At 43.1% G+C, this 576,716-nt stretch overlaps 6 protein-coding genes and 4 long non-coding RNA genes across 18 annotated transcripts; 5 read left to right on the top strand and 5 right to left on the bottom strand.

Moving 5' to 3' along the window:
- Window positions 1–38,552: 38,552 nt before the first annotated feature.
- Window positions 38,553–45,511, top strand: SEM1 (SEM1 26S proteasome subunit). The gene is made up of 3 exons (XM_080975173.1): window positions 38,553–38,752; window positions 43,275–43,368; window positions 45,318–45,511. Exons 1-3 carry the CDS (start codon window positions 38,674–38,676, stop codon window positions 45,358–45,360), a joined length of 216 nt encoding a protein of 71 aa, XP_080831299.1. The 5' UTR covers window positions 38,553–38,673; the 3' UTR covers window positions 45,361–45,511.
- Window positions 45,512–131,308: 85,797 nt separating this feature from the next.
- On the top strand, window positions 131,309–240,941 carry SLC25A13 (solute carrier family 25 member 13). Of its 2 annotated transcripts, XM_080974770.1 has the most exons (19): window positions 131,309–131,408; window positions 135,087–135,101; window positions 153,273–153,326; window positions 159,587–159,729; window positions 172,014–172,129; window positions 183,896–184,035; window positions 190,808–190,954; window positions 194,387–194,525; window positions 195,369–195,462; window positions 195,621–195,705; window positions 199,453–199,537; window positions 200,281–200,439; window positions 204,760–204,812; window positions 205,650–205,730; window positions 220,002–220,142; window positions 229,148–229,286; window positions 237,743–237,901; window positions 237,995–238,085; window positions 239,660–240,941. In XM_080974770.1, exons 1-19 carry the CDS (start codon window positions 131,397–131,399, stop codon window positions 239,838–239,840), a joined length of 2,034 nt encoding a protein of 677 aa, XP_080830896.1. In that variant the 5' UTR covers window positions 131,309–131,396; the 3' UTR covers window positions 239,841–240,941. The 2 variants fall into 2 exon arrangements, with proteins under 2 accessions (XP_080830896.1, XP_080830897.1); XM_080974771.1 differs by lacking the exon at window positions 135,087–135,101 and having other exon boundaries at window positions 131,335–131,408.
- A 2,555-nt stretch (window positions 240,942–243,496) lies between these two features.
- Window positions 243,497–496,793, bottom strand: DYNC1I1 (dynein cytoplasmic 1 intermediate chain 1). Of its 7 annotated transcripts, XM_080974757.1 has the most exons (18): window positions 493,673–493,704; window positions 487,297–487,423; window positions 436,266–436,382; window positions 434,133–434,247; window positions 430,661–430,751; window positions 422,882–422,941; window positions 420,561–420,676; window positions 358,726–358,815; window positions 350,132–350,294; window positions 348,496–348,595; window positions 344,209–344,334; window positions 311,149–311,295; window positions 303,577–303,690; window positions 302,614–302,747; window positions 302,164–302,308; window positions 278,665–278,805; window positions 267,086–267,211; window positions 243,497–244,311 (listed from the first exon to the last, which is right to left on the bottom strand). In XM_080974757.1, the coding sequence occupies exons 2-18, from the start codon at window positions 487,297–487,299 to the stop codon at window positions 244,201–244,203; spliced, it is 1,899 nt and encodes a 632-aa protein (XP_080830883.1). In that variant the 5' UTR covers window positions 487,300–487,423; window positions 493,673–493,704; the 3' UTR covers window positions 243,497–244,200. The 7 variants fall into 7 exon arrangements, with proteins under 7 accessions (XP_080830883.1, XP_080830886.1, XP_080830884.1 ...); XM_080974760.1 differs by lacking the exons at window positions 487,297–487,423; window positions 493,673–493,704 and adding an exon at window positions 496,771–496,793; XM_080974758.1 differs by lacking the exons at window positions 487,297–487,423; window positions 493,673–493,704 and adding an exon at window positions 454,032–454,272.
- Window positions 463,151–467,006, bottom strand: LOC308459542. The gene is made up of 2 exons (XR_013978104.1): window positions 465,523–467,006; window positions 463,151–463,618 (listed from the first exon to the last, which is right to left on the bottom strand). It is a non-coding gene; the product is annotated as an uncharacterized lncRNA (long non-coding RNA).
- Window positions 470,069–472,591, bottom strand: LOC308459583. The gene is made up of 2 exons (XR_013978183.1): window positions 471,455–472,591; window positions 470,069–470,364 (listed from the first exon to the last, which is right to left on the bottom strand). It is a non-coding gene; the product is annotated as an uncharacterized lncRNA (long non-coding RNA).
- LOC308459615 lies at window positions 478,642–481,258 on the bottom strand. The gene is made up of 3 exons (XR_013978225.1): window positions 479,294–481,258; window positions 479,164–479,257; window positions 478,642–479,079 (listed from the first exon to the last, which is right to left on the bottom strand). It is a non-coding gene; the product is annotated as an uncharacterized lncRNA (long non-coding RNA).
- Window positions 496,794–496,836: 43 nt separating the features above from the next.
- On the top strand, window positions 496,837–508,533 carry PDK4 (pyruvate dehydrogenase kinase 4). The gene is made up of 11 exons (XM_080974968.1): window positions 496,837–497,144; window positions 499,985–500,126; window positions 501,036–501,107; window positions 501,443–501,627; window positions 502,330–502,419; window positions 503,192–503,269; window positions 503,807–503,883; window positions 504,120–504,218; window positions 504,695–504,802; window positions 505,473–505,586; window positions 506,227–508,533. Exons 1-11 carry the CDS (start codon window positions 497,015–497,017, stop codon window positions 506,368–506,370), a joined length of 1,239 nt encoding a protein of 412 aa, XP_080831094.1. The 5' UTR covers window positions 496,837–497,014; the 3' UTR covers window positions 506,371–508,533.
- Window positions 508,534–529,846: 21,313 nt separating this feature from the next.
- Window positions 529,847–551,578, bottom strand: ASB4 (ankyrin repeat and SOCS box containing 4). 2 transcript variants are annotated; one of them, XM_080974965.1, is made up of 7 exons: window positions 551,420–551,578; window positions 545,836–546,089; window positions 542,257–542,439; window positions 538,179–538,478; window positions 533,063–533,553; window positions 531,310–531,423; window positions 529,847–530,472 (listed from the first exon to the last, which is right to left on the bottom strand). In XM_080974965.1, the coding sequence occupies exons 3-7, from the start codon at window positions 542,432–542,434 to the stop codon at window positions 530,284–530,286; spliced, it is 1,272 nt and encodes a 423-aa protein (XP_080831091.1). In that variant the 5' UTR covers window positions 542,435–542,439; window positions 545,836–546,089; window positions 551,420–551,578; the 3' UTR covers window positions 529,847–530,283. The 2 variants fall into 2 exon arrangements, with proteins under 2 accessions (XP_080831091.1, XP_080831090.1); XM_080974964.1 differs by having other exon boundaries at window positions 531,310–531,426; window positions 551,420–551,559.
- Window positions 539,450–542,411, top strand: LOC308459556. The gene is made up of 3 exons (XR_013978138.1): window positions 539,450–539,699; window positions 541,593–541,629; window positions 542,268–542,411. It is a non-coding gene; the product is annotated as an uncharacterized lncRNA (long non-coding RNA).
- Window positions 551,579–551,735: 157 nt separating the features above from the next.
- On the top strand, window positions 551,736–575,605 carry LOC308459476 (serum paraoxonase/arylesterase 2-like). The gene is made up of 9 exons (XM_080975036.1): window positions 551,736–551,876; window positions 564,681–564,751; window positions 567,500–567,555; window positions 568,609–568,774; window positions 568,987–569,113; window positions 569,812–570,012; window positions 572,684–572,765; window positions 573,275–573,403; window positions 573,816–575,605. The coding sequence occupies exons 1-9, from the start codon at window positions 551,803–551,805 to the stop codon at window positions 573,972–573,974; spliced, it is 1,065 nt and encodes a 354-aa protein (XP_080831162.1). The 5' UTR covers window positions 551,736–551,802; the 3' UTR covers window positions 573,975–575,605.
- Window positions 575,606–576,716: the final 1,111 nt, after the last annotated feature.

Below are 576,716 nucleotides of genomic sequence, written 5' to 3'. Positions count from 1 at the left end.
CCCCTTAACCGCCTCTTCTCCAGGCTAAACATGCCCAGTTCCCTTAGTCGTTCCTCATAAGGCATCGTTTCCAGGCCTTTGACCATTTTGGTTGCCCTCCTCCGGACACGTTCCAGTTTGTCAGTGTCCTTCTTGAACTGTGGTGCCCAGAACTGGACACAGTACTCCAGGTGAGGTCTGACCAGAGCAGAATACAGTGGCACTATTACTTCCCTTGATCTAGATGCTATACTCCTATTGATGAGGCCCAGAATTGCATTGGCTTTTTTAGCTGCCGCGCCACACTGTTGGCTCATGTCAAGTTTGTGGTCAACCAAGTCTCCTAGATCCTTTTCACATGTACTGCTCTCAAGCCAGGTGTCACCCATCTTGTATTTGTGCCTCTCATTTTTTTTGCCCAAGTGCAATACTTTACATTTCTCCCTGTTAAAATTCATCTTGTTTGTTTTGGCCCAGTTCTCTAATCTGTCAAGGTCATTTTGAAGTGTGATCCTGTCCTCTGGGGTGTTAGCCACCCCTCCCAGTTTGGTGTCATCTGCAAATTTGATCAGGATGCCCTTGAGTCCATCATCCAAGTCGTTGATAAAGATGTTGAATAAGACCGGGCCCAAGACAGAACCCTGTGGCACCCCACTAGTCACTCTTCTCCAGGATGAAGAGGAACCATTGATGAGCACCCTTTGGGTTCGGTCAGTCAGCCAGTTACAAATCCACTGAGTGGTAGCATAGTCAAGACCACATTTTACCAGCTTCTTTACAAGAATATCATGGGGCACCTTGTCAAATGCCTTGCTGAAATCAAGGTAGGCTACATCCACTGTGTTCCCTTCATCTACCAGGCTTGTAATTCTGTCAAAAAACGAGATCAGGTTAGTCTGACATGACTGATTTTTCAGAAATCCATGCTGACTATTGGTGATCACAGCATTCCTTTCTAGGTGCTCACAGACTGTTTGCTTAATGATCTGCTCCAGAATCTTCCCTGGTATTGATGTCAGACTGACTGGGCGGTAATTATTTGGGTCCTCTCTTTTCCCCTTTTTGAAAATAGGGACAACATTTGCCCTCCTCCAGTCTGCCGGGACTTCGCCTGTTCTCCAGGAATTCTCAAAGATGACTGCCAGTGGTTCTGAGATCACATCTGCCAGTTCTTTTAATACTCTTGGATGCAGTTCATCTGGCCCTGGAGACTTGAATACATCTAAACTAGCCAAGTATTCTTGTACTATCTCCTTAGTTATTCTGGGCTGTGTTTCCTCTGCTGAATCATTTGCTCCAAATTCTTCAGGTCGGGCATTGTTTTCTTTATCGGAGAAGACTGAGGCAAAGAAGGCATTGAGGAGTTCAGCCCTTTCTGTGTCCCCTGTTTGCATTTCACCATCTTCTCCTCTGAGTGACCCCACTGTTTCTTTGTTCTTCCTTTTGCTACGAACATACCCATAAAAGCCTTTTTTGTTGCTTTTAACCTCTCTAGCAAGCCTGAGTTCATTCTGTGCTTTAGGTTTTCTGACTTTGTGTCTACACGTGCTGGCTATTTGTTTGAATTCCTCTTTGGTGGTTTCCCCCCTTTTCCATTTTTTGTACACATCCTTTTTTAATCCTAACTCAGTTAAAAGTTCTTTAGATAGCCACCCTGGCTTCTTTACGCACCTTCCATGTTTCCGTCTCATTGGTATTGTCTGAAGTTGTGCTTTTACTATGTCCCTCTTAACAAACTCCCAGCCATCATGAACTCCCTTTCCTTTTAGTATTACTGTCCATGGGATCTCACCCAGCACTTCCCTAAGTTTTATGAAGTCGGCTTTCTTAAAGTCAAGAAATTGAGTCCCGGTATGCTTGGCTGCTCCTTTCCGCTGTATAGTAAACTTCAGAAGAGCATGATCACTCGCGCCTAATGATCCTTCCACTTCTACCCCACTAACCAGGTCATCAACATTGGTTAGGACCAGATCTAAAATGGCTGTTCCTCTTGTTGCTTCTCCCACTTTCTGGACAATGAAGTTGTCTGGAAGGCCAGTGAGGAATCTGTTTGACCTTATGCTCTTGGCTGAGTTTGACATCCAACAAATATCCGGGTAATTGAAGTCCCCCATTACTACTATCTCCCTTCCTTTTGCATGCTTGGCCATCTGTTCCAGGAAGGCATCATCTATGTCCTCCGTTTGGCTTGGGGATCTATAGTAAACTCCCACAATGAGGTTACTGTTATTCTTCTCTCCCTTGATTTTGACCCAAATGCTCTCACTTTGGCTTTGAGGTTCTAAATCTTGGATCTCTTCACAGGTATACACATCCCTGACATATAATGCCACTCCTCCTCTTTTCTTGTCTGGTCTGTTTTTCTGAAATAGATTGTATCCCTCCATTATTACATTCCAATCGTGGGACTTATCCCACCAGGTTTCAGTGATGCCTATTAGGTCATATTTAGTTTGCTGTACCAAGAGCTCAAGCTCATCTTGTTTATTTCCCATGCTTTGCGCATTAGTGTACAGACATTGAAGTCCATTAATCATTCCCCCGTGTCTCTTATTTAAGGATTTTTTCCTCCCACCACTAGGTCTGCGTGCTGTTTGCTCCATTTGGTCTATGACATTCGGATGATCATCTTCATCAGTTGATAGACTCCTACATTCAGGAGCACTGTCTCCCTCCCCCACATTAGTCAGTTTAAAGCCCTCCTGATGAGGTTTCTGAGATTTTTGGCAAAAACATTCCTCCCAACCTTTGTGAGGTGCAGCCCATCGCTTGCCAGAAGTCCATCTTCAAGAAACTGCAGTCCGTGATCTAAGAATCCAAACCGTTCCTGTTTACACCATTTGCGAAGCCAGCTGTTCACTTCCACTATTTTTCCCTCTGTCCCTGGGCCACGTCGTTCAACTGGGAGGACAGATGAGATGACAATTTGTGCATTTAATTGCTTCAATTTCCTGCCCAGAGCCTCGTAGTCTCTTTTGATCTTCTGGAGGCTATTGCTTGCAGTGTCATTGGTTCCCACATGAACCAAGAGGAGGGGGTATTTGTCAGTGGGTTATATGATTTTATATACCAAAAGGCGGTTGGGTTAATAACATCTGGAGCATTGCTCTATCGGAATACCTCACGTATCATCGGTGAATAATCAAAGGCATCTCCCAAAAAGATATCTTTGACACAATTTGGTTATTATTATTATTATTATTATTATTATTATTATTATTGAACAGTATATTTGAATGCCATCACCATTGCAGAGGGGAATGACTGAAAATGTCCAGTAAACCAGATCAGTAGTTAGTTTCCTGTTGAGGGTATTTGGCGAGCCAAAACGACAGTGATGAGGGACTGAGGGTTGGAGTGATCATTCCGTGGCATTTATTGTAAATGCTTTGAACTCTCCCTCCATAAAACTCAGTCAATAAACCATATTTCTCTAGTCTCGGCTGCACTTCGATTTCCCAATGGAAACACAACCCTGGTTCAAGTGCCAAGACCCCTCACATATTTTGCCACCACTTGGCAGAAATTGGGAGTCCCGGTAACAATAGAATTTCAGTAACTGGTGATGTTGGAAGCTATAGCCTAATCCTATGCATCCCTATTGTACCTGAGACACAATACAACACACCCTAAACAGCACACCCTAAACAGCCATGCTAATCTGCCATGTAAAAATGACCCCACTCTACTGCCAGGAGTATCTAATGTCTTCTTAAGAAGGACCCCTATTAATAGTATAAAGGCTTTGTTAACAATACGTAAACATGAATGAATAAAGAATCAGTCATCTTCCAGTATGTGGCTTGATTCATTAGTTTTGCTCCATTCCAGGATCCATATATATATATATAGATAACAAAATGTTAATATACGGGGGTGTTTGGAGAAGAAGAAAAAACTCTATTCCTGTTGTCACATACTAAAGACCACACAGCTAGAATAAACAAAAACACAACACACATTATCTGTAAACTTTCAACTGGGAGTCCCTCATTACAATTATTTAATTCCCATTCACAAGAAATATGAGAATGGATAATGTATTTAATCCTCAGCACAGCAGAAAGACGTTGATACTAATTTAAGATCTTCTCGTAAGGGTTAATTGGTTAATTCTTGCCTTTGTGTTACAATTTCACTTAATCACATAAAGGAGCAACATAATTAATTGCAAAAACTAAAGGGGAATTTCAAGAGAGAATGAATCCTTTCATTCAGCTTACAAAAATACAATTAGTAATTATTACCGATTTCCTGGAGATAGTCCAGAGCAGAATTAAAAATATCTTCAATCAATGGGAAATTCATTTGTCCCTGGGGGGAAAAATTGCTTGCTGCGCAGTGCTTTTATTTCTTCCCGCAGCACAGTAATACTCTCATATTACTCTAGGTCTTGTTTGCTGCTAATGTTTCCTCTGGATTACCAAAGGCTTAGATCTGACACCAGCAAAACTCAGATTAAATCACCCAATCAGTCTTCATATTTGCGCCACTGAATATGAAAGATATTAGCAAACTTGCATTTTATCCCAAGACTGTCAACGTTAAAGTTTTCTTGCCCAATTAACTGTCTTCATGATTCATGCACAGACAGGGATATTCCTACATTTGTAGTATAACGACAAACTAACGGTCTAATAAGTCTTTTCCATTTCAAATCTTTACAGCTGATTATATGATTCATGCTAATTGTTCATGGGAAATCACTTAGTGTCAGTAATTAACGTGACATACACACACACATTTCCGTTTAAGCGCTACATGTGTATTCTATCTGGGGTAAAAAGAAATGATTTCTTTTTGTTTCCAGAGGCATGTTTGCATTTCATGAATAAATTGACTATCTTCCCGTAATCTAATCCACATGACTATATGCAACTGTACGTGTCAGCTAAAACTTTTAGCCCCAAATATAAAATAATCCACAGTTACCCCACTTTCTCAAGTCTTTGATTTTCTTCCTCATGTATTACCAAACACGCATTATATTAATATTAATAATGATTAGACCCTTTTCTCACAGAGTGACCCAAAGTTACTTATATTAAAAAAATTGAAGATAACAACAAAACCCCCTTAAAAACACAATTATACAATCAAAAGAAAAGACTAATAAATCCTGCCACACAAAAAGAAGGCTTCATGACACCATTCAAATTAAGGACCAAAAACCTGGGTAAAGAGAAAAGTCTTTGCATTGTGCCTGAAGATAGATAAACATGTCTCCAGGTGTGCCTACCTGAGAAATATTTTGAAAAGGCAAGTTCTTGTGTTGCCACTCACCATGGAAGGGAGCAGGAGAAGGGCCTCAGGGGATGATCAAAGACTAGGGATCCATTCACTGGGGTCCTGAGTCCCATAAGGCTTTATAGATCAAAACCATTGAGCTCAGAAGCTACTGGCTAGCCAGGGCAGTTGTGTCAGAATTGGTACGATATGTTCAGACCATCCCATCCTGGTCAACAGTCTGGCTACTGAATTTTGCATCAACTGCAGTCTCCGAACACTCTTCAAAGGCAGCCCAACATATAATACATCACAGTGGTCCAATCTACAGGTTACCAGAGTACAGACAAAAGAAGTAAGGTTGTCCCTGTCCACAAAGGGGTGTAGCTGGGCCAATAGTCAAAGCTGAAGGAAGGTGCCAAGGTTATCAAGGTCACATGAGTTTCAAGTGATAGTCATAGATTCAGAAGTATCCCCAAGCTATGTGCCTGCTCCTTATGAGGGAGCGTAACTCCATCAAAAGCAGACCACATCCCATCCATCTGGTCTAGGGAACCACCCACTCACAGTGCTTTAGTCTTGTCTAAATTAAATTTGTGGTATTAAACCCATGGATTTACTTTTGAGCACTGGTGATGCTTAGGTCTATATAGCACAGTGGGTTGCAGCAGCACAGTTTTACTCAGAGTAGTCCCATTGGATTAACAGACCGGCCGGAGCCATTTCTATTCCTTTCAGTGAGTCTACTCTGAGTATGGCCTGCCCAGTATATTGTGTTAGATTGTGAGGAAATCGGGCCCTTGAGGCTGCAAAAACACAGAAATTCCTCTCTACATATTCTAATATAAAAATAAAATGAGGGAAATGAAGGTTAAATACCACACTTCAAATGGTTCTGTAACCTGGGAGTCAACCCTTTAAAAAGTGGCTAAAATGATTCAGTGGGAGGCAAGTCTACATCTACTGCTCTTTAACCTGACATTCAATTCTAATTGTTCAATCTTGTGTAATTTTTTCCCTTTCCCTTTTTTATTTTTGCTAAGAAAAGAAAAAGCATTATCTATGTGCAGGATCAATTTGTTGCCTAAGACAAAGAAGGAGCAAAGTGCGAGAGAGCGAGAGAGAGAGAGAGAGAGAGAGAGAGAGAGAGAGAGAGAATACTTTTACTTTAAGATCACTTCAATTGCAAGACTAATGAAACCCTGATCTGAAGCTCTTTCCCAGATTCAGTTACATCCTTCTGCTTCAGATATGCAGTGGATTGAATTATTTCATAACTATCAAAAGCTATGCACTTGGGTTCTGGTGTGGGGAACCTCTGTGGGCAAAAAAGTTTCTTTATCTGGCCCTTGCAACTCTCCCTAAGGCACATGACCATTTCCCCAGGACACACCCATTGCTGCCTCTGCACTGAACCCTCCCTGGGCTCTTTTGCCCAGTTAGTATGTCTCATGGAACCTGATAATGTGTTTGTGTGTGTCTGTAGAAACCTGTGGCTTTTTTATAGCTGGGATGCAGATGACTATACAAAAATAAGAGCTACATCTCTTGCTCCACCCAATTTTTTTCCTGGCCACACCCACCAGTGGGCTGCACAGTCTACAGAAGGTTGGCCAAGAGGGGGGGGGGAAGGTGTCCCCAAAACTACTATATACTTTGGGTTGTGTTCAATGATAGTCCTACTCAGAGAAGTCCCATTCACATTAATGGACATGGCTAACATAGGTCCATAAACTTCAATGAGTCCACTCTGGGCAGATGTTTGTTGGCTACAATGCTATGAGCCAGGGCGTACTTGCCGTACCTAAGTTCAAATGGCGAAATACACATCTAGAACTATCGGAGCTTGGAAAGTTTGCTTCAAAAAGAAACAAGTTCTAGTCCAGATTCAACATGTCAAAAATGAACAATTTCCAGTTCAGGGTTGTCCAGGGTTGTCCAGTTCAGTTCGCAGTTCAGTTCAAGTTTCCCATCCCTTCTTTAAATCAACAGAATCATTTTCACACAATTGTGGAAAAATTAGGTTTTGTAATGTGCCTGTTATAGATCTCATGTGTATTGCTTGGATTCCAAGACAAGTTAACTTAAAGAAGTCTACAGGAAGCAAGTTCTGTGTCCTCTCCTTCTTTTTGCGGCAACCCACTAGGAATCTCTCAGGAGATTTGGGGTGCTCACCTGAACAATGGAGTTTGGGGAATACTCCCTGCCCCCAGCCTTTTGAAGAGCATGTAGATGTAAATTTCTTAGCTTATTTTAGGAGCCTGTGGGTTCCTAAAATCCCACAAAGTCATTGCATGAGTGGAACAACTTCTGCTTGCACAACAGAACATCCCTTCCCTCTCCTCCTGCCTGCCTGCCCCCTGTATCTGCCAAATATGCTCTGGGCTTTTCCTCAGCCCTCTGGAGTAGATTTCGAGAGACCCTGAGAAAGATGGAACTCTCATTCTGCTTGTGCATTGACTGCTGGATTTAAACATACACATTTTTAAATTTATTTTATGGTTTTGAGCAATTGATCAGAGAGCTTGGGTTGCTGAGTGATATAGAAATGCTGTAGACAGACAAGGAAGGATTTGAAAGGCCCAAGAACTAGAAGCTGCTGAGAGGAATATGGTACAAAATGTCAGTAGTTCCTTGATATACTATGAGCCTCTTTGTCTCTGTATTTTGAGAGCAGGATAATTGCAATGGCTTTTGCCTAAACAGACACAAGTCAAAGGTGTCCTTGCTCAATCGGATGTCCTAAGAGAGTGGCTTCTACCATCTCAACCTTGACCTCTCCTTCTGACCTCCCCACTTCCTCTACAGAGTTAACATATGTCAACTGAGGTTATAAATAGAGAGACAGGATCAACAAAAGGGTTTGGCTGCACCAGGACAATGTTGGGCAAGTCTCTACAAAAGAGCTACACTTAAAAAATATAATATAATGGTTCCCCCATATGTGATTAAAAATAAAAACAATACTAAAACATAAAATTACATTTTAAAATAAAAAAATGAAATAAAACATAGATTTATTGCAACACATGATAGAATTTCCTCGCATTATTTCAATCTATGTTAGTAGGACACCCCTTGGTTTAGGTGGGGCTGAAAGAGAACAGAAAAATGGGGCAAGAGTGTGGAGCTTGAGGAAGTCTAACAAAGTCCTGATTTTTCCTACAATGGCTACTTACCGTAGATGCTCTTTTAAATAACTAAACCAAATGTCTAATTCTCTGTTCCGTAATATATCTATGTGACGCATTCCCCATCAGAAAACAGGAATTCCACCACAGTTTAGGGTACCACAGTGAAGGGTGAGCTTGTTGTTGCTCATCCAGGACCAGTCAAATATCAGCAACTAGATCTGAGTTACAGTCATATCCCACCTGTCAAACTTTGCCTGTCAAACTGGGTGAGGGAGACAACAATCTGGCCCACTGGGCTAAAAATGTTCCCCACGCCTGTGCTAGTGCAGCAGAGCCATGTAACCCTCTTTAAATACCCAGACTTAAAGTTCTGGTATGAGCTTGGATCCCTTCCCCAAAATACTGACAAGTCAAGCACCCACAGAGGAGGAGGAAGTCATTTCAGCCCACCTCAACTGCAATTTCAGTCCGTCATTGTTCAAGCCCATAAGTCCTTTTCTTCAGCTGGGTCGCCTTCAGGTGACACCTGCCTGGCCTCCAGCCCTATTTAGAAGCAGTCATGTTATATAATAGGGTTAGGGAAACCACTGGCCCACTGGCTCTGGATATGGCTTGCTCTGCCATCTGCCCGGGGCTTCTTCCTCTCCCCCAACTTAGCCATGTTCATTAGTTTCTGTGGATCTACTTGAATAAAACTAACTTGAATACCACACAATGAGTTGGTGAACATAACACTAAATTATTGTTAAGCACAACCCTTCAGCCCCACTCCCCACATCTCCTCCTCTGCCATGACCATGAGGAGGAAATCAGAAGCATGGTTTGTTGCTACATCCAAACCAGGGTAAACTGAGGTTAGCTTTAACTATGCTTTCTGAAGAAGCTACTGTGTCAAACAGACATTTCCTGGATTGGGGTTCTGACCATCTTGTAATTATTTCCCCCCACAAATATTCTGACCTTTTTTTGATCCTGGTTAATTCAATACTCTCTTGAATGATTGTCAACTAATGCTTTTATGTGCATGCTTTTACATCGCATTTCCATATCCTTTCCTTGCAAGATAAAAATATTTTAATATGTTTAATTCTGTTTCCTTTCCAAGAGTAGAATCAGAGAGAAAAGCCTTTTTTTATAATTTTCTTGGATGGAACTCTATCCAATGTTATTTGCTTAAAGCTAATACACAGTTGACAAGAGATTCAGATATGTTGAAAGACATCAATAAATCTACTGATTAGGAGTGGGAGAAACTTGCTTTAAAAAATCTGGAGCAAAGGAAGACTATTCTAATTATCTGAGACATGTGAAGTCAATTGTCCTTAATACTTTAAGAATGACAGATTACAAATGAATAGATATTAGGGCTTTCTGCTCTATTGCTCGCTGAAGAATTGATGAAGGACAAGCACTTGGATATGTCACCTTGTGTCTTAGGGGGGAAAGGAGAAGAATGAAAGGATGATGATGGGAAAAGATACAGATTATCTGAGGGTTACATTCTTTGCAAAGTGATTCTCCAAAGGAAAACAATGAGGTCTACATTTGAAAAAACAAGACAAAAACCACTTGACCCTATGTGTAAGAAGTTAAACCCTGTTAATATCTGGCATTCTTTAGAACTCTGTTTGATCCTCAGCAGCATTCTGTTACACGTTTTTAAAACAATTAGCAGTTTTCTGTTTCTACATTTGCAAAGCAGCACTCCTTCCAGTAGCCACCTCAGCCGATGAGTCCACCAGGACTATAGCCAAAACAAAACCACTGAGTATCAAAAGGCAGGTACCAGCATGTTCAGGGCAACCCCGAGATTGCAGGAGTGCAAAAAATATATTCAAAACAGTCCAATGTGGACCAAGTATTCTCAGAGGGCACAGGAAGTAGAATATCTATTGGTAGGTGGTGGTGGTGGTGGTGGTGGTGGTGTGTGTGTGTGTGTGTATGTGTGAATGGAGAAGTGAAAGGAAGGGGAAATGGAATTGACTATATATTGGGAAAGTGTGTGGCTGGCTGGAGCCCTGATCAGGGAACTCCATATGGCCACTTTTTGTTGTAGGTCCAATGCCCTGCCAACTTCAGTCTGCCCTTAGCCAGTCCCTACCTGCCTGCCTTCTTACTTACAACCAGTTCTGTGCTTCAAGTGTGCTTTAAAAGTACAGTGGTGCCTCGCAAGACAAAATTAATTCGTTCCGCGAGTTTTTTCGTCTTGCGGTTTTTTCGTCTTGCGAAGCACGGTGTCAGAAAAGCTTTGGAAAAGCTTCAAAAATCACCAAAGTCTTCAAAAACCTCAAAAAAGGCTACCACACCGCGTGCTATGAGTTGCTCCTCGAAGTCAAGTCGCAACTGTATTAACGGTTTTAAGAAAAAGGAAACAAACTTGCAAGACATTTCCGTCTTGCGAAGCAAGCCCATAGGGAAAATCGTCTTGTGAAGCAACTCAAAAAACCAAAAACCCTTTTGTTTTGCGAGTTTTCCGTCTTGCGAGGCATTCGTCTTGCGAGGTACCACTGTTTGGTAGTAGGCAGCCACAGAGAAAGGACCAAATGCAGCTCTTTGCACAGTGGCAGGAGTGAAGAGGCAAGCTACATTATCACCATTCTTTTAGAGAGGTTTGTCTCTTTGACAGGGAGCAGGAACTATTTGTGGGAAGTCAGTGTCTGGAGCCCAAGCTTTGCTCATGGAGAATTCTCTTGTCTGCTTGCATGTCTCTTCTTTGGATCCATGCCAGGACCTAAGCAATTAAGCCATCAAATGAATTTTAGAGAGTGTGTTGAATACCAAAGAAAACATTATGTAGCATAACAACAACCCAACGCTAGGATTGTTGCATGTTATTTGGTCAAAACGGTGGTTTTTATCTCTGATGAAGACACAATTTCCCTTCCCTCTTCCCTACCCTCCTCCCCCTTTTAGTCAAAGACAGGGGTGCCAACTTGAATAAAATATTGGGGGGGGGGCAATTAAGCCCCACCCCACATAATCAATCACATGTCACAGTGCACACACACCATTTGAATAGCAATACCCCTTAACTTTGGGGGGCCAGCCCCCTCAAATATTTTATTGGAGGAGGCAAAGCCCCCTCAGCCTCTAGGAGGTGGCTCCTATGGTCAAAGACAAGCAGCAAGCAATAAATAACATGGTGGCATACTTATGGTCTCCTTCCTATATCTATATCCATTTCTGGAAAGCAAAAACCCAAACGGGCATGGGAAGCTGGCGGCAATGATGTGGGAAGAGGCAGCCCACAAATAATTGATTTGATAATGTTCAGATGCATAGAGAACTCCCAACTCTTAAGATAGATGTCTTGTATACTAGAAGGTGGCTTGTATCTGGGAGGAATCCTTCAGGGAATGAAAATATACTTTACTCTGCATTAACAACAACAGAGAGCAAAAGTATTTTGTGTGTTTCAGACTTTGCATTTATTTTCAGGGATTTAAAAAAAGGGGGGGACACCCTTCCAAGAACCATTCTCCGGCTATACAGTTCTGCAGGCAGTCCTAAGCTGTGTTTTCTTCTTGGTTAGGTCAAAGACCAGGTGGCTGGAATAAAAGATTTGTGTTTATCTCCCAGAAAATCAGAGCTGATTCTTTCTCATTAAAGCTGCAGCAGCCTCACCTGTGTGGCTTTGTAGACGCCTTGGGGGAAAGCTCAGCAGGGGTTAACTTCTTGAGGGGGAAGAAAGAAGAGGTGAGGTTTTATTTTTAATTGGCGTAAGGGGAAATCCCTTTTCTTTTCTATAGGTGTCTCATGGAGGGGGGGAAGCCCCCACAGATTTTTTTTTTTTTTAAATACCTCTTTAGAATGAGTTACATTAAACTCAGTTCTCTAAGCCTTTCCAGGTCAACTGGCAGATGAGGGAATATAGCTGGAGTTATCAGTACAGCAGTTCCCCCTGAATAGGCCATAATGAGTGTTGAAAATATATTACTATTTGTGTGCATAGGACTTTTTTGTTTATTTCTCTATCTGCCCCCAGAGAAGTGAAATATACCAATGGTGAACTGTAATGTACTTCACATGACCCAAATTATTTTGAAGATTTTAAAGCCAGCATTTGAATGATCTGTTCCCTGTGCGGTTCATGGGAATGGCTTATCCAGTACTTTAGAGGTAAGCCACACACACAAAAAGTCAATCATTTTATTTATTTTTGCATCTGTGAATTGGTTCCGAACTGCGTCTCGTTTGGGATAAATAGTTTGACATTTCCAATTTGAATATTTACTCAGAATCAGGAAAACAGACCCAAACCAAGGCGTAAAACTCTATAGATGCAGACTAGTATTCAAACTGGAAATGTCAAGCTATTTATTCCCCAAAACCCACATCTATAGAGTTTTATGCCTTGATTTTACTTGGTTTTCCTGATTGCATACAAATGTAGAACCTATTAGTTGGATCTAGATGTATGCATAGATAAGTGCTACTCAATGGTCCCCTGGCTTGAGCATCAGAAATGGCTTACAAGACTCTAGACCAGTGTCTGGATGCAATGGTGGGCTGGACAAGGGCCAATAAACCGAGTCTGAAACCTAGCAAGGCACAGGCTCTGTGAGCAAGGTCTGGGAAGCTGGTAAATTACTGGCCCTACAGTCCCATAAGTAGGGACGCGGGTGGCACTGTGGGTTAAACAACAGAGCCTAGGACTTGCCGATCAGAAGGTCAGCGGTTCGAATCTCCACAACGGGGTGAGCTCCCGTTGCTGGGTCCCAGCTCCTGCCAACCTAGCAGTTCGAAAGCACATCAAAGTGCAAGTAGATAAATAGGTACCGCTCTGGCAGGAAGGTAAACGGCGTTTCCGTGCGCTGCTCTGGTTCGCCAGAAGCGGCTTAGTCATGTTGGCCACATGACCCAGAAGCTGTACGCCAGCTCCCTCAGCCAATAAAGTGAGATGAGCGCCGCAACCCCAGAGTTGGCCACGACTGGACCTAATGGTCAGGGGTCCCTTTACCTTTACAGTCCCTTAATTAAACTCTGTGGAGGCCCCTAGGCAGTCGAGATCTCGGGGTGGGGTGGGGGCTTGCAAATTATATCTGATATTGATTTGATCTTGAAAGAAAAAAACATATTATTTTGATCTATTGTCAGGGGGGCCCTAAAAGGTGTGGGGCCCATAGGCCAGTGCCTGCTCTGTCTATGGCACTGCAGCCCTATAGGGGACTGCACTCTCCCTGAAGGAGCAAGTGTGTAGTTTGGAGATGCTCTTGGAACTAACTGTAGCTGGAGGAGCCTTCAGTGGCTAGGAGTGCCTTTTACTAACTTTCTCTGGTAAGACAGCTATGGCCTTTCCTGGATCAGGAGAGCTTGACCACAATTCTCCATGCATTGGTAACTTCACAACTAGATTACTGCAATACACTCTATGTGGAGCTACCTTTGAAGTTGGCCTGGAGGCTGCAGCAGATGCAGAATGTGTGGGCCAAGCTGATTGTGGGGGCAAATCACCACCAGCATACGACAGCCTGTTTTCAGGATTTGCACTCGCTGTCAATCTGCTACCAGGCCAAATTTAAGGTGTTGGTAAAAGGTAAAGGTAAAGGGACCCCTGACCATTAGGTCCAGTCGTGACCGACTCTGGGGTTGCGGCGCTCATCTCGCTTTATTGGCTGAGGGAGCCGGCATACAGCTTCTGGGTCATGTGGCCAGCATGACTAAGCCGCTTCTGGCGAACCAGAGCAGCGCACAGAAACACTGCTTACCTTCCCGCCGGAGTGGTACCTATTTATCTACTTGTACTCTGACGTGCTTTCGAACTGCTAGGTGGGCAGGAGCAGGGACCGAGCAATGGGAGCTCACCCCATCACGGGGATTTGAACAGCCAACCTTCTGATCGGCAAGTCCTAGGCTCTGTGGTTTAACCCACAGCGCCACCCGCATCTCAAAGTTGTTGGTAGTAACATATAAATCCCTATACAGCTCAGGGCCAGGTACCTCAAGAGACCACCATATCCTGTGACCCAGCGGGTTCATGCAGCGTGCAAAAGAGCTTCTCCTGCAAGTTCCAAATATCTCAGAAGTCCACTCTGCAGTAAATCAGAGCAGGGCTTTTAGTATGGCTGCCCTTGTTGAGTGGAACAGTATTTCTGCCGAGATACAACAGGTGCCAACTATCTGCACTTTCCAGAAACAACTGAGGGCATTTTTGTTCTGACAGTCTTTCCCAAGTGGATAAATTGGGTTTTGCCAGCAGCATCTATTTTGTATGGTTTTCATCTTGTTTTAAATGTAGCTGATTTTTCTTTTTTTACTTTTTAAGTGGGTTTAAAAAAATGTTTTTATTGTACACCGCCTTGAGATGACTGTCTAAAAAGTGATTAATAAATTAACGACAGTAAAATAATAAGAATACGAATAAGAATGCTTGCTCAGAAAGCAGTCCCACTATGTTCAGTGGGGTTTGCTCCCTAGTAAATTTGTTTAGGATTGCAGTCTAAGTTAGCTGCACTTAGTTTCCTTTGAAATCGATGGAATTTAAGCTACTACCAGCTTTTCACATTGATTTCAGTAGGACCCAAATGCAACTAACTTAGAGCTGTATCCTGTGTTCTTTGCTGAAGTAGCAGGCAGATGAGTTTCAGTGTTGCTCAATGGAGGAATCGAATGCAACAGTTGCACTGCTGGAAATTTGTTGCATAACAAATTGCCCAATCTATCATGCAACAAATTCACTGGTAGTTTGTTTGTGCATTCCCTGCAGGTGCAAATCAGTGCACTAGTGGAGCAAGTATACCTCTAAGTGACTTATCACCAGTTTAGATACAACTCACTGTCCGAATTCAACTCTATATTTATAAATACAAGCAAATGCCAGCACCCTTAACAAATTAAAGCTCCAGGATTCTTTGTGGAAAGCCAAAACTGTTTAAAGTGTATCATACTGCTTTAAATGTGCAGTGCAGATGGGGCCCTAGCCTCAACCAAATCATCGCAGTTGAACATTTGACATAACAAAATTAGAAGCAGTTACTGGACTAGTCAAACTTAATGCTGCGGTCAGTATGTGCTGATTGGCTGAGCTTCCGTGATGTCATGAAACTCATCTCCCATCCTCCATAGGGCAGAGTTTCAGTTGAAAAAGAAGCAATTGCTTTTAAAATACAAAATAGTGTCACCAACCACTGTCTGATGATTTAAATATATCATGTAAAATGTAGGAGAGGGAAGGTAGGGGAAGGAAAAATATCAAGTGAAAATAAGCATTGACAGAAGAGACAGGTCATTTTGAAGAAGATCCCAAACCATGTGGACTCCTGTTCATGTTTTGAATAGGTGAGGCATGGCTCATCTTGCTTGTCCACACTAACCGACAGCAGCGACCTTCCAGGGTTTCTGACAGGAGACATCCCCAGGCCTGCCAGAGATTGAATCTGGGACCTACTGCAAGCAAAACAGATGGTTTAACCACTGAACTACAGCACCATCCCTGTTCACACACAGCACTGAAGTATATTGCCTGTACACAGCAATTTATAACATTCCAAGAGTCATGTGTAAGCAATCACATGACAGTTCTGAGGACTGCATCATTAAAATCCATTATTCGTTTTTAAATTTTGTTTTGCCTTTTTTAAAGAAACCTGACCATCGTTTACAAGATACTAGGAATATTTAACAATTAAAGGCCTATGGTTTTAATTCCTATTCATGTGCTATAATTTAACAACTCCCTACCGCTTATTTAATTGTACGCTTGCAGTTTATAAATAAATCCTTTCCAAATGCAATGAACCTGTAGCTTTTCCAGAGGTGGATAGTTGAAATAGTGTAAATAAACACCGATTTAAATGGGAAAGAAGTCTCAAGATGTGGTATTTATTGAGTTAGAAAATGAGAGTGTAATTATAATTACAGAAGAAACAGAGCAATGTTGCTGTGCCCAGATAAACATAAGCAGCTCTCATATATTGCTGGATTCTTAAAAGAGGACTTGATTGAGTGGGAACTGTAGCAAACAGGTTTTTGGCCTTATTACAAAAAACACATGTTTACTGAATTTGAATATATGGTAACTGCAGATCGTGTCCTGCCCCAAACAAAAGCTTTGTTCTAACAGGGTAAGGGCATCTAGGCCAGAATCCAAAATAATACTTTTGGCGTTTGTAGAAGCTATAAATTTTATTAGTAGGAAAATCCATGCACTATTCTAGCAAAAGGATGCAGTGTGGATGGAGTTGTTCGGAATTCCTAAGCAGTCTGGGAGTGTGTGTGGAGCAGGGGAGCCTATGTCAAATTTCCTTAGCAGGAGCTTCATGCCTTTACAGCCAAGGGAAAAAACAAAACACCCGGCTCATCTTAGGTGTGACAGCAGCACAAAATGCCGCAAACCTCCATCTGGTACAGATGGCAAGAAGTTGCTAAAAGCTTCCAAAAGAGAAAGGGAGATATTCTTGCTCTCCCTTACTTTTGTAGTGCTGCCAGAGAGGCCTTGCATCTGTTTTGCCATGCCTCATCAATATGTAATCATTATTCATCAACTGTAAGCAGGTTCAGTCTAATCTGGACAGTGGGCCTCCCATCCATGGTTGCACTAGCCCATACAGTGAAGAAAACATTAGATAGATGATGGATAATAGATAGATAGATGAGAGAATATATATCAAGCAGGGTTGTACAGCATATTCAGCACCGGACAAAGGAAAGAAGGGTGGGAAGCAATTTGAAGATGATTAATATTATATTTATTTATATCCCATTTCCCCCCTTAGGCCAGGACTCAAGGTGGCTTGCCAATAAAACAGAAAAAGCAAAAAAAAATAGAGAAGATGGTCATTAAAAAGTAATTAAGCACTAACGGAATGAAAGCAATTATTAAACAACATAAAAAGAGCTATTGAAAAATACAGATAACAACAACGATCACAGCACTAACCCTTTCCAGTCAGTTCCTAAAGGCTTTTGGAATAAAGAGAGCTTCACCTTGGTCAAATGATTGAACTATACGGTTCAAGAGATTTCAAAGTGCCAAGCACATGTTCTGATCAGGGTATAAAACTTACAGTTCCTTGTACGTATTCTATGCTGCATCCCACAACAATATCTGGTGCTAGAATCAGGAACCCGGATAAATCTGTTAACTTTTGAAAACAAGCTTAAAATGAACTCTGAACTCCTATGGAACAACTCCTCTCGGCCTCCTCTTCCAGACTGACTTCTGGAACTTTCCCAGGGGAAGAGGCTACTGAATACTGCTCCACTAATGGAATTTCTTCCCCATCCCTACTTGATACTACTGGATTCTTTTTTGGGGGTTGACCTGAGACCTTCTGCTTACAAAGGATGTGCTCTACTACAGAGCTCCCATCCCTCCCTCAAAATGGAATTGCAGTGGGGTAATCTATTTAAAAAATAGACATGTATTAAAAATAATCACGTGCCTAGCCTGGAAGGTTATGGTTACTCCCCCTTTTTTATCACCATCACAGAGAAATTGAGAGTCCTATTTTAAAAGCGCACTTTGCAAAGCCCCATAAAGACTCATTGACTTTCACAAAAGGGATATGATTTTAAAACCCAAATGATGCATTGTGTATTGTTACGTTCCCTTATATATGAGAACATAAATCTGGTGAAGGAAACACACTGGGGAAACGGCCATTAAAAAATTAAGAATTCCCATTTATATATTTATTTACACGCTTGTCTGTTTTGGACTTGGCAAAATGACAAGGGTAGATAAAAGAGAATATTTGCATTCCTGGTTTTTCGTTTCTGGGAATATAGGCATTAAACTGTTTAATATGAATACTGTCTCTATAGAACATAGAAATGTCTCCAGCCAGGTCTGGTCTGGTAACAAGAGCTAAACTTGGCTGTATTTCATTTCATTCCCGCTGATAGCATTTATCAGCAAAATCTGGATAAAAACCTCCCGAAATATGCAACTTAAGCCTGATCATAACTGGGGTGCTGAGGAGGAAAGTGAGAGGATTATCTGGAGCCTGGAAGCACAAATATAAGATTGTATTGTCACTCTGGGCTATAGGCCTCTTGGCAAAGTATAGTGTAAGGCTCAGCTGACAGGCCTTTTTGACAACTGACAGACGAAAATATGAAACTTAAATTCTTCTTGACAGATAACTTTGTTGAATGAAAAGACCACTAGAGAGCCACTATAGGAGGGGGAGTGCACACACACACACATATGTAAAGGGTTCCCTTTTCCCTCCTTTTCCTTTAAACATAAAATATCAACACTAAAACCTTTGTCAGCAGATAAGTATCTCCTGAAGGTTATTTGATTTGTCTGACTCCCACAAACAATTTAATTTTTTAGCAAATAAACTCTCTCATATATATATATATATATATATATATATATATATATTCCTGCAACAAAGAAACGAAAAGTCTTAAAAACAGGAGTAACAAACTAAATACAATAAAAAGTAATGAAACCGATTTCTCTTTGGGGATCTAAATAAAGAATGTGTTGTGAGGGGTAGGGAGAGTTGTTCACAGTCAGCCCAAGGCCACATACACACCATACATTTCAATCCCTAAAATACCACTGTAAACAGTCATGGCTTCCCCTAAAGCATTCTGGGAGCTTTTGGATGTTAAACATGCTGAGAGTTGTTTTGAGCCACCTATTCCCAGAGCTACAATTCCCAGATTTCCCTGAGAAGCGCAATTGATTGTTGAACCACTCTGAACATTGCAACTCTTTGAGGGGAATTGTGGTTCCCTAATAACTATTGCCACCCTCACAAACTACAGCTCCCACAATCATTTGGGGGGAACCATGAATGTTTAAAGGGGCATCATAGTGCTTTAAATGTGTGTGGTTATGAATGCAGCCCAACATGGTTTGCTGCTTGAGCCGAAGGACAAAATGGCACCCTGCACCTCATTCCACCTACAGAAACCGACCGTAATGGATGCTGAATCTTACTTCAGCACTGGTGATGGTACAGTATTCTTCACCACACCTAAGGACAGCAAGCTACATAAAGGGATGCAGGCCGCTTGTCTCGCAGAGCTTTTTCCTTCAACTCCACATCACCATCCCCAGCATCAGCTGCCTAAGGCAACCACCTCATGCTGCCTAATGGCAGGGCCAGTGCTGGGGTTGTTAATTCTTTAATCCTACTTGACATGCCACTTCCCTTTTGTAGAACACTTATTAATATGCTTGTAATTCATCCATTGGGACGCGGGTGGCGCTGTGGTCTAAATCACAGAGCCTAGGGCTTGCCGATCGGAAGGTCGGTGGTTCGAATCCCCGCGATGGGGTGAGCTCCCGTTGCTTGGTCCCTGCTCCTGACAACCTAGCAGTTCGAAAGCATGTCAAAGTGCAAGTAGATAAATAGGTACCACTCCAGCGGGAAGGTAAACGGTGTTTCCGTGCGCTGCTCTGGTTCGCCAGAAGCGGCTTAGTCATGCTGGCCACATGACCCGGAAGCTGTCTGCGGACAAACGCCAGCTCCATCAGCCTATAGAACAAGATAAGCGCGCAACCCCAGAGTCGTCTGCGACTGAACCTAACGGTCAGGGGTACCTTTACCTTTACCTACGGTAATTCATCCATTAAAAGGGGCAAATATTTAATGCATATCTTTTAAGCTTTGTGTATAGATTATTACATTAGTATAACTTTTAAAAAAGTCACTTGTAATAAGATGAAGAAGGTTTAAAATTGGATTATTAAGAATATAAGGCCTTAAGGATGTGCATGAACGAGCATTAAACAATGGAACTAAGAGGGGGAGTGGAGGGAAGTCAAGCAAAATCATGGTGTTGTGGTTGTTGTTGTTTTTTTAAAAAAGGGGTTTTTTTTTTGTTCTTTTCTTTTATGCATTGGTGTTGTTATTTTTAATTTTTAATTTTTTGTGGTTATTTTTGGGAAATTAATAAAATGTTACCCAATAAATATATGCTCATGATTCATCCTAATCCTCAGAAGTTCTTCTTTTCCAAGCTAAAAGAATGAAATAAAAAGGGCTTCCATAAATAACTGTTCTACTATTTCTTGAGGGTTTCTACCTCCGGACCTCTCTAAAACCACATGGGATATCACTAGACACCTTACATCATTGAGTAACACGGAGTCAGAAAAGCTTGCTGAGGTATGCTTATGGAAACAGAGCTCCAGGTAAATTAGGACATAATTACCAAGTGCATTATTAATGTAATTATTGTGTGTGTACTTTATAAATGTAATCATTGTCTAATTATTAGCATAATTATTGAAGGCCAAAACTGGCAAGACACAGGAGACCTGTGGTCAGCCATTTTCACTTTAACATAAAATAAACTTAAGGGAAGTGCAAATAGCAACTTTGAAGTCAACTAGCCATGAGTGGGGTGGATGGAGGTGTTGCTTAGCAACCAAGCAGTGGTATGTGTTCCTATTGGCTGTGTAGTTCACAGGGAGTTTTCTTCTGTGTGTTTGGTTAACCGGTAAAAGTTTCCCTGATATGTAGAAAGCCTAATTTAGGAAAGACGAGACTTCTCTGTTCCTTTCTCTTTTAATTATACCCTGTATTTTGTTCAGTTTGCTCAGTAAACTGTTATCAATACTTTTCTCTCTGGACTCCATCTGTGTCATTTAAGTGCCTTTGCTAACATGAATTGGGCATAGAGAAGAATTATGTAGATCACCTACATGAACCTAAATAAATAAATAAAAATGCTGGTTTATTTATTGCAAAAATTCATATACCGCCCTTGAAATAAAAACACTGACATATACCGCCACTGAAATAAAAACTGTCATTTCTACCCAGCGGATCTGCCTCACCTCACCAAACTTTCCCCGCTAGGAAACTGAGATGGATTCATGAAATACATTGAGCCCTTGTCTTAATTAATGGAGACTGGCAGGTCAAGTTGACAATTGTCTGTTGATGGAGCCAGAAGGCAAGGATCAAGCCTTAGGCACTAGAAAAGAACAAGAAAAGAAGAGGGAGGGGTGGGGGTGGCGAGAAAGGTATGCTTAGTTTGCCCCTGTCACTTTCTCCAGTTGCCATGGCGATGCCTAATCTCAATCAGAAATCAAAAAGGAAAAAAAAGGGAGAAAGAAAGAAAAGATAAGAGTGATGACTGTTGGGTTATTCTAAAGCCTCCAGGCCGGGGCCAGCTTGTGATCATCACCCAGGTAGACAGCGCTTGAATGCCAGACTGTAAGACTAGGCTGCGATCCCAGGAGCATGGGAAGGCTGGAATGAAGCTCCCTTGAAAAGGCAAAAAAAAGGGAAAGATTTGTGGGGCAGAGCGAGGGAGGAGAAAGATGAGGGGAGCCAGCGCTGTGTCTGAGAAAGAAGAATCCAGGCGCCAACAGGGTAACAGCTGCCTCAGGTATGTAGCCAGTTTCAGCTCGTTCCCAGCTCTGCCAAGCCCTAAACATGCACTCTCTTCTCTCTCTCGCTCTCTCTCTCTCTCTCTCTCTCTCTCTCTCTCTCTCTCACACACACACACACACACTTACCTAAAGAGGCAGCCGTTTTACTAGATACCATCTATCTTGCAGACCAAAAATGGGAGTCTTGACTTCTGGGCACTTCTCCCAACAATTGTTTGTGGTTAAATCATTTTCAGGTCTCTGTAAAAAAAAAAGAAAAAAAGTGCAATATGTATAATCATGTCTTGAAATACAGGCAGACAAGTGCTTTGTTAACACACCGGTGCCAGCCTGAGGATTTGCCACATCAAAATGTCCAGGATTATAAGGGACATGATGCTTTTTTATCTTACCACTGCTGGGTTTTCATGGAAAAGCAACCTTCGATGGATGCCCAAGGCAGGTCTTTGATCTAGCAGCAGCTGAAGCAAAGCAAAACAAAGATTCTCTCTTTCAGCATTGCTTTGGTGCTTCTGCTTTTGCTGTTCAGGAACAGCAGGACTGAAAGAAGGCAGAGCCACAGTTCAGATGTCCCAGGCATTTTTCAAGTATGCCCCTTGCCTGAAGTGTAGGAAATATTAAGCTAGATGGGCCAACTGCAACTTCCAGAGCTGACCTGAGACATTTTGCTGCCTGAGGCAAAGGATAAGATGGTGCCCCTAATTCCATGGTGATTGGACTGAGGGTGGACCCAAATTTCAATACTGGCAACAGGGTAGCAGCATCCCCCAGCTCGCTATTTGGGGGGGGGGGGTGCGCAGGGTATTCCTGCTTCTGCCCTCCAACAGAAGGGAACAGCCAAGGAGGTGATGGTGGTGCTGTCCCTCAGCTTCTGCCACCCGAGGCTACTGCCTCCCTCTGCTCGATGGTCATGCCAACCCTGGTAGCTGCCTATGTTCCTAAGACATAGAGGCTCTTTTATCCTCTCCTGGGGCTCATGTCCAAAATCAGGAGGCAGACTGAGGCAATTGCCTTGGGTGGCAAAATTCTGTGAGGTGACCCACCCCTGCCATTGGAGAAGTGAGGAAAACACTGGGGTGGCTTCTGGTGAGATTTCACATGATCTTGTGGAGCTCCCATGAGATCTCACCACTGCTGCTGCCACTTCTTCTATGGCAGGGTGCCCCCCTGCCCACCCCCACTGCCACCATGCAACCCCAACAAACAAGGCACCATCCCATTTCACCTCAGGCAGCGGGACAGGATGGGCCCACCTCTGTCCAAAAAGCAACCATTTTCATTGATATTCCCCAGGAGCCAGTATATCTCGAGAAATCCACAGATGGAGAGACAGTGGCCAAGGACTTCCCAAAAGCATCAGGAGAAGAAGGTGATGAGCAAGGAAATGTAGCCACAATCATGGCAAAGGCACTGTGGCAAAAGAATTAATAGACAGATCAAAAGGAAAAGTGATAAGTTGGAGACTCCAACAAGTCGGACTTCCGGGTCAGCGCCATTGGTGAATGGCGGAGTTCCTCCGACCGGAGGAACGGGCTCCGTGAAAACTGGGTCTTCCCGCCGCGGCGAAGGTGGGGACCCGCTAGAAATCCCAGGCGGAGGAAGCCTGGGAACGTGGGGTTCGGCAGGGCACCAGAAGCGCCCCCCTACTCGCGGGGAATCCCATCTAGGGGCTCCGGAGCGAAGTGGGGTGAGAAGCGCGGTGCTACGAACTGACTGCTACTTTCACGGAGTGAAGCCGCACAGCCATTGCCAGAGAGCGCTGACTTTTTCCTGTGGACAATTGGACTTAAAACAAGTACCCGTGAGTAGAAATGGAAAATTGGATCAAGAAATTGCTTTAATTTGGTATCGAAGCGGGAAGGTGTAAACAGGAAGTCCGCCTTCCGTTTCTTTGTATATAGACTAAAGCAAAAATTTTGCAAGCTAAAGCCGGGAAGCTGTCAAAAAAGGACTAAATTTCCTTCATTTAGAACCACTGAAACCCCCCTTGGAAGCAGGAGAAAAGGGGGGGAACTCTGTTTAACCCTAGCAGGAGAAGGAGTGAAGAAGGATAAGTTTCCATCGTCTCTAACCTGGGAACGGGGTGTCAGAGACAGAAACTGTTGCTGAGGTTCATTGACGTAACACTTTGACAGATAGCTAATGAAGAGAAACAAGTTGATTTTAATGTTGCCTTTTGCATCTTAAAGAAACAAAATATTTGAAAAACGTCTGAAATATCTGAAAAATGAAAGTAACTTTCCTTTGTCTTTAAAAAAAAATGGCTACAAGTAGATTGTCTCCTCTAGAGGGAGCTTGCTAAATTGTTGTTGCAGCATACTTGAGACCCAACATCTGTGAGATTAAGACTGTGGGAACAGACTTTTCCGACCTTGAACAAAGATGAGCTGGGAGAAAGACTGGTTGCTTGCTCTATGTAAGACAAATGCTTTGCTGGAACAGATGCATGAAAAGATGGACTTGATGAATGAGAAAATGGATTTGACTGTTGTGGTTAATAACATTGATACAGAAATCATCCAAGAACCAACCTATCAATCTGTACCGACTGGGCAAGTGCAGTTGACAATGGAGGAGGATGTGGCTGCACCCCAAATAGTACAAATGGAGAGACCCAAGGCTCTACAGGAGCATAAGCCACTGTTATTGAAGATTGAAGCTGGAGTGGGCCAAGGGGAGTCTGGAGATGAGGAGGCTTCTAGCTTTGGAGAGATTCTGAAATTTGATTTTAAATCCATTTTGGATTACATCGAGGACTGTGGGGAGTGGGACTGTGGGGAATGGGAGAGCTGGATGAAGGGTGATGGAGACAATTTTGGGTTGGAATCCCCCAGAGACCTACTCCTCAATGAGAAAGGAAAGAAACTAAGACAGAGACCAACAAGAGACAAGGAAAAGGGCAAGCACAAACAAAATGAAGAAGAATTGTAGAAGGGACATGGAAGAGATTTAAGGGCCTCGGACATAAGGCTTCCAGGCTGATGGACTAGACAGAATGGACAATAAGGACAATAAGGACTGACATGACCCGAGACCAGGAAGAAGAGATGCTGGATGATGATTGGAAGAGAATTTATAATGGAAACTTTTTTATTTTAGAATCAGCTAATGAATATTAGGGAAAATGTGGGAATGAAACTATACGACTCTAGCAGAAATGATATTAGGAGTTATGTATATTTGAAATTTAAGATTTAAGTTTTAAGGCACTTAGGGGTAAGATAAGGTTAAATAAATTAAGGTAATCTGAATAATAGAATATGGGGAAAGATGGTAAGGATTTGTTGAGTTAATTATTAGGTTAAATTGTCAAGACAAATTTTATAACAAAAATTGAGAAAGATGGAAAGAATTTGCTGAAATAATTACTAAACTAGAATACAAAAACGGAGGTGTGAGGAGGTCAGTGAAACAAGCAAATGGAAATTATGGATATGCAATTTGGGATTTGTGTTTTTTTCCCCCTCTTTCTTCTTCTTTTTTACTTTTTTTATTGCTGTATTGTTATATTGGTTTTCACATTATGTGCTTTTCTCTCCTTTTTTTTATTGTCTTCTTTTTCTTTTTTCTTTTTTTGTATTGTAGTGTTGTTTGCTATTTTTTATTTTTCTTGTAATTTTGAAATTATCAATAAATATTATTTTTTTAAAAAAGAGACTCCAACAAGTGTCTACTGATGTGCATGTTTTGTCTCTTGACAGATGAATGATCTATTGCCCTCTCTCTTTATATAGATCTAAAATGGGCAAGGTGTTGGTGGTTGACCCATATGATTCAGGGTTGGGTCATCTTGACTCAGTGCTTCTGTTAAGATATACAGGTAGCATTTAGTGGTGAGGAGTGCATTTTTCCAGCTTTGGTTGACACATCCATGACAGTCTTTCCTGATAAAATCAGCTGTTGCTACAGTTATTCATGCCCCTGTTACTTTCTGATTAGACTACTCTCATGCACCCTTTAAGGGGCTCCCCTTGAAATGTATTCTGAAACAGCAATTGGAGCAAAACGCTACTGCCAACGAGTTGACTGGAACTAGATGTTGAGAACATGCGGTGCCCATTTTGTTTTTATCTACACTGGTTACTAGTTTGTTTCCAGGCACAATTCAAGGTGCTGGTTTGGGCTTTTAAAGCCCTAAATGACTTGAGAACTAGGTAGCTTAAAAAGACCACTTTCTTCCATACACCCCCCCCCCCCCAGCATCTGAGGCCTTGATGCACATTCCATGGCAGTTAGCCCATCAAAAAACGTGAATGCATTCAAAGAGGTCTGTGCCCAGTCAGAAATCTGTACACTGTTGTGTGAACTCCATCCTTCATTCTGAGACTCCATGCCATTAGTTATAGGAACACAGTTTTGGAAACATAGGAATCTGTCTTGTACCAAGGCTATTTAGCTCAGCATTCTCTACAGGGACTGGCAGCTGTTCTCCAGAGTTTCTCTCCCTTTCCTACCTTGGAGATACCAAGGACCTTCTGCATGCAAGGCAGGTGCTCTCCTGCTGAGCCATAGTCCTTTTAAAACCACTGGTCCACAGATTTGACGCAACCATAATTTATGAATTGGCAAAGGAGTACCACATGTGTATGCCAGACGGTCACCAAGACTGCTTTCTGCGCATCCTCCCCAAATGGGCTTGGCTCATAAAAGGAGTAATTGAGAAGATTCTCTGCGGTTCTAAAAGCCCGTAACAGCTCCTGCCATAATGGAGGAGGTGGTCTCTAACCAATGTATCCAAAATGCACAGAATGAAAGTCTGCAATATATTCTTCATCGCCCGATCTACGACTGAGTTACATTGCGCTGTGGTAGTTTAATTCCAGCAACTACTGTCCCCATTTACACGCACCAGTGGAAGCAAATTAGCTTAAATCCAAGAACTCCAACTTAAGTGGGTTGTGAATTGGGCTGCCCAGGTTATAATTTACTTTTTCATCCAGCTCAAATACTACCAAAGTGAAACACCATCCTTCGGTGGTTGCAGAACATCCTGCTGTGTAATGTTTTCCGCCACAGTTGCTGTCTGGTAAGGAAACTACAAATATTTGGAATTAATGCCTGCCTTTTGATGCCAATTCTCTGATTGCTACCAAATATGTTCACAGTGTAAACCAGTCACTTTCCTTTAAATTCCAAGTCTAAACATCACTGGGCACCAACAGCAGAGCTTGCTGGCTGCCCAGTTTGCATTCTTTTCCCTCCTTAAAAATACATTTGGTTCCGCTACATGGAGTTGGACCAGTAATAAAAGTTATTGTTCCACATTTAAGTATTTCTTTTCACTGCTTTGGTGAAACCACTTGGGTAATGCTTTGTTTGTTTGTTTGTTTGTTTGTTTGGTAAGTAGGAGAAAATGTGTGTGAAGCCTTAATATAGATTTTATACATTTTTTCCACTGTGCTTTAAGCTGCATTATTGTGATTCTTACAAGGGGATAATTTTGAATAAATAAATAAATAAATAAATAAATAATAAAGTGTTTGGTCAATCTCACCATCATTCTCTAGGCAATAAAGGCTGCTCCCCTAAACCTGTAACCGATTGAATAAAGACTTTGGGGTACGTGTTGGGGGGGGTGAATGTGGTCACTTGCACATTTGGCAATTATCAATAAAAATAAGACCAAAAGGTAATGGGCTAATTTTCACCAGGTATACTATTGGTACCCTCTTACCATCGTGAAGCAGAAGCCTAGCAGAACTGAAATGTCACAACAGACATTTACTCAAATACCTGGGGGAAATGTAACAAAAAAGGTGTTAGTGGAAAAATCATCTTTCAGCAAAATTACCTAATATATTTGCTAATGGTATCTTATTTAAAAGCCATAAAAATACTGGGATAAAAGCACATTCAACGAGGTGTTGTATTTATAAGTGTTTGTCACCTTGGCAACAAAAGCTATATTCGAAATCTAACACTAGCTATGATGGGCCAAGACCTTTTAAAATTGGTAAATACTTCTTTATGGCAACTGCTTTTAGCTGAAGAACGCAAGAGCTGTAAAAGGCAAGTTCTTCATTGCATAACAAGTCTTTACTAGCGCTCAGCTCTGATTCGCTCTGTCTCCCTACTGTACCTGCAACCTTTTCTTCATAACAAAGAAAATAGTGCATTTTCAAATACTGCGAAACACTGGTTTCTTTCCCCTTCTTCCAGAAACAAGAATAATAATATCTGCCTATGGTTTTATTTTTTATTTATTTATTTTGCATTGGAATCCTGATATAAAACACATTTATTGGGGGGGGGGGATATGTATCAAGGGATTTCAGGAGAAACCGTTCCTCAATAATTGTGTGTAAAATCATATGATCAGTTTTATTCTCAAGCATAGATTTACCATTAACCCATAGATCTGTTTATTCTGTTTAGATTTTGTGCCTGCCTACCAAAAGCAGGTTGTGTGATCTTAAAAACCAAAGGAAAAGCACAGGGGCAAGCCTATGAAAAGCCAGGACAAAACCCCTCACAGAATATCTCCAGGACTAGATTAAGCTGAAATAAATTAACAGAATAATAATAATAATAATAATAATAATAATAATAATTGATTATTTGTACCCCACCCATCTGGCTGGGTTTCCCCAGCCACTCTGGGTGGCTTCCAGCAAAGACCAAAAATACACTAAAAGTCACACATTAATTAATTAATTAATTAATTAATATAATGTAATTAATAAAATAAGGAAATAAGAACTTTTGACTGCTGAAAAATATTGTGGAATGATTGGTTAAGTAGAGTTAGCAGCAGCAAATCAAAAATTTATTATTATAATTCTTATTAGTGCTGTTTTTCTAGAAAAAGAGGTACCAGAATTCACTGCGAACTTCTCTGTTTCTCTCTTAAAATGGCAATGGCGCCCACCTGAGAGGTGCTGGAGCTGAGCCCCAGTGAGCTCCAGCTGAAAAAAAGCCATGATGATGATGACAATGATGATTGGAACCCTATACCCCAGTTCTGTGTTTCTATCTTGTAACGAAATTGGATTCATTTCCACACCCTGATCCAGCAATCAGGGAGGAAATAGTCAACCTGTTGCGTATCTTGTAGCCCTTTTAGGTCCAAAAATTACAATGAGGCTAGTGGAAGTTAGGATTCGTTTATTTAAACAATCAGATCTATGATTAAACCATGGAGAAGGAATGAGCATGTAAAGAGTGAGGCAGCTGCTGGAGGAGATTATGATTGCAGAAAACACCATTGGTGTACATGTACTTTAGAGCAGGGGGTCAGCAAACTTTTTCAGCAGGGGGCTGGTCCACTGTCCCTCAGACCTTGTGGGGGGCCGAACTATATTTCTTGGGGGGAGAATGAATGAATTCCTATGCCCCACAAATAACCCAGAGATGCATTCAGAGATGCATTTTAAATAAAAGCACACATTCTACTCATGTAAAAACACCAGGCAGGTCCCACAAATAACCCAGAGATGCATTTTAAATAAAAGGACACTCTGTGTGGTGTTGTGGTTAAGAGCAGTAGATTCGTAATCTGGGGAACCGGGTTCGTGTCTCCGCTCCTCCACATGCAGCTGCTAGGTGACCTTGGGCCAGTCACACTTCTCTGAAGTCTCTCAGCCTCACTCACCTCACAGAGTGTTTGTTGTGGGGGAGGAAGGGAAAAGGAGATTGTTAGCCGCTTTGAGACTCCTTCAGATAGTGATAAAGCAGGATATCAAATCCAAACTCTTCTTCTTCTTCTTCTTCTTCTTCTTCTTCTTCTTCTTCTTCTTCTTCTTCTTCTTCTTCATGTAAAAACACCAGGCAGGCCCCACAAATAACCCTGAGATGCATTTTAAATAAAAGCACACATTCTACTCATGTAAAAACACACTGATTCCCGGACCGTCCACGGGCCAGATTTAGAAGGCGATTGGGCCAGATCTGGCCCCCGGGCCTTAGTTTGCCTACCCATGCTTTAGTGTTTCAAGAGAGAGAAAGGAAAAGGGCAGAGTGAAAAAGGGGTGGGACAATCCAGCAAACATTGTTAGTATGGAACCTTCATTTATTTCAATAAGGGGGCTTTGTGGGATGGAATGATGAATTCTGACGCGGCTGGTAGTTGGCTCCCTTGAGAAATTCCCCATGGATTTTATTTTGTTTTCTGCCTCCCTTGCAGACCAGTTTCCCATAATTTAGTATGCAACATAACTTGATCAAGACATACAGTCCTGCCAAGCTTATTATTGGCATAATTTATGCTATGTTTTTAACAGACAGAAGAGATTTACGCTCATTATCTTCCTTACAGATCCAAGAGGAACGACTGGCTGGAGCGTTTTCAGACACACACATCCTACACCTTGGTGGGTTTGGGCTGCTCTTCAGCCAGATGCTTGTAGTTCTCATAGTGCCTGCAAAGGGAAATAGCGACATTATATGGTGTGGTTCAGACAGCATTGTTCAAGGGTGGATAACAGGATGGAGAAAATGATTTCCAATTAACCCAGCTGGAGTGGATCACATGGTAGCCAATGGGTCTTTTATTCAAGAGCATAATTTTTACTTGATTGATAAACCTAACACGACACTTGAGAATACATTCTGGTTACATCTTAACCATTAAACTCTTCATTTACCCCAAAATGAATAGATTAATATTAAATAAACTCTACTGAAAAATGTGTCCAATTCAACCATGTACTAGTACAAATTTGTAAGAGTCTTGAAAGAAAATTACATGATGAGTCGTCTGAAGAATTTGAGAATATAATATATACTGGTTTTATTCCATACATGCTTCCACTATGTTTCTTTTCTCATCTATATAGTTATCAGGAATCTTGCTGCTAGGGTGGATTTATCTAAATGACCCATAGATTTGCTTGCAACTAGAATTCTTCAGTTCTAAGCAGATGTGGCAACCAAATGTCTTAGATAAACTCCATCTACCACCCCAAGTGGGACGCGGGTGGCGCTGTGGGTTAAACCACAGAGCCTAGGACTTGCTGATCAGAAGGTTGGCGGTTCGAATCCCCGCGACGGGGTGAGCTCCCATTGCTCGGTCCCTGCTCCTGCCAACCTAGCAGTTCAAAAGCATGTCAAAGTGCAAGTAGATAAATAGGTACCACTCCAGCGGCAAGGTAAACGGCGTTTCCGTGCGCTGCTCTGGTTCGCCAGAAGTGGCTTAGTCATGCTGGCCACATGACCCAGAAGCTGTACACCGGCTCCCTCAGCCAATAAAGCGAGATGAGCGCCACAACCCCAGAGTCAGTCACGACTGGATCTAATGGTCAGGGGTACCTTACCACCCCAAGTGGTGTGCTAACAAGTACAAGACTTTTTTAATAATAATAATAATAATAATAATAATAATAATAATAATAAATCATTTCCCTCCCTGTTTGCTGTCTGAGCCATTGGGGTCAATGGTACAGAAAGGTCTTTGGGAGAACAGTGCTCAATTTGGGGGGGGGGTGTCCCCCACAGAGCAAGGCTGGTTTGTTTAATGAAAGCTTTTAGAAAACCAGAGGGAGGAGCTTGGCTGAAGTTGGTGGTAGCAGGCCCATGCACGGCAGCCAGGTACACTTGCCCCAGGCCTCAGAGGGCTAAGTTGGCCAGGGACCCCTAGCAGGGGCTGTCGGACTTATACGCTGTCATGCCAAGAACAATACTCCCACCCCGGGCCTCAGACAAGCTTTGCACAGGCCTGGGTGGGAATCAGGGCTTTTGCATTTCATTAAAGGTCCCCCTACCATTTATCCCATGGTTCAAAGTTGTGATTGTGAACCCCATGAAATCAGAACATCTGCAGTTGGGACATCGGCAGCTGCTTACGTGGCTCTATGGATGCCTGCACTCAGTATGTGGATTATAAAATGCAGGGTTGGTGGGACTATTGAGAAACAACTGTGCATCAATTATTGGCCAACAAGTTTATGACCCAACAAAGATTTGAAATTAAGTTTTGAGTTCAATACTCTATCCTAGGTGCAGCGGCGGTGCAAGCCGATCGGGCACCTGGGGCAGCGTGCGTGCCCTGTGCCCATAGGGGCGGGGCCAGGACACTCTGTGGGGCCTCTGAGGAGTCTGCCTGCCTCCTCCCACTCAGTCGTCCTACAGCTGAGGTGGAGGCGGCGGGTGGACCATATGGGGCAGCGCAGAGCCTGCGGGCGCCCAAGCCACTGTGTCACTCCCAGGAGAGACACGTGGCTCGGGCGCGCTGTAGGCCCCACGGTGAGTGCCACCCGGCATTTCGTCACCCACCTCAGTGGTGACACCCAGGGAGACCCGCCTCCAGCATCCCCTTTCCTCTGCCCCTGCCCAGGTGTGGGGGAACTGTGGTCTCCAGATGTAGCAGAATTATAACTCCCATCATCCCTGGCCATTGGCCATGCTTGCTGGGGCTGATGGGGTTTCTGGTTCAGCAACATCTGGCGAGACAAAGGTTCCCCGCTCCTGCTCTTTCCAATGGACCACGTTGTCAAACTCTAATACCTTTGCAGTTTATTTCTTGGTATTAATACACTAGTGGGCAGAAGTAGTGGGGAAGAGTAATATGGGGCTCATTGCTGGCTGTTCTGTCTCATAAAATTAACTTATGTCCACAGTTATTCAAATCTTCCAGAAATTACAAAGCTCAATCAGGTTTCATGCCCTTATTTCCTTTTCCACCATTGCCTAGCCTCTGATCATATAGGGAACACACAGGAGCAAGTCTGAAATGTTATCAGTGTGGGTCTTGCATATCCCCCCCACTTCAAAACCAGGACACAGAGCAAGCCAGCTGTGCAAGTCATTGACTCATGAATCAACCTCTTGGTGTTCAAGGAAAAGAACTGGCAACCTGGCAGCTCTCTTATAAGGCAAGGGAAGTAACTGCCTAGCGAGAACACATCAGAGCCTCCACAGGCACAAACTTGTTCTGCCATGTACACACTGCACTCTGTGTTACTCTGACTCACCAGCAGAATACAGAATTAACCTGAATAAATGTGACTTTACAGTCTTCTTTAGGTGTTATGTGACTTTAAAAATAATAACAATGAATAAATAAAGTAATAAACAACTGATGACATTCAACTGAATACCATTGAACTGATAAATGCATTTTGTGTGTGTTAAAAAGAAAACAAGTGATTATATGTATATATCAAGTCATTCTAGGCACTCCAAAGGGTTTGTGTTGACTGACATAATACCTTTAAGTTCACACAATTCTATGTGAATTCCATGTGTCCTTGATGCCTTTGATCAGGGATGGGCAGAAAGTAAATTGGGATTCACTGGTAGATGTCTGGGTGATTTGAAGTAAATTAGCAAGAATTTCTGACACACTTTTTAAAAAAAAAACACAATGGCAACAACAAAATGAGTTTCCCCGCCATAAAGCATATTGCCAAATGAAAAAACAAACAAACCCACTGCTGGTTCTGGGGAGGTATCCAAATGTGTATTTTTAATGGAAGAACTATGATCTCAGTTCAGATACTCAAATTCCTGAGCCAAGGGCTATTTAATTCTAAGTGTATGTATTTATACTTGGGGTTTTTAGTAAAGTTTTAAAAAAGAAAGAAACCAGAGTAGATCTCACAAGTCTGAAGTCTACCCACCCCTGCCTTAGATCATATTCTTCAAGGCTGCTAGCAAAATATATCCTGGAATTGGGGTTTTAAGGGCTTTTTATATTAATAAATTTTGAGTGTTAGTACCCTAAGCCAAGGTCTTTATGCTGCATGCTTGTGCACAGATTTAACTCTTCTGTTTTGCCAGTCAAAACCTTCTCACCTTTGGTTCTCAATGTACACAGCTGACGCTGTACAGTTAGAAGATCCCAGGTCCTATTCAGTTTAATCAGTGGAGCAGAATTTGAAGAAGAAACAAAAGCTATAATGTATGTCCCATGCTGGAAAATGCAAGGCATGTTTCTTTATGAAGTAGTATGGAGAGTGTCAATTATTTCTGAAGCAAGCATTCACTTTAAGCGCCTTCAATCATATAGAAAGTTGTTGCAAAATATGATTCCTTTCTTCAGCGCTCCAATTCAACAAACTCCTGCAGAATCCAACTTCATTTTAAAGTGATAAATCTCACTCACTGCAGGCACCACAAGTAGGTAGCTGACCAGACCCAATCAGTTACCCTCTGGTTTTGTAACTGTAGAATACATTTATGAAAAGTGAGAGGGATACGGCTATAGATACATTTGACATCTGATGACCCCTTCTGTTGCTAACCTCTTGTGTGGATTTAGCTCATGCTCCCTGGCAAGCACTGTGATTGCAGAAGCCAAAAATAAAATTAGGCATCATGGCTTAACTTCACATTGTAGCAGATTGTGGCATTAGGATACAGAACCAGGGCAACAAAGGGAAGTAACGTGCAACCAAATAAAACCGGGAAACAATGTAAAAGTTGAGAAATAGCAATTACCCGCTATATTACAATATAATGCCAAATGAATGTCATTTACTATCACAAAACATTTAAAAGTAGCAGTGGCTTGTGACGTGAGTCTTTTCAATTGATTTGTTGGGATGGGGTGGGGCAAGTCAGCAAGGTTTGGGGTGTTCAAAGTCCCCCTCCTCCCCCTTTTTATAGAGGAGAGTTGAATCAGTTTTACTTGAAAAATAGGAATTAATGACTAGAAAAGCAATTTCTGCTGATACGTGACAATAAACTTGGTCAAGTATTAAGGAATCCATAACACTGTTAATTTTAATAGGACGCTGGGAAGATTGGTACTTAATCTATTAGACCAGGGGTTCCCAATTGGTGGCCCATGGCCCCCAAGAGGTACACATAACCCACCCAGGGGGTCTGTGACACCATTCTCATAACAAAACTACAATAGAGATATCAAAAATTTCAAAAGTAGAGGGTCCATGGCTTGGCTTTTGAAAAAAAGGGGTTTGAAATACTTAGCTAATTGGGAACCACTGTACTAGATGATTTAGGATCTGTAATAGCAGCAAATGCAGACTAGAAAGGGCTAATTGTTTTTATTGGACCTGTTCTGTGACAAAGAATTATTGGCAGATTTCATGAAATCATCAAATGAGTTTGGAATATGGAATATGGTATATGCTCACATCTTTCACAGGTTTCCAGTTCCAAGGATTCCACATATATGTGAAAACTGCCCATACTCAACCCTTCCAGCCCCCCATTGGCTACCAGGTCAGAGAGCTTAAAAACTGTTTTTGCACCCAAGCAGACCCAGTGCAAAAAGGTTTTAAGGTCTCTGCATGAAATCTTGCAAGAGCATCCCACAGCCAGCACATTGAGTGGGCCTTGCCTGCTAATCAAGGTGCAGAGTTTAAAAGTTCTTTCTGTGCGATGTATGGTAATCCCACTCTGACCCGGCACAAAAAGAGCTTTTAAACTCTTCCCCTTGGTTGGGATTTGGCTTGTGAAAATTCAACCAGCCTGCCTTCAACTGTGTATGGTTGAAATCACACAATTAAAATGCGTGTAAGATGTGGGCATACTGTATGTTTAAACCCTAGAGTATTTTTATTAACATTTTTGGAAGATGCTGGTTCTTAGATAAAGATAATTATTTTATATGTTTGCAACGGAAAGGATACTTTACACAAAGTACTGGAAAAAGAAAGAGTCCCATTGACTGGAATAATAATAATAATAATAATAATAATAATAATAATGATATTTTATTTGTATCCCGCCCTCCCCAGCCAAAGCCGGGCTCAGAGTGGCTAACATCATATAAATTAGACAATATGCATAATACAATATACACTATGCAAATAAAATAACATTCAACATTCATTTAAATAATATAGACTATTAAATATGGCAAATCAAAATGGAGGATTTTGCAACACTGAACAAGATATCTTTGATTTTATGGGTAAAGCAAGAAGAAAAACGTTTTAAAGGTTTTGAACAAGAATGAGCTTTTTTAAAAAAAATGAATGAAAAATAATGGGAGATAATTTATAATGTTAACCATTTTCGGGGTCTCTAAGAATTGTAATTAAGAAAATTAGCAAATATAAATAAAATCATTCTGTCCAATGACAGTTCTCATCTTGTGAGTTCTTTTCTTTCTTTCTTTTGGGTATGTGTTTTAATCTTCATGATTTCATTTTAGTTTATCTAGTCTACTATATTCCTTAATATTACAAGGATGTTCCTTGCTGTTTCCCCCACCTCTTTATATTGTAAACTCTTTTGTAAACTAATTTTGAAAGCAATAATAATAATAATATGAAGGAAAAGGCACTTTGTAAAACATGTGCCCTACAGGCTGCCTGTTGCAAATCAGAAAGAGCTTTGCCAGCAAACCATGAAATCCAGCAGGAAATAATTGAACCTTCCAGCAGCCTTTGGACCTCTCCTGGCAAAGGAGGATGGGAGCACTAGATTTTACATAGATTATAGAAAATTAAAGTCATCATAAAAGATTACATTTACAGATTACTGTAAATGCTGTGGGAGAGTCAGTATGGTTTTCCACAAAGGGCCTTAAAAGTGGGTATTTGAGGGTGGAAATGAACCCAAGATACAAGGGAAAGCTGTGTGCCCTTTGAGGCTGTAATCCAACCTAAACACACTTTCTGAGTACTAAGTCCCATAATATTTCTGAGCAAAAATGCTTAGGATTGCTCTGCTCCAAAAGTTCTGAGGACCAGACCATCTTTAAGAAGGGGATAGTGTTGTGAGCGTGCTATCTAATTACTGTCAATAGGCCATCTGAAGCCATCCTTTATTCCCCTATATTTTGGCAATACATGTTCATTGTGTCATGCCAACAGAGAGAGGGAAAACTCAAGTTGTGTGGGATGCAGAAAAATCTTCAAGAAAAATGTTTTGCTTTGCTGTGTTATGTGGCTTGTATACATAATCAGGTACTTTTATAGCAGTTACATTTTAGTACAATGTTCTTCAACTGATGTAGATCCACATCGTTGTTGCAACTAAATCTTCAGAAATACATCAGTCGTAGTAAAACTGTTTCATTGTTGTTGTTCAGGATTCTTTCTAAAGTGATAAGAAGAAGGGGGAAAACAGAAAGGGGGTGACTACATGCAAACGAGGAGTTCCTTTATCTTGAATAGCTGTAAGCATATATTTTCAGAGACGCACAGAATTGTAGAATTGGAAGGCAGTCCGAATATCATCTAGTCCAGCTCCCTGCAATGCTGGAATCTCAACTAAAGCATCCACGACAGATGGTCATCCAACTTCTGCTTAGAAACCTCCAATGAAAGAGTCAATCGCCTTCTGAGGGAGTCCATTCCACTGTCAAACAGCTCTTCCTGTCAGAAAAGTTATTCCTGGTGTTTAGTCGGAATCTTCCTCCCCCCCCCCACCCCGAGAGTGAACTGTGTAATGGAGACAAACTGGCAAGGTTTTCACATATTACATTACAATACAGATGTACCAAAGCCAACACCATTTCCTCCCCATCCCCCCATACATTTACATTTCTATTTCCTCAATCCATCATGTTATTCTTTTCTCCTTCCTCCCACTTCCTTCTGCCCCAACTCGATTTCCTCCACATTATACAATTTACAATAATCTTTGCATTCTACAATCTTCTCAAATCATCTATATATTCTTATTATCTTTCCTTACTAATTTTTTCCATCCAGTACTTCACATTTTAATCTAGGCATATTAGCACATCTTTTTTTGAGCAATATTCCTTTCTTGTAACTTGGAGCCCTTGGTTTGAGTCCTGCCCTCTGGAGCAAGGGAAAACCAGCTTGATTCACCGTCCCTTAAAGTGATTTGGAAACGGCTATTATTATATCTCCTCTTTTCCAGGCTAAACATACCCAACTCCTTCACAATTGCACACAACCCAACCAACAATTAAATTTGTTGTTGTTGTTGTTTAGTCGTTTAGTCATGTCCGACTCTTCGTGACCCCATGGACCAGAGCACGCCAGGCACTTCTGTCTTCCACTGCCTCCCGCAGCTTGGTCAAACTCATGCTGGTAGCTTCGAGAACACTGTCCAACCATCTCGTCCTCTGTCGTCCCCTTCTCCTTGTGCCCTCCATCTTTCCCAACATCAGGGTCTTTTCCAGGGAGTCTTTTCTTCTCATGAGGTGGCCAAAGTATTGGAGCCTCAGCTTCAGGATCTGTCCTTCCACTCAGGGCTGATTTCCTTCAGAATGGATAGGTTTGATCTTCTTGCAGTCCATGGGACTCTCAAGAGTCTCCTCCAGCACCATAATTCAAAAGCATCAATTCTTCGGCGATCAGCCTTCTTTATGGTCCAACTCTCACTTCCATACATCACTACTGGGAAAACCATAGCTTTAACTATACGGACCTTTGTTGGCAAGGTGATGTCTCTGCTTTTTAAGATGCAACAATTAAATAGTAAGGTCTAAAAATCAAGATACAAAGAAATTAATATCAGGTAACAGCAACAAACCCTGCTTCCAACCCCCCCCCCCAACAACACCGCAGCCCAAGAGTCTGTTCAGCAGCATCAACTTTTGCAGCTGGAGTCATTCAAGGCCTTTCTGGGCTATGTGGGGAAAGGCCTGCAAGCTCTTCCAGGACTCACAGCCAAGATGGGTTAGTCAGCATCTTCCTACCTCACAGGGTTGTTGTGAGGATGGAAGTGGGGAGCAATGGGCACCACCCCATCTTGTTTGGCAGAAAGGCGGGATACGAATGACACAAACAAATATCACTATTGATGTAGGATGTAGTATATTGTATTGCGTGCTTTTGTTGCTTACGCCCCATTGCCTCTGCCCCCCTCCCTCCGAAAAGAAAAGCGCCGAAACTCCCTCCCTGCACATCCCCGCCGAGGTAACTAAACACAAAGAACGAGCTGGACGCGAAATAAACTGCCGTGACGCGGGACCAAGAGCGTGCAGCGCGTGGTTGTGGGGGTGGGGATGACGCCAATACGCTCTCGCGAGCGACGTCGGCGGCTAGAGCGGCCAGGCCGCGCGGGAGAGGGCGCATGCGCCTTCCGCCCGCCCGCTCGCTTGCCGGCCGGCCTCCCGGTTCCGTCGCCGTCCCGTCATTCCCAGCGGGGAGCAATAGAGTGGGAGTCTCTGGCGGGCTCTAGAGCGGCGCAAGGCCGATGATGTCGGAGAAGAAACAGCCCGTCGACTTGGGGCTCTTGGAGGAGGACGACGAGTTCGAGGAGTTCCCGGCCGAAGGTAGCCTTGAACCCAGAAGGGGAGCGGCTCGTGGGGGGGGGGGGGCTGAGGGACGAGGACGGTGACTGTGCGCTGTTGCCTGGGGGGGGGCGGGGAGGCTTTAGGAGAGGCTGAACACTAGGCCTCAAACACGCCTCTGTGTGGGCGCGCGCTGTTCCCGCGAGAGGGGCCCCCCTCTTCACAGTTGGGGCTTGGTTGCTCCCGCGTAGGAGCCTCTGCGGCCTCGGGGCCTTATCTCCCAGCATCCCTTTCGCGCCTGAGGCTGCCCACGCGCCACACATTTAAAGTACGTGACTCCTCAGACCTGCAGTTCCCAGCATCGAACTATAGTTCCCAGGATGCTTTGCCCCGCGGGGTGGGAGTGTAAGAATGCCATGTGCGGTGGATGTGCGGTGTGCTTACGCAGCGCGAGTTCCTGGCTGGCTGTCTCACCCACATCGTCCCCCCATTCCGAAGTGAGAATCGTCTCGTGTGGAAGAAACGTCAGGTGTAGGGTTGAGGCGTGACAGGTGGCTGGCCAGGTTTTGGACCGCTTTAAAACGCGTGTACCGTTCGGAGGATTTCTCTCCGCTTGTGCACTTTGGGCTAAACAGGGATGTGATCCGACTGTTTTCCTGGGTACAGTTGGTAGGACCAAGTTCTCACACCTGGTGAACAAAGATGCTATCCTTGATCAATAGACGTGATGGCATGTACAGAAAGCCAGTCAATGTGTGTTAAACATTTAGCAGCAGCTGTTTAATAATTGTCACTCTTGCGTATTCAGAACACCATGTTTACTATCCCCTTTAATAGCCGGGAAGAAAGCCCTGTTCATTTATAGAACTTGCTTCCAGTAAATTGTGGCAGACTCAGGAACCAAGGGCCTCAGTCTTTGCTGAATGACCAGAAATGCAGATTCTGGTTTCAGACAGTACTTGCTCAACTTTATTATGTTTCTATTACATTCGAATATGATTGGTTGATTCGTTGCTGTTGCTGATCTGCTGTGGTGGTGGTGGTGCTTTTTCAACAGTAAAACAGGATTGCACAAACAGTGGATACTGTTGACCTTAAATAAGGCTTCTGTATTATTGTATAGCTCAGCAAAACTATGTAGAGGATTTTTTAAAAGCCTGTTTCATACAATTTATTAGCAGTATTATGTTTTTAAACATCTCTGCTTTGTAGCTGAACTTTGTTATATATTTTAAAGCTTGATGCTATGCACATTGTGCTAAAAGCAGTGCCACTATCATTTTGCTTTAATTGCATTTGCTGTGCTGCAGTTGCTCAGCACTGAGAAGTGCAAAGTTTTTTTGTATAAAAATCTTGAGCTGCTGATTTGTCATATTATTTCAGCAGTCTAACTGAAAGAGCCTTTAGAATTTTAGTAGTATAGGTATGAATGATAATAGCATGGGTATCAGTAAACTTCTGTGTTAAATTTCAGAAGTGCACCTTCCAGCTACAGAGTTTCACAATGCAAAGTTATATTGACATATGAGAAAGAAACATTCCACAAAGAATGTTTTTATTAAAGCACCCTACATTTCAAGGCTGATTTTATTCTTACCTTTCAAATTCAACCATCTGAAATCGATTTGTTCTATTTTTGTTAAGCATTCCATTGTGGTACAGTATTCCTTATAAGAATTCATCACATGCTAAATATTTTTTGGAAATTGTACAGAAGTGTGAAAAATAAGTTACTTAGGTATGTTAGAGCAATAAACAACGTATATGTTGGCTTTTAAGTGTAGAAGAATTTAACAACTGTGTTATACAAGTAGTTTTAAGATCTTTGAAACGTGGGCATGTTGTAGTTAATTAATGATACAGTACATTCAAATCCCCATAGTGCTTTATATTTTTTTCATTTTATCTGGTGAAAGGAAAATAATACCACTGGATGATAATTTTACATTTGCAAGTGTGCAAATAACATCCTTTAGCTGCATGAATAATGTATAGTTACAGGCTTTCTGTCCCAGTTTTTGTGAAGATGACTGCTGCTTATAGTGCAGCAAGTTTAATCAGTAGGGAACACAAAGCGAGGTGATCATTTTATCAGCTAATGTTCCAAATGCTGCAAGTTGCACAGAACTTTGATGTGGAAACTAGTTGTCTGTTTGGAACGTTTGAGGGTGGGGAAAAGCCTCCTACCCACCACCCCCATCAGTACCTATTGTGTTACCCGGAGCTGCTGTACAGCTGGATGCACTTGGGGTTTTGCATTTCACACCGTATTAATTTTAGTGAGCATGTCTTTCAGCCCAACCCATTTGCTTTCAAGAAATTATGGTAGCTACAAAGATACCAGTGATCCATATAATTTCAGTTACTGAAATAAGAATGTGTTGCAAGTTATGTTTTGCGTTGCTCTGTTTAGTATTTCAACAGAGATTGATCTGTTAGAACAGAGGCTGTTGTGATCTAAAACGAATTAATGCACTCTGCTGACATTATTGTGTTCATTAATATTATAGCAATGTCAGTTGCAAGAAGCTTTTCTCAAAAGCCCAGTTAAAACATGGCAGGTCTACTCCTTGGTTAAAAACATGCTAGGCAGTAAGTTTCATTTATTTATGAAAAATAAATAAGCAACTTACACAAAACAAAAACTTGCAATGTGCAAAATTTAAAACATAGAATAAAACATCAGAGATATATCTAAGTATCCTGGATTTTTCCATTCCTAAATCGTAGTATGTATGTTTAGAATTTGACAGTGGTTAACATAAGTGCCAACAAACCCCTCAGCCATGATTAAGTGGAGTGAGTGGTATTTACTCCAGGGAGAGGAAAGACTGTAAGATGAGAGTCTGCTCATCTCAAGGCTGGTTAGCAGGGAGCATTACTTATTTGTTTCAGAATCATCAAAAGATTAACTTGATTCATATTTTTAATGCATAAAAGCTCAACGTGCTATATAGTAAACGAGAATGCCAAAGCCCTGAAATGCTCGTATCTTGTGTCTTTTGAAAAACACCACCTAAATGTGAAACTTATACAGTAGTATTTTGGTTACAAAGCCAGTGAACTGTCATAGCATAGTTACTGTATTTTTGCATCAGGTTGCCACAGTATTGTTTAAGCACAGGACTGGTTTACTTATTCTCGTGGGTTAGAGTTCTAGAGATCAGAAATGTATTTGAAAAGCCAGTTTTTACTTTGGAAAATAGTAGAAAGGCATTGCTGGAACGGGTCGTTTTTATGTCCTGAAGGATGGCATTAGAAATGTACAGCAATACATGATCTTTGATCGCTGACTCTATCATTGTGTGTCTCAAATCTTACACATTTGTGCCAATGGTTTGAAAGCCTGTCAGGAGAAAAGCACATGGTTTAATAGCCTGAGCTCCCACTTGTTTTGCAGTGATGAAATCTGATGTGCAACTTATTCACATGTCATTTTTCAAATTCCCTGGTATTAGGGTCCCAACTGGTATTGAAGTAGTATCCATGGAGTTTAAATATATGAATAGGGACTGACCTCTCAATACTCCTTACTAGGAGGACGGAACTCTGGGCCCTTTCCCTAATTGGGTTCAACCTCTCTCTTTTTAAAAAAGCTTTCTGGGCCAGTACCTGATCTTTGGTCAGACAGCATCTAGTTTGCTGCTCTCTAATCTCTTTGCCTCATTTCCTCACCCTAGCGTGTTGTCTAGGTTGCTTGATACTGACTCACCTTACTCGCTTCCACCACCTTGAACAGAGCTGTTCAGCCTTACAAATTTGGAATATCTGTGACTAGAAATTACCAGCCAGACCTTTTAAGGGGATCAGTCTGTGAAGTGCTTCTATCATTTGACTCCAATCATGCATTTACAAACCACGAGTCTTGGCTTTGGTCCAGATCTAACCGTTAAAACAATCTCAGTTCATACCAATGGAGCTCTGTCACCTTATAAAGTGTGTATAAGATACTGGGAAAGTGGTAGATACAAGATACATGTTTTAGCCACTGTTCACTTTCAGTTTTTACCTTTGTCATTAATATTGCTGCATGAACTGCAGTAAATATTGCATACAGTGGTACCTCGGGTTACATACGCTTCAGGTTACAGACTCCGCTAACCCAGAAATAGTGCTTCAGGTTAAGAACTTTGCTTCAGGATGAGAACAGAATTTGTGCTCCAGCGGCGCAGCAACAGCAGGAGGCCCCATTAGCTAAAGTGGTGCTTCAGGTTAAGAACAGTTTCAGGTTAAGTACGGACCTCCGGAACGAATTAAGTACTTAACCCGAGGTACCACTGTACTTACAGAAGAGTGGCATGAAATTACATTGTGCTCTGAATTGTATCGTTAAAGTTGCATTTATTTATTTCATTTCATAAAATTGATACACTGTTTGTTAAAAAAAACCCTCAAAGCAGTCTCCCAAACAATAATGCAGTAAGATTATTGTTAAAACAGTTAAAAACAACTATTTATAACACAATTAAAGGGAATGAAGCTTTCTGATATTCAAGTTGCTGAAATGTTTTGCTCACAGTTTAACTGTATATAAACTAAACTTGTCCTGTGTCCTTTTTTTCAGACTGGGCTGGTTTAGATGAAGATGAAGATGCACATGTGTGGGAAGACAATTGGGATGATGACAATGTGGAAGATGATTTCTCCAATCAGCTAAGGTCATCTAAAAGTTTTCAGTATATACAAATAGTGAAAAAATTGCAGGCTAGAATCCCTCAAACAAGAATCAGATCTGACATGCTGGACAAAATCTCATTTTGTAGTGGCTCCCATACGTAACATGGAACTTTGTACACATCAGCAGTTGCTTTAAGTTTCAAGCTGTATCACTTTACTGATATTTAGCCATATTGTGCACATAATAAAATAGCTGCAGTGTCAACTAGTATTAATCACTATTGAGGCACTAGCAGCTCTAAATGGGTTAAGTTCAATTTCTCCAGCTGAATTTTGAGATGAAAATTGTGTTGCTGTCACTTATTGTCAGTCTGAAAAAGCAGTTTTAAGTTAATTGCAGGACTGACTATTATTTCTTATACAGCAGATATTGATAAAATAGCCAAAACTGAAGAACCATGCCAGATACATCAGAAAGAAGAGGAGGAGAAAGCATTTAATGATTGGATCATATTTCAGTTGCTTCATCTGTTTTCCTTTATCTACTGTATCTGCAAAATAACGCTTCCTGTTCTGAGATTATTTTTTCTCTGTATATAGCGTATTTTTGTTACCTTGGCTGCATGCTTAGCAATGCCTTGCCTCCCTTTGGCCTTGAGGGGTTTGTGGCTTCCTCAGGCAAAGAAGATGGAGATACATGCACACTGAAACAACATACCGTATTTTTCGCCCTATAGGACGCACTTTTCCCCCTCCAAAAATGAAGGGGAAATGTGTGTGCATCCTATGGGGCGAATGCAGGCTTTCGCTGAAGCCTGGAAAGCGAGAGGGGTTGGTGCGCACCGACCCCTCTCGCTCTCCAGGCTTCAGGAGAGCCCCACCGCCAGCCCGCTGTCCCCCGGAACGCCGCCAGCCCGCTGTCTCCTGACCTGGTTTGAAGGCTGGCGGCGGGGAGAAGCGTGCTTCTCCCCACTGCCAGCCCCACAAGCTCGGGGGACAGCAGGGAGGCGCAGCACGCCATCCTGCTGTCTCCTGACCTGGTTTGGAGGCTGACGGTGGGGAGAAGCGTGCTTCTCCCCGCCGCCAGCCCCGCAAGCTCGGGGGACAGCGGGGAGGCGCAGTGCGCCCAGGCTTAGCTTCGCGCAGGTCTCCGCAAGCCGTGGGAGCCCGGCCTGGGCTCCCACGGCTTGCGGAGAGCTGCATGTTCTGGGGGCTGGGGTCGGGGGAAGCTCGGGGGGGAAAATAATTTTTCCCCCTTTACTCCCTCCCCCCCCCAAAAAAAATTAGGTGCGTCCTATGGGCCAGTGCGTCCTATAGGGTGAAAAATACGGTAATTTAAAGGCTTGTGCTTCTTGTGTCTGCTTTAGCATCTCAGTAGGGAATAGGGGTGGGTGGCGAATGGATGCAACCACAGGTAGAGGGGAGAGGAAAGTTTTGGAGGAAGTAGCGTAGGAGAGCTGAAGCAAGATACATATTTCATTGAACTGTTTACAACAACCTTTTACTATTGATTGGTGCAGGTGGATATATGATAAACAGCTGGATCCAGACTAAGTTAGTTGCACATTGGTCCTACTTAAATGAGTGTGAAAAGTTAGTTATAACTGACAGTGCAGTCATGAAGCTTCCTTCTAGGTAAGTGGGTATAGGATTGTAGCTTGAATGAAGTCATTTCAGTGGGAACATAGTGCAGCTTACTTTAATCTGGATCCAACCCAATTTAAAAAGGATTTTATATTATGTAATCAGACTTTTCATCAGAATACTAATTGTTTTGGAAGCAAAAGGAGGAGTAATTAGAATATGTTTTGAGAGATTTTATACATGTTGGGTTGAGCCCAGACACTTCCTGGCACTTGGGTCTCATTGATACTCAATAGAAACTTAGTCTGCTTCCAATCAAGTATTTTTTTTTTAATGTAAGCAAGAATTGAGTGTCTAACATTTCGTAGGATTTAAATAATTTGTGTGCTTTGTTTTTACTTTACAGAGCTGAATTAGAAAAACACGGCTACAAGATGGAAACCTCATAGCTTTCAGTGATGCTGCGGTCTGGGATGGGACTGCTGTATATTGAACAGAGAAATGTTACAGAATGCTAGCTGGAAGCAGAAATACTAGAATGTCCTTTATTACCCCCAAAATTTGTTTTTGTTTTGTATGAATAAAAAATTGAAACTTAAAGGGTTTTGTATTGTCAGTATTGTTCAACTTTATTTCTGAATTATTGGTATGTTCAAAAATAATATTGTCAGCTATACTAAGTCTGGGTTCATTATAATGTTGACTTCCTTAACATGATACTTGAAGTCCACTGAAGCAAAGTGAATTGAAGGTTTGTGACATTTTATCACTATATATCAGAACTAGAGAAAAACTACTGTGGTTAGTGTTTACCACTTTGGGAGGAAGAGCAGGACAGAAGTGTAATAAACAAGTCTTATGCCGAAATACTTCATCAACTTTTCTTTGCTTAAACATGTGAAGCATACAAGTTAAATGCCTCTGAAGAAGGAAGTCGCATGTGAGAGGCAACCTGGGTGGTTGTAAGTGGAAGCTGCTTAGTCCAGTCTGCATGCTTAGTCATAGCCGTAGATGTGCTCCTGCTGGGAAGCTTACCTTCCCTGCTGAGAGATTTGCCTGTTCCAGAATTGTCAGCTTGATGATAGTTGAAGCCACACTGTCCAAACTTTACAGCAATGAAACAAAAGTATTCCTTAGTTAACCTTGAAGTGAAGTACAATAAAACACACAGCTGATGTTGAATGAACATACCACCCAATGCTATTTTTTTATGAGTACAAAGAGGGACAAACATTTATTCTATCTTGTCTTACAGGGCCACATCAGTTTAAGAGTAGAGCAGGGAAAGTGGTGGGAGTAACCTAATATTAGTACTAGAAACACTTTCTTTAACCTTGTTTAGCTAAATAACCTTGAGTATATCATGATGCAATTGGGTAAATATGATAATGGTACATTGCCAGCTTCTGGGGAAACACTTGGGCGGGTTTGTTGAGTCAGCCAACTCATGGTGAGCTCTGGCTAGGGTTATTTGCAGGACACCATGACTTCTGCCCTAAGCCAGTTGTTCTGGGGGAAAAAATGCCCATAGGCCACATTGGTTGTTTTGCAAAACTAGATAGTTCACCTTTAAGCAGCGCTATGCCTTTATCCAATTTTGCATGGTTTGGAGAAAGAAAGCAAATGACTACTTGAATAGCTTAGTCATACATTTATTACTCAAGCTACATGAGTCATTTAATAAGTATAGAGCAAAATTCACTATCGCAAAAACTGACTCAAGAACATATAAATGCTTTAAGCTTTTTTCGTTCTCTTCCTCACACGGTATTTTGGCATTGTACTGGGAATTGCGAAGAAAGCAAAATGTTGGCTATAAATAACAGAAAGTAAAAGTTGGAATGAAAATCTGAGCTGACCCTTTTCAGTTTCATTACATAAAGTAAAGTCAACTAGAAGATATAGAACCTTGACTGACTAAAGCACCTCTTAGTCATCTGAAATGAATGTGTGGAAGTCACATAGAAGTTGGCACAAGCTTGCTTTCTCCTGCTCCAGAGGGTAGGACCCAAACTAATGGCTTCAAGTTAAAAGAAAAGAGATTCTGACTAAACATCAGGAAGAGCTTTCTGACAGTAAGAACTGTAGCAACATATATGACTAAATGCTGGAACGCTCCCTTCTTCTGACTGTCTTCAACTCCTCTAAAAGTCACCTTAATCCTAAATATGTTTGCTCTGAATGAATTTCCATTGATTTCAGTAGAACTGGTTTCCAGGTAAGCAGGCTGTATTTGTAGTGCACACACGTGTCATTGACATCTGATTGTTTCCCCTGCAACAAAACATATTCCGAATTTGCTGGCTCAAAATATATCAGTGTGCAGCAATAGTGATGAAAGGAAGTGTTGGAGATTAAAATAATACTGTATGAAGAATGAACAATTTATGACTTCTCTATATTTCCAGGCTCCATCAAGGATACATACCAGCCAGGCAAAAACTCTCAAGGAGGATAGAAAGCAGAGCCATTGAGGTGCATGCCCTGGGGAGCAGAGGTGTGGCTGGGGAGTGGTCCAAAGAGCCCCCAGGACCAAATGAAGAGGTTTTGGGGGTGTGAGGGAAGGAAAATGTGAATACAGTTCAATGGACTGTATAAATCCAATTGCCCGCATTTGCAGTGCTCTTAGATACATCGATGATGCAGCCGTACAGTGGTACCTCTGGTTAAGAACTTAATTCGTTCCGGAGGTCCGTACTTAACCTGAAACTGTTCTTAAACTGAGGTACCACTTTAGCTAATGGGGCCTCCTGCTGCCACCGCGCAATTTCTGTTCTCATCTTGAAGTAAAGTTCTTAACCCGAGGTACTACTTCCAGGTTAGCGGAGTCTGTAACCTGAAGCGATTGTAACCCGAAGCATTTGTAACCCGAGGTACCACTGTACTTCAAATACTGTGTGATTATGGTTAGGCGATCTCAGAAAGATATTGCAGAGCTGGAAAGGAAGTTGTTGGCTGGAGAAAGGGGAACCTATGTGATCCAAGGGCTGGAACAACGATGGGGGAAAGGGTACAACATGTTTTTAGTTGTTTTTCAAGGGTGATAAACTGGGGGCAAGATAATACAGTTAGAGCCTGCTTTTTACTTAAAGCATTGCATCATAGTGTCGTCGGCTGGTGAAGAAAACTGTGAGGATTCCTTGCAACCTGCAAGAAGAAACCTGGATGTGCGTACAAGAACCTGAGAAGAGCCCTGCTGGCTCAGGATAAAGGGCCATCTAGGCCAGCATCTTCTTCTTACACTGGCCAACCAGATGCCCTATGGATGCCCAGCAGGACCTGAACATAGCAGCTCCCTTCTCACCTGGGATTCCCAGCAGCGGGCATTCAGGCATAAGTGGATGCAGAGAACAGGTATCATCATGTCTAGTAGTCATTGCTGGCAGGGATGGATCTGCTATGAAACTAACCCAGCTTAAAGCTTCAGGGCCTCTAATCCCAGAGGGGCCCTGGAAGCAACTTTAGTCCAAAATGCTTTTAGAAAAATGGGTCTAGTAGACTCAATTTGAGGTGCACAACTCAAAACTGATCAATTTTTTTGTTGCATATATTTCAACAATCCTGAAGTTTTGAGTGTCAGTAGCACAGATGTTGTAAACGTTGTTGTAAACAGCCCCGTTGAAGAAGGTAGCAGTGGTTACCCAGACCTCGTTGCTGGTCACGAAGGCCCCAAAAATGTAGGTCTGCCCTGACTGCTAGTCCTATTTGCCTTGCATTTGTCTTTAAAGCCCTCCAAGTTGTTGGCCATCACTACCTCTTCCATAGCTTAACTACGTGCTGTGTGAATGCATTTTACCATTTCCCCCCTTTTGCCTGTCCTGAATCTCAGTTGTTAAGTGTCACTGGTTGTGTTGATGTATTGATTCCTTGCAGCCGAATCTTAAAATACTGATCACTGGTGCGCCAGATAAGTGCCCTGGGTCATAAGGCTTATCATTTTGCCTGATGCTACTTTAGCAGATGTCTTGTAGTTTTCACCAAAGATACCCCCCCCCCCTTTCTCACACGCACTGTCATGGATGATGAATTGGCTTGAGATTGGCTGTCTGTTATCTGTCATATAAGCTGTACAGAAGCTTCAATCTCAGCGCAAACACCATCTCTCACTGGACTTAGACCCAGATGTTTTGGGGGTTTTATTACACCTCCCTTGGTTTACCTGACTCTCTGAACTGCAGTTCCTTGCTATCTGTCAATATACCCAACAAAAGGGATTGAGTAAGTATGATTGTCAATTGTTGTAGTATTTCCACCCCCACCCCTGCACAACCTTTTTAGTGTCTGTTGCTTTTCTTTAAACACACACATACACACACACCTCTACACATACACACAGCAGGTGTAAAATACCTGTCTCTTAGTATTGATTCTAGAATTACCACTCTGTGTTTCCTGAAGGTTCTGACAATTTAAAGACTGTAAAACAACCTATGCCTTCAGTCACACCTGTATCATCTAACTAAAATCAACTGGGCCACAGGGAAGTGGGTAATTAAGGGTGGGATGCCAGGCTCTGTGCTTGATAGCATTGCCAATATTTACATCTCCCACACATCGTCAAAACAACCTCGTCCTCTTGCTTCAAGGAGTACAGAGGAATAGAAACATGGGGTCATCATTATACATCCTCCAAGCAGGTGACCTCCAGATTTGGACTACATTCCCATCATCCCTGACTGTTGGTCATGCTAGCCGGGGCTGCTGGGAGTTGGAGTCCAACAATATCTGGAGGGCACCAGGTTGAGGAAGGCTGCTCTGGCAGTTAATAGAAGGGGTAGGGGTAGTAGGTTTCTTCCTCCCCCCCCCATCAGTCTCTTGGAGAATTGGCCAGTTTTGTAGTGGTTTATAATCTGGGGACCAGTCAAGGAACACAGGGACCAGCCTTATCCAGCGGCTCTTCGGGATTTCAAACTGGGGACATACCCAGCCCTCTCTGGAGATACCAGGCATTGAACCTGGGACTTTCTGCATTCAAAACAGATGCCCTGTCACTGAGTGGCAACTCTTCCCCATGCTTTCTCAATCTCTCTCTCTCAGGGTGCTTTCCAAAAAGCGTGCCTTTCTAGATAGGCCGCCAAATGAAGACAGAACTCATTTGAACTAAGTGGAAAGTAATGTGGTTAAGTTAGTTGACATCTGAACGTTAGTCCTACAGCAGCTGCCTGGCTTTTCCCAGAGTGGCTGGCTAGTGACCAGCTTGTGAGTTTCAGCAGTGCTTAAGGTTTCCCTGTTTTAATCCTGATGTTTAAAAATGAGTTTTAAAGTTACTCTAAAAAGAGGCTGGGGTTTGGAAGGCAAGATTTGTACTCATTCCTTCAGAGGCAGTGCTGTAACTTGGGGGGAGCCAAAGGCTTTAAATTTGGGGTCTCCAACATGGTCCCTGTGGGTGCCATGGCATCCACCAACACCTCTCCTGGCACCTGCCCAGACCCCCTGTCCCCCTACCTCCTGCCTTACTCTTCTGTGGGATTGGGGTTTTTTTTTTGGTCATCCCACCCCCCTTTTCCTGTCTGTCATGAGAGTTCTGAGAGAGAGCTAACTTAGGTATCAAAAAGGCAGCTCTAACAGGTCCCACCCCACTGAAAGAGGCAGCAAATAACAGTAGACCTGTCCTCTAAAACAAGAGAGTTTCCACAATACTACCTGGCATCTGCATGATTTCAGGGAAACCGTGACATATCTGTTGCCCGGGGAATAACTATTTTAGTACAATGCAAATGGTGAGCAGCATTTCAATTTGTCCAAAGTGATAAAAAGCCTAAGTGGTGAAAATAAGCCAGAGCTGCTAGAAGACCTGCTTCTCTATCTAATTTCCACCCTGCCGTTACAAACTAGCAAAGCTTTAAATAATGAGCTGGACATTGAAGGTAATCGCTCATACACTCCAGAGGTGTGTAGTTCTCTATTACAGCAAGGGCCATTGAATCATACACATAATGGAGGAGCTGACACCGCTGATTTGGTTGGAGGTGCAGCTATTTGAATAGACCCTAATCAAGTATCATAACTGATTGCATGTTCATTGTGGGAGGACCATAGCTCAGTAGTAACTGCAGAGCATCTGCTATGCATGCAGAAGACCCCAGGATCCATCTCCCAGCATCTCTTGGTAGAGCCGGGAGAAATCCCTGCCTGAAGTCCTGGATTGCCCCTGCCAGTCAGTGCAGACAGTTCTGGCCTAGATGGACCAGTGGTCTGATTCTGTTTACAGCAGCTTCCTATGTTCCTATTCCTTCTCTTGATCATTGGAACATAGCTGTCAACTTTTCCCTTTTTTTAAGGGAAATTCCCTTATTCCGAATAGGAATAAGAAAAGGGAAAAGTTGACAGCTATGTGTTGGAAGCGCCAAGAACTGGCTTTAAAAGCAAACAAACACTGCTTTATATGAGTGGATTGCATTGCTGGGTCTGTTGTAGCATTGCTGGCAGTGCCACTACCTGACCAGATGGACAAATTTAAGAACACAAAAAGAGCCTGCTGGATCAGGCCAATGGCCCATCTAGTCCAGCAACCTGTTCTCACAGTGGCTGGCCTGTGGGACGCCCACAAGTAGGATTCGAGCACAAGAGCACTCTCCCCTCCTGTGGTTTTGTTTCCAGCGACTGATTTTGAGAAGCATTGCTGCCTCCAGTTGTGGAGGCAGAGCGTAGTCCTCATGGCTAGTAGCAACTGTTAGGAACCTTAAGAAGGGAGACTAAGAGGGGCCTTGAAGTTTGCCATCTACAGTTAGAACCTCGGTCACCTGGCCTCCCCCACTTCAATGAGATGTACTGTAAAGTTAAAGGGACCCCTGACCATTAAGCCCAGTCACGAACGACTCTGGGGTTGTGGCGCTCATCTCGCTTTATTGGCCAGCTGAGCCCATAAGAAGCAACTGTGGGGAGGGGAGACTATCTGGATCTCCACAGTGCCTTTTCTTCAACTGAGCGTAAGCAATACAACCAACCTTCACATCTGAATTAGGATGTGAATTTATACCCCAGTAAGATGTATGGGGTATAAATAGTAAAATTATCCTTATGAAATAGGAGTCAGATAACTCCATACCCTCCAACATTTCTCCAATGAAAATAGGGATGTCCTAAGGAAAAGTGGGGCATTCCAGGATCAAATCAGAAACTGAGACAGCTTCTCTAAATATGGGCCATCCCTGGAAAATAGGGGCACTTGGAGGTTTTGTAAGTTCCAACCCTTTCAAATAAAATGGCACACTGATTAGAACATTAGGAATTGCACAGAATTTGTGCATTTAAACAACATGTGTTTGGCAGGGGTGCCAGTGTGGTGTCCTCCAGATGTTGTTGGAATCCTATTCGCATCAGCCTCAGCCAACATGGCCAATTGTCAGGGATGATGGGAGTTGACCTGGAGGGGACCATGTTGACTATCCCTACCTATGGCATAATTTGTATTGCTTCAAATATTTCTGAAGTTGTGTAGCGGACCCCTTTTTCTGCACGTAACCACACTTTATTTTTTAAAGTGTTCAACCATGCACAAAAAGAAACAATAAAAACACATTTTTTATTGGAAACTTACTCTGAATAGAAAATATGAATATTTCAATAAAATGTTAATACCCAGAAGTTCTCCCAAAATATACAACAGTTTAAAAGGAATAGTTGGAACAGCTACAACCAATTAACGTGCTATCATGTCAATGCTATAATGGAATTGGGAGAGATGCTAACATGCAGTGGGGTAGCATGGAACATGCTCTTCCTTCTCCAAAATAGCTGTGGGGAAGGCTCCCTTTTACTTCTTAAAGCAGCCTAAATGACTGTCCCATTGGCAGACCTTTTTATTTCTTGCTCAGGTGAAATGTTTGAAAAATTGCATGAACAGAGCAATTTTGGCACTTTGGGTAGGAGCACAAAGTGTTAGCAAATTGTTCTGAAAGGCTCTGAAGTGTAACACTGGAATAATATTCTCTATGATAGTGGATGCATCCGCTTTTTAACCTATTTACATATTCACATAAAAAGCCATTGCGGTTATTGTCTAAAGGGGCCTATTTGTAGTGGGGAGGGGGGGACGACACGCACAGTTTGTGAAATCATTTGTCAGGGAGCATACTTTAGCCACAGTAGTCAGAAAGAGCATATCGCCAACCAGAGAAGGATTTGATGGGAAGCTAGGCAAATGCAGTGAGTGGGGGTGGGGGCAAATTGAGAAAGTACAGTAATATACTTAGACGTTTTGGGTGGTTGAACTTTTCCAGTCATAGAGAAAAGGCATTTGCTCAAAGCCTGTGGTGTATCTCTGAATGGTCTAGGGCACATTTGCTTGAAAATAGACCCTTTTGATTTCAGCAGAATGTATTTCCAAGTGATTGTGTCACGAATTGATGAAAAGAGGTGTGTGACCCCACCCCCAAGATTAATATGTACGAGGATTTCCTGGTTCTCTGTAAAAGAAATGGCTCCCCATACATTAGAATTATCCACTGTGCCTAAGAAAATGTTCCCCTGCTTATAGGAAGCAATTAGGGTGACCACTTAAACATCGCAGACACACGCACACAGGAAATGCATCACAAAAAAGTGGGTACCTGTTTGCACAAAATTTGCATGGGCTAACATGTATAGATGTTTAGAAATAAAGAAAAGTACAGTACGGGCGGCGCTGTGGTCTAAACCACAGAGCCTAGGGCTTGCCTATCGGAAGGTCAGTGGTTTGAATCCCCGTGACAGGGTGAGCTCCCGTTGCTCGGTCCCTGCTCCTGCCAACCTAGCAATTCGAAAGCACGTCAAAGTGCAAGTAGATAAATAGGCGGGAAGGTAAACGGCGTTTCCATGCGCTGCTCTGGTTTCGCCAGAAGCGGCTTAGTCATGCTGGCCACATTGACCCGGAAGCTGTATGCCGGCTCCCTCTGACATTCAGATAGATAATGGTTTCTCTCTGTTACTCATTTTTCCATTCTTTGCCTCATTTCTGTAGCAGTTTGCAGTTATTTTTATTATACAAAAACCACAAAAATTCTTAACTTCTCCTGATAAACACATTTCTTATGTAGTTTTGACTAATATATGGAATATACGTATATGGAATTTTGCAAACACCTTTTCCAAAATATAATGCACTTTTGTACATTATTCACTCATAGTCACTCATATTCACATTTCCTCCTAATATATGATATATATATATTTGTACACATTGTATTAGTTGGAGGACTGCATCTTAAAGTTAAGAGAATTGCAGTTTCTTGTTAAAATGCAAACATCTTTCTCCCCCATCCCGACACTTGAACAGATTTGGGCCTAAGCCTGGGGACCATTTACCAAATTAATTCTTGTATATATCCTGTGCTTGCAATGACTGCAGTGCCGTTAATAGTCTTGGAAAATCCCCTGAGGACAATGGTGTCCGTATAGCTCTGCGTTCTCTCAAGGCATTTGCTCTGGCAACAGAAGCTGGCTAGCTTCCTGTTTTTATTGCACATTAAACCTCCCACCATTCACAGCCTCCAGAAGGAAGAGAAATTGTATGGATGGCTCCTGGAAGCAGAGTAGCAGCAGCACATTTAGGTGACACGAAAGCCATCAGTCTTTTGCTTTATACGGTGTTTATAACGGAGCCATTCTGCTCCAATTCTGCTCATGCCATCATTCTTTATGGGAGTGATAGGTGTCCCCTAGCGCTCTCTCTCTCTCTCTCTCTCTCTCTCTCTGCAATATGTCCCTGAAACTGATATTAGGACTTCCTGGTATTGGCCACTGTTGCCACGGAAAAGTCTTATGGATGACATTCAAGGGTATTTGTGGGAACAGCTGCATTGTAGAATTGGTGAATTGTGTGCAAACTCCGAATCATCTTGGATCTTGATTTTAAAGGGTTCTTCCCGATAGTCCGATAGTTAACCGAATAGATGGTATTGCAAACCACTTGTTATTGCAACTGGTATATAACTTTTGTTAATTAAATAAAAACAGAGACCAATGTCGACAATAATATCAGTCTCACAGATGTGCATCCCTGTGAATGGTCTTCTGAGACACGCAAAGAATGGCTAACAACTTCAATCGGTTTCTGGCTGGAGGAACTGGGAAAATAAATTTTGGTAGAGGGCCTGGGAGAAAGGTTGTACAGAAAGGAGTTACAGTCCAGAGGTCCAAGCAAACTAAGCCATGCTGAGAAATGCTGGGGGGGAAATGAATATACCCAGCTCTGACTTCTGGACTAAGGACCTGGTGTGTGTGTGTGTGTGTGTGTGTGTGTGTGTTTAACAAATTACAATATTGCATAACTACTGAGCTGCACTCATAACCTGGCTTAATAAGCCTTTCAATCCATTAGAAACAGCAAGCATATATGATTTGTTTTCAAAAAGAAAGCATATCAATGTGAGTTTTCTTTCCCCACTTCCGTGCTTTCTTACCAGTCCTGTGGGCACAGTCCACATTTGCTCACTACCGCACTGAGAGCACGTATACACACACACACACACACACACACACCCTTTGGGTACCCAAAGCACTCTTGAAACTCTCCAGCCTGCCTGTCTCGTTAGCAGGGAAAGCACCCAATATGTATTTTGTGTGGATAACCTAAGGTTAGAGAATTGTCCAGTAAGCATCCCCTTGGGTTGCCCCCTGCCTTGTAAAACACTGTGAGCAGGAGCGGGGGTGGGGGGGGAAAGGCACAAAGAGGTGGGTGGAGAGCTGTTCACTTGGACACTGTTCCTCTAGGAATCACTTCCCTTGGAGTCACGATTAAGCTCATCTGTTCCTTGTCCTGCCTGTATACCAGGCAATTTTCTTATTTGTGACGGTGGGAGGGAAGCGACAGTAGCATTGGAAATAGCTTCAGATGCAACTGTAGACAGACAAACACCTAAACATTTATTCGGCATTTACCTCAGATGCTAGCTATCTAGTTGTCTACCCTACCCACTTGGAATATAACCCTTTGAAACCCCAAAAGCTAGCACCTAAATTCAGCAATGTCACCAGATCATTTTAGATTCTGGATCTTACAAGGGAGGGACTCTTTAGATCAGGGCAGGAAACCTTTTTCAGCCTCAGGGCTGCCTCATTTCCTCTTGGGTAGCCTTGCGGGTACTGAATACCAGTGGTAGGCAAAAGTGGGTATCCTGGACCCATGGTACCTCTTGCATTTGCCACCTAGTGATGATTGCTTCATACATGGCATCTGCTGTGTGGCATCTGCTGATTTAGGACATTGTCACATTTTCCTAGAAGAGGTCAGAGAGTAATGGCCACCATTTTGTGATCAGGTGCTGCGAGTCTCTGAGGAGGCAACAGCTAGGCCTTGCCCTCTGGAGCTCTGAGGCAGCTTTGTCCTTTGACTTTGCTTGGACTCAACATTTGAAGCAAGATATTCCCTTCCTTTCTTCTTCCTCCTTCAACCCAGTCCTCCCCCTACCATGGCTGAAAACAGAAGCTTGATACTGTGACAAGATGGCCTCCATCTCTTCCTTTATGACACTCTAACTAGTTTAGCTCTCTGTGGAGCCACACAAATGGGCACAGAAGAGTGGGGCTGGCCAAGCACACAGTAGTCTCCATACTCCATTCAGGAAAGCAAGATGTATTGTCACAGTTCAAGGACACACGCAAAATCACCAGGAGGGAGGTGCAGAGCAGGACCAGTGAGTCAGACAGCCTGATAGGTGTGAGCTGGTCAGATAGATAAGCCTCAATACCTTCCAGAATATATAGGAAGCAAAAGTTGTATCAACACACCTGGAGCCAAATTCAATATTTTAAAATGTTGTTGTTTTTTAATGTCGGTCAGTTAACCAATCAAGCAACCAATAAGTGAATATATATATATATATATATATATATATATACATATATATATATACACACACACACACATATATATATATATATCAGGACTTGCATGTTTCCTCATTCCTGCTTTAACCTATACAGATATGAGTAATTTCTTTTAAAAAAGGGAAATATTCCTGTGAGAAATGCCCAGAGCGGTTTGGCACTCAATTTTTCTTCTTGGGAACTCTGGGAATTGTCATTCTGTGAGGGGAAAAGGGGTGTCCTAACAAGTCTCAACAGCTCCCATTATTCTTTGAGGGAAGCCATGACTGTTGGAAGTGATACGATACTATTTTAAATGTATAGAGCAGGTGGGACCTAACAGGTTAAACTAGACCGAGAAAATGAGAAATAAAAACTTTGAAACTACTTGAGAAAGCAAGGGGGCTGTAAAATGGCAACTGAAGAGGGAAATGGTGAGGCAAATTACAAACCGTTTACAATAAATTACATCCTGATTATGATCAATTCTCTATGCTACAATTACATTTGGCCTATTTGTACCTAGCAAGTACATTTAAGTATGGTAACATATTGATAGCACAATATGCCAGAGCACCCCAAATTAATGGTATTACCTTAAACAACCTTCTTTAAATAAGCCACTTGAAAAAAAATTACACCAGTTTATGGTGAAAACATGAACTTTGTGTCAAGTGACAGAAATAATTGCATTTTGGAAGAAGATACCCATTTAAGAAACAGAACATTAAAGTCACCAAAGGAGCAAATAGTACATAACATTTGTTGGGTGTTTTTATATATATAAAAAACAAACTTATTTGATCAGTTCTGCTGAAACTCTTGTAAGTTTTCCATAAACTCACAGATCCTAGGAATTGATGTCATATGCTGAAGAAACTACTGAGGGAAAACATTTCCCCTTGTTGATGTAATCCTCACCTCAGATGGAGCAGGTATTATCCAGAGAAGGGCATCAGCCAATGACCTGAGCATGTGATACGGACAAATTGGTATGGAAGCAGTTGCTTTTTCATGGTTCCTCTTACAGTTTTGTTACTCTTGTTCTGGAAATATTGTTTTCCACTTAGGGATGACTGAATGTATCCATTTTGGTTTCTCTCATTTCTCATTTTTACAGTCTTAAAGTCAGTTCTCCACATTTCCAAATCAGCCTGTATTTATTTTATTTTTTAGAGTCTTTGTGAAAATTTGTCAGCATTGAAATGCAAATTTATCTTAATTTGCACAGGTTTATATGCAGTTTTACTTAATATACACATTTCTGCAAAGCATTTCCCCCTAACATAATGTATTTTTGTATGCTACTTTCATTATTACATGCATTTTTACGCACCCTTTAACCTAGTATACACATTTCCCCCACACATTACATGGCTAGAGAACAGCATTGCAAAATTCAGAGAAGGACGACTGTTGTAGGATGGCTGTGTTTTGGATCATGTATTGTTCCAGAAAGTGCAAATTAGGTGGGTTCTCCTTTAAATGTGAACTGAATTTAATTTATTCTCCTTTTTTAACCCGTATGCAAATTGAACAGATAGATTGCTCAACTGCAGTTCATCTGATTAATCAATGGGGTAAAAAATAAGAAGAAGCAGCCCTAACAACTATAACAAACTTTCTGAGAAGTCTATGCTTTAAAAGAAGGGAGCAAACATTAGAAGTGTGCTAAATGAAAACCCTGGAGCAAAATGTTATTCCATTGCATGTCGGCTGCTCCACTGAAAAACCATCTTTGTCAGCTTTCATCAGAATGAAAATAAATGACCATTTTCTTCCCCATGTCTAAACAAAAGACCTGGGGGAGTGGGGAAAACCTGTGCTCCTCATAAGTAACTCCAACAAAAGAAAGCCTGCAGATTGACAAATGACTTTCAGATCCCTACATCAAGTATAATTTGGCACTAAGTACTAACATTTGAAAACCTGGATTCCTTGCAGTAGTTGGTCTGTACAACAACAGACCCTTGGCAGGTTTGAAAAACTGCAGCGACCTTTAATTTAGAGAAATTATTACCAGTAAGAGAAAGCAGGTTGGTCATGTGCACGCCTCAAACTAAAGAGAGGGAAAAGAAAGAAAGAAAATAGAACCCAAAGTACATATTCTCCAGACCTGGCTCTGCTCTGAAGTTGATTTGTACCTCTCTAGCAGCTGTTCAAATAAGTAACTGCCCAGAGGAAACATGTATAATGCCTCAATAGTTTAATTTCTCGCTGCGCCTCTCCAAAGTCCAAATGCAGACTCTTAGTAGAATGAACAAATAATGGATCGTTTACATGATGATTGGGGAACAATCCTTAGACTCTGAAGATCAGCAGAGTGAGGACATGGCAAAATTATTTGCAAATGGTTCTACGGTTTGTGATTTGTAAGGATTTGCAGTCCTTATATTTCACTAGATGCTGTAGAGAGGCATCAGATCACTGGCAGAATGTGTCTGCAGAATGTGCAATGAAAATGCATTACCTCTTCATGGCTGCATATGTAGCCCCATGAGTTCCATGATGGAAGAAGGATCAGATATAAATGAACTAACTAATGGGGAGGAAGCAAGAGTAAGACAAAAAAGAGAAAATGTGCAGAGTTCAGATTTGCTCAGGGAATCTTGGGCTTCCATCCTATGTACTAACTTTATTGGGATTAAGCCAGGGTGGTGTAGTGGTTAGAGTGTTGGACTAAGACCCAGGAGACTAGGGTTCAAATCCCTACAGAGCCACAAAGCTCACTGGGAGACCTTAGGCCAATTACTCACTCTCAGCCTGTCCTACCTTACAGGGTGGTTGTAAAGATAAACTGGAGATGGGCAGAACTATGTATGCCACCTTGAGCTCCATGGAAGAAAGGCAGAATATAAATTAAATTAAATTAAATTAAATTAAATTAAATTAAATTAATTAAATTATGATATCCACCATGGTGTTTTGGGCTCTAACAGTCTTCGATGTCTTTCCCAGACTTTATATAACAACCTTCTAATTACAATACGTGGTTTAAAAATTCTTTGTGTACAGCTACTTTGTGGTATACTAAATAGGCATGCCAGCCGAATCTATTATTCCATCCCTCCAGATCCAAAACATTGGTGTTTTCTAGCATGATCCATTCTGTGATCCAACACAAACATGCAGCTTCGTAATAAGTTCTCAAATCAGGGAGCCCAAACCCACCTCTTTCTTTCTTATCTGTTAACAGTTTGTATTTGATACATGGCTTTTTGCCTTGCCATATAAATTTCATCAAGTCTGATTTCCATTTGTTGAAACATTCTAGTTTGCCTATTATGGGAATCATTTGAAACAGAAATAGTAGTTTTGGTAGGATATTCATTTTTATTACTGATATTCTGCCCCATAGTGTTAATTTCAATTTTGTCCGAATTTCCAGATCTCTTTTTACTTCAGTCCAGATTTTTTTTATAATTATCCTCAAATAGGTTTATATTTTTCATTGTGATCTCTATTCCCAAATATTTAACTTTTTTTTTACTATTTCTAAGCCAAATTTTCTTACTATTTCTGTTTTTCCTGATTTCCCATATTCTTACCCATCATCTTTGTTTTCTCTTTATTAAGCTTAAATCCAGATACTTTACCAAAATTTGACATTTTCCCCAATATAATCTCAATACTTTCTGTTGGGTTCTCAACCATTAAAATGAGATCGTCTGCAAAGGCTCAAAGTTTATATAATTTACTACCTAAGGAGATTCCTTTTATATTTTGATCCATTCTTATGTCTTGGTTAAGTATCTCCAGCACTATTATAAATAGTAAATGAAATACAGGGTATTTGTCCAAGGCCAAACATTTGCAAGTCTCTTGCATTCCCAGTTAGATGTATCAGATTGCAGGGCACGCCTGAACCCAAGGCCCTCCAGCTCCCATCTGCCCCAGCCAGCATGGCCAACACAGTCAGAGAGGATGGGAGTTGCAGCCAGCTGGAGAGCTACAGGTTCCTCATCCCTGGAACAGACCGTTCTGGGCCAGATGGACAAACAGTCCTCTGCAGACGGGAGAGTGTTGTGTTGTGGTGGCCCTCAACATGACACACACTCCCCAGTCAGTGGAGTCACTGCTGCCTACCAGCAAGGAGAGGGGTGGTCCTGGGAAGGTCAGCAGGGTGCAAACAGAGCGGCAGAACTACTGGCTGCATTCGCACCATGCTGACATGCCTGTTGCCTGTCAACTCCCCCTCGTCTTCCCAGTAAGCAGCACTGACTCAACGTTTGGAGGGTCAGGCGAGTGCTGCCACCTCACCATGCCATCCGCTAGTGCAAATAGTCTGTATGGCAGATTTCTGTGTTCCTATATCCTTCAATCTAGTCTCACACGGAGGGAATTAAACCTTTGATTTATTGAAAGAGGCCATCTTAGTTCTTATTCTACTATCCCTGACAACGTTCATTTCTATCTTACGCCGTCTAATTCATACATTTGATACTGTCACTTCCACATAATATATATATATATCTTGTGGAACTGCCAAAACCTTCCAAAATTGGAAAATGGACCCTTTGCGCAGAACGTTATTGACATCATTTGAAGGAGGACTGAGACCAAGGTGTGTTTTGAAAGGAGGCAGGTCCCCATAACGTGAACGACTTTGCTTTCTTTTGGGTATGTTTCTCTATGCCTTTTGCTCCTGCGTTAGACTGAATCGGCTTCTACTATTGCCTGCCTGCCTTAATTTTCTCCTGGTGGCCATGCCTTGCCTGGGCCTTGCTGCAATCAGATGGATACATTGGTGACATGGTGATGGCAGCTTGAAAAATGCATTCTCTATGCCTAGGAAAAACCTGTATAAATATTCTCAATAAATAAATAACAGTTGTCATTTCCCAAATATGACAGTCTCCGGTTGCCTGTGCTTAAATTGAACGACATGTCATTTACCCTAATAGATGGGAATGCATGTACGGCCTGTCTGAGTGAGTTGCCTAATTCTTATTCACCTCAGCTGTGATCTCAGTCAGGGGGCTCCCGCTCTAGCAGGGTTTGGATGGATCAAATCGCAAGCAGAAAAATCTCGGTCAATTATAGAACCCTTAGGCTAAAAGGAAGGTGTCTTTCTTCTTTTTTCGTCTTTCTTTCCTTCTTTCTTAAACCTCACAAAACATTGAATGCTCCTCCTATTCCTAAGCTTACTGAAGAAGCAAATCAATCTCCCATCTGTGGAATTTCTGGGAATATCTCTTCCCCCTGTAATTTAGCATGTCTCAGTCCCCCCATCCTGATAATACAAGTGGTTGAGAATGGCTCCTAATCCTACCGGCATCCCCCCTTGTCAGCACCTCTTTATTTCACTGCTTTAAAGGCTCAACATGTTTTGATTTACAATAAGCACTAAGATAACTGCAGGTGCCCTCTAAAAGCAAGGTTAACTCACCTGAGATGAATTTCTTTTCTTCCCCACAAAGCAATACAAAAGCAGGAAATACAATTAATACAGGTGCTTCCCTGAAATGTAGGAAATGTCACTTACCCTTGATATGACACAAATCCTCATTAAATAAGCAGGCCCCAGTGCTTCGCTTTATATTTTCCTCTGTAGAGGAAAGGATTTAAGTTTTAAAAAACATACAAGAAGGGACGGAGAGCTCAATGATTAGAAAAGTCATTTGTATTATTTTTTCTCCCTTTCACAGGTCCCCAGTGAGATTATTTTGGTTTTATTCCAGTACTGGAGTCCATATGCAATTATTTCAAGAATGGACTTGAGGAGACTGTGGATCACAGATTCTACATAATAAACAAGATGTTAAATATATAGTAATTAACTGAATTCTGTCCGGATAAACTCCACCCCCCCAACTGAGTTTATTATATGCAAACTATAATGTCATGCATAAGTATACTAAGCTAAGAGCCCTATGTCTGCCTAGATGTTTGGTTCTTTACTGTCTGAGCATGGGCATAGCCAGGGGGAGGCACAGGGGGAAGCTGCCCCCCAATCAAGTAAATCACTAAAAATACTTAACTAACTGAAGTTCTCCCCCCCAACATGAAGCCTGCCCCCTCCCTAAATCCTGGCTATGCCATGTGTCTGAGAAAGGAGGGCCTTCTCAGTGGTGGTGCCCCAACTTTGTGATGCTCTCCCCAGAACATTCATATATCATTTTGGCACCAAATAAATGTCATTCCCACCCCCACCCGCTTTGCTTTTTAACTTTTAAGAGGTTCCGGTTCCCGTCAAGATGGAGGAGACAAGGTGAATCTGGCTACTCCTTAATTGAAGGCAAGATTTACACTCCTAATCTATTTCTTGGCCCCAGTTTATCTGCCTCCCCGTTCTACCTTTTAATGCTTTTTAAATTTTAACTGGTGACAACCAGGCTTAGGATTCGGACTCCTCCACCCAATTATGGAACCAGTGGAGGAACACTTCAGTCTTCCGGGACATTCCACTTTTTATGTAAAAGTTGAGCCTCCCGCAAAGGAATTTTAAAGGGAGACTCCAGCCTGAAACTATTGAATTGGAACTTATCGAGATGTTTCATTCTATACCTTTCAGGGTGGATGAGACAGATGGTTCCCTGTCCATTTACAGGTGCTAATTAGTTTAGCAGTCCTAAGATAGATGTGTTGTCATCAATTACTGATGTTGTGAATGGTCATTGTCCTTTTCTTCTTTTTTACCTTCCAACCTTAGTCATAATAGAGCCAATGAACTCATAGAGGTCTACTCTAAGACTAATGTTCGATATCATCTATACAATTTAATTGTTGCAGTCTCTACTTTTTGAATTTCACTACATTTGACTCCCCTGTTAACTTCCTCCCTTCTACATCCGTGTGTTTGCGTGTGTCTGCCTGACAATTGAGGAAAGCACTACATCATGTATCTGAGAAAGGGGGCTCTAACCTATGAAATGCCGTAATAAATGTGCTCTGGAAATCTCCACCAAGCAGACATTTCTTGTAATCAGAAATGCAACCCAAGAAGCATTTACTATCTCATGTTTTGTTCTAAATTATCTTACCCAGAAAGAGACATCAGGGATCCTGGGCTGTGAAACCTGCATCTCAAGTTTGTATTTGATGATGATGACATTTATATCCTACCTTTCCTCCAAGGAACTCAAGGCAGTGCACATGGTTCTTGACGTCTCTTGTCTTAACCTCACAACAACCCTATGAGGTAGGGTAGGCTGAAAATAGTGGTTGGCCCAAGGTCACCAGGTGAGCTTTATGGTGAGAATTTGAACCTTGCTTTCCCAGGTCCCAGTCCACCGCTTTACACCACACTGCCTGCCATTCCAGCAGCCTGATCCCCAGGTATCACACACTGAGCCTTCTTTTGCCCTTTTCTAGGGTGCAAGTGGGCAGCAAACTAGTTTCCCCTCCTCTTCCCGTGCTCGTGAGTGACAAGGAACCAAAGAGCTGAACGTGTGTGTATGTGGTCCCTCAAAGTCCCCTGAAGGCACCCAGGCTTCATCTAACAATCCTAAGCATATTTCACTGGGCTACATATTCCACTGAAACTGGGATTGTGGTATAAGAGGAGGAAGCACCAGGGCCATCATCTCATCCTGCTAAGAATAACCTGCTTCTGCAAGATGTACCGGGGCACAGCCTAACGTAATGAGAAACAGATCTTGGGATTCATAATTAAACTTTGGATTAGGCTTTAATTGCTTCCATCAGAACGGCAAGCAAGGAGGAATGCCAGAGCTCTCTTCTTTCAGGTGACAACATAATTTTCGTTGATGTGCAGCATATCTTGGTGTGCATGTTAATCCTCTCTATCCTTCTTTTCTCATAACCAGCATAAAAAAAAAACAAAAATAAATAGAATTTTCAGTTTAAGAAGAGAACCCTTGCTAGCTGGAACCATGTAATTAGCATATATGAATGAAGAATGAGCTCCTGCTGGTTTGGCCTGTTGTTCATCTGTATCAATGGAGTAAAAATAAAACCCCACAAAAAAACCCAACAATGTTATATAATACTTAAAAAGAATCTTTTCCATGTTAAAATATTCACATTATTTATATGCATTCCATGAGCTTTGAAAATTGATAGGTATACAAATGATACAGAACCAGACCTTTCTCTGCATATGAATCCACTTAAGTGAATTTAAACATTCATTCTCATTCTCTCTCTTTTTCCCTCTCTCCACAAACACACACGTGCGCACACACGCACACAACAAACCTGCGTGTGTTCGTGTTAATAATAATTTTATTATTAGTTTCAAATACAGACCAATAATAGCATCATTATAACAATACCATTTATGAAACAATTATTGACACCAAACATTCAAATACCGAATTATATAATTTAGATAAAGTGGCCCCCCCATGTGCTAGATTTGATGGTTTGATTATTTTCTTTATTTCTGTGTTCCAAAATCTTATTAATTTCAATTACATTATGGTCATAATAATAATCCCTCATACAACAACTGCAATATTAATAACTTCTACAGTGGTACCTCAGGTTAAGAACTTAATTTGTTCTGGAGGTCCGTTCTTAACCTGAAACTGTTCTTAACCTGAGGTACCATTTTAGCTAATGGGGCCTCCCGCTGCCACCTCGAGATTTCTGTTCTCATCCTGAAGCAAAGTTCTTAACCCGAGGTACTATTTCTGGGTCAGAGTCTGTAACCTGAACTGTCTGTAACCCGAGGTACCACTGTATTTGTGTTGACACATTAACTGATTTATAAAACTACAAGTAAGGAACACAAACTATATCTTTGTTCTTCCTGTGTGTGACATTTATTCTGTCTGTGGTGTTTCTTCCTGTCCTTGTAAGTTGTTATGTCTTTCTTTCCCCGGTTGTTGCTGTTATCTGTCAGGCCTTGGGTGGAGTTGATATCCCATTGTTGTTCCAGAAATTTCTCCTTCACTCTATCCCGTGCTTCGTTGTTTTGCAACTTTAACAACAGCTGCAAAAGTCACTCTGTCCCAGTAAATATTACCTGTTGTCACGATTTTTCCTCTCAGCCTGGGAAGAAGAGCAGTCTGTCAAACTGCAGATGACTCAATAAAGAACCTTATCAGTTCCTTGGCAGTCCACAGACTACTTTCATCCTTCCTTTCAACTGAAGATATATGAGCAATTATACTTCCAATTAAATTCAATTCCAAGTCCTCTTAGCATTATTCAGTTCACTATGTATATAATAAAGGATGGGGAAGAGTCAGCTCTAAGTTTCCATTGTAAACCTTTTGCAAAATAGAGCTTCCCTCCCTTTCCCCCTTTTACATACACAGTTCCTTTTGATGCTATATTCCATATTTATAATCCAATTTCTTCCATCCTCACTTATACAAATATAATTTGAACTAACATTCAGAGGAGTGTTGCCGAATCATAAATGTAGAGAAGAAAACTTTAAATAAACAAACTGCAGGCTTCCCTCCTCCCCACCGTCTTTTGCACCAAATGAAGTCTTATCTCAAATTCAAACCTTAAAGTCCTTGCAGTTGCTTTGTTCCACAGTTTGTAATCTCATCGCTTCTAGTGCACACCTGGACTTTAGTCCAATTAAGTTCTAATTAACAGAAGAACCTCTGCTTCTTAATGGCATCGTTGGAGGGCTTTTGGCAGGCGAAGTGCTTATACGCACAGTGCCTCCCCGCCCCCTGCATTCCATGCTGGAGTGAGAGCCAGGTACCAAGACAAATTGCGAGTGAAGCCCCCCCCCGGGGGGGGGAATTTGCAAGGATAATAACCCTCAATCATCCTTGTTTTTCCTTTGCCAATGATCTCCCACTGTCATAGGGGCTGTCTCCATTAAGGCAGAACGGAACCAGAAGCACTGTGTGTGTTTGTATTACCGGGAATGTAAGGTGTAAGTTGAGCAGTTAATGTGCATAACAACTGGTCAATGTGCACATTTCCCTGCCCTCATGGCGAATGTGCAAATACTCCTACCATGAAGGGGGAATCGTGCACATTTCCCGGTCAATATACATGATTCCCAACAGGTTTTGGGAAATGTGCACATCTCAACTGAATTTTGTACATTTCCTAGGCAATATACACATTCTCAGGTCAGTATGCAAAGTTTCCAAGAAACATGCCTTGTTATTTATTGTTCAGAAATGTGCAATCTGATCCCTCATAATGTTTCTGAGCCACTGCCTTTTCTTATCTATAATAATGATAATAATAATAATTCCCAGTGCCACAGCTAGGGGGGGCTAGCTGGGGTTTTTTGCCCCGGGTAAAGCCTCCAGAGGGACACCATTGGGCCTTCTGGTGCGTGTGTGTATACATAAATGTGTGTGTGCGTGCGCGCGCACACACGCCAAACTGGGTCTTTGACCCAGATGAACTAAAGCCTGGTTTTACCCCGATTATACATGCGAGGTTGGATTGCTGTTGCTTACCAGGATGGAAAGAGACAAGACAGTGGGGAGGTTGGTGCGGTGAAAGTACTGTAGCGTTAGGAGTACCAGATTGGGTAAGCTGGGGTGTTTGCACTGCACCAACCTCCCCAGGACTTTACATCTCACCTTCACAGTAAGCAAGATCAACCCACCTGCCAGGATGTTGATGTATGTAGGTCTGGTGAACTACTTCTAGGAAAGAGGCAGCCAGTGGTTTCTCTTTCACTCTATGTGTGTGTGTGCGCAATCAAAAACTTTCCAATAGTTGGGTAGCCCTCAGAGGCAGAGGACGGGGGCTACCATCACACAGCAAGTACAATGCGCAGCCAAGTCATTAAGACCACCTCGGATCATCTGTGGAATGTCATGCGAAGCAAAGACACCATTTTTCACAAGCTGCACTTATGCAAAGAATTGCAGCCCACAGATTATTGACATTTCATAATGTCATCTTTAAGGCCACTCTGATTTATCTAATATGTACTTTTCAACCTCAAGTAAAGATGCGCCTCTTTTGCAGCATGATGAAAACCTTGGCTTTTAAGTTCAGCTCAGCACAGACAGTCCCATTAAAAAGCCAAAGCCATTAACATACCAAGCAAAATTGCAAGTGTCAAAATGTCATTCTAAAAAACCAAATCCATTTTGGAGTTACTGGAGTAAAGTAAATGGGGGACAAACAACTAAGTGATAATCAGAGTAGACCTGTGGAAATCAGTGGACATGAAGGTTTCTCTGTGCATTGATTTCAAGGAGTCTAGTCTTAATATGTCTAAAATCGGGCGTCAGCTATAGTATCACATATTATACCACCATTTTCCCCAGTTGGTTTTGCTGTCTGTGTTCCCAGAACATTTGCAGCAATTGTCTTGCAAAATCTTAACAGCCATGAAACCCACCACTGCAACCATAGTTCTCTGTTTACAATGGATGCCTGGTGGTCAAAAGTCCAGAATTTGGGTCTCCTTGAGAAACTGACTCAATTTAACTGACTCAGTTTAACAGGCTATGCAGAGAACTGATTAAATCAGACAAGTCTGTGGAGACTTGGTGGCCACTGTTAACACAGACTACTAGAGAAGACTGTGTTACTCATCCTCTGGACAGTGATCATTCTTGTAATACAGAGATGTTAGCCTATGAACACTTCAAGATTTCATGTGGCATTATGCAGAGCAGTAAACTTTGTGTCCTCTGGCCATGTACACCGTACCCTCCATACCCTCCAACATTTCTCCAATGAAAATAGGGACATCACCTTCCATAATGATAATTTTACTATTTATGCCCCACACATCTTACTGGGTTGCCCCAGCCACTGTGGGCAGCTTCCAACATATATAAAAAACATAAAAGCTTTCCTATACAGTATTGCCTCCACACAGCTCGGGGGTCGGATAACTCCATACCCTCCAATATTTCTCCAATGAAAATAGGGACATCCTAAGGAAAATGAGAACATTCTGGGATCAAAACAAGAACTGGGACAGTTTTTCTAAATCAGGGACATCCCTAGAAAATATGAACACTCGGAGGGTCTGTGTACACTGGCGTATTTTGTCCTTTGGTGTGTGACAATGTTATTTTTTGTTTGTATGCTTAATGAGAAAAGTTAAATAAAAATTATTTTTCAAGAAATAATAACGCTTGCTTTGCTGTGTAGCCTACTGAACAGCCTTGGGCAAGCAACCATTTATTGGCCTAACACAATGCAGAAGACTGAAATGCTTCACCAAGTTACTTGAAGTAAAGGTGAGACAAAGTAAAGGTGAGACGCAAGAGTAACACATCTATTTCTCAGTGGTTTCTCTGCCACTGTTGCCTTTTGGGAAGCAGAAAATGCAGAAGGGGAGGATCTTTCTTTGGAGCTGCAACTATTTTCTGTGTCGCTATAGCAACCCACAGTAGTTGCTTCCTTACTGTAACATGTGCTAACAATGCTGCCGGGGTCCTTCCACTGAGCAGGAAGAATAAACCACGGGAGTAGTGATTATATTTGTGGAAATTTCTCGTTGTGTTCAGGCACAGTGAATCAACTGTTCACTTGTCCCTTTGGGCACAGCCCAACTTCCAGACTTCCTTCTTCCCCTTGGCCTAAGCGAAACCTTGTCACTGGTCTGCGTTAACAGCCCTGCCAGGGAGTTGTAGCATAAGCATGGTAAGGTGCTGATAGTTGATTGCTAGAGTCAAGGTACAGCATCCAATATGAAAAATGGTGTGTGCCAAAGTTTTTATTTTAAAAAAACCGGGTGGCATCCTTACTTTCTGACCTTCTTTATTCTCTATGGTATTTCTCCAATTGCTACCATAATGAAACATTCACAAACCTGTGCACAGAATTCCACACCCTCCAACACTCCCAAATGAAAATAGGGGCATTTCACAGTCCCCACCAACTGACCCTCTTTGACCCACCATTTTTTGTCTTTCCCTTGCGCTGCAGTGCATTTCAGTGCATCAGAAGAAGGGGAAAAACCCCTTAATCCTGGGGGTTGGACTAGATTACCCCATGATCACTTCCAACTCTACAGTTCTATGATTCCATTACACACACAGCACCCATGTTTTTGCTGTTGTTTGTTCATTTTATTATGGCGCAGTTGACTGGTGAGCAAAGCCAAGCATGAAAAGTGGACCGGTGAAATTTCACCTTCAGTCTCGGTTGTACCCAAGAGGCTGTAGAGTAGAATAGTTGCCCCGTATGGGTCCTGCATAACCATTTCAAAGAAATGTGTAAGCTCCATGAAGAATTGTAGTGTCACTCTTCAACATACACCCTGAAAGACATGCTTTATAAAACATACTCCACTATAAAATCGGCTTGGATTTTATTAATGGAAAATGGGACCACTTAAAACGACGCTGCTAAATTCTGCATTAGTAACTTTTAATTCATTGTGGTCAGGTGATAAACTTCTGCTATTTGGATACATTAAATACATCTTAGAGCTGGGAATAATTTTACGCTACACTATAAAGTAAATTATTGTTTTATGTTCCTACTAGGAAATGCTCCAGCTGTTTACCCTAAAATAAAACCGTTTTGTGGATATTAAAGAACTAGCTCTGGGAAACCCACCAAAACTGAGTCAATCTGGCACTTGCAAATGATTAAGCCACTTGCCAGAACAGTAACATTTCTTACAACCCAAGCCTATTTCTGTTTACTCAAAAGTAAGTGCTAATGATTTCAGTGGAACTTACTCCCTGAGAAGTACGTGTAGGATTGCTACCTTTGCCTTTCAGGAAAACGGTTTAAAAAGTAGAGTGTTGTTCAGCAAAGCTACATTAAGAAACATTCACTCTGTTCAGAAGTTATAATGAACCTTCATAGAGGAACAGAGGATCCAATCAAATCCCCCCCTACTCCCCCAAACATGTCGTAAGTCAGGCAAAGGCAAACTCTGGCCCTCCAGATGTTTGGGACTACAATTTCCACCATCCCTGTCCACTGGTCCTGTTAGCTAGGGATGATGGGAATTGTAGTCAAAAACATCTGGAGGGCTGGAGTTTGCCTATGCCTGCTGTAAGTCAACACAAATATTTTGTCTGAAGAAGCCTAGAGAGAACTACCTAGAAGACTGAGAGATCCGGAAGATGTTGTTTTTTATTGCACATTAAAGAAAAATTGGCCTAATGGTTTATGATGCTATTGGGACAGTCCTACGAAATCTCACTTTCAATATTATTTGTGCCTGGGGTGGACACATACTACTTCACTGCTAATCGGTGCATATCCTGTAACTTCCTGCTGAAGTATCAAAACTTTGCATGTCACAAATGCTCAGGGAGGAGATGTGCTGTCCAGCTTTTGTTCCTCTATTGTTCCTCCCAGACAGCAACTAGTTTGGGGAGGCATTGCAGAGCAACTAATAAAGCAGAATAAATCCACCACTAATCCAGTATTATTCTATGAAGAACATGCTGTATAATGCACCCAGAGTAAAATGCCAGTCTAGAGAGGGCCATGGTTATCCTACTGTTCTGGATTCCAACCACTCCATACCAACCCTGCCCAGTTTTCCAGTTTTCTACCTACACTCTGAGGCCATTGAGCACCTTCAGTATTCATTGGAGCTGCAGAGGCCTGAAAGGAGGCAAGAATAGGAACCAACTCCTAGGGGCTGAGGTCCCTTTGTCCCCCCATAAAATATTTGAGGGGACCAGGTCCCCCCCCCAAGGTTGATGTGCATTGCCATTCAAATGGTGTGCATGTGGCATGCCTTGTGATCGATTATATGGGGCGGGCCCTACCTGACCACCCCCCAATATTTTATTCATGTTGGCACCCCTGGAGGCAAGCAATGTTTTCCTCAGCAATAACTTGGGATCCATCAATGGATGACCAGGCTACCAAGACTACCATATGTGGAGCGATGGGAGGACAACCAAAGTGAGTACACTTGCCCTGGGGGGTTCTGCCAGGGACTGGCTGCTTTTTTGTTTGAGTTCACAACTTTATTCCAACCAGCAGGACAGACCCGGAGGTTACGATTGCTCTGGAAGAAGAGAGTAGGCCCTCCCAAACCCTTTTTATCGGCTGCTGCCTCCGCTCATTCTGCTGAGATGCAGTGAGAACAACGAACCATCCACAGTCGAAGGAAATTCTTGGGGGCAGGGAAGGACTTCCAGACCGTTGGATGCGGAGCTGAAAGAAATCTCCGCAACTAATTTTTGACACACGATAACTAATTGCCAGGGCTGAATTTATCGTTTTCACCTTTGACTCCCAAGCGTTATTTACGATAAGCCGTAAGGTATCTCGAGGTGATACCAGAGCAGAAACAAATCTTGCTATCATGACAAGGCTATTTACTGTAGCATGAAACAGCTTCTCCCCCGCCCCCCAGCCACATTTATAATTGGGTTGCAAGAAACAGCATTAAGAGAGGGAATGAGTCAGGGAGAGAATCATATTTGTGAGAGACTCCTGGTCCAATGCAGATCGTCCAGATACGGCTTTAACGACTCCAGTCATCAAATCAACAGAACCACAACAGGCTGTGCTATGAGCCGAGGTGGAGTGGGCCGGGGTGGGGGGAAAGGAGGGAGGGGGAACTCCATTGTAAAAGTGAATACAGCTGCTTCGATAATAGAACTAATTGCATATTGCATCGCAGAGCTAAATTACTAGTGAAAACAGTTGTAAAACCGACAGACAGTGGAACATAACTCACCGAGGAATGGCTGCCAATTCTAGACATGCACATTGGCCGGGATTCAATAGCCCACACCTGCATTTTCTGAATGGTAAATATATAATAAGGCATAATTACTAGGAAAAATACGCAGCACTTCAAATGTGACAACACACTTCTTGTTTATTGGGATAGTGAATAGTATGTAATAAGTTTGACCCGCACTACTTCGGAGCCACCTGGGGTCAAGGCGGATGGAGCTGTAAACTAAAAAAAAAGGTTTAATCCACAAGAGGGTTTCTCTCCCCCCCCCCCCCAGTCCCTTGGCAGTATAACATAGTGGTGCTTGGAGACTGGCACATTAACAAGATGAAAAGTTATTGCTACTAAATCTTAAGGAAGTGAAAAGGAAGACAGTATGCACAATAATTGCTATTTTAAAAAAAATTAAAGCAAATCACATATTTATAGCTCAGCCTAAGTTATAGTTAGTTGGGATGTTTTTAGGTAACCTTATTCAAGCTAATAATAAAATAAACAGATGTAGACAAAGGACTTCATCTCTTTTTTTATAGCCTAATATCCATTTCCCCCTTGCCATAAGGACTATAAATTCTATTTGCAATTAGGGTTAGATATTATCCATATGTTTCTTAAAAGAGATACAGAATATTTGAGGCTCTGATTCCAGCCATGTCTTTGGGATCTAAGGACTTAACTAAAGCGCCTGTCATCTGCATGAAAGAAGAGTTCATACTGGTGAAATCTGAAAAAGCACCTTCTTTATGAGAATGGTTACATAAAATGGTATGCAGTGAACTGAACTAAGGGCTCAATCCCAAAACGCAGTCCACCATATGGAGGGATGAAGATGACACAGTGGTCTACCGTGGCCCTCTGTTCGCCACACACCAAAAGTGTGGGCAGAAATACTGTCATCAGGCTCTCTACCAATGGCAGCCCACACAAAGTTCCAAAATGGGGGGCACGAGAGGAAGGGGCTGAAGTGGCCCCTGGGATCCTCAGCCATCACTTTCCCCAAAAAACAAGTCCACTTGGGGGAAGGCAGATAAACAGCTGCAGTGTCCACAGATAGCTAATGCGTGTGGAGTTCAATTCTGCTTGGTTTGTGTTATGTACTAAGCTTGGATCCTAGAACAATAGGCGGGTAGGATCCTAGAATGCAACAACCTGATTGGCCTACAGGAGCAGACCAATCAGACCCCAAGAGGAAGTTAAACAGCCTATTAGGCCGGTAGGATCCTAGAATGCAACAACTGATTTGCCTGCAGTAGCAGCCCAATCAGGCTCCAGGAGGGAAACAGAATCAACCAATCAGACGGGACTCATTGTGTAAATAATGTATATAAAGCCTGAGGTTTGGGGGGGAAATTCATTCATTGTTTTTCGAGCTGCAACAAAGAACATGAAATTACTACGCGACTCTGAGTATATTTCAGTTTGGGTGCACACAAGGGTTCTCCACAGGGAACTCCAGTGCTTTTCCCCCCTTAAAAATGTTTAGAGGGACTCTCCTTTTCCTACTCATATTGAAATACTGCCCCTCAATGAGGCCAAACTTAAATTCATAAAATGTTTAGGGGTATGCGTCCCCCCCCCCCAGAAAAAAAGCACTGGGGAACTGACTTGCACACCCAAGCCCTGCAGAAGGCAGGAACACCCACCTGTCCATCACTGAGTGTTTTCATGGCATTAGATAATTGACAAGTGTGTTAAAGTTGGCCCACAGGGTAGGGTGGAAATCATGTGAACTTTCTGTGCATGCTTAAAACCTCCCCCCTAAAAAACGCACAAAACAGGAAGGAGTGGGCCTGTGATTGCAAACCAGAAAAAATAAAATGGAATAGACTTAAAGGGATCAAAGCATCCCAAAGTGTGTCCTATTCACTCTCTCTTCAACACAGGCACATATTACACAAGAGAGCAGCCAGAACCTTCTTTGCTCATTTAAGGTTCTGTTCTCTCCTCTGCCCAGCTGCTTACACACATGCCCCCAATTGGGTTTCAGAGCAGCTCCATATCTTACGCAGCAATCAGGTTTACATTAGGGTAGAGCAGGGTGGAAAACCTTTCTGGCCTGCTGGGCCAGATCTTTATTTTACAAATTGTTCTGTGGATTTCCCTCCAAATAGATGCTTTTCAATGCATTTTTTAAAATATACATGTCTACTCAAAAGCAAGTCCTTCTTACTCAGTGGGGCTTACTTCTGAGAAGGTATATAGGACAGAGCTATCTCCAGAAGGTACTGTATTGCATTTTCACTTTTCTGGCATCACAAAAAAATAAAAATAAAATCATGATGTGAAGCTATTGTAGCATCCCTTTTATCTTGTTATTCGGAGAATGTGAGCCCACAGCTCTGGGCGGCTTTTCCATTCTTAAGTCTTCCCTTCCAAGGATCCTGGTTACACTGGACAGAGGCAGTTCTAGGGTAGCACAACCAGCGAGGCTGGTTCCAGGGGCGCCACAACAATGCTGTAGAACAGAGTGCAAGAGGCGGAGGAGAGCCAAATTTTTGTGTCCCCCAGGGCACTGCGGAAATTTGAGAGCCCGAAGTCTGTCACTGGTTTCACCATTCCCAATGGACACCAACCACCATTGCATGCAGAATGCATTGCATTTCCACTGTGTCTAAGAGATGCACAAAGAGTTCTCTTTGTCACAGTGGGCCAACCCCATTTGATGGTTCCCAAGCTTGTTTGCCGATCAGAACACAGCTTCTAATTGGATTGTGCACTTTTCCAGATTCCGCAGTGTACTTCTGGTGCACAAAAATATATATACTATTTTACAGTTAAACTGTGCATAAAAAGTTGTACGATTGAGCTGTCAACTCTCTCTGCCCTGTTTTTATTTTTGGCTAACTCAGGTGCTAAGCCATTGGTGTGATTAACTGAAAACTCCAGAGTGCAAAGCTGAAATGTTTGCTTTACTCTTTCCATTTTAATCGACACATGTTAAACATTAATATTTTCCCTGTACGTGTTAACCATTCAAATGGCCCTGCTGTTACATATGCATGCGTTAATGCCACTCTTCTTCGGGGGCAGGGAGGAACGTTAAGGGTTTAAGTGTAAAACATTAAGAAAGTAAGCAGCCCTGCCAAGGCTTGGAAGATATTCAGAAAGTCATGTTATCAGCTTCTAGTTGGCAGAGCAAAAGGAATACTTCACATCCCTTGCCAGCCAGAGCTCACAAACAACCTTTTATTGCTGGCCCTCATCAGTCCCTCTTTGCTGAATAATTTTGTTCATCTAGCAATATTTTAGTAAGCTGTTGAGTTTAACCACTGTTACTGAAGGGACTAAAAGCTGCTCTTTCTCAGGAGCCAAATATGTTTAAGTAAAGTAACAGTGATTATTCTAGGCAAAGATTTCCTCCGTTTAATCCCCTCATAACCCCAAAATGCTAGTGACATTACCACTCATTTAAGAAAACTAATGAATTTCCAAAGGAAATTAGAGAATGAGCACTAAAGTATTTGGATTATGAGAGTAATTCTGCAGGCCGTTTGCACATGAGGGGAAAGTGCAGAGAGAGGCGCCAACTCTGGCACTGTTCTCCTGTGTTCCTTCAGAGGTTGAGCGGAACAGCTCCTCTGGCTCCTCTGGTGCAGTGATTGTCACCTAAATATCACATCCAGAAAGGGGAATAAAATCCTGGCAACATTTTACGGAGGAAACCAAACAAAACCAGTGTATAATTTGAGGAAAAAATAAACATTTTGTTTTTCCTACCTCAGGCAGGGAGACAGTCAACCAAACATACAGAGGGAAAACTCCCTCGGAACTACGCAACCAATCAGCACATGTGCTACCTCAGCAAAACTCGTACCATCGTCCCTGTTTGCTATGCAACATCCCCTCCCAGCCAGTGGACTTACTGACAAGAGAGTTAACCCCTAACTTACAAACTGAATGATCCCTGCTGTTGCACTTTCAACAGGTAGTAATAAGCACAGTGTTGGCAAACTGAGTGACCTCAAGATGTTTTAGACTACAGTGCTGGCTAGCTGAGGCTAATGGGACTTGTAGTCCAAAACTTCTAGAGGGCACCATATAGGGTTGGGAGCATTGGGCTAGGATTGGAGGGAGATTCTGAACTCATTTATCCTTGAAGCTCCCAGGATCGCCCTGAAGCAGCCACACTGTCATCCTAACCTACCACACAGGGTTGTTGTGAGGATAACATGTTGCAGGAGAGCCATCCAGCCAACCTTGAGCTCCTTGGAAGAAAGACGGGATTGAGGAGGCTGCTAACACACCAACAAAAAAAGGGAACACAGATTTTCATGCACTCTGTGGGAATTTAGAAATAATTCACAGAATCACAGAATTGGAAATGACCACAAGTGTCATCTAGGACAACCCACTGCAATGCAGTAATACTTTTGCCTAACACGGGGCTCGAACCCATGACCTCATGCTCTACCAATGGAAACAGAAATACGTCTCACCGCAGTAGGGAAGACTGTAACCAGGGGACCTGTGTGCCTGCTCCGTCTGCTGTCTGGGGTCTGTTGATGGGCAGCTTGAGGACCCCTGTTGTTCTCCCTTCTGATGGTTCTTAATCTTTAAACTGGACTTGGCCTGGAGAGCTTTTCAAATGGAGGATGGTCCTCTGCCCTGACAGTCCTTGAAATAGAAGACTGTTGCAATACGGCAGATGTCCACCTTAAGTGTGATATAATTTAGTGAGAAATAAATCACACACTGCATAATCTGCCCAGCCAAAAGCATCATAAGGTACAGGAGATGATACAGATACAGATACAGATACAGATACAGATACAGATACAGATACAGATACAGATACAGATACAGATACAGATACAGATACAGATGTCTCAAGGTTCATGCAAATGTCTTGAATTCCTTTGCTCTATCTAGTTTTCAAAGCACAGCAACAGCAAACTAGGCCCTCAAATGAACTGAATCCGCTCTCTTCATTCAGAAGTAGAAACAACTTCCCGGCCTCAAGACAAGCTTCCAGCTACCAAACGCCATGAATTCGAGAAGAAACTGTATCTTTCATACATGTTGCCATCTCCTTTGGACTGCAAAGCGTTCTCAAATAAAATCAATAAACCAAGAACAGATGTTTCTACTGTGGCAAAGTTAGAGGGTGTCACTGAGGCTGCTGAAATTACCGACGCCTTGAAATTTCTTAAAAATAAAATAACACCTAGGAATGCTGAATACACTGCCAGTGTCTGGAAATTCTTAGTCCATGGCAGAAAGCATGGTCCTGCTTGGAAAAACTGATGCAGTAGAAATGACTAGCTCAGTCAGAATTACAAGGCTCGACACCTCCATTCAGTGGATAAGGCAGGAGTTGCGAAAATGTGGCTTTTAGTGTCACACCCTGCAATTCTTGGCATCTCTACTCAGAAGTAAGCCCCATTGGGCTCAATAGGACTTAGGCCCCATCTGCGCTTTAAAGCACTGTATTATATCTCTTCAAACAATCATGGCTTCCTCCAAAGAATTCTGGGAGCTGTAGTTTGTTAAGGGTCCTGGGAGTAGTTAGGAGACCCTCTTTTCCCCACCCAGAGCTACAGTTCCCAGGGGAATCAACCCCTCTTCTCAGAGAACTCTGGAAATGTTACCTCCGTGGGGGAAACAGGGGCTCATATTAACTTTCAGAACCCTTAATAAACGACAGAATAAATTACAGCTCCCAGGATTCTTTGGGAAAAGCCGCGACTGTAGTAATGGCAACTGCTTTACGTGTATACTGCAGAAGGGGCCTCACTCCCACAAAGGTGTATATAGGATTGCAGCTTCATTCTAAACTCTGTGGTACTGTATTTGCATTGTGGTGTGTGTTTTAACATTTGCAAACTACAAGAAGTAAAGTCTTCCACAGGAAAGGGGAGATATCTTTTAAATTAGGTCAAAGAAGCATAAGGCCCATTTCTGAGGTCAAATGACAAAAATGAAAATGGCTAATTACCACCTTGTCCACCTCAAGACCCCTGTATCAGAAAAAAAATTCATAAGCTCCCATTAAATGTGTGCTAATTGTAAGTGCATGCACGCGCACGCACACGCACGTGCGCACACACACACACTTAATGGGCTTTAACTCCTGTTCCTTCTGGCAACTGCTCTGCGAATTCATGCTGATGTTTGGATCACATGTGATGAGATAAGTCTGCTTTCAGTAGGCATTTAAATGGGGTTATAAATTGCTGTGAAATACTGTCCATTTTCTTTTAGGTATTCCCCCACCCTCTTTTTGATACTGATGACTCTATGGGGGAAATCTCTGCAGATGTTCATCCTCTGCAACACATCTGTCTTAACATTCAGAAGCCTGAGTCACACAGTGCTTTTTGGACCAATAAAACAAAAGTGGTCAAAAACCCAGTTCACACTCCAGGGAGCACAATCATGCTGTCAATCTGAATATTCATTCAGCATGGAGAAAGTATATGCATTCTGGCATGGAAGTCCCTGTTCCATTTTCCATAGTGGCTTGGCTTTTGCGAGAAAAATCTAGGGAGGAGCCAACTAGGCAGTTTGTTTCTACCTAGGCCTTCCCACAGCAGTGAGCAGTCGGAACAAGCTTTGGGGTGAAGGGTGTATGTAAGTGGGGGTGACAACATGCCCCTTCCTGCAACTTGATTCTTCCTGAAGCCTAATTATTTTCTCCTCAACTGGGCTCCAACTCCAGAAGAAATCACACAAGGATGGCCCTACCACAATGCATGGCATTTAAAAAGTGGGCAGGGGAAAATTCTCCTTCCCCCATAACACTAGAAATTATGGACATCCAATGAATGTTGAAAGATCCAGGACACATAAAGGAAAGGATGTCTTCATGCACCACATAGTTCAACTATGGCGCTTACTCCCACAGGAGGCCGTGATGGCCACCGACCTAGAAGGCTTTATAAGATTAGACAGATTCATGGGGGAGAAGGCTATCAATGAGTATTAGCCACAATGGCTATGTTTTTTCTTCACAGCCAGGGACAGTATGCTTCTGAGGACCAGTAGCCATGGAAACCAGAGGTGGGAAGTTCTTGGGCCCTGCTTTTGGGCTTCCCATTGGCATCTGGTTGGCTACTGTGAGAACAGGATGCTGGACTAGATGGGCCATTGGCCTGATCCAGCAGACTCTTCTCATGTTCACCTCAAATGGTACACATTAATGAGGTGAGGAGAGCAGCAGTGAGGTATTGGAGAATAGAGCTGAATGTGCCACAGGGCCTGTCCTCTGCTCCCTCAATTGGCCTGCTTCCCTCAGGCACAGTGAAGAACAAGGCTGCTTCACCAGCATGGAAGGAAAACTTGACTGCTGCTCTGGTCAGCTCCTGTATGTGGAATGGAGAGGGCATCTTCTCTTTCACCTCAGGCAGCAAAATGCCTTGGGTCAGTCCTTATTATCTCAGCTGAGAGAAAAGAGATTAGTGACAGAAGGGCGAGGAACCTGTAGTTCCCCAGTTATTGTTGGAATCCAACTCCAGTCAGCCCCAACCAGAATGGTCAATGGTCAGGAATTATGGGAGTGGCAGTTCAACAACATCTGGAGGGCGACATGTTCCTCACCCCTGATTTACTGAGGGAAAAGCAGGTGGAGGTCACTTCACTTCATCCATATGCCCATTCTACTCCCAAAATACAGTCTCTCCATGCCCCACTTTCGATGTGATTGAAAGAGTGTCATTTGGCCCCAAATTTAGTTTTGACTAGAACACTGGCGCATGTTCTGGGAATAAATAATAGTGAAATTAGCTTGAGTAGAGATCTACGTATGTATTCAAGGTTTGGCAGTTCCAGTGTCTTCCTTTACGACCTTTGGAAACTCACTAATGTCTTTAAGGTCCTGCACACCTAAGAAAATACCATCAGTAACTCTCTTTTCAGAACCACTTGTGATTTGTTTTCAGAGGCAATTGTGACTACTCAGCAGTTACAGGACCTAAAACCTCGGGGACCTGGGACTGCAACTCTATTTCCCACTCCTTTCAATCCCAATGTCTGTGTTGGTTTAGGACTCTTGTTCCTTTTTCCCCTTCCAAAAAACCAGAAGTACATTTTGCTTGGGTTTTCTACAGTAAGAGTATTTTGTTTAAAAACAATGGCAATTGATGGCCTCTTAGCAGGCTAAAAATCAAATGTTACTGGGGAGGCTCAGAACAGGGTCCTGGAGCAAGGGAACATGACACATCCTTTCAAACAGAGGTGGCCACCTGGCAGCTTGTCTTCTGGATAGGACTTGAGTGGCAGATTTTGGGTGCTTCGCATCACTACCAAATTTTAATCAGACAGTGCGGTTCAAAAAATGTAAAGAAAGAATGTTAGCGTGCTTTGAAAAGGTCTGAGAATCTTCTACTTTCCTTTGAAGACCTGGCATAGTGTGACTTCTTCTTCTTCTTCTTCTTCTTCTTCTTCTTCTTCTTCTTCTTCTTAATTCCTGTTCTTCACCAGCAGGTCACAGGGTGGGTAACAACAACAACTTATTATTTATACCCCACCCATCTGGCTGGGTTTTCCCAGCCACTCTGGACAGCTTCCAGCAAAATATTAAAATACAATAATTAAACAACAATTAAAAATTCTGAATTAAAAACAGTTAAAACATATCAGTCAGGTTTTTGAGCAGAGACGGGATAGCCATTTGTCATGGTTGCTTGCACTGCAGAGGGCTGGACTAGATGACCCTCAGGGTCTTTTCCAACTCTACAATTCTATGATTCCACGATAAGGGTGAGTCCTGAAAACACAACTCAGGTGTCAGGGTAAATGACAAGAATTTGTCAACAGCATACGAATCAATCTGGCTAACCTGATTCAAAAACACCCACACACCCACCCCACTCACACATGAAAACAAAGACCACCACAGCCAATCACAAACAAACAACCACACCCTAGGCCAACCCCAACCTCTGTCGCCACCAAAGGAACACAAGCGAATAGTAAAGAGAACCCGCACAAGCGATGCTGACACAAAACCCCACACATACACTAAGTAAAATAGAAACATTGCCACCCCACCCCCACCCCCACCCACTATGGCCCCCCTCCACCTCTTCCCCCCTTTTCTTCCTAATGTAACACTAATGTCTCAACAAGTAAAACTGATGTGTAGAAAATATAACTTGAAAAAAGAGACATTGCACATACTTTTGTAAACCAAGAAATCTTTAATAAAAATGTTATATAAAAAAGGAGTGTCTCCAGCATTTGCTGTAAAACTGCAAAGAGAAAAAGCCAGATACACCTCAGTGGGGATGGAATTCCACAACTCAGAGGCTGTGACAGAGAATCCCAAAACTTCTGAGGGAGATGGAACTACCAATCTACTAATCAGCTGACGGCCCTTCCTGTCAGCGTCTTCCTCCATAGTCTAAATGTTGCCCTTGCAGAACTCAGCAGAGAAGGGGATGGGGACAAAACTATAATTAATTGGCTTTTTCTCTCACTGGTTCTGGATCCACTTTCTGTTTGGGCCCCCTGTTTTCTGCCCTACCAGTTCCAGTGGGCACCATCCACCACTGGCTACAGACCTCGCCCTCCCCACCATGAATGATGACTCAAAGACATTCCAGAAACTTGGGCAAAGCCCAGGAGTGAGAGCAAATAAAATTTAATAATGTCTGATCATTGGGTTGTATCTTTAATAAATGTTTCTCTAAAGCTAAATGTAATTAATGTGTAACATAATGCAGTTTGCCTCATTCAGCTCTTCAGCAGGCTTATAAACAAATTCTGTCAGTTGTTAAGAAGGCCTGACTTGCTAAGCAGATGCTCTCCTCTCTCTCTCTCTCTGCTCCTACTAAAATGTACAAAACACCCCACACACATTAAACTGGAGCAGGTGCAAGGATTTTAATAGAATGAAAAATTTGCCAATTTACCTTCTCTAAATGTTGACAACGGTGAATGTGTTTTCAATAAAACACTCCACAGTGAAAAGTGCTCGCTGCTTCCCCACCCTCTATCCACCCACCCCTCAAAAAACCCAGCTGAGGAGCTAAGAAAGAATGAACATCACAACACAGTTTTGCAGTCAGTGTTAATCGCTTCCTTGACATGCTAGCACAAAGGATGCCCAAGTGACATATTCATATGCTTGGCTTTACGTTACATAGACAACAAGAATCATGTTTAAACACCGGTGTCTCCCCACTTCTTCTTCCTTTTGTCATTTTTTGCCGTCTCCTCCTCCTCCACTTCTTCTTCTTCTTCTTCTTCTTCTTCTTGCATCATTTTGGGAGAAAACTTTGCCTGTCAAGCCATTGTTCTTTGTAAGTGTTAGCTGTGGTGTTCATGGTCAGAAGAATCCTGCTGAAAACCAAGACTCAGGCCCTAAGCACTTATAAAAATGGAGGTCAGTCTGGAATGCTTCAGTATAAATCCATTCATTCATTTGTAAATTTATTTCTGTGCCACTTTCCGACAGAAAGAATCTTGCTCAAAGTGGCTTACAACAATGAGAACAGGAATATGTCTTGGAATCAGCCATCGCAAAACAATTTCATAAGAACACAATAAAACAACAAGATAACAGCAAATATAACAACAACAACCCTACACAACATTTCAGTGCTATGAATGTGACAGCGTTACATGGGCAGCATTACACTTTCTGGCAATTGCAAAAATAACAAGGGAACTCAACAGTTTCACCTTGGTTCTAGAAAGACCCCTCCCACGATGATGCTCACAGGTCCTCTCTTGCAGCCACTTCTGGCAAGGCTTCCGCAAAGGCAAGGAGTGGATTGCTGGAAATAAATAAGGTAACTATGGAGAGAACCATGCCTTCTCATTCGCAACCAGCTATAAGTAGTGAGGAGTTTGGTGGGTTGGGGTAGAGTGGAAGGGAGAAAACACGAAGAAGTATCTTGTCTAACAGATCCATCCACCGTCAACTCATGTAAACACTGTGTGCTGTGGAGGCTCCAGACATTATAATTAGTGGTCACTTAATTTCGCCAACTTGTACTGCTTAGCTACATTATAAATCATCCACCATCTCCCTGATGGCTCAGAATACTGGCTTAACTTCTGAGCATGCACAAGCCAGCAAGGAGTCTTCAGACATGTAGTTCTTCAAGCCACATCTTGGGTCTGAGGCATGATCATGCTTGTTCTGTGCTCCTCCTTTTCCAAATTTTGGGGAGTCCAATGGAACTTTCCTAGATTCAGCTTTATTTAAAGAAAAGAGAGCTGGAGATTTCAGTTGTGTAAAAATCTGCTGTTCACAAAGGTGTACAGTTGGCTAACAGATTTGCGGTGTCATGTGACCAAGTATAAAGGAGGGCTGGTTGAGAATATAGTTGAATCCCCTCCAACAGTCTAAATAAACAGTCACTTCTCTTCACCTGAAAATCACCTCCAAAAATTGCTCCTGTTCAGCTTTCATCGGTTGTGTGTATATTTCAGCCTTTGCAGTGCTGCAGTTTGGGGTTTTCTAAAAGCACTTTTGTAGACATCACTTTGCAAGTGTCTGTACCTGCATGGTATGAATGGAAAACTGAACTCCAGTCTGGGACCAGCTCCATGAGGAGCGTGGCATAACACAAAATTAGAGGGACAGCCACTCCCGACAACCTTATGCCTACCACAGGAAGTCAGCTGTGTCTGGCTGGTCCTGTTTGTGGAGCTCACACAATATTGATTTTACACAAAGATATGCTTTTGATGTGTATAGCAACAGGGATCATTCCTAAGTACCAGGAAAAAAATATACATGGTGACCACATCACACTCATTCTCATTTCACAGAAGTTGGTTGGAAGGTACCTACACATTTTGTCCCATAACTTTCTTTTTGGCTAGGAGGACTTTAGACTTAGTTTTTGAAAAATTGGAAGTTCAGGTTATGGGGCACCTGCCCATGGGTACCAGAGACAGCCTTTGTGGGCACCAGAGTGCCACATTATAGTAAGTGTTTGTATCTTGCCTTGTTGGCAGGCAGCAACCATTACCATCTGCAGGCAAACATCTCAGATCATGCCATAATCTTCTGTATTCAGCAGACTTCCAGAACTTAACTTCCAGGTTTATGTTTGAGAGGTATTGAGCAAATCTCCTTTTAGAAGAGGAGTAGAGAAGTAACGGTCAAATGCCAGGATGATTTCCTGTATCAGAAATGAGGAACCCGTGGCATGGCCAAAAGACAGGGACATTGCAGGTTGGACTCCTAAAATACCTGGATGGCCACGGATTCCTCAGCACTGTTCCACATGAAGCCCTTTAGAAAAGTATGTCTTCTTGGAAGAGACAATCAGTTGACACAGTTCCCTGCGGGCCATGGAATTTCATACAAGGCAATGCCAGTTCCAAGGCTGCTATGCCATGTAAGAGTTTTATACCTATGCTTGGATCCCGGCTAATTATGGAAAGAGACAGCAACAGCTCCATAAAATGTCAGCCTTTCAAACACAGAGGTGACATTTTCAGTCGTCTCAGACCATAGCTGCATTTCATTTACATTGGACAAGTGAGTTACTGCATATCATTTAAATACTAATAGACACTCATCCACCTGTGTATTGACATTTAATAGCTCCATTACTGTGACACCGTGGTCTCCCTGCCTTCAGGAGTGATTCGGTGGCTTCTGACCCAGCATATTTGCAAGAATAAATGTGCTTTGAGAAGTTTAATCTTCAATCCTATACATTAGAAGAAGTCCAATTGAGTTCAGTGGGGCTTGCTTCTGAATAGACATACAAAGGATTGCAATGTCAAAGAGGCAGTTCTGTGCAACTCTGTACATATCTACTCAGAAATGAGCCCCATGGGCTTCAGTGGGACTTACTCCCATGTATGAGCACAGGGGATTGCAGCCTCAATATTTTTGTAGACATTGTATATCAAGCTCATGGGGAAATGGGGAAAGCTAACCAGGAACCTGCTTGCATCTGGCTGGTTGCTGTGGGAACAGAATGCTGGACTAGATGGGTCACCGGCCTAATCCTGTAGGCTCTTCTTATATTCTTGACATGCTCTCAGGACTTATGTTCTCAGCATCCCAAAATGAAGCCCATATCAGTCTTGTAAGAAGCATGCCTGTGCTGTCAAAGGCATACATAATAGCTGTTATGAAACTACAGGTATTCCACACACAACACTGCACACACATGATCAGACTTTTAATGCTGAAGTGAAAATTGTCATTGATTTAAAGCATTTTAAAATGTTGATGCAACATTATGACTACCAGAGTTATTTTCTGTTTATAGTTAATAGGCTGATAGCTATATGCAATTATACAAACACAGTAAAATGTTTAACTCAAAGTCAAAAGGCAGAAGAATGGCATTTACCAGAGCAAATATTTGCATTTGAATAATGTGACTTTGGTTCTAAGAGAACTGACCAATTGGAAGCTCAAAATGCATTCTCCCTCATTCCCAGGAGAGGCAGTTACAGGGACCTGAGTATTTCATGCAGTCTCTACCCAAAATACCAGTCACTTACGTTCCATGACAGGATCAAATGCTGCCTTACGGTCGACTGAAGTAGTTTACCTACAAAACTGATTGACACTAGCTCAGAATCTAACTTACTATCACTCTCTTTAACAGTGAATTCAAGTGGTGAGTGCTCACAGTCCTGTAGATCAATGTTGAGGAACCTGTGGCTCTCCAGAGGTTGTTAAACTAAAACTCCCATCAGCCCCAGCGAGCATGGCAAATGGCCAGGGCTGAAGAGAACTGTAGTCTAGGGTTGTAGTCAACTTGGTGTCCTGAATTTTACATCTAGAAATATGGCAACCCTACTGTAGTCCAGCAACATCTGGAGGGTCAAAGGTGCTCCACACCTCTGAGAAACAAAGAAATCTTAAGGGGAAATATAACAAATCCTAAGGGGGGAAACCATCCAAAACCAGCCCAAGGAGGACTGAGCATGCTCAGTAGGTCTGGAATGTTAATGGTCAATTGAAAGGAAAAATGGAGTTGGTGAGGAAGGTGTGTGGCATGCCCTGCTTGGGACCCTGTCAAGGATACTCCTGTTGAAAAGAGGGTGTACTGTAACATTTTGTTACAGGCCCACTTGTTTACCCTTGAATTCAGCTCCCTAAAGTGATGTCTCAACATCACTAACAAAGTGGGCGGGGAGAGATAAGAGATGGGAAGCAGACCGCTTTTTAACTGAATTAGTCAACTTCCACTTAGTGCATCCTCTGATATTTTCAAACAATTCATTCAGTATTTCTTATTAGAAAAGGAGAAACATGTTTTCCTTTTCAGCTTGCGAGAGCCTCTGTTATTTTTCTGCTTACTTCATTCATTTCTTGTAATGGTGAAACCCCTGAGGCAAAGAACAGAGTGATTCATTTGTACATGGGCTACAAAGATTTAACAGACTGATTTTTTCCTCTCTTTTTTTTTTTGGTATGCTTAATTGGGACTGTTCTCAAAGCTGAGTCATAAATCTAAGGGCAGCTTGAGCATGCTACAATATTCCTATATAGAAGGCACTTCTGTGTTAAACCATGAGTAGATTGTATCACATGATATTTACACACTTACTGGCACAGGTCAAACGCAACAACCTGCAGTCAGTAAACTGTAGCTTCCTGGACCAAGTTCAATAAACATTGTGCTCCCATATTACCTCCTCCTTCCTAACTTTTCCTTCTTTCACAGAGTATAATAGAAAAGTACCAGGGTTTGTTAAACCATGGTTTCCTGTTCCATCAGCTGTGGCCTGCTCTGAATTGAGATAACTAAAAAAAACCCAACAACTTAATATGGAGGTTCATTAGTTTACCAATGCCGGGATGCTTGTGTAACCAACAGCACTGCTTTGTTAGCTATAATGGTTTTACGTACATTTCTAGCATTAATGTACAGGTTACAATCCAACATGTCTGCATTTTTCTTCCCTCTGACCTGATTGCATACAACCATCCCCTCTGCAACCATGTGCAACTCATACATGCACCAATTTAGGATTTTCAGAGTGGATTAACAAGCAATTCCTCTGCACAGGGAGCTCTGAGAATTGTAGCTCCAGAAGGAGAATAGGGAACGCCTAACAACTCTCTGTCAGGAAAAAGCACCAAGGCAAAAGCCAGCTCCAGATGGCTGGAATGCAAAACAGTGCAGATGTACTGTTGGAGAAAAGGTGGAGCCTATTCTCTGTACTGAGCACCGGATGTTAGCTCAGTGTGTCATATGACCTGTGCTGGAAGTACAGGGGAGGAGTGTGAGACTCTTCTGATGGAGACTGAAGGGTGCAGTCACATTTCTATGTACTGTTGAGTGACAGGAATAAAACATGTAGAAAGGACTCCTGTCTGTCTCATTTCTCCTCCCTGGGAGAATGCAGGGAGGGAGAGAGAAGCAGAGAGAAGCAGAGGGTGTGTTCTTCTCACGACTAATGAGAAGAATCGCCGGGTTTATGACCTAGCCTGCCGGGAGACGCAGCGGAGAGGTCAGCAAGTATCTCACTCAGCTGCCTCGGGGGAGGCCAGGTACCTCTGCCTGTGAGCTGAGATACTGACATATGGCAGCCTTCGGATGGTTGCGATTCATCGGACATCTGCATGAGAGGCTGGTGGATTGTCCTCCTCTGCTCCAAGGAGGAAGGCAAGCGTCTGAAAGAAGCCAGAGGCTCAACAGACAGCTGGTGGAAAGAAGAGGTGTTTTCCAGAGCAACAAAGTTCAAGGTATGCTGCTGCATTTCGGGCTAAAAGTGTGAACGCAGATTGATTGATTCTCTGGTTCACGACGGAGCTGCGTTTTGGAAAAACAAAAGCTCCGGGAGAAGAGGCCTGCATTCCACAGATTCTTGTGGTTAAGATAAGATGTCCTATTGGAATGCATTGTTGCTAAGTAACGGTCCTGGAAAGTTACTAGCAGAGAGGCTGGATTATGAAGCTTGAGAAAAGCGAAACAAAACCAGAGAGTGTTTTGGCTACAAAGTTTACGTGCCCTTGGAAGGGACCTTCCATAGCAGCCAGAGTTTAGCTGCCAGGTGCAAAGAGCGTAAACAACTTGCAGTTTGCCTGCGTGAGAAAGAAAAAAACAGCTGTTGGATTTTACAGCTTGTTTGAAAGTGAGAGAGGCTTGGATTCAAAATGGATGCCAAGAAGGGGGAGACTTGCCTAACTCATCTCCCCTGACCAGAGACAGTTATTCATCAGGGTCTGGATGGATAACTACCCCAGAAGGGGTGAGCCAAGATGATGCAGGCCAAGTTCCTAAGAGCTCAACGAAAGCTGAGGAGAGCTTTGACCCCAGAGGGGAGAGTGCAGGAACTGTGGTTGTTGGAACTGTTGGTGTTCCTGAACAAGGTGCAATGGGTGTTGCTGACAGGGGGAGGGAAGAACAGAGTTCAAATCTCCCCACTGATGATGCTACTGGGAAGCATGGAGTAGCATTGAGTGCTGTCCGATGCTACAATTGTGGACAGACTGGGCATCTACAGCGAAACTGTAAGAAGCCGCGCCAGTCAAGAGGAGCAAAGAGCAGCTCTACGAAGCCTGAGGCGTCAGGCAAAAGCCGTACCAAGTGCCAGGTGAAACCTGCAAAGGCTATGATGGCGAAAGGAACCACGCCAGATGTTGGGAACGCCTTCATAATTGACACGGGCACAACGGTTCATATGTGCCCGCACAGACAACTGTTTACGACGTTGAAGAAGCAAAGCTTCGCTGTGAAACAGGCCCACGGTCAAGAGTTGGAAGCGACCGGAATTGGAACTGTGTATCTTGAGAGTCTGAACTTGACTATAAGTGATGTTTACCTGGTTCCAGAACTGAGATTTAATCTGCTGAGCGTGTCGCAGATTGCAAAGAAAGGACTGAAACTGTCCTATGATGCTAAAAGCTGCAAGATCTACAAAGATGGAGAACTGTTTCTTACTGCCAAAGAGAAAGATGGACTGTATTTGTTGACTTTTGATCAAAGTGATTACATGAAATGTAATTCTTCTGTTTCTAACGAAATCTCTCTTGCAGGAGTGACCAGTGTGAGCACCAGGAAGCTGACCAAGAAGGTCGACAGAGCATTTCAGCGGGTGTATGCTGATGTGATTGGTCCTCTAGAACCATCTAGAGGCAGTGCAAAATTTTACCTTTTGTGTGTGGATTGTTTCACTAATTATTCTTGGGTTTATATGATGGAGAAACCGCAAGAAACTTTAGAAAAGTTTCAGGAGTTTTGTGACAAGGTTAAAAGTATGCATGATGCTAACATTGATTGTCTTTTCACAGATGACAAACAAGTTTTTCTGTTACAGAAGTTTCAGAAGTTCCTGGATGGAAAAGGGATAGACCACAAAGTTGCAGTTTCGCAAGAAGCGTGGAACAGGGGGGTCTGTGTTAGAGTGAACAAAGAATTGCAAAAGGGGATGAATGCGCAATTGCTGAGTTCACATTTGTCACATGAATATTGGGCCGAATCGCTAGCGTCCTATCTTCATGTGTGGTTGAGAAAGGTCTCAACAGAGTTGGGATGTTCTCCTTTTGAGAAGCTGTTCAATAGAAAACCTTCTGTTGCCTATTTTAAGGTTTTCGGGTCTCATGTGAGAACAGAAGCTCCAGGTGGAGTAAAGAATGCCAGAGGCATTTTTGTGGGTTATGAAAAGGGTCTCTACAGAGTAATTTTGTCTGAATCTGGTCAGGTGATTCTCACAAAGTTCCTAGAGAGTGCTCCAAAGCAAGAGCGGGTTGTAGAACACACATTTCCCACAGGAAACGATTCAGATGATGATGATGATTTTTCTGATGTCACAGATTACAGTGGTACTGATGATGATGACAGTGCTAGCTCAAAGAGCTCAGTTGACACAGTCATTGAGAGGAAATCTCACACAATGGATAGACCTTCACAGGTGAAGGATGAACCACTGTTTACTATTGGAACTGGTTCTCCAAAGAGTCCTGAGACTGAACCAGTGAGCAGAGAGGATCAGCACCTCATACGCAGGTCTGAGAGAGTTACAAAGGGTGTACCACCAAAGAGGTACTCAAAAGAGTTTGCTAACTTAGCTGTTGCATGTGTTGCTATTGTTAACAACTCAAAGCAGGTTGAAGCAGTGTCTAAGTCAGAGACAAAGACACAACAGAGAGTAGCTAGCCAAGGTAATGCAGAAGCACTCATTTCTTGGAAGCCAGACAACCAGAGAGGTACACTGGTGAAACCAGTGGTGGGGAGTTCCAAGGGTGGAACTGAAACAACAGGGGACTGTTATATGTATAACAACTGTTTGTTCTCTTCTCTGGATCATGTTTTGCCAATTGATGCTTTTGGGGGAGGATGTCAGGAAAAAGCACCAAGGCAAAAGCCAGCTCCAGATGGCTGGAATGCAAAACAGTGCAGATGTACTGTTGGAGAAAAGGTGGAGCCTATTCTCTGTACTGAGCACCGGATGTTAGCTCAGTGTGTCATATGACCTGTGCTGGAAGTACAGGGGAGGAGTGTGAGACTCTTCTGATGGAGACTGAAGGGTGCAGTCACATTTCTATGTACTGTTGAGTGACAGGAATAAAACATGTAGAAAGGACTCCTGTCTGTCTCATTTCTCCTCCCTGGGAGAATGCAGGGAGGGAGAGAGAAGCAGAGAGAAGCAGAGGGTGTGTTCTTCTCACGACTAATGAGAAGAATCGCCGGGTTTATGACCTAGCCTGCCGGGAGACGCAGCGGAGAGGTCAGCAAGTATCTCACTCAGCTGCCTCGGGGGAGGCCAGGTACCTCTGCCTGTGAGCTGAGATACTGACACTCTCAACCCCCTTAGCAAACTGCAGTTCCCAGAATTCTGTGGGGGGAGCCATGACAGTTTAAAGTAGTATCATAGCACTTTAAATGTGTGGTGTGAATGTGGCCTCAAGTGTGAGGCAGCTTTCTATGTTCCATTCTGGAGGTGACCTTGAAAAGTGAAGAACAATTGGGGAGGAAGGCTGTGAGGAAGGTGGGTATTGGGCAGGGAAGGGTCCAGATCTCATCTGTGCGGCCCATTGCTATTAAAACCAGACCAGACCACATTCTCCTCTTTATTTGTGCTGTGACAGTTCCACCTTCAAACCCACAGAACTGTCAATGGTACAGCTGCTTTGCCTCTGGCTTTCTCTAGAAGGATATTTCTTCTGATAATAGCATTTATGCTACTGCTAATGTTTCAGATGTAAACTCCCTCCCTCACCCCCCCCCAAAAAAACCCGTCTTTTCAATCTTGCTTCCCCTCTGTTCTTTCTAAACTTCCCAGTGGATGTTGATTAACATTGGATGTTTTCAAATGGGCTTATTCAGTAAAATGCCAGCAGTTTACGTGGGCACAGCCATTTTCACGAATAGCAGATAATGTTCTAACGATTTAAAGCCACACTGAGACCGAGTTATTCAGAGCACACCCAGATCCCATAACACCTGTTTTGATTTCGCCAGCGACAATCTGACAGATGAGGGTTTGCAGGACCTTAAAAAAAAAAAGCACTTTGTTCCCTCCTCCCCTCTCTTTCCCAGTGACAGGCCAAAATGAGAACTATTGACTGGTGCTCTTGATGGGATTAAATAAAATGAGATGTGAAGCCAAAGCACCCCTGGTTTGGGCCATATTTTTGAAAGTGTGTGTGCGTGTGTGTGTGTGAGAGAGAGAGAGAGAGAGACAGAGAGACAGAGAGAGAGAGAGAGAGAGAGAGCGCTTTGAATGACATCATGCGTTGCAAAGCCCCAACAGCCTCTGTTTGTCATCTCTGCTTAGGGCTAATTAATTTGCATACCTAATAACTCACTTCCAGCTATTGAAAAAAAAAATGTGCATGAGAAAATCAAGGCAACAGAAACCAAGACAAAAAACAAAACCCAAACGCCACACGTTAAGCTGCTTATGATATAATTTAATTAGGACTCCACTGCACTTTCTCTCCCAGATTCCAAATTACAAGGATTGAATTGCTTAGGTGCATTTTTCACATTGAGGTTCCAAAAAGTTTATTTTTACCTGGCAAATGATTTTAAAGCTGAGGAAAAGCAGGTCGGTTGTTGGGGGGAGAGGGCTGAGAGGAAGTAGGCACCCGGCCTGTTATCTGTGCGACTCCAGTGTACAAAAGAGCTGGTGTGAATTTCAAGACCTGGACCTGCGTTAAATCAACCAAACTGTAGAAATGAGAAATGACATGGTTTACCCCAGTGGCCTTAGCTAAGGAGCGTATCTTTGAAACTGCTGTATCAGATTCTCATAACCTATTGGCTCCACTCAAGTCACATGTTTCATTGAGTTAGGAAGGAAGGAAGAAACTTATTAGTTTGCTCTTTCCTCTCATGACATATGGCCTTTTTTTTTTTTTTTTTGGCGGGGGGGGGGGGGGGAATCCCAAGAACAACAAACGGCCTCAGTGAGATATTCCTCAAGGCACTGTTGCCTAAAGGGACTTCCTTCCTTGCATCCCAGAGAATGAAGTGTTTCTTTAAACCAGACTTTGCCAACGTGGTGCCCTCCAGATTAGGGGTGCCAGGTCAGGAGCATCCCAGAGCCTGAGATTTCAGTGACCAAACCTGAGACCTAAGAGCTGCCCCCAGTGATGTCATGGGGAGCTCCGTGGTGATGTCATTAAACATGGCACATAAAGCATTACCCACAGTCGCTGAGACCATGTCGTTCAAATAAAAACCGCAAAGTGTAACAAATGAGCAATATTTCATTGATTGGAAATTAAGATAGGAACCAGAACTAAAGGGGGTGTTCTTATGACCCCCCAGTGAGTCTATGCAATAGTTTTCAGCCAGCTCCTGCTGGGCTGCTGGGCTGTTGTTGTTTTTACTATAATAAAAGTAAAATTAAGGTGCTGTTGCCTGCCTGGGGATTCAAGATCTCCACCTGCCGCCTGGAGGGAGGCAGGCAAACCTGGAGGCTCCAGGTCAGCCCTCAAAGTCTGATCCTTTGGACTACAACTTCCATCAACTCATCCGGGGCTGGTATGGGAGTTGTAGTCCAACGTATCTGGAGGGCACCAGATTGGCAAAATATACCTATTCATTGATTTTAGACCCTCTCTGAGTTGATGGACAGGCTGCCACCATTCAACTCCTCCATCACTAGAATGTAAGTTTTCTCCCCCCTCCACTGTAATGTGCCCCCACTCCGCCTCGCATACACCCCCTCCTCTTCCCCACTCCCCCCCTCACCCCACTTGCTTTCAGAAACTGAGTTTTCTGAGTTGGAGACGATCATGAGAAATAATGTTTTTGGTGTTTTTTTTTTTAAAAAGGCAGTGATTGTCACTGAAACCGATATGTCTGTCCGATAACAAAAACTGTCATTGCCTCACATGGAACATGCACTCCAGGGAGCTGGAAGAACAAAGGCATCCTCAGTGAAGAGTTCTGGGCCATGCGCCTTCCTCTGATCCCTGTGGCACCAGTCCGAACCCACAAGCTACCCCCCCCAGCCGCCGCCGCCTCCACCCCTCGTACGCCACATGAGCGGATAAATAGGGGAAGTATGTGAAAAGTTTTTATGGCTTAACTACTTAAGTCATCTGGGGACTGGGCTGAGGTCTTTCTTCTTCTTTTACATCCGTTTTCTAAAAGTAGAATTACTGCAAGGGATGAACACCCACCCCACCTTTTTTAAAAAAAACACACAATAAGCTGAGACTTCCCTGGTGCAGATGTATCTTTTTCCCCATTTGCGAATTGCTTCCCACAAGACAACCTGAAGCAATTCACAACATGATAAAAGCATATACAGTGGTACCTCAGGTTAAGTACTTAATTCGTTCCGGAGGTCCATTCTTAACCTGAAACTGTTCTTAACCTGAAGCACCACTTTAGCTAATGGGGCCTCCTGCTGCTGCCGCGCCACCGGAGCACAATTTCTATTCTCACCCTGAAGCAAAGTTCTTAACCCGAGGTACTATTTATGGGTTAGTGGAGTCTGTAACCTGAAGCGTCTGTAACCCAAGGTATCATTGTAATAGAAAATGTAGTCCTTGGGCTGAGGAAACGTTTCCCATCCTTGCTTGTTGAAAACACATCAGTCCCACCTCTTCTTCCTCCAGTTGTGTGGATCAGTGGTTGGACACGTGTAGCCTAGGATAGGATTAATAGTAATACTATACTAATACTCTTAAAGATCCCAGCAAAGTGTGTCTGATCTCACCAGCACCACCTCATCCTTGGTCCTGCCTGGTACAGAACAGAAAATAAATTTGTAAGCGAGAACAAAACCACCTTGCCGAAGTATATAATGGGCGCACAAACTCTTACATACTTTCTTCTCTGGCCATCACTCATTTGCAGAAGAAAAGGCATCTTGAAATATATGTATTCCTCGGTCTGCCTTCTATTAAAATAACGAATTTTACAAGTGAATAATCATCTTTTAGAGATGAATCTCTTTGTAATCACATCCTTCAAAGCCAGGTAATTGTTTACATATTTGTATGGAATAATAAAAAGGAGATGGGGGGCATATGCTTGCATCATTTGAAGTTTAAAAATGAAATCCCCTAATATAATTTCCAGAGGAATGGCCGTGTTAGCCTATTGCAGCAAACAAAGAATCTTGCGGCACTTTAAAGACTAACAAATTTCTCATAGCATAAGCTTTCATGGGCAGCAGATGAATACATCTGATTAATCCACTGAAGTGGGCTGCAGTCCCTGAAAACTCATGCCCTCATAAATCTGTTAATAATAATAATAATAATAATAATAATAATAATAATAATAATAATAATTTATTATTTATTATTTATTATTTATTCCCTGCCCATCTGGCTGGGCGCTAGAAGATTCTTCATTATAATTTAAAGTAGCTATCGACAAACATTAAATTTGTGTTCTTTTTCAGCATTTTCTATTGTTCACTGCCAATTAATTTATTTCACATTATGAATATTTTCTAATGCCCCTCGTCAATTAATTTAGTTCACCTGTGGCTCAAATAGCTCAGCCATTTGACCCTTATATGCACAAAAGGTGGAGAATACAATAGATCAGTTGAGATCTGGATAGATGTGGGGTGTGTATGTTCTTTATTAAGGGTAATAATATTCAACCTAGGACTTAGGGGAATGTTTGATTCCAGTCAGTTCAATCTTAGGGACATCTTTCTGATGGCCGTGCCCATGTGACATTTCCAAAAGGAAATTGGGGAAAACTCAAACAGGAGTGATCTCAGATTAAGAAACAACACAGACATCTCCAAGACTCCTGGCCTGCAGAACGAGATGACAGCAAGCAGACCTCCCCCAGGCACTTTTGCAAGATGGCTCCTCTCTCTGTGCCAGCCATCTGGGTTCATTTAAAGGCTCTGCCTCTGTGTATGTGTGTTAGGTAGTAGGTGGGGGTGGGTGGGGAGGGAGGGAAGGAATCCAGCCTCTCATATTTCAGGACTGAGTGTGGGCTGGACTGTGGACTAAAACCTTCTGCCTGGACCTTCTCAAAGGAGGCAACCTCATCTCTTGTCCCTCCAGAGGAGCAATTTGACCAGCAACAGCTGCAGGGAGTGTGCTTAGTGTACCCTTGATTCAATGTGAAAGATGTTAAAAGGGGAAATTTCAGAAGCTCTATTGTTCAGAGGATCGGAACAGGAGATCAGGGGAGGGAATGGGGGTGGGTGGGACTGGAAAACATCCGTGAAATTAGCTCCAAATCGTTGCTGATCATGGGCATTTTCCAAGCGAGCTGTCCATCTTCTATCGGGAGCGAGACAGGTTTTCCCAAGGCTAGTGTGATGCAAATCACCCAGTAGCACATCTAAAAGAATAACATGTGCAAAATCTACTTCCAGTTTTGGAGGAGGGTGGGATGGGAATGGAGGTACGACATCTGTTTTGGTTTAGGTAACATTGATTTTGGTGGGAATGCAATTTTAGGTGTGTGTGTGTGTGTGTGTGTGTGTGTGTGTGTGTATTTTAATGCGATCAAATGAATGTGGCACTATGCAACAGGGAAGCAGATTTCTGAACCAGAAGTCTTTGCTTCTTCCCCGCAACTTTGCCTGCAACCACCTTCTTGCTTTTCAAATCTAGGTGCATTGTTGTGACTGTGTTTGTTTCCCCCTTGGTAGAAAACAGAATACGGTTGGTTCTCCTCCTCTCTTCCATGTGTTTTTGTTCTCTGCACCCTCTGAGAGTTGTGAGGAATCCTCTTCAGCAGAAGTGAGGACCTCATTTTTCTTGGGAGTTTCTCCAAGCCATGCCTCCATCCCAGAACACACCCTCATTCTCAGGCTGCATCCACTCACAGAACCTGTTCCTCTGTCTCATCAGTAAATTTTTGCGTGGCTGAACTATGATGGGGCGACTTGTTTTCTGGGATGGTGTCTGTGTGTATTTGTGTGTGAGAGACTATGTATAAACCTCTGACTTTTGCGTGGCTGGAATGGCACCAACTGTACAGACCTCACATCTATTAACACATCTGCCCATTTGTTTTGCCTCTGGCGCCACCTACCATTGGCACACACACACACCCCCCGCAAGTCCTGCTTTCTCCCCAGGCCATGCCCCTGTTCCTTGGACACCCCACCCCAACCCCGCTCACTGGCCCTTTTCTAGAACACAAGATGAGCCTGATGGATGAGGCCAATGGCCCACCTGGTCCAGCATCCTGTTCTCACAGTGGCCAACCAGAAGCCTGTGGGAAGCCTGCAAGCAAGACCTGAGCACAGCAGCACTCTGCCCACCTCTGAGTCCCAGAAACTGGAATTCAGGGACATGATGCCTCTGACAGTGGAGGTAGCACATAACTTTCATGGCTAGTAGTCAATGATAGCCTTGTCCTCCACCAATCTGTCTAGTCGTCTTTTAAATCCATCCAAGCTAATGACCAACAGTGCCTCCTGCAGGTGTGAGTTCCATAGTTTAACGATGTGCTAATAATACATTCATCACTACACCCACTTTTGCCTCTGGCCCTGCCCGCTACAGACATGTGGCCCCTGGAAGGTTGCCTGGAAGTGAATGCGGCCCTCAGGCTGTAAGAGGCTCCCCGCTTCTGCTCTGCAAGGAGCAGGATCTTCTTGGTGGCTGCTCCAACGAACAGGAACTCTCTCCCAAGAGAGGTAAATTTTGTCTCCTCCCTAGTACAGTGGTACCTCGGGTTACATACGCTTCAGGTTACATACGGTTCAGGTTACAGACTCTGCTAACCCAGAAATATTACCTCAGGTTAAGAACTTTGCTTCAGGATGAGAACAGAAATCGTGCTCTGTCGGCGCGGCGGCAGCAGGAGGCCCCATTAGCTAAAGTGGTGCTTCAGGTTAAGAACAGTTTCAGGTTAAGAACGGATCTCCGGAACGAATTAAGTACTTAACCCGAGGTACCACTGTATATATATTTGGAGACAGTAGAGTACCTTTTCTCTCCCCACACCTCAATTTTTCCTTCTTCCAACTTTTCTCTCTGCATTCGGTTCTAATTGCTTGTTGTGCGAGCGTTGCAGCAGCGATACTGTTTTATGGATTTGTCTGGTCTGTTTTATTGGCTGATGTTTTCTTTGCTTTATTTTGTAAACTGCAATGAAATTCAAGAGGACGGCGACGAACCTTTAGCAGTCAGCAGCCTTTTTGAGTTAAGATTGATTTAAGGATAGCACGACCACCCCAAACTATGGGGACTCGCCTTTCAGTCTCTATCTTGGATTGCCTTGGGGGAAGCCAGCAAGCTCCTGTCACAGAAAGAGGGATGCTCCTTCCTTTGTAACCGAGCACAACAGGGCTCCATCTTCCAAGTTAACAGAAATGCCATAAAGGCCTCTCAGAGGAATCTAACCCCATCAGATTGTTTCCTGCTCATAATCAGCAGTATTATTTATTCATTGGCTCCCAGCAGAGGAGGATCAAAGACAGATGAAGCAAGTAAATAAATGCTCTATTGGGGGAAAAATGCATTAGCACCATGTTTATGTATGTTTATTGCATGCATGAGTGAAAAGTAAAACCTTGTGGAACATAGCGCAGGGAACGGCAGCCTGTTGTCTTAGCTGAATGCGCAAGGATAGAGATTTAGCCAGCTGTGCAGTGGTACAGAGGAAGAGAAGCAGAAACATGATTGTGTTGTGGGGGACCTGCCCTCCCATGTAATTACACGTCACATTTTATGGAGAGAAAGGAGTTAATAGCGCTATATTGCTTGTGATACCACCACAGACAAAATGCCTTGATTGCGAGAGACCAGTAGGCATCAGTGTTCCACAGCTTTGTGTTATTTCCTCGCACAATGGACATTCAAATCATTTTTCCAAGCCCAGGAATGAATAGAAGGAGCATACATGCAGGCATGTAGGTGGTGGTCTTGCTTCTCCCAGCTATATCCCTCAGGGTCCAACATCAGTTCCTGGCATCTTTGGGCAGCTGCCATAACCAGGGGACCCAGCAACATGTCAAGGTCCACCAACCTGGCCCACTGTTTAACATTTTCCACAAGGTTCCTGATGGAGCATCATTCCAGGATATTCTGGGAAACTCAAGTGGTGACTCAGAGGTGCTCCTGAGGGAAGCCCAAGGCTCAGGGATGGATGCAGCAGGAGGCCCATGAGAGGACACTTTGCTAAGGGCCCCTTCAAATGCTACAGCAGGAAGTTGCTTAATCCATTGCATGTGGCCCTTTGGATCCCAGCCCAATGCTGCCTCTCATTCAGCCCCAGCCGACCTGGTTCCCTCCAGATGTTGCTCCACTCCAACTCCCATCAGCCCCAGTCAGCATGACCAGTGCTCATGCATGACGGGTGCTGGGGTGAAGCAACATCTGGAAAGCACAGTGACCACCCCTGTGCTATATGCACTGTGTCTACAGCACAACGCACATGTGCTTCAGGCATTACTTTGTGGTGGGTGGTTGGGTTTTCTGTGACTTGCTATCTTTGACTAATTTAAGTTCTTGGCTTTCAGGAGGTGCCACTCTGCCTGTGACGTAAATGACTGAAACCCACTTGAGCGGGACATTCCAGATGGGCAGAAGCCACCCCAGCTTCTGATGTCAATCCCAGATGTCCCACTTCCTCCTCCACTGCTACAGTGAGGCCTCTGCCGCTACCACCACTGTGGTGAGGCCTCCTCTGCTGCAAGGCCTCTGCTGAGGCCTGCCAAGGCTGCACTTCCAGAGGCATGGCACTGGATTCCGGAAGTGCATCAGTGGCTGCAATGGGCCTCGTGGTGGTGGTGGAAGCCTCGACCTTGCCACTGCAGCAGAGGTAGTGGTGGATGCCTTGTTGTGTCCACAGAGCAGAAGGAGAGCCAGCAAAGGTAAGTTACTGGGTGACATCTTGAACTCAAACGGCCACAGGAGGTCTTTGCCATGTGCTTCTTCTGAACCTGTAGATCAGTCCATGACAGCCTTTTCATCTAGTTCTCCTTTCCTTCATTCTGAAGAGCAGAACGCCTGTGCTGAACACCCACAGCACCCTCCCATGGCCTGTTACTAGCGTGTTCCAGTCCCACGGCGCCTTGATTCAGAAGAACGGTGCCGCCAGTGTCAAGGAATGATGAATGGTTGTGTACCAACCCAGCAAAGAGGAAAGTCATGAGGTGTCACCTCCTTCTCGGGCGAATCCCTCCTCAGAAAGGGCAACCTTTCCAAAGAAAGGATATTACTCTTGGGACAGTTTTTGCTTTGGCTGGAGGCAAGGATACAGTCACTAACTGATCTAGTCCAACAGGAATATATATATATATATATATATATATATATATATATATATATATGAATGATGAGCAAATTCTGCAGCTACACCCTCTTCAGGAAAGCCTTGTTTGTTTTCACTTACAAATGGGTGGCCCTTCTATGACAATGTTATATTCCTTATATTATTTGCCCTGAGGGCTAATACAACCTTCAGGGAAATAGCCGCCTGGAGGAAACTGCTTGAAAATTCGTCCTCTGCTAATTTCCCAGGTACTGGCTGCCTGCTTGTTTGTGTCCACTGCCAGGTACAGGCTTCAAGTTTCAGCACATTTTGCTTACAAATCAACAGCACTCCCCTCCCCCCTGCCGCTCCGTTCTCCCTAGAATATTCTGCTTTAGCTGAATGTTATACAGCTGAGCCTTGAAAAACTGATATGAATGATACAATTAACATTACAATGCTATATATGTCAACTCAGAAATAAGTTCTACTAAGTTAAATGGTACTACTCACATGTATAAGCTTGCAGCCTAAATAAATGAGTATTTTATTTACACAACTTATATATAGCAGGGGGAGTGGTAATGAATATTTGAGAGTTTATTTTTACTCCAAAGCAGAGTGATGGGAATCACACAAAAAAACTAGTGAAGAAGTACTGTGAGGATCTTCGTGTGTAACAGAGCTGGATTTTATAATAACCTTGAAAAACATCCAAATGGATAAATCATCTGTTGCAATAACTCACCTGGGAATAATATGTCGTCATGAGAGTGAAGGGAGGAAGTAAATGAAGATGTCCATAAATCATCACTAAAGGTTTGTTAACATGGCAAGGACTCAAGACTGACAGCAGCCTGATCTCCACCCAGAAGCCACCAAGAAAGAGACGTTTTATTTAAGTGGCTAAAGCAAGATCACCATGGATCAATACAAGAGCTGGACAGAGCAGCATTTGGGCTGTAATCCTACACCCACTTACCTGGGAGTAAGACCCATTGAAGTCAGTGGGACTTGACATGCACAGCCAGAGTGCGTGAGAGAAAACATAAAATAGCACTTGCAGAAAGAAGCAAGCTTTGTGCCTACTGTCGAGGTGACATCTGAATAATTGATTGATTTGAGCAGCCACATTGACCCTGGTGGTAGATGACACGTCTCAAAGTATGTGTGACCAGCCCACATTCTTGCATGCACACCACACACAGGCAGGCAGCCCCTTTTCTCAACTCAACACAGGATTGATCAGATGACCAGGGAGGGAGCAATCTGCACCTGAGCCCTGGGCTCTGCCCATCCCATTCCAATTCTGCATATATATTTCTCCTACTGCCACCAAAATATTGGGGGAGTCTCAGGGGAGCAGAATAAATTGGTGGGTGGGCTGGTTCAGCCCCTCCCCCAACTGGGGGTTTGCTGCCCATCATTTATTCAGAAGGTGTCTAGCCCACATTCCAATGATTACCCAAAAGGCTTACAAGTAACAGGCAATAGCCGTGATTCTTGTGTTGCAGTACATTGGGCTAGATGACCCTTGGCATCCCTTCCAACTCTAAAGTTCTATGATTCTGTGAATTATACAACCACCACTCAGAAGTCCTTAGTCCTCTGCCTGGTGGATGGAGCCAGAACATGCTTCCCGCTTCTCTTCAGTCCTAGATCAACTGACAGTTGGAACATCATGTTGTTTCTTGCAAGGAGGAGAGAAGCAAATTCCCTGGAGCTTCTCCTTCATTGGCCCTTGAAATGGATCAGGCCAACGACCCATCTAGTCCAGCATCTTGCCCTCACGGGGCCCACCAAGATGTCACCCAATGGATGGGGTGAGGCTGGTCTTCTCCTTGCCATGATGTTCTTCCTGGGAGCGGTTGCGGGGATGCAACTCTCGTAGCCAGATCTATTGATACATGCATTACATTCTTCCCAGTCTTAAATTCTGATGTTCTTTTGTTTATTGGGATGGGTTTTCAGCCTCTACAGTCCACCTATATTGAGGGTTGGAACTCCCTCATCTAGTGGTCCTCATCTGTCACTTTACCTGTAACTTTAACCTTCCCTTCCACCTTGGTTTATTTTTCTTCCCCTGATCTAGGGTGTTCAGGTAAAAAACAGGGTGGGGGGCGCTGTCAGGATCTGGAACCTTTGACACTTGTGTAGAAGAGAGAAATTCAGCAGGGGTAGCTTGTCTTGGTGTTCTGGCCATTAATTGTTTTGTTAGATATTTATTTATTTATTTCTTCTACTGTGTTTTATCATGGGCTGCTTTAAGATTATAGTGAACTTTATATCCACCTTGAATATCAATCCCTGGGCAAGTAAATTATTTAAAGCAAGGTTTATTTACCACCTTGTTATATATAACAAGTTTCTCCCTTCCCCTTGTTATAATGCATCCATTTCCTCTTCACCTTGTTCTCTTTCTGTGTGTGCGCCATATCTGCTCCTAAAGGAATCTCTTGTCAAGAACCCTTGTCTTTAATGATAAGGGATGATAAGAATATGCCCTCATTTAAGCGTAAATTGAAAATGAGGTTATGTGACTATTGCTTCCTCCTTAAGCAGGCTTGGCTCTTGATATATGGTAACCGGAATTCGCTTAGAGGTTTTTCACATTAAAGAAGCTGGCATGTATGTATACGATTATGTTTTTAAAAACTAAAAGCATCCAGTTCTGCTTTACAGCGCAGTTCCGTTATGATGGACAGTGCTAATCCTTTAACTCATGTTGTTACTCATCCGGTGGTAGAATGAAATGATTGTCAGTATTGGTACAGCTGCATGTTTGCAGAGGTTCTTAAGAAGCTTGTTTCAAGAGCGTGTTAAATAGGAAACAAATGACTCCAGGCCATTTACGTTTCAGCTTGAAATATGAGGCAAAATTCCACTCGGTACTCAGTTTGGGGAAGGGGTGGAGAGAGTGAAACTGCACTTCAATACAGTATTGCATTGCTGCAATGCACTCTATAGGGGCCTTCCTTTGTCTGGAAACTGCAGTTAATGCAGAACGCTGCAGCACAATTGCTAATGGAAGTAAGACCCCATCAGTGTGCTACACCCCATTGTCACCTTTGACTGAACTTAGCCATCCAGGGGTCCTTTACCATTTTTACTTTACTGCTACACCTCTGCTCAAAGACCAGTACTTTCTGCCAGATTTTTACTGGGCCAAATTCAAGGGACCAGTTTACCTCAAGGATTGTGCCATACGTCCCTGCTTGACTTCTGTGATCTTTAGGGCTGGCACATAATGTTTGTTCCACACTCGCAAGAAATTGATCTTTTAGGGTGGCAGTACTGATGCTTTGGAACTCCCCGCCTGTTGATATTAAGTAGGCACTTTCGCTATACTGTTTTTGCTGCCAGCTAAAATCATTTTTGCTTAGGCAAGTCTACGGTACTTTAATTATACATATTTGCTTTTAAATTTTGTGTTTAAATTTTGTTGGTTTTATCTCTATATATGTTTTGTGAAATATTTTTATTGGTTTTAACCAGGGCTTCCCCCGCCCCCCAGCAGGAATTAACCAGAACTCAGTTCCGGCACCTCTCAGTTGAGCACCATTGCCATTCTCAGAGAGCAAGGGAGACGTTCATGGTGAGTTCTGGCACCTGTTTTTTGAGAAAAAGAGCATATGCAAATAGGAATACTGCTTTTACTTTCAGGAAGGGATTGTTACTTTGCAGCCTATGGAATGTGTCTTCCTGCAATGCAGCAGGAAATAAGTCAACCATAGCTCCCCCTTTCTTCAAACCCATATTTATGCTTTTGTATCAGCTCTACAGTGGAGTTCTATGCATATCTATAAAGAAATGTCCCACTGAGTTCAAGGGGACACCCTCCTACATTAGGCATAGGATTGCATTTATTTATATTTCTTTATTAAAGTACTTATATATCACCCTCTCACAAAACAGCAGGCTTTCTCAACCTCAGCCCTCCAGATGTTTTTGGCCTACAACTCCCATGATTCCTAGCTAGCAGGACCAGTGGTCAGGGATGATGGGAACTGTAGTCTCAAAACATCTGGAGGGTCGAGTTTGAGGAAGCCTGGTGTACAGCAACATCAAGGCCCTTTAAAATCAATACAGGACAATCATTAAAATGACTGGCATTAAAATTTGTATTGCAGCCTTCAGGGCTGGCATGAGCACCAGGAATCCTTAATCCAGCTGCTGGAGCCCATTGATGCCTGTCGCAGAGGAGCCCTTATGGTGTGCAACGACAAGATGTCATTTAAATTTCCCACAATGCACTGCAGGTCACACCACAGCATCACTCATGGTGGGGAATTAAAATGGCACCCATTTGGCTCTAACTGTAGGTTGATTATTGCTGTCATGTAAGCCGGCTAGGTGAGGGGGCCATGATTGGTGGGCATTATACCATGGCCCTTCTCCAGCATAGAGGCAGCCCTGGCACCCTAATGCATTTAAAGCTCTTGCTGACAGTCATGATTAAACTCTGGGCCTCCGCATTATGCTTTTCTGTGAGCTCATTAACTCCTCCTGCCCGCCATGCTCAAGAGATCAAAAGCAGCCTCAAACTTAATTGGCTAACCTGTTGCCGCTTTGTCTTATTTCTCCTTTTTAAACCCCCACCCGCCTGATGATTCTGTGCCTTGAGTAGGCCGGCATGCCCCTTGTCCTTTCAGTGGCCTCAGATGGCTCATGGTTCCAGTTAACTTTGCCAGAATACAGGGTGATGTCAGGAGGATTGGAGGCCTGTGGGTCTCAAATGTGCTAGCATCCACACAGAGTATGGTCTCCAAAAGACCAGTCAGAGAAGGTTCTACCTGTTCAGATTTTTATCATCATTCTTACAGGCAAGATAAAAAGTGGGTTAAAGCAGACTGATCTGACAGACTCTTCTTATGTTCTTAAGTATACCTCCAGATATTGTAGGACTCTAGTCCAAACCGGAATGCCCAGTGGCCACGGATGAAGGGAGCTGAAGTCCAGCAACATCTAGAGGGCCACATGATTCCTACGCACATCCCAGGTTCACCTTGATTCCTACCCTGATCTTTCACCCTGCCTTCAGGGTGTGTTATCCTGATCTTTACATCCTCTTCCAGCCTCTACCCATCTCTGTGTTCCATCTCGCTGCCTCACTGTGTGCTTTGACATGTCCTTCCAGTTCCTGACCTCCTAACCTGGACCATGACACAGCACCTGCCTACACCCTCTGAGAGGATCCTTGATGGTCTATGCTCACTGGAAACCTGGTCCTAGTCAGACCACACACACCTTTGTTCCTCACACTTGAGAAGGAGTAGCACCTCGATGATCTGCTTATGACTGGGAATGAATCCTCACTATAAAGAAACTTCATGTAGCAATTAGTTATGAACGGGTGCTTTGCAATCGTAGGAGGCTGTCTAATTTCCTTTGGATGATGGTTTGTGGAGAGTGAATCCACACAAGCCCGTTCACTTCTCTATACCAGATGTCCTCAAATGGACCACTCACCTATGAGCTCCATTCAGGAGGCCCCATGGAAAGGTTGCAAAACAGAAATATTTGGACCTGATTTATTTTTTCTAATGATTGAAATCAAAGCAGATTTGACCAGGGTTGGATTACCAAGCAAGACACTGAGGCTTTGAACTGGGACCCATGATTTTCATAATGCTGTGCTGCTTTTAAAAAATGATGCTGGCACTGAATTGTTGTTGTTTTTTTTAAAAAAAGTAATCTTTGGGTTATGCCTGTGCTTTTTTGTAGAAGAAATGAAAGTTTAAATGGTCTGCTGAGACCCCTAGCAATTTTAATGCTCTGTGCAAGAGTGGGAAGCTTGAGAACTTCTACTCTGTTCAATAGCAGCAATCACACAGTTCAAAGATGGAACTAGCAAAAAATATGATTTCCACAGACTTGATGGAGTGTTAGGTCTAGTGAGCAGAGCAGCTGATTCCCAGTGGTCTTCTTCCATGAAAATCAGCTGCCAAGACTGAAAGTCCCCACCTCCTCAGGGGAGGAGCAATTGGAGACTGAGCCTGCATGCAGCTAACTTCTTCTCTGTACTTTTCATGCCTCTTCTGGTTCTGGAAGACTGTGAGGAGGGGAACTTGCCACAGCAAGAGGGGGAGACACCTGCGCCTCTTCACCAGCCTGACTCATCTCTGCCTCTTGTTCTCCCACCTCTCCTGCTTCAGCTTCAGTCTCTGATTATGGACTTCTCTCCACCACTGACTCTCCTAGCTGCCTAAGCTCTGCTACCTCTTCAGCGTCTGACACCTCCTCTTCCCAGTCTTCTCCTTCTTCCCTCTGATCACTCACTGTTGTCCCACCACCACCACCACTACTGGGCCTCTGAGCCTTCTTCCCTTGAGGGTTCCCCAACTGATTCCTCCCACAATTCCTCTGCATCCAACCAGTCCATGACAACTTATCAGTCTGCATTTTTCCCCCTTTTATAAAGTCCTCACGGAAATTCGTCAGCATTTTAGTGCAAATTTCGCCTAACATTTGTGTGCAGTTTGGCCGGACATTGAGCAATGCCCCATTTTTTTTCATTTTGTATGTTCTTTTCATCAATATATGCATTTCATGCACAATTTCCTCTAATGCGCACACTTTTGTACACAGTATTTGCTTGGGAAACTGCATTGCAAAATTCAGAGAAGAGCAAAGGCTAAAGGACAGCTGTGATTTGGTTCAGACATATTGTTTCAGAAAGTATGAATTGGGCTGTTTCATATTTTAAAAAACAAACAAACCCCAACTAAATGAAAAATTCACCTCCACCCCTTTGGATAGAATAAATTGCTCCTGGAGTATAGAGTTTGTTGGGATGCACTTAAGGGAGCTGCACCACTACAGAAAATCCACACACATCACGCAGCAGATGGGACATGGAGAACAGAGGAAGACAAACTTGGTTCTGATCTGTCACAAAGGAGGCCAAGCATCTTGGTAAAGGACTTTAATAAGATCTACATATGCATATAAAGCAACCAAGCTACCATATAAACAGACTTGGTTCTCTTTTTCCAGTACTCTGCAGCTTTCCTAGCTTTGAAATGCCATTCATAATTATTTTAAGGACAGGAAGTGAGTAAGCCCTGTTTGTGAATGAACCACACCCGGCACCTTTATTAAAAAGGAAAGAAGCTTTATAACTGAGAAGTTATAAAGTTCCAAAACAGACCTTGAGAAGCTGAAAGCGAACTTCATAAAATGTCCAATATCTTCTTTAGCAGAGGTGACACAATGAGACGCTTTTATAAAAAAGAAGCAAGATCATGAGAAATTCAATAAACGAGCTTGGAGTTCTTTTTAAAATATGTTGCTTTAATAGGTTCCTAGTAAAAGGCACACTCCTCCATTGTCTCCTGAGACAGATGGATGCCAGCAACAACTATGTTCCTAGTAAATGCGAATATGCCTTTAATTTGGGTAAAAATGAGTAATTACTGTGGAACAGATACAGGTTTTCTGAAGTGAGAGCTAGAGTGCTCAGAGAAGCGGGCTCCTGCACCTTTAATAGGTACGTAGAGGAGGCAATTTCAGCAGGTAAACCATAACTGCCAGCTGTGCAGAAGCCGCCCTCTTTAAGATCTGGCCATCTTAGTGAGAGCACAATTCTTTTTGGTCATGGGGCAGATGGAAGAAGATTGAGGCTTGGGGGTAAATCCCATTGAAATCAGTGGTGGCTACTGTTAAAACTCCAAAGCCTCTGAACACTTTCTGAAGTCCTTCCGCATGCTACTAGGACCAGTCTCTTCACCTCTGAACTTCTTCAGTGATGCACAACTTCGCAGAGTAGTGCAGCTTTTCCTAGGCAACGATCGAGACTGCGCAGTCAGGACAACAATCAGAAACAAAGCTGACGACTAGTAACTTGATTTTGTAGTTTATTTTATACGGCCGTAAACCCACAAGCGATATACAAGTTACTATATACAGACACGAACTTCATCACTCTCCAAGCACTGTGGATTACTCCTAACTAGCCGAACAATGTCATAGGTCATGCTGCCTATATGAGAGACCTCAGCCAATCACCGAGCTGTTACTAGGTCCTCTTATCTCCCGGCAAATTTCTCCTGTGCTCTGTCTCCCTAGCCTGTAGTCAAAACACTAATGCTCACTTGCCAAGTTGCACGTAGACTATGAACTCCAACAGTTACTTCTGAGTAGACATGCACAAAATTGTAAAGCATTGCAGACATGCCTTGGATTCATTCTGACCTTGGCTTGGCATTTTTCATTTATCCTTTTTGTGCAATTCTTTCTGCCTTTCCTATCCCTCCTTCTGGAATTGTGGCCTCGTGTAAATGCACCTATGCATCGTCCCATAAAATTGAGGCTGTATAGAAACATGTTTCAGAGGTAAACATTTTGAAATGAGATGGCAAAGTCTCTTGTTTTTTAAGGGCCCGTTTTTGCACCTGGCAGCAAACGCAGATCCGGGAACTCATGCTTCACTTCCTAGCAATCATTGTGGGGAGATGATTTGTAAGAGAGAAGCAGCAGGTGGAGGGTGGAATCAAACCTTCCCCCCCCCACACTTTTCCTTTGCAACCCCGCCCCCCGCATATTTCTCCATTTGATATAGCCAGTGGGTATCTGAGATCCTCTGATTGGAGAAATGGAAAGGGGTCTACTTGGTTCCAAAATGACATCAAGTTAGGTGCCGGGTGAGCCTGTTTGAAGACAATATTCCATAGTCAGGAAGCCACCACCAAGCAGGCCCTTTCCCTTGCAGCCATCCACCACACCTCAGAAACATAGCCCTAGTTAAGCTTGTAGGGTTTTTTGTGGATTTTGACTGACAGATTTCTCAAAAAGCAGCCACTGTGTATCATCAAGCTATTGATTTTGCTCAACACTGAAAACTGAATATTTTGCTATTTGTGAACAATCAACGCATCACATGTGTCAGCCAAAGGTGAAAGGGCTCTATGGCTCCTTTTTGTCTAGCTTTGGTTGCTAAGTAACTTTTGCTATTCTCAGTTACTGCAGGTTACCTCCTCAAAAGTTTTTGAACAGGAGATAGATCAATCCATCAATCTTTATTATTATGATCACAGATCAGCCACTAAGTTGTAGTCAATCAAATACAATTTGCAATTTTCACATTTATAGGCCAGCAGAAGACTTACTAGAAAATAGCAACACAGCAAAGGTGTAATATGTCTGTGTGTGTGTGTGTGTGTGTGTGTGTGTTGTTGCACATTCACAATATACCTAGTTCAGTAATCTTCTAGGACACAGATGGGGAGTCTGTGGCCCTTTAAATGTTACTGGACTCCAATTCCCATCAGCCCTGGCCAGTGTAGGCAATCATCAGGATGACGGCCACCTGGTGGGCCACAGGTCTCCCTTTCGTGGGAGGTCCATAGCTTCGTGACATTGACATTTCTCCCCTTCACAAATTCTTCTTTGACCTATTAGGATTTTTGCTCCCGCATTTGTGTGGGGTTTTTTTAAAAAAATGCATTGAATTCCTGCAGCCTGTTCAGTTAATAATGGCAACTAGTTGGGGTTGGTTTCATTTCTGCGATTCACTAATGAATTTATATTAGGTTAGATCTTGAAAGGTCTTGAAAATGAGCAATCATGGCAAACAGGCTAATAGAGAAGGGTTTGCTTAATTAGGGGGAAAAAAGAGCAATTAGCTTGTCAGTGTTTAAGCTCCAGAAGTCTCTGGTGGGAAGCTACATAAGGGGAGCCTATCAAAGTAGTTATTGACCTTTTAAACTCTCCAACTCTTCTGTCATTGATGTTTAATGGGGAGTCACTTAGTCTGTCAAGCTAATAACTAAGGTAATGAAGTAGTCTAGGACCATGGTTAACTACTCTGTTATCTTTACACTAATTTTAGAAAGTTAAAAATAGATGATCTAAAAATAAAATAAAAAATGTGGGTGGGTTTATTTTTCCTCCTGGAAAACAATTGCGCTTCTGTTCCTGACCTCCCAAATCTGTTTGGGTTTCTTTCTAGTTTAAGCTAACCAACAGTATGGTAGGTAAGCAACATTGTTAACCAATTTTGCATGATTGTTAGAGCTCAGAAATCAAGTGATGGAATCTGTAGCTCTGCAAAGCTAAACAGATTTTTACATTATGATAGATGATAGATATAGATGATATAGATGATATAGATAGATATAGATCGATAGATAGATGATAGATAGATAGATAGATAGATAGATAGATAGATAGATAGATAGATATAGATAGACAGTCTTTAAGAGCAAACATGTTTAAGTTCCCCTAGGTTCAATGGGACTTCTACTGCAGTCCTAGCCACACTTATGTGAGAGTAAATCCCATTAAGCACAGCAGAATTTACTGCTAAGTAAACTAGCATAGGATTGTGCTGTTAGTCTCTACCAAGTGAGTTCTGGATCGCTGCCTTAATACTGGCTTCTTTAAAGTAAATCCTTTACATGGGTATAGGGTTACAACTGTTGGCTGCAACTTTATAAATACGATATATATTCGTGGGAGTTTGATTGCAATCAGTGGGGCTTACTCCTAGGTAGATATATATTGGTTTGTCCCATTAGAAATTTAACCTTAGTCAAGATAAACCCTATAGTACTTCTTAAATTCAAACGATGTCATGGATTGTGATTATGGAACACGAATATATTTCCTATATGGATCTAAATATCTGTTTTTAATACATGATAGCTAAAATGAATGACTTTTAAAAAAATTATCTATGCTTTTTTCAGTATACATTTCCCCATCCTATCAAATCTAATACAGACTTCCCAACCTATCTTTCATTGATATCCTATTACAGATTCTTTGCTACATCTCCATTGGTTATCTAGTCCTTTCTCTTTCTATTCATAACTCTTTATTTTGTCTGCTGCTGATCACAGATTTATCCCTGCTTGTAGATTTATATTAATACTACTTCATTTTAAATACCCTTCAAATTCTTCCCACTCTCTTGTTATTTCCTTTCCATCTATATTTCTTATTTTGGCCGCCATACTTGCTAGTTCAACATATTCTATTAGTTTATCACAACCATTGATCCTTTGTTGGGATAGCCTTCTCTTTCCACATTTTTGGGTACAGTATTCTTGCAGCTGCTGTTGCATAAAAAAATAAGTTTTTAACTTTTTTTGTATTTCCTAACCTACTATTGCTAACAGAAATGCTTCTGGTTTTGGGGGGAAAGTGCACGTAAGCATCTTTTAAAAATTTGTCATATATCATTTCCCACATTTCTTTTTGCAAATTTGCACTGCCACCACATGTGAATTAAAGAGCCCTCTTCATCTGAACATTTCCAAGATAAATTTGATCCTTTCTTAAATACATTTTAGTGAGTTTACTGGGCATCAGATACCATCTGTACATCATTTTTGGAATGTTTCCCCTGATTGTGTAACGTGCCAAAAAAAATTATTGTGTTATTCCACTTTCCCCCCCCATGCTGAGATTTTTATATTGAATCTGAAATCTGACACCCAGTGAATCATCACTGCCTTTACAAACTCATCCTTTATTTCCCATTCTAATAGGGTACTATATATTTTAGAAATTTTTTTTTTGTTCTTTCCCAAAATTATTTTTTCAAATTGCATCTTAAGCCCATCAAGAAGTCTCCAACTAGATGCTAATTTTTTATTTATTTTTTAATTCCCCTGCAAAGCCTTTGATGTAAAAGTCACTAAGGGAACAGGATTATTCCATGCAGGTTATGTTAATTTTAAAAAATAACCTATTTACAATATTTCATAGAAGACCAATGATGTGTCTTGAATAACAACCACAGTCTCTCCACTGGTTTTAGTGTCCTTTGATGAACATAGCAAAAGGCTGTTGACAAGGCCCCCCTAAGAAAACTAAAGGCCATTCTCCCTGCTACTTCCCGTTCTTTCTAAAAGCTAAACTTGGCCATCCATGTGGGGGGCCTCTGCTTGTGGTTTTCACATCTGAGGCCAGGCAAAACACACACACATCACAGTCACATTCTGTGAGACTTAAGGGGTGTGCAGAAGCATCCATCGCTTGATATTGGCTGCACTTAAAAACACGAAAACAGGTCCGATGCCAGGTTAGCCATAAACTTCCTCAGCAGGGTTGTTTTGTAGAATTTTTGGCTTGTGGGAAATGGCCAGGAAAGCTACAGCCAGGCCAACAGGATAGTGATACTCTTAGGAAGTCAGAGCAAGGAATGTACACCCAACACATTCACATTTGGTCTTCTCAATCGGCTTAGTCAGTTAAGCTCCACCAAGGCTGCCCTTACAGTGTTTTCTCCACAAACTTTCCTCAGCCAAAGATCCTCAGTTTATTTCCTTTTCAGCCATCTATTGCATTGCTTTTTCCTGGGGCTGTATCCAACCAAAGGCAGGTCCACACTATGCATTCAAAGCACATTCAGCACACAATTAAAACACATTACTGTCCCCCAATAATTCTGGGAACTGTAGTTTGTTATAAGATGCTGCAAATCGTAGCTTTGTGAGGGGAAAACTACTGTTCCTAGGATTCTCTGGGGGAAAGTTGTGAGAGTTGAATATGCTTTAAATGTATAGTGTGGATCTACCTTAAATGATTCTCAGGGTAAACCCATTGGAACTTAATGTTTCATGTCCATTACTTTCCGTGAGTCTGAGTATGACCAAGTTAAGATACAGGTGGTTCTTCCTGTTTATAAAGTTGATCTGTAAGGGGGGAAGCTCCAAGCTTTCAAGTTCTCCACAGCTCTTCATGAGGCAAGATGTTATATAAAGGTGGCAGTGGTGGTGGAAGAAGTACAAAAATCAGACTGGTGATGTATCCATGAGGTCTGCTAGCAGGCTCCGTTCCAAGATGGAGGTTGCAGACTGATTAAATCTCTCACAGGTGTCAGGGATCCTGGCTCCTCCCCATCCCAGAGAAAATGAAGTCTGTTTGTTAAGGGTTGCTGGGAATTGTAATTCTGTGAACTACAGTTCCCAGAAAACAGGCCCAGAACTCTTTGAGGGAAAGAATGTGCTCCAAATATGCTTTAAAGGCAAGTGTGTATGCAGCTAAGGCAAAATACTCCACTGTTTCTTTATAAATGCTGGCAAGTTATCCACCCTCAAAATCCCTATTCCAGAATATCAAATATTCAATTTTAATGGCAATATTTGACTTTTAAAATTGATTTTTCTTTGTTCAAAGGTGTTGTCTGATGACTTGAAAGAGTTGTGTATATATTATACTGCTTTAACGAAACACACTATTTTGACATTTAAGCACCTAAATTCCCAGTTGTTGTTGTTTTTAAATGGGTCATATCGCAGCAGCTTTCTAGGCCTCTACTTTCAGAGTCTAAAGACTGCATAGATAAGTAAGCATTTCTCCCCATAAGAATAAGAAAACTGCACTCCAAGAATGAACCACTTAAACAAATGGAAAGATGGTTCCAAGAGATGGTTTGGGAACGCTTTTAAAGTAAGTGCACTCTAGGATGGAGAAACATAGCATTATATCTCCCTAGCATGCTGCTTAAGGGAGTTGAGTGAGCACCGGGATACCACCCAAACTAGAAGAATCAAAAATCATGCAACATCCATCCATCTGTTAATTTACATTTCTGTCTTTTGCCAGCAACAACTCTTTACCAGAGGCCTGAAGCCAAAGAGTTGAATACTAAATGGCTGGCAATGGACTTCTCCAGACTGGGTCTGTGTGTGTGAAATATACTTGGAGTCGAATGTGAATTTCATGCTCTGTATTCAGCTCATAGTTGCAATGAATGAAACTTTCACCAAAATGTCTAGCTATATATACATTATTTACACAATGGACCCCGTGTGATTGGCTAATTCCGGGCTGCTCCTGTAGGCAAATCAGGTCATGGATTCACCTCCTCCAGAAGCCTGATTGGCTGCTCCTGCAGGTTAATCAGGTTGCTGATTCACTTCATCTAGGAGCCTGATTGGCTGCTCCTGCAGGCCAATCAGGTCACTGATTCACTTCCACCTGGAGCTGGATTGGGTGGCTCCTGCAGACCAATCAGACTGCTGCATTCTGGATCCTATTGTTCTAGGATTCAGCTCAGTACATAACAGTGTGGTTGTTTTCTGTGACATGTCATTGATGCAATAAACAGTGCACATCAGTGATGGATTTATGCCGCATTATCCACACAACAGTCCACTTTATTAGTTATTCTGTGATGCTTCCCAAAGGTTACTGCATTATTGCTGTCCGGAGGGCACTGAAGCACAAAAATAATGTTGGACGGAAAAAGCAACACTGCACCATTTGTGGTATGACAACTTGCAACATACCACAGGAAGTTACAGGTATATAAATGTAATAAATAAACAGATAATCAATCGATCCGGACACACCCATACATTCTTACCTGCACAATACTCTCACCTGTATGGTCTTTTTACTTCTTATACTCATAGTCACATATGTTCTCATTTAGTTTCACCTGCGCCTCAGCATCACTCCAGATTCTTCCTTTCACTTGCATGTGCTCACATGCATTCTTTCTCCCATGAACACCTACATGTTTTCTCTTCCATACCGACATGTTCTGTGCCCAGTCTTGTCAGCCTGAACCTGCAATCTGACGTGGGCCATTTAAGGCACAAGTTTATAACCTCTGAAGCAGAGGACCGTGAATCCTGCTTAATGGGCACTTGCAGATTGTCACCATTTTTGAGGGGTTTTCAATCACACGCGGGTAAATTCAGGTTTGGGTTGTTTTATTGGGTTGTTTTCCCTATATGCTGCTTCGATGGCTTTTTGCAGTCTATACATTTTAATCATAATAATAAAAATATACTGCCTTGTTGCTGAAGTCAAAAGAAAACAATGGCTTCTGTCTTGACACATACTAATTGTGTCCTTTTTAAACAACAACCATTTCATCGCTGTATTTATTCAGCAAGACCCAGCTGAATCTAGGGGCTATGAAGGAGCTTTGCTCGGAGTCTCTGAAACAGACAAGACCTGGAATCTTGCTTAATGTGAAAACCTTAGTGGTGGGAGCTGTCTTCACAATGCCAGAGGATATAATGTAATCTGAACGGCAAACTAACTGATTTATTTCCATAAAGTCTGCAAAATCAAGTTAAACTGTGATGTAACTATAGCAATTTAGCTGGTCATTACCTTCTAAGCCTTACCAGATTCTTATCGCAATCTTAGCATAATAGCTATTAGCGCGATGATCAATAACAGGTCAAGGCAACTAACAAGGTACGCCTCATAATCTACCTTTTCCATTGCTACATGAGCTCCAGGATCTGCGTATTAACTTTACCTTCATCACGGACTCCTGCTGTCTGCAACTTTTAACTTTCCAGAGATCAAAGAAGTTCCCTTTGCTGTGCTGCCACTGTGAGTGACAGCCTAGACATGTGTAATTCAGTAGATCGTTCCCTAGAACAAAAATAATAATACCTCTTCCTTAGTTAGATCGGTATAATCAAAGGGATGGTCTAAAGTGCCTTCATATTGTCCCACAAGGAAAGGTCACTCTTGAGCTTACTGTAACTATTGGGGTCTTTTTAATATATATCGTTTGAAATAATGATGTCTTATTCAGCCAATTCCCTGATAGAGCCTTCATTCAGGTTTTGAAAATAATTTTTAACAATTTGGCTGCAATCCAGAGATCCACATTAGCACACCTAGGGGTCTGGCCATGCTCAGAGGGATTTTTTAAAAAAAAACTTGGAACATTTTGGAGGATCTAGTCTGGCTAGAAACAAGTATTTTGCATGCAGGAGGCCCAATCCTGGCATCTCCATTCTAACAGATAAAATAACAGGTGTTGGGACAGATCTCTGATCGAAACCTAGGGAGCTCAGCTGCCAGTCAGTGCAAGCAGTAATGGACTAGACTGACCAATGTCTGATTCGGTATAAGGCAGGTTTGATGGTTAAACCCATTGGCACAGCTAACACATGCATTGAGTCCCAAGTTTGGGCCAAGTCCTGGGTACTCAGTGTTCAACTACGGGAGTGGTTTCAGTGGGCGCTAGCTAGAAAGGCTTCACTGCAGAGTCCAATCTCTTGCTTTGCTGGCCTATTTCCTTGTGGCCCTGAACCCAGCTACAAAACTGCTTACCGCACAACAGTCCCGTTTTAAGTGGGACATCCCAGATTGACAGAAGCTGGCCCGGCTTCTCATCTCAATCCTTGGTGGTCTGTTTTGGCTCCTGTGCTCTTGTCATGTCAGAGCGTGGGACCAAAAGACGGGCATTCCCCCCCCCCCAATCTACTGCATGAGTCAGTTGGCTCACACCAGAGTGAGGTGGGGTAGAGTTGGAAGAAGCAATACCTACCTTGGCCCCAGGCTTCACCACTCTTCTTCCTCTTTCTGTCACAGCACTTCCGGAAGCAGGACGCGGTGCAGGTGGTGGAGGAGGAGGCAGAGGTTGAGAAAAATTGTGTGAGATGGGGAGGAAGGGGGTGAGTGGGTAGGCAAGCAGGTGAGAGGGCAAATGAGTGGCGGGATAGGGGGGTGCCCTGATTTGCCCTCCTGGGTTTTGGGGGTGGGTGGGTACATAAACTGTAACTGTTAAAGGACTCTTACTGTGAGTCCAGAAAAACTCTGGGTGCCTAGAAATATCAGAGTGGGGAGTCACTTAGGGGCTTTTGTTGCGGTCAATATTTAATTTTGGAGGTGGGATTTTTTGCTTGGGGTGATGTTTTGTATTTTATTGTTCGGCATTACGAATCACAAGGGAATTTCTCAATTACCGTAGATGTTTTCATTGCCTTCTTGTTTAAGTGGTATATTTTTATATTTTGAAGCACAGGCCCTATCTGTATGGTATCATACACAGTACAGTGGTACCTCAGTTTCTGAGCATCTCGGAAGTCAAATGTTTTGGTTTTCGAATGCCGAAAACCCGGAAGTAAATGCTTCTGTTTTTGAACGTGCCTCAGAAGTTGAATGGCTTCCGCTGAGGTACCACTGTATTTTCCTCAATTTTCTCTGTAAATTTGCAGACTGCCCTTTGCACCTCGGTTTCCGAACGTTTTGGAAGTCAAACGGTCTTCTGCAATGGATTACATTTGAAAACCGAGGTGCCCACTGTATTAAGCAGTCGTCTCCTCCCCCAATAATCCTGGGAACTGTAGTTTCTTAAGGGGGCTGAGAGTTGTTGGGGGGGGGCCTCCTATTTTTTCATATTGTAGGCTACCTTGAGCATGGTTTATTTTGGAAAGGCAGCATGCAAGCACGTTATGATGATGAATGCTTCCTGAACAGGCTGGGACTTTTCTCATACAATAAATCTCTCATCTTGTTGGCTCTCATCTTGTTCTAATGTCTTCAGCTCCAACTCCCAACTCGACCCCCTCAGTTAAGGACGGAAACCTGTTTTTAGCTCAAGGGTGGCATTCCCTTCTGGGCCACCTCCTGGGCTTCACATACCAGTGGTGGGCAAGGCCAGGGGCAAAAGTGGGCACAGGATAGTTTCTGCCCTCCCAGAGCCTCCATCAAGAAAGTGAGAAGCTTGATAAGAGTTCAAGGACTCTTCACAGGCAGGCAAAAACACCCAGAGACTGCAAAGCAGTGCCAGTGAGGGATGTGGCCTGGAAAATGTCCCAGTGGCCAAATGGAGAGGGCTGGAGAGGTGAATTTGGCCCCCCAGGCTGAGGTTCCCCATCCCTGCCCTCAGTTGTGACCTCTTGGTATGATTCCTGACTGCCACATGATGATCTGGCTTCGTATGCTTCAGATCTGTCAGCAGCAAACTCCATATTATATCAAAAATTACTTAAAAAAAAAAAAAGATTTCCCATGTGGTTTCGTTTTAAGAAACACAAAGCTTCCTTGGGGGATGGAACTGGTCTTGAGGTCCGTCAGATCCAGGCCCTAGAAAAAAAATCCCCACTGTATTCTGGGGGGAAATATGTACTGAAGTCAGCACTAAGTTACACAGAATAAATTTGCAAGCCAACAGCAATGGCTAGATCTGGATTAGGTCATTGAATTTGGAAAACAGGAGTAATGAGGGCATCAGGGAACATTGCAGACTCTCTCTTGGCAGCAGAGCCCGGAAAATTGAGCTTCTGTGAGGTTAGGCACATTGGTAATCAAATTCCTTCAGAGTATTTGTATATGGCACTGAGCTATGGACTGAGCTAGATGGTAGGAATGAATCTGCATTATTAATACTGCTAAACTGCAGGAGATTTGAGCACATTATTGAAGAATGTTTTGAAATGAGAGAAAAAATGCCTTTTCTGTCAGTTATTTCAAAGGAATTTCCATATTTCTGTTCCTTTAACCTCTTTCCAACTTACTTGAAATTTATAAAAAGTTGCTTTCACTTGACAGAGGAAGGTATCGACGGTGTATTTTCCTGAGCAATCGTACCCTGATGATTTTACTGTTACCACAGCTTGTAACAGTATTGGTAGAAATGGTATTGCACATAACACCATCAGCTGGTGCTAGAGATGCTTTGTAAAATATGACAAAATGCGGTTGAATTCCAGGTATTTTTAAACCTTAGCGAAATGCCCATCATTGTGGCAGATGGAATGTGTATGGACAGAGACCTTGTGTATTGCAAGGATCCCAGAAGGGTGTCTCTCCTCAGAAACACTTTTTATCTACTTCTTATCCAATTCTTATCACCTCCCTATTAGCAATATAGAAATAATACACGTGATCTACCTTTAAAGGTTGTTGTAAGAGCAGATTTATGAGGTAACATAGGCACGCTTGAATTCTCTGCACCTATAATTATTTTCCAGTGAGGATCTTTAAATCAAAATGTAAAAAGCTAACATCAGCAGTTAGGTAAAGGTGCTGATATTCTCAGGTTAGCTTCAACATTTCTGGTCTTTTCTTCTTCTTCTTTAACGGGCAAACTCCCATGTGGCCTCTCTCCTCCATTAATCTTCAAGATTTGCAAGAGATAACCCTTGTAGTGCCTCATGGAAGGGAGGACAGACTCTAGCGTTTCCTCTCTTCAACCTCTTGAGGAAGTTTCTTAAATCATACTGTATCCAGGGTCTGTCATGTACTGTCATGTAGGATAACAAAGTGCCACTATACAACCGGAGGCGAGACAAAGAGATGTTTTTCTTAATGCTTGGACGCCATCTATTCCCTGGTTTCTGCAGGTCAAAACATGTGCAGAAACTGGAAAACAAACTTTAAAATACATACCGTGTGAAACATGTGGCTAGCTCAAAGTAGAGCCATGTTCGGGAATTTGAGTTTAATTAATAACACGCGGGCATTGATATTTCCTCTAACGATCTGATTTCTGACTCATTTACAGTGTTGTGTTCCTGTGTTTAAATCCACCCCTAGTTACTTTCTGAACAGTACCACTCTGCCACACCTCCATCCCATCTTCCATATTAGAACAAGAGATCATTTAATGTCACAGTGCTAGGCTTGTTTAATTGGCCTTGAATGAAGGGTATCATCTTGTTTTTTTGAAACAGTCAAAATGCAATTTATTAACTGCTAGGAGAAAACAAAAACAAAAAAAGCTCTACTATAAGCCTTCATTTGTACTTCTTTAGGAGGAAAGAAAAACCTCTGAAAACTTTGAAGTGTTTCGTAAACTTTTTTTTTAAAAAGTTTCAAAAACTATACCAGGTGAAGCATTGAATGAATAACCTTTGGAATGGCAAGGTATAATGGCCGGTGATTTCATGTGGGAATCAAGGGGTGGGAGTGGGAAGCAAAGCCCTAGAATTGGAAAAGATTTAATTATAGAAACCAACTTACTGCTTTTGCCTGTTTTGTGATTATATCAGCCGGCTAAGAGGCTGAGCAGACTCCATACGCCTACAAGAAATTAAACCCCTTTCAAAGGGTACAGTCACAATGCAAGGATTTTAAGACCTTTCCTGTTCATTAAAATATATTTGAAGACTGATAAATCTCCCCGAGTTGTCAAACAGCCATCTTTTATGCCTTACTTTAGAAGCTGGATTGGAGAGATCTGAGAAGAGTAAACAACCATATACAGCAACCCCAGAACTTTTGTGCGCCCTCTCCCCACCCCCCTTTAATAAAATAAGGCTGTATATAGCATATATAATAGATTCAAAGGGAAATAATAGGAGGGCAAAGAAAGAATGGCAATGCAAAATTCGGAAACAAATAGATTCAGTAGAGTAAAAATTCAGGACTTGTAAATCTTCTTCCCGTCCTTGGTAAGGCGGCCGTTGACACATCAAGAAGACACAAATTTACATAAGCTAATTTATTCCAAACAGTGGTACCTCGGGTTACAAACACTTTGGGTTACAGACTCTGCTAACCCGGAAGTAGTACCTCAGGTAAAGAACTTTACCTCAGGATGAGAACAGAAATCGTGCACGGGCAGCAGCGGGAGGCCCCATTAGCTAAAGTGGTACCTCAAGTTAAGAACGGTTTCAGGTTAAGAACAGACCTCTGGAACGAATTAAGTTTGTAACCAGAGGTACCACTGTATATGCGCTTTTAGAACCATTGCAATAATTTAAATAGAAATATATCTCGCCATGGTGGGGGAAGACTGTGACCAGGTGCCTGCATAATCCTGGGCCACGTTTACACCACACCTTTAAAGCACAATGACATACCCTCCAATATTTATCTGATGAAAATAAGGATGTTCCATTCCATAATGATAATTTTACTATTTATACGCCACACATTTTATTGGGTTGCCCCAGCCACTCTAAGCAGCTTCCAACATATATAAAAGCATAACAAAACATTAAACTTAAAAAAAAAAAAAAACACTTTCCCTATACAGGATTGCCTTCAGATGTCTCAGGAGGTCAGATAACTCCATACCCTCCAACATTATTCCAATGAAAATAGGGATCAAATCAGAAACTGGGACAGCTTCTGTAAATCAGAGATGTCCCTGGAAAATAGGGGCACTTGGAGGGTCTTCTACGATACCACTTTAAACAGGCATGGCTTCCCCAAATAATTATGGGAGCTGTAGTTTGTGAAGGCTCCTGGGAATTGTTAAGAGACCCCCCCCCCCCCGTTTCCCTCATGGAGCTACAATTGATCCCTCTTCGTGGGGAATTGATGCTCAGACGCCTCCTAACAACTGTTGGCACTGTTAGCAAACCACAGCTCCCAGAATTCTTTGGGGGAAGCCATGATGGTTTGAAATGGTCTCATAGTGCTTTAAAAGCTATGGTGTGAATGCGGTCCAGGTGCTAACTGCTGACAGGCAACTTCCAAGGCCTCAGCTTTCGTTTCTTATGGTTCTTTATCTTTAAGCTGGTCTTGGACAGGGCAGCCCTTCTGATAGAGGACTCATTTAATCAGAAGACTGTCCTCTGGAAAACAGGACAAGTAGACACCTCATGTGAAGAAGAAAATTAAGCGCTTGCTTAACTCTCTCCTTTCGGCTGCAGTGGCTGGTTCACTTTCCAGGCCTGTCATATCAGCAACAAGCCTAATCTTCTTTAACTGGTTCCATTTCACTGTCAAGTCTATAGAAACCAATGTACAAATAAGAAGCGTTTTATCGCCATTCTGCGGCACAACAGCAGACTAATCCTGGCTGTATCAAATGTTGGTGTGGTTTTCTTCTTGATTCTGCAAGTGTAGATACTTTTAGAAATAATGTTGTAGTGACAGGGATTAAAATATTATTTTCAGTGTTGTGAAATGACTTTCATCTGTTTTTAGATGGAAAGCTACAAAACATGGCTGGTTTGGTTTGTTTGTTTTTAAGTGCTGATATGAAATTTTGTCCTGGATGCTTTAGCTGAGATTCCTGCATTGCAGAGGGTTGGACTAGATGACCGCTGGGTCCCTTCCAACTAAGATTCTATGATATTTTTATGAACTGGGAAACCTCAGTGTTTGCTTTGACATGTGAATGCATCATTCTGTTTGTGGACCAAAATTTGTCACCCAGTAGCCATTTTACTCAAGCACTTTAAAGTCCATTATTTTACACCAGTAAAGTTCAGTATTTCCCCCTGAAACTACGTTTCTTGCTATGGCAAGTGCAATGTAATGCAATGTGCCTAGGCACACCTAATTTTTTAAAAGCTGTTTTTAACAGGACAAGCATCAAATTGAACAACAAGCTAGCCAATGCACAATGCATTTAACGTGTCTGGTTGTGTTGTTGTTTTTTGTTACAAAAAAGGTGGGGAGCAATCAGGATTGGGACCATGGCATTCACAGAGAAAAGAGTTAGCACCGAGGTTCCCCAGGAAAAGTTACATTACTTTATTTCATTTATTTAAAATATTTGTAGGCTGATTTTTAGGGTCAATCCTACCGAGGCAACTTCCAGCATACAAATTCACACTATAAAATCCATACAAGTCTAAAACCATAAAGCATCATAAAACATAACTATTGGGCAGGAGAATGAGAACCAATTATACTAAACTACACATAAGGAAATTCTATTCAGTTCACATTTAAATGCAAATCTACCTAAGTTATGCTTTCCAAAACTACAAATGAACCAAAGTGCAGCCATGCTTCCAAATTCTCACCTCTCCGAATTTTGCAAAAATGCATGTGCTGTGGTAAAGTGTGCATAAAAATGTATATATTGGTAAGAACAGCATAGAAAATGCATGTGTTGAGCGGCACTGCAAAATTTGGAGAAGTGCAAATTTTGAAGGATGGTTGTTTCAGTTTGCCAATTATTTCAGAAAATGAGGCAGGTTCATATTCAAATTTGAACTGAATCAAATTTCTCCTTCATCCTTAGCAGCAATGCCAGCTTCCTTCCCAGAACAGAAAGCATAGCTAGGAAGGTAACTTGCTTCAAGACCACCCCTCCCACGATTCTTCCCAAAATGAACCAACAGTCTTCACTAGTTATTGCTTCTGAATCACCTCCACATTTTATACACGTGTAGGACTTTGTTGATGATGTTGGACCCTTACTTTGCAGGGTAAGTAAGAAACAAGGGACTTTGATTTAAAAAGTGCCTTTCTATAGATTGAAAAATATTGAATAAGGAGAAGCAGTAATATAGTACTTCATGCCAGCAAACTGTGGTAAATTTATGAAAATAAAAAGCATTCTGAAAATCCTCAAAGGTTTGAGGGGCGGAAATCTCATAGGACTACATCATTATACTTTGAATTTAAAGTACATTTTCATGTATCACTTTTCTAGCATTTGAAAAGCCTCCCAAGACTTTAAAATGTACATTGGACCTTAACCTAAAAGGAACTGCCAAAAGAAGGATGTAAGGGAATTTTATTTGATTTATATGGGGTGATAATAATATGTCAAGGCAAGTTAGTCCAGGTTCTAACTCTGGCGCTGTTCAAGTGTATTTTGGCAACTACGCGTCGCCGAAAACTTTGTGCCAGCTGGAATGGCTTGCTCATAATATTGCACACATTTGACTGGGGTTTCTTAGGAATGGAGAGTGTGCTGCAACAGTTAGAATGTCGAACTAGGATGGAGGAGCACCAGATTTTAATCCCCACTCAGCTCTGAAGCTCATGGGATAACTCTGGACCAGTCACTATGACATACGGTTGTTGTAGAGGTGGGGGTGGTGGAGATATATAAAAGACAAGATATACATGTAATATGTATAAATCACAGTATTTGCTCAAAGGCACCTGGGACAACTGGCAAACTGTAAAAATCACAAATCTAAGGATTGTAATTACTGTGAGTTCAATGCATTTCACTGTTGCCCATTGAGTGGAGACGGAGACCCAGGTAACTCTTTTCTATTTCCTCGCATTTACACATCATCCTTATGTCTGGTACCTACACACTTCCACGGAAGGAAGGCTCTTTGGTGGAATAGAGGTAAGCAATTTTCGCCAACTCTTCCTCCCCTTGCAGCCCCCCAGGCCACATCTCATTGTGAAGGTCTCTAACCCTCTGAAGCAGATCTGAGGTTCATGTGTATCAGCAAAAATCACCTTTTCCCTATTATACTGAGGGAGGCCTCCATAGGATGTAAGCCCCTTCCATCAGCAGAGGAACACAATTGGGCAGAACTTTTCCCCTTTACAAAGCCTGCAAATTTGCCACTTACTAAACTGCATTGGCTTTGTAAACATACTTTTAATAATCTAGTCTGTCTTGACCTTTTGAATCTGACGTGTCAATTTTCTCACACTTAATTCCTAAATTATTCAATAAAGGTAAAGGTACCCCTGACCATTAGGTCCAGTTGCAGAAGACTCTGGGGTTGTGGCACTCATCTCACTTTACTGGCTGAGGGAGCCAGCATTTGTCCGCAGACAACTTCCGGGTCATGTGGCCAGCATGACAAAGCTGCTTCTGGCAAACCAGAGCAGCGCACGGAAACGCCGTTTACCTTCCCGCCGGAGCGGTACCTATTTATCTACTTGCACTTTGACGTGCTTTCAACCTGCTAGGTTGGCAGGAGCAGGGACCGAGCGACGGGAGCTCACCCCGTCATGGGGATTCGAATCGGTGAGCCCTAGGCTCTGTGGCGCTCAAGGATTATTGTTGTTGTGTTTAGTAAATACGGGCCTTGATGAATACTGGGCTATATGATCAAATCATTAATGCCTCATTACTGTTAAAAAGTGTCTCACAAAAAAGGACTTTCTTTATAAAGATTCCTTTATTTATTTGTTTAAATATTTACAAACCACTTTCATATAAAATATCACAAGGTAGTGGAAAACTGGAAAAAAACTACAGTAAAAGCAATTAAAACATGTACTACACACCAGGAAAGCTGGTGAACTCTTTTTTTCCCTAAAGGAAGATCTGATGTATTGCTCCTCATAAAACAGGCATGTTATAAGATCACTCCCCAACTGGGAGTTGTGCGCAACTGCTCTTTTCTACTCAGATTGGCGTACCTTAGGACTCATCGGAATTAGGCATTTGAAGAAGTATCATAACACTTTGAACAGTCATGGCCTCCTGCAAAGAATACTGGGCAGTGTACTTTGTTAAGGGTGCTGAGAGTTGTTGAGAGACCCCTGTCCCCTCACAGAGCTGCAATTCCCATCAATGCCTCTTCCTAAGAAACTCTGGAAATTGTAACTGTGAGGGGAAAAGGAGTCTCCTAACAACCTTAAAAAATGTGTTGCCCCTTTTCACTTTGGTTGCGTGTTAATAATTTGTAGCACAGCGGGCAATATCAGCACTTGCAAATGTTCCCTTTGTCTTGGGTCTGTCTTCAGACACATGTGATCTCTGGAAATTTGAGAGAGGTTCCTGCATTTACATCATGTTCCCTGCAGCTCCACGCACCTTTTCAATAAGTTTCTTTTCTCTGTGGAGACAACAAGGAAAAGATTTGAGCCTCTGGAGTTGTTGTCTTCCCCTGTTGTAAATTGGAAGGAAATAGATCTGGAAATCATTGGAAGACAATAAACACAATTGTGCTGTATCACATTTTTACAGTTGCTTTTCATAGCTGATTTGCTCTCAAGACATCATGCTTGCTTCTGATGCATGAAACCACAGAACCACAATCAGCTGATTTCATAATTTACTTCTTCCTGTCTCTCTGGATAGTCAAACTAAAAGAGGGGAGGAAAACCCCCAAAGCCCACCATTCCTAATTCAAACCACCTGTCATAGATACATGGATACAGACGCTGTGGGTGTAACCGACTTCCATTAAAATCAATTGGAGATCGGCTGTTGACTTCTATGAGAGGCTGATTGCACCCTTTATCTTGGAAAAGTAGTCATGTTTTCTTAAATATGCAAACTTTGTGGCTTTCCCAACATCAACCTCAATTTTCATTAAGGCAATATATGGTCATTAGTGCACAACAAAATGACAAAACTAATCTTTTATTTACTTTGAGTATTACTCTGTAGGCAGAATAAATGATTTTATTTGTTCATTGTAATTCACTCTGTGATTTTCTATAACAAAAATATTTGTCTAGATATCAAGATACTTAATGGCTATGGAAAACAAATGGACAGATTGTAAGTCCAGATGAACTCAGTGGGACTTGCAATCACTCTGTTAAGGCAGGGCTTGTCATCTGAGATTTTTAAATTACATGTATCAAATAAAAACTTTCTGATTAATTGGGGGACTGTTTTATTTGACCAATTTTTTAAAAAAGATTAGTCAATTAATTGATTGGATATTGATTGTATAATTGTAGCCCCCCTTTTTTTGTAATGTTTTAATCTAGTACTAATACTTCTTTCTTCTTCTTTGGAGATCACTTGTGGCCGAGTAAGATTGTCTTCCATGAACATGGTCTTAACAGTGAGTCTGTAAGTGACTGTGGAGGCTATTTCTGGATCCACACATCCTTCCACAGTGGGGACATTGGTTTCCAGGCGGGAGTTGATCACGGTGAGGGTTTGACGAACATGCCTTCCTCTTAGCATGTTTCTCCCTTTTGTCCTGAGTTTGAGCGTCTTCAAAGCCCATGACACCTTTGGTAAAGGCTGTTCTCCATTTGGAGAGCTTGCAGGCCAGTGTTTCCCAATTGCTGGTGTTTAGACTACTTGTTTTAGATTTGCCTTGAAAGAGTCTTTAAACCTCTTTTGTTGACCACAAGCATTACACTTTCCATTTTAGGTTGGTAGTACAGTAGCTTTGTAAACAAGCATTTTGGTTTCCCTGAGAATGTCCCGGTCCTCAAACACTCTGCGCTTCAATTGGGAGAAAGCTGCACTCACAGAGTTCAGGCGATGCTGGATTTTGGCATCAATATCTTTCCTTGTGGAAAGATAACTGCCTAGGTAGGAGAAGTGATTGACACCTTCCAATGTTACACCATTGAGCTGGATTTGTGGTGCTGCAGAAGGGTTGTTTTGTGCTTGTTGATGCAGCACTTTGGTTTTTTGGATGTTGAGCGACAGGCCAGCTCTTCATAAGCTTCTGTGAAGATATTTAGGATGGTTTGGAGGTCATCCTCTCAGTGTGCACACACTACATTGTCATCAACATACTGAAGTTCTATGATGGAAGTTATGGTAACCTTACTCTTTGCTTTCATCCTATACAGGGATTGGTTTTGCTCTCTGCATCGTTCTTGAAGCTGTCGAGTGGTGAAAGTCATGTTAACTGTCACCTATGAAGGTCGAAAACCATTTGGGATATTGTTAGGAGACAGTTTGCAAAGATCCTTGCAAGAATTTTGCCGGCCACAGCTAATAAAGAGATGCCTTGATAGTTTCTATAATCTGTTCTATCACCTTTTTTAAAAAGAGATTAATAATTTTGGCATCCCTAACGTCTGTTGGGATCTCCTCTCTCCCTCAGATTTTTTTGATGAGCTTGTGAAGTTATGTAAGTTCAATTCCTCCCGCTTTGAAGACTTCAGCAGGTATCCCATCAGGTCCGTTGGCTTTGTTGTTTTACAGTTGGTTAATAGCTGTACACAACTCTCCCAGATTTGGAGATACTGCAAGCTCATCTCTAATTTGTTTTTGCGGAATTTGTGAGTGGACCTCAGCAGCTATGGGGGAGTTGCAGTTAAGGTAGTGGAGTGGCCAGCCATATCTCTTAGGGCAGGCATAAGCAAACTTGGCCCTCCAGATGTTTTGGGAATGCAACTCCCATCATCCCTGACCACCGGTCCTTTAGCTAGGGATGATGGGAATTGTAGTCCCCAAACATCTGGAGGGCCAGGTTTGCCTATGCCTGTCTTAGGGGATAGATTCCAAAGTTGTGGTGCTATGTCAAAGAAACTAAAGTATAGGCTTTTATTTTTTGCAACCAAGGCTGCAACCATATGCAGAATAAGTCCCATGTGGGAGTAAGTCCTACTGAATTCAAACAGATTTAGTTCTGAGGTCATGTACTGAGTTCATTTAAAGGACTGAACTGTAAATATTTAGTTATGCTTAAAGCAAACAACTGGAAGTCTCACTGATTTCACTGAGTCCATTCAAAGCATGACTAAACCTAGATTCAACCATACACCTCTATCCTGTTTATGTCTGAATGGAAATTATGGACATCAGATATGCAGTCTTTCTGGCACTCAGTGTTTCATTGGCTATTAGTTTAAAACTATTTTGATAGTATTTTCATTTCTCTTTTGTCATTGGCATCTTGCATTTATGCAAATCTTTTACCAGCTCAGAATAACAATGATTTAACTCAGGGGATAGAAATTGCTTAATGGTTGAATGCGATTAATCATGTACAAATGATTGAATAATATTTCCTCTCTCTTGATTGCTAAAATCCTACAGGGGGAAAAACCTCAATTCATTGTCTCTGGAGAGTTATTGATGGTCACTGACTAATTGTGGACAAAAAAATAATATTAGTCCATTACAGTCTGATAAATATTCCAAGCATATATGACACATTTGAGTTGATATGTATTCTGAGCATGTACTCCAATAATTCTCTCATCAGAGCTGCCTTGTTACCCTAACGCTCTGCAGATACTGATAATTAATCAACTGCATCGAATCTTTACAGAGTAAACAAATCTGCCACATGTGAGGGATGATTATGTTTCGTGTAGCTGGGAAGATTTCTCCGCTTAATATATTCATGCCAAAGGCATCCTCAGTTGCAAAGTATTTTTGTCACTCATGGGGAAAAATTACTTTCTTCTTATTTAGAATAGATGTTCTCCGCATGTTATAGGAAAACTCTCAACTGGTGTAAATTGGAATGGTGTCCTTGAAATCTGCAGACCTGTGCTGATTTAGGCCGGCTGAGGATCTAGCAAGCTGAATATTTATGGGACAGTTTGCAAAATGTAAGATTGTTAAACATATCTATTTTTGGTATTTTCTGTCTCTCTCTCTCTGCCCCCCCTTTCCTTTCCCCCTTTTTTTGCATTGTACTTGGGGATGATTGAAAAGGCTTTTTTCCCTTGACTAGAGGAAACTCATCTGAGAAAGATTATTTTCAAAGTAGTTTGACAGCCTTCGTACAAACTTGTTCCACAAGAACAGTTCCTCCTTATGTGCCAAACTCTGTATGCATGTGTGTAAATCCAAGGACAATGTGGTGCTGACAGACTTCCTGGAAGAATTGTGGTGGAATCCAGGGGGGCGTTTGCATTATTCCATGTGGAGTGCAGACCCACATTGACAGACACTCTGGCATCATGTAATCCTATGAAGTGCCGGCCCTACCATTAGGCAGGAAGCTGATTCGGGCAGCAGATCCTGGGGTAACTGCAATCCCCATCCCCATCCCCCTGAGTTGTCTAAGCCAGCCTGCTTTGCCCCTCTTAAGCTAGCCAGCTTCCCTTAAGGACCCTGAGGAAGAAGGATGCTGTCCTGTTACCAGTGCTGAAGTAAGATTCAACTCTACCTGGAATCTTGTCTTTGCCTCAGGCAGCAAAATGTATTGGCCTGGCCTTTAGCCTATGTTTCATCTAATGCTACAAGTTATGTGGGTTTAAACCTATTAAATTCAGTGGGTTTAATTCTGCCCTGGATATGGTTGCACAATGGCTGTTACAGGGAATCCTGCTTGTGCCAATAAAAGCTGCTCATTCTGTTAGAGGCCAAAGCACCACACATCAAGCTGTATTTCTCTGTATTCCCGAATACTCTGGGGCAAGTGGATGGAAAAAATGAAATAACCACAGTTTTAGGTTCAGACAGTTCAGTCTTTTGGCTCAACCCTTATGCATGTTTACTCAGAAGTTAGTCTCATCAAGGTCAGTGGTAAGTGTGCATGGGATTGCAGCCACTGGTACAGTTTTGAACATCAGTGTTTAATCTTGGGACATCTGAAGTTATAAGAAATATGTAATTTCTCTGAGCATGTGCAGTGTCTTTTATATCCATAGCACTGAATGGATCCATCTGCCCTGATGGATAACCTTAACCAAGAACAGAACAAGGGGAGTGCAACCTCGCTGTAGCTTTTGGTATCATAGACTATGGCATCTTTCAGGACCAGTTCTGTGGGATGGGTTTGGAGGAACTTCTTCTTCTTTGGCGATCACTCGTGGCCAAGTAAGATTGTCTTCCATAAAAACGGTTTTAACAGTGAGTCCGTAAGTGACTGTGGTAGCCAATTTTGGATCCACACATCCTTCCACAATGGGGACAGAGGTTTCTGGGTGGGAGTTGATCATGGTGAGGGTTTGCCAAGTGTGCCTTCCTTTTAGCACGTTTCTCCCTTTCGTCCTGAGTTTGAGCATCTTCAAAGCCCATGACACCTTTCGTAAAAGGCTGTTCTCCATTTGGAGCACTCATAGGCCAGCGTTTCCCAGTTGCTGGTGTTTATACTACATTTTTTAAAGATTTACCTTGAGAGAGTCTTTAAACCTCTTTTGCTGACCACCAGCATTACGTTTTCCATTTCTAAGTTCGGAATAGAGTAGTTTTGGAAGACGATAATCAGGCATCTGCACAACATGACCAGTCCAACGAAAATGGAGGAACCATTTTACAGTGGTTCCAGTCTCATCTATGTAGCCAAGTCCAGAGGGCAGCATTGGGAGAACACTTTTGGCTCCCTAGCAGTTACACTACGGGGTGCTGCAGGGCACTATTTTATTCCCAATGATAGTGCTGCAGCCAGGGCTTAGGTGATGTGGGGCAAGGTGCCATCAGTATACTGATGACACTGCAGCATCTGAATCAGGAGTAGCTGTGTGGGCCCAGCAGTAGTGGGCTGAAGGAAAACAAGTCAAACTTAGATGTTAACAAGATGGAGGCACTGTGAGCAAATGGTTCCCATGTCTGAGGAAGTGGCCATTTTCCTGACCTAGTCAGAGTTGCATCCCCCTGAAGGAGCAGGTACCCAATCTGCAGGTGCTTATGGATCCAGTTTTGTGGAGGCCTTGGTAGCCTCAGTGGCTATGAGCACCTTTGATTGGCTTCAGCTGGCATGTGGTTGCTTCTGGCCTGAGAGAACTTGATCACAGCAGTCCAGGTAGTACGGACTTCATGAATGGATTACCGCAATACATCCCATGTAGGATTCCCCTCCTGCTTGGTCCAGAAACTGAAGTTAGTGCAGAATGCTGCAGCACAACTGCTGACTGGAGGGATATTTGAACTGGCTGCCAATTCGTTACGGGGCCAAATTCAAGATATTGCTATTAGCATATAAACCCATTAACAGCTCTGGACTATTTCACTTGAAGGACTGACTGAAGTCACTGCCCACCCAACCACTTTGATTTGCAGAACCGGTCCCTTCCGTCTCAACCATTCCAAAATGTAGAGATCCAGAGATTCACGATCTCACGGCTCTTGAGGATTCCTCAACCTCATATGGCTCCGGCAGGCATGCAGAACACCTTCCGGGGCTTAACCCATGGCAGCCACTGGAATTTGCGCCTGCTTTTAGGCTGCAATCCTATATACCACCCCCTTACCAGGGCACACATCCCATTTAAAGTTGATGGGCTTTACTTATGATAAGGCGCAGGCAGGAATACGCCGCCCCCACCCGTATACATATGCAGCAGGCAGCACTTCCTCTCCACGGGATGCAGCTGCAGGAGGTTAAAGTACGAATTACCAAAAAATAAACCATAAAGTCTCTCTACGCCGCGACCTCCGGGATGGCTTTGCCCGCCGGAGCGGCTACATTTCACCTTATTGGCCGGAGAAGGGACCACGGGGAGCCGGGAGTCGACACGCGCCGCCCGGGCGGCCAGGCCGGAGGACACAGGCGGATCACGCGCGCCGCAGCGGGTTCCCGGGGGCCGCCGGCAGCCAATGGGCGCGCGGCGGCGGCGCTTCCTCTCTCCTGGTTGGCGCGTCTGCGAGGACGCCGCTCGCCGCTGCCGCCGCCTCCGCTCGCCTCGCCAGGGGGAAAGGGCCGGCTGCGCAAGGTAAAGCATGGCTGCCAAGGTAAGTCACGGAGCTCCGGCGGCGCGCGCAGAAGAGCGCGGGCTGCGGCTGCTGCTGCTGCTGCTGCTGCTGCTTCTGCCCCGGTAGCAGCCGCGCCACTTGCTCCCCGGGCCTCCAGGCGGCTGCCGCTGGGAGGGGAGAAGCGGGGAGGCTGCCAGAGTTGACCTAGGGCCTGTCCTTGGCGCAGCTTGGCCCGCTTTGGGGGGTGAGGGGAGATCCCTCCCCCCTCGGGGGAAGGGCCAAGCCGAGGCCAGCAGGTCGTGCTGCTTCCGGAAACCCCAAAAAGGAGGCGAGGCCTCAGGGAAGAGTCTTTTGGCTGGCATGCAGATGCCCCACAAGCGCCTCCTCCCACAGACGGAGAGGTTCCGGGGCTGAGGGCTGCTTCCTAAAACCATAGCCCCCAGGCCCGTTTTGCTCGCCCAGCGTCCCGTTTCCCAGAAGGGGCCGGACAGATGCTTCTAGGAACCCCAGCAGCAGGTTGCCCGCTGGCAGCCGCCTCTCCACTCTTGCTGCCTTCCCTGACATTCGTAGGTACACTGCCCTTGTGCATGGAGGTTCTCTTTCGTTGTCAAGCTCCAGAGCCATGGATGGAAGCTGGCCCTGTAGGAGCTGGAAGCATGCTTCCCTCTGGCAGCGTTCATAGAGGTGTTGAAACTTCCTGTGCTGCAAGGAGAATGCTCTGGGTGTGTTCAAAGCCAGCTTTGTACGGTTGGTTCATTGGCACTTAACACTAGAAAGTGGGTCCTGGGGCTAAGGCCTAGCACAGTAAGTCTTGACTGGCAGCACTAGTTAGATAAACACTTGGTACCTGCCTTCAGTGCGGTGTTTGCTCCATAGTTAGGATAAGCCTTGAGATTTCTGTAAAATGCCTCTGTGTTACAATGAAGTGACTTTGAAGGCCCATTTCCACCTGCAGTCCTTTTCAGTTTGCAAAGCACACTTACTTCAGAAACAGGGCTTATTATTTTCCAATATATAAATCCATTATGCACATTTATGGGAGCTGTGCAATATTTTAAAAAATACTGTCCCAGCTATAGTGCCTGTACAGTTTGGAGCATTGAGACCAACACAAAGGTCACATTTATGTAAGGACTTTGGTTTGAACAGTGATAGTCACCTGACTTTCATTGACAGTTTTCCAAGTTCAGATAGTTAAGAGGCTGAAGGCTGCCTGTCAGCCAGAAGGAGAAATGTCTTAAAGTTACCTTGAAAAATCAAACACAAACGTTCTGGCAAGATGGTGGCAGTTTGTGCAAAGCTACAATAGAATGCTAGGAACGCCTTATATCTTCTGCAGCCGTACAAACCTTACAAACAGAATGGTGTTTGACTACAGTGAACATGCTGTGCATTGTAGTCAGCCAAACAAGCAGAATGAATGAGTGAATTAAATCAAAGGCCTTGCATCACTTCGTAGCCCATTCACACATATAAACTATACATGCAAACCGTCATTCACACAATATACCATAGACAGAAGTTCTCTACAGTTCAGTACATGTTCAGCTGGTGTCTATCAAGCATATTCTAAGCAAAAATAGATAAATCTTGTAAATGTAGTTAGAACCCTAGTTAACAAACTATTTTAAGTTTTCCAGAAGCAGTTATGTGAGGGCATAAAAAGAATATTTAAACATTTTTTTAAAAAAGTAAAAGGTTGCTAGCACTGTTTTTGGCAATTGCTGACAAACATCTGCCTATTAAACCACATTAAAGCCATCCCTGTTCAGAACCCTGATCCTTAATGATGTCATAGCTGCCTGTGGTGCTATGATAAAGTGATCACACCCTAAGAGAAGCCACTGTGTTGTATTGATTATAACCTTCTTATGGGTGTAGAGCAGCCTTCCCCACTGTGTTATTCTCCAGACGTTTTGGACTACAACTCCCATCAGCCCCAGCCATCTCCCAGGTTGGAGAAGGCTGGTGAACAGGTTTCAAAGCCAAAACCCTAATCATGGCTATGTGGAGGTAAGTCCTGTTGAAAGCCGTAGACTTGCTTCAAGTTTAGCAAGTTTAAGGGTGTTAAGGGTGTGGATCGGCTTGCAGAGCAAAACTTTGGGGTAAGACTTGAAACAGAAGTATTTAGTTTGAGAGATGGGCAATTTGTTCAGTACAGAGGAGCTTCCTTCAGTCTTGTCATGGAAAACCACACAGTCTAAAGGCTGAAAGGAATATCGAGGATTAGTCCTGTACAACCATCTACTCTGACACATTTGCTCTAGAGTTGACCATCTCGTATTTATCCATTTAAAAAAAGAAAAAAGCAAGTAAAAATCCATAGTTGCCTTGGGTAGATTGACAAGACAGGTTATCCTTCATAGGAGTGCTTCATGTTACAACATGCCTGGAGGAATATGCGGTAGAAACCTCTCAGTAGATGTTTATATTAAAGCGTGTTTATTTTGCATTGCTTATAGTGATTTGATTGCAGGAAAACAGTATACAAGTGCAAGAGGAAGCCTTGGTTGACTGTAGCTCCTCACCATAGTTGTACACAGTGAACTGTACATATGCGGTGGGACTATCAAAATTATGCGGACTTAAAATCATGAACATTATCAGCTTTGAATGCTTTCCTTTCCTTAAGATGCTATCTAAACCTTATGCACTTCTGGCATTAAGTCAAACACAGTTGCCATTCCGAGTTCCAGTGCTAGGCTTGTAGCTTTGTGCTTAGAGATGTAGGGTAGAGTGAAGCCCCTCTTTGAATCTGTAGAGCTTCCTGGACACTTGCAGTTTTCAATTCAGTACTGCAAGTGCAGGCTGCATATCATCCTAGTCTTTTCTTAGCTCCATGTTTTCGCCTTCCACCACAAATTCTAGAAACTTTGGAATGAAAGCTAAGCTTTTCTATGTTCTTGGAAGAGCGTTCTGACTGCTCTCTTAAATACAAAGCATGTGTGTTTTTAAATGGGCCCTGGACAATTGACATGCTTACAGGTGACATGGTATATAGTGTTTTCTAAACATAGCATTCCATAAAGATCTGAATTATTTCTTAGTATGTATAGGTGCGGGGGGGGGGGGGGAGGAAAGGAAGGCAGTGTTTTCCTTGCAAAAGGGTCAGAGGTTTAATGAACTGAAGTGTTAAATTATGGTGGAAGGTGCAGAAGGATGCTGAAATAAGTTGAGTCAGATTGTAGTACAGCATAGCAGGTGTTTGATCCTGCATGCAAACTGCTAGAGGGGCTGCCTAATTTATTACATTTATTTAATATGTGGTCCCAGGATGGATTACATGGACCTCAGTACTGTACAATAAAATATGCAATACATAAGCATTACTAGAGTATAAATTAAACAGCAGTCAGAAATGGCAAAAACACTACAATGAAAGGCATATTCTGATCTCATCTTCCACCACCAGAAGTCTGTGCAAAAAGGGTGCATCTTGACCACACATCATGGGCGGAGCCAGGATTTTTGTTGGTGGGGGGCAGAACCTCAGTTAGCTATGTATTTTTATTGCTGGGGGGGGCAGCTGCCCCTCCCTGCCCGACCTCCGGCTACATCCATGCAGACATCCATGCAGGTATCTTGGAGGGGAGGGCATTCCCCAACCTGGGTGCCACCACACTGAAGCTCAAATGTGTGCCTAAGGTTCAGGCTGAGTTGTGTGAAAATACTTCTCTGATCTAGCCCAATAATTTTCCGTTTGATTTTTCTCTTCAGCCAAACAATGGATTGGTGAGTCGTGGGTATTTTTCTGAGTCATTGATATATATTTTTTCTGCATTTGCCTGATACGTGTCCTGTGCCAGCATCCTGCATGACAGCTTTTTAAAATTAATTTTATTCATTTTTGTATACCCTCAAACTCATGCACCCTTTTGCATCCTGTTGCATTGTTCTTTAAATGATGTGTTTAAGGTTTTCAAGTTGTTTTCTCCCCCCTCCCTTGCAAAAGAACACAACCCACTTTGACGCATAGGATATTTGAGAGTGAATAGGACTTTAAAAAAAAAATTGGAGTATGCTAATATAAGTATTCTTTTTTATGGCCTAGTACAGAAAGATTGGATCAGGCTGCAGGTCCCAACCCACCAGTTGAAAACCACTGCACAGACTTGTAAAGTTAACTAGCCTGCAAAAAAACAAAGTACTTGCCTGTTAAGGGGCAACTAGCCTGTGTTTCAGGCAGTTTGCAGAGGATGGACTCCTCTTTCTCCAACCTGCACAGAAGAATCACCATGGTATCCCAGTAATACCAAAAAAGCCTGGCTGGAGCCAAGATTGGCTACATTTTAGTCCCATATTTAAACCTGGCTTTTTACTCAGGCGTTTGGACCATGTTGAACATTTGACATGCTTGTGCCGTTGTTTGGTATTACATATTTTAAGATTCCATGCCAAATATGATTAATTGATTGTTATGTTTTATGGTTTTAGGTGTTCCCAAGAATGGTTTTATTGTTGTTTTCTCCCCCCCAATCAACTGATAAATATATATAGTGGATTAGAAGTGTTTTAATTAAATCCTAGCCTCTTAGCTTGCCAGTAAAATAATAATGCCAAATGCACTGATGGTAGAGACTTGTGTCTCCCCTTTCCACCAGTGTTTCTGTCCTTGTTGCGGAGGCAGAGACTTTATCAGTTCATCTGTAGCTAGCAAGGAAACTAAATGAGTTGGCAGCCTCCTCCATCAGCTCTCTCACTTGCATAGAATTCCTGGTCACCTGTGGCAATCAGGCAAGTTTTTGAATGCAAGGATGGTTTTGCGCAAAGTCCAGCGAAACGAATAGGAGTTACATTTTGCTCTGACCAGCTTCCTCGGAGGAAAGGAGAGAGTAAAAGCCGGGGGCAGCTGTGGTGTGTCATTTATAGCACAGGCATTGTGCAGGAGAATTTCCTTGTTAATTGCGTCCTTAATCCTCTAGATTAAGCGAGACATTCCAAAACTGTGCTGTATTTATACTGGATACTAAAAACATATATCCCTCTTTTATCCAAATACAAACTCAAGGCATCTTGACAACAATTTAAGAACAAAACAAAACAAATACAGGAAAAAAGTAGCAGATAACAAAAAACACAAACTGTATTTTGGAAATGCCTCCTGAAACAAAGGCTGCATATACACCATACATCTAAGGCGCATTTAAACCTCACTCCCGGAGAATCATCGGAACTGTAGCTTGTTATGGGTGCTGGGAATTGTAGCTCTGCGATGGGTAAACTACAGTTTCCAGGATCCTTTTGGGGGTGGGGTAGAGAAAAGGGAATGTGCTTTAAATGTGTACACAGCCAAACCCATCTTAAGAGAGTAGTTTTAAAAAGTGAGCTGTGAAAAGGCCGGGCACATTTCTAGGAAGATTCCACCACCATACAGACCTTTTTAGTTGTTCCCATTAGTTGAATGTTTATGAGAAGGAGGCAAGGGGAAGCAAAAAGAGCAGAGTTCTCAAGCAGAGATCTTAAACTGGTTCATATAGTAGAGTCATGGAATTCTTAAGAGTTGGAAATGACTTTTGAGGTTTAACCCCTTGTCCAGGCTGACCCCTTGCTCAGTGCAGAGGCAACTGCAGCATCCCTGGCAGATGGCCATCCAGCATCTGCTTAAATACCTCCTGTGAAGGAGAGCCCACCACTTCCTGATTATAAGTTTATGACACCTGTCCCATCAAGTACTCAGAATGCTTTGTGCGGGAACTACACCATAGGCATGTACGTCACAATAAACCTTTGTTTTTACACCATTGACCTGCACAGATTATGATGGTACATTTTGAAAATTTACAACCTGCTGGACAACAGAGGCTGTTAAGGGGTAGAGAAGGAGGAGGAGGAGGAAGAAGAGAGGAAACTTGCCAGCCCTTTTTGCACATTGAGCTGGCTCTGAAACAGAGATCTGAGAGTGCAGCTGCATGTTCTCCACTGTGCTTGTGGAATGTTCTCAGACTGAAAACGCGAACTTTCTGCTAACACCCAAGTTCCTGTCCTCCATGTAATAGTCTTGTTTTGTGAGTTAATGCTACTGTTCATATAACGATCCTGATTTGGGCCACGGTACAAAATTCACAATAACAGATCCAACGATGTGGTGACTAAGAATAGATTTATGCACCTGACTTTTTCCTATCACACTGTGATTCCAAGAACACATTGTGAAAAGAATGACACGCCAAAATGCTTGTTTTTATAGCTGATAAGACCTGCTGTGCTACCTCTGAAAAGCCTTGACTTGTGTGTGAATATATAGCATTGGCTATTAAGTAAGTAATTCTTTTTCTTCCAGCTTCGGGTAGGAATTCTTAGTACTTTTTATTAATTTGTTTATCATGCACAGAACAGGAAAATGATGGGGCTGCTTCACAGATTATGTGACAGGGAGCTATGGCCCATGTCATTTCCTAGTAGTGTTAATACTGTATCGTGAACACTTGACTCATGCATGTATATATTCTTCTGTGTATATATCAAATATGATGCACAAGTCATAATCTCACTTACCAGTTAAGGAAAATGTGTGATGCATGATTGTGTGAAGATTTCAGCCTTGAGTCCTATGAGGGGGGAAAGGCAGGATATAAATTAATAATAATGTTAAAGAAAGATTCTCTGTAACACAGATAAATGTATTTCAATAGGTGTTCAGCAACCAGCCATTTGCATGGAACTGACACTTCTCATTGATAGCATCCACCCTCTGGAATGCCATCCCTTAGTTAATTTTTGGGTGGCAATAGTAGCAACCTTTGAACATCTCTTCACTTCCTGTGACCCAAACTTTCCTGGACACTGAGAAAATTTTATTTTTGTGTTTGTTACACTTCCCAGTTTCATTTGTGAGATATAGCCGTATTTGGTTTGTACCTAGTTTTTAAAATATTTTATCAGAGGTTGTTTTAATTTATATGAAAACAGAGAGCTTTTTAAACCATATATAACTTTTAAAAAAACAAGTAGATAAAAGCTGATGCAGCCTTGCTTTGGTGTAAGCCACTCTTCTGTTCCAAATGGATTAATTCTCAGTCTTGGAGGTTGGCTGGAGCAAGAGCACACATAAAGGTCCACTGCAACCTCAGATCTAAAACAAAAGAGCACCAAGCAGTAATAAAGAGAGTCCCCAAACAAGGTCCAGGTGAAGCTGAGGTTCAGCATAGGAGTGTAGCCCTGAATCAGACATAATCCAAAGGCAGAATCCTAAGGTTGAGGTGTAGAGGTCAACAGCTAGGAAGATCAGGATAAATGCAAATCAGGTTGCCAGAGTAAGAAGCATAAACGTATATTAGTTCTAGTAACTATCAGACCTCAATGTAACAACAACAACTGATTTATATGCTGCCCATCTGAATGGCTTGCCCTTTCCACTCTAGGCGGTTTCCAACATCAAACACAGTACAACAGGGGTCAGCAAACTTTTTCAGCAGGGGGCCGGTCCACTCTCCCTCAGACCTTTTGGGGGGCCGGACTATATTTTGAAAAAAAAAAAAATGAACGAATTCCTATGCCCCACAAATAACCCAGAGATGCATTTTAAATAAAAGCACACATTCTACTCATGTAAAAACACACTTATTCCCAGACCGTCCGTGGGCCAGATTTAGAAGGTGATTGGGCCGGATCCGGCCCCTGGGCCTTGGTTTGCCTACTCAAGCAGTACAACATCAAACATTAAAAACTTCCCTATACATGTGGTTTATAAGACTGGCTTTCCCGCACTCTGCCCCAAATCATCTGCTTCACAAGCTACCTGTCCAGGAACCCTTTACTGTTGAGGAGTTATTTCCAAGGAGCACTTTACTCTTGAGTAGCACGGTGACTTTGGGCTTTCAGGTGTATTCCCCTTTGTTGACCAGCTGCTGCTGCTGCTTTCAAGGTCTGAGGATGATTTAACCTCCTCCTCTGCCTCAGACAGAGAGACCTCTCCAACAGTTCTTGAGTGTCCCCTCATGGAGGCCAGTCTGGCAAGGTCTCTCTCCAGCTCCCTGAATATCATGGGCTTCAGGATCAGCGCTGTAGATCTTTGACCTGCAGATTCCAATGCGTTTTCTGAATGCATCCTCCCAGGCAACCACCGTTGTCTTATGCTGCTAATATCACATCTGGGATAGTTTGGAACAGGGATGGGGAACCTTTGGACCTCCATATGTTTTTTTACTCAGGCCTGGTCAGGGATGATGGGCCATGTAGTCCAGCAACATCTGGGGGGCTCCCTGTCCCTGTTCAGAGCACATGATAAGCCTTTGTGCTCCCTGCTGGGAACCCAGGCTCTAAAATGGGAGCGGCATTCTCTTGTACTGCCGCAAGGGAATGCTTACTATGTCCTGAGCATTGGGGCATCGAAGAGTGCTAGGCCTGCCCCTGCCTCACAATAGAATTTCACTTGGATAATTACATTATCTTGCATTACAGCAAGAGACCTAATTGGCTTGGGCCATGATCTGCAGGTCTCTGAGTAGCATAATGCCTAATCCTGTCCAGGTGCTGGAGTTCGTTGCAGATTAAGCGTCAGAGATTAATCACTTAACATTGCAGGCCTCAAGAGACACTGAAATGTTTTTGTTGTTTTTTAAAAGGAACACTATAATAACCTTTTATTTTGGCAGAAGTAATTCAGTATAAATAGTAGGGGGGGGGGGAATCCTTGCTGAAAAACAATTGAATGGGGTGTGTGGATTTTGTGACAAATTTTAGGGCATTTTTAAAAGTTCGGTGTGGTAAAATGAGTATATTATGTGACTATAAAAAAACACCAAAACCCTGTTATCTTGTGGAGGTTGGTTGATTTGGGAGAATGAGACCTTGACCCACCAACCTCACTCTGCCCTCAGCCAGCCCCCACCTGTCTATTTTGTTATTTATAACTTATAACCCACTTGGGGCTTGTACACACTTCCTCTTGTGCCTAGAGAGCGGTTTTCGATTTCCCCCGCTTCTCTTCAGTGCTAAATCACAGCAAACGTCAATCCGTGCTTTGGTTCAGCAGTAAAGATTGGATATTCCCAGGGGAAAGCGGTGGGATAAGTGGAAGTCTGGATGAGCCCTTAATCTCAGTGTTGTTGCCCCTTGTAGAACTCGGCAGGGAGCAAGATGGCGACAAAATCGTCTGCCGTTGACTCTGGCTTCACTTACCAATCCCAATGCAAGAAGCGTGATCGGAGAACAAGGATGCATTTAAGACAGCCAGAAACATTCAAGGAGGATGCACAGCTGGGTTTTTGAGAAGGGTGGCTCAGGTGGGTGTGTGGCCTGGAGGGAGAGTCCTGAGGACCACCTAGAGAGGCCTGAAGGGGCCTGAGGCTCCCCATTTCTGAAGTAGCTGGTGATGTGGAGACCCTGGAGAGCTGCCTCCTGTCAGATTAGCCCGTATTGGGCTAAACAAATAGTCAGGGCCAGCTGGTGTAAGGCATCTTATTGTATTCCTATATTCCATTAGAAACACCGCAACGACTTCAAGATAATGTGTTTAGTAATGTAGTGTTGGGACGGTGTTTTCAAGGCAAAGAAATGCAATTTAAATTTCTTCTGTATACTTTGCAAAGTATCCAATCCATCTCAGCCATTTCCTGCAATATCAAGCTGCCCTGGTAGAAGCAGTTTATTTTGGAATAAAAGAAATTGAAACTGTAGCTTTGTTAAGACACTAAGAAGAATGCTGCCGGTACAATTTTCATAACATTTTAAAATAATCCCATGCTTTTTACATGCTTTTAGAAGCACACAGCTGAGTCATATACTTTACCAAAAACGTTACTCTGGCCTGCATAAATGGTGGTGAAGTAGGATAATATTGCTCATAAGAAGTAGGCAGCTGGCATTTTCCTTTTTAAAAAAGAAAACAAGAAAATAACACTTGGAAGTGGAGGTGGACATGTAAAAAGGATGAATTTTTGAGAAGATATACAAAAGAGAAAAATAGATTATTTCGACTGCCTGAGTAGTGTCCGTTTAAGTTACGACTGACAAGTAGATTATAAATCTTGGAAGAGGTTTAGCTGTTGCACTTGCTCACAGGGATGAGAAACATTTGTCCAGATTTGATAACCAGGTTCATTTATACTGGAACTTTAAACATGTGCTTTATTTGGAAAGGATAATACTTTTTGCCCATGACTGAGTCCGACCTGAAAGGTTTTCACATCACAAGACAGGAAACTCAGATCACAACTCCCATTTCCATTTAAATCTGTTTTTGCTGATATTTTTGGTGGTGTGTCCTTAACATGTCATTGGTTGGCTTATTTACATGCTAATGTGTGGACTGGTTTTGGTAACAGACAGAGTTTAGCCAACTTTTATAAACAAATTTTACAGTTTGATTTACCTTTGTTTGTTTCCCAGTTGGCTACATACTCCTATAACATCTAAGCAGCTCAGAGCCCATTTTTCCTCCACCACCAAACTGAGAGGAGGAGGAAGATTTGATTAACTTCCATTGTGAATATCACTTGGTGTTTCCTTAATCCTTTCGTAATTTTATTTGCATGTCACCTTTCCACACATGAAGTGACACAAACATTCTCAAAGTGGTTTTCAAGAAAGAGAACGGCAGTACACCTGAAAATCAACAACAAGATAACAATAACAATAATAATATACTAAAACAACGACATAATCTCTCTCTCTCTCTCTCTCTCTCTCTCTCTCTCTCTCTCTCACACACACACACACACACACACACACATTTATAGTATTGAAATGTTATTTTTTGTAACATTAGATTAGCAGCATCATTAATGAGAAATCTGCAATTGTAAAATGCATTTTGTGTCTCGAACCTCAGTCAAACGTGGCAGAATGTCTGAAAGCCATTTGAAATGATTACCACAAGTAGGAATTATTTGCCTAGTCCCAGCACGCTGCACAACCTAAATTCAGTTTTGGTTTTCACAACTGAGACGTACTGAATTTTGAATAATTTTCACCTTTCCATTAATGTAGTCATTTGTCACTGACATTAAGTCAGGCTGCTTGTCAGTTCACTATTTTATAGTACAATCTGCCATGGCATGTCAGCTTAGATAGAAGGCATCTTTTAGTGATTGTGAATTAGTCCCTTGTTGATATGAAGTAAATTTTCTTGTTTCAGAGATAAACATAATGATAATTGGATTTCCATTTGACCATTATTGGTAGTTTGATGCCCAGTGTAAGAATTTTCTGCATATTTGTTTTTCCATGAGAGTGCAACATAACTTCTGCTAAATATTAGGATTGCAGTTACTATGCTTAGGAATACTGCTTTGTATAATCTGCTGATGTTTCTCTCTTGTGCTTGGACCTAGCTAGTGCTATTTTGGCGATGAAAGCATCCTCACTCAGAGAAGCAAGTTCACTGTATAGGATATAGGATAGTCCATAGGATTATACTAACATTTCTATGTTTACCTTTATACTAGTATATAAAGTCCTCAGTCCTTGGATTTCTCAGTAATTTTAGGCTATTTGCTCTTATTAAAATGCTCCTGCTTTTTCAGTCAAAATAAAACACAATTCACTTCTTTTCCCCTGAACCCTTCCTACTATTGCAGTGGAAATGGTCTGTCTGAGAGTTGACCTGGATCTTTTTACTTCATTTTAAATCTTATTGAGTGCCAGGCTTGACCGGCTTGACGTCATACGTTGTTTCCATGGCAACCAGTTGATCTCATTAAAAAAAGGGGTATAAAGCTGGATCTGGAAAGAAAAGTAAATATATCACTTTAACCAACCAATCAACCAAAATCCTTATGTGCCTGAAAATTCAGTTAATAAAGTATTTATTAACAAAAGGAAACCAAATCTACAGACACAATTGTTTCTGAACCAAGTTTGTGTTTCGAAGCTTTCAGTGCACGAGTGGATTTTAATTGCTATCAACAGACATGTCAATTTTTTGGTATGTGTGTTTGTGTGGCAGTTATAATTAAGTCTTCCTAACAGCTGTTTCTGCTGTTCTTTCAGCCATCCAGCACCGGGCTTGCTGCCACCTAGTCTATCTCTTCTAAATCCATAAATAATTCTTACTTTCTATAAGCTGAAGACACTCAAGGCACACTATCATCCCACTGGAAAAAAATACATGCATGCTTTTTATTCTTGTGCCTCAGAACTAGGTAACCTGTGGCCCTCCCAGTGTAGTTCATCTCTCCTCAACCCCATGGCCAACATCTGGAGCCGCATAGCATCCTCATTCCTGCTGTGTTGTGTTTGTGAAGGAAAGCTTTATACCAGTCGCTGAACATTTGACGCTACCTTGCAAGCAAGCATACAGAAGTTTCCAGCCTACAAAATGTATTATGAGTCTGTTGGATGGAGAGCTCCATCCTTTCTCCAGCAGCTCATTGCATTTCTCTGCTGGATTCAGAGTCCTGTTGTCTAGCACCCTTTTTGGTTTCTGTACCAAGCACCGAGATGGGATAGAAAATTGAGTTGGTCCTGTGCTGGCCTGATCACTTGTCTCCTATGGATACCTGGCAAGTCCTGAAATGCATGGCCTGTAGACACACTGTTTGCATGCTGGACACTGTTCATTTATTTATGAACACCTTCATCCAAAACATAGATTGTAGACAAGTGTACATCCTATGCCCTTTTTAAATGTGGTGGGGTGTTTTTTTGGGGGGGGGCAGGGAGGTAGTTATTGGGTTGTTGTTTTAATTTTGATTATGTATTTTGTGGTTTTATATTTTGATTTTATTCTGTGAACTGCCTTGAGACCTCCGGGTATAGGGCGGTGTGTAAATTCAAATAAAAATCATCAGTGTTCCCCCCCCTAAAAATGTTTAGGGGTACTCTCATTTTCCTACTCATATTGAAATACTGCCCCTCAATGAGGCCAAACTTAGATTCACAAAATGTTTAGGGGTATGCGTACCCCTGCATACCCCTTCCCCCCCAAAAAGCACTGATCATCATCAGTACAAAGTCTGGGCAAATAAAAATGCCTTAAACTAGTGCTAAAAAGAATACAGTATTATCACCAGTCTTAGTTTGGGGGGGAGGTTATTACATGGCTGGCGCATAATGCATCTGGTTCAGAGGTAGAAGAAAGAGAAGAGCCTTCTTTGTAGATCTTGATGCACTCACTAGTCACAAAAGTCAATTTAAATGCCACTTACTTTTAAAATAGATAGCTACCAACTAGTTTTTACCATTCCTGGCCTTGAGAACTCCCAGTTCACAACAGAGTACTGTTGCTACCTTTGGGTGCAATTCATATCCTACTGAGGCCAATGGCAAAACTTTTTCATGAAGTCAGCTTTCATGTTCTTCAGTATGACTGCAAATGGAGAACTCAGATGTTGTTGGACTGCAACTCCCATTGGCTTTGCTGGCTGGATCTGACAGCAGTGTACCTATATTCTCATGGCATATACAGTGGTACCTTGGTTCTCAAACTTAATCCGTTCCAGGAGTCCGTTCGACTCCCGAAACCATTTGAAAATCAAGGCGCGGCTTCCGATTGGCTGCAGGAGCTTTCTGGACTCAATTGGAAGCTGTGTAGGACATTCGGCTTCCGAAAAACGTTCACAAACTGGAACACTTACTTCCTGGTTTGCGGTGTTTGGGAGCCAAGCTGTATGGGAACCAAGGTACCACTGTACATAATTTGCTGTAGCATGTTTACAAAGAGAGAGTGGCTTTCTAAATAAGTCCTGATTTTATTTTCCAGTAGCATAATACATTCGAACCAGAGTGGTACCATACTGGTGTTCATTTTGCTTTTTTAATTCTAAAGAAAGATTCTTGACTTTGAGACTTTCCCCTCTTTACTATTTATAATACAGAAAAATGTGGTTACTTGAAGGTGATGTTGTCTGTTTCCATTACGCATATGCATTTTAGTCCCCCGCCCCTCTTTTTAAGATCCGAGAAATGGATTCATGCATGCACATGGATTTGTACCCACTCACACACTCAGCTACTGAGGTGTAGCATTTTGAATAGACAGGAACAGACAGATCTGATTATAAATGCAATGTTTAAAAGTTAACTTCTGTGCTCAGTCAAAAAAGAAAACATTGCACTGAAACAAAATGCATTTACCTGTCAGTTATTTTTACATAGTTCCTGTCACACAATTATTAGGTGGGGCACTTTATCTATAGGATTTTATTTTCTCCAGCCCAGTTCCTCCTCCTACTTATTCATGACAAGGGTTCTACAAATAGGATAGGTCTTGCTAGCAAATTAGTGCAGCAAACTTTTGTAGTAAATAACCTCCACTCCTGCATATTTTACCCAACTTGCCTTGCTAAGGTGATCTGCATAAGCCAACTGTGATGACTTTGAAATCGAACCTTGACAAGTTGGAACAGATTGGGTGGGTTGTACCCATTGGTGGATTGTCATTAGCAGAAAGCTCTTATGCTCATGTGAAGTGGGATACCTAATTTTCACTGGTCTGCCTCATCCCTATCATATGTTGGTGAGGATTGGGAGATCTTCCAGAACAAGTTATGGTGAAGAAGGTTGGAGTAGGCAGATGGGATTGTTGAAAATTGGATTATGAGTGAAAGCACTATTCCACCAAGGCAGCCTTTCTCAACCTGGTGTCCTCCCGATATTTTGGACTCCAGTTCCCCTCCTCTCCAGCCAGATGCTGAATGGCCTGTCTGGAATGCAGTTGTCACCCAGAACATCTGGAGGGCACTAGGTTGGGAGAAACTGTGCATGCATTGTGCTTGCTTTTCAGTGATTGTCTTATTGAATGGTCTCTGATTTTAAATTTTGTATGTGTTTTTACTATATGTGGACATCATTGCTTTCCATGATATACTGGTATATAAATATTTTTATACATAAATAAAATTAGTGGCTGTCATGTTGCTAGCCATGAATGTTAACAGCCTTTTATTCCATTCCATACTTTTGGCCATCCCTTTACAGTAGCACCATCAATAATGTTGGGGAATTCCTTACCCACAGAGGTGCGTCTGGTTTCTTCACTTTTGGTGAATGCTGAAGACGCACCTGTTTTCCCAGGCTATTGGCACCTGAGACGCATGTTTTCAGGGCCCACCCTATTCCTGTAATTGTAATCTGTTTTAACTGTTATAAATTTAAAGTTGTTGTAACCCTCCCTGGAACCTGCCAGAGAAGGGAGGGTAACAAACCTTTGGCTTTCTACCTACATAGAACATACAAACCGGCCTCCTGCGAGCCTAGTAAATACTTGCTTTTCTAGCCTAGCACTGTCTATTCTGACTGATTGGCAGTGGATCTCCAAGGTCTCATTCCATAAAAGTTTTTGATGAGCTCAAAACACACTTTTTTTTGCAAGCCGTAGCAATAGCCAAGCATGCTACCGGTACCAATTACTGGGAGAAATTCAAAGTCTTTGTCTATTGCATGCTTTTATTAATGCATGTTTTTATAAATGAAAAGAGTTGCATTTTTATTTTGTTGTTTGTGTTTGCGTAGATAGGACATCTATACACACAGATTAGTCTCCAAAAACAAACAGTAAAACAGCATGCTTACTGAGAACCAGATCTATACAAATTTCAAGACTCCCTAGCAAAATGGGACCAACTCAAAATCTACCCTCCTTTCTGTTATATTTGCTTGTTAACTGTCTTGAGGGCCTTCTTTAGGGTTGAAAGGCAATCTAAAATATTTTTGCAAATAAGTACCGTGTGCTGTAGGACTATCAACGTGACACTCACTTTTAAATTAAAACACCCTCATGCTGTGGATGTGAAATGAAGATAGTGGTGTTAAATTATGAAATGAAGGCATATGTCAAGTGTGAGGAACCTTTGGGTCCCCCAGATGTTGCTGAACTACAACTCCCATCAGCCCCAGCAGACGTGGTCAGTGGCCACAGAAGATGGGAGTTGCCATTCAGCAAATTCTGGAGGGTTAAAGACTCCCAATATATGATGATGGCATGCTGTCTGCTCTGCTTTTAAAGTTGCAGGAGAATAAAAAAAGCCTGCTGCAATTTTGCAGGCTTGGGGAGCTCTCAGAAGAGCTTCCCAAGTGCCTTTAATAAAATAGTGGCAGTCCTAGCTAAAACTTGCTAAGCAGAGCTGGTCAGTTCTCAAGAGGACGACTGGTTGTATTTCACTTAGGTTGTATGCAGGTCAGCCCAGTTCGCTCAGCTGCTGTTTTGTAAAGGAAATATGAAATCATCCTAAGTTTTGTTAAATGGGTACTACGTATGCCAGTCAGGCTCACCAATAAAGGCCACCGAACAAGAACAAGCCTAAAATCATGCATGTCAGCGCTACGGACAGACTTGGAACACAATCCTTGTTCCAAGGTGTCCCTTGATATCTTGGAGGATAAAACCGCCACCAGCAACAATAGGCACAAACTGCTGCTTCCCTTTCAGTACAAGAAACTTAGGAGCACCGGCGTGTGTTTCTAGGTGCCTAGTGAGTGAGAAGCAGATTGTCTGTCTCTTATTGCTTTGTTGGTATGCTTTGCAGTGAGAGCAGCAGAGTGGGCGGTGGACTCTACCTAATGTGTTTCATCAGTTCAGCATTTGAAGGTTAAACTTCCATTTTCTTCAAGTACAAGAAATAACAGGCGTAGAAAGATGATGGATGCCCATGTTGTTATGCTGCAGTCATAGTGGAAGGTGTGTGGGAGGAGGAAGACATGGGGCTCGAAAAGATCGATGGATTGGAAGGCTTCCAGTTTTGATGAAAAGCTGCCAGGCAGGTGTTGCAGCTCTTTCCTTGGGCTTTGCAAAATATGCCAATTCCTTGGCATTTTAATGTGGTTCTTGTTTTTGATTTAATTAGATGATAAGATTGTTCCTAAGCTCCATCATGATAGTAAATATTCTGCGGTATATAAATGCCTTCAAACAAACAAACAAACAAAACAAAACAAATGCACCCTCTTTATCCTAGCAGCTACATTTGCTTGGGAAGCTTAGAGTTAAAAAAATCCTAATAAAGTATTGTGAATATTCCCTTTATTACTATGTAATGCCAGTCTTTAGCAGATGCATACCCTGCTGGCCAGCCTCCTTTTGCAGATGGCATGGTGGGAGGTGTGTATTATACCTGTGCTCTTGCATCTGCAGTAGCTTCCAGTTAGATAGGAAAAATGCAACTTTCCCCCTATAAAGCCCCAAATGTCCTACCATGATCCCTCAGCTAGCAAATCTGTGACTTATACAACTACCAAGTATCCCCATGTCTTTCCCCTTTCTCTACTGCCCCTCCTTTGCCAAATTTTACATTGTATTAATTGTGAATTCAGAGTTGTCTTTTATGGTTTTGTTCTATTGCAATTTGTTTTGAATATTAAAAAAGGGGTTTTTTAATTTAAAAAATTACATTGTAAGTTCCTTGGGGCAGGTACTCGTCATCTTGTAATTTGGGGCGTTGATGATGATTCAAAACCTTGGAAGGTGTTCTTAGTGGCTACCTAAAATGTGTATTATCACCCTTTCCCAGTGTTGCTATAAGGATAGGGTCCAGGTTTTCACTCTGACCTGTATTCTGAATAAACACCAAAAGTCCTCTTTTAAAATAAATAACTAAACAAACAAACAAACTTTTACCTGTGGTGCAGAGAATCAAAAACCCTTGCTAGGATTTGTTTCTTTTTGTTCCTTAATGAATACCCTGCCTGCTGATCCACTTTCCCCTTTCAGCCATTTCACTAGTCCCTACCATCTGATGTCCGCTTAGTAGTGTTTCAGGTTCATTGTAGCTGAACCTGAGCACTTCACTATATTTGAAGGACTGGACTTTGATTTACTAGTACAGTGAGGGAAATGCCTAGTTAGCCATTAATAAGGCCAGATTATTGATTCCCATCTGCCCAACTCCCCCTTTCTGGACTTGTTGTTGTTTTCTAGCACTGCTACCTATTCTCTGCCCTGTTTGTCTGATCAGACAGTTGGGAATATTGCACCCTTGTTGCAATCTGCTTGTAAACCTGCTGATTGCATTTTGCGACACGCCGTAGTGGCCGTATCGGTTCATCATTCTATACCACAATCAAGGTTCTTAACTTGGATTCTGACAGTGCTGGAAAAGCACAAGTGCCATTCATTCAGAAGAGGATGCTGACAACCGGGTGTACTGGGTCACGGACTGTGGGGGGGAGGGGGGAGAGGATAAATAAAATCTGGGGTGTAAGAGGATGGCTTTTGCACAGCTGTTTGTCTTTTGTACCCCTCTGGAAACTCAATAATGAAATAATCCTTTTTTAGGTCAAGTTAGTTTGTCTAACACAGCTGAGTTTGTTTGTTCTGGCAGCCTGGATTTAGGAACATTTGCAGTACCTGAAACAAAAGTGTGCTGTTGTTAAACACAAAAGCCAGCCACTTCATTTTCTCAGGTACTCCATTCCTCTCCCCTCAGTTTTCATCCAACAGCCAGCCAGTATTTCATGTCTACTGAGCTATCCCCTCGCATTTAGGATTATTTTTTTGTACTTCTGCAAAACATGGGGTTCCACAAAGCCTGCCAATACCTCTTGCTTTGTGTATGGATGGTGCTACTTTGGTTTCAGAAGGAGAATATGTTCACTGCTAATATGCTAAAAAGAACATAGTGTTCGATATCCCAAACTACCATGTGAAAAGCAATTTAAAGCCCATTTCTGAGATATACTTTGAAAGCTAGCTCTCTGCTCTTAGGCTCTCGTGCAGTCGATGGTGAAGTAAAGACAAGCCTTTTGTTTCTTTTCTATAACTGTTGGGAATCTGCATTAGGAGCTGTCCCAGGTCCTGCCCTGCCTGACGCAGCCTAGCCATCTGGATACCTGTAGACTGCTGTCTTGAGTTGGACTTGGGCTGCAGTTTAGCCACCTGCTAGGGCTAGGCTTTGTTCCTCACGTTGAGGGCTTGCAGTTTTGCTCAAGCAGGGTAGCTGTATTGCTCATACTACATGAACTATGGTTTGGCTACAGCTTCTGTTTCCATTTCCAAGGAATAACCATTTTGCTCACGCTCAAAGCACACACAACTGTGTAGCATGCACCATTTTTGACCCAGAAGAGGGTGGAACAGGGTGACCTGGGCTTAGGCATGCTCCGTCGATGTGCGCAGTGACCCAGAACACAACCCCCGTGCAAATTGGGGGTTGCCTGTAGTTGCAGGTGCTGTGGTTGAAATATGAATCAAGTATTGTATGTTAGCATGGCGCAATGATGCGATCTTGACTAGTAGCGTAACTAGCCAGGGGCGGGCGTGGGGGGGTGGTCCACATCGGGCAGGGGGTCTGTAGTGCGGCACGACTGCACGTGCTGTGCGCCGCCCCTGGGCTGGCCGAGAAGGAGGGAGGACGAGTGGGCTGAGGTCCACTGGACTCATGTTGCACTATGGCCCGGTGCTGCCAGGCTGAGTAGTCCTGGGTCAAGCTTGCCACGGGGTGGAAGTGATGCAGGGGAGAGGCAGCAGAACATCCCTTTCCTGCTGCCCCCTCCCCAGCTGGGCTCCTGCGTGTGAGGGAGCTCCGGAGACTCCTTTCATGTCCTGCTCCCCTACATGCTTTTAGAAATTTAGTATTTTCGGGGAGTGAGGGCGAGGAGAGAGTTTGGCCCCGAAGCGTTTTGCAGAATTCTGGACTGCTCCTAAAATGTTGTTGTCCTTTTGTAGGTGAAGGAGTGATGGATAGGGTGGCATGCTACTTTTGTACTGGGGAAAGATTTCTTGTGGAGGTTGTGGAATTCATTGAATTTGGGTCCAGTCTGCCACAGAGAGCACAAAGCCTTGTGAATGGGCTCTCAAGTAAATAACTGTCTTAGCGCAAGATTATGACACTTAGGACAGCATGTACACTTGGATAACACACATTTTCTGGCTATCTACCCCACAATTGCTCATGTCGTTTCGGTGAGTTTTGGAAGGAAAAAGCAACCAAACATCATTAACCCCCAAATAGCTAGCATCTAAAAGCATGCGCTTTCTTCCTAATGCATTAATGTATCTTGCTGTGTGGTGTTTAGTTCTAATGAGAGGCATGGGCTAAAGTGAGAGGACACACCTTGATTTAGGGTGGGAGTTTGTTTCCATAAAAGATGTTTTGGATGGGTGGGGTATAAATAATAAAATTATTATTATTATTAGGTACTGGGAGATTGCATTGTGTTGATCTGCATTATGTATACAAACGTTCACACATCTGCACTCTTGGCCATGCTGTGCCCATTTGTTTCCAGGGTCCATATTCGCAGGAGGGCAGCTCAGATGTTTTGTCTCTTTCTTATAACCACTATGATAAACACCAAAGAATATATCTCCTTATTGATGTGTGTTTATGGGAGTAGGACAACGTTTCTTTCCCCAGATCATTCAAAGTCAATAGCCATCTTAATATAGAGGATGTGGCTTGAATATAAAAAGGATTCTTCTAGTATCACGTATCATATGCTCTTACACTTTTTTTAAAGCCTACATTAGATTTTTTTAAAAAAACCTCCATTATTGTTAGGATTAATTTTAAGTTTAATTTGTTTCTATTTCCCACACTGAACTGTGCCCAAAGCAACTCACAACAAGCACCCGCTTATTAGTGAAATGCAAAACATTTGCACACACAAAGATGTGCTAGGAAATACATAAATAAATTCAAATAAGACCCCCCAAAAATCAATAAACATAGAAAAAATTAAAGAATGCAAAGAAATAATACAGACGTAATTACATTTAATTTTGCTCAGCATCTGTGTGTCAGCAGACAAAAATAAATAAGCAGATGAATAAAGCCAGTTCATATTACCAATTCTAGTCTTTCCACACTGCAAGGAGCTAGAGCAGCCTGGCTTAGATACAGTTCAGAGAGAGCAGAGCTTTCTTACCAAGGTGAGATACCTCTAGCTAACTCCCTTATCTCTCCTCTAGAGGAGGCTGGGGAAGTTCTGCGGAGGGCAATCACGGAAGAAGGGTTTTAGGTTAGAGAGGTAGAACATTTGCTGTGCATGCAGAAGGTGCCGTTTCCAATCCCTGGCTCTTCCAGGTATGGCTGGGAAAAGATCTCATGACTAAAACCCAGTTCGTGAGAGTTGGGTGCAAGGTCCCCCCATCAGAGGTGGCCACATGCTCTGGCCAGCCAAGCTGTCCTCCTGCACTTAAAGAGTTATGAGTCAGGAAAGGGAGATACCTTGTGACTGTAGTGACTCCAGTAACACTGTGCTTTGCTTCCCAAACTCTGGAAGTGAAACTTGGTACTAGAGGGGGTTGCGGCTGGGCAAGTGCGCTTTGCTGCAGGTGTAGTTGCTACTCATTGTAGCCCCACAGCAAACTGCATGGCTGGAATATTATTTGGTTGTTGGGTCATCAAGTACAGCTACCCTGCACCATTGAGAAAGATAGCCCCTTCCCTTATTTTGTAATCATGATCCATAAGTCTGTCTGAGAGTATCTTCAACTCTCAACCTTGTATCATTTCTGCCCCAGCTTTGAACAGCAGGTGAGTGCAGAGTCATTCTTGACGGCTGCCTTTCAGACTGATCAAAACAATAGAGTTTTTCTAGAAGTGATGGAAAACTTCTTGTTAGGACTGGTTTTAATTGCTAAGTATTTACTATTAAATACTTTATATTTTAATGGCATGTCTCTCTCTCTCTCTCTCTCTCTCTCTCTCTCTCTCTCTCTCTCTTAAAAATGTGTCATTGCATGTCCCTAGTACTCAGGATTGGGCACTCATGTTATAAAAATAAAATCAGTTCCTGTGGTTGATGGCTCTATGTGGGCAAAGTCAGAGTGCACTTGTTTAAGATTTGGCAGGTTCAGAGGAACAACACCAGCAAAAATATCAAATAATTAAGTGTAAATGTTAAAACAAGTATTTATTTATTTATTTATTTCTCGCATAAACCACTGTCTAATTTATTTGAGGAGAACATTTATTTTTCATCGCTCATTCTTTTGTTTGAATTATCCTCTTTCTTTTTTTAAAATGACATTTTGACATCCTTTGTATAGACTATGCATATTAATATAATTGTATTTACTTGTAGGTGGCTCTAACCAAGAGAGCTGATCCAACTGAGTTGAAAACAATATTTTTGAAGGTATGTTAAAAGTAAATATTTTATCCGTTAAAGCCTGAATTTTTCATTTCTTTAGCTCTTATTGCATTATTCATCTCTTGATAGTCTTCTAACCATTAATCATTCACTGTATTATTACCATGTTAGATTTAAATACCACTATCAAAAATTGAACAATGCTCTCCAAGAAGTCAAATATGTTCTTGAATGATTATTGTATAGACTCGGGGAAATATAGCTGTCCCCCCAAATAGAATAGAAATTTCAGTGTTTCCTACATGGAGCGCTCTGTGTGTGTGTGTGTGTGTGTGTGTGTGTGTGTTTGTGTGTGTGTGTGTGTGTGTGTGTGTGTGTGTCTCTCTTAGAAGATCTGTGAATTAGAACTGCAGTCTAGAACTGTTTTCATTAGCATTTCCCCATCTCTCCCAAATCATTAGACTGCTAACAAATGGTGGGAGCAAATGCAAATAGAGTCACCCTGCCCCTACAAGAGAGTAAGAGGGAATAACTTGAAGATTGTTTCTGCAAACATTTTATTGGAGGTAATCATTGATCAGGTCACATAATTGTTTTCTGCCCTGCGTTGTGTGCTGTGTTTTCCATTGCTACTTGCAGCGTTGATTTAGCATCCATCTTTCAATTGTTAACCAAAGTTTAGGGCTGTGGCTTGGAAAACTGGTTTCTAAATCTGAGTTTGGAAATGCTCTCAGCCATGGTTAGAGAGGCCAAATCATTGTTCAGGGAGACATTCAAGAGCAAGATGGAAAGAATGCAAACCTGCAGCTTGCTCCTGATTTCTAGATTGTGATGGAAGCCTGATGTCTGCATTGGTTTTGCATATCTGCTTTTGGCTCCTAGAATATGCCAGGTAAGCAAAACCACCAGGTTTATAATGAGGACTTCCAAAAATGGGCTTAGGCTGTTGCTTCTGCATTGTGGAAGAAGGGGGTGCAACAGAAACCAAGTAGAGGTGGGGGGGAGTTAAATGTACAGTTCCAGCAAACTAATTATTTGGGAATATATGGCATGGTTTCATTCAAATGCCTTTCTGGGTCTCTTGTTTTGTTTGTACCTGGAAACAATAGCTGCTTGAAAGTCTCCCTCCGCCTGGTGAGATACAAATATAATAATAATAATAATAATAATAATACCACCTCATCCTATAACAGTGAGAATTGGGGCCTCTGAAAAGCCAGTGGACTTGCTGCATAAAGTAAAAGCTGTTCTAAAAGCTGGATTAAGGAAAAATAATAACAATTTGAAATGAGAGATCTGTCTCTCAGCTACTTCAATATCAGAAAAGCCAACAATAGCAAGACGAGCCAGTAGCTATGAACTGGTATAAATGAGAAGGCACAAAGGTCGCTCCAAACCTGTATATTTTATGCTACTTTAACAGGCTTATCATATAAAATGGGATGGCACACTTTTTGGGATGGCACACTTTTTGAGAAATTCGCATGTGCTGCTCTGAGAATCTTGGTAGGAGGATGATAAATAAGTACACATTTAATTCTAACCTGACGTGTATTTATGAATATAAATTATTTTTTCCTTTGTGGATTTTCTACGTTGCGTTTGCAAAAATGGCATACATTCCTAATAGTGCCTTTATTTCTAGACCATCCTCACACCAAGCTTATTCAGGATGCTTCAGAGTCATAACACAGACTAGCTGAAATTGGCAATTAAATTTCTATTAAAAACAAACAAACAACCCACACATACCAAGGAAACCAAAACATAACACCATTAGAATGGGATTTTTATCACATCATTTTCCATTTCAGTTAAATGCATTGCAATCAGTGTGACATTCCTTGGTTAGTTACATATTTTCTCTGGAGATACTTAAAAAATATATATTCCTCTGTTGTATTTGTAAGGACTTAAATGGGCTTGAACTAGTTAATGCTCAAGTATTTAAAATATATGATTATCCAGTGTGAATTTTGAAGGAACTTACCAAAAAGCCATTAGGCATTATTGTGTAATATCAAATTCTCCATAGGTATAATTACCAAAGTGGAGGGAAAATACATGACTGCATAGTACCACCTTTTCGAAAGTCTTTATTCCCAAACTAATAGAATTGATGTGTGTGTGTCCCCCTCGCTTTTGTCATGATAATTTCCTCAGAGTAACTCTACTTCTTGTAACTCTCCTACCATAACCTAAGAGATTAGGCTTCAGTCAAAATGAGCAAGCTGACATTTTCAAGGTCATTTTCTATATGTAGTGTGGGGGGTACGTGATTGGATTTCAAATACACAAGAATAAATCGCAGTGGGTAGGAACAGGGGGACATCGAAACCTTGTACTGCTTTCTATTATTGAATGTCTTAGCAGGGGGGCTAGCCTGGAAAAAAAAATGAAATGTAGAAGCAGAAAACGGCTGACTTATTTGATTTGTTTCTCGATAACTGTTGTGTTAAAAAGTTTTCAAGCCTGAGACTTGGAAAGATTTTCTGGCAGGTGATTGCAATGAGATCGATTTGGTCTGTGTGCTGGTTATAAAAGTGTGTAGCTGGATGTGTGTGTGTGTGTGTGATATCACCTATTAATCAGGTTGCTGATTTTATGTTGCTGCTGTGTTTTAAATTGCTTTTAATTGTGTGTGCATGCATGCATAAGCGCATGCCTTGATTTTGATTTGATTCTTTAATGTGTTTTAATGTGATAGTTTTGTTGGCCGGGCCGTCGGAAGGATTGTAAATATGAGAAACAAACACACTAAGCTTGCTCCTAAACATAGAACATGTTGCAGGTGAAACACAAACAATTAATTTGAAATGATAGAAATACAACATTATTAAATGTTTGGGCTATATAGTTTTCTGTTTCGGTCTTTGCTTCAATAAAACACTTGCCTGAAGGAAATTACTTTACCTATATATGGTTTAAATCTAGACAACTCAAAAAACCACGTACAGTTTAACTCTCAGAGGGAAGCCAAGAGTTATGTACTTACAGAAAATGTAAGGGTACTTGTCAGGCGCAACAACGGCTTTATTCAATGGGATCTGGCAGCAGGCTTTGCTCTGCAAGAGCTATTGCAACGTAAAACAAAACCCAAGTCTTTGAAGTTGGTTGCAAAATTGTAGTAGACACCTAACTTACTTGTTACTTCATGTGGATAATGTTCTGTGGAGAATCGCAGCAAATGTTTTTATCAGGCCACCTCAGAAAAGAAACATACCACAGTAATTAGCAATTTGGCTTTCCTGCTCAGAACATGTTGCTTGCTGCGATACAGATCTTTCTTTTTAAGGTGACACGTGGCAACTTATGTGCTCTTGTAATTTATTTACAGCTGCCTTTTAATGTCCCTTCGCTCACCGCCCAAGGAGTTTTGTAGTATTTACGGTGCATTTGCAAAGTAGCTATTTTGCATTCCTCCCCCCCCCATCGGATTTTTACTGACCTCAATATATGCAGAGTTGTGGCTTTTAAACGAATGCAGTGGTGATAAGGAATGGGAAGTCGACTTTAATAACACTTAAAAAGTATGGCTGGGATCCAGAGAACTACTTTAGGGGCACCCAAGGGCTTGGCCATGGCCAATGGATTTGTTTTGTTTTTATAAATAAAATTAAGCCTCTTCCCTTTGAATTAAATATCCTTTGAATATCACGGTTTTCTCCGTCTCCAAGATGTTTGCCCTAAGACATTGGGGGGGGGGGGAATTGTTAGAGTAGCACAAGTCCATGGTTGCCTTCAGCATGCAGAGATAGTGACATGGATCTTCAGGTGTCCCAGCCAGTCTGCTTTTCAGATACGGCTGTGCACATTGCCAGAAAGAAAGAAAGAAAGAAAGAAAGAAAGAAAGGAAAATGCATTGCAAAAAAGGGGGAGGGGAACCGCAAATTTGCATAACGTTTACGTGCGCTAATTTTAATGTGCAGATGCAAATTTATAAATATTTATAATAATCCAAATCGAAATACAGTATATCTCACCGTAGTGGGAAATGCTGGGCCCAGGTGTACTTGCTCAGTCTGCTGTCCAGGTGCGAAGCACTGAGAGGCGATGTCATGGCGCTCCCTGCTCTCCTCTCTTCTGGGTTCTTGGACTGGATACCCCTTCCAATGAAAGACTATCCTCTATAAAGTGGGACACATTGCCACCCTTCTCATAAGTGCAGCATATCCAAAGACAGGCCACCAAGTGGCCTGTGGTAGTCGCGAGGTGAAAAATTTTAATAACAAGAATACCCTTTGTAATAAGCAGGAGGTTGTCAGCATACGTTAAAAGACTCATGGACAAATGTGCAGCTGAGCAGTTGGGGAGTGTTGGGTACCATGACATAAGAAACTGTGGAAACTTTTCCTTCTGGCCTGCCATCCAGTTGAATTATTAATAATAATAATGATGATGATGATGATGATGATGATAAATAATTTATTATTTCTACCCTGCCCATCTGGCTGGGTTTCCCCAGCCACTCTGGGGTGGCTTCCAACAAAATATTAAAATACAATAGTCTGTCAAACATTAAAAGCTTCCCTAAACAGGGCTGCCTTCAGATGTCTTTTAAAAGTCTGGTAGTTGTTTACTTCCTTGACATCTGATGAGAGGGTGTTCCACAGGGCAGGTGCCGCTACCGAGAAGTCCCTCTGCCTGGTTTCCTGTAACTTGGTTTCTCGCAGCGAGGGAACTGCCAGAAGGCCCTGGACCTCAGTGTCCGGGCAGAACGATGGGGGTGGAGATGTTGAGTTGTGGCTGGAAATGAAGTGGCCTCGAGAGGCAAATGGTGCTGTATCACCTCATCCTAAAATCACTCACCTGTTGGCGAAGCATGCTTTAGGAATTTGAACCAGTGGGTCCCTTTCCTTTATATTTTTAGGACGCACCCAATTTTTTTGTGATTGCACGTTGTTCTGAATGGTTTTCAATGCATTTTAATTTGTTGCAGCCCACCCTGGGGGCTAAAGGTGAGAGATAGGCAGCAAATTAAAATAATAATAAAAACAGCAACAACAACAACAACCCACAATGTTAAGCTGAAAGCCCAAATAATGCCTACCAGCTCCTGTAATAAATGCTGCTCTTAAAAACTTCAGAGGTACACACAATCTCTTCCCCCGATCCCTGTACTCCCCCCTTTTTTCTATCAGTTTATGGACTTAGCTCTATACTTGGGGGGGGGGGGGAGAATAGAAATGTCAATTGTATTGTGTGCTTCTCTCCCCCATCCCCTCTTCCTGTGTAATACTATATGATTTCATGGGGTTTAGGCCAGTATAGCGTATTGAGGGCATTTTTATTACTGTTCTTCATATTGCTTTCTTTCCTTTCTGGAGTAATTTTAGTTTTCAAATAAAATTTGTTTTACTTCTGCTTTCACTTCTGTTTCTTTTCTTCTTTTACTCCCAAGAGGTAGATATTTGGGAGTAAAATCTGAAAAAAAAAAAAAATGTTGTCAGAGTCATGCAACTGTAATGTTTTGCACATGGCTGATAAGTATGAATGCATATGAATGGGCACAATCATGTGTTTGTTAAGTTCATATAAGAGAGAGTAGTGATCATATTTCATATTTTGAAAGCTGTTCCACTGGCATTTGCTGGCAGCAGTAAGCAAGAGATTGCTCAGCGATCAAAGACTCAAAATACAGGCTCAATTCATATGATGTTCTGAACCATGGTTTAGAGCAAAGGGTAGGCAGTGTGATGCCCTCCAGATGTTGCTGGACTTCAACTCCCATCAACCCTAGCCAGCATGGCCAGTGTCGTCCAACCACATCTGGAAGGTGCCACGTTGTCTGTCCTTGGTTCAGTGGGATGGAAACAAGCTATTGATAAGCATACCTTCTTCCCTTTTAATGCTAACCATGGTTTGCTGCAACAACCAAACTAGCAAAATATTGTTACCATTTGGAGTGCCCTCCAAAATATGATTAGCGTTCAATATTGTACCGAGTTGTGGTGTTCTACAACAAACTTTTTGTGTCTTATGGGTTGTAAATCCACTCTTGAGTTCAGCAATAGCAGAAAAGGGAGTATATAAATCAACTTCGAACCATAGCTTCTGATTCCTGTTTTGGAGGGCATACACTAACCATGATTTGGGTGTCTTGGCAAGCTATAGTTAGCACTCAGAGAGGATAAGGAAAGGCGGCGGGGGGGGAGGGGACACTCATCATGAGAAGTAAAGAAGGGAGCGTTTGCAAACCCACAGCAGTTTTATGATGCACCACATGGGGCAGCACTGTGTCGGCTGTGCGAGTGATGCAATGCTACCTTGTAATTTAAGAACCACATTCTTCTTCTTTTTTACAGTATGCAAGTGTTGAGAAAAATGGTGAATTTTACATGTCCCCCAGTGACTTTGTCACGCGGTTCCTGAAGATAATAGGAGATGGGGTGCCTAATCCCAGAACCGTTCAGCTGCTTGGAGGTGTGGTGGATCAGACGAAAGATGGGTATGTACTGTGACATTCATTTGAATTACTTATATAGTAATAGCATTGGCGATTCGCAGAATAAGCTGCTCTTCAGTTTTAAAGTATATGAAAAAAAATACTGTACTGCCATGAAATTTTGCTTTCAGCAGCAATTGGTTCTTCAGTGTCTCTGTGAATCACAGGGAGAGAACAGGATATGCTGTCTTAAAATGTGTTCCACTAGACACTGGGCCAGATACATAAAGGGTTAAAAAATGCATGCACTTTATAACAAACTCAATGACAACATTTTTAAACTTGATGTGCCACATTCAGAAGTTACAATTATTAAGCAATGCACGCAAAATGAATTTTATAGAGCAAGTTTCAGAACAGTAGAGGTGAATATTTAAATGTACGACACAAGGGGAAATGGGCTTTGTTCTTACCCATAAGCCTTAGGTAGTAGCATGAAGGACACTGAAAGAGGCCTACTTTTGATTTATTGTAACAGTTTCCAGCAAAAAAACAAGACTCTGTGACACCTTAAGAACCAAAAAAATATTTTATGGCATAACCTTTCATGGGCTAGAGTACGTCTGACTCTAATCCACAAAAAATAGGCTATCATAAATTGTTATGCTTTAAGATGCTGCAAAACTCTTTGTTATTCTCAGTTTACAAAGCCTTCTCAGAATACTGAAACCCCTCAAAACTTAAGGAGTAATGTATCAACCTGTGCTGTTGTGAACAAAGTGAGATGCAAGTAATTTACTTACTATAAATTAGAATTGTGTATGACCCCTTTTTCTTCTTCTACGAGTGCCAGCATGAGCATACATGCTTTCACAGGAGGGCTTTGGAAGCTTATATTTATGCTAGCCTTTCTCAACCTGGCACCCTGCAGATGTTTTGGACCACATCTCACGCCATCCTTGTACATTAGTGATGCTAGCTGAGGGGAGCTGGAGTCAAAAACCTCTGGAGGGCATCCAGTTGGGGAAGGCTGATTTATGCTGAGTAATTCAGATTTGATGAGATGGCAAGAATAAATATTGACATCCTGGGCATCAGTGAACTAAAATGGAGGGAATGGGCGAATTCAGTTCGGATGACTATCATATCTACTACTGTGGGCAAGAAACCCGTAAAAGAAATGGAGTGGCCCTCATAGTCAACAAAAGAGTGGTGAAAGCTGTACTGGGATACAATCTCAAAAATGATAGAATGATTTTGATACGAATCCAAGGCAGACCTTTTAACATCACAGTAATCCAAGTTTATGCACCAACTACTGGTGCTGAAGAAACTGAAATTGACCAGTTCTGTGAAGACTTACAAGACCTTATAGAAGTGACACCAAAGAAGGATGTTCTTCTCATTATAGGGGATTGGAATGCTAAAGTAGGGAATCAAGAGATAAAAGGAACAACTGGCAAGTTTGGCCTTGGAGATCAAAACGAAGCAGGGCAAAGACTAATAGAGTTCTGTCAAGAGAACAAGCTGGTCATCACAAACACGCTTTTCCAACAACACAAGAGACGACTCTACACATGGACATCACCAGATGGGCAGCATCGAAATCAGATTGATTATATTCTCTGCAGCCAAAGATTGAGAAGCTCTATATAGTCAGCAAAAACAAGACCTGGAGCTGACTGTGGCTCAGATCATCAGCTTCTTATAGCAAAATTCAAGCTTAAACTGAAGAAAGTAGGAAAAACCACTGGGCCGGTAAGATACAATCTAAACCAAATCCCTTATGAATACACAGTGGAAGTGAGAAACAGGTTTAAGGATTTAGATTTGCTGGACAAAGTGCCTGAAGACCTATGGGTGGAGGCTCGCAACATTATACAGGAGGCAGCAACGAAAACCATCCCAATGAAAAAGAAATGCAAGAAAGCAAAGTGGCTGTCCAACGAGGCCTTACAAATAGCGGGGGAGAGAAGGCAAGCAAAATGCGAGGGAGATAGTGAAAGATACAGGAAATTGAATGCAGATTTCCAAAAAATAGCAAGGAGAGACAAGAAGGCCTTCTTAAACAAGCAATGCAAAGAAATAGAGGAAAACAACAGAATGGGAAGAACCAGAGATCTGTTCAAGAAAATTGAAGATATGAAAGGAACATTTCATACAACGATTACCATAATAAAGGACAAAAGTGGTAAGGACCTAACAGAAGCAGAAGACATCAAGAAGAGGTGGCAAGAGTACACAGAGGAATTATACCAGAAGGATATGGATGGCTCGTACACCCCAGGTCGTGTGGTTGCTGACCTTGAGCCAGACATCCTGGAGAGTGAAGTCAAATGGGCCTTAGAAAGCACTGCAAATAACAAGGCCAGTGGAAGTGATGGTATTCCAGCTGAACTATTTAAAATTTTAAAAGATGATGCCGTTAAGGTGCTACACTCAATATGCCAGCAAGTTTGGAAAACTCAGCAGTGGCCAGAGGATTGGAGAAGATCAGTCTACATCCCAATCCCAAAGAAGGGCAGTGCCAAAGAATGCTCCAACTACCGCACAATTGCACTCATTTCACACGCTAGCAAGGTTATGCTTAGAAATCTACAAGGAAGGCTCAAGCAGTATGTGGACCGAGAACTCCCAGAAGTGCAAGCTGGATTTCGAAGGGGCAGAGGAACCAGAGACCAAATTGCAAACATGCGCTGGATTATGGAGAAAGCTAGAGAGTTCCAGAAAGACATCTACTTCTTCTTCATTGACTATGCAAAAGCCTTTGACTGTGTTGACTACAGCAAACTATGGCAAGTTCTTAAAGAAATGGGAGTGCCTGATCACCTCATCTGTCTCCTGAGAAATCTCTATGTGGGACAAGAAGCTACAGTTAGAACTGGATATGGAACAACTGATTGGTTCAAAATTGGGAAAGGAGTACGACAAGGCTGTATATTGTCTCCCTGCTTATTTAACTTATATGCAGAATTCATCATGCGAAAGGCTGGACTGGATGAATCCCTAGCCGGAATTAAGATCGCCGGAAGAAATATCAACAACCTCAGATATGCAGATGACACAACCTTGATGGCAGAAAGTGAGGAGGAATTAAAGAACCTTTTAATGAGGGTGAAAGAGGAGAGCGCAAAATATGGTCTGAAGCTCAACATCAAAAAAACAAAGATCATGGCAACTGGTCCCATCACCTCCTGGCAAATAGAAGGGGAAGAAATGGAGGCAGTGAGAGATTTTACTTTCTTGGGCTCCATGATCGCTGCAGATGGTGACAGCATCCACGCAATTAAAAGACGCCTGCTTCTTGGGAGAAAAGCAATGACAAACTTAGACAGCATCTTAAAAAGTAGAGACATCACCTTGCCAACAAAGGTCCGTATAGTAAAAGCTATGGTTTTCCCAGTAGTGATGTATGGAAGTGAGAGCTGGACCATAAAGAAGGCTGATCGCCGAAGAATTGATGCTTTTGAATTATGGTGCTGGAGGAGACTCTTGAGAGTCCCATGGACTGCAAGAAGATCAAACCTATCCATTCTTAAGGAAATCAGCCCTGAGTGCTCACTGGAAGGATTGATCGTGAAGCTGAGGCTCCAATACTTTGGCCACCTCATGAGAAGAGAAGACTCCCTGGAAAAGACCCTGATGTTGGGAAAGATGGAGGGCACAAGGAGAAGGGGATGACAGAGGACGAGATGGTTGGATAGTGTTCTCAAGGCTACCAGCATGAGTTTGAGCAGACTGCGGGAGGCAGTGGAAGACAGAAGTGCCTGGCGTGCTCTGGTCCAGGGGGTCACGAAGAGTCGGACACGACTAAACGACAACAAATTCAGATTTGAGATCCAAGTCCTATATATAGAAATGAGTTCCCTATTGAAAATCTCTACTCTGCCCCCACCAGCCCCTGCTTCAGTCTACCTGTGGTTATTCTTTCGGAGCAACTAAGTTTTAGGTCCTCATATTACTTCATCTGTTTTACCTGAATGCCGCTTTTCTGCAAAACTGCTCCAAGCGGTTCACAACATATCAGGTGAACAATAACAATTAAAAAACCTCAAAACCATTATAAATCACAATATCAGTAAGTAACAACATTGCATACGAAAAGCTACGCCAATTAAATAACTGAAATGAAACGGAAGAGAAAATAATACCAATTCAGAATAGAGTAGTAGCATGCAAAACATCGCCAGATGATGCACTTGTGACCAGTGGTTTGGTTCTGAGCCGCCATCTTCATCATTCAGGGACGCCACCGCATTTTCTCACCTGGGATAGTGCAAGCACTCCCACCTTGGCTCCCCCCCCCCCCGAGGGGACTTATGCCCACCATTATCATGGGGTCTTACCCCACATGGTGGCCAATAGCTTTCCTTTCACGCTCTCCTACCAGACAATATGGCTTCAGCCAGGATGGGGGCCCTAAATAAGGTCTTGTGAAGTGACCCTCGACGTGGCAACCCCAAAAGGATTTTTTGTTTCTTCCCTTTGGTTGTTATGAGGTATAAAAAGTCGCAACAGTGATTCTTTTGAATGGCCAAAGGTACATGTTAACCTGAGTTTATCCAAGAATAGTATTTTTGTCTCATACAGTGTTTCATGCTCTTGCTACAGTAAGCTGAAATGGCGCCTCTGCCCCACCCCATTCCCCTCCAGGAGATTCTTGCGTGGCGTTTTCTCGTGATTATGATCTAGACATTACTGAGATTTTTCGTACACACACACACACACACACACACACACACACACTATGTAAAATCCCCTTCATTACCTTTTTCTGCATGGCTGCTATGTTAATAATATTTCAGAAAAACGACCCAACTACCCACAACCTTTTCTCTTGCTATTGTGTGGCCATCTTGTTAGTCCTTGTGTCCAAGTATCTCAGTGCCATTAAGGTAATGACTGAAACTCCAGATCAACCTTTGTGAGAACCTGAATGCACATCTGTATGACTTTCTCTGTACAGTGCATGCGTGAATCCCCTGCTCTGTTTCCCCCTGTGCTGATCCATTGTTCAGCCTCGCAAAGACAGGAGTGTTTTTTGCCTGCCTGTTTTCTTGCTAGGCGGATGCACTGCGAAACCTTTAGTGAGAGGAGGCTTCCAGAGGGTTAGGTGGGAGGTCTGAGACCTGTTGTTTAGCCTCAGGAGGCCATTCAGGGTGCCTGTTACCCTCCCACAGATGAGCATGTAAAGAAATGTTTTACTGCAAATTGCACTCTTTAAAAATCCAACTGGCTTCCTCTAACAATCCATACTTTTTTCTTCTTTTTTTGCTGCTACAATTAAATTCTGCCCAATAAAATATCCCTGTTCTGCCAATCATAGCTTGGTTTCCAGTAAGCAACTCAAAATACTATATGGCTTTTATTTTTAGAAAGTGTAAACAATTCAAAATAATGCTTTGAAATGCCAGCTTTTCCCATTATTATTGATTTATCTCTAATCTACCATTTTTCAGAACAAGTTGTTTATCTAAGATTGAAACATTAAATAATAGGCATAGCTTACCCTGTGCCCCATTATGCTATTATGGTTAAATTGCTGATTTTAGTAAAGCATTGTAGCTTTTGTATTTATTATACAATGATGAGGATAATGATTAGTATTGCTAAACATGCAAAAGAATGGATGTTGCACACACACAAACACACACACATAAGAATTTCAGACGTGTGTGCCTTGGGTACTTTTTCGTATAGCAGAAGTTAATAATTAGGCAATTTAAAGGTACCATTGCAAAATTGCCCTGATTTTACTGGAAAAGATTTCGTTGAGGGTAGATCTCTTGATATTGAAGTCAGCGAACATTGGGCAGTTGTGGATGGCTGAATTCTCTGCAAATGGGCACAAATGACTTTATCCCATTCCCACTGACATTTCACCCCATAACACAAAATTGCTTCCATGGGACGTGGCATAAAATGGCTGCCATGTCTTAACGGAGCAGAAAGAGGCAGAGACCCAAAATGGTATATAGGCATGGTCCCTACATCAGCCCCCCCCTCCCCAAAATGAATGGGAATAAAGGCACCTACTTCAGCCACAGAGAAACTCTTTACACTCTCCTCTGAACATGCAGTCCTGGCATCCACTGAAATGTGGCCCCTACATAAGGGGAAGTGCTCACCATAGGAGAGGCTGGTCCAGTGTGAACCAGAATTGAGAAAGCAAAGCAAACAAGTCTCTCATGCACTGTGAATTTTTGAGGGCATAGTAACTGAAACATTTCACTGGCACCATAGAAGCAACTGGTGTGCACAAGTGCTGCGTTGACAACTCCTCTGTATAGTTTTCCAGGAATTAAAGCAAGGCTTAAGGAGTTTATAAAGCCACTCTTGGCTGTTCTTCATCAACGGACAGTGTGTAGGAGGAATATCTGCGCTACACATCTAAACCCATTTGAAACTGGTTTCACCGCCTTGACTTCTCCCAAAGGCACCTGGCAGCTGTAGTCCTTGGGAGCTGCAGGAGCTAACCAGGTTTTAAAACTGGTGCAAATATGAATGGTAGACACCATCCTTTTTCCCATGTAAGTTATCACATGTAACTCCTCCTAATAAACACCTCATAGTTCTTAAGTTAGAACCCAAGTGACCAAAGTTCATAGGTCAAAAAGCCTAGCTTCATTCATCAGTCTGGGTCTCCACAAACCCCACAAGAGCTGTTCTCTTGGCTAGCCTAAGCCTCACTAAATGTTTGCAACTGAAACAACTCCATATTGCTTCCCTGTGCATCTTGGCCTCCATTTCCCTCCCCTTGTCCCCTGTGCCAAAATTTATATTGTTAGCTTCCTGCATAAGGGACCTGATGGCACTGTATAAATCACATGACTATTAATAACTGATAACATGCTACCCATTGCCCAGGAGATAATGGGTTTGCCATCAGCATTTGGGCATTGCGGTCAATATGGGTAAAGAAGTGTTGGTGACCTACAGATGACCTCTCTGGATTTGGTGAGTCCTAGGAACTATTTCCCAGGCTTCTTTGTGTTCCAAAGTACTAAAGCAGAAGTGGGAAGCTCCTCTGAAGATGTATTTTTCAAAATCAACAGGCTTGTATGGATTTCATTTACATAATACTAATATGCTTGACTTCAAAATAAAATCAAATGGGGGATTTGACTAAATTTGGCTAGAGTTGTTCCTTTCCTTTGTCCTTTCTTATTTTGGCCCGCCTTTCATTCTTTGATTGATTGATTGATTGATTAAATAAATAAATAAATATATGATCAAAATATACTGTTCTTGCCAAGACTGAAACAAAATACACATTCGGCAGCTTTGATCTTTGTGTTTTCAAAAAAAAAATCTCATTTTCCTTATCAAGTGGTTCATTTCTCTGCTATTTCTAATATATTTTAAGTTTCTGAAATGTAAGTTGCAGGCTACCGTATTTTTTGCCCTATAGGACGCACTTTTTCCCCTCCAAAAATGAAGGGGAAATGTGTGTGCATCCTATGAGGCGAATGCAGGCTTTCGCTGAAGCCTGGAGAGCGAGAAGCGTTGGTGCGCACCGACCCCTCTCACTCTCCAGGCTTCAGGAAGCTATCCACAAGCCTTGGGAGCCCGGCGGGAGTTCCCGCCGGGCTCCCAAGGCTTGCGGACAACAGCCTGCATCCCGAAGCCTGGGGCGTGCTGAGTAGCGCGCCCCGGGCTTCGGGCAGATATCCGCAAGCCTGGGGAGCCCGGCGGGAGTTCCCACCGGGCTCCCTAGGCTTTCGGATAGCAGCCTGTTCTTGGGGCCGGGGTCGGGGGAAGCTCTGGCTTCCCCTGGCCCCAGCCCCGTGCCTGGGGGGGGATTTTTTTTCTTTATTCCCCACCCCCCAAAAAAACTAGGTGCGCCCTATGGGCTGGTGCGCCCTATAGGGCGAAAAATATGGTAATTTATAACTGAATACTTGGGGCACAGTCTTCTAGGAGCTTCTCCTGCACAATCCTCAGTATGCTGCTGTCACATAATGGACTTCTTGCAAGCTGAGGTTCAGCTTGCTTTATGGTAATCTAAATTTCTGAAACCAACAAATCACTTTCTATTTTCATTTGTTTTTAAAAAATACACATTCTTTGTATTCTCCATGAATGTTAGTTTATTCTCTGATCAGTACAAAAGATTCTTGAAGAGAGAAATTGTAGGGATATTCTGGATGAGCAAATAATGACCATGCAGGGCTGTGCTCTGCTCCCAATTTAGGAATTTCAGAATTTTTAGATCAAAGCTGCCTGACGCAGCAGCTGAGAAACCAAGTGAATTTCATGGGAACACCTGACACGTAAACGGTCGAAAGCATGGAGCTTTCAGCTGTTCTTTCAAACAGGGCTTTCCAAACTACTTTGCCAAGCCCTGATTCTAGTGGTACACCTTCTCACATCCCCCACCGGCCAGATGGAAAGCTGCCGCCCATCTAGCAAGAATCTGTTAATATCGTCTGCCGTCTTGCTTTGTGGTGGTGAACTGTGTTCTCTGAAGCTAAATCTTTGTTATGCAGGAGGTCTCCTTTGTGATAAGCCCATCCTTGTTCTCTGCACTTCCTTCCAACTTTCTCTGCCTCCTCTACAGGTTCAGTTGTCCTGTAATATGAAAATAGGAATCCTAGACCCTTCAGAACCCACCTTCAAAACCGATTTGTATCACAGGCCCTTCTGTTTGCTGCCACTTCTACCTTTTCTGAATGGGAAAAGCTAACAGAGCAACCTGTCGCTTGGTGATTGAGATGAGACAATGGGAGCAGCCTTATCCAAAGTCAGTCTCAAAGTCAGTATTGTCTGCACTGATGTGCAGAAGCTGTCCAGGATATCACTGAGGGCATTACTTAATGATGCAGCAGAATAAACCTGGGACCTTCTGCATGCAAAGCAGATGGGGAGATGCTGTCTCATTTTCACCTCACATTAGAGATGGGGGAGAAATTCGTTTCAGTTTGCATTTTTAAAGGTGAACTTACTTGTGCTTTCTGAATCAAGTTTCGAACCAAAACACATCCATCTTTTGACATTCACACTTCTCCGGTTAAAACTGCGTATATTAAAAATGTGATTATAAGGCAAAATTGCAAGCAAAATGTACGTTAGGAAGATTCACACTAGAACGCTGATGAATTTTCATGGGAACTCCCCTCCCCCCCCGCAAAAAAACCTCCCACAAACGGTTGTGGAAATGTGGATAGCTGAAGTTAAGGTTGGGAAAATGAGAAACTGTGTGAAACAGAAATTGATATTTATTCCCTACCTCAGACACCTGAATGTAGGGGACTTAAGCTCCCCCCCCCCAAAAAAAAAACACCCCTGTGCCATGCTGGTGGAAGTTAGCAGCCATAGGGAGCAAGAGGGAGCGGCAAAAATGACTGCTCAAACCAGTCTTGAGTTTGCTGGTAAGCTTGTGGAGAAATTGGCCTCAATGCACAACTGAAGAATGCAGGACAAACTCTCTTTTTCTGCCTCCTTTATTTTTTCTTTCTGTTAAACATGTCTTTGCCACCTCATTCTCTTTTGAAGAAGTGATGGCACTTCCCTTTTTTCTCCCATTAAAATGGGGAAGATAGTACCAAAGTAGAGAACCTCTGACTTAGAAGGCATCTTTCTGCTTGATTTATAATTCATCCATCTCCTCCTAGTTTCACATCGTTAAAACGCAGGGTCATTAGGCTTTACTCAGCCGGGCTTTTAAGTTAGACAAGGCCTTGCTTATGTAGGCAAAATTATTCTTAAGTAGCATATTGAGGTTCATGTTAATATGTGCTGTTTAATGAAACCTAATGATATTCAATGAAGGGTTGCACTATGCCAGAGAGAAAACTTGTTACCTAGGCAACTGCCCTTGTGCTGTATAGAGCTTGGAACATATGGCTATGTAACATGCATTATTTCAGCATCTTTAACCATTAGGAACCACATGTGTAATTGACTGTGAAAAATTACTGCTCAGTTACTGTATTGTATGGGCATAATAGAAGTAAATGAGTGCGTCATTGTTGTCGGAGTCGATCTGTTGGGAATCACTTGCAGGCCAGTCTATTTAAGGAGCAAAAATACAATAAGAAGAAAATAGCTGGTTTAATTAACATGTAAAAATTGGGTTAATTTGAATTCAGCTGGCACAGCAGATATTCATGTTTCCTCTGCAGTAGTCTGATGGGAGCCTCACATTTGTAGACTTTCTCCCATTTTCCATTAAAAAAAACCCCCAACCCGTTGCTTTCGTTAAAATTGAAATAAACTCTCTTAATTAAATATCTGGCTCTTAGAGGTGTTTGGGTTACTCGACTGAGAAGAGCTTGATGTAGCCAAAAGAATCTTTCCCAATCTGGTGCCCTCCAGATATTTTGGATTACAACATTCTAGCTGTGACTTAATGGAAGCTGAAGTCCAAAACATCTGGAAAGTACCAGGTTGCCAAAGGCTGCTTTAAAGACAACAAATTTCATTTTGGCATGAGAGTTGTAGGCTAAAGTTCACTTCATCGGACCACTTAATGTATCTGGAGCTGGTTCTGCCTTATGAATAATGATTTTAGTCTTCTTAATTGAACATCCCGACTGAAATATCACAAATCTGCATTGCAAAGACCCTGGGGCCTGCATCTTTATTAATCAAATTCTACCCAAACCTGCATAAATATGATTTTTTTCCCCATGACAACAGATGTCAGCTGTTGAAGCTCTCACGTACATTCCAACAACTCAAGGAAATTTCATAGGAAATAGATGCTAGCATCTTGTTTTTATTGCTTAAATTATCACGTGAATTATTATCATAACGCCGCATTGTATCACCTACCTTATTTATGTAATTTATATACTGACCTTCATCAAGAGAATACAGGGCGGTTTACAGCATAAAATTATTTCAGGTAAAATGATGTGCTCCACGTGTGTGGAAAAGTGATGACGCTATGATCCATCTGGTCAGTGGCAGAACCTTTAACCACGTTGCCTCAAATCAGAGGAGCTACTGCCATGTCCTTTTTTTTGCAAATGATTAATCTGATGGGCAACTTTCGGAACACTTTTTTGGTTGCTAAAATGTGGTTCTACCCCATTTGGTTTTTTTTAAAAAAAAATTAGTAAAAGGTGAAGGGACCCCTGACCATTAGGTCCAGTCGTGACCGATTCTGGGGTTGCGGCGCTCATCTCGCTTTATTGGCCAAGGGAGCCGGCGTACATCTTCCGGGTCATGTGGCCAGCATGACTAAGCCATTTCTGGCGAACCAGAGCAGCACACGGAAACGCCGTTTACCTTCCCGCCGGAGCGATACCTATTTATCTACTTGCACTTTGACTTGCTTTTGAACTGCTAGGTTGGCAGGAGCAGGGACCGAGCAACGGGAGCACACCCTGTCGCGGGGATTCGAACTGCTGACCTTCTGATCGGCAAGCCCTAGGTTCTGTGGTTTAACCCACGGCGCCACCCATGTCCCCCCCCAAAAAAAATATTACTCCATGACAATTGGATTGGGATAATTTGCATTTGAATTACTAACTTGGCAACTTTCAAACTTGCAATTTCGATTGTGCCACCATTCAAGATGCTAGTAAAATAATAGGAAGCTGCATTTATGGTGAGTCAGACTATTGGTCCATCTAGCTCATCACTTTTTATACTGGTTGCCATTGGCTCCTCAGGGTTTGAGGCAGGGGTGCCTCTTAGCCCTAAACGGCTTAGGACCTGGGCATCTGAAGAAGAGTCTCTCACCTAGGATTTGAGGTTGTCTACAGAAACTCTTCTGATGGTGCCATTGTTGCATGAGCCTGGACAACCTGTTGCTTTTCATGACTAGCAATAATACCCCAGTTATGGAACACTCTCCTCCGAGCTTTGACTGGCAGGAACCTTGGTTATTTTTCAGTGCAAGCTGAAGGCTCTCTTATTCCATGTTTTCTGAGTCGGCCATGACGTGTCCAAGTTTCATAGCTATTCTGAATAAATTCTCATTTATTAGATTGAGAATGGCTATACAGTCGTACTTTGGTTGCTGGATGCCTTGGAACTCGTACGTTTTGGCTCCCAAACAATCGAAAACTGGAAGTAAGTCTTCCGGTTTTGAATGATTTTCGGAAGCCGAATGTCCAGCGCGGCTTCTGATTGGCTGCAGAAGCCGCACTTTGGTTTCCAAACATTTTGGAAGTCAAACGGACTTCCAGATCGGATTCCGTTTGACTTCCAAGGTACAACTGTATTTTAAAGATTATTCTGTTTTGTTTTTACTGTATTATACTTTAAATTGTTGTGATATTTGGGGAGGGGTCACATATAATGAGGGCTAGAAATCTAATAAGTAAATTATTTACCTGTGAAATGTTCTTCTGGTGATTGCACCTGAAAAAATGGCTTTCTTTTTCCTTTCGTAGGTTGATATCCTTTCAAGAATTTGTAGCATTTGAATCTGTCCTCTGTGCTCCAGATGCACTGTTCATGGTGGCATTTCAGCTTTTTGACAAAACTGGGAAAGGAGAAGTTACTTTTGGTAAGACCTGCTTTTTCCTTCCTTTCCTCACCCTTCTTCCTCTCCCTCCCATGTGAGAAATATTGCTAAATTAATATTTCTTTATTAGCCTACAGCTATCTGGTTTCTTAAGTGTTATATTGTTAATGGACTTTTGAATGTTGCTATTGCAGATCGGTGTTACTGGAGAATGCTTGACCATGATATACCTAGGCATTGCCCCAAACCTCTGCATTTTAGACATGTTGAAATCTTGCTGGTTGCTTTGTTTTATTCTGCTGGTTTTTGTGTTTTGACATTTTTAGTGGGTGAACTGGCCTGGAACCAGTTTTGATGAAGGGCAATATATAAACTTTAAATAAAACAAATTAATAAGTTGGGAAATGCAATATACTGTCACTATTTAAAAAATGAAAAGGAAAAACTTTAATGAAACACTTCCAGAAATTCTTCATAGGCTTGTAATTTGTGCATGTTCTTCCAGACACAAGACACGTGACTAGGCAGGTGGCAATTCAATCCTACAGATGTCAAGCACTTGTCTAAATTGTTTTCTAAGAATAATACCTCAGTGCCCACAGTTTAAGTGACACGTCTTGAATTCATGGAGCTGATGTTGTAAAACACTTTTAATTTTAAAAAATGTATATTTTGTGTGTGTAAAGAAATGTCTCAAAGAGAAACCCAGCTTTTGTTTTTGTTTCATAACCTTTTTTGGTTTAACTTAGGGCCTACATCTTTCTGCTCTTTCCTGCAAATATACGTGTGCATTTCCTCCTCACATGCAAAGCTTAGTTCTTTTGCTGCAGAATAAATGTCTTGCACAGAAAAATTCTGAAGTGTCTGCTTTCCATTCAGTGGGAATATTGCGCAGGAAATATTCTTAACAGATGATGCTAATTTGGTGATCTAATCAGGGCTTGATCCCAGGGAGTCAGGGAATAAAGTATAACCAGTGATAAAGACCACAGAGTCAAGATTGTCACTGAAGTGAATCTCATTTGGTTTATCGGTGTATAATGCTTAATTCAAAGCATATTATTATCTTCATGTGGAAGTTAATATCCTGAACTTTGAGGCAAAACATGGCAACATAAAGCAACTTGTAGATGATAACAAGGCAGAATTTAGGGAATAATACGGATTAAGAATGGCATAAGAATTGCAATAGAATTGAATTGACAAAAGTAATGCATCAGTCATTTAACAGGAGATCTTATCTCTATCTTCCTCCAGTCCACCTAGTTGTCAAACAGTTTTCCCAGTAGCATATTCTACCATACCTTGCCTTTGGAAGAAAATCCATAGTTAGCTAGATTGGGGCGGGGCGGGGAAGCATGCACATTTTTGAGAGCTGTGTCCTAGAAAACAGAAGAAGGGGGCAGCTGGGGTCCAGAGGCATGTGTGGGACTGACACACACACAAACAACACTGAGAGCCAGTGTTGCATAGTGGTCAGAGTGGTGGACTAGGACCGGGGAGACCAGGATGCAAATCCCCTACTCAGCCATGAAGGTCCCTGGGTGACCTTGGTCCAGCCACCGGCTCTCAGCCTAACCTCTCTCACAGGACAGTTGTGAGGGATTAATTGAGGAGGGAAGGATTCATGTAGTCCACCTTGAGCTCCTTGGAGAGAAAGGTGGGATAGAAATACAAAAAATAATTTAATATGTAGGCAGATGAGGTTGTTTTATTAGGATGACTGAGGCACCATGCTGGAGGAATTGCAAAAGTAAATACTTTTAACCCCCACCCTCCAAAAAAAATCTCAAGTGGCACTCACTTCTCTCCCCTCTACCGCCACTCATATCAGTTTATGTCAGTCTCCCTTTCTGTGACCAATCATTCGGTTTGCATAGTAGCCAATCATGAAACACCACTATGTTCAGGTTTCTGCCACCCACCTGTAGGTCAAAAAGCATATACAGTGGTATCTTGGTTGTCGAATGGCTTGGCTCCCGAACAAATCGGCTCCTGAACGCCGCAAACCCGGAAATACATGTTCCAGTTTACGAACATTTTTCGGAAGCCGAACTTCCGACACGGCTTCCAATTGAGCGCAGGAAGCTCCTGCAGCCAATCGGAAGCCGCGCCTTGGTTTTCGAACGGTTCCGGGAGTCAAATGGACTCTTGGAATGGATTAAGTTTGACAGTCAGGGTACCATTGTAGTGTTTAAAACTAATGTTTCCTTAATGGATACCTATTGGAATTAATTACCATGACTAAGTTGGTCCATTAATTTCAATGAGTCTACTCTGTGTAAAAGTTAGTTGGATACAACAGTGATATATAGATATAGATATAGATATAGATATAGATATAGATATAGATATAGATATAGATATAGATATAGATATAGATATAGATGCTATTTCCCCTGGGAGTTCAGACACTACAATTGTTCTGCTCTGCAGTTTGCTAAAGTTAATGGTTCTTCAGATCTAGCAGGGCCCAGATTAACAGATGGTTCCCAGTAACGTAGGTTTTTTTATGCAGTATAAGAACAATTTATTTCAAATTCTCATGTGAGAATTATGCTTTGTATCCCCTGTAGCATTTTTATAAGTGTAATTTCTTAGAAATAATAATAGCTCAGTGACTGAGACATGCTTCGTATACAAAAGATTCCAAGCTTTTCCGTGTGAGGTAGGGAAAAAAACCTTCCCGTAACCCTCTCAAGCCCCTGCCAATCAGTACAGCCAATACTGAACTAGTTGGACCAATGGTCTGGCTTGGTGTTTGGCAACCTCCCATGTTCCTTTTAGGCTTTGTTTTGTAAGTCTATTGGATTTGTGCCATACCACTGAAATCCAGCTTCTGGCTATAACCTGGCTACACTTTTAGGTTGCTATGCTGGTCACTGTAAATATTTTCATAATCTGTTAAATATTTGCAGTATACCGCTTAGCATTAGATTGTGTTAATCCCAAATAGGGCCAGCCTACCTCTTTTTCTCTTTTCTCAGCAATCTCTTTTAAATCTGCATTATCTTTAGAAGTTCCTTTTTAATTTTAGTCCTAGTTTTAGGACTTTGATTTACCCAAACCACTGTTCATGAACACAGAGAATCAAGGACTTTCCATCCTAGCCTTCCCAGCCCCCCTTCAGCAAAATTACCCGCTACGTATATTGTTTAAAATAAGGAAGGCTTAGTTGTTTGTTCCTAGAGACAGCATGAAACAGGAGATGGTAGTGTGCTTTTGGCTTGCAACGGATAGAGATTGCCTTAGCCTTTTGTATCACATTGTACATGGAGCTGCTGCTCTTTGCCAGGAGTTAAAGATCTCAGCAGGAAGGTGGAAGGAAGTTTAGTTGGCTTTTAAATTTGAGACAGAGAATAAACCATTGCTTCTTACTCCTGAGTGTTGACAGGCACATAAAAGCTGATAATGTAAGTCCAGGGGTTTAAGAGGCTTAACAGTTTTGCCTTTTTTTGTATTACTGTATTTTAATGCCTCATTAAAGAGGTAAGAGTTCTTTGATATCCTTTATTAGATGGTTTAATAAAGAAAAGTTTAGATGCTTGGGTCTAAATGTCAACATTTTAAAAATTAACAGTCCTTTTAAATAACCTTTATCTTTAATTCCAAGGGCTGCACTTGCGCAGGGGCAAAGCAAATTTAACAACTTCTGGCCTTGCGTACATCAGAAGTAATTGCTTGGAACTCGCATTGTCTTTTTTGCAGACGCTGCAGCGCTGGTGCAAGGCAGACAAAGTCTCCATTTTACAAACAGAGTAAATAAAAGCCTGTCGGGTTACCTTAATTTTTAAGGCAGTTAAGTCGCCGGCTGTAGAACGACCCTTGTTGGCCTATTTGGATATCCGTGATTGTAGGCAGAAGAGATCTGGGAACCAGCTGGAAATGCTTGCAAATGGAAAATGATAGCTAAATGAGAAATAGGATTTTTACCCCACCATCCAAAAAGGGCATACAGAGATCATTAATAAGACAATCCCTGCCCTCAGGCTTACAATCAGAAAAGCATAACACAAAAGGAAAAAGTATTGTAAGAGAGGCGGGGGGAAGCAAACTCAGGCACTAGTCCCCGTTTATGATGTTCTTATAATAACCAGCTGGAATAGAAAATAATTCAGTACTGCAGAAACAATAAAGATTATTTTGGCAGCTTAATCAAATGTATTACAGGATAAACTTTTGTGGATAGATACATGGAGTGTCACGCTGAGTTTCGTGTTGCCCTTCTCCTCATTGGAAAACGAGGCCACTTACAGAATGTCGCTATTTTGCAGGTAGGATTCATTTGCGTAATGGCAAACTGAAGTTGCACAATTAAATTGGATTTGGTGCCCTTGTGCGACAACTCCCGTTCCTGCCACAGAATGATCCAACTTTTTGCAGGAAGGGAAATGGCAGGGAAATGCACTGAAGCATTTGGGATAACAGTTGCTTCACTTGGCATTGTAGAACCTTCCGGAAAACAAATTAGGATGAATGCCGTAGAAGCAGGTTATCTTTAAGTGACCTGAGATCCATGTCACACATGACAAAATTTCCTTCACGGAGGTTTTAACTTGTAGGAAATACAGTAACTTCTGCTTGTAGCTGATGTCCTGTGTTTCATGGGCGCATGCAGCAACGTTGAGTTGTGTGCATTTTGCCACTCGTTGTGCGATATTGCATGCAGTTTCTAGCAGGAGAGGACTTTATGTGCAGGGAACTCCATCTTGTGTGAAGCAACCCACACTTGTTACCTCATTCGCTCTTAACCCCATTTAGGTGGAGTGCTGCTGCTTTGGGAGAGAGGGAGAGGTGGAAGGGGGAAATACTTTAGCTCTAATCTCCCCCCTGAATGGCAGAAATAATGTAAGATCTGGTTAGGTCATTTGTTAGTTTTAGTGTCATTTTTTAAACTGCAGTGATTAGTTTTGAGAATAGAAATGCAATTTCTATTTATTCAACTGTTGTTGAGTAAATATAGACATCTGCTCCTGGCCAGTAGAGAATGGATATGGAATGCATGATGGCCAGGTCCACTCTCAGCCTTCACCAAGTATAAAATTGGCAGCTCGAAAGAACTATCCTTCCTCTAAACTGGTTGTAAGCCAATCCTAAGGAAGCATGTTGGACATCTCAGGTGATCAACGCTAAATTGCAGTTCACACCAGTGAGTTGGCAGTTGCAGACATCCACTACGGACATCCACTAAAGAAAAATACATTTTTTTTAATGCCCCAGGAGCCAAAAAGGAGTAGCAGATGAACTGATCAGCCAAAATCATATGGGCTGGCATTCTGGAGTGAAGAAGTATTGCACAAATAGGCCCCAGTCGTGGGCACTCTTCCTCATACCTGTATTGTGCTACCCAGTTTATTTTTTGCATAGGTTAATAATGTGTTGTCTGTTGAAATTGCCAATTGGCCAACTTCGAATCTTGTTTAAGGGCTGGGGGTTACCTGGAGCTATCCAAATGGGAGCGCTTCTTCTGTACACCTAGTAACACAGAATTTCTTCCAGTCTTGGAGAAAGGGAATCATAGGAGAGAATAAAAACCTTTCCTTTTTCTTAGCACCAGTAGGCTGCTCTTATATCTGAGGCAAAGGTGATCATCTGAGTTTCCTATTGATTGCTGCTACAGTCTCCCCTGGCCCAATTAGAAAATGCGCACAAACACAACTCCACAGTGTCAAGGAGGAGTTCACCGTGCCCAGGTCAATTTCCCCCTCCTCCTTGGGCAGGCCCCTCTCAGTAACAATAAGTGGGCTTAGGCATTCGGGTATTTGGGTTTCTCGTACGGCTTTGTTGCAACCATTCAGAATCATCAGAGTGCAGGCTATCAGGAGCAGAATTACCACTCGTGAGCATCCAGAGTTTAACAACGGAATACAAATTCACACCAGCAAGAAATTGTCTTCTCTGTTGTTGTGGGCTATCTTGTCAAAGATCAGGAGAACAGCGCAGAAGCTCTTCCAGTTCAATGGGTCAAAAATCCACTCTTTTATGAAAGGCTAAATGTGGATTTGCACGAATGACTATAATGGCTCCAATTTTGAAAGATAGAGGTAACGGAGAGCACTTCCAGGTAGCAGGACTGATTTCAGAATGCAGCTTGTTCAAATGGCTAAAATATTGTGCTTTCTGCTTTCTTCGTTTCTACTTAAAAAGAGAGAGAGAGAGAAGGAAAAAATAGGTATGGAGAAGGTGGGAGAGAACCAATTTGAGAGTAAATTCAAACAGTATAAGGTCACTGTCTGGTTAACTGAGAGCTGAAATATAACCATCCTTCATAAGACGACGGTGTGGAAGAAAAGGCCCATTTACTAAGCTGCAATTTTGGAAGGAATTTGACCTGCCTCTACTGGGGGGATAAACCCCACCACTGCTGTTGTGTGGCAACATTGCTACAGTCTTGAATCTCAGGCTGGTTCAGTTGCAAATAGACACGTGTTGTGTCCGAAAGATAAATGCCATTAGAACCATGTTTGTTTAACTCTGTATTCTTTAATGTGTAATGCTTATTAAACTCGAGAGTTGTCTTGCTGAAATCAGTAAAATCTTTATTGCCCAATAGGTAGAGAATCTGATTTCATGTTTGCAAAGGACAAATAAATGGGGGTAACATTACTATGAAATGCTCAATTCCGGAAGCGGAATTGAGACAGGAACTGTTTCTTTACTTCTATCAGCTCGTGTGCCATTAAGTGGGGCGGGGAACAAGACAGTAAGGGAAAGACAACATTTTGACTTTTTGCATGTTAAATGCATGTCAAATAGATGCATTAAATTAATGTCAACATGTAGCATGGGATGAAATGAATTTAAAACCAGCTCTGTACAAATGAGCATTATGTCTGCTGACTATGGCTCCCATTTTGACAATTTGCAACCCAATTTTCAGTGCTTGAATTATGTGTAACTACTAGTTTCAGGCAGCCAGAAAAGGGTGTGATTTTGCTTAAAATCGGGAGGAGTCAAGGGGTGTGTGTGTTGCATTTCAATATGAGACCTTCTGTCTGTTTGCCCATAGTTCTGGACACTGCCCCAGAGGGAGTCCAAAATCCTATTTTTTGTGTGGACCTTTGTGGTGATGCTAAGGATGCAATCCTATACTCATGTACCTGGGAGTAAGTCCCACTGATCTCAGTAGGGCCTACTTCTGGGTAGACATATATAGAATTAGCTGCAAGTTTCCCTAAAGCCCACAGAAATATGGATGGAGATGTGAGAATTCTTGTATGACTGCATGCAAATTGGTCCTCTGTTCTGTGGATGCAGAAGTGTTATTGCTGTCACAGTCCTGCTTGCAGGCTTTCTAAAACTATCTGGTTGGCCACTGCAGAACAGGATGCTAGTCTAGAAAGGCCAGAATTTCTCTTGCTTATCTAGCAGGGCTCTTAGGATGTTCATATGCTACCACAATTGGGGCTTTCGTAGAAAGGTGCCTACAGAAGATCATGATAGGGGTTTATAAAATGCATACATGTTGCAGAGAAAGTGGATACAGAGACAACACACTCTCTCTCTCTCTCTCTCTCTCACACACACACACACACACACACACAAATATTTGCAACCACTCAGTGAATCAGGGCTAATGAAAGAAAATACTTTTTCACACAACTTACGATTTTCGGAATTCACTGTGTCAAGATGTGAGAATTGCTTCTAGACTTAGAAGGATTAAGAAGGCAATCAGACAAATTCATGGACAATAAGTCTGTCAATGGATATGAGTCATGCTGACTGCATGGACCTTTCAGGTTCAGAATCTGTGTTGTTCCCTCTGTTTCCAGGGCTTATGTATGTGTGCCATTGCCTATGTAGCCAAAACAGCATCACTGCCACCAGCAAAAAAGAAGGTATCATTAGGATCTCCAGGTGAGAGGGGACCCCCCCCCCCCAAAAAAGATCTGCAGAATTGCAAAAATAAAATCTGTCACTGGTCCCATCAACGTTGTGGTCAATCTCTCCTAGATGTCCTTTGCCACTGGCAAGATTCAGATTATCTCCCTGGTTTTCCAGGGAGTTTGGGGCGAAGGCAGCAGTTGGGACAGTGTTATGATTGTGACAGAATATTATCTAAAACGCTTACCAATGGGCTTTCTGTGTTTTTTCTGTGTATTTTAACGAACTGAATAGAGTGTGTGTATGAACTTTACAGAGCTTAGCTTTTGTTGTTGTTGTTGCTGGTTTGTTAATGATATTAGCATTGTTTTATAAATCATAAATGCCATATTGATTTGTTAATCATATAATATGACTTTTGCTGTAATTGTGATGTTTAGCTTAATTTTTAGTTGCAGTTCTTCTGTATTCATTTTCTTACAGCCTTGAATATGGGATTCAAAGCCTCAGCTCTAATTCTACTGCGTTGCTTCCCTTGCCTTCAGACCCTTAACAATGATTAATATAAAAGGGCCTTGTCAAAAGCTTTGAAAAGGCAACCTTGGTACTTACGCCATTATGCAATTTAGCTTCTTATGAAATCTCCAATTTGCCTTGTGCTCTTTGCTTAGCAGAAGATAGCTGTGCCTTTCTTAGCCAGTCGTTTGCTGGCAAGGTGGAAGCTTATTATTCTCTGTCAAGTCCCAGGTTCTTCCTTTTTTTAAACTTACAAAATAAAGATTCAAAAATAAAGATTCCAGCACGGTTGCTTGGCTGCATAGAAAATGGCATTTTCCTGGTAGTTTCATTACCTAATCAAGACTCACGTCGTGATATTATATGAAAATAATCCTGAACTTGAATTCAATAATAAAAAAGGGAATTGGTTGGGTTATCTCCCCATCCCCTGCAGAAGACAATTAAATATTGACTTCTTGGAAAAAATCCATACAGGTAGAGGAACAAGTGCCACTGGGAAGCCAGGAAAAACTCAATGGTAGGAGTGAGACACCTTGATGCCAGCTGTCTGTCGTAGAAGGAGCATCTCCAGAGAAGTTTCCTACCTCTTCCAAGTGTTTGTTGTCCTAGAACTGCAGAACTCAAGGAAAGCCCAGGAAAATCCTATATGCACACAGCACATTCACTGGTGTCTCCAATTATTGGGGGGGGGGGGAGTGCTGGAACAAGTTTAATGTATAGATCATAGAGCTATCGCAGAGCCTCGAGTCCATGCAAGCCTTTTACAGTTATATAGTTGTCAACACAAAATTCTTTTTTCAAGTTATCAGTTTTCATTTGCAGGTGGTGGTAAACTTGGATCCTTATGATGGTTTTTCTCTCCAGTGTCTGTACAAGTTGTAGTCATTTCTGATCTAATAGGTTTGACTTTAAAAAAATAAATAATAAATGGAGGGGTGGGAATTGGTGAGTAAAAGTATGTGATTCAGTTTCATTCGTTATCTGCTACACAGGAATGAGCAGTTTTTAAAAAATGGCTTCCTGCTTTAGATGACCATCTTTTTCATTTCTTTTTTCAAAAGCTAGTTTCTGGCAATTGGACCAGTGTAGTAGGAAGCAGAAGAATGGTACAGGGAGAACTGTAGGTATAAGAACGGCTCAGTTCACACACGGCACCTAATGAATGGGGCTCAGCATCATGAGTCAAGTGTGCTGGGGCACATTTGGAAAATCTTGATCAATTTGGTCTTTCCCAAGAGCTGCTGTTATGCTACTGGGAGCTAAAGCATGGTCTGGCTTAATGTGTGAATCCAGGCTCATGGTTTGTGTCCCCCCAAGCAAACCACAAGCAATAAACCAAGAATAAGCTGTAATAATAATAATAATAATAATAATAATAATAATAAATTATTTCTACCCTGCCCATCTGGCTGGGTTTCCCCAGCCATTCTGGGTGGCTTTCAACAGAACATTAAAAACAGAATAAAACTTGAAACATTAAAAGCTTCCCTAGACAGGGCTGCCTTCAGATGTCTTCTAAAAGTCAGATAGTTGTTTATTTCCTTGACATCTGATGGGAGGGCAGTCCACAGGGCGGGCACCACTACCGAGAAGGCCCTCTGCCTGGTTCCCTGTAACCTCACTTCTCGCAGTGAGGGAACCGCCTAAAGGCCCTCGGCGCTGGACCTCAGTGTCCGGGCTGAACGATGCGGGTGGAGACACTCCTTCAGGTATACTGGGCCAAGGCCGTTTAGGGTTACGGATCATTGCTTGTTTAAAGTGAGACAAACCGTGAGTCTGGGTTTGCATATTGTGCTGAGCCAAACCATAACTTAGCTCCTGGTAATGTGCAAGGAGTGGAGGAGAAGCAAAGTGGATAGTTTTCTAAATGTGCATGAGAACCAGACCTAGCAGTTAAATTTGAAGCCAAAACGCTGTAAAAATGGTTCATGGGCATGAGTGATCTCTATATTTGAGTCAGGCAGTATGTCCATTGAGTAAGGACCCTGATCAGTGGATTATTCTAGATGAATGAGTGATGAATCCAGTGAAGAAAGAAGGAAAAATTTAAGAACCAGTCTAGTGAGCTTGTATTGGAGTTTGCGAACCATGAACGGTGGTTGGAAAGAAGTGTATAAAAGATGAGCAGCAAAGGGGATACCCTGTTTCATAGCCATCACAAGATGTCAATAAGAGCAATAAATAGGTGATTTTCTGGTGAAGTAGCTGCACCATATAATTCAATGTGCACCCTGTCAGGAAACCGGCTAATCCTAATTTTAAAAAGATACACTGAAGTCAGTTTATGGCATCGCTTTTTGGGAAACACACGTACTGCAGTTTTCAGGGATGCGTGCTGAACAAGGAGAGAAAACAGTGATTTGTGTGTAATCAATTGGTAGTGTGAAATGCCAATTTTCAGACATTTGGAGGGCAAGGAATTTGGAATAGTAAGCGATATGAAGCAGGGGAGGGGCAGGTTTTCTGCACTAGGAATCCTACTGAAAATGCACAATTATCTGAACAGCCAGTTCTGACTTGCAGGATGAATGTATTTATAATAGTGTTCATTATTACCATTTTGATAAATCGGGCAAAGTGCTGGGTGACAGCTGGACTACATGGTGCAGTTCTCCATGACATTTCCAAACTGGTCTTCCTCAAGTGCAAGATGAGAAAATGAGGCCTGCAGTTTCTATCTCTTTACTGTGGGGATGAGGATCCTGTGGCCCTTCAGACACCCTCAGACTCTCTTTATTGGTCCTAGCCAGAATGGCCAGTAGTTGGAAATGATGGGAGTTGCAGCTGTGGGTTTCCCTGCTTTGATGAATGACATAATTTTTCATGTAGAGCATGAGTAGGAGATGGGTCTGTCAAGTGTTAGAGGACCCATTGGTCGCTTATCTGCATCCATGTCCACACTGTGGTGTTATGCTATGCAGGGGCTGGCAAAGTTTTTGTGGCTTGGGCCAGTTCACGATCCCGCAGACGCCATGGTAGGCCGGAGTGTGTGCACACACGCACGCGCAAATGCCATTTCCAGCGCTCCTTCCGGCGCAGAGGAGGCGTGCGCAGCTTCCCATTGGCTGCAGGAGCTTCCTGCAGCCAATGGGAAGCCGGCTAGTGTCACGGAAGGCGGTCCCCACTCTGCTCTGTGCTGGTTTAGCGTGGCACACGGGAGCTGACCAAGTGGGCGGCGTGGGTCCCTGAGCGGGCGGTGGGGGGCCATGGGCCTTAGGTTGCTGACCCCTGTGCTACAGCATCACTCGGAAAGAAGAAAGCAAAACAAGGCAAGCGCAGGTATAACCTAGCAGAATATCTGAGTCTCTGAGCTAGTTAATCCAGAGTTATTGTTTATTTAAATGAAAATCTGTTAATGTTGCACAAGCTCTCATCAGTTTTTTACCAATTTTTGCATCTGCTTTCATAATCATCTCTCTCTCTGTTTCTCCCTCTCTCCCCCCCTCCCCTTTCCTTCCCCAGAGGATGTTAAGCAGGTTTTTGGCCAGACCACAATTCACCAGCATATTCCCTTTAACTGGGATTCAGAGTTTGTGCAGCTGCATTTTGGAAAAGATCGGAAAAGGCGCCTCAATTATGCAGAGTTCACCCAGTTCTTACTGGTGAGTTTTGGCAATAAATATTTCTAATAATAAAAGAAGAATTGCAAGGTTTAATCCCTTCTCCTTACTTTCCATGTTTCATTGCACAGTATCTATCTGCCTTTTTTTTTTAGACTGCTCGGCATGTTTGTGTGTGCCCACGAACTGTGATTGGCTAGTGGTGAAATTGCTGCCTAAGCAGTAATTTTTCTCTTGGCATCTGAAAGCAGCGTAGATGTTTTTTTGAAAAGGATCCAATTCAATTTAATCTTGTAGGTGTGGTTCTGAGGAGCTGGCACTCAAGATGATTAAAGGCCCTTGGATATCCCCACCCCTATTTCAGCTACGAGTTCAGCTACGTTGGATATTTGTGACCGAAAGGCAGAGTATCGAATTAGATGCAACTCAGACAAACGTTGCCAAACCTAAAGTCTGGAAGTGGCAGCTTTAACCTGTGTGGGACCGAATGAATTCCTTCTCCCAATGGAGAACTGGAATGTATCAGTGGCTTACAATGAACTTACGGGAGGCCAACCAGCTCCCAGTATCAATGTGACATTTTAAATTGGACATTTGTTTCCAAGGGGCAGAGACGCGGGGAAGGAAGGAATTTTGGGATTTACAACGGTTCTGCTCATCAAACCCTATCTTAAGATTTTTTATTATTTTTTTCCATACATGGCAGATAACTTTTGTATTTACTTTGGAACAAATGTTTTGCATTTATTTATATCCTAAACTTAGGATGGGAATTTACTTTAAATACATGGTAGCAATGGCAGACGCAGCGCTGAAAACTTCTTAAGGCAGGATGAGTGCTTCTGTTTGTGTTTTCATTGGGTAGGCTCTAAAGAGCCATTACACAAGATAGTTTTGACAAAGGATCGTGTTTCAGGACTATGGAGCCTGTAATTTTGTTTACATAAGGATGTTAGTTCACAGTAGGAAGTGTTATCATTTTGATGAGGAATAATTAAGATAATGCTACGAGGACAAATGCTTCAAATTGACTTGGTGGAGTAGATGGAGCCTCATTAACTCTTTGTCTGAAGAGGATGTTGGAATTTCTGATACAGTATAATCACATTCTGTTCGTTTTAATGACTCCCCTTTTGCTGACTTCACTATCCTTCATATCTAACCATTCTCACCACTGAGGGACAATTTCAGGGCAGTGCAAATTCTAGCCCATTTCAAGGAGTTGGTGTTCCAGATTCCCAGCATCATACTAGCGGCACAGGTCCGTCCCACCCAGCTGTCTGGCAACCAGTTCAAGACAGCAGCTTCTCACTGATCAGTCAGTACCACGATTTGTTAGAAATGCTTAATGCAAAAAAATGAATTCAGGTGGCAGAGGTTGCTTAAAAATAGCTATATTTTATTAAGGTGATTTCAATTAAAAGAAATAAAGTGATACAGAAAAAAAGAAGCAAAAGTAAGAGGGAGAAAAACAACAACAGATACATATAAAAGCAAAAATATGCAAAAAAAAGGGGGGGGAAAGCAGCAGTATACGATATTCCCATACTTTCTGGTATAATGTTATTGTCCTAGTGCTTATGTAAATTTTAATAGCCTACTACATTTTGTATAAGGGACGCAGGTGGCGCTGTGGGTTAAACCACAGAGCCTAGGACTTGCCGATCAGAAGGTCGGCGGTTCAAATCCCCGCGACGGGGTGAGCTCCCGTTGCTCAGTCCCTGCTCCTGCCAACCTAGCAGTTCGAAAGCACACCAAAGTGCAAATAGATAAATAGGTACTGCTCCGGCGGGAAGGTAAACGGCATTTCTGTGTGCTGCTCTGGTTCGCCAGAAGTGGCTTAGTCATGCTCGCCACGTGACCCGAAAGCTGTACGCCAGCTCCCTCGGCCAATAAAGCGAGATGAGCGTTGCAACCCCACGACTGGACCTAATGGTCAGGGGTCCCTTTACCTTTATACTGCCTTGATATATTGAAAATCCAGATTATAAATAGGTAAACAAATATTGGAAGGATAAGTGTTGGTAGGATAATCACCATGTATTTGCCCTAAGCTCCTTGGAGGAAGTTGAGAAAGAGGTGGAATCCAGTTCTCATGAAGTGAGAACTCTCACATCAGGGCATTGAACCCAGAATGGAGCAGGACTAGGCAAAGCGCTTGATTCTCTGTGGCCCCCATTAAGTTCCCTTGGGCATAGTAAGTGTTGTGCAATCTAGGACATAGTCAAGAGGATGTATAGCCTAGCCCTCTCCTGGGACAACCCTTCTGCCACCCCACTATAGGGATCCCATGGAAATGTACAGTATATTTCTGTATACACTGGCGCACTGTGGTTCTTCTCAAATGCAATTCTGCTGTACAAAAGCCAATCTGCCACATGTACCCTATCTGCCATAAACAATGAAACACTTTCCAGTGCAGTGATTCTTGGAATCTCGATTCTTTGCACCTGCAGACTGTCTGGAAGGGTGGGTGTTGTTTTTAACATCTGTATGCAGAATGCCTTTAAGCATCCCCAGTAGGGCAACCATCACAGCCAGCCACCATGGGTCTGGGAATACGGTACCTAGCTTCTAGGCCAGATAACATTCTAGTTTCTTCTGTCAAAAACTGCCCATAGCTGGAGATTTAGAGTGGCTGTTCACATCTTTAAGAAATCTTGCTTCAGATTAAGCAACCGTTGGCATTTAACCCTTGTCCTTTGATGCTTTTCATGTATATGAGTCGGTCACCTTGTTCTGGCATCTAGACCTTGGACCTTAAGACTGCAGGGGCACGCCGTTGTCTCTCTGCGTGAATTATATATTCCTCTTAATTTGTACCAGATGGGGCACCGTGGTGTACTTTAAAATTATTCTGCAAATACTGCCCCACTCAGTATAGGTTTATGAAATAATAAGAATAAAGGTAAATAGCTTGTAAGTTCCTGCTGACTGCATTTATTATCATTCTGTCACCTTTGTAAGGAGTTGCAATATCAATATTGGAAATAGCTTTGATTAAACAGAAATACATGGACATGTTACTAGTGAAGCTGTAGTTTTTTAAAAAGACAGTGGAAGTTTTAAGGATCTCACAGGAAAACACGCATCTAATTTGATTCAGCATGGATTTATAAACTGTGGGCAGGATTCACCTAACGAGTCCTGCCAATGGAAGCCCTGCGTGAAGACTTCTACTTGCACAATGAGACTTCCCCCTCCCTCCTGCCATGCACGCCCTACATACCCCAAAATTGTCTGGGGGGGGGTCGAAGGAACCCTCAGAACAATGTACAGGGAGAGGAGAGGGGGGCATTGTTTGGAAATGGCTTTAGAGCTGACATCTCTAACTGAAAGTGTTAGCATGCATGAATAGTCAAAGCTGTGCCCCCTGAACTATTTTTAAATTGGCAACATGACTCCCAAGCAAACAAGCAAGAGCACTTGCAAGGCAAAAATAAAACATACAGTGTACAGTCATACCTTGGAAGTTGAAGGAAATCCGTTCTGGAAGTCCGTTCGACTTCCAAAACATTCAGAAACCAAAGCACGGCTTCTGATTGGATGCAGGAAGCTCCTGGAGCCAATCGGAAGCCACCGAAGCCCCATCGGACGTTCAGCTTCCAAAACGCCCATCGAGCGTTCAGGAGCCAAAACGTTCAAGTGCTAAGCTGTTTGAAAACCAAGGTACGACTGTACATGGATTAAAACACCAGGAAATAAGAATGTAGACTAGATACCCCCAACACACACTTTTTTCCTCCCCTGTTTAGGGTAGGAATTCTAAGACATGGTAGTAATTGATTATAGAAGAAAGTGTTTCTTTGCACAGATAAATTAATCTCAAAGGCCTCAAAGTTTTTATTTCTTTTCTATGACAAATTTAACCACAATGTGGTTCAGTGAATGGAAGGTTGGGTTTGGGATTATTATATTTCTGCCAACTGTTTATTAGTTGCTTATCAGGGCCAAACCCTTAAAATGCAACATGCAGAGAGAAAGAGAGAAAATCCCTAAACCCACTGAGTGGATACAAACAAGTAGAGGCATAGGAAAATGAAATTAGGTTGCCTACACTTTCTTAAAGAAAGACAGTAGTAAAAAAACAAAAAAAAAACCCTAACTGGAAGGATTCCAGAACAGCAGGGCCACCACCAAGGAGACTCTGGTTGAAATCTCAACAAAGCTTACTGGATAATCTTGGGCAAATCACTAGTGCTCAGCTTCATCTGCTTGACAAGGATGTCAGGAGATAAAATAAATCACCCTGTGATCCTCGAATGAAGGGTGGTATAGAAATAATAATAATAATAATAATAATAATAATAATAATAATAATAATGACAATCTCTGTGCTCATCACTCTTGAACTCTGAATCAAAGGCAGCGTGTAAATAGGATGGATAAATAAAATTGGAAGATTTTTTTAAAAAACACAGTGAACAAAATTGAATTTTTAAGTGAACAAGCATTTGTTTTAGTATTTATAAAACACAACTGTTCATAAGACTGCACAAATGGTGAGTTTTCTTCAGGAAAGAGAGTGTAGCCCACTTCCAAATAAGGTTTAAGCAAGAGGCTCACGCAAAGTCTGAAATCTCTGCCCAAACACCAGTTTTTCACATTATGTTTTACATGTCCTCATTTTATGGCTTTGTTAAATAACTTCAAATGTAAGCTAGCATTCTGTTCTGGCATGCTCGTTGATGAGGTAATAATACCTGTCAATGGGACCTCACAATATGCAGCGGTGGGAAGGATTGTACTGCACTACATCAAGGGAATTGTTGATCAATTGGAAATATCAGTCATACCTGAATATAACCTCCCCGTACCTGGAAAATAAAATAGCTTTATGAGCTGTAACAGGAAAAATAGAGTTTGGAAAGTTGGGGGTGAGGGAGTAGGGGAGGGGGGGTGAAAATCAAGTTGGGAAATCCTTTCATTAAAGCTCTGGTGTCAGAGTTCCTGTTATCAACTGCAAATTAATTTTGTATAAACACTTATTGTGGTTTTTAGGAATTCAGACACCCAGCGTCAAGGAACGAAGCTGTTTTTAAAGTTATGTTGAGGGATTACGCCACCTCTAATCTAGGGGACGTTTGGCAGGCCATTTATTTTGCATTGAGAAGCAACTGAATTTATTTTTCTTGCAAAGTTGCTTTAACCCTTTCTTTGCTGAGTCTTGAAACTCTTCAGTGTAGATTGTTATAGGACATAATTCACAGCAGGACTAAGCTGCAGAAATGAAGGATATTAGGATATTTTTGAATTCAGTAAAAGTAGTTGTAATAATATTTCTTATAGTGGTCAAGTTGCTTTTCTCACGGAGTGAGCTGAAGCGACTTAACATTAATACCAATTAAGATAATCTAATAAGACTCGAAAAACACAGTTGAACAGATAGAAGGCAAGACTTAAGACATCTCACCCCATCAAAGAGGCCACAGTGCCACCCTTCAAATTAATGGCCAAAAGTGCCAATAGAGAGAAAAGTCTTTGTCTGGTGCCTACAGATAGATGAAGACGGTGCCCGGCTGGCCTCCTTAGGCAAGGCCTGATCTTACACTAGATTCCCTTTTAAATCTATGTCAGGGCCAATGTCCAGGATTGGCTTGGCTGAGCATCTGCTGATGACCCACTGATGAGAGCTCTGTGGACCAGCTATGGTGAGGAGGTAGAGCTTGGATGGAGAGCCTATGTCTTTCCAGATGTTGTTGGACTCCAGCTCCCATCAATCCCAGACAGCATGTTCAATGGTCGGGGAAGTTGGGAGTTGGAGTCTAACAACTTGTGGAGGGCCACAGCTTCTTCATCTGTGGTACAGAAGCACTGAGGGAGAGGGGGTCATGAAGGGTGTCTTGCCTCGGAACCTCTGGAACCTAGAGCAGACACTGCTTTCACCTGTTAAGCGTGTACTTAATTCTCTCCACTGAATGGAGTTGGATTGGATCTCATCCTGTGTCTTGAATACTAAAACCGTCAAATCAATTGAACAGTATTTGCTCATTGTTGTTAATATTTTATTTTAATACCTTGCAGTACAACCTTTCAGCCTTTCTGTCTACATATTTCAAAGTGTTTACAGCATCGCTAAGAAGACGATTTGTTAAAACAATTCATCAAGAAAGCAGGTTTCCTGATACAGTAAAAACATAGTAGAAATGGTAGAAAATGCTGCTTATGAGCTAATAATTGCACTCATTGGATAGAGAATAGGGTGCTCTTGGATCCTGGCTTCACCACCTTGTCCTTGCACTATTCAGTTTGTGGAAGCTCTGCTGTTGGGATCCAACCCTTGACATTAGAATTTCAGACTTTGGAAGATCTTCATGACTGCACAAAATGAAAACATAATTACTATCTCGATACCTACTGTTTTGCAAATAAAGAGTTTGATCCTAAGCATAATTAGATGGGCATTAATCTACAGAAATCCTATCTAAAAGGTTGAGATCACTTTGGAGAACATATCTAACCTACAAACTTAAAATGGAGTTAACTGTCCTAAGCTCCATGGGACTTTGGAAAGCTTCATGCTGTGAAAGGATGCTGACTCCCAACAGAGCTCTGATCATCACCCCATTCCCAAAGCTAAACTAATAGCCTGCAGCAACCTTCCAAATCTTACTGGACTCCAGTTCCCATTATCACTTTCTGGGACTGATGGGAGATGTAGTCTGACAGCATCTGAAGAGCATCTTGAGTATCTTTTGGGCTCTTTGTTTTTAAAGAATTGTGTACTCTTCAGTGAATTCTTAAAAAAAAGAGAGAGAATGTGGCAAAGTTAGTTATGAACCTTAGTTAACTGTTGTTTTATTTACCCCTCCAGGAAATCCAGCTGGAACATGCAAAACAAGCATTTGTACAGCGAGATAATGCCCAAGCTGGAAGAGTCACTGCCATTGACTTTAGAGACATTATGGTCACAATCCGGCCTCACATGTTGACACCTTTCGTTGAAGAATGTCTAGTAGCTGTAAGTAATTTTCCCATATCTGGGTCTTGCCTAGGGACCTTGTCCCATTAGACAAATGTGCATAGAGGGCAGAAGACTCTTGTTTACTTTTGTTTATTCCCCCCCCCTGTTCTTTTTTGTTTGTTTTTTTGCTAGTATCTTTAGCCCAGCCTTTGGATGCGAGAGAAGGAGTTAAAATTTTTACATGATAAATCCATTTAGACATTCATGCAAGGTTTCCTTCTCCAGAAGATCATGATACTATCTTCTCAGGCCCAGAGTAGTAGCCAGCAACGTTGAGGCTGTTATCAGATGACCCGTTGCACCATCAGGGTAATTTATTTTTTTTGTGCTGTCCCAACAAGCTACTATTCCCTGTCGGGGCAGTTCTGCATGAAAGTCTTGTTTTGTAAGGCTGATGTTCTGCTGACACAGTGGTTGGCAACTTGTCCAGCACCAAGGGCCACCAAGGGAAGGATGCTGAGCTTGAAAGCTCACATCTGCTTTGCATGGTTTTAAATAGGCTTAATCTAATTTAACCCACAGATTGCATGAAATTTTGCATGACATCTTAATGTGGATGGCAAGAGACCCTCAAACTTTAGCTATAATTTAGAGGTATGATCCCTGCACATTTGACCCTACAAACTGGTTGGTTGCGGGGGGTGGGATGGAGGTGGAGTGGCGGGTGGTAATATTTCTCATTCAGGCAACTATTTCTAGCATGTTGAGCTGCTTAGCAAAGCTCTTAGTAGCTCATTAGTTTTGGAGCCGGCTTGAGAACGGGCCCTAAGGACTTTCGTACTCGGACCTCCGTTTCATTGCCTGCATTTCCCCCCAAGCTTTTCTTAAGTGTAGTATCAAAAAATAAAAAAACATTTTGCTGCCTTTGTGTAAACTGTTTTCACTTGCACATCTCCAGTTGCCAAGAAGCAAAAATATCTGAATGCCTTGATTCCCGCCTCCTTCTGTTTATTCCATTTAAATATATGAAATATATATTTTAGGGATGTTCCTGCTTTATGAGTCAGTGGTGACTTTGCACTAGTAGACACACTTCTTTCCCTCCTATCCCCTGCTGCTCCCCTTGCCCCCCAAAAGCTGGGGAGGGAAGAAACCTCTTTAACAATATGGGATGTAGCATTGAAGGTTGCAGTTGGTGGGAATTGGTGAAAACAAAGTGCCCCTCCTCCTGCAAGCAGAAGCACTTCTAGTACAGTGGTACCTTGGGTTACAAACACTTCAGGTTACAGACTCCTCTTACCCAGAAGTAATACCTCAGGTTAAGAACTTTACCTCAGGATGAGAACAGAAATTGTGCGGCGGCAGTAGGAGGTCCCATTAGCTAAAGTGGTACCTCAGGTTAAGAACGGATTCAGGTTAAGAACGGACCTCCGGAACGAATTACGTTTTTATCCAGACGTACCACTGTAGTGCAAAACCATTTACAACCCTATCCTGTTTTAAGTAAGTGCTGAGCTGTGTTCACAGGCCCCCCCCTATCAATGAGGGGTCACTTTGACCATGTCCTGCTATCAATCATGTCAGCTTTACTTGAAAAAAACATTGCTTGAAACACCATTCTAGGCTGTATGTTTCTGAGGAACTGTACACACAGCAACTTACATTAGAGAGCACACACTTGATGTGATTTGGAGGAAGATAAATGGCACTGTTCCCCTGTCAAAGGAGTCAACTTGCTTCTCGCAGCTACGTTATGTAATAGTATGCATATTTTGGTGATGCAAACTGGTTTGCCACAGTGTTAATATCAACATTATGTTAGTAGTATGTGGACGATGGAGCAGAAATACACAGGAATTGGGGAATGGGCAAAGTGTAGCTTGGAGACACTTTGATAGATAATGGAGAAAGACCTTGAAATACTAAATTGATACCCTACTGTAACAAATAAATGAATTCCAAATTCTCTGGAACGTTTAACCTTAGAGGAAGATGTTGAGTGTGTGAAAACTTAATTTGTATGTGTGCTAGCACTGTGTTTAAATTCCTTCTCAAATGTGGAGTTAAAATTTTTAATTTCATTTGTGCACAGACCTGATTACAAATCTCATTCAGTACAGGCTTTCCTCGAGTCAAATATATTGCTACATTTGCTTCCCAGTGCTGAGTTTCTTAGGACTACTGCCATAGCAACCAGCTTTTAATGCATCCGTAATAAAGTTCCATCCCCTTCTTTGATTTTTGTAAGGGTGAAAATTGCTTTGCTAACAGTAGCACTTAGATATTGGCATTAGCATCCCATGTTCTGACTGTTTGCATCTCATACTGAGCTCTGGTCCTGAGCAAGCATAATGTTAGTATGCTTCCCGGTGTCCTTCGCAGATGTTTGAAGGCTGAATGTTCTTTCATTCATTCAAACGTTGGCTTGGAGACAGCTTGGAATAATGTTAAAATATAAACATTCTGCAAAGTATGCGTACTGTGTTACAAAGCAGAATTCACAACCAATAAATGACATGGCATGTTGGAGAGAGTCCCACTTCAGCCTGTGGCGCATTCAGTTAAATGGACTTCTGCGGCAGGCTCAAGAGATAATTGAACTGTGAAGAACCACTGGCATGGTGGCTGTGTCTGCACGTAACACTAAACCATGGTTTGATGCTATGTCAGGCTCACATGTTCCCCATCTCCTGCGCGGCAGGACTAATGATTCTCTTGCGTTTAAAAAGTTGAGTCAGTCTGTGAGCCATATGGAATTTTGCAACTTAAAGTTAGTTACTCTCCTTTCTCATGGATATTGGGAAGATGTGCTTGCATTTTATTTCTTCTGGGAAATAGCATTTGTGCACTGTTGAAGATAAGACCTTTGAATTCCTTGGCAAAGCTGATTGTTAAAAGCAAAGTTGGAGAAACCCAGAGAGAGGATTTCACTATCGGCTGTAGGTGATATGGTGCTCTCTGGATTTAAATATTAAAGCAGCCCCATTCCTCCCAACCCCCATAGCATGATTGATTTTTTTTTTTTATCCTGCCCCCCCCCCCCAACTGTAACATACTTGGCATTTTTAAGCCTTTGAGATTTGCTCATTAGAAGAAATAAAGCAACTTATAAAACATTTTCGACTGAAACAGTATTGAAACTTGAACTCTGTAAATTACCACTGGCCATGTTGTTATAATCCTGCATATGTATTTGTTTAGGTTTCCCTGGAAGGGGGGGGCAGCTTGCATGCTGGTCATGATTAGCTCCAGTAACTTTAGAATCTATAATAGGCTTTTTTTCATTTTGCATTTCTAAAATCCCTTGCTACTTCTATTGCTGTTTTTCTTAAATTAAAAAAAAACTCCAACATTATTCCCAAAGTGTTCTCCCCTCTCCCCACAAAAGTTCCAAGTGGTACGATTTTTAAAAAATAAAATGAACGAATCCAGATACATCTAACATCCTTTTTTCTCTTCCTGCTTTCCTCATTGCTTTCTCTGTTCTAGGCTGCTGGAGGAACCACTTCCCATCAAGTCAGTTTTTCCTATTTTAATGGATTTAATACCCTTCTTAATAACATGGAACTCATTAGAAAAATCTATAGTACTCTGGCTGGACATAGAAAAGACGTGGAAGTTACTAAAGGTTAGTTAAAATGTGGATATAAACCTTAATCTGGAACAGTTATTCCCTCCCTCCCTCCCTCCCCACTGGTCAGCTTTTCAGGATATCAAGAGAGATGCTTTGACAGCGGTAAAAGGAACTCTCCAAGCCTAGCTGTCCTTGTGTCTTTACATTTTCAGTTGCTTTGTCCATTACAATTAGTTTTTCTATGTCTCTTTAAAAGAAACTTTTTTTAATTTTGGAGAGATTGAGGTCTTAAAAAGCAGGATCGAATGAGCAGTCGATGTAAAGATGTTTTAAAGGCTTCAGAAAACTTCCTAGGAGTCGTGCCAAATTGGCAGCCTATTAAAGTGACCTTCAAGGCTAGTTGAAAAATTCCACAAACTTGTATTGGCATTGCAGTAAGCTGATCTACAAGTTTGGAACAAGATGTTATCAGCTCTATCTAACCACTTTTATAGAGAACTCCCTCGGCAGTGCCAACCCTCTATTAATGCAGCCCTACTGGGACGGCACAAGCAAGAAGAAAGTTCCACATCGCTGTCTCCTTCCCCCACTCCCCCACTCTGACCCACAACTGATTGATACCGTATGTCAAATATCCTAAATCCTGCTGTTAGCACTAAGCTATAAGGCCAGACTGCTTCTCCTGTTTGCATGATGGATAGAGTATTTAAAACATACATTTACACAGTGGCGGGCATGCTATTTGCGGTGTTTTATTCTTCTTTTGCAGCATATTGGTTTAATACTAAAAAAGTTAGTGATTCTGGGATGTTTGTGGATAACTTTTGGTGTTGTTTGATTAGTTTCCCCTTCTATATTTTCCTCTCTCCCTCCCTCCACCCCCAATTTCTACTGCAGAGGAGTTTGTTCTGGCAGCTCAGAAATTTGGCCAGGTTACACCCATGGAAGTTGACATCTTGTTCCAGTTAGCAGATTTATATGAGCCACGGGGGTAAGTTGAAAATTACCCATTTCTTTGCTTGCAAAGAAAATGAAAAACAACAACATCGGAATACCTATGAGTGAACAGAATACTGCCCGTTGCTGCTGGCAACTTTCCTCCCGGTGTCCAGTGCAAATTTCATTTTTTGTGATCACTTGTTTCCCCAGGCGCATGACGATGGCTGACATCGAAAGAATTGCTCCTCTGGAGGAGGGCACCCTGCCCTACAACCTGGCTGAGGCACAGAGACAGGTGAGGAGGCAAGTGGGAATAATACGAAGGCCTGCGTTGACTTATTTCTTCCTTTTGCGGCAGCAAGCCCACAAGATTTGCCCAGTATGTCACATTTAAATCACATCAACTCCCTTGCAGGTTCAGTATGAAAAGTGAGGCGTTGCATCCAGTGAAGTTCTACTCAGTGTAAGCCCATTCAAACAAATGGACCTAAGTTAGTCCCATCTGTTAATTTTGAAGGGTCTACTCCGAATTTGACTGACATTAGATGCAACCCTTGATTGTTAATTTTTAAAAGCAAAATAATTTGCTTACAACTTTGCTTAGCTGGAAAATAAAAAGTCCGGGTTGTGTGTGTGTGTGGGTTCCCCTTTCCATTTAGAAAGTTGGAGCATGAGTGATCTGATAGAAAAGATAAAACAAACAAGTAAGTAAGTGTCTCTAGCTAACAATATGCAGCAGGGAAGGGAATGTTGGTTCACCAATAGTGCAGTTCTGTAATGTCAAGTTTGTAGATATAGGATTCCAACCTTAGTAAACTAGCTGACTTAGCCTTCCCTGATCCTGTCTCCAAATATGTTTAATGAAGGAAGTAATGCTTTACAGTTTATCCTGGGAAGATGTTAAATCTTCTGTTTCACAGCCTCTCTGTTGCATTCTGTCTTCAGCCGCCTATTGAAATGAATGATGGTTTTGTTTAGTCTGTCACAATCGTTTCAAATCTTTTAAGACTGTAAAAGAAACCCAAGTGCTGTGTGGTGTTCCTTGTTTTGTTTTTGTTTGGGGTTTTTTAAAAAATTAACCTTAATTTTTAAATGTTTGTATCTGGAAAGGGGAGATACTGGAAAACGATGCGGTGCAAAAGACACACACACAAAAAAGAGTCTCTGCCAGCTTTTTTAAAAAAACTTTTATTGGTCTCTTTCGTATATTGAAAGCTGACACAGACCTGGGTGTAGTTCTGTTTTTCTGAAACTATCACTTAAAGTCAAACCGAGTTCTGTATGTTGAGAGCTGGAGGGTTCCCTCCCCCCCCCCCCACGCCACCCCTTTCTATGCTTTGGGTCTGTACAGAGACGCCAGTTTGACCACAATGAGTTGATGCAGGCTACGTTTTTGGGTCTAATAGGCCTTGAGCCAGGCCCTTCTCACTTGGCTGCTTCCTCCCCTCCCCTCCCGCCCCCCCCCAGCAGCATCACCCTACAAACAGCATATTTTTAGCCTCGCCTTAGGAGTGAGCGTGTTAGGATACACACTCCTAGTAGCTGACTCCTAAAACCTGTCTCAAAGGTTACCGAGAGAGGTACAGAATAAGCGTCTGTCTGCACATGTTTAAGCCCCACACTGAAAAACCGCTTCATGGATGTGGTAGTAGCTTTTCCACGCAGCATTACATTCTTGGCACCCGCATCAAGACTTTCTGCGCGGTGCAGATGATCAGCGGTACCGCAGGGTTACGGCTTCTGCCTGGAGAAACCACCGTGGAAATGCTTTGTGCCGTGATCAGCAGCTGAAGGGGGTTGGAATGAGTAGACCGGTCTCTAGAAATAGCCTGGAATATAAGCGCAGGTAGCAACAACACATGCAAAAGTGGATTTCTCGAGCACATATTTGAAATATGCAATTCCTTAGGTTTTTTTCTTATGCTCTCAGTGGTGATCTGTGGTTGAAATCCAGCAAGCTGCTTTTATGCACAGTTTTCGCCCTGTTCACCTCCCACAGAAACTCCTACGCCTTGCAAGAACTTTCAAAAATTGTAGAGCAGGGCTGAAGCTCAGTGGAAGAGCACAATTACTATTATTATTTATTAAATTTCTATACCGTCCTTCATCTGAGGATCATAGGGAAGTTTACAATATAAAAACACAAAAATGCATGATGATGATGATGATGATGATGATGATGATATAAAAACACAAAAATGCATGATGATGATGATGATATTTAGACACCGCCCATCTGGCTGGGTTTCCCCAGTCACTCTGGGCAGCTCCCAACAGAATATTAATAATAATAAAAAATTGATCAAAGATCAAACATTAAAATCTTCCCTAAAAAGGGTTGCCTTCAGATGTCTTCAAAAAGTCAGATAGTTGTTTATTTCCTTGACATCTGATGGGAGGGCGTTCCACAGGGCGGGTGCCGCTACTGAGAAGGCCCTCTGCCTGTTTCCCTGTAACCTTACTTCTCGCAGTGAGGGAACCACCAGAAGGCCCTCGGCGCCGGACCTCAGCGCCTGGGCTGAACGATGGGGGTGGAGACGCTCCTTCAGGTATACTGGGCCTAGGTATACAACATTGTAACAAACAAAAATAATAACCTGTCCCCACTGCTTCAGTTTAAAAGGCTATAGATTGTTTAATTAGCCAAAGGCCTGGGAGAAGAGGAATGTTTTTGCCTGGTGCCTAAATGTATGTAAGGAAGGCTCCAGGCGAGCCTCCCTGGGGAGAGCATTCCACAAGTAGGGAGCCACTGCAGAAAAGGCCTGTTCTCGGGTTGCTGCCCTCTGGACCTCTCATGGAGGATGATTGTAGGTTCCAGGTTGGTTCATAAGGGGAAAGGCAGTTCTTGAGGTATGCACACAATGCTTTGCATACCTATGGTCCATGTTTGATTCCTGGCTTTTCCACTTAGGCTGCCTCCTGTCCAAAGAGAAGCTGCCAATCTCAGTGGACAAGACCAAGCCAGATACACCAAGCATATTGCACAGAAGCTTTAAAGAACAGTATTTTATGCAGCTATATGAGAGGCTGCTCTTAGGAGAAGCAAAAATGGAAAGGGCTCTTATGTATGTCAGAGCTAAATTTGCAGTGATTTGGACGTCAACCAATATGTCCAGGTTCTGTATCTCTTTTATTTTCAGAAGATAGATGTTCAAATGCAATAGCTAATCTTTTCATAGCTATAAGCAATTCTTTGCTTATAGGATTTTTAAAAATGTTTTGTTTCAGGTACATTTGGATTTTTTAAAAAAAAACAGTAGTGGTATAGTAAACCGAGAAATATGTTTTCTGTTGTTTCAGAAACCCAAACTGGTTTCTTCGGTATCTTCGTGGTCTGATGGCAAGAAAAACTCCACAACACTTGTTTTAATGCTAATATCTCTTGCCCCTATGGCAGCCCAGGCCAGTGTAACACATAGCCATGATGGAAAATGTTTTTGTTTTTGTTTTCTTGCGTGCTTCATGTATTTAGACATTCCTCAAAAGCAGCCTAGGCACAAGAGTAGTGTTGAGATCGTGATTTGGCTCAAAACTGGAAGCAGGCTGGAACATTTTCTAGGTGCCCAAAATTGTGACCACTTAAACCTTTGAATAATTCACTTGGCTGCAGTTGTCAATGAACTTGGTGGGACCTCCTTCTGAGTAGACACGTATAGGATTGCACTGTAATAAAGTATCTGAGTCTCAGTTTGCTGTGTAGAGGACTCGTTGCATACTACTGTTTGATGTTCCCTTTTTATCCTGAACAAGGAAGTTTTGCCCGCTGCATTAAGAGCAAGGGCACAGACAGAAATCCCATGATGTAGTAGCTACCTTGGATCAGTGTCTGGATGGGAGAACACCTTAATATCCTACCTGTGTCCCGTTTTGTTCCTAGGAGTAAAAGTAGAATAGAGCTGATTACAATATTGTAGTCGTTAAATTTCCTCTTTCGTACTTGATCCTTGATTTGTCATTACTGTATTGCTGTTCGGCCACAGTCTAACTTTCCCCCTTTGCCTTTCTCTTCCCAAATCTTCTCCCCAAACTCCACCACCTGCAGCAAGCTCCAAGCGATGTGTCTCGTCCCATTCTCATCCAGGTAGCAGAATCTGCGTACAGGTTTGCCCTTGGCTCCATTGCTGGAGGTGAGTGAGGGAGTTGGGTGCACAAAAAGAACTTTTGAGAAAACCTTTCCACTTGCTTCTCTTTTACCTTCCCTTCCCTTCATTATATACAGAGCTCTGCAGCTTGTGACCAGGTTACCAAAAATGGCGCGAGCTCTCCCTGGCTTTTTTTGGTACTTCCCCCAGATTTAGGGGAGCCTTTTCAAACCTTCTGCCCTCCAGATGTTTTATAGGACCATAACTCCTGCATCTGGAGGGAACCAAGTTGGGGAAAGCTGATTTTGGGATTCAGTAGAGTGCGCTTTGTGAATAGCAAGTGGAGTTTGCAATGAAAATGTTCTAGTGGTGTGATCCCAGTTGAGATTCCAGCCAGCTATACCCTTGTAAGGGATACTTCGTTCCATCCTACCCCTTCCCCAATTTTCCAATATTCTCCCACCCACCCCAAGAGCCAGTCAACATTCCATGCCCAGTGAGCATGCTCAATTCTCATTTAGCAGTTTTCTTTGAGGGGAGGTGTCCCACCCACCCCTATTTTTACCCACCCTGGCCCTGCTGATATCTCCCTCTTATGTGTGAGTAGTGCAGGGATATTACGGTTCAAAGGATGGAAGGGATGAAACTTCCTCCTGGATGCATACAAGCCCTGCGACACTTGCAGGGTGGTTGTCCGTTCATGTACAAGCTTAGAATGAACCCAGTGCAACGAAGCTTGCTAGAGAAATGCTCCTGTTTTTTAAAAAAATTGTGTTACTTCCATGTAGCTGTTGGAGCCACGGCAGTGTATCCCATTGACCTTGTGAAAACCCGGATGCAGAACCAGCGCTCCACTGGGTCGTTTATTGGAGAGCTGATGTACAAGAACAGCTTTGATTGCTTTAAGAAAGTGCTACGCTATGAAGGGTTCTTTGGGCTCTACAGAGGTCAGTATACCAAGTGTTGTGCCTCCCTCCCCATTTGGTGCGAGTTTACAAGAGAGGACTTGCTGCTGGCATGGATTTCTATATCACCCTGTTCAGAAGAACTTAACTCAGAATGAAAATTCTCCAGGATTGAGTTGTGGCGTCCAAAGAGGAGCTTTATTGCCCTGATCACTCCCAATATTGATTGGATCTCTTTCTCCAGCCCTGTCTGCCACAAGGCATTTACAGAAACGACGTGGGCTGCATTCCTAACCCCACTCACCTGGGAATAAGCTCCACTGAATTTGGTAGGGCTCACTTATGAGTAGACATGGTTAGGATTTTGCTATAAGTGTAAGATGGTAATAGTACCCTCTGGAACACCCTGTCTTGTGCAATTCGGGAGGTGTCAACTGGGGTGGGCTTTAAATGTCTGCTGAAAACGTATCTGTTTAGACAAGCTTTCCCTGACTCTTAAGAAATCTTTAGATCTTACTGTTCGGTGTTCTGTTTTTATACTCAGTTGGGTTTTATTGCAGCAGCTTAACATCTTCAATCAATTCCTGTTGAATTTTTGTGGTATCTTGATGTATTACGTTTGCTTGGGTTTTTAAAAAGTTACATTCTGTCTTGGATGAGCCTCCTTAAGCAGCATATAAGTTATATAAATCAATAAGCCTTAGGAAAGCTTTTTACCTGCTGTTCAGAAGCCCTTGATTTTATACTCATCATCTCAGTTTGCTGTTGTGGACTGGACGGATCGGTCTGTCTTAACTGGAAACAATAGAGGAGCTATGTGAAGTGCATAGCTGCTCCAAAGCCTGCAGATGCCATCAGGAACATTTGGGGCCATCTGATGCTACATAATACCTTGCCATTAGCATATTTGTATGACACAAATAGCAAAAGCGGTCATGGTGTCAACAGTATAGCTTTAGAATAAAGATAATGGCTGCTGGTTATCATGAACTGGTGCATCAATTGCAGTGGCTGTACCTCTCTTGCAGAGGCAGGACCTGTGATCCACAGAAATTATATGCACAGACAGGGGAAATTGCTTTGATGTTGCCAGCTGGCAGGTCCCATTGCTGAGGAAGGGAGGCCACTGTGAATTATTCATACCACCCCAGTACAAGCATTTCCTGCTGTGTCTTTTCCTTTCCAGAGACACCAGGAAACAGGGCATGCTCACCAAAGCTTCTAAGATAAGCTTTGGGAACCGCACTTCCCAAGAATAGCGGCAGCCACAGCTGACTGTGCGTATAGCAACATCTATTAACACCTAACTCTGGAGGTGTCACTGCTGCCATTCCTTGCCTCCAGTAATACTGGGAAAGGAAAGAGTAAGTGGATCTGCTTTGAATCAGTCTGGACTTCAGGGCAATCTTATGTGAATCCCAAAGAGCAGGGACCCATGAACCACATTTTCCAGACCCCACCTGGTTTCTGGTGTAAGACTCTGACAACCTCCCAGAACACCGATCTTAAGACAAGCAGACTTGAACAAAGAGAGATTCCAGTGTGAGTTTGCTGAATCACGGCTTCTTGGGAAATTCATCTCTTAACTAGAGTGCCCTGGCTCCCACCCAGCACATGTAGACAGAGACGTTTACTTGAAAATAAGAAAGGGTTTTTTATTCAGGCAAGTAATGGTTCCGTCTCAAAAGCAGACACAAAGCTCAGGAGACATGGTTCAGGAGTTCAGGAACAGGGCAAGAAGTTCAGAACTGGACAGAAGCAGCAAAGAGGCCCCTTTAAAAAGTGACTCTTAAAGATGAGGCGTGATGATCTGCTCGACTTCCGGGAATGTCAGGATTGCAAATGCCTCTGTTGGCGCAGGTGGGTTTGTTTGTTCCCACCCGCAAAGGCGGCACCTGGTTCTAGGTGGCAAGGCTGCACCTTCCTGTTCAGGCTCCTGCTCAGTCTCTGCCTCCTCCTGTTCTTTCTCCTCCCTTGGCTGATCAGCAGGCGCCTTAGCTTACTGCATGTCCAACTCAGTTTTTTGTGACGCTTCTCTCCAGCCAAACCACCTGAGGCCAAGGTTTGTGCTTGGCTTGCCAAACATGGTTTGGGAGGAACAAACCATGCCCTGTGACCATTCAAAAAGCTGAAGGTCGGGGTACACTTGGGAACAATGTGGGTTGTTGCACACAGAGGTGTAAATGGAGGGGAGTTGGCAGAAATTATGTTCCGCCTTGTGCTTTCCACTCACACCAAAGTTCCTTTGCATCCACCCATATATGTGAAGATCTTCAAGAAAGTGGTGAAAGCAGTATTCAAGTAATGTATCTCAAGTTACACCATTTCCAGCATCTTTAGTAGCATATACATTCCTAACAGAAGCTGTTAGTTATCAAACTGTAATCCAGGACTGATTCCCTGGTGTGTTAATTGTGGTTTTTTACAAACCGGTTTCATGGGATTTTTTTTTTTAAACACACAACTGTGGTTTGTTACAAACTGGAACTTGGAAGCCTTAAATCCCCTTCAATCATTCACAAAAAAAGAGGAGGGGGAGCACATGAGTCCAAGGTTGGCCGTGCTCTTGGAAGGACCAACCATGCTTTGTCATTCCGCCTGAATCTGGCATACATCTAATGGACTGAGGTTGCCTTGGTTTCACACTTAAAATACTAAGGAGGTAAGCAGGAGTAATCATCATAGCCTGCTTCTGTGGGATGGGGGCTTAAATACACATAATAGGCACAATCCAAAGACGTTGCAAATGCTAAAATCCCATTAAAACCAACAGGTTTTAAGTACTCCAGACTCTACTGGAGGTACAGAGCTATTTTGATTCCCACAATCACAATCACTGAGCAGGGAGACTGTAAATGCAAGAGGAAATACAGTACTTTTTTTTTTTTTTAGTAGCTTTCCAGCAACTCTGAGCTTGAAAGAAAACCAGACTTAGTGCCTTCTCAAATAGCAGGCAAAAGTAGTTGTGGCAAAATTGATTTGCTCCAAAATCAAGCATAAACAGAAATCTCAAAAAGCTGCTGCAAAAAGAGCAAAGTGGTGGAATAACCATAATGCCTCTTTATTCTCTCATCTGCCTTGAGAGACGCCTCTTGAAGTTTGTTCAGAAATAGTGAGCTGTTTTTTTTACTCAAACATGAAAATATGTATAATTGTAAATTTTTGTTGTGTTGACTTTCTCAGAAATAGTTGCTTAAGCAAATGGCAAATAACCCTAAAACATTTGTAAAATTAAGCTCCTCCTCTCTTTTTTCCGTTTTGCAAAGAACATTTTATGCAGCACTTGGCTTTCAATCCTTTCTTCAAGATTGCCCAACAATCCGTAGCAGAAATTCAGCATTCAACGAAAGACTTACAGCTACCTGCTTGTTTATCATAGCACTTGTAACTTTTAAAAAGCAAATATCTTGTGTATGGCTAGGTAAATAACCTGAGCTTAAATTTTAAATAGCAAATCGTTTGGCCAGGACAAACCATTATGTGAACTTAAAATCAGCCACGAAGAACACAGGAATATGCTTTATCCTGAGCAGACCATTACTCTGTGTAGCTGAATATGTCTCTGCCTGACTGCCTGGGGCTCTCCAAACCTTTGAGCCAAGGTCTTCCCCAGCCAGGCTTGCTACCTGCTAACTGGAAATTTCAAGGATTGAACTGGGACCTTTTGCATGCAAACCATGTGCTTGACCACTGAGCTGTAGCTTCAAAATAACTTTGACGTGGCTTGGCTTTCTTTCTTTCTCGTTGGCTATTTCCTTATGGCTGCAGATCTTGTTGCTGGTGATAATTGAAGCATTTGGGCATGTTCAAGTCATTTCTCTCACACACTATTTCCACAACTTTTTCTTGAAACTCTACAAGATTCATAAGGGAATCTATGGAACAGATGAAATGTTCAGCTGTTTTCAGCTGATGGGCTTTTTGGTCTTGTCTCTTAAGACACTGTGATGAAAAAGCTGTGTACCATCCTTGCCAACCCCAGACTGGCAGTGCATGCGAACAGACGAGTCTCTAGGTTTCTGAAGGTACAGCAACAAGCTAATGCATTGCTTCTGAATGAGCCCAAGGGAAATCTGTAAAGGGCAGGTTTCTGAATTGTGCTTCACCATTAACTCTGAATTCTAAGTCATTATAATGGAGATATATGGTGGTGTTTGAATAGCCGCAGTTCCCAACCATGATTATTTTCGTTTAGGTGGTTAAAAGAAAATCATAATGATGTGTCTAGATGCTCCTGTTGAACATAAGAGTAGAAAATTGCCCTAAAATGGCCCTCCCTCTTTTAGGTGGCAAACTTTGCATAGCTGTTTATTTGCCAACTTAATGATACATTCCGTAATATGTATTTTTGCTCCTTTACAGGTCTTTTGCCACAATTATTGGGAGTAGCCCCAGAAAAGGCCATAAAACTTACTGTAAGTACAATGCAAAAACCTTTATCGTATATAATCTCTTATTTTTGTATCTTTGAATTTCCCAGTGAGAAGACTTAGGGGGTTGTTGGCTTAAAGCCTGCATAAGTGCATACCTTCCTTTGATAAAGTTATACTTGCAGAATGCAGTCAGTGTTCATATCTTGCCTCTGGGCGCTGCAGGTTGCACGGAGTGTGTTTCTGTGTGTTTGGGATGAGAGTCTAGCTAAAGCCCATCATCTAACAGCCTCATTTGAAATGTTCGGCTCAGTAGCAGTCCCCTTCATCTTCATTGCCTTGTACTTTAATATAAATAACCATGACATAGAGTGAAAACCTTGTACAAAAAAAAGAAGTCCTGTTCATACATTTTCATGTTCCTTAAATTACTTATTTCCTGTAGTGCTCAAAGTTGAAAAGCAACTAAGAAATCCATAAATACCGAATAAGGATACTTTTAATTTTAGTCTGAAATCTTGTGTGCACTATCTTCTTAGCAGTAAACTCAATCATTGAAATGATAATTTGAATTATTACAGCTTATTTTCAAGATCAGGCTCCCACACAGTGGAACATATTTGAAGAAATATTCAAAAATATTTAAGACTAATGCTTAAACTAAGCTATTTTTTAAATAGATGAATATACCTGCTGATATGTAAACTCTCCTGCTGTGCTGTAAATCTGATTTAAATGGAGCAGTCCTCTCTCTTTTCTAAGTATACGTACGATATTGATGAAAGCCATAGAATTCATACTTATGAAAATTGGTATTCTTTTGTTAAAAAAATAATGGGACATGTTTTCTTCCTTCATTTGACTGAAATTTTGTTTTCCAAGGTAAACGATTTTATAAGAGACAAATTTATGGCGAGAGACGGTTCTGTTCCTTTAGCAGCAGAAATTGTCGCTGGTGGCTGTGTAAGTATCTTCTTTATATTTGTTTTATCTGAGATGCATTTATTAGGAACAGAACCACAAAGATTAAGCATTTAAGCTTGCGAGCCTGTTGGTTCCTTCCTTAAGTAGTCAATTGAAGGTGGCTCTTAAATGGTAACAGGTTGAACATTTTGAGTGCTTTTATTATTTAATTTAACAGTTTAATAATTTTTGTTGTAACAATAACAAAATTAATAGTAGTTGTAGTAGTAATAGCTTGGTATTTTAAAGGTCCCCCTTTGCTAAAGTTACATACAGTGTTGCTATATTTGTTATTATTACTCTTGTAATTATCTTGGCATTTTAAAAGTGCACTTGGTAAAATGATAGACTTGATTACATACGATGTAATACAATACAATGTTGTTGTTGCAATATTGGCAGTTTAATCGCTTGCTTGCAAACACTTATAGGCTTGCTTAAATACAATGTGTATTTGAAAGTTGGCTCGACGCACAAATTCATCGTGGCACCTACTCTGCCTTGTCCTTCTCGTCTTTATGCCTCCCTTGCCCACATTTCACCCGCTAATGTTCCCATTCAGGCCACAATACCGGCTCTGCAAAATGGCAAAAACGATTCGCGCTTGCTTGTTGCCATAGTGTTGTTAGGCTTTGTGATATTAACTGAGTGCCTCGTGCGTTCCCAAATGTATGCCGTATATAAAAGGCGTTCTGTTTTGCAGTCCGTTTTGCCTTCCTGGGGTGGTATCTTGCTGAACGACCTGCGTTCCATTCTCTTTAAGTGACAATATCCCCGCTGCTTAGTTTTGCAACATCGGTTTATATAATTATAACCAGCGCTCTATCGAGGAGTATTGATTTTATTCAAGCAATTAAAATAAATCCTTTGTACATGAAATGAACCCTTGTTCAAAGATGAGTGCCATTTTGAAGACAGAGAAGGCTGTTCATTTAAACTGGCTTTGATCATCGGGGCAGGGCAGGGCTGGTGGCGTTCCAAGCTGACTGGTAAATTTCTTGCTGTCATAAGAAGGATGAGGTCACTCTCTAAAGCAATTTATATCTCTGCTGAAAAGAACGTGGAAGCACAAAACGGATCCCAGCAAACAGTACCGTAATATCAGGAGAAGAAGAGACTTGTGCAGCTGTGCCTAGAGAAAGCGGTGTATGTTCTTCAGTGCAGTGCAGGCTGACAAGCTTTAGCTTTGCACAATTCTCCTAAGGGTGGGGGCGATGTCTGCCTGTTCTGTTTGATCAATGACCTGTCACACAGTGCCAAGTAGGCTCACCTGTTCTGTAACTGAAGGAGCATTCAAGGAGCATTTTTCTTTTTTGAAAAAAGGAAAGACCGTGGACCTTTTTTTGTTCGCAGGGACAAAATGCACAGTGATAAAACTTTAAACGAAATAAAATATTTAGGGATGCAGAAGAAATATTTCCAAATGACCAAAAGCCCAATAGCAGACAGACAAATTATTATTATTATTATTCATTTTTATAGCACCATTTATGGTCAATTTACGTTGTGTCAGTTTGTGCAGCCGATTGATTTTCCTAATTAATTCTAAATAATTTGCAAAAAAAAAAACACTTAAGAAAATAAAGTAATGACACAGGTATCTATTTAGTACCTTCTTATGGCTCAGTCATGTTTTGAAAGAGGACCATTTCATAGCCGTATTTTCAAAAAAAAGTGCTGTATATGCTGGATCTTTCAGCCGGCACCCAGACTCTAAAATTAATTATGTGATTCTGCATAATTTCCTGGCAGTCAGTGTTTGGTGGCAAACAGCCCAGGGCTTTCTTTGAATTGAAGTGTTTAACTAGAGGGCAGACAACAGTGCCAGGTAGGTAGGATGAGACTTGTGTTGTCTCTTTATGGGTGGCCTTGTTTTGTTTATGTTCCAGTAGGTCTTTCAAAGTTGGCAGCATGGATAGAGATGGTAATTCCTCCATATTCATTTCATTTCATACTTATTTTTAAATCTTGTATCCTACCCTTCGTCCATAGGTCCTGGTTGTATTGTCTTTCTCTCTCGTTTTCCCTCATTCTTCTAAACACAGGCTTAACAAACCGGCAACAAAATGTTGAAGTGTGCGTGTAAAGTCTTTCTGTTCCGTGTGTTAATCAGCTGTGCTCCCTTCCCTTCCCACCCCCTTTCAATGTTCCATTTTTTCCTTCATCAGGAAGCAAGGGTGTTCTGTGGCCAGTCCTTCTTGGGGTTAGTTTCCTCTGGAGGTGTTTTTGTACTTCTGCAGACCTCAGGGCTCTCTCTCAAGTCTGCTGATACTTCCCCCTTGGGGTGGATTGTGCTGTTTCGGCTACATAAGCAACAGCACTCACTCCTGAACATCAGAAATAAAGCCACTCGTTGACTGTGGTTAGTCTAGACCTAGGCCAGTGGATGATTAATTTTGAAAGCCTTACCGCAGAGCTACGCAATAGGTATACAGTGGTTCTGCTGTTGTTGTTGTTTTACACGGTGCAGCTGCTGAGGCTACAGTTTGAAGGAAAAGAGGGGCTTCTTAATCCTTTTTCAGATGAAAACTGCCCCTTTTATACCCTCTGTCGTGAAATGATACGGTTGCCACTTCTTTTTCTCTCGTGGGTGAGAAACGCAGTTGGTGGAGGAAGGGAGAAGAATATGTCTTTCCACAGGAAAAAACAGCAGTGCAAAAAGAAGCTTCTGTTTCCCTGCTCATGCTGCCCCCTTTTTAGATTTCTGCCTCATGAAAAAGAAAAGAAAAGATTCCACGAAAGACTCATAGACTTTAGGTTGCAAGTTCTGTCCTTCATTTTGACTTTTGCTGATTTTTACGCCAGTGAGATGGATTCATCCTACGGAGAGGGAAGGAAGCAGCAATACGAAGTGCAATCCTGTCTTGGTGACTCCCTCCAGGCCTTCCAGTACACAAGCCCCCAAAATTATTGAGTCTGGGATAATCATGAAGTCACCTGTTGAAGTAGCACACAGGCAGGAGATAGGTGGAAACATACACTGGCTCTATTGTCCTCTGTTCAACAGGACAGCAGATTTCCATTTCAATATTCACTTGTCATATCTGCTCATCAGTAGCTTGATTTGCAGTGCAGCCTAAGGCATGTCTGCTTACAAGTGCAACCCACTGATTTCGATGGGACTTAAGCCACAGCTAAGTGCATGTAGGACTGCTGCCTTAATGAGGGTTTTGTTTTGCCCTTAGCTTCCATTGTAATAAAGGTTTGGGGGTTTGTTTGCTTTTTATAAATGTAAACTGATTCCAGCTAAGGAGTTGTTGTATGCCGCATTGGTTTTTTTTCTAAAACGAGAGACGGCGACAATCGAGAATAGGAACAAGTGTTTTGAGCGGCTCAACAGGTACATTGTCCTTCTGGAATTTGGTTCGGTGTCACATGCAAAGTTGCGCTTTGCTGTTTGCGCTGCAGTTGACATTCCTTGACTTTGGAGTCACTGGGGAGCTCACCTTGCAGAATGATTAGTGAGAATTAGTACACATGGTTGACTTTTGCACTTGCAACCCACAAAGCTGCTTGTCTCAATGGAAAAAGCCGCCTTCGGTTGCAGTGAACTTATTTTCTTCGCTAGGGAAAATAAGAGGTTTTTGTTTCATGACCCCACGGTACTTAATACAGTTGACAGCCCAATTCCATCTTCTCATTAAGGAGACAAAAGGTATCTTGGAAGGTTATTTTGATATCGGAAGTAGCGTAAGGAGGATTGATGTGCAAATTGCCCTGTTTAGTCACATCTCGAAATGTTTCATCTGTAAGGTCATTTGGAGAAAGGGGGGGACTTGTGCATTGTTAGTGTGGTAAGTTGCAAAGTGCTTGATGGCATGCTCTTTGCTCTGATAGCTTGATCCACAGTTTACAAAAGTCTTGTGGAACTTTGAGCATAATTGCAACGAACCCAGCCCTTTGCTTGACGGGCTCTTTAGCTCACCTAAAAATGGCGTGGGTTCAGAATGTGATCTGGATACACACTGAGCCTGCATGGCCTAGTGGTTAGGGTGTTGAACTAGGACCTGTGAGACCAGGGTTCAAATCCCCACTCAGCCATGGAGCTCACGGGGTGACCTTGGGCCAGACACTACTTTCAGTATAGCAGAGTTGTTGTGAGACTAATATGAGAGGAATAGTGTATGCCACCTTTGGGCTGCTTGGAGGGAAAGTAAATTTAATGATAATATAAATAGTGTTTTTATTTTAATTCCTCAGACATAATTCCTTTTCGCAGCAGATTACAATATCATTTGATGTCTTTGCTAGAAGGCTTGGAGAGAAGCATTGTAGCTGGTTAAATAATAACCTGTTAAGAAAACACAGTGGCATTTAAGAAACGCCAAACTTGTGTTGACTCTAATGGCATGTGTGGAAAGGATGCAAATAATCAAAGCAAATAGTTCTGAAAGTACACAAACAAGCTTGTCACTGAAGTTTTTGTTAACAATAGGAGGAGCCAATAAAGCAGAAGGGCTAAATAGAAACAGTTTGTGCACTTCTGCTATGCTGTCGAAATTCTAACAGAGCACTTGCTTAAAAACCAGTGGCACAATATTCTGGATGAAAGTAGAATTGTGTTGTAAAGCAGTGTAACTAGGCATTTAGCCTGGACTTGTCATGCCCTGTTCACTCACATTTTATAGGGCATCCACACAATGTCCCTGTCCCTGTGCTTATTGCATCTTTTTTTCTTATTGCAGAAAGCCTGGGGGCTTTTAAGAAGTAGAGGTAGTGCAGCCTCCACAGGTGTAGATATTAGCAGTGATTCATCAGGCAAGTTAGCTTATCACAGCTCAGCACACTTTCACTTTAACATATAGGCACCATATTATAATCCTGTTGATTTTTTAAAAATTGAATTTCCTGGGTACTCCTGTTTAAATATGGAACTTTAAGCAAAATATTCCTTAAGAGAAAGGGTGTTTAGCAATTTCCCATTATAAAGCTAATTTTAAAACAAAGAGAAAGAAAGACCTTTTTCATTCACCGCTGTTTTAGGAACACGTTTTCTTCCTAATTAAACACTGCCACTCTAAACTTCCAACCCAAAGCAAATATTAAAACACTTCATTTTTGACATTTCAGGGATTGTAATGGTCAATCGTGCTCAAATGAGAAGGTGTTTAGTGCCAAATAAATGCTCTCTCTTTTTTTAACAGTCTCAACTGTTCTCTCCCATCCCCTCTCCCCGCCTGCCCCCTCTCATTTCACTGCTCAGGAGAAATGGACCTTCGCTGCTCATACCAGCTATGCCATGCCTACTGGTGGCAATAGAACATAGGAAGAACATATAGACAGTGCAACATCTTTAGTAGTAAATTTTCATTTCGTTTGTGCCTTAACCATGGAAGAACAACAATTTATTTGTATGTTCCACTTGTCTGGGAGCAGCCCTGACGGGATACAGTATTCGTTTCTTATTTTCTAAATTTAAGCAACTGCCCACTTAAAATCTTGCAGCAAGAAACATCTTCCATCTCTCTCTTAGAGAATCTTAAACATAACTGTATTGTAGGGTTTGCATGTATGCTGGCAAAATGTATGCACCCTCGCATACTCCTGGAGTCTGTGCCACCCCAGCGAGTGATTTTTGCAAGGATTTGAACTGGGCAACCTTGTTAGAAGCATCTGTGTTTGGCACAAGGGATAAATAGCAAGAATGCTTAATGCATATTTTTTTTGCTTTTGTTTCCAAGCGAAGAGTGTTTGATCCAGTTGGTGTAATGTGTACTTTGGGTATTGTTTCAGATCATTGCAAAACACGTGAGGATTGCAGCTTTTGTGATCCTGGTGGTTTAATTTAATTTAATTTAATTTAGGGAATATGTGTTACTGTTGTGTGAAGAAAAATGAAAACTTTCACAGTAAGCAAAGACCTTGTTCTGAATAAGTCATTTTATTTGGCAGAAGTCTGCATTATGGATAAAATAAAACACTGCACTTTATTCCAGGAGGGGAAAAGATACTTGTGGTGGAGGATGTGTGTGTACAGTATTTAGGAAAGAAGTTGTTCCTCTTCTGTGTGTGGGAAAAAATAGATTCTTGTTCTGTGTGTATGGAAAAAAACAAGATTTGAACTTCTCTAGGGAAGGGAAGTTATCTGTAGTATAGCATATAGGAATATGCTGATACTCCATATGGAATATTGGCTTAGATAGCTAGATCCATTTCTGAGGTATAATTTGAGCAGCCTCAAGCACCTAGAATTTTGTTTTCACTGAGTAATTCATTCTCCTGAATTGATATGGGATACAACACTGGTATCAACTGAAGTCTGTTATGTAGAGATGAGAGTGGTAATTTCTGGCAGGATTGAAGTTGCTTATGTGAGACCATTTTTACCTTTGGACTACATTTTTTTTAAGTGTTGTTTCCTCTGTTGCCCTTTCTTTCTTTAAAAAAAGTTAAGTATCTTTTCATTTTAAGAAAAAAAAGAGAAGGCGCTGCTTTGAAAAATAATTACTTCAAGCTTCTTTGCTGTCTGTTCTTTATGAATTATTAGTATTCAAATTTAATGTAATTTATAGCGTTGCTTGGTTTTTCTTCAATTAGTGTGCTCTTCTATCACCATGTTCAAATGCAATCCAAGGTTCTCACTTTACTAGAATACAATTTTTTATTTTAAAAAAGATCCCTAACTCCACACCCCTGTTCTTTCAGAAAATTAAAAGGGATGCAGTCCCATGTGGTATTCTCAAAGATAGCAAATCTATCAGGAATTCGTGTTTTCTGCTGTTTAACCTTTTATGGAGCTGAGTGGATCATTCCTTCTATCCCACCAGTCAGGCTATGCTTACTCAGTTTCTACAAGAGCCATACAAGGGGGTATTGCCACAAGATCTATGGCAGCAAGTAAGGCTGAAACGGAAGATGTTTGTTGATCTGTTATAATTGTCCCATCTTACAATTTGCCAATGAAGAAATTGCTTGTTGCCTTCGGAGCAGGAGTACAGATGATAACTGATAAGGTTTACATTCTCACTTTTCAAATATAAAACATTCCTTACATTTCAGGTGGCCTGGAAAGTAGTGACAATTTTATGGAACCTCACCTGGGTAGTTGTCAAGCTTGACAATCTGTACTAGAATGTGTTATTGTTTAATATTGCATTTCATGGCATGCCGTTGCTGTTGTGTTAATGTTTGTTTGCTACAAGTAATTGAAATCTTATTGCTGGACCACTAAAAAGAACTGAATTAAGAAGAGAGAAATAGTTATGAATTTTTTTAAAAAAATGTTACTACAGTCTGCAAATGCGCAAATAAAGGCAAAGGGGTGGTATCATAGATTTAATTCAGCTACCAGACCTTAAGACATGGAAGGTCTGTAAATCATTAAATGTTACTACTTCTACTACTTTCAGTCAAAATAGACACATACTAGAGGCAGAGCCAAATGTTAACATATTTGACAAACCTGTGACTTAATTGCTTTTATAACATCAATCAAATAGGCTCCACTTTGATTTCTTGGCTCAGCTTCTGAAGAACTGCTATAGCTAATAAAGTGAAAAATATCAAGTCTTCTGTTTTTATAGCACAGAACTGGTCAGAGCTTGTAAATAAACTATATTTTTCCTACTTAGACATGCCGTTAGAAAATTAGAATGAGGAAATCTTAAATTTTTTCGTCTTTTTCCTCACTAAATTAATTCTATGCCATGTTAGTAGAAATATTACTGTTTCATATTGTTTAATTCCATGGTTTCGTACAGCTTACCTTACCAGCTTTTTTTTTAAAAAAAAGAAATCTTCAGCATTTTGTAAGATAAAAATGTACTGCCAAAGTCCTTAAGTTGTGTGTTCATATTGTGCTGGGCTGATAAATCCCGTTTTGTTTTTTAAATAAGAGGGGAGCATTCCTCGTTTAAAAAAAACCCATTGCTTTTCTAGTAATTTCAAAATGTAAGAAGTATATTGTCACACTGGTTCTCTGCTTATTAAGATTTGAGTAGCAGAGAGAAGTGAGATGAGCTGATACCCGATCGGGACTCTATTTTCTTCAGGTGTTGGGGGCATTATCATCATCATCACCATTTATTTATTTATTTCCTACACCTTTTCTTCAGAAGTGGGATTCAAGGCAGCTCACAAAAATGAAAACTAACATGGTTAAAACACAGAAAGCTTTAAAAAAAATAAGTTAAAAATTAAAGTATAACAGAATTAAAATGAAATAAAAACAGATCAAATCTAGTAAATAATCAAGTAAAAAAACACACACCCAGTCAGTTGTTTCCCAAAGCCCAACACCATAAAAGAGCCTTTACCTGCTGGTAGGACAACAAGGAGGGACCCGCGTGGCACTGTGGGTTAAACCACAGAGCCTAGGGCAGAAGGTTGGCAGTTTGAATCCCCATGATGGGGTGGGCTCCCGTTGCTCGGTCCCTGCTCCTGCCAACCTAGCAGTTCGAAAGCACGAAGTGCAGGTAGATAAATAGGTACCGCTCCGGCAGGAAGGTAAACGGCATTTCCGTGCACTGCTCTGGTTCACTAGAAGCGGCTTAGTCATTCTGGCCACATGACCTGGAAGCTGTACGCCGGCTCCCTTGGCCAGTAAAGCAAGATGAGCGCCGCAACTCCAGAGTCGGTCACGACTGGACCTAATGGTTGGGGGTCCCTTTACTTTTACCTAGGACAACAAGGAGGGAACCAGTCTAGCCTCTCTAGGAAGGAAGGCTCTCTAGGAATGCTCTGTCATTCAGAGGAGCCAAGATGGCTCCAAATTTCAGTGAACTAAAATGAGATCCCTGCCCTGCATGTACCACTCTGGTTAATAACTTTGTAAGTTGCTAACTTTGACCAATATGGTCATACTTTTTACTGAAGTCTGTGGTGCAGCTAGCTCTGTAGTTGCAGGCAGAGGTCTGTAGCTCCTCCCTCAAAAACAGGGTAACCGCGTGATCTGCTTTAAAGATGACAATCCTCTGTTTGAAGACATCTTCTCTATCTGAAGGGCTTTCTGGTCCACGTCTGGTTTAAAGAACCATGAAAAGAGAGCAGGGAGAGCCTTGTGGGTGCCTATCAAAAGTTTTCCACTAAGACAGCAGGCACACACAGGTCACCTGATCACTGCATCCCTTACTATTGTGAGATATATTGTATTTCTGCTTAAATAATACTTATTAAAGAATTAGCACATGTACTGGTTTGGGGGGGGAATACTTCTCTTATTCCCCACCCCCCCACACACTTTAATGACAAATTTCCCCTATTTTGGCAGTGCATATGTGGCCACCCTCTCAGCAATAACATTGTCGAGCAGGAAAATGTCTGGAGTGGAAAGGAGCAGCCAAAGTTATCAAAAGGCTGGATCTCCTAGTATTTGGAATTCCTTAGTGTAGAACAAAAGGCTACTAAGTAGAGGCTTTTAAAAAACAGAATTATCCTCTTTGGGGACTCCAGATACTCCTGCCTTTCCATTCTTGGAAACAGAATGCAGGGCTCTTCCTAAATTCTTTTAATAGTCCATGCGACCTTGTTTTTTGAAAGATGTTCAGGTACAACCCTTTACTCACAAATTGGCTTTTCCCAGCGTTCAAGCTGTTCCCTCTATCTTTAACAAGGCAAACGCAGCGGTTGCTTGCACTTAAATAGATGATATTCTTCAAAACCTGAACTTCAATGTATTCGCAACCAATTCATCGGGGGTCCCTCCTTTCCAAGTCCAGAATTCTGTGATTTACAAAAGTTTGCCGTGTCCTCTCTGGAGTCTGAGGTGCAGGATATGGGAAGGGAAGAAGAAGCAGGAAGGGAGAAGAAGTTGCATTTATCATTTCATGCTTTCCTCTTAGTTCACTTGCGTGTAATGACCTGAGAGCTTCCTTCAACTTGTTTTTGAGTGGTGGGTCAAGCAAACAATCAAGTTTCTTTCCCTCCCAAATGGTAATTAAGGTGGTCAGCAGCATTGTGGTAATATTTCCCTCCCCCTCCTAAGTGACGGAACACTCTTCTTTCAGACAAAGGAGAACTATCCGATTCCCTACCCCCTCCCCATTTCTCCTGGGGAGTGCAGAGAAAATAATGATAAAGAAAGAAAGAAACAGAAAAGAAGAATGATAGACACGTGTGTACAAGGTTATACTGCCATCGAGAGGTGTCTAGTGATATTGTGGTTTTTGTTTTTTGTTTTGAAGTCAAGAGTTGTCACTGAAAAAGTGCAGAAACAAATTTCCATAAAAATACATATTAACCTACAGTAGAGAGTGGATGAGGCGACTTAGGGCTGTCGTGTTGTGTGGTCCTTGAGAGCTGAAACAATTCAACATTGATCCTCATCTTGCTGTTCCATAAAAGCGTTCCAGCAATATTTATTATTTTAAAAACAGAGTGATATTTTAACTTTAAGTGCTTTTTTGTTTTTGTTTTTACTTTTTTTAATCGAATCCTTGCATATCTAATGTAGTTTATGGGATGTCGCTGAGGGCTCTGAAGCAGCAATGTTTTTGCACAGGAGGGCTTTAAATTCCTGCAGACAGCCATGACATAAACCCCTTTTCTTTTGTTTGTTTGCTTGCGAGTATAACATTCTGATCCCGCTGCTCCTCCAGAAGCTCCTTGGAAGCCTCTCAGCAATCTGTGAGGTAGGTTAGGGCTGACAGATCTTGGCTTGCCCGGGGCCACCTAGTAAGCTTCCTCGTTGAGTAGGGATTAGGTCCTGATTCAGACCCAACATCCTGGCTCTGGGCTGGGGACCCTGCGACCCTCAACTTTAACTCAGGCAGCATGGCCAATAAGTAGGAATAGTGGGAGTCCCATAACATCTGGAGGTTCACAGTTTTCCAATTCTTGCTCTAACTTCACAGCATTGATAGAAGCAAATTAACCACCGTTGGTTAGGCTGTGGCATTCACATGCATATGCCTCCAGAGTGATTTTGGACCAGTCACTGTCCCTCAGCCTACCTCACAGGGTTGTTGTGTAGTTTTTTGGGGGGGACCCATGTTGAACTCTTTGGAGGAAAGGTAGGATATAAAGGTAACAAACAAAAAAAACCTGCCAGTGCATTGGTAGTACAGTGGTACCTTGGGTTAAGAACTTAATTCGTTCTGAAGGTCCGTTCTTAACCTGAGGTACCATTTCAGCTAATGGGGCCTCCCATTGCTGCCGCACTGCCGCTGCACAATTTCTGTTCTCATCCTGAAGCAAAGTTCTTAACCCGAGGTACTATCTCTGGGTTAGCGGAGTCTGTAACCTGAAGCGTCTGTAACCTGAGGTACCACTGCACCATACTTCAGTGTGAAATTGTTGTGGAAGCCTTCCAAAACTTCAGTCTACCGATGGTAGAATAAGAGTGGCTGGGTATATTTATAACTGTTTCCTCTTCACCATTACTGTGCATGTTGCTTTTGATAATTAAAAAAATACCTCCTCAGGCACCATCATGTTGCTTGGTCACAAACACATGAACAGAGTCAGTGCCACTGATGGAATGCCATGTGCAGACCTCAGCTAGCCATGTACTTGAAGCGCAGGTGAAACTTAGTGATGGGGTGAACACTGAGATTGCATATATTAAGCAAATGTGTTCAGATTTGATACTTTGCCGCTGCCAGGCAAAACAATGAAACTTCGAAATATAAATAAATAAAGCCACAAGTTGCTTTAGCTTAGTCCCACTCAGAGTGGACCCGTTGAAAGGAATGCCCCTTGACTTCATGGTGTCTGCTTGGAGTAAGACTAGTGTGAATACCACCCCATATCGATCATTGTGTTATCGGAAGCTTCCTTATACTGAGTCAGAGCATTACGCCCATCTAGCGCAGTATTGTCTACTCTGGCTGGCAGCAGTTCTGCAGGGTTTCAGACAGGGTTTGCTGCCAGCTGTGTCTGGGACCTTCTGTATGCAAAGCAGGTGTAAACACCAGTTTACATCCGCAAGAGTAGACAGGGGCTGGTCTTAACTATCAGAAAAAGCTGTAACAAAGAGGTGTGTTTTTCCTTGTCACCAGAAGCGCCCAGCAGTTGGCAGCTCCACTGAGATGATATACATTGATAACCTGGGAATGGAAAATACTAGCTCAGTATTGTCCACTGTCCTTGGCAATGTCTCTCCAGGATTTCAAACAGAAGAAACAGGGTGGGGGTGGACTGGGCTTTTACATGCAGAATATACGATCTCCCACTAAGCATCCCCCTATCTGCACTTTCACTGTGGTAGGATTTCAGAGTTCCCAGACTTTTCGTTGGAAAGGGGCCGCAGTTCAGAGCTTTCGCGCAATTTGCTCTCCGTCTGGCATACTTAAGAGCCTCCATCATTTGTTTCATTATTTAAACGCAGCTTGCAAAGGCTGCCACTTTCCAACAAGCTTGGTGGTATTTCACACACCAAACCTGCATTTTAAAATAATGCAGATTTTCAAAGCCGCTTAGCAGCCCGTTTCTGAAACTTCGGGAGGGATATCATTCTCGTCTTAATTATTTCAGTATAGGCATGGTATCCACAGTTGCAGCTCATTAAAATAAATAGAAGGAAATGGCTAATCGCATATCAATTGTGGAAAATACTAGAGGAATGCCCAGGCTGGACTCGGAGTTGGGTTTTTGGCTGGAGATCAGAAACTAATGATTTGGCCTCTAATAACCCCGAGTAGTACCATTGATTTCAAAGGGCTTTAAGACTTGAACTGTCATCCTTGCCTTGTTAACATAATCCATCTGCGTCAGATTCCCTCCATGTGTTTTTGAGAAAATGCCTGTGAGGCCCCATGCGCTATGGGGATGGCACAGCAGAACAGATACAGCATACTTCTCAGCATTCTTCCCACACTAGCACATTTAATACAACATTGTCTGCTATCGTTGGCAAGCATAGCAATGTAGCCCCGGGAGTATGAGTGCAGGCAAAACCAGCGCAGGAAACCTCCAGAGGCACTTGCGTGTGACACAGGAGTTTCATCAGAGTCCGGCTCCCTCTGTTGCTCTTCTGGTTTTCTTCCCTCTGTGGCCTCTGGCCAAGAGTGGGCACAGGCAGGTAAACAATCCATCATCTTCTGCTTCCTCTCAATTACTCTGGGGGACATTTTGAAAAATGGTTTCGTGCCTTATATCCTGGCTCACCGCGACAGAGCTTGAGGATTTGCTGCTGTGCAGGGATGTATTTGCAAGGAAAACAAAACAAAAAAAAATACTGATCCACTGGGTCCAGGAGCCGCACAAGCTCTGCAGCAACCCAGGACACTCATCCTTTCCCCTTTTGTATACCAACCTCAGAGACTTGTATTCCCCAGGTGTCCAGCCCTGGAAATCACAGCATTCCAGTTCAGGGGCTGAACTAACCTGATGCCTTACTTTCCCAGAGATGGCTGGATTTGAGGGAGAAGAGGGTTGTTTTCTTTTTCTTCCAGGATGACTGGTTTACATCCCAAATCTTCCAAGCTTTTCCTAGTTGTCATACGTAGGATTAGCTTTATTAGTGATGCACTTTTGTCTGCTTAAGTATTGTTGTTTTAACGGGCTGTTGGCAGTTCTCGTGACTAACTGCGTTAAGCAAATGGCCACATCATCCTTACCCAAGGTTTCTTAAAAAAACAAATGAAAGTAAGCTACCGAGTTGTTAAAGAAACTCTTGGTTTCCTGCTTGAGTTCTAGTGCTCTCTGGAGCGAGTTGAATAAAGTAGGACTGCCTTTTGCATAGAGAAAGGATGTTCACATCAGATTAGCAGCAACTGAGTAAGATGCCATTTGAGGATATACAAACTTTCAGTTCAGTAACTTTTTTAAAGCAGAGGAAATTAGTTGTTGTAAATACATATGTTCCACAGCACTTTCTGTACGGGAGCCAAAACAGGGAGAGAGAGAAAGATTCTGCCAGATTTCCTTCTCTAGTAGACTGTGATAGATGCTGCCAGGCAGATTTCATTTCTTCTATTTAGTTAATAATTCAGCCTTGAAATGTCTACGGCTAGCTTTACTCTACTCCTAGCCTTCCAGAATCATGGAAATAGATGTTACTGACTTCTTTTTAAGCAAAGCTGTACGGAGGTCACGTTACAGTGGCATATGTTTATCTAAGGGTTGTTTAGCTCATTGTGTTTAACAGACCAGCAGCTTTCAATCCATAAATCAATTGCAATTAAAATGCATAATTAACATCAGTGCATTTTGCACTGCAGTTCGGAAAGCAATGTTGCTGTATCACCTCAATTCACCCCTATCCTTGTGAAGGCACCATTGAAGTACATGGAGACCCTGTGCCAGGAGCATTTGGAGAGTTCTTCCTTTCTGTACTTCACAGCGAGGACATGTTCACAGTGCCACTCATGTGTTTTCTTTTTCCCACTCCAGGCCGGAGCATCTCAAGTGATTTTCACAAACCCACTGGAAATTGTCAAGATCCGCTTGCAAGTGGCTGGAGAGATCACGACGGGTCCACGCGTTAGTGCCCTTACTGTACTGCGGGACCTGGGATTTTTTGGCCTCTACAAGGTAAATACATCTTGGTTGTCAATGGAAGAGAATATGCTATTTAAACTGTTGTTTGAAACTCGCTCTTTTCAATAGTTAGAAAGTGGCATGTTTTTTAACAGTATCCAAAAACAAAGAAACGTCGGTGCCCAAAAATACAATGAAAGAAACCTCAGTCCCTGTAGCAAAAGCTGCTAAAGTTTATTTGAAATTTCTGTCAGGCTCACATGGCTTAAAGGTCTTAATTCTAGAGTACCTCAGGGCCCATCAGCACAGCAACTAGACCTTGAACGTCATCAAGCAATGTCCTCGTGTGCTTCTGCATTCTCCTGTTCCTTGGACCTAAGCCAATATACGTCTCAATTCTAAACACTGTTATTTAGAAGCAATCGCCTAGTCTCTGAGCAGCACCATGTTGATCCTCTCTGGTGTCACAGTAGTCCTTTGTTACCTCTTTGCCAGGGAGCCCCAGCTGATGAGGTCACCATTTCTGTAGCTGCCATTGGTTTAGCTGCTGTGATGCCTTGGAAGTTCTGGCCAATCTGACCGAGCCAGGTTGCTGTGCAATTAGGGGAAGTTAGGAAACTTTATCTTCTGGACTTCCAAGGTTGTTTCCCTTAGACACACACATGTACAATACTGTTGGGGAGGGGAACTAGACTGTGAGAGCAGCAGAATGGGAGTCAGTTGAGGGCCCCTTCCCTCCAACTACTTTACTGCTCCCATTTGCCCCCCACTAAAAAACCAAACAGTTCATGAAAAACATGTGAACTACTGTTGCATGCATTTGTGTGTTACTTCTTGCTTGATCCTGGAATTGTTCCTAAATATTGTTTGATACCTTACAACTCATCCTAATAGCTGCATTCTAGTTAAATGTTGTCCATATCCCCCCCCCCCTCCAAAAATATATTTTTGTAGTTGCATGCTTTTCTTAGCCCTAGTGTGGCATTAAAATTCTACCTATTGTTAGGGGGAATAAGGTTGGAAGTCTTGTTTAGATGGTGGGCCATGCTATAGAATCATATAATGGTAGAGTTGGAAGGGACCCGAGGGCCATCTTGTCCAACCCCCTACAATGCAGGAATCTTTAGCCCAACATGGGGCTCGAACCCACCATGATGAAATTAAGAGTCTCATGCTCTCCATACTGAGCTATTTGCTTCCCTGTGTGGTGATGGTGAAACCACTCTGCCAATACAAGAGCTAGTGCCACTAGTGGATGTTTTCCCTCCCATTAGCGGTAAGTCAAGGAAACACCCATTCAAAAAAGTAGCTATGGCTACTGCTAATACTTTGGCTTGCCATATAAACACATCTGAGCAGAGTTAACATTGGTTACATACCAGCTTTGTTGTATATGTGCATACTAAACATTTGGAAGTCTTTAAAAGAAGAAGGAAGGAAGGAAATCCGAAGGGATTCCATGTACATGTTGCTTCATTATTCAGTCATTATTCAGAATTGCTTGTTGCCACGATAGCGAGGGAATTTGCGTGCGTGAGCTGTCTATTTTGTGTCTTTTCAGTCTGGAGAGCTCTACTAGAGCCGTCTTTACCTGGGGGTGCAAGGGGTGTGTGGCACCCCGGCACCAAATTCGGGGGGGGGGGCGCTAAATGACTGGCGGGCGCACAGCTTCCCTCCCTCATGGCTGCGGAGATTGCTCTCCTCCCAGAGCAGCATGGGAGAGAGTTGTGCGCCCACCAACCATATGGCTGGCGGGCACACAGCTTCCCCCCTGCCACTAACCGTGTATAGGATGACGTTGTCTAATACACAGGAAAATATGGTAATTTGGGGGCGCTGGGCGGATCTTTGCGCCTCGTGCTAAAGACGGCCCTGAGCCCTACGTTCATGGTAATAAATGGGAATTAATGTGGGCTGTCCCCCCCTCCAACTGACTTGTTAGCATTTTAGCTGTCTTATTGCAGTCTTTTCTATGGAATAGTTCCCTTGAATTTGCATTATGGCAATGCTTGGACAGGGAGAAACAGAAGGTATGGTCCAAAGCGGGGGGGGGGGGACCTCAGGACCGGGGAGTGGGGATCAGATTTGGGCCCCCAATCCTCTCTGTTCAGGCATCAATACTGTCTCCAGGCCACCACACCTGCTGACACCACACATGACAGGAGAAAGGTGGAAATTTAAGAAATAAATGTAAGAAAATAAATAATATCAGAATAAGAAGGGAGGGGAATGTGTTAAATACTCCACATTCTCAAGGCTGTGACTTTCTTTTTAAAGGTAAAATCGTAGCTTTAATTATAAACTAATGCTTAAATATGAAAAAAACTCTTAAGCGGCTTACATATAATAAATTATGCATTCAAATTATTTGTTAAAGGTTTAGAGTTAAAAGCAATATTTTAAAAATTCAAAATAGAAATAAAACTAGAGCAGCTAAAAGCTGTATATTTCTCTCTGTAATTGTGCACCTTCATCATCTTTTCGTATTTGTGCCAAAATAGATTCACAGGAAAGTAGATTACATTTAAACTGTTTGCAGCTTTGCCTTTTAATTGTTCTAACCCCACCTGGGACCTTGGGGTGAAGGGTGGGTAAATTATTATTATTATTATTATTATTATTATTATTATTTCTTTTGTGAGTCACTACTTCCAGATTATAATTCTTAGTTAGAATGTGTATCACAATGTTTGTAATACTTGCCTCTTCTCATGGACAAAGTTTATTTGTTATAATACAGTATATTACCTCCTCTGCCCACTTTTAACCACCAACTTTTAAAAAAAATGCCATTAGAATTGCATTTGTTGCGATTTGAATTATATACCATGGAACAGAATGGCAAGTATGCAGAAGTAAAATATAACTCCCTATTGTTAGTGTTATTATTTATTTTAAAAATTAATACATTAAACACTTTCCAACATTCATAGGATTATTTGTTTAGTAATTTAACAAGAACATGTTTGTTAGCATGAAGGTTAACCTTTTAATTTATCATGTTATTTATGATAGGTGTTCCAGTTAGAGGAATAGCTATTAAATGGGGTCGCTTTTCCTGTTTTAACGCCTTTTTATTCAGCTTTCTGAATAGCTTTAGTCCTTTGTACTTTCCTCCAAGTTATTTTAATTCATTTTAATTTTTTCTCAGCAACTTTAAAGCAAGCTCCGGTGGGGTAGCTGTGTTAGTCTGTTGCCGCGTAAAGGAGACTAATAAATTAGGTGCTGAGATGGACGAATAAATTGGTCTTAAAGTCTAATAAATTGTGTGTTTTGATAGACTGGAACCCACTCTATCAGATGCATGAAGTGTAATCCTCAGTTGCAAGGTATCTAATCACAGGGGAGGAAAGGGAAAAAATGGAGAAGCTGGAATTAAGTGGCAATTCAGTTAGAGCTTGAATGTACGGAAAATAGGTATGAGAGGAGAAAGCCAGGAGCTTCTGGAAGGGAGAGGGAACAGTGGAGCTTAGTTGGCTTCCTCACTCTGGTGTTATTGCAGTTTACCTGAACTGGAGGGATGAGGCAGCAGGGAGGTCAACACGGCATGTCTCCCCCATTGGAGCCAATCCAGTGCTCCTGCCAATGCATCTGAACTGCACTTGACCTCCCCCACTTTCTTGCCCCTTTCCTTCCCAGTAAGCTACACGATGGTGCCAAGAGGCCAGGTAAGTGCCACTGCCCCTCCCCACTTTTGATGACAACACAGCGTATCTCAGCAACGCTGGGCAAATTAGCATCTGTAATGGGACAGGAAACCATTGTCTCCATTCAGGCCCAAATGAGTAGGACTGAACTTCTGTATACATTAAAATTCAGCAGTTCTCTGCTGGAGCTTTCCCTGTCTAAAACAAGCATCTCTGGGGGATTCTCAGTGGAAGCAGGTGGGAGCCCCTAGCTGACTACTTTTTACAGTTGGATGTGTCATCTCCTTGGAATTGAGGCAGCAAACCTGACATGAGCCGGGAAGATCATTTCAAAATACTTGTATCGTTCAGTAAAACTAGTTCAGTTACGCATATCTGTCTATTCAGCGTAGTTAGCACTATTATTTTGGTTTACGGGAGCAATATTTGCTCATGTGCTTTGTACATAATTTAAAATTCTAAACTTGGAGCAACTCACCTTTCCGTGCTAAGATGTCAGCCGAAGTCTCTCCAACTTTTCCCTGGGGCTTTGGAAGGCAGAGCAGGTGGGGGCTTCCAGGAAAGTTTTTTTTTGGGGGGGGGCATGTTTGACGACGCTTGCTGCACTTCCGAATCGGAAGGGTTAAGTTGCCCGTGAAACCCAAGAGGAATGCTAACGGATCAAGAAATGACATGCTGCCTATTGTTTGTTGCTATAGGATCAAAATAACAATTATACATGCCAAATAAATTCTAAACCTGTAAGGTAGGAAAAGAGAGGATGGCGGTAAGTACAGGTGCCAGAAGCATTAAATAACCCTCTCAGACAAGGTGCAGTACTGTTGTCCTGAATTCTGCAAGGTCCCCCCAGTCTGGCATTTTTCCCCCTACACGAGACAATGTGCATTCACTGCAGGAGACTAGGTTAAGCCTGCGTCTCCCAGACCTTCTGGCTCCTTATGCCCAACCCTGACACAGAGGTGCCTTTGTGAGTATAATTACCCTCCCCTTGTAGTAGAAATAGTTTATTTAGATCCCCCCTACTTTTTTTTTTTTTTACCTCAGGTAAGGCTGGAATAAGCGAGAATTAGCATGCTAAAGAACCTGCCCCAGCTCTGGCTTCTCTGAGTTGATTATCCGAACCTCCCGACAACCCATAGCTCTCTTTCTCTATTGGTTTGTTCTCTTCAGATACGATCCAGTATTAAAGGCCAGAGAGGCCCAAGAGAAAAGATGTGGCAGTGAGGAGTCAAATTAGCTGGCTGGTAAAGGGGTTGGGGGAATGCCTTAATAAATAAATAAACACCCCAATAAATAAAAATGTCCTGCCCGGCAGGGCTGTGTCTTGCTTGGCAGAATAAACTCAGGCAGACGATGGTCATAATTCACCTGAGGACTAATATTAAAGCTGATTTCGGGGTTTCTACAGCATACACATCACTAAGGTACAGTGAGACTGGCAATCTGGAACATGCTTAAAAGTAGGAAGCAAGTTTCACTGAAAACTATACGAGAACTTGCTTCACAGCAAACTGTTTCCTTAGCATTTTCAGGATGCATTGGCCATTCTCCCTTAAAGCCTTCCTAATTGGCATTAGCTGGTTGCAGGTGATTAACTTGCAGTTAAATGAGGCCTGCCTGTAAACATGCTTTTCCCAGACTTTAAAACCGAGTTGGCGAGGGGAAACTTTAGACTGTTGAGATATTGGAAAGGAGCCAAAGGTGGTGGTTAATAAAGTGAATCCGAGTTTTGATCCAGCTTTGTTTACACATAGCTGAACAAAGTTTGACAGATATTTTCTGCCTTGAAAGCTGAAAGCATATTACCGGAGGGTCTTTTTTATATATATATAGAAGTATGCTATTTCCATCTCTGGAAAGAGATTACTGTAAAAGTGAGAAGAGAGTGCCGCTTAAATTCCATTAATGATTTTGAAGAAACTGAAGTGTATATTTGCCATTTCTTTATCTGAAGTTCTGTTCTGTCATTGGAAAGCAGAACAATATGCACCAATTTTTATATGCAGAAATTCTCAACCAAAATCCTGCCCAAGCATAAAGGGATGCTTTATAGGCTCAGGCTAGGACAGGGCTGGGGATACATCTGTAGTCCTCCAGGTGTTCTTGGGCTCCAACTCCCAGTATCCCTGACCACACTCTGAACTAGCTGAGGCTGATGGGAGTTGGAGTCCAACCACATCTGGAGGACCACAGGCTCCGCAGCCCTGGGCTAGGACCCTGCTGAACCCGTATGGAAAGTGTGTACCAGGAATAGCTTCCTGTGTTCCTTTGATGTTAAACCTGGGATGTGTTGAGAGGGGGCTCCTGGTCAACCTTAAGGTTGTGATGGGGCGGAGAGAGAAGGGCATGAAGGACTCTGAAAGATCCTAATCAGTATCTTGAACTGCAATTGAAACAAAAAGCATCTGGGTGACAGCATGGAAAATGAAGTAAGACTAATGAACTCTCCTGTGACAAAAGGCATAATGCATATTTTTCCCAACCCTTTGGGGAAAATATTTGAGATGAAAGAATACTTGCTCATCTCCAGCATTGCCTGCCAGAGAGTGCAACAAATCACAAGGTTGCCTGCCAAGTCGGTAGAACCCGGAAGAGTGTTTGTCTCTAGGAATGCGACTCGCTGCATTTATGAGCCCCTTAGGCATGCTTTACGCCCTTGTAGCAAATGATTGCAGGAGTGCAACCGTAGATGTTTGCTAAGAGAATAAAGGGGTAGGTAGGGAAGATGAATAGGAGTCAGTTTCACAAGTACTGTAGTTCTTTGATATTCTGTATACTAATATTAAACTCATTATCCGAGTGTGGATCCTTAATGTAGCAACAAGGGCACCACCCCTGCACAAGAGGAGGGTATAAGCAGACTTAGGGAAGTATGAAGAATCTTTAGGTAAAAAACCCTAAGTAGAGGGGGGACACCCCCCCCCGAAGCTGCACATTGAAAACTGACTGTGCTCAGTGCGCACAGAATTTTGTTAGAGGGGTGTGTGGAAAGGAATCAGATATCCTGGAAAAGGACGTGGCTGGCTGGAATCCTGAACAGGAGCAGTCCACGGTGCAACATTTTGTTCCCACTTTTGCTTTGCATTAATGGATGAGTGCTGCCAACATGAATGAACGAGCGCTGTGTAGAGGCAAAGTTAACAAGCGCTAATAGGCTGTGTCTGCACTTTGGTTCACATATGTTCTACCAGGTCGGGCGTTGGTTCTTGTTGCTTATGTTGCAATATCTATGAATTCCAGGGCTGCCATGTTAGAATCTCACCCTGTGACCCCCATAGGTCATCTGGAGAAAAGTGTGGGTGCAGCTTGGTTTCTTTGCATACTGTGTATCCCAAGTGTGCCTGCTTTTCAGTTGTCTTTTCTGTTACCCTTTTCGTAGGGGAAAGTAAAGGTAAAAAGGCTGACTATCTGTGGCTGAGCTGCATTTATAAAGGTAAAGGTAAAGGGACCCCTGACCATTAGGTCCAGTCGCGACCGACTCTGGGGTTGCGGCACTCATCTCGCTTTACTGGCCGAGGGAGCCGGCGTACAGCTTCCGGGTCATGTGGCCAGCATGACTAAGCTGCTTCTGGCGAACCAGAGCAGCGCACAGAAACGCCGTTTACCTTCCCGCCAGAGCGGTACCTATTTATCTACTTGCAGTTTGACGTGCTTTCGAACCGCTAGGTTGGCAGGAGCAGGGACTGAGCAACGGGAGCTCACCCCGTCGCGGGGATTCAAAAGCTGCATTTATAGTTCAAGGTATAAAACTAAATCAAAGCCACCACAGATTTCATGTTTTTGAAAGTGTGGGCAACAAGGCTTGTTCTGCCTGTCAGTGATGATCCCAAAGGTCCCACAGCCACTCTGCTGACTGTCAGTGGCTCGATTTCAGACTGAGATCTCTCCCGGCCCTCCTTGAAGATGCCAGGGATTAAATCAGAGACTTTCCCCATGCCAAGCAGATGCTGTACCACTGAGCATCTTTAGGCTGACCTGTTCAGGGACTCATGGAAGAACTGCCCATAGCTCCTCTCACCTGAGGAAGAACAGGTTATATATCTATATGCAAACAAACTACACTCCTGTAAAGCAAAGTGTTATCAATATGGCAACTGACCTTTTAAGTTTGTTGCAGGCAGTCAGCATTTCCCCTCGTGCAGTTCTCAAGGCAGTTGTGCACCATTTACACAATGCCACGAGCCTCTGCAAGTCGGGCTCTGCCAGTTCAAGTGGAAGCTGTGTTTCCCCTTGCTGTTGTGCAGGACTGGTTTGCTGGCTTGTCTGTTCACAAACTATTCTGTGCCACTTTCCATACCAACCGCAAGGCAGCTGACAACCTTAAAAGACAATCCAGTAAACAAACAAACAGAAACAAAGAAACACACACATTACAACAAATAGAATTATTGCAAAATGTGAAGGGCCTGCTATGCAGATGGAGTCTGCCTACACAATCTTGAGAATACAATCTGGGCAAGTGCCAGGGAGCCTCAGCAGCTGTGCTGCCCAATTCTGCTTCTTGCATTATTGCTCATGCCCTCCAAGCAGCAAGCTTTGTCACATGCAAAGTCTTTCTTCCTGTCAGCTATAGGGTGTTGAAACCTGGGGTTGAGAGCCTCCAGTATGCTGGTACTCAGGATATTGTTTTTATTTTGGTCCAGTATTATAAGCCAAAGAAGCATTTCTATTACTTTTTATTTAGCAAAATTTATATACCACTTACTGTAACAAAACCTCTAAGCGGTTTTCAAGCAATACGATATTAAAATTACCAGTAAAAGCACATAACTTAAAACATGTTAAAAAAAACAAAACCCCACAATTAAATCCAGCAGTAAACTAAAACATCAACACCTGCATGTCTGGATAGACTTGCCTAAACAAAAATGTTTTAAGCAGGTACCAATAAATAAATAAATACAGCCAAGGCACCTGGTGCCAGTAGGCATTTGCGTCGGCCACATCCTTAAATCTACAGTGTGAGAACTTTTCTTGAGACTTCACACAACACCTGGGATAGCTCAGTCAGTCGAGTGTGAGACTCTTGATCTCAAAGTTGTGGGTTCGAGTCCTATGTTGGGCAAACAAGACACCGATAGTGAGTACAGCAGTAGTGAGCTTGGGGTTGCCCATGCACCCCAGCAGAGCCCCTCCTGCACTCCCACTAGTGCACTTGTGCAGACACCACTGCCCCCCTGCCCTGCCCCCCCACCTTATGCCACCCAGGTAAGCAACACTGATGCTGATGTCTTGAGGGTGGCTGCACTGCACTGGCTGCTCCTGCAAAACAATATAGCCACAGTCTACCCTAACCAAGCGTGCCTAAGAAGCTGGTTGGATTCTGTGGTCTGCAACTTAATTCTGCGCTTCCTCTACCTTGCTGTGTCCATAATGCAGCTTTTCTTTGTTTGTTCTGTTTTCCTGTCCTAGGGAGCCAAGGCATGCTTTCTCCGTGACATCCCCTTCTCTGCCATTTACTTCCCCTGTTACGCTCACATGAAATCTGCTTTTGCAGGTGAAGATGGGCGGGTGAGCCCTTGGTCGCTGCTTCTAGCTGGAGCAATAGCTGGTAAGTAATGTTTTTTCTTGGGACGTTAATGTACCAGGGGTGGCGAAGCTCTAGTCTAGGGGCCATGCGTGGCGTGCCAGGGCATTTTTTAGGAAGCCACACTCAACCATCCTACACCCGACCTCATGCATGGCATCATGCCCAAAGCTCCCAGTTGCCCAGTAAGGCATTGCTCCCACCACCCAGCAGCTTGACAGATGTTTCTTGACCCAGCAGCCTCTCACATGTTTCTTCTTCCAATGCATGTAGTTGGAAGACCTTTGTGTACATCACCTATGCTTCCAAACAAAGGGCTTTAAAACAGCCACCCCCTCAAATGTGTAGACATTTGAAGGAGAAGCACCAGGAGTTGGATGATTTTCAAGCCCTTGCTACTCATCCCTGCATGATAATGCTTACAATGGTTCAATTGACTCAGGGCTTCAGAGGAAAGCATGCCAGGTGATTGACAGCCCCACCTACCTGTCTGCTTTGGCCTGCTGGAGGAGGGGGGGCAGGTGGGGGGAGATAAAGATCCAGCCCTCTGGCCAGAAAAGGTCCCCCAACCTTGTTCTGTACCATTTGGTGCCTGGAGATTGCAAGTGGATTGGGCCCTTGAATAGTTTAATCTGTATCTAGTTGGGTCAGGAACTGTGACATGGACTTTGTTCAGTAGTGGAATTGCCATGGAGGTAGACTGGTCAGTGATCTGGAGGAAGCAACATTTTGAGCAAAGAGGTGATTATTTAGGACTAGCACAGGGAAAACCAGTGCCTCTGGATGTTACTGGACTTCTGCTCCCATCAGCCCCAACCAGCATGGCCTGTGGTCAGGGATGATGGGAGTTGTAGTCCAACAAACGTATGGAGGGCACCGCATTGGCTACCCTTAGGCTATAGTGCTGCCTGGCAGAGGCTCTCCAGGGTTGTAGGCAGAGGCGTGCCAGGGACTGATGCATTGCAAAGCATCTTCTCTGCTCCAAAGCTGTTATTCCTGCCCCTCCACTAGCAGGACCAGATTAAATGACATGAGGTTTAGCGTGCAGAGCCCCCACACCCAATGCTCTCCTTCTCCTAAGGCTCAGATTTCCTTGCACACATACCCATAGATGACTGTATCCTCCTATACGTGCTGTGCCTGAAATCTGATAGAGGCTTTTGCAATTCTCTCCAGATTTGGAAAAGAAAAGAAAAAAGAATAACTTGGGAGTTTATAAAATGGATTGGCATCTGGTTTAAGCCATGTGGAAGGAAGCATGCGCCCGCACATGATGCATAATATAGCTCGTGGAACTCCTTGCCACATGATGATCTTGCAGGAAAAGGCTCATGGGCATCTTTTTAAAAGCTTGAGATGAATATGTGAAGGACTAGGTCTGCGAAGGGACTACTGTGAATGCACAGAGAGATGCTGCCTGGTGTTCTGCTTTATAGGTCATGTCACCAGAATCTGAAGTGCTGGAGCTGGTGTGTTTGCTGGAGTCCGGGTGTCATATGCTGCTGGTGACCGACTGCTAGACCCTTGCTAGCCGGTTACATACAGCTGACTCAAGCATTGCAGCCAATCTGCACTAGGAATGTCTTTCATTTCCAGACTCTCTTATGTCAGTCTGTGATGGATTTGAATGTTGAAATGGTAATGCGAAGAGCTCTCTTTCGCAGGCATTTGGGTGGGGGCCATGAAAGGGGTTGCTTAAAAGTGGCTCATAAAAGAATATTCTTACTTTTGACGTCTCCCTGATCAGCAGACTTTTGAATGTTATGTTAATAATATAAGATTCTGAAAGCATGCCCCAAATCTATCCATGCCTTCTGACAGGAGGAGACCAAGCCACTATGATAAAAGAGAAGCTGCTGGCTGGCATAATAAACTTTGTTGACTATTGGAAAGGGTAGAGAGGGGAAAGCTCTCTCTTAAAAATAATAAAAAAGTTATACATAAAATAAAAAAATCTTTCTCTCCAGTATGGCTCAAATCAGCATATGTTTAAAGTAGCATATTTGAAATCCTGCATATAAATCTATCTAAAAGGTGAACTTCTGTTATTATGATAGATAATGGAAATGTAATGGCTCTGGGAGAAGCCAGCCTCTTCTGCATGGAATGAAAAGGCAAATAGCAAATGCTTTCCCTCCCTGTCCTGCTGAGAAGCAGCTAAAGGGGCCCTGTGTAGAGTCACAGTTCAGAAAGCCCAGAAAAAGCAGGCATTGAGCATTTTGCCTTCTGTATTCCAAATGCGAGAGTATCAAAGCTAACTGCTCCCGTTCCTGAAACCACAGGCGTTGACCCCAGCATTCAGCTCTTTCAGCACTGGGCTCTGCTTCAGTCTGTGCTGAATACTCTGAGCAGAGCTCTAAGCGGTCCCTCTCTCTCTCACCTTCTTCTCCCCCTTTCCTTTCCCAACTTGGCATGTTTTTGCTCTCAACATGTACTGTCTATATAAAGAGGCAGGATATAATATCCGGATGCTCTTTGCAGCCAAATGTTCTCTACGACTGATGGCTAGATTATCCACTTCTGCTGTTGGTAGCTAAAAGGATCCAAGATGCTGGTTCACTCCCGGCTCTGCCATTTGCCTGCATGGACATGCGTCTTTGTTGCTTAGTTTGGAGGATGACAACCAAGAGGTCTGAAGTGCTGGTTCGTAGACCACAAAATCAGCATATGCTGAGACTTTAAATAGGATGGCTTAGGAACATAGGAAGCTGCCTTCTACTGAATCAGGCCATTGAGCCATCTTGTATTGCCTGCACTAACTGGCAGCAGCTTCTCCAGGCAGGGTTTTCTCCCAGCCCAACATATGGAGACAGCAGTCACGAAATTAAAAGATGCCTGCTTCTTGGGAGAAAAGCAATGACAAACCTAGACAGCATCTTAAAAAGCAGAGACATCATCTTGCCAACAAAGGTCCGTATAGTTACAGCTATGGTTTTCCCGGTAGTGATGTATGGAAGTGAAAACTGGACTATAAAGAAGGCTGATCGCCGAATAATTGATGCTTTTGAATTATGGTGCTGGAGGAGACTCTTGAGAAGATCAAACCTCTCCATTCTTAAGGAAATCAGCCCTGAGTGCTCACTGGAAGGACAGATCCTGAAGCTGAGGCTCCAATACTTTGGCCACCTCATGAGAAGAGAAGACTCTCTGGAAAAGACCCTGATGTTGGGAAAGATGGAGGGCACAAGGAGAAGGGGACGACAGAGGACGAGATGGTTGGACAGTGTTCTCGAAGCTACCAGCCTGAGTTTGACCAAACTGCGGGAGGCAGTGGAAGACAGGAGTGCCTGGCATGCTCTGGTCCATGGGGTCACGAAGAGTCGGACACGACTAAACGACTAAACAACAACAACAACAACACATATGGGGATGCCCAGGGTTGAACTTCGGGCCTTCTGCATGCCATGCCACTGAGCCTCAGCCCTTGCCTATAAGCCTTCTGCAGTTGACTATTCCATATTTCACACGTCTCTGGTGAACTCATTGTGAATGTTCACACTTCAGTGCTGAGTCCCAGTTCCTCACTGCTGTGTTCTTTAAAAGAAAGAAAAGAAAAGAGTGTCCAGGCTTTAAGTATGCAAACCCGGATGCTTGGTTTTTGGGAAATGCAAGAAAGTCCATTCCCTGATGACTAAGCATTCGAGTATATCCAAACCACACTTGGAATCCTGTGTGGTAGTTTTGGTCGCCACACCTTAAAAAGGATATTGTACAGCTGGAAAAGGTGCAGGGAAAGGACAGCCAAAATTATCACGGGGTTCCTGTGAGGAAAGGCATACAATGTTTAATGATTGTTTGTTTAAAAAAAGGCGAATAAAAAGTGGTGGGGGAAAGAGGTATACGTATATAATAGAACATGGGGTGGAGAGTGAGAATTCCCCCTTTGTCTTTTATAAACCTGGGGTCACCCAGTGAAGCTGAATGGTTAGTGGTATTCATGACAGAGATAGTGGGAGATTCAGGACATGGTGCAAAGTTAAATTGTGGACCTCGCTGCCACCATCTTTGGTGACGGTCAGCTGCCAACTTGGATGGCTTTAAATGATCATTGTACACATTTTTTGGAGGATTACAGCTGTCAGTGGCTACCGGTCATGGCGGTTACTTCCCATACCAAGAGGCAGTGCCTGGGTGCATTTCCCTGTTTAGTTGTTCTGTTGTGAAGAGTAAGCTGTGGTAAATGTTGCCAATGTTATCTGTACCATAGCTCTGGGCACCATTATATTCTAGTTATATGTATGACCTATAAAGCTCATCATGACTTCTGAGATCAAACAGGCTGCTCTCTCAGTGAAACCTCCAGGCAGCCAACCCCTTTGAGAGATCGTCCGCTGCCTGTGTTCAGCTAACCCAGTGCTGATGGCATGCACCATTCTACAGCAGATGTTTATTTTAATTTGGGACTTTCAGGTTCTCATTTTTTAATTCATTATTATTTTGACAGTTTGTATGCTGCTCGATTACAGTTGTGTCTAAGTGGTGTGTGGGAGACCCTGCACAAATGGACTCAGAATACTGAACACATGATTTATCCAAGCCATGAGGAGCCACTAACAGTGACTCCCAAGAAGATTGAGCAAAGGATATAAGGGATCAGGTGGTAATATAATTAATTACTCCTATGATACATGACTAGGCATAACATCCACAATAGATTCAGTTATTAAAAAACTGCTCAGTTAGTACATTACTTTGTGCTGAATAGTCAGAAGACTATGGATTTAAAGCTGGGTCAATTGTAACCCAACATAATGGAACAAAACAGTTTTTGAGCTCTGTATCCTATCTAGACTTGAAACCTAAGCCAGTGTGTTGAGCCAAGTCATTTCTTAGATTTTCTAATTTTTTTCCTTCTCTGCCCATTGTTAAGCGATTGCAGACTGTGATAACTGTCTCTTTGAAGTTCAGTTCAGCCACAGAAGTAGCCTCTCTTTATCAGTAGTTGCCAGTATAGGGTTAGAAAATGCACAGTAATGTGGACCCTATCTTGTATTTTTTTTTTTTTTTTTTTTTTACTATATTTCCATTTCAGGTTATCTTCCATTAGCTGATTACTGTTCAGGGCAGTGACTTGACTCTTATCGTGCAGTATAGGACTGGGAGGGTGGGAATGAGTGGCAGGTACTAGCGAAAGCAAGGGTGATATTACTGGGCTAAAAGGAAGTAAAGGATTATAGGAAGAACTGAAGTTTTATCATGTATACTTTATATTGGCAGAAACATAATAATCACACTTCCCTGACTGGGAGCATTCAAAGACTTTTTGGGAAGAGATTCTTCCCCTGGAAATGGGGACAGGAACTAGGTTTGGTTATTCGGGACAGAAGTAGGTTTCTCACAAGGCCCCCATACTAAGCCTTGGCTAACGTTGGAGGCACAGTCCACAGGTAGTTATCACTCCATTTGTTTTGGACTGAGGTTTCCATCATCCTCTGCCATTGGCAGAGTGAATGGAGTTAATGGGAGTTGTAGCCCAAAGTATCTGGAGAATTCAAGGCCTGAGGACTGGCACAACCCCCTCCAAGTCTGTCCAGGGATAGCACTCACCTGGAATTTCTTGACTGAGTCAAGACCATTGTCACCTCAGAGGTCCAGATGTAAATGAATAGAGCTGTGTGTCATCAGCATATTTCCGACAACGTACTCCAAAACCCCAGATGACCCCACTCTGTGGTTTCATGAAAAGGCATGGGGGATACAATCGAACCCTGAGGAACCCCACATTTAGGCTCCACAGGGCCAAAGTACACTCCCCAAGCATCACCCTCTGGAAACTACCATCCAAGTAGGACTGGAACCCCTGCAAAGCAGTGCCACACACACCTAACTTGGACGTCACGTTTCAGGAGCAAGTGGACAACTGTCCAAAATTTTCCAAACTTCTCTTTGCTTCTTTCTCACCCGTTCACCTCCTTGCCACAAACAGCAGTCTCTTGGTTCCTGTACCGAAGTGTTTCTGGATTGTGTCATTTTTGTTGTTAGTATTAATTCAATTGATATCCTGCCCTTCTTCCCAGAGGTGCCCAGGGAAGCATGAGTTTTTACTCAACTGTACAATGCCTGCTCTGCAACCTATGTTAGACTATTTAACTTAGCCGAGGGTGCCTGGACCTTTGCAATTAAAAGACGTTTCTGAAGAGTCCTGGCTTGCAGTTTTCAAAGCCTTGCAGATAGTTGCATTCCAAAAATTTGCATAAGATGGAAACTATTTGGGACTTGTACCACAAAGCTCAGGGCTAGTTCACACTTGCTGATGTCCCCAAGGGGGAGTACCTTGGAAGCATGCAAGACTACTGGCTGGTTTGTGGCCAGACCAGGCTCACATGGCGGCATTGTTCCTGTGAAATACCACCTCCACAGCGGGGACGGGGCTTCTGCCTGCATGGCTGCTGTCTTTGCAAGAGTCAGCTAATTTTTAAAGAGTGAAAGTCCAGCTTCTGTGTCTCATAAGCAGGAGGTGAAATGGATGACTCGTGGACTTGCTGAAGGGAAGCGCTGACCATGTTAAGAGAAAGCCACCTTCTGCCAAATGTTCAAATGTGAATGTTCGCACAGTGTGTTTTCCTTTCTTTTTTAATGGGTTTTGAGAGACGAGGAGCAGTCCTTATTTTGGTGATAAACACACACTTTTACATCTCTTTCAAAGGAGTCTACAAAAAAAAAAAGTGAGATGGCGTTCTGGAGCCAAACCACATTGGTTTGGACAAAAACTGTTACAGAATTATTAAGCTTTAGAGGGAAGAAGAAGATGAAAAAAAAATAGCAAAAGCAAAGGAGATTTATGCATCTACATCTGACCAAGCTGGTTTGGAACTGACGCAAAATGGAAAAGTAATAAAATAAGAAGAGACACTGTTTTTGAATACAGTCTTGCTTTATTTTTGTCCTCCCCCCCCCCCTGTTTTTCTTTAAATCTAAATACAGATTATTTCATTAGACTGAGTTTGAAAAACTGCTGGTCCAAGGCCTAAAATCATTCGAGGTGCCCCTTTTGACTTCATGGAGAGAGCATGTTTCAGGATTGTGGCCCCTTCTCTGCTGATAATTCGGTATTTGTTGCTTTCTGTTGTTTATCTGCCAGCATAAATCTTCCAACAAGACTTTGCTGAAGAAATTAGACGCTGAAAAATGTGCATATGCCCAAAGGAAAACATGGAACATTATTGAGTTGGGGTTTGGATTTTTATTTTATTTTGGCGCATTGTGCACAACTTGTACCTGTCTGCCTGTTTTGAGTTTAACAAGACTTCTCACAGGATGTAGCCCTGAAGTCAAAAAAGTGCAAAAATTTCCAGTCTTCTGCACATAGGGGCAAATGCTGGAAACTACAAGGGAGCTGACTTTTACCTTCTCAAAGTGAACTCAAGACCCTCTGCAAGCTTCAGACATATTGAAGACTTCTGTTTGCCACTCAACTTAAAAAGAAAAATAAAGCATCCATGACAGATAGCCATCCAACGTCTGCTTAAAAATCTACAAGGAAGGAGAGTCCACAGCCTCTTGAGGGAGACTGTTCCACTGTCAAACAGCTCTTAGTGTCAGAAAGTTTTTCTGTATGTTTAGTCGGAATCTCCTTTCTTGTAACTTGAAGCCATTGGTTCAGATCCTCTCCTCCAGAGCAGGAGAAAAGAAGCTTGCTGCATCTTACATGTGACAGCCCTTGAGATATTTGAAGATGGCTACCTTGTCTCCTTTCAGTCTCCTCTTTTCCAGGCTCAACATACCCGGCTCCTTCAACCATTCCTCATAAGGCTTGGTATGCAGACCCTTGATCATCCTAGTTGCCCTCCTCTGCACACATTCCAGCTTGTCAACATCCTTAAATTGTGGTGCCCAGAACTGCACACGGTTTTCGAGGGGTAAAGGGACCCCTGACAGTTAAGTCCAGTTGCGAACGACTCTGGGGTTGCGGCACTCATATCACTTTACAGGCCGTTTGTCCGCAGACAGTTTTACCAGGTCATGTGGCCAGCATGACTAAGCCGCTTCTAGCGAAGCAGAGCAGCGTACGGAAACACTGTTTACCTTTCCACTGGAGTGCTACCTATTTATCTACTTGCACTTTTTGGCATGCTTTCGAACTGCTAGGTTAGCAGGGGCTGGGACTGAGGAACGGGAGCTTACCCCATTGTGGGGATTTGAACTGCCGACCTTTTGATCGGCAAGCCCAAGGCTCAGTGGTTTAGACCACAGCGCCACCCACGCCCCCAAAGAGGGAGCGTACTATGACCTCCCTTGATCTGGACACTATACTTCGGTTGATGCAGCCTAGGATGGCATTAACCTTTTTTAGCTGCTGCATCACACTGTTGACCCCTAGATCCTTTTCACATGTACTGCTAGTAAGCCAGTCAGCACAGACCATCCTGAGCTAGATGGAGCATAAGGCACCTTCCCAGGGTCCTAACAGGCCAACTCACCCATTTCCAAGCAAGTTCAACAAGCTGGTTTCTTTTCTGCCCTGCTTTCCCTTTCTCCAGGAATGCCTGCCGCTTCCTTAGTGACGCCTGCGGATGTGATCAAGACGAGGTTACAGGTGGCAGCCCGTGCAGGACAAACGACCTACAGCGGAGTGATTGACTGTTTCGGGAAGATCCTACGAGAGGAAGGCCCCAGGGCATTTTGGAAAGGAGCTGCAGGTAGCCTTTGCAAACACTCGTTTTAACAAGGAAGGATGCATGTTAACCCGATGCATTAATGTGGCCAATAATGGTGTGGTTTCCTCCCCTCAGCCCGTGTATTTCGGTCGTCTCCACAGTTTGGAGTAACCCTAGTGACCTACGAGCTTCTGCAGAGATGGTTCTACATTGATTTTGGAGGAACGTAAGTGTGTTGGGTTGACCACCTTGGCTCTCTTTATAGGAGTTAGTCATAAAGAGCTCCAGATTTTCTTTATGAATTAAGGGTCACTAAAGCTCAGGGGAGATACACTTTTTAACACCAGTGCTTGTCATGTACATGAGGGCAGACAGGAAGAGGAACACGAGTAGTTAAATGGCAAAGGGAAGATCTATTCACAGAGTGCAGTAGGGTTTTTAAAAAAGACTGTTTATTAAGATTTTCCCATAATACAATAAAATTACAACTACAGAAGATACAAATCGACGAAGTGAAATTCCGAAGTCCTTTCTTTAAAAACAAAACAAAACAACACAACATAGTTTTATTGATTTCCAAACGAAGTTCTCTCTTAAAAGTAGTTCCTGGTCCTTACCACCCACAGAGGACAGTAGCTCCTCCCAGCTCCCACCTGGGATCTTTCCTTTCTCCTCCCAGCCTCATATCCTGGGGGACCAGCATTTTCCTGGTCATCATCCAGGGTCCTCCATCAACCCTCTACTACCCCCATGAGTATACAATCTATGAACTCTAATAAAGGCCCCAGACATAGGACTCCAAAGAAATAGGAGAAAGCTGAAAAACAAAAGCCAAAAAACAAGGAAGAAAGAAAGAAAGAAAATAGAGAGAGAAGAATAAGAGGGGGAAGGGGGAAAACCCATTAGTGAAAGATACAGAAGAAAAACTTTCATTTTTCCAACTGCCAATAAAAAAAATTAAAATCATTAGAAACCTTTGGCACGGTAGAGTACAGTGGTGTTGGCATGCTGTTAATACTGCAATGCTGTTGATGAGATTGAGAAGTCTCCTCAACACTAGTGTTAAGACTTGCCTCACTGATGCATCATGTCACCTTAAGTTTCCATGTTTTCACCTCTTCTGCCGACACTCAAAACAGATTTCGCACTGAACAGATTGCTGGGTGAGTCTCAAAGTAATTTTTAACGTACTTCTACTGTGCTGCTTTATAGGCAGCTGCTGGAGATTATAGGACTTTATTTTTATACAGGTATGTAAAACATTCTCCACCCCAGATGCTGTTGGGCTCCACCTTCCATCAGCCCCAGCCAGCAAGACCAGTGGCCAGGGATGATGGGAACTGTAGTCAAAGAGCATCTCGGTCAGCGGACTAAAGTTTATAAAACAGTGGCTTGCTGTCCGAAAGGATTGCATAAGAAATCGGTACAAAAGAGAAAAAAGAAGATTATAGGAATCTTCCCATCTAGCTCAGTATTGTCTGCCCTGTTTCAGTCAGGGCATCGACTTACCTGGAGTTGCTGGGGATGGAACCCGGGACCTTCTGCATAAAAAGCAGATGCACTACCACTGAGCTATGGTCCTTCCCCAGCCCCAGGTACCAACTCTTCCATAAGACTGAGTGCTGATGTTCCCAATGACCAGGAGGAATAGCCACGGATAGGAGGGAGTTTGGAGAGAGGCGGGACCAAATAGCATTTTGTCCCAAGCTCTTGTGGGCGGGGGGCTCTTTTTCTCTGGAAAGAACTTTACTTTTAGGGTGGAAGGCTGCATAATCACACTTGATAAAATATGTGTTCCAGGAAGCCAGCTGGATCGGAAGCTGTTCTGAAAACAAGGATCACCCTACCTGCACCGAATCCCGACCATGTGGGGGGCTACAAGTTGGCCGTTGCCACTTTTGCAGGAATTGAAAACAAATTTGGACTTTACTTACCTCGATTTCGGTCTTCACCACCTACCTCAAAGGCAGCGCCTGTCTGATCACAAGGCAGTGACTTCCTTTTACAGAATGTTGGGAAAGAGCCATTCATCTGATCAGTCTTAATACTTCATTCCTTTAGCTCTCCGGTCTCAACCCAGCACCACCTGATCTGCAAGTCTTTCTTCCCACCTGCTCCCCATCTTTTAAGTGTGAATCATTGGTCTCTGCGCTTCCTTTTATCAGATCACTGTGAAATTCTTGCTAGAGTAGTCTTATCGGTTTGGGTCCATGAATGCATTTTTGTTCTTTCTTGCACATACCTGGGGGGTCGTGAATGTACTTGGGCTCATTTGGGGAAAGACATCTGTATGCAACTTCTCTTCTTGTTGGGGAGGGTGGTGTGTTTCGGGGAGGGCTGTCCTGTCGTCATGGCTGCATGTTGGCTATTCAACAGAGATCATGGTGCTCAATGCAGAACAATTTAGACAGTGCGTCTAAGAATTGGGGACACATTCCATTTGCATCCGTACCGGAGGATTCGAAAGGTGTCGATACGAGCCGTACCTGACTCTTGCCAAGAGTGACTGTATTTTACATGAGTACTACACGCACAAGTTGCATTCCTGGATTGTATTAGGAGGGTTTTATGGGGAACATGTTTTTCTAACTGAAACCACATCGACGAGCGTTTAGCAATTATATTCTGTTCCTGGTATCAGAAGGCTTGTGGGGTTGGGGGGTGGGGAGAGAAATGTAATTTTTTCCATAGTCTCTGCACTTTATGGAAGAGCATCGTACCACATGAGATGAAAATTCAACACCAAAAGGCACGAGCCATCGAGAGGCGTAGCTATACATTCTTCAGTGCTATTTGGCTCGGGGCTCCAGCACAGCTTCGTTGACACTAATGGAGGCTGTGCCCAAGGGGGTCACACCAGGCCCTGCTGATATTTGGATTCTTGTTTTTTGTGTTGGTGCACTTAGAGTAACCTGCTGCTTGTTTAAATAAATGCAATAGAAAAATCCATGCACTGTATCAATGGTATCTGCCTTAACTGCCAGCTTGTAATTGAAAAATATTTGTGTGGAAATTCTGAATAATTTTGATGAATTAAAACAGATTTTTTTAAAAAACAAAAATACAATAATAACAACAACAACCAGATTAAATATTTTGCCTTCTTTTGGAGGGGGTGGCGCGTGGGGCTGCCTTGCAGAGTTTAGTGGGAAACTGAGACCAACATTAAGGCCACATAAAGGCCATCAATTGAAAGCGCCATGACACCACTTTAAAACAGTCACAGCTTCCTGCAAAGAATTATGGGAGCTGTACTTCGTTAAGGGGGCTGAGAGAGGATAAGTCATTGAGGGCTGAACTCTTTTTTTGCTTTTAACAAGTATTGCAACATGTACCTAGAAAGGCTTCGCAGTGCAAGCCATCTGTCACGGACGCCACCACATGGCCTGTTTTCCCATGCTGAGACCACCAGTAGCTTTTTAAAAGCTCGTCCCATTTTTATAAAATGGATGTAGGCTTTGGTTTTTAATAGTAATAAAAAAGTTTGCCTTGGATCTTTTTAAAGCGTTAACTAAAGCCACTAACTGGATCAAATTCTCCACAAATTATTACTTAAAATGTAAAATCAGAATACTGCCATTTTTATTGATTTAATAGAACTGATTGGTTAAAGTTCTACGTCTCAATTAAGAGCAAGGGCCTTCATTGAACAAGCTTCGGGTGTTTGCAGCAGAACCAAACTCCATGCATTTATTTTAAGAAAAATATTTATACACTGGTCGCTATTATAAGAAATATCAAAATGTTTTACAATAATATCTATATATACTTAAAAACACACATAAAAATTAAAATCTGGTACTACTATTACCTATTCTTAATTGCCTGCATAAGCCTGGCAGAACAAATAAGTTTTCAGCAGCCATTTAAAGGTCCAAATAGAAGGTGCCTAAGCATTGGCTGGGAGCAGGCTTAGATGGGACTTTGCCAACTTGACTTCTTCATGAAAAGAAGGCCAGGCTGTGAATTTATAAAGCCTTGCTGTGCCTTGTATGGGTACTGTAGTTGTGTCCTGGCTGAGAATTTGAGCTGAATGCTGAGCAGTCTCCCCGACCCACCTTGTTCAAACCTCAAATTCTGCCACAAATTTAACAAGCAAGATCCTGTTGTCTTAACCTCAGCCAGTCAGCTATAATAGGGATAGGGTAAGGACTGCAGCGCTATTGATAAGAGCAGCCATCACTTTAACTGCACCAAGACTTCAGGGCAAGAGTGCCCTGAATGTGCCACCAAGGAGGACCTTTTTGCCACGTTGGTTCCTTGGACGCGTCCGATGAGCACAGCCCAATTGGTGTGGCTGTGCATTCGGCTCGTCGGTTCTGATTAGGCTCCGCACTGTGGAAAACGAGCAGCGTAAAAAGCACTTTGGAAATGGAAGCATCGGTTTGTCGCTTGAGCCGTTTAGCTGTGCTGCTTACGCTAAAGGACATATTTTAAATCTAATGATTATACATAATAAATTACTGGCTGGTTTGGAAATAAGTAAACCTCAAGATACTTTCATTATGGAACTCCCTGGGGAAGTTAAACACAGCAAATAACCCAGAAACAGCACTTGAACAAATTGTGCTTTTTTAACCACTCTCTGTGTGTACTTTAGAAAGTAGTCCTACTTGCCGCCTAAGAGGCAGCGCTGCAACTTTGCAGGAAATACAGGGCGCTAAATCCAACAACTATATTTTGGCAAAGTCCGGGGACAAAACGGATGGTGCCAGTTGGCAGATGCATGGCTGCAGAGAGAAAAAAATGGAATTGTGAACAATAGGACCAAAATGTGTAGTTTTGCTTTTTTTGCTTTGGCTCTCTCTGTAAAGCCAAGTATCTGGACCAAACTCTGCATCATTTTGAGCAGGTTAGGATGAAAGATGCTGACGTGGAGCTTAACCAGTATCCAAACAACCCTCACCTTGAGACACTGCCAGTCCCATTCCATTGACAAAAGACACTTATTTTGGATCATTTAACAGTGGACTAGGAAGGTATGTCCAATTTGGATACTAATGTAGGGATGGGAAACTTGTAGCTCTTCACCATCCCTGACCATTGACCATGGTGGGTGGGACTGATGGAAGCGGGATGGGCAGGCAGGACTCCAAAGCCCTCCCAATGGACCATCCCAATGGTTGCAGCTGAACAGAGGAAGTAATGTCAGACCTCGTGTAAGTGCACAGACAGATTCTGCAGTAATTTGAGCGCTAACAGTGGAAAATTGGCCCGTGTGCCTGGGAAGCTGCAGAAGCTCAGAGCTTAAATTTACACATGGGTCTATACATATGAAGCATCAGAATGGCCCACAGAAATCTCGCCGGTAAGATTAATTATGCTTGTGCATTTGTATTACCGGTGCAAATCTGAACAAGTAATATTGACTCTTACCACTCCAAGAAAAACAAAACCCTGTTCATCTAATCAATGTTACTACCCCAGAAGTTACAATTCTCTGACTGACCAGTAACGGAAATAATTTTATCAAGAAGAAAACCAACAAAATGTGGCTACAGAACAGCTCTGACACATTTTACTGCCGTTGCCTCTGTCTACTTCTGAAACAACACTTCCTCATTCAGACCATTAGTGGTATCCTGCAATGAGTGCCGGGGACCAACTGCACATGAAATATCGCTAAAGTATCTAGGATTAATAGGCGATTTTAGAAAGTTCTGTTTATTCAACCAAACCCTTTTACAGATTTCATTTTAGTAAAAAGTGACATCTAGTAATAGTTGTTTGGGACTCGACATAACCCCAACAGGCATGCAGAGACAATGCAGTTTGCTCGTTATGCACATGCTTTGGGATCGTTTATTTTAATGCTTTCAAATAAATATGTTCCATGCAGCACACCGCAATAAATAAGGAGCAGCAATGTTCATATAGTACATCCATTCATAATGTAAGTCACCATGTGAAACACCACATCTAAAAGTCTCTGGCCCAGTCCCATGTTGCGAAGCGCACCACATCTGTACCCAATCATATCTGACTTCATATGGATTTAATAGGACTGTGCCAGAAACGCGCGTGAGCCCAAGTTTATTCAGGAGTTCCTAGCTAGTTACTGCAGCTACTAAAGGATTTAAAAGGCAACAACTGAACCCACTTGGGCTTGATTTGTCCTCTCATTCGTAAACTTCTCAAAAAGAAATATGAAGCATGAAAACGCTCTGGATATTTTCAGACGGCTTGAAGCACAACGCGATTAATATGGAGAAATCGGAACCCTGGGGAAAGCTGGCAGCAACACTGGCATGGAAAGCCACAACAATACTGACTTGACACGGAACATGACTGCAATCAACAGAGGGCAGGTGGCTATAAAGGGAAGGACACCTTTCTCTCTTCTAGGCAGAGATCTCCATGGTTCCTTCTTCTTCGCTGTCTGCTCTGTTGGCACGGATTTCCACCAGAGTCCGGGCAAATCGGGTCCACTCATCGTTGTGCGGTATAGCAAGCTGCAAGAATTAAACAGACAGTGGCGCGGAGAAATTAAGACTGGACAAAGGGAGGTCTTAAGCCACACTGTTTTGACAGTCGTTCGTTATTCTGTTTACAGCAGCCCTCTTGGAGGAATGATGCAACTGGGTGTTTTATAAAAATCTATGATGGGGTATGTTAACAGCCAGTTGAACAGTTATGGTGTTACTTTTCTTAGGCTTGCCTAAAGATATTGCTAAAATACTATTCCAAGCATCCTGCCTACTGCTGGCTAGGGCTGATCAGCAATATAGTTCAGCATCTGGAGGACCACAGGTTAGCCCCTACAGTGATACTAGATAGATAAATAGATGGATGGATGGCTAGATATAGGATAAAAATGCTGTAGGGCAATGAAATGAACATGGCACATTTTCATCATGTTAACAAATGGCAGAATCCAACCAAATGCTATCGATACCTTTAAAACCAACAAAAGCCTTTTCTGGTTGATGTAAAGGTAAAGGGACCCCTGACCATTAGGTCCAGTCATGACCGACTCTGGGGTTGCGGCGCTCATCTCGCTTTATTGGCCGAGGAAGCCGGCGTACAGCTTCCGGGTCAGGTGGCCAGCATGACTAAGCCGCTTCTGGCGAACCAGAGCAGCGCACGGAAACGCCGTTTACCTTCCTGCCGGAGCGGTACCTATTTATCTACTTGCACTTTGACGTGCTTTCGAACTGCTAGGTTGGCAGGAGCAGGGACCGAGCAACAGGAGCTCACCCCGTCGTGGGGATTCGAACTGCTGACCTTCTGATCGGCAAGTCCTAGGCTCTGTGGTTTAACCCACAGCGCCACCTGCGTCCCTCTGGTTGATGTAGGCAAGCCTATTTAGACTTTCAAACATTAAGCATTTATTTACGCAGTTTATAAATCATGTTTCGCCACAACATGATCTCATCAGCCTTGGTTTGAGATGTGCTCTTTATGTTTATGCATCTCAGTAATGATGGCACTGAATCAGACTGGCCTAGCTTCCCTGCTATCTGAAAGTGTTGGTTTGGAAGGAGATGTCCTACTACAGTAGAAGACCACAACAAGTTGGGGATAAGGAAGCTGTGGCTTTCCCACCATCCCTGCCCATTGGCCATGTTAGCTGGGGCTGATGGGAGGTGGAGTCCAATGAGAGGGCCACAGGCTCCCTATCTCTGCTATAAGTTGAGGTCGGAATGTTATAATAGCAGCAGTTGGACACGGCCAGGGCGATACTACACTGCAGTTAGAATGGAACTCCAGGATGGGTTACACATGTTAAAAATGTATGCACCATGTCATATTTCTGAAATCATTATGCAGCGAGATTTGAGAGGGGGCAGGGGGCATTTTTGCTCTGCCCTGTTTCTCAGTACAGCTACAGAAAAGATATATAATAAAAATGCTAAGCATCTCTAGAGCAAGCGAATATTATGCAAGCTGATCAGAATTTCTTCTCCTACCCCTTAACACTGAAAATACCTGGTAAAATTGTTCCTTTTTTCACTTTATTCTTATGAAGACAGGACAAAAGTATGCTCCGAGCGGGATATGTATTTCAATGGAATGGATGCTAGGGTGCTTTAGTGATACCACGGGACAATCCCACCCCACCCCAGAATCCATTCTAGCCGAATCTAGTCTTGCAATTTTTGAGAGATAATGCAAAACAAGATTGAAACAATCACCAGACTGCTTCCTCTATGTACATTTTCATAGACTCCGACCCTAGAAGCCGGCAACATGAATTTAAATTAACCATGCACATTTTTACAGCTCCGTAAAGTCTGTAATCTCTCGCTGGATGCTGTAGGAGAAAGTAACTGTTTAAAGAAATTATGCAACGTAGATGGCTGGAAAGGAACTTCTTTCAAGGCAGGAAGCAGTGTGACTGACACTGAGCATCTGGGGTATGTGTCCCATTACTGCTAGTGAGCCATAAAACCAGACAATCCTTTTATGCACCTTATGCAAATTTGTACTACAAGTGCAGAAGAAAGGATCTGTCCATTTCAGTTGCCTCCATTTTTCCAATCTTAAATTCAGTTCTCCACATCTGGCAACAATTTCTGATTCCCCCCCCCCCCTTTAAATCCATATGAAAATTCACCAGCATTTTAGTGCAAATTTCTCCTAGAAAACACATTTGTATATGCAGTTTAATGGACTACAGTACAAGCAATTTCCCCTAATATAATGCACTTGTGTATGCTATTTTCATTAATATCTTCCTTTTTATGCACACTTCCCCCTAATACACACATTTTTGTAAACAGTGTTGGGTGGGAGAACTCCATCACAAAGTTCGGGTAAAAATGTGAATTTTGAAGGATGGCTGTTTGTCGGTTCACATCATTTTGGAAAGTGGAATTTTGATAGATTTGGCTTTAAATGTGTACCTAATTGAATTTCTCCTGGTTTGGGCACAAAAACTGCTTTGGTCACCTCTGTCGGAAGAAGGAGAGGGAAATGTGTCCCTATTAATTCTCCTTGATCTTCCCTTGACTATAGTATCCCTCTGGAGCCTCTATCCGAGTTGGGGGCGGGTGGTGATGCTTTGTGGTGATTCTGGTCCTGCTTGGATGGTCATTTCGAGAGGGGTGCTTGGGGAGCACTCCTCCGCCCCATGGAGCCTTTAACATGGGGCTCCTCAGGGTTCCATTTTTATCTCCCCTGCAGTTTTTAACTTCTACATGGAACCACCAAGTGGGATCGTCTATAGAGTTTTGAAGTACATTGTCAGCAATATGCTGATGACACTCAGCTCTATCTCTCCTTTACATCGGCAGGTGAGGCAGTGGACGTGCTGGACCAGTGTCTTGCCTCGGTAATGGACTGGATGAGAGCCAACAAACTGAAGCTCAATCCAGGTAAGACTGAGACACCTCCCTATGGGAGGCGGTCTGCTCTTGGAGCAAGTATGTAGCTTGGGGTACTCTTTTAAAGGTATAGTGTGCCTGCTGCCACAGTTGCTTCAGGAGACAAACTACCAGGGTTGGGTACCACTGTACCACCTTCAACTTCCATCTATATCCTTGCATATCATTTTACAAAAATGAATGTCAGAGAGGTGCCATTTGGATTTTATGTTTCCTATTCAAATATATATTTGGACAGATACACACACACACACACACACACATTTCTTCTCCTTTCTTTATCTGAAGCCTGTAATGCAGATTCACTAAAATTTCCATCTCAGGGTTCTCATTTTTATATATTCCATTCTAAATTATGTTTGGCTTCAAGAGAGCTAGTTAAAAAGATTTTGTAAAGCTGGCTAATTAAGGACCGCAAAAAAAAAAAGTTTGGGTTAATTTTAGCTTGGTTCCTCCAATAGCATCAGCCAGGCAAATGGTTATAATGACTAAGATGAGGCTTCAAAATAAAGAGCAAGTGTGGTTTATCAGCATCCTTATAATCTTTCAATTTAACAGAAGCATTTTAGGAAAGATCAGAAAAACCCTATCTCAGGAGCGCATTAACTCTTTACTCCAAGCACAGCTTTTGCCATCCTGAAGTTGTCTGCACACAAACCATAAGAAATGCATTTGATATGGAATGAGATTTGTTGCAAACAGTTTTGCATGTAAAGATTTCTTCACGATTCAGTCATGCAAGGAACTAGACAACAGGGTAAGAAGGAACTGGATTCTAGAATGATACTGTCAAATACCTGATTTATAACACATACATGAGTGACTGACCAAACAATTTAAGTTAAAAGCTTTAAGTTTCTTCCTTCCTCAGTAGCATGTTTGGGATTTTAAGAGAAAAAGGAAACTGTTATGTTGAACACTAAGGTGTCTTAATAAACCTATCTCAGTCAGGCTGCCGCTTTAAGTTATTTTAATTGATTGATTGATTGATTGACTGATTGACTGATTGATTTATAACCCATTCTTCCTACCAGGGCAGCAGAGACACCTGTAATTAAAAATAAAATAAATACAGTGGTACCTCGGGTTACATACGCTTCAGGTTACATACGCTTCAGGTTACAGACTCTGCTAACCCATAAATATTACCTGGGGTTAAGAACTTTGCTTCAGGATGAGAACAGAAATTGTGCTCCGGCGGCGCGGCAGCAGCGGGAGGCCCCATTAGCTAAAGTGGTGCTTCAGGTTAAGAACAGTTTCAGGTTAAGAACGGACCTCCGGAACGAATTAAGTACTTAACCCGAGGTACCTCTGTATTTAAAACATTTAAAATTGTTATAAATATCTTAAAACAACAGAATCATAGAATTGTAGGATTGTACATCTACAACTAATTTAAGACCAGTTACAACCAAATCATATGTTTGGATAGGCCTGCCGTAAACACAACAGTTTTCAGCAAGCATATAAAAGAGGACAATGATATTGCCAGCCTAAGGTCAATAGACAGGGAGTTCCAAATTTCAGGTGCTGTCACTCTAACGCAGGGATAGGCAAACTCCGGCCCTCCAGATGTTTTGAGACTACAATTCCCATCATTCCTGACCACTGGTCCTGTTAGCTAGGGATGATGGGAATTGTAGTTCCAAAACATCTGGAGGGTCGCAGTTTGCCTATGCCTGCTCTAAAGGAATGACTCCTTACAAGTAAAGAGCAGGTGTTGCATGGCACTTGTACAAGTGCTGCAGATCGAATAAACTGAGCAGCACATGGAAACACCGTTTGCCTTCTCGCAGGAGCGGTACCTATTTATCTACTTGCACTTTGACGTGCTTTCAAACTGCTAGGTTGGCAGGAGCAGGGACCGAGGAACGGGAGCTCACCTCATCACTGGGATTCGAACGGCCGACCTTCTTATCGGCAAGTCCTAGGCTCTGTGGTTTAACCCACAGCGCCACCCGCGTCCCTTTGAGTAACTTGCCCCATTTATTTATTTCTTGCATTTATATCCCAATATTTCCCCCCCCCCCCCAGGAACTCAAGATGGCATACTTGGTTCTTCCCGTCCTTGTTTGATCCCAACAACCCTGTGAAGTAGGTTAGGCAGTGACCGGCCCAAGGTCACCTAAGTGAGCTTCATTGCTGAGTAGGGATTTGAACCCCAGTCTCCCAGGTCCTAGTCCGAGGCTCTAACCACTATCAACACACTGGCTCTCAAGGGGGCTACATCATAACTCCGTCAGTCTGGTCCCAACCCAGCAAAGCTTTCCTGCATGGATTCATTTAGAGTGACAGATACTCAAATCAAGACAAAAGAAGTAGAAGTATCGGCACAGACGTATTAAAAATAAATAATTAAAATTTACAAAAGGATGAAACACTGCATGAAGACAATCGTAAATGCAACACTCCTTCCCAAATCTTACACAGAAGACGAACCCAGTAAGGAAAACATTTCCATATTAGAAATCCATATAGATTTCTTTCTCCCTATGGGGTCTGCTCGCACGTATATATATATATATATATATATATATATAAGCACACACCTTTTCTGGCTTTGATGCTGCGGTAGTATCAAAACTCCTTCATTATTTTTCTTTATATATAGTATGAAAAAGTCTGTATTTTTCCAGGCAACTCCCAATGCCACACACATGGTTGGAAACAAAGTGGGAGGTAATCTGAAGGGGGGGGGGGGAGGAAGGCCACCAAAGTAACCGAAAGCACCCTGTTCACATAGCTGGAGTACCACTGTGCTTAACTCTTCAGAGAGCCAAGCATCATTGCTAACAATGGATGAAACCACCGGCAAGAGGTTGAAGCCAGAAAACTGCATGCAGATGATTTTAATCAGCTCTGTGTATATACTGGTGTGCTTAACTGAAGGGGTGGGATACCACAGACGGGCTAAAGACTGTCTCCGCTCAACACACAGCAGGTATCGCACAGGAACTGTACATACCACCCCCCTCCCATAAAGTTCATTTGTGGGTTTTCATCTTGATTAACCTCTGCTGCGAACTGTGTCTCTTTGCACTGTTCGGGGGCCGCCGTTACAGATCATGGGAGTTGCAGCAGCAAAAGATAAGAAACCGCAGGATCCCTACAGGCACACACACCAGATTTTTTCCACTGGCGAAACACACAACAGCTAAAAGTTCAGGCGCACCTCAGACGAAACCCTCGAAATTGAAAAGTTTGGCTAATCCTTAAGAGATAAGGGTTGGGAACATGTGACCTTCCAGTTCTCAGGACATTGCATGTCCCATCATCTCTGGGAGGGATGGAGAGCAACCTCTGGAGGTCCACAAGTTCCTGCTTAGATAGGTAAAGGTATAGGGGACCCCTGACCATTAGGTCCATTCGTGGCCGATTATGGGGTTGCGGCGCTCATCTCGCTTTATTGGCCAATGGAGCCGGCGTACAGCTTCCGGGTCACGTGGCCAGCATGACTAAGCCACTTCTGGCGAACCAGAGCAGCGCACGGAAACGCCATTTACCTTCCCGCCAGAGCGGTACCTATTTATCTACTTGCACTTTGATGTGCTTTCTAACTGCTATGTTGGGACCGAGCAACAGGAGCTCACCCCGTCGCGGGGATTCGAACTGCCGACCTTCTGATCGGCAAGTCCTAGGCTCTGTGGTTTAACCCACAGCGCCACCCACATCCCCCCTGCTTAGATAATGTTAAGCAAATTAGCAAGTTGGCCAAACTGCCTACCGTTTAAAGAACTGCACTAACATTTCCCCCTCATTTTCCACAGCACCATCTTCATTGTTGGCTTGAGCTTGATGGTTCTGCGTCTCACTCCAATCCAACCCTCCCCACAAACTTTTTGAACCAAAGAAAGTCCAGGCACCCTTGCCGACTCCAAAGCTTCACCGGCCTCGGGAAATCCAATAATGGTTCATTCTGCCTATTTGGCTCAGAGCAGAAAGGAAAAATCCCAAGGGGAGGCCTATTACCTTCTGTGGGTGGCAAGGGCTAAGAACAACCTTTAAGAGAGGACTTTGTACAGTATTCTACTTGTACTTTTTGTAGCAATTTTCAGGTTCTTTTTAAAATTTACTTTAGCTTTCTATATCTTACTGCATTGAGAAAAGAACTCCAACAAAAATCTTAACACTTACAGTCCATTCTGCATACTGTACTAAACTGGCAGTGGTTCTCTTTAAGGGTTAGTTGGGCTCCAGCAAAAATAACAAAATGCCTTGTGACTCCTTAAACATTCACAAATGTATTATAGTATACACACCAGCAGACTGGAATCCACTTTGTCAGAAGTATAAATCTCAGCTGACAGAAGAGATGTTGCTACGGCTGAACATAGGATGTTGCCTTATACTAAATCAGACCATTGGTCCATATAGCTCAGTATTATCTACACTGACTGGCAGCAGCTCTCCAGGGTTTCAGAAATAGGACATTTCCAGTATTACCGGGAGACGCCGGTGATTGAACCTGCAACCTTCTGCATGCAAACCAGATGCTCTACCACTGAGCTGTGGCTCTTTCCCAAGGGGGCCAAGCCAGAAATCTTGAACTACACTAAGTGCTTCTGGGTGGGAAATGACTAGAAGGGGAAACTGAACTGGGAGATGACCCAGGTTCCTGGTAGGATATTAATTTGGGGCAACGCATATGTTTAAGATCTGTAATAAGTGTGGTTAACTGAAGAGAACTGGATTGATGTGGAACAGGATCAGTTGGAGAATTAACTGAAATTGAATAAATTAAAGAGATACTGATTTGGAGGGATTTGAGGTGGGGTACAAATTAATTGAAATTTTTTATCTGGGATGCTTCCAGTGAGAAATTAGTAAACTTGCTTTCTGTGACACCTCTTCTGTGTATCAATTTAGTTATGAATGTATGCTTCCTTTCATATTGACACTGATTTTATTATTATTTATTTTAAGCTGTCCTGAGACACTTCCTACGGGGTAGAATACAAATTCCAAAAAGACATACAAATAAATGCCTAACACGAGGTACCTCTTTTTTATTTTTTAAAGCAGGTGGCTGCCTCTGAAAATTAATAATTCTCAAGAGCTGTTTTCCGAAAGGTTGCAAGCGTCACAGGCTCTGGCTGTCTGCTACGGAAAGGCAAGGAACTGCCTGGCTGGCATGAGGAATGTATGGATCTTTTGCTTTTTTAAAAGCCACCAAACCTGTGTACTTGCGGTCTGCTGGATCACAGCCAAAGCGCCTGCAAATACCATAAAATTATAGTTCAAATATGTCGTTTCCGCTTTTCTACGGAGCAAATTAATGTCCTGAACTCTTCCGTAATGTGCTGCAATTTTAGGCTAACCGGCTCCTTATCAAGACATACATTCCATTGCGCCATACATTTATACAACACACAACTTCACCAACCATTAAGGAAAAAGCATTTTAACACCATAATTAAGTCCTCCCTCACAACCAAGGTTGCTATTGAAAGTGACAGGCTCAAACCACAGAAGAATCATAAAGATGATTAATTATACAAACGAATTCTTGTTTTAGAAGATATTCCTCCAGAAAACATATGCTGGTACTAGCAAGGAGGAGAGCATGCCTGTTCAGCTGAATTTCACAAACAAGAACACCATTACATTAATGTGATATCGCTTTAACCCATATTGGCACTGAACATTTTTTTCACTCAATTCCCTGTAGCGCAGGGAAATAGCTGTAACAATTTCCTAGTCAAGCTGATCTTACTGTGTGTATATAGAAAAAAACAAGAAAATGTTCTTGGGAAATAAGTTTACTTCCCTCCTCATCCTGGCTAAATTTGTTATTTTAAATACACTATTTCATGGTTCCTTATTAAGATGCTACACAATGTTAATGATGCTATATTACTTTTAAAAGTGCATTTTCCTTCTTCCACATTAAGATGTTGTACAATATTAGGAAATTCAGTACAGCTTCTCCCTCCTGATCCCCATTGCCCCGGGAGAATATCTGTTTATGAACCAGGGTGCTGTGCTAGAAGGCTCCTCTACATCCACACCTAGGCTACGGACCAGTTCAACATGTCGTCCCGCTTCCTTATAGACAGATACTGCAGATCACTCAATGGACTGGGGCATGCCTGTCCTCATGTTTAGATGCAATGTGTTGTTTCCCTTATAGCTGTTGCAGAGCATGCAGCTGATGTAGAATTTCATCAGTAGAAAAAAGACAGTCGCGGAACTGAGAAATTACACAAAACAAATGAAATACCGTGAAAATCCCTGAAATGAGAAGTAATTGACTAGAAATATTATCTTCTAGAATTAAACTAAATAACCAAAATCAAAAAGTTTAAGGAAAAAATTAGAAAAACCTAGAATTGAACAAAGCCTTAACGGGATGCCGGCTACAAACCTTGTTTCACTGAACTATTCAGTTTCCTCAGAAGGAAATAGAGAAATCATAAACCTTAAATGACCAAATTCAAAGAAAGGGGGTAAGGTTCTAGATTTTTCAAATTTTTTCCTTAAACTTTTTGATTTTGGTTATTTTTTTAAATTCTATAAGATAATATTTCTAGTCAATTACTTCTCGTTTCAGGGATTTTCACAGTATTTCATTTGTTTGATGTAGAATTTCATGGCCTGGGAGACAAGCAGCACCCATTTCATACCCAGCCAGTTTTAAGCTCTTGTAACTTAACATTAAAATCCCTAAATTACTATGGATCAGGTTAGAAATACCAATTTTCGCTTCACTACCCAATTAAGATAACAAATGGAACCCGGTTGCAGTGGCCTCATGATTACTGCCTTAAGGTGACACAGAGGCAGTCGTTATCTCCCCCTCCCCACACTGGTAGCAGCCCCAATGTTATGGAGTGGGGTCTCCTTGCTGAAAGGCCTCATCTGTACTGGCATTCCACTGGCTTGCACAAAACGTTCATCTCCCATATTAATTGGCGTCATTTTAACGGGATTCTCCTGTTGCCTCTTTTAATAATGGTTGTTGATATTTTAATGTTGCGTGACTTTGCAAATGGCTTAGAAGGCTATGTTTGGCATTAAGCAACATATACAGTGGTAAAGGTAAAGGTAAAGGGACCCCTGACCATTAGGTCCAGTCGTGGCCAACTCTGGGGTTGTGGCGCTCATCTCGCTTTATTGGCCGAGGGAGCCGGCATACAGCTTCCGGGTCATGTGGCCAGCATGACTAAGCCACTTCTGGCGAAACAGAGCAGCGCACGGAAACGCCGTTTACCTTCCCGCCGGAGCAGTACCTATTCGTCTACTTGCACTTTGACGTGCTTTCGAACTGCTAGGTTGGCAGGAGTAGGAACCGAGCAAGGGGAGCTCACCCCGTCGTGGGTATTCGAACCGCCAACCTTCTGATCGGCAAGCCCTAGGCTCTGGTTAAGTACTTAATTCGTTCCAGAGGTCCATTCTTAACCTGAAACTGTTCTTAACCTGAAGCACCACTTTAGCTAATGGGGCCTCCCGCTGCTGCCGCGCCGCCGGAGCACAATTTCTGTTCTCATCCTGAAGCGACCACTATTTCTGGGATAGCGGAGTCTGTAACCTTTATTTATTTATTTATTTAGCAAATTTATAAACTGCTTCACCAACCACCAAAAGGGTGTACAAAACAAAATGCAAATAAATACAAATTCTAAAAACAGTAAAACGATTCTTGCAAACAACCATCCCTACCAATCTACAATTAACTAAATGGTAAGTATTATTATTATTCGTTAATAATAATACTAACAATATTTTATTGGATAACTCTGAATAAAGGCTTTATTCGTGGCAGCAGCTCATTCCCCCCCCCCCCTTTGCCACTGCTGTTCATGCTGCTCACTCGCCCAGAGAATTGAAGGCAGAGGAACAAGAGGCTGCCCCTTCCCGTTGGTGCAGGCGAGAGAGAAAGGGCAGGTGAGCAGCGAGTAGCTGTTGTTGCCTTTTACTGGTTTGCCTGACTCAGGGTCAGCCTAAGACATTTTGCTTCCTGAGGAAAAGGACAAGGCGGTGTCTCCTCTCCATTCCAGGTTCAAGTGTTGACTGGACTGGCTGTTGAATCTTATTTCAATGCTCACGACGAGGCAAAATCATCCGCCTTACCTGAGGCAGCAGGCAGGGGTGCCGTCTTTTCGGTGCCCTGGGTGCTCGTTGTTGTTTGGTCGTGTCCAACTCTTCGTGACCCCAAGGACCAGAGCACGCCAGGCACTCCTCTCTTCCACTGCCTCCTGCAGTTTGGTCAAACTCATGTTTGTAGCTTCGAGAACACTGTCCAACCATCTCGTCCTCTGTCGTCCCCTTCTCCTTGTGCCCTCCATCTTTCCCAACATCAGGGTCTTTTCCAGGGAGTCTTCTCTTCTCATGAGGTGGCCAAAGTACTGGAGCCTCAGCTTCAGGAGCACCTTCCAGTGAGCACTCAAGGCTGATTTCCTTCAGAATGGATAGGTTTCATCTTCTTGCAGTCCATGGGACTCTCAAGAGTCTCCTCCAGCACCATAATTCAAAAGAATCAATTCTTCGGTGATTAGCCTTCTTTATGCTCCTGCTCTCACTTCCATACATCACTACTACCATACCCACAAAAAAGCCCTCAATATTCCACAGCCAAGTGGCTCCATGGGGTCCTCCCGCTGCCCCCCTGACAGTGGGCTGCTGGGAGGAGCCCCGGCCGCCCCCCAAAAGGCCGAGGGGAGGGTCTGCTGCGGCTGCAACAGGCTCCGTCGGGCCCTCCCACTGCAGTAGCAGGCCTTAATATATACACATATCACAATCTATCACACACATCTCCAGAATGGGCAGGAAGCAAGTTAAACCACTTTAAGTGCACATATTTCATTTTAGATTAAGAGTGTAGCTGAAGACACAGCTTTTATTCCTGTTGGTGTATGTAATATGTACATTAAAGACCTCAAAGACTGTATGGTAACACAAATTAAGGAATATCGTAATGAGAAACACAAGGATTTAGGGTGATAATTACTGGGCTTTGCCTCTACTTACACCGGCTTACCCCCTACTGAGGCTACCAAAGCCAAAGATTTTATCACTCTAGTAATCAGCAATGGGTGATGGCCTTCATAAAACACAGTAATTAAACTGACTGATTTTTCAAACCTGGGCATTTTTTTCATTAAGGAGCTCTTTTTAAGCCACCCTTAAAAAAAAAAAAGGCACACTGGATACATCAGTCACTATTTCTCTCCTAAATGCCAACATTTGGGAGCAAAACTGATCAACACGCTGTTTCCCAAGTGATCATTACACAAGCCGAGGTGGGGAGAATCAATTACTGAGTGATCCTGCAATGGTGACAGGAGAGCTCTATATATTTCTTATTTTTAAAAAAATCAAACAAAGTCTACATACAACGAACATGTACAAAGAAGAAGGAGGGGCTTTGTCACAAACGTAATACTTTCTTTGAAAATTGTGTAAGCAAATAAGTGGCTTTGTATTCTGGGGCTCAGAACCCAACTCTGCCTTGCACTCAGTTTTTTTAGGCAGGTTACTTGTCCTTTGTTGTGGCAGCCATTTTGTGGCAAGCCATGGCCTTACTATAGTCATTTTGTGGTGGTACCCACAAATGTTTTCCAATTTCCAAATGGGACAATGAGCCCCCAAATATTGGCAACCCTTGAAATGCAGTACATTCCTGGCAGGCAACAGTTATGTATAAAGTTGTATTTTTCTCGCATTAATAGAGATGCTGGGTGAACTCCCAGAAGTGCAAATGGCATCACTACACCTCTCTAGAGCATTACACAGAGGGAGCATTTGTTGGTACCTTTATACCAACATGTCTATGGAGAGTGAAGCAAGTGGCTGGAGACACTGAAACTAAAGTATATTTTAGATATGAGTGGCACTACTCTTAATTTGAAGGAGTGCTAGTTATTTCCCAAGATTCTTCGTAAGAGACCATGCCAGTTATACTGTAGTATAAATTTGTAGTGCTCTAATTCTCTGCAATGTAACACTCAACTGCGAATTGTCTCTGAGTAACATTACTAAAAGACAACACAATCCTAACCATGTCTACTTTGAAGTCAGCCCTATTGAATTTTGACTACTCCCAGGTACATGCAATTAGGATCATGGCCCACATTTTCTAACACAATTCCTAAGTATGCTGATACATAGATAGATAGATAGATAGATAGATACACACACGCGCACACACACACACACACACACATATATACACACACACACACACACACACACACACACACACACACAGAGAGAGACACAGTGGTACCTCAGGTTACATACGCTTCAGGTTACAGATTCTGCTAACCCAGAAATAGTACCTCGGGTTAAGAACTTTGCTTCAGGATGAGAACAGAAATCGTGCTCCGGCGGCGTGGCAGCAGCAGGAGGCCCATTAGCTAAAGTGGTGCTTCAGGTTAAGAACAGTTTCAGGTTAAGAACGGACCTCCGGAACGAGTTAAGTACTTAACCCGAGGTACCACTGTATATATATTCAGTGTCTCGTCAGGCTATTGCCACAGACTACTAAGAACTTCTACAGAAGCTTCAGTTAAATGCCTGTGTGCAGATAACCACCCAACCGCTTGGCTAGCTTCAATTCATTACATTGGGGCTGGCTCCAGGGAGGTTCCTAGGAAATTATGTCCATCATTGCTGGATAATATGAACAAGAGTAACCTCTGTGGGCCATCACAGAAGCATTTAGAGTTGAATTAAGTGCTCTCATCCAGCTGAATCTGGCTATTAAATCATCAAGGCATGTGAATATCTCTGTGCTCAGAGGTGAATAGCTTAACACTCATTTTTACTACTTATGACATATCATGACAACAGTAGGTGGCAAGTTTTGGGGTGCTGCTTTATATAATGCTCCAAATAACATAGGTGGTCTACAGATGCAGAAAAGAAAATATTTCAGATGGATTTTTCTTGGATATATTCTTGTTCAGCTGGATACACTTAAAAATAATGGAGATAATTCATTTCTATTTTGTCAAATAATCAATAACCTGCTCTTTCACCTTATCATACATGTGAACGTGTGTGTGTGTGTATACAATATATATATATATATTGTTGTCCCTCAAACATGTGTATATAACTCACATTCATTCTAATGGGCAGAATGTACAAGTGTCAGAGAGAAAATAGACCCCTGGCTGTGAAAATAAATGTGTTCAGTTATTTTCAGAGATGATGCTGAAATCAAACAGCTAAAAAATGTAGATGCTGCTAAAAAACCTATCAGAAAATGAAAATATTAATGTTATTTTAAACTTACTAGTCTTAGGCTGTACAATTTGCCCGTGTCTTTTCTGTTTGCGGTGTCATAAAATGAATTGTCGACATCCATTTAATAGACAGGATGGAATAAAAAAGGTCAAACCCTGACCCTCGTGGAAATCAAAGGAAGCAAAGCTGCCACTTGTGGAGATGCTGAGTAACTTTATGCAAATGGCGCCATCCAATTTTGGCCAGGGCACAAGCCAGTCAGCAATTCTGCATGGCCTGGGAGGTGATCTCATGGAGGATGCTATCTATAAGAACCTTTTCTTTGTTCCTCTTCAATGTTCCATACTGTGGGCAATTATATTGTGGATTATGGGGAAATAGGAGCATCAATGTTTGGGTGATTACTCACTTGTGGCTAAACCAACGTTACATGTATGAAGCATGGGTCCTTCCTCCAGTCTCTTCTGCTGGCATGGCCATGAGGAGACCGGAAGCACCCACTGCCATTTTCTGCTCACCACAGTTTGTCATTTTCTCTGAATCTCAGCTCTGAAGAGTTTTAAACTATAATTCCTCCAAACGAGCCAAGATCAAATTGTGGCTACTGCTTCTGCCTTCTTCGAATAAACGACAATTTAATGGCCGTTCTCATATTGGACAAAACGACACAGTATGGTTAGTTTGAAATAGAATTGGTTGGTTACAATATCCAAGCCAGGTCAGAAACTCCTAAGCTTTTAGCATGCAATTACGTATTCATACATATGCACATTAAAATAAATAAATCCAAAAAAGGGATAAAGAAGAAAATTTCAGAAAAGACAAGATCTTGGAGAAAATTAAAGAACTAGAGAAGAAGTTAAGATCTAAACCGAAGTCACAGCCGATTCTGAGAGAAATTAAACTATACCAAGCACAATATTCTAAACTGATAAACCAGGAAATAGAGTGGAAAGTTAAACTAATGAAACAAAAAACATTTGAATCTGCAAATAAATGTGGGAAACTGCTAGCTTGGCAGTTGAAGAAAAGACAAAAACTAAACACAGTTACTAATTTAGAGATTGAAGGAAGAAACATTCAGAACCCCGTGGATATTAGAAAATGCTTCCAGAAATACTTAAAAAAACTATATACACAAGGGCCGCAAGATGAGGCTGAGATTAAACAATTTTTGGAAAAGAATGGACTACCAAAATTGTCACAAGAAAATAGATCAATCCTGAATTGTAAAATAACACCACAAGAGATTGAGCTTGCCATTCAGAACATGAAATTGGGCAAATCTCCAGGGCCAGATGGGCTGACCTCCAAGTACTACAAGATATTGAAGGACTATCTGATACAACCATTGATGGAGGTCAGCAATGAAATTATGGAGGGGAAGAAGGCGCCGGAACCGTGGAAAGAAGCCTTTATCACATTGATACCAAAATCGGAAGCTGAAAAGACACAACTCAAGAACTACCGTCCCATCTCCCTCTTAAATGTGGATTACAAAATATTTGCAGACATTTTAGCAAGTAGATTTAAAAAAGTTCTAAATGAAGTAATCCATAAAGATCAGGCAGGCTTTCTCCCAGGTAGACATTTGTTTGCTAACACAAGGAACATTATCGATATTTTGGAACTCTTGCAAACAGATGTCAACATAAAAGCAGTGCTAATTTTTATAGATGCGGAGAAGGCCTTTGACAACATCTCTTGGAAATTTATGAAAGGGAACTTAGAAGGGATGGGAGTGGGACGGGGTTTTGAAAATGGGATTGACGCAATTTATTCAGAACAAAAGGCTAAATTGTTAGTTAACAATGTGGTTACAGAAGAGTTTAAAATTGAAAAAGGAACACGACAAGGTTGCCCTATTTCCCCATTGTTATTTATCTCAGTTCTGGAGGTGCTCTTGAATATGATTAGAGGAGACCGGTTGGTGGAAGGAATACAGGTCGGAGTGAAACAATATAAACTTAAAGCTTTTGCAGATGACCTAGTTTTGACCCTGCAGGAGCCAGAATCTAGTACGAAAAGAGCATTACAAATAATTCAAGACTTTGGTCGGGTGGCGGGATTTAAATTAAACAAGCAGAAAACTAAGGTAGTGGGGAAAAACCTGACAGATGCAGAGTCAGAACGGTTTCAGAGAGAGACAGAGTTAAATGTGGTTAAGAAAGTTAAATACCTAGGGGTAAACATAACAGCAAAAAATCTGAGTTTATTTAAGGATAACTATGAGAAATGTTGGTCAGAAATTAAGAGAGATTTAGACAGCTGGTCAAGACTGAAACTTTCCTTGTTAGGCCGAATTGCTGCTATCAAGATGAATGTATTGCCAAGGATGTTGTTTTTGTTCCAAACATTACAGATTGTGGATAAGACAGAGTGCTTTCGGAAGTGGCAGAGAGATATTTCTAAATTTGTCTGGCAGGGCAAAAAGCCCAGAATTAAGTTTAAGATACTAACAGATGCGAAAGAAAGAGGGGGCTTTGCCCTGCCAGACCTAAGGCTCTATTATGAATCAGCAGCTTTCTGCTGGTTAAAAGACTGGCTACTTCTCGAGGACACTGATGTGCTGGATTTGGAAGGTTTTAACAATGCTTTTGGTTGGCATGCATATTTATGGTATGACAAGGTTAAGATTAACAAGGTTTTCAAGAATCATATTGTCAGAAAAGCAGTGTTTAATGTCTGGACAAAATATAAAGACTTACTGGAAAATAAAACACCAAGGTGGCTTTCACCATTGGAAGCTAAGGCCCGAAAAAGACCCAACATGGAGGCCAATTGGCCAAAGTATTGGGAAATACTAGAAAAGGATGGAGATAATTGGAAACTGCAGAGTATGGAGAAAATGAGAGATAAAGTGCGAGATTGGTTACATTACGCTCAGATTAAGGAAGTTTTTAAACTTGACAAAAAGTTAGGGTTCCAGGTGGAGAAATCGAAGTTGGAAACGGAATTGTTAGAGCCTAAGACTAAGGTACTTTCAAGAATGTATAACTTGCTGTTAAAATGGAACACACAAGATGAAACGGTAAAATCAGCCATGATAAAGTGGGCACAGGACATTGGGTATAATATCATGTTTGAGGACTGGGAAAGGTTGTGGACTACTGGGTTGAATTTTACTGCTTGCAACGCTTTGAAAGAAAATGTAATGAAAATGATGTATAGATGGTATATGACACCAGTCAAACTTGCAAAAATATACCACTTGTCTGATAATAAGTGTTGGAAATGTAAAGAAAAGGAAGGAACATTCTTTCACCTCTGGTGGACCTGCCCTAAAGTGAAGGCTTTCTGGGAAATGATATATAATGAACTGAAAAAGGTATTTAAGTATACCTTCTCTAAGAAACCAGAGGCCTTTCTTCTGGGTATGGTGGGCCAAGGGGTGGTAAAGAAGGATCGAATATTATTTATGTATGCCACAACAGCAGCAAGGATACTTCTCGCGAAGCACTGGAAAACTCAAGATCTACCCACACTGGAAGAATGGCAGATGCAACTGATGGACTATATGCAATTGGCTGAAATGACCGGCAGAATCCGAGATCTGGGAGAGGAGACGGTAGAAGAAGATTGGAAAAAATTTAAGATTTATTTGCAAAAACATTGTAAACTGTATGAATGCTAAGCAGGATGCTTGATCATAAACAATTTGGCACCATCAAAATAGATGAAGAGAAGTAGGAAGATAAGAAAATGTAAGAAAAAACAATTTTTACCTTGGACAAACAGTTGGATAAATTTAATTGATAATTAGACAGTGAGGATGGAAGTAAGGTGATAATTTGCTGGATTAAATTTTTTCAACATGGAAGGTAGGGGCGGGAGATGTGAGGAGGTCACAAGAAGATAAGAAAGTATGTTACGTTTTGTTATAATTTTGTTTGATTATTATATTGTAACTTAAAAATTTCAATAAAATATTTATTAAAAAAAAAAGAAGAAGAAAATTTCAGAATCCCAAAGCATGCAAGAGTAAATTAATGAACTTGGTTTGCATAGAATGTGCATTCTCTTCTAACAAGTATGCATTTGAATTATGTCATTAGGGCACATATGTAGGGTTCCACAAGAAATGAATGAGGCATTCATTCTGCACCCCAACCCTGCTAAGCAACAAGTTGACAAACACCTTTGTTTCTGTTGCCACCTGTTCATCTCTCAGCCCTCACCCATCTTAGAAATGAGGTACTTAGGTTGCAGTTGCCAGCAATCCAGGAGATGTGGTTCTCCATCTCCTCCAGGTCAGCTTGTAGATATGCAACCAGAAAATATATCCAATCCACAAAGGAGAGATGGAATAGCTGAGACTGAAGAAAGGGAAACAGGGATCCAATATAAATGGTTCTGGGTTTCCCTAGTGAAAGGAGAACGTGTGGACTGCCTCTCATCAGAATTCATTCCACAAATCACCTACTCCAAGAAGGATATATTAAGCTCAATGTATGATATAAGCAATTTTAAATCACCTGACGGACTACCTCTTTGGTTTTTTTAGATTGGGATCATTGTCCATTCTGCTTCTGATGTGGGGGTGGAGGGAAGCCAAGAAATGGATGGCTAATCTGGAAGAGATGAACAAAATACTCCAAATATCTTGCTGTATGATATGTCAAAGAGACATATTTACAGCCTGTCTAGACTACAGACAATAGGCGAGAACAGACTATATTGTCAACGCAGGTATTTCTAGCGTCTGTCAAATCACTCAGAAACAGAACACACACACACACACACACACACACACACTAATAAATAAATAAAACATGCTGTCCTGCCAGTGCCGCAGCAGAAATTTGAGTGTAATGACTTTAGACAGTTTAGCAATTATGGTAACGATACAGCAAGATGTTTCTGCAGTCATTTGCGAGCAAGAGCGACTCCCGCAAAAGCACAAGCCAGCCAAAAATGTGAGTCATGCGCAAGTAATTTTGCTATGGGCCATAAAAATCACTTTGTGTGAGTTAAAGCTAAATCTGTATGTGCTACATAATGTTTCCCTACTGTGGGGAGATGGAGATCCCAGTATCCTATCACAGATAATGACAAAAAACAAATTCCGTCTATAAAAGCTGATTGCTCTGCGAGTCACCCCTCGACTGTTCCAGGAATTGTAATGCAGACGCTACATTTTGTGCTGCATTCAGCAACAAAGAGGCACATTCCATCAAGCACACACCATACTGACATCAATTTAGTCAGATTTTAGTACGGGGGGGGAGGGCAGTTCAGAACAGCCTTGCAACACACTATATCCAGCCTGCTAATTTCCATTACATCTACTCTTCACCCCTATAGGCTTCCACTGTTCCTTTCTAGCCCACCATTTCAGATTTTTTTGTATTAATACCCCATGTGCTCGTTTAGACAACTGTATCATGGACTGATTCATTCTCTTGTCTACATGAAAGTTGACAAGATGAAAGATGCCCCTGAGAGCCAGTGCAACACAGTAAGCTAAGATAGTGAGCTGTAAGCCAGGAAGCCTTAGGACCAGTGGGGTTTTTTCAGACGGGGAATGCCGGAGCACAGTTCCAGTACCTCTCAGGTGGGCACTGTGGCAGGCTGGCGCTCCCTTCACCTGCTTCTCGACTCTACATACTTCCGAGAAGCCCAAAACAGAAGCCCAAGTCAAAACGGAAGCTGCCAAGCGTGTTCAAATCTACACTTTTTTGTTTAGATCTATGACTCCACGCAGCTCCCAGCTACAACGGGTCAAGCTATGGGGTGGGGCCAATTCATATCTCCTTTTCTTCAATCCATCTCCTATGTCGTGGCGGTGGGCTTGTTTTGAAAACAAAAACATTTAAAGTACTGAAATACTAACAAAAACTAAAATAAGCTGCAGAGCTGCCTCTAACAGGGTGGTGACTCAGATCTCCCAGAAGCTAGAAGTCGGCGGTGGGCTTTGAGCTTCCAGCTAGGCCTCTCCCGTTGCACATGTGTGTGTTTGTGCGAGGGCCCTTTTGAGCTGCCCTAGCCAAGGGAACGAGGGAGGTGGGGGCGCACTTCTTTGACCTGCCCCAGAACCAGGGGCAACCCCAAACAACAACAACAATTTATTTGTACCCCACCCATCTGGCTGGGTTTTCCCAGCCACTCTGGGCAGCTTCCAACAAAGTTTGAAAATACATCAAAATGTCAAACATTAAAAACTTCCCTGAACAGGGCTGCCTTCAGGTGTCTTCTAAATGTCAGGTAGTTGTTTATCTCTTTGACATCTGATGGGAGGGCGTTCCACAGGGTGGGCACCACTACCGAGAAGGCCCTCTGCCTGGTGCCCTGTAGTTTTGCTTCTCGCAGTGAGGGAACTGCCAGAAGGCCCTTGGAGCTGGACCTCAGTGTCCGGGCAGAATAATTGGGGTGGAGACGCTCCTTCAGGTGTACTGGGCCGAGGTCGTTTAGGGCTTTAAAGGTCAACACCAACACTTTGAATTGTGCTTGGGAAACAGCTAGGGAAACAGCTCGTTGTAGCTTTTAGCACTTTTGTGGGCAGTGAATGCAGCTGTTGTCAAACCGGCAACTGTTCAGAGCTACCCTGAGTTGCCCAGTGACTTACTGTAACAACTTTGTGGTGAGTTCTGGCACCTATTTTTCTTGAAAAAAAGCACGGCTTGGGACAAATCTTGTCCCTGCAATGAACTCTAGTAGGTGACCTTAGCAGTGGTGTCCAAACTTTTTCCAAAGAGGGCCAGATTTGATGAAGTGAAGGGCCGTGAGGGCCGTCCAAAGGGCTCACCAAAGTTGTTGACCTTTTTTTAAGGATTGAAGTTGTTGAGGTTTAAACTGCCACAGATTAAACCAACCGGCAGGCCGGATTAGGCCCCCGAAGCGGACTTTGGACATGCCTGCCTTAGGGAAACCCTTCCCTTCCAGTCGCAGCTTTCATAAGCAATTTGGGAATGGCAGATGCTGACCTTCCCTGCAGGGTTATAGTAATGAAGGGTTGCTGAGAGAACAATACATGAAAATGCTTGAATGTTCAGAAAGCACCAAATGCTATGAAAGAAATCCTTAGCATTTGAAATCTGCCTATACCAGTGACTTTTCACAGTCTTTTTTAAGAATTGAAATCCTAGTAGCTGTAAATACAATAGTATGTATTTATTAGCATGGTGCTTTCTTTCTTTACAGTAAAAAAGGCAAGAGAGAAAATAAAATGTTAGATTTTTTTAACACAAGAAAATAAAATGGTAGATTTTTTTAAACACGATTCCTTGGTCGTGTTCTGTCATATGTGCACAGGTGTGCTCGGATATCTACCCACCATGTAATTGCAAATCCACCACACTACCAATACTGTGCAATAGTTCCTGACCCCAAGGCCCCATTTTAAGCAATTCTATGAAACTAACCAGTCTAAAATTGGACCAATCGTCAAGATAACAAAAGCATAACGAAACAAAGCATCATCTCTGAAACAAAAATCTTCGGCACAAGTAAAAGTAAACTTAAAGTAATGTAACTTCAGCATTAACCAATTAATTTACTGATAAAAATTAACAACCTTGTTGAGATGGCCGCAGATATTATCATGGTCTTTCTTGCCAGACACTTAAGAAACTTATTTTCAAAGTGTTGGTACAAATTAGAGTGCACATTAATTGAACGAATGTGTGAACTTCCCTTTGGAGTGTGAGTTTATTGTGGGCAGAAAGGGGAGATTGTGGCCAGCAGAGAGTTAAAAATTTGCCTTCTCCACTCTACGCAGTCCTGGGGCTGACCAACTTCCTCCAAAGCCCCAATGTATATAATGAATTTAAATTCTAGTCAATCCTATTCTGAAGGCTCAGAATAGGTAAGAATGCATTTATCAAAGAGCACCTGATATATAAAAGAACTAATTAGAATCTTAGATGACTTGAAACAGCCCTTACCATAATTTGCTTTCAGTGTCTGTCTCTTGGCATTTTGGTACAACTTACAGAGAGCCTGACCCAACACAGCTTGTTAAATAAGCTGCCATCACGATGATCAGCTGCTTGGTGAGAGAGGCACAAAATCCATACAGCTGTGCCTTCCAAACAGCCGATTAGCCTGAAAGATGCAACACTTGCTTGCATCCTTGATTCTCCATCCAGCTGGGGTTATACATGTGGGAGATGGATCAGGGTATAGATAAATTTTAACAAACCCACTGTGCATGCATTTTCTTTTTATTATGATGATTAAGTTTTATTTTTATTTTCTCATTTTACAAGTCACATTTTGTGTATATTAAAACAATGCATAACCAGCCCCGGATTGCCACAATTGTGTCCATATGCATCATGAACTTTGCTGTTACTGTATTTTGCATTAAACATGGCTACTCCATACCCTTAGAAATCTGAATAAATAAATAACTAGACTAGCATTAGACAGGTTAGTTGACCCTACTTTTGTAATAATGAAGCCATCAGTACAGAAGATTAACATTGCTATGTGGCCATGTCTCAGAATTCAACTCATTACTCATAAAAGTGGGTGGGATAGACTTTTTTAAAAAATGTCATATATAAAATTTAAATGTGTGGTTAAAATATCCATGAATTGAAACCCATGGCAAAACTCCCTGATTTGAAAGTGGCTGGATTTCAGCTTGAATCAACACATTGTGCCAATGAAATGGGTAAGTGTTTCTTACTCCAGTGTGAAATGTTTATTTACAAAGCTGCAAGAAAAATGGCAAGAATGCAGAGCATCTATGAAGAAAGACAAGTACCTCTCCAACATCATAGATCCAGATCCTTCCTTCGGAGTCCCCAACGGCCACTTCTTTCCCAGCTTGGCCCCAACGGACACGATTGAGGGCAGAAGCTCCTTCGATGGTCACGCTCGCCGTTGGAACCTATCAAAGACAGAATTCTCATGTGGATGTTGACAAAGCCACTGCTTTGCACATGAAAGACAATGAAATAAAATATCCATTGTTGTTCACTCACGTGGTGCAGTAAGGGAGGAGCAGAAGAGAAAATGAAATGATGAGGTTTAAGACAGGCAAAACATAAAGGGGCAGCAAGTGACACACAACTTTGTTTGGCTCTGGGACATGCTAAAACCACTGCAGCTTTATTCTCTCTCTCTCTCTCTCTCTCTCTCTCTCTCTCTCTCTCTCTCTCTCAGTGTGGCCTAACAGAAGATCAAAAGATGATGGATGACTCAGCTGAGTGGCAAGGATTAATGAGCTCAAATGTGGTATAGAGCATAAACCGAAAGCTGAAAGGAGATTGAAGGGATTTCATGTAAACATTTTACTGACCTAGAGCAATTAGTTTAGCTGAGACAGGATGGGGTCAGAAACGAAAGGAAGATGGGCTAAAAACCATGACATTCAAAATCCTTTTGCTATTCATTTTCCTTTGCATCTCTATTGCAGAGACGCTAAGCCCTTGTTACCCAGAGGAAGTGTTTTATGCCCTGCTAGAACTAAGCTGGTCTGGTCCTGAGCACTACTTTGCTGAAAAACTATGCGGGCAACACACAGAAAACTCTTGGGGAGAAATGCAGGAAATAACTGCAATGTAGCTTCTCTTGGGGGACTAGGGCATAGTCTAAAGCATGGGGGGCAACCTGAGGCTCTGCAGATGTTGCTGGGAGTGCAGTAGTATAGTCTACACAGGCTGGGGTTGATGGGAGTTGGAATGTAATGAAATCTGGAGGGCCACAGGTTGGCCACCCCAGTCACATGATGGAGCAACTTCACTAAAGCAGGTCTATCCATAGCCTGAATGGACGGAACTGCTTAGGAGCTCCTGTGGACACTTGCCTCGAATTCCATGAATAAATGTAATAAACCCATTGTTTCCTATGTGCTCCAGTGATCAGGGTGCTCAATATAGACATCGTACACTAGAAAAAGAGTGGTGTGAATTTCAACCACAGCCTGGACTAGTTGTGGAGCAAAGGTTACTAAGGTCACCATCTCCAATTCACTGCTGGAGGGGCCAATTCCAGTGGGAGTTCCCTCGAGCAGAAGATACCACAAGGACTCTGGTGTTTCCCCTTCTGGGATGCCACTGGTGGCCAAGAATCAAACCCACATGAACGTGGGAGAGAGATGGTGGAAGGCAGGGAAGTGAAGATCTCCCGAGGTGAGATACTGGGAGAGGAAAGGAAATATCCCAGTTGTGGGCCACTACTTTGGATAGAGAGAAGGTTCTGTATGTGTGTACTGCTTTTTTATTTCAGACACACTGCTGATTTTCTTTTCTGTTTCTGCTGTTGCTGTTATGAGTATGCTCTGGTAACCTCTGGGTTAGATTACTGCAACACGTTATATGTGGGACTGCCTCTGAAGATGGTTCAGAAACTTCAGCTGGTGCAGGATTCGGAGGCTAGGTTGCTCACCGGGGGCTAGACAATTGAAGCATATCACACCGATCCTGATACAGTGGTACCTCGGGTTAAGAACTTAATTCGTTCCGGAGGTCAGTTCTTAACCTGAGGTACCACTTTAGCTAATGGGGCCTCCCGATTTCTGTTCTCATCCTGAAGCAAAGTTCTTAACCTGAGGTACTATTTCTGGGTTAGCGGAGTCTGTAACCTGGGTAACCTGAAGCATCTGTAACCTGAGGTACCACTGTACAACTGCACTGGCTGCCAATGAGTTTTTGGGCCTAAATCAAAGTGCTGGTTTTGACCTATAAAGCTTAAAACGACTCAGGACCACAATACCTCAAGGACTGCCTCTCCCCATATGAACCGACCCAGATCCTGTGATCATTATCTGAGGCCCTTCTTCATGTGCCTCCTCCACAAAAGGCCTGGAGGGCAGCAACACAAAAACAGGCATTTTCTGCAGTGGCTCCCCATTTGTGGAATGCTCTCCCCAGAGAAGCTCGCCTGATGCCTTCATTCCTATCTTTAGGCACCAGGCAAAAACATTTCTCTTCTCCCAGGCCTTTGGCTAATTAAACAATCTATGGCCTTTCAAACTGGGTGGGTGAGGGGTTATTGGTTTTGTTTGTTAAAATGTTCTTGCAAACCATCCTGTGATCCTCAGATGAAAGACAGTATAGAAATCAACAACAACAGTAATCTATTTCTTATTATTATACTTATATTTACAGAACTGTTTTGATTTTTATATTGTATATTATGTAATACATTGACATTTGTGTTTTATGTTGCAAACCACCTCATGGTCTGTAATGGGTTTAGGGGTTGCTCGTGCGTAAGTTGCCGCCACTCCTGGCTAGGTTACCTGGTTAACCCTTTCTGACTGAGCAGCCTCCAGCATCGTGACTGTCTCAGTCGCTGGCAGAATCCGTCAGTGGGCGTTTCTTAAACCTTTTCCAGCATAAAAGTTGTTTGACGCCAAGTCTCCTCCTACTCTCCCTGCGCAGAAGTCTTCTGCGCAGGGAGGGTGTGGGCAGCGGAGTACCCGTACTCTCTCCGCTGGTCTCCAGTGAAGAGTCTTGGAGCCTCCTCCCCGATTCCCCCACCTGCCCCCCTTCTCCACTGGTGTTACGCTGATTTCCTTCCCCAGCAGATGGGCTGCCTCTCTCCCTACTGGGAGCCTCTCCTGCATCCCTTTGGAGCCTTCCCTCCGCCTTTAGCTCCGATGGCAGTTCCCTGACATCCACCTCCCCCCCAGGACCCCCTCCGCCCCCGGCCCGACCTTCAGATCCAACCTCGTCCCTTTCCTCGGCCGACTATGCGGGGAAGCCCCTGAAGGAGCTGTCGCTCTCCTCTGAGGATTCAAAACCGCTTCCCACCCGCTCCGATATCTTGCCGCGGGGTGGGCCTCCCAGTCTGATTCTTCTCCCTCTGACATTTCCCCTCCTTCCTCTTCAGAGGCAGGAAAACCCACAAATTCCTCCTTGTCGTCTGTGGTTCCAAACTCTTCCTCCCAGAATCTCGCTAGTGGTTTTGGTTTGTCTGGGAACAGGCTGTGGAATTCTTCCACTAGATACCCATCACTGACCGCCTCAGCAGGGACCCAAGTGTTTTCTGACTCGGGTTCTCCTTCCCAAGCCACTAAGTACTCCACCTGGCGCCCTCACCACCTAGAATCGAGTATTTCCGTGGCTTGGTGGTGGAGTTCCCTCTCCTCTACCCGCGGGTGGGCGGTGACTCCTCCCTCCCGCCCCGGGAATTCCCGCCCCTCCCTGTACGGTGAGAGTAGGGACCTATGGAACACCGGATGTATCTTCATGCTGGTCTCCAGTGAAGAGTCTTGGAGCCTCCTCCCCGATTCCCCCACCTGCCCCCCTTCTCCACTGGTGTTACGCTGATTTCCTTCCCCAGCAGATGGGCTGCCTCTCTCCCTACTGGGACCCTCTCCTGCATCCCTTTGGAGCCTTCCCTCCGCCTCTAGCTCCGATGGCAGTTCCCTGACATGGTCCTTTGAAGGAAAGTATAAAAATTTAATAAATAATTTTTTTTCACTAAGCGCTATCAGGATGTATTTCTGTGAGATTTCATCCCAACCTGTTCTTAAGAAGCTTTTCGGAAAATCACATGAAACTTACTTCTAAGTAAATGTAGTTAGGGAAACAATGTTAATAAGAGCATATGAGTCTATCAGGAATAATTAATCCAAAGTATTTTAATCTCTTCAGCCCTACCCCCTCCCAAATGCTTACCATTTAAATTAGAAACGTTTGTATAATTATGAAGCGATTTTAATTCTATATTCATTTCTTCATAAAACACTAAAAGCCTTTGTGTTTTGACAAAGCATTTGTAATTAAAATGTATAGGGAGGGGAAGCAACCTACATGCAACAATATGTATTAAATGACAGATTTTATCTACGTATATTTGATGTGCTTTAAAAGGAGAGGAAGAATTACGCAGTAACCAAACAGACATTAAAGCTGCTGTCCTATACAGTTACTTGGGAGTAAGCCCCATTGCACATAGGGGAGCTTACTACCAGATTTTCTGTATGAGTAATCATATGTAGGGTAATCATATGCGTGCATTGTTGCATCCATTTGAGGATATAAATCAAACATGGCAAGCTTTTCCTTTGTTAAAGCCAGGAAGCTACGCTGAACCAAATGCAAGCCTTTTATATATTTCACTCCGTAGTCCAGCAGTTAGGCTTTAAAAGAGCTATAATCGATGGTGTCATTACCTACCTAACATGTCAATAAAAAACAACAGTCAGAAAAACGTTTCTCTAAATCAGATAAACGTGTTTGTTAGAGATTTGCATTAACCTCAGAAATGAAAAAGAATCATACAAGAAAAAAGGATGGTTAAATATTTCTAAAACTTTCTCATACTATCCCATAGATTTATCGTTTATGGCACTTGCAAGATAAATGCAAGTTTTGATCCAAATCATCGACTGACGCTATTTCTGCAAGTTTGAGCTCTGTTGTGTTGTGTTGTGTTGTGTTGTGTATGAGAGAGAGAGAGAGAAAAGAGGACAGGGAATGCACTACTTCCTGAATCTATAACCAACCTTAGGGTGACCCACTAGATATGTGCCCTTATACCTGCTAGGAACATTTTATTTACTTAGTTTTGAAAATTCCCTTTGCTGTCATAAATGGGCCTTTGGTTCCAAACTTGCGAAAAGGAAAAGGGAGCTTTTGTGATACTCTTTTTTTTAAAAAAAAGAACTAAAGCAAAAATGAATGCACATCAACATTTTTTGAAAGTTAAGATAAATTTCGCCTACCCAATTATTTCCATAAAACAAGTTTATGAAATAGTGACTAAAGCCCTGTTCCTAAATATTTCACTGGGGTGACTAGAACCCTGTAGCTGGTTTCATGCAATAGTTTTTTGGGTGTGTCACCCCAAGATTTCAAACAGTGTCCCAAGGGGGAACTCCCCAACCCCGTCACTGCTTGGAGCTGGGCAGGTGGTGAAGATTTTTATTTCAGCAAGGTCTTGCAGAGTCTTACCTGTAATGTATTTTTATGCTCTTGTTCCCTTTTTCATTTTTGTGACTATTTACTGATAGTTTTTGTTGCGTGTTAATAGAATGCAAAATCTGGATTGTAAACTGCCTTGGGGGTTTTATAAAAAGGTGGGCTATAAATCTTGAAAATAAATAACATTTATGAATACAGGAGGCAGCTCAATACACTGACTGGCAACAGAGATTCCTTCTCTGAGCCCTAACCTCAGGGGCCAGGAACTGGACCAGAGATCTTCTGCATCCAGAGCACCGTGCCGTGGCCTGTCCCGTATTCCCTTTACCATGATTAGTCACATTCCGAATGCAAGAAGCAACTCCCTCTGGGAGCTTAGCTCACTGGGCCTGCCACTTTGATGATTATATTTGGGGCAGTCAGTCAGATTTGTGGGCTGGCACTTGGTTGTAATCTGCAAGGCCATCCCTTTCCCGGCACACCTGTAAAGAGTCGCTGTGCATTTTCCTATTGCTAACACTCTGATCTGCAAGTCAGTGATGGCACAGTATTTGGCCGCTGACCTGCTAAACAGCCTGAACATTGGGTAAAAAGAAAGTTCATTCTAAAACATTTAGCAGTCCTGCAGAAGCCTGCCAAACTGTCGTCTCAATTCGGAGCCCACATTCTAGACCCAGTCTTTTCAGCAAAACAACTTCTGTGGGTTTAGGATAGCAACCTAAATCAGATTTAAGCACTTCCGTTCAAACTGGATTGTGGAGAGGAGGCTAACGTTTCAAGACTTTTTATTTTTGCAAACAGCTAATTTCATTCTAATCTAGTAACGAACCAATCCGATAGTTCAGTTACATCTTAAGAAAAATGGGTTACGATTCAAATGAAAGCACTTATTCCTTTGCTCTCAACAGGAGTGATTTAAGCAAATGCTTATCAGTGCCACTGAAATCAAAAGGCTTAACTTGGGCTGGACTGCGTGGCTCGATACTTCTGGAGAAACAAAATCATCACCATTAGTATTCTTTATTAAAGTTCTGAATTGCCAGGCAAAGGATCAAAAGAACCACCGCTTTCAGTTGCTAAAGAGTTTTCTTCTTGGCTGATACGGTAGGTCTCTGATTGCTTTTTCCTGGCTTGGTGCTGAATTTATTCCTGCTGATGTCCAGAGGAAAGGGGAATGGAAAGTTTATCTGCCTAGCACAGATTTAAAGGTCCAAATTAAACAAATAAGAGCAAAGTGAATCCTGCTCGCAGCCCCACATGCTTTAACAGCATTGATCACAGTGCAATTTCCATGTCAATAACAACAGGGAAGATTTGCAACAGCCTTGATGGAGGGAAAAATAAAGTATTTTCCAGCCTGCTTTTTGAGAAAATGGACTTTTCTCTTAACAGTCTTATGGCATTGATAGTAAGGGCTCTTAATGGTAACACCTGTAGGGATCTGCTCCTCTTTGCTCCTTCCCCCAAAAGAAAAAGCTGGAGAGAAAAGCCCTCCCTATACATCCTCCTTCAGCCGCTCGCTTTATAATTAAGGCGGCTCTGCAGCTTCCTGCTCAGAACACTTCAAAAGACCTCGAGTCTCCACTTGACAATCCAGTTTTCAGTATTCGTCCCTCCTTACCTGTCTAAGGTGATTTACGGCAAGGAGCAGTAGAAATGTGCATTTTCTTCTCACTGAAATGTATATTAAGGCCATACGAAAGAAGGAATTAACCACATGCACAAAAGTAGAAGAAAATACTGGCAGTTACTACTTTTGCCCTGGTAACTTGGTTGGTTTCTTGACTACAGCCCCGATCCACGAGTATATAAATCCACTACCTTCTTTAGTCCTTTACATACAACTGATGAATTAAGCTCTGTCTCGCCTTAAAAGCTCCTGCCTGAAGCCTCTGTGGCGCCAGAGCACTTTCTGGATTTTCTGCTCTTGCAGACTAACGTAGCTATTTTTCTGCAATTAGGAAACTCAAAATTTATTATCACGATTATTCGTTTCTATAGTGTTTTAAGCTCACAAACCGCTTTACAAGCCTCGTTTCTTTCATCCGCACTGCCTTATTGTTATCTTATAATTCTGATAGGATTTGAACTGCACGTTTGCTGGACAGCATTCTACAAAATATATTTGCAGCTTGCATGATGCAATGGTTTTTCGGGGGGGGGGCTGTTCCATTCTCAGTGGTGGCATTTAGAACGTTCAATCACAAGACCGTTCTCGCAGGGCGGGGGTGGGGGGAAAGATTACAAAGGAAAAGTTCAAGGGACAATTTCTGTAAAATCTGAATTAGGCGCAGTTATTTCACAACTGGAAATTAGGCAAAACTGCAGGCTGCTTGAATTCATACAAAAATGGCATGAGACAAAATTGTAAGAGAACAAAAAAAAGCAGCAGCAGCTATGGTAAGAGATATTGATTTTCATGTACAGAATATATTTTCTCACAAAGCTTTCTGACTTCAACGTTTCACTGATGCTAAACAGGGCAACAGAGTTTTCTCTGTATGGTTCCTATTTTTAAATTTCTCCCCAATACTGGTATGGAAATCTTATGTTTGAAGGCTTTAATTGCATGTGAAGCTTTGCAATTGCGTGTGTTTGGACCAGGAGCAGAATATATATCCTGCAGGGAAGAATGAATGGTGGCAGGAGGGGGAAAGAGAGACAGAATTTATTTATTTATTTAGTAAATTGATAGCCCACTTCTCAGTTTAAAAAGAACATTTTCACAGCAGAATACAATAAAGCACACAAAGAAACCCTGTTTATAAAATGATATTATACTAATATTATACAAATAAAACCAACAAACAATAATTAAAAACCATACCAATTTGATTAAACAAAATTGCATTGTGACCAACAACATTATGATTGACATACCTGATATATGTGCTATTGACCAGAATATCTCAAAAATATTTTCTGTAATATTCTGGGCAGAATGTCAGCTTCAAAATAAAGGCAATATGGACACACCTTAAAATGACAAAATATCTTCCACATCTCCTAGCATCTGCAGGCAGATAGGCTAGGAAAATACTGACTTAGACCTGATCTATGCAATCAGGACAAAAAGGAGCAGAATGGGTTGTATCACTTCAGTCTGGGGGATGCTGGTTGGTTTTATTATTATTGTTGTTGTTGTTCCCCATCTGTGACAATTCCCTTCAATTAAAAAGCTAGCGCATCAAGGAGAAGGACTGTCTGCTCCCTGTGTGCTGGTATTGCACTCTGCAGGTAGCTTTTGATGCTGTTGTTTTACATACTGGAGCATTGAATAAACGTTTATTCTATGTCCGTTCTACTACCTTACAAACTCCTTTCTTTCTCCTTCTGATGAGTTGGTAGTTCAGGCCCTTACAAGACAGCAGTTTGGGGGAGGCAAATTATAAATGTATCAAAGAAACCTAGTGCACTCTGAAAGTGTTTTACGAACTCCATTCAAATTAGGAAACTCAAAAACGATAAAACACTCAACAACGCCCCCCCCCCAAAAAAAAACCCCAGCAAGAAAGACTTAATAAAATCACTCAGAAATACATCCAAGAGTTTAATGCAGCTGCTTCTTAATTTATAATCTTCTTTTATCAGTACTTACTTTCACAAATTTGTTTGTATTATATACTTACTAGTATGAAAATAAGGCAAGGGTCACTTTGTAAAATCTGGACTTCTCTAGTGGTATTTTCTATTTTAATGATGTTTATTATTCACTTATGCAGTTTTATCTCATCTTTCCTCCAAGGATCTGAGGGCAGCCTATATTGTTCTTCCCTGGCTGTCCTTTTATTCTCCCAACAGTCCTGCAAGGCAGCAAGTGTGACTGGCCCATGGCTTCTGGGCAAGGATTTGAACCCAGACCTTTCTGGTTCTAGCCACTACAGCACCCCAGTCAAAGAAGGATGATCCAGCCCTTGTTACTGTACCTCCTCAGTAACGCTGCAGACTTAAGACACATTCATCAAATTTCAGGGTCAGTTATCTTCTAAATGAAGCACCACACTTATCTGGGAGTAAGTCCCATTGAACTCAGGGGGACCTATTTTCAAGTAAACGATCAATAAGATCAGGCTGTATGTGTGCTTAGGACTATAGCAACATACCCCAAATGTTTGCATAGGTGTTTGTGCAGAAGGAGGTACTGCTAATTTCAATAGAGCTTAATCTCAAGTCAGTGTACTAAGATTTAACGGCCTTAAAGCCCAATCTTATGCAAGTTTAACCAGAAGTTAAGTCCCATGGAATTCAATGGGGCTTACTCCCAGGTAAATATGGAAGAGGCAGCTGCAGCACTACATACCGGCAGGTGGCTGTCCAGCCAACATCTCTTTGAGGCAGTCTGTTCCGCTGCCAAACAGGACTTGCCTTTAGCAATTTCCTCCTAAATTCTCACCGAAATCTGCTTCCCTGCAGGTTCCAAGGGCTTGAGGGACAGCTGTAACCTGCCCCCCCCCTCAGGCCTTGTACACACCATACATTTTACAGCAGCACATGTCTCTCCCCCCCCCATCTTAAGAACTGTAGTTTACAACTCCCAGCACCCACACAAATTACAGGTCCCAGTACTCTTGGCTGAGCTGGCAGAAGTGTTTGAAATGTATGCTGCATATGCAGTCCTAGAGAAAAAAAGACATTCACAAAAGGAGAAATAATGAAGAGCTGCTTTGCCTACTCTGGCAAGCCAGGAAGTAGGCTGGACCTGCAACTCAGGACAGATTTATTAATTATTATTTATTCCACACCACACATTTAAAGCACATTCCACACTCGTTGAAAGCATGAGATTTCGAATAATTCTGGGAACTGTAGTTCTTCCAGAGCCAAGCGCCCTGGACAAACTACAGTTCCCAGGATTATTTGAGGTAAGTCAGGTGCTTAAAACGTGCACTGAATGTGCTTTAAATGTAAGGTGCAGATCTGTGGCTAGGCTTCCCTTTTTGTCCTTCATGGCAACGTGAGAAAGCGCAACTTGTGCAACTCCTCTGCAGCATGTGGTACAGAGTTTCAGAGGCATGTGAAACCTCCAAAACCTGCCACCACTGGGACAGGAGGTGGGGGAGAGGGAGATGCTCTAAATTCCTCATGGGGCATGCAGAAGAAAAAATAATTAAACGGGGGGGGGGGAGCAGAAGTGCAGGTGAACAAAGCAGCCCCGACACACCCACTCTTTTTGAAAACGTGAATCAACTCTGCACAAGAGAAGGAAGGAATCTGTGCCATGCCTTTAATCTGGGGCAGAAGGCTTTGGGATGAATGTGCTAAGATGCCACGTTTGATTTAGAGCCCCTGGGCAAAGGCACAGCCTCCCTCACCTTCCTTACAGGGCTTAGCTTAATGTTAGGGTGGTGCCAGCGATGAACCAAGACAATAGGGATCACAAATTAACAACAACAATAGTTTTTGCACAAGGCAAGTTACAAGCTTGGCTCTTGCTTGAACATAAGAGCATAAGAGGAGCCTGGATCAGGCCATTGGCCCATCTAGTCTAGCATCCTGTCCTCCCAGCGGCCGACTAGGTGCTTGCGGGAAGCCCTCAAGTAGAACAAAAACACTCTCCCTCCTTGAGATCTCTGTAGTATTACTGCCTCCAACCACCTTCTCAGGCATGGCCAAACTTGGCCCTCCAGATGTTTTGGGACTACAACTCCCATTATCCCTGACCACTGTTAGCTAGGGATGATGGGAGTTGTAGTCCCAAAACATCTGGAGGGCCAAGTTTGGCCATGCCTGCTCAATGTCTATGTTCATCCTACCAGAGAGGTCCCCCACCCCTCCCCATAGTAACATTCTGGTGGATATCATATTCCCCTAGAGTTGCCGCCAAGAAAGAGTATGAGTGAAGGATGAAGTGGTGCTTACAGGGTATGCCTGCGGCCTGCCAGATGTTGCTAGCCTGAGCACTGGCCATGCTAGTCGGGGTTGACGGAAGTTAGAGTCCAACAAGCAAAGAAGGGCAGCACTTTGTCTCCTACTGGGAGGATCAAGAAGCCGACAAATGATCCTGTGAGGTGGAAGCTGGAAGGTGCAGCGGGTGGGAGGATCCAGGGTGCAACCACACCCCACCGATTTAAAGCACACCCAAATAAGCCTGGGAGCTGCAGTTGCCCTGCACAGCATGCTACAATTCCCAGCATCCTGAAATTGCAGTTCCCAGGATTCTTGGGGGGAAGTCATGTGCATTAAACGTGCTGTGGACTTGCCCTTTGTCTCTGGCCAAAGGAGGAGGGGAACACCACCAGGCAGGACTGGTGGTACCCAGAAAAGGACCCTTGGAAACTGATGAAATTAGCAAGCACGGAATTTGGGGTGGAAGCCTGTTTCTAAGGAAGGCGGTCTCTTCTCCTTCCCTCCACTTTGAAAAGAAGGGGTAAGATGAAATAATAATAATAATAATAATAATAATAATAATAATGGCAACCCAGCAGAAAATGTCAGCTCCCAGGCCCCGATCCTTCTCCCTCCTCACCTCTGTGTCATTATTCAGGTTCCAGAGATCCAAGCGGCCCATCCCATCCACGCAGGCAAAGAGCGCGGGATGCACTGGTGACCACATGACATCGTAGACATAGTCGGCATTGTCTTCAAAGGAGTAGAGCGGCTTGTTGTGCTGGAAGGGAGAGAGAAGCAGAGGGGAAGCATGAAGACTTCGTGGCGCTACTGCTGCCTCGGGCTGTCTGGCGAGTCTAATTAAAAACTTTGCACATTCAACCAAGTGTCATAAAACTTCCCGCAGATGAAAGGTCCCGGGACGGAGAAGGTGGGGCTGCTGCTGCCGCTGCTGCGCTCTAATGGGGAGGGGGGCGACCACTGTCCAGTGGGTAGGATTGCAAAGTGGGGGTGTTCGTGTAAATGCGGGGGACGGGACGTGCGGGGGAGGAGGCGGGTGGAAGGAAGGGAGAGTTTGGATTTCGGCGAGGAGAGAGAAGGGATTGCAAGACATTCCACGCGCAGGTAAAAGGGAGCTCGCCAGCAGCCCATTCAAGGGGAGGGAGGGAGATGCTGCTTGTTGCTCGCGCCAAGGCATCGCCTTCGTGAGCTGCTGCCCTGATAAGGGATCGGGAGATTCCCGGGGAGGAATGGCAAGGGAAGACGAAGACTGCCACCTAGCGGCTGCCGGGAGGATGCGGCAGGCGCGAGTCACAGAGGCGCTTCGGCGGCGGGAGCGGAATAAACCAAGAATGCAGACGGGGGGGGGGGGGGCGAGGCCTGCGGAGATTTCCTTATTCCCGTCTGCACTGCGCTCATTTGGGCGCACTGTGCTTTTAACGGAGGGGTGATCTGCTGCTGTTATCTAACTTGCTGTTTAGAAATTTTTCATTGCTTTCCTTTAAAAACTGTATTTTCAAAAAGGTGGAGCGTTTTTGTTTTTTGCTCTGAAGAGCAAGCCAGAAGTCTATTAAATGATATATATGTATAATAACGCACGATATGTTTTGAAAAGTTGCTCGCTCGCTATGCATTTTTAAAAATATGTCGTAACCAAATTTTGCATGGCTACTGAGTGAATGAAACGGGTTTTCGCCGACGTTTGGATACAACTAGATGCCATTTTGAATCAGGATGGTGGACTGAACATTTCAGAATGGCACTGATTTTAACCAAACTGTGCATGGAGGTTCCTGAGATTATGTAGCAGGTTTTTGCCTAGGTTTTACTACTGATTTCAAAATACTGATTATTTTTGTTTGTTTGTTTGTTTCTAAGCATTCCTAGGGAATACTGGGTGGGTTCAAGGCTGCTTTATTAAATAAGGCTGTTATATTAAATAAAAGGTTAGAGAGGTACCTGCTGCCATAGTCCAAAGTGCAAAGGTTACATCCATGTCAGCACTTAGGACTAAATGTTTATGAACTGATGCAACAGGCCAGTGGTATTAGTATTATTATTGGTATTGGTATTGGTATTTCAGTTTTCTATTCAAATGCAGGGAGCTCATGGTCACAGTGGCCCTTTCGCAGAACCAAGCAAAAAACTGCCCCTTGAAATGTTACAGGTACAACTTCCACATCTGCAGAATTTATTTATTTATTTATTTATTTATTAGTATACCACTCCATATTTCAAAGAAACTTCTGAGTGGTTTACAACATCCTAAAAATATCACAAACAAATACCAAAACAAAAATCCACGTTTTAAAGCAGCACAAAACAATTCCATAGGACATAATGGTTTTGTTTTTGTTTTTTTAAAGGAAGCATGAACTTAACAACCTACATATGAGAACTATAATAATTACTACTAGCAGATCCAAAATACAGAAATGGAAGACGGGCAACCAGTCCCACTCACCAGTGTATTTATAGGTAGCAGTAGGACTTTCACTTCTGCTTCTATCTCTTCAACTTAAGCTCACGCCCGAACTGACTGCACACACCCCTACCCTGGGGCTCCCTGCTGTCACTGGGGTGCACCCACAAGCTCTCCTGCCCCCTGGGAAAAGGTAGTGTTTAAGCAGCTCCCATGGTCAGTTCCCACATGACAATTTTCATGCGCACTCATATGAGGCACTTTTTTAAAGCAATAAAAGATGGCTGCTGTTCTGATCAGGGAGGAGGGGCTGTAATTCACTAACAGAGCATCTGATTTGCATGCAGAAGGTCCCATGTCCACCCAGGTTTGGCTGGGAGAGAGCGCTGCCTGAAACCCCAGAAATCAGCTGCTGGTCATTGTGGATTATACTGAACCACATGGACAGCTTCCTATGTTCCTGAAGGCTTCTCAACAGGGGCACCAGGATATTTCCTTCTGCAGGCATCCCTTGGCAAGTCAATCACTCATCTTCCTCCTGATAATGTATCTCAGGATGGGAGAAAAATACTATACGAGCCCAGCCACGGCTTCTCTGCCAAACACACACATCTTTTCACTATGCATTAGAACTTAGCTATCAGGCGGCATGCTCTGGTGCCACATTTCCCTGCTAAACTGCATTCTCCGGCTCATCAAGTTACTTCTGCTCTTTTCTTTTCCTTTCTTTTTCTCTCCCCAGGGCTTCTCTTCACTTTTTTTCTTGAGGACAAGGTGATCTGTAGTTTCTGGGTATTCTGGAAGCCAGTTCTCCCTCCCCCGTGTTTAAGACTTGAGTTTGAAGCAAGGAGGTGGCAAGGTCCAGAGAGCACAGCTGCGCTAAGAGAGCGTGGGGCTGTTGCTTGACTTTTAAGTGCCTACGCGTCATTTCATTTCACAACAGACTGGAAGTTCGAAGCAAGTTGGTTTTTTTTTTAAAGTACACCAGGTTCGTAACATGTAATTGGGTGTCATGAATTATTCATCACATTCTGGCTCGTCTTAAGTCTGATTTCTGAATAATGGCTTTGCTAATCCCAGATCAATTAGTGTGAAATGAAATTTAAATGATAATGAAAACCCCAGAGATAAAAGAAAATTAAATATTCTCATCGCTTGTGACAGAAATCTAAACAATGGGATTTCTACATGTGTGCCTATGTATGTGTATTTGTATATAACATAATTTGCATGTACTGTATACAGACAAACACAGTAGACACACACACATCTCTCTCTCTCTCACACACACACACACACGCACACCCCAGTCTGTATCACCCCCTGTGGGGTTTAATATCTCTTTACAAGAAAATCATGATAAAGATCGTACAAATATAATTGTTTTTTTAAAAAACCAATTTTAGTTTGCAAAGTGCAGCCAATCTTCCAGTCGTTCTTGACCGCATTAGGTATCCTTACGAGTTATACAGGAAGATTCATAGCTCTGTGGTAGAACATCTGGGCATGCAGAAGGTGCAGGTTCAAGCCCTGGGATCTCAATGTAAGGTGAGTAAGGGAGGGATATGATTGAGCTGAGGTGTGGAGAAAATGGATATAGAACACAAGAACTCAGGGACGTTCTGTGAAGCTGAACGTTGAAAGATTCAGGACAGACACAAAAAAAGGCACTTCTTCATAATACGTAGTTGAGCTATGGCATTTGCTCTCAACAAGAAGTAGTGATGGCCACTCATCCGGATGGCTTTAAAAGTAGATTAGACTGATTTTCACAGAAGGTCAGTGGCTACTAGGCACAATGTCTATGTCCTAAACCCAGGACGCCTCTGAATACGAGTTGCTGGGAGTTACAATTGCAGTAAGGGCTGTCGCACTCAGATCCCCCTTGCAGGCTTCCCATAGATATTTGGCTGGCCGTTGAGAGAAGAGAATGCCGGACTATGATGAGCCTTTGGCTTGATCCAGCGGTGCTCTTGTTATGTGTGTCATATGAAGTTCATAAAGGATGAGCTTTGAGTCCATGAAGAATGCCTTCTGAAGGGGTCAAAATTCCCCTTTGAGGATTGTGTGTGTGGTTCTTAAAGGAAAAAGTGAGCATTTTACTCAGGCATCCAAACATGAGCACAAAAACATCTCAGGAGAAGTAGCATTTAAGAGGACTTGGTTTTAACTAGGGATGGGGAAAACATCTGGCCCTCCAGATGTTGATGGACTGCAGCTTCCATCCTCCCTGACCATTGTTTATGGTGGCTGCATCTGCTGAGAGGAGGAGTCCAACATAATCTGGAGGCCCACTAACCCTGGTAAAAACCAACACTTTCACACTGATCACTGATTTCTACAGCATGCAAGTACTGCATATGTGCACAGAAATTCACAAAACTGGCCTTACACCTGGTAAAGGTTTGGCAAAGTCACAAACGCATACGCCGCATGTTAATCATGTCTAGGTTTCCACCAGCTCCTTGATCAACCCCCGATTGCGGCACCCACCTCCTTTCCATCATAAAGAATAGCTTAGGTATATAGAAATATGACAATAAGTATAACTGTATCTAGGGCTAAAGTCCCGGCTGGTTCCCCGGCGTAGCTGCATGAAGGATCTTCCTTAATCCAGGAGGCGCCACACGTTAAGAACCTCGCTGCTTAGAGGAAGGCATGTGGACATGTTTACAGGTTTTAACTAGCATTTAGCTGCTTAAAAGCTACAATGAAATCTATCAGCTTTGCTTGTTTCATGAAAGAGGTATTTCACACTCTTGGAATGGCGGAAGCAGGCTCTCCACGAAGGTGCATCTCGCAACGGTGTCTCCAGCTCATAAGAGCCATCTGATCAGGGGTCCTTCACCCAGCAGAGAGCCACCCAGCAGAAATCAAATTTGAACCCAGTCAGGAAAAGAGCCTTTATGCTTGTGGAGTTACTGCTACCATTTTAAAACTACTTTACATTGGAATTTTTCTCTTTTTTAAAAATATTTTTTATTAAGTTTTCCATTTTAACAATCCAATCAGATCACATTAAATATTCCAAATTATACAAATACATATCATATAGTCCAAATATTTTGCCAAATTATAAATTTGTGTTGGGGCTTCCCATGCTTGAAGTTCAGTGGGGTCCAATCATCTTATGTTTCTACTGCCTTGAGTTTCCAATAGTTCCTTCTTTAAATCTTCCTGTTGCTATCCTTCCAATTGTTCTCATCCCAGGAATCGTTCTGCGAGGCAGGTGAGATCTCTTAACAAACAACTGTCCGCATCCAGAACAAACAGCCTCCAGAGTATTTTGAGAGAATCCGTGGAAATCAACCAGTTTTCACCTGGTTCAAATCTGCAGTTGCACATGTCCTACACATTTGCATCCATTTTATACCAGTTTCACAACCCTGGCTTTCCGCAAAGAATTCTTTGGTAGTTTGGTGAGGATGTTGAGATTCTCTGACAGAGATCACTTCTCTGCCCACCTGCCCCGGACTATATTTCCCCTGGGGTTTCTTGAGGAAATGGAACATCTTTCATACCACATTCAATCTGTGGTGTAGATGTGCCCTTAAACTCTACAACAGCACTGTTTGTTGGGGGCCAGGCTGCAGCTTTCAGGCGACAGGAAGGGAACACCTGCCTCTTAAGATGCAGACACAAGGAATGGTGCTGAAGGTTGATCCCAGTCTTCAAGGCATGCTCTTCAGAGTTGCCTCTCTTGGCTTCAGTTAAGGTAAAGAAATGTGGCTGCTCTCTCTGCAACAGCTGTCACCAGACTGGTGCTCTCCAGATGTTGTGGACGACAACGTTCAACCTGGGACTGATCGGTATTGTAGTGCAAAACATCTGGTTGATGAAGGCTGCTCTACAATATCCAAAGAGCATGTTATGTTTTGGTTTATGCAAAAAGCAAATGTAGCAATGCTGGTCTGCAGGACAAAAATCTACAAACTTAGAAATACCTTTATTAGGCCACTTTGTTGTTCCAATAAATAACGAAGTGCAGGACTCATTAATCCCATATTCGTTATTGGGAGAGACATAGCAGGAATACACGTCGGATCAAAAAGCTTTGTTCATAGTTATAACAGAGTTCGCTTTTCTATTCTATAGCGGTTTCACTATTATATAGCACATGTTGAAAGTTATGTCTGGAAAAAATCTAGTTACGGCTGGAGAACCGTATGTCATTTTTATGATCATCCTGTACTGTTTTTAATAGTATTTTATCTCTTTTGTAAATCTTGTTGTACACCAGACTGGGAATTTGTATGAGGGGCAGTCTATACGTATTTTTAACTAAATGAATAATTTATAAAATTCAATATTTTTTTATTATAAAAGTCATACTCTTTATGTTCTAGCTATGGCTTAAAATGTATTTATTAAGTAGAACAATAATTCACATGCATTGTTAATATTTATCAAGATCTTATGATTTTGTATTTATAGCTGGTAAAGGTAAAGGAACCCCTGACCATTAGGTCCAGTCGCGGCCAACTCTAGGGTTGCGGTGCTCATCTCGCTTTACTGGCCGAGGGAGCCAGCGTACAGCTTCCGGGTCATGTGGCCAGCATGACTAAGCCGCTTCTGGTGAAATGCCATTTACCCTCCTTCCAGAGGGTATTTATCTCCTTGTACTTCGTGCTTTCGAACTGCTAGGTTGGCAGGAGCAGGGACCGAGCAACGGGAGCTCACCCTGTCGCGGGGATTCGAACCGCCGACCTTTTTCTATGGAGGTCTTTAAGCAGAGGCTTGACAACCATATGTCAGGAGTGCTCTGATGGTGTTTCCTGCTTGGCAGGGGGTTGGACTCGATAGCCCTTGTGGTCTCTTCCAACTCTATGATTCTATGATTCTAAGCCCTAGGCTCTATGGTTTAACCCACAGTGCCACCCGTGTCTGATTTATACCTGGAGAAATAAATAAATAATAAAAAGTAATCCTTTAAAAAAAAAAAAAAAAAACTTAATTAGGCCAAGTAAAATGTCACAAAAGCATGAGCAAGTTTTCAAGTTATCCAGAACTCTTCATCAGGCAAAGCTGGAGGAATGGAGGAAGAAGGAAAAAAGCTCGCCTGGGTGGGTCCAGGGAATGATGCTTCACTGGAGAAGGGGAAGGTACCATCCACTTGAAGGAAGTGATGGTGCTCCCACTCCTTAGGAGGGCATCCCAGAACCCAGAAGTGTTAAATAACTATCAGTCAGTGGCAAATATACATTTGGGGGGAATGGTGCTTAAGAAGCTGGTGGTAGTTCAGCTTCAGGTTTGGAGGAGACCCTCTCCAGTGTTAAGATCAGCAGAAGAGTCCCTCTTGGTACAGGGACTTAAGGTGGCATTCAGCTAAGTTTTACTCTGATTAGATCTAATGAAGTCAACGGGCCTAACTTATGTTCATTCATTTCCATGCACTCTGATTTAGCTGAATATTACCTCTGCTGTCTTGGAGGTATGCATGGGATCACAGGTTTAGTTTGTACTCTTATGCACCAGGCTATCTCACCAAACGTAGGCAGGTCACATCCACACCACTTGAACAGTCATGGCTTCACCCAAAGAATTCTGGGAACAGTAGTTTGTTGATGGTGCTGAGAGTAGGACCGCCGCCCCCCACAGAGCTACAAATCCAAGCATCCCAGGATTTGGGGGGGGGGGGGGAATGCCATGGCTTTTAAAGTGGTGTAGGTGTCTTTTAAATATATGGTGTTGGTGTGGCCCAGGGCTATCTTCATAAGGCCCAGGAACATTTCTTTTCTCTCTCTCTCTCTCATCTCACCATTCATTCACTTGGGTAGCATCCATCCACAGGTAACTCAAAAGCTTGCTCACTATTTTGTGACATTTTCATTGGCTCTACTGTTGCTTTTGGATCTGCCTCCTGGACAACAACAGAAACAGACGAACATGATTATTTGCCATTTTTGAAGATGACGTACACCTTCCTTTTCGACATGGGCTCTCCTCAAAAGAGAACCCCATGATCATCTCCATTCCACACGAAGTGTTACTTTGTGTTTTGGTTCATTCCTCTCCTTGGTGGGCTTGAGCTCAAGATCGGGTCACAATTTGCAAAGTAAGATCGCCGCGTTTCTAAATCGCTTCTCCTGCTGCAGCGCTGCTGTGAAGTCCCGGCCGCTTTGCTTAATTGATTTCTATGCCAAGGATTTTAAAAATGTGCCACGCTTTTGCATGAGCATGTGGAAGCTATTACAAGAGGAGAATAAAAAGGGGGCAAGAGGGAAGGGTTCCAAGAGCAGACTAAGTCTGGAGATAACATGATGATTAGGCTTTGTGGTTTCTTTTAAAGTCAGGGCATCATAGCTGCGTTTATAGGAAGGAACCAATGAAAAAGAACTTGGGTCACTGGCGCAGGAGATTTACTGTGCAATCCTAGGCATGTTTACTCAGAAGTAAGTGTCAGTGTCTGGGCAGCTGCTAGGTACATAAAAAGACCTGGCAAGCTGGCACATTGTTCTAATTTGCATAAAATCTGTATATGCTTAGTTGTTTGTATATATGCACATTCAGGCCATGTTTCAGTGATGAAAAGAACCTGACTCTAACTGGCAGGACTTACTCCAAACTATGAGTGTCAACAGTCTTTCCTGGGTGTAGTGCACAGTCTGTTAGGAAGAACTGCTTTTTATGTGCACAATAGAAATAAAATAAGTCTTACACAACAGCTAAACCACCCCCCTACACATACATTTTTCTTTATCTACCCCATCCAACAATTGTATGTACTTGCAAGTTCCCCAGCACCAATCAATACCATCTACACATGATAAACGTAACACCACAGATCAACACAATCTGTGCCGCAACTGGAAAGCAGGAAAATGTTCTATGTGCAGAGCAGATAACGCAAGAAAGTTAGTTAAGCCACACACTGTGTTGTGCATTTCAGCATCAAGAAATGAAGCATGTCTGTCTTCAAGGAGTCCCAAGCAGTGGTTTCTCCTTGTGCCCATTTCAGCCTTCTCACAACAACACTATGATCATAGTGCTTACGGGGAATAGTAGTAGTATAAAGAAATCTTAAGGGGGGAAACCAAAATCGGCAAAATTGGCTTTCTCATAATGCTAAAGCCTGGAGTCATCCAATGAAGATGCAAGGCAGACAAAAGGAATCACTACTTCGCCCAGTGCAAAGTTAAACTATAGGATTTTCTGCCAAAACATGTAGTGATGCCCATCAACCTAGATGGTTTTAAAAGTGTCTATTAGCCATGATGATTATGTACTACCTCCAGTCCAGTATGCCTCTAATACTAGTTCTTTGCTTTAATATGCAACCTTCTTAGAGCCAGGACTCACCTTTAAGCTTCAACTATTACACAGAAGCTACTTTTAGGTATTTAATGTATCCAATCTCTCTTCCCCTTTAGATCCTTCCTTCCTTTTTTAAAACCCTTCACAGCAAGAGCAAAAAGAAAATGGCAGTGGTAATGTTAGCATGATCCACCTTAAGTCAGAGCATGACGCAGACATGAGACGCAGCCTAGAGGAACAGTGGAAGAAGGTAGGAAGATGTCTTATGCTGAATCAGACTGTTGACCTGACTATGCTGATTATCAGTGGGTCTCCAGGGTTGCAAACAGGGGTCTCTCAAATCCATACCTAGAATGCCAAAGATTGAACCTGGGACCTTCTGCAAGCGAAGCAGAAGCTCCACCAACCGTTCCCATCAGTTAGAATCATAGAGGTGGAAGGGACCACAAGAGTGATCTACTGTAGTTCTACCCCCTGCAATGCAGAAATCTTTTGCCCAATGTGGGGCTTGAACCCACGACCCTAAGATTAAGAGTCTCAAGCTCTACCGACTGAGCTATCCAAACACCAATGCAATATACAAGTGGTAAATATACACATTTAATGTGCATCTGACAACCATGCAAGATGGATAAGAAGAGCAGGTTCGGTATAGTGAATAAAGTATTGGGCTTGAACGAGAGCCCTGGGTTCAAATTTCCATTCAGCTGTGAAGCTCACTGCCTGATCTGGGGGTCATTAACTCTTTTTCAGCCTGCCTCCCAGGATGTTGCGAGGGCAAAATGGCAATAGAATAAAATGGATCCCATTCTGAACTCCTTAAGGAAGGCATAGGAATGTGATAAGTGATAAATGGCTTAAACCTCACCTATGAAAATGCTTAACACCGAGAGAGAAGGGGGGAAACACAGTGAATTCCTCAAGCCAGACACCACCTGACTCTGGAAAGCATCAGTCTGTCAGGCAGCAGTTTTTTGAAGATGTGTTAGGGGTCTTGGGGGGGGGGGACTTGATGCTGACAGGTAAACTGGTTATTGAGTTAATCTCCTTAGCGGTTTTATAAAATCTGTTGAGTTGTGACTCACATGGGCCGGTGCTGCAATTCTTACTTTGCATTAACTCTTGTCTCTCCTTTTGCTTCCTTGATAACTGAATACCCCTGCAGCTAAGGATGTAAGGCGAGCCCAATGGATGAGGCCAACAAGATGGCTAAGAATGCTTTGGTTCTAAAAGAAGAAAAGCCATGGCTCAGGACTGCCTAGGGCCTGCAGGCTTTGCTCTTTTTCAATGCTTGGAGGAAAACACTCTGCACATGTTCAGAATCTTTTAACCCCAAGTTGATGTATCCATCATTATGCATACATACAATAAGAGTCAGTACAAAAAGCTGGCGTGCAAGACAATCTAGACATAGCTCCAAAGAACTTCAACATTGTGGCACAGCACTGTGTGACGTCTGTACACTAGTAAGCAGACAAGGCATTAAAATAAATATGGGACATGAACGGTCCTGGTGTTTATTTGTGTATTAGGAGAAATAGCACCACAAGGGGGCCCAGCCCCATGTCAGAAAGAGAGCCAAGGAATCACTATTGCTTCTCAGCAAGCTCTTTTCAATAACCATTTGGTAACTACCATGCTTTCGAGTGGAAAGTTTACTAGGGCTCAATAGAATACACTACTTTCCTCCGACAGCCAAGATTAGTGTTTGTGACTGTTAAAACTAGAAGGCCTGTGGAGATTTCATGGGTCATCAGTCATATAGACTCAAAAGTGATTTATTATCCAAGACATCCCTGCATATGTAAGATCCCCAGTACATTTCCTCACTCTGACATAACAGAATATTTAACATTTGTTGACAGCCAGGGGAAAATAGGTTGTTTCAAAGGTTTGGTGAGAGGATGTTACTGGGGGGCTCTGATCTATGTCCCCTCAGGGACTATAGGCAAAGCTGATTCCAGTCTGAAGGGAAGCCCTACTTGCAGCTGAGAATGGTTGATGGTGGTAGCGCTGTTTGCAGAGGATCCCAAATTTGGGGGCTTGTAGTTAAGCACGAACCTTGTGTTTGATGTATCAATTAATCAGTTTGTGGAGCGCTACAGAATGTGGAGGTTTCTCTGCAAAACACTGTAAAATAACAGCAAAACTTTGGTACAGGTTTGGAGGAGAGCCCAAATTATGGGGTTTGTAGTTAATTTGCCTGTTGAGGGTCAAAGTTCTAATGCCTAGACAGGAGGGAAAGTTCACAGATGATGATTTTGAAGGAGTGAATAACCTAGAGACCAAGCATAACTGCTACCAGCCTCATTGTTAAGTTTTGCTTACTTTTGGTAGGCCTCCAAAAGAGGGGTGGGCAATACTTTTTACTGTCAAATCATGTATTCCTTCAGAGGTAATCTGCCAGTGGGGTGGGCCCAACAAGGGGAAGAACCCAAGCCAGCTGTGGGCAAGACCAGTGCCAAAAGCAGACCTCATGCCCATTTGCACTGTCTTCCTAAACAGGGCTTTTTCCAGTTGGAACTCGCCGGAACTGAGTTCTGGCACCTTTCAGGTGGGAGCCATTTCCATTATCAGAGAAAAAGGGTGAGTTGTGGCACCTCTTTTTCTAGAAAAATAGCACTGCTTCCCACCACCTCCTTCTTTCTCCCTCTTGCTTCCTACGAAAGGAGAAAGAGACTGTTCTTGCCAGAGTTGTCTAGACTGATCCGTCGCAGTCAGCTTTGGAAATTACGCCAAGGGCTACATGCCCACACCTTCTCGAAACGTTTTATCTTGGGCCTGAAATTGGTTTCTTGTGGGAACACCACATAGGAACCAAACCACCCTTTTAGGTCTTCTGTGTGAAAAGCTAGACAAAAGCTGGGGAACTTGTGGCCCAGCAACATAGCTTATGATCGGGAATTGTGAGAGCTATAGTCCAGCAACATCAGAAAGGCCAAAGGTTACTTAGCCATGCACTAGACCAGGCATCCCCAAACTCGGCCCTCCAGATGTTTGGGGACTGCAACTCCCATCATCCCTAGCTAACAGGACCAGTGGTCAGGGATGGTGGGAATTGTAGTCCCAAAACATCTGGAGGGCCGAGTTTGGGGGTGCCTGCACTAGACTGACGGTGACACACAGAGCTAGGTCTTCTTGGTGGTAGAACCCTGATTATGGAGTTTGCTTCCTAGAGAGGCTTTGTTGGAATCCCTTTGGAGAATGGAGAAAACAACTTGATCGAGAAAAGCATATGGAGCTGGCTAATCTCTCTTTTTTAATGGTGCTGTGATCGTGTTAGATTGTGCAGAATATGCTCATTTTGACCGTCATCTGCACATTGTTATGTTTTGCTTGTCTGTGATATAATCTGACTCAGGTTCTTCAAACTGGAGAAAGGAACAAATAAGATGAAAACTTGCAGCATCAGCAAAACAAAAAACAAAAAAACCACCCCTGCTTAATATCAAGCCTGTTACCTGATGTGTCAGATCAACATCACCAACCGTGGGGTAGCACAGAGAGTGGAGAGGCATTATGCCAGCACTGCAGGCAGATGAGCTGCTGCAAGCCTCCAGAATCTGTCTGCAAGCCTCCAGCCACCGTCTGCAGGAGAGCCCATTAACTTCAAAGGGACTTCTGTAGAATAAGTGGTTTCACAATTACAACTGAAGGCTAAATCCTCTGCTTGATTCCCAGCTTTCTTTGTCTAAAGCAGCATTTCCACAAATGTATATCAGCAGCAAACCTGGCGACTATGGCTTATCAGAACTGAGTAAACCTACTTATATTTCACTCACACATTAATTCTGTGTTGAATTTTCATGAGCTTTTCTCACTACCTAAGTCACCATTTGGAAGTAGAGATGAATCGGTCAATATCCTTTTTTCACCACTTCTCTTTTTTCCAGACTTGAGTTCAGTTTGCAGATATATATATATATATATATATTAAGTCTGCACAAAAATTGTCAGCATTTATTGTGCATTTCTTCTAATATACCAATTTTTGGAAGCAATTTTGTCTAGCATACATAATTTCGCAAGCAATTCCCCACAATAGCATTCATTTTTGTGTTACTGTCATTAAGATATACATTTTTATGCACACCTTTTTTTGTAAATTAAAAAAAAATGTTTTCCAATATACCCCCAATAATAGCTAAATTATAACAGTAACAGTTAATTCCCAAATTATACAATTATCAGAATGCCATTCAACTTCCTAATAATACATTTCAGTTAAAATGGCTCCCTGCATGGTGGAACAGGCGCATTTCTGATCTTATATCACTGTGTTGCATAATCTTAATTAATACCAGTTACATTTCAGTTATAATAATCATCCCTTAGTCAACAGCTACATAATTAATGATTTCCATTTGTGATGTTATAATATATAAATTTATAATGCTTCAGGTGTGGAACTATTATCTTTATTCTGTTCTGCATGTGAAAACTGGAGATTCCTTCTGTCCATATATGGTGTTTCTTTCACTTCCCAGTTGTTGTTTTCTCCCATCATGATTTGGGGCGGAACTGAATCTCAAAGTTTCTCAGAAGTCTTATCTCTCAGTCCTTGTTTCTATGTCTCGGAACAGGCGACAGTCTACTAGAAACCATTCTGTCTCACTAGTAAAACATGTCACAGATCTTCGCCATTTTCATCTCAGCCTAGGAAAAGGTGGGCAGTTTTCTCAGCACTGAAGATTTAATACCCCTTTTCCAACTCCCAGAATCTCTGAAGCGTTCTTATCACACCCCCCAAATTCTTTTCCTTCCAGCAAGAGATTTATGGCCCAATTAAACTTTATCTTAGATTACAATCCGTCAAACAAATCTCACAAACACAATAGCACAAACAAATCTCAGTCTGTTTTTCCTTGTCTGTTGTTTTTAAACAGAGGTGAGGGGAATTACTGTCTTTCCAACACAGTCATACTTGAGTCCCCCCCCCCCTTTCTTCATTTCAGATCACATGCAGCTTCCATTTTTGCTTGTTAATATCAATATTACTCCAACATCCCTTCCTCACTTGTAAATCTATTTTTATCTTGTATTCTGAAGAGGATTGCCAAATCATAAATATATAAAAGAAGCTTAGAATAAACAAACCATGGGTTTCCCTCTCCCCAAACGATTCCCACACTAAAGAAAATCTTATCTCAGTTCAAACCCTTGATCCCTGTAGCTGATATGTTCCGCAGTATGTTGTTGCAACCCTTTTCCATAACACGCTGGTACTTTAAAATCAACTATAAATCCAACTAAACGGATAACCTCTACTTAATGGCGACGTAGGAGGGTTTTCACCAGGTGAAGTGCTTTTGTACTCAGCGCCTCCCTGCCTTCCACATTCCATGCCGGAGTGAGAGCCAGGTACCAAGACGAACTGCGAGCAAAGCCCATTCCCTGGAGGGAATTTGTAAGGATGATTTACCCTCTACCATCCTTGTTTTTTGTTCGCCAACAATCCTCCACCGTCGTGGGGGATGCCTCCATTAAGGCAGGTGGGACTGGAAGCCTATGCACATTTTCTCTTAATGTATGCATTTTTGTGCACATTTGGGGGTTGGAGAACTGCATTGCAAAATTGAGAGAAGTACAAATGTTACACTATAGGGCATCCCATTGCCAGACTGCAAGCAGTTTCATTTCCCACCAACATAGCATGGGGAGACTTTTGCCCTGGTCCAGCTCCCATTTGCACTGTTAGGACTGATTAACTACAGCAAAGCATGTATAAAAGGGCTCTCTGAGCAAAGAAAAACGACGCAAGGGGATGGCATCAGCCCTCACTGCAATTCTTTCAGTAGCCGTTCAGATGGGGAGAGGCCATAGCTCAGTGAAGAACTTGCTTTAAATGCAGAAGGCCTCAAGTTCAATCCATGGCATCCAAACTTAGGGTCCAGGATCTGCATACATATCCTTAGCAAACTATGCATAATTGGCTTGAAGCAAAGGACTGTTGATCCATTTGCTTCAGCACCTCCACCCCTCACCCCCATGAATAGTTTCAAGACTCTCCCCAAGGAGCACATGGAATCACTGAGGACAGATGGTGAATTCTCTGGCCAAAAATGTTCACGAAACATCTCCCCCATGTTGGCTTCATAAGGTGGTACAGTCAAGAACTTCTGTAGCTCATAGCTGTCAACGTTTCCCTTTTTTAAAGGGAAATTCCCTTATTCCGAATAGGATTCCTCGCAAGAAAAGGGAAAAGTTGACAGCTATGCTGTAGCTGGCCTTGCATTTGATTTATTTCTTTTCTTGTAATGGAGACTGAGGGTGTTTTGACTAGGGCCATATTTACTGAAGAGACTATCAAGGCCATGGACTAGGACCTCTGAGTTTCGTGATATATATTTTTCCCAGTTAAAGGGATCCATGCCAGTAGCCCGACCTGTGATTTTCATAATGCTGTGCTGGTTTTTGATGATATTGTCACAGTAGAAGAAATAAAGTTTATTAAGTGGTTCCCGGCAATTTTTGAGAGGTCCGCAAAACCTCAGAGTTGAGAGCCACTGATAGTTCATCCTACATGAACAGATCTGCAATTTTGTGCATACAAGAAACTGCTCATGAAGTCTTTAAAAAGAGGGGGGGAAACCGTGTGGTTACAGTGGAATAGATAAGCAAAATCAAGAGAAACATTGTGGAAAAACTCAGTGCCGGCTTTTGATCACCTGACTTCACTTTGGTTTTGCTCCTTCAAATTACCTAGAGAAAGACCATAATCTTCTCCTCATACAGCTGGATGGGAGCCAGACCTCTGGCTCCAGAGGTAAAGGGCAAAAAGTAAAAATCCTGTCTGAACAAGCAGCTCCACCCATTCCTCTGAGTCAGTTTGGCTTTCTGACAACAAAATTGAGCTCTGAAGAAAATTCATTCATTGCTTTGCTTCTGGACAAAACTCAAAATGCTGAGCTCGTACAACAGACAGGCAGATCCCCAAGTAAGCCAGAATGCTACTTACTGATGGATCTACAGCTAGACCATGTAGTTCACTGTAATGACTAGGACGCTTTTAATTTTTCATCTGTAGGACACAATATATTCAGAAGTAGACATATTTTCAGAAGATTACCAAGTAGGGCAGCCTTGCAAATCTAGTCCTCCTGCCCCCCGCCCCCCATTACTAACTCTCAAACATGTTTACTATATTTCTTCTGTTAGACATTTGTGGCCTTACAAGGATGAAGAGAGAACCGGCTTTTGCTTCTCTGTCAGGTCACCTGGTGTGGGACGCAGGTGGCGCTGTGGGTTAAACCACAGAGCCTACAACTTGCCAATCAGAAGGTCGGCAATTCGAATCCCTGCGACGGGGTGAGCTCCTGTTGCTCAGTCCCTGCTCCTGCCAACCTAGCAGTTCAAAAGCACGTCAAAGTGCAAGTAGATAAATAGGTACCGCTCCGGCGGGAAGGTAAACGGCATTTCCGTGCGCTGCTCTGGTTCGCCAGAAGCAGCTTAGTCATGCTGGCCACATGACCCGGAAGCTGTACGCCAGCTCCCTTGGCCAATAAAGCGAGATGTGCGCCGCAACCCCAGAGTCGGTCACGACTGGACCTAATGGTCAGGGGTCCCTTTACCTTTACCTTTACCAGGTCACCTGGAGAGGATTCTTACTCGGCACAGACGATTAGATGAGCGAGTTTACAAATTGGATTAGGGTGATGCACAGAGAATAGCTCCTACCGGTGCTCCTGGCTGAGTTCAGTGCCATGCATCTGGGCCTTCTGGAAATGCCTGAGGTGATCATAGTTCAGTGATACAGCACATGCCTCATAAGCTGCAGGTCCCAGGTTCAACTCCTGAAAACTCCACGTCAGGCTAGAAGGTTTCCTGTCTGAAACATTACAGCAGGGTTTCCCAAACTTGGGTCTCCAGCTGTTTTTGGACTGCAACTGCCACCATCCCTAGCTAGCAGGACTGGTGGTCAGGGATGATGGGAACAGCTGGAGACCCAAGTTTGGGAAACGCTACATTAGAGACTTGCTGTCAGTTGGTGTAGAGAGAATGCAGAACTATACTGAGGTCTGACTCAGTATAATCTGTTCCCTATATCCCAGAAAAGGCTGATAACTCTTTCCCCCCTCAATGCATTCCCTGTGCTCAAAGCAGTGAAGTGGCCATCTAGGCTGCACATCCTAGGTTAAAACCCACATTGGCTCCTGTGGGCTGGTACGGACCAGGTAGGCCCGCAAGTCTAACTGCAAGGACTTTGAAACAGTGAAACTACTAAATTAGATAAATAAAGAAATGCCCTTTTTTGCTACTGCAATTTGAAATGGAATAAAACAAATAAGGGGACTGGGAAAGGAATGTTGCAGTGGCTGGGCTTTTAGGGTAGATTCATTTGAGATCCACAAGAAAGCCTTGTTCATCCCCTAGTTCTGCTGTAATGTTCACTCAGCAAGGGGGAATAAGTTTGTTTCCTAAATTGTATATAACTTAAAAACCAGATCATGCCACCCACGTTCATACCAGTAGTCTCCCTGAGGTCTGGCCATGTGGTTTCTCTAGCCAAGGCAGAAGAAAATTCCCTATGCCACTTTTGTCTTACTTCCTTACTTCATGTGGCTGATACAGTCTAGATGAGTCTTGGGTGTGTTTGCAAATACGATGCTATAAACTGCTTCCTGCTCTGAAGACAGTGAAGTTTAATGTGACTTGAGTGCAGAGGGAGTGAACTCTTTTATCCACGTTTGTTAATTTTCATTTAGAGGTCTTTTCTTTGCTAACTGAAAGGGTATTTATTGATGCTACAATGTATGTCATGGCTTTCTATTAAGGACACTGTTGAAGGTCTGGTCAAGCAAAACAAGAACTTCTGTTCTATAGCGATAGAAAAATCTTTACCACAGCAATAATATTGTTATAGGTTTAAGGGGGGGCGGAGTCAGTCTGGATGATATTCATTGGTCCCTTCCAGGCCTGTGATCCTTGATGCAGCAAGGTTTAGAATCTAGTAGAAGAGGCCACTGAACTAAGTCAGACAGGTTGCCTTAGCTAGTCAGCTGGACTGCCATGTATATGTCCAAAGACATGTTGCCATAAAGAGAAATGTGTGGACCTTTTACTACCTCACCTGGCTGGACGCCATGCCACCCTAGGATGGAGAACAGGGGGCCAAGGGGGGGGGGCTGGGTGTGTGAGAGAGTTGTGGCTGATGCTGGAAGCTGAAGACACAGAGGCTTGTCTTGACCTATACTGTACCCAGAGCATGGCTTGGAGCTTTTCTGGAAACCTAATGGGGAGGCAATAAATTTTGGAGTCTTAATGCAGTGAGCACCTCCATCCTATGGTCAGGTTGTATAGATAGAACCACATAACCTAAGGGTACCACAGCCTCCATTGACCTTCATTCCAAGGAAACTGAACCCAGGATAAGCACAGGCACCCCTGTTGTCTCTTGGTACTCAGAGATGGGGGACCTTACAATAACATATGATACAATACGATACTAATATATGATATTAATATAATATAATCATTAATTCAGCAGGCCCACACTGATAAAATAATTTTTAAAATCACTTAACAGGGTTACATTTTAAAGAGCATTCCATGCTATATGGCCAGTATTGTTTTATGGTACAATACAGAAAGAAATTGACCCAGGACTCGAACACACCAGAACAAAAATGTGGACCCCATCCTAGAGTTGTCCCAGACCTTTTCCACTTTAAATGCATGTCCCCACCAAATTTGGACTTTCCAAGAATTAAAAACACACTTCGTTTAAAAGGGTGAGGGGAGGTCTGAGATAACAACAGGGAAGTAATTATGTGGCTGCCCTAGCATTAATGGGGAGACAAGCTGGTGTAAATCTACACTCTGTTCCTGTATGGACAAGCCCCTAGCGTAAAGTACTTAATGCTGCCAAAATGGGCACATTAGACATTCTGTAAAGGGGCATGGAGAGTGTGGGCATATTTATGAATGACCAGAGCAGGGCAGCTAAGCTTTCATGGGAGAGGAAAATCTCTGGCAATCTCCACCAGATGGAACTTCCAATTGCTTGGCAAGAGGATCCTGAGCTGTTTCAGGATAATCACCACTTATATGTCAAGTGAGCTTTCATTTTAACAATTCCCCCAATTGTTAAATTTCAGGGAAAGGTCATGGTTCAGTGGCAGAGCAATTGCCTTGCATGCAGAAGGTCCCAGGATCAATCCAGAAGAAGAAGAGTTTGGATTTGATATCCCACTTTATCACTATCCAAAGGAGTCTCAAAGCAGCTAACATTTTCCTTTTCTTCCTCCCCCACAACAAACACTCTGTGAGGTGAGTGAGGCTAAGAGACTTCAGAGAAGTGTGACTAGCCCAAGGTCACCCAGCAGCTGCATGTGGAGGAGCAGGGAAGCGAACCCGGTTCACCAGATTACAAGACTACCACTCTTAAGCACTACACCACACTGAACACACCAAGTAGGGCTGGGAGAGATCTCTGCCTGAGAGCTGCTGCCAGCCAGTGTAGACGATGCTGAGCTAAATGGGCCAATGACCTGACTCAGTATAAGGCAGCTTCCAATGATCCTACGGACCACACAACAGAGAGACTTGAGAAATGGGGGAGGGAGATGAGACAGATTAAGAGGAAGGATACATGAGAAGAACGTACACAGTGCTCTTGCTGCAGGACTGCAAGAGGATAAGATGGTGCAAGGGGGAAGCAGAGGAATTTGGCTGGAGGGGAAAGAAAAAGATTAAAGGCACAGCTTCCCGCCAATGCCACCATACCTGACCATGTAGGAGAAGAGTCCATGCCCTCCCTCTTCTCACCAGAAGGTTTAAAGAAATTGCAGACACAGGAGGGTAGGGGGGGTCGTACACACAGTATGCCATGCATTAAATAGAGAGGAAAGTTATGGCAATCCATAGCGAAAGAGGGAAGGAGAATAAAAATGTGAAATCACAGAAGAAGAAGAAGAAGAAGAAGAAGAAGAAGAAGAAGAAGAAGAAGAAGAAGAAGAAGAAGAAGAAGCAGCGGAGGAGGAGGAGTTTGGATTTGATATCCCGCTTTATCACTACCCGAAGGAGTCTCAAAGTGGCTAACATTCTCCTTTCCCTTCCTCCCCCACAACAAACACTCTGTGAGGTGAGTGGGGCTGAGAGACTTCAGAGAAGTGTGACTGGCCCAAGGTCACCCAGCAGCTGCATGTGGAGGAGCGGGGAAGCGAACCCGGTTCACCAGATTACAAGTCTACTGCTCTTAACCACTACACCACACTGGCTCTCCCGTGGACTATTGGACTATTATATGCTTCTGGGTGAGCTGACACCATCCAAGTCCCAAACTAGACATGACATGACATGATTCTTTGCATTTAATGTGCAAGGTATTTTAAAAAAGGCAAATTGCACGTGTGCATGTGATAATTATGAGGATCATAGCAGGCAGGCATAGGGAATTCAACCCCTTCCTCCCTTGCTGCAGTCCTGAGGAAAATCCCTCTTCTGAAGCTGATACTTGAGGCAGCAAAGCCACATTGGTGCCATTGCAAAGATGCCTTTAGCATGAGCTGCAGTTTGGTTCTAATCTGTTTCTTTTCCCTGCAGTCATTTAGTACAATATTAATTGTTCTCCCTTGTTTGCTCTCCTTTGAGCCCCTCTGTTTTGAGAGGGCCTCTTGTTTCACTTAATATTTGCTTCTTGTTCTCCATCCTTACTCTCTGCTGGCCTTTTTAGAAAGTGCAAAAATGTTTCTCGTTACTCATTTTCAGTGAAAATGTCAGTCAAAAAAATATTCCTTAAAATTAAGAAACTGAGGCCAATATAACAATCCATGTAAATGTATACTTTTGGTACAATTACATACATGGAGTTATTTTTTGAGGGGGTGCCTATAACAGAGTGACATGGCTGCATTTGAACAGAATACTAACTCCTCATTTGTCTGAACCATCCTGACAACAAACCACAAGGAGGTGTTGGTTTTTTCATGGGTAAAGTGTTTTATGAGCAGTCCTCAAAGAAAAATTTCCAGGACATCTCTAACACAAATATTCTCCTACACAACCATGCTATTTAGGCCATACATATTTTTAAGTTAATGGCTCAAAAGTAGCAGGAAAAGTTGCACCTGAAATCCTGTTCAGTCCTGTACAGTCTACTCTCAGAAGCCAACACTTTCCTTTTGAAGCCATAGCTAAGATTATTTAAGGCAGAATAATGGTGTGTTTTGATAAAAAAAAAATCTAAGAGACTCAAGCCTGCTTTTCTTCATGTGGTATTATATAATTCTGCATGATAACATGATAAGGAACATGGTCATTGCTGCACATTAACATTTGTTAATAATCCCTAGTATAGCTTAATGAGCAGGTGGCCTTTAGAAAACAATTTACATGTTCAAAGCAGTAATACCCAAATAGATTCAAGATTCAACAGATTCATCCCACCAGGATATCTCTTGACTTTTCGGCATCCTGGTTCTACTTTCATGGTGTGCTGTGATCTCATGCCTCATTAACATCAGTATAGGAATGGGGTCCTAGCAGAAAATTATTGGATTCCTCACAAATAAAATTCCTAGAGGTCCTTGAAAGAAGGCAGTTTAAATCAGGTTTGGCTGAGTGGCTTAACAATCAATTTGTCCTCCCAGGGAACTCTGGGAATTGTAGTTCTGCGAAGGGAGTAGGGGTCTCCTAACAACTCCCACCGCCCTTTACAAACTCCAGTTCCCATGATACTTTGGGAGAAGCCATGACTCTTAGAAAACTATTTTTGTTGTTGTTGTTTAGTCGTGTCCGACTCTTCGTGACCCCCTGGACCAGAGCATGCTAGGCACTCCTGTCTTCCACTGCCTCCTGCAGTTTGGTCAAACTCATGCTGGTAGCTTCGAGAACACTGTCCAACCATCTCGTGCTTTAAACGCTTTGTGTAGATGTGGGCAAGAATGCTGTAAGAGGCAGGGAGATAATCTGACCACAGCAACTTATGAACCCCCCTGCCCAACCTTCCAGATATACCAAGTCACATGGAAACCACTTCCCCATAGTGGTCGTGAGGCTGACTAGGACCATTTTTACCTAGCATTACACCAAGCAAAACATCCGACAATTAGCTGCATATTTTCCCACAGAGATACACTCAAGACTCCTTAGATGTGGGGTGGGCAACAGGCAACCATCACAACATTTGCTGCAGGCCTTCCCCTTGCTGGGAAAATTAGCCACAGCCTGCCACAGCCTCTTTGTTTCACTTAATATTTGCTTGTCTGTTTCAATCTTATTTATCAGACTGGGGTTAACTGGAATACATGGGTCCATGTACAAAGGTGCACAGGAAGAAATCCACTGCTCCCCAGAGAACAGCAGCTTAAGTCAGAACCTATGTAAAGTTCCTCAGGCCAGCTTCAAACAGTCTCCACCAGGCAGTTGTCACACTCCTTCACATATTTGTACTTACACACACCCACACCCACACACACAAAATCAATGGCCTTTCCCCTGCTCTATTATCAATATTAGCAGGCACAGAAAAGTATGGTGTGTGGGTGTGTATATATGCCCTTCATGCAAATCCCACAGCAGCAATAAGCAGAGCTAAAGAAACACATTAAAACAAGGTAATTCAAAGCATATCAAAACAAATAAACAGTAGCCTCTCAAGGATTCGGAATTTGCAACCCACACACACACACACAAAAACTGGGTGCATTTTCAATAGGTACCAAAAGCTCAACAGAGTTCACTCTAAGCTTTTCGCAGCTATAATAAGCAAAGGCCAATGGGGGGGAAATGCAGCGGGCACTGAATCAAGCAGAGTTTAGATCTGAAGCAATTCTTGACACTGCTCCATTTTCATTCATATTTGTGTGGACATGCAGTTAAAATTTGAATTCAAATCCTGGCTTCAGTGAATGACCTTAGGCATTTCTCAGCCTCTCTTCACAGCACGATGGATGATGCCGAGACCATCTGGTTGATGTCACACTGGGCCATTTGGATCCTTTATCATCTGCTAGCCTTAATTATTGCATATGATGGGCAGATACTATGCTCATCCTTGTATAGGGTTGATTCTTGAGAACTATGAGCCATCTAAGGAGCCATTTCCTTTTACATTGGGGATTGTTAGCGTGTTGGGGGCCTGGGGGCTGCATTCACCCTTGGCCAACTCTTCAGAGGGATGAATATTAGTAGCGGGCATGGCCAAAAGTGAGTGTGGCCACCCTATACCCCACATGCACATTCTCACAGGCATGCACACAAAACACACAAATATAGGACACACACAGGACACACATGGGTGCAGGACACACATACAAGTACATACACACACAGAGGCCCCTGCTCCACGTACATCAGTTGAGAATGGGAGCCGACGCTCTCTCCCCACTCATCTGATGTGCAGGAAGTGAGTGGTTTCCATCTCTGTCTAGGCCAGAGCCCCAAAGAGGATGAAATCCACCCCCAGCCACTCATCAGTTAAGGTTGAAGACCCAAACCAGCTCTGCTAACCCCATCTTTTACCTTTGTGGTCCACAGCTTGACGGTCCAGTCAAATGATGATGTCACAAATAGATGGGAGAAGTCAATCGGACCCACTGCCATGTGGCAGTTGATTCCTGTCACAGGACCTTGGTGGCCTTCAAAGATTTCACCAATGCCCGCTTTACTGTATAAGGAGAGAGGTGTACACTTAGGAAACATCCAACACCAGAAAATGCTGCAAATCTTGAGGATCTATCTGTATTCCTTCCCCACCCCCCTTAATAGCGCTTCAGGTATGGAGTTTTGATTAGGGAAACAAAGCTAGTAGAAGGCTAGAAGGTAGAATCACTTCTCCTCTGAAATTCACAATGACCACTTCCCTCATCATGTCTGTTTTGGCCCTTATTGTAACCTAGGCAACCTAGAGATATCTACTATGAGCTAAATGCATTTAGTAAAAAAAAACCACACACACATACACACAAATACCTTCCATGACGACAAGCTGTGTAAACAGTGCCCTCTTCACTTCCAACTACAAAGTTATTGACGTCTCCAGTTGGGAAAGCCATTCCAGTAACCGCCACTGGCTTGGATTTATTGTACACCAGCTCCATGCTCTCCTAGCAAAATAGAATTTCCCCCAATTGGTTGTTTCTGAATATATTACAGAAATAAAGTACTATTTTCTTAATAAATTTTCATTGACTACAGAGAGCTGATCATTGTGGACCACCTGAAGGAAGTTCATGGACCACTGGTGGTCCACAGGCCACAGCTTGGGAATCACTATTCTAGATTTTGAATGGGCCAATGGCTCTTTGCTCCCAGTCTTCTCCAGCCAGATGGACTACAACTTCCATTAGCCATAGCCATTTGGGATAGGAGGTGCAGTCCTAAACATCTGCAGGGCAGCAGGTTGGAGAAGTCTGTTTTCTAGAAAGGTAAGAGTTAGTGCCAAACCCAACAATGACTACAGCAACACAAGAACAGGGAAGCGAAAGGGGCAGAAAAATATTTGTCAAACTTTTGAGATGATCTCCTTGCTTAGCATAGTCACTGGATGCAGATAATAAGCTGTACTTTTCTTGAGTGCCACACAACAATCTAGTCTTGCCTTTATCTAGTCAATATTTGCGGAAGAATGCAGTAGAGTAAGCGCGATATACACCACAGGCGACTCGTATGATTACCTGTGCTTTAAAATGGATTATTTCATTTTCACTTGAAATTGACCTGCATATTAAAGCATTACAGTAATTACATGATTTGTGGCAGAGGAAATGGTCTTTGGCTCTTAGAGGAGCCTATTGCTGGAAATAAGCTGCACTCTTTCAAGTGCATCCACAGGTTTTAGTGTGTATAGGATGTGAAGTTTGCGCTTTTAGGGATGATGTGGGTATCAGCTTTAACTCCAGCACTTTCTTCTTGTGTAGGTAAAAACAAACCCACCTGTGGAGTTGAGAGCATATCCAGGCTCCAGGAACACATTTTGCCATCTGTCGAAACGGTAATGAGGTTGTGAGCATTCTGTGTCCCGACGACATTTACACAGTATACAGGGTGCTGAAAACACACAAAATGTCTGGAATCAGAGGGTGCCTGCTCACATTTTGAAAACATATGTATCCAAATGATACAGACATATTATTTGCAAAGGAAATTAGGTTGCTACATAATGCCCAGAACTCCTTTGTTTGCCGGGTAGGATTGTAAACTTCTTTGTTTTGTCAAAAACTTGATTTTTTTACAAGAGTAAACAACAACAACAACAAAAACCAAAGTCCCCCTTCCCTCTCAAAGCTTCATTTTACACCATCATAAACTAACCAAAATGATGACTGCTGTGAAAATGGATTAAGTGGGGGAAATTTCACCTGCAGGGATACATTATCATGCTACTGAAGGTGTTTGATGCTAGAAAAGTAAGAGCAAAAAAGAGACAAATCTTCAGACGGAGCAAAAATGTGTATTATTTAATGAAGAAAATAGGTGCAGTTGGGGGGGGCGTATTGCAGCCACCATCTCTAACACAGCTTGGACTTTGCACAAAATATTTTCATTCACACGTTCGAGGGATGGACATGAATGTCAACAAATTCATTAAGACCTCTTAATCATATATTAGAGATTGTGTTTATTTCTTATTTTTTATTTATCCATATTTTTCTCTAAGAACTACAAACACAGTATTCAATGTTAACAAGTCAAGAAATTGAATGGAAAATAAGTTAATGAAACAAAAATATTTTGAGTCAGCTAATAAAACAGGTAAATTATTAGCTTGGCAATTGCGAAGAAGGCAAAAACAAAACGTGATAAACAAGATAAAAATAGAGGAGCAATTGATAGAAGATCCAAAAGAAATAAAGAAAAATTTCCTCAAATTTTATGAGAAGTTGTATAAAAAGGAAGATGAAGAGATAACCCGAATAGAAAAAGATTTAGAAGATTACAGTGGGAAGACTATAACAGAGGAAGAAAGAATTCAATTAAATAACCCCATAAAGGCAGAAGAGATCCAAGAAGCGATAAGGAAGATGAAACCAGGGAAAGCCCCAGGACCGGACGGATTGTCAGCTAAATATTATAAAGTATTAGAAAACCAACTAACGCCAGTGCTATGTGATATCATGAACAACATATTAAGAGGAGGAAGGGCACCAGAGACATGGAAAGAGGCTCACATTACGATGATCCCTAAACCGGATACGGATAAATTAAATATTAAAAACTACAGACCCATATCACTATTAAATAACGATTATAAAATCTTCGTGGAGGTGATGGCAAGCAGACTTAAAAAATGTCTAGTAAATCTAATACATAAGGATCAAGCAGGATTCCTTCCAAATAGGTCACTTAAAGATAATGTAAGGCATACCATAAACATCACTGAATATTTGGAATGTAAGAACGAAGTACGTGCGGCGCTGATTTTCATCGATGCCGAGAAGGCATTCGACAATGTTTCATGGCAGTTCCTATTAAAAAGTATGGAGAAAGCAGGGCTAGAGGGCGAGTTTATGGAAGGAATAAAAGCAATTTATTCGAACCAATCTGCTAAACTGATTATAAACAATAATCTAACAAATTCATTTAAAATTGAAAAAGGAACAAGACAGGGATGCCCTTTATCCCCGCTTTTATTCATTATGGTACTAGAGATAATCACATATAAAATAAGAGTAACACCAGAGATTTGAGGGATTAAAATAGGAGTGAAAGAATACAAACTAAAAGCGTACGCAGACGATCTGATGTTATCCCTAGAAAATCTGCAAGAAAGTGTTAGTAAGGCCTTGGAGATGTTAGAAGAATTTGGCAAGCTATCCGGTTTTAAATTAAATAAACTAAAGACAAAAATGTTGACTAAAAATTTGGGAAAAGATGAAAGAGAAAAATTGGAGCTACAGAATGGAATCAAGGTGGCAAAAAAAATAAAGTATTTGGGAATTTGGCTACCTACAAAAAACATAAATTTAATTCAGGATAACTATCTTACAACATGGAAGGAGATTAAAAAAGATCTAGATACGTGGAATAGAGTGAAACTTTTGTGGACGGGAAGGATGGCAGCAATAAAAATGAACGTACTCCCAAGAATGTTATTTTTGTTCCAAAATATCCCAGTGATTAGAGGCTCCAAAATGTTTACAGATTGGCAAAAAACTCTTTCGAAATTTATATGGCAAGGGAAAAGACCGAGAATTAGATTTAAATTACTTACAGATCGGAAAGAAAGAGGGGGATTCTCGGTACCTAATCTGAAATTATACTTCAAGGCCTCCTGCCTCTGTTGGATCAAAGATTGGATTAATTTGGAAAACACTGACCTGCTAGACCTAGAAGGCTTCAACAACAGATTCGGTTGGCATGCCTATTTGTGGCTAAATAAAGAAAAGATACACAAAGGTTTTTCAAACCATATTATTAGAGGGCCACTATATGAAGTTTGGGAGAAAAACAAAAAACTTTTAGAATGGAAAACACCCTGGTGGTTATCGCCAATCGACATTTTAACTACTAAAAAAGCAAATATGGAAGGAGAAATATTGACCTATGAAGACCTACTGATAAGATCAGAAAGCGGATGGAAGATGAGAACATATGAGGAGTTGAAAGACAAATTAACAGGCTGGCTGCAATTCCATCAAATAAATGCAGCATGGAAGGAAGATAAAAAAAGTAGGGATAAATGAGAAAAAAATCTAAATTTCAGATAGAAATAATTGAAGGTAAATCTAAGTTATTATCCAAAATGTATAACATACTATTAGAATGGGACACCAAAGATGAAGAAATAAAGGAGGTCATGACAAAATGGGCAATGGATTTGGGACACAATATAGAATATTATAAGTGGTTGAAATTATGGACTAGTGGAATGAAATTTACGGCATGTGTCACACTCAGAAAAAATTTGGAAAAGATGATGTATAGGTGGTACATCACACCAACAAAATTAGGGAAAATGTATAAAACAGGAAATAAGGCCTGATGGAAGTGTAAAATCAAAGAAGGCAATTTCTACCATATGTGGTGGACATGCGAAGAAATGAAGAAATTCTGGGAACTTATTTATAATGAGTTAAAAAAAATATTTAAATACAAAGTGGTGTAAAGACATATTAGCTTTCATTCTGGCTAAACAGGCTGATCAAACTTCTGGTGAGTGGTAGGAGGGAGGTGATGTTTGGCCTGTGTGTCTGCCTGCCTCTCTGTATGTGTGTTATCTGCATGTGTGTTTGTGGTATGCATATGCCCCTGGATTTGTGTGTTTCTGTCTGTCTATCTGTCTCTCTCTCTCTCTCTCTGTGGTGTGTATTAGATGCATAGCCTGCGCATTCATGAGAGGGGTGGCCGTCCCATGTTTTGTCCTGGTGTTCCCCCTCTGCTGCCAGAGGGCTTGCAAAAAGAGCAAAAAACTCCGACTAGTCCCTCCTGCCTTCCAGAAATTGCCTAATAAAGGCAGGTCAATCAAAGTTAGATGGCATATTTGACTACAGCATCTTATATGGACTTTATTCATTTTAAATCCCATTGGATCTTTTTCATATGTGGTTTCACGGATGGGTACATGAAAAACAGCATGACAAGAAAGCTAATTGTGTGTGCACGCACCAGCGGGGTTATTCGATTCCATTGCCACCCTTGCTTAGCTCTTACTCATTCCACCAGCCAGAGCTGGCCTTCCGCATGTGCCTCTATGAAATCAACCCAGCCAAGAGTCAGTTCATACCAAAGCTTATTGAACATATGCCCTCCTCACTATGGTGCTTATACAGGTTGGTAACATGGTCCTCTTAAGCAGGGAACATCAGGGGCGAAGGGAGGCAAAGTTCAAATAGGTGGAGCACCATTCAGTAGCATGAGGATGCCTCCCTGTTTTCCTTGCAGCGCTCTCTTTATGCAGTGTCTGGCTTTAATCAGAGCTGTCACTTGTCAATTTCATAAGCAATAAGTCTCACTGCAGAACTGAAAGGGATGTTTCGAGCGCAGAGTGGGAGGCAGGGGGAGGGGAAACGCCAACTGTACTTTGAGGAGGATCTTGCTGGGCTCTCTCTTTTCCCAAGAGGAGAAGATGCCATCTTGCTTTTATTTATTTTGGAAATGAAATCATCATGCTAGAGGGTTTTTAAAAGCTTAATTAAAATTTCCTGTTATCCCAAATGCAGATGTGTGGTGGGTGTGAAAGGAAATTAGTGAGTAATGTGTGGTGGGACTCTCTTCCCTTGTGAATCCTGGCACCAAAGACGGAGGGATAAGCTCAGGAAATTTGGAAGCCAGCGGTTGGTGGCAACATGGGACGCATTTTCCAGTGGGGGAAGGGAGCGAATCTTGTTTTCATACAGACTAAAATTAAATTTTAAAAGTGAGTATTGCATTACCGGATGGCTTGCTTTGGTGGAATTGAATGGGTTGCCTCGGTCTCAAGGCAGAATCAGCACACTTAAGCCCATGGCTTTCCAGGATGCTGCAAGACGCAGTCAGCTAATGAATTAAACTATTCACAAGACAAGCCTTAACCTACTTTGCAGGGTTCTTGTGAGGATAAAATGGGGAAGACGAGAACCATGTACGCCACACTGGAGCTCCTTGGAGGAAAGTTGGGGATAAAAAAATAAATCATTCACAACAAGAAAAGGACAGGAATACTTAAAAATAAAAAAGGGTTTTTTTCGGCCATGTTTGACGCAAGAGGAAGAACAAGCAAGTGATAGGTCCTATGTATGGAGAAGACAGAGAAATGCTCTTGGCTCACATAGAGAAGGAGGAATTGCTCAACATCTACTTTGCCTCTGTCTTTACCCAAAAGGAAAGCAGTGCCCAACCTGGTGATAGATAACAGAATAAACGATGTAAGGAGGAAGCTGCAGTCCAAGATACGAAAAGGGTCGGTAAGGGAACACCTAGTTTCTCCAGAGGATGGGTTGGGACTCACTACCAGGTTGTGGCCTGATCTAAGGTGGTACAAGGTGGGACCTTTGGAATGACATGATATAAATTTAAGAAAAAGGTAACAGCAGCACTTCCCAGAAATGGATCTCTAAATGCATGTTTGGGTTAAAGGTAGTCTGCGTCTGAAAACGTTGAAGTCCATTGCAATAATGGATGGGGAAATTGGCTTACACAGAACAATATTTGAACTCTTTCTCTTTACACAAATAATTTAGATGAGTCTACAAAGAGTTTACTCAATCCACCATTGCTGCCTATCCCGTCACCTGAAATTCATGCATTGAATATAATTACTACATAGAGCTTATGCACATAAAGACCAACATGTGTAGACCCAAACCACAGAAATGTTAGTCCCTAATAATCCCAGGAAGCAGTTGCATAATCCATAGGCAAACATCTTGTCCAACTGGTGGATGTTAAGTGGGTCTGGAGGTAAGACAAGCAATCCATTCTGCTCCCAACTGGAATCATACCAAAACTGCCCCAAGGTTTACGGAGTCATTTAAAAGCTTGGTATAATTGAAATGTAAGATGGACACATGATAAAAGCTAGGTCTTAATTTCTGCTTATCCTGAACGGCAGACTCCTCTAACCATGATCTGATATGATCCTTGTAGTAGTTTGAATTTGACATGTAATATGTACACAACATATGCTTATAAATACATCTTCTGTGTTCCAGCTGAAACAATTGTAATATCCAGTGCAAACATTTCCTGTGTCCCAGGTATAGACTTGTCAGCAGGGATTGACAAGTGTTAATAGATTGGGGGGGGGGGTTGAAATCAGTTTCTTCAACGCTAGGTCAACATTTTGTGTGACCTGCATAGTCTCCACAAGCTTCCTATATTACTAAGTCATCTTCCTAAAACGACAATGTTTACAAGTGTAGCTTGGTGACTAGTCATCAAAGGAACACCATCAGTGGATTTATTAAATTGACCTAACTCTAAGATGTGTATTACTCATGCATGGCAAGTGTTCTGATGCCAGAAATTTGGAGCAATATATTCCTTTTTTAAATAAATGGCTGCACGCTCACCTCATTGCTACCACAATTCATCTTTTACACTCTGATGTCACAACTTTTAGATTGTGACTTTCGAATTCAGCAATGACCAAAATCAGTTTAATTCAACCTGGACCTGAAAGCCACAGGATATTTGTTGGGTGATCACAGCATTTCATTATTTCTAACAAATAGCAAGCTTTGTTACTGTCTATTCCCCCACGGAGCACTCAAAACTGCTGAATTTTTAATGATTTTTGACAGAAAATCATAGAATGAGCCAGTGCAATTTACACTGCATCCCACAATCTGCCGGCATTTGTAGTCCAATTTGTGCAAAGTGATCTGTGCAATAATCATAACTTGTCATATTTTATGGTGATTATATCCTCCCCCCCACCCCACCAAGATCTTATTTTTTTCTTTTAAAAGTCAATTTAAGGTATAGTATCAATATACCCATTTTAGCAAGGCTAAGCTACATATTACCCATGGTGATCAAAACTGATATCCAGGTTTTATTTTATTCTGCAACTAAATTCAGCCATTAGACGGGAGGCTGCTAGTTTGATTGGGAAAGTGACACTACTGATAGTGGTGATTAACCCTCCCCTCTAGATTACCACCCTCCAAGCAGTTATGTGGTTCATGGGAGGAAGCAATATGGAAGCGTGTGTCCCCCTCCCCCTCAGGCAGAGCAAACAGCTGCTTACGGAGAAGCTTCTGACTGCAAAAATGGGACAGGAAACTTTGAATGTCCCAATTTCCATACAATTGCAGTTGGTTCTTAGAAAGGGGTGGCATGAAGAAATTATGAGACGAGCTTCTCATATTTATTTCAGCAGAAATTTGGCCACTTAATGAATCCATAAAGGTTGAGTGTCTGCCTTATGAATCCAGAACTCAGCAACGTTACCCTCTTTGCCTCAGGGGATGCTCTAGACTTCAACGATTTAGCAGGACTCAGTCACTGCTGTTCTCCTTTAAAGTGGAAGTGCATTATCAGTTTCTCTCTTTTTCCCAGGGCACTGATTATAGCCTCCTCAAAGAGGCAATTGTTAAGTCACAAATTTCTCAACAGAGCAGGACCATTCTACCAGAATAACATCAGAACTTCTGTCAGGGACTCACGGGCACATTACTGTATTTGCAAATGAATCTAGCTTAAAAATCAGGGTTGCCAGATCCTGGAAAAGCCCTTGAATTGCATCAAGGCACAAAGGAAAGGTGCCGCACATTCTGGCCTTTCCATACAGTGGTTGACTTACCCACTGCCCTTGGACTTGCTTCAGGGTAAAATGACAGTCCTAATGGTCATAGATGGGGAGCAGGGGTATGCAAGACAACCAGCAGAGCGACATAATTAAAGGCACAGGCCCTGCCTGGGCAAGGAATTTGTAGCCCTGATAGTCTACCCTGTCACTTACTATTCAAAATTACAAGCCTTTATTTTTATTTTTTTTTATTTAGCATACAAAAATATTACACTACAACATCCTGCTATTGATATTTGTCTTTAAAAATAATGATGATGAGTTTGATCATTTACCGTGTGAGCAGCTGCAGAAAGGGGTGTGCGCTGAACTGGGGTCCTCCTGTGACTCCGATTATCCCACAGCACAATTTGGCCAGAATAGGTCCCCCCGACAACCAGGTTTGGATGAAAGCGGGCGAAACAGACAGACATCACAGAAGACTAGAAGAAAAAGAAAAAAGGGATAGAAGAATGAAGGGTTTTCTTTCTTTCGTTTCTATTAGAAAAATAATCCTAGAATTAATACTCTGAAACAAATACTCCTTTGATGCCTTGTTCTTTGAAAAACCTTTCAAAATATAGGGCTGCTTCACACATGCATCTGTATGCATGAATTTAACTTTCTTTTCAGTCTTTCCACCCTTTCGGTCAGCAATGTTGAACCAGTAGCCAGTCATTTGCTGTCAGACTCCAACTCCCATCAGCCCCAGCAAATATGGTGAGGGGTCAGGGGAAATAGGATTTGTAGTCCAGCAACATCTGGGGGATTGTGGGGGGACACAGGTTTCCCATACCTGATTAAGGTGTTCAAACAAGCTAAAGTGTTTTTTAAAAATTTAAATATTAATCAGATATCCCCCATTCCCCTTTACTCTGCTAAAAGTTTCATATGCTTATCTGGTGCTGTTATTTCCTGCTGCCTTGCCCACCAAGCACTGCAGTTTCATCAAATGTAGTTTCCATCATTTTCAGAGGGTGCCCTCTTCCACAAGTTTATCCGCAGAAATATCCGTTGTGATAGGTGGCACAGGAACAGAGAGCCCTTGAAAATCAGCAGCTGTGGAGCTGCACTTCCATTTCTACAGGCTGCAACAACCCTTGAAGACCAGGTCTGGTGTATTATCATTTCATATCAAAGCTTTAATCAGACAACCACATGCTTTATCACTAATGGCAAACCTTGTGTGACAATAGCAGCAGATTTTTAAAGCCAATATCTGCAGTGCTGAATACACTCTCTGAAATGGCAGTTAGGTTGCACTAATGTTTTGATAACAAAAATAGCCCTGGATACTGACAGAGTTATCTTGAAGAATACAGAGAATAGTTTCAGGCTTTGCTTTTCCTGAGCAATGGGAAGTTCTTGGAAAACTTTACAGAATGTTGGGGCATCACCAGCTGCTGCTGGACTCCAATAAGCCCCAGCCAACATGCCCAATGGTTCAGGGATGATGGCAGCTGTATTCCAACATCTGAAGGTTCTTCACCCTTGTTTTACAGCATCGTTCCCATGTGAAGGTGAAAACACACTGAAGACTTGTGGGCTCTGATCCAACAAAGGAGACGTGTGTAGGGCTGTGGCAAATGTGTGTCTACACTGTAATGCTCTTCCAGGCCCCAATGAACTTAGAAGGTGCATCTGCCTAAAATTGTATGTCCATCCCTTTTTGGAATTGTCAAGATGGTACATCAGTTTCATGTCAGCTTCCTGCCTAATATACACAGCACTCTAATGTAGAAATGTTTCCACGGTTGAATTAGAAGACCATATCTGCAGCATTCAACAAGAGCTCCACATTTATGGAACTGGGAATAAAGGGAAGATGTAAAAAACATATGGGTTCTTTTACATTGGAAGAGGTTCTTTATTTAATAAGGCAACGACTACAACCAATGTCTTGAAGAAGAAAGAGCACCATGTATTTGTGGTGTGATCTGCAATAATCAGAAGTGGCTGATAGCCCTGGTTGCAGGACAGTGTGATCTGCTAGGATTATATTCTTCTGGAAAGTCAATAAAATTTTGTGTACTTTTTCACAGTGCAGAATAGCCCAAATTATTTATTATATATTCTACCATTCCTCTGAGAAACTCAAGGTTCTGCCCATCATATCCTAAACAACAACAACAACAACAACAACAACAACAACAACAACAACAACCACCACCACCCCCTGAGGTAGATTAGGCTGAGAGATGGTGACCCATGGTAACTCAGAAAACCTCATAGCTGAGTGGAGATTTGAACCCTGGTCTGAACTATGCCACACTGGTTCTAAATAAAAAGTATATTCCTTTATCTTTCATTTGAGGGGATGTGCTAAGCATCCCAGAGGCTTCAAGCTAGCCACCAAGGGAACAGAAATTTGGATGAGATGAACTTTTAGTCTCATCCAGCAGGACTTTTACTGTGTCCTCATGTCTCATTTTTGCTCTGCCTTTACTGTGTGCAGTACATACAGATCTAAAAATGTTCATTTGTGCCTGGTAAGGCTGTTTTTTATTTTGAAGAATTAATGCAGGCCAGATTTGGATTAGTGATGGCACATCCCTTTAACCGCAGATGGATATGCTTGCAACAGATAGTAATTTACATTATCTTGGTTGGGAAGCCTGACCTCAGGACCCACATCTGATGTGCACATGGGAAGTGTGAACTGGCTGCGCATACTGGTGTTCATGTATCAGGATGGCTTTCTGCCAGCCATTGCCTGGACCCATCTGGAGGAGAGTGCTAAATAAATATTACTCTAATATGAGATTTAGATTTGCATTTGGTGAAGTGTCTTCTTCAGAAATGTCACTCCCTGGGGCATTCTGTGGGCTGTGAAACAATATTTCATTTGTGGGCACTGGAAATGTGAAGAGTTTAGAAGTATTTCCAGCTTCTGACAAAGCAAACACCAGGCACCTCCATATTAAAGAAACACACGTGGCCAGTGCTGTTCCGTGATTTAGGCCATGTGTACAGAAGACATGGTGGCCTGTAGGTCTGTTTGCACTCTTAATGGCACCACGGGTTTTAAAGGCACCTAGAAGCATCTCGTTTTAGTCCTGTTAGGGTAGGGTTGCCATATTTCAAAAAGTGAAAATCCAGACAGAAAACTTGTTGATTTTCCTGGACATTTCGTCAATTTCCTCCAGGATACTGCTTTCGGCTACAGTTTTCCAGGTATGTCCGGAAAATTCTGGACATACGGCAACCCTATTCTTAGGGCCCATTTCATACAGTTGAAAAAGGCCCCATATAATTATATTTCAAAACCAATTTCCAGAACTAGATTTCTTTGGAAACAGGGGAGGGGGGTTGGGATCAGAGCTAGGAAACTGGCCTTAAAAGAACTAAACTGCTGGATCCAGTTAGTGGGTTGTAGCCACCAACTGGACTTTCACTGAAGGACTTTCACTTGTGTAGCAGGTCTCCCTTTCTCTCCCTTTTCCTTGTCCCCATCTCAAATTTGCTCCAGGGGTTTGGGAGAACTCCCATCATAAATTTGGAGGGGCACGAAGGAAGAGGGGGAGGAAGTGCTGTTGTGCATGAGAACATCCTTGTTCTAACAGGACAATTTCCTTGGGTACAACCGTCTAGGACCAGATTTTCTGGATACTGATAAAAAAAACCAACAGCTCTGCTTGATTCAACGTACCGGCATATTTCCTCCTTAGTCTTTACCAAATGTAACAAAGCATTATCTTCTGACAACAGTAGCCCAGTGGACATCAGCAGATAAGGAAATAGCATGCATTATAGCTTAGAGTTATAAAGTGGGCATTGACAGAGGCTTATAAAATCATAACGGCTAAAGAGAGAAATTATTCCCACTCTCTCAAATGTCTTGGCTCAGATAAAAAGCTACAATTGCCCCATATGGAGCTTTTATTTGACCCCAGCATGTCAGTTCTTGCAAGTTTGTTCACCTTAACAATGTCTTCAAGATCCTGTGGGATGAAAGTAAGAATAATATTGATAAGGTCCCTAATCTTACCCTAATTTTGCCACAAAAAGAAAACAAAAGACAAAACAAAGCAGTTTCCATTTGTTTCAGACTTCTCTGTGTTACCATTGCATAATAGGATGACAGTACTGTCATATGCTAAATAAGGAGAAAATAAAAAGTTTTCCGTAATTTACACAGCAAACATGTCAGAAAGGAAGGCACCAGAAATTTATTTCAATAAAAGGCAGCATATTTACAATCATGTCTTTTCAGAAGTGAGAATTCTTCCAGATGTGGACAGCTTTTAATACTTGCTATCTTATCTTCTACGAAAGAGCTATGGAAGGATACTGGAAAGATTTTGGAGCTGGAAATTATTTGCGGTATCGGGGGGGGGGGAATTAACTTTAACTAAAAATAAAAACAGTTGATAGCCTTTTGCATAGGAGGGGGGTTTTTGGAAGGAAAAAAAACAAACACTTCAAACCAAATGTCAAAATCCCATTTAATTAAAAAAAGGAAGTTTATATTTCCATATGGCATGTGTTGACATCTATCCCTTTGATTTACAAGAGTATGGACTACAGGGAGCAGATTGCTTTATTCAAGAGAAATGATATAGGGAAGGAGGGCGATTTGACAGGAAAGAGTGTAGGCTGCCTTAACTTCAGTGCTTGTTAAAACATGAAGGATTAATGGTAAAAAGGGAGGGAAGAATTGTGAATGTCTCCAGTTGAGGATCTTCAAAAATGTTTGGGGTTTCTAAGAATGTCTCCGGCAACCACATGAAAAGAGACTTAGCCACACAGCTCTCTAAATCCAAAACTGGTACCGCTCTACTTATACCATCAAACCAACTGACTTGAAATAGAGCCACAAATTGAATTTATTTATTTTTATTGAAAAAGTACTAAGTCCTTGAAAGGAGCAGAATGGTGCGTCAGGAAATCCAGAGACTTCGGGAGGGAGTTTATAATGCAGGTACACAGCAGCAGCAGCATGCACGAGTGCTGAATCTCTGCTGCGGCGAGTGTCAAATCCCAGTGGCTGCATTTTCTAAAGAGAAGCCATTTTCTTCGCATACAGCCTTGTTCAAAATGGAAGGCCTGCATCCTAAACCGTGTCGTGCAAAGGGCAAACTGATGGAATGACATTGCTCTCTGTGTCCCTAAATCTGCTGGGCTGAGCTACTTAAGCGGGCCACAAAGTTACGTAACACAATTTAATAATTCAAAGAGCTACATTGTGTTACGTAGCTTTGTGGGTTACATCGGCAACTCAGCCCAGCAGATTATTTTCTGAGACACTTAAAAGACAGAATCACGACCTTTACATGTGCATTATTTAATTTATCTCTATGGGACTGCACCAATGTTACAGGCCAGTGAGTTCAAATGTTATAACCTGCTAACAACTTACTGGTCTAATAACATACAAATATTCACCAATGGTCTCTTTGTTACCATAAAGCACCAATGCTGCAGCAAGCAAAGGCTATAGCAGCTCAGCCAGCTGCTTGTGGCTGGAAAGCCAGACAGGATGTTTGTGACTGTTGCCATGGGAACAAAGGGGCAGTCCATTCTGTACTGAGCACCGGATGTTAGCTCAGTGTGTGTGTGTCATATGACCCGTACTGGAAGTACTTGGGAGGAGTTTACTTCTTGCTGTTGTTGAGTGCAGACATGATTCTCTGTACTGATGTAAGAGGCAGAAATAAATGATGTAAATAGTTTTCTGTCTGCTTCTTTCCCCTCCCTGGGGACACCAAAGGGGAGAGAGGAAGAACGGTGTGTTCCTCTCATACATCTGAGAAGAATCGCCGGACCTCGCCTGCTTATCAGCAGAGGTTGGGAGACGCGGGGAGGTCGACAGGAATATCTGCCGGTGCCTGCTTGTGGCACATTCCTCTGACCCAGGCAGAATTCCAACAGTGGCAGCCTTCGGATGGTTGCGATTCATCGGACATCTGCATGAGAGGCTGGTGGATTGTCCTCCTCTGCTCCAAGGAGGAAGGCAAGCGTCTGAGAAAAGCCAGAGGCTCCACAGACAGCTGGTGGAAAGAAGAGGTGTTTTCCAGAGCAACAAAGTTCAAGGTATGCTGCATTTCGGGCTAAAAGAGTGAACGCAGGAAGATTAATTCCCTGGTTCACGGAGCTGCGTTTCAAAGAAAACAAGAGCTCCGGGAGAAGAGGCTGCAGCTTGAAGGCTGAAGCCTGCATTCCACAAATTTTTGTGGTAGATAAGATGTCCTATTGAAATGCATTGTTGCTAGGTAACGGAAGTGGAAATTTACTGGCTGCGCAGAAGGCTCTGAGTGTGAGCCTGGGAAAGCGAAACAAAACCAGAGAATGTTTTGGCTACAAGGTTTACGAGCTCTTGGAAGGGACTTTTCAATAGCAGCCTGAGTTTAGCTGCCAGGTGCAAAAAGCATAAACAATTTGCAGTTTGCTGCGTGAGAAAGGAAAAAACAACTGTTGGATTTTACAGTTTGTTTGACAGTGTCAGAGAGGCTTGGCTTCAAGATGGATGCCAAGAAAGGGGGAGGTTTGCCTTGCCCTCCTTCCTTGACCAATGACAATTATTCATCTTGGTCTGTAAAGATGAAGGCCCTGCTGCAGAATCAGAGGCTTTTTGATGTAATTGAAAACCCCATCCCTGCAGCACCAACCAGAGGTTGGGAGTCACAGAATGTAAGGGCCAGGACTGCTATAATTCTGTGTGTCTCAGATGATCAGTTGGTGCATGTTCAGCATTTAGAAAATGCGAAAGAGGTTTGGGACACGCTGCGTACAACGCATCAGAGAGATGCTGGTTCTTCAGCGTTGCTGTATTTTGAGAAATTGACCAATCTGAGACTTGCGCCTGATGGAGATGTTCAAGCGCACCTGACAGAAATGAAGTTTCTGCGTCAACAGATGGTGGAACGCAATTTCCGTCTTCAGGAGGAAGTGTTTTGCTTCATGATGATAAACAGCCTTAGCCGCACCTACAAGGTTGTTGCCAGTCAGTTTGGTTCCCTACCGGCCGCGCAGCTGACCGCGGAGAGAGTTTGTGCTGTGGTCCTGAATGAACACGACAGACTTGCTGCACTGGAAGAAAAAGACAGGGGGAGGGAAGAACAGAGTTCTAATCTCCCCACTGATGATGCTACTGGGAAGCATGGTGTAGCATTGAGTGCTGTCCGATGCTACAATTGTGGACAGACTGGGCATCTACAGCGAAACTGTAAGAAGCCGCGCCAGTCAAGAGGAACAAAGAGCAGCTCTACGAAGCCTCAGGCGTCAGGCAAAAGCCGTACCAAGTGCCAGGTGAAACCTGCAAAGGCTATGATGGCGAAAGGAACCACGCCAGATGTTGGGAACTCCTTCATAATTGACACGGGCGCAACGGTTCACATGTGCCCGCACAGAGGACTGTTTTCGACGTTGAAGAAGCAAAGCTTCACTGTGAAACAGGCCAACGGTCAGGAGTTGGAAGCGACTGGAATTGGGACTGTGTATCTTGAGAGTCTGAACTTGACTATAAGCAATGTTTACCTGGTTCCAGAACTGAGATTTAATCTGCTGAGCGTGTCACAGATTGCAAAGAAAGGACTGAAATTGTCCTATGATGCTAAAAGCTGCAAGATCTACAAAGATGGAGAACTATTTCTTACTGCCAAAGAGAAAGATGGACTGTATTTGTTGACTTTTGATCAAAGTGATTACATGAAATGTAATTCTTCTGTTTCTAACGAAATCTCTCTTACAGGCGTGACCAGTCTGAGCACCAGGAAGGTGACCAAGAAGGTCGACAGAGCATTTCAGCGGGTGTATGCTGATGTGATTGGTCCTCTAGAACCATCTAGAGGCGGTGCACGATATTACCTTGTGTGTGTGGATTGTTTCACTAATTATTCTTGGGTTTATATGATGGAGAAACCGCAAGAAACTTTAGAAAAGTTTCAGGAGTTTTGTAACAAGGTTAAAAATATGCATGATGCTAACATTGATTGTCTTTTCACAGATGACAAACAAGTTTTTCTGTTACAGAAGTTTCAGAAGTTCCTGGATGGAAAAGGGATAGACCACAAAGTGGCAGTTTCGCAAGAAGCGTGGAACAGAGGGGTCTGTGTAAAAGTGAACAAAGAATTGCAAAAGGGGATGAATGCGCAATTGCTGAGTTCACATTTGCCACATGAATATTGGGCCGAATCGCTAGCGTCCTATCTTCATGTGTGGCTGAGAAAAGTCTCAACAGAGTTGGGATGTTCTCCTTTTGAGAAGCTGTTCAATAGAAAACCTTCTGTTGCCTATTTTAAGGTTTTCGGGTCTCATGTGAGAACAGAAGCTCCAGGTGGAGTAAAGAATGCCAGAGGCATTTTCGTAGGTTATGAAAAAGGTCTCTACAGAGTAATTTTGTCTGAATCTGGTCAGGTGATTCTCACAAAGTTCCTAGAGAGTGCTCCAAAGCAAGAGCGGGTTGTAGTACAAACATTTCCCACAGGAAACGATGATGATGATGATGATGAGTTTGATCTTATTGAGTTCAGTAGTACTGATGATGATGACAGCGATAGCTCAGACAGCTCAGTTGTCACAGTCATTGAGAGGAAATCTCACACAATGGATAGACCTTCACAGGTGAAGGAAGAACCACTGATTGCTACTGGTTCTCGACAGAGTCCAAAGGTTGAACCAGTGAGCACAGAGGATCAGAACCTCTTACGTAGGTCTGAGAGAGCAACGAAGGGTGTACCACCCAAGAGGTATTCAAAGGAGTTTGCTAACCTTGCATATGTTGCTATTGTAAACGACCAAGGACAGATTGAAGCTGTGTCTGAGTCAGAGACAAAGGCACAACAGAGAGTTGTTAACCGAGGTAATGCGAAGTCACACAACCAGAGAGGTACATTGGTTAAACCAGTGGCGGGTAGTTCCAAGGGTGGAACTGAAACAACAGGGGAATGTTATAAATATAACAACTGTTTGTTTTCTTCTCTGGATGACGCTTTGCTCGCAGCAGGCATTGATACTTTAGGGGGAGTATGTTACCATAAAGCACCAATGCTGCAGCAAGCAAAGGCTATAGCAGCTCAGCCAGCTGCTTGTGGCTGGAAAGCCAGACAGGATGTTTGTGACTGTTGTCATGGGAACAAAGGGGCAGTCCATTCTGTACTGAGCACCGGATGTTAGCTCAGTGTGTGTGTGTCATATGACCCGTACTGGAAGTACTTGGGAGGAGTTTACTTCTTGCTGTTGTTGAGTGCAGACATGATTCTCTGTACTGATGTAAGAGGCAGAAATAAATGATGTAAATAGTTTTCTGTCTGCTTCTTTCCCCTCCCTGGGGACACCAAAGGGGAGAGAGGAAGAACGGTGTGTTCCTCTCATACATCTGAGAAGAATCGCCGGACCTCGCCTGCTTATCAGCAGAGGTTGGGAGACGCGGGGAGGTCGACAGGAATATCTGCCGGTGCCTGCTTGTGGCACATTCCTCTGACCCAGGCAGAATTCCAACACTCTTTCCAAGCAACCCGTTTATTAAGCATTCATCCTTATTTGTTTGAGGGGAGGCTATACGATGTTGTGTCATATCAGTGTCATCCCACACTTTCTACTGCATTTTCCTATCACTTTTCTTACTGTAAGAAGTCCTATGAGGGGGGTGGCTTTGTTGCTCAAGAGCTCAAAATCAACTTCAATTATGCTACCTCAATTTGCCGGTATGTAATTGAATCCCGCCTCAAAATGGCAACAGTCTGGAAGCGCCCAGTAAGAAATAAAGTGAACTGAGTTTTGATGACAACCATATGGAACCAAACAGAAAGTATTTCAGCATTCTGCATAATAAATTCCAGAAACATCACTGTAAAGATACAACTTTGTTTTGAATCACACAATTCCATACCAGGCACATCTCAAAGGAGCCCTGACATGATTTAAAACCACAAATTTAAACTGAAGAACACTATGGGTCACGTAAAACAGCTTCCACAATTCCCTTCTTCTCTTCGTTCCACACATTGCATTCTACAGTCTTCTAGGTAGCATTCACACCATGCTTTTAAGGCACTATAACAGCACTTTAAATAGTCACGACTTCCACCAAAGAATTCTGGGAGCTGTAATTTTTGGTTAAGAGAGCTGAGAGTTGTTAGGAGAGCTACAATTCCCAAAGAGGCAATCAAAGCCTCTTCCCTGGGAACTGTAGCTCTGTAAAAGGAATGGGAGTCTCCTAACAATTCTCTGGGAAAAGTCATAACTGTTTCAAGTGGTATCATAATGATGGAAAGGATAGCGTAAATCTGGCCCTAGTCAGTACACAAAATGTTTCAAACAAGCAACTTTCCTTTGTAAAATAAAAATAAAAAAATGGAGAGCACAAAGAATTAGATTAAATGCCCTGCTTCACCACAGTTAATTTATAGTAAGTCATACATCTTTGAACTTGGATCCTATTAAAAATAATAATAAATAGCAATAAATATCACTTTCTTTTTATCCAAGGTCAGAAACCCAATGTGAGAATTCTCACTTTTCATTTTTGTCAAAAAGTATTTGATTGAACTAAACGTCTGATGTTAAAAGGGTTAAGTACAACACAGGTAGCTACAAAGAAAGTGCCTCAGCCTGTTAATGAACTCCATTCTGCCCTGGTGAGACCACCCTCCTTTTTAAGTAAGTGGTAACTCAATCCCTATGTTAACTCAGTTGTGTTTGGGGTTCTTCCAAGTCAAGAAACTCGGTGTGATAAGTCAAAATGAATTGTCTGTAATAATTCACAAAGTGTCCATAACCAAACTCAAACAAAAGGCTCTTAAGTCAGGTTTTACATTTCCTTTCTCAACACCAGTGGCGTAGCGTGGGGGGTGCAGGGGGGCCGGCCGCACCGGGCGCAACATCTGGGGGTTAGGGTTAGGGGGCGCAAATCCACGGGTTAGGGGGCGCAAATTACTTGCCTTGCCCCAGGTGCTGACAACCCACGCTACGCCACTGCTCAACACTTTTATTTTTCATTTCTCACAGAAAGTAAAGTCATATGAAAATCCTGTGTAGTTTCTGCTGACCTCAAATATGAGGGCTTTTGATGGAATTCCTGGTTTATTTATCACATAAGATGCATAAATAGTGTAGGAAATTACTGGTGAGTAAAAAGACATAGGAAAACTTCTCCCTCACACTTTGCACATTTAGTAGGGAGTAATTCAGTGGGAGTTACTTCTAAGCAAATATGCTTACAATCGTGCCACATATTGTCTCTGTTCAGATATAATGCTAAACTATGGCTCAGAGGGATAGGAACAAGCCTAGGAAAGCCTGGGGCAAAAACACACCCAGTACAGCTGTGAGGCGAAGATTGGAAGCTTTCAAGAAATCAGTTTAGCATTATGTGCAAATCCTAAACTGTGGTTACTCTTAACTCTCTATTGAAATAAGCCAGTTTTTAAACACACAATTTGAACTGGACTTTTTTTTTGTAACGGTAAAGATCAACCATAGTTTGCTGGGTTCAGAAGGGATGACAAACTATGGTTAATAAAAATATGGAAGCAAAGGCTTCAGAACTCCATGTCATCGAAAAGGAGGGGGGAGCACACAAGCCAAGACTCAACTAGGGTTATTTCCATCACAATAAACAATGGTTTATCATGCTGTCCAAATTTAGCCATTGTCTGATAGGCCATCTTGCAAACCTGCTACTCTGGGTCTCTCATCTGCCACTTTTGGCAGCCAGTGGTACCCTATTCTCTGTCACCATGTTTCTTTTTGATATTCGACATGGGTATTATCAAAAGGATATGTGACTTCTCAAACCGCGACCCTGGAAGCATAGCAGGGAGGAAGCAGAGGAGGAAAGCCTTGGCAATCCAAACATTAAGGCTTCATGTTGATGGCTGGGGTATGTCCAGAACACAGAAATAAGGTTATGGGATATATTTAATTTGATCAAAGTCTTGTGGTGTAGGGGTAAGCAAGCTTCTGATTTACACAAGAACTTTTCATCTTGCAGACTAAACAGCTAAAGAAATACAGTATAAATACACCAAAATGTGGACCTAAGAGAAATATGTAATTCAAAAGCTTTCTGAGTACTTTCTGCCTTCAAAAGCAGAACCATATATGCTTTGCATCTTTCATTTATTATAAGGAAAAAATGTGGCATTCTGATGTCTGAGCACATTTTCTTTAAAACCTGTTGCTGTTGCTCTAATCTTCTTTGAGAACTGAACTGGACATTGGTGGTACCCAAACTACAAGACCAACGAGTTTACAAATCATGTGCAACCACCACAGTCATCAGAATCCTCTTCTGTGCAGAGTTTGGTTGAACCTCAAGACCTCATCAATGATCGGGGCAATTTTAGCAAGTAGCCCAGAGGAGATCTAAGGATAGATAAGCACATGTTTACATTTCGTGCTTTACCCTAATTGTTTCTAAGCAATTGACATTTGGTGCTCTTCAATCTGTGTCACTTGGGCACACTTCTATCAGTTCACTGTCAAAATAATTACTGTAATCTCTTCTTATCTTTTGATTTAATTATAGCTTCTGGGGAAGACTGACAGACTATTATATTTGCCCAAAGCCATCCCTTCCACTAATGTATCATTTACAAGTCGTGTCAGTGGGTAATTAGAAATAATCTAAAATTAATTGAACATTGCACTGAGCTATGTTGCTAGTTTGGGAGATAAGTAGAGGTGTAGCAGAAAACCCAGATATGCCAGTTGCTCAGACCACTTCGTTTGAGAAGGGGCAATAAATGTAGTTGAAAAGTCAGCAATAATGTATATTACAGCACACTCGCCCTGAAAGAAAACCTAGTTCTAGAAAGTTCCAGGGTCTGGTAATGGGGTGGAGGCTCTTTGCTATGGTGGGTTCAAACAGATTAAGGCTATTTTTTAATTTTTTATTCTTATTAAATTTTAGAAAGAAGAAAGAATACAGAGAAAAGTAAACACAGAATATCATAAACAGAACCATATGTACCTTCCCATACACAGAGATCCACTAATGACAGACAACTTGTGAGTGCTGCCGCCTACTACTGTAAAATGAGGAGCAACAACTGAGGTCTTTTTCTGTTATAGCCCCAGGATTGAGGAACCACCCGCAACAAGAAACCCACCAAATCAAGGTACTTGGTCTGACTAAAAAGGCCTTTTTTTAAAAAAAATTGATTTTTCCATGTATACTTCTTCTAACAATATATCTTTTAACAATTTTTCATATTTCCACCCTACTCCCCTGGGCTTCCCTCATACTCCAGTTTTATTTCCATATTGTTCACCCTGCGTATTGTTTCCCCAAAATTTTCCCAATACAAATAGTCTTATTTTTTGTTGTATACAGTTGTGATTGTTTACTCAAACCCTGCCAATGAGTCCATTTCTTTATGTTGCCTCTTCATATATGTTGTAAATGGTTCCCGTTCTCTTTTGAAGTCTTTGTTGTCCTTTTCATGTAATTTTTCTGTTAGTTTTGCCAGTTCTGCATATTCCATACGTTTCCCTTGCCATTGTTCTTTCTTTGGTATTTCTTCTGTCTTCCAAGTTTGTGCTAATATAATTCTTGCCGCTGTTGTTGCATACATAAATAATTTCCAATTTTCTTTTTTTTACAGCTTGGTCTAAAATTCCTAGGAGGAATGCTTCTGGTTTCTTAACAAAAATCTTTTTAAACTTTTTTTTCCAATTCATTATATATCATTTCCCAATAATTTCTAATCTTTTTGCATTCCCACCACATATGATAGAATGTACCATCTTTTTCTTTACATTTCCAACAAGTTTTTGATCCTTTTTATACATTTTGACCACTTCCTCTGGTGTTATATACCATCTATACATCATTTTCATATAATTCTTTCAGTAAGATACAATCTGTAAATTTTAGATTTACCTTCCACATCTTTTCTCAATCTTCAAATTGTATATTATGACCTAAATCCTGAGCCACTTTTTTTGTGCTGACTTTACCATTTCATCTAACGTTTCCCCATAAAGTAGAAGACTGTACTTTTTTTTAAGTAATTTTGTGTCACTCTAGACTATCTCTTTTTTTTTTAATGATATTTATTAAGAATTTTAAGATTACAAAAAAGTCGAAAAGAAAAAAAGAGGAAAAAAGCAAAGAAAAGACAAACCACAATCAAACAATACAAGTCAATAAAAATCAAAAGCAAAAAGCAAAAAACAAAACACATACCACATCAAAATCAAAAAACAAAAATAAACCACAAAAGTTTAAAAACAGATCCAATATTCCCAAATCCTTAACTGTCATTACCTTATTTCATCGACCTCCTCACCCCTCCCTTTTTTGTATTCTAGTTATTGATTATCACAGCAAATCCTTCCCATTTTTCATAATATTCTGTCATTAAATTACCTTAATCTATTTTAACCTTATCTTACTATAAAAAACCCTAAAACTTAAAGCTTGAGTCTTATCTATACCAATTTCTCATAACATATTCTTGCATAGTTCTTTTTAACATTTCTGCTAAAGCCAAATAATTTCGTTCCAACATCTTTTTTAATACTCATTAATTTTAGAAAACATTCCTAAATAGAATTTTTGAAACTTTCTCCAATCTTCATCCAACGTCTCTTCCTCCTGGTCACGGGTTTTGTCAGTCCTTTCTATCCCATCCATCTAGTTCATTAACCTGGTAACCTTATGTCCGAGGCCCTTAAGTCTCTTCCATGTCCCTTCCGCAGATGATCTTCATATTTATACCTGTACTTTACTTTGTCTTCTGCTCCTTTCACTCGTGGAGACTCCAGCTTGACAGTATTTTTATCCCTTCTCGACAGATCAGCCCCTTTTCCATAGTCCACACTGAACTCCATGTGGTATTTAAAAACATTTTTCAAGATCCCTCCAAAATTGAGGACCCCCACAACTCCAAACTCCTCCCGACCCAACGCCAGACTTGAAAAGTCAAAACATCCCTGCATAGGGGGGTCTATCCAGCCCCCCATCTCCAAACCAAACAAGACTCTATCTCTCCAAATCTGGCTTTTTCCAGGTTCATTCGTCAGGTCCAACCACTCATGTTCCTGCTGGGCCACGGTTCCCTCCATCTCTGCCTCTCGGGGTCCAGCCACAACCTCCTCCTTCATCTGATCTGTCAGAGCACATTCCTGATTTGATTCCTGAGTGGGTTCTATATAGATACCCACTACCTGTCCAAAATTTCTGATCGCAACAGTCATCAAATCCGTCTTCTCATGTAACTGTTCCAATAAAGCACTTGTTTTACAGAAAGCACACACCAGAGCCTCTGAGCACATTGTTATACAAGGTCAGAAGTCTATTCCCACGATCTTAATCTGTTGCAGCTGCTTCCCAGTTCAAGTTTAGTAACAGTTTCACAAGCTCCCTCTAGGGGAAGAACTTCTATTTGTATCCAATTCTTTTCTTTTCTTTTTTTTAACAGCAGATCTAACAACAAAGTTTCCTTTTTCAGATATTTTGTCAACATTTGTTCCTTTAAATTGCGAAAGAGCACAATGGAATCACTATGTTTCTCTTCTTTTAACTGTCTGTCAAAAACATTTGTCTATAGTCAATGAACTTTCCCAAAAACGTCTGTCCTGACACCCCGCTCCCAGGTTCAAGACGGTGGAAAATTACTTTTCTTACACTCTCTTCTGCAGGTTTAAGCAATCCGGAAAAAATCCCCCCTCTTCTCCTGCTTCCGAAGGGGGTTCAGTAATTTTAGATGATGAAAGTTGATCCTTTACAAACGATTTTCTACACCCTAGTTTGCCATGTCTTTGCTTTAATCTATCTACAAGAAACGGAAGGCTGACTTCCTGTTTAGACCTTCCCGCTTCAGTGCCAAATTAAAAGGAATTTCTTAATCCAATTTTCCGTTCTACTCACAGATAGTTGTTTAAAGTCCAATTGTCCAAATTTGATCTGCTCACGGGTATTTATTTTGTAGCCAAATTGTCCCAGGAAAAAGGTAGCGCTCTCCGGCAACGGCTGTGCGGCTTCGCTCCACGGAAGAAGCAGTTGACTCTCAGCACCGCGCCACTAACCCCTCTTCGCTCCGGAGCCCGTAATTGGGTTCCTTTACGAATTGGGGGGGCGCAAAAGGTGCCCGCCGAGTCCCATGGTCACAGGCTTCATCCGCCTGTGATTTTTTAGAGGGTCCCCGCTTCGCCGTAGCGGAACAGACCCGTTTCCCGTGGAGCCAGTCCCTCCGGATCAGAGGGAATCTGCCATTACCGATGGCGCCACCCCGGAAGACTATCTCTTTTTGAAAGTTTGAAGCTGTATAACCAAAACCTTTCTTATTGTCTTCCTTAAACTGTTCATTTAATTGTCTATGATGTAACCAGCTTTGTAAAAAGGTCTTCAATTCCTCATATCCTTTCAGCCTTAATCCTTTTCCCGCCTCTATTAATAATTCTCTATACGCCGGCCAATTCCCTCCTTTACTAAGTGGTTTTTAATGCTAATGCTTCCACCGGCGAGAGCCACCATGGAGTTCTTGGTTGCAGAAAGTTTTTATATTTATTCCAAACTTTTATAAGTGCTTTTCTTATTATATGATTATGAAAACCTTTATGTTTGTTTATCTTTCCCATACCATAAATATGACTGCCAACCAAATCTATTATCATGTCCTTCCAAGTCCAGTATTTCATCTCTTTCTAATTTAATCCAATCCCGAATCCACATGATGCAAGCTGCTTCGTAGTATAATTTCAAGTCTGGAAGGAAAAAGCCTTCTCTATCTTTTGTATCTTAAAGTATTTTATATTTTATTCTAGGCTTTTTCCACTTCCAGACAAGCTTAGAAATATCTTTTTGCCAGTTTCTGAAGCAGACAAGATTGCTTATTATTGGTAATGACTGGAATAAAAATAACATCTGACTAAAAAGGCCTTGAAAACCTTGTTCAGGTGTTGTTATTTCTGTTTGAAGTTTTTACTGACATTATCTTGCGATATATCATTCTCAGCTTTGGGAATATTTCATTGCTCTGAGAACATGTTATTATTTATTAAATTATCATGCAAAATAAATAAGGAAATAATACAACAGAATGACAGTTTCACCAGCCGATATTACATAAAAGTAAATGTAAATAATTGCAAGTGCTTTCCTACATAATTTTTTCTCCCTATCCCACCCCCCACAACTAAATATTAAATGTGACCACAATTAAGAGATACAATTGCAGATGTGGCCTGGTTTTCCTTGCTCAGATTTTTGCAAGATATGCTGCTTACATAGTAGAAAACAGCCATGCCATATGTCAAAGCCTGCAAGCATATGCAGAGCAGGTTATCTGGATCATGGCCTAAAACTGAGATCTTAGAGTGCTACTTTACCTGTGCATCACACTGGCAGCTGAATCTGTACATTACAGACTGGCAGCTGAATCTTTCTTCAACCATAGTGATGGAATGACATCCTTCCTCCACCATACCTGAGGGCAGCAGGCAAGTGTTGTGGGTTCTGCTGCAGCAGCCTGGCATCTGCCACCTGAATCAGCTACCTCCCTTTGCCTAACAGTAGGGCAGGCCCTAGACCGAGCTGAAAACAGCAGAGACCTCAGAATAAATTAAAGCGGCTCTCAGGACAAAGGGTTATTACAAATCCTTAGCTTATGGGTGACTTAATTCAAATATTTCTCTTTCCAGCCATCCAGAGTCACATTTCAAACACATGAGAGCAAATGTTAACCATGTTCTCCATTATAAAATCCTTAGCCATTTGCTATGTGTCCATGAACAATAAGAAACTGCAGTGCAAAGGAGAAGTCTTAACCACAAAAATACTAAACAAATTTGTTATACGAGCTGTCAAAATGAATTCAGGATGGATCTTAATCCAGGCTTAATAAATATTATTTTATGGATAAAGAAAATATTTTGATTGTTCCAATAGGAAGGATTCCCCGCCCCCCTTTTGAACAAAAAGCATTCTTACTTTCCTAATGGTACATTTGTTTGCCATTTCCTCCCTTCACTGTTTTGATTTTAACTCTTGCCCACACACTTTCCCCATCTAAACTCCTTTTGAATATAATTTTAAGACTATACGTGTGTGGGGGGTGTGTGTGTGTGTGTGTGTGTGTGCAAACCTTATATTTATTATCATTCTTCCTGCTTTAAAACAGGGAGTCCTGTGGGTGGGGAAATGAGGCAAAATATGTGTCGGGAAGAGTTTCCTGCTTACTGGAGGTCCCCACAATTTTGCAGAAAAAAATGTGAGGCTTCATGGGATGGACATAGGATCTTGAGCCCAACCCCTCTCCCAAACCCTTCAAAAGTTCTGCCTTATGTGCATGTTGATGCGTATGGGCATGCTGGCCAACATTTGGATGTGGATATAGATCCGAGTTCTTTCCACATTCAACCACTACAGTGCAAGGCCTATACTGGATAGACACAGAAGTGCCTTACCATCTGTCACTCAATGCACACCCACATACACTGACTACTGCCACCAGAAGTGGATTTTTTTTTTAACGCTGTATCAACAGTGTCTGATGCCTTTGTTGCATGTGCGCTTAATGTACAGTGGTACCTCAGGTTACAGACGCTTCAGGTTACAGACTCCGCTAACGTGGAAATAGTACCTCAGGTTAAGAACTTTACCTCAGGATGAGAACAGAAATCGCACGGCGGCAGCAGGAGGCCCCATTAGCTAAAGTGGTACCTCAGGTTAAGAACAGTTTCAGACTAAAAACGGACCTCCAGAACGAATTAAGTTCTTAACCCGAGGTACCACTGTAATACCCTTACAAGTTTCAAGCTAATTTGATCAACAGGATGTCTGTTTTCACTAGCAACCAGAAAGAAAATTTATGTTCTCAGGTGCAGTGTCCAACAGATGATTGACGCGGTCAGTTCTAATAGCTCCAATCACCTGTTTAGGGCAAGGCGGGCAGATTTGAGACAGCCTATTACCCCTCATAGCAGGATTCACTAATTTATGGACCTGCAGATGTTGAACTACAATTCCCATCATCCTTTGCCACTAGCCGTGCTATCTGGGTCTGATGGGAGTTGTAGTTCAACAGGAGGTCCGTAAGACTAGTATCCCCTTCCTCATGGGAAATCAGAGGTGCCAAAGCTAGCATGACAAGGTATCTGCCCTGTGCAGATATGTCATATGGTGCAGCAATGTATATTCAGCTACCTGGGCACCTCTGGACTAGTGCCATTATTACATTTTTGTACTATATCTCAAATACTAATTGCTGAGACCTTGGAACCTCAGCCAATAGTTTAGTCAGCTTAGATAACTATAACTGGTCTTTTTATTATTTTATTTAAAAAAGCATATTATTGTGAGGTATAGGAAGCTGTGCTTGTGTATTTTACTGCTAAAGGCTCAACCTGATCACCCAAATCCGCCTACAGGAGGTGCTTTAGAAATAAAAAATGTTAATAATGAAATTGTGTTATTGTGATAGGTAGATTTAAGGTATACGCAGTGTCTTTATACTGCACGGAGCTAATTCATTCCTATTTTCTGAGTTCATGCGGTGAATCCATATGCTTTCCCCTTTGTTAATTTCTTAAAAGGTCACTGCCCCTCTGTGATCAATCTTCCAGGGAAAATTTCAATACTTCAACCAGTGATTGAATGCTTTTAGCTTCACTTTGCAGAATGTATGGGATATTAATCATCATTAAATTAATGTTGTTCTCATACAAAGATTCTTTTTTGGGGGAAGTAGGTTGCCAGTCATCCTGCTGTGGGGTCAGTGGGTGGGAGGCTGTTGATTTTAGACCCAGAGTAGGGGACAGTTGGAGCCAGGCTTTTAGTGATGGATCCCTTGGCTTTTGGAGACGCTAGAGCATTTCAAAGCAGTAACTGTTCTCCATCTCGTGCCAGATAACGCAGTGTGATGCTCCACTGTTTGCCGAGGACTCCCACAGAGGCATCTCACATAAGGTAAAGCCATTGCCTAGAATTCAGACCAAGCTAAAAGGGAAATTGTGCTACAAAAAGGCAAGCCAAGAAATGCTTATCACGGACAGTGTGGCTAGCAAACTGCTGTGGAAGAAGAGACAAAAATTCCGCAGCAAGTTCTTTGTTATGCTAACGTCAGGTTTCTTTGTGGGTGTGAAATAGACACCGGCGGGGGGGGGGGGGGGAGGATTCATAGTGACGTTCGGATGTGTCAATTTCACTTTCCTCTCAGTTCCTCATTTTTACAGTCTTAAATTCAGTTTTCCACATTTTCATGGTAATTTGTGGTATGTTTTTAAAACTCTCCTTAAAATTCATCAACATATTTTTTCCTAATATGCCTATTTTTGTAGCCTTAAAGCCTACATTTTTGTGAGCAACTGCAACAATATAATGAGTTTTTTGGCGTTATTTTCACCATTATTTGCATGTTGTAATCTGCTTTGAGGGTTCCGCCCCCCTTACAACCAAGCGGTGTGTGTGTGTGTGTCTGTGTGTGTGTATATATATCTATAGACACACACACAGACACACACACACACACACACACACACAATGAAATAAATAAATAAAATACAACTTTATACAATTTTTCTCTCAGTATATGCCATGTTGCACACATTGTATCATTGGATAACTGCATCACAAAAATTTTAAAAGTGTCCATTTCAAAGAAGAACTGTGTTCTCAAGAAGTGCAAATCTGATCGTTTCTTATACAAATGGAAACAGAATCAAATCCCCCTCCCCCACGAAATCCCTGGGGAGGAAGTAGTCCCAATTAAGAACACTGCCCTGTGCTCAATTTCTAATAAGATATTTTAGGAGTGCTTAAACTGCTTTGGAATCTCCATACCTCCTTGCCACACCCCTGCATTCCTGCTGTTTGGGGATTAATGATGATGACTCAGCCTGCCTCTTGGACATTACCCTAAGCCAATGGAGTGTGTTTCATTCCTTTTGGATGTTTCGTGTTAGCAGAGGAGCCCATGCCGCTGCCCTCTGCACTTGGAGCTGGGGCAATGTTGATATGGGAAGTAGCCTTGGTGTACATTTGTCTCACAAAACCAAGACTTTTTGATGTTAACAGAGTGAGGCAGGAAGGATGCGCTATTGCAATTCTATGTGCAATGCTAACATAACATCAGAAGTGGCCTAGACTGTGTGGGAGAGAGATACCCTTCATATTCTCAGTGGCATTCTGGGTTATTTTTTATTACAACCGTACCTTGGTTCTCAAACTTAATCCGTTGCAGAAGTCCGTTCCAAAACCAAAGCGTTCCAAAACCAAGACACACTTTCCCATAGAAAGTAATTCAAAATGAACTAATCCGTTCCAGACTTTTAAAAACCCCTAAAACAGCAATTTAACATGAATTTTACTATCTAACGAGACCATTGATCCATAAATGAAAGCAACAAGCAATGTGCTGCAGTCACACAATCAATCAATCAGTAGCTGAACTGGTTCCCACACAGTCACAAAAACAAAACAAAAAGAGCCGCAAAAACAAAAACACAAAATAAATAGCAAAAACTGACAGACCTCAGTGTAACACTCCAATCGGAAGCGTAACACTTAAAACAGAGCACGTTCGGCTTCTGAAAACAGTTGGCAAACCGGAACGCTTACTTCCAGGTTTGCGGTGTTTGGGTTCCAAGTCATTTGAGTACCAAGGCCTTTGAAAACCAAGATACCACTGTACTCCACTTTTATTGCACAGGTGTCTCAACTTTACTCCAAGATGATCAATGAAGCATACAATGTTCTCTACTCATGATATCCTAACCACAACCCTGCCAGGTAGGTTAAGCCAAGAGACTGACTGCCCAGGGTCAATGAGTACCGATGCTGAGTGGGGATTTGAACCTGGAGTTCAACACTCTAACAACAATACCTGGGCATACACACATACACACACACACACACACACACACACACACACACCTGGGCAGTGGCGTAGCGTGGGTTGTCAGCACCCGGGGCAAGGCAAGTAATTTGCGCCCCCTAACCCGTGGATTTGCGCCCCCTAACCTGTGGATTTGCGCCCCCTAACCCTAACCCCCAGATGTTGCGCCCGGTGCAGCCGGCCCCCCCTGCACCCCCCACGCTACGCCACTGCACCTGGGAACAAAAAGCTAAACCCTGCCTATAGTAAGAGTATGTGTCGAGATTCAAAACTTTAGCTTGCATTGGAGATCTGAATGCTTGAAAAACATTGTGACATGTATTCATCACAATTTAGAAACACATGGAGAACATCCCAACAAGGCCAAGTATCCAGACATATCACTCAGGGCATTTTGGGGGATGGAAGAAATTCACAACCAGAGAGCACAGGTACACACAGTCTCATCTCGGAGCCACACTTGGGGCTGCTCTAGAAATACAATAATCAAGAAAGGATTCGTGTTCAGCTAGCCTAGACTGGAAAGGTTCATGTTTTAACTATAAACTCAGCACACATCTGGAAAGAGGAAGATTTGAATTCTGGAGACAATACAACATAGGCGGTGACCATTCTGCGCAGGGCGTTCAGTTCCTGGTCACCGCATGTGATGGCAGAGCATGCTTAAGCCCGCCCTGTTCTACTCTCTTCCAGGTCCAAGTGGAAAATGGTTGTCACCTGTATACAAGAGATTTATGCACAAACACAAAGTATTTTCTAGCCAAAATTTAGCACTTTTAGTCTTAATTGTAAAAAATTACACAGCAATCCTATACATGTAAGGCTTGTTGAATTCAATGGGATTTATTCCCAATACAATAGCCTCACAAGCCTTGAATTGTTGATTCAGACACATTTTAGCATGACCCCTTATTAAATTGCTCTCTGTTTGTAGAGCTGTTTAACAGCAAGAGAAATGTTTAGCATTTTAAAGTCCTGTAGATTTCAATGGAAGAGTTGTGGCTATAATTGTATCTGAATCAACAATTAATAGAATACAGATCTCACCTGGTTTGACAGAACCGTACTATATAAATGATATTATAAAACAAGAGAACATATTTATGCTTTCTATCAATGAAGCCTGTTCCAGCTTCTTAAACCAAACAAATGCTGTCATGTGCTTTTGGGTATCCATAATATAAGCCATCTGTGAAAGGCTGGTGTGTGTTTTTTTTGCAAAGGCATCCTTTCCAGGACGCTCTGATGATTTTGTCACTACTTGGGGTTTTGGCAGGTCATCAACATCCCTCCAATTCCCCTTCATGAAATATAGCTTGTGAGCAGGATCTTCTGAAGGAACAGGCGAAAGATTTGAAAGTACACCATGCCTGCTTTCACAAATGCAAAGTTTTGTCTTTAATCAAAGTGTGTTTTACTGTGCTGGTTGCCCCTACTGAAAAATGGTATCCAAAAACACTGTTTTCAATGCCTGCTAAAAACTTTATTGTTTCGGCAAGACTACTTAGAAATGCAATTTTATTTATGTATATTTGCTTTTACAACTGTTGATTTTATCTGTATTTTGACCATTTTATTGTCTGCTGTTTTCAAGGTCTGTTTTTATCATTATTTCATTTTAATGACTATTTTATACTATCATGTAAACTACCGAAAGGCAGTTTTTGATTAAGCAGTATATAAATCTTGCTGAGTAAATAAATAAAATATATGGACAGGCTAGGTAGTCTGACCAATTCCGAAAGACAAGTCCGCTTAACTTATTGGGTGGGCAGCATTGCGGTCAGGCCTTGGGGCCCGTGGTGATCCAGCCTGGGGCCTGAGATGGGCGCCCTTCTAGCTGGGGCTTGGCCATGCCAATGGTGCAGTGCAGGGTCCTGCCCAGGAGGGCAGGCCCCACTGAACAATCAGCACTGGCGGGGGGCGTGTCCACAGTAGATTTAAACCGGGAGACCGCCCTCTCACTAAAGAGCTGATCAAGTACAGGTGATCTGTTGCTGTAGGAGCTAATGGCTGGAGATCCTCATGGAAGGGGGCAAGTCTTTTTCCACTTTCTCCCTTGGCTGGAGGTGACATCATTAAGGTGTGTGTGAAATGGGGAGGGGGACAACCAAAAGAAACTGGCAGTCTTGGGACTGGAACTGAAAAGAGATATAGAGCCTTCCTTCAGTGCTGATGGTAGAATGGTACATAGTCATTTCTGTGAGTGGAGAGCACCACCACTGGTTAGGGGAAGCTTCTCCCTGCTGATCTGAAGCTACTTCACCAGTGGAAGTTAGCATAAAGGCCTGAAATGAGTTGTTTCAGCATGGGAGGCCAGTGGCTTTGGTTACACTAGGTCCAAAGGCCTGTGCTTTCCAAAGGGGGCCCAATCCTTGGATTTTTGGAGCTGGTATAGGGATGTGGGTGGCGCTGTGGTCTAAACCACAGAGCCTAGGGCTTGCCAATCAGAAGGTCGGCAGTTCGAATCCCCACAACGGGGTGAGCTCCCATTGCTCAGTCCCTGCTCCTGCCAACCTAGCAGTTCGAAAGCACCCCAAAAAGTGCAAGTAGATAAATAGGTACTGCTCTGGCGGGAAGGTAGACAACATTTCCATGTGCTGCTCTGGTTCGCCAGAAGTGGCTTAGTTATGCTGGCCACATGACCCGGAAGCTGTCTGCAAACAAACACTGGCTCCCTTGGCCTATAGAGCGAGATGAGTGCTGCAACCCCAGAGTCATTCACGACTGGACTTAACAGTCAGGGGTCCTTTTACCTTTTTATAGCAAAATATAAAATTCTCTCACACACATATCCATTTTCTGTCCTGGTGGGTGTGGAACAGCAAGGTGTGGGATGCCACAGTGGACCCACACAATTCCACACCTCCCCTGCCCCACAAAACTGCAGTGTAAGCCACTCAAGAGGCTACCATAACAAATCAGGAAGCTCCTGATGCCAAATCATACCTATTGGTCCATGTAACCTAGTACTGTCCACTCTGTCTGGCAGTTGCTCCCGATGGTCTCAGGCAAAGGTCCCTTTCACATCACCTGCTATACAATCTTTATAACTGGAGATTGAACCTATGCCCTTTAAAAATGTGTTGGGGGGTGTTATTGGGTTTTTCTTGTTTTCATTTTGATAATGTACTTTGTGGTTTTATATTCTGATTTTATTGTGTCACACACACACACACATTTTACATCTGCATGACATATGAAGAGGATGGATGCAAGCGATACCTCTAAGTCTAATTCTTTCCCCCAGTTACCATGAAAACAAGGATTAAGAACACACATACATGAGAGAGAGAGTTAATAGAAGATACTTCATGCTTAGTCTGGAAGATGAAATAATTATTTGAGCCAGGTCAGATGGAATACTTTTTTTTTAACACCCTTCAACATGCTATAAGAAAATATGCATTACAAGTCATGGTTTTATAACTCATAAAACAACATAGCTGAATTTCCACTTCCCTGCCCCCACAGTTTAAACCAGCAAGTGCCTAAACTTTTCCAGCCAAGGAAAGCATTTTCTTAATGCTTCAACTAATAAGTAAATATGAAGTTTCATTCTCAGAGGAATTAAGAGACGCATATGATAAACAGCTAAAATGCAAAGTGGGGGGGGGGGTTGTATGGGCATCCGATTGCTGCTGGACAAAAGCTTTGTGTGTGGCTTAAGGATTGTCCACTACAGCCTTCACACAACTCTGTGTGTCCATTCCCAGTATTTCAACTGCAGCCATTTTTTGTTTTGTTTTCGCTATTAGTCATCATTTATGGGCTGGGTGGAGGTGAAGATACAACTTCAGACTTATGCAATGCTTTATTAGAAAACAGAAAAAGAAGGCTGCCTGCTTGCTAAAGTTTGATGGAATGGAAAAACAGGCTCAGAAAAAGTAAAGGGATGCAAGGATGCCACCTGGGTAAATTTGAAAGAAAGGAAAAACCTGGGGGGGGGGTGATGTCCCTTACATCCCTCCCAAGACTGTTCACTATCCCTTTTTCAAATAACAGCAATAGAATACTATGATATAATGAATTATGCGCTTGAAATTAAGGAGGAGGAGGTGGGAGAGTTAGTGTCCATCGTTCATATAAAGGACACAGAATGTTTGCCACTTAATTACAAGTTCCATCACTGTCAGTGAAACGAAAGGGAAAGCTGTATGACTTTCAACATTGTCCTTCATTACTAGGGTATAGTCCTAGGATCTTTATCCAGGTGATGAGCATCAGTATGACCTTTTAGTACCTAGGAGACATTCCTGTATTACTTTGCAGGACTTGGCATTTGAACTTCCGAGAATCGATTCCAGCTATATGAGCAGATATTTATACTAAGCATTGGTAGATGGATGGGCAAAGAAGAAGGAGGGGAGTATTAAAGAAGTTGGATTGGAAAAGAATGAAAAGAGGACACCTAAAATAAAATAAAGGTCTGGGAGAATCAATGGCTGCTGCACACACAGAGAGACTTTTTGGTAAAACACAATATTGCCCATATTGCCATCGTAGCAACGCGTCAGACGTGCTCTCAAGAATCTGGAATTCTGGCAGCCTCAGAAAACAGGCCACTGGAGCACTGTATATATCAACATATCTTTACTTAGGAAAAGAAAACAGCAAAGGAGAAATGAAAATCAGGGGAGGAAAGCAACTCCAGCCAACACTGGCCACTAAATACAGATTTTCAGTTAACTTCAGTGTGTTTAATTCTAAGATAGGCATTTATGATTCCATCCACCCAGTTGAAAAGGGAAAGACCACACCAGAATAAGCAACAAAGGGTGGTCAGATCCATAATTTAATGACAGCGTATGGAAGCCACTACAGAAAACTTGGGGGTAGGAGGCATAGGGGAGAGAAACATTCTATAGTGTGGTTAAGGGGCTGATTTCTAGAACCAAGCCACAGTATTTTCCAAGCCTGGGCAGCTTTTATTGAAATTAAAATAGAAAACCTAAGGCCATATCCCACACAGAAATTGACAGGTTAGCAATGACATGGAGCCTACCATGGTGAGTATGACTGGATGGCGATGCTTTAGAAAGAAAAGAGAAACATCTGCAGAACCCAACATCACACTGCCATGAAGGAGCCGTCTACCAAGCATGGCTGTCAGTCTATAGTTCTAGATTGCCCAGGGCCACTTCTGCATTTCACAGATTCATAGAGCTGGGTCCCATCTAGTCTAGTCCTTGCCAAAAAGCAAGACTTTCCACCTGTCACTGTAGTCTAGCCAATTGTGGCTGTCCTCATGACAGCAAACAAAGATCCTGGTTTGGTCCTGATGTAACATTTTTTTCTTCCACAAAGAATGACCCATGGAAACTGATACATAAGAATGTGGGAACCAGGGCTCTTCCAGGTGACGGGTTGATTAAGCATTCAATCTGATTTATTCTTTGCACATAATTTGTGTGGAGATTGTACAGTGTCACTGTTTACCAAGCATTCATTCATACCACAAACATTTTCTGGGTGGTTTTTTGTGTTGTTTTTTTGAAGTGGGTTTGATGCCAAAGAATGCCAAATCCAATTTGATTGTGCAACCTAAATTTGCCAGTTTATGACTGAATCATACCCGCAAAACAGTGACAGCCTGGAAATGGCCCCAGTCAGTTTTGCAGCATAGATCTGGAAACAAGAGGTAACTGGTCCAGAATGCAGCAGCCATGCTTTTTAACTGAGCCACATGATAGAAATGAGGACTGCTGGTCTTTAAAGTTCTGCAGTAGTTACCACATAGTTCCAAGGCTCAGTTCAAAGTGCTGTCTTTAACCTTTAACACCCTAACCTCATTCCAGATGTTGTCGAACTACAACTCACTATCAGCCTCACTGGAAAACTGGATATATTAGGCAAAACTGCATATAAATTTGTAAATTAAGAGAAATGCCCACTAAAATGCTGGTGATTTATTTTTTGTGAGGTATCTAAACACACACACACACATACACACACACACACTGATTCAGAAATGTGTCAAACTGATGCTTGGGAAAATGAGAGAAAATGAAATTGACAGGTTCATCCATCCTTATCTGGGAATAAGCCCAATTGCCTGTGTGGTTTACTTCTGAGTCAACTTGCCCAGGATTGCAGTGCACTTTCAATTCTTGGAAAGAAGCAGTTAAAACCATGCTTTTGTTTGCGTTTCTTCAAGCTCGATGAAATGCATTTATCTAGACCCCACCAATGGCTATTGTTTTTGAAAACTGGAGACGGTTGATAAATAAAACTGTGAACACTGGAAGTCTGGGGTGCAGGTTAGGGAACATTTCCTTTGCAGATTTTAATATATATTATATATGAAATGAGACTAAATAATAACATAGCTGGTTTCCACTAAGTAATCAAAGAATGACATCATTATAATCTTGAGCATGGCCTACTTGCCTTCCAGACTCTGAGGTAAGTCAACTTTTATTTAGAAGGCCAAGAGTAAGCTCTCCAGCCAAGGGTGACTTCTTTTGATCACATGAGCTATGATTAACCAGTCAGGAAAAAGAAATTCTATCTGGCCCCTATTCTGCTCCGCTATTCTCCCCACCCTCTACCCCATAAGGACGGTAGCTCAAGCATGGTTCCAGCTAGCAACGCTAACAATGCACTGGGGAAGAGCACTTAAAATATCTGTGGGGATTTTTAAAGAAATAGTGTCATGGCATTTCCTGCAGTCGTACGCCTTTAGCACATTCTTAAATCCAGATTCAGGTTGTTTGTGGTTTCATACTGGATGTAATTTTAGTGGATCTCGATCAGAAACATAACAAAAATGCTGACTCTCGTGGCAGATGTGAAAGTCCTCACATGATTCGACATTCACTGAATCCTTCCTTATTTTTAGCCTCAGCACGCTTAACTAGATTAAACAAAACTTTGATTTTAAATAGACATATTGGTATTGACCTTGAAAGCCCTAAATAGTTTGGCATTAGAGGTTATTTGAAGGATGGCAAAAACAAGAGACAACAACTGCTTTTTCTCAAAAAGTGCCAAGTTTTTTGGTGCCCAATTTCTTTTGGAAAGAATTTCTTCTCAGACTCACTGCCATAAGATGTATCAAAGTAGTCTTCTTCTTTGGCGATCACTTGTAACCGAGTAAGATTGTCTTCCATGAACACAGTCTTAATAGTGAGTTCGTAAGTGATCACGGAGGCCAATTCTGGACCCATACATCCTTCCACAGTGGGGACATTGGTTTCTGGGCAGGAGTTGAACATGGTGTAGATTTGCCAAGCGTGCCTTCCTCTTAGCACTTTTCTCCCTTGCGTCCTGAGTTCGAGTTTCTTCAAAGCCCATGACAATGTACCTTCCTCTTAGCATTTTTCTCCCTTTCGTCCTGAGTTCGAGCATCTTCAAAGTCCATGACACCTTTGGTAAAGGCTGTTCTCCAATTGTAGTGTTTATACTACATTTTTTTTTGGATTTGCCTTGAGAGAGTCTTTAAACCTCTTTTGTTGCATTAGGCTTTCCATTTTAAGTTTGGAATAGAGTAGTTGCTTTGGAAGATGATAATCAGGCATCCAAACAACATGACCAGTCCAATGAAGTTGATGTTAGAGAATCATTGCTTTGACACTGGTGATCTTTGCTTCTTCCAGTACACTGGCATTGGTTTGCCTATCTTCCCAAGTGATGTGTAAAATTTTTTGGAGGCACCGTTGATGGAATCTTTAAAGGAGTTGGAGATGGCGTTTATAAGTGGTCCATGTTTCACAAGCATACAGTAGATAACAATGGCTCTCAAAGTGAACCATTCACAGTGCGATCAGCTGTTAAAACAGGGTTGTGTTATCACCCCAACTCTATTTATTATTTTCATTGCCATGATCCTACACTTTGTCGAAGGGAAAATCCCCACCGGAGTAGAAATCATATATCAGACAGATGGAAAGCTCTTTAATCTGAGTAGGCTAAAAGCAAAGAGCAAGGTTACCGTAATTTCCACCATAGAGCTTCAGTATGTTGATGACAATGTAGTTGTGTCCACACTCAGAGGATGACCTCCAAACCATCCTAAATATCTTCACAGAACCTAAGAAAAGCTTGGCCTATCACTCAACATCCAAAAAACCAAAGCGCTGCACCAACAAGCACAAAACCCCTCTGCAGCACCACAAATCCAACTCAACGGTGTAACGTTGGAAAGTGTCAATCACTTGTCTTACATGGGCAGTTATCTTTCTACAAGGCACGACATTGATGCCAAAATCCAGCATCGCCTGAGCTCAGCGAGTGCAACTTTCTCCTGATTGAAGTGCAGAGTGTTTGAGGACCAGGCCATTTGCAAGGAAACCAAAATGCTTGTTTACAAAGCTATTGTACAGTGGTACCTCGCAAGACGAATTCCTCGCAAGACGAAAAACGCGCAAGACGAAAGAGTTTTCCGTTTTTTGAGTCGTTCCGCAAGATGAATTTCCCTAGGGGCTTGCTTCGCAAGACGAAACGTCTTGCGAGTTCTTGTGAGTTTGTTTCCTTTTTCTTAAAGCCGCTAAGCCGTTAATAGCCGCTAAGCCGCTAATAGCCGTGCTTCGCAAGACGAAAAAACCGCAAGACGAAGAGACTCGCGGAACGGATTAATTTCGTCTTGCGAGGCACCACTGTACTACCAAAGCTATCAGAATAGTAGGCGCTAAAGAGATATAGCCTTTTCAGCAGTGGCCCCATAGTTGTGGAACTCCTTCTCACATCATTATCAACTTTTAAACAGGCCTTGAAAACCTTATTGTTTCAATACCCATCGGGTATTTTAACTGGTTAAACTGCTGCTGGTTTTTGCTTTTTAGTATCTGAATTGTGCTAGCCTATACTGTATACTGTTTTTAGGCTGCCGTTCATCTAAGAAAATAGGAAGCTGCCTTATACAGGGTCAGACCATTGGTGCATCCAGCTCTGTATGGTCTACACTGACCAACAGTGGTTTCTCCAGGGTTTTAGTCAAGATCTCTCTCAAATCTACCTGGAGATGCTGGGGATCAAACCTGGGACCTTCTATGTTCAAAGCACATACTCTTCCACTGAGCTACAGCCCTTGATTTTAGTTTTGCAATTGTAATAGCATTGTTTCAGTTGTATTTTATGTTTTTAATTGTTTGTGTGAGCTGCCTCAGGTGGCATATAAACACTGAATGGTCCAGTCCTCTCATTCTGTTAGCGCAAGGATTTATGCTTGCATAACAGAAAGCCCAGTAGATGTAGAACAAAGCCATCAAGGTGGTAGCCATTGATAGTCTTATCCCCCTTGGATATGTCTAATCTTCCTCCAAAGCCATCCAAGTTGGTGCCCACCACTGCTTCTTGTGGGAATGAATTCTATAGTTTAACCAAGAAGTGCTTCCTTTTGTCTAGAAGAACATAGGTTCCCCATCCTATGAGGCACTCAACCGGTTATTACAGAATCTGGAAGGTGAGCCCCAAAGAGGGATCCACCTGGTTTCAGATGTGGATTGGGCTACCTGTCCTCAGGGTCGTGTGGGAAATGACTCATGGAGACACACCCTTCATGTTGGAGACACGCCTCTTGATTTCCTGCCTCAGCTGTTCATGACAAAGTACTGAGTGACAGCGATGTGACATCTGCACCGCAACGGCTAATCAAGCAGGAATCGGTGGGAATTGTCACCTTGACCTCATTTCTACCTGCTATCCACAAGCGCTCTCTGTGCTGGTGAATGGCTGCAATATCACTGCAAACGATGTTAAAATGGAGCGCCGGCTGCTCTGGAATATAGAGGGCAGAAGGAAATTTACGTGGGTGGGAAAGCACATGTTGCCAGCTGGAGGAGGAAGTGGTACACCACACTTACTTCATAAGTGTGAGGTTTTTATAAACGAACTCTCTTGAGGATTGTTTAAAATAGACAGAAAATGACACACAGTCTCCAACTGGGCTATGTTGTTGTTTTAAAAGATTGCGCGCATTCTAAAAACATTAGCGTGCTTCCTCGTGCTCTTTCCAAAAGGCTATATTTTTAACCTGAACCTCTTCCGAATGGTGGGCAGTTGAGTCACACAGGAGTCTTCAGCACAGTACAAAACAAACCGCTTTACCTTTTCCCAGAAGGGTAGCTGTGTTAAGACTGTTGCAGCAAAACCTGTGTTATCCACCAACCCTTGCGAGCAACGACTGATGATAAAGCAGTTATCACTGTCTGTATTTTTTTCTGCATTTCCATTTCCTTCTGACCTCGATGTTGACCGTCTTTACTCCGGGGCCATGAGTATATCACACAGAGATATACACATGGCTGGGACACAGAGGTCGGAGGGAAATGAAATGCAGAAAAGTACAGGCAGTGATCATGACATAATTAACATTATTAACTCAAGATAAAACTTCATGCATCTGATGAAGTGGGTGCTAATCCATGAAAGCTTATGTCAGCCTTCTCCAACCTGATGCCCTCTCACACTTGCTGGAAACACAGGAAGCCGTCTTATAATGAGTCAGAACATTTGTCCATCTACCTGGAGATGCAAGGATTCTGCTCTGCCACAGAGCTATGACCCTTCCTCCAAACAGAGGAAGTTGCTGTATACTCAGACTATCAGTCCATTGAATTACCGTATTTTTCGTTCTATAGGATGCACTTTTCCCCCTCCAAAATTGAGGGGAAATGTGTGTGCGTCCTATGGAGCGAATGCAGGCTCCTTGGCTTCAGAGATAGCAACGGGAAGCCTCCGAAGCGCAGAGGGAGCGCTCCCTCCGCGCTCTGGAGGCTTCGCGTTACTTTCGCTGAAGCCTGGAGAGTGAGAGGGGTTGATGCGCACCGACCCCTCTCATTCTCCAGGCTTCAGGCAGCTATCCGCAAGCCTTCGGGGTGCAGCAGGAGTTCCCCCCGCGCTCCGAAGGCTTGCGGATAGCAGCCTGCAGCCTGCAGCCCGGGGAGCGCAGCGCCAACTCCCGCTGCGCTCCCCGGGCTTCAGGCAGCTATCCGCAAGCCTTCGGCGCGCGCCCCCAGCCCCGCAAGCTCCAGGAGCGGCGGCAAGGCTGCGCGCAACCTTGCTGCCGCTCCCGGATCTGTTCTGGGGGCTGGGGTCGGGGGAAACTTGGGCTTCTCCCACCCCAGCCCCATGGCTAAAAATGAAGCCAAGACAGCGAGTGGGATCCATCCCGCTCACTGTCTTGGCTTTTGCCAAAGCCGCGCGCAGCCTCGCGCGGCTAAAGAGGAAGCCAAGACAGCCAGCGAGATGGATCCCACTCGCTGTCTTGGCTTCTTTGCTCTTTGGGGCTTGGGGGGGTTTTCTTTATTCCCCCCCCCCTAAAAACTAGGTGCGCCCTATAGTCTGGTGCGCCCTATGGAGCGAAAAATACAGTAAATGTTGTCTACATTGACTGGCAGTGACACTCTAGAGGTCTAGGCAGGGGGCATTCTTAACCATACCTGAAGATGTTGGCGATTGAACCTGGCACTGTCTGCACGCAAAGCAGATGTTCTACCACCACTAATGGGTTGCAGACCACTAAGGGGTTAATGGAAGTTGCAGTCCAAAACATCTGGAGTGCACCAGGTCGGCAAAGGTTGATTTATGCCATAATAAATTTGTTAGTCTTTGAGATTATCTTTATTATCTTACCTGACAATGAAAAACATACTCAGGGGTTGTTTTCTTAAATTTCATGTTCCAGACCAAGGCCACGCCATCAGGTTCATGTGGAGCATCTTCGTTGTTGTTGTAGGAAGCAACCATAAGCTCCGGGTACTGTGCAGATAAAAAATATGCTATTGAATTTCAGCATATTTCAGGGGGAACAAAGTTTTAGCTGCTGAGAAAAATCAGAGGAGTTTGAAACAAAATAGAAGATAGAAAGAGGACAACAAATGCCAGGGGGTCACCCAAAATGAGTAAGAGAGAGAGAAAGAGAGAAAGCATGTTTAGTATTTCTGAAATGCATTTTGACCATTTTATCTACAGGGGAAATGCAGCTGAAAAAAACCCATTGCAGGAAAAATCCACAATCTTCTCTCATAACTAACAGTGGTCAATCTTACAAGATATTGTATTATACCAAGTTTTAATTTATTATCTGCATTGTTATCTGCCCGGGAGTCTATTTTATAAATAAATAAATAAAGATTACTTGGTTAACAAAAGTATGTGCAATGTCTCTTTTTTCAAGTTGCATTTTCTACAGACCCTAGAGTCTATTTTGATCCTTTGATGCTTACCTAGGAGTAACAGCCACCGAACTCAATGGGGCTTATGCTTAGGTAAGTGCATGTGTGTGTGTGTGTGTGTGTGTGTGAGAGAGAGAGAGAGAGAGAGAAGTAATTCCACTCTCAAGATAAGAGTATAAAATAAATGTGTTTTATCATTTTTTATTCATTTAAAATGTTTGAAACTCGCCTTTTCAGACAGACCACAGACACACAAACAACAAGAACATGGCTTACAATAAAAAGCATGGGCAAAAATATACTGAAATCATAAGATGAACAGCAGTAGAAACGTCAGATGCACACTGGGAAATAAAACAATACAAGTGCAAGTTTAAAAACCGTAATAAAAACAATGGATGTTTTTTTAAAAAAACAAGTAGCTGAAGATCTAGTACCATTTAAAAGCCACTGGAGGCACATAAAAGGTAGGACTCCGTAGGCAGGATTGTGGGGGAGAACGCCATTCATCCATCTTTATTGACTTATAAAAACATTTATCTATCACCAACTCATATAAAGTATCAGTTATAAAGACAGCATAAAACGATTTATAAAATAAACATAAAAATACTAACTAATAATTGAAATGACTGTTTCTACATGTCTCCTCAAAGGTGCATCTTGAATCCCATGGGGAGACTACCTGGCAGGGGGACTAACGTGGGGTGGAGGTGGGTTGCAGACAGCAGGCCAGGATAAAGGCTAGGTGGGGTTTTTGTGTGTGTGTGTGTGTGTGTGTGTGTGTGTGTGTGTGTGTGTGTTTTAAAAAACAGTTTGCTCCTCACATTTCAGCAGTATTGGACATCTGTTTTTAATGTTAACAGAAGCTAATGGAATCGTAATGTCTAAACTATGCCTTTCATTTCACATCAGGATTGCCAACTTTTTTATGGCAGAGCTCTTCTGCCTTTGACAGCTGCACAACAAACAGAAAGCTAGTCTTCATGACAGGAAAAGCTTTAGTTGATTAATTTGTGCTTATCACTCAAGCATTAAATAACATTTGAGCAGGAACTATTGTAGTATACAGATAGGGTTGCACGACATCCTTCAACAAGGTCAGTACCTATAATTTCCCCATGTGAACAAGCCAGACTGGCTCCAAAGGGGGCCTTTGGCAAAATGTTATGTGATGGGCCCTCTCCTATGTAGGTGGGCCTCAAAGGGCTAACCTGGTTCCAGGAAGTAACAATATTGGGGGCAGTTACAGATGGGTAGCCGTGTTGGTCTGCCATAGTCGAAATAAAAAAATTCCTTCCTGTAGCACCTTAAAGACCAACTAAGTTAGTTCTTGGTATAAGCTTTCGTGTGCATGCACACTTCTTCAGATACACTGAAACAGAAGTTGCCAGATCCTTCTATATATTGAGAAGGTGGGGAGGGGTATTACTTAGAAGGGTGGTGGGAATCGGAGATTGGCAGATAGCTGAGATGAGCCTGTTGACGACTCTTAACGACTGTAATAGGTCTTACAGGAAAAGGCAAGGGGTGAGAAGGTGAGAAATGGCTTAGTCATGTATAATGAGATAAGAATCCGATGTCTCTGTTCAGACCAGGTCTCTCCATTGTTTTAAGTTTGGTAATTGGGGGCAATTGATCTGTTACCAGCCCAGGGTTGCTTGGGAATTCTTTAAAGTAAAAAGTGTGGTTTTGAAATCTGTGACTGAAATGGGCAGTTTTGAAAGGTTCAGTCCACCATATTGATTCAAAATGGCACCCAATTTTATCCAAACATTGAAATAAACCTGCTTCTTGATCTCATGAACCATCACACAAAATTTGGTTGTGCTATCTTTCCAGACGGAAAGTGAGGAGACAAACAACTTCAATTAAGGCAAAATTAAATTTTACAACTTTCCAAAAGTTACAGTAGAAGCATAATACTATCCACCATTCATCGCCATCATGGTGATGCTCTGTCTGTTGCTCTGTCTCTCTCTCTCTCTCTCTCTCTCTCTCTCTCTCTCTCTCTCTCTCACACACACACACACACACACCCTTTCTAGCAGAATTCCATTTGGCTTGATTTGTGTGAATTCCAGCATGTCTTTGATAAACTGTGCACTGTACAGTGTAATGTTATCACAGTGTGCTCTGATGCCTCTGTCCTACTTAGCTGTCTTTTGCACTCCAGAGGTCAGAGGTCAAAGCACTCCCTTTGACGTAATGCACAGTGACACTGAGAGCAGTTAAGGTGTACATCCAAGAGGAATAAAGCTTCGGAGGAGAGAAGTTGAGCTGGGGCCACCCCAGAACAAAGCAACAGGAGACAGAAACATGCTTGTGCGCCTGGGGGCACGAACAATTACATTTTTTGGCAGTTGCCTTCCAGTTGACTTTATCTCGCTGTCCCGGGAATACAGTAAACGCTGCTTGTTAAAAACCTATCAGATAAGAATTCCATGTAATTTCCAGCTCCTTGAACAGCCTGAGATAAGTGTTTCCTCAGGCTGGTTTCCCAGTTCTGAACAAATCCACATATGCTTACTGACCACCCACGTGCCAACGCATACCTGTTGCAAAATGGATTCGATTAAGACGCATAGATGCTTAAAAAAATTCCCTTTAAATGTAGCTGTGGTCATATCTCATAAGCATATTACTCCAAGGTCTGCATTATCTTCCTCAAGCAAGCTATAAGTTTGAGGTTCGGACAACGTATTTATTGAGCATTCATCCTGATACGCTTGCACAAAGCTTACATGGAGGTTAGATTATATCTATTAAGCATTCGTTCCAATTTCTTTGCAGGGAGGTTATATGACAATGAACATTCATCCTGCATTCACCCTGGTTTGATTATAAGCTGTTTATACACCTTCCCGTTATTCATTTCTTCATCCCCCACTTTTCAATGCATTCCCCCATGACTTTTCTAACCAGAGAAAGTCCATTTCCTTTTAAAAGTGGATTTGTTGCACTAGGGTGACAGAGCACCTTAATTCACTGTGATTCCACAAGCCTTATTTCCCTGGCATGTGGTTGAATACCAATTTAAACAGTCATGGCTTCCCCCAGAGAATCCTGGGAAGTGTAGCTTCTTAAGGATGCTGAAAGAGTTGTTAGGAGACCTGTATTCCCCTCACAGTGCTACAGTTCCCAGAGTGATTTAACAATTGATCACTCTGACAACCGTAGCTCACGCAGGGAATAAAGATCTCCTAGCAATGCTCAGCACTCTTAACAAAGCACAGGATTCTTTGGGAGAAGCCATAACTGTTTGAAGTGGTACGATACTGCTTTAATTGTATAGAGCAGATGGAGTCTTTGACTGGTGGCGGCTCCTTGGCAGAGGTCTTTCACATAGCATACTACCCAGTTTATCAGTCTTTTAAAAATGGAGATATAATACCAGGAGTTGAATCTGGAACCCTCCACATGCAGGGGATGTATTCTACCACTGAGGCATGGTTCCTTTATGAAAATCACATGGTATATATAGAAATTGCAGCACGACTTTGGCTTGTGGCAAGTGCAGTGACATGTTTTATTTTGCCGCCAATCTTGGGCCATTGAATATTATGGCATGTAACAAATCTCCCTCAGACAGCAGCTTGCCATGCAGCATTTTTGGTATTGGGGAAAGTGGTTCAAGAAACAAGTCTAAGAGCTTGGAACTAGTAGCACTGTTTTGTTTCATTTTCAGACTCTGCCAAATTAGGTATATCCAAAGTTGGTGTGCTTTTGTAAACACAAATCTTACCTGAAGGGACCAATCCATACAAGTGACAACCCGGTGCTTAGACCAGTGCTCATCGTAGAATTGACGGTTAAAGGAAAGGTTAGCTCCAGCTTGGACATCTCTGTGTGGATTTGAAAAAGAGTTACACTTAAAGTTATGGTTGGTTTACAATTCCAGCCTTGGCGTCAGCAGCTGGCATGCTAAAGCAGATGCTGAGGCTCCAGTCACCCAGTTTGTGCCCACCACAGCTGACTCTTTCCCTGGGCTCTAAACACTTGGCAGCTGGTTCTGCAGGCCTCCATTTTGATTTTCCACAATGCTCTGGAAAACTCAAAATGTCAGGTCCTCCAGGGCATTGTGGGAAATAAAAATGGTGGCTCAAACATAAGAAGGGACCCACCACAGGGCACTTTGCCCAGGTCTCACTTCGCACAATGCCAATTGTTTTAAAAGATTTCCAATTATTTATTTCCCCTACTATGCTTCCTTAGCTAGTTAGTGTCTTGGGACTTCTTAAGACTGCGTCTTCTCTGCACCCCACCCTGAAAACTATTTTGACTGAAGTAGAAAATTGGAGCGGCAAAAAATATTTCCTCTTTAACATAGTAAATCCATCCTTGTGTCAGTGTATGCCTACTGTGTCAATGCTGCGCCTGACCAATACCTCATGCTGTCCCCAGTGCAAATCCACATACATTATTCAATTGACCCACGTGGCAGAAGGCCTGAAGCGACACTGGACACTTCAAAGCACCTGCATAGTTGTCTCTCTTTTTTTAGTTTGTTGCACCTGACTTTAATTGTGAGTAAGAGTCAACCTAACAAGACATTCCAGACTGTAGGCTTCATGAATGAAGCTACAAAACATACCAAAGAGTCAGGGGTGACCACCAGCAGGTAGCAGAGGACAGCAATATTATCTCGTGCTGCGCCTCTGGAGACCCTCAATGTTGGTATTCCACTGCATATTTTGGAGCTAAACCCAGGGCTGTAGAAACCACCTCCAATGTGGAGCCAAGCCCACCTTAAAGGATTGATTTTTTTGGTCTGTAACCAGGAGCTTCACATTAAGCCAACTATCCCCAGAAGAGGAACTTTAAGGGTGAACAGATGAATCATATTATACATGCTCTCACATACTATAGCAGCTATCTGTTGTGCATACAATACTACACCGCCACAACGTTTTCAACCATAAAACATCTTGGGTGCCTTGGCAGGAAGGTGGATTATAGAAATGTCATAAATACATGGATAATAAACACAAGGGTTTGTTGATGGCTCTCCATCTGACCTTCAAGACTCACCCCAGGCCATGCCTTTCAAAGGCCCTACTCTGAACCCTCCCTGACTGCTTTTGCCTATTCTTGAATTATGAGAATGCCTCTTGCCTGCCTAGATGGATGGCAAGATGTGGATGTGCATGTGAAGGAACCTCTGGTTTTTGCATGGCAGGACAATAGCATACTTTTGACATTGGCCACACCCACTTTCGTCTCTGGCCACAGCCACTACTAGCATATGGTTCTCCCCAGGAAGGCTGCCCATGAGGGAATGTGTGTGCCTAGGACTCAAAAAGGCTCTTCCCTCCCACTCTAACACAAATATTTGTTTGTTTGCTTTTTATCATGTTGAAAATAATAAAATAAAGACTGACCCATCTTTCTCTTCCACATCTCTGCCACCATAGTCAAAGAAAATGTCAGAATCTTCAGCTAGCGCTCTCTCAATCACACGTATCGTCCGGTCAAAAAATATAAGGAACTCTTCTGAGTGGAGAATCTGCTGCTTTTCTTCCTCTGTCAGTTCCCTGGGAGGAGCTAACAAAAGCATATTGGCAGCGTTAAGCCCACAAGGATTTAAATATCTCCAACTGAATTAAACAAAGTCTTCAGGAAAGAAAGGAAATATTCCTATGAAAGTCATAGTAACGTTGGTAGGGTCGAGTGGTTTGCTTCCTTCTAAAGAATCGCTTCTGAATCCTCTCTAAATGGACAGCTACGTAATGTTAGAATGCAGCCTCTATACAGAAGGTACCCTATATCGTGCATATTTATTATTCCGGAAAAGAAAATACTTAGGATCCAAAATAAAATAAACCCCACGTTCAGATTTCAGGAAACGTTTTTGACGGATGTATGTTGCAAAACTGAACTTGGAAAAGCATTAAACGGCATTTCACAAAGAAGTGCTCTTTTAACACAGAGACCATTTTCAACCAAAGCTTTTAAAAAACGTTCTCAGCTTATTAAAAGGCATGCTTTACTTCACTGTATTTAGGTTTCTTAACATGAAGACATAAGACCCTTCTAGAGTAGGGTTCATTTGGTTTTTTGCATGTGCACTCTTTTTGTAACAAGTCACTGGCATGATAATAGCGCATTAGTGGTGGCTTTATACTGGGTCATCCACACATCATACTGCTTTATCAGTTGTTCTGTGACGCTTTCCCAGTGTTAATTGTATTATTGCCTTCGGGGGGGGGGACATACTTGTGCTATAGTGCAACAAGAAGTGCAGAACATTTGTGGTTTGGAAAGCTACAGAATTTATGCAGGAAACTACAGGCTACGAACCTATTGCAAATGAAGCAGTGTGATTGCTCCAAAACTTCTGCAAGTACAAATGGTATTGAAAACTTGATTGCGTATAGCATCTCCAGTAACACCATGAGCTCAAATCATCATGAATGCTCAATCAAAAGGGCATCTGGAGGGGCCCTTAGGCCAGGATCTTAAGGGCCAAAAACACATGTGGGAATGTAGCTCAGTGGTAGAGCAAGTGCTTTTCATGCAGAAGGTTGCAGGTTCAATCCTTGGCCTCTCCAAGTGGAGCTGGGAAAGATCCCTATCTGGGATGCTATTCCTAGCAGATGTCATTGGAGAGGAAAAGATCCATGCCTACTTCACGAGAGCACACAACTTTCTTCTCTTATGCTCACCACTTCCTGAGATGATTGAACATGATGGGTTGTTTTCTGGTCCCTTATGTTTCCCTCTGCTGCAATAAAATAAAATACCTTCTGTGTAGAAGTTTACAAGCCAATAAAATGAAATGAAAAGCAGAATACAGCAAGAAGGCAGCACTTTCCAAGATTTACCCAGATTATCGTTTTCTATGAACATCTGTGAGATGCATCTATTCCGAAAAGGTAGAGAGTGGAGTTCTTGGGGAAACCCCGTAACGATGGAACCTTATTCCCACTGGGAGCCTTCTAGGCCCAATTTTCTGGCAGTGTTAAAAGACCTTTCAATTTAAGCACACAAGAAAATAGCAGGTAGCCATACTGGTCCATGGGAGGGGAGGGGTGTGTGCAAAAGTTAACAGTAGGGTAATAGGTTTAAATGGCTTTATTAGAGCCAACTAAAACATCACAAAGCACTGAGAAATCTTCCTCAGATTTCTCTGAGTTCCTCAGAACGGATGTTAAAATGGAGAGTGAGGGTGGATAAAAAGATGTTCCTAGGCATGGTGGAAAAGTTCCAGTCTTCAGCTTGTAAGAGGAAGTAGAGGAGATTTTATTAGATGACAAAGGTTCTGTAGAACTGAGGTGGCATCTTCATCTTACAAAAAAACTGCCTAAGACTTTTCTTTACCAGGTTCAGGAACATCATTTTGGTTTGTTGTTGCTCTTATTTTTACTATGTATTTTGTGGTTTTTATATTGTAATTTTATGTTGTGAATCGCCCTGAGATCTGAGGATGAAGGGTGGTAGACAAATTTAAGTCAGGGATGGCGAACCTCAGCCCTGGAGACCAAACGTAGCCCTCTAGGTCTCTCTGTCCAGCCCTCAGGACTCATCCTAGGCCACACCACCTCTCTGTAGGCCTTGACTGGCCCTCCTGGAAGGCCCTCCCCAACGGCCCTGAACTGTGATCAAGCTTCTTGCTTGTCTGCGTGGAATATATCCTACTATACAAAGCAAATTGCTCATACATCCATTGCTCCACTCGGTTTTTGCGCTTTTGGCCCTACCCACCACTGATATAGGACTCACAGAGAATGTGGCCCTCAAGCTGAAAAAGGTTCCCCACTTGAAAAAGTTTCCCCACCCCTGGACAATGTCAAACCATGGCTTAGTGTGAATACACAGGGACCAAGAAAGGAGATCACAGCCATTTTGGTTCTCCTTTTCTCCTCCTTCTACTGTGTTGTATGACCAATGGTCAGAAGTGAAGGGAGAGCCACATAGGTTCCTGATGCTCATTCAGGTGACCCTACTGATAGGGATGGAATGACCTGCCAGTTCTGGTTCTCTTTGTTCCTCATTTTTCCAAACTTAAATTCAGTTCTTTTAAAAAAAGAAATCCTCATGAAAATTCAGCAGCATTTTAGTGTGAATTTCTCCTAACAAATACTTTTTATATATAATTTTGACTAATGTACAAAAGTAACTTTCCCTGATATGGTGTGGTTTTATATGTTACTTCCACTAATATCTTCATTTTTATGCACCCTTTCCCCTAATATATGCATTTATGCAAACAATGCTTGGTTGGAGAACTGCATCACAAAATTCAGACAAGTGTGAATTTTGAAGGATGGCTAAGTTTCGGTTTGCATATTATTTCAGGAAGTGCAAATTTGATAGATTTGGTTTTAAATGCAGACTGGAGAAAATACCTCCTCTATCCCTACCTACAGTAGATGTTATCTTGTGGTTATTTTGGATTCTTCTGTTTACTCAGAAGAAGTTCTATTGTGTTTAATGGTGCTTACTCCTGAGTATATGAGAACAAGATTGCAGCCTTAGCCTAGCTTTGGGGTGGGAGGTAGAAGAAAGTTTGCAATTCTTCACCCATTTTTAAAATATGTGCAGAGGCTGCAACAGAAGCATAAAATATGATGGGTTAAAATCCAGGTCCCATTTAAGACTTTGGCAAAACAGCCTTTTATTTCACTGGAGCAATGACTGCATGCAATATGTAGCCAGAAACCACAGGGAACTATCTGCTATACATAAACACAAAAACATAATTGTTTTAGACAGTGTAGCAAAAAGTAAATGAGAAAGAAAACCAGAAGACTCATTTATTACATTGCCCTAAAAAAAGAGAACAAGATAGCACTATGCCAACCCAGAATTTACATGATATTTGAAAATATCAGATTGTAGTTAGTCTAGGTGTTATAAATGTATCTAACACACATAATTACATGAAACAAAAAGAGGGATAAAGATGCACTGTCTTGGATTCAAAGAACCGAGTGTAGTTTTTTGTACACTCGTTGAGACTTTGCCACCATTCTTCTTTATTACTTTGGAAGAGTTCTAACCAACAGCAATTTGAAAGTGGGCTACAACTAAAACAGTTTCAAAATTCACAGTGCAATTATTCTTTTTTTTAAAAGCAGGATAAGTCACAATTAGCTAACTAAAAAACATGAATGCTGACATTAGATCCCACTGAAAGCCTGGGTGAATAACCAGGTCTTGGATTGTTGTCTCATGGTGCTGCCATGTCACAGAGAAAAAGAGAGACTAAAGTTTGGATGGCACCACTGAGAAGGCTCCCGCCTGCCATATTGCCAAAGATGCCACAGCCAAACCAACTCTGCTGGTAGAGCTCAACAAAAGGGCAGATCTATATGAGAGAAGGCATTCCTTGAGGTATCCAGGCCCAAGGTGTATATGGCTTTGTCAGTCAGTGCAAGTATCTTGAACCAGGCTCAGTAGCAGATAGCCAGTGTTGTTATTTCCAGATTGGTGATATATGTTTGCAGTAAAGGTAAAGGTAAAGGGACCCCTGACTGTTAGGTCCAGTCATGGACGACTCTGGGCTTGCGGCACTCATCTCGTTTTATTGGCCGAGGGAGCTGGCGTACAGCTTCCGGGTCATGTGGCCAGCATGACTAAGCCGCTTCTAGTGAACCAGAGCAGCACACGGAAATGCCGTTTACCTTCCCGCCAGAGCGGTACCTATTTATCTACTTGCACTTTGACGTGCTTTTGAACTGCTAGGTTGGCAGGAGCAGGGACCGAGCAACGGGAGCTCACCCCATCACAGGGATTCGAACTGCCAACCTTCTGATCAGCAAGTAGGTCACCCTAAAAGAAACATGTTTGCCACATTCTGCACTGGCTGCAGCTTCCTGAACAGCCTCAGGGGCAGCCCCATGCAGTATGCATTGCAATAGTCCAGGCTAGAGGTTACCATGAATCAGCAGGACAAGGCTCTCCCTGTCCAGGAACGGTGCCATGGTGGTCATGAAGTCCCAGGTTCGTGCAGTGAAGCTAATCTTGGCGTGAATGTTGAAGCCTCCCAGAATGATTGTGCTGGGATCCTCCAGCATCACACCTGAGACTGCCTCTGCCACCTCGTGTAAGGATGTCCCTGGGCAGCGGGTTGGGTGGTATACCAGCAAGCAGCATCTGTCTTTCTGGTCCAATGTTGGGTACAATTCCTCAAGTCTTGCACGGGAGCAAAAAGGTAAAGGAGATAGGATTCCTAGGGGTAATGGTGACTCCTGCCCCAAACTTCCAGGCTGGACTGGTCCTGTATCAAATACCCAGCTGAGCAGAGCTGAGTCAGATCAACTCTACCCACCTTGTACAGCCAGGTTTTGATACTACATGCTCATCCACAATCAACCCTCATCCACAATCAACCGGAAGTGTTTAAGCAGAAATATTAATAGTCCTGCTCACTTTGCTAAAATTAAATGTAGATTGAGGAAGTTTTAGGGATTTATTAGAGCAACGGTGTTGACAAGAAGGGCTAGCGAGTTACATAATGTGATTAATTAGTATTTTGCTTTCTAGGAAAAAAAACTTTCTAGGAAAAAAACTATGCTCTTTTTTAAAGTTGCACATATACAGAGCATTTTTATTCACATTGCTTCTTAAAATGAGATGTTGGTGTGACTTGAACGATCCGAGGTTCTTTTAAGGAAAAAGGAAAAAGAAGGGAAAGTTCAGCTCCCTGAGCTATAACCAGTTTTTAGCCCAGAGCAAATTTTTATGGCTGGGTTATAAAATCCTTCAAAAACAAGATTCATAATGGAAGTGCTGACACAGGCTTCAACTGCTATACAGAAGTGTGAATGGCGCCGCTATAATATCTATTAAGGATTCTTTAAAAGTTGGGGGTTGGGGGGGGGATAGTGTCTCTTGCTTTGCATAAAAAAGAAAAGAAACCAGAGGACTTTATGCCAACATAAACATGCATTTAACCCATTATATACTAATTTGCAGGAAAGCCCTTAATTCTGAATAAGCATTGCAGAACCCAGTACCAACAGGAAATGTTAGCCTAAATTCCTGTTTTGCCTCTAACATGTTTTTAATCACTTCCATGAAGCACGCATGAGGGTTACAAAGTCAGAAAAGGAAGGGATTGTATGAGGGAAGCAAATGTGATTATGCGATAAAAACGAGAGCAGAGAAAAATGGAAACCTTCGTAAGGAAGACTCCTGGTATTGGTATTTTCTCTTAGTTATTTCACATGCTCAGGCTGCTGTCCTATTCACAGTTGCCTGAGGCTAAGCTCCCTTTAACTCTTTGGAACCGACTTCAGAGTTAATGTGAGCAGGGGGGAAAGTTGGTTGCTTCTAAAATTATTTGGCTTGGCCTATGCGGCAATTCCAATAGTTCCAGAGCTAAAGCTGCTTAGTCTTGAAGGAAAGGCACTCTGCACATGCTCAGAGAAACACAGGAAGCTGCCTTACACTTAAGTCAGACCACCAGTGGTGCATCAAGCTCAGCGTGTACAATGATTGGCAGCAGCTTCCCTGGGTTTCAGACAGAAGCCTTCCCCAGACCTACCTGGAGACGCCAGCGACTGAAACTGGGACTTTCTGCATGCAAAGAAGATGTTCTGTCACTGAGCTACAACCCGTCTATCTTTTTTTTATGGTTGCTGATTCATATTAAATGAGCTCAGGCCTTCTTAACTGAAGCCACAAATGGTTCTATTTTAATTTGCAATCAATTCATTAGGAGCACTGCAATTAGTGGACATTTGGCGTTTCACCTGTCTCCTCAGAACGACAAAAGTACCTTTTAAGTGTTTATGCTGTCAGTCTCAATTCATTCTCCCTCCCTCCTGCTCCTATGATATTAACACTCTCACAAAGTGCCGTCATATCTGAGTCAACAACTGTGCTTCCTTCAGAATTCTGTGGTTTGAGTTCCTCAAAAACTGTTACTATCGAAAACCTGAAAAAAACACCCTATCCAGCTACCCTTTGCCTCAGACCTGGCTTGACTAGACAAGAAGAGGAGCCAGTGGCAACATGAAGCACTTCTCCTAGACTAAACTATAACAAAGAAGGAGTTGATGTTAGTTATGGCTCTCCTTCAAATTCAACAACAAAAGTATACAAAGGGCGCACTTGCAAGCATGCGAAAAAAAGCCCACTAAAATAAATATATATCTTTCAGGAGTCTATTTAGTTTGGCTTTTAAAAGTATTCGCGCATAATCCACAATGTCGCCTTCCAGAGATATCCAAATTAGGGCTGCTTTTATGTGGCAACAGGAGGAAACATGACACAGATCTCAACCAAAATTGAACAGTGGATATACCGTATTTAACGGCATTGTTCTTGCTGCTTCCTAAGCCTGCTTGCTTAGCCTGCTGGTAACAAAGGCATGCGCCAAAGTGGGGAAAATTTGCTAAACGTCAGTTTAGATGGATGGATTTCACTAGTGCCCCTCCACCCTAGTCACTAGTGTTGAAGGCTAAAGTAGGGAATGCAGGAAACTGCCTGATATCTGTTCAATTTGTCCCTCTGGCCTAGTATAGTTTTCACTCTCTCTTGATGGCTCTTTGTGGTCTCAAGTGGGGGTCTTTCACATCACCTGTCACCTTAAAAAAAAACCACTTTGGAAATGTCAGGACTTGGACCTTGAAGCTTTTTATGGCAGCGAGATGAAGAGGAAAGGTCTTCTGAACCATTCATAGTTGTGTAGAAATGGAAGTCATAGCAAGTGTTAACTGGCACCTATTGGATTTATTGAAGGAGGCCCATGGCTCAGTTGTGGAACATCTGCTATGCTTGCAGAAGCTTCCAGGTTCAATCCCTGGCATCTCTGCATATGCCTGGGTGCCTGAAACCCTAGAGAGAAACTGCAAGTCACTTTAAATGATAGTGAGCTAGATGGGCTGATGGTCAGTACACAGCCGCTTCCTGTGATCCATCAACTGTCAAAGGCGCAGGAGCCCTGCCTTCTTTGGAACATAAGAGCATAAGAAGATAAGAAGAGCCTGCTGGATCAGGCCCATGGCCCATCTTATCCAGCAGCTTGCTCTCACAGTGGTCAATGAGATGCCCTTTGCGTCTAGCCACTTTCTATATGGAAAACATGCACCCTACTGATCTACAGACCATCTCCAGTCTCCAATGCACCCTGAGCCCTGTTCACTCATTCTTTCCACCTACCCACATGTAATTACCCTTGTGCGAGGGAGAGGGGATGGGGGTGAGTCCATTGGGCTGTCCCCCTACCACACGTTCCCTGTCCCTGAAGCTCACCCCTCCCCCTCTCCATAAGATTTAGGCATCCATAAGATTTAGAACCTTGATCTTCCAGGGTTCTTAATTATGTGGGGAGCCTACTCAAGGAGGGCAGGCTCTCTGTTGTAGCTATTCAGCCCCCAACATATGCATGGGGGGAAACAACTGGATGACACCAGGGGGGCTGCCCTGCTTAGCTGACCTCCCTATGTCTAAGTCACTGCCACTGGGGAACCCTTGAGAGTCAGTCCTACTGAACTCAGTAAAACAATGTCTATATCGATTACATCTATATCCTGTCTTTACCCCAAAGAGCTGATGCTGGTCTACATGGTACTCTCTCTCTCTCCCCCCCCCCCCCATTTTACCCACCCAAGAACCCTGTGAGGAAGGCTAGGTTGAGGGACAATGACTGGTCTAAGATGGCTGAAAGGGGATTCGAACCTGACTCTTCTTCATCCTAATCTGACACTAACCGCTACTCTGCACAGGGTCTCTTGACTTCTGTCCAAGTAAAAATGTGTCAACTGTAACCGTTCTTTGGCTGCAACCCTAAACATGTGTACTAGGAAAGAAGTCTAGCTGAACTAAAAATATTTAGGGCTGGACTGTATATCTATTCTTAGACATAAGAGCCCTAAAGGTCTGCAGAGGTCACAAGCAATGCAATACCAACGTTAAAAGCAAATCCTAGAAAACAGTAATTTTCACTTCACCTGTTGGAATGTATTATGCACACTGCGCATGGCAGTCTTTGGTAGATACTTCAATAATGTCTACATCTACATACCTTCCTTCACGTCTTGCTTCTTTTCTTGAGTTTCTATCTCAGAGTCATTCTGTGCTTTTGGTTCAACCAATTCTTCATCATCTTCATCCTCTAAAGAGAAAGAGAAAAGAAAGGAGGAGAAATTGAGAGAAAAAATAAGAATTCCAGGATATGCCAAGATTTTCTTCAATGCCACTTTTGTGCAATAGACAAAAGGACAAGCAACAGCAAAAGTGTAGCATTATTTGATTCTGCAGAAAATGTAGATAGTGCTTTTATTCACAACTCTTTGACTACAAGTATCACTTGTTCAGATTTCATTTATGTTTTCTCCCTACTTTTTATCTTGAATAGGGACTTCTCAGTGGTGTTTCCTACCCTATGAAATTCCTTTTTAACAGAGAAATGGCTCCCTCCTTTGGTTCGTGCTTTTAAGAACGTTTTAAAAACTTACTTTGGCTTTTAATTGAAAGCTTTTCTTGCATAAGCTGTTGCTGGGGTTTCTGTTGGTTTTATTAGCCGGATGTCCTATTGAGATTCGGATTGCATGTTTTAAGCTTGCTGTTTTTAACGGAATCATTTGTTAGATATACTTTAAAATATGCATTAAAACAGAACTTGTTTTAAAATAGATTTAAATAGATTTTATGAGGAACGGGGATGGGAAAGGCTTGGGGAAACCATGCAAAAGTGCTGTCACCTAGCCCTACTCAGTAATAGCAGTGGCTGGCAGGGGGGAGTTGCATTGTTTTACCAGGCTTCCTAACACGGAGGTCAGTGTCAATAACCGAAAGCAGGGGAGGCGGCAGGAAGGTCAGTGCAGTGCAAGTGCAGTGGCAGGAGCATATGATTGGCTCTGCTGCTGCACCCACACTGTGCCAACCTCCCTGCTGCCTCCCTCTCCTCCTCTTGCTTACCAGCAGCACCTTCACACTGGAAAGTAATGTAAGCAATGGAACCCTTCCATACTCTGTAAAAACCACACCTCTAAATCAGGTGAGACTACAATCAGTTCACTTGCACTGCAAACTCAAAAATGGCTGCAAACCAGCACTGGGGGCTGGGGAATGGGGCTACAACAGGGAAGACAAAGAAACGCAATGGTTTGGGCAGGACGATGGAATTCTCATGAGTGAGCCAACTCTAAAGGAAAAAGAGCCCTGGAGTGAAAAACTCTGGAGTGTCTTATACAATTACCTGTTCATGCCCAGTTGAGTCTCTGGAGTCACACTGCTCCAACAACAGCCCACCAGGCCACATCACAGCAAATTATTTTTGAAGCTCTGCAAAGTTAGAAAATCCGTTTGTGATGTGTGCCGGCATGGTGGTCTGCTGTTCAAAGAAAATAACCCTAAGGCCGCAATCCTACTTACTTAAGGAGTAAACTCCCGTGAACTACGCATGATCTGATTTGGAGTGCATTGGCTTAGTGCATTAATTCTGTGTGAGAGCTCTTGGGTGCTTCTGGGCTTTCTGGAGGTAAGTGTGGTCCTTGCATTTGTTTGGTTATTTGCCCACCAAAGTCCAGAAAAATAGCTTGCAAATATGCTGAAGCAGAAGCATGAGAGACGTTGGCTGCCATAAATCTTCAAGATATTCTTGAGCTAGTCACCTGTTCCATTCTGTTCCCTGCAGCAACTTTCCATCTCAGATGACTTAAGCTTGACTTTTTCTCCCCAGAGGCATCTTTGCAGCCAGCAAAGCGGAGCAACAGGGGGAGAGAAAGGCATACGCGTTTCAGCTTGGCAGCTACCCTACTAATGGGACACCTGTTATTTAAACACCTCATTTCCAATTCAATTCTCACCAGATTAATTTGTCTTTTGACCTACAAGGAAGGGTTAAATAGAATCCTGACCCCCAGGTCAGATGCCACTGGCAAGCAAACAGGCATGGCACAGTTCTGAAAAGTCATCACCACTCAATTTGGAGAACGCGGCAGCCATGAGATGCATTTGGGAGCTTTAAGAACAGTTCAGCATTAATACGAATTTAATGAGCGCTGAAAATTGACACATGTCAGCTACCACTAACAGATGTTTCACTGGCCTTTCTTGACCTATGCAAATCTCTCCACTCCTGCTTCTCCTTCTCCCAAACCCCACTCATGGAGTCTTCCTTTTCCTGTCATTTGTGTCGCGGTGTGTTTGCCTTAAGCTACAAAGGGCCTGAACATCCAGGTCAATGTACAGCTCCACGAGGGTGATGAAAAGAATCCAGAATGAGAAAAAAGTGCAGAAATCAAACTGACCAGCTAGAAGCACCCATAGGGCACAGTTCGGGAGGGGAGAAAGATTGCTTTCCATATGGGAGGTGCCAGGGTCAAAACAATGCCCTGACGTGCCCAGTTCAAAACAATCACAAATAGGAAGTCTACTGCAGGCGTAGGCAAACTCGGCCCTCCAGATGTTTCGAGACTCCAATTCCCATCATCCCTGACCATTTGTCCTGTTAGCTAGGGATGATGGGAGTTGTAGTCCCAAAACATCTGGAGGGCCGAGTTTGCCTATGCCTGGTCTACTGGGTGGGTGGACGCCGAGAACTTGAAAATTCTCTGCCTGTCTAAGTAGAGCGAGTACTGGTGCAGATGGACCAAAACTCTGATTCTACAGCCAGCAACATCAGATGTTCATATATAACTCAGCGCCTTCTTGAGCTCTGATTCGCACAGTGCACGTGCATGCATGGAGCTAGTGTGGACAGTAGCTATAAAAGCAGGAAATTCATGTAAGCAGTGAATGCATAGGTTAGCACTGAGCTGCAGGTCTCAACCATGTGACCAGTTAACACAAGAATTGGGCCTGACTTTTCACACATATCCAGAACATGTGTGTATGGGAGGGAAGGGCCATGGAAGGCCTTTGCCCTCACCATATTCACATCCGTTGGCCTACCAAGCTGTGGCAACATCGTACGATGATATACTGTACTTCCTGTCAAATAGATTGAAGTGGTTTGCATACTGAAAATGAAGATATTGCTATTAATAACAATATTAATAATAATAAACTTTTATTTATATCCCCGGCCGAAGTCGGGCACAGGGCGGCTAACATCAGATACGTAACATTAGCATAAAATCAAACAATAATTAAATTACCTCCTAAAAAAAGTATGTGAAAGTTTTCAGTGTGCAAGTTACTTTACTTTCCTCTCCTTTATCTGACAGAAACTCTTCTGGTTCATTAGAACTTATTTCCAAGCAGGTTTGCAAGAAGAAAGTCTGAGTTGATTTTGATGTATAGTTTGTACACAATCTGTTTGGGTTGTTTTTTTTTTGCGGGGGGTGGGGATTCCAAAGTAATTTCCATCTACTTGCTTGGCACTCATTTATCTAATGTGATTGGCTTTTTCAAGTTAGCAAACTTGTGACCGTTGTTCTAATTTGTTGAAGGTCTGAAATGCATATATTTTTCATGGCACGCGAACCATTTCTCTCCCTGCTGCGATTTTCCATGGGGACTGGATCTCATAAGTGAAGCATATTTGTGTGCATTGGTAATAGACCTTCTTTTATAACTTGATTTTGAGTCATTACCAAGAGTCTCCCATATCTGCATATACTATCCATCAGTTGGCTTTAAGTAATCCTTAATATGTTTCAGTTCAAAATGGGGAGGGTCCCTGGTGGCCAGAACAATGCTCCTATTTAAACTACATGCTAGAGATCCTTCTAAGAGACCTGTCTGCCGTTCACTTCAAAGGGATGGATTTATAACCAGGTTTTCATCTCTAAAAGAAGAAACCAACTTCCTATACTGCTTTCTAAATTGCCACCAACCTTTAGAAGTTGCAGCTTATTCCAGTGCAATCTATTGCAATATGTTGGGAGTTACCCACAAAGATGTCTGGATGATCATCTGCCATGGATACTTTAGATTCCTGCATTGCAGAGGGCTGGACAAGATGACCCTCGGGATCCCTTCCAACTCCACAAATCTACGATTCTGTGATTCTATAACCCTCTAACTGCTCCTGTTATTCCACACACATTTCATAGAACTCACACAAGTCAACAATGGGCCTGTCAGGAGTAAGCATGGACCAATGCTACCAAATAGTATGGGAAACAGCCTTACTAGAAAAATTAACCAATAAACTGAAACTGACATGGGGACAAATAGAAGAAGATGCCTTCACCCTGGTATGGCTCCCCTTTATCACACACGCAGCCCAACAAGACAACGACAAAAATCCACCAACAGCATACAAATCAATATGGCTAACCTGATCCAAAACACCCACCCACCCCACTCACACATGAAAACAAAGACCACCACAGCCAACCACAAATGAACAACCATACCCTAGGCCAACCCCAACCTCTCTCACCACCAAAGAAACACAAGTGAACAGCAGAGAACCTGCACAAGCAACGCTGACACCAAACCCTACATATATTAAGTAAAATAGAAACATCGCCACCCGACCCCACCCCCACCCATCTTTCCCCCCCTCCACCTCTTTCCCCTTTTCTTCCTAATATCTCAACAAATGAAACTGATTTGTTAAAATGTTACATGGGGGGGGGGAATACGAGAGAGAGAGAGACATTGCACACACTTTTGTATATCAAGAAAATCTTTAATAAAATAAAAACAAACAATGGGCCTCCTAAGCTCTTTGTTCCGGAAACCCACGATTGCTCCTTTGCCCTAAGCCATGGTTTGTTTTCGTATTACATGCAAACTTGGCCAAATTAGGTTTGGCGCCGATCATGGGTGTTATAATGACACTTCATTATCACATGGAAGTGGCTAATATGGTGTCCTTACCTGGATGGAGCAGGATCTTAGCAAGGTCAGGGCTGCACAAGCACACCAGTCAAGTCAACCCAGTGCTCCTGCCAGCCCCAATCTCGCCACCTCCTTCCCCATCCAGGTAAGTGGCAGTGATTCCAGTGTCAGGAGGGTGGCTCCACAGCACCGACTCACCATACCAGCTGCTCTTACTACCATATAAAGCGTGAACAAAAGACATGGATGTAGCATGCACATGTAAGCGAGCTACCAATCAATAAAGTTCCTCCACGGAAAATGCATAGGTTCTCAGTTACGTGTGTCTGCCGTTCAGCTTCCCGTTTCAACAACAGAATGACACCAATGGCTTCCCATAAGGTATAAAATGTAGGGCTGCCTTAATCCACTTACTATATCTGAAATTTAACTGTGTCCCCACCAGCCTAACATTTGAGATAAGTATCACTTCAGCACTAAAATGCCCTCTTCCAATTCAGTTACACTACAGGAGAAAAATGAGAACATAAAGGGGAAAGAACATTAATTATCAAAATTACATCCCTCTTATAAATTCCTTGAAAACAGTTTTCTTGCTTCTTCTGGTGGTATGCATACCATCAGCTACAGTTATTTCCCCCTCCCCAACCCCACCATGAAAAATAAAAAAAGTATTTCATTGGAACATGTGGTTTTAGTTTTTATGTAGTTGCGCTCTCGTTGTTCAACCAGTTTACTAAGCGGCTAAATATTCGTCTAAGATTTATGTAAAGCAGACCCCCCTCGTTGCTGATATATGCACTACCAGCTCAACAGCTATGGCATCTGTTGCTCCCTGGAGTTCGAGATTTACACCTCCTTGGATTTGCACCTCTGAGGCTAGTTAAGAGATCATAACTCCTGTGTATGGTTTTATGTATCAAGAGCCATGCTGAATTAGACTGACAGCACCATGTTTCAATCTCTATAATTACAAATGATTCCCCTCCCCTATTAATAACACACCTTTAAAACAATGGTATGTTAGTAAATCGAAACAAACTATGGATCTTGCGCTATGAATTAGGGCTGTGTTTGGTGGGTTAGGAGGACAAAAGTGGGGTTGGCTACATGCTCCAAGACTAAGAAGCTGTGGAAAGTTAGCAGAGAGTGGCTTTTGCAAAGCCTAGAAGTGGGAAGGGAGAAAATGGGTGCTCCTTAGCTTCCACAAAAGCAAGTGTCTTTTGGGAGGTTTTTCATTTATTCATTATTACAATTATATCCAACGTTTCCTCCATAAAGCTCAAAGTGGCGTATTCAGTTCCCCGCCCCCATTTTATCCTCACAACAACCCTGTGAAGTACGTTAGGCCAGGAGAGTGTGACTGGCTTAAGGTCACCTGCTGAGCTTCATGGCTGAATGGGAATTTGAACCCTGGTCTCCCAGGTCCTGATTTAACAGCCTAACCAGTACACTTCACTGGGTCTCCATCTTCAAGATACAGGCCTCATAGAAGCCTCCAGCTTGGTGCAACCTGGAATCTCAATTTGGGCCCCAAGTTAAACCCATCTGGTGGCCAACACACCCATTCTAAAGACCATCATCATCTTGCTTGACCTGAGACACGGTGCTATTTATTATATTTTTATCTGTACAAAATTCAGGCTGGCCCATATACGATACCCCTCTATGTTACCCTCAGTGATAAAATGGGACATTTAAAAAACAGACCCCACAGTTCCCATAATGCTCTTGGAGCAGTGCTATCTCAGGTGTGCTCTGTGGGAAATTCAGGAAACAGTTGAGAATATATATGACTGGATCTAGACTAACAGTGCAGTTCTAACAATGTCTTCTCAGTAGTAAATCCCACTGAATTCAGTGGGGCTTACTTCTAGTAAGGAGAGGTAGGATTGCAGTTGTAGACATGCTTAGGGTAGATCCACTGAACTCAATGGGACTTATCATGATTAACTGAAGTTCCAAGGATTTCCATGGATTTATTCTAAGTAAAACTAAGTCTCGATGCGATCCAGAGCTTCAAGCAGAGAGATAGCTCATTCTTATGCACACCTTACCCTAGTATATGCATTTTGGCACACATCACGGGGCTAGAGAAATACACTGTGAAATTCAAAGAAGTCCACATTTTGAAGGGTGGCTGTGTTTTGTTTCACATATTGTTTTGGAAAGTGCAAATAAGGTAAGTTTGCCTTTCAATGTGAACTGAAACCACTTTCTTCCCCAACCCTATCTGGCACCACCCCAAAGCCTGTAAAAAAAACAAACCAAGTACTTCAGAATGAAGTTGCAAGGTGGAACATATTTAGGCAAAAACAAAACAAACCAACCAACCAACCCCCAAACCATGTTTACATATAGTTCATAAATTTCCACAAATTTCCTCTGAGTGCAGAATTTGTATCCCCAATGCAATATTTGGGATCTCTGGATGCAGAGTGCAAAACAAGCCAGTCTATTTGCAAACAGTTTACTGAAACATTTGCCATGCGTTGCCTTGTTAAGTCTCTCACAAAGTTGAATTTGCTAAACATTACTCTCTAAAGGTTACCGTATGTGCTATTTCTGGCTTGTGGATTCTCAGGCCTCCTGGTGTAGTATTTCTCATTTCCATCTCTTGGTTTTTTAGCTTCACCACTGAGCGCTGATTTTGTGTTTGCAAGTCAGCGTTGTTTTCATTGCACTCAGCCACTGCCCTAGAAAGGCAGGTCTTATTTTTCCATTTTGTGACAAATGATGGAGTATCGCAGCCAAATGGCAAAGGGAAATGCCTCTGAACTTTTTGTTTATGATTTTTTCTTCTGGCATCTCATGATGCCCTGGGGCTGGCAAAGCCATCTTCACGGCCTCCCTGGCTACAAGTTGTTGTACTGGTCCAACTATTCCATTTGGGATAATGCTGCAATATAATTATTTTCCTACTAATTAAACATGGAGGGCAGTCTGTATTTGTTATGGAAGGAATCTGTCTAACCCCAGAAACTAATTTTCCTTGACCCAAGTGAATTTTGCTTGGTTGCAGCAAGAGTCTCCGCGTTCAGCATCCTTTGGCTATCGCCAGTCTAGACCAGCCATATACCTTTCTTCTAGAAATGTTTTTAAAGTGTTCATTAAATCCCTGAGCTGAAAATGCAAATAAACCTATTAAAGCTGATCAGGCACAGATTGTCTTTATAAAGAAACTCAGATATACCTGATTGCTTGACCAAAGAAACAGGAAGCCTTCCAGAAACAGGAAGCCTTCCTATACTTCCACCTGCTCAGGAGTCACCAGCCACCAGCCTAGAAAGTTCTTTTTAATGGGGCTGCAGTTATGCATATCAGTGCATCAGAAGGTTGTCAGCATCCTGTCCCTTCATTAGGGGTCCATGGTTATTTATTATTCATATTATTTCACAGCATTTATGTCACTTGATTGTAATAAAACCTCAATGTTATGCACTTCACATTACTTACACAGCATTCACTGAGACTTGGGTATTGGTGAGGCACTAGGGATGAGCAACATGCCATTTCAATAATGCTGAATATGTGTTGCCGTGGAACCACATCAGGACCAAGCGCTGCAGAGTCTCCAGCCTTGCACTAATCGCCCCCACATGCTTATAGGAACAAGGGATCCAGAATATTTGTCCATCTAGTTCAGAATTGTCTATACAGTACTGACTGGCAGCAGCTCTTCGTGATTTCAGGCAAGACAGTCTCTCCCAGCCCAACCTGGAGATGCCAGGGATTGAATCTGGGACCTTCTGCATGCAAAGCAGATGTACTACCACTGAACGACAGCCCTGCGTGCCTGAACTTACACAAACCTCAGAATTCTCACATCATTGTGCTCTTGACCTCAGACCCTGTACTCCAAGATGGAGCATTTTCTCAAACTCTTACCAGATGTATTTGACAGCCAATCAGCTCAGTGCCCACGTGCCTTTCGTTGCAATGCCAATCAGTACATGCCAATTGGCGGAACACAAAGATGGAGGACTGTTCTCAGGCCAAATGCTTCCTAGAGCCAACTGGATGGTTTTCAATGGCCCAAGTTTTAAACCCAAAGTAAGAGGTGCCAAAACTCATCAGCTTCAGGATCATACAATATTTTGTCATGTTTCCAACTCCACCAATCACCATGCCATTCGTTCACTAGTCATCATAGCTGTCGTCACACAATCAACACAGGGGACAATACAAATAGAGAATATAGGAAACCTGGCTATTTATTTATCAGGAGATCTCTGCTTTTACCCCTATCTGCGCTGAGTCGTGTTCGCCCTTGCTTTTCCAGACAACTTGGGACACACAGCTTGGCGATTGAAGCTTTTCCCCACTTAAAGAATCATTTGTGCAAACTGATGCTTCTTAGGGCAGCAGACTTTTAGACCAGGAATGCTGATGGGGATGCTTTTGAGCATGTGTGTGGTGCCCTTCCCAGAGCTGTGGACAGCTCTCACAGTCATCTGAGTCAAAGGGTGGAAGCTTCCAGGGCAGAGGGCACGGCTTCGAGCTCTCTTGCACCTCACAGTTTAGACTAAGCATCCGATGGGCCCTGAGCTTGTATGACTGCTTTGTAGTACATGAATGTGTTCCTGCCCGCTAGCATTTAGCACTGGAGTCTGGAAGCATTTCTCTTGGAACTGACTCATAGAGAAGGAATGGTGATCTCAAAGTCGCACAACAAAGCAACAAGCACAGTGCAAAAGGAGGCTGTCCGATTCAGCCCATGAATATAGAGTGTCTCTATAACTCTAGGAAATACGAGCGCAACTTCTGTTTGAGACTTGTGTGTAACGGAGTAGCCTTAGAGAGAGAGAGAGAAATCAATAGGTACACTGTCCTTTGAATGGTTTCAGCAAGATGCTTTAGTTTCAGTAAACGTTAGTGCTGAGCCATTGAGAACTTTCAGCTCAAAACGGGGGAGGGGGGAATGAAATTGCTCTGAGTTGGCTAATTCATGCAAGTAATGCTCTTTCAATGTTCACTGCTGCGCGCATGCCACCTTGCAAATTTACGTCCTCCTTCAGTTTGCATTGGGCCGCTCGTGAAGCAATGGGCAGCGACAAAAGAGTGTGTGTACCGTTTCCTTCTTCCCGTGTCGCAGCTAATGAGGACCCCGTCGCATTAAGACAGTCAAGACGGTCTCTGGCAGAACGTGTTGAGCCAAGGTGTTTGGGCCTGCATAAAATTAAGCCACAAGCGAAACACTCATTTCTGACAGCAGATTTATAATAGGAAAATCCCAGCAGGAATGAGGCATTAGAACCCCCCACTTCTTGGTTTTTTCCCCATAAACTTCACCTTGATTTAGTATCTCAGGCAAGTAGCAGGAAAAGCTAGCAGCAGAGGTAACCCTATCATCTTTTCTGCAAACAGCACCCTTCCATTTTCTTGGCTTCCTCATGCTGCTAATGTGAATTCAAATCATCTGTGTTTAAGGTTAAACCCAATGATTGACAGAGCTTTGTAGTCGCAGTCCAAACTGAAGATTATTCAAGATATCTATCAGTTATTACTACAAACCCAGTATGACATTCAATACCTAGAGCGAAAATTGTTTTTAACAGTGTAATGTCTGAATCTATTTTGGAGAACTATTTTTAAATAAGGAACTAAGCATAACCAGGTGGCTAAAATCCAAACACAGATTTTGCATTTGGGGAGGAACAGGGAGGGGAGATACAAACACACAGTTTGAAAGGTGTTCCTTGCAACAAGACCTCAGTGGAAGATACAGGGAAGAAAAAGGAGGAGGGTTTAATTTTGATTCTACGTAGTTTAACTTCAAAGTTAGGAAGAATCTTGGGACTGGAACTTGCATTGAATTTCACATTTACTTCTAAGGTCACACCCACAACATGCGTTCATAGCACATTTATACTTCCCCCACAAAATCCTGGGAACTGTAGTTTATCTCTCATAGAGCTACAATTCCCAGCACCCTTAACAAAACACAGTTCCCAGGATTCTTTGCAGGGAGGAGCCATGACTGTTAAAGCAGCAATGTTCCTCAGGTGAAAATAGGGACATTTCTCACTCACCCCAACCTTCATTGACCTCCCCCCATTTTTTGTGCCCCCCAGCAGAGCATTTCCTGTCAGAAGGGCAAGTACCATCACCGCTTCACCAATGGGACACAGCACATACTTAATCCCAATTTTATTTTGGGACACACACACCAATAATAAATTTTGGAAAGGGAAAAGATTAGACATGGATGCACAAAACGTGTTTTTTTAAAAAAAATAAAAAATCCAGACTTCTTGCGCTCCGCTCCCCCTGTCTTCCTGGCCAGGACAGCCCTGCCCTCTGCCTGCCCATCAGAGCCGGCACATCATTCAGGACTGGGTTTGGGCGGTGGCAGCCTCTCCTCCTCACCTGCTCTCCAGCATCTGCTATGAGCTGCCCAAGGGAGGAGACCAGCAGTGGGGATGATGGGGAGGCAACGGGATGCTCTCTCACACCACCTGCAGCTGCCACTGTCCTCCTTCCTGAGTGCGGCGGCCGCAGCGCTGGTGGACAGGAATGCAGACGTTCTAATCAGAAGCCAGGATGGCTTTCCTAATTCCGGGACTGTCCCTGGAAAATCAGTACACTTGGAGGGTATGTAGGAGTACTTTAAGCATATGGTGTAGATATAACCCAACACCCAAGTCTCTCTGTGCCTTCAGAGACCTAGTTCTCACAGAGGCGGTTAACCTGTGTTCTGGGTTGTACGGTTGCAGTTGAAGTCTCTAATGATTGAGTGCTTCTCAAAATCCCTCAACACAGAAAACTAGATTTCAGGGAGAAGGCTTTTGGCAATAACATTGTATGTGCCACATTAATATTCTATGTGGAGGGGTGTTTTTTTGTTTTTGTTTTGCCTAGTGTCACTCCAATGAGCCAAACCCAGCTGTGGTCCAAAGTGGTACAGCCCAGGCACCAATTTATGGCCTCAGTGAGGACTACGCCAAAGACCACTTCTACAGTGTCTGTGCCTGATGCACACCCTTTCGTAGAAATACAGCATTGTATTGATTCTTATCAAATACGCTGCAGCTAAACTGGGGTGGGTAAGGGAGAAGCTGAACCGCGATGTTAAGGTGGGAAAATTATTTCTCAAGCTTTTTACTGAAATCTCAAGGTCAGGGAGTGAGAAAAGAAAGGTGAATTTCATCCATAAAGCGCGGGGAGGGGTAACAGCCCGCCACCCGGAGAAAGGATCTTGAGAGTGTGCGTCTGTCTTCGTTTTGATGTGATGCCTGTGACTGCCAGGTTCTTAGTGGCCTTTCCTGATGCTTCTCTAATCAGTGGCTGTCACTCTGTGCTATTAGCAAGGAAAGGGAATTGCAAAGGGGAGGAAAAACAGTGATCTTTTAAAGAGAGTGGGAGAAAGAGAAAGTGATGGGGAGGGAGGGAATTCAAAGCAACTAACCATTCCAGTCACCTGATGCCAAAAGCAATAAATGCATTAACAGCTTGGCCAAACCTAAAAGTCATGAAAGCTTGCCGATTCCATCAGCAGAATAATTTTTCAAAGTATATGTGTAAACCCAGGAAGAAGCTTTCCCCCCTCGGTTTTCCTTTTTAAAGTGTTGGATTGAGAGACAGTGCGCAGAGCTGGGATACTTTGGAAAAAGGACTAAAAATGTGAAGAGAAAGGTCCTCCCGTTTATCAAGTTTTCATTTTTCCACATGCAAACAATGAAAGTCGAGAATATTCCGAGCCAAAAAATTAGTGTGAGGAAGGGAGAAAAAGAAAGAGGGAGAGAGAGAAAGAGACGGGAATGTGTTCCATGGATCTGTGGAGAACCACATAGAAACATATACAGAAAGAGAAGCCGTAGTGCCGAGCATTTCCTGACCTCTTGGCTCAGAATCTAAAAGAAGGCTCCAAGGCGAGAAGCATGAAAGAGCTTACACAAGAAACCATTTAGAAGTGCAGCTCTCTGGCTCGTGAGGACCACAACACAGAGGAAATGTGCTGTGTAGGAGTGCGCTCCTCCCACTAGGAAATGGTGGGGGAGAGAGAGACTGGTAATGCCATCATGTCACGGAAAGATTTTTCAGCCCGACCTCTGTGCTCTAGAGACACTGGAAAAACTGGGCAGATTGAGAGACAGCCATTGTGTTATCAGGGAAGGATTCTTAATCCTAGCCGTATATAAAAAATGGTTTATAAACAAAGGGAACATGTAGTGGGTTTTGTTTTTTTACGTTTCAGGTTCTCACACAGTCCTGTTTTCAAGATTGCAGAGGTAAAAGCAGTGGCCAAATCCTACCAGCTCCCAGCCCAGGGGGAAGGGCCACAGCTCAGGGCCAGAGCATCCACTTTGCATGCAGAAGGTTGCAGGATCAAAACTCAGAATCCCCAGGTAGGGCTGTGAGAGACCCTGGGCCACTGCTGCCGACCAGTGTAGCCAGCCCTGAAGGAGACGGAGCCATGATCTGACTCAGTATGAGGCAGCTTCCTATGTTCACATATAAATGTCCCAGCACTGGTCTGAGGAGGCGATGTTTTCTCAGCACAGTAACACAGCCTCAGTCCAAGCACTGACATAAGCAGCAGTGTCAGCTGTTCGTCATCCAAGGGCATAATTTCAAAAGGCCGGGGCAGGGAGAGCAAGATTCTCAGCAGGATTCTAATCTGAACAGCAAAATTCAGACTGTATTCTAAGAGCACTGGCTCTGGGTACCTTTTTATACTTTATAATCAGGGCTTTTTTTCAGTCAGAATTCTTAGATGGGCACCGTTGCCATTCTAAGAGAACAAGGGAAGTGTTCATGGAGAAAAATATCTCTTATAATACAGTGGTACCTCGCAAGACGAATGCCTTGCAAGACAAAAAACTCGCTAGACGAAAGGGTTTTTTGTTTTTTGAGCTGCTTCGCAAGACGATTTTCCCTATGGGCTTGCTTCGCAAGACGGAAATGCAGTGGCGTAGCGTGGGGGGTGCCAGGGGTGCCGGCCGCACCGGGCGCAACTTCGGGGGGGGGGGCGCGAGTCCAGAGGGAAGGGGAACGCCCCTCGCTCAGCCCGCGCATCCCTCGCCCGCCGGCAGCTTCTCCTCCTCGCCTCGCTCAGCGCCGCCGCCGCGGATGCCGCCCAGACCCCCCAGCGCCCAGGGCCATTTCCCGGGGAGCCTCCTCTGGCACATGCCCCGCGCAGGAGGAGGAGGGGGAGGCGGCTCCGGGATGCTCCCTCCCGCCCCGGGAGGCAGAACGCAACGCACAACACACACACACCCTGTCGCCCCCGCGGCAGAGCAAGGCAGCCAGACGCGGAGCAGGGAGAAAGGCTCGGGCTCACCTTGGGGCAGCCTCCGGAGAAGCGAGTCCCGAGGAGGAGGAGGAGGAGGAGGAGGAGGAGGAGGAGGAGAAGCCGCCGCTGCCGCTGCCGCCGCCGCCGTGCGCCCCCAGCACCGGGAGAGAGGCCGCTGGCCGCCCGGCGGGCCGTGGTTCCTTCCTCCGTCGGGCGCCCAAGGGGAGGGGGCTTTGGCTGCCTCGGCCCGCGGGGGCTCCACAAATAATAAATTTAATAAATTCCTTTTTTTAAAATAAGATATTTATTAAAGTTTTCAATTTTATACAAAGAGAAAAATGCAAAAAATAGAAAAAATATATATTAAAAACACATAAAATTCACAACTTATTTTTCAATAACATATTTCCCTGACCTCCTCATACCTCCCCTTCTTGTTTTCTAGTTCAAATTATTTGTTCAGCAAATCCTTATCTCATAGCATTACCGCTAAATAACACCTTATTTTCTATCCAAGTTCTTGAAACTTAAACTTTTACTTTAAAAAACCATTTTTTCATAACCTTTTATACCATTACAGCTAGAAACCACTTAACGTAATTTCAATCCAACATCATTCAACATTCCTTAATATTGCAGTATTTCTGTAAATAGTCCTTAAATTTCTTCCAATCTTCTTCTGCCGACTCTTCTCCCTGGTTGCGGATTCTGCCAGTCATTTCTGCCAATCCCATGCAGTCAATCAACTTCATCTGCCATTCTTCCAGAGTGGGTAAATCTTGCGTCTTCCAATACTTTGCAATGAGTATTCTTGCTGCTGTTGTAGCATACATAAAAAAAGTTCTATCTTTTTTAACACCAACTGGCCAACCCAGTGGCGTAGCATGGGGGGTGCAGGGGGGGCCGGCCACACCGGGCGCAACATCTGGGGTTAGGGCAAATCCATGGGTTAGGGGGCGCAAATCCACAGGTTAGGGGGCGCAAATCCATGGGTTAGGGGGCGCAAATTACTTGCCTTGCCCCGGGTGCTGACAACCCACGCTACGCCACTGCGGAAATGTCTTGCAAGTTTGTTTCCTTTTTCTTAACACCGTTAATACAGTTGCGACTTGACTTCGAGGAGCAGCTCATAGAACGCGGTGTGGTAGCCTTTTTTGAGGTTTTTAAAGACTTTGGTGATTTTTGAAGCTTTTCCAAAACTTTCCTGACACCGTGCTTCGCAAGACGACAAAAATCGCAAGACGACAAAACTCGCGGAATGAATTAATTTCGTCTTGCGAGGCACCACTGTACTGATAATGACATTAACGAGATGGGCCAAAGATACCCTCCCCTTTTAATGCAAAATGATATATGTGCTTTTTGGCACTTTCATGTAGTACATCGTCTTACCCTTCCCTCAGGGCTGTATTACACATTACATTAGATATGTAGCTGTGTCTGAATCTGTAGTTGTGTCTGTGCATGCACAAATTGCCAATGAAGGAAGCCCAATTCAGACCGGACTATCAGTGTGGGGCATATCCTTAACTTTCCACTGAGGACCCAATCTAGATTGTGAAGCTTGCACCTGCAATTCGCATTGAGGGGAAATTCCTGTTCACTTGTATAGGAACTTATTTTCTTTATGCAAACTCTCACCTTCCCAATCAAGACTGGAACCACAGCAGAGGTAAAGGGTTAATACCCTCCGCAAATTGATGCTAAGAAGTACAAGTTTTTTCCAAGGAAAGGGTTTCTTAATTCCAAAACACAAGGCGCTAAAATAAAACATTTTGGCAGTTTAAGAACCTGTTGTGTAGGCAATTTTAAAAGAAGTCATCATGAAAATTCTTCAGCATTGTAGTGTGAATTTCTCCTGATATATATAAATTGGCATGCAATTTTGCCTACCTATATACACGTTTTTGCAAAGCAATTTCCCCACAATATATGTTTGTGTGTTACTTACACTCATTTATGCACGTATATGCACACCTTTAAAAAAAAAATAATAAAAATTATTAACCGGCCAATCAAATCAAATCAAATCACATCACATAAATTCCAAATTACAAAGCTGAATTTTAAATTTTGTTGAGGGGACCCATATTTCAAGATCCAAAGGGGGATTCTGATCATCTTCTTGCTACTGCGTTAATGTCCAAATCAGTCCAAACAAAGTTCATAATTCTATCTAGTCTTATCTTCCTGTTTCCACATCTCATCTTGTTCGTATATTTTCTCTTTTTTCTTTATGATCTCTTCTGATAATCTCCTTAAGCCGATAAACACCAATAATAATCCTGTGTGAATTTTTCCGTTCGTCCAATCCTCAAATCGAGATGGTTTCCATATATCATTGCATTCATAGATAACATCGCTCTTTCCATCATTAATCACAGAACTGTCGTTCTTAAGTCCCTCTGATGAGTTTCACCCACAATATAAAAACAGCTCTATTTCTCTATTTCTCCTCCCAGACTTAAGTCCTCCGACAGAACTTGGCGACGGTATTTTTAACTGCGTCATTCCAAAGCCCTTATACATTCCACACTCTTCTTAAAACATGCTTTGGTTAGAAAGTTTATCTCCACACAGACGTAAATCCACACCTTAAGTCCTTCAAACGACATTTCTGACTTGTGATAGGGGGGGGATTCTTGTTTAATCACATAGAGGAAAGAAAGGAAAGTTTTTTTTCCCCCTCCCCCATCCAGTCCCTTTGCCATACCAAGTCTTGGTGTATCTTCATCTGATTGGATCTTGTTCCTCCGACTCGCCTTGTTTATCAGAGGTCTCTTCTGTTAGCAGTCTTTACTCGTCCTCCTTCCTTGAAATATGTCCATTCGCTTCATCCTAATCATTTCTTTTGAAGTTCTTGCAGCTAGAGGCGCGGATCAGAGGCAGCGTCCAGGAGCGCCGAAATCCACAGGAGGGCATTCTGCCTAGTGCCCCCATCCCCACAAATTCAGGGGTGGTATAGGGCACAGCAGGCAAGGGCAGCCCCCCCCCCCCACAATCCTGGGGGGGTGGGGAGGCTATTTACTCCCATCACAGCCTCCAAATTACCTCGTGTGGGTCGGAGAGATGTTATTGTCAGCCATCTTCTGATGCGCCCCCTAGTGGCCCCCTCCATGTATATGCACACCTTATCCTATTATATGCATTCTTGTACCCATTACGTGGCTGGAGAACTGCACTGCCAAATTTTGAGAAATGTGAATTTTGAAGGATGGCTGTATTTCAGTTCACTTATTGTTTTGAAAAGTACGAATCAGGTAAGGTCACCTTTAAATATGAACCAAATTAAGTTTCTCCTTCATTCCTCCCATTCTAAAAATGACATTGCTATGCCACACAACGTTCTGGAAGTCAGGCAGGAAACAGGCAGGAGAGGTCCAAGTCACCTCTGAACAGACTCTTCCCTCTTGCTTGTGGCTGCCCTTTGCTCTTGGCTCTATGGTTCAGAATGCACACTGGGAAAATCTACGAAAAATAATGGCAGATTTCAGCACATCTGTCAGCACAGTGTTTTGATCAGCATTTTGAATTATCAGAATCATAACACGTGACCCAAATGTGATGAGAAGGATCGGATTTCAGCAGTTTTGATAGCTAGCACAATTCACTAAATTATATGCAGTATAAGCCTTTCTTAGAAGCTTGGATTACAATGTGGATATCACTGTGGATTCACTGTTGATCGCTCATACTGATAGGCAATGCCATTTTTTATACCCCGTGTGATTCAATCTGTCTATATCCCAGTTATTTAAGGTAGACACAAGCCATTGACAATGCTAAACTATGAAAAAGTAACAATCAATGAGAAATCAGAAGACCACAAGGACAATTCCTTCTCTGTGATCATTTTTCAGAGCTGGAACTAACCTTAAACTCAAATATTATGTCTTTTTCACCATATATCTGAATGCTTAAGTCAGGCTATGAACCAAAAGCAGGTACCAACACACCTGTTGAAAACTAATAGTGTACAGTACTGAAAGGGAGGTTTCAGTATGACTATATGAGTGCCAATGCCCTAGGCTAAACTAATTTCAAAACTAATCTCCCTTCTCCTTCCCATCTCTGTCACAGAAGACTTCAAGGACACATCAGTAAGGAAACTTGACAATAACTTTATTATCTCTCTCCAACAAGAGCAGTAACAGTAAGACTCCACCTAGCTAAAACTAAGTCTAGTGCCACCTAGTGACTAGCCTATAGAATGGCACTATCCATGCAACCTCCATTATCCACTCTCTGACATGTCTACCTAACACAATCCCTTCAGTCGTAACTGGGTAAAGATTTGATTAATACTTAACAACAGTAAGTCTCTTCCAAGCATGTTTCATTTTAAAAGAGAGACTATTGGGGTGTTTTAATCATAAAAATGCTGAGCATTTAAGACATCCTCCCCCCACTCAAATCAGTGATTCAGCTGGAATGAAATACAACTCTGTTTTCAAACATTTTGGCATTTAATTCGATTTACTGCTAAATTGATAGCTAAAATGAAAACAGATTTTCTAGTCCTGTTGCCATGCACAAGGATGGAAGTGGGATAGGGAAAGGAATGATCAAGTTTTCTCTGAATTAATTTTGGACGTCTTTGGATATTTCCCCCACTCTGTTTTTCGCCATTGCCACAACAAACAAACAAAAAGTGGTTATTAATTCAATCTGGGATCTATTTTCGGCCAACATGCTGGTGGCCTTTGGTGGATGAAATGGGCGAGTGGATGAAATGTTATGCTAATCAGCTCATTTGTTACTGGCTACAGCCGAAAGAACAAAGGAGGAGGGGTCTGCAAGGCTGAATTGCCCACTGGAAACAATTTGGAAGCTGCTTCTCCCCAGCAGACCTGAGACTACTCCACATTATACAACTGAACTAGGTTCTAGGGTACCATTTGGACAACCAGCAAGAAAGGAGCAGATGAGAGGAAAGAGATGATTGGCAGTGAAAATCCAACAGATCAGTGGCTACACTGGATCCACTAGGAAAGGCTAGAGCAGGCATAGGCAAACTCAGCCCTCCAGATGTTTTGGGACTACAACTCCCATCATCCCTAGCTAACAGGACCAGTGGTCAGGGATGATGGGAATTGTAGTGCCAAAACATCTGAAGGGCCAAGTTTGCCTATGCCTGGGCTAGAGGAATAGCATGCTAGCAAAGAGAGCCCTTTTTGCAAAATGCATAAACAACCTGTGGAACTCACAGCAACTTGATGTGCAGGCAACTAATTTAAATACTGGGTCTGCTCTTAGAGGCAGTATAGTATTGCAAGCTGCAAAGTAACAACTGAAAATGGATATTGCTTCCATACCCATTGGTGACTCTCCCTGAGCTGTCAGCCCCTGGCCACAGCTGAAAGAAAGGAGGCAGCTTGCAAATCTCACATTCCTACATTCCTAACTAGGGCAAGGACCCAAAGAGTTGCTTACACTTGTGCAAGAGCCCAGGGATTAAAATAAAAATAAAAACCCATCCCTTTGAACTGCTGAATTGCACACCCCAACACCACTTGCGAATTGCTTTTGAAACAATGATCAGTGCACCATTTTTCATTTTGTGGGTGGTGGAGGCTGCCTTTTGGGTCTAACCCCACCCCTTGGATTCATGGATCTTGTTTCAAGGGTCTTTGGATTCTGGCCCGAGTCAAATGAAGAAACAAACAAGTGGGAAAGAGGAAGAGCAGAGTAAGGAAGACTGACATAGAAAGGAGAACGCTTTACACAGTAGCAGGAGGATAAAAGGATTACAAATAAGCAGTGCTTTTTTTGTTACTGACTGGGCCATCCAGAGTGCTGATCCATTTCTTATTCCAAAGTAATGTTTCCCTGATTGCAGATTATCACTATTACTCTTATTTTTTGGTAGAGGAAAAAACCAGACATCTTAGTAGTTGCCAAGACTGTCATAAATGTGTCATCGTTCACCAGTATTCATTTCATTTGAATTCAGTTTTCTAAAAACATTTGGTTTTGGTGAGCATCCCAGAGTTCAAATGTTTTCTCCAGAACTTCAAAAGACTTTATGCCAATCTATGTTCTGCAAATGATGTTGAGAAAAAAATATTTTTTGTCAAATTTCCGGAACTTTTAGGTTTCGTCCAAGACTGAAATAATAGTGGGTTTGGGGGATTATTTTAGCCTTATCCAAGTGTATAAACAAAAGAAAGAGGGAAATGGGGGGGGGGTAATGTTAACCGGGCCTATAAAAATATTTTTTAGATTGGGAGGAGGGAATCAGACCAGTTGTCATTGTTGTTTTACCCAGAGCTGCTTCTTATTACAGTCAGGTTTAACAAATTTGGTGGATAACTAAGGATTCACAACAATTGTGGCAATGTTGTTCACTGAGAAAAAATCCAAAAGTAGTGATGAGTTAATATCTATTCTAAAGACCACCCAAAAAAGGGGGAGCAAGTTGCCAAGCTCCATAGAACTGTTATTCTGGCTAGATATTAACCGAAAAAACTCCAACAAAGGAGAGGGAGTGAAATGGATGGGATGATAGGAAATTCCCCAAGTCTGCAGTCTGTAACAGCCTTAAGATGATGTGCATCAGTTATTTTGCAGACTTACAGTGCGGTCTTCTACATGCCATCTCAGATGTTCGATGAGAGATACTCCCAGGTAAGTGTGTTTAGGACTGAAGTCTCAATTAGGTTAAATTGGACAAAGCAGATTTCAGATTGCACCTGAGACAATCATCGTTGTCCCTTCTTTGAAATTTTAAAAGTCAGCAATTATTTTCCTCTTGCTCCAGCACAAAGCAGGTCACAAGATTCTGCTTAGCTAGAGAAAAATGCCAGTAAGCTGCCAGTTCATCAACTTTTATGGTGTCTTAGTTCATCTGTAATCACTGTATCATTACTATTGGATCTGTTTTTAAAATAGTGACATTACCTCTGTAACGCTCCCATGATTAATTTTGGAATTCCACTTACAACCTAAATGACAGGATGATAAACAGATGCTACTGTATTTCAAGTTCATCAGTGGGAATAAAAAAGTCAGGAGGGGTTTACAAAGAGAAGCCCAGCAGTAATTTTTTAAGTAGTAGCAGGGAAGGTTTGATATGGAGGAAAAAACAAACAAGCCATCCTCCCTCCTCCACAGTTTGTTAGCTCCAGAAATAGTCTGAAAAGAGGAGCTGTATGGATGTCCCATATTTGGGGAAGGGGTCACTGGAGCTAAAAAAGTGTTATTCTCAGATGCAGCTAAATGTGACAATAGTAGCTTCCCATCTCCCCCAGCCTGGTTCAGATTGAGACTGTAGAAAGGGGTGGGTGGAGATAATAATCTTTTTCCCTTCATTTTCCCAGTCACATTTGCCCTTCCCAGAGCAGATCTTTTGCCTGCACAGCAAAATGTACAGGTAACAAGAGTTCACACACACACACACACACACACACACACAGTTAAGGCAACCATGTGCCCTACTTCAGAGGATAGCTCTTGATGTCCAGTATAACATTAGAGACCTCTAAGAAGGGAGAGAAGGAAGGGCCTTGAAATTGGCCATCAAGCAGTTGGATAGCAGACTGGGCACAAGTCACCTGGGCACAGCCTTCCCCGCTATGGCAAGATCTCCTATTTCAATTATAAGCATTCTTCCTAGTTATACTTCCGAAGACAGCAGCAACCCAGCTTTCCAGTGCTGCATCAGCTTCTGCTTCCAGCTTGCGCTTGTGACACATACAAGCACATCTGCACCCTCCAATATACATCCATGCACACACACGTACATGGAACATTCTGCTTGGCATTGTCCAATGGAGCCTGATTGATCATCTGCATAGGAATGCAGACAAAGCATTTGTGAGAAAAATAATTCAGAAATCAAAGCTTTCTCATACACCACTTGCAGGAGATTAAATTACATCATAAGAATGCGAGATGAGAGACTGATGGTAAGAATGATCCAAGTCCTTTATCTATGCTTAGACCAAGTTTAAAATGTAGTCAGTTACACTGTGTTTCGAAACAAACAAAGCACTACTGGGGTTTTTTAAAAACCAAGCACTGACACCCACCTTGCCCCCCTCATTACCCCTATTATTAGGAATACTATTTCAACTAAAATGTGTTCCCTGCAGTCACTGACAACTACATACTTAATCTTTGATATTCGTCCCATCGATTCTTGGCAGAACTATAAAACAAAAGGAAGGAGAAAAATCTAAATCTGCTCTGAGGAGGCTTCTACAAACAATGGCTTTCATCTCGGCTCCAAGGAAATCCAGATCAGGCATTGGAACCAACTCTCTTGCTGCTGTTGCTAGCAATCATTTCAAACTTGCTTTCCCCTTCCAGAATATTTCTAGAATCTTGTTTTTACTTGCATTTGGTGTTGTATTCTCCTCATAACAATTTGTTGGAATCCTCCTTCCCCCAGGGGAGTGTCGTTGCCCATTGGCCAGCGCTGCTCTTTCGCTAGCCAACAAAGCGCAGCCGCCAGTTTCCATTCTTTTCTACTCAGGGGCATAACATCCCTTTGTAAGCCTAGAAATCATTTCCTTATTGCATACGATACATTTCACTGGCTCGATGAAGCCTCTAAAGGGAATAAAGCTTAGCTTTATTTGGGGCTTTAGAAAGGAGCATAAGCGGTTGTCTTCAAAGTACTGAGGCCGGTATATTTAAACCTCTTAAATGCCCCCTGCTGTGGGGTACACCCCACATTTGTCTTGCCTTTTTATTATTATTTTTTAAAAAAATCTGCCCCACCTTCTTCAGTGAGCTTTGCAAGGTCCCACCTGCTCATACCTTAACCTCTGAACAATTGGCGAGCAGGTGATATTCTGCTAAGTGTGGGTATCCCTCTCAAGCAAGGGACACTTGAGAACTATGAGCATTGTAATGCTTAAGGTGAACCAATAACTTTGTTCTTGGAAGTGTCCCACCAAAACAAGCCCCACTGATGCAGAGCTGGCTTGAACCAGCAGGATGGCTTAAGGAATTAACTAACTCTCAGGTGTGCCAAAGTGGAGGTTAGTAAATCATTATCATATTATAAAGAGCTTGTTTTTTTTAAAATGTACCGTATTTTTCGCCCTATAGGACGCACTTTTTCCCCTCCAAAAATGAAGGGGAAATCTGTGTGCGTCCTATGGGGCGAATACAGCTTTCGCTGAAGCTTGGAGAGCGAGAGGGGTCAGTGCGAACCGACCCCTCTCGCTCTCCAGGCTTCAGGAAGCTATCAGCAAGCCTGGGGAGCCTGCGGGAGTTCCCTCAGGGCTCCCTAGGCTGCGGATAGCAGCCTGCCGCCCGGCGCGCAGGGCGCCCTGAAGCAGAGCGCCCCGTGCGCCGGCCAGACATCCGCAGCCAGGGGAGCCCTGCGGGAGTTCCAGCGGGGCTCCCTAGACTGCAGATAGCAGCCTGCCGCCCGGCGTGCGGGGCGCCCTGAAGCAGAGCGCCCCGCGTGCCGGGCAGACATTGGCCAGCCCCACAAGCTCAGGGGACAGCGGGGAGGCGCAGCGCCGCCATCCTGCTGTTCTCCGACCTGGTTTTGGGGGGGAAATAAAGGAAATTTTTTCCCTTTATTTCCCCCCCCCCAAAAAAAAATTAGGTGCGTCCTATGGGACGGAGCATCCTATGGGACGAAAAATACGGTATACATTCAATTAGAACAGGGGTAGCCACCATGCCACCACCAGTTGTTGGACTCCCAACAGCCCCAGAGAGCTTGGGCAATGGTCAAAAATGATGGGAGATGTAGTCCCAGCAATATCTAGAGGGCACCACATTGGCTACTGAGTGCTGGTGGGGGAATCTGCCAAACTTGGATTCCAAAGCAAACTCACCTAATTCAACCTAGGCAGATCATGATCCAGATTGGATCATGGGTCCACTTCGGAATCCACAGTCCTGTGGATTCCTCCGTAAGGAGGTCCAAGGGCTGTAGTGGAATGGCCATTCTATAAACACACACAGACACACAGACACACAGACAGACACACACACACACACACACACACACACACCATGAGTATCAGAGCATCATTAAAGTCCTGTTATTCCTAGGGGGACTTGCTATATTTGCATTCAAGGCACATGGAAGGAAAGAGCCCTGTTTTCATTTCTATCACACTACACTCCATGACTACTGAGCATGCTCACTTTCCTTGGCCTGGTTTTCCTTCATTTGTTGTTGTTTTGCCATGTCAGGGTTTTTTAATGGGTTGTGTTTAAAAAAGAAATCTGCAACTTTCAGGGCTCTCCCAAAAATACTGCCATATTTCTATTGATCTCATTTTGGATAAAATGCTGGCAGGACACACTATCTGCACTGGCAACTAGAAGCAGTGATAATATGTGCTTCGTATTAATTTTTGCTTCCAGACAATTGTGCAGAAATAACACCTCAGCAGCGCTAAACGGTTATAACAAGGAGGCAACTGTGGTCTGAGGCTTACTGTGTATATGTGCATCTGAAAATGGAGGCAAGCTGCTCAAGGATTTGGCACTTCCTTTTTGAGTAGTTTTACACCAAAAACTGCCACAATGAAGATGGAGGAAGCTTGTTTTCTCCTGCTCCAGAGGCTAGGACCCAAACCAATGGATTCAAAAAAAAAAAAAATCCTTCCAGTAGCACCTTTAAGACCAACTGAGTTAGTTCTTGGTATGAGCTTTCGTGTGCAAGCACACTTCTTCAGATACACTGAAACAGAAGTTGCCAGATCCTTCTATATAGTGAGAAGGTGGGGAGGGGTATTACTCAGAAGGGTGGTGGGAATGGGAGATTGGCAGATAGCTGAGATGAGCCTGCTGACGACTCTTAACGACTGTAATAGGTCTTACAGGAAAAGGCAATGGGTGAGAAGGTGAGAAATGGCTTAGTCATGTATAATGGGATAAGAATCCAATGTCTTTGTTCAAACCAGGTCTCTCCATGGTTTTTTGGATTCTTATCCCATTACACATGACTAAGCCATTTCTCACCTTCTCACCCCTTGCCTTTTCCTGTAAGACCTATTACAGTCGTTAAGAGTCGTCAGCAGGCTCATCTCAGCTATCTGCCAATCTCCCATTCCCACCACCCTTCTGAGTAATACCCCTCCCCACCTTCTCACTATATAGAAGGATCTGGCAACTTCTGTTTCAGTGTATCTGAAGAAGTGTGCTTGCACACGAAAGCTCATACCAAGAACTAACTCAGTTGGTCTTAAAGGTGCTACTGGAAGGATTTTTTTTATTTTATTTTGACTATGCCAGACCAACACGGCTACCTATCTGTAACTGGAACAATGGATTCAAGTTACAAGGAAGGAGATTCTGACTAAACATCAGGAAGAACTCTGACAGTAAGAGCTGTGGAATAGGATCCCTTGGGAGGTGGTGGGCTCTCCTTCCTTGGAGGTTTTTAAGCAGAGGTTGGATGGTCATCAGTCATGGATACTTTAGTTGAGATTCCTCAGGATTCCTTCCAGCTCTATGATTCTATGAAAACATATTGCAGCATAGGCCCAGATTCACACACATACTTCAAAAACAGGCCCAGCATAACTCTGGATATTGAGCTCCAGCCCAGTTTTAATGGACCACTAGCTCTCGGGCACTTTCTAAGGCTGCAGACAGCCAATCACAATGTTGTAATTTCTAAATATGTACTTTGCTCAGCTGGAGACCCGATAGCAAGAATTTTGGCTAGCATTCTGAAATATAAACATGAAATTTCAGCTACCCACAACAGACTCTCGCCCTTAGACACCTTCCTGAAGGAGGGTTTTTTTTAAAAAAAGAAGGTGTAGCTGCTGTGTGTGTGGCAGTCAGACAGTCGCCCATAAAGATGATAACATTGAAATATAAACAATAAAACCGTTTCATCATTCACTGGCAAATAGTATTCACTGCTGCTGGCATAATCCCTTCAGATCCCTTCAGACACATGTAACACACTAGGAAGTTGATGGGTTGAAATTTTTCAACAGTCCATCTAGATGTTTTGTTCTTGTGTTTATCAACCAAACCTTTCAATGCACGCCAAATTGATTACCAAAAGGTGTAAGTTCCTGCCCATGAGGGTCGTCAACTGCTAAAAAGACTTTTTTTGTTGCTTAAACGCCAGCTGTTTAACCAACAATGTGATATCTTAATTAAATCAATGTAGGTAATGGCACATATTACCAAAACCGCAATAGAAGTGCCTTTCTTGAGATATTGAGTTATCTTACCATTTGATAAATGCTACCACTCCCCTTAGTTAGAAGGAAATAGTATACATCATTAAAATGGGGTTGTTGCTGCTTTTGTTCATTCCTTTTTTCCAACCATAATGTTGCCATCTCATGGCTGATGTATAGACACCAGTGAGCAGATGGTGCCTTCGTTCTTTCAGTGGTACCAGAAAGGTTTATGTGGATAAACCATGAAGATGAGCAATTTCATATTTGATTTGCAAAATGACGCCTATTTTCCATAACCTGAGTCCAAACGCCGGCTCCCTCGGCCTGAAAGCGAGATGAGCACCACAACCCCATAATCGCCTTTGACTGGACTTTACCATCCAGGGGTCCTTTACCTTTACCTGCCCTGTGAGCAGAGTTTCCAATAAAGTAAAAATGCAGATTAGGGAATCTTCGGAGCCTGAGACGTGAACCCACGTATTGCAAGACAGCAACACTGAAGCGCAGTGCTTTTATTCTAGAAAAAAAAGGTGCCGGTATTCACTATGAAGTTTTTACAGCAAGTGCCACATTTTTAAGCAGTGCTTTTCATCTCAGGGGGAAAAGTGTTAGTACTGCGTGCCCTTGAGTACCCCCAGGAAAAAAAACAGTATTGTAATGCCATGCAATGCCTTTCGCATGGGCTCAATTAAATGAAAAGCAAATTCTACTAACGAATAAAGCTGCAAATCGGATCCAGATTGGAACTGCAGTTGGGATCTTCTTACAAGTTTGTGTGCCTTGCTACATTACTGATTTCAGTGGATTTTATATATTCATTAGTCATCTGAGGATGTAGTCTCAGGGCTCTCCAAATGGCTGCACCTTCACCTGTCTCTAGATTTTTCTACTGGGGAAAAAATCAGAATTTATGATTGCCATTGTAGTTGCTGCTTTTATGAGAACCAGTAATTAGAAACAGGCCCTGGACAATTTATATTCAAAGAACATGTCTCATAAAACACAAAAAAGGAACGCATTTCAAGAGAAGATTGGTCTATACCAATGGTTGGGTCAGCAAAAGAACTCTTTGCAGGTTTAGCTAAGGAAAGTGATCCTCCTGCTGAAGAACTATGCAAATTACAGAACTATGTGATTGTACACATATGAATTTTACTGAGTTCTGAAAATAAGGGGATATAGCACTTGATGTTGTTATGGCTGTTCTGTAGACAGTGGATTGTTGAACTGGGGAGTGTTTATTACATCACATTGTGATTCTTCTGTAAGTGCAGACAACTTTTCATACAAGGGGCATGTCTCATGTCTGCAATTTTCAGACCAATTGCTTACAAAACACTATGGGAGATTAACCAACTCCTTTTTTACCCACCCTAAAACTGTGACAGCTGTCCTTGCAGAGAAAACACTGCAGAGATCCTTTTTAAATTTGCCTTTGAAGGAGGCAGCCTTGGAAATTAAGTTCAACTCTGACCAAAAAAGTAGAAGTTGTACATTTTTTCCTTAGAAAAGAAACAAACAAACAAAAATTCCATTTGTACAAAACTGATTGTAGTATGCCTGCAAATCTCATCCACTTCTGTCAAAAGAGGGAAAAGTTTTACCTGTTTTTTTTAAATTTCCCAATAGTGAATGATGTGAATAATTGAAATCCACTGAAAGAGTCTGCAAACACCCCATTCTGCCCTTTTAGTGATGTTTCAGTGACGTCTTTATGACATTTCCAGGTCACTTCCAGGTTCAGGACAATGTGCTTATATACGGTCGCACACATTTTGAATGCACACCAATGTGGGGCTGCCTGTAGTGACACAGAAAACAGTGCTCACATGCAAGCCAACAGCCTACATTTCAATAGATTCTTCTCCTTTGTTGCCATGCTTATTTTACGATATACTCTAGGTTATTTCTATTGCTAATGATATTTGCTTCTTTGGATTCCCTAATGGAAGAAAAGTGAGATAGAAATACACTTTATCGACATTAATGTATCACTTTCCCTCCTTATAAAGGCTCCTAAGAGACACACAGAGACATCTGAGTATTTCAGCCACTAAATAGATGGCCCCAATGTGGCAGCTTGTGGGAGCCATGAGAAATGGGTTCTATTTACTAGGAGGAAAACTAAATGCCACACATGAAGTACTGTAAGTAAAACCAAGAGTGAAAAAATAGCTTTAGGAATGGTTTCCTTATTTAAACAGTTCGGCTAAAGTTGGAAATCTCTTCCTGCCAAAGCAAGCGACTCACAACCAGCCCGCCACTGAACTGCTTTGCCTACTGAATCGTTGCTAGTAAAGGATGCTGCCTTTTTGGCAGGAGTTGTGAATGACAGAAACAAGCAGGGGCCCACAACCACTTGGTTCATCTGGTTTCAGAAAAAGGGCTGTTGTGCATCTTGATTTGAAGACTCTCGCTCTTATACAGGCGCAACTGTATTTTGCAATTTGCTGTAGCTTAGATTTGTTTAAAAATACTTGCTACTGTGCAACATTTTAAATTACGCGAGTTTAAATAAGGAGAAAATGTAGGTGTGCTCTAGTTAAAACCAACAACCTACATTTTCAAAAAGCTTTTGTGTGATTATTTATTACACAAAAGCTGTTTTATTACACAAAAGCTTTATTTCTGCAATTGCCCAATGGGAAATACAAGATGCAGACCTTGTATTCCAGGTTGTATTCAGTGGTGTCCCACTGCTAATGATCCAGCCGAGGTTTCTGTCAGCAGAACGGAGAAGGAAGGTGGTTTTCACATATGTGGTCCTCATCACCCCACCCATCTGCTCCAGAGGCTTGGAGAACCCTTTTGAACATTGTTGGAGGTGGTCAGAGGATTGGAGGAGGAAGATATATTGGCAAAAATAAGCTCCTTCCCTGTTCACCCGATAGGAGCTCCTGCTGGATCAAAGAGCCTTTCGTTAGTGGAGGGGCACAATTAGATAAGACCCTATTTAAACAGGGTTTGCATGTTTTCAGTCCCATTAATGTCAATATGAGAAGTCAACAATGATGCTTTTTGCACCTTGTTTTGTAAACTGTGAATTGGGTAGGTTCACCTTTAAATGCAAACTGAATTGAATTTCTCTTTTGTCTCTGGGAGCTTCTGCGGCCCATAGATAGCAAAGCTCAACGTAGCACAATCAGCCTAACATTTATATCACGGAGGGAAATATTTGACCTCCGAGGGATGTTCTGTGTTAGGCTGCCGTGAGAATGGCAAAAAGTAAAATATGGTTTTTTAAAAGTAAAGAAGAAGGACCTCCCCCCTTTTGTTAGACTTGTGTTCCTTTCGATATGAAATGTATCTAGACATTTTGGTCTCACAGCCTTGGCTGTGAAAATGGATGCATTGTTCTACAGTCTGCTGATTCGGCAGCCACAAAAGCTGAGACAAACTGCAAGGAGAGATGCCAGCCTCCCTCTGCTCTGACGGCAGGATTCTCTGCATCAGACCTTCCAGAGAACAAATGTGACTTCTTCACATTTGCCCAAGAGACAAAAGTGACATTGTGGATGGATATAATCTAAAGTTAAGTTGCTGGCTTTGGGGCTCCCAGCTGTACCAGGCCATGTACTTTGTTTTCGCTGAGCAGCTTCAGACATTCCAGCAAAGAAAGGATGATCAGTTGCTGAAATTTATTCACTCTACTTTTCCAAAGGAAAAATGCACATTTGGTCCTAAGTCTGATTCCAGGTTTGCTCTTATTTGCTTCTACTTCATGGTTGTTGAACGCCTTGGTACTTGTCCGATTTGGCTGCCGAACACTGCAAACCCAGAATGAGTGTTCTGGTTTGCGAACGTTCTTTGGAACCCAAACGTCCGGCGCGGCTTCCGATTGGCTGCAGGAGCTTCCTGCAGCCAATCGGAAGCCATGCCTTGGTTTCCGAACGTTTTGGAAGTCGAACGGATTTCCGGAACGGATTCCGTTCGACTTCCAAGGTACGACTGTAAACCTTTTCATCCTCTGTCTTCCCTATCTCAGGTTTCCACTCATCCTAACCCACCCACCCACTTTTCCCCAATCAACATTAAGGGCTAGAACAGAGGTCAGCAACCTTTTTCAGCCATGGGCTGGTCCACCATCCGTCAGACCATGTGGTAGGCCGAACTATATTTTGAATAATAATAATAATAATGAACGAATTCCTATACCCCACAAATAACCCAGAGATGCATTTTAAATAAAAGCACACATTCTACTCATGTAAAAACACACTGATTCCCGGACCGTCCACAGGCTGGTTTGAGAAGGTGATTGGGCCACATCCGGCCCACAGGCCTTAGGTTGCCTACCCCTGGGCTAGAAAGTCCTTCTTGGTATGATTCCAGAATGCAGGAAACCAACACAAATCAGTGTCCAAGAGCTAAGAATGAGAAATCGAAGCAAGAAAAACAACTCACTCTGTGAGGTCCAGATTATACAATGGATTTGGTGCATGTCAAGAAAATGGACAGGGTATGTCAGTTGCTGAAGAGGTTACCTGGATGCTTTACCACTAACATTTAGTTTGGCTATCAGTGGCAAGGCTACCAAAACTGGGGTTGGACCGTGATGGAGCGAATCTGGGTTGAGATGAAAGCTGATGCATGGTGAAACAAATATGGAAGCGCATGTCCATGTGACAAACTCTGTTTGGCTATGCTCTGCTTAATTTCTCAACACATCAGTATTGTTGTATGACTCGACAATTAGTTTCCAATATTCAGGAATTGGAAGAACTAGTCTGCAGCTAGGTATCTACACCACCAGGAATTGTCCTGGAAGTCAAATAAATTACATAGCTCTACTTCCTTCTTTACATAGTCAGATTTATCACTTGTGAATTCTCCAACAAGAGAATCACTCTGAAAACTAGTGAAACATTCAGTGAAAGCACACCATACAAACATTAAGTCTGGTTTTGACTATATTATTTTAGGAAACAGAACAAGATGTCCTTCTTTTGCTTGGCTTTTGGAAAAGGGGTGGGGTGAAGTATTGTCACTTTTTATTAAATTGATGAAAGAATTAGTGCTGTCTTTTTCTTCTTTCCATGAGTTGGAGTTATGGAATTGTTTTATTATATTTGATCTTTTTATTCTATAGTATTGTTTTATATTGTATTGATTTAACCTGTTCTTGGGCCTATTCATGAAGAATACAAAAAAAAAATCTAATCTATATATTGGGCATTTGTTTTGTCTTTTTGTCTGTCCTCTATACATGTTGACACCTCTTAAGATATCATAACCAAATTTTACATAATGGTTCCTGAAATCAAAGAGCATTTTTTGTCTATGTTTGGATGAAATTGGATGCCATCTTGACTCAAGAAGATGGACTGAACCTTTCAAAACTGCAATGCTTCTTAGCCACTGATTTAAAACCACTGATTTCTTTTCTTTCTTCGAATGGTTTCCTGTGCAATGTGAGGCACTTTCTGCTAGTCTTTAATAAATAAAATAGACTGAAAACAACCAGCTCAGCATAAAATGACTTTGTAAACACCCATGCTTTAAGCTGGCATCAGACCAACATCAACACTGATGACTACTGAATTTCAAGGGAATTTGAAAGCCAGGGTATCATGAAAGAGAAGAACACTCCTCCTGAAACACACACACACCCCATCACTGGTGCTCCAGCTTACATTAGTACTCTACCAAGTACCTGGGTGGGCACATCTGGGTGAAATCCACAACTCCACCTCACCCACCAAACTAACACACATACAAGGTCTGATATCCAGGGCTTGTGGGTGTGTTACAGTACTCACTGGTACAGAATATACCAGCATCTCTCTTTTTTACTATCTATGGCCGCCATTTTGTGCTGCCACCAATGGCACTTCATTTTTTACCCCACCCCACCCCCCAAAAATGCACTGCTGACACCTAACCCAGGATAAGGTTGTGAATGAGCAATGGTTTTTTTTGTGAACCGACCTGACAAGTTAAATAATCCAAAGTGGCTTGATCTTTCCTATCATGAAAAAATGCAGGACCTTTATAGAATGAAGACTTGAAATACACAACATAATCAGACATTTGGCTGATTTCTCTATATATCAGGGAACTTGCCCTACCCCCAGCTGTTGTTGAGCTATAATTCCCATCATCCATAACCATTGGCTGTGATAGCTGGGCTATTGGGAGCTGGCGTCCAAAAACATCTGGAGGACCACAGGTTCCCCATCCCTGATATATGAACTAACCGCCTTTCATTCATCTTGAGAGCTCAGAGTTTTCCACTGAGAAGTGAGAGCTCAGATTTTCATGAAATCCAAACCCAAGCAAGCACAGGAAAGGCATCCATCACTAAAAGGAGATATTTTATCAGTCTTCTAATTCCAACATCTAGCTAGCCTGTAAACTCAAAGAGCATCCACATGATGCAAACTAAGCATCTACACCAAGCAGCCTTTACCAACCTGGTGCCCACACTCCCATCAGCCTCATCCAGGAAGGCACCAGATTAAAAGGCTGATCTGAAGTCTTCTATAACACTTCAGTTCACAAGTGCACAGAAATCCTACTTCTTAAATGTAGCCAGAGAGAAAGAGAATAGATAGATTAAATATATCAAAGTGTGTTTCAAATACAATCCATCACTAGTCCTTATCCAGACTTTTAGGGAATAGAGCAGCAATTTCCAAGTAAGTAAAGTGAAAGGTGCTGAGAGACTCTGTACAAGCTCAACTCCCCACATGCGAGAGTTGCCAGGGTTTCCCAGATGTTTTGAGATCGTAACATAGGTCAGAGGATAACTGGTAAGGTCAGCTGGAAAGCTGGAAAGGTAAACACTTTTGGGGGGACTAGACTGAGAGAGACTTTCAGAAAGGGAATATCAAACTTAAAAAGAGGCGGGGGGGAACCATTGGTCAAAATGACGAGACTTGTCCTGGCTTCTGCTAACATTACCAATTATTCAAAATATTTCCTTAGTGTAATGCTTTTGCAAAAGTTTCTTGAGAAAAAGGCAACATTGAACTATTTGGACTCTGATGAAATGGTGCACTCTCCCCCCCCCTTTACTTTTCCCCCCTTTGAGGCATAATAAAGGAAATAAATCTAAGTTTTGTAAAACAGAAGTCAGATGAAGCAGCAGAAAGTAAAGACCACGTTTATTTTAAGTCAGCAGCACACTCTGCTGGCTGTTTCACTTTTTGTCTTAAGGTTAAAGATAAGAAATGCAAACTTACTGTTGCTGTACCATCTCTATGCATGGATTTAAAACAGCTAAGCGGTCAGTGTAGTTAGTGTACCTCCTGAAAAATTCTGAAGAATATATGTTGTTTATTCTGGCGATATACTTGAAGGCAATGTAATTCTAGTGTGTTGTTTGGAAAACTGCTCTTGAAAGTAGCTGATAATGGGCAATGTGGACAATACTCAGGCAAACCCAATGAGATTGGCTGACCAACCTGATCTCTGATGTGCCTTGCACTGCTGGTCCTCCTCCTTGGTCCCAAATCCTAGTTTGTTCCCCAATACCACATTTTGCATTGTGCTCCAATCCTGATTTACTCTTCCGTACTGATTCCTGGCTTGTTCTCTGATCCGGCATCCTAATTTGCCCACTAAACCAAATTGTTCTTCAGCGCAGACTCCTGGCTCCAGACTGCTGCCCATATCTGAGCCCTGACAACATGCCTTCATACATGCTTGCTTCTCCTACTGCTTCATTTCATCTTGAGGTAGTGGCTCACTAGAAATTAAATTCATGAACCAAGGTTGGATATGAGAAACCCACGTTCAAATTCCAGTTTGGCCTTGGTAGTCACACAATGGCCTTAGCCCTTTAACAAAACCTGTAGTCCTTGAGAAAGTTGTAAAGCTTTTAGAACAAGGACAAGAGGTGTAGAAAACAAATATTAATAACAATTAATAGTCAACAGGTAAAGACACAGACGGGATGAGGGTGGCACTGTGGTCTAAATCACTGAGCCTCTTGGGCTTGCTGATCGGAAGCTCAGCGGTTCAAATCTGCTTGACGGGGTAAAATCCTGGTGCTCTGTCCCAGCTTCTGCCAACCTAGCAGTTCAAAAGCACGCCAGTGCAAGTAGATAAATAAGTACTGTTGTGGCGGGAAGGTAAACAGCATTTCTGTGTGCTTTGGTTTCCATCACGGTATCCTGTTGTGCCGGAAGTGGTTTAGTTATACTGGCCACATGTGCTGGTCCCGGGGGGAGGTTACTGTGGGGCAAGGTCCAGGACCTGGGTCGAGGGTCAGTAGACTGTCCTCCGCGGGCGAAGTGGGGTCCAAAGCGAGGAGCTGGACAAGGACAGGAACTCTGGAGGAACAGGACTGGGTGCTGGCCGAAACAGCTCTTCAACGATGTTGCTCCCGCAACCTGGGACCGGGCTGACTGGCCTTTATCTTCTCTGAGGCCAGGGGTGGTCCCGGCCCCCAGGTGACCCGCCTCTCCTGGCCTTAAGGCGAGCACTCCTCCTGGGAGAAACCAGTTCCCTCCGCCTCTTTGCCCTGAGCCTATTCAGCTCAGGAGAGGCCGGAGGGTTACTGAACACAGGGGGAGACTCATCTTCCCCTGACAGGGCTGGGAGAGGCGCACCTGTAGGCAATGCGTCCTCAATCGCCTCCGGAGCCAGAGTGGATTCACCTGGTACCTGCTCCTGAGGATCCGGCACAGGTGCAGGCGCTTCAGAATCAAGGCCCTGCCCCAGCTCAGCCGGCCCTGGAGGCGGGGACTCCTGTGCAGGCTGGGATTCCTCCGGTTCAGCCTCTGAATCAGATTCCCAGGCCATCACACCACATGACCTGGAAAGCTGTCTGTGGACAAACGCCGGCTCCCTCGGCCTGAAAGCGAGATGAGCACCGCAACCCCGTAGTCGCCTTTGACTGGACTTAACCATCCAGGGGTCCTTTACCATTACCTTTTTCCTTAATAGTCAACAAAGTATCCACCTTTTGCCTCACTCTAAGTATTTAGGAGCTGGATGCAATTTTCATTGTATATGAGAGAGTTGTGATGAAATTCTTGTAAGTCCTCCCTCCCAGTCATACTGAAAAGTGACCCGAAGACCACAGTAAACATTTGCTTAAGAGCACAAGAGAAGCCTGCTGGATCAGGCCAAAGCTTTAGGGAAGCTTTTAATGTTTAACAGACTACTGTATTTTAATGCTTTGTTGGAAGCCGCCCAGAGTGGCTGGGGAAGCCCAGCCAGATGGGCGGGGTAGAAATAATAAATTCTATTCTAAATTCTATTCTATTCTAGTTCAACTTCATCTTCTCACAGTGGCCAACCAGATGCCTGGGGGAAACCTGCAAGCTGGACATGAATGCAAAAGCATTCTGCCTAGTTGCAATTCCCAGTAATGCCTATGACAGCGGAGGCAGAACATAGCCATCATGGTTAGCAGCCAATGGTAGCCTTGTATTCCATGAATTTGCCGAAGGCCACCCAGGCTGGTGGCCATCACTGTCTTTTGTGAGAGAAAGTTCCATGGTTTAACTAAGAACTTAATGAAGCAATACTTTCTTGTTAGAATTCCTGCTCCGTGATTGCAGTCATGGGGTTTTTGTCTGTCACATGACGGTATATGTTTTGACTCCACAGAGTGGGAAGTGATGGAGACAGGATGTTTGTGTTACTGTGTTCCGTGAAGTGGGACTATTGTCCTTGGTTCATTCTCTTTGCTGTCTGATGCTAGAGAGAGAGGGAGCCATGGTGCAGTAAATAAAGTAGATTAGCCCAAATGCTGAGTTGCTGTGGCCTGTTACGCAAACTACCTAAACTCTGCGGATCCCTAAGTGTGCCAGTGTCAGTTGGCATCAGTTGCTGTGATGTTCAGGCTGAAGAAAGCTTTTGAAGCTCCCGAACGATCGACCAGTTGGGCATGTGTCTCTGCCAGGGTCCTACTCAAGTGTAGGCTGAACTCCTGACATTTCTTTCCTCTGTCTTGGATCTTCCACCATTCAGCCCTGTTGGATGTCCACAAGCTCTAGCGTTATGCTCACTGAACACTGTTACCCCTTCAGCATCTTCTCCTCCTCTCAATCTTCTCCTTGATGACCCACCACCAATCCCCAGGTTCTGAGCCTTCCTTCCCTGGGATTTCCCTTTGGAGGTTCCCCAGCAGGCACCTCCCACCACTCCTCATCATCCAGCCAGTCCCTGACAGTGCCATGGGAAAGCCTGTTTCTGAGCCTCAATAATCTATAATATGGAGATTATCATACTGGCCAGCCTTTCAGAGTTGCTGTTCTAAAACAGCCTTCCCCTATGTGGTGCCGCCCAATGTTTGGGACTACAGCTCTGATCATCCCTGACCCTTGGCCATGCTGGCTGGTGCCAATAGGAGTTGGGCATTCAAAGCATTCAGAAGGCACCAGGTGGGCAAAAACACCATTTTAAGTGAGACAATGCATATGACGCATTTTAAACACTCACAAAGAACAATGTTAAATGCTTTGTATTCATTACTTCCTCCCCATTCATAATTCCAAGGGAACATTTCTTCACGGAGATTCAAGCAACAGAGTGTTTGTAAATCCACAAGCCAAATAATCCCCAATTCTTAGCTTCCAATCGAAAAGAGAGAAAGCGCTCACCAACCACAACATTTTCAAATTAGGGCAAAGGTTTATGGCCATGTAGGTGAAAGAGGGCAGAGGAGAATCAAGAAAAAGTTTGCTAAATCTTCTGCATGAGGAAAGAAAAGAAGGCCATATATACAACCCAGCAAAAGCTACACCAACAAATCACTTCCTTTTCCCTGGTTACAGGGATCCATTTTCATGGCAAGAGCAAAACAGAAAGGAAAGCAATTGCCTGCCACGAGCACAAGCCGCAGTTACACTTGCCACTTGAAAGCTTCCAAATCTGGACTGGGTGCCAGCAAGCTAAATTATGGCTTATACTCACAAAGAAGTATTCAGATGACATTTTTGTCAAGAGTAGAAAAATACATTGACTAGCGATGAACAGAGTACAGACTGATTCACGCCACCAATCAGACATGCTAGTTGTTGCTTCAGTTGTGGAAGACATTCGAGAAGAAACACCTTCCGGCATGATCCAGTTCACTGCTATAAATTTACTTGGCATACTTTCTTTCCCTCTATTTCAGGCACAGATCTAACTCCCATATTCTCAACCCTCAAAGGATAGAGTAACCACTTTGCATAGTGTTGCCTTTTTCCTGCCCAGAAAAAGGCAATGCCAACAGGCCGTTTATACATTCATACATACAATGGAGAGTTTTAACTGACAGTATATATGCAGGCAAATCAATTTCCACTCCTCACTGCTTAGGTTTTTAAAATAACGCTAAACAGATATTTATCAACTTTGCAACAGAATTTTAGGGTGCTGCTGCTGCTGTTGTTGTTGTTATTTAAAGAAATTTTGCAGTGAATCAAACCATTGATTAGAGCATCCAGTTGAATAAGATGTTCCATGCATTTATTTATAAAAAGAAAAAAGAAAAAAACAGCAATTATGGTCACCTAGTGTATTGCAAAGCAAGCACGTTCATCTTCTGTAATGGCTGAAATGGACTTCTCCATTACTGAACAAACACAAAGCCACTTCAGAGTCTCCAAGGTTGCTGTCACAGTACTGAAACCAAACGTTTTGAAAAAGTAACATTTTGATTCACACACAGACTGAAATGCACATGATTTGAATCAGTTCAGGAAGGTATGGCTAGATGAAACATGACGTCTATCATCTGAATGCTCATGCTTTGTTTTCATGTTGGGGAAGGCCAGTTTTGAGCAGCCTAAGGGTGATCACAGTGCTGTTTGGGGCTTTTGCCCACTGTTGCCAGAAAGCCCCGTGAGAGGTCACTGATGTAGAAAGTCCAAACCACAGGACACTTTGCTAAAAAACCTTGCAAACCTGGGCCTGGCCCTGTCAGTTCCCATGCCTCATTTCTGCCCAAATCCTACAGCTCAAAGACAAACAGTTTTATGACCCTGACCATTAGGTCCAGTCGTGGCCGACTCTGGGGTTGCAGCGCTCATCTTGCTTTATTGGCCGAGGGAGCCGGCGTACAGCTTCTGGGTCATGTGGCCAGCATGACTAAGCCGCCTCTGGCGAACCAGAGCAGGGCACGGAAACGTCGTTTACCTTCCCGCCGGAGTGGTACCTATTTATCTACTTGCATTTTGACGTGCTTTTGAACTGCTAGGTTGGCAGGAGCAGGGACCGAGCAACGGGAGCTCACCCCATCACGGGGATTCGAACCGCCGACCTTCTGATCGGCAAGTCCTAGGCTCTGTAGTTTAACCCACAATGCCACCCGCGTCAAACAGTTTTATAGTTTCAACCTTAATAACGTTCTTGAAGAAGGTTCCTTGCGGCTTCTTCAAAAGAAGTGGAGTATTACTTAGCACAGAAGCAGGGAACTTCATGTGTGGGGGCCGAATGCAACCCTCCAAGCCTCTCCACCTGGACCTCGGGACTCTTCCCCAGGCCACACACCTTTCCCAGCCACACCTGCTTCACACCTTTACTAGGTGTTTTTGCCTGGTTGGAATGCGTCCTTGAACTCTAATATTGCCTCTTGGTTGCCTAGATAGATGATATTGAGTGAGTGTGTATGAGTGTGTGTAGAGATCAGCCCCCAAAAGGTAAGAATTACATTTGTTGCTCCGTCCATTTTTGTCTCTAGCTCTCCCCACCACTGGCATGTGGTCCCTAGATGGTTGCCCACAACAGAATGTGGCCCTTGGGGTGAAAAAGGTTCCCCGCCCTTAGCTTAGGATAAGATGTTTCATAGATAACGCATTCTTTCCTCTATACTTACAAAGTCCTTCAATAAGAAATCTGCTATGCTCTGTGTCTGGTAGGAACGTAGGTCGAATGTTGACACTGAAGACAGGACAAGGAGATTTCATGCTTTTTAGATAACAGCTTTCCTAAGCATGGTGACCCCAGTCTAAATATTGCTTCTGATTTGTTTTAAGGTCGTGTTGCTTTAAAGCAAATGGCCACTGTTTCACCGATGTGAAATATGACCATGGACAACACGTCTGTCAGACATGGCTGTAACATACTGCTTAGCACTGTTAACTTACAATATGCACCTATTATTGTTGGTTCTCCTAATGAAAGAAAATAAAGACACTGCATAAATCTCAAACACGTGTTTCGTTTTTCCAGCTGCCCTGCTGCTGCGGAACATCACGCTAACGAGAAGTGATGCTAACAAGAAGCTAAAACCAGTGTAGCAAATGGAGCATTTAAATATATATAAACATGCAGACATTCACATATAAATAGAAATGGGTTCTTTGAGGGAAATGAGGAGAACCCGGGACAGGCATATTTCAGACGAAGATTGCCTGCATTTTCCTACATAGCAACAACTTTGGTCCTGCTTAATAAGAAAAAAAATCAATGCCACCACTACACAGCCCTCAATTGCTCTTAATGCTAAAATAGGACACCAGTATTTGGTTCTCTCTATTAAAAGACATCTCGACAGATTGTCAGTGTTTTGCAGAAGGGACTTAAGCACAGACCGGGAAATTTAGGTTTGAGCAATTAGAAAAGATTCAAGAGCTCTGTCACCCAGGCAAAGCAATTCCACTTTAACAACGAACTGGGTTTTTTTGGAATTGGGAAAGAGACTGGGAAATGAATTGAAAAGTGTGGGATGAATGAGAAGATGAATGAACACCCCATCAGCAAATAAGGTCAAATGAAAGTTGAACACTTATCATCGTATAACCTCTGCACAAACGAATCAGAATGAATGTCCAGTAAAGGCGGGGTAGAATCTAACCTCTATGTAAGCTTTCTGCAAGCAAATAAGAAAGAATGCAGATATGTGACCACAAATAACTAGGATTAGAGTACACGTCTGAAGGAGGAAGTATGGGTGAAAGCAACTAAATGTTTTTACGAAGTAGATTTGCATTTTAAAATACTGTAAGGCGCTTTGTGGAGGATTTCCTCAAAAGGCAGAGTATAAAATTCCTTAAATAAATTAACAAGCAGCATCCTAAGGAGAAAAGGAAACAGCATTAATTTGTCATGGGTACTGCAGATGGGTACTCCTATTCCCCTCACAAAACAACAGCTCACAGAGTTCCCTGAAAACAATTGCTTGTTAAACCACTGTGGGAATTGTAGCTCTGTGAATAAGGAGTCTCCTAACAACTCTCAGCACCCTTAAGAAACTACAGTTCACATGATGCTTGGGGGGGCAGGAAGCCATGAGTTTAAAATTGTATGATACTGCTTTGAATGCACAGTGCAGATAGGGCCATAAAAGACAGCAGTTTTCCCCCTTCATAGTTCCCTAGTGAACCATTGGTCAAATGGACAACTCACAGGACACAAAAGACTTACTGGACTAATATGTGTTCGGTATGTTAAAACCGTAACAGTCAGAAGCTCATTGTATCAGGCCAAATTTACCAAAACGAAAACCCTGCAGAGTAAGTCAAAAGGAGCCTAGCGTCTCCCTCATGAACAAATATAGCATCCTGATAGGAGACAACGATTTGATGGCTCAGTGGGGTTTTCTAAATAAACAGAAAAGCCAGGGCCCTTAGCAGGTGGCCGGGTTTGATATTCAAATCATTAACATTTTACATGTGGCGTTTTCATTAGGGGGTGGGGGGAAAAGGTTACCGCATGATGGACAATCTGTATATATTTGCAGATGTGGTGTGTGTGGAAGTCAAACCTCGAAAAGGAGTATAATTTGAAGCAATCTCCTTGCCCGAGAATAGCTGAAGGCAATGTCCAATCAAAGTACTGTCAGTCCTCTCTGCCCAGCGAATAAATGAGTTGCTTTGACAGGAAATTCCAACGGCAAATTTTAATTCTGATCAGGCTTCAGGAAGTGGAAAGAATAAAAACACATCAATTATAGTGACAGGAAGTTTTAAATCACATGGCCAGCAGCTGCTGCCAAAGGGACCCATCTGCCAGATTTGTTAAGGAAAGGGGGTTTCTTGGAGTGACCAAACATTTGCACAAAAATCTGATACGCTGACGTAACTCTCCAGTTGTTATGTTTTCTTGGGATAAGTGGGAAGGAAAATGACACAGCAGAAGAAATATGTCATTATTGCAACCGATCAACTTCTTTGTTTTAAACATATCCCCGTAACATCAAAAATATACAGCTGCTCACACAAACATCACTTTTTGCTTGGCATTCTCTGATCAGTGACATTTAATACTTTATATATTAGGCACATACTTTCCCACAAGCTTCGGTGAATGAGGAGGCCAAGTCATCTGCTATAAACTTCTCACTACACAGCTATGCAACTTGGTACACGGGCTGCATTTTCCTGAAGTCTAATGCTGGCATTAATGAAATCCGGTTCATGTTTCTTGTAGCCAACCATCATCCACCCCACCTGATTAAGCCCTTTGAACATTTCTGGTCTTGGCATATGAGTGTGGGGGGGAAGAGAGGGAGGGAGATTAAGAAGAATTGTTTGTTTTTCTGCTACTGCTTTAAAGCTGTCTGTGCAAATTCTTGAATGCTTCTCATTTTCTGATCAAATCTCCCAGCTAGCACAAACAATTCAAAAGCCAAAGCTGTGACATTAAAATAAAAAAAACTTTAGAAATCCAATAAAAATTGTGTTGCGAGCCATAAAGCAGTTTGTTTGTTTGCACTAGGTCATTCTGCAGTGGTGCCATTTTGTCCAGAACAAACATTAGCATGATCTAATCAATTCTGATTTCAATGGGAAAGAGAAGCATATGATAGATTGCCTTCCATTAAAACCAGTGGGACTTGGAGTGCTTCATTTTGGTGGTATCGTGCCCTGTATTTGGCAACAAGCTGCCCAAATTAACATCCAATATGAGCCAAAAGTCTAAAGCCAGGCCAAAAGGATGTCTTGGACACCATTCTCTCCCCCCCCCCAATAGTGTTCACTCAATAATAATCTTTACATCACTTTATAGACAGAATCAAAATGGAAACAGCCACATCCCTTCTGCTGGAAACAACTACATGTTAACAGTGGCACAGTGGAATTTGACTTTTTATCGACATTAAATTGCCCTTCTGTATTGCCTTCCCACTCACTGAAGGAAAGAAGTGATTGTATCCCAAATGTGGTTTTCTCCCCAAGGGATATCCTCCTGACATTGTCCTTCTTATGCGTCAGGGGCTAGGGAATTGAATTCTCCATTAGCCAGGCCTTGATTTGCAGTATCATTTTTGCTTCACTAATTATTTTTATTTCATTTATATTAAAGATTTATAGCCAGACGCTATAAATATTGCACAAAGCGCTGTGCAATAAGGAAAAAAATGAGACAAAATATTAAACCTCAGAAACCGTTTTGACAATTCCGCAATTTAAAATCCAATAAATAGCTGGGATGTGCTTCAGGGAAAGCCTTCTTAAACATGTTCAGTAACTGCCTAAACAACAACCTGTCTCATTTCAGATGGTAACAGATTCCAGAGGACTGGAGTCATAACTCTAAAAGCCCAGATTTAACACAAACTAAGTACACTTCTCGGGCATGCAGCACTCTCAGAAGTCTCACATTTGATGAGCACTGCTGCGTGTATCCCTGGCTTACATAAGATAAGAGCTCTGATTGATGAGATGAAAGATCTGTCTAATCCACATTGTGGCTCCAGCAATGCCCCATCAGATGGCTCTGGGAATCATGCAAGCAAGACATGAGACCCACAGTGCTCTGGTGCTATTCAGCTGTTCCCCAGCAATTGATATTCAGAGTCATGTTGCCTCTGGCCCTGGAGATAGCATATAGTCATCATGACTAGTAGCCACTGATAGCCTTATTCTTCACAACAGTAAATATCTATTTTTTTCCCTCTCCCCAAAATGTACAGAGTGAGCTACTGTTGCATCCCTAATAATAACAGTCTCTCTTGACATACTTCTCCAAAATGTGTTTCTCGAAAAATTCTCCTTCTAAGTTGCTTAGAGATTTCTTGTATCTTGGAAATTTGTCAGGAAGATGAAAGATCAAGTCAAGTTCTGTGAGGGCCATGTTACAAGTGACATGGGAAACCCATGATTAGTCTGTCACTCGTGGTGATTGTTTTACTGAAATGCAGGCACTGGCGGGGGACGGGGGACGGGAGGTGCTACAAATGTGACTGAAGCAGCAGCAGGAAGGGAGGGAGGGAGAGGTGCTTAATTCTTACCCTCAAGCCATTTTTTCCTGATCAAAACCAGCCCTGCTTACCCAGCCACAGGAGAAAGATACAGGGCGAAAGGCTTAAGCACTCCCTTTCCCCCCACACCGCTATTGCAATCAAATTCACAACTCCTTTCAGTTCATCAGTAAAACAAAAAAGTCACGAGACTATAAACTACGAGTCTCACGTGCTACGGTTACTTTGGTGCTCATGGCAAACATATCTGGTTCTGACATACCTTCTCCTGCTCCCATCTACTACACAAGTGCAGGAGGAAAGGCCTTCTCAGTAGCCACCTCCAGACTCTGAAACACTTTGCTTCCTGAGATACAGCTGGACTCCTCTCTCCCTGTTTTCACCAGTTGCCAAAGACTTTTTCTTCCAGCAGGAAGATGTTTTTATCAGAGAATGTCAATTTGGGACCCTGTCACTTGTGTTGATAGGTTTTTTTTTTAAAAAAAACCAACTGATGTCAGATATATATAACATGCCTATGAAGTTGGGGTCTTTACTTGCTATATGTCATCTTTGGTAACACTTAGAATGTTGGGAGATAAATCTCTAAATTGGTGGGGGAACATCAGGCCTGGGGGATAAACAGTGTTAGAAACTGAGATATGAAAGCTAGAAGCTAAATGGCACCGTAATCCTAGGTTATGGGCACAACAACGGAATGTCTAGGTGCACTTTCTATAGCAAGAATACAAAGCTGGAAATGAATGAACTGCAGGTAAAATATTATGTTTATTTTTCACATGGTCTAGTCCTTTCCCTGCCCACCCACTTAATATTCTTAAGAGCGTCTCTTCTCCAGTCTTCAGAGTGTAGCTGGAAGTGGGGAGGCAGAAAAAGGCCCTCCTTTCATTCCATTCTGCAGTTTTAATCTGGAATCTTAGGCGCAGTACTGTGTCCAGAGCTCAGAAAACGCTCGCCCTCATGAAATTCCCTGTCACAAAATGTGCCTAGAACAATGGGAGTTTCGAACATGGGATAAATCCAGGCTTCCATTTATCTCTATCTGGCTCTCAGAATGAAGTTGTTGTCTTTACATGTTATAAAACACCCTTGTAACAATTAGAAACATGGCATATAAATCTCTAAATTGGTGTGGGGGATATCAGGCCTGGGGGATAAACCCGGCCCTCCATGCCCCTTTGTTGGGCCCTCAGGACTCTTCCCAGGCCACCATCTCCTCAGCCACACACACACACCTACTCTAATACCACCCTCTTTGAGTGTTTTTGCCTGGCTAAAACATGTCCTTGAACCCTAATAATAATGCCTCTTGGTTGTCCGGATGGAGGGTGGAGAGGGGGCTGTGGGGATATGTGCGGAAACTGCCCTAATGTACAAAGATCAAATGCATATTGATTGCTTCACCCATTTTTGGCTCTGGCTCCACCCACCACTAGCATGTGGACCCTGGGAGGTTAACTAGATGGGAATGTGGCCCTCGATCTGAAAAAAGGTTTTCAACTCGGCTCTAAATACGTATAATTAATAAAGAAAATAGCTTCCAAAAATATAGCTTAATAATTAACAATTAATTGGCAGTTTTCAACTAAGTTCTAATCAGAGACCTACTGAAACCAATGGACATAACGTAGTTGTCTTCATTATTTCAGTGCATCTACCCTGAGTAAAACTTAGGTGACTACCACCCCAATCTATGTACAATGTACTTTCAGTGCAAAAACACAGCACCGATCTAACGGTCATTAACCTATAAAATGAGGGTTCTTGCTCCTGTCAAAACACAACAAAACACTCTCCTGATGAATCGGCAATGACCTGAATGAAGATTTTAACAACAAAAACAGACAGACAAATGAGACAATCCCCTTGCCCTATCCGCCCACCATACTTTGATATAGTTAGCTACATAGATAGGTATCATACAGTGGTACCTCTGGTTACGTACTTAATTCGTTCTGGAGGTCCGTTCTTAACCTGAAACTGTTCTTAACCTGAAGCACCACTTTAGCTAATGGGGCCTCCTGCTGCCGCTGTGCCACCGGAGCATGATTTTTGTTCTCATCCTGAAGCAAAGTTCTTGATCCGAGGTACTATTTCTGGGTTAATGGAGTCTGTAACCTGAAGCGTATGTAACTTGAAGCGTATGTAACCCGAGGTACCACTGTATATGCATTCAATTCTGTAATCCCTGTATGGGATAGGGAATTATTCCACACTAATGGAAACAACTACCAAAACATTCGCAATCTCAGCAATTGCCGGTTTTTTCAGACACAGCTGGAAGTTGGTGGGAAAGCATGAAGAAGGAACCAGAGGAAGCAGCAAGACTGGAAATGGGCTCGTAATGCAAAGTCTTGCTAACTACCTCCTCTCGGCCCATCAGTCTTATTAATATAGTTCCATAAAATGGCTTTGTTTTACATGAGGAATGTGGCTGTGTATGTTTCTTTTTACACTGCAGTCCAGCTGAGAATTCACACCTTCCTTTAGCCAAAGCCAGCCTTCCACATTTCACTGCTCTTGCTACGGGTCTTTCATTGGCTAATAAAACCCGGAGTAAATTAGGCTTGTGCCTACATTTCACCTTTGTTTGTTTCTTTTCATTAATTAGCCATTTCACACAATGCACTAAAAGGCGCAGTAACAAGCCTTCTGCTAACTAGTAACATCTCCTTTCTGGCTATGTTTTCTTCCCTCTGCTGTTTAAAGGGAGGCATGCCATCATTCTCTTCCAAGAGTTTTCTCTCGATTTTATTTTATTTATCTCTAGTAAACAAACAAATATTCCATCAGAAGATCCCAGAGCGATGTGAATTAAAGTTTGAGTCATTTAAAATTAACCAAAGGCATAAGAAAATAGAAAACAGAAGCAAAAAAGTTGAAAAGCAGAAGAGAATCCTTCAAATCCCCTGCAATCTAAAATGCCCAAGCCAATAGAAAGGTATCAAAAAGCTTGCAATGCAGCTGGCAATCAAACCTCCTTAGAGAAGAGGGGTCAGGAGGCCACCACAGAAAAGGCCCTCTCCTTTGCACAGTGTGCTTCTACTAAAGAGGGTACTTGGAGCAGGGCCTTTTCAGATCTTAAGACATGCTGTGGGTATGGGAAGAGGTCTCCTTCGTTCATTTTCTTTGTATGCTGCTTTTCCACACACACACACACACACACACACACACACACACAAACACACACAAAAAATCATGCTCATATCAGCTTACAACAAACACTTTCATAATAAACAACAAACATAATAAACAAACAATTTCATAACAACACAGTAAAAAGGTAAAGGGACCCCTGACCATTAGGTCCAGTTGTGGCCGACTCTGGGGTTGCGACGCTCATCTTGCTTTACTGGCCGAGGGAGCCGGCGTACAGCTTCCGGGTCATGTGGCCAGCATGACTAAGCCGCTTCTGGCGAACCAGAGCAGCGCACAGAAACGCTGTTTACCTTCCTGTCGGAGCGGTACCTATTTATCTACTTGCACTTTGACGTGCTTTCGAACTGCTAGGTTGGCAGGAGCAGAGACCAAGCAACGGGAGCTCACCCTGCCCCAGGGATTCAAACTGCCGACCCTCTGATCGGCAAGTCCTAGGCTCAGTGGTTTAACCCACAGCACCATCCGCGTCCCAATAACATAGTAACCATTTCATATTAACACAGCGAAACAAAAACATAATAGCGTGCAAAAAAACCCCACCCATATTTCAATACTATACAGTGGTACCTCGGGTTACATATGCTTCAAGTTACATACACTTCAGGTTACAGACTCCACTAACCCAGAAATATTACCTCGGGTTAAGAACTTTGCTTCAGGATGAGAACAGAAATCGTGCTCCGGCGGCACAGCAGCAGCGGGAGGCCCCATTAGCTAAAGTGGTGCTTCAGGTTAAGAACAGTTTCAGGTTAAGAACAGACCTACGGAACGAATTAAGTACTTAACCCAAGGTACCACTGTGCATATAACAAGATTGCTTAAGCAACATGCAGCATCCAATAGCAAAAATGACAAGGGAGCTTCACAGTTTCATCTTAGTCCTAGGTTTTCTGAAAACTGCAAGAGGGGAGCGTGCTCTTGAGCTTGGGTCCTGCTTGCATATTTCCCAGGAGCACCTGCTTCAAAAGCAGGATGCTGGACTAGATGGGCCATTGGCCTGATCCAGCAAGCTCATCTTATGTTCTCATGGTCTTACTTTGGTTTCCCCCAATAAAATTCCATATCTTCCACGATTCAAGCCCCAAACAGATTCGGACCCAGCAAGTTCCAATCCAGAAGCCATATCAGAAACATGAAACTGCCATTCATGAAAATATTCATGAAAAAATTATTCATGAAAAGCCATTCATGAAAATATATGGTTTTGATTCTGGCAGCTGACAAGACAAGTGGTGGATTGGCGGCCCGCTTGCCCCAAAAGTAGCTGCTGTTGATAATATATTTAGCATACTGATTTGTGCTTTGCACTTAACCAAGATGTTAAAGAGACTCTTTATAAAATATTCCGCCAGTGTGATACAGATGGAAAACAACCTAAGGCTACTAGGAAGGAGGCTGAAACGTATCTCATATAAAACACATCATTATGCATTAAAGAAACTTTCCTTCATCCAAAAAGAAGGGCCAAGCAGCTGGAGCTGTACTCCAGGAACCACATAAAGTTTTAATTAAATTCATTAAAAATTCTTTGTCTCTCGGCGAGTTGCGGGGGTAGGGCAGATAGAACGACTTAACAATGGCCGAGGTACAATCCAGTTTGTCAAAACTAATAACAGCACAAACGCCTTTGGTTACATGGAGATGCCGGAGGGAGGGGGGAGTGCAGGAATTACTATGAGTATCATGTTTACTGCGCTGTAATACTTATATAAAAATTATTGCAAGATGTGGCCGGTCCCTGGGAAGAGACTGCCATTCAGCAGATTGATAAAAGCAGTTGCTAACGAAGAAGGCACGGTTTTTCAGCTGACATAACTGATCTGGGATGCAGAAGACAACACTGTTTCTCTTAAAGGGGAGGACACGGAAATAGATTGCAGTTGTGATTAATTTGTGTTCTACGCAAAGATGCATCATGACCGAACCTTTTACAGCTTTCTGCAAGGATGGAAGCTTATAATCAGCGCTCTCTTTTTCTGGGATACTCAGGGGTACTCAGTAATGGCACCTTTTTCAAAAAATAGGTAAAAATTAAGCACTGCTTATACCTGTCAACTGGAATTGGGGCACCCATCTATTTTTAAGTTTTCTGATGACAGGTGGTGAACCGGTAGTCCTCCAGACATCAATGGACTCCAACACCCTTCAGCCCCAGATGGGAAAGCCAGTGGCCAAGGGTGATGGGAGTCGTAGTCTATCAACACCTGGAGGTCCACAGGTTAGCTACTCCTGGTTTAGGGCAATCAAGAACCATGTAGGTAAAGACAGCCAGGAATGTTGCTAAGGCCAAAAATTTGGACCATTTAAAAAAGAACCTTAAAACTCTGAAATGCACAAGTCTAGAATACACATGAGAAGAGGCATTTTCAATGGTGGCTCCCTGTTTGTGGAATGTTTTCCAATAGGAAAAGCGTGGCTGATGCCATCGCTGTCTGTCTTTAGGTGCCAGGAAAAAGCTGTTTTTTAAATTACCCATGCTTATAGCTTTTAATCAGCAGGTTAGTTAGACATGTTTGTGGCTTTCGTTCGGGCTCATTTACGTGGGGTGGGTAGGGGTGGGTTGTTTCTTTTAAATATATCATCGGATGAGCATTTTACTTTTTTGTGCACTGCTGTTTTTATGCATTTGTTATTCTGTTTTATTGTGTGCAAAAATTTAATATTTTTAATAATAAATATTATAAAAGTAAGTGTAACTGTGATTTCATGAAAAAGAAACATTACCAGAACACAGTTATTGTGTGTATATGTTTGTGCACACATACACAACCTGTTCTCATGTCTGCTGATTCAGAAGTAAAGCAGAAGAAAATTCCCACTGAGTTCAACATGACTTTGCTGCCAAGTGAACACATAAACAATTATAGATTTAAACACGTGGGTGATTTCGCTAGAAAGCTTTAACCACCTAAGAATGAGAGGAGAGAATCTTTGCACAGTGACTTTCATCTGTCAAAAACAATTGTGTAAATGACATGTACAAAGTAATAGGGTACTAATGGAATAGCCAGATTAAAGATTTATTAAACAGGTCTTTCTTTCTTTTTTAGACTATCGCATTTAATATCTTATTTTTTTATTTAAAAATATCATTTTGTGTTTTTTCCATCTTATGCTGACATGAATTACATTAGAGTAATGTCATATTGCAGTTATAAAATACAATTGGAAGGATGCGATTTATTTTCAGGTCCTTGTGGGGGGAAATGAATTAGTAAACACTTTAGTGGTGGGGACAGAAAGCTGGCATTTCCTCAATGCGATCAAGAATATGGCATATATAGGAGGGAGCCTTTACTATCATTTTGGGCAGGTGGCCTCTTCGGTTAATGAGCCAATTTGAGGAAACTATTAAGCCTCTGTGAAAAACTAGGGCTATTTCCCTAAGCCATTTTTGAGCTATAGAACTCATGCTACTGAGCTGTAGGACATAAGCCTTTTCAGCTGGCTCAGTTGCACATATTCATTTGCCCTAATGATAACATTAAGTACATGAAGCGAGCTACAATGAGGCCCCAGAGACACATATTCTCTTACTCCTCATTCTAGCCCGGTTCACATCCTTAAAAATTCCAAGGAGCCCATGTAAAACGGGAGTTTAAGTGAAGAGCAGGAAGGCTGCTGAGATTCAGAATTACAAATCGATCCAGAATATGAACTTGTCCATCTCTGATGCTTACCTCCATTACAATATAAGCACCATCTAGAAAGTTCATTGCCAGCTTGTACAGCAGTTTGAGCCAATGCATTTTTTTCATACTAGGTAGCTTGCACAGTTTTTGTCTGTACCATGGACATCTGCTAGAAAACACATCCCCCAAGTCCTTGTGCTGGGGGATGCAGGTAGGACGCACAACCAGATACATTGGAAGGAAGTATAGTACAGATTGAGGGACTTCTTGAGGATTGCAATGGTGTGGTCAGAGGCAATTGGACATCATCATAGCCCCTACTCTTGAGAGTCGCATGGACTGCAAGAAGATGAAACCTATCCATTCTGAAGGAAATCAGCCCTGAGTGCTTACTGGAAGGATGGATCGTGAAGCTAAGGCTCCAGTACTTTGGCCACCTCAGGAGAAGAGAAGACTCCCTGGAAAAGACCCTGATGTTGGGAAAGATTGAGGGCACAAGGAGAAGGGGACAGCAGTGGACGAGATGGTTGGACAGTGTGCTCGAAGCTACCAACATGAGTTTGAACAAACTGCGGGAGGCAGCGGAAGACAGGAGGGCCTGGCGTGCTCTGGTCCATGGGGTCACGAAGAGTCGGACACAACTAAATGACTAAACAACAAACAACAAAATAGTCCCTATCATTAAAAAGCAGTATGTGGAGTGACACTGCGGGAGTGGGGGCAAGGGAAACTTTGTCCGCGTCTGGTGGAAATGTAAAGCAAAGGATTTTTGGTGTTAACTGTGGTTACAGAGCTAGGATATATTTTATTCTATGAGTATGAGAACCTACTGGATCCTTTGGTTCCCCCCCCCCCCCATTGAGCTATATTTTTCTATTGAGCTATATTTTTATCTTGTAATCTGCTCTGAGATCTTCAGATGAAGGGTGGTATATAAATTAGATAGAAAATAAAATATCCCATAAGACCAAGGCATCAAACCCAAGGTTTATATTATATTTTTTATATTTTTATATTATGACACTCAGTAGGATAGTATATGTGAGAGACTGGAAAAACATCCAAAAGTGAAATAAAATGGATCTTGTAAGGAAATGATGGGAACAACCTAACAGGTCAGGAAGCTCCTGACTCCTTGCCCTAATCTTGGACTGTTTAGGATGGAAGTACGACTTCTGGTTTAGCTAGTCTCGCCTTTCCTGTCACTTTGATACACACATGTTATCGCTACCCTTAGGGAACTACATTGGCTGCCAGTTAGCTACCAGCCAGATTTAAACTCTTGTTACTTACATCAGAAGCCCGGAATAACCCTGCACCAGCTTTACTTGCCCATATACAGATGTGTAAGACCGCTTAGATCATCAGGGGAGATTATACTTGTGGCACTGCAGAATATCAGTGGCATCCGACAGAATATCACAGAGCAGTTCCCCAAACAGGCATTTCCCACCATTGTCCCTGTACTCTGGAATGCTCTTCCTACTACAATATATGAAGCATCATCCACTAATTTTCTGATATCTTCTAAATATTGGGGGGGGGGGGGGTTCCAGGCTTTCCCTGACCTGTAAGACTTGGACCCTGTTATTCCTGCCCATATAATATTGTTTTGGTTTCATCTCTGCTCTTATTATACTGCTTTCTTGTTTTTACATTGCATTTTTGCATACCACTAAGAGATCTTATTAAGTGGTCTAGGAATACTTCTAAATTTTTTTAAATAAATAAAAAAAAAGGATTTACATTTTCAAGAACTCAGAAGAAATCTTCCTGCAGCTATTGCATGCACGCGGCACGTCAGAGAAGCACCTACCATGTTCTCATTCACATCGTGTTAAAGGAATAGTTTGACATGTGAGCTGTTGATGGCTCAGACATGCTGGGCTCTTTCTCGGCAAAGAAAGAAAAATGCTTTCCCTTCCCCAGCTGGGGTTCTATTTGCATACAGGTGTCATGAGGCTCCCTCTCCGAATAACGCAGCACAATGCTGGTTTCAGATGTCAGGATGCGAGGATGAGGGCAAAGGCACAGCAGAAATGGCTTGCAGCTAGTTATGAGACCCGGAGGTCAAGGCCATTAACTCGCGTTTGGGGCCAATTGTCACCAGGTGTCCCAGAAGCTCATTTGGTTTAATGCTTTGAACTGGGATGCCAGACTTAACGATCGGATTGATAACCACCCTGTGGGGAGGCCAAATCTACTCCCTAGGACATAATGACAGAGCTCTCTGGTGTGTGTGGAGGGGGGGGAGAAGGGTTCGCCATACCCCCCCCCCCCCCCCGTTCTTAGCAGAAAGCAAAGCAAAAGACTCATCATCAGCAAGGAGTGGAAGAATAATAGAATCCTAGTATAGTAGAGCTGGAAAGGGCCTCCGATGATCATCTAGTCCAACCCCCCAGCAATGCAGGAATCTCAATTAAAGCTCTTGGGGGGTCCGCAATTGGCCACATGCCAGGCTGGGTCCACCTGCAGGAAGATTAAATCAAACCTCCAGCCACACAGAATAATCTCAAGAGTGCCATCAAGCCTGTCAGGAGTAAGCATGGACCAATGGTACCAAATAGTATGGGAAACAGCCTTACTAGAAAAATTAACCAATAAACAAACTGACACGGGGACAAATAGAAGACGACGCCTTCACCCCAGTATGGCTCCCCTTGATCACATACACAGCTCAACAAGACAATGACAAAAATCCACCAACAGCATACAAATCAATATGGCTAACCTGATCCAAAACACCCACCCACCCCACTCACACACGAAAACAAAGATCACCACAGCCAACCACAAATGAACAGCCACACCCTAGGCCAACCCCAACCTCTCTCACCACCAAAGGAACACAAGTGAACAGCAGAGAACCTGCACAAGCAACGCTGACACCAAACCCTACATATATTAAGTAAAATAGAAACATCGCCACCCGACCCCACCCCACCCATCTTCCCCCCCTCCACCTCTTTCCCCTTTTCTTCCTAATGTCTCAACAAATGAAACTGATTTGTAAAAATGTTACATGGAAAAAAATATATATGAGAGAGACATTTTTAAAAAGTGCCATCCAGCAGGTAGGCATCTCAGAATGCGTTTTAGAGAACAAGATGCTGTCACGCCCGCTTCCTTGCGTGAGGCTTATTTGGGTTCCTTTTGCTTGACAGCAGCATTCTTTTCCTCATCCAACAAGTACGTTATTGCACATTTATGGTAGTGACTCTCTGTGCTGAATTTTGGACCTTTTTATGGGACAATGCTTGTTGACTGATACTCCAAACAGCTGAAATTTATACATATTGATGCAGCTAATGCATCAATAACTACAGTATCCCTGTCATTCTGATCAATTCAGTTAATGGAGTTATAACCAATTCCTAGTGCACACTTCATGCTATAAGAAATAGCTATTTAATGGGGGAGAGTGTCGCACAAATATTAAGAAATCTTAGGTTTGTTATTCTATTTTTCCCCCCAATAATGTTTATTAAGTTTCTTACAAATATAACACATACTCAAAAACCAATAAAGAAAAGAAAAAAGGGGAAAAAATAAAGCAAATAACAACAAAATATATAACAACAATTACACAAATACAATACAAATTAATAATTGATTAAACTTCCAACCTCATAAACCTATTACTTGACTTCCTCCAATCCCTCCCATCTGAATTTCCTTGTAACTAAAAGTAGCAGTTATTCTAAAAGTGACTGGATTGAAATGTAACTTTGAACAAAAGAAGGAAATGGATAGCGGAACACAGAATAATGAACCACAAAAGTATTTCTATATAGGAGTGTTATTACATGGCAGCTATGAAGGTGACCAAATTTAAAGAAAGATAGGGTTCGCCACAACTCTGCTAATTAGTCTGCTATAGTGATTAGAGTATTGGATTTGGATGAGGGAAACCTCAATTCAAATTTCTGTCTGTAGGCAAAGCTCACTAGATCACTCCCTCTCAGCACAGCCTCACAAGATTGTTGTAAGAATAAGTCCTCTGAGGACGGATGTGAGTTGATTTAGGGAAGGGCTGCAGCTCAGTGACAGAGTATCTGCTTTGCACTGCATCCAGGTTCAATCCCCAAGATGTCCAGGTACAGCTGCGAGAAACCCCTGTCTGAAACACAACAGAAAGGCTGCCAGTCAGTGTAGACATTATTAAGTCAAATGGGCGAGTGGTCCAACTCACTGCAAGTTTTCTGTGTTTGCTTCACTGCAAAAGTTACTAAGAAATCTTATAATAAACAAATAATAGAGGAAGGCTGTGATACATTTTTAAAATTAACCCCCCTTGTTTTAAAATGTATATCCTGCCTAATTTTGAAAGAAACTGTTACATCCAAACATTACACAATATTAAAATACCTCACAATCGCCATTCCTGGCTCCAGTCATAAGATCAGAACATTAAGGTGCAAAGCCTAAGCCACCATCATTTCCAAAACAACCATTAAAATGGAAACATAAGAAATAAACATGGCGGGGGGACTAGATCAGACAGACGCCTTTCTAAAAAGCCCTGGTGATGGAAGCCGGGCACAGAGTGGGAAGATCTGACAAGACAGATAAATAATTGTTATGTAGATCAAGGCAACATACGAAGAGACCAGCTGGATCGTCCTAAGGATCCATATTGACCAGGATCCTTTCTGCCCCCAAAGTGGTCCTCAGAAGCACAATACCTTTGGATGTGCATTAAAGCTGTGCTGCAGGGCTGGGGAGCTCCCACATGTTGTTGGACTCCAACTCCCATCATCCCTGACCATTGGGCCAAGCTGCCTGGGGCTGATGGGAGCTGGAGTCCAACAACACCGGGAGGGCCACAGCTTTCCCTTCCTCTGTTATACCCCCCAAAATATAATGGATAGAGCTGTTCATAATAATAATAATAATAATAATTTATTATTTATACCCCGCCCATCTGGCTGGGTTTCCCCAGCCACTCTGGGCGGCTTCCAAAAGAATATTAAAATACTATGTTACATCAAACATTAAAAGCTTCCCTAAACAGGGCTGCCTTCAGATGTCTTCTAAAAGTCTGGTAGTTGTTGTTCTCTTTGACATCTGTTGGGAGGGCGTTCCACAGGGAGGGCGCCACTACCGAGAAGGCCCTCTGCCTGGTTCCCTGTAACTTGGCTTCTCGCAGTGAGGGAACCGCCAGAAGGCCCTCGGTGCTGGACCTCAGTGTCCGGGTAGAACGATGGAGGTGGAGACGCTCCTTCAGGTATACTGGACCGAGGCCGTTTAGGGCTTTAAAGGTCAGCACCAACACTTTGAATTGTGCTCGGAAACGTACTGGGAGCCAATGTAGGTCTTTCAAGACCGGTGTTATATGGTCTCGGCGGCCGCTCCCAGTCACCAGTCTGGCTGCTGCATTCTGGATTAGTTGTAGTTTCCGGGTCACCTTCAAAGGTAGCCCCACGTAGAGCGCATTGCAGTAGTCCAAGCGGGAGATAACCAGAGCATGCACCACTCTGGCGAGGCAGTCTGCGGGCAGATAGGGTCTCAGCCTACGTACCAGATGGAGCTGGTACACAGCTGCCCTGGACACGGATTTAACCTGTGCCTCCATGGACAGCTGTGAGTCCAAAATGACTCCCAGGCTGCGCACCTGGTCCTTCAGGGGCACGGTTACCCCATTCAGGACCAGGGAATCCCCCACACCTGCCCGCCTCCTGTCCCCCAGAAACAGTACTTCTGTCTTGTCAGGATTCAATCTCAATCTGTTTGCCGCCATCCATCCTCCAACCGCCTCCAGACACTCACACAGGACTGTCACCGCCTTCACTGGTTCTGATTTGAAAGAAAGGTAGAGCTGGGTATCATCTGCATACTGATGAACACCCAGCCCAAACCCCCTGATGATCTCTCCCAGCGGCTGCATGTAGATGTTGAAAAGCATGGGGGAGAGGACAGAACCCTGAGGCACCCCACAAGTGAGAGCCCAGGGGTCTGAACACTCATCCCCCACCACCACTTTCTGAACACGGCCCAGGAGGAAGGAGCGGAACCACTGTATGACAGTGCCCCCAGCTCCCAGCCCCTCAAGACGGTCCAGAAGGATGTTATGGTCGATGGTATCAAACGCCGCTGAGAGATCCAGCAGAACTAGGAAACAGCTCTCACCTTTGTCCCTAGCCCGCCGGAGATCATCAACCAGTGCGACCAAGGCAGTTTCAGTCCCATGATGAGGCCTGAATCCCGATTGGAAGGGATCCAAATGGTCCGCTTCTTCCAGGCGTGCCTGGAGTTGTTCAGCAACCACTCGCTCAATCACCTTGCCCAAGAATGGAAGATTTGAGACTGGGCGATAGTTGGCCATCGTGGCCGCATCTAAAGATGGTTTTTTAAGAAGCGGTTTAATAACCGCCTCTTTCAGCGGGTCTGGGAAGGCTCCCTCACGGAGGGAAGCATTCACCACCCCACGAAGCCCATCGCCCAGCCCTTCCCGGCTAGCTTTTATAAGCCAGGATGGGCAAGGATCAAGGAGACAGGTGGTTGGTTTCACTCGTCCAAGCAGCCTGTCCACATCCTCGGAGGTAACAGATTGGAATTGATTCCACGCAATTTGACTAGACAGGACTCTAGCACTCTCCCGCCCCGGCCCTGCTCCCACGGTGGCGTCTACCTCTTCCCGAATCTGAGCGACTTTATCTGCAAAAAACTTTGCAAAATCATTGCAGGAGATCATGTGGCCCGTACTGGGCCCCGATGTAGCAGGTGGTTCCGCTAAATTGCGGACCACCTGAAAAAGTCTCCTGCTGCTGTTTTCTGCAGATGCAATAGAGGCGGCGAAGAAAGCCTTCTTCGCCGTCGCTACCGCCACTTGGTAGGCTCGACACTGAGCTCTAACCTGTGTCCGGTCAGCTTCAGAATGGGTCATCCGCCACCGGCGCTCTAGCCGTCTCAACGATTGTTTCATTGCCCTCAGATCCGTGGAAAACCACGGGGCTGTCCGGGCTCCATGCAATCGGAGAGGGCGCTTCGGAGCCAAACAGTCAATAGCCCTGGTTAACTCCACATTCCAGCGGGCCACCAGGGAATCAGCTGAAAGGCCATCAACATGGGATAAAGCATCCCCTACCGCTCTCTGGAAACCATTTGGATCCATTAAGTGGCGGGGGCGGACCATCCGAATCGGTCCCACCTCCCTGCAGAGGGGAAGGGTCGCGGAGAAGTCAAGTTGCACCAGGAAGTGGTCTGACCATGGCACTTCTTTTGTTTCGCTTTTACTTAGTGTCAGAACACCAACATCCATGGAGGTAAACACCAGGTCCAAGGCATGTCCGCGGCTATGGGTTGGGCCAAACTTATTCAGGGACAGCCCCATGGAGGCCATGCTTTCCACAAAGTCCCGAGCGGCCCCTTGTAAGGTCGTGTCGGCATGGATATTAAAATCCCCTAGGACAACCAAGCTAGGTGTCTCCAGGAGAACATCCGCCACAACCTGAAGCAGCTCGGGCAGGGAATCCTTGGTGCAGCGGGGAGGTCGGTACACCAAAAGGAATCCTGTACTGCCCCTATTGCCCAACTTCCAGAACATGCACTCAGAGAACTGGGTCTTCCTAATAGGACGCCTGGTGCAAACTAATGACTTCCTAAAAATCACTGCAACCCCCCCTCCCCGCCCACAAGGCCTGGGTTGCTGTGCGTAAGAGAAACCTGGTGGACAAGCAGCAGCAAGAACAGGCCCATCTGCTTCATCCAACCAAGTCTCTGTTACACAAGCCAGGTCAAATCCTCCATCCATGATCAAGTCATGGATAGCAGTGGTCTTATGAATCATTGACCTGGCATTGCACAGCAGCACCTTCAGGCTATGTGGGTATCCCTTGCTGATTCTAGTATCCGTCCGGACAGGACCAGACCCGGAGGCAGGGATAGTCCTCAGACAACGACTAAACCTGCCTCCTCTGTAATGACATGGTCTGGTCTTAGCGTAACTCCTCCTCCTACCCGTGATCACTGAGATCGGTTGTCCCAGCGCATCCCCCTCTGTGGAACATACCCCAGCCATTTTGTTGGCTGGGACCCACTCCCCGGCAGCCCTGGCCATCCCCTTAAGAACAAAATAAGACCTTAAAACAATAAAAAACCCCAGAAAACAAAAAACAATACAAATGAAAAACTATAAAAATTACAAATCCATTAAAATCAAACAAATTCCCAACTAAACATCCATCCCACCCCCATCCCCGTCCCCGCATATACAAAAAATAAAAGGAAAAGGAAAAGGAACATTTTAAAACATTTTAAAAAGAACTCTGCGCCCCTCTGGAACCCCCTGGGTTCACCTCTATGAAGTTGTCCAATTCCCTTTCAAGAATAGCATAATAAATCTCATTCTATCAGAGAGAATGCATGCATTGCAACAACAAAAGCTTATGTCTTAATAAATGTATTTGTCTTTTAAAATACCACAAGATTCTTTTTAGAGCTCGCTCGCTCTCCTTCTGGAACAACAGATCTAACAGAGCTGCCCTTCAAGAAATCATTACCAGGCAAGAGGAAGGCACGGCCACTCCTTACCCATGTGAGCCACAGGTTAAGTGAATGACTATATTTGTCTCATGCATCTGCTCCTTTTGCCATTAAAATTGCTCCCCGCCCTTAAATAATTGGGACAATGCCGTGCTTCCATATTCAGAACTGCTCCTGTCTTCATGCCTAGTCAGTTTCCTCTGATCGCCTCCTCCGCCACAATGTCAGTTTTTACATACACCACTAGAGGGTACTCTTCGTAAGTTTCTGGAGTAAAGAATAAAACAAACTCCTCCAAAAAAAATCCATGTTTCGAAAGAGAAGCATATGCTTGTGCCATTTCTGAAGGCAAATTCTGCCGTTTCACACCCAGTCTTGCCCTTGGGTTTTAGATTACAGTGGTACCTCGGGTTAAGAACTTAATTCGTTCTGGAGGTCCGTTCTTAACCCGAGGTACCACTTTAGCTAATGGGGCCTCCCGCTGCCACCGCCGCCACACGATTTTTGTTCTCATCCTGAAGCAAAGTTCTTAACCTGAGACACTATTTCTGGGTTAGTGAAGTCTGTAACCTGAAGCATCTGTAACCTGAAGCGTATGTAACCCGAGGTACCACTGTACTTCCGCAACAAATAGATTTACATCGCTATTTTATTACATCAATGTATGCTTTAAGGAGACAGTGCTTTGGCACCTCTGCCAGGCAGCAAGATCAAATGTTAAGCAGTAGGCTAGCTTATTGGAGAGCTGAGCTAAATGTAACGTTGGCTATCCACGAGATCTCCAATCTTTCTCAGTTAAGGGGGGGAGCGCTTTGGGAGCAGTCCTATGCAGCTGGAAGTGAAGAGATTCATCCTTTCAGCAATGTCAGTTTATTGACCTGAATCTCATCCCACCCACCCCCACCCCGTCCCCCAAGCTGCTGCTTGCCCTCAAAAGAAAAGCATTCAGGCACCAACAGTTTGTCTTACGGCAGGAAGAGGGAGCCACTAGCCCTCCAGATATTGTTAGACTCCAATTCATCCTCCCCAGGGAACAAGGCCCATGGTCAGGAATGATGGGGGGCAGTAATATAACTCCTTGATGGACCAAGCATCTTTTGACAAAATGAGATTGCTTCTGTTTTTATTGTTCTTATGTATTCTTTGTTTTTTATATTGTAATTTTGTGTTGTGGACCGCCCCGTGACCTATGGGTAAAGGGCGGTACACAAATTTAACAACAACAACAACAGGAGTTTTAGTCCAGCGACATCTGGGGGGCCCCAGATGCCCCATTCCTGCTCCAAATATTTATTCTGCTTTGCTAACCCATTATGGTAATTACCCTGAATGGCAGATAAAATAAAGACTACTTCAGAAGGCACATCGACTCAGTAATTATATGAGTGCTCTAAATGATTTGCTTAGCCTTCCCTGAAGTATTGCCCTCCAGATGTTGTGGGACTTTAACTCTCCCAGCCAGCAGGGCCAATGGTCAGGGAACACAGAAAGATGCCTTGTTGAGTCAGGTCATTGGTCCATCTCATACTGTACTGGGAAGGCCTTGGAGACTTGCAACAGGATGCCATGATCCACAAGGACAAGTGTTGCTATGTGTTATGGTGTGTGGATGATGATTTACTAGTGAGAGAGAGGAGCCTTTTCAGAAGTATCCTTGTTATAATCTCAATGTGACCTCTGTGTCTCAGACATTTTGAATGAACAGTGAGGTCAAGAGGCATATCTACAGCATCTCAAATTGTACACCAAGCCAAAAATGACATGTCATTTCTCTCCCTCAAATAAAGGAAGTTGCAGGTTTTCCAACAAAAAATACATTATTCTGTGGAAGGAAGTAGGATGCTGAATAGACCAAAAAAAGAAAGTGGAGGAAAATGATATGTCTTCTTGATGACTCAACTACTTGTTTAGAAGCTGCCAGCCAGCCTCCACACCTCCAGCGTATACAGAATAATGAAACAAGACAGATTTTCTAAGCTATATCTCCCTTTTAGTTTGGAAGCCACCAGGAAACTGCTGAAAATAAAGAGCTTACTTGCACTGCAGATGTGTTTTTTATTTTTTTATTATTTATTGAACGTATATCCTGCCTTCCCTCGAGCCCAGGGCAGCAAACATACAGCATTTCAAAACAGAAACAAAGCAAAAGCTTTCTAAAACGGTCAAGACATTCTTAAAAACAAATAAAATTAAAATACCCCAAAGCAGTTGCAGTCTTCTCTCCATCTAATTAAAAGACTTTGGATCTTTTCGTAAAACCCTATTTGGGTCTTCATAAGCAAGCAGTATTTGGAAGGGTGACGCAAGGGAGGAGAATGAGGCCAAGGTCACTTGTCCCTTATTCCCACACCACCACCGCTGCACCCTATGTGATCCACTCCTCAGTGCTGTGTATAGGCTGAGGCTACCAAACGGGCATAAGTAGGATGCAATGCTGGGCACTCAAGGCTTCTTCATGCTCACAGGGCTTCTGTGTGCATGGGGAAGGCTGCCCCACTGAAGATCCACCTACCAACCACTGACAGGATCGGGAAGGGCGCAGAGTGTGGGGAAATGCCAGAGTATGCGCACACTCTCACACAATTATCTCCATGTGTTTTTCAACATCTGAACAGCATTAGAGTGCTGAGTTAACCTGGAGGTTTAAGTTGCAATCCCATGCACATTGACCTGGGAACATACTCAACTGATCATGCTGACCGGCTACTGCTAAATTCTCAACAAATCCAGTGTAATGTACAAACACGCGTTGCTATTGGAATGAAAAAATGGTTTCCTTGAAGACAAAACCAAGACTACAGCCAGGCGCAATTCCTAAGTCATATAGGTTGCTGCTACAATTATTTTATGAATAATACAGTTATATATTATTGTTGTCAATGTGAACTAACTCCATCTGAAGCACAAACAGTAGGACGTCAATGATGTTACTGTGTCTGCCACTAATAAACCTTCCACTCTCCCTCTCCAGAGAGGTTAAATGTAACATAGAGTAAAACAACATAAAATAATCACATTTACTGGGCTAGTCCACAGGCCACATCCAAAGAAAACAATGAATAGAATGCTTTAAAAACTCCACACAGGAGCATACATGAGATAAAACAAAACTAAATAGTAAAAATGGAGGAGATGCATGTCAGAAAGAATTTATAGCCTCCCAGCTCAGGAACTCCACCATAGTTGACTGAAACGGCTTCCAAGTAACTTGTCCTGAGGCTGGAAGCTTTTACTGCAAAAGAGACCACCCTACAAATTACTTCTTTGTAACAGAAAGCTTGCTATGTCTTTCACTTTCTAATACCATTATGGTGTACATTAAAGTGATCACTGATCAAAGTGAGCTTTTTTTCTTCACTCCAAACATCTCAAATTCCACGGAAGAAAGGGTAGCTGCTTTACCTTCAGATCGATGAGTAGACAAAGGCGTCTGCGTCTCCTTGGAATAGGACACCACTTCCCGAGGCAAGAAGTCCACCTGGGTGATCTTTGACACGCCCAGTTTGTGTAGGCGGCGGCTGGAACAAGCAAACCAAAAGGCTGGGTTAGGTACTGGAGTGTGTTGTCAAAAGCGCTACGGCGCTCAGTCATGAACACAAGCAGCAGCCTTATAGTGGGGTCAGACCATTAGTCCTTCTAGCTCAGCACTGTCAATGCTGACAAGAAGTAGCTCTCCAATGTTTCAGGCACTGTACTTCCCAGCAGAGGCGGATTTAGGGGAGCGCAACCAGTTCAGCAGCACTGGGCGCCAAGCATTGGAGGCACTGCAGGGGATGTCACAACTATTATTTAGAATGGAGGATGAGAAGCGGAGAGGGGGCGGATTTTGGCGTCGCACAGGGCGCTGTGAAATTTGAGACCCCAAGGTCCGCCACTGTTTCCAGCCCTACCTGGAGATGCTGGGGACCAAACCCAGAAGCTTTTGCATGCCAGGCCTTTGCTCCACCACCCAGTTAAGTCCCTGCCTCAGTTCCCACAGGATGTGGGTTTTTTCCATTAGCAACTTAACTTTGCTTTCTCTCAGGGGGGTTGACACTGATGCTGCAAGCTAGAAATGTGGCGTTTCTACTCTGTTTTGCTTTAAATCGAGCTTTCAGCAAAAAATAAAAATGACCTGGCAGTATAGCAGCCACCATTGCTAGTGCTGCAACTAGTCTGTTTTTGAGAAAGGATTTCATAAACGCCCCCAAATGACTCTTTTTCACAGCTCTGAATTTGCCACTGTGCATTAACTCAATGCACACTCCAAAGCATCATCCGCAGTCTGTTCGCAGGATGCGCGAAGGGCGTCATCCAACCTTGCCAGAATCTTTTATGCTGGATTCTAAGAGCTGAACCAGACAAGACACCATTCATGCAATCGGGCATGCGGGGGAAGTGCTACAACTTGGTGGTGGAGCACATGATCTGCATGCATAAGGCCCCAGGTTGAAACCCCAGCATTTCCAGTTGTGGCTGAGATTGCCTCATGCCTGAAACCCTAGAGAGGTGCTGCCAATTAGTGTAAGCAATAGTGAGCTAGATAGACCAGTGTTCTGACTCAGTATAAGGCAGCTTTCTGTGCAAATTACTTCTAAAAAATAAATTGCAGTGCAGGAACCACCCCCCCCTCCCCGCTTTCCTGATCTGTGTCAGGGCCCCCATGCCTTCCCCTTACTTCCTCCCCCCCCCAAAAAAAATGCCAATTTTGTGAACGGCATTATGCTTCGTTTGTCCTTAATAATCAAAAGATAAAAACAGAAGTTGCTTGACATTCTTAAGACAACACTGGTAATGGTACTGCAGTCCTGTCCTCAAGATGGACAGAATATTTGTTGCACTACTACTCATATCGTGAGCCTATACATTATTATGTGGAAGCAAATATCCCTGTATAAAATGGGGCTTGCTCCCAAAGTAGGTGTGAACTGGGCCGCAGTCATTTTCTGCTCCTCACCCACCTTTAATCCAATAAAAAAATATTTTATGTATGTAACCAATACATATCCAAAGGCAGTTTTAGGGTTATTTGTAACACAACCCAAACATAATCTCAGAGTGGGGAAGCCCGGGTTCAAATCCCAGCTCAGCTATGAAGCAGAATGGGTGACTTTGGGACAGTCACCTCTGCTCAACAGAATCAACCTCACAGAGCTGAGCCCTCTGGAGGAAGTTCAGTGCAAAAATATTACATCACTGTATTATATCATGGTACTGAAGAAGCCAACGTTATGTAAATTGTATTAGCTAATTTATTGGCTGCAACTTTCAAAGGGTTAATGGGCTAAAAGGAAATAGAAATATGATTGATGTGATATTAATAAAATACTCTGAACAATGAACAAGTAGGGGAAATCTGTGGCCTGCCGGTGATGTGAAAGACATACATGTTGATAGTACACACCTACAACATGCATGTTACTGTTTCCACAAACATGCTTTTCTAACATTTCATCTCCAGCGAAATGAAAATGTTTCTTTTGAAAACATCAAGAGCGCACTGGACCCTGGATGTTTTCACTAGCCAGAGGTAGTGACTGTTTTCAGACAGCTTCACTTCTGTTTTTCTCATAAGACAGCCCTTCCCCAAATTTAAAAAAACAAACAAAAATAAGAGTATGACGCTGAGGATTCAGCACACACATACACGCAAGGAGAAAGCTGACCGAGGAAGCAACTTCAACATAACTGGTGTAAACAAAGTATAACAAGAGGGAAAATAAAGAACGAGAGTGGACATATACCCAAGTTCAGAGTCAGACTGAAGCTGCAGCACTGAAGGGTCTGTGTCCCACTGCAGGGTCCTAGCGAGGTTATCAGCAGCACAGCACAAGGGGAGGAAGAAGAACACACAGAATTAACTGCAATGACGGGCTGCAGGGAGAGGAACAAATCACTTCATCATTTGCCATATGCTGTAAAAGCACAGAACACAGCTCCAAAAGTACAACAGAGAAACACAGGCAATATCACAGAATCTCTACTGTCAGACAAGAGCAGGTAATTCCATCAAACTCTCTTTCTCTGTCAAAACTGGAGAATGTTACGCTAGCAAGGACAAGAGGCTTCCGACTTTTGCTTAGCTCTGCTTCACTTCAAAAACAACCACCCTGAAATACCAGGTAGGCCTCAGCTGCTTAACTGATGAATATACTGTATTTTTCCGTGTATAAGACATAGCTGTCAACTTTCCCCTTTTCTTGCGAGGAATCCTATTCGGAATGAGGGAATTTCCCTTTTAAAGGGGGGAAAGTTGACAGCTGTGGTGTAAGACTAGGTTTTTTCCCTTAAAAAATAATGTCTAAAATTTGGGGGCGTTTTATACACAGATAGATCTTCCCCCATTTTCTTAAATCAGAGTCCCCAAAAACAGGGGGTGTCTTATAGATGGAAAAATATGGTAATCCAGAGCAGATGATGTTAAATGTGGACTCCCCCCCCCCCCCCCAGTGAAAAGGCTGCATCCAATTCGTAGCTCAACATCAAGGTCAATGGGGAAGCCCTTGTGCTTGCTGGAGCTCCATGAGTACACTGGAGCACCCATGTGCTTAAGTGCCCTGGAAAGAGCGTTCTGCAAGCAGGTCGCTGCATGCAGGTTTGTTGCACCAGAGGCACAAAAGGCTACAATTGGGAGGGCAGGAAATCTCTGCATGCAACACTCGGGGTGTCTGCATGGCATGTGGCGTGCACACCAACTAACAGATGATCAGCATTGCCAGCTATGGGTTAAGAGGACTGAGCACATTTTAGGAAGGTAGGAGAGGAAATCTGGAAGCACAGCAATGAGAGTGCTTCCTCCAGCTGGGATCTGGATTCCTAGCATTAGGATCAAGTGATCTCTGTGTTCTCATTTCAACTAACAGATGGATTTGAGAAACAAATGAATGAAGAAACAAAAAGTGCATTAAAAACACTATAATTCTATACATACTTATCTCATACAATGGTACATAAATGGAATTATTAAAACAGTAGGTTATAAATAATTGTCCTCACTACCTACAGGCAGTTAGTAACTGGTTGACTAACAGGCTATATCTAAGGACACATTAATATATGACTTTATTTTATAAATTGATTTTTCCAGGAGCTGATCTTTTTAAAAAATGACACAGTGAAGTAGTCTTGTGGCGGTTCCAACCTGGGAAAGACCACAACTTGCCACATTGCAATTTTTTAAGGTGTTCAAGGATACAAGCTGAGAACATATTGAAGTGAAACTAGTTGCAGCTGGCGAGGCAGTGTAGGTGCCATATTTGAAAATGGAGAGGGGCAGGGGCAAGGCAATGGAGAGCTTGGCATGGGTTGGCCCCACCACTGTGGCCACACCACTTTTGTACAGTAAGCTAGCTTGCACCCCTCTCTTTCCTCCATTCAGGCAAGCGAAAGGCATTATCAGAGGACACATTTCAGCCAAGCAAAGACATTTAAGGAAAGTGTGAAGCAGGGCTACTAAAGGACATGGCTATGGCACAGAAAGACTCCCAAGGGCCAGACAGAGAGGCTTAGAGGGCCACATTCCCCTGCCCTCGAGCCAGAGGTTCACCAGCCCTGGACTAGACCTGCTTTCCGCAACCTGATGCACTCCAGATGTTTTGGGCTACCACTCCCATCAGCCCCCACCAACACAGCACTTTGAAGAGCCTGTGTAGTGTAGTGGTTAGAGAGCTGGGTTAGAAGCTGGGAGACCTGGGTTCAAAACCCCACTCAGCCATGAGGTTCACTGGGTGGCATCATGCCAGCCACTGCCTCACACCCTAACTTACCTCACATGGTTTTTATTAGGACAAAATGGGGAGGAAGAGAACCACGTATGCCACCTTCAACTCCTTGGAGGTTGAAGGTGGCATATAAGAGGTGGAATATAAATTTAACAATGAACTTTAAAAATGTAAAAAAAAATATCACTTGCATCTTGGACTGAGTCAGTTGGTTCAATGTGCACCTAAGTGTTGACTCTGCCCACACAACTATGGCAAAGAAAATTGGTTGAAAACTCATTCCAGTGCTGGATTTAGGGACAGTTGCCCATGGTCCCATCCTGGAAAACAACACACTAATCTGTTTCTTTTCCTCAACTCCCCAATCTGCAAAAGATTCAAGAGTATGCCAGACATGTAGGTTTGCACAATAAAAGTGGATTAAAGCACACTGTCACTCAAACATAACAAATCCGCTTATATTTTTTAATAAGCGGGATGAATGACTTATTAAAGGGAACGCAGCACAAACAAATCAGGATGAACGCTCAGTGTTATCTAACTTCCCCACTATCAATTCCAAATGCTCGATGAAAACCGGACACAGTCTAACACCAGCATAAGTTTTGTGTGAGCTAACCAGGAAGGACACTCAACAAACAGGTTGCCTAGAGGAGCCCCTATACATGCTTCCTAGCTAAACACAGAGGGACTGACTTCCTGCACAAAAGTACTATGAATTGATTGGACTGCAAATGGGACAATCATGCTAGATGAGCTCAGTTCCTATTAGTTTACACTTTGGAGGGCAAGAGCAAGGGCACTGGCCACATGCTGACACATTGAGATGAAACAATCAATATTAAGTCCATTAAAAGAATAAATAAATAAATAAAAGGGACCTTGCAGCGGGGCATGTTCAAAAGGATTTGAGCTGTAGTAAGGGAATCCTCCTGGTGACTTGGCTGAAAACTTGCCCAGGATTTTGTGTGTCATTGGAAAGGCATTTTTGAAAGCAATGCCTTCAAAATAAAAATACCAAACGACACAGACAAGCCAATAAGATTTTGCTCAGGTGGCTTTGCATCAGCAGAGGCAGAATCTCTTCCTCCCAATACTTCTACCTAACCTGAGTGATGAAAGAGGAGGGGGCAGAAGATGCCAAGCACTTTCTGTGCCTAATGTGTTAGAGAAGTTGCCTAGATGAAACTGAAACAAAGTGAAAATGATCTCCGTAACACTGCCAAGGTCATTAGCGAAGAAAGTGTGATTTGCCGAATACGCGCCAGCTTCTAATGTCATGAGTATCGGGGGACCACTTATACCTGCACACCCAGGATACTTAGGGGGGGGCGGGGGACATGCAGCTTGCTCAAGGCAGTCATTACCCCTTCGCTCCATCCTCTTTCAAAACCTGTCAAGTTTCCCAAGTGACAAACAATATTCCGTTAGGGAGAATTCCATTACTGTGTGATTAAAGGAAGAGATGGGGAACAGAATCCTCAGCGGACAAAGGCAATTGAGGTTACCGGAGGACAATGTTGCCTTGTATAGGCTTTGCACAGGTTCAAATGTCGGGTCCGCCTTTGCCGGCTCCCCATTTCAGGCTAGCTAGCACTGACCCTCTTAATTCAGGGACTACCATTAACAGCTGGTTCAGGATCTGCTCCGCACACGCCTTTCCGCTTGACAGCGCTCCGCGATCCTATTTTCCAATGCTCCCCCTTATTAAGATTTAAGACTTTAAAAACAGCCACAACTCCCTGCATACATTAGGGGGAGGTTTGCTATAAGTCTAAACACATAAACACGCAAAAGTGAATTTTGTAAGAACTGCTTCTCAACTGCTTACTGGATTCCCACCCCCTTTTTGAGTTTCTGGCTCCCCGTGTCTTCTCCTGCAAAATGCACGTGGCTCTTGTTGTTCCTTGTAACATTTTCCATGGGTATCCAATGGTAAGTGACACCTTTGATTTCCTTGGGGCCAATAGATGTTGCCACCTCTAAAAGAAAAGCAGACTAATTAAAGCTTTCATGAGTAGATTAATGAGTACGACAGGGCCATTATCCACCCGAGTTCAGTGACAGCACATTACATATTAATACAGGATTGAGCAGAGACTCAGGTTGCTAAGTCACGCTAGGAAGCCCCCTTAGGGAACAAGTGCGCCCCCCTTCAAAACCATACCATGAGAAACTTACTAATGAGAACTATAATCTAGACAACCAAACTCTACATTTCCTTGAGGAATGAGAGTGTGACTGTTTTTAATGATGCCACTGGCTCACATGCAAAAAGACTAATTAACCAGAGGTTCCCGACTCTGTATTTGGCAGGCACCCAGAACCAATCCATGCTTTTGTGATGGTCATACAAACAGAAATTTACTATTCATGTAAGCTCATGTGTCCAATAGGGCTTGCTTTCCACTAAATGCTCACAGGATTGAGGTCGTGAGCAGCAATCCCACGCACTCACTCTAACTTGGGAGTAAGTAAACTAAACCCCACACTGAGTGAGACATACAAGTAAACATATATTGGATCAGACTGCTAGATGGATTTATCTCATGAGTTTCTGTTTAGAGCACCCTTTCTCAACCTTGGGTCCCCAGGTGTTGTTGGACTACAACTTGCATCATCCCTAGCTAGCAGGACCAGTAGTCAGGAATGGCGGGAGCTGTATACCTAAAGGAGCAACTCCACCCCCATTGTTCAGCCTGGACACTGAGATCCAGCTCAGAGGGCCTTCTTGTGGTTCCCTCATTGCAAGAGGTGAGGTTACAGGGAACCAGGCTGAGGGCCATTTTGGTAGTGGAAACCGCCCTGTGGAACGCCCTCCCAGCAGATGTCAAACATATAAACAGCTACATGGTTTTTAAAAGACATCTGAAGGCAGCCCTGTTCAGGGAAGTTTTTAGTGTTTGATGTTTTATTGTGTTTTTACTATTCTTGTGTTGGGGGCCATCCAGAATAGCTGGGGCAACCCTATTAGATAGGCGGCATACAAATAAATAATAAGTAATTGTTGTTGATGATCCATAATATCTGGAGACCCAAGACTGAGAAAAGCTGGTTTAGAGTATATACCAAATATTGCCATGAAGAACAGTAGGAAAACCTGGATCCATATAAATCAAGCACCAATTTACTCATACCGATTGAAACCACATGACAACCTAAGAAATCACACAAAGCCACAAGACAACTGCCATCAACGATGGGAATGCAGTAAAAGTTGTCAGTCTATTTACTTCAGTGCCTTCCATGGGCACCATGATTTGATAGAAATATTCTTATTTGGACGTATTAATACAGCAGCCATACTGCTTAAAGTTGTCAATTATTAGCTAACGGGCAAAGGTCGAGATGCTGGCAGCAGTGTACCCAATTGATCACTGCACTCTACGGGAGAGGGCCTCCTGCAGATACCATCTCATCAGAAGGTCGCTTCCATATAGTATAAGAGTTGGACCTTTAGTGTGCCAGTATCTACCCACTGCAACTCTCTCAATATATATCACAGAGCTGGCTTTTCTACTGTCTTTTTTGTTGTAGACTAAGTCTAGATTCTTATCCCAGCCTGTATCTGTACTAGTTTGGGAAATTGTTTTTTAATGTTGACTTTATTGTTCATTGCTTTGGAATGCTCCATGAGAAGCATTTTATAAATGAAATGACCTAAGTTAATCCCCAAGAAGATACCACATGGCTAGTAAGCGGTGTGATGCTGCTAGGAAGCAGCTACACTGGAAATGTTTTATTGTTTTCTTCTTGACAATAATACTGCACAATATGAATTGGCATACTTAGAGCTCATGGGAAGACTTGAAAGGGTTGTCCTTGAAACCTGAGGTACTGAAGGACAAGTTTGGAGAGTGCTGGAGGCTGAATGAATTAGAAGATGCATCCAGCACAGAGATGTAACAGCCAGCAAAGCCAAGGATCAAAGAATCTTTATCCTAAGACACAGGCTATGTGACGGAGGGTGGCGTTTTCCATCTAGCACTCGTTGGCTCAGTGTGGTCAGAACAGATGAAGAACAGCAAAAGCTGTCAAGAACCATCAGCAGGCTTGGGAACATCAAGTCCTGCCCTGTGATGATGGGAACATCTGGGAATGTTGGCATTTTGGTGGAGGTTCTTTTGAGGTGGAGCAAGAGCAAGAGGCTCACCTCTTTCCGCCAGGAAACCGGTGAGAGGGCAATTGAGGGTATTGGGCAGGAGTCTGCTTTTTCACCTTGACTACTGAGAGGAAGATAGTGATTACAGTATTGCAGGTTGAGGTGAAAAGAGTGACTGAGTTGAGTGACACAGCCCTAGGTTAGTCAATCACCTACAGCCAGGTAGGTCAAGATGAAAGACAAATTCAAATGGTGGTGATCTGCCCCACTCTAGCCATCCCTTTAATTATAAATCTGTTCCTCGTATAATTCATAAGGGCAATGCTTGTGGCAACTTCTGATCCAATAAAACTTCATAGTTAATAGCAAACTTCCATTTTACCTGCTTTAAAACAACACTGTATATTCCTGATACCCACAACAATTCATCTCTACATCCCTTTAAAAAAACTCATTTAAAGCTACATTTTCTCTCATGCTTTTCATTTGTTTGGGATTCTCACCAGTCCTGCTCACACCTTCCTTGAGTGTTTTGGGTTGGCTGGATGTGTCCTTGAAATCTGATAATACATGTAATATGGGCGGGTGTGTGTATAGAAAGTAGCAGGGCAGGTCCACCCATGAGGCAAGCTGAGGTGACTGCCTCAGGCGCCACAATCCACAGAGGCAGCAGATACCAATGTGCATCTTTATTCCCCACCCCCACCCCATGTTCCTGATATAGATCTTCACTCACCCCTTCTCAGGGAGGGGGATGCCATTTTTGTGGTTTGCCTCAGGTGCCAAAATGTCTTGGGCTAGCCCTGGAAACAAGTCTAGTCTGCAAGGGTAACATTTACATTTGTTGTTTAGCCCATTGTGCGTCTTGCCTCCCCCACCACTGGCCCATGACAGGTTGCCAAAAAGGGAATGCAGTTTTCAGGCTGAAAAAGGTTCCCGACCCCCAACCTACAGGCTCCTTTTATTGTACTCCAATAGATCAGATGCATTTCTAGACCCCATAGCCTTTCCCACTAATTCAAGAAAGGCACAGGCTGATTGGAGTTGATGGTCAACAACACATGGAGGACAACACACTGGTGATGAGACAACACCCACCAAACTTTAAGGCAACGGGCTGGAAAGGCAAGCGGCGTGGCACACACAGATCTGTCATCTTACTGTTGGTTTTTCTTTATCTTAAAGTGGTCATTAATACTACTCAGGAACCAGGTTGGTTTCAGAGGTGTATATTTGCAGTTTGACCTACTTAGCTGCACACCTGTGGTCTCTCGACTTTTTGCCTAATTAAAAGGGGAGTTACTTTCTGCACCGGGTGCAGGAAGGGATGTGATAGGATAATTGGTTAATTGAAACTGTATTTATTTTGATCAAATGTCTTGTAAGCTGCTGGTGATGGCTTGCAGCGTTTGGCTGTTACTGTTTTCGAAAATAAAACTAAGAAAAGATATTGAGGACAGCTTTTTATTTCTACGCTCCATTTGCTGCAAACGCTCTGTGTTGATAAAGAAGTTCAACACTTACAACTTGGCAACATATATCACCTGAGGTGGCTGCCCTACTCTGGTCAGTAGTAGAGCCAGCCCTGGGTCTACTCAATATTTACAACTGGGTGGCATGGTATGGTAGGAAAGGCATTCACATGAAAGGAATCCACAATGAAAGCAAACAGCATACACTGACAGAGAATTTCATCTTACCTTCCTACGGGCCCCAAGTCTCCTGAATCTTGGCTTCCGGCTTCGCTGGGAGTGCTCACTGATTTCGGAGAGGGAGACATAGGGGTTGGGACTAAATAATGAAAATAACAGGTATCCCATGTTAAAACATGCAGCGACTGCACTGATGAAGAGCAGTGTAAGACAAATCATAAGCGAGGATCCAAAATGATAAAACGGTTGGATGAGTGGAAGAGTTTGAAATGGTGAAACCAAAAGAAGGAAAAGAAAGGAAAGGAAAAGGAAGAAAGTCAAGTGAATTCTAAATATTTTGGCAAATTAAAAGTTGAAATGAATTTTAGATTGGCCTGAAAGAGAGTTATGATAGTATCAGTACTCAGTGTTAAGACGGACTCTTTGAGGTTTTTATTTAAAATATTTTTTTAGACATGGAAACATATTCAAAGAGGTAATAAAGGCCTTGGATATCTTTAAAAAAAAGTTAAGGGAAATGAAAAATTGAAAATGTTTCTGCATAGTGTTAAAAGGATTTTCTTTATGAGAGCTGGCCGTTGCCTAGGCAAACATTGGTTTATAGCCAATGCTGGTCATACTTAGAGTAGACCCACTAAAATTAATGGACATGACTAACTTTGGTTCATTAATTTGAAAGTTCTACTCTACTCTGAGTAGAACTTGGTTGGAGCTAAGTCATTACATGGGATGGAAAAGGCATACTGCAGTTGTTTAAAGTCTCAAGACAGAAGTTTATTGGGCATTTTGGGCTGCTAACATACATTGTGTTAGTACGTTGCTGCATAGCCTGTTGTTCTAATTGGCTGCCTGCAGAGGCATAGCGAGGCGAGGGGGGACTGTTGCCCCAGGCACAGTTTTTTCCCAGGGTGCATTTTGCTCCTCACACCAGCCCCGTGCTACTTTGTGAGTCCAATCCCACATCCCAGCCTTGCAAAGCAGCGTGGGACTGACAGGGTGTCAGGATGACGCAACAGGCATGCACTCTTCCAATCAGACCAATCGGATTGATTGGAAGGGCGCATGCCTGTCCTGCTGCGTCCTCCTCAAGTCACCCTCCGTGCCTCACCCCCCAGGCACGCCCCGGGTGCTGGGAAGGCCCGCTCCACCGCTACCTGCCTGTGTGGACTAATGCCACCTGACGCAAATCTACACTGCTAGGCTTTTAGCCTGAGCCAAACAGCTTCAGCATTTTTCTGCCAGAAGCATGAAAGTGTTATACCTCCAATGATTTCACTGGAAGGCTTTGGTTTTCATTCTTTCCCCTTTTCTGCAGCAGGCGGCTAGATAGGCATTTATGCAGAATGACTGCAGGGTCACAGAACCGAGATGCTTAAAACTTGGGAACTTCAAAACTAATCCAGTAGTAGGAGGGTAATTGGTTGGGACCCTGCCAAGTGAAGTTAAGGCAAAACCGAAGACAGCTAGCTTGCTCACACAGTGCTCAGCCTAGGCCCAAGAGCCAAAGTAAGACTGCATGATGATTTAGTTTAATAAGTCCCCCCACTCTCACAAAAAAAAGACAAGGTGTGGAACCTTTCCATTTCAAGCACTGAAAGCAAAGATAGACCACAAGTGGAAATGCTGTTGTCGTTTTTGAATCTAGATTGGCAAGGGGGAAGGCAATGCAGAAACAATTTTGCTTCGACTAATCTTCATGGCAGCCACACGGAGGAAAATGTAAATCTTATAATGCGACATCGCCTGTTTCAACTTGGGCATTTAAAAATCCACTGTTTTACTTTGTCAAAAATAATTTCCTAACTGCATTTTCCTTTTTTCTTTTCCTAGCTAAATCCTTCACATCTCCTGGCAGAAGTGTCAGTCAAATGGATCGGCCGTGGCACGAGGTCCAACACCTTACACATATTCTCACTAGGAACTGTCACTAAAACGAATCGCGAGTGCAAAAGGCATTCATTTTTCATGACAGCCCTTTGGCAGGTACAGGTGTGAAGTGGTAGGTGACGTGCTTATTATGCATCCATTCTGCTTCTTGGGCTCCCTGGATCGGGAGGAGCTGATTTTTAATTTGCATGAATAGCCTACAAAGAGAATCATGGCTTTAGAGCCAAGAGATGCATCATGCCGTATTTTAATATGGCCATCAGTGCTGGCTCCGGGTTTTCTTGCTGGCTTGCAGAACTGAAGCCATGATCCAGACTAGGCAATATGCTTATTTTATTTATTTATTTCTACATTTATATCTCACCTTTCCCCCAAGAAGCTCACGGTGGAGTCCATAGATCTCCTCTTCACCATTTTATCCTCACAGCAACACTATGGGGTAGGTTAGGCGAAGAGACAATGACTGACCCATGGTCACTGGGTGAGCTTCATGGCTGAGCGGGAATTTCAACCCTGGCCTCCCATGTCCAGCACTCTTAACTGCTGCATCATGCTGGCTCATGTTGGAGACCTCAGATTGTATTTCACATTCCTAAAAGCCCTACACGGCTTAGGCCTGGGTGGCAAACATCAGGTCCAGGAGACAAAGGTGGACCTTCAAACCTCTATCCAGCCCATAGAACACTTCTGAGGCCACACCCCCTGGCAGGTCATCTTTGCAAGCCACATCCCTTGTGAGATCTGCTCCTCACCTTCTTTGCCAGGTTGAATACCCTTGAACTGTGACAACGCCTCTTCGTAAAATGCTTAGGGAGTTTCCATGAGTGCAGGAAACTTTCCCACTGAAAAAAAAAGTCACCTTCCAACTCACAGAGGGCAATGGGAACCAAGGTGGGGCAGAGTGAATGGAGCCTAGCATACCTGCTCTACCTCTGTCACGTGTTCATGTAAATCACTTTAAGAATGCCTAAATAGGTCTGCGATTAGGATGGAATGAAACAAAACAGCAGGAAAAGGGTGGGAGCATGTATATCAAACAAGCACATTCCACATTTTCACCTCAAAGAATTCTGGGCGCTGTAGTTTGTTGAGGGTTGCTGCAAACTGTAACGCTGTGAGGGGTATACCACAGTGCCCAGAATTCTCTGAGGGAGAAAATGTGCTTGGAATGTGTTTTAAATGTACAGTGTGTATGTATAAATTTATGTTTCGTTTCCAAGTTTTTCTTTTTTTATGATACTTGTTTTAAATGTCAATAAAGGACTCTATTTTCAAAGGGGCAACTATTATACATAAGAAAAAAATCAGATGAATGAAGGGGAGCCAAACCAATTTTCAGAAGAATGGAACAGCGACAGCCCAAGATGGTGCGAGTGGTGTAGCCCACAGAGAAACAATTTTGAAATGTCTGGATGAGAACGACACATAATAGACACACTGAGATTCAGCACAGCTAAGAAGCAGAAATGCTCTGAATTGGTTATTGGGGCGATACGAAATGGTATTTAAGCAGAACACATAACGTTATGGACAACAGCCAAAAACCAAGAAAAGAAAAGCATGCTACAGTCAAAAGAATGTGTGGATCTTAAACGGTGGCTAAAATGTTTTGAACAGGTCTCTCTCTGAATACCTAGAGGTGGTTCTGGAGAAATACCAATGCTCTGCAATAAAGCTTCTGTCTCCCTTCTCTTCCGGTCCAGATCAGAATCTTCCTGCGTTGGTTCTTTCTTCTGCTGAAAATCTGACTGAAATAATAGTATCGGACAATTAGCCGAAGCGAAAGAAAATTGAAATTAAAGGAGGATGGTGTTTCCTGACACTAGTGGGAGCTTTCCCCTTGATGGAATAAGAAATGGTTACCCCCCCCCCCTTCCTGGTGCTTCTTGGGCCACATTCACACCATACATTTAAAGCACTATGATGCCACTTTAAACAGTCATGGCTTCCCCCAAAGAATTCTGGGAGTTGTAGTTTGGTAAGGGTGCAGAGGCTTGTTTGGAGACCCCTATTCCCCCCTCCCAGAGTTACAATTCTCAGAGTGGTTTAACCATCAAGCTCTCTTCTGAGAATTGTAGTTCTGTGAGGGCAACTAGGGTCTCTCAACAACTTTCAGCACTCTTAGCAAAGGTGGGATTCATTCAGCAATTGTGTATGCATGTCTCAGTTGCTTCTAGGGAACCATCAAAAGTGCAAAATGGAGGGAAGACAGCAAAAAAAACCAAAATTTGCAACGTCAATTTCTCATAGCAAAGCCCAATAATGGTATGAAATGCATGTACGATATTAAAGTGTCAGTTTAAAGCAAACCAGTTATTAGAAAAGGGATAACAGGTGCTTTAAACTGCAGCAAATGTTGACATCTGAAAGAAAAGAAACATAATCACTTAATGCTTCCTTGACTTTGCATGGAAATGAGTATCCATTCCCTGTCAATTCTCATCTCTATTTCGCTAAGTGACTGAATAAAAAAGAAGTGCAAATCCCCTTAATGAAAAAAAACCTCACGCATAGCGTCAAGGACAAATAAACTAATATGTCAGTCAAACCTTAATAGAACTAAAAGATGTTACCAAGCCAGGAGGCTAAAATGCAGCAGCAATTATCGTTTACTTTGCTGAAAAACAATAAGTGCAAATCTGCTACTGTAGCAACCAGGCTAGCCAGTCACAAATGTAAGGGGGGGAGAGAGAGAGAGAGAGAGACAGGTTGTAAAAGAACAATAAAGATATTTAAAAATAGGCACATGGAACCTTTGGGAATTACAACGTCAGTCACTTAAAAAGAATTAAATGTATACAGTATTTACATTTTAAAAAATTAAAATAAAATTGAGGTGGGGCAGAAATAAGCTTTTGGCATCATGACATCACTGCATGGGATCCACAGGATCAGTTAAAAACTTTTCTAATTGTGGGGGGCACTTAAACCCTCCTGTAGGACCCTATGCAACTTTTCAGCTGTGGATGAGCTACTCTGGGTAGAAGTTCACTTAAACCACAGTGAATCCACGCTGAGTCAAGCTGGGTGAAGCTGGGTGTTCCAGATTCAGTCCAAAACTTTTCTCCCCATCTGACTGGTTCAGCCTGTTTACACCTGCAGTACCTGGTTTCAAGCTGTAATATAAAAGCTAATAGAGATGTCTTCCTACACAAAGTGAGCGGAAAGGACAGGATTCCTTAAGTAATAATAATAAAAAGTCAATAGCTAATTTGGGGACACCATAAGCAGCATAGCTTATATATACTTATGTCAGTGCTTTTCTTCTAGAAAAAAGGTGCCAGTACTGCTTACCCTAAAAGGGACGCGGGTGGCGCTGTGCGTTAAACCACAGAGCCTAGGACTTGCCGATCAGAAGGTCGGCAGTTCGAATCCCCGCAACGGGGTGAGCTCCTGTTGCTCGGTCCCTGCTCCTGCCAACCTAGCAGTTTGAAAGCACACCAAAGTGCAAGTAGATAAATAGGTACCGCTCCGGCGGGAAGGTAAACGGCGTTTCCGTGCGCTGCTCTGGTTCGCCAGAAGCAGCTTAGTCATGCTGGCCACATGACCCGGAAGCTGTATGCTGGCTCCCTCGGCCAATAAAGCAAGATGAGCGCCGCAACCCCAGAGTCGGCCATGACTGGACCCAATGGTCAGGGGTCCCTTTACTGCTTACCCTTGGGTACCCCCAGAAAAAATGCACTGACTTATGTTCAGAGGACAGTAGAGAACATACATCCAAATAAATAAACAAGCAAAAATGGGAAGGGAGCCTCAGCAGCCTTACCTCTTTTTTCTTCCTTTCTTCTTCCTTCCGTTTTTTCTCCTCTCTTATCTGAGCCAAACGCTGCTTTTTGCGTTCAAGCTCCGCTTTTAAATCGCTCTTGTCAGACATGGCGATTCCCTGTTACAAAGCAAAAGTAGCAAATGTAGATTTTGGAAACTGGGGGGGAGGGGAGAATTGAGGTCTCTTTTTTGCCTTTGACTGGCATCTGGGGAGGGAGTTCTGGTGAAACTAAGCATAACTTGGTAATTCCTTAGTGACGGCTGGAGATCAGTAAAAGAATGAACAAAATGGTAAGTACATTAAGCTAGACAACATGAAAAGGTCTCTGCCTAGTTTTGTTTTGTTTTTGGACCTATCTTTCATTGTTTTTGTGCAGTTTTTAAACTCCTATCATGGTATAATTGTAAATCACATCGAGTTGCGTATAAAAGGCAATTGATAGGTTAATGAATAAAAACAGCAACACCTGGAGTTTGAAAGGGCAACTGAATGATTTTTCAACAGACCACCTTCTGAGCTTCTTGTTTTGGCCTGATTAAGGCCATGAAAATCTAAGGGTATGTTCAAATAACTGCTTACTCAGCATCCAGAGTGCTTGCACTGCTAATTCTTGAAGCTGCATTCACATGATGTCAGCCGCAATCCATATCAATCCTGAAGTTTCTTGGCAAATTCTGCTGTTTGATGGATTTTTCTCAAACCGGCTTCACTCCAATTAGAAAACCGGATGTAGAGTGTGTCAGGAAAAAGCACCAAGGCAAAAGCCAGCTCCAGGTGGCTGGAATGCAAAACAGTGCAGATGTACTGTTGGGGAAAAGGTGGAGCCTATTCTCTGTACTGAGCACCGGATGTTAGCTCAGTGTGTCATATGACCTGTGCTGGAAGTACAGGGGAGGAGTGTGAGACTCTTCTGATGGAGACTGAAGGGTGCAGTCACATTTCTATGTACTGTTGAGTGACAGGAATAAAACATGTAGAAAGGACTCCTGTCTGTCTCATTTCTCCTCCCTGGGAGAATGCAGGGAGGGAGAGAGAAGCAGAGGGTGTGTTCTTCTCACGACTAATGAGAAGAATCGCCGGGTTTGTTTACCTAGCCTGCCGGGGTCGCAGACGGACGGTAAACACAGAGTATCTCACTCAATTGCCTCGGGGGAGGCCAGGTACCTCTGCCTGTGAGCTGAAGATACTAACATGTGGCAGCCTTCGGATGGTTGCGATTCATCGGACATCTGCATGAGAGGCTGGTGGATTGTCCTCCTCTGCTCCAAGGAGGAAGAGAAGCGTCTGAAAGAAGCCAGAGGCTCAACAGACAGCTGGTGGAAAGAAGAGGTGTTTTCCAGAGCAACAAAGTTCAAGGTATGCTGCTGCATTTCGGGCTAAAAGTGTGAACGGAGATTGATTGATTCTCTGGTTCACGGGGGAGCTGCGTTTTGGAAAAATACAGCTTCGGGAGAAGAGGCCTGCATTCCACAAATTCTTGTGGTTAAGATAAGAAGCCCTATTGGAATGCATTGTTGCTAAGTAACGGTCCTGGAAAGTTACTAGCAGAGAGGCTGGATTATGAAGCTTGAGAAAAGCGAAACAAAACCAGAGAGTGTTTTGGCTACAAAGTTTACGTGCCCTTGGAAGGGACTTTCCATAGCAGCCAGCGTGTAGCTGCCAGGTGCCACAGAAGCGTAAACAACTTGCAGTTTTGCCTGCCTGAGAAAGGAAAAAACAACTGTTGGATTTTACAGCTTGTTTGAAAGTGAGAGAGGCTTGGATTCAAAATGGATGCCAAGAAAGGGGGGAGACTTGCCTAACTCATCTCCCCTGACCAGAGACAGTTATTCATCAGGGTCTGGATGGATAACTACCCCAGAAGGGGTGAGCCAAGATGATGCTGGCCAAGTTCCTAAGAGCTCAACGAAAGCTGAGGAGAGCTTTGACCCCAGAGGGGAGAGTGCAGGAACTGTGGCTGTTGGAACTGTTGGTGTTCCTGAACAAGGTGCAATGGGTGTTGCTGACAGGGGGAGGAAAGAACAGAGTTCAAATCTCCCCACTGATGATGCTACTGGGAAGCATGGAGTAGCATTGAGTGCTGTCCGATGCTACAATTGTGGACAGACTGGGCATCTACAGCGAAACTGTAAGAAGCCGCGCCAGTCAAGAGGAGCAAAGAGCAGCTCTACGAAGCCTGAGGCGTCAGGCAAAAGCCGTTCCAAGTGCCAGGTGAAACCTGCAAAGGCTATGATGGCGAAAGGAACCACGCCAGATGTTGGGAACTCGTTCATATTTGACACGGGCGCAACGGTTCATATGTGCCTGCACAGACAACTGTTTACGACGTTGAAGAAGCAAAGCTTCGCTGTGAAACAGGCCAACGGTCAAGAGTTGGAAGCGACTGGAATTGGGACTGTGTATCTTGAGAGTCTGAACTTGACTATAAGTGATGTTTACCTGGTTCCAGAACTGAGATTTAATCTGCTGAGCGTGTCGCAGATTGCAAAGAAAGGACTGAAACTGACCTATGATGCTAAAAGCTGCAAGATCTACAAAGATGGAGAACTGTTTCTTACTGCCAAAGAGAAAGATGGACTGTATTTGTTGACTTTTGATCAAAGTGATTACATGAAATGTAATTCTTCTGTTTCTAACGAAATCTCTCTTGCAGGTGTGACCAGTGTGAGCACCAGGAAGCTGACCAAGAAGGTCGACAGAGCATTTCAGCGGGTGTATGCTGATGTGATTGGTCCTCTAGAACCATCTAGAGGCAGTGCAAAGTATTACCTTTTGTGTGTGGATTGTTTCACTAATTATTCTTGGGTTTATATGATGGAGAAACCGCAAGAAACTTTAGAAAAGTTTCAGGAGTTTTGTGACAAGGTTAAAAATATGCATGATGCTAACATTGATTGTCTTTTCACAGATGACAAACAAGTTTTTCTGTTACAGAAGTTTCAGAAGTTCCTGGATGGAAAAGGGATAGACCACAAAGTTGCTGTTTCGCCAGAAGCGTGGAACAGGGGGGTCTGTGTAAGGGTGAACAAAGAATTGCAAAAGGGGATGCATGCGCAATTGCTAAGTTCACATTTGTCACATGAATATTGGGCCGAATCGCTAGCGTCCTATCTTCATGTGTGGTTGAGAAAAGTCTCAACAGAGTTGGGATGTTCTCCTTTTGAGAAGCTGTTCAATAGAAAACCTTCTGTTGCCTATTTTAAGGTTTTCGGGTCTCATGTGAGAACAGAAGCTCCAGGTGGAGTAAAGAATGCCAGAGGCATTTTTGTGGGTTATGAAAAAGGTCTCTACAGAGTAATTTTGTCTGAATCTGGTCAGGTGATTCTCACAAAGTTCCTAGAGAGTGCTCCAGAGCAAGAGCGGGTTGTAGAACACACATTTCCCACAGGAAACGATTCAGATGATGTTGATGATTTTTCTGATGTCACAGATTACAGTGGTACTGATGATGATGACAGTGATAGCTCAGAGAGTTCAGTTGTAACAGTCATTGAGAGGAAATCTCACACAATGGATAGACCTTCACAGGTGAAGGAAGAACCACTGATTGCTACTGGTTCTCAACAAAGTCCAGAGGTTGAACCAGTGAGCACAGAGAATCAGAACCTCATACGCAGGTCTGAGAGAGTCACAAAGGGTGTACCATCGAAGAGGTACTCAAAAGAGTTTGCTAACTTAGCTGTTGCATGTGTTGCTATTGTTAACAACTCAAAGCAGGTTAAAGCAGTGTCTAAGTCAGAGACAAAGACACAACAGAGAGTAGCTAGCCAAGGTAATGCAGAAGCACTCATTCCTTGGAAGCCAGACAACCAGAGAGGTACACTGGTGAAACCAGTGGTGGGGAGTTCCAAGGGTGGAACTGAAACAACAGGGGACTGTTATATGAATAACAACTGTTTGTTCTCTTCTCTGGATCATGTTTTGCCAATTGATGCTTTTGGGGGAGGATGTCAGGAAAAAGCACCAAGGCAAAAGCCAGCTCCAGGTGGCTGGAATGCAAAACAGTGCAGATGTACTGTTGGGGAAAAGGTGGAGCCTATTCTCTGTACTGAGCACCGGATGTTAGCTCAGTGTGTCATATGACCTGTGCTGGAAGTACAGGGGAGGAGTGTGAGACTCTTCTGATGGAGACTGAAGGGTGCAGTCACATTTCTATGTACTGTTGAGTGACAGGAATAAAACATGTAGAAAGGACTCCTGTCTGTCTCATTTCTCCTCCCTGGGAGAATGCAGGGAGGGAGAGAGAAGCAGAGAAGAAGAGGGTGTGTTCTTCTCACGACTAATGAGAAGAATCGCCGGGTTTGTTTACCTAGCCTGCCGGGGTCGCAGACGGACGGTAAACACAGAGTATCTCACTCAATTGCCTCGGGGGAGGCCAGGTACCTCTGCCTGTGAGCTGAAGATACTAACAGCCATCCCTCAGGCCCAGATGAGCACACAAGGGCAGACGACAGTTTGATGAATAGGAGTTCTGGGAGCCAGGATTATTGGGCAGAAAAACCCAAAGGACTGTGGGTGTTGGGTGGTGATTCCTGCCGCTCTCTGATGTGAACAACTCCGTGCAAATGTTTCAAGCCACTATTGTGAATATACTCTTTAAATTCTCTTTCCACACCCCAACAAGGTTCTCTCACCCAGAACCAAAAAAACAAACCACTGAATTCTGATTCCTATTAACCATTGTAAACTAATAGAAGCCAGTTTGGGGCATACATGGCTCCTTACATCAAAGGGCCTTCTCTCCTGGGAGCAACTCCAGCACCTTAATTGTGGTCAAATTCTCATCAGCATTAATTTAAGCAAAACTTTTGGTTCTGAATTACTAGCCTCCCCGCCCCCCACCCACACCCACCCCTGGTCAGCCTAAGATCTGAAACCCACCCCAATCTGTGGTTTAGGATATACCGTGGTTAGCCTAAATCACCATTAACATCACACAGATGATTAACTACTTTATCGGTTAAAAGGGAAGAAGGGAAATTGGATTCAGGGTAGGGAAGGTTGAAGAGAGGGAACAGCAAAATCAATGTGAGAACTGTTACAGAGGGTCAGGTAATGGCATCATTATGGGTACAAAAGCACTGCTGAGCGAAGATTGCCCTCAGAAGCATTGAGGAAACTCAGGGCTACAACCAATTATACTCTCTTTTTAGTTTTGCATTATGCCTCACTGCTCAATTACACTAGCAGAGCTCTGACTCAATCAATGCTAATGCCATGTCCATGTTGCTAAGGGCCCTTTCTGTAATGGGTGCAAAAAGGGATTTTAAAAGGGTGACAAGGCTACATTGACAGGAAATCAGATATGCCCAATGTAACTATGAAAAATGCATTTCTTCCTCGTCCTCATTTTCTCTTTAATTTTCAACATATTACAATCATCATACAGACAAAATATTCCACCCTGACCCATTTCCCCTAAGTTGCCCTGTGTTTACGAGACATCACTTTCATACTCCTCAACATTTCTCAGATGAAATAGAGACATTCTCTTCTATATTAGGAAAAGAAAAAAATGTGTGAGGGAAGGGATCATGTGCAACACCTTCAGCAGATAAATGGAATTAAAAAAATTAGCTGGAAGATGACTTAATAATAATAATAATAATAATAATAATAATGGAAACTGAGAATGATCAGGAACAGTTCAATAGTAAATCCTATTGAACTCATTGGGTCTTAGTTCTGAGTAGAGTGTGAAAGGCTCAATTTACAATAAAGAAATAAACACTCCATGCATTTCCTAAAAAGTGGCTGGCTGCTGCAGCATTCCAATTAAAGAATTTAAAGTGGATTGGTTACATTTTCCTTCAAAATTATAGCAAGAGCTTTGTATGCCAGCATCAACATCTCCTTCATTTTGTGCAGGTATTTTATTTTCAGTATGAACAGGACTCTGTTTTTGCACCACTTGTTCTCCAGGACATGGAGAAAAAGGAAAACTGGGACATTCCGGGATCAAATCAGAAACCGGGATGGCTTCTGTAATTCCAGGACTGTCCTTGGAGAATTGAACACTTGAAGAGTATGCAATTCCTTCCATGCACTAGATCTTCTGCTACACTTTTTAAACTGTGCTGGCACTTTGCAGGAAGATATTTCCTAAGATACATCCACAGTTGGATTTTGTCACTTGCAGTGTTGACACAAGTGTCTCATAGTTTTAGGGGCATGGTGCCTAGACCCATTCCCAGTGACACCAGTGTCTGTGCATGTGTGCGCACATGCATGTGCAAGCAGAGAGAAGGTGTAGTTCTTGACTGTCTGGAATGTGTTGTCGAATTATAATGCCACTTGCTTGCCTGGGGGAGACAGATACAGGTAGGAAGCTCTGACTTTTGCATGGCTAGACTATAGCCTACTGAACCTAAGAGTCACATCCACTGCCCCATAAAGATAGTCCACAAGGAATGCAACCCACAGGCTGACAAAGGATCCCCACCCTTGTTTTAGGCTGTGTACATTTAATGCACATGGCTCCACCTCTCAAAGAATCTTGGAAACTGTAGTTTGTTAAGAGTGCTGAGAATTATAGCTTTGTGCAAGGTAAACTACGCCTCCCAGGATTCATTGTGGAAAGTAATGTGCTTTAAATGCGTGGTGAGCACTCAGCCTTTGTTACTCAATCGGCTGTGATTCTAAAGGGCAGCGTGAAGCTGATGCTTGGAATGCAGTCTGTGGTTTTAGAGTATTTACACAGATCTACTATGTAGTATCAGCCAGACACTGCGCTTCCCTCCCTCTGCCTCCTCATTAGTAATGTGATCTGCCTTCCTCCATAGACGGAGAATAGATGGGAAAGAATGGCACAGTTTTCCCACAGGCCGTCTCAGCACAAATGCACAGTGACATCACCCTTTTTGTTCTCCACACAATGCCATTCTGTCTCATCAGCACAACTGTTGATTCCTACAACTCAGAAGACAGTGAAAGAGTGACACACAGCATTTGTGGACATTTGCCAAATAGAAGAATAGGCCATTTCATCATCATTAAAACGCTGTAGTGTTTGTAAGGATTTCGGATCATTTGGTTCAAAAAGTTTGAAAATGTTAATAGTGTTTGTTTTTTTAATGAGCTCCCAGCAGAGCTAATGGGTTGCGCCCAATGGGTGTGCCGTCCATTCATGGAAGAGTCTTTGATCTGGTGAATGGAAGGGAGATGATTTTTGCCAAGCGCCTTTCGCCTATGCCACCTCCCATGTTGTTCCAGAGGAACCCCCATTATAAGAACTTGTGAAGAGACTGGCTAGATCTGACCAAAGGCAGTCTAATCCAACATCCTGATCAATCAATCAATCATTTTATTTGTATGCTGCCTTTCCTAAGTTAAAACCATGCTCAGGGTGGCAGGCAACAAATAAAAAAGATATGTTAACTACAAACATAACAAAAGTAGTCATAAGTAATAAACAAAACACCAAGAAGTACAAAACCAAACTGAACAATTTCCATATAAATCATAAGATACCAAATAAAGGTGGAAAAAATTAACAACAACTATTTTGCCCTCCGGTAAAAACCCCTAAGCAATATCTCAGCTCAATATTCTGTTTGGCATTCTCAGCTTTTGCAGCTGGAGTCAGTCCAGGCAGTGGCGTAGCGTGGGTTGTCAGCACCCGGGGCAAGGCAAGTAATTTGCGCCCCCTAACCCATGGATTTGCGCCCCCTAACCTGTGGATTTGCGCCCCCTAACCCATGGATTTGCCCTAACCCCAGATGTTGCGCCCGGTGTGGCCGGCCCCCCCTGCACCCCCCATGCTACGCCACTGGGTTGGCCAGTTGGTGTTAAAAAAGATAGAACTTTTTTTATGTATGCTACAACAGCAGCAAGAATACTCATTGCAAAGTATTGGAAGACGCAAGATTTACCCACTCTGGAAGAATGGCAGATGAAGTTGATTGACTGCATGGGATTGGCAGAAATGACTGGCAGAATCCGCAACCAGGGAGAAGAGTCGGCAGAAGAAGATTGGAAGAAATTTAAGGACTATTTACAGAAATACTGCAATATTAAGGAATGTTGAATGATGTTGGATTGAAATTACGTTAAGTGGTTTCTAGCTGTAATGGTATAAAAGGTTATGAAAAAATGGTTTTTTAAAGTAAAAGTTTAAGTTTCAAGAACTTGGATAGAAAATAAGGTGTTATTTAGCGGTAATGCTATGAGATAAGGATTTGCTGAACAAATAATTTGAACTAGAAAACAAGAAGGGGAGGTATGAGGAGGTCAGGGAAATATGTTATTGAAAAATAAGTTGTGAATTTTATGTGTTTTTAATATATATTTTTTCTATTTTTTGCATTTTTCTCTTTGTATAAAATTGAAAACTTTAATAAATATCTTATTTTAAAAAAAGGAATTTATTAAATTTATTATTTGTGGAGCCCCCGCGGGCCGAGGCAGCCAAAGCCCCCTCCCCTTGGGCGCCCGACGGAGGAAGGAACCACGGCCCGCCGGGCGGCCAGCGGCCTCTCTCCCGGTGCTGGGGGCGCACGGCGGCGGCGGCAGCGGCAGCGGCAGCGGCGGCTTCTCCTCCTCCTCCTCCTCCTCCTCCTCCTCCTCGGGACTCGCTTCTCCGGAGGCTGCCCCAAGGTGAGCCCGAGCCTTTCTCCCTGCTCCGCGTCTGGCTGCCTTGCTCTGCCGCGGGGGCGACAGGGTGTGTGTGTGTTGTGCGTTGCGTTCTGCCTCCCGGGGCGGGAGGGAGCATCCCGGAGCCGCCTCCCCCTCCTCCTCCTGCGCGGGGCATGTGCCAGAGGAGGCTCCCCGGGAAATGGCCCTGGGCGCTGGGGGGTCTGGGCGGCATCCGCGGCGGCGGCGCTGAGCGAGGCGAGGAGGAGAAGCTGCCGGCGGGCGAGGGATGCGCGGGCTGAGCGAGGGGCGTTCCCCTTCCCTCTGGACTCGCGCCCCCCCCAGAAGTTGCGCCCGGTGCGGCCGGCACCCCTGGCACCCCCCACGCTACGCCACTGAGTCCAGGCCCCTCCCTCTCAGGCCAGGAGGGAAAAGGCCTGCAAGGCAAGGAGCAGGTCTTCTAGGAATCACAGCCAAGATGGTCTCTCGCTCTTCAGCAGCCTCAGTTTTTCTCATGGTGGCCAATCTGATAAGAAGCCCTCAAGCAGGGCATGAGTGCAACAGCACTCTCTCCACTTGTGGATCCCGGAAACTGGTATTCAGAAGCATACTTGTTCCTTCTGGAGCAGAGTTGGGGGAGTGGGGAGGTGCAGGGAAAGGGGCAAAATAATTATACTTCTAGAAATATGGTAACCCTACTCCCTCACCCTTCCTCTGATGGCGCATCTAAGAGCCATCTGTGAAGGAAAAGATGCAATTCAATGGTTTATGGTTATGTTTCCTCAGGATGAAGTGGATTGGTGCTGTGATGTGTGACTTTCAGAAATGTTCCATGGTGAGCAGCAAGTGCTCATAGCTGGAAGGTCCCAAAATGTTAGAAATTGGGACTGGAAAATCATATTCTGTTGTCACTGCAGCGAAAGAAAAAATGTGATGCTATTTTGCTGTAGAACAGTTTGCTGTCTATAGTTTTATACTGTGAAGTTTCTTAATTAAGAACAAATAAAAACCCCAGTTAAACCAATGCAATAAATGCCTGGGGTACTGTGTCCAGTTCTGGGTGCCACAGTTTAAGAAGGATATTGACAAGCTAGAACACGTGCAGAGGAGGGCGACCAAGGTGATCAAGGGTCTGGAAGCAAAGCCTTATTAGGAACAGCTGAAGGAGCTGGGTATGTTTAGTCTGGAAAAGAGGAGACTAAGAGGAGATGTGACAGCCATCTTCAAATATCTAAAGGTCTGCCACATGGATGATAGAGCAAGCTTGCTGTCTCCTCTCTAGAGAGACTTTGAAGCAATGGATTCAAGTTATAAGACGGAAGATTCCGACTAAGCATCAGAAAGAACTTTCCAACAGTAAGAGCTGTACGATTGTAAAACAGACTCCCTTAGGAGGTTGTAGATGACCATCTGTCATAAGATCTAGTTAAGATTCCTGGATTGCAGGGGGTTGGACTGGACGACCCGCAGGATCACTTCCAATTGTATTCTATGATTCTATGAATGCAGCCATAGTGGGACCTGCAACAAAATGCTGCGCTGTGCCATATTCCTGTTCAGGGTTCCAGCCAGCCTGTTATGCCCTTTTCCTGTATACTCCATTCTATTCACCATCTCCATGGAAATCCATTAATCTCCTTGCCCCCAATCAAAAGTAAGCATGCCATGCCTCTGGACATATTCAGTCCTCAAAAGGGCATTGCTGAGTACACTCCCTTTGTTTGTTTTTCCTAAGGATGTTTTATATCTCTGCAGGGGGTCGTTGTCCCCACTACCCAAAAATCCTGTTGTTACTTCATTCTTCTGTTTGGGTCGTGCCATTTTAACCAGAAAAGGGATTCCGACTCAGAAAATGACTTTGCTATTAGTGTATAAAGATTCCATAGATACCGTAATTCACAACTCAGAATGCTACCTATCTTTTTTTTACCTTGTTTAGACAATGCAAAAATTGCAGATGTTGCAGTTTAGAAAATCAATAACAGTTTCATAGTTGTCCCAGTTAACAGCTGACCTGGTAACCTCATTGATCCCTGCAGTGATGGCCTAAATGTACAATGCAAGCCCACTACGGGGAAACTGAATGCGCCGTCTGTCTGTTCAATGCAGGCTTTGTTAACAGAGACACAGAAAACGTTCTAGGAAGGTTGAAGTTAGGAAAACCCATCCCCTTCTTGCATGTACTTCTCAGATTATATTTTGTAAACATGTTTTTAAATGAATGCTATCTAAATAAAATCAGTTATAATTTTGGATAGGGGGGACGATGCAAAGGAGAGCATAAAGCTGACTAAAAAAGGTAAAGTACCCCTGACAGTAGTGGGACGCGGGTGGCACTGTGGGTTAAACCACAGAGCTTAGGACTTGCCGATCAGAAGGTCGGTGGTTCAAATCCGTGCGACGGGGTGAGTTCCCGTTGCTTGGTCCCTGCTCCTGCTAACCTAGCAGTTCGAAAGCACGTCAAGTAGATAAATCAGTACTGCTCCGGCGGGAAGGTAAACGGCGTTTCCGTGCGCTGCTCTGGTTCGCCAGAAGTGGCTTAGTCATGCAGGCCACATGACCCGGAAGCTGTACGCCGGCTCCCTCGGCCAATAAAGCGAGATGAGAGGCGCAACCCCAGAGTTGGCCATGACTGGACCTAATGGTCAGGGGTCCCTTTTCCTTTACCCCTGACATTTAAGTCCAGTCGCAAACGACTCTGGGGTTACAGCGCTCATCTTGCTTTACAGGCCAAGGGAGCCGGCGTTTGTCCACAGTCAGTCTTTCCGGGTCATGTGGCCAGCATGACTAAGCCACTTCTGGAGAACCAGAGCAGCACATGGAAACGCCATTTACCTTCCCGCCAGAGCAGTACTTATTTATCTACTTGCACTTGACGTGCTTTCGAACTGCTAGGTTGGCAGGAGCTGGGACCAAGCAACGGAAGCGCACCCCATCGCGGGGATTTGAACCGCCGACCTTCCGATCGGCAAGCCCAAAGCTCAGTGGTTTAGACCACAACGCTTCCCATAGAGCTGACTACTGGCATTCTAATCCGCTCCTCTCCCCGCCCCCAAAAATGACATGGAACCTTTGTCACACTGCTTTAAGTGAAATGTTTTTCCATGTTTTAGGGTCATGGGTGTCAAAACTAGGCTGTTGGCAACAAAGGTTTTACAACAAATGGCAAATTGAAACAGTAATGGGTACCAAGATAATTTAGGGGAAGTATTTGGGGGAAGAAATAACTCCAAAGCAGCAGAAAGCCAGTGAGATCTGTGGTCAGCATACAATTGGAAGAATGCTGTGGAAATGTTGCACAGATGGAACTATGTACAGCTAAGTCTGTCTCCCCAAACTGTTGGAAAGGATGTGGGGGAAAGGAACTGATGTGCACTTTGGGGAGCAATGGCCACAGATAGAGAGGTATTGGAATAGAGTACTATGATAAATATCTAGAATTGTAGACAAATGATTAGGAAAACTCCCAAACTACTGTACTTCTTGTGTTTGAAGAAGACATTACAAAAGTAAGATCCAAAGAGCTTGTATGCTTTACATTGGCTGCAGTTAGGCTTTTCTTAATCAAAACATGGGAAAGTCCTGTAAAGTTGTACATAGTTTGTTATTGGTATAATAAGCATTAGAAACCAACAGTAACAAAGCAGCTGATTCATCAGATATTTGTGATCACAGGGCTAGTGAATCCGGAAGTGTATTTCACTGTAGGGGATTCATTTTATTTCCTACACTATATAAAAAACTCAAGACCCTGCCCCTGGAAATACTCTTAGCAAGCAAGGTCATAAACAGACATTATGAAGATTGGTTTCATTTATAGGGCAGTACTTGTGGGGGTCTTCATTATAATCTGCAGTTCTTGGTGCCAGCAATAAGGGGCTGAAAAAGTATATTCTATTCTCATTGTAACCAAAGGGGGGGAAATGTTACTTTGCTGTGTAACAGTTTGCTGTGAAGTTTCTTACTTAAGAACGAAAAAACAAACTGCATGAGAGCAACAGCTGGACCCAGCACAAGGGAAAGTATAAATTAGGACAAGCAACCAGTCCTGATTTAGGGACACACTGTATCTCAAGATTCCGTAGCCTCCTCTGTCCAGGAACTGAAATGAACATACACAAGGCAGTGTTGTGATGTCATCAAAATTTAACAATAGTCAAATTGAGATTAAATATTGTTCCATCACCCAAATTGTACAGATCAATTAAAGTCCATAGTGTGTTCATCAAATCTTCTGCAGGTTAATCAAGATAGCCTTCCCTGTTTTCCAACTACAGAGATGATCATATGGAAAGGTATATTCCCATGCTTCAGGGAAATTCATTTTCTGGTTCCAGAACTAAGCAACATATTATCTGAAAGATCTGAAGCAACATTCCACAGAAGTAGAAATGGAAATGTGCAACATCATGGAACAAGAAAAATTGGCAGTTATGATCTGATGGCATGCTGGGATTCAGTATGAACACTGATTATCTTTACAAAGCAAACCTTTTAAGTAAGTGCCTGTGTTCAGTGGGGCTCACTCCAAAGCAAGTGTGCACAGATTACAACCTAAATTTGCACAGTTCTAGGTAGCTTAGTTGATAATTTGGACCACACCATAGACTTATTAATTGCAGTCATGTTGAAGTCACTGTCATTATTGTCACTAGCAGGAACAATCTCTGGAGAACTTTAAATATTGTTCCAGCAACTATTATCTCAGACAAGCACATCAAGTGGAGTTAATGGTTTTCTGAAACTGATCTATCCCATTGATTTTGTGATGTAAAATGTGCAAAATAAATTGAGTCCTCAGCATGCAATTCATAATGGGGAATTGTTACTGAGTAGGAGACTTCTGAAATGGAGACTTGCATAAAACGTTCCTCCCATAAGATTTCCCATGCAGACAGCGGCTGAGTTAACAATTTATATAAATTTATAAATACATATTTTATATAAATTTAAGAAATAGTAATGCTAATATGTCATGCTAAACCATGGTTTAGTGTAACAAGTGTGTACAGGAACAAGCTGCTGCAGCCCTTCAACTTGTGTGTGACCCCCATTCCTATTCCTATTCCCATGTGTCTGGAGCAAGAATGCTCAGCCATGGTTTGTCATGACAGCTGACCATTTGATCCACAATTATTGACCCTGTTGTGACGGATGCACCGTTCACCTGAAGAGCACCACCATTTTAGTTTAATCAGATGTTCAAGACCACTTTCCATTTTCAAGTAACTTATGCAGCTTGAGACAGTCCAATTTTTCTTAATTTTAATTGAGAAGAGGACAAAGTGGAGCCAAATTAAGCAATTCCTCAAGCCAATTCGCATAATCACATTGTAATTTCTACTATCAAATGATGCCTTGGCTGCAGGGTTTTGTTGTGGGGGTGAACGATTTGAGACCCATGTATTTTGTGGCCAGCCTTCCCTTCCTTTAAAACTTAAATAATTGTTTTTTTAACAAAACTTTGCTTGTAGGGCAACTGAATGCACTGCAAGGCACAATGCTGATGAGATCAGATCCACTCTATCTAGTTTCCCAGATTCTCATATATATGCAAATATATGCAAATGACCACAGTGCCTAGAGACAGTCAGGACATGCATCCATAGCACTGACCAGAGGAATGACCGCTGGGAGGAGCGCAGAGAGGAGAAACACCATGGCAGCATGGCCAGACGCCTTTATCTGCCCCAGCTGCAAGAAAACATCTCTCCTACATCAGTCTCTACAGCCACAGCAGGTGCTGCAACCTTCCAATAATTTGACCCCACTGCAAAGGTACACTCCTCCATTGTCTCCCGAGACAGATGGGTGTGAAAAACAGTAATCGACCAGCAAGATTGGCCCTAGCTAGTTCTGAAAGGACAGTTCTATAACCAAGAATGTAGTTGCTGCCTCTATGTTTCAAAGAAGGCAATGGCAGTGCTCGCACATCACAACAAGCAAGGATTTCTGGCTCATTAGGTCTTAGCATGAGCAAGCACAATGCTTATGCATTCTGCCCAATTTATCCTGCTTTGCTGCACTCCTGGCACATGTTTCATCAGGTCTTCAAGCATAAAAAGCTTTTAGTCGATCAAAATAAACCAATGTTTATCACAGGAATCACATGCAACTGCATAACCCTCAAGCAGTTTTAAGGGTTAGATGGGAGTGTTGCTGTGTGCATGGCCTCTTTGCATTAATGTTACCTGATCCTCTGGTACCCCGAGCCCAGGTAAAGGCCACTGCTGCCTAAAACCAGCTCCAGAGAGTGGGTGCCAGAGCTCTACAGCTTTCCCTGGCCTGCTTTCACTCTTTGAGGATCAACAGCCAAATTTGCCCCAAATCCAGAGTCTTTCTATGTTTCCAGGAGGTCTATTAGAATAACCCAAATGAGACCTACACCAAAACAACATAGAGTGCACCTGTTCAGGATTCCAGCCAGCCATGCCCTTGTCCAGGATACTACATTCCATTCTCTCTTTCTCTCTCTTTCACACACACACACACACACACACTATCACTGTCAACAGTCAGTCAGTCTTTTGCTATCATGGACCACTTTGTGGGTCAGCCTCTCTTAGGGGTTACGAAGCAAGTCAGGCCATTGGTTCATCTAGCTCAGTATTGCGTACTCTGGCTGGCAGCAGCTTTCCAGTTTCTCCGACAAGGCTGTCTCTCAGTGCTACCTTGGAGGTGCCAGGGATTGAACACTGGGAAGAGGAAGAGGAAGAAGAAGAAGAAGAAGAAGAAGAAGAAGAAGAAGAAGAAGAAGAACAGTTTGGATTTGATATCCCGCTTTATCACTACCCTAAGGAGTCTCAAAGCAGCTAACAATCTCCTTTCTCTTCCTCCCCAATGAACACTCTGTAAGGTGAGTGAGGCTGAGAGACTTCAGAGAAGTGTGACTAGCCCAAGGTCACCCAGCAGTTGCATGTGGAGGAGCGGGGAAGCAAACCCGGTTCACCAGATTACGAGTCTACCGTTCTTAACCACTATACCACACTGGGACTTCTCATGCAGAACAGATGCTCTTCCACTGAGTCAACCCTTCCCCTGTGTTTTGTGTGTGTTTATTTTGTACTTCCGCAAACCTTGGACTTCCGCAAGCCTGGCAATATCCCTTTTGCAAGTGGATCGTGCCATTTTGGCTACATAGTGATCCACCCTCAAGAGACTGAGTTTGCTACTTTTTCAAAGATAAAATTTCCAACCCATCCCTCAATTAAAGACTCCAGGGTGGATTGCACTATACAGCTTGCAATGACCCTTGCACTGCGTTTCCAAAGGGCCTGACACCCAGCTGGTTGCTGCCCATTTGGAAAACACTGTGCTTTGACACCTGTCAATCATTCGATGTCACTATGATGCCAGATGATTGACTGATGGATTGTCCCACCCACCTGTTAAAGTTGGCCCAAAGGGGAGGAGAGATAAAAATCTGCCTCCCACCCAAAACCAATAAAGGTTTCTCATCCTTGCTATAAGCCATAAGACATACAACCCCAGAATCAAAGGAGTAGCAAATTTTAAAATGCCAGGATTAAAACTGCATACTTCAACGTAACTATAGATCTATAGCTATGCAACTAAGTATATGCAATATTGATCCTGACATGTAGTCTGAGCAGTGCAGTGAGGCCAGTAAGAAGAATGCCTGTGCAAACGAAGGATAGTTGCATCTTGAGGGGTAGGATTTTCAAGCCCATAATATTGGGCAGCTAGCCTGACCCTCTACTGCTGGACTCCTGTCCGCCCCAGGCAGCATGGCCAATGGTCATGGGGTGATGGGAGTTCTAGTTCAGCAACATCTGGATGATCACAGGTTTCCCACCCTTGCCTTAACAGAAAAGAGAACTTTCCTGAATACAGTTTCTTCTCTCATGAGGTTACTGAGATTAGACAAGATGCACCTTATTCAAATCTTTCCACCAAATTAATTGCTACAGGCCATAAGTCCTGTTCTTTCCAGATATTTTTTTCTGGAAGGGGAGGCCACAGGATAACATTTAAATGCCTCAAATGGTCTCCATCACCCTAACTATCTTTTGAATCCAAGACAGGAGTCATGTTGGCCTTGGGAGGAAATTCTACTTGGGTTTACTTCCAAGCAGACACACACAGCGTTGCTCTTTTCCAAGCTCAGAATGTATGACCCAAGAGACAAACATCTGAATAGGATTCTAATGGTTAAATGAGATTTTACGTTAGCTTGTTAAGTTGAAAGCTTTGGGCTTCTAAGAAGCTAAAAACATTATCCATGACCAAGGCTATAATGCTATCCCTGGAAGAAAGATCCATTGGACTCAATGGGTTTTACGGCTGATAAAAGGAATCAGAAGTAGATGTGTATAGACTTGCATTGGGAAACTTGCTAATGGAAAAAATGGCCTCTCACTCACAGATTCATCTTCTTTGGAATTTATTATCAAACTCAATATATATTGTTGTTGCATCCTGCTTACTTGGTGGGTCACCCATCTGACTTGTTTGGGGGTGTTTTCTCTCTCCCACCCACCCACCCACCCAGTGCCTATATTTTAATTTCCTGGTTGCTTTAACCCCTTCAGTGCTGAGCCAAACCAAGGCGTTCCCAAAATAGCTGCACTTCCATTTTCCTCTCTCAGCAGCACAGCAGGTATTTGGTTTTGGGAAACGCACAAAAATATGGAGGCTTTTTCTTTTTTGCTGTGAAGCTGAGGCACTGCACATTTCAAAGCAGTGACAAATCCGATAAAATCCTCTTCTTCCCGCGGGGGGAATTAGAATAGCCATCTTGTCCCGCGTCCCTCCCGCCAGTATAGGCTGCATCCCAGCAGAATAAGACCAACCTAAGGATGCCTTAGCCCTCGGATGACATATTTCTCTCCTGACAGGGGGCAGGTAGCAGCGCCTCCTGAAGACTTTGGGTGCGCCCCCGAGAATTAAAATCCACACTATTTTGCGATCTGCTCCCCGCAAATAAACCCCGCAATACTCTAATAACTCCCGCCCACCAAGCCCTTGCCAGCTGATGCTCCTGGAACTAGACTGAAGCCCAGACCTGCCGATGGAGAGGAAGTCTCGGGTTGCACGGGAGAAGCCGAGAGGTCTTCTGCAGCCCGAAGGGAGGGGACGGGGGTGCGATCTAGCTGCAACATCCCCCCCCCCCCCCGTTGCTTGAAGGACATCACCGCCCACAGAGACCCGCGCGCACCCGGCTCAGCATTTTACCTTGGCACGGTAATCCTAGCCTGGACGTGCAGCCTTCCCCCGAGGAAGGCAATACGCTGGAGAGAGAGGCTGCGTCCCGGGCGGCTCCAGCTGCCCGGGGAGATGATGAAGAAGCTGCTGCTTCGCGGCGTGAGATCTGGCGGTGCTATTGCTGTTGCTGCCGCCGCGGAGAGAAATGTGCTGCCTCACGCCGGCCTGGCTGGCTCCGCCCAGCAACCGCCGCCGCTTCCCTCCAGCCTGGGCCCTGGCACTGACATCTCCCCGGCCCGCCCCCTGCAGACTCTCGCCGTCCCCGCACTCCGCCCTAGGCCAGCGGGGAAGGGGCGGGCGAGGGAAGAGCATGTGCTTGGCGTGCAGAAGGGCCCAGATCTAATTCCTGGCATCGCAAAGAAGGCTGGGAATGCCCCCTTTATGAAGCCCTGGAGAGTTGCTGCCAGTCCGTGTAGGCAGCGCTAAGGTCAGGCTTAGGTATACAGCAGCTTCCTATGTTCATGTTTCATGAAGTGAGAGCTGGACCATAAAGAAGGCTGATCTCCGAAGAATTGATGCTTTCGAATTATGGTGCTGGAGGAGACTCTTGAGAGTCCCATGGACTGCAAGAAGATCAAACCTCTCCATTCTGAAGGAAATCAGCCCTGAGTGCTCACTGGAAGGACAGATCCTGAAGCTCCAACACTTTGGCCACCTCATGAGAAGGGAAGACTCCCTGGAAAAGACCCTGATGTTGGGAAAGATGGAGGGCACAAGGAGAAGGGGACGATGGAGGACGAGATGGTTGGACAGTGTTCTCGAAGCTACCAGCATGAGTTTGACCAAACTGCAGGAGGCAGTGGAAGAGAGGAGTGCCTGGCGTGCTCTGGTCCATGGGGTCACGAAGAGGCGGACACGACTAAATGACTAAACAACAACATGTTAATGTTTGGGGCCTAATGCGAGGGGAGCAGGGTGCCAACTTGGATAAGAGATTGGGGGGCAGGGAAGCCCAGGTGCATGACATGGCGCACGGGGGGGGGGGGAGAGGGGAGATTGTTGGCAGCAGGCGCCTGCTGGGAACCAAGACGCACAGAAGCAAGCGCGAGTGTTTTACAGCACCTTGTTAAAGAGCTACAGATTTATTATGAGGTAAATTGATTTCGTGGCATAAGAATCTGAGAAGGAGTGTGAAGTGTTATCGTCTGTTGTTGGCAGATAGTGTTTACCAGCTGAGGAGAGAGTATCATGCACCTGACAAAGTCTGATTTCTTCTCCACGGAAACAGATGCCATGGAAAAGTCTGATCTTCTTCAAGGTGCCACAGAACTCATCTTGTGTGTGTGTTTGCAGTTGCTGAACCGCACTAGCTCTGGCAAAGGCAATGGCATGAACTGCAGGGGTCAGCAAACTTCTCACCAGGGGGCCGGTCCACTGTCCCTCAGACCTTGTGCAGGGCCAGACTATATTTTGAAAAAAGAAGACGAATGAATTCCTATGCCCCATTTTATGCATTTTAAATAAAAGCACACATTCTACTCATGTAAAAACACGCTGATTCCCGGACCGTCCATGGGCCGGATTGAGAAGGCCTTAGTTTGCCTACCCATGGCATGAAGGGATCAGCTAAAGGCTTATCTAAACCTCCCAACGTGATCTCCGTGGCAAGATAACTAATTCTGAGTTAGCTACAATGCCCAGAATTCTTTGAGGAGGGAAATATGCTTCAACTGTGCTTTAAGTATATGAGGTCTGCGTCTAGCACAGTACATTACAACTGCTACAACAGACCCTCCAAGACTTTCAGCAATTGCCCACCAAGCCCCTCAGGAAGAAGTCTAGAGCCTTCTTTAGCCATCTACAAACTCTCTCTCCACATAGCTCAACAAATTATGGAAGGCAGCCAGTTGAAGCTAACTAGCCTTACCATAAAACCTCCATTTATTCCTGCCTCCCCATGCCAATCCCGTTTGGTGGCGAGTGCTCCTTTATTTCCAATTAGAGATTTACCACATTGCCCCTTGACTGACAGTGGCACTGCTGCCATTTATCAGGGTAGGGTAGGGCACTGGTGAGTTCAGGGCTGTGCCCGCATACTGGCAAAAGCCAATCTGGCCCTGCATTGGATGTGTTTGTGCAGCCCTAACCTCGCTGCTGTCCTGCCCTGCCTGGTAAGCACCAGTGTCAAGTGGGTGAGCACACAGCACCATGCCAGCTGCTCCTGAATTATTCTCAAGGTGGCTTGCAACAAGCTGCAATGATACCCCAAACCCAGGAAACCTTCAAACACAAACGGCACAACCTTTAGTCCTCTGCCTGATGGAAAGGGCCAGAGTGGACTTTCCATCAGTTGCTCAGTGACAACTTCCAAAAACCAGGTGGTGGGCACCTGCAGAGGCGTCCCTTGCAGTCCACCACCTGAGGTGTCTGTCTCAGTCTGCCTTGGGGATGGGCCAGCCCTGCTGAAGGAACACTAGTATTAGAAGGCCGACTCACTTTACCACGAGTCACTGCTGCTTTGCAGTCCCATTGTCACGGTCTGGCTCACGGGCGATCGAAGTCCTGGCTGGGGACGTCAGGACCGGGGGCAAGATGGCGGGGTGGGAGCAGGAACGGGAGTCCAGAAGCCAGGAGTCAGGAAGCCAAGAGTCCGAGGGTCAGAGAACTGGGAGTCACAAAGGCAGGGATCCAAGCAGCAAGGAATCAAGGAACCAAACGCAGCAAGGCAGGGAATGCAAAGAGCTGAAGGGAAATGCTGACCTTATATCCTTTCCCAGCTCTTGCCACCAGGTGCTGTGAGTTACCAATCGGCCTCACCTGTGAGGCCTTGCCTCTTCAGAACAAACTTAGGAAGGCCCCAGGCCTGGTCACAGGGCCTGGCTCCTGCATGCACACCTGACACCCATGGTGTCTAGCAGCTTGAGACAAGTGTTCTTTCTGGCAGGAAGAGGAGAAGCAAAGCTCCTTCTTGGCTAAGGGATGGGCCAGGCTGCTTCTCTCCCCCTTCCCATTCTGCTCCTTCAGGGAGGCAGAAGGTGCAGCCTCCCAGGACACCCTTGGTCCGCAGGCCAACAGTGGAGGCTGGAATGTGCTTCCCTTCTGTTCTGCATTCCCAATGGCAATTCAGACACACACACACACATACGTAACCATTTGTGCTGTTGTTTTACAAACTCATTTTCAATGGCAGGTTGCCTTGCTCTGAATTCAGCAGACAGATTTAGGCCACACTTTAAAAGGTAAATAATGTTACAAACATCAATAATGGAACAGGTGTGTCATTCAGTTGCCATGAGCCTGTTTTTTAAGAGGAAAATAACTTGACACAATCCTTTGTCAAGGATGTTTCCTTGATGGCAATTAGTCAGGAGTGACATGATTGTGATTAGCGATATTAATCTGTGATGCAAAACTGGTTGCAAAGTATTGTTGCCATGCTTGATATTCCAGCCCTAGGGAAAAAAATTAATGTGGTAGATAACAGTAGAAGAGGAAAAGTAAACTCTCATTGAAAGTGTGCAAAGTTTTAAATAATAATAATTCCAAGGCTGAGAGAAACGGTAAGAGCAGTATCAACCCCTGTCAGATCTCTCCCTATAATTAAATATGTGACTTGCAATTAGATAAAAATCCACTACTGAGCATAAGCTAGAAATTATTTTAGGGGATAATATCTGCCAAGTAGCACTGGTTTGGTTGCTTGGAAATTCCTGGTAAGATATGCTCCAAATGTTTCTACTTACCAGGGACATGCTCATAAATTCATGCACACCGAGTACTTAAGGCTTCATATTGTGAACAGCCCATCACTTCACAGACTGCAGAGGAGTACTTTGAACTAGAGTTGTGTGTTGGATTTGGACAAATCCTGAAAAATTGATGCAGGGTGCTTCAAGGAGATTTGGGACTTCTACATGGCAAAGCAGGATCTAAACAAAGCAAATTTGAGTCCAAGCAGAGTTTCTGTAGTGCTTCGTAGCAACTTGGCAAATGAGACATTAAAAAACAAACATGCATACAAATGTTTGTGAAAAGTGAAAGTGTCTCTAAGGTTAATACCAGGATGTGGGAGAAGGAGGGAGAGGGATCAGCCATCTTCCCATTAGTTGCCAGGACAGGGAAGCTGTGAACCTTCAGATATTTTTGAATTATAATTCCCATCATCCCTGACCATTGACCAGGTTCTGGTGTAGTGGTTAAGAGTGGTAGTCTCGTAATCTGGGGAACCGGGTTCGCGTCTCCGCTCCTCCACATGCAGCTGCTGGGTGACCTTGGGCTAGTCACACTTCTTTGTTTTTTTTTTTTTTTTTAAATAATGTTTATTAAAATTTTCAAAAATACAGAAAGTAAAAAGTTAAAATACATTCAGAACCTTATTTTCATATATCCACTTTCTGGGACTCCCCCCTTCCCCCACCCCTATCATATTCCTGTTTCATATTGTTGGCTCCACAAGCTCTCAATTCTGATTAAAAACTTAATTTGTTTAGACCATTGTTCGAATTTAAAATTTCTACACTCCTCATCAATACCCTTGATAAAAAGCCAAAAATTTCTTTCCCAGGGCCCACCCCATTTTTATTCCACAATTTCCCTTTTTTTTTTAATAATAAAGACACCCCACATAATAGAAATATCAGAAATAAGAAATAAAAGATATAATAGATGAAACAAAACCAGTTCAAAAAAAGAAATTGACAAGCCTTTGGATTTTAGTTCTCCCCCTCTGTCCCCGGTTTAATTTCCCCCTGACCACCAAACCATGTTATCCGCCTGGAATTCTTACAATCCATAAATCGCCTATTTTCCCCCAACTCCTTGCTGGTTTTTTTTTTTTTTTGTTTTGTTTTTTTCCTTTCATAATTATTTTTTAAAACACTTAACTTCAGATCTTTAATAAAGCTCCCCCCATTGTTCTTTCCAAATTGTAGTCCAGTTTCCTCTTGTTCCGCTGCTGAAACGTTCTAATTCAGAAGCTTAGTAAGTCTGCAGGGATTATTGTTATTCAGGAACAAAAACTTGCGTTCAGTCCCTTCCTTTCTTCAATAGAAAATTCTATTGTCTCCTTTAGCTGTACACCCTGTAGACAAAATATTATTTCCGTTTTGCAGCTTTCCCAGAAGATAACCAGTTCTATAAAATTCCAATGGTATTTTTCCACTTACGACCATCTTTGTAATGTCCCGAAACTCCTCTAGGGGGATTGTTGTAACTTTGTTTTCTCTAGTCCAAAAGTCCGATTGTTATCCATGTTTTCGCCATTTTGTATCCAGGTTTTAAAAAGTTGTAGCAAATTATAACAAATTTAGCCAGCAAAGCTCTCATAATAAAATCCTCTCTGCTTTCCGACTTTGACAGCTACTTTGACAGCTGTCAAAATCTCCGACTCTTTTCACCAGGCTCTCTCTTCAATCACCCCGGTTCCCAGGGGGGGGGGGTTACGTTTCTTCTCCCTCAATTCGTCCTCCAGCACAGTTCTTATAATTTCCCATCGTGGAATTCTTAGTTTTTATCAGCAATACAAATCTTTTTGGACCTTGGTTTCCCCGTCCTTGTCTTAGAAGGTTTACAATAGGGGGGGGGACTGACTTCCTTTTTGGATCCCCCCCCGCTCGTGTCCAAATCAAAAGGAAATTCTTTTTTTCCTCCTTTTAAACCCAGTTTCCAAATTACTCACGGGTTGTTGTTAAAAAGTCCGAATTTTCAATGGAAGAAGTCAGCGCTCTCCGCCGGATGGCATGCGGCTGCGCTCGGCAGGGATAGCAGAGGACTCAAAGCACCACGCTTCTCCCCGGCACCCGATCCGTAGCCTTTAAAAAGGCTCCTTCACGAGTCGGGAGGGCGCTGACGGTGCCAGCCGAGTCTCCATGTCCACGGCCCTCGTGGCCGTGGTTTTTAAGGGTCCCCGCATCGCCGGTGCGGTAGGACCCAGCCCCTGCCGAGCAGGCTCCCTCCGGAGCTCGGAGGGAGTCCGCCATTCGGCGATGGCGCCAACCCGGAAGTGTCACACTTCTTTGAAGTCTCTCAGCCCCACTCACCTCACAGAGTGTTTGTTGTGGGGGAGGAAGGGAAAGGAGAATGTTAGCCACTTTGAGACTCCTTAAAGGGAGTGAAAGGCGGGATATCAAATCCAAACTCTTCTTCTATGCCATAGCCAGCTCTTTATTTGACCTCCTGGGTCATTTAAAAGGAAAGGCTGTGGTGTAAACATTGTATTGTCAAATTTTATTTTATTATTTATGCAAAGCCCTTCCAAGGCTGCATACAAACAATTGAAACAATATCAAACCAAGTTTAAATTGCAGTGATAGCTTAGGGAATCTTTAACCAAAAATTATGAGTTGATTACAATTTCAATTTCTACCAGATACAGTGGTACCTTGGGTTACATACGCTTCAGGTTACATTTGCTTCAGGTTACAGACTCCACTAACCCAGAAATAATACCTCGGGTTAAGAACTTTGCTTCAGGATGAGAACAGAAATTGTGCTCCAGCAGCGCGGCAGAAGCAGGAGGCCCCATTAGCTAAAGTGGTGCTTCAGGTTAAGAACAGTTTCAAGTTAAGAACGGACCTCCGGAACGAATTAAGTACTTAACCCGACGTACCACTGACTGTAGAAATCCACCATGTTGGGCATTCAAACACCAACACAACCCTGATGTTGTGTTGTACACAACTTTAGACTCTAGCTGGTGTTCTCCCCATCCCTGAATTTGATGAATGCCTCCCAAAGGAGATCAATTTGTCAGTCACAGTATTGCAATTTTCCAGTTTCCTGCAATGAACCAAGTAGGACATAACACCTGACTACTTCCAACACAACTGCAGTCCAGCAGGTTCATTTCTCCACCTGAGACAGAGCAGTAGCAGTGTCACCCCACACACTCTGCCACCCTGTGCCCTGCTGCACTGCCAGCAGCTACTTACCACAGATGCCACCGTGGCATACAGAAGTTGCTCCAAGTCTCACAAGACTTCCCCAAACCTGCCAGTAAAACGTCTCAAGGCTTTGGCAAAACCTTGCAGCATTTGCAGACTTAACAGATGTGGCTGCTGCACTTAAAATGAGAGAGATAAAGAAACTCATCCGGAAAGCTCCCCACAGGCCCAGCAGGCAGCTGGCATCACTGTGAAATATACCCAGCAGATGGAGTGTCTGGGCAGGAGGCTGCAGATGGCAGGGGCTGGTGCAGTGGCGGCAGCTGGCAGAAGCGGCTGGGCAGTTGCAGGGACTCAGGCAAGCAATCTGGGGTGCATTTGTTTGGCCATCTCTTCCAATTCACCGTCTGTGATAAGAGATTCTGTGTGCCTCACAACAGGGCCAGGCCTGCAGTTCAGTGTTCCCTCATACTCTCTCTCTCTCTCTCTCTCTCTCTCTCTCTCTCTCTCACACACACACACACACACACACACACATATCACTGAATGAGAATTTATGCTCTGAATGAAGTTGTCTTCTGCCTCATCGTGTGAATGAAACAATATGTGCAAAAGCTGAAGGATGCACGAGAAGAGACCAAAGACATCAGAGTTGAGTGAGAAGTTCAGTGCTTTTTTTCTGGCAGTACTAAATGGTACACAGTAATGGCGCCTGTTTTTCCCTTTCCATATCTTGTGATTTATCTGTGGAAAGCAAAATGTTTTGACATGGGTGCTTTCACTGAGCCCTTCTGGGGCTGGAAACTACCGTATTTTTAAGACACACCAGACCATAAGACGCACCTAGTTTTTGGAGAAGGAAAACAAGAAAAAAATATTCTGAATCTCAGAAGCCAGAACAACAAGAGGGATCGCTGCACAGCGAAAGCAGCGATCCCTCTTGCTGTTCTGACTTCTGGGATAGCTGCGCAGGCTGCATTCACTCCATAAGACGCACACAAATTTCCCCTTACTTTTTAGGAGGGAAAAAGTAAGTCTTATAGAGCAAAAAATACGGTATTTTGCAGAGCTGAGAGGCGCAGAGAAAGTGGCTGCAATTGCGCACAGAGGCCAGAGGCGGCGGTGGCGAGCTGGTGCTGAGAAAGAAGCTGCACAGACTTCCTGGTTTGTAGCACTTAAGGAACAGCCAGAGAGTTGAGAGAGGGGGAAAATGAGTGAGACAGACAGCCATATGCCCTTCGTTTCTTTTTGCCCCCTTCCCTTTTTGCTCTGGGATGCCAGATGGGCTGCAAATATCTGCCCCATGCTTCCTTACAAGCTTCCCCACTCCAGCCCCCCTCAAAAAATACATTTGGGGCACCTTATCCCCTAGGAGTCAGCGCCTACACCCACCGAGATTCATGGCTGAGCGGGAATTCGAACTCTGGTCTCCCCGATCCTTGTCCGACACTCTAACCACTATACCTCACTGCCTCTGGAGCAGAATGTAACGATGAAAATGGAACCCTAAGCAGGGAGTGCTTCTCACCGTTAACACTTTTTTGCAGGCCCCACTTGGGATAATGTATTTTTTAAATGTATTTAAAATAATGTATCATTTTAAAAAAATCAAATACAATTTACGGTAATTTTTTTGGAGAAAAAATGTTTGAATAATTCCAAAACAGGCTCCGTTTGAAGTATGCTCCAGTACCCTCTGAGGCAACCCACCTCCCTCTGAACTCCCATTTGGTAATGATAGTTTCGTGATATAATATATTCATGGCTTACAGCATTTTTCTTTACTCTCATGCCAGCTGCCTGTGCCACATTAGCTGCTGAACTCGCCCGCTTATTAGCATGGCACTTGCAAGGCTGAGATAAAAGTGTGTAGCAAAGAAATGTGACAGCTTAGTCATCTCAAAAGAGCGGTGAAGATAACATAATTCTCCTAGCTGCAGGGACTTTATATATTTTTCTCCAAACATGCTTTGAATTACTGGTTAATTTATGTATAATTGTGTCGCATGTACATAGCTGATGACTTTTTTCTTTTTCAACCCTGAGGATTTTAATGTTACATTATTAGTGATTTTCTGAGGAAGATGCTGTTTATGAATACATAGTTATGATTTTTTTTGCTCCATGTAAAAAAACTAATTCTATATGAACACACAGGGGGAACAAGTCATTAACAAATCTCCAAAACCAGACACTCCTGATGGCCAGACCATCAAACAACAACATCATTTTTTTCTATTTTCATCTCTCAATAAATCCAGGTTTAGCTGTGTATGTACATGAGTAATTTATTTATTAATTTAACTTGCCTATTACCTTATACCAGAGGTCTCAAGGTGGCTTAAACAAAAGCCAGAAGAATTTTAAAAAATGACAAATGGTCCATATTGAGAGCATAATAACCAACAAAACTGTCAATAGTTACAACCCTATAGATAACCATGCAATGAATTCTACAGTATAATAATCATGGCCCTATCTGTCAACAGCATAAACAATCTCCTCCTGGTTCTGGAGGCAGTGGTACAGGAGAGGGTGAGGAAGCACCCAGTCCTTCGCTTCTCTTCCTCCTCTTCTTCTGATCCATCCTGTGCTCCACCTTCCAGCTCTGTAGCATCCCCTGCCTCTGACTGTTGCCTCCTGGCTGGTACAGGTCACCACAAATCTCTGACTCCCTCTCCCGAATCAGACTCCAGTCCCACGTCTGGTGCACATTCGTCAGCGTCCTGCTGGTCCCTGATATTGGGGCAGAAGCACAGAGAAGGTGCATAGAGAGCTTCTGAATGCAACGCTGAAGGACGAAGTCCTCTTGAGATGCAAATGCTGTAAACTCTGCAGTTCTTCCAACTGCACCCAGGCTGTAAATATCTGTTAATGCACCATATTTCTTAAAGACACAAAAGTTTCCGTGGCATCTTGATTCCCAATGGAAACAAGACCCAGGGTAAGTGCCTGGATGTCCCTGGAATTCTGCTACCACTTGGCAGAGATTGGGGTGGTGCACAACCTTGGTAACATTATGTTCATGTTACCCCTAATTTAGCAGTTATGTGCAACCACTATAATATACATGACTCAGCTTTTAAACTACTGCAGGAAGCACTGGGGGGGGGGGATGCCTTCCAAAGCACATTTAAACATCCACAGGCTAAATGTTAACACAGGCATCCCAACCAGTGTCAGATTTACGTATAAGCTAAACAAGCTATAGCTTAGGGCCCCACTCTCTTGGGGGCCCCAAAAAAAATTAAAGGGGGAAAAACTGGAGGTACATTTCCAAAATATAAGATAAAAAACAAATAAAATAAAAACTATATACAGCAAGTGTTTTGTGTTGTGTAGGCTCCTATGATGTAAGTAATGGGCCCTGCCTGGTAGCCTGCTCCCTAAAATATCACTAGTTTGCTCATTTCTATATATAGGGTGTCTGCATTCTGCATATGCAAAGGGCTTTAGATACCTATTAGGTCCATAAATTCCCATATAGCATATATTCAACACACACAAAAATGACAATTTGTTGCTGACAAATGACAGCTGGACATATAAAGGGCCCCATTACCTTCAGTAGCTTAGGGCCTCATCAAACCTAAATCTGGCCCTGATCCCAACTGACCTCTGAGCCCAAAGGCTACCAAAGTCCCTGAACTGGCCACAAGACAAAGTACTTAAAGGTAAAGGGACCCCTGACCATTAGGTCCAGTCACAGACGACTCTGGGGTTGCGGTGCTCATCTCACTTAATTGGCCGAGGGAGCCAGCGTACAGCTTCCGGGTCATGTGGCCAGCATGACTAAGCCGCTTTTGGCAAACCAGAGCAGCGCACAGAAACGCTGTTTACCTTCCTGCCGGAGTGGTACCTATTTATCTACTTGCACTTTGACGTGCTTTCAAACTGCTAGGTTGGCAGGAGCAGGGACCGAGCAACAGGAGCTCACCCCGTCATGGGGATTCGAACCGCCGACCTTTTGATCGGCAAGCCCTAGGCTCTGTAGTGTAACCCACAGCGCCACCCGCATCCCTTTTGACAAAGTACTTAGCATATTATAATTCATTGCTTTGTAATACTGAGGAGGAGTCACCAGATGGCGCTATTAAATATCACACAAATTTCTAGTTGGCAGTGTTTTCAGTGCTGTTATTAAAGCTGTTTGTTTCCATGTAATGATTTTTGAGTGAAGTATTACATGAAGAAGTATAGTGATGGTTTAACAATGCTAAACATCTTCTCTGATGTAACTGCTTTCCTGTCTAAACCATTCCATCAAGTCCTATTCCTTTAGGTGTCCTACCAAGTTGTCCTCTGCTACATCGCTAGAACGTCCTGCACCCTTGATTATGTGAACAGATAGACCAAGGGAATGTCCAAGCAATGGTGTCACAGAGCATCCACTGTCACTTCAATAGTCAGTTAGCTAATTATGCTAAAATTCCAGGTGAGAGATATGATAATGCTTCTGCATGCTGCAAAATCAGCATTCATGCACCACGTTATGAACTGGGGGGAAACAGATGAGCTTTGAACAAATGCTTGTGACCAGATGACCCTCATGGTCCCTTCCAACACTACAGTTCTATGATTCTGTGATTAACAGCCATTCGCTGGGGCCTCAAACAGAAATATTTCCCAGTACATGTTACCTGATGCTTTTAACTCAGACTGGGAGCCTCAGGTCCAGGTGAGGGACAAATGCAGCCTCCCAGGATTCTTTATTTGGCCCTGGGGACTCTCTCCAGGTCACATCCCTCCCCAGTCATGCTTTGGCTGGGGTTTCCGTATCTGAAAAAGTAAAATTCCTGACACCCACAAAGTTGTTGAGCTTTCTGGAGCTTTTCCCATCGTGCTGCCATGCCATACATCCAATTTCGCAAAATTCCCCGATGCCATTTTTACACCCAAAACCCAGAACATGTCAGGGATTTTCAGGGCCTAGCTTTGGCCCCCGTGAAGTGTTTTTGCCTGGCTGAAATGTGCCCTTGAACTCTGATAAGGCCTCTTGCTTGCCTGGATAGGGGAAAGAGAGGGGCATGTGACTGTGTGTAGAAACTAGCCTATTGCATGAAGGTAACGTTCACATTAATTGCTCTGCCCACCTTTGCCCTGGGCTCCGCCCACCATTGGCATGTGATCTCCAGAAGGGAATGAAGTCTTCATGCTGAAAAATGTTCCCCACCTCTGCCAAGGATTGAGCATGGCACCTCCTGTTCTGTCCCGGAGCTCTCACTTCACTAATGATCATCAGTTTATCAGTGGTACATGCAAAACCAGTTTGGATATGCTTTTTGTGTACCTCCTTCGAAGCTCTTGCAACAGCAAGATACACACCTATGTTGGCTCTAGCACAGGCCCATATTGTTACACAGACAGCCAGTACATGGAAACTGACAAATTGGCCACAGCTGCCATTCTCTGAAAAAGCCGCAAAAAAATAAGAGCGTAAGAAAATCACTGCTGGATCAGACCAATGGCCCATCTAGCCCAACATCCTGTTCTCACAGTGGCCAACCAGATGCCTATGGGAAAGCAGGCAAGCAGGAGCTAAGCACAAGAGCACTCTCCTCTCCTGTGGTTTCCAGTAACTAACATTCAGAAGAATTGCTGCCTCCGACGTTGGAGGCAGAGCATAGCCCTAATGGGTGAAACCCTAAATAAATGAGCAACTGATAGCCATAGATTCATAGAATTAGAAGGGACCCCAAGGATCATCTAGTCCAACCCACTGCAATGCAAGAATCTCAACTAGTTTCCATGACAGATGGCCGCCCAACCTCTGCTTAAAAACCTGCAAGGAAGGTTTGACAACCTCCCACTGTCAAACAGCTCTCATTGTCAGGAAGTTCTTCCTGATGTTTAGTCAGAATCTCCTTTCTTGTAACTTGATTCCATTGGTTCAGGTCCTACCCTCCGGAGCAGGAGAAAGAAAGCTGGTTATAATATCTCCTCTATCTCCTCTTCAAAAGTATTCAAAAATATTACTGTCCCCTACCATGGAGGCAGACTATAACTATTGTGGGTAAAGGTAAAGGTAAAGGAACCCCTGACTATTAGGTCCAGTCGTGGCCGACTCTGGGGTTGCGGCTCTCATCTCGTTTTATTGGCCGAGGGAGCCGGCGTACAGCTTCCGGGTCATGCGGCCAGCATGACTAAGCCACTTCTGGCGAACCAGAGCAGCGCACGGAAACACTGTTTACCTTCCCGCCGGAGTGGTACCTATTTATCTACTTGCACTTTGACATGCTTTCGAACTGCTAGGTGGGCAGGAGCAGGGACCGAGCAATGGGAGCTCACCCCATCGCGGGGATTCGAACCGCCAACCTTCTGAACAGCAAGTCCTAGGCTCTGTGGTTTAACCCACAGCGCCGCCCTAAATAAATGAGCCTTGAATAATATTGGGAGACCCAACAAAAAAACATATCTAGAATCAAGAGGTGTCCAGTGCAAAATCTTAGTATTTTTGAACCCTGGGACCTCTTTTACAAATGGTTGCGGCCGCTTTAAGGATGTCCTGTTTCCTCAGCGCTTCATATTTTATGTGCTTTTTCGGTTCCTATCCCTTAACTTTCCTTCTGATCTCTATGCAAACCCAGCAGGGGGCTGTCTCTTCCTCCTTGCTGCACCTGCTGTGCTGTGGTTTTCATAACACCTTATTAGACATAATTGCCTGTCAGCTGCCTGCAGGCTTTATGTGTAATCTGGGCCTTGCGAGCTTCCTTTCTTAACTTCCTGTCAAGTTGCTGGCATAGGAGGGAAATTGTTTAAAAGCGCCTGGCAAAAGGAAGAGACACCATAGTTAATTAGGAGTAGCTGCAAAACAAATTATCAGCAGGCCCCGCACCACAGCGACGAGTGTGGCGCCTAACAATAAACAAAAGCTGCCGAACAATATTTTTATTTATAGCAATGCATTGCATTTAGTCATTACCACCAAATCAAAGTGCACCCTCCTAAGCTATTTGACTCATCTGCAAACCCTTCAAGTGTCCCTATTTTCAAGAGACATCCCTGATTTGGAGAAGCCATCCCGGTTTCTGATTTGATCCAGAATGTCCCACTTTTCCTTAAAGGTAAAGAGACCCCTGACCGTTAGGTCCAGTCGTGACCAAATCTGGGGTTGTGGCGCTCATCTCGCTTTATTGGCCAAGGGAGCTGGCGTACAGCTTCTAGGTCATGTGGCCAGCATGACTTTTCCTTAGGGTGTCTTTATTTTCATTGGAGAAATGTTGGAGGGTATGGAGTTATCCGACCACCAAGCCGTCTGAAGGCAATCCTGTATAGAGGAGGTTTTTTAATGTTTAATGCTTTATTATGTTTTTTTATATGTTGGAAGCTGCCCAGAGTGGCTGGGAGGACCCAGTAAGATGTGTGGGGTATAAATAGTAAAATTATCATTATTGAATGGGATGTCCCTATTTTCACCAGAGAAATGTTGGCAGGTATGCATCTGGTTACCCTGGTTAAAGCACTCAGCATCCTGTGGCAGATGAGTGAATTAAACAGTCAGCATCATGTCACTGATTTGCCTAACCAATGCAGACCATGAATCAGACAAAGGGATCAGGCAACTGTGAGACTCCGTTAAGGTGATGTAAAGCAGGAGAGGCAAAACTCAGGCCAGGGGCTAAATGTGGCATTCCAGGCCGTTTATTTGGCCCTAAGAATTCTCCCCAGGCCACACTCCTTTGTGTCTGGTTGGAAGGTACCCTTGAACTCCCATGATGCCTCTTGTTTATATGTATGGAGGATAGAGAAGCGTCCCTAACATTTCAGCGATTTCTGCCCAGTCACTGCTTCCAACTACAGTATTCCGGCTATGTCTGGGAAATTCCAGACGTATGGCAACCCTAGAAATAGCCTGATGTCACAGACCAGTTGGATGCAGAGGAATGGTAGGAGACAGCAGCTGGGGAACCCCAAGGGAAGAAGGCTCAGGGGGTTGGTGGTAGGATGACAATGAGTGGTTAGAGGGAGAAGGGTCCAGCTGGGGAAGAGGCACAGTCTCAGTAAGCTTGGGGGAAACCTGAGGACTCCTGTAAGCATCACACATAGTATATACGAAATGCTTCAAACATTTGAAATGCACTGTATAAATATTATTTCACTCTTGCCTCTCAGAGCCCTAATAAGTATGTTCCCTAAACACCCATACTTCTGTTTCCACAAAATTGGGAGGAGTAATGGATGTATATTATAACTTTGTATAATAGGTGACAGGAGCAAACCAGCAGTAATTTGGAGTTTATTAACAAAAACAAGATCTGCACAGGAGTGTCATGAGCACAGCGACTCATCCCCCCCATGAAGCAGTTGCTAAGACTGAAGGTCCCTGACTCCCCACAGCTGCCTAAGTCCAACTCCTCTGCAAAGTTTTCCCCAAGCAATCTGAGACTGTGCCTCTTCACCAGCTGGATCCTTCTCCCTCTAAGGTAGGCCAGTTATTGGGAGTGGGGCTGAGGCTGTGAGATAGTTGGCCCAGTGCAGGGGGAGCCAATATAATGTCTTCCAGAAGGTTGTTAGACTATCAGCCTCAACCAGCATGACCAATAGTCAGGGATGATGGGAGCTGTAGTCCAATAATGTCTACTCTCTCACTGGTATGCAGTTTTTGTTTGCATTGCCTTATACCTTACTAACCCTTATTCTCAACAAGCAGTAGTAGAGTATAAAATAGTAGGCATCTGACATCCTGGAATCTTCTGTCACTAGATGGCAGTGTAACAATTCACTACACTATTGTAACAAGTTGAAAGCTGTAAATGACCAGGTCCTTTCTGATGTTTAGAAGATAATGTTATCTATTAATAATATTAAGAAGACAATAATGGGTTTTAAGACCCCAACTGGTGAATCCTTGTAGGTGGCAGCATTTGTGACACAAAATAAGCACAGACATTTGGATCAGTTGGCCGGGGATTAAATCTGGAACCAAATTCACAACATACAATTCTTTCAGCCTTCACCTTGAAAGTATATATGGCACCAAGGTGCCTTCTACAATGTGTTTCAGAAAGAGATTAACATCAGTGGCCATCAAAGATACATTTGTTGTTCAGCATCAATGTATGCTATACAAGCTCTCTCCCTTCACTTGGTACAACAGAATGGCAAGGTCATAACAATATGAAATTCCCTTTAACTACTTCTATGCAGTACAGTGGCTTTGCAACTAAATTAATACTAGCATTGGCATCAAGCAGAAAACAAATCTTTATTCTTAATCATTTGAAGAATCAGCTTTAGAACCCATTAACTTAATGTGGTCCTGTAAATGCAAATAGACTGTGCACACAATTATTAGGCCATGATTGTACATGTTCTTGTTCTGTCATGAATCATTCATCTTTCTTGTAAAAAATCATAGCCAGCAGTCACTCAAAAGGAAATGCTTATTTTTCATAAATCTCTGCTTAGTCTTGTAAATACCCACTTAAACCTTCTGGCTTCATTATGCATATCTTTTCATTTTCCCTTCATTGTTCTTTGTCCTAAACATACAAAAGCACAGGTACATATATATTGTCACTGTTCATCAAGTCTACAGGGAAGAGAGTGCATCTGTCTAGTCCTGACTCAAAGTCAAGAGACTGCGCATGTGCTATCATTTGTCAATGTTCTTCCTGCTGAAATCCCCATACACAATTTGCACTGCATGTGTGGACTTTTACAGTATACCATGCAAACAGTACAAACAGAGCGGTTGCTTAAGAGAACCACAGGGGCTTAATTGTGGGTATGGTCTACTTCTTCCTTTCACATGGTGTGTAAAAGAGGAACAAACCCCTGATGATCAAGGAAGAGGAAGAACAAGTAAAGGAGAAAGCTGCCCAAGGAGATGTGCTGTGGATATATTATCCTATGGGCAATGGACAGAGGTAGCATGCCTATATCTTCAACATACTTGGTTAGGGTGGCTTACCACTCTGACGATGCCTGCCCCATGTGGACATGAAGGTTGCTACTAGCATGGTACATAGGATGCAATCTGCTGGAAATATATGTTAACCCCTACACTACAGTAAAAGACCTCCTTCCTTGCTTTTGCAGGCTCAATACGTGTTTTAGTGCTGTAGAGGTTACTTAATATTGCAGGATATGGAATTTGCTTCTACTAAGAATAGGCAGCAACTTTTCTGCTGTTAGAAGTTAATAAATGGTAGAATTCAAGTTCACAGCTATATACCACCATGAGGCTCTCACACAGCACTCTCTCGTGATTTGTTTATAGATAATTACTGAGCAGTGGCAACTAAATGTGGATCTCTGTATAGTATTTATCATTTGTTCTTAGCCAAATAAGAATTGACATGCTATCCACCAGGTTGTTAGAGCAACCATAGAGCAGGCACATCAGGTAACATGCAAGCAAAGTGTCGGCAGTGACCCATTCGAAAGCAAGTTTGTTGGATGAAACTAACACAGTAAAATAATATTTGGTTGAGTTGACTAGGTCAAAAAGATAGTGTCAAAGCCTAGCACTACTGTGTGTGTGTGTGTGTGTGTGTGTGTGTGTGTGTATATATATATATTACTATTATCTCCTTGAAGGAAAGGTTTGGGGTCTGGTGAAGAAAGCACCTGTATTTTTTCACTGAAGTACCAGTATTTTTCAGTGGTGTGAGATAGGATCTGTTTTCTTACATCCAGTGGCTGAAAGAATCTGGCATCTTAATTGTTTCTATATATAACCCAACTGGCCACAGCTTGCTTGGCTGGAAGCTAAAGAAGACAATGAGCCATGCACCATGTCATTATCTCCACCACTGCACCACACAGGCATCTACGACAACAACAAGCCAATGGGTGGATCTAAATGTGTTTAATGGTAGTGTGGGAGAGATGTACAGAGGGAATCAATTACCTCCTGAAACCTGTCACAGCCATGCAGATATTTCAAAGACAGCATAAAATGTTTTTGTGGGGGTTTTAAAGCATGGATTTGACTGACTTTTGATAATGGGGATGGGAAGTGACTTGGGCCAGGGCCAGCCCTACCATTAGGCAGGTGGCAGATTCTGAGGGGCAGAGTGTGCTGTGTGGCCTGCCTTGCACCCTGTGGGCTAGCCTGCTGTGCTCAGCTACACTGGGCGTAAACTATCTGTTGCCAGTGTCAAAGTGCTTTTGTACATGGGCAGCTTGTTTGCCTCAGGCAGCAAAATACCTTTGCCCAGCCCTGACTGGGCCATGGATACCTCCACCTGAATCCTGATCAGAAAGATATTCTCTTATACTCAGGGTTCATTGAGGTCAGTTGTCACTGAAGGCCAAACTAGACATGGTGTTAATCATTTTGTTAACCCTTGTGTTATTTTTAAAAATTAAATAGCAGCCAGTGCAGGGGGGAGGGAGCAGTTCCATGGCAAGGGGTAAGGCTTTAGCCCTTTGCTGTATAGCAGTCCCAATCTGAAGTGCAGCATCATGTGCTTGATATGGCAAGCACCGATCTCAGGCAAGGACAAGGTAAGGCTGGTTGTTCCAACAAGAAACAAGCTGAAACGGAACCCTTCTATAGGAGCAAAAGCAGCGACAGCCTGATTACTAGCACCACCTGTGCTGCAAGATGCAGCTTCACTTCAAAGTGCCCAGCCTTCTCTAGAATTCTTCTACTGTAACTGATCAGGGGAACCTCTGGTCTAACCGGGTCTTCGCCATGAGAGTCCACTAAATCTGAGAACGGCAACATTACATCCTTAGCCTGTGGCACAGCCGCTAATGACTCACCTGGTGGATATGCTTCTGGTGGTGGTCCTGCATGTCCTTCCCCTTCTGCTTCAGAGTCTTTGTCCTCACCTCCTGAAGACAAGGAATCTGACTCCAGGGTTACAAACTGTGCCACTTATTCGCTCTGGGAGGAAAGTTTCTGCTAACACCAACAGAAGCTTTCCTTTTGGGGCAATAAGCAGGCACAAAGGGAGAAGCATTTCAATCAAAGCCATCATTCACTATTTAATCAGTCTTCAGTATTTTTATGCTATTTTTCTGGGCATGCTCTCCCAATGTGGCTCGTATACAGGATTAAAACATAAAATACAACTAAAATAATATATTTACCATTAAGAAAAACCATAGACATTGCTCTACACAAATATAAGTTGGCAGCATTATTCCTGAAGATTGAGTGGCCATTTTATAGCCGCAGTGAATTAACACTGCACATTTAAGTACAGCCCAGAATCCCTCTTTCCTCTCTTCCCTTGAAATACCCTGCCACAGGCCTGTGATTTGAGAGCCCTGCCAGGGAGCTCTAAACTTGTCACTCTACCAACACCTTGTGACGTTAGTTCAACAAACAGCCACGGACATCCAATTCTTTACTTGCCAAGTTAGTGATTTTCAGATTCGTGGCATGTTCCTTGAAACTTGCATGTACCCGATCATTTAATCCCAGACTGAGATGCTGTCTTTATTTGCACAGACAGCACTTGGCACATTTGGAAGGCAACATGAAGGACATCCCTTACATTAGCCAAGTATCATGTTCTGGCAGTTCATCTGTAACATCTATGCTGTCTATGACCTTTCACATATAAACTGTGATAGGTTAGGAAGGAGAAAAAGCACCAGTTACTATACGTAATATGAATATGGAAAAGGACAGCATTTAAAGTGGGGTGTGTGATCTATGACCTTTTCACCACTGGGGACATCAAGCACGTTGTCAGTCTTGTCAGCTCTGAAACCTGAGGACTCAAGTCAGTCACTAGCTCTCAGACGTAAGCAGGCTAAAAACACAGGTTGATAGTGTGATCTCATTGACGTCAGTGGGGGTCTGAGCTGCATTGAATGCAAACATGCTATCACAATATCTCCAAGTTATTCCCTTTATTTCTGAGGTGAATGTTGTTGCATATGCAGCCAAACTAGCACCATCCAAGCACAAGAGAGAGATATCAGCAGGTTCGGGGGAGCATTAAGTTTCCTAAAGTACAAAAACCTAAGGGAGGGACTCTCTGAAACAGCCCACAGAATGCTGGGAGGGGGATTGGGCAGAAACCTGGGTAGGAGATAGGGATGTGAAGGCCTGAAGAAAATGGGAAAAAATGGGGCTAAACCTAGATAATTGTTCAATCTTTTATCCTCGGCCTTCAAATTTTTCATGGAAGAGGATGGAATGAAGTATTGCAGAAGAGGGCATGGCTGGCTGGAACACTGAACAGAGGACTCCACACTGCAACATTTAGTCCTGCTTGATTATCTGAATAGAGACCCAGTGTTGTCCTTATACCATTGTTCTTCCATCAGTGCTGTTCTTCCATCGCTTTCCAGCTGCTTGCCCTGATTACCAGACTCAGCTCGGAAATCAAGTTGTAAGAGGTTTGCTCTTCTAAGCCAGAATCCCATACTCACAAAGGCCCAGAGCAAGGAAGAGGTTTGTTGACTTATCTGCAATTTTTCTGAAACTAGAATGGAAAAGATGGGTGCTCAGAAGGACAGCAGCCAGTGCCTTTGCAAGAGCTGCTGTAATCATCTGATCGACAGTGCTTGCAAGGGCACAGCCCAGCAAAGCTACGTCTTCATGCCCCACACCTGACAGCAAATATGACATCAGATGTGTGACTTGATCAAAACAGCCCAGCAGGCCAAACAGTGAGATCTAGTGGCCTCATTAGGCCTGCAGGCCAGAGGTTTTCCACCACTGCTGTATACACTGCACTGCATGAACACACAAAACCACCTCCCTGTGTACTGACATAACTGGAAGTTAGCACTCAGCACAAGCTGACCGAAAGCTGCAGCTGCTGCGAATCACAATGTGGAAAGGGGGTTGAAATTTGAACCTGGGTGTCCCATCTTCAAAGCCAATTCTCTCCAAATGACTTGGAGGTTGCTCCTTCCCTCCATCTGTTATTCTATGCCTGTAATTTTTGTTTTCCTCTCCTACCCTATCCCACAAAAATATTCAGGAAAATCCCCCTCCCACACACACAATTTTTACAATCTACATGTAGGGTGGAGAGTTCTGGGTGCACCTGTTGATCTAGTTTTAATATTGTTTAATATTATTTTTATTCAATATTGTTATTTGAATAATATAGGCCTAGCCCTTGCTCCTGCCAGTTCTCCCTTGGCCTACTGTTTCCTTCGTTCACCAATATGAGCTAACCAATGTGTTTTGTTCAACATTAAGCAAGCTGAAATTTATCAGAAGAGACTATTGGATAATTTTCCCTCCCTCCCATGAATTCTTAGTAATGTACCACAAATGCACACGCACACACACACCAGCCATAACAAGGGGGGGGGGGTCATGGCAAGGCATTTTGCTTACTTCCTTCTCATATTTCCTTCCATAAAGTACTTCATCTTCACAGCACTCCAAAGTTTAGGAGAGAAACAAGACTCATTTCAGGGCCATCCCAAGACATTTCACTACCTCAGGTGAATGACAAGATGGTGCCTCCTCTCATTCCATGTACAAAAAACTGACCAGTCAGCCAAATCTGATTTCAGCATCAGGGCTGGTCCACCCATTAGGCTCATTACCTCAGGTGATGGGCTGCAGAGAGGTGACAGACCTGGACCCATGAAGAGTGTGCCACTCACTGACTCCTATGCTTGTCACCCGTGTGCTGCCTGGAAAGATCAGGACCGCTGCTGCCACTGCCTGCTCCTCTCTGGACTCCTTTTTTTCTCCGCCGCCAACTTCCAGGACTTCCCTGAGCCACCTCATGTGGTGGTAGTGCGTGGATCAGGCCAGTGGCCCACCTAGTCTAGGGTTCTGTTCTCACACTAAATGCTGCAGTGTGCAGTCCTCTGTTTGTCCTTCCAGCCTGTGGGAAACCAGTAAGCTGGACATGAACTCAACCGCACTCTGCCATGTGAGATGCACATTGATATAGGATGACTATGATTTAAAAGTAATACATTATACCTCCCCATAGTGGGGAGAATTGTGAACAGTGCCCTGTCCAAGTGCTGTTGATGGGCAACTTCAAGACTTCTCTTGCCCTCCCTTCTCAGGGTTCTTTTTCTTTTGTTTAATCTGGACTTGGGTCCCATCTGCACCATGCATTTAAACCAGTGGCATACAACTATAAACAGTCATGGCTTCCTCCAAAGAATCCTGGGGAATGTAGTTTGTTAAGGGGGAGGAGAGTTGTAAGAAGACTCCATATTCTCTCAACATAACTGCAATTCCCAGAGTGGTTTGACCATCAATCTCCCTTCCTAGGGAATTCTGGGAATTGTAGCTGTCTTAATAGGGGGTTGCCTAACAACTCTCAGCGGCCTTAAAAAACTTCAATTCTCAGGATTCTTTGGGGGAAGTCATGATTTTTAATGGGGTATAACAGTGCTTTAAATGTATGGTGCTGATGTGGCCCTTGGGCGGACAACCCTGCTCATAATCGCTACTAGTCATATGGGCCTCCTTTTCTTTCATTTTCTTCACTCTAAAATACAGTGGTACCTCGGGTTACATACGCTTCAGGTTACAGACTTCGCTAACCCAGAAATATTGCTTCAGGTTAAGAACTTTGCTTCAGGATGAGAACAAAAATTGGGCTCCGGAGGTGCGGCAGCAGCAGGAGGCCCCATTAGCTAAAGTGGTGCTTCAGGTTAAAACAGTTTCAGGTTAAGAACGGACCTCCAGAACGAATTAAGTACTTAACCCGAGGTACCACTGTATAGTGTATCACAAGAAGCCGAGACAAAATAAGGTGCACTGTGCAAACATGGCCACTAGAGACTCTAGTGTCACAGAAACATTTCTTTCCAAACCAAACACTGCCCAAGTCAGCTATTTTAAACATGTTTGAAAGGAAACAGCTGAGAGGAAAAACAGAGAGTCTGCAAAAATCAGCCGGGGATTCCCCCCAAAAACACACACACACACACACACACAAAGGGCCACATGAATCCAAGATCTGCTTGTTTGTCACACTGGAAATTATTTGGATTACATTTTTGTTAAAATGGTATCACTCTTTGGAGGAAAGTTTGTATTCTGAACCAAAGCTGCTGCATCTAAGTAGGTACACATATTTAGCATATATTATTAGGCAAATCAGACCAGTCCAGGCCAATAACAACCAATATTGCCACTGGCTCAGGAGAATGGGAAAGCCCAGTCATCAGGGAGGTGGCCACTTCTATCTACAACTTACTGCTACCACTTAAGGCCACCACCTCACTCTGCCTAATAGTAGGGCATCCCTGGGGGAACTCTTGTCCCAGTCTGATACCTGCAGGGATATATTTAATGTTTAGACACTGAAGTTTGCTGGGTTTTTTAAGATTACAGGAAGCAATTATTTTAGGTGAGTCCGATATGAGTGCAACCACACACAAACACACACACACATCACGCTAAACCCATAAGTGACCCAAGAAGTCACAGGAACATCACAAAAAGGGGCAGAATGGGGCGGGGTAAATTGGGAGTTGTCTGTAATTCTTTGACACAAATTATCCATTAAGTTAACTATGGCAGTACTCTGTCACAGATCCTATAATATTTTAAAGGTTCTCCATAGGCCAGGTAGAATCCTATTGGCTCCTTGCGTCACCTGACAATTGTTGGCCTAGTAGCAGCAGCAGCACTTGATGGCCAAGTGTGTCAGACTAGTCCTAATTCCTCTATAAAATTTCTTTATGAAAATTATTTAGGAAAAATCTCAAATTGTGACAAAGTCATTGTCTTATGGGGAGAGGTATAAGTTCTGAAGATGTATTGTTCTCAGTAAATATTTCAGCAAACTTGGAAGTTTGTGGATAGATGGATAGCATAACAAAAATGTTAATTCACTGCACTGGAACCAGTGTGTAGGTCATGGGCAGTCAACGGGGTGCTCTCCAGATGTTGGGCTACAATTCCCATCATCCCTAACCACTGGCCATGCTGCCTGTGGCTGATGGAAGTTGGAGTCCAACAACATCTGGAGGCACCACATTTGTTACCCCTGACCTAGGCAGAATAGGACAGTGAGGCAGGAGCACAGCACTGGGACCACACACACGGGCCTAGGAAGAACCCTCCCTGACAAGAAACTTCATAGGTCAGAAACAGTACATTCCACTCAGCGTCTTTGCAAATTGCGAGCATAAAATTCTGCCATTATTCTTTGCCTCCAGGTCTGGAACATCTGTTTGTTTCAATCTGTTACACTGTTCTCTCTTTCTTCAGGAAGCATTGCCATAACTTAACACTACATACTGCTTTTCTGTGGCTCCCCAAAGCACATTCTTAATAACACCTATTTGAGGTGAAACGGGATATTGCTGACAAGGCTCCCCAAGGAGTTAGATTTTGGTCTGCTTGAGCTCATACTTGTGATTTCATGCCATTTGGCTTTATTAGGTTTTCCCCTAATGGATGGCATATCTGTTTACACTTATCCTGCTTGAATGAAGATGAGCTGCCTAAGCAGTAGTTGTTTTCACACCTGTTTCCCTTTGCTATGGCCGTGAAAGGTTAAAAATAGAACACAGAATGAAACTCATCGTGATACTTATTTACTAATGCTTTGTGTGCTATCAGACAGGCACCTGATCCTGTATATGTATATAGTTGCAACTGAATAGATATCAGCTTGATGAAATGTAGCTACAGCTGCACTGTGTGTAAAGCAAAACTACACTTCTATGCTTCCTTTCAGCAAAAAATAAAATAAAATAATCCTATATTAACTGCTTATTACAATAGTCAGAGATGCAAGGTGACACTGACAGAGGTGTTGTGCCACCATCATGATGCAACAGCAAGCTTCTGGAACAATGCCATGATATTATCCCAAGCAGAACTGATGATTACTACTTAAAATACTTAATTGAAGACAGGGAACCAGATATTACCTTAAAAGTGGCTAAATTCTGTGCTGCTGCTGCTGCTGCTGCTATAAAATTAAAGAGATAAGCTCTGAATGAACCTAACAGCCAATGTCTTAATATATTTTAAATTTGCGGTCAAGGTTTTATTTTATATATTTTAGCTGTTTTATATCTGAATTATTTATTGTGTATCAGGTCGTAGAGCTTACTTTTAATCTATTCATATTTATATGCTCTCTGTTGTTGTATATGTTTGCATTCTGGTCAGTGACCGAAATAAATTGATTGATTCATTCATCATTACTATAGGGACATACGTTCAATATTTATCACTCCAATCATGCAATGAACCCCAAGCAGATCTGATGACCACTACTTAAAATATCAAATAGAGGACATGTCTATGCTATAATTTGTAGCCAGCTCCTACCAGGCTGAAGCTTGTATTTGTTATCCCGCTTTATTTGGATTTGATATCCCGCTTTATCACTACCCTAAGGAGTCTCAAAGCAGCTCACAACCAGCTTGTAAGCTGCACTCACAGTCTTAATAATATATATTTTATTAAAGGCACTCTTGACCACCTAGAGCTTCAAGCCTTCCACCTGCCACCTGGAGGGGACCAAACCTGGAGACTTCAGGCTGGACCTGGAGGTCTGGCAACCCTGGAGTTGTGCATGCAGCATCCTGCAGATGAGGAACAATCCATGCAGAACACACAAGAGGGGTTAACAAAAGTGAGGTGTGCACTCAGCTTTCTTGTGTATCCTCATTACTGCCACAGGAAGCAGCTTATATTTTCCATTTGCACATTCTGATTGCTGCTGCATTAACCTTTGCTGTCACTAATGTTTAATGGATATAATTTGGCTGCAAAATTAATCTCTGCAAATAAATGAGTTATTTTTAATATTCAACACACACTATGAACAAAAAGGGGGAAAGATAAAAGAGGGAATTGGAAATAGCTGAGTTAAATTGTTATTTCAAGGCTTACATGCTGCGGTGTCACTTCCTCTCTCTTTAAGCCAGTGATAAAGCGAATGAGTCTCCTGACTCATATTTAATGGGTGCTCAAACTGCTGTGGATTACAAATGTGTAATCTTTTCAAATACAGGAATCATCGGTATTTGCAAAGTTGCTACTGTCGCCTACACAGCAGCAATAATTTTCATAACCAATACCATTTCATGTCCAGACTGGTGGCGTCAGCAGATATAGCAGCACTAAACTGTCCTTTGAAAGTCGCTAACGCTTTAAAAAGCAAAGTACACTATGGCAGCAATTTCTGCCTATCCTGGAAAATTTGCAACCTTTGGCCAATCTGAGTAACACTATATTGACAGACCCAAGCCCATGTATATCAGTGATACTTCCTTTACAATGGAAAATCTAAAAGCTTCAATAATTTCAGGTTCTTTGTCTCCTGGAGATATTAACAGAAAGAACCTTGTGGTTTCATATTTTTTTAAAAAATTCTGGTTGTTACGTTTGCTAAATTACTCCCGGCTTCCATTTCCACAAACAAGCAGACTTGACCCCATCTACCAGTTTCATCAGATACCTTTTCCTTTTCCTGGTATTACTGCAATGTGGATTTGTCATTTTTATAATATTTTGCATCAACTGGAGGGGGAAATGCTTACATTTTACCTCTCAAATGAACTGCTTTCTCATCACATGCACATTGCTAAATGTTGGATTGTAAGACTCCACATGGTGGAACACATGCCCTGCCTTCATGTTGGAATTTATAACTCCGTTTGATTAAAATAATATGTGTCCTTTAAAAAAGTCACCTACCTAATACTAAACTCTTCTTTTCTTAACATGGCCTTTTGATTTACCCTATTGCCACATGGCTCCCTCATGCAGGAAAAGTACTACGTGCAGACAAGGTCTGTCAAATGGCATGACTCACTATTTTTTAAAACCTCCAATCAAGCAGCTGAGTGCAAGTGGTCTAATATTAGCCTGTAAGCACCATAATAATCAACTCACTGACGTCTACTAGGTCTAGCATAAGGTTCTTCCCAGATTAGTTGAAAGGACACTTGAACATCTAATGGGTTCAGAATGTACTAAAACAAATGGGTCTAAACTTCCATTAATAAATGTAAAGTGGAGATTAACAGAAGACTTATAATCAGAGATGGAAAATTCTGGACAGTCTCACTTAGAACAGTAAGGGATTAAAATGAGAACTGAATAAATGTGAAAGGTTTTAAAGTGGAAAGTTAATTTGTTCCATAATTAGTCGAGCTGGGACCAGGAATTAATTGGAGCCATGACAAGGTCTAAACACCGAATAGCTAGATATTTTAAAATCTACCTACATTGTATTTTCAGTTTCTCAGCATTCAATCACATTTCAGTGTAAACAAAAAACAGAACCCATGTGGCTCTATGCAGATGGGAACAAGTGGGATACTCTGGCTATGTACACATTAGGAGCTGAAAATGCAGCGAGGTTGTTCTCACCCACACCAGTTGCATTTCAAGTCACACGTGGACATTGTTGTACACACTAGAGAGGAAGTTGGGGTGCTTTCATCACCCAAAGTACATTCCCTGTTCAGTTTTCCTGCCCCTGCAACCCCACCAAAACTCTCATTCACCTATGCATGCACTGTTATCTGTACATGTGCAGTGGCTGTCTCAAACGTAGACCCACAGCTCAACTGTGAAGTGACTGTGGCTTAAGATTTTCTTTTGGTTTGAAACATCAAGCAGAAGTATTTCTCAATAAACTACAGAATAGCTACGCATCATGGCTGATGTTGTGCATAAAAAGTTAAAGGTAAAGGTACCCCTGCCCGTACGGGCCAGTCGTGTCCGACTCTAGGGTTGCGTGCTCATCTCGCTCTAGAGGCCGTGAGCCGGCGCCGTCCGAAGACACTTCCAGGTCATGTGGCCAGCGTGACGAAGCTGCAGCTGGCGAGCCAGCACCAGCGCAGCACACGGAAACGCCGTTTACCTTCCTGCTATAAAGCGGTACCTATTTATCTACTTGCACTTAAGAGTGCTTTCGAACTGCTAGGTGGGCAGGAGCTGGGACCGAACGACGGGCGCTCACCCCGCCGTGGGGATTCGAACCGCCGACCATACGATCGGCAAGTCCTAGGCACTGAGGTTTTACCCACAGCGCCACCTGCCACCCGCATATGATGTTGTATGGTGTTGTGCATACAAGGATTCAAAAATCAGTGATGATAACACACTAGAGCCAGAGTAGAAGTTACTATGTACACAGCCTCCATGGCATAGCCCCCACATCGGTGATGTCCTCAAGTGCTCTCATTTCCATTCTCTGATCAAAATTTGCTATTCACTCATACAGGAAAAAGTAAAGGGGACACTGTTGTGGTAAGGGCAAAAGCTAGGCTCCACAAGCTTATCTCCATCCACGACACTGAGTGGCCTGCTCTACAATGACATGGGTCCAGCAAGGAGTGCAATGTGTCTTTGTGCAGAGTTGACATGGTCAGGATCCCATTGAGCACATGAATCCTCCTCCTAGAAATACCACACCCACCAGGTAGACAGATTGCAAGTATATTACACGAGTTTCTAATTTTCCATCCCACTCTCCCAGATTCCACTACACCAAGAAATGGAACCTATGGGAAGGCAATGCAACTAGAGATTGGTTTGGTTCTCAGAGTTTCCTATTTAAAACATGGGACACAAGAAATGGGTTTCAATCAGTGAGACACAAGGGGAGAGGATGTGTTCACATCCCCAGACATTAGGGTCATGAAAGGACAAGTTACCAGACAATGTTGCCTTTAGGTTTCCCTTTTACTTTCTTCCATGTAAGTGAATGACTGCTACCAACTCCTACAGGCATTATGCGGAAAACTCAATACGAAAGCCACGTGGCATGTTCAACTTCTGAAAAGCGTTCGAAAACTGAAGCAGTTACTTCTGGGTTTTCAGCGTTCAAAAACTGAAACGTTCGACTTCCGAGACGTTCAAAAACCGAGGTACTACTGTACTGTAAATAGTAGGTACAGGGGATTCAACCCAGATTGGGCCCCTGACTCCTGATTTGGATCTCTCCTACACACCTGACTTAGGATGGTCATGTATCCTCTGTTTAAAGGAGTCCTTTATTTGAAGGAAAGTCCAAACCAAGTTTGATTTAAACATAAAGAACCCTAAGAAGAGAAGGAGGGGCCTTGGAGTTGCCCATCAACTGTTACCAGATGGATAGCACAGTGAGCAAGTGTCCACATCATCTGGTTACAGCCTTCCCTGCTATATTTAAATTATAGAAATTTATTCTATAATTCAGTTTTCAGGTTGTGACCTGGAAAAAAAAATCTATCCTTGTTCTTTATGTTTGTATCAGCAGGAGCAGTCAACTGGTCCTTGCTGATAGACATATGCCGCCAGTCTTCTCAATAGGATTCCCACGCAGCCAGAGCCAGCCAAATGAAAATGCATTGCTCAGCACCAGTTGGTAAACATTGCACTCAATATTTCTGAAAAGCAGCCATAAAGAGGAAGTTTTATTTAAAAAGAGTGAGACATAATGGATGCACAAAAACAGGTATGACGCATGTCTGGATAAGGGCAAGGAGTCATGTTTCCCTGCTAGGAAATGTGCTTAACTTTTAAGACACTGTTTATAAATAACAACCTTGAGAAGTTCTAATACATAAGGATGCCTTCATTTTCTTTGGCTGCCTAACTTTTTGTTTGATGCATCCAATTTTTAAAAAAATTAAATCTAAGGTCATTAAAAAGTACAGGAAAGGGATGATATAAATTATCTGTCTTGACTGCCTTACAATAAAAGTCAGCAAACAAAGGTCAGATGCAGTAAGCTTTGATAATCACACTCTTCATGAGTTTCCTTACAGTTCATTATTTTTAACATACCACTTCACAGGTTATGAAATCAAAATGAACTGTTACTCAGCAAGAGTGAATTGGTGCTTGTCCTATATAATCTTGTTGTGTTCTCTGAGAATCTCCTCTACTTTAAGGTCTTTAGGTGCATCATTTGAAATGTCAACTGACTGCGAAGGACTGACATTATCTGACTGTTCCAGTTTTCTTGGTGCATTATACTTATTTAAGTATAGTCAAGCATGCTAGAAGCCTTTGCTAGGTGATGCTCTCTCCATCAAAATATGATAGAGAGGGAGAAAGATAGAGAATATCATGTCTTGCATTGGGCCAAACATTTTACTAGAGCAAACAACAATCTTAGAAGCTTCTAGAAAGGTAATTTATTTATTTGTTTTGTAAAATTTATGAATCACTTAAGGAAAAAAACCTCCAGCTTATTACCCAAATAAACAATGCTTGAAAAAGCATGAAAAGCTTATTAACATAACCTAACAATACTGTCAAATAAGAAAAAAACAATACAATAAAGATCCCTTTGTCAGTACTTCAGTGAAATAATCCAGACTATACACAACAGGGCAAAATCAAAATTAAGGGGCCAAAAATAGAAATAAAAATAAAGTTCAGCCACACTACTAGTGCCAGTCTTGCTAAACTCCAAAGCCACATCAGCCTGGCTAACTCAGAGGAGGTGAGGCCTTCTCACCAGACTGAACAATTCACAAGGTGGTCATGCTTGCATCAGTCTTCAGCCCATACACAGCTCATTGTACCTGACATTTGCCATATGGACAGGCAAGGGACCATGTAGGCTGTGCATGGAAAATGATTTTAATAACTTTTTCCCTCCATTTGAACCTCTGGTAAAAATATTTAAATTTAAAATGCAGGTACATTGGGTATTAAAAAAGAGGTTTGTGGGTGTTCCAAATGGGTCAAGTAAACTGTTCCACAACCAGAGAAAAATGTAGAAGGCTGCCTCCTGTTTACAGAAGATGAATGTTTGTTACTGCAAGTTTATTCTGGATGCAGACACATTTCTTACCATCTAGGCTTAGTGCAGTGGGGAAGTGATCCAAATACTGTACTCTGACTTCTACGAAATATGAGAAGCAGGGAGGATGTTGTTCAGTGCCTCTGCCGCTAGAAATGACCTTTCCCCCACTAAACTTGAGCCGTGGAGGCAATGCAAAGTATCTCAGTGCTGCCACACACCGAATGGAAAGTCTTTGTTCACAGCTCCGTGAACTTTCCCCTACTAAACTTCACATTGAGATAAAATGTCTTCCGCGTCCAGCAAGCTGACAAAGCTGTTTAATTGTGCATTATAGGTTATCAATAGGGGAAAGCTGGATTAACAGCCAACAGCTCTAGTTGTTCTTTTCATTTCACTGTATTTTAAAGTCTGTATAGAATATTTTGCAGGGAGGTGAGGGTTACTGAACAGCTTCATGGCTTGGAAAAATTAAATATGTAACTCCTGTTGGAATGTTCTGAGGGCAAAATGGCTATGATCAAAGTCAGCAAAACAGGATTAGCAAATCTACAGATTCTTTCTTTCTTTATGATTCCTTTCCAAGTTTTGATTGACCATTACAAGGAAGGACATTTCTGAAAAACAACTCCAACCCTGTTGCCACCCCGATGTTTATACCCATTTGCAGAACAGCAGCCCATACCCTGCAGGCAGATTGAATAAACTTTAACCAAGCTAATCCAAACAGCTTTCTCTGCCAATATAATCATGTCAAAAAAAGCAGCTAATGTTAACTTATTTTTAAATTTTAATGGTTTGTTAAATCTCTTGATTAAGGCTGCAATCCTTTGCCCATGTAAATTCAATGGGACTTGATTCTGAGCAGATAGGTATAGGATTGCACTGCTACAGCATGTTTACCTATTAAGCTCAATGGGATTTAGTGCCAGGTGGGTATAGGATTTCAGCCTTAGTGACTTTTGTTTTTGTCAACACTGCTGCTAGGGAGACAGAGCTTCAACAGCTGTCTGAGGATTCAAAAGGGGGAGAGTAAATTCAGAAAATGTTAGGAGTCAGTGGAAAAACAAGCACAGCGAAACAAATAGGTCTAGCAATATAAGGCTGGTTAGTGATAAAGCCAGCAGAGAACTCTGAGAAAAAATGCCATTATGGCAACCCTTGCCCATGCATTTAATAAGCATGCAGTTTTATTAAGTTCAACCACTTGCCTTTTGAACTTACAGCTATTTTCTAAGAACACAGCTTAATGGTACTTAAGCCCTTATGTTCTTCCAGCTGCCCCTATTTACCAGGACCACTGAGCCACCCGCGTCCCTATAATCGCCTTTGCCTGGACTTAACTGTCCAGGGGTCATTTACCTTTACAGTACCTTTTATTTACCAATAACATTTCTCATTTCTTGACTTTAATCAATCACTGACACTTCTTTCCCCTTTTGTGAATGCCTTGTTAAAAATTCTGCGAGTGTGAATGTCTCAGGTTGTCATTCTGCAGTGTTCATCTTCTTTTCCAAGCTCTCTATAAAATATTGTTTCTTGTGCATTGTAAATGAATGCAGCACACAGCTCACAAGAAGAGGCTGTAGCCTTATGTAACAGGGGTAGGGAACTGACTTGCTTGATGATTCTTACTATGGGAAAGTACAGTTAACCTGTATGCCCTTATTTTTATCTGTGGGTGCTTACAGATGGGTGATTATTGTGGGATGTGTGCTAATTGTGCAGGAAGTACACACAACACCATTGGCATGAAAATGCCAGTCCATATTTTCCCCCAATTTAATTCCATTTACTATTTCAAAGAAAAATCTGGAAAGTTAAAAGAACCTGTTGCCACCAACCTGTTTTGTATATCTAAATGACCCATTTACAATACTAAGCTGCCATCTTGGGCAGCCTGTGTAATATTTGGTGAGCATATATGTAAATCAGCAAGCAAGTGTTCTTAGGACTGCAGCTGTAATACCAAAACTTGCATTACACTTGGCCTTTATTCACAAATTAATTTGATTAGGAGCTCAGGCAGAGGGCCTTCTTGGTAGTGGTGCCTGCCCTGTGGAACGCCCTCCCAGCAGATGTCAAGGCAATAAGCAACTATTTTACTTTTAAAAGAGAACTGAAGGCGGCCCTGTTTAGGGAAGTTTTTAATGTTTGATGCTTTGTTGTTTTTCATATTCGGTTGGAAGCCGCCCAGAGTGGCCGGGGAAACCCAGCCAGATGGGCGGGGTATAAATAATAAATTATTATTATTACTATTATTACTATTACTATTATTATTATTATTCCTTGCTGAAAGGATCAGCTCCTTTAGTAATTGGCTTACTGGTGTGTTCTATGATTTTTCTTTGCCTTTATTCAGAGGGAATTCAGTGCTTGATATACAGTATATTATATGTACAAATATCTCAGGTGGTACTAGGGCCTGGAAAAACTCCAGTTTTTCTGCTGACTTTTGGGCATCAGGATGGGAGTATTTTGAACCTCATGCAGGGGAGGGTTGCCCTCTGCAAGGAAGCAGAGCAAAACAAAAAAACCCAACCCCAATGGCCTTGCAGAGAAGAGGCATTAGCATTCAGACTAGCTGGATACATAAAGAAAGGATAGGGAAACCAGTATGAGGGGTGGGACCTTGAGAAATACAGCTAGAATTGGAGCAACTTCCACCTCATCATCAAACTGATTCTTCACAAGTCTACACAGCAGGTTCACTTTCTGAACACCACTGTGCAACTATTCAATTGGCATATAAACACTGTCTTATTATGCCAGATACCAACAAACTACTATATTTACCATGAAGAGCGTATCACATGATCTATTGTCAACTAAACATCAAACGTAGCCACATTTTCTGCAGACCTTCAGACAAGGACAAACTCCTATAGGATTTACACCAGCCACTTAAAACTGCAATGTTCACCTGGGAGAGTGAAGAAACAGATTAAGAAGTCAAAGTAGGTAACCATGACTGACCTACTAAAGGACATGTCTAGAGAGAAACCAAACTACTGGCTGCCACCCAAAGTTCCCAGCTAAAGCTTCTCCAGCATGCCATTCAGGATACATAGCCTATCCTGGAATACAATCCATTAAGCCTTTGCACCCGCAGGTGCTGGGTTGGCAACCCCTGGCTTACAGGATTGTGGTGCAGGTCTGCAAAACCTCTTCACTCCATGATATAAATCAGGGGTTGCTAACCAGTTTTATGCCCACTGGCACATGGATTTTTGAGGAACTGCTGTGTGTGCTAGTTCAATGGTCACTTCTTACCCCTCTCCCTCATACTATCCCACAAAGATACAAGAAGTGATAAAGCACATGCGCACACACATATTGCTTTTGCAAGAGAACAGCATAATTAATACTGAAAAGGACATAGAGCTGAAAGAGGAAGTGGAAAAGAGTGATTGTTTTACATGTGCTTTTCAAGAGAGACAAAAGGAAGATAAGGAAACAGCGATGCAAACTACCTCTTCCAAGTATCTTTTACGCTAATGTGAGATCATTGGCAAATAAACTTGACGAATGGAGGCTTCGTGGAGGAGTGGAGGAAGACATCCAGGATTGTTGTGTGCTGATACTCACAGAGACATGGTTAAATTCAGCTATTCCAGACACAGCTGTTGAATTACAAGGTTTTACAACGTACCGGTGGGACAGGACACAGGATTCTGGCAAGAAACAAGGTGGGGTGTGTGTATTTTTGTAAATCAAAACTGGTGCACGGACTCTGTCAAGTTGGATACCTATTGTTCTCCGGATGTGGAATTTCTGACAATTAAATGCAGACCTTTCTATCTTCCCCGGGAATTTACAACAGTGGTGTTAACAGCGGTGTACATAGCACCAACTGCAAATGCATGCAGGGCCATGAGCAGTATGCATGAAAACATCAATGCTAAATTGAGCAGATACCCGGAGGCTGTGCACATTATTGCGGGGGACTTCAATCACACAGATGTGAGGGCAGTACTCCCAAAATTCCATCAGCACATTGAGTGTGCAACAAGGGGAGAAAATACTCTTGACAAGGTGTATACGAACATTAGACGGGCATATGAGGTCAAGACCTTGGCGCACCTCGGTGGTTCAGATCATGTGTCCCTGCTTCTGACACCAGTATACACACCCCTCAGGAAACAAGGCCAGATACAAACACGGATGGTTACGGTGTGGCCTGAGGGAGCCTCTCAGCAACTGCAGGACTGTTTCCAGGAGACCGACTGGAATATCTTCGACCATCAAGATCTAGAAACTTATACATCAACGGTCCTGGATTATATTAGACTCTGCACAGCAAATGTCACCAGGGAAAAGTATGTTAAGTTGTATCCGAATAGGAAGCCCTGGATGACAGGAGAGGTTAGGAGATTATTGAAGGCCAGAAATTCTGCTTTTAGAACTGGGGACCGGGTATTGTATGGCATAGAAAGAGCGAACTTGAAGAGAGGTATCAGGAAAGCAAAAGCGGAGTACAGAGGAAAAATTGAGGACCATCTGAGAAATCATGATACTAGACAAATGTGGCAGGGAGTCCAACATCTGACTGGTTATAAATCAAGGAATTCATCAGTGGTACAGAGTACTGCTTCCTTGGTGGGAGAGTTGAATACCTTCTTTGCCCGATTTGAGGTGACACCAACAGTGACTCCAACAGGGATGCCAGAGCTATTGGCATCACTACCTACAGGAAATGCTGCCAGGGTGGAAGAGGGAGAAGTGAGGCGAATATTAAAGGAGGTAAACATGAGGAAGGCTATGGGCCCGGATGGGGTGGCTGGCAGGGTGCTAAGAGATTGTTCGGACCAACTGGCAGGAATCTTTACGAAGATTTTTAACCAGTCTCTGGCCCAAGCCACTGTTCCACCCTGTCTGAAATCTGCTACCATTATACCCCTGCCAAAAACATCAAAGATAGACAGTCTGAATGATTTTCGCCCTGTGGCGCTGACACCCATTATAATGAAATGTTTCGAAAAACTGGTGAGGAAGCGCATCTTATCTTGTCTGCCAGTGGGACTTGACCCTTACCAGTTTGCGTACAAGGCAAAGAGATCCACAGAGGATGCTGTGGCAATGGCTTTACATGCTGTCCTGACTCATTTGGAGAAGCAAGGGAACTACGTGAGACTGTTATTTGTAGACTTTAGTTCTGCATTTAATACTATTCTTCTGCATAGATTGGTGCCCAAATTATTAGACCTGGGACTTCCACCATGTTTGTGCAGGTGGATATTAGACTTTCTATCAAACTGTTCCCAAAGGGTCAGGTTGGGTTCCCACGTCTCTGCGGATCTCATCACGAATACGGGATGCCTCAGGGGTGCGTGTGGAGCCCACTTTTATACACGCTCTATACAGCTGACTGTGCCCCCAAATACCCCACTAATAAGATCATTAAGTTTGCAGATGATACAACGGTGGTTGGTTTAATTACGGCTGGAGAGGGGGAGACGGCCTATAGGAAGGAAGTTGAGCAGTTGGGGGAGTGGTGCAGGAAAAACAACTTACTGCTTAACTTAAAGAAAACAAAAGAGATCATTGTGGGCTTTAGGAAATGTAAATTGAATATTCAGCCACTTATTATTGAGGGGAAGTGCGTGGAACAGGTCTCTGTTTTTCGATTTCTGGGAATGGAGTTGAGAGACGACCTAACCTGGGGAGAGAACAGCAAAGACCTGGTGAAGAGAGCACAGCAGAGGTTATATTTTCTGAGAATCCTCCGGGAAAACAATCTCTCAAAGGACCTGTTGATGGCATTCTACCATTGCACTGTGGAGAGCATACTAACTTATGGTCTGTGCGTGTGGTTTGGGAGCTGCACGGCCACGGAAAAAACAATGCTATCCAGGGTTGTAAAGACTGCAGAGAGAATTATTGGGTGCACTCTTCCCACCGTATATCAAATCTATGCTGCCAGGTGCCATAAGAAAGCGGCAGAGATAGCACATGATAGTACGCACCCCGGAAATGATCTCTTTCAGCTTCTGCCTTCTGGAAGAAGGTATAGGGTTATAAAGGCCAGGACTAGCCGCCTGAAAAACAGTTTCTACACTAATGCAATTCTGGTTCTAAACTCAGCATAAGGAGTTTCTGTAGTATAGTGTGTTTTAAAATGGGGTTTTAGAGTTTTTAGGGGTTTTTGAATGTTTTATGTAGTTTTGTAGTAGTTTTATGTAGTTTTTATGTAGTTTTATGTAGTTTTGTGGTAGTTTTATGTAGTTTTTATGTAGTTTTATGTAGTTTTCAATTTCATTGTTCCGCAAGGGACAATGACAATAAAGATATCATATCGTATCATATCGTATCATATCGTATCGTAATCACCCTTGCCATCTCATGATCAGGATGTGAATTTGTGTGTGTGTTCAGACGCTTTGTAGAAGTCAGATGAAGATTTCAAGGGTGCCACTGCATCCCTGCGGACTACATGGGTGGTTTTTTTCAAATAACGTGCATATTCCAAGTGGATTCGTGTGTTACAGAAAAAACAGCGGAAGAGAAACAACAGAGTGTATATTCAGGGTTTATTTTTTTTAATCCATGCCCCTCCTCTGTTTGTTTGCTTTAATATCCAGCCTGAATAAAACTCCTGGGGAACTCTTCAGCTTGCTCCCTATTTGGTGAAGTGTTGGAGAGCCAACATGGTGTAGAGATTAAACTGTAGGACTCAGATGGACCTACCAGGGGTGCCAACTTGAATAAAATATTGTGGGGGCCTTGGTAAACCCTGCCCCCAGTGCCGGATTTATGTATAGTCTAAGTAGACTGAAGCCTCTAAATCGAGGGGGCCTCCCCAGCCCCCCAGCGGGCAGTCTCCCCTCTCCCAAAATTGCAAACCCAAGACTTCATCCAAGAGCAGGGCAACTCGGGCCCAGCAACGATGAGACTCAGGGCCAGCCAGTGGGGCCCAATTTGAAACTGTAGGGCCCAACTTGAAAAAAAATTGTGGGGCCCTAGTTCACAGCCAAAATCTGCAGAATCTTAAGAGATATAAATCCGTGTGCTAGGTCATTTTCACAAGGTCAGCAAAGCCCTTCAGAAATCAGACCTGTTATTGAGTTCTTGTGCAAGTTTGTACAGTTCACTTCTGGATTTTTTAAAGAGAAGATTTTGATGAGCTTGAGAAACAAGCAAAAGCCAAATGTTAACTACAAAACAAGGTGACAAAGAGTGAGGGAACAGCAAAAAAAATGACAGAAGTGCACCTGATGCCTTAGATGCACTTTCTTCAAGAGATAAGTTTAGGATAAAATTATTTTATCCTTCAAGTGCATCCTAAGATGCACTCGAAGCCAATTTAAAAAGAAGTACTGCGTACAGTGATGTTGCACATTTGTTGTTCCATTATTGCTTTTCTGATAGCATCTAAGCAAGAAATTCAGCAAGGAGTTGAACTGTTGATGAAAGCACACCCAGAAGATACTGACCTGTAACTTATTGATGAACTTTTGCACTTTCACTTGTGCGTGAGAAAAGCCATAGGCTTACAGTAGAGCATTCTCTGTCTCATACAGACCTTTATCAAATTATATACAAGGGAAAAATTCAGATGGCCTTTCCTAATGTGGAAGCAATATTTCTTAGCTTTATGGTCACTAACTGCTCGGAGAGAGGAGTTTTTCAAGACTCAAAAGAATTAAAAATGAATTAAGGGCCACAATGTCTCAAGAGAGGTTGTCCACACTGAGCATTCTTTACATTGAAAGTGACAAACTTAGATAAACAAATTTTGATGAAGTTTTCTGATGTCCTTTAGAGGAGAAATTGTGAATTGCAGAATTTTAAATACCCACCATCATACTTGGCTTCACTCAATTTTGTTTATAACACTCTTCCATTTTCTTCTAGTCGTGAGAGTGAGGGATTGGGAGGGGCCTCACAAGTGAAGTAGCCTAGGGTCTTTCTTCATCTAAATCCGGCCCTGGACGGGGGACGGGACAGGAGAGAGGGACTGGGGTAGAAAAGCTTGTTCTTTTATTTAATGTATGCTTGGGGTTTTTCTGTCAGCATCACTTGGGGAAGTTCTCTTTCTATTCGTTTGTTATGTTTCCTTGATAGTGAAAGAGGTTGGGGTGGCCTAGGGTGTGGTTGATCATCTTTGGCTGGCCACAGTGGGATTTGTTTGTGCGTGGGTGAGGGGGGTTGTCGGGTTAAGTTAGCCATATTGAATTGTATGCTGTCGGTGGGTTATGAGCTCTTTCTATTCTGAGTGGGCAGTTATATTGGAAGGTGTTCAGTAGGGCCAGTTCTGGGGTGACTTCTAGTGCCTGTTTAGTTATTTTACTTATTTGTAGTATGACTGTGCACACTCCTTTTCTGACTGGGTCCTCGATTACTTGGTTTGATGGGATCTGCTGGTTCGGACACAGCATATGTCTGAGAAGGCCCAACGTGGGATCATGGGGAGGAGGTGCAAGGAAAATACTGCCATGATATTGATTTCTTGGGCAACTTGGAAGGGCTGTGGTGGGATCCAGAAACGGCAACCTGGAGCCCCACTGACCACTTAACTGCTCTCTTCTCCATCAGCTTGGGAGCTTTTTCTGAGATGCTTGCGGGGTATGATAGCATCCTTTGTCGTCTGAGCATCTTTATCAAGGTGCTAACAGATCTGCCTGTCTTTGATCAGTTGTGCTTCAAGGGAAGCTCACCAGTCCTCTGATTCTTAATATTTTCCAGCCCAGATAGATGTTAACCAAAGGATCTAACAATAGACATCTCCTTGCGGGGGCAAGGAAGCATAGGAGAATCAGATGCATCACAAGAGCATCTTGGATGGGATGGCTTTCAAAGAGGGCTAGACAATTGCATGGAGGAGAGGCCTATCAAAGGCAACTAGCTGTGATGGCTATGCTCAGCCTCCCCTGTTGGGAGGGAGCAATGCTTCTGAAAAGCACTTGCTGGAAGCCACAGACTCCCCAAATGTGTTTCTCAAGGACCCCTTCCTTCCCTCTGCCCCAGTACCCGAGGGTCGTTACGTCACTCCAGGGATTTGGCCAGAACAAAGTATATGTTGGGGAAAGTCTCCCTCCCTGCAAAGAAAATGGAGGAATGAGCAGGCACCTGGCTCCCAGCCATGCTAGCTCCAGTCTGGCGCATGAGGGTGGGGGACACGGGAAGGAAGCATTCCTATAGTATAGGGCACTCAACTGGCATTTCTACCTACCTGAACTCTGAGCCTTCCCCCCCTTGTTCTGACCTGCCTCTCTTCTAAGGAAGATGCAAGCTCTTGCTGGAAGCCACTGATGGGGAGAGTGTTCCTATGATTCCCAAATGTTTCAGAAGCATCTTTTTGTTCCTTTAGCTGCTTGATATAATCAGAGCATGGCAAAGTTGGAAGGGATCCCAAGGGTCATCTAGTACAACCCCCGGCAATGCAAGGATCCTGCCCACAGCCAGCCCTGGCTGGGCTCCAAACTCCAGGCTTCTGGTTACCATTGTAATTCTGCATGGTGTGGAGAAAGGGGAGAGAGAAATCTGTTGCTTACACTCTCATAACACTGATATGAGATCCACACCATGCAGTCCTTTCAATAACTAAAGTCTAAAGGGCTGTCACATGGAGGATGGAGCAAGCTTGCTTTCTCCTGCTCTAGAAGCCCTTAGGGCCTGAAGAAGTGACTCTCCTTCCTTGGAGGTTTTTAAGCAGCGCTTGGATGGCCATCGGTCATGGATCATCTAGTTGAGATTCCTGCATTGCAGGGGTTGGACTAGATGACCCTCATGGTCCCTTCCAACTCTACAATTCTATGATGCTATATTTTAAAGAGCATCCAATGCACCTTTAAAGCACATGACTTCCCCCGAAATGATTCATGCCATTGTGGCTTTCCTTTCACAGACCTACAATCCCCAGAACCCCTAACAAACTACAATTCCCAGGATCATTTGGGGGAAGACAATTGGTTTTTAGAACAGGGATAAAGAACTTGCAGTTTGCTCACTCCCATTTCCTAGGAACCAGGAATGGAAAGCTCAAGTGCTTCTAACAGTATGATTATAGGGAGCATCATGTATAAAATATTGAATGTAATAGGGTTATTAAGGTAATTGTATCAGAATTATTATGGGAATGTCAAGGAGGGAGGGGGAAAGGGAGAGTGTGGAATTCTGGTGGTGAGTGAGGATTGGATGAGGATTTGAAAGGGAGTTTGAATGTGAGGCAGTTGAGAGTCAGTTGAGAGAGGTGGTTCTGGAAGGGGTGGTTGAGCAACTAACTATTCATTTTAGGATCAGTAGTCTAGTCGTCATTTTTGTAATAAAGCAGCATATAAGATAAAGAGAATTTGAGGCCATAAGCTCAGGTATACACACCATCCTACAATCATTTAGTGAATCATCCATACAGTCTCCTTTAGTGAGGGTGCAGTACCTAGGATCTAGACCAAACATTGATATTTTTTGCTCTTTTCTAGTTTCATAGGTTTATGTTCTGGTTCTTATATGTAATAGGGGTGGGGGCTCTTTAAATACTGGGGGCTGCCACACACTCCTTTTCTTCTTTAAAAAAATAATAATTTCCCCTTGTTTTCAAAAGCACATGCACTGTCTCTTCAGGTTCTTCAGTTACATTTGTTGTTAGACACTGGTGTTATATGCAGTACTGTATAGGGTTGGGAAGAAAAGAGTGGCCACCCCGCATAATCAACACAGTGCACACACACCATTTGAATGGAAATGCCCATCTACTTTATGAAGCCCCCACAGCCCCTAGAAGTTGGCTCCTTTGGCACTTATGGAATGAGAGTTCAAATCCCCACTCACTCATTAAGCTCACTGGGCAACCTTGAGCCAGTCACTGTCTCTTAGCCTAACCTACCTCACAGGGTTGTTGTTGGATAAAACAGGGAAGGGAGGAACCACGTGTGGCCTCTCCTTGCACATCATGGAGAAATGCTGGTATATAAAAGTAAAAAAAAGTATATAAAAAAGGAATGACGCTACCCTTTGGGGGGGAAAAAACCCCACCTCCATGGTTCGAACGCTGCCTAATTCCACGTTTACCATTCTTTTAAAAGCCTCACTTTCCCAGCGCTTCTTGAACACCAACTCCCCTCAAAAGAATGTGAAGATATTGCAATCATGCTATCGTGACAACTAACCGATTGCAGCGCCAGAAAACAACCCCCTTCCAGCCTCAAGTCCGTGAAACCATTGGAAGGAGCACATCTTGATTTGTGTGCTAAAACGGGATGGTTTATATTTAGGATGTTTTGCTAGGGTGGGGGAGGATAATTTTTCAGAAGGGCACTTCTTCTCTTTTCAGGGAGCGAGCACATTTCTCTCACAATGTGCAGCCGCCGCCACACGCTCCCCCACATATAAGCTAAACAAGCTATAGCTTAGGGCCCCCCCAAAAAATTAAAGGGGGAAAAACTGGGTGTACATTTCCAAATATAAGATAAAAAACAAGTAAAATAAAACCTACATACAGCAACAGCGTTTTGTGTTGTGTAGGCTCCTGGGATGTAAGCAATGGGCCCCGCCTGCTAGCCTGCTCCCTAAAATATCACTGGTTTGCTCATTTCTATATATAGGGTGCCGGCATTTTGCATGTGCAAATGGCTTTAGATACCTGTTAGGTCCATCAATTACCATAAAGCATATACAGTATTCAGCACAAAAAACAGCGACAAATTGTTGAGAAAGGACAGCTGGACATATAAAGGGCCCCATTACCTTCAGTAGCTTAAGGCCTCATCAAACCTAAATCCGGCCCTGCCCCCACCCCCTCGGCCTCGTTTCCCGTCCCTTGAAGCGCCCCCGCGCCGGGTGTTCTCCTGCTTCTTGGAAAAACCGGCACATCCCGCCTCCTCCCTCAGGAATCGGGCCGAGCTGTTTATCGCCCGAGGCCCGCCCGAAGTCAAAGCGCCCACAGTACGGATACAGCCTTCCCATTGGCCCTTTCTGGTAAAACGACCCGCCAATGACGAGCGGGTCTGGCCGCGCTCCATTCTCTCTTCTCCCCCCGCCCTCCCAACTCCAACGGCTCAGTCTCGCGCCGGTCATTTGACGGTTTCTCCAACGGCAGGAGGGGGGCGGGGGGGAGAGAACTAAGGCTCGGGACTTGGACGAGGGAGGATGACACCGTGTCCTTCCATCCCCCAACCGCGTAAACAAGGGCAAGTGGGTCGAGAGAGAGAAAGACACACCCACTTTCCCTGTGCCACCTCCTCCGCCACGCCCCTCTCCCTTTCCTCCCACAGCAGCCGAGCCTTCTAAGCGGCGAAGGGCTAAAGGTCGCCACACACGCACGCGAGATACCTGGAAAGGGGGGAGGTGGCTGTGGGAAGAGCCAGCTCGGGGCAGTTAGCCTCCGGAGAGGGGGCGTGGCTTGGCGCTCGCGCTCCGGACACGCCCCCCGGAGGGAGGGGTCGAAGTGGTAAATAAGGGGCCGCACGTGCAGGGCGCGAGGCGAAAGGGTTCGAGCGGAGGAACCGCGCAGAAACACATACACTCCAGCCGTTGCTCACGGTCATCGGTTCGCTGCTGCTGGCGCCGCGGAGCCATGAAGGCCGCTCGCATCGCGATTCGCAGCGCGGCCCCCTTGGCGGGCGGGGAGCGGGCGCATCGAGAGGTGGAGCATTTTGCCCGCTACTCTCCGTCGCCGCTGTCCATCAAGCAGTTCCTGGATTTCGGTGAGGGCAGTTGCGGTGCGATCGACGCGTGTGGGAGAGTGGGGGCGGCACGGGGTGGCCGCTGTGGGGCAATGCCAGAGCAAAAGGGTGTGGGGGGGGGGTTGAGGTGGTCGCTGGTGATGAGAGATGGCCTTTTGGGACACCGCCTAGTAGGGTCCTGCTTGAGATGACTGTGTGTGTGTGTGTATAAGAGGTGCAGTTTAGTGTGGAGAGGCCATAAGGCTTAATGGTCTTATGGACCCCCTCCCCCATAGATCAGCTTGGTACCCCCCAGATGCTGTTGGACTGCCAGCCCCAGACAACACAGCCAGACAACATCTGGAGGGGCGCCAGGTTGGCAAAAGCTGCTACAGATAGCAAAGTCTATGACTGCACTCACTTCAAGTTGTGGGAAGTCAGTCCTGTTGCATTAGGGGGCTCATTCTGTTAAGTGGGGGGTACCCCTGGTCCTCTGTCCTTGTATTCATGGGTTGGGCTTCCAAAGCAGTGTAAGCTGAGGCCAGGGGCGAAAGGAGGGTGAAAACGATTTTGCTTTGGGGTGTGTGTGTCTGGATAATGCTCCCAAGAGGGATGGGGTGGGTGTGGAATGTTATCTCCATCTTTTCTTACTGGCTTGCATTCAAGCAAATTGCAGTGGAGTAGCTATGTGCATCTATCACAGCAAAACCAAAAGCAAACAAGTCTAGGTTACCTTAAAGTGCTTAATCAAGTTCTTTGTTACATCAGCTTCTGTGGACTGGAGTCTGGTTCATCAAGTGAATTCATCTGATGCAATCCACACATTTGATGCTATGGGATCTAGTCCAAAGGAGTTTATGCCACGATCTCTTAGGCTGCAACCTTATGTACACTTCTCTGGGAGTGAGCACTATTGACAGGGCCAGCCCAAGACATTTTAGGACCTGAGCCAAACCACAAAATGGTGACCTCTCTCTTCACCAGGGAGGAAGGGGTGAGTGAAGATCTGTATCAGGTGCAAGGGGAGAATAAAGATCTACATTGAGATCTGTTGTCCCTCTGGATTATGCTGCCCAAGGTGGTTTCCTCACCTTGGTGGGCCAGCCCTGACTATTAACCTTGTTTCTGAGTAAACTTGCACTACAAATCTTTAAGGATCCCCAAAACTCCCTTTGGTTTATTCATCTTTTGCCCTTGTACTCCAGCTGAAGTTTTCATTTGTTGTTAGCATATCTCAGGACTGCACAGAGCTCCATGGAACTGTCCACCTGTTGAGCATATAGATTTTTTTCATATTTTTTTTCTCTGTGGTTTTGGTATGCAACAATTTTGTTATGCAACAATTTTGGTTCTATTAGAAAGCAAACGTGCAGGGAGAGTTTTGCAGGAAATTACTCTAGTTTACAGGAATTCTCAATTCTCAAGTTAAAAAAATAACATTGTATGCTCTTTCCCTTCATATGGTACTTATTAAATCTATTATGCAATCAAATGTGAAGCATTTGGAATTAGTTCACCTAAGTAAACATTTGTCTACATGTCTGTGTTTCTAAACTATATTTTTCTTAGTCACTGAAATTGGTTCTATACTTTTTAATGTTAGCTTTTAAAATCTATAAAGAAGCAGTTTTACCTTTTTTAAAAAATGGCAGCTTTTCAAGGGTGCTTTCTCGGAATCTTCATAGTTGTTTACTCTATTCTCGTTGGCTCAAGTTGCTTCACATGTTCTATTACAAATGCTAGGAAAAAAATGGTAATAACTTCAAGTCACAAAGTATGAAAATAGGATTTTGTCCTCTAGTTCTGATTAATTGGATAAGTAATTTTCAGCATTGCTCAGTTTATTACTTTTAGCCTGGCCACCCATAGTAGGCTTTGTTAGTTTATTATTGCTGACACTGTATTCAGTCATTCTTCAGCCATCAGTGTCTGTTGTGTGATAGAAAAAGCTGTTTTTCATTTAGTAGATACAGTTTAAAACTGTACAACTTATAAGCAGAAAAAAATATTAATCACTCAGCTGCTAGATATATAAATACACATGCCAGTGTGTTAGGTGTGGTCTGCTACTTGCAGCTAAAAGGAATTATTTAAAGCAGTAGTAATTTTGCCAAAGCTTTCTATACATGCTTGTGGTTTCACCAGATCTGTTGTGGCTGGTTAGCAATGATTGGCTTTTGTTCGTCTCTATTTTCTGTGAGGGCCCACAATTTTTACTTGTAGAAAAGCCAAAGGCATTTTAAAATTACATACTCTTAATGTTAAGTAGTACTGTACTTGTTGAACTTAAAATAGAGTAAAGCATTGTGAAATTTATATGCATTTGTGGGGGTTTGTTAATATCTCAAGAGACAGATAGTGTTCATCATTCTTCTGAACACTTGGTGAACACAGCTGGGATGTGGCCTAGTCCACTTTTCCCAAGTATGGTCCTGTGCACGTTTACTCAGAACTAAGTCCTACCAAGTTCAGTGCAATTTACTGTCAAGGAAGTGCACATATGATTGCAGCTTAGACCTTTTTCTTAATCCTTACCAAGAAATTGTAACTACATATAATATGGCTTAAATCAATAATAGTTTATAGCTGATTTTATCTGTGGTAAGTCATATCATAGCTCTGTTCCCTAAGAGCACATTGGTATTGGGGAAATGTGTGACAAGCAGAAGACACCTGATGATTTTCAGAGATTACTTTGTATTTACTGCTGCCATTGTGCAAAACATCCTTTAGTTCTAATAACTAGCAGTCGCTACACGATCTTGCACTGGTAGCTGAGCTACTTGATTGTATAACATAAAGTTGACATATGATATCTTGAAGCTATTCCTTATGGTGCTTATATGGAAAACAACTTAAACGAGCTGGTTTTTGTTTTTCAGGGTCAACTAATGCATGCGAGAAAACATCTTTTTCTTTTCTTCGGCATGAACTTCCTGTGAGGCTAGCAAATATCCTAAAAGAAATCGACTTCCTCCCTAGCCGACTGTTAAGCACTCCTTCAGTACAGTTGGTAAAAAGTTGGTAAGTAGCAAAACGTACGTAACACATTTTACTACGTTCAACTTAATCCTGCTTTTGTATTTTAAATTTCAGAAAGCTTCATATTTACTTTGCAACAGTAACAAGAACCTTTACAGTGGTACCTTGAGTTACAAACACTTTAGGTTACAAACTCCGCTAACCTGGAAGAGTTACCTCGAGTTGAGAACTGTGCCCCAGAATGAGAATGGAAATCGTGTTCCAGCGGCAGCAAGAGTCCCCATTAGCGGAAGCACGCCTCTAGTTAGGAACAATTTCAGGTTAAGAACGGACCTCCGGAACGAATTAAGTTCGTCACTAGAGGTACCACTGCATTTGAAGCTTGACAGGTTGCTAGTAAAATGCAGGTCATTATATCAAGGCCATAGCATAGAAAAGCACGTGCTGGACGCACAACTATGGCATCCTCTGTAGTCATTTTATAGCTGCCGTGGCTGCTTGTTAAATGTGAACTAAGATGCTGTGAAACCTCACATAATTGTCTTCTGCCCATGTAGTGTTATCATAATGATGACATTCTGCACAATCAAGATAAAGGAACTGCGTTTTAACAGCTGCTGTGTTTGTGCACAGATTTGGTGGCATTGTTTGCGTCCTTGGTGTGTGCAATGCTGTATACCAACTGATACCACACACATTTTAAAAAAACATATAATAGTGAGCTGGAGATAGCTTAGGAGGCATGCATACAAACATTGAGGCAGGCACATAGGAATTTAAAATATATTTTTCTACTCCTAAACTTAACTGAAGTCCTAGTGGTCTGTTTGCTCATAGTTTGCCTTCTACTTGAGGTCACCGAGTTACTGAATTGCTAAAGCAATCTTATCTCTCCAGTCAACTTTCCCTGGCCTGTATGAATAATTCATGGTTTACTTTGTATATTAACAGGTATGTTGAAAGCCTAATGGAGCTAGTGGAGTTCCGTGACAAAAAATCAGATGACCACAAAGTTCTATCAAAGTAAGTTCTTATGAGTTGTGTTGCTAGTAGCTTTACTTGCTTCACAGTAACAGCTGACTTGATGGGTTGCTCAACTAACTAAGCATGAACATTATTCAGTTCAGAATACAGAGACTACTGATCATATGATAATGATCAAAAGCTTTTAACAGTATAGCTGACACCTGATACTGCAAAAAATGGCACATTGAAATAAAATTATAAACTGTCACGATAACATTAAGATGCTTCAATTATCTTGACAGAATGAATGGTGAAAAAAATAACTTATTTCAGTTTTGCTTTGCTGCCTTCGTCAGATAGGCCAAGTCTAAAGTTATCCCCCCCCTTCCCAGTTTCATAGATGCCATTGTCAAAGTCCGAAATCGGCACCATGATGTAGTGCCCACAATGGCACAAGGGGTTCTAGAATACAGAGATTCTTCCAAGATGGACCCATTCATCAATCAAAACATCCAGTACTTCTTGGATCGCTTTTACATGAACCGGATATCTATTCGAATGTTAATAAACCAGCACAGTAAGTTGTTTTTCCATCCCTTTGACAAGTTGATTTTAATGTTTTTGTCAAACATTCTTAGAAATATTTGATGAACTGTGGATTTTATTAATCATTTATCTTTGCTGGTTGTAAAAAGAAAAATGACAAGTGTAAATGATATAAATTATTATGAGAGGGAGAACAAGGGTCAAAAGCAGAAAGTAGTTAGTTAATAAACAGTATAGCCAAAAAGCAATGAAATGTGTGTACATAACAACTCCAGTACTAAAACCTGGTAAAGTAGTACACACAAAGGGAAATGCATTGTGATACAGATGCCTCCAGACTAGAAAAATGTAAATGCCAAAGCACTTCACTGTAGTAGATAGAATAGCAGATAAAACCTAGTTCAGCAATGAAGCTCACTAGATGGCCTTCAGCAAATCACTGACCCTTGGCCCATCATCCCTTACAGAGCAGTTATAAATATAAAGTTGGATAGTCCCTTCTATGTCACCATGAGCTCTTGTGGGAAGGAGAGATAAGACAGGGCTGCCATACGTCCGGTTTGTCCCCGACATTACAGGGTTTTAAAAGGTGGAATTGAAGTTCGGGAGGAATTTCCAAAAGGTGGCACTTTGTCCTTTTTATCATTGCTAAAAATCATCCTTTAGATATTTGTAATGAATTGTGTTGAGCAACCTGGAAAAAAATTGACCATTTTGTCTTTTAATTCAACAGCGCTTATTTTTGATAACAATAACAATGTGGGTAATCCAAAGCACATTGGATGCATTGACCCTTGCTGTGACGTTGTGGATTTGGTGCATGGTACGTATATGAAATTGTCAGCATCCCCTGGTGGCTTCAGCTATGTGTAGAGAATATGTCCTTTTCTTAGGTGCATTACCAGTTTTAGAAAGTGAAAGAATTGTCAGTCTTTCATGAGTATCCTGGCTTCACATCTAAGTGCAGAATATTTTGGGGAAGGACTGTAGCATTTCCCTTGCGTGCAGAAGGCCCCATGTGCCTTCTCATATGTCTTCAGGTGGGGCTGGGAAAAGATTCTTCCTAAAACCCTGGAGAGCCTCTGCCAGTCAAGAGTCAACTGTGCTTAGGAAGGTGGAAGAGTCGATTGCACTATGGTATAAGACGACTCCATATGTTCATGTGTATACCTACCTGCATATTCTGACCGTCATGAGACAGGGATCCTGGCAAGTTGCACACTTTTACATTCAGTAGTGAGTGAATGAAGGGTGGAATGCCTGTTTTTAACGGGTCATCAGAATTTTCTCATGCAGTCAGGTGGCATTGCATTTCTGTTGGGTACAGTCCTATTCAGCCTGCTGCATGCAAGATCTGTTGATTTCCACGTGACAGACATGTGCAGTTAGAAGTCTTGGGTAATATTTAACTGATATTTCAGTGGCATTCTGTGCCTTAATGCTTACAGTTATAATTCAGCTTTCTGTATACAGAAGCCTTATTTCAATGCTAGAGAGCACAGCCTGGAGTAGTCTAGTATCTAGGATATGCCTAATGATGCATAAGAGTTTGTGTTAAATCATGCTTCATTTTTTCTTATTAAAATGAATTCCAGATGCTTTCCAGAGTGCCCAGATGCTTTGTGACCAATACTATTTCGCTTCTCCAGACTTAAAGCTTACTCAAGTGAATGGTGAGTGCATTTTCCTCTTCTCCACCGTATCAGGGTAGCTCTTTGGTTTCTCCTCTTTAGAAGCTTTTTGCTCTTACTGCTGACCCACTTGTCTAGAATTGGAGGCTTACCATTTTCCCCCCTTGAGAAAGTGCTAAATTTGCACGGTTGCATTCATTCATATGATGCAATATGCCAGACCTGAATGAGCACATGGACATGTAATTCTGATAGGGTTGGTATCCGCATTTCCTTAAAAGAAATCAAAAGAAGAAATTAGCTTAGCTGCAAATCCACCATTATAATAGTTCAAGAATGTTTTTGCTCATGAAGGATGGATTGCAGGAAGTTTGTACTTCTTCAATACAATACAAACTTCTGCAAAACAAGAACATTCATAACTACAGTACTATAGAATAATAAAGGATAACAAATTTCAGGATGCAGTATTAAATGCACAGATCTTAATTAAAAGCATTTATTGTGGACACACAATAACAATTGTTTGAAATTGAATAGCAGCTGTGTGCTGATTACTGTTTGTGCATCTTCCTGCAGGAAAGGCAGCTGGACAGCCTATCCACATAGTATATGTACCATCCCACCTCTTTCACATGCTGTTTGAACTTTTCAAGGTTTGTGTTTGCAATTATGAAACATTCATTTTTCGCCTCCATATTTATGTGTGCGTTAGCAGCAGCATTTGTTCAGCACTGTTTTTACTATTTTGCTTGATGCCTTGGACTCCTTTGGAAGGAAGAAGTGGAATAGAAATCTAATGATACTTTAGTATATTGACTGGAATTAAAAATGGCAAAAATTAGAGCAACTCAGATTGAATTAAGTCCTCCTGATTCTTCGTTTCCCCTAGAATGCAATGAGAGCAACAGTTGAACACCAGGAAAACAAACCTTCTCTTGATCCAGTTGAGGTGACCGTTGTACTTGGAAAGGAAGACCTGTCAATTAAGGTATCTTACAAGGCTTTTTTCCCAATACAATAGGTGCAACATATAATATAAACTTGCAAATGGGGCACTTCCAGACAACCTGTTTATTGAGCATTTTTCCTGATTTGTTTTTGAGGAGGTTAAATGATGTTGTATCACCAGCATTATCTCACTCTTCCCATGCATTTCCCTAGCACTTTCTGTATTGCCAGTATGTGACTGAATCCCACCCCAAAATAGTGACCGTCTGGAAGCATCCAGAGTCTCATAGGTTTAAAAAGATTTGGTGTGGAATAGATGGGTAGTGAATTGCAGCAAAATTACAACAAGCTGTCGCTAGCCAAATACTGTTTTGGACAGTATTGATTTTTAAGGAAAAGATAAGCAAATTTGATACAGGATGATCCTTAAAGCAGAAATGATTTAGTGGCTTTAGTGATACTTTAACAAGGATTAGAAACATGCATTTAATACCTTTTGTGTGTGTTCTCAACTAGATATCTGATAGAGGGGGTGGTGTTCCAGTGAGAAAAATAGAAAGCCTCTTCAGCTACACATATTCTACAGCACCAAAACCTGTGATGGAAAAGAATTCTACTCCTCTGGTAAGAGATGAAGCTATAAGAATTAAGCTGTAAGATGAGAGCTGAGTCTTTGTAGCGGCCCTTGTTCTTGTCAAGGACTTGGATTCTGAGTTGATTGACAAAAACAATGCTTCCAGGTGTACATGTAAGCACGCCTGATATCTGTAGTGACTCAACCATGCTGATCACTTCCAATTCATAGAAACAGCCTTGTTCTGGTTGCACAAATTCAGACTCTGGATGGGGGTGCACATCAGGGTTTCTGTATTGGGAGGAGAGGAGTATTGTCTTAGCCACCTCCTGTAGTTTGGTGTGTACAATTTATACGCAGGTTTACTTCTCCCAGACCTGATAGTGACCCAATACTTGGCATGTATTTCCACCTCTTCCCCTTTCTGTTCAGCATTACTAATTATGTAGACAAGCAACCACTGAGGAGCCTCCAAAACTAGGTCAGTAGTGTTGCATTATTTTAGATTGCCTTTGTTTATAATGCAAACTACGACTGCATTATACAGGAGAGAACTTGCTTTCCTCATATTTCTCCTGTGAAGAATCATTGTAGAGCACATCATTTTTCGTTGGGACTCCATACCAATAGGATCTGCACAGTGTGACACTTGTACAGTACTTAGCCTAGGAAAGAAGGACCCCATCGTTCCAATTAACAAAATGCCTCATTTCTTTCTAGGCTGGTTTTGGTTATGGCTTACCCATTTCTCGCCTGTATGCTAAATACTTCCATGGGGACCTCAATCTGTGTTCCATCTCTGGTTATGGAACAGATGCTCTCATCTACTTAAAGGTATGTTCTGCCCGTCCCCAATCCCAGTAATTTTGTAGTGCTGCAACTGTGCCTATCACCAGCTTATTTGAATCAGGTTTGTTTTTAATTTATTAGTAACTTGAGGTTTATTACTTTAAAGACAGTACTTTGTATCAATTGTACATTAGTCATCAGCGAGTCTTTGCAGAATATGCTCTTCAAAAGACTGCTGTTGCCTTTGTCTAAGTAGGTCATTGTAACTTATTATTTGGATTACAAGCCATCTTGGCTATTTTATAGAAATATGGAAGTATTACAATGTGATAAATTTAAAAATAATTGAAAGTATGTGCCAAAATGAGAGTTCTTAATAAATGTAGATTGGCCACCTTCACATTAAAAATAATCTGACTTTGCTTTTCCCACAAATACTGAGTTTAATCTCTCTCACTACTTGTCATTCCTGTATTATCAGTTAGTGTTCTATCTTTAAGATTGTTATAAGTGTGGTCCATCATAAACTTCAGTCTCAAAAGATTGGCAGAACAATCAAGTCTCAAACTTTGAATCAAACTTGTTCCAGGCTGTATGTTTGCTCATAACTAGGCTCAGTAAAAAAATCAGTTTACTACATTGATAGTAATGGTGTAATCTAACTATATTTGGTCTTGCTTTCCAGGCCCTTTCCACAGACTCTGTAGAGAAACTTCCTGTTTTCAACAAGTCTGTTTCGAAGCATTACCAAACCACTATAGAAGCAGATGATTGGTGTGTTCCAAGTAAAGAACCAAAGAATGTGTCAAGGCAGACTGCAGCTGCATGAAATCTGCAGTTCTCCAGAACACTGAAAGTGGATCAAACCAATGTTTCAGATAGGACTAATGAAACGAATAACTAGAAGTCATTTCTCTTCTATACCAGGATTTAGCAAGAGAAGAAATTATATGGAACACATGATTACAGCATAGACTGCATGTACTGTATTTGTACTACAGCATGTCTAATGATGGATATGTTAGGAGAATCAAAATGCATAGAAAGATGTGCACATCATTTCTTTTTAGCTTTTTGAAATTTAAATTAGCACTCCCAAGTACTAATGTTTTCAGACTTCTGAGGTGGGACTTGATAATATTCAAAAAACGTTATGTTGTGGTTGAACTCCAGTACACATCAATTTTCCCCTAATCCAGTCAGTAGGTATTTCATCCTGTTACAAAATTATGACTTTAAGTATATTTGACATGCTCAGCCGACAAAGTCTAGTTGAAAGAGCACCGACAACAGGCTACCTTGACTGCAGTTGTTTGGCTTGATCAAGAGTGCAATGCTGAAAGTTGCATATTTCTAAACTTGCTCCAAATGGTGAACATTACTTGAATTTTTAAATGTAAAATAGCTGTATTTATGTATAGCGTTTTCATTGCTTTTCTAATGCTGAGATTTTGCTCTTCTTGGAGAAGAATGTTAAAGTGATGTCAAGGAAGTGACGGTTAGATATTGTGAAGATAAAAGTTTATTAGCTGTATCTTGGTGTATGGCTCACAGCTCAGTACAGTGAGGGAGCAGCAGTACAAATAGGGTATTTTAAAGATACTTAAATTGCCAGTCATTGAGCAGGATATGAAGCTGTTTGTGAGAGGGGAGATGGGTTCTCTAAATGGTACTGTTACTATGTATGTGTGTGCACACCCAACTATGTTTTCAGGGTGTAAATTTGAATCATGTATGTTAATTTGGGGGCCACCTGCCACAGCTCAATTTGAAAAAAAATGTGACTTTCAATGCTGTCAATGTTAAGATTACTCTTGAGACATTTGCAGGGATGTGATGATAAAACAGGTTGTGGAAGATACTGTGCCTGTATCGAAAATGCATAAGGAACAGCTGTGAGAAATACTATTTCTTTGTGTAACTGCAAAGAACGAGGGTGGCAGAGTGTCTCTTTTTGTGAAGAGATCATTGGGAGAATATTCCATTCCAAATTGTGCTGCTAAAAGGCAGAGAATTTGATCAGGGCCCAGCTAGTGACAATCCAGGTCAGTCTTCTTTTTTCTTTTTAAAAAAAGCAATAATGTGCTAAAGAGCGAAAACTACTTTATGTTTAAAATGATTGCTATCTGTGGAGATTTAGTGTCTGCTCAGTTGTGGACAGCAATGAAGCTCCCACATTTGCTGATGTCCATTTTTGCTGTGGACATTGGGTTCAGTTGAATTGGTAATCCCAGCCATGTGAGGCTATTATGTGCAGTTGGTACCCTGTACCAACAAAAGGCTTAACAGCTAACATTGCTGGAGTATTGGATGTTTTTGTTCCTTCCTGTTGTCATTGTAGTTCAGTTTTGGGAAATGCTGAAGATTTTTGTTCTGCTGCAGTGCCTATTTGTATATGCTTGATTATGAGGAAACAAGTGTGTAGGTGACATGCTAATTGCTATTGCATACTTGAGATGAAGAACTAAGGGGTGAGGTCTTAATGCTGTGCATTAAGTTAGTGTTATGGTGTTATCACAGTGGCAGCATTAAATAACAAGATGAATGTCATTCATATATAATCCGCATATGTTCACCCATAATGTTTGGATAACTGATAGAATTTGTGCCTTTCATACAGTGCATACAATCTGCTAAAGATGAGTTGTTTTACTGTTTTAATAACCTATACTGTCAGTCTATGCAGTGTTTCTGAAAAGAACCAAAGGTGCCATCTTTCTGTCACAGACCATATTATCACGCTAAATGGATACTAGAATTCCTTTTGCTGAATTATATGGCTGCAGTAAAGGCAAGCCTAAGTATGCCATTGACTTTGAGCAACATAAGCTTTTGGTGCTGTTTTATGCTCAGTACAAAGTGAAAAATGCAGTGTAAAAAAACCCAAATTTTTTAAGACTGAATTATTTCTTCCACAGTGTGCCTTCGAGTTCAGGTGTACTCGAGATGTATTAAAAGATTTTTAATAAAATTGTGGTGGTTTTTTTAAAAATACTGCTTGACTCTTTTCTTCTCCACCCTCCTCTTAAATCATGCAAGCAATGGATTGCCTGTTACATGGTTGATTTCTAAGTCTGCATTTTATTTTTTTTAGTCCATTTTTAAAAATTACATGTCCTTGTTATTGGGGGGTCGGACATTGTTGCTTCCATTTTTGGTCCAACTGTTTATTTCTAGTTGTTTCTCGGTTATTACTGCTATTGTATAGCTTGTAAACAGTAACATTGTCACTTCTCTCAAACAGTGAACTCTAGTAGCTGAGCGCTTAGCAGTCTGGAAGCAAAACTAAGGCAGTGGTTTCTATCTACATGGTTGGGCAGTTCCTCAAATACGCAGGTGTATAGTTTTTGTAAATGAAAAGAAAAAAAGCACCCCAAAAGACCTTGAATTTTTTTTTTTAAGGCTTCTGGATATAATGGAATGTTGGGGTATGAAAATAAATGGGGAAGACACAACCCACTTACTCAGCCCCCTAATAATTTACAGTAATTGCAGGAGGGAGGGAATGAGGATTAGGGAAATGTTTTTTATACTCACAGCATACAACAACCCTGTCCCCACACAGGGATGTCTTGAAGGAAGGCAAAGCTAAAGCCAATACACTTCTAATTTGCCATGTGCCATCATCCTCACCTGCTCACTATCTACGGTATAAATGATCATTTTGTTCACAGGCAGCATGTAAACTCCAGCTTTGTAGCACTATAACATACCACGGAAAAGTCTCATGATGTGCGAAAAGAAAAAGTCAATCTTGGCTCCCTTGTTCTGAACTAGAGAATTCCTGTTGTGGGTTTGGAGAATTCCTCTTTTGGGGTTGTGATATGCTGCAACGTTTTGTTCAGAGTCCAATTTGTCTTGGTGTACAGGCTCATTTAAGAGAGCCGTAAATCCCACAACTGCCCTTGACAATGCAAAACTAGAGGCAGTTCCTACTCATCCCACACAATTATATTGAGGGCATAATCTCTCGTGGGAGCAGATAACCAGAATGTCATGACAGCCCTGGAGCTGGTTTTGAATGTCAGGAGGCCCATCTGAAGTAGAGGAAAATGTCTGCTACTTAACTACATTGAGCCATTATTTTTAGAGGTGGGTGGGTGTTTAGAATGGGGAGGAGAAAGTCTTGAGCTCTAGCACCCATTGTTTTAGAAAGTAAGCACTCCTCTCAATGCTGAAAGGAAAAAGATAGCCAGAAAACAATGAATATCAAGAATTAGAGTATTGGTTAAGCAGTAGTTTAAAAGTTAAGGCCTGACAGAAAAGTCTTCCCAGGCTTGTTTTGTGACCTTTTCAGAAGTGACGCCTGTGGCTTTCTATGTGGAGAAAATTCAGCAAATTTAAAAACAAAAAAAAATGGAACTTGTTTTGCCAAGTTTGGACTGGGTCTCAACAGAAAGAATGCTTTTCACGTACTACTAAATAACTTTAAACTATAAAATCTTAGAATCATAGAATAGAATCACAGAATCATAGAGTTGGAAGAGACCACAATGGCCATCGAGTCCAACCCCCTGCCATGCAGGAAACACCATCAGAGCACTCCTGACATATGGTTGCCAAGCCTCTGCTTAAAGACCTCCAAAGAAGGAGACTCCACCACACTACTTGGCAGCAAATTCCACTGTCGAACAGCTCTTACTGTCAGGAAGTTCTTCCTAATGTTTAGGTGGAATCTTCTTTCTTGTAGTTTGGATCCATTGCTCCGTGTCCGCTTCTCTGGAGCAGCAGAAAACAACCTTTCTCCCTCCTCTATGTGACATCCTTTTATATATTTGAACATGGCTATCATATCACCCCTTAACCTCCTCTTCTCCAGGCTAAACATGCCCAGCTCCCTTAGCCGTTCCTCATAAGGCATCGTTTCCAGGCCTTTGACCATTTTGGTTGCCCTCCTCTGGACACGTTCCAGTTTGTCAGTGTCCTCCTTGAACTGTGGTGCCCAGAACTGGACACAGTACTCCAGGTGAGGTCTGACCAGAGCAGAATACAGTGGCACTATTACTTCCCTTGATCTAGATGCTATACTCCTATTGATGCAGCCCATAATTGCATTGGCTTTTTTAGCTGCCGCGTCACACTGTTGGCTCATGTCAAGTTTGTGGTCAACCAAGACTCCTAGATCCTTTTCACACGTACTGCTCTCAAGCCAGGTGTCACCCATCTTGTATTTGTGCCTCTCATTTTTTTTGCCCAAGTGCAATACTTTACATTTCTCCCTGTTAAAATTCATCTTGTTTGTTTTTGCCCAGTTCTCTAATCTGGCAAGGTCGTTTTGAAGTGTGATCCTGTCCTCTGGGGTGTTAGCCACCCCTCCCAGTTTGGTGTCATCTGCAAATTTGATCAGGATGCCCTTGAGTCCATCATCCAAGTTGTTGATAAAGATGTTGAATAAGACCGGGCCCAAGACAGAATCCTGTGGCACCCCACTAGTCACTCTTCTCCAGGATGAAGAGGAACCATTGATGAGCACCCTTTGGGTTTGGTCAGTCAGCCAGTTACAAATCCACTGAGTGGTAGCATAGTCAAGACCGCATTTTACCAGCTTCTTTACAAGAATAAAGAAGCTTTATTTTTTTTTAAAGGTCCATGTAAGTCCTTGCCAGTTTTTCAAAAACCCTGTGCAAACAATTCATCAATCTATGTATACATTGCACAATCATAACTTGAAATTCGTTTCTAAGGCTTATTCTACAGCTGTTCACAGCCTCTCTCTGCTTTATATAGTGCCTGTCTACCTTTTGATTAGAAATACTTTGCCCTTTGCCGTGCACTTGTTTGCTTTGCAAACTTTCAAGGAACTCATTTTTTAAAAAAGGTCTTGTTACATCACCTTATATAACTAGGTTACATAAAGGGAAACTTTCAGATAAGGCAGCTTAGGAACACCACCTTCCTGGGGCAATGTCTCCAGATAACAGCTGTAATAGCTAGCTTAAGGGAGAGTGGGCAGGGATGAGTGGAGTTCAAAGTATACAAGTGTGTGCCACTTGATTCAGCAAATTCGGGAATAATTCATTACAAAGTTCTTTTTCAATATGTGGGTTTCTTTTGGATCCTGACAACAGGTGTACACACACACACACACACACACACACACACAAAACAGCAACATCATCCTTCTAGGTTGCTGCTGTTTCTGCTTCCCAGATGGGAAACAGACTAGAAATATAAAATTGTGGGTTCCGACTGGCTGGTCCCCTTTTTACGTCCACTCTAGGAATGTTGTATTTTACTGCTCTGTGTTTCACACCCCACAAAAATGCCCAAGGCCAGACAGCGAATCCATGGTACAGAATCCTGAGCTTTAGTTGGGGGCCACCTTGTTCCTATTTAGCAAACTTTTTCAGCAGTGGGCCAGTCCACTGTCCCTCAGACCTTGTGGGGGGGCTGGACTATATTTGGCGGGGGGGATGAATGAATTCCTATGCACCACAAATAACCCAGAGATGCATTTTAAGTAAAAGCACACATTCTACTCATGTAAAAACCCGCTGATTCCCAGACCATCTGCTGGCCGGATTTAGAAGGCGATTGGGCCGGATCCGGGGCCCCAGGCCTTAGTTTACCTACCCATGAGCTAAACCATGCTGTCAAGCTAAAGCCATGTTGCCCATACTACTTATTAAATGAATTCAAATTGGTACCTTGACTTGTATTCAGCAGGTGACAACCCTACATCAATGTGCTCCCTGTTGGATAATGAGCCGATAACCACCACTCCCTGCCCCAAAAAACAGAACAACGTTCAGAGTAAGCCACATTCAAAGCTGCAGGTTAAGAAGTCAGCCAATATGCCTAATGTCCTTTAACTCATAGGGCTCTCTGATGGTTGTAAACCATTATTAGGCATGACAGAAATTACGGTAGTCTAGTCACTTCCTGAGTGAATGTTTCCCATCCACATGGAGAGGTTTAGAAGTTTCCACTTGCATGTTTGGTTAACCACAGCTTGCTGTGTCATCTGAACCCAACAAACTTTATTTAGTCCTTTTTTAAATCAAACTTTATTTGAAACAAACCATCTTCGAACTAGTTTATGGAGCTGGCTTGTTTCAAACAAACCATAGTTAAGATTAGCCACAGTTTGGGGTTCAGGCAGAATGATAAACTGTAATTAATCAGGAAAGTTTTGCTGGTAGCCATGCCAGGAAGATGAAAGTGGGAAGTCCATAAGTCTGTGGACTGGGGAGAGAGTGTTGGCTCATTCCCATCACAATAAACCATGGTTTACCATAATGTCACGCTGCAGCCTTCTTCAGGGGGCAACTGAATGACTTCCATCAATTTCCAGACAATTACCCTTGTTAGAACAAATACTTTTTTTCAAAGCGTGGGGTGGAGTTTTCTCACAAGAAAACATTTATATAAAGCACTTCAGCCTACCCCTAAAACTTGCATTTCCAGGCACAGCAATGGAACCAAGTCCATATTGCTCCTCCCAAACTGAATATCCAGAAATGAATATATTTTTGCCACTTTATAAATGTCTGACTACACCATGGAAGGGGAATCTGTGGCCCTCCAGATGTTGTTGGGTTCCAACTCCTCCCATCAGCTCCAGCCGGAGTAGCCAAAGATCTTGGGAGTTATAATCCACCACCCTTTGTAGGACCACAGTCTACTCATCCCTCAACGGCAGTCTCAGAGGCTTCTGAGCTTGTTGTAATGAGTGCATTCCTATAATATTGCATTGCATGGATCTTTCATTTGGCCCCATTCTCCATAACCTAGAAATAATCACCAGCTGCTGTAAGTTTCACAACAGTGATGGAAGAAAGCCTAACATCTCAATGCAAGGACCCCATAATTCTATATGAGAGTCAGGGCCCCAAAACCAACAATTAGAGAATGAAGCACTTGATATAGCCAGGTTTTTTTTAAATATATATATATAGGGCAATTCAAAGGTTTATCTTTAGAGTCATTCTTTTGTCATCAGTGTTGCTGCCCATTGGGAAATAACCGAGGGTGTACTGTGAAAATATAGTTGTTTTTTCTTGGTTCAGTCAATAAGGGAGTGCGAGGCAGCCACACTGCAGTGAAGTTAGCTATGAAAAATAATACCATGCTTGAAGCGCAAAAGTACCTAGTGGGTAGTTCAATGACTCATTGATTGAGCAGAAGCTCTGTGTGTGTCTCTTGAAGCTTTTGGCAAACCCAGAAGTTGCACACAGCCTCCATCGAACGTGACAAATGGAGCTACCATGTGGTGTTGGCAGGTAACCTTCTGCCTCTTTCTTGTGCCAACGCTAGCAGGACTTTTGCATTGCTTGATACAAGTGTGCCCAGAAATCGAGATTCAAAATGAGGAGGAGATGTGTTATAGAAGAGGAACAAGCTTTCAAGCTCCTCTTCAAAAAAGAAAAAACAACAACGCTGAACTGCATTTTGATGTTGTATTTCAGGCTGCGCAGATATGCTCTCAGAAACCTCTCTCTCTCCTGAGCTTTTATTTTAAATTGTGGGACTCTGCCTTCTTGTCTGCTATAGCCCCATGTCTTCCAATGGGGCAGAAAGAAAACAAAAGATCCTCTCACCTCTAAAAGGAATGCTTGGATAGCTGAGGGTAGACTGAAGTTGGTAAGGCAGAACCCCACTCGCCCCAATACACCAGTCTCCACTGCCAGTACCCTGAGAAGCGTATTGTGGTGTGAGATTCCAGGGCTTCTAGGTGCTTTCCCCGGGTTCATGTTTCCCTTTGGGGATGAGACACAGCAGAGGCTGTGGTGTCATTTTGACATATGGTTTATTTACACATATATGCAACCTGAGGCAGCGATGGAGGGGTTCCCAGTCTTAACACCCCAAAAGGGTCTTGTTTCTCCCTTAGTCAAAGCCTTGAATTCAAACAGAAATCAAACATCACTCTGACTCTCTCTTCAGCTTGCTGCTTTTTCTCTAGCTCGCATCATTGCCATTTTCAACTCTAAACTCTGGCTCTGTCTTTCTAACCATCTGTGAGTTGGGGGAGGACACCCCAACCCATTTGCCATTTCACACAGAGCCCCATTCCTTTGTTCCCCCTAATGGCCCATCACCCAAGCAATCACCTCACCACTCGCTGGATCCAAGGGTTAGAAGGGTCTCAGCATACAGCCTACTTCCAAAAAGCTCATAACAATAGGGCTTTTTTTCCAGAACTCAGTTCCGGCACCTCTCAGGTGGGCACCACTGGCATTCTAAGAGAACAAGGGAGGCATTTCATGATGAGTTCCGGCACCTCTTTTTCTAGAAAAATAGCACTGACAATATATATGTTAATTTGGGGCCCAGTTCACCTAATGTGTTCTAACTTTCCGTTCATTTTCTAGTCACCCTTTATTTGTCTCTCTTTGTTCCAGTTCAGTAACAAAGCTGGCTCTATTCCACGCAAGGCAATGCTGCAATAAATCTGTTATTCTTTAAGCTGCGACAAGACTCTTGTTTTTCTTTTTTCTTCCCTACAACAACATACCAAGATTTATTTAACTGGGTAAAAGGGAAGTAATACTCTTTGAAATTAATCACAGAAAAGGAAAGATAATATATGGAAACACTTTGCTGATAGGAAAGTTCAGAATAGGAATCTTTTGCTTCTGAGCATGTGCATCCTCAAGGAGTCGCGACCAACATACAAGAAGAACATCAAATCCAGCTGAAATGTTAAAGGGTTTTTAAACAGCATGTTCATTTACATTATTTAGCAACTTAAAAAGGATCCAAGACCACTTCTGAACATTTTCAGGTGGGATTTGATAGCATACCAGCAAATTCAGGTTGTGCAATTAAAGTTGACTGAGAGGTCTAGTACAACAAACCTTCCTCCCCAAAAGACTGAATGTCTTGCAGCAAGGAAAATGTTGAGGAAATGCATGGGAAAGTGTGGGATAACATCATCTAAATGCCTTGTAAACAAATCAGGATTGATGCTTAATGAGCCGGTTGTCTGAAAATGCCCTAATTCACTAATTCAGACTGGTGTTTAATGGTAAGGGTGCCTCATAATTTTTCTCTCCTTGCTTCATTCTCAGATAATCTATATTCCACCCAGGCATGGAGAAGTACAAATGAGTCTTGCCTTTAAATCACCATCTCCACAGATTACTGTCAGCAAGGCATTACAGGGCCTTCTCTTCTTCTTCTTTATAAAAAGCATGGGTCTACCCTTCATAGAAAGCAAAGATTTTCAAAGGAGTTCCTCCCTGTTCTGATTTCTCCTGGCAGGAAGGCTTGTTCTCTCTATATATTTAGCTAAGTTGTTGACATGCCTGGCAGCCTCAGGCTAAAATAAGTACTTTTGTTGTATTGTTATCATTCCTTGTGTACCAGAGCCGACAGAAGAGAGTGGCAATAATGATTAATATGCCTTCTATTATATAGGACAGCTGATCTCAAACTGAGACAGACCAAAACTCTTGAAGAAGAGAACAAATAGTTGTCAGCTTCTGCAAGAGTATCTAGGAGGACAAAACACTGACCCGATTCAGAAAAGCTGCAGCTTAGTGCCAGACCATCTACTTTGCAAGGAGAAGCTCTCAAATCCAATCCCTGGGATTTCCAGGTAGTATTCAGGTTGTGTCCTGCCTAAAACCCTGGTGAGCTGCTACCAGTCAGTGTAGACAGACTAATGTTTTGAGCTGGTACAAGGCAGATTCTTATGCTCCTTTGGAGCCAGCAATTTGGTTTCTGCAACAAACTCTGAAAAGGACAGGGAAACCCCAAAGCTGGCCAAAATTCAGCTGAGAGGCCACTGGAAGTGGCATGAATGCTGCTTTGCTGGCGGAGAGTTCTGCCTGCCACAGGATGGCACTTGAAACCCCAGATGAGCCTCTAGTATGCTGGCAGAAAGGCAGCTTGTCGCCCAATATGACAACAAAATACTGGACAAGATAGACCTTTGATCTGACCCAGCAGGGCCCTCTTATGTTCTTATGATTCCCTCACTCTATTTCCAGGACCAGCAATCAAAATGGGCAAGACCTTTCTTGTAAATACCATTCCTCCAAGTGGTCATGTAGCATCCTGGGTACTGTAAGTTCACATCCATTTAATATAGGGGAGGGCAACCTCAGGCATCAGAGCCAAATGTGGACCTCCAGACCTGCCTATCTTGCCCTCCCTGGGCTTCACCTGTCAGCCACACCTTGACTCCCTAGGGCACACCCCTCAACAGCTCTGCTCTGTACTCTCCTTCAGTGCTTTTGCCCAGTAGCCATGTGTTAGTGCCTCTTGCTGGATGGAGGATAGAAAAGAGTGTGCAGTGTGTGTGTGTGTGTGTGTGTGTGTGTGTGTGTGTGTCTGTGTGTGTGTGTGTAGAAACTAGACTACTGTACAAAAGAAAAACTTACCTTCCTTACTCCGCTCACTTTTCCCTCTGGTCCCACCCATCTCCAGATGGTGACAGCAGTCACGAAATTAAAAGACGCCTGCTTCTTGGGAGAAAAGCAATGACAAACCTAGACAGCATCTTAAAAAGCAGAGACATCACCTTGCCAACAAAGGTCCGTATAGTCAAAGCTATGGTTTTCCCAGTAGGGATGTATGGAAGTGAAAGCTGGACCATAAAGAAGGCTGATCGCCGAAGAATTGATGCTTTTGAATTATGGTGCTGGGGGAGACTCTTGAGAGTCCCATGGACTGCAAGAAGATCAAACCTCTCCATTCTTAAGGAAATCAGCCCTGAGTGCTCACTGGAAGGAAGATCGTGAAGTTGAGGCTCCAATACGTTGGCCACCTCATGAGAAGAGAAGACTCCCTGGAAAAGACTCTGATGTTGGGAAAGATGGAGGGCACAAGGAGAAGGGGATGACAGAGGATGAGATGGTTGGACAGTGTTCTCAAAGCTTCCAACACGAGTTTGACCAAACTGCGGGAGGCAGTGGAAGACAGGAGTGCCTGGCGTGCTCTGGTCCATGGGGTCACGAAGAGTTGGACACAACTAAACAACACCACCACTTAGTCAGGAAAGTGTTTCATATTCCCCTAGGAATCATTTGCCCTTCTTAGAAACAACAACAACAACACTGTCCCCTTGGAGAACCTTGACTTGACTTCAGTTGGAGGGAACCCAGCCTGCAAATCCCGAGGATGCAGGGTTCCAGAACCAATTTGCCCTGCTTAAATCCGCCCCCCCCTTTCAGTGTCTCATCCCAACTATGCGTGGTAGCAGCTGAAATCCTGCATGTGTAAACAGGAGGAAAAGGCCTCAGAGCTGTCCCTAACAGCCATGCAGCTTCTGTTTATGCGGCACAGCCAGGCTTTTTAAAACGGAAGGATTAAGGGTGTCCTAATGTTTGGCAATATGGGAGCCCGTTTCAATAAAGCCGGAAGATTATTCCAGCTGTTTTGAGGCTGCGAGCATAAAAAGGGAAAGTTAAGCCTGCCTCCCATTGGTATCTCTTAGCTCCAGACGCATGGAAATTAATTGAGTGGTTTAAATCAGCGGCAGACTCTTTTGTCAGGTGAACAGGGAGCGATCCAGAAGACAATGCTGTAAATACAAGTTACAAAACTGCTGAAAATAACCTTCAGGAGGAGGAAACAAGTTCTCTGCCAGAAGCTGCCGCTTCTGCCTTGTTCCGCTTTCTATTTCTTTTTTCCATCCCTTATTTGGGGGTGGGAAGGTTGAGATGCTAATGCTTGGTAAACATACATTGCTCCGCTTTGCAGAGCCCGTTGCAGAAGCTGTCGTTTCTTGCTTGGCATTGTTCTTCCATTCTCACAAGTTATATTGGGCGGGTGCCAAAGAGAACAACGTGTTCCTTCCCTGCCGATTGCACAAAGAGCTTAAAAACATGTTTGTGTGAGCCAGTGGCCAAAGGATTAGTCACTGAGTGGCACACCCCACCCCCAGCCCTCCCCAGGCGGGCAGAGGAACTCCTTGAAAGTCAAAAGCCTGCCATATCAAAACTCAAGCTGCCCTCTAGCACATTTTGTGCCTCTGACCTATTTATTCCTTTATCTGTTAACACTGCTGACTTTTCATAATTTTGTTCATTTTTTAAAAAGGAGGAGAAGAAGATCAACGCATCTCTGAAGGGTGCATTTTGAGATCAGGTGCTTGGAAAAATGGGCTTGCACTTTCACTTTTTAGCACCCCCCTCCATGTCTATTGTTTTCCTGCACCTTGAACATTGGCACACGTGCAAGCTGGCACACATGTAATATATGACGGGTGGAGTTCCAGGCACAGATACACCATGCCAATGGGAAAATAAGTGGCCGTGCTGGGTTTTAAAAAGCGGGGCAGTGTGTGCCGGTGCTGCTTTTCTGATGGTGTGTGAACGTTTGTGGAGATTCCATAGTCCCTCTTCCATAGGAGAGTAATGAGAGATAGAAGGCTGAAGCAATAGGCTGAACTGTACCACTGTAGACGACAGGAGGAGGAGGGGTGGCATTCTGATTTTGAATACTTCTCCATGTAAACAACAAACTACAAATAGAAGACTATCACATTAGAGAGAAGTATTCTAGCCCTTTCCTGTTGCGCTGGTTTTCTATTTTTGTGAATTTCTTTTCTTTTACCAAAGGGGGAGCATTCAAAAATGAGATCCCCCACTTGCAACCTAATGTTATGCAGTCCACTCTAGCCAGCTCCATGCCCCCCAATACCTCTAGCATATTACTGCTCTGCATTGTGTTGAATGTGTAGAACAGACCACAAACAACTAAACAACCCTGCAATTGCAAGGAATTCATTCTTTCGTGGGGCAGCACCTAATCTCTGGAATTCCATGCCTATAAATGTTAGCCAACAGGAGCACCAACTATAGGGGGTGGAAGGGGCTTCAGCCCCCTCAGTATTGGTGGGCAGGGGGTTGAGCCCCCCCCCCCAATTGAGGGGGCTGAGGTTCGAAAAACTGTTGATTTTTACCTATATTTTGATAAATTACAATACATCTACTTGTTTTTTAAAGTATTCATTATAAGTACTTTCTTGCATATGTTTTATTTTGTTGCTATAAACCACTTCAGGTTTTTTTCCTGTTTAAGCAGTATATAAAACCTTGTGAAATAAATCAATAAAAGGTGACGAGGTGTGCTGAGCCCTTCAGATTCTGTTCATTGAGTATTTATCCTGATTTGTTTGCAGGAAGAATAGATAACGTCAACAATTTAATATGCATTTTTTCAGGTCTCTTTGTGGGGGGAGTGTTATTATTTACTATTTATTAAATTTGTACACTACCCTTTATCCGTAGATCTCAGGGTATTTCCATCAAAGAAAGCCTTCCTGGTGTATTCCCCCATCACCCTCCCTACTGCAAAGGAAGCCCATTCTTTGGGGAAGGTGGGTGTTTGGGGCAAGAGCTCTCAATCTACTACAACTGCGCAACCTGATTTTGCCAGTGCGTGACTGAATCTGACCCCAAAATAGCAACAGTCTGGAAGCGCACCAGGTGTGTGATCCAGGTGACAAACTAGCATGGCTCCTTCCTGCATCAGGAAGCTTATGTCTGAAACTCCACCAGGTCACACAGGAAGAGTCCACAGAATGTTCTCCTTGCCATGGCAGCATTGCCCAGGGTTGCTCTCATCCTGGTCCTTTCCATTGGAATCGCCGACCTTTGGAATGTTGCTCACTTTTCTACAGAGTGGCACACAATGTCCTTGCTGGTCCATTGCATTTGAGCAGCGTTTCCTGAGTAAACCTTGATTTGTGGCAATTTAACTGCAGTGTGGGTAACGCCAGAGCTGAGCAAACTGCCCCCCCCCCAATGGGCACATTGGCAATTTTTCAGGAGACGAAATAATTAAAAAGTTTGTAGGAGGGATGGGCTTAACTATGGCAGCAGCAGCGTTCTTGGCAGATGCTGGCTGCCCTCCCATCAGATGTCAAGGAGATAAAGAACGACAAAACTTTTAGAAGACATCTGAAGGCAGCCCTGTATTGGGAAGTTGTTTTTTTAAAAAAAAAAAAATTATTAAAGATTTCAGAATTACGGGGGGGGGGAGAAAAAATTAAAAACAACACTACAATACATAAAAAGGAAGGGGAAAAAAGCAAAACACAAAAACCAATACAACAATACAGCAAAAAAAATACAAAAAGAAAAGAAAAAAAACACAAATCCCATATTACATATCTTTAACTTCCATTTGCTTGTTTCGTTGACCTCCTCACACCTCCCTTTTTGTATTCTAATTTGATTAGTTATTTCAGCAAATTCTTTCCATCTTTCTCAATTTTCATTAAATAATTTATCTTAACAATTTAACCTATTAATTAACTCAACAAATCCTTTCCATCTTTTCCCCATGTTCTGTTATTCAAATTACCTTAGTTTATTTAACCTTATCTTACCGTAAAATACTTTAAAACTTAAAGCTTAATACTCGATTATACATAACTCCTGATATCATTTCTACTAAAGTCATATAGTTTCATTCCAACATTTTCCCTAATATTCATTAATTTTAGGCCAATTCCCTAGGGAAAAAAAATTTCTTTATAAATTTTCTTCCAGTCTTCATCCAACGTCTCTTCTTCCTGGTCTCGGGTCGTGTCAGTCCTTACTGTCCATTCCATCTAGTCCATCAACCTGGTAATCTTATGTCCGAGGCCCTTAAGTCTCTTCCATGTCCCTTCTGCAGATCTTCTTCTTCTTGTTTATACTTGCCCTTTTCCTTGTCTTTTGTTGGTCTCTTTCTTAATTTCTTTCCTTTCTCATTGAGGAGTAGGTCTCTGGGGGATTCCAACCCAAAATTATCTCCATCTCCCTTCATCAAACCAGCCCATTCCCCACAGTCCCACTCCCCACAGTCATCAATGTAATCCAAAAAGTATTTAAAAGCATATTTCAAAGTCTCTCCAAAATTAAGAACCTCCTCAGCTCCAGACTCCCCCTGGCCCACTCCAACTTCAATCTTCGATGACAGCAGCTTATGCTCCTGTAGGGCCTCGGGTCTCTCCATTTGTATTATTTGAGGTGCAACCGCATCCTCCTCCATTATCTTCTGCACTTGCCCAGTCAGTACAGGTTCATGAGTTGGTCCCTGAATGGTTTCTGTATCAATATTCCCTGTTTGTCCACAGTTATTAACCACAACAGTCATCAAGTCAATTTTCTCATTCATCAAATCCATCTTCTCATGCATCTGTTCCAACAAGGCACTTGTCTTGCATAAAGCAAGCACCCAAACTTCCTCCCTCATATTTAGTCAAGGTCAAAAAAGACTGGTCCCACGATCTTAATCTCACAGCTGTCGAGTCCTCAAGTAGACTGCAGCAACAATTTAACAAGCTCCCTCTAGAGGAGACAATTTCTATTTGTATCCATTTTTTTTAAGGCAAGTCCAGCAAAGGAAAATTACTTTCATTTTTCAGATATTTTGTTTCTTTAGAATGCAAAAGGCAACATTGGAATCAGTTTATTTCTCTTCTTTAGCTATCTGTCAAAGTATTCCATTCACAGTCAATGAACCTCTCCAACTATTTCTGTCTCTGACACCCCGTTCCCAGGTTAGAGACGGTGAAAACATATCTTTCTTCACTCCCTCTCCTGCAGGGGTTAAACAAAGTCCCCCCCCCTTTTCTCCTGCTTCCAAGGGGGTTTCAGTAGTTATAAATGAAGGAAATTTAGACTTTTTTAACGACTTTCCAGGCTTTAGCTTACAAGGTTTTTGCTTTAGTCTATATACAAAAAGCAGAAGGTGGACTTCCTGTTTTGAACCTTCCCGCTTCGATGCCAAATTAAGATATTTCTTGATCCAATTTTCCGTTTCTACTCACGGGTACTTGTTTTAAATCCAATTGTCCACAGGAAAAAGTCAGCGCTCTCTGGCAATGGCTGTGCGGCTTCACTCCGTGAAAGTAGCAATCAGTTCGCAGCACCGCGCCGCTCACCCCACTTCGCTCCGGCGCCCCAAAATGGGGTTCCCGGTGAGTAGGGGGGGCGCTCCTGGTGCCCTGCCGAACCCCACGTTCCCAAGCTTCCTCCGCCTGGGATTTCTAGCGGGTCCCCGCCTTCGCTACGGCGGGAAGACCCAGTTTTCACGGAGCTAGTTCCTCCGGTCGGAGGAACTCCGCCATTCGCCAATGGCGCTAACCCGGAAGTCTGTATTGGGAAGTTTTAAATATTTGACGTTCTGTTATGTTTTTAGTATGTGTTGGAAGCCACCCAGAGGCGCTGGGGCAACCCAGCCAGATGGGTGCATTATAAGCATTAATTATTCATTCATGCATGCATGCATGCATGCAAGATACCCAAACAGTGCAGGCCTGGTGATCCCAGCAACTCTACTCAGTAGGTCTTGCTCCAATGAGACAATTGTGAGAACTGACTTTCTAAGCCTCCTCCTCTCCAGGGTCTTTCCCAAGCAATCACAAACTGTGCCTGCACACAAACCCCTTCTACTCTGCCCTCTTCATTTCTCTTGGGGTTCTTGGTGACCGGAGGGGAGGGGAGCTGGTCACAGCAGGAGGGGGAGACTCTCTGTCTTCTTCAGCAGCCTTCCTCTCTATCTCCTGCCGCCCACCCAACCTTCTCTTCTGCCTCCACTTCTGGACTGCTCTCTGCAACAGCCTCTTCCTGTTCACCAAACCCTGTACCCCTTCAGCTTTCGACACCTCCTCCTCCCAGTCTTCCTTCTCTTCTCCCTCTGTCCACTCATTGTCATCCCACCACCAATCCCCTGGTTCTGGAGTCTTCTTCTCCTGGGGGTTCCCCAGCTGATGCCTCCCACCACTCTTCTGCATCCAGCCTGTCCATGACAACCTAGTATAAGACACCCAAATGGTGGAGGCGTGCAGGAGAGCACAGTTCAGGAACTTGATTTCAGAGGTGGAGTGATGGCCTTATCTTCCAGATCATCAGGGCAAGTCACAGAGCCTCCTTGCTCTGGCAGGTAAATGAGGTAATAATGAGGCTTCCAAGTTTATTTGGTACAGGTTATCCTAGAAGGAAGTCGGGGAAGATGGGAAATAATCAAGCAAAGGCATGATACTTCCTTTCTTTTCTTTGACAGGGTTCCTACATCACTCTAAATGGTAGCATTCCTTTGCAGGATCATTTGCATTTCAAATTAAAAACTGAAGGTTGCATTTCAGCTGGCCAAAGATGCTGTTAAAGCCCAGCATGTTTTGCAAAGTATTCAGTCAGAAATAAGCACAAGACTTACCGGTACTTCTTGGAAACTAGGAATAGCAGCAGGGGAGGGGGGAGTGATGTGGATCAGAACCACAGCATAGAGACAGAGCTTTAAAAACATTTCCTGCAGCACAGTTTTGCCCCCCACCCATCACCTCCCCAAACTGATATTTTCCTCAGCACCTTCAGGGTTAATCCAGCCACCCCACAATGTTCCCTATGCCACGGACCCCGTCACCCTCCCTCCCCTGTGGCTGCTTTTTGTTGAAAAAGGCTCCTGACAGGTGTTGGGCACATGTTCAAAAAAAGGCAATTAGCAGAAACATGTAGTTTGGCCCTGTTTAAGCAACTGACTCCCCTTAGTGTATAATTGCGGCTATTTTGGGCTCTGGAACTTGAAGTGTAAAGCAAGCTGAACCAGTTGCATTCATTGCACAGCTGTAGTAAAGAGGATTTTCTGGAGAAGAAAACACGCGGATGATCACTTGAGCCACTTGACGCAGGACTGATTCACAGAATCCCTCTTTTACGCAGGGAAGCGGCCGTATAATATTATATGTTCTGCTCTCACGAGTTCTCTAACACCTGTCCAGATTGTGCTTCCTCGTGGGCCTGACCTGCCACGTCCCTGCAAGAGACGTCATTGCCCAGAAAACTAGTGAGGTGCAACTAGGAGGGTGTCGACCACAACCTGAATCCCCATTCAGCCATGAAATTCATTGGGTGACCTTGGGCTAGTCGCTGTCTCCCTACCTCACAGAGTTATTGTGGGGATAAAACAGGGAAAGGGAGAACCATGGGCACACCCTCCTGAAGGTCCTTGAAGGAAAAAATGGCATATAAATGCAATAAATGCAATGAATTAATACATAAATAAGAAAGCAAATATAGTGGTACCTCGGGTTACATACGCTTCAGGTTACAGACTCCACTAACCCAGAAATAGTACCTTGGGTTAAGAACTTTACCTCAGGATGAGAACAGAAATCACGTGGCAGTGGCGCAGCGGCAGCAGGAAGCCCCATTAGCTAAAGTGGTGCTCCAGGTTAAGAACAGTTTCTGGTTAAGAACGGACCTCCAGAACGAATTAAGTTCTTAACCCGAGGTGCCACTGTAGATAGGAAATGCTACTGCTGCCTGTTGGGCAGTGCATTTGTGTTAACTTTACTCAAACAACAATGTTAGTTCTGGCATTAGTGCATGGGGGGGGGGGCTTTTCAATGAGTTTTACTGTGGAACTTAGAAGTAAAAATGGTGGCAATTTTTGAGGGTCTGTTGGTTGCTGGGGAGGGGGTGGGTGGGCTTACCAGGGGAAATGGAGTAGTCAAAGCAAGGTTGTTTGTTTTCTGCTGTCCCTGAGGCGGTAGCAGCAACAGCACTTCTTAAGTAAGCTGTCACCTGGTGGCAACCATTTTTTTAAAAAAATATTTTTTATTTATTACATTTATATACTGCCTTTTCCCCCCAAGGAGCTCAAGGTGGTGTACATGTTTCTCTTCCTCCCCAGTTCAGCCTCACAACAACCTCTGAGGTAGGTCAGGCTAAGAGCTGGTCACTGGCCCAACGTAACCCAGTGAACTTCATGTCAGAATGGGGATTCGAACCTTGGTTTCCCGGGACATAGTCCAACACTCTAACCATTACGCCACACTGGCTCTCAATAATGCCTCAGCCTGGAGCATTATCTCAGTACATTCTGAGGGGGAAATAATGGTGGCCCTCACTTGAAGCCACCATTCCCCACCCCCACCCCCACAAATGCCCAGGAATGACACTATGCCTGAGGCATATTAGGAAACAATGGGATTCAGCAGTGTGCAGCTACCTTAAGCAGTTCCTCAGTAAAATCGTTTCTAACATTTAATTTCAAAACAGATCTGCTGTGCCAGCCGCCAGAAAGCAAACTCTGCTAAAAAATGATTTCGTTTGTATGTAGAGAAATTGCTTAAGAGGTTTGTGAGGGGTACCTCCTTAAGTCTATAAGAGGATCCAACTCCTTTAAAGATTCCATTAATGAAAATTTTTATACTTCACTTGGGAAGACAGGCCAGTGTACTGGAAGAAGCAAAGATCACCAGTGTTAAAGCAATGATTCTTCAACATAAAGTTTGTTGGACTGGTCGTGTTGTTCGGATGCCTGAATATCATCTTCCAAATCAACTACTCTATTCCAAACTTTAAAATGGAAAGCGTAATGCTGTTGGTCAACAAAAGAGGTTCAAAGACTCTCTCAAGGCAAATCTAAAAAAATGTAGCATAAACACCAACAACTGGGAAACCCTGGCCTGCTAACGCTCCAGTTAGAGAACAGCCTTTACCAAAGGTGTCATGGGCTTTGAAGACACTCGAACTCAGAACTAAAGGGAGAAGCGTGCTATGAGGAAGGCACACTTGGCAAACCCTCACCATGATCAACTCCCACCCAGAAACCTATGTCTCCACTGTGGAAGTATGTGTGGATCCAGAATTGGCCTCCACAGTCACTTACAGACTCACTGTTAAGACCGTGTTCATGGAAGACAATCTTACGTGGCTACAAGTGATTGCCAAAGAAGAAGAAGAAGAAGAAGACTTCACAACTACACAAGTCAGAAGGTTCCAGACACAATCACAACTCTCCAAGCAAGAAACGTACAAAAAAGAGATATCATCACAATTCAAGGACACATTTCAGTCAGGGAAAAGGATGAGGGTGGGGTGGCGTGTGGTCAGTGAGGGGCAAGGCCAGGGGTGTGGCACACCCTGGATAGAGTCCTGAGGGACAGACAGACAAGACAGGAAGGCCACATACCGGTATCACCCTAAGAAATTTTGCTACAAACAATGGACCTCAGCCCCAGTTTTACTCTCCAGTCACCCCTATGCTAATTTTTGAGCTAAAAGTTTTCATTTGAAAGAGCAGCACATGTGTAAGTAAAGTACAAGAGTGTGCCTACTTGACTCCACTGAAGCATTTGAGTTTCGGGTGAAGAGGGCGACGTTGCACATTACGTTTCACAAAGTTTCCTACGTGGCAGATATCCGTTGATGTTTTTCTTCATACAAGAGATGGCTGACCAATGGGAGGAAATAATCTTTTCCTTGCTGAAAACAACAAATTTATCATGCATAAGGTAGATACAGTAGCCTTATTCCACATACCTGCAAGAAAGCTGCATTAATTATATTTGACGGCAATAGCAGTTATTTGCAGGGAGCTCACTTGTTTTATATATCTGGCTGGAATTTAATGGATATACGGTGATACTGGGGGTGTGGTATTTTGTTATTTGTTCTTCAGTTGTTAGTTATCACCTATGCCCTATGCATAATATTTTGGGGTGTTATTATTTAAATTCATTTACATCCTGCCTTTCTTCTGCCATGGCACTTAAGGCAGCATATGTAGATTTCAGGCACCCTCCCATCCAGGCATTGATTAGACCCAGATCTAGTTATATTCAGCAAATTGGCTGCATCCTATGCCCTATGTGTGTGTGTAGGTAGAACAACAAATGCTTTTGCATTATGTAGATAGCCCCTGCAATTTTGTATGGTTGGTGCATTCCTTATTATTAAAAAAAAAACAACCTACCAAAAATATATATATTTAATTGTTCAGAGTAACCAAACGTGTTTTTGTTTTCACTGTGTAGTGTAACTTGAAAGGCTGTGGACCTCTAGCTCGTCAAATGGTCATGTGCTGCCCCCTGCTGGCCAAATGCTGGCCAACCAAAAAACACACACACAAAACCTTCAGGCGGCAAAATCATCCTCAGATCATCTTTAAACGAAATTACATTTTTTCGAAAAGTGTCCCCTGGAAAATACGGCAAACAGATTCTCTCAGCTAAGACAAAAAGACCTAGTAGAGCTCTATTTGCCCATTTTCAGCCGCCCAATTCACTTATCCCACCTGCAATTATGTCATTATGATGTCATTAGCACCACATGTTTACACGCTCAGAAAATTGCTAAAATTAAGTCAAGTGTAAAAGAGAGATGTGCTGGAGCCTAAAAGCTACACCTGTTACCCTGGATGTGAAGCAGCTGACTGTGTTTATTCAGTGTGAAGAAAAGACAGTCTTCAAATGCAGAAAAGAAACTCTTCATAATTGCTGTCTTTGTGTGTCCCCAAATGTTGAGCAATGGCTTAAACCAGGGGCAGGCAACCTTTTTTCTTTTTGCTGAAGGTTACATTGTCTTGGGTTTAATCTGTCAGGGGCCATGTGGTGGGGGTAGGAAGAGCCAGAGTCAAGGATGGATGGAGTCAGAGACTGAAGTTTTCTGGGTTAACTAATCTGGAATAAAGACCACCCTGGTTCACCTCTCACCATGGCTACCTCAGATAAGAGTCTGCAAACATATTTCAAGTGGTCTATCCTCGGCTGTAAGCCCAGAGTGGTTTAACAACCCATCTCTCTTCATAGGGAGCTCTGAGAATTGTTGCTCTGTGAAGGAAATACGAGGTCTCCTAACAACTTTCAGCACCTGTAATGAGCTACAGCTGCCATAATTCTTCAGGGGAAGCCATGGCCATTTATTCTAGTGCTTTAAATATATGGTGTGAAAAACAAAAAGTTTCATTATATGAATTCAACCAGAGATTAGTACTTAGAACACAGTGACTAGAGATACCACCTGAGTATTACATTATTTCATGATACTAAACCATTTGACATCAGTTTTCCAGCTCTTAAACTTGTCAGGGACTTTAGATGCATAACTAAGGTGAACAGTGCTCTCTCTTGCACCAGTTATGTACAATCTCTTTGAATAGCAACATTATCATTTTCCACACTGGTACTCTGGGCTGGCTCAAGATCTCTTACCGCCCAAGGCAAAGAACATCCCCTACCACTCTATGAATGAAGTTGATTGAATCTGGACTGCCAATTGAATTTTATGCCAACAGTGTAAGATTTCAGTTGATTTCATATTTCTGCAAACTTTCAATCTCAATAGGATTTCCCCTAAGGCAATATATTTATTCCTGGCTGAGACGGTCCTGTAGGCTTTGGCAAGGCAGCTAATTTTTTTTTTTTATTCTGCAAGAGTGTGACAAAAATTGCAGGTGTGCCACAGCAAAATGCCAGGGAGCAGAGATTTCTGCAAGCCTTTCTATGCATCTGCATGTGCAACTGTCACATCACCTAATCCACGTTTTGTGTGTCCCAAGTTTTTGGTCAGTTCTCTCGAGCTTGTGTGAACTGACAAATCAAGACAGGCCAGTGAAACTCATCTGGAGCAGCAGCAGCAACAACAACAAAAAAAGCCGGAGGGTTTTATTTCCTCCTGGCCTTTCACCACAAATGAAGAGCGGCAATGAAAGGGCACAAGCCAGTTTTGCTCTGATATTGAACAGCTTGCAAATTCTTATCACTATAATCAGTGAGATCCTGCTGGGCTCCCTGTCAGGCGCTACAATGGGTATAATCTAGCACCTGCTTAGAACAAAACTTTGAAGTAAGGCTAGATGCCCATAGAATTTTTTTTTAAAAAAACAAAACAGAGAGAGAGAGGAGGGTGGCGACAAAAGTGGGAGGGCATTTAGGGACAGCAGTGACAAGTTTTTTTTCTTCCTTCACAGCATGGAAGTGTCAGCTACAGTGACAGATCCAAATCGCCTTTTTGTTCTCCTGTTTCCAAAATGCAGTCTGTCAATATCAAAGTATAGAATTATACATTCAGATTTTAAATATGACTCCTCCCCACCTTTGTCCTGTTCCCAGCAGGAGACCCATCTCCCTGACAGGCTCCTTTCCTTTAATCTCCTTGTTTTAGAGCAGGTTTAGCCATTATGGACTAATTGAAGACATTGCACGCTACTTACCAGTTGTCTTTTTGCGGGGAGCCCCATGATAGGAAGACTGGCCCTCTTTATTGCATGTACACGCCATGGGGGAACTGTGGCAGGCCTTGTTTTCTCTCTCATCAATATGGCTGTTTAACATAAACACCCTTGCTTTTTTCTTTTTTAAAGTAGTTTTCCCCCTGCTTGTTGCAGACAAAATGACTTCACCAATCTGTAACATGTGAAGCAGCCTTTCGGTTAAACACATGCCAACCTCCGGCTAGAATGGTCATTGGATTACATAATCTCTTCCAGAAAGTGCTGGTGCACATTTATAAACATGCAAGCATCCATCTCCTAAGGCAAGTGTTTCTCAAACTTGAGTCCCCAGCTCTTGCTGGACTACATCTCCCATCATCCCTGACATGAATGATGCTGTTTGGGGCTACACCAGGATCCACTCAGAGAATGTGGTTGTTTATTAGTATATCGCATTCTAAAGGTTCAAATAAAAACATGGTCTTTTAATTTAGCGCCTAAGTCTTTATGATATTTGTTTTGTATGGGTCACTGAAAGCTAGTCTTTTCAAAGCACTGATATGCATAGCTCAGTCATTATTTAGTTTTGAAAGCAGATGGAAAAGCTGACCTAATTCTTTTCCAGAGTTCCATGTATATTCTTTTTGACACAAGCTGGGAGTGAAATGGATTATGAAATAGGCTTGTGTTCAGGCTGCAGCAAATTCAAGAACTTAGTGTAATCCACAGATGTAAAATAAGTCTTTGTATACAAATTGACCATGACCTTTTGTTCTGGGTGATATCAAGGAACCCTTGGATTATAACTTCTACCATGCAAGTGAACCCCAGTTTTACAGAATTGGGCTGCTGGACAAACTCAGTACAATATTCCTTCTGGTTCTAAGAGCAAATAATTCTTCAGTGTCGCTGGAATGAAAAGTAAAGGGATTCCTTTGTGGCATCGATCGAACAATATTCTTCGAATAGCACATCTGGCTAGATGCTTGAGCGATCTTGGTGTGTTATCACACACCTCAAACAGAGATTCGTAGAATTCGTTATACATCTGCAAAAGCAAAATAATGCATAAATAATGTGGTCAATACCTTTCTCTCTATGGAAAATCTCTTTCCAGGAAAAATATGGAGAAGATGTGTCATTACCTTCTCTGTGCTCAATGCAGTCTCTTGCCATTATTCTGTTTAGGGCTTGCACAAGACATTTTGCCGCCTGAGTCAAGACACCCACACCCACCTCCCCATTCCATTTGGACTGGCAGTTCAGTTTTATTTCAGCACTGGAGACACGGCAGAACCCTCCACCACACTTAAGGGCAGCAGGCACAAATATTTCTGGTCTCCAACACATCCACATTGCCGCCATTCTCCAGCATCTGCTACCTTAAGGCAGGTGCCTCACTATCTCCAATGGTAGGGCCAGCTCTGACCTATCTGAATAGCAGCCTAATAACCTAATAAGTGAGACTGTATCTTTCTATGCACCCCGACCCCCGCGTAACTTCGGCTAAAAGAACAATTGAAAATTGCTCTGGATATCACATTCCTCCCATGCAATTTGATGTCTCCTAACTGAGCAGGACAGAGCTGGCCAAGTCAGAGCAATGTTATGAAGCTGTCACTCAATGAAATAGCCTTTTTTGGACATGAAACTGAATAGGATCAACTGTATATTATGATCCAGGCTTGTTCAATAACTATAGTTTAAACCAGAGGCAGCCAAGAGGGTGTCCTTCAGATGTTGCTGGTGATCCCTGACTAACCAGAGTTCTCCAACTTTCATTTCCTACTAAACGTTCACTTTCACATAAAACCAGATTAAAGTACACAGACATTAACTGTGTGTTTTTTTTAATCAGCAACTCAAGAAATCATTAAGTGTTTACCTCAAAGACATCATCAGGTATAGCTGCTCTCCATTTTGCTGTGGACTTGATGTGTTCATATGTATTCACAATAACCTCAACTGCTCTGGGATAAGAGCAACAGGCCTGCAAAACCTGCTAAGAGAAACAGAAACCACCTATTTGGATTTTGCTGATCTCCTCAAACTGGTTTTTTTCTTCTTCTTCTTTAAAGCTTTTGCTCTTCTTCACTGAGCAATATCACTTTCCTTCTCTTCTCCAGTACAGAGAAGTAAGAACAGTCAACTAAGTCCTACTCAGAATAGACTTGCTAAATTAATGAACCCAAGCTGGGGTGGCATTCAATGTTATTGACCTGTTGGAGTTAATAATTATTACTAATGCAGGTTCATTGATTTCCATAGGTATATTCTGTGCAGGGCTTTGTTGACTGCAATCCTTAGTCATGTCTGCTGTCTTCAATGAGTCCACTCTGAGTAGGATTAGCACTGAATACCACCCTGTTAATTGGCAATTCCTATAAGAATCAGTCCCAGCTATACTCAATAGCTTGAAATAATCATAGTTTGCTTCTGCCTAGTTTTGCTGTAACAGATTAATACACCTAGAGACATACAGTAGGTGTTATTCTAAGTCTGTGCCAATTCCATCCACCCACAGATTGCCATGTAACTACAGTACCTGGTGTGAAAATTCAGCACCTTAAGGAAATTCAGCTTTCTTTTTTTGCTTTTTAAAGCAACTTCTAGTCTTCATGGTTGTGAAGAAGAGTTCTATGGCAGGGGTGGGGAACGATTCTAAGCTTAAGGGAACCAGCGAAGGAAGGGGGCATGTTCTGGCAAGAGTGACATAGACCAGATAAGTGATTCGCATTTGGCTTCCAGGCTTGAGGTTCTGTTCTACTGCTGTATGCTGAGATTCCTGCATTGCAGCGGGTTGGACCAATTGACCCTCTGGGTCCCTTCCAACACTACAATTCTATGCTTTTGCAGATGAATGGATGGTTATTAACTTGAAGCCAGATCCAGGGTGGCAAAGCAAGCTAGCAGTTGAAAAACATGAAGCACCAAAGAATTTTTCACCACGTGCGAGGAATAATTACTTTCCATAAGAAAATAACTGCTGCCTACAGTCCTCAAGACATCTTTTCCAGAGTAGTTTAGGAGGACAGCGCTGGAAGAAGTGACCCGGGGCATACTATTTCTGCCATTAAAGTATATGCAGTGATTGGAACTTTGACATCCTGACTCTATTCGTATTAAACAGAGGTTTTAGAGGCGCTCATCTCATCATGTTAGAATTATCTGCATGCATTTCATGTAGAATGATTTTTTTTTTTAATTCTCATGTTAACCCCCATCTGTCACAGCTTCCCCGTGCCTGCGTTCAAGGTAAAAATATATAAAAGCAATTCCTTCTGCTTTTTTCTAGCATGGAGATTAATAAGAAAGAAAGAAAGAAAGAAAGAAAGAAAGAAAGAAAGAAAGAAAGTCTGTAATCAAATTTAGAAAGGAAAAGCATTGACCTGTGATCTGGGTTTTACAAGACCCAGATGGCGAAAAGCCTCGCAAAAGACATGCAAGAGCATTTTTGCAAAACATTAAGGGCACCTGCAAGGCCTGGTGTTGAGAAACCAGCCAATCCCCCAAACTGAATTAGGACATGTTTACCATCTATCTGAAAGGTGGAAGACCACAAACTTCCATTCACGCAGTTTCTTATCTCTGATCTAAACAGATGCATATGTATGTAATACGTAGACACAAGCTTTCACCTTATGGAATTGTGGAGGATATATCCTGGCAGCTCCATAATTGAGAAGCAGCTGGAAGCAGAATTCTGGCTGGGCACTCGGCCGCACACCTGTCACTTTCAGGACGTATTGCAAAGGGCCACATCCGTTGTCATCCATGAAGTTGGCCTCAGCTCCTGCCTCGAGTAGCATGTCCAACAGAACGCGGTCACAGTTCCAAGCAGCCTTGTGGAGAGGCGTTCGGAAATCCTCGTCTCGTGAATTGACGTCGGCTTTATAGTCGATCAGCATCCTACAGATCAGGTGGTGATCTGTGCTGTATGTCTGTTCCTTGCCATTGAGGGCCCAATAGACCGCACAGGCCAGAGGTGTTTCTCTGTGGGCATTTCGACAATCAACCGCAGCTCCTTGTTCTACATAAAAGCCCACCATTTCAGGGATACCATAACGAGCAACAGTGTGGAGGGGAGTTTCCTCCTCTTGGTTGTTAGTCCTTATATTCACGTCTGCGCCTGTTTGAAGGAAAAGAGAGAGAGAACATTGGAAAGGGGTTTTCTATTTCTTTTTCCATGTTAAAGACACATACCATATTTTTCGATCTATAAGACGCCCCCATGTATAAGACGACCTGTATTTTTGGGGACTCCATTTAAGAAAATGGGGGGGAGATGGCCCTTGTGTATAAGACGCCCCCAAATTTTGGACATTATTTTTTAGGGGGGAAACATAGTCTTATACATGGAAAAATATGGTATATACGTGCTGAGCTGTATGAAATAAATAACAGCAATTTTTACTGGGGCAAATGTCCCCCCCCCCCCCACGACTGCCACCTGACTACAGAAATGTTAATTAATTGCACGAGTTTTAATCAATTAATTAATCAGCTAGTTTCATTTGCATGTATTTGCATTTGTTGAAATGCGAGAAACAAACTTCCCCTGATTTTAGATGATGCAGCCATGTGTTGCAAGCAGGGATAATCTTGGGCACGGCATTCCTTGCTTTCCGACAGAAAAGATTTAAAATATACCTCTTTTATGATGGGGCTTGCAATCTACAGTTTTTCTATGAGTACGTGCATGGATTATTATTATTTGTTTAACTATGCAGCCTAATTAATTGCGGGAACCTTTTTAGTTTATTAAAATGGATAAATCAACTTCCTACATAAAGACACAATTAGAAATATTCCCTCCCCCTTTATGTTGTGTTTTTAGGATTGTCTGTCTCAGAACAAATGAGGAAGATTGCGTGTTTGAATGCCTTCCCACCCCCACCATCACTAACTGAGGAAGTTGGAAAGATGGGTTTGGCACAACCTTAAGCACTCTTATAACAAAAAATATTTCTAAATTTGTGATTCTGGTCTAGAAGGGGGCCATATAACGTATCACTCCCAAAGAGGGAATGCATCTACCTGCTTGCCTGTCCACTCTCCAAGAAAAAAAGAGGATACATTTTTGATAAATTAAATCAATAAATAATATGGACATTTTATGCAATCTCCTTCAGTGATACAACTTGAGGTAATTTTATGATGCAATAAAAATGTATGTAAAGCAGTTGCATGTGTAAAAAACCAGAACCCGGTTAAAAACAATTATCTTTTTAAAAACACCAGTTTCAAATCCAGTACAGATGCCAATTGGGATTAAAAAAAAAAAATCCACATATGCTAAGCATTATATGTTAATACATATACTTTACCCTAGGCCAATGTTAATGTATACATATAGATGCAAATTTAGGACTGATTACTGTAATTTAGACAGAAATGCATCTCACCATGGTGGGAAAGACTGAATTTTTTTTCTCTGACTGTTGTCCAGATGCTGCTACCTGTTGATGGGCAACTTCAGGGCCCCTCCTACTCCCCCTTTTTGGGGTTCATTATCTTTAAACCTGACTTGGACCTTCCAATAAATGACACGTGGTCATCCTGCTCAAGTCTTTTACATGTAAACGCACCTGTAAATATCAAGTAGCCTGGCCCAAATGTAAGTTTTCATGTGCTGCAATCACACCTGCACATCTTTTGCTGAATATACACAGCTAGACGCCACATGCACAATCATGGACTGCGTGTTATTTTCTAGAAATCTTGTCAAACTCAAAGCAACCTTCTGAGGCTTGTTTAAGTCTCCACATATATATATTTCACTTGAAACAACATCCCCATCTAGTGGACAATCAGTATATGCACCCCATGTGTCAGTGAGTTTTTTATGTTGTCTCTGGTGCAGTGGAAGGTGTGTGAGTGTCTTAGAATCATAAAGTCATGGAATTGTAGAGTTGGGAGGGACCATGAGGGTCATCTAGTCCAACCCCCTGCGATGCAGGAATCGTTTGCCCAACATGGGGCTTGAACCCACGGCCCTGTGAGTCTCATACTCTACCAACTCAGCTATCCCCAGCTTGTGAACTTTTATTTTTGATTTTTGTCATTATTAACTGTGCTTTAACAATGGTTTGCTACCATGGGAATATTTACTGGTGAGCAGCTATCTAAATCTAACTATCCCTACTACTAGCAGTATCCCTACTACTAGCAGTAGCAGTAATAGTATAATTTTGCTGTTTTATGTTGTAAACTGCCCTGTGATTCTCAAATAAAGGGTGGTATAGATGTTATCATCATCATCATCATCATCACTAGCACATACTTCCTGGTCCTACAACCACTGCTCTACTTGGAAAACAGGACAACTCTCAAGAATACAGAAATTGACCCTCCCTGATATGAAGTGTTTCTCTGTCTTTTAAATATGCCGCCTACTGATTTCATGCAGAAGTTTCCGCATGCTTTTTAAAAATCTAAACAACAACTTTTCACCATTTGTGCATTTAAAGCACAGCTGGTTTTAATCCATTTAAAAAACTTTAAATCATCTTAAAAGGTGTCGCGCCCCCCCCCCCCCGAAGTTCAGATGGGGCATGTTGTTGCTTACGTAGCACCCATGCAGAAGAAGGAAGGATCCATAAGTGGGAGGAGACACACCAAAATAGCCCAATGAAGACTGAGCTTGCTCAGTGACAATGGAATGACCGCACCCCGCTTAAAACGGGGGGGCGCCCTTTGCGTGGACGCGCGCAGCCCCTGGATCTGGAGCGGCCCCATCAGCATAGGCTTGGCTTTGCCTTCCCTCAGGTGGGATACCTGGAGGTCTCCGCCTACCTCAGTCAGTTGTCCAATCCCACCTGGGGGAAGCGTTGCCAAGGAGACCAGGCCAGGTAGGGGAGGGATTACCTGCCCACACAATAGAGGGAGGATCTTACCTGGGAATCCTCACTTGGCTCCAGAGCTTCTCCCACCCTACCCACCCTCAGTTAATGTCTTATTTTGCAGGTTAACTTTTCTTCACAGGTTTTGCAGGTTAACTTTTCTTCACAGGTATGCAGGCGCTGCTACGTTAAGGTCGCTGTTAAAGGGCCGGAAAGGAATTCCCCTGCATTGGCAGGTTTCGCCTTTCCCGTAGCAAAACATCACAACTTTGGAGGTATCAGGCCTTGGGCGGAATCCTTTAGTCCATCTTCCTCTTTGCGGCGGCGATATCAGGGTTCCCCGTTAAAGGGGTTTCTGAAGGGAGGCTTTGACCGTACGCCGAAAGGTCGTCATTGCTCTCCCCTGCGGCGGCGGCGTAACGGAGGCGGCTATCTCTGCTTGAACATATGTTCTCCAGAGCCGGCCCATCCCCCCCACACACACTGGATAACCCTGATGCTCCCTAGGTCCCTGGCTGGGGACTGGGGAGGGAGAACGCCCAATGCCTGAGCCAAGGTCTACCCACATTGGAAATTTAATAAAGTTGTGGCCAATTTAATCCCATAGCACGTTGTCTTGAGTCATTATTCCACATGACGGGGGGGACCGCTCGGGATCTGGGGACTCCACCTGTCCACGCAATATGGACTGACTTTTGCGGGGAGATGGAATGGAGCGGCTGAATAAAATCAAGCCACACTGCAACAATTTGTTGCAAATCCCAGTAGTTCAAGAACAAATAAAAGTATGTTTCTTGTCTCAGAACTATTGTTTTTCTCCATTTGCTGTTGGAAGTTTCATTTGCAACAATGCTTAAAAACGCAACAAGGCGACAACAAAGAAGTGAAGGGAGACCAGAACTGGTGAAACTGCAAGTTTAGATTGATCAAGCAATTAAAATTATATGATTCATTGACTAAGATAAAATAAATAAAAATAAAATAAAATAAAATAAAATAAAATAAAATAAAATAAAATAAAATAAAATAAAATAAAATAAAATAAAATAAAATAATAAAATAAAATAAAATAAAATAAAATATAAAATAAAAATAAAATAAAATCCAGTGACACTAATGTAAAGGTTTACTTAAACGTTCCCTTCCATTTCATTTGCAGCTGAAGAGTCCAGTGCTGTTGTTATCTCTCCTCTCAAGGTAGTTCCATATTGTTTTAGGATGTGTACTGGCTCTACATTCCGTACTGAAAGTAGGTCACACTCAGAATGTAGCACTTCAGCTCACAACGCATTTTTAAGGAGCCCCTTGGACTTTCCCACAATTCCTCATGGCAGCAATCTTAGTCCTGCTGTCAACGTTATTGGCATCATGTGGGATAAACATGACACTGTTAATATAGCCTTTTACTAAATGTAATAATGCGCATCTTAGGGAACAAGGGACTCCTAACAATTCTCAGCCCCCTTAACAAGTGAAAGTTCCCAGGATATTTTTTTTTGGGGGGGGGGAGGGATGCCATGACTGTTAAAAGTGGCATGATAGTATTTTATAAGGATAATGCAAAAGGGGCTCAAGCCTTACCTCTCTTCTGTATGTCTTTAGATATTTGAAGACAAAGTGTCACTATATTTTAGTAAAGATTAAAATGTGCATAAAACCATGTCAAAGAAATATACCATTTGTGGCTGCCCGTGCAGGGCTCCCAGCTTTATTTGAATTGGCTGCTCTGTAGAAATCTCCTATATTTGACAGCTAACTTAACAGGGAGAAAGAAAGCAAAATTCATCCCTGGCATGCTAGCTTTCTAGTGGCAATGACTTCCCCACCACCACCATGTGGAAGGCTAACCCATGTCATTCTCTCCTCTGCACTCCAAAGGGCTACAGCGCTGATGGCCTGCAACTGGACTTACCTCTCCAGATTAACTGCTGTGCGCAAGGGATGGACAGCTTTGTCGTACAGAAATGCAGTGGCGCCAGACCGCTCAGCGAATAGCAGTTGGTTTTCGCTCCGTGGCTGCAAAGTATCTTGATGCAATCCAGGTTGCCCACTTCGCATGCTATGTGGATTGCTGCTTTGCCATTGGGCCGGCAGTTGATTGTCGCTTTGTGCTTCAGCAGGACCCTCAGGCTCTCCAGGTGGCCGTACAAAACAGATAAGTGTAGCCCAGTGGCCCACGAATGTTGCAGTTTATAGCTAGGCAGCCAATATCCTGGTTTAAAAAAAAAATGCACAAGTAGGTAAGTACATGATGACCCTTTCAAAAGCATCATTCCCAATCAGTAATCAGTAAACAGTTAATAGAAATATTGGGCTCTGGTAGGTAGGTTTAAAACTGCCATGGCATGACTTGAATGGGGGGGTTGAAATGGCACATAAAGTAGTGGAGACTGGGACCCTAGGAAACATGCATGCTCAGCTGCACACACGTATCTTCTGCAAATACAGAACTCCTCATTCATTTTAACTAAACATTCATAAATAATTGGGCACTTTTGTCAGATTTCTTCTTTCAGATGGAGTAAAACATTCCAGATATAGCGATGTGATTCATTCACACATTGGGACTCCAGCGTGCAAAAGATTGCTTGACCAAAATGCATTGCCAGCCCAAGACACTTTGCTACCTGAAGCAAAATCCAAATTGTGTCTCCTCGTCACCTCTTACTAGGCCCAGGAATGATGTCACTGGACTACCACTCCCATCATCACTCACCAGTGGCCCTGTTGCTTGGGGTGATATCTGGAAGGCCACAGGTGCCCCATTCCCTGATTTAAGAAGTCTTGCTGTATCAAATTCCTGCCTTCATCTATCACCCCACTCAGCCCAGGGCAGGTTAGGCCACTTCACCCTGCTTCATGGCAGCATTGCCCCAATGAGGTTTCTGAACTTAATGAATGTTGAGGTTCTTTATTCATTTAAGAATTTTTACCATTCCTTATTTCTGGATTTTTTTTGCATATTTATATGTTGAGAAAGGAGGGTAGAAGTCTCTGCTTTGAAGGGTCCACAATCCACCTGTCTGAAGGAACTGCAGACTAGAAAGTGTTAAACTACACAAACAGCCCTGAGAAAATACCTATTCTCCCCTTGCCCTTCCTCCACTGAATCTCTTGGTCCTCATCCCAGTAGAGCTACATGGCTTCATCCCAGAATGTTAATACGCACCATAGGTTCAACATCATTCTCTCCTGCCAATAAGCTAATCTTCAAATTCCAGAACTTCCTCCTTCTTCCAATCATATCCAGACTGGGGCAGTGTGGTTCACACTTCCATGTAACTGAATTCCACACTGCAACTGTCACACCTTACATTGAAGGAGTGGAATGACATCATGGCTGCTTTCCGCTCCAGTTCATTTGAAAATGTCTGGCAGTGTCGGGAAACTTTAGAGACAAACTAAATGGCCTTGTGCCCTCCCTTTAAGTCAGGTGTGGGGAACCTTTGGGCCTCTCTCTCTTTTTTTTCATATAATGTTTATTAAATTTTCTTTTTTCCTTTATAACAACCAAATAACATTTCTTCATCACATATATCTTTGCTCAAATTGAGCTTTGACTTCCTCCCGTATCCCCTCCCTGACTTCCATATGTAATCACTTTTATCTTCGCATTTCTCAACCACCCTGTTTACCTTATCTCCATACTTAAAAGACTTACTTCTAATATTTATAAATAGGTATCAAATCATAAGCTAACAAAATATTTTAAATCAATCCTGCAAATGTTTTCAAATGAACCTTTGGGCCTCTCAATGCTGAAGCAGAATTCCCATCCGTCCTAGCGATCATGGCCAACGGCCAGGGATGATGCAGGTATAACAACACAGGTTGTCTTCAGCAACATCTGCTGGGCTGCAAGTTTGCCACACCTGCTTTGGGTGGCATGGGGCATTACTTCACTTCAAAATGTGGTAATCCGGGCCTGCTACATTTGGGGAGCAGGGCTCTTGCTCAGTTTGATGAATGGAACCGCAGGCTTCTGCCTCAAGGTCCTGTCCTGATGACCCCACAGTGTGGCATTCCCCTTTGTCCATAGCAACCAGTCCAGAGAACTTTGAATTGATTTCCACTAGCACAGGGAGGCTTCCCTCCCAGCTGCAGTCCTTTGTACCCCATGAAAAGCTGGGGGCCGAATAACCCTCTGGAATGGGAAGGATATGGAACTGGGGGCTGGAGAGAGAAAATGGACACCCCATCTGTTAGCAAAAGTGTTTATTGCTCATGCAAGGGACTCTTTGAATCCCTCCTCACAGACACACATTTTACGCAGAACAAAGATTCAAAACTTGTATAGGCAGATCAAGATTTGTTTTCAGTTGTCTTACATCTGGGAAGGGTAACCTGCGGCTTTTGGGTGGACTCCAGCTTCCATCACGTCCAACTTGCAGTGAATTCCTATCCATGTTTCCTCAAAAGCTACCTATGGTCTTCAAGTGGAGGGCGTTAGGCTGCTATCTGAACCCCACTAACCTGAGAGGAAACACCACTGAATTTAAAAGGACTCACTTCTTGGTAGATATGGTTAAGACTGCAGCCTCCAAGTTACATTTTTAAAGACTGATATTATTCTACTGCTTTCTTGCATACTTTCCCCTTTAACTACTATGTAATTGTCAGGTTTCACTTTCAGCTACACAACTGAAGAAAGGTTTCACATGCTCAGATAATCAAACAATAGCCGAATCAGATTACCACATGATAAATAAAATGATTGTTATCAAGTGTTCAGTTCTTGTTGGAAACCTGTTTTTTCTCTCACTAGTAGATAGGACTGCTTTTGCTTCTTTTCCCTTTTTTGTTGGCAAAAAAATGCAGTAAGTTTGTTTTGCTATACTTAAAAGCTTAGAAAGCTTGGGAGCTTGAAAAGTGGCTTGGAGGGTCAAGCTGGGGCAGGAGGCTGAGCAAATTCGATACAGATACGGTGTACAGATACTTTCAAGGTCTCTGAATGTGGGTGCAGCCTCTTCTCTTTGTGCTGACTGCTACACAGGGTGCACCAACCTGCAAGCGTCACCTTCTATTCCTGCCAGAATTTACTCTGTGACTAAGCTATCCTAAATGTCACCTGACGTGTATCTGCTGATGATTTGGGCCCTGTCAAACCAAAGCAAGCCACTAATGCAAGGGGCAGAGAAACAAGGGATGGGCAAGGAAATAGCCTCTTGGATGGTTCGCATGTAGCTAATGCATTTAATCTAAATTCTGATTTCAGATATATTGCAAAGATATGTGGGCAGTTAAAACAGTGATTTACATTCAAGGGTTAAATATCTGGATGCTGCCTACGTTGAAAACACGGTCCTTACTCAGTTCTTTTTTCTAGGAAAAAAAGTGCCAGTACACATCATGAAGTTGCTACAGTAAGTAAATCACAAGATTGGGGGTGGGAGGGAGGTGCTGGTACTGCGTACCATTGAGTACTGCCAGAAAAAAAGCACTGGACTTACTCAGCTCTAACCTCTGGGTGGAAAAAGGTAAAGGTAAAGGACTCCTGACAGTTAAGTCCAGTCGTGAACGACTCTGGGGTTGCGGCGCTCATCTCACTTTACTGGCCGAGGGCGCTGACATTTGCGTGACGTGCTTTCGTACTGCTAGGTTGGCAGGAGCTGGGACCGAGCAACGGGAGCTCACCCCGTTGTGGGGATTCAAACCACCAACCTTCCAATCGGCAAGCCCTAGGCTCTGTGGTTTAGACCACAGCGCCACCTGCTGCAAATACATTGGTACACTCGATAACTTGGGGCCTGCCTTGTAACATTTCTGCCCCCCCGCTGTTTCTTCTGTCTTCCTCCTCTGCACTGGCCTGCAGTCCTGAACCTGAAAAGGGAACTCTATACCAAACTTACCGGTTAAGTGAGCTCTGATCCAGAAGGTTAGATAATGCAGCAATACCTTCAAAGTACAAACACTCTTAGACTACAAATAGCCAATTTGTTTCCTTAATTGCACAAGCTTTAAACTCTGGTGTCAACACTTCTTCTTTTTACCTTGTTTGTAGGAGGCCAGAACCAGGTTCTCATCTTCCACTTCAAACACTGTGTCCACATCTATCTGCTTCTGAATCAAAAACTCCTCCAGAGTTCTGTAGTCGTTTGACTGCAAAGCCTTCAAAAAATCTTTCTTCAGTCGCTTAGCAATTTCAGCCCGTGTCATTGCTTCTGTCATGTTTTCTGCGTGGGGGGTTATTATATTCCCGTTTGTTTTCAATGGCCAAATGCGTATGTTTATAAGTCTGCATAAAAGGGTGTTCTAATTTCTCTAGGGTGTAGCAAAGCCAAGATAATTTTAAACACCAAGTAATGCTGACCTGCCTGTTCTATTTATATAAAGGAAATATCAACTGCTCACTACATGCTGAATTCTGTCAAGGGGAACTCAGGCAGATCTATGATGCTGGTATAGAGAAATCTGCTCAAAGGATTAGTCCATACTATTGGCTCATTCATCAAAACTTTATCCTTTGCAAATATGTAAGAAGGTTCTTAAAGCTGGCACCATTTCTCAACAAAAGCAGTAGGCATGTTCATTCTTAGAAACCTGACAAGTCTTGCTTTGCCACTGAGGATTATTGACACTCAACTCCTCCGCACTGGAGCCTCAGTTTTTTTAGCCTGCAATATTAGCCTGCTTTGCAGGGTTGGGGTAAGGTTAACCAAGGTAATACAGTGGTACCTTGGTTCACAAACAACTTGGAACCCAAACACTGTAAACCTGGAAGTAAGTGTTCCAGTCTGCAAACTTTTTTTGGAAGCCAAAGGTGCTCCGTTGTGAGTGTTACGCTGAGGTCTGTCTGTTTTTGCTATTTATTTTGTGTTTGTGTTTTTGCAGCTCTTTTTGTTTTTGTGACTGTGTGGAACCCCATTCAGCTACAGACTGATTGTATGACTGCAGTACTTTGTTTATTGCTTTCATTTTATGGATCTTGTTAGATAGTAAAATTCATGTTAAATTGCTGTTTTAGGGGTTGTTTTTAAATGTCTGGAACAGATCAATCCATTTTGCTTTCTATGGGAAAGCGCGCCTTGGTTTCGGAACACTTTGGTTTTGGAACGGACTTCTGGAACGGATTAAGTTTGAGAACCAAGGTACCACTGTATATGCAAAGTTGTATATAAATAGCAAAGTAGTACTATTTATCTACTTATCTATCCACACACAGAGAGATATTTACATGTGGGACGTACAGAAAAGAGTTATGATACACTGTGAGCAAAAACTTACATATTGTATCAACTTGTTTTTAAAAAACCCATATGTACACAAACACATAAATTCCTCTTTAAAATGGGACATCGTCTACTGCTGCCTATCTAAATCATGATTTGGAGGACCAGCAACACAATCCTAGGTGTGTCTACTCAGAAGTAAATCCCATTAAGTGGTGCTTACTCTCAGGTAAGTGTGTATAAGATTGCAGTGCAGGTGCCCCATCTGCAAAATCCCTAGCCCTGTGGCATTCTGGTCACAGAACGTTATGAACAGGAAGGCACCTTCACTGCATATGAAAATGTGAGCAAGAGGCTAAAGTCATGGATGTAGAGCCACTTACTCTGTCCTGACCAGGCTGGCACCCAATGAGAATAAAGCAATGGGAATAATGTTCTCTAAACTATTATTAACCCTCACGGAGCCCCCTCCAAGTGCCAAGCTATGCAGTTTCTAGCAACTGCTCTAATAATAATAATAATAATAAATTTTATTTATATCCCGCCCTCCCCAGCCAAAGCCAGGCTCAGGGCGGCTAACAACAAACAAATAATCAAACAATCAAATAATCCAACATTCTAAAACATTTCATTATAAAAATTAATTAAAATCAAATTAATGGCAACCGTTAAGCAAAGTTCTGTGCAGGTTGCCGGAGGTGGGAGTCAGGCTGGGCCCTGACCAAAGGCCTGGCGGAACAACTCTGTCTTGCAGGCCCTGCGGAAAGATGTCAGGTCCCGCAGGGCCCTAGTCTCTTGTGACAGAGCGTTCCACCAGATTGGAGCCGCAGCTGAGAAAGCCCTGGCTCTAGTTGAGGCCAGCCTAACCTCTCTGAGGCCTGGGACCTTCAGGATGTTTTTATTTGCAGACCGTAGGTTCCTCTGTGGGGCATACCAGGAGAGGCGGTCCCGTAGGTACGAGGGTCCTAGGCCGTATAGGGCTTTAAAGGTTAAAACCAGCACCTTAAACCTGATCCTGTACTCCACCGGGAGCCAGTGCAGCTGGTATAGTACCGGATGAATGTGATCTCGCAGCGAAGACCCCATAAGGAGTCTTGCCGCGGCATTCTGCACCCGCTGGAGTTTCTGGGTCAGTCTCAAGGGCAGCCCCACGTAGAGCGAGTTACAATAATCCAGTCTGGAGGTGACCGTCGCGTGGATCACAGTGGCTAGGTCAGGGCGAGAGAGATAAGGGGCCAACTGCTTAGCTTGGCGGAGATGAAAAAATGCCGCCTCTAGGCTTGTTAATGCTACTGCTTGGGCCCATCCATGCGGCATTTTTGAAAAATCAAGCCAGTAGCTTTCGATCCCTCTGAAGTTACGTAGAAATGGGGTGTGTGGGTGTATGGGTGTGTGATGCAGAGTTTACAGCAATTCAATTTTTGAAGCACAGTTTGGTACAGAGTTGGTACAGCGGAAATGGTAATCATAGAATCGGAGAGTTGGAAGGGACCGTGAAGGTCATTGTTATGTACTGAGCTGAATCCTAGAACAATAGGATCTAGAATTCAGCAGTCTGATTGGTCCGCAGAAGCCACCCAATCCAGCTTCAAGTGGAAGTGAATCAGCGACCTAATTGGCCTGCAGGAGCAGCCCATCAGGCTTCTGGAGGAGGTGAATCCACAACCTGATTGGCCTACAGGAGCAGCCCAGAATTAGCCAATCACGTGGGGCCCATTGTGTAAATAATGTACATACAGCTAGACGTTTTGGGGAAAGTTTCATTCATTGCTACTATGAGCTGAATAAAGAGCATGAAATTCACACTCGACTCTGAGTATATTTCAGTCATCTAGTCAAATCTCCTGCAATGCAGGAATCTGAATCTGTCAATTTCAATTTTTCTGAGCTTCTTGCTTTTTTCCAATCTTAAATTCAATTCTCCACATTTCCACATCAGTTTGCATTTTTTAAAGAAAAATAAAAAGTCCTTATTTTTATGAGTTCCCCACCCCAGCTTCAATCCGAATTGAGGGGGAAAAGTGGCCTAGCTTCATTTTAAGTCAGACTTAGCCAAACGCCACCCACTGGTGATATTTTTTTTAATACCACATGCTAAAAAAATAGCAATTTAAATGTGGACAAACATTTCTTAGTCAATATTGTATGAGAGGATTATCTGCGCTCAGATCCAGCAGAAGAGCAAATCTTAAACTCAGTAAGAGGAATTTTAACATGTAGTTAAACTAGAATTGCAGTCAGAGGTTGTGTTTGCTCTCTTGTAAATGATGGATATATAGCATGTTAAAAAAAGAAATCCAAGCAAGGTAAGGTGAAGGACTGTAAATAACAAAACCTCCAAAGACCAATCACAGCTACCTGAAGAAATTGCATTTCTCTGGCTCATCTTCTGATTCTTACCTGAGTTTCCCTTTGAATATCAAAAAGCCACCATAAAGATGATGTTCCTTCACATACTCATATACTTCAAGCAGCTTTCCAGGGGGGAAAATGTTTTAGGCTCAGTTGCCATAGTGATGAGTCACTGCATTTTCAGGGTCTTCTGTGGAAATACAGATGTAATTTTCTCATTGCCCTCTTGGCTTTGCATTGTGAAGAGGTTTTCCTCCCTTTGTTCATAGTCACTGAGCATCTTTCCACCCAATAGTTGATCTCTAGGTTGAATAGAAGAATAAAGAAAGGTTACCTGAACTGTTGGTGACATTGACAGGTTTGGAACAACTCCTTACAGTCAGGATTTTGTGTCCTGTTAAAAATAAACCAACAACAATGTAAAGAACACAGTGTGCACCACAATCCTAAATATAAGAGGGCTGGGGAGAAATAGTGATTTGACTAAAAATTGATAAGAAAAAGGTTCTGTAAAATACACATCTTTTATGTATCTGGCAAAAGATAACCATGTCTAGGGGCTCCTTAAAGACTAAACAAGTTATTGTAGGTTTGGTGGATTAGATGCCAGAGTGAGCTGGCAGTAAATCACACTGTTGAAAGTAGAAGTAAACTCTTTATAAGCTTGTCTTAGTGTCAGACCAAATGAGCACAGCAGCTCATCCCTGGTAGGTCTTACCCCATGAATCAGTTGCCAAGACTGAAAGTCCCTGCCTTCCCACAACCGTCTAAGTCCCTTCCTCTCCACAGGGCTGTTTTCAAGCAGTTGGAGGCTATGCTTCCATGAAGTCTGTCACTGCTCTGCCTGTTTCAGCCCTCTTCTGGTTCTGGGAGATGGGGGGAGGAGAGCTTTTCACACAACAGAAGAGACACCAGTGACTCTTCACCAGACTCTTTTGTGTCTCTTGGCCACTCCTCCCACTCGCCAGCTTCGGCTTCTGCACTTCTCTCTGCCCCGGACTCTGGCAGCTCACTAAGTACCTCTTCAGCTTCCGACCCCTCCTCTTCCCAGTCTTCTCCCTCTGACCCAAAAAGGTGTGTGTGCAGGGAATGTCAACAGTGGAGTCAAATGGTAATAAAATGCAAAGTACAGTCTGATTCATACAATACAGTCTGAGCTTGGTAGAATGGGATGCTTGCTTTAGCTGTGGCACCAAAAGCCATTTCTGTAGACTATATATGCACCATCAAAACCCAGGCATTTATTAGCCCAGCATTTTGCTAGATAGCCTGTTCATAGCATGACTGAACAGCCAGAGAAATGGTCACACGGCTTGTAGATTTGTCACTGAAATTTACAGCACGATCCTGGCACCTTCCTTGTTTGGCAGGGTGGCTGGGTTTAAAAATCAAAAGGCAGAGGAGAGAATGAAGTGCCATGCGATATAAATAGAAAATCATGGCATTCTATACCAATGAAATTCGCGACTAAGTCTGGGCAGTGCTGTTTGTGTAGAGATGGGGTCTCAGGAGAAAGCATAGGGGTGGGGCTAAATGTCTCAACAATGCCATGGTAAGGTCATGGTGGCACACATCCAAACCTTAGAGCCACCTGAAATGACAACAATGTGATCACTGATCCGAGGTGATATACAAGGGGTGTGAATATCATTCTTGCAGTTTAAATGAAAAGAAAGATTTCAAACAGGCATTAAAATACAACCCAGCACAAAAAAACACCCCAAACAAAACCACCAGATTTTCCAGATTGCAGTAGAAACAACAGGTGTATTTTAATATTTGTTTAACTCCACAACATAAAAAAGTCTGATCTCCTATCTACTAATGCAGAGCATTAGTCTTGCTTAGGAGATGCAAATCTGGTCTGGCTGGAATGCATCCCTGAACTGTACAAATGCCTCTTGCTGGATGGGGTAAGAACCTCTGACTTGTGTGTGGTAAGACTAACTGCATAGAAAGCTCCATCTCCTGATTTTGTCAAATCAAAATCCTGTTAAGGAAACAGAAGCAGACCGGGGGCCACTAGGGGGCGCATTGGAAGATGGCCGACAATAACATCTCTCCGACCCACACGAGGTAATTAAGAGGCTGCTATGGGAAGTATGCAGTCTTCCTGCCCCCCCCCAAGGGGATGGGGGGGACTGCCTTACCAGCGGTGTCCATAATTCACCCCCGGATTCGAAAGAAGGGGGTGCGGACACTTGGCACAAGCCCTTGTGTGAAGTCGGCTCTTCCCGGACGCTGTCTCCAATCAGCGCACTGGTTGCTTTAGCTCGAAACATATAATTGGAAATATATAATTGGAAAGAAGCTAAAGCACATACAAGCGAAGATTGGGAGTTAAGACTGCTGATTAATGGATCTCTGGGAGCGGAGCGATGGGCGGGACAAATAAATCAAGTGATGAATCACCATTAAAAGACTGGTATGTTTGGTGCGAAATGGAAAGGGGGGTGGAGGAAAAAACATTTCTTTTTCTTTGCCTTATGTGAGTATTAATAACCCTCCACCCCAAAAGAAGAATCATTGCAATTTATTAATCACAAGCAGGAATTCAAGAACTGTGTGGAGTGAATTATCGATCAAAGAGAGGATTGGTAAACATCGGAGAACAGAGGAGAACGGAGGAAAGTTTTATGACGCAGTTTCAAATGGCGTCTCGCCGAGACAGGCTTGCCTAAGAAGGATGGGGGAGGAGGACCAGGGTCATTGGAATGTGAATGCTTATAGGAATGTGATCTAGACCTTGGCAGAGCCCTCTGAGATATGTCTGGCAAGCTTGGGAAAATCAAGGGACAGACCGAGGGAAAGTCTCTTTAGGGAGGTGTGGAAATGGCAGCTGTCCTTATGTGCTATGATTTTTGGAGAGTGTAAAACCCACACAGAGGATGTTTGTTTTTAACCCGCTTGTGAAGATTATCAGAGACACCTGGGAATTGTAGTTTGCTAAGAGTGCTGGGAATAGTAGCTCTGTGAAAGGGTAAACTCCAGTTCCCAAGATTCTTTGGAGGAACCATGTATGCAGCAAATTGGTGACGCTAAAGTTTATGAACTTTGCACTCCTGAGAATTTATATTGCAAAACACTGTGCTCCTATATCACTACAATCTGCCAATTGCAGCCTGAGGAAATAGCCAGTAAAGTGAAATGAGTAAGAGTGTGGGATTTAGAACAGGAAGAACCAGGGCTGTCTTAAACATATCCAGCACTGTGGTGCAAAGATCCCTCTGCCGTCCCACTCCACCCCGTTTTCCAGAGTTGTCAACCTTTTCCCAAGCCTCTGCCGGGATCACTCTCCTCCTGCGGAGGCTTGGGAAGGAAGCTGCACGGCCGCCAGCCATATACCGTATTTTTTGCCCTATAGGACGCACTTTTTCCCCTCCAAAAATGAAGGGGAAATGTGTGTGCGAATGTGTATGGGGCGAATGCAGGCTTTCGCTGAAGCCTGGAGAGCGAGAGGCATCGGTGCGCACTGACCCCTCTCGCTCTCCAGGCTTCAGGAAGCTATCCGCAAGCCTCGCGTGCCCGGCGGGAGGTCCTGCCAGGCGCGCGAGGCTTGGGGCGGCAGCCTGCAGCCCAAAGCAGGGGGCGAGCTGTGGAGCCCGCCCCCTGGTTCGGGCAGATGTCCGCAAGCCTCGCGCGCCCGGCGGGAGGTCCCACCGGGCGCGCGAGGCTTGGGGCGGCAGCCTGCAGCCCGAAGCAGGGGGCGAGCTGCAGAGCCCGCCCCCCTGCTTCAGGCAGATGTCCGCAAGCCTTGCGCGCCCAGCAGGAGGTCCCACCGGGCACGCAAGCCTTGGGGCGGCAGCCTGTTCTGGGGGCTGGGGTCGGGGGAAGCTCAGGCTTCCCCCGCGCTAGCCCCCGTGTCTCGGGGGGAAATAAAAAATTTTTAACTTTATTCCCCCCCCCCAAAAAAAACTAGGTGCGTCCTATGGGGCGGTGCGTCCTATGGGGTGAAAAATACGGTAGTTGGCGGAGTGCAGCTTCCATACTAAGCCTCTATGGGGATCGCTCTCCTCCGATGGAGGCTTGGGAAGGTGGAGGCTTGGGAGGCAAGTTACACGCCCGCCAGCCATATGGTTGACAGGGCGCAGCTGATGGGCGTGCAGGGAAAGGGGAGGCCGCCGGCGCCGGCAAAGATTTTGAGTCCAAAATCCTGTCTTCATGCTGGCCACGCGGATATCTGCGGGAAACCTGCGAGCCTAAGCACAAGAGCACTCTCCCCTCCAGGAGTTTCCAGCAACTGGCCTTCAGAAACATTACTGGCAGAGCATGGCCAACGCGGCTAGTGGTCACCAAAAGCTTTATCCATCATTAATTTGTCCAATCTCTTTTAAAGCCATGCAAGTTGGCGGCCATCGCTGCCTCTTGTGGGAGCGAGTTTTATAGTTTAACTACAGAAGAGCTGGGTTTAAATCATGGCTCAGTTGCAAAAGTTTGCCTGTTTCAAGGTTATTGCAAGGGTAAGTGTGGCAGGAGATGCTGCAAGCCACCATGTGCCAGCATGGTTCCCACATCGCATCTCTGTGAAAAGCAAGAGCATGTGGCCACTCCAGGATGGAGCACACACGACAAGTGGGAGGAAGAGACTTGAATGGGGTGGAGAAGCACATTATATTGCATTGCACTGTAGTCTGAAATGCAAAAACTATATGACATCTAATGCCATGCACTGCAATTGCTACAACCAATGATGTGGTCCTTGGCAATTTTACCAAGTGGTCCATGGCGTGCGGAGTTTAAGGTCCGTAGCTCAGTGATGGAGCATACAGATGGCTCCAGGTAGCACTGGGCGATACTCTTTGCCTAAGACCCTGGAATCTGTGCAGATGCTACTGAGCTTAATGTGGACCAGGGGCACGGGTGGCGCTGTGGTCTAAACCACTGAGCCTCTTGGGCTTGCTGATCGGAAGGTCAGTGGTTCGAATCCCCGTGATGGAGTGAGCTCCCGTTGCTCTGTCCCAGCTTCTGCCAACCTAGCAGTTTGAAAGCCTACCAGCATGAGTAGATAAATAGGTACCGCTCTGGCGGGAAGGTAAACGGCGTTTCCGTGCGCTCTGTCTTCCATCATGGTGTTCTGCTGTGCCAGTAGCGGTTTAGTCATGCTGGCCACATGACCTGGAAAGCTGTCTGTGGACAAAAGCCGGCTCCATCAGCCTAAAAGCGAGATGAGCGCCACACCCCATAGTCACCTTTGACTGGACTTCAGGGATTTTTTACCTTTTACCTTAATATGGACCAATGGTCTGACTCAGTACAGCGGTACCTCGGGTTACATATGCTTCAGGTTACAGACACTTCAGGTTACAGACTCTGCTAACCCAGAAATAGTACCCCAGGTTAAGAACTATGCTTCAGGATGAGAACAGAAATCGTGTGGTGGCGGCAGCGGGAGGCTCCATTAGCTAAAGTGGTACCTCAGGTTAAGAACGGGCCTCCAGAACGAATTAAGTTCTTAACCTGAGGTACCACTGTATAAGGCAGTCTTTTTATGATGTTAAGTTTGGAACAGTGGAACAAAAATACATAAATGAGGGATGGGGAGCCTGTGGTCCACCCTCTCTGACCAGCAGCCAGGCTGGGTGGGGCTGAAGGGAGCTGAAGTCCAGCGAAACCTGGAGGCCTTTAGACCCACCTCGGCCTCACAGAAAGGGCGGGAAAGCAGCACGTCCCCGCCGAACTCTTGCCCTCCTCCCCTCCTGGCGACAAGGCTGCGCGGCGCTTCTTCCATGGTACAGTCTCGCTCTCTCCGCTCGCCCAGCATTCGCTTCCACGCGCCGCGTGCCCTCCGCCTCCTTTTGCGCCTCGCTCTTCTTCTCCAGGGCGGGGCGGAGGGCAGGGCAGCCCCAGACGCGTCTCCTCGGGGCTGCGGTCACTCTCTCGGCTCGGCGGGGCGGTTTCGCGCAGGTGGGAGGCGCTGCCGAGTCCGCGGCTTAATCCGAGGCGGGCGGGGAGGAGGGAAACTTCCTGTTGAACTTGCCGGCTGACAGTCGCCTGCGGACCGTCCGGGGCTGAGCCATGGGGAAGCTGCTGGCGCTCGCCATCGTGGGGGTCCTGGGCGCCTTGATCGGAGAAAGGCTGATGGGATTTCGGTAAGTTGCTCCCTCGGCGCCGCGCTCGGCTTGTTTACGGGCGAAGTAATCCCCGGGTGGGGGACTCGCTCCGGGAGTTCATCGCGTTCAGATGGAGGTTCACTCCGCATAGGATCGGGCTGCCCCGTTGCCTTTAACCCTCTTGCGGGGCTGGAGGGAGGGAGCGAGGCGCAAAAGGAGGCGCAGGCAGGCGTTAGACCCGACTGTGCGCTTTACGTTGGGGATCTGCCGTTCGGTTCGGTTCCCTTTCGTCCCCTCGCTCGCTCACGGTGCCATCCTGCGCTTTCAGTGGCGCGCTCTACCCCCAGGGAAAACGTGGGCAGCAGCCGCAGCAGGATCGCAGCCGAAAGCTGGTCCCTGGCCGTCAGAGCCCCGCTGAACTCCGCGGGGCTCTCTTCGGAGTTAGGAGCCATAGGATCGCGCTGCGAGTGGCTGGGACTCTGCGCCCTCCTCTGCTGCGCGTTTGGAAGGAAACGCAGCAGCAAAAGCGTAAATTTTGGGGCCGTCTGATCCGGGCGATTAAAAAAAAAAAATCGGTTCCTAAGACGTGTGGTTCAAAACTGAGGGAGCTCGTTGCTTTCTTGGCTTCTCTCCCTCTTGTTTTAAAGAGAAGAGTTCAGGACGAACTGCCTTGTTGGGCCCTGGGAAAGTTTCCTCCGTTAAATTAGGTTAGAAAGTGGTGGGGGTTCGGCTGGAAGCCTCGACCCTTTGTTTAGCCCTAGCGCCTAGATATTCTGGGCAAGATATATAATGTCATCTCAATGTCTTCTGCCCCTCCTAAAATAGCGAGTCGGCTGCTGCTTGCTTGCATCTCATCCCTGCTGTGGGCAGAACAAGGCACTGAGGCTCTCTTTGTTTCCCAAAGAATGGAAGGGGGATGGGAAAGGGGTTGCTTAACTCATTATCTGCCAGTTTTCCCAATTTTAACAGGTTCTTCTTCTCACTTCCTCCCCTTGGGCTCCAGAATTTGAAAGTAAGCCCAGCTGGTAGGGAAATTGCTTCTTCCTATCTGCTGGAGAGAATTGACAGCAATCCACCTAAAATTCAGTTTGGGGAAAGGGTTAAGCACTCCCCCCCAACACCCCTTGCAACACACAAGAAGCTACTCTACATTCATGAGGTTTGGGAAAGTGTCTTTGCTGCAACAATGTCAAGTTCTGCACTGACTAAGCTTTGCTGCTACTCTTGGCAAAATTCATTACACAGTTGAGGTAGAGGTAGCGAGAAAACTAAACCTATTTGTGGCCCCCAATGAGCCAAAACTGTTGCAAATGTACTTGTTTGCATCTTCTGCTCAACACGTGTATGAGCGCAACAAATCTTGAGTTTATATATGCATACTTAATTTTATTTGTATGATGCCTTTCCGCAGTTTAAACCATGCCGAAGGCGGCTTACAGCATGAAAAATACATAACTATAACATAACAGAGGTAGTCATAAACAATAAATAACAGATTAAAAAATGCACAACTATTTCCACATAAATCCCAAGATCTAAAATAAAGACATGGATAAAACCAGCAACAACCCCCCAACAGCACCCCAACCCAAGAGTTTGTTCAGCTTTTGCAGCTGGAGTCAGTCCGGCCAGCTGGAAATTGGCCAGCAAGGTAGGGAACAGGTCTTCAGGACTCACAGCCAAGAAGGAGTGTGCTTTAAGAGTGCTTTAAATGGATGAGAACACACACACACACACACACACACACTGTAAGTCTTGAGACGGCACCAAGCATTAAAAAAGTGTTCTTATACAATTTTACAGGCATGGTGAATCATGGGAACTGTAGTTCATTGTTGGGAATTGCTCTGTGCAGTCAGCACCCTTAGCAAACTACTGTTCCCAGTATTATTTGGGAAGAGTGCTTTAAATGTATGGTGTGGATATGACTGCCTCATTCGTACATAAAGCTGGGGTGAGGTAATAGGAGGGAAGTCTGGTTTTTAAGAGCAAAGGGGGCATACTGAAGGAAATGGCAGGCCTTCCTTTTTCCTGTGGGTTACTTTCTCATGCAGTTTTCCTTTAACTGGATTCCTGTGCTGGAAGTGGGAGTGCCTGGGCAAAAAATCACTAGTTTCATATTTCATATTACTTTGCAGGGCTGAGTTGCAGTTAGTTATGTACTTTGTCTTGTGTTTGGAGTAATAAGACTCTCTGTTCTGGCTGAAGGACAAAGGTTGTTAAATCTCAATCTTCTGAATGGTGCTTAAATGTAATATAAACTAATTATGAAGCCAGCATCTATTTTAGTTTATGAGTAAGCACTCTGCTAATTGGACAGTTAATTGGAAGGAAGAGGTTTGCGGTCCTCAGGGCTTGGTGCGGGGGGGGGGGGGGAGAAAAGGATGTCCATTTATTTGTTTTTAATTTTTGTCCGTTTCTTGATCTGCAGACGCTTTGCTCTGTGATACCCCTGGTGATCTGGCATGAATGCTCTTTGGTTTGCAAACCAACCTCTCAGTGTTAATGCACTCTTGTCAACAGCCAATGACAACCTTCATTTCCAGTTTGACCAGGGAGCATAATTTGCAATAATGCTTGCCATAGTTCTCTGTAGAGAATTACTTGTTAAGACCTCTTGGTTGCAAGTGTGTGGAATAAGGCAGCCAAACACCCCAAACTTAAAACGCTTGCCTTAAAAAGGGTCCTATTCCTTTTAGTTCATTCATTACACTTGCATGTATGTTTGGGTTGCTAACTAGCTATCTCGCAGGATTACACGTGGTGGAAAATTATGAGAGGGCATAATAAACAAACATAGCCAGGGAAAACTGCAGTTAAGGAGATAACAGTGGCATCATATTTTACTTTTGTAAACATGGACAGCAACAAGCAGTTTTCTTTTTCACACGACCAGCTACCTGCCCCCCCCCCCCGCCTTCAGATAAGAGTTTTATATGCTACACAATTTGGGTTTGAATGAGGAATATGAAGCTTCTCATTGCTCAGCAGTGGTGGGTAAGTGTACTGTTGTCACAGCTGGAAGCAGCATAATTCAAATAGCTGCACACCAGTGATACTGAGGCCCCGTTATTCTGTTGCAAACTGCAGAGGGATCACATAGGCTTCCCACTCCAGCGGGAAGATATTAAGCCAAGACTGCATATTTGTGTTACTGATGAGAGCACTTATGCAAGAAGTAACTCCCGGTGCGTGTTCAGAGGAAACAAAACCAGTTGTGCAAAATCCTTCCTAGCGAGGATGAACCGTATCAAAACACAATAAATATAATGGGGTGTTCATGGGGGGTTGAAAAGCGTTGCTGCAATACAAAAGATTTTTTAAATGGTTAGGATTCAAACATTCCTTACTAGGGTGAAGAACGAAGAGATGACATCCAGGTTTACTTCCAAGTAAATGTACATTCAATCTCTGGTTAAAGTGCCATGGAAATGTACTGTATACTCATTTCAGATTATTTACACTGTGACAAGAGGGCTTTGCAGTGCAAGCCTGCTATGTTGCAATCTTGCTAACACAGCAGTAAAGTGGAGGTAGATATTGAAGTTGTAAAAAAAAAAAAGAATTGGGGCGAGGCAAAGGGATAGCAACTGTTATCTAGAGACTGCTGTGCAATAGAGCATGGGCGGCCATGGTTTTTTCTGTTGTATTCTATTAATGTGGTCCTTCCAGCAGATAGCAATGTTAAGAATCCCTGGAAGTATTTTCTGTGAAATATTTATTGAGACATCATCGGGGACTCCTGTGCGAGGGAGCATAGCTCTCCTCAGCTAATCTGCATGGAAGAAGGTCATGTCGCTTGGTGGGTGAGAGAGAGAGAGATTGTGGGGAGGACCTGCCCGCTTCTGTTCTGACCCTTTGGGGAGCTGGCAGTAGGTAACTGCAGACCTCAGGCCAGAAATGGCTAGCCACCGCTGATTTAAACTATATCTGACAGCTGTCCATCCAATTCCTTCTTGAAACTTCTAGGGGGAAAATGCCACAGAGTCCTCCATTGCCTAATTGAACTGAACCAGGAGGTTTCCCCCCCCCAGACAGCCATTGTAAGAGCACAGTTGACTGGGAAGATCTCTTGTGCAAGCTCCACTGAAATGAAAGCAAGCTGTGCAGGACTACCCTTGTGTAGCTTCCATTCATTGCAGTGAGGTAGGAGATCTTTCCTCTTGGGTTGTACCCTAAGCAGTCATTGTTGTAACCTGAGCCCACCGTATTTTGCCTGTCCTTTAGGTGATCTGATAATGCCTTGTCTAGTCTGCCCTTGGGCAATCTCTTTAAATATTTGAGAAGTTTTCCCTTTAAACCATTGATTGTCCAAAACAAACATTTCCCAAGTCAACTGCTTGAGCCACAAAGCTCACTAGGATGAGCCACCTCAATCTAACATGTCTCACAGGATTGATGTCTCTTCATTTAAAGCACATTTGGAGCACATTATTTCCTTCAAAGAATTCTGGGCATTGTAGTTTGTTAAGGGTTCCTGGTACCGGTAATTCTAACTTTGTGATGGGTAAACTACAGTGCCCAAAATTATCTGAGGAAAAGAATGAGCTTCCAATGTGCTTTAGCGTTCTACTGTGTCCACAGGGTTACACTAAAACAATCATGGGTTGGATTGTCACCATTTGCATTGCTCATACCTGAAGTATCTCTGCTGGTTGCTACCACTCAAACTGTGGAAACCAAATAAATTAAATTAAAAAATTATTTGTCCAGAGGCACCTTAGAGACCAACTAAGTTTGTTCTGGGTAGAAAGCTTATACTCAGAACAAACTAAGTTGGTCTCTAAGGTGCTACTGGACAAATATTTTTTAAATTTATTTCGACTGTGTCAGACCAACACGGCTACCTACCTGAATCTAAAATTGTGGAGACCAAAAGCTGCAGTTGGACCTAGGCAATGAATGCAGTCCAAAGTGCCAATGCTCTTTCTTGTGCATTGGCATAAAAATGCCAATTAACTGTGGCTTTCCATTTCCCAAGAGATCTTCAATGAGATTTTGTACACAACATACATTTAAAGCACATTTCCCCCTGCCCCAAAGTATCCTGGGAACTGTAGTTTGGCAAGGGTGCTGGGAAGTGCAGCTTTGTGAGGGATAAACTACAGTTCCCAGGAATCTTCAGGGTGTGCTTTTAATATGCTTTAAATGTATGGTGTGCACCTGAGGCAGTCTGTGAACTATATGAACTGACTAACCTGAATGTGATTCACCACCCAAGCGGAAATTTGTTCTGCAGTAGAAGGAAAGTCATATAATCACTGCCATTGCTGGCAATCTTTTAATTATGTTAATTCGAAGAGAGTAAAATTTCAGTGTGCATCAGCTTGCCCTATTTAGCTTTCTTGTTTTACTTTTGTTTGTTTAGTAGACAAAGCTATTTTTGTGTGTGGAAACTTTCACAATTTGCGGTTGACACCCATTCATTGCTACAAATGAACTTATGAAGCTGAAAATATTCGGAGCGGGGAGTGGGGAGGTACTGTATGGAAAACACTCTGCCCTACATGACTGCTACCAAGTGAGATGGTCCTTTAGTTTAAAGCAGGCTTCCACAACCTCAGCCCTCCAGATGTTTTTGGCCTACAACTCCCAGGATCCCTTGCTAGCAGGCCCAATGGTCAGGGATGATGGGAATTGTAGTCTCAAAACATCTGGAGGGCTGAGGTTGAGGAAGTCTGGTTGAAAGCCTTTTCAAAGGTCCTTTAATACATGCATTGGATGGCACAACATGCAATAAAGCTAAGCAGGGTGTGGCTGATTCCTCCTACCTTTCCCAAGTTTTCCTAGCTTCCAAATCATGTTTTCAATGGCACTATTAAGTCAATACTGATGGTGTTGCCTGTTCAGCAGTGGGTGTTGGGGAACACTGTGACACCATAAGAACAGGGGTGTTTCCTTTGCTACTGCTGCTGGGAGCTGAGCTTAGCACCTTATCTTGCAATCTTCTGCTCACCATGCTACAAACCTTCGGGAAAGATAAAGGCAGACATGGGTGTGTGGTGTACTGACATGTAAATGATTCCCCCCTGCAACGGTTCCTCATTGGCTTCAAAAAGGCAGTTCTAGCCTCTGCAACAGAAAACATCTGGGTCTCCTTAAAACAATGGCAACTCATAAAGTAATGAAATCGAGGGGCACGATAGTTCTTGGTTTTGGAAGTGCTGGATGAAAAAGACACTCAGGGGCTTAGAACTGTTTTTGGTGTTTGTTGTTTTTTTGGTAAGACAGTCCCTGCCCTCAGGCCCATAGTCTTAAAAAGACTTGACATATGGAAGAAAGAAGGAATGGGAGGGAGAAGGGAGGGGAAAAACTACCTCCGAAACAAATTATTAAAGTTAAAGCCAGTGTCAGTTGCAGTTCTGACTGTCCTGCCCTCATTAAAGAGCAGTCCTTTCCCATAAGCACTCTTCTGTGAGATGCACTGCACACACACACTCTCTCACACACACATACACCCTGGTGATGGCTTAGTATCTAAGCCAAGGGTAGGCAACCTAAGGCCCGGGGGCCAGACAGCCCAATCGCCTTCTCAGTCTGGCCCGCAGATGTTCCGGGAATCAGTGTCTTTTTACATGAGTAGAATGTGTCCTTTTATTTAAAATGCATCTCTGGATTATTTGTGGGGCCTGCCTGGTTGTGATGGGACGATGAGCTGCTTGTGCGTAAAATCCAAGTCCCTCAGAGTTTGGTCAAGTTTGCAAACCTCTGTCTGTAACGGAGCCCCTTAAACATGGCTCTGTCAGTCGCTTGCAGATTCCGACAGTGGTTGCTTTCGGAATCGCTTCCAACATAAAAGCTCCTTAACGGAAACACGTCTTCTGGACTCTCTGCGTGACAGTTTCCGGCGAGGAGTGGGTGTCCCTACAGGAGGTCCTGAAACCTCCCCACTGTTTTCGCTGGAAGTGTCTCGGAGCCATCCCTCCTGCTCACTTTCCCTCAGCTCAGCTCTTCTCCCCCTACTGGTTCCCTCTTCAGCTGCTGAGTCTCTCCCAACCTGTGTGAGCCCTTCCACCTCCCTTCCTTCCGATGGCAGTTCCCTGACATCCACCTCCCCTCCAGGGCCCCCTTCACCCCCTCCCGCCCCCTCCTCTATGGGCGGTGAGGAGGCAAAACCCCGGAAGGAACTTCCTTCACCTTCCGATGTCTCAAACACTTCTCTCCACCTGTTGCGGTTCCTGGTCTCGAAGTACTCCTCCTCCTTAGAGTCCATCTCCCCTTCCCCTTCCGAATCCGTGAATCCTTCCAACTCCTCCTCCTCATCGGTGGTCCCAAAATATTCCCTCCGGAACCTCTCCACAGGCTGAGGTTTCCTTGGGAACCTTTGATGGAACGTTTCTATCAATACCTCGTCATTGATATCTTCTGCCATTACCCAAGTGTTTTCTGACTCCGGTTCTCCTTCCCACGCTACCAAATACTCCACCTGATCCCCCTTCCACCTGGCGTCGAGGATTTCTGCCACATGGCTGCTGCATTCCCTTTCTTCTATGATCGGTCCCCGAGTGGACATCCCTTCTCGTCCCCCCCTCATACGGTGACAGTAACGACCTGTGAAATACTGGGTGCAGTTTCATGTGGTTGGGTAACCGGAGCCTGAAAGCCACTGGGTTGACTTGTTGAATGACCTCAAAGGGACCCAACCTCCTGGGTCTTAATTTCTTACAACCTCCTTTGAACGGCAACCCTTGGGTTGACAGCCACACCCGATCTCCCTCCCTTATGGTTTCACCTTCCCTTCGGTTCTTGTCTGCCTGCCTCTTGTATTCTTCCTTCGCCCTTTCTAAGTTGAGTTGGAGCTGATGATGGATTGCTTCCATTTCTTCTACAAAATGCTCGGCTGCCGGGACGCTCCATCTCTCCCCTCCTCCCCCTGGGAATGCCCTGGGATGACACCCATAATTAGCCAAGAAGGGGCTCATCCCTGTGGACACATTCTCTGCATTGTTGTAGGCAAATTCCGCCAGCGCCAACTTCTCTACCCAGTCATTCTCTCTGTCATTGACATAACACCTCAGGTATTGCTGGAGGACACCGTTTGCTCTTTCCGCCTGCCCGTTGGTTTCAGGGTGCCGGGCAGTCGAAAAGTTGACCTCCACCTGCAGTAAGCTCATGAGCTTCCTCCAGAACCTGGAAGTAAATTGTTTTCCCCTGTCTGAGACCACCCTCAATGGCACTCCGTGCAACCTAAAAATGTGTTCTACAAATAACTTCGCTGTCTCTTCCGCCGTGACTGCATGCGAACAGGCTACAAAGTGGCACATCTTTGTTAGTAGGTCTACCACCACCATGATGGCTGTTTTCCCCTTGGACTTCGGCAGATCAGTCATAAAATCTATCGACACTGCCTCCCAAGGTCGTTCTGGGGTTGGTAAGGGTTCTAATAGCCCCGCCGGCGCCCGCCTCTCCCCTTTGGCTCGCTGGCATTGCTCACACCCTCTTACATACTCCCGTACATCTTCCCTCACCTTAGGCCACCAAAATTCCCTGGTGACCAACCACATGGTTTTGTGTTGTCCAAAATGCCCCGCCGTGGGGCTGTCGTGCAACTGCTTGAGTACCCTCCCCCTTAAGTCTCCTTCGGGGATATACAGTGCCCCTTTGTAATACAACGCTCCATTTCTTTCCTCAAAACCCCCTGGTTCCTCTCCCTCACCCCTAAGACCTCTGAGCTTATTCTGGGCATATTCATCATTCTCTGTTTCCTCTACCAGTTCTCTTTGCCCCACCAATGCCGCCCCACACACCCAGCGGTCCTCTGGGATGACATGTCTCTCTTCGGGTCCCCCCTCCCCTTCCAAATATTCAGGTTTGCGTGAGAGAGCGTCCGCCCTAACATTTTCTGGACCTGGCACATAACAAATTTCAAAGTGAAATTTGGAGAACTCCTGGGCCCATCGCACTTGCCGTTGGTTGAGCACTTGTGCCGTTCTCCAATACTCTAAGTTCTTGTGGTCCGTGCACACTTGCACCTTATGTTGTGCCCCAATTAATAAATGCCTCCATCTCCTGAACGCTTCATGAATGGCAAGTAGTTCTCGGTCATACACCGTGTAGTTCCTCTCAGATTTGTTCAGCTTTCGCGAAAAAAAGGCACACGGTCTCCACTCTGACTCCTCCTTCCCAGGCTGCAGAAGCACCGCCCCCACAGCCCGGTCTGATGCGTCCGTCTCCACTCGCATCGGTTTTTGTAAATCCACATGCAGGAGCTGTTCTTCCGAAGCGAACGCCCTTTTCAGTTCCTCAAAAGCTCGCTCCGCCTCCGCCGTCCAAACGAATTTCCTCTTACTGCTGAGACAGTCCGTAATGGGAGCCGTCAAGTGGGCAAAATTTCTGATGAACTTCTGATAGAAGTTTCCAAATCCAAGGAATCTTTGCACATCCTTCCTTGTTTTCGGTGTTTTCCATTCCAGTACCGCTTGGACCTTGCCAGGATCCATGGCCAATCCCTTGTCCGACAAGCGGTACCCCAGGAATTCCACCTCCTTGGCATGAAACTGACACTTCTCTAGCTTCACCCACAGCTGATTGGCTTGCAGTCTGCCCAACACTTCCCTGACGTCTTTTACATGCTGCTCCTCAGTCTCTGAATATACTAACACGTCATCTAAGAAGGCCACACAATTCTTGTAAAGCAAAGGCCCCAGGACGTGGTTCATAAACGATTGAAAGCACGCGGAGCCTGCTTGTAGGCCGAAGGGCATAACTAAATATTCAAATGCCCCCAAAGGGGTGAACATGGTGGTTTTCCATTCATCCCCCTTCCTTATTCGTATCAGGTTGTACGCCCCCCTCAGGTCCAGTTTAGTAAAAATCTTTCCCTTCCTGACCCTTGTCAAAATGTCATCAATTCTGGGCATCGGGAAAGTCACTGGTTCTGACACTGCATTTAAGGCCCTGAAGTCCACTACAAGCCTGGGTTTGTCCGTGTTTTTTTTGTCCACAAAAAACACTGGGCTGCCCCCCACCGCCCTGGACTCTCTGATGAACCCTCTCTTCAGGTTCTTGTCAATGAACTCCCTTAGCTCCTGCATCTCTCTGTCTGACATGGCGTACAGCTTGCCTACAGGGAGCTGTGCCCCAGGGAGTAAATTGATTTGACAGTCAAAGGGCCTATGTGGGGGTAGTTTGTCTGCCTCCCTCTCGCTGAAGACGTTGCTCAGGTCGGCGTATTGTTGGGGAACCTTCCCCTTCTCCGTTACTTCCGTCCCTGCTAGAGTGGCTATGGCCCCTCCTTGAGCCTCCCACTCTTTGCAGTGTTCTAGACAATGTGCTGACCCAAAGGAGACCACTCTCTGATGCCAGCCCACTAGCGGATCATGTAACGCTAGCCAGCTCATCCCCAAAATAATGGGAGCTCCTCCCAAGGTAGCCACATTAAATGCTATTAGCTCAGTGTGTCTTGCTACCCTCATTATCATTGGGACGGTCTGCTGGCTGACTTCTCCTCCCAGCAGCTCCCTTCCATCGATCGTGGTCACCTGCAAAGGGTTACTTAAAGGGATAGTCTGTATCTGGTGCTCAGCAGCAAACTCCTTACTCATGAAATTGCAGGAGCTGCCTGAGTCCAATAGCGCCTTTATCTTTAGTGGGTGTCCGTTAGGCAGCTCTAGTAACACCTCTATCACTAGGGCGGGTTTAGGAGGTTCCGGCGTGGGCACTTTCACTGCTCTTTGGCCTGGCTGCTGTGCCCCGACGGTGGCAGCCAGGCGTTGGCTTTTACTTGCTCTGGTACCTTTTCCTCCCTCTCCCCAACAGCTCCCGCCATTCCTTGCCATTCCTTTCTTTGGGGGCAGACTCTGGCAAAATGACCTGGCTGTTGGCAGAGATAACATTTCTTGGCGCCCTTTCCCTCCTTCTTCCGCTCTTCACTGGGCTTTGAAACTGCGCGCGCGCGCGCTGTTCCAATTTCCATCGGCTCTCCCGGCGGGAACGGTGGCTCTGGAATCTCTGGAATGCGAAGCTCCCTCCAACGTTCCCCCTTCCCTTCCCGCCTCTCCAAGGCTCTCGCCTCTTGGCGCGCTCCTATGGTCAGCGCTGATTTGGTCAGCTGGTCCATAGACTCCGCCCTGGGCGCCCGGGAAAGTTCATCCTTTACCGCCGAAGCAAGCCCTTCTTCAAAGAGCATTTGAATGGGTTCCGCCGATAGATCCCACCCCAATTTATGGATCAACATGGTAAACTCAGTCCAGTACTCACGCACAGATCGGCTCCCCTGTTTGCACGCCATTAACTGTCTGCGTACCACTCCCTGCTCAATATCGCTGGAAAACATCAAATCCATTGCACGAAAAAACTTCCTCGTATCCTTCAGGATGTCATTGTTTGTTGCCATCAGGGGCCTCACCCAGTCTTTCGCCCCCTTTTCGAGATGCCCAATCACAAAAGCCACCCGCGATTCCTCGTCGGGAAAGTCATCAAACTGCAGATTAAGGGCATATTGCATCTCTGTCCTAAAGGCATGATAGTCCTTGGCCTCCCCCCCAAACTTCTGCACCAATCCTGGCAACTTTCTGGCGAGCGGGGTGGTTTTCCCCTTCTCTGCATCTTGAGCCCTCCTCTCCTCGAGCCTCGCCGTCTGCAGCGCTAGCTGGACCTCCAACGCCCGGTACCTTTCCTCCAGGCTTGGACCCGCTCCAGCTCCTGCTTCTCCGGTTCCGGCTGGGTTGCTCATGATGCCTTCTCCTGCACAAACTGCTCACAGAGACTGTAGGAATGCTGTGATGGGACGATGAGCTGCTTGTGCGTAAAATCCAAGTCCCTCAGAGTTTGGTCAAGTTTGCAAACCTCTGTCTGTAACGGAGCCCCTTAAACATGGCTCTGTCAGTCGCTTGCAGATTCCGACAGTGGTTGCTTTCGGAATCGCTTCCAACATAAAAGCTCCTTAACGGAAACACGTCTTCTGGACTCTCTGCGTGACAGTTTCCGGCGAGGAGTGGGTGTCCCTACAGGAGGTCCTGAAAACCTCCCCACTGTTTTCGCTGGAAGTGTCTCGGAGCCATCCCTCCTGCTCACTTTCCCTCAGCTCAGCTCTTCTCCCCCTACTGGTTCCCTCTTCAGCTGCTGAGTCTCTCCCAACCTGTGTGAGCCCTTCCACCTCCCTTCCTTCCGATGGCAGTTCCCTGACACTGGTGTTTTTACATGAGTAGAATGTGTCCTTTTATTTTAAATGCATCTCTGGGTTATTTGTGGGGCATAGGAATTTGTTCATTCCCCCCTCCCCAATATAGTCCGGCCCACCACATGGTCTGAGGGACGCTGGACCGGCCCACAGCTGAAAAAGGTTGCTGACCCCTGATCTAAGCCTTCAGTCCCCTACCCACTTAGCCAAGAACAAACCTTGTTGAACTCAACGGGACATAATTTTGAGTAGACATGTATAGGACTGCTCTGCAAGACTCAAAGCATTTCTGGATTAATCATGCCATTTATATCCAGTTTATACTGACTGGGCCGGTGGGAGGGAAGCTCACTGGAAGTAGGGAGCATTCCATTCCAGCCAAAGGAGGTATAAGTGTCATCTGAATGGAGGTAGAATTTGGTAATGAACCCATCAGAAAGGCTATAGGGAGAAATGCATGCACCAAAGCCCTTTGGGGAGAGGGGCACAATGCCTTTAAATGTGAATAGTTGACCAGTCTGAGCCCAAGGTACCAGTTCTGGGGAGCAAACGCAAGAGAGGGCTGTTCTCTTTGCCCTGTGAGTGGGCTTCCTGGAGGCATCTGATGGGTCACTGTGGCCAGCAGGATGCTGGACTAGATGGGGCAGATTTGGTAGGGCTCTGCTCTTGCTCTTCCATATTTCCTATTTTAAGTCTACGTTTATATTTGCTTTCTCCTCCAGACATAGATTGTGTGCCTCGCGAGAATATAAACCGAAGCGGCTTCCAAACTGCCACCTTATAAAAGGAATTGGTAGGTCTCCCGCATGCTTTTATTTGCATTTATTCCCTCCGAATTCTCTTTTCTCCATCCTTTCTATGCCTATTTATATAAGCCCTCTTTCCAGAGGGATTTACATCGTCTCAATTTTTGTACTTGGTTTTGTTTTTAGAGGTGCTTCATTAGTATTATTGTTACGTAAATAGTATTTATATGGAATTGTGCAGAAAAGAACAGAGATTGGGTCTGCAGGCTGGTTGTGAAAACTAAATTGGGTATCTTCAGCCTTCTCAGACTCAGGAGCCACGTTTAATTCCAAGATCCATTTGGGGACCTATTTCCTATTTTTCTTACCATATATTTGCATGCATGATAGTCGTGCTCCTGTTGCATCCCACCTTGGGTCAGGCTGCAACCCACCAGTTGAAGACCAGTGAAGTAAATGACCATGCAGGGACCTTAGCTCAATTAGTGGAGGGCATTCTTTGCATTATTGCTGATTTATTAATTGCCTTCTAAAACACCATCTCAAGGCAATTTACGATAATTAAAAGCCGTTAAAGGCACAAAGCAAAAGACACATTTAAAACAAGACTTAAAACCCTAACAGGTGGGCATTTGTGGTAAAGACCCATTCATTCAGCTGGCATGCCAAGCAGCCCAGGGTTGATACCCGATATTTCCAGTTTAATAGGAAGTGTGAAGCCCTTCTACAGGTGACTCTGAAAAAGCATCCCTGAATGGGATGCTGACGGAGGCTGATGGAAGTTGTAATCCAGCAACCTTGGCACAAATCAGCCACCTCTGGTGTAGACGATACACAGTCTTGACTAGGCCGCTTCCTATGATATTTTGTTTTTATTGACTTGGTCGCACACTTGAAATCCAGGGGGAACTAGTACTCTGTAAATGCTTACCCTTTCTTAAAACCACCAGAGTACCAATTTGAACCAATACTCTTGAATAGGCCCTCTGTAATCCTCTTGGATCTGCTGGCAACATGCCTTAGACAGGGACGGATTCTGGAGGCTGTCGGGGACACGATTGACTCAAGAAATGTTGAAATGACAGCTGAAGTTGTTCCTGTCTCACATCAATAATGTAATCAAATGATGAGAGTTGGCATATGCCGAAAGTATACTGTATTGGGGATGGGACTCCTCTCTAAATCGTCATTCCCTCAACACCTTCCAGATGTTTTGGACTACAACTCATGTCACCCGCAACTATTAGCCATGCTGCCTGGGGTGGATAAGAATGGTAGTTCAAAACATCTGGAGGGCACCATGTTAGGGAAGCCTGCTCTAAGCTGTAGTTCTTGTACAGAGGCTCAAACATTTGGTGCAGTTGTTGCAAGCTTGACCTAAGGTAAGGATTGAGCAATGCCTTCTTCCTTAGCGGCTGAGGCCAGCTGCACACTCTATGCAGCAAACATAGTTTTTGTGTGTACATTGGTATTGCCACAGATACACCCCCTTATGCACATGCCTGAGGACCCTGTCTCTGGAGATTCCTCCACATCTGAATGCATGTTTTCCCCACTTTCCATGTTTGCTGAGGAAACACCAATCTACATACAGCAGCTGTGTTTGCCACAAAATATTAATTTTTTGGTTATGTTTTTTAACCCATGTTTTCCTCCAAGGAGATCATTATGGCATGCACTCTTCCTTCCCCCTTCCTTTTTTTAATCTTTACAACAACCCTGTGAGGTAGTTTGGCCTGACAGACAGTGACTGGCTGAAGATAACCCAGAGAGTTTAGCCTGGGCCTTCCAAGTCCTAGTTTTGACATTCCAATCATTACAGGTTCTGGTACCAAGGTGAGCTACACCTAGCGTGAGTCCCTTACAAGTTCAAATTCTTATATAACTAGTCATTCTTGGCAGTAAAAGAACTATTTATTTTATTTTAGCACTGTGGTTTGCTCTGTATGGACTGATATTTAGGTGTGTCACTATTTTTTGTTCTGGCAAAACCACAATAATAATGCCTTCTCTATTGAATAATACCGGACTTCCCACACCCCTTCTTTCAGAAAGCAGGCTGTTTGCAGGGTGTAGCAGGGCTGAGCGTTTGCCAGGGCCCTGAGATTAGCAGAGGGTCTGCTGCATGTTCTTTCAACTCTTGACAAGAAAGTCAGATGTTGCCTAAGGGGAATATCATTGTGTGCCTCATCTAAGTTCAGGGAGCCTACTGAGGGTGCTGAGTCAGCATCGCTGGAGGGTGATATTTTGAGCACGCTGGCATTGTGTGCCAGCGAGAGAGAGTTCAACTTGTGCACGATAAGAGCTGTGACAACTTGTGTGCTCCTAATGCCAATGCAGAGCAAACATGTCAGCAGATAGAGCCAAGCCCCGAGATCTTCACAAGAGCCTTGGCCTACGCAACACGCCCTCCCCCGGGCACATTTCCCAGCTGAAGGTTAGCTAGCCTCTCAGCCATTCCTCTCCATTGCATTTGCTTTTTGTGGATGGGCAAAGATCACCATAGCAACCAGAGCCTTTTGCAGCTTCCAGCCGCAGATAAAAGAGAATTTAGCATTGGCCCAGCTTGTCGCCTCTGAATTCCTGTCTCTCCTTGGCGTGGGGTTCTGAGTAACAGTTCAGTGGGGCTGTTCTCTCATTGCTTCCATGGTGCGTGTTTCTTACACACGTGCAAGGTGCAATGACTCAGAATAATGCAGTCTATGTCCCAGTACTTTAAAAGAAGCAACCTTGTACTCTACTGCATGGTATGGATGTGTCTGAGCAAGATCTTTCTTCTTTTTTTTGCTTTGCAGAAACTGGCTCAGAAGATATCGACATACTTCCTAATGGCCTGGCTTTCATTAGTTCTGTAAGTTATCCCAGCAGGCCTGTCTTTCAGGGAAGGCTGGGCTTGAGTTCGCAATGCACTGAAGGAAAACTTGAAAATTGCAGGCCAGATCTATTCTCACACAAACACAACCCTTGTTTTTAACAGAATGCCTTTCACGCTGTACGTAACTGAGCAGAATGCAGGGGTGCTCATTAGAGACTGATGGTGAAAGGGTGCAAGGGTGGGCTTGAAGATTAGGTCACCATTACTAGCCTTCCCCCACCACCCCAGCATGCTAAGAGGCTAAAAGCCACTTAGTAGTGTAAAGTAAATAAATAAAACAAAGCCTTCTCCCAAGTGGACTGGTGCAGCAGGGCTGCATGGTTTCTCTACTGACCACACAGTAAGGCACTGAGGGATACTGTAATCCATCTATTGGTGGAATTTAGGGGAAGCCCTAATAAACCCGGACTACATAGCTCTTTTGGGATGTGGGTGATGCTGTGGGTTAAACCACAGAGCCTAAGACTTGCTGATCAGAAGGTCGGTGGTTCGAATCCCCGTGATGGCCAATGCTAAATCCCATTGCTTGGTCCCTGCTCCTGCACACCTAGCAGTTCGAAAGTACGTCAAAGTGCAAGTAGATAAATAGGTACCACTCTGGCGGGAAGGTAAACTGCGTTTCCGTGTTTTGCTCTGGTTTGTCAGAAGCGGCTTAGTCATGCTGGCTACATGACCCGGAAGGTGTACGCCGGCTCCCTCGGCCAATAAAGCGAGATGAGTGCCGCAACCCCAGAGTCAGTCATGACTGGACCTAATGGTCAGGGGTCCCTTTACCTTTACATAGCTATTTTAAAGCAGCAATGGCTAACCTGTGGCCACCTGGCTGTTGCCGGACAGGAGCTCCCATCAAACCCAGCCAGTGCAGCCCATGGTTAGGGATGATGACAGTTGTGGTTCAGCAACATTTGGAGGACCACAGCTTAGCATTTCAGTGAATATCCAAGGAAAACAGATGAGTTATGAAAACGTCTCTCTGAGATCTTCCTAACCCTTCATGTGACAAAAGGCCTGCTTTCTTTGTTTGCAAAGGGTTTGAAATACCCCGGAGTAGTATCGCTTGCCCCTAATAAAAGAGGAGAAATACTTCTTATGGATCTAAAAGAAGACAATCCTCGACCTGTTGAGCTGAGAATCAGCCGGGGGTTTGATCTGGCATCCTTTAACCCTCATGGGATCAGCTTATATATTGATGATGGTAAGTAGATTTGCCCATAAGGAAGGCTGATAAAACAGTATTTATTCTGTTTATTGTTTCACATCTGTAGCCATTCCTTCCTCTCCAAAGGGAGCTCCCTAGACGGGGCAGCTGCTGAGAGCTGCTTCATTTCCCCGTATACGTTCTCCATAAGTTCACTCATACTTCATTGCTTGTTTTGTCAGACTCATTCAGTTTTTGCCTTTCCCTAGATGACACTGTGTACCTCTTCGTCGTGAATCACCCACATCAGAAGTCAACGGTAGAGCTATTTAAATTCGTGGAGGACGACAATTCTCTGGTGCACTTGAAAACGATCAAACACGAGCTTCTGCCAAGGTATATAATATCTAAAACAATTCTGTCTCCTTTGAATTTGAAGAACCCGTTTTAGTTTATGCCAAGCACTCTGTGCAATATGCAGAACAGCTACATATTACTTGCAAGCTGGACCTGCAATGAAATGTTGCGCCATGCAGGGATTCTGCCCAGGGTTCCATTTTGCCCTCGGTTTTCAGTTGGTCAGCATTCCACGCTCGCTGGGCATGTTCAGTCCTGATTAAGGGTTTTACTGCAGAGTTTTGTTTATACTGAAAGGGTTTTACTGCAGAGTTTTGTTTATACTGCAAGCTTCAGGTTCCCCGCTGCCTGCCCTCCTGCACCCTGTGTTGGCTGATACCTCCCTCCTGTGTGTGGATGGTACCATTTTGTCTGAATAAGGTCTGGCACTCAAGGGAACTGAGATCACTCTTGGCTTGCATGATGGTATGGTATGCAATTGTGAATGCTCATACGCAGACTTGTGCCTTCCAGATGTTCTGGATTCTGACTCCCATCAGCCCCAGCCAGCAAGGATGATAGGAGTTTTGTTCCAAGAACATCAGGAGGACAACAAGTTAGGGAAGACAGGTGGAAAACTGAATAAGCCTGCCTGCCTGTAAACCTTGCCATGTCTGGTATACAACTTGCTATGTCTCTACATAGCAGCTTAGGTAACAACCGTATTTTTATTTACTCTTCTCCTTTTTTTGTCCTAGTGTGAATGATATTGTGGCTCTGGGTCCTGACAGTTTCTATGCCACCAATGACCACTATTTCACAGAACTCACCTTGATCTACTTGGAAACATTCCTAGGCCTTACCTGGACAAATGTTGTCTACTACAGTCCGAAAGAAGTTAAAGAAGTGGCGTCAGGATTTTACTCCGCCAATGGCATTAACATTTCACCTGACGGGAAGTAGGTATCTTGCAGGTAGCATGGCTTATATGCCGTAAAGGTATTTTATTTTGTTTTAAAATATTGCTCTCCTTTAGTCAATGCAGTCTTCAAGGAGGCTAACATAAATACAGGAAAGAGAGTTCAGATTTAAGCACAGTTTCAAAACCCCCACATACATTACAACAACTAAAGAAAGAACAGTAATGGGTAATAAATGTAAACAGCAGCAAGGGGGTCCTCATTATACCCTGATATTTCTGATAACTTTTATCTTGGCAATAAAGTGAACAAACAGAAGGTACAGCTCATTGTCTCTTGGTTTAAGCTGTAATTCATCTGAGTGTCTACATTGCACGATAGCATTTCACTGTTAATATTTAAATTGACTTATCTGGGTCTATGTTTGTACTAGCTTTGGGTCCCAGCCAGTGGATAGTGACCCTTCCTTACTCACATGAGTTATTTGGAGGGTTTTCCTCCTCTCCCCCCTGGAAACAAATCTTCTCCTGTACCAACTAAGGGAGGAATTCAACATAGAGCTAAGCAAATTTTCCACTGCTTTTCACTGACAGAGCGATCTGCCCTCTCCTGCCCCAGCTGACAAGCTGTCCTCCTGTCACACACACCCCAGAGTCAGTGGGAAAGGGGTGAGGAGAGCTGAAATCCTTGTGTGGGCTTCTGCTGGTGGGACCAGTTAGTTGAACCCAGGCCAGTGAAGAAGCTTGAGGAAGGCAGGACACCCCTTGATAATCTTTTGCAAGTGTGGGGAACCTTTGGCCTTCTGGATATTGTTGAACTACACCCCCCGTCCTCCCCACTGGCATGGATAGCAGTCAGGGATGAGAGATGTAGCCCAGCACATCTGGAGAGCCGAAAGTTCCCCACCACTGCTGCATGGAAAGCTTTTTCACTTGAGCTCCAAGCAGAAAATCCAAGAAATGCCTATGTGACTCTCACAGAGTTGGGTGGGTGGCAGTCCCTACAGTGGTCCTCTGAAATATACTCAGAGTCCTGTAGTGATTTCATGCTCTTTATTGCAGCTTGTAAAACAGTGATTGAATTGCCCCCCAAACCTCAGGCTTTTATATACATTATTTACACAATGAGTCCTGTCTGATTGGCTGATTCTGCTTCCCCCCTGGAGCCTGATTGGTCTTTCCTGCAGGCCAATCAGTTGTTGCATTATAGGATCCTACCAGCCTAATAGGCTGATTAACTTCTTCCTGGAGCCTGATTGGTCTTCTCCTGCAAGCCAATCAGTTGTTGCATTCTAGGATCCTACTTGCCTATTGTTCTAGGATCCAAGGTTAGTACATAACATCCTCCATTTGTCCAAGCACATTGCGTTTTCCAGAGCTGTTTTTAGAACAGCGTCAATCAGCAGAGTGTGGGTTGGTTCTTGTTGACATTAAAGTAATGACACTTTCTGCTTCTTTTCCAAACAGATGCTTCTTTTTAAAAAAGAAATCTGAAGGGCACACGACTGTTTTTTAGTTGCTAGCCCTGCTTGCTAAACTAATGTCGTGTTGTTTTCATGAAATGTAATAACTAAAGTGCTAATGTCATACTTGACATCAACCTTAACGTGAAAATGAAGTGATGGATTAACTTTTAAATGTGCTAAATCAATGTGTGAGCAATGTGTGAATGATAAGGACTCTTCTCCCCACCCCACTCACATACTTCTTTTTAGGTTAGAGAAATAAAATAACTATTTCTTATATAATTGATAGTGGAGCCCCTCCCCCCCCCAAATGTACTAAGTGCACATTTCCCTGTTTGCATAAACTAGCCTTGCACCAGAACAGCCCCTCCTCCTTCCCTCTCTCATCAAATCAAATGGTGTTGCATCTGAATGGTTTGTTTGTGCAAAACATAGTTTGGATATAACAGCAAACCATCATTCCCCCCTCCAAAAAGAGGAGGCATGCAGAGTGCATGAGCCCACAATACTGTTCCAATCCAGAATACCATTGTTTGAGAACATGCTCTCCCATTGAGATGGGTTAGCAAGGATGAATATAGGGAGAACTGTCTGGTGGTTCTTCAGGATCTTTGGTTTCCTTGCTATTTTGAGGAATACATAGGAAACATCCCATTTATTTAGTTATCCATTGCATTTATATACCGCCTTTCTGCCAAGACACCCAAAGCGGTTTGCAATCTTAACTCTTAAGACAGATTACTGTTATATAGCATGTAAAATTGAATCAGGGAAGGGACAGTCCAACTGGAGCAGTCCCCAGTGTTGCCTGTGCTTGCCTCCCTCATCCTAGGGGTGAATCTCTAGGATCAGTTACCACAAGGCAAGGGTGGAGAATCTCTGGCCTTCCAGATGTTGTTGGACTTCCACCAGCCCAGCCAACATGGACAATGTTCAGGGATGGTGGAAGCTGGGAGTAGTTCATCAACATCTGGAAGGCCACAGATTCCCTACCCCTGCCATAAGTAAACTTATTTCTATTTTAGGAAACTCCCAGAGGAAGGAAGGAGGACTACACAAATTAGTATATTCCCCCCACCTAAAAAAAACCTGGCACTGTAAATCACCAGGGCCGTCTGTTTTGAGCTCGTCTTATGAATGCGTTCATGAAATATTTCATTGTGTTCCAAGCCAAAGTTATTTTCTTACCTGTAGCTAAAAAGGCATTCATGAAAGAGACTTTCACCCATTTCGTTTCATTTCAAGGTACGTCTATGTTGCTGACGTGTTCGGTCTAAGCATTCACATCTTTGAAAAGCATGAGAATTTGAGTTTAACTCCTCTGAAGGTAAGCCATGGCCAGTTTAGAAATGAGCCTAATGCAGGTATGCTGTAACAAACCATGGACTTTAGGCTGTTCTCCTCCGCACAAACCCATCAATATTATTTTGTGTTTAGAATGTGTGTGCATGCATACCCATCCATTTGTTACCTTTAGTGAAGCCTTTGCAATCTGAATGTTTCTCAGGTGTTATACTCCTCCACCTTCTGTTTTAAATTTTGGAGATTTAGCTTACGTTTTAAATTTTGGAGGTTTAATTTATGTTTTAAATTTTGGAGATTTAGCTTATGTTTTAAATTTTGCATATTGCGTACCTTGTTGTTGTAAGCCACTTCGAGACAAGCATGGTGAAAAGCGAGATGTACATTTTTAAATGTATAAATAAAAATGAATTTTTTTAAGTGTGTTGTCAGGCAAACAATGCTAGCTATGGGTAAAAGAATGAATTTTCAGCATTGCATATGTCAGTTGCAAGCTTTACTTACACATTGTGTGGTTTCTTCTGTGTGCTTCAGGTATTGCCGGTGGAATCTGTAGTTGACAACATATCGGTCGATCCTTCCACTGGAGACCTTTGGCTGGGATGCCATCCCAATGCCATGAAACTCATCTCCCGTGATCCAGAAAACCTTCCTGGTTCAGAGGTTAGTAGGAACTATTTTGGCAAGATGTGTGATAAAATGTGTGGAAGCTTTTCAGCCAGCATAAATGAGAGCATGGGTGATTGACTTTGTCCCTGTAGATGTTGTTAGGCTACTCTAGTCATCCCTGACCATTGGCTGTGCTGGTTTGGAGATGAAGTCCAACATCAATGGGGGTGGGGGGCAGTAAACCACTATGGAATGAGATGGTATTAATCCTTAGCAAGAAGATTCTGCCTTAAATTTGACAGGAGGACCTTTTTAGTTCTTTAAACCTATTTTGAACAGTTTTCAGACCAAACTTGTGTTAACGTGGAATTTTTGAAGTGGTGACAGAAGGCAGCCTCATGACTCATTAGCACAGATTTTATAGCATGTGTCAGACTAGCTGGTGTTAATCTTCACAATTTTTCAGGTTCTACGTATCCAGGGCATCCTTTCTGAGAAGCCTGTAGTCACCCAAGTGTATGTTGACGACGGGTCAGTAATCCAGGGGTCCTCAGTTGCAAACGTGTACGACAATCAGCTGCTTATTGGCACCGTGTTCCACAGAGCTCTTCGCTGTGAACTGTAGTTTGCTCATCCTGGACATTGTCACAGCGGAAAAGGTCAGCCTTAATCTGAGCCAAGCTTCCTACCAGATGCAGTTCTCAAATGGCTAACTTCAAAACACTTTGCAATAAAAGTTGACAAGAATGTTCCTGGCCTTCCTCACCCACCACCCACTTCAAGGAGGAGGTAACATAAGAAAAAAATACGTTTTTGAAAAGGAAAGCAGCAACATTGGAAGATTATGTTGACTTCTTTTGACAGTGTAATTGAACAGAGAACCTCAAGTAATGCCTGCATCCATAAAGAAATGGATGCTAATTTGCGATTTTCTGGATGACCATTGATGACTTTATTGGTGGGAGTGAGTGATTTGTTGGTGGGGTGGGGGGAATCAAAGATAATCCTTAATGACTAATTGATGCTGCTGCTGGAGCATTTTGCTTTCATCTAAAAGGTTCCCAAGGACATTTGAGACCTCATGCATGCCGAGTTGCTCCTCTTCCTGTATCACCTTTTCCACTCTTAAGGAAATCTTTATACTTAGCAATTATGCCTTTCTGTCATTCCTAGGAAGAGGCACATTTAATGCCTGCTTCAAACGTGACCTGAAGAGGGATGGATCTGATTCCACTCAGAGCTCTCGCTCTCTCCCTCTCTTTTAAAAAGAGCAATAATTGCACCTATCAGCTGCCCCAAAGGAAGTGGAGATGGGTCTAAATCCATTCCCCACTCCTCTTTCTGAACATCTGATAGGTGCACTGTCTGCATTTTAAAACAAGAATTCCATGTGCCTCCCCAACAGCTGCACCCAGGAGAGGAACCATGTGCAGAGCAGCATTTATTCCTCATCTGGCTTGTAATAGGCAAGTGGAAATCCGCATTCCTACACAGATGACACATAGCTGTGTTAGGGTATGACCAAACCTCTCTTTTTCTGAAAAGAGCACCATGCCACTGCCCTGCAGTGCTGTGGGATAATGTCCCCAAACCTCTTCTATATATTTGGAGAGAAGAAGCAGGTGAGCTCAGAGAGAGGAACACACTTGGCACCTGAAATGACCCAGGTTTGATTGCTGGCATCTCCAGGTAAGCATGGGAGGTTTCCCAGTTCTGAAATGCTGGTGAGCTGCTGCCATTCAGTGTAGACACTACTGATCTAGATGGGCCCAGTGGTCTGACTGTATCTCTGTTCTTGGGTTCTTGCCCAAGCACCACCTTTTCAGCCCCAAATCACAGCTTTCTCTCACATCACAGTTCACAAGTACAGAAAGTGTTCGTCCCACTGGCAGTTTGCTCATCGGATATCATCTGTGTCATCAAACAGCAGCAGCAGAAGCTGGGTAATGTCTTTCGAAGGGTAGAAGTCTGTTGGTTTTCCCTTTCTCCTTTCCTTTTGCAGGTGAGAAGGAGAAGTTCTTCCTCACCTTATTAGCAGTAGCCTGGCAATAACCTGGCAGAGAGCCTAGAACAAACTGTCACCTATGCAATCAACTTTATGCAAGGGGTATAATGCAGGGATATTGCAGTATGTTCTACTCTTATCGCACAGGCTGATTTTTAACTTAAAAGTTGGCTGCCAAATGAATTGCTCAACTGTATAGATCAAGTCAATTAGGTTTCTTAATAAAGTAAATAAACAACTTTTCAAACGTTTTTGGGTTGTGCTGATCTCAGCCAAATGCATCCTATGAAAACTGCAATCGCAGCAGTCTCTGAAAGACAATCTCAAAGCTACTGGGTTGCCCGTCACCCTACGGCAGGAGTCAGGAACCCCAAGCCCATGGACCAAATGGGTCCGTCCAGCCAAGCCTCTTTCACCCCCAGCCCTTCAGATCCTGCTGCTTCTCCCTTTGGCAGGCTCCTCAAGTGCTTTTGCCATGTGTGATATGTCCTTGAACTGTGGTCCAGCTGCTTGCGTGCCTATACAGAGAAGTGGGTTCAGCACATGCAGACACCTCTGGCATTTGAATGGCTGGAACGTCGCCTACTGTACCGAGGTAGAATTGCACATCGGTTGCACTGACCACTTTTTGCCACTGGCCCCACCTGCTTTTTTGCCACTGCCCCTATCCACTTTCTTGCTTCTGGCCTTGCTCACCATTGGCATATAACCACTGGAAGGTTGCTCTTTAGGGAATGCTGCCCATGGGCTAAAAAAATCCCTGCTCCACTATCCCTGAAAATGTGGCCATATCTACAACAAACCTCCCACCCTACTAGTATGGTTTTTGCATGACGATCAACATATCTTAACTTGTTCTGTTTAAATAGCTTTCTCCCCAGTGTCCAAGTGCATTGCTAGAAGGATAATATATTCTATAACAGGCTAAAAATGTTGTCTTCCAATTACCGCTTCTACTATTCAGGTAGGTAGCCATGTTGGTCTGATGCAATAGAAATAAATAAATAAATAAATATTTTTTAAAAATTGTCCAGTAGCACCTTAGAGGCCAACTAAGTTTGTTCTGGGTATAAGCTTTCGTGTGCATGCACACTTCTTCAGATACTGATGAAGTGTGCATGTACATGAAAGCGTATACCCCAAACAAACTTAGTTCTCTAAGATGCTACTGGACAATTTTAAAAAATATTTATTTATTTTGATTGCATCTACTATTGAGTTGTCTTCATTGCTGGCCTTTCTGAAGTCACTGTGGCTATTTTCTACAGCTATCAAGAGTTAAGGTTCACTGCAGAGAGGCATTGTGAGCAACGTTTGGAGATATTAAGACAGTGCCTCCTTTCATGAGTTTTGATGGAGTCT

The sequence above is a fragment of the Podarcis pityusensis genome (assembly GCF_964106645.2).
Source record: "Podarcis pityusensis genome assembly, chromosome: 12".
NCBI lineage: Eukaryota > Metazoa > Chordata > Lepidosauria > Squamata > Lacertidae > Podarcis > Podarcis pityusensis.
This window is presented reverse-complemented; position numbering and strand designations above follow the sequence as displayed.

What these genes read in the sequence shown, in the direction of transcription:
- SLC25A13 (XM_080974770.1), top strand. An exon ending in TGAAAACAATATTTTTGAAG is followed by an intron (nt 153,327 to 159,586) that starts GTATGTTAAAAG and finishes TCTTTTTTACAG; the next exon opens with TATGCAAGTGTTGAGAAAAA. An exon ending in GAAAGGAGAAGTTACTTTTG is followed by an intron (nt 172,130 to 183,895) that starts GTAAGACCTGCT and finishes TTCCTTCCCCAG; the next exon opens with AGGATGTTAAGCAGGTTTTT.
- PDK4 (XM_080974968.1), top strand. Translation starts at nt 497,015, where the DNA reads ATGAAGGCCGCTCGCATCGCGATTCGCAGCGCGGCCCCCTTGGCGGGC. An exon ending in CGTTGTGGATTTGGTGCATG is followed by an intron (nt 502,420 to 503,191) that starts GTACGTATATGA and finishes AATGAATTCCAG; the next exon opens with ATGCTTTCCAGAGTGCCCAG. An exon ending in ATGCTCTCATCTACTTAAAG is followed by an intron (nt 505,587 to 506,226) that starts GTATGTTCTGCC and finishes CTTGCTTTCCAG; the next exon opens with GCCCTTTCCACAGACTCTGT.
- LOC308459476 (XM_080975036.1), top strand. Translation starts at nt 551,803, where the DNA reads ATGGGGAAGCTGCTGGCGCTCGCCATCGTGGGGGTCCTGGGCGCCTTG. An exon ending in CCACCTTATAAAAGGAATTG is followed by an intron (nt 564,752 to 567,499) that starts GTAGGTCTCCCG and finishes TTTGCTTTGCAG; the next exon opens with AAACTGGCTCAGAAGATATC. An exon ending in TGAGTTTAACTCCTCTGAAG is followed by an intron (nt 572,766 to 573,274) that starts GTAAGCCATGGC and finishes TGTGTGCTTCAG; the next exon opens with GTATTGCCGGTGGAATCTGT.
- SEM1 (XM_080975173.1), top strand. Translation starts at nt 38,674, where the DNA reads ATGATGTCGGAGAAGAAACAGCCCGTCGACTTGGGGCTCTTGGAGGAG. An exon ending in CGAGGAGTTCCCGGCCGAAG is followed by an intron (nt 38,753 to 43,274) that starts GTAGCCTTGAAC and finishes CCTTTTTTTCAG; the next exon opens with ACTGGGCTGGTTTAGATGAA. An exon ending in GATTTCTCCAATCAGCTAAG is followed by an intron (nt 43,369 to 45,317) that starts GTCATCTAAAAG and finishes TTTACTTTACAG; the next exon opens with AGCTGAATTAGAAAAACACG.
- ASB4 (XM_080974964.1), bottom strand. Translation starts at nt 542,434, where the DNA reads ATGACAGAAGCAATGACACGGGCTGAAATTGCTAAGCGACTGAAGAAA. An exon ending in TCTGGCCTCCTACAAACAAG is followed by an intron (nt 538,479 to 542,256) that starts GTAAAAAGAAGA and finishes TTTTTAAACCAG; the next exon opens with GATATTGGCTGCCTAGCTAT. An exon ending in ACAGCAGTTAATCTGGAGAG is followed by an intron (nt 533,554 to 538,178) that starts GTAAGTCCAGTT and finishes TCCTTCAAACAG; the next exon opens with GCGCAGACGTGAATATAAGG.
- DYNC1I1 (XM_080974757.1), bottom strand. An exon ending in GTATGGATTGGTCCCTTCAG is followed by an intron (nt 344,335 to 348,495) that starts GTAAGATTTGTG and finishes TTATCTGCACAG; the next exon opens with TACCCGGAGCTTATGGTTGC. An exon ending in AGTATGTTTTTCATTGTCAG is followed by an intron (nt 311,296 to 344,208) that starts GTAAGATAATAA and finishes TTTTTCTTCTAG; the next exon opens with TCTTCTGTGATGTCTGTCTG.